The sequence below is a fragment of the Fringilla coelebs genome (genome assembly GCF_963513975.1).
Source record: "Fringilla coelebs genome assembly, chromosome: 1".
NCBI classification, from domain to species: Eukaryota; Metazoa; Chordata; class Aves; order Passeriformes; family Fringillidae; genus Fringilla; species Fringilla coelebs.
Window position 1 is genome coordinate 130349400 of NC_140028.1, and position 576716 is coordinate 130926115.

At 39.2% G+C, this 576716-nt stretch overlaps 7 protein-coding genes and 1 pseudogene across 9 annotated transcripts in view; all 8 read right to left on the minus strand.

Annotated features, from left to right (window-relative positions):
- Window positions 1-69577: 69577 nt before the first annotated feature.
- FZD1 (frizzled class receptor 1) lies at window positions 69578-71478 on the minus strand. The gene has a single exon (XM_084220675.1). The coding sequence runs from the start codon at window positions 71370-71372 to the stop codon at window positions 69615-69617; it is 1758 nt and encodes a 585-aa protein (XP_084076801.1). The 5' UTR covers window positions 71373-71478; the 3' UTR covers window positions 69578-69614.
- A 38447-nt stretch (window positions 71479-109925) lies between these two features.
- CDK14 (cyclin dependent kinase 14) lies at window positions 109926-420500 on the minus strand. Of its 2 annotated transcripts, XM_084221582.1 has the most exons (15): window positions 420395-420500; window positions 414212-414243; window positions 336851-337096; window positions 327018-327112; window positions 316119-316198; window positions 287409-287503; window positions 271481-271543; window positions 259035-259158; window positions 239883-240003; window positions 228690-228783; window positions 206356-206419; window positions 195229-195277; window positions 173788-173927; window positions 169610-169756; window positions 109926-110202 (listed from the first exon to the last, which is right to left on the minus strand). In XM_084221582.1, exons 1-14 carry the CDS (start codon window positions 420483-420485, stop codon window positions 169641-169643), a joined length of 1410 nt encoding a protein of 469 aa, XP_084077708.1. In that variant the 5' UTR covers window positions 420486-420500; the 3' UTR covers window positions 109926-110202; window positions 169610-169640. The 2 variants fall into 2 exon arrangements, with proteins under 2 accessions (XP_084077708.1, XP_084077709.1); XM_084221583.1 differs by lacking the exons at window positions 414212-414243; window positions 420395-420500 and adding an exon at window positions 406589-406623.
- Window positions 358042-363887, minus strand: LOC311158613 (pre-mRNA-processing factor 6-like; annotated as a pseudogene). The gene is made up of 2 exons: window positions 363660-363887; window positions 358042-360224 (listed from the first exon to the last, which is right to left on the minus strand). The product of its transcript is annotated as a pre-mRNA-processing factor 6-like (transcript).
- Window positions 420501-439218: 18718 nt separating the features above from the next.
- On the minus strand, window positions 439219-462052 carry PTTG1IP2 (PTTG1IP family member 2). The gene is made up of 7 exons (XM_084221147.1): window positions 461894-462052; window positions 459754-459806; window positions 457305-457413; window positions 454557-454671; window positions 451009-451074; window positions 446442-446488; window positions 439219-439646 (listed from the first exon to the last, which is right to left on the minus strand). The coding sequence occupies exons 1-7, from the start codon at window positions 462006-462008 to the stop codon at window positions 439597-439599; spliced, it is 555 nt and encodes a 184-aa protein (XP_084077273.1). The 5' UTR covers window positions 462009-462052; the 3' UTR covers window positions 439219-439596.
- A 12144-nt stretch (window positions 462053-474196) lies between these two features.
- On the minus strand, window positions 474197-482078 carry CLDN12 (claudin 12). Its single transcript, XM_084203199.1, has 3 exons — window positions 481987-482078; window positions 479728-479794; window positions 474197-478122 (listed from the first exon to the last, which is right to left on the minus strand). The coding sequence occupies exon 3, from the start codon at window positions 478098-478100 to the stop codon at window positions 477363-477365; it is 738 nt and encodes a 245-aa protein (XP_084059325.1). The 5' UTR covers window positions 478101-478122; window positions 479728-479794; window positions 481987-482078; the 3' UTR covers window positions 474197-477362.
- A 1198-nt stretch (window positions 482079-483276) lies between these two features.
- On the minus strand, window positions 483277-531004 carry LOC311156216 (cilia- and flagella-associated protein 69-like; the record flags this gene model as incomplete). The annotated part of the gene is made up of 26 exons (XM_084210004.1): window positions 483277-484066; window positions 484817-484940; window positions 485883-485960; window positions 486457-486564; window positions 489428-489480; window positions 490410-490483; window positions 493369-493513; window positions 494535-494626; window positions 494720-494908; window positions 495325-495635; window positions 510253-510342; window positions 512397-512501; window positions 514306-514392; window positions 515335-515529; window positions 516590-516666; window positions 518766-518903; window positions 519426-519618; window positions 522540-522658; window positions 523898-524062; window positions 524945-525161; window positions 525637-525758; window positions 525844-525892; window positions 527775-527895; window positions 528636-528813; window positions 528953-529102; window positions 530914-531004. The coding sequence occupies 26 exons, from the start codon at window positions 531002-531004 to the stop codon at window positions 483846-483848; spliced, it is 3492 nt and encodes a 1163-aa protein (XP_084066130.1). The 3' UTR covers window positions 483277-483845.
- A 15277-nt stretch (window positions 531005-546281) lies between these two features.
- STEAP2 (STEAP2 metalloreductase) lies at window positions 546282-557149 on the minus strand (the record flags this gene model as incomplete). Its single annotated transcript, XM_084221836.1, has 4 exons — window positions 556597-557149; window positions 554572-555099; window positions 552777-552941; window positions 546282-546566 (listed from the first exon to the last, which is right to left on the minus strand). Exons 1-4 carry the CDS (start codon window positions 557086-557088, stop codon window positions 546282-546284), a joined length of 1470 nt encoding a protein of 489 aa, XP_084077962.1. The 5' UTR covers window positions 557089-557149.
- Window positions 557150-575622: 18473 nt separating this feature from the next.
- STEAP1 (STEAP family member 1) overlaps window positions 575623-576716 on the minus strand; it is an 8193-nt gene continuing 7099 nt past the window's right edge. The window contains exon 5 of the mRNA XM_084221930.1: window positions 575623-576094. Within this exon, the coding sequence (XP_084078056.1) occupies window positions 575837-576094 (258 nt within the window). The 3' untranslated portion in view covers window positions 575623-575836. The remainder of the gene's footprint in view (window positions 576095-576716) is intronic.

Consider the following 576716-nt stretch of genomic DNA (forward strand, 5'->3'; position numbering starts at 1 on the left):
ATCGAGTGAAAGCTAGCAAACATTTTCCCAAAATCAGTAACTTGCAGATAGTATTGATTCCTATGACCCAAGCCATTACCTGTCGAGATGTACTGTTCTTCTGCCTCCCTGCTTCCAAGAAATTTCTTTCTCCTGTTAGACTACTTAGACTCCTAGATAATATGTTTGGATTATGGCTGTATTATTTGCAACATACTGTCCTAACACAAAACTTTCACTGAAAAAATCAGATGTTCATGTTTGTGCTCTTTAGCATCACCTGTACCAAACACAATCTCACCTTGTAGATTTCTTCAGCCCATTCTAATTCTGCTTTTCTTTCTAAATACTCCTTAAGCTTTTCAAAAGGCAATCAAATATGCAATCAAAATATCTTTGTTTTCTCTGTTGTGATTTGTAATGCTGGCATCTATCCACTTTGATATTCCTCTGCTTTAGTGAAAGATAATGAAAACTAAGTTGTGATACTTCCATGATCACATCCTCTTGTGTCCCTTGCTGGGACATTGGTGGACAGGTGCCTTTGCAAATCTATGTTCCATAACTTGAATTCACCTTCATATGTCATTGATAAAATACGATACACTCCAGTTTGGGATGCTGTTTTAGCTGTTGACTAGGTTACATGATGTATTCTCAGTGAGTGAGGGAGCTTCAGGTAGCAACACCCGACAAATCTCTTTTAATACTACATACTAATTGAGTTGAAAACCAGCACATTCTTCATGAAAAAAGAAATAGCAGATCTCCACTCAAAGAAAGGGATTGAGGGGGTAGGAGAACAGGGTGAACAGGAGGGAGAACATACAAAAGACACCTGTTCTCGTTAATTCAATGACTACTGTCAGCAGAGTACTGCTACAAAGAAGGATAAAACCCATATTGAATACTCTTCAAACTACATTCATGAGGGAAAAAAGGGAAGAAATAATGCCACTCTAGTTAGATGGAACACAAGGTCTTGGAAGTTGGTGCACTCACAAACGAGAGCTGATGAACTGCACCGAGCACGAACGCAGAGATGTAATTGGACATGCTCACGTCACCAAGTTCATGCTTTGCATGGAATCTATTCTCAGTGGTGCCTAAGGATCAAATTCTCCCAAGTACAGGATGATGATACACTGGGCTTTTCATGTAGCAGAAAATTGAACAGTTTTTTCCTTTGTCTATTCAGCATGCACAAAATGCAAGGATATTCTCTCGTTGTGCAGGAAGCATCCACAGCTCTGCGTGGCAGAGCAGTTCCAGCTAATGGGCTGCATATTGGACAGAAATCTGTAGCTATTTTATTAATGGATTGCTGCTAGGAGAGCTTACCAACTGTCATGGTTTTTTTCCAACTTTGAAGCATATGACTCACAAAAGGAGGATATAAATATTTTTGAGGCATGACATGAAGTTAGAGAAGAAAGCAAAATACTAGAATAATAAGTCTCTTTACAGCATACAGAAGAGGTATTACATGTACCCTTTTGTACATGCAAAAAAAGATAGCTTATCCACAGACTATAATTGTCCATGAAAACCCCATCAAGTCTGTGCAAATGAAGACAGAAACTATTGACTTGTTAATACAAATTTAACTTAGGAGACTGCTGGAGTTTCTGCTTGAGCTGAGTAGGAAGGAACAAATTCCAAAGCCAAGGAGCTCAGTACTTAAGGATCCACATGAGATTTCAGATGGGTCAGCCAAAAATATTATATTGAGACTTTTGTGTTCTCCACTTGGCATTCCTGACACCTTCCCATCCTCTGCCAGAATAGAGTCCCTGCATGTCACACAAAAAACACAGTCACAATCCAAGTGTTTCAGTATGACAAAGATATATTTCTTCACTCAAATAGAAAGATGGAAGTTTATTTTATTTGCATGTTATTTAAGGCTAGATGGGAAAAGGATAATATTTACAGCTGGACTTCAAAAGCATGCTTGCCAAATAAGGCAGAACTGGTTTTTGACAGATTAGAATGGATGAGTACTTATATGTAATCTGTCATATATTTGTACAAATCCATATTTAGCATGCAAATAGATACTTGTTGCTGGACTCTGCTTCTATAGTTGGTCAAACCCAAACCTTAATGTGCATTGTGCCAAAAAAAATGTCCCCAAATCTGCATTCCATTTCTAAAGTTCAAACCTATTTCTAAATAAAAATGGCAGTTTTCCAAGAATGTGACTCCCAGTAATGATCCTGGTTGGGCTGGGATTCAGAGTAATACCCACATTTCTTTTTCTCTCTCTGTGAGCACACATATTCTTCTCACATACCTATTTCTAATAATTAAAAATATTTATTCTATTTCTAAGAAGATTTAATCACTACTTCTAACTGAACATTAGTAGAATTAAGCATGATTCAATAGGATGCACGAAGTTCAACTAACCAGGAGACTTTGATAGAATTATGGAATCATAAAATAAAATGGTTTGGGTAGGAAGGGATATTCAAGATCATCTAGTTCCAGAGTTCCTGCCATGGGCAGGGACATCTTAAACTAGACTAGAGCTCCATCCAGCCTGGCCTTGAACACTTCCAGGGATGGGACATCCACAACCTCCCTGAGCAAACTGTTCCAGTGCCTCACCAACTTCATGGTAAGGCATTTTTTTCCTAATACTGCACCTAAACTGACTCTCTTTCAATTTGAACCCATTCTCCTTTTCCTTGTCACTACATGTCCTTGTAAATAGTCTTGCCTCATCTTTCCTGTAAGTTTCCTCTGGGTACTGGACGGCTGCAATTAGGTCACCCCTAATCCATCTCTCTTCCAGGCTGAGCAATCCTAATTCTCTCAGCATTTCCTCATATGAGAGGTGTTTCCATCCCTCTGATCAACTTGATGGCCCTGCTATGCACTCACTCCATGTCCTTCATGTCCTTCCTCTGGGCACCCCAGAGCCGGGTGCCGTGTTCAGGTGGGGTCTCTCTCCCCAGAGCAGAGCAGAGGGACAAAACCTCCCTGCCCTGCTGCCCAGGCTGCCCTTGGTGCAGCCCAGGACACGTTTGGCTCTCTGGGCTGTGAGTGCACGTGACTGGGTCGTGTCCAGCCTCTCACCCAGCAGCACCCCCAGGTCCTTCTGGGCAGGGCTGCTCTCAGTCTGGTCATCCTCCAGCCTTTCTTCATTTCTGTATATGGATTCAGTACCTAATATATTCTTCTTTAAACTTCAGCTAGAGAAAAGACAAGAGAAACCTACATTTTCCACTCTGAAAAATGTATCTGTTAATAGTTATTCTGGTGTTCATACTGTACTTTCTTTGTTAGCATTGCCTGTTGCTTTTAAAAGTTATTTAAATGTGTGGCCTATACCAGATGTTATGTTGAGACATTGGACACAAGCAAGTTTCAGGGACTTGAATGGCAGACAGGTCTGTGAGATCTGATCCCTTGAAGATTCCAAGTACCCAGCTAGCCACTGTGGAATGAGATTAACTCTCCAGACTTTGGAGGTCTAACAGCTTATGTCTAAAGTCAGTGAAGAAGACACAAAAAAGAGCAATTACCCCCTTTTCCAATAAACAGTCACGTAGGTTGGGATGAATGATCTTCTGTGGGTGCACATTATGCAAGGTTAATTATAGCGTTGGGGTTTTTTTAATGACAATAATATTAGACATATGAAGTGAGATTAGGTTTGGTTTATCCTCAGACAAAACCAAAACTCAAAACAAAGTTGGACAGTTCAGGGTTAGGGCTTTGCATCCGAAGAATTCTAAGTGCATCACACAAGAAGTAGCTGTGATTTTGAACTACCATTTTCAAAATACCACATTTGGCACAAGGAAGCTATATTCTTCACCTGACTTCTTCCATAATCATGTTCTCTGACAAATTAGGTAATATTTATCTGTAAATAAAGCTACTGAAGTAGAAAAATTATCTGGAGGTGCTGATCCCACACCTTGACATAACCATTAGCTTTGATACCTCTGCTGCTGAGAGGTAAGAAGGCATGTGATGGAGTGGGAGAAAGGCAGGTTAGTGAAAGAGATCTTAGGGTCCCCACTTGCCTCACTCAGGGGCAAAACACACAACTGAGCTGCAGGCACACCAGTGCTGATGAATTTAATATCCTGCCTGTCCACCTCTGGGCAGCAGCCAATGTCTGCAGCCAGAACTTGGGGAATTCTTACTGCAGGGAAGGAAGATGGCAGGGGAGTAAGAACAAATAAAAAAGAATGTTGGTTCTGGGGTTCTGGGTTAGAGAAAGATACAAAATGATCAGGGTATAACAATGATTAAATCACCTTTTCCCTGTGGCTGCTGATCTGTTGCTACCAGCAGGGACTCTGCCCTTCCAAGACAGATGGGACTGGGAGACTTGCACAGGAAGGCTGCAGATTTGCTTTTCTCAGGCTGCTTTTACTGCAGATTCCAAATGCCAGTGAATGCCACCAACCCCACGTAACAGAGTGAAGCTAAGAGGCCTTTGTAATTTTTCCTTGTTATCTTAAAGGGCTTAATTCTGCAGTGTATGTAAAACCAAACCCCAGCTATCAGGAAGTACAGCTGTCTTTATCTGCCTTCCAGAGCACTCATCAGCAACTCACTGCCTCATTACCAAACCTGGAGCCAGAAATGTATTTGCACAGGGACAGAATGATCATGCCCAATGTCAGGTGAAGGACATTTGCTTTCATTATTTTTCCCTTGTCTCTTGTATTATTCACATATTTCCTCTTCTTTAATGTCTCTTCTCTTGATTATTAATGTATGAAGAATGCTGGCTGCACAGTTCAGAACATGACAACACCTGAGAAACCCCAAAGAAGCCAAGCATTGCTATGTGTTATTTATAGGATTTCAGGCTTCTCTGTGTTTCCCTCAGTTTCTGGGATTTTATAATTAGAGAGAGAAAGACTACCAACTCAGATTCAGATGGTGAAAGAAGCTGCAGAGCTCTGTATTGACCTATTTATGCCAGAACTCCTCTTTAATTGTTAAAACATTCCTGTTGTAGGGGGTCAGAGGCTTCATGTATTAATGCACAAAGTCATGGGACTGAGTTGAATAATTTATTAATTGCTTTTGTGCACCACACCTAGGGCTTTTTCGAGAAAGGGTAAAATATTTAGAGGATTAAAACAATATGTTTGAGTCATTTATATTCGGTACGAGTCTTATGAGCTGCTCCAGGACATAGGGTTGTTTAGGCAGGAAAAAAGGAGGCTCAGAGGGGATCTTGCAGCTCTCTAAAGTTTCCTGAAAGGAGGTTGTAGAGAGGTGGGGATCAACCTCTTCTCCCAGGACAAAAAGAAATGTCTTTAAGTTGTGCCAGGGAAGATTTAGAATGGGTACTAGGAAAAATTCCTTCACCAAAAGGGTTGCCAATGTTGGAACAGGATGCCCAGGGAAGTGATTCATTCACCAACCCTGGAGGTATTTAAAATCATGGAATCATAGAGTGCTTTGGGCTGGAAGGGACCTTCAAGATCCTGTAGTTCCAATGCCCCTGCCATGGGCAGGCACACTTTCCACCAGACCAGCTTGCCCAGGACCCCATCCAGCCTGGCCCTGAACACTTCCAGGGATGGGGAACCCCTAAGTCCCCTGAGCAACCTGTTCCAGTGCCTCACAGTAGAGAATTCCTTTTGGAAAGTGTTTTGAAATGTTTGTGGGAATAATGGTCTGTGGACAGCATTTAACCTCAGTTTGGAGAGCCAGGTAAAACACTTCATATCAGGGTCTTCCAGCTGAACACATGCACAGGGCTCTCCATCCATGGCCAGGACCTTTAGAGAGCTGAGCACTTCACTTGGAAGAGCTTGTCCCCATTGTCTGGACCCAACTGGCCACTTAAGACCCCCATGGCAATGACTCATTCATTTACTAACTGCTGGAAAAGACCAGAGCAACTGACAGAGTGCAAGTACTGCTCAGGGTCTGGCTATTTTCCTGCCTTTAGTGACCAAAAATGGTATTTTTTTATAGAATACCTGTAATCCTAAATTTCTATTTTGTGTTCACTAAGGACACAGGAACTCAACTTTTTACTAGCTCATAGCCCTCCAAACGTGGGGGTTTTTTTTGGAAAATGTAGTTATTATCTTTTTATTTTAGATACCACCATTAAAATAGACAGAAGAATGTAAAATGTATATACAGGGCTATGATTGCTGCCCAGTTTGTTTAAATTAGAGAAAGTCTATATTTTGAAATTGTACAAATAACTTAGAATGTTTGGATTATGAAGCTAAAGATAACAGTAAAAGGATATGAAGCTGTAAAAGGATATGAAAAGACCAAGAGTGATTGAAAAATACTTCTCATTAGTCTTCCATTTTCTTTAAAATCACAACTAGCTACCAGTTGAGTAAAATAGTGCCAGGCCTAGAGAGCCTCTGGAATATTTTTGTTCTTGATTTTTTCTTAAAATATTACATTCTGGTAATGTTTTAAGATAATCTTTTGTCAAAGAGCTTATTTATTAAACACATTCTAACAACTTTTACTCCTCTGCAGTGCTGCATAATGTTTACTTATTTTTCTATTTGCCTGAGTTTTCTATTAAAATGAATTTCTATTAAAATAATTGCATACTAATAGAAACTTGCTGTGTGATTGCTTGTTACCGGCCTGTGGTATTGCTGCTTTCCTAATTTGGATGATTTTTTTTCAAAAAAAAAAGTAAAAGGCCCTCAATGATAAGCTTCAGCATGAAGACTGAAGGTGTCTTCTGAAGTGCGTCAAAAGTGACAGCAAATGTCAAAATTAACTTGGAAAGGTGGCACTTCACCACATAAAGAACCAGGCCACCAACTGGTATGTGTCATGAAATAATTAATGAAATAGGGTATTGGAGGCCCTTGTACAGTCTTTTGGAAGTGGTTTCACTCTGTCTTAGTTCAATTTAATAATTTCCCTCCTATTGCTACACAGGCTCCCAGACCATGCTCTCCATCCTCCCATGATATCCAGCTGATACCTCCTGCAGCTGATCAACTGGACACCAATCCAGCAGAAGGGGAAAGAAGTGTCTAAATGCCACAATCCAAAAGGGGCACTCAACTGCAATCAGTAACTCTAAAAGATGTGACCAAGCCTTCCTGGCACAGGCAGAGATAAGCTCAGTCACTCCATATTTTTCACCTTTTTCTTCTGCTACAAGGACCTGATTTCCCTGTTCATTTTAGCAGCGCTTTCTGCCAATACATATTTCAGTTTTTCTTAGGATGACCGCAGTTGTTGGCAAATTTCTGTGTATTGTCCTGTCCTGGTTTCAGCTAAGACAGAGTTTCTTCTCAGTAGCTGTTACAGTGCAGGATTCCAAATAAGAATATTACACTGATTTTTTTTTTCCTATGTCCTGCTTATTTAAGTCAAGAACTTCCTTGTCTCATCTTCTTCTGGAAAAGAAGAATGCAAAAGAAACTGGGAGGGAGCATAGCTGGGACAGGTGACCCAGATTGACCAGAGGGATATTCCATGTGACAGAAAGTCATGCCCAGTATAGAAACTGGGAAGAGTTGCCCAGAAGGATGGTTGATCTGGATTTGGGAAGAGGGGTCTGACACTGGTCAGCAGGTGGTGAACAATTGCAGTATGCATCACTTGGTTTTCCCCTTTCTATTAACATTATTATTATTATCTAACATTATTATTGTATTTTACTTTATTTTCATTTTTATTACACTATTCTTATCTGACTCACGTTGCACTTTGAATGTTTTCCCCATTCCACCAGGGTTTACTTTTGCATTGTCACAGCGAGTTATGGTAGGAAGGAAAGGCTGTAACAGACCAGCAGCATTGTTTTACCTGCCAGAGTACTTTTACAATGCTTGTTGGACCCCTAAGGTAATTTCCATCCTCCTCAGTCTCACACACAACCAGACCCATCTCCCTAAGTGAAGACAGCACAATAAAATTGCACAGGACCATGTCTGGGAGGACTCCCTTTGTCTGTGTAGCATCCTTTCAGCATCCCTGGGTCTCTCCTACATCGCTGGAGTGAACAGCAGACAAAGGCTGCCACGACCCAGCCCTGCAGCCCCATCAGGTTCCTAACTTGTGTTTCCCATGAATGAAGTTCACAAAAGGGAAAAGAGATAATCCATGATGTGGGATCTAAAATCCTTCAGGTCAACCCTTGCAGGAAGATTTCTGTCTCTCTGCCGCAATCTGGAAGATGAATGTGGTGAGTGTGCACGGCTGCTAACTGCCTGTGTATGCCAGTACAAGAATTAATAAATGCTTTGCAGTTGTTCAGTCACAATGAGAAAATTACAATCAATTGGCATTTTCAATAAAGAAATGAATGGTACACTTCAGTGAGATGACACTGCTTCAGGCACTCAAGTGCTCATCTCTATTTATAGCCATATAGCTGAGGACAGAAAAAAAGGAAGGAGGTGGGAGTGAAAATAAATCCCCAATGAATCGCTATTAATTGCTTCCCAGTGTACTGACTCACTGTATTCCTCCCCAGAAGGCAGCTTTCAACAATTTTATTTTTTCAGTATTTATCTCATCTCACTGTGTAAATTTTCACCCCTCAGCAGAGCGCCCTGGCCTGTCTTGGTGGCCAGCAGAGAGAAGGGGGCACTCCTGGTGACCTGGATGGTGTCTGGCACCTGCTTTGAGGTGAAGTGCATTGCTCCCTAAACTAGCAATGGAAACCTGGCTGATTAGCAGAGATTTAGCTCTGACCTATTTCAGATGTTTGTAACTAAGTGAGTCCCACTTGGTACGTTTTTTGCCTTAATTTCCCATTTAAAAAGTGACTATTCCACATGATCAAAGACAAGTTGTCTGTGAGACCTTTCAAAGTGAGAGGTGTGCAATAATGACTGACAAGATATAAGAAGTCATGAGTGCAAGAGAGCTAAAACTGTCTTTGTATAGACAGGTGTTGCAGTGAATATCAGACAGCTCAGGTTGACAAATTCAGTTCAGCTCACTCAAGAATCTGTAAACATTGATATTGGCCCGAACTTCATCTGACTCCTTTCACTCCTGGCAGTGAAATCTTGGAAATGCGCCGATGTGCCATTGGAAAACTCTTGGGAAGTATTTCAGTAGTTCTAATTCAATCCCGAACCAGGAAGTATAGAAGGAATTGGGAAAAAAATGTTTTAAAACCCATTAAAGCATTGGCAACCCCAGCTCTGATGGTGTTGAACAGAAATGAGCTGAGGGTGTCTCTGGAGGGAGCAAGCAGGCTTGGCTGGCCTGGCACACTGGAACGTGTGAGAGGCAAGGGGGACAGGGAAAGGGTCCCCATTGCTGTCCCACCTGTACATGCTGGAGTGATTTACGCTGTGACAAAGGGTAAGCAAGCTGATTCAAGAGCACCAGAATTTTCTCCCTGTGCATTTCCTTCCCCTTGGCCTGTGGGGGCTCAGAGTCAGAAATCCTTCTAACATTCCGTGATCCGTGAGACGACAGCTCAGGCTGGTGCAGACAGCCTGAATCGTGAGAGCTCAGGATTGCCCTGCAGGGCCAGCCCCAGAGCCGTGACCAGAACTGTGTGATGGAAAGCTGCAGCCACTGCAGCCACATTGGAGAGCAGGGGGAGGACACCAACAAGCTTCTCATGAAGGATTTCTTGTGGGTCACTTTGCTTGGGGCATCATCATTTTGGGAATCACAGAATAACTGCCAGATGGAGCCTAAGGATTGTGCTGCTAAACACAAGTCAATGAGGCTGCAGAATTAAAGCCTATTTCTGACAATCAGTAAAAAAATCACCACTAGTAATGGAAAAGATTTTCTAATACTGACAATGAAGCACTAAATTTGCACCAAATCTCCATCAGTAGGTATGACATGGACACATGCATTTAGCATGTTTTGGGGGATGGTGATGATGGACAGGGCAGAAAGGTGGCTGGAGTGTTTCTTGAATCCACTTCTCACCCTGTATGTGTACAATTTCAACAAAACCCATCTTTTTTTTTACATTCACATAAATATTTCTGCACAGGAATGTAAACAACAGTAAAAAATTGGAATCTGGGCACAGATCATCTCTTCAAGGAGTGCTGGCTTTCTGAAACCGCGCACGTGCACACAGTCCTGCAGCTTACAGCCTACAGCAAGATCACATCTGACATGAAAAGCATAACTCTCCATGCCAGAGCAAAGAGCAAGCCAGTTATGTCTTCTAATGATAGAAATGTAATACAATGCATCCCATGCCTTAAACTGCATTTTCTAGCTGTATCTATGTAACGTTTTCAACAGTTAATTGTGTTTTTCTATTATTGTTGGGAATTGTGAGTGCTGATAGTGCCCCATTCCTCTTGCCTTGTTGGCAATTCCCTGTGCATAGCTTTTTCACAAGTGTCACTAGGAGATGCTGCCCAGAGAGAGTGCACTGCTGAGCATCTGTGTTTTGCCTAATAAAACACTGAGGTGTGAAATGTCTGTCACAGAAGAACAGTATGGTGAAACAGCATGAAAAAAATATCTTCCCAGCCCTCCTGGACAATTGTAGAGCAACGTATCTCCTAATCTCTTCTGAAACCTGTAACCTCAAGTAAGGCATTGATTGCACACAGGGGCAAATTAATAAGGATTGCACCCATTTTCCACCAGGCTTTACAACTGCTTTTATTGCAATTGTAATTTTCAACATGCCAATGAGGGAGGGGGCAATAATGGGATTAGTCTTCATTCAGGACCCCTCCTGACAAATGTGTGTTGCTGGCCACAAACCTGTGTTCAGGTTCATGCTCCTCATTGAACACATCACCTTGTTCAGCAGTTACTGCAGCAACAGCTTTGCCTGCACTCATTCCTTCATGAGGCACCTCAAACCCTCTCCTCTTCTCACAGACAGAGGACCCAACCCCCTACTTACAAAAATGATTTCATAAAAACAACACTATTTATGATTTAATAAAAACAACAACTATTCTTTAGAAGACAGCAAATATTCTTTCTTCTAGACCTAGAGGTCTAGAAGAAAAAATAGAGGTCACTTCCCTACAAGGCCTAGAGGTCACTTCCCTACAAAGTGAAGGAGAAACAAAATCAGCTGGTTTTCAGAGGATTTACAATGACCTGACTCGAGGTGCATTTATTCAAAGGGCACTGCTAGGGGGAATCAGACTTGATCCAAAGAACTCTTTGCAATGGCTGAGGGTCCAGCTCACACTTTGTCCATGTACAGACAGAATAGTAATTTCCCACAAGAAACACCACAAACACTTACAAAACCATATTCATCAGTAGTTGGGGAAAGCACTTTTGACAGAATATGGTCAGACAGAACTTTTGGTACCATTTCAATCTCCACTAAGCTCTACAAGAACATGGGATGTGTTCTTTGCAGGTGGCCTGTAGAAATCTGACATCGCTGTAAACAGAAAATATTTGGGAGAAAAGAAAGGAAAATATTTTGTTATTAACTCAGTCTAAGACTCAGAAGTTTCCCATTGAATATTATTTGTAGCAATGGTACTGGTAAAAGCTAGGACCTATTTTTCACTTTCTGAGGAGAGTTGTTTTTATTAGCACAGGTGTATGCAGTGATAAATAACAGCTTTTAAGCATTTAAGGTAAAATTGGCCCTCATGAACTAGTAAGAACATACCTTGAAATTTGTAGTTTACAGATAAGCTAGTGTGCAAGAACACAGTAGTGTATGGTTCTGTTTAAAAAGTAGTAATTTCCCTCATTAACATATACAAACACTTAAATGATCTATAGGTATTTGGACTTGTTTTATTCTGAATATACTTTACTTACTATTACAAACGCCACCCACTGTTTAATTCTAGGAAAAAACAAAATTATTGCAAAAGGTATTTGCTGAATGATGTTTGTTTGAAAGGCTGCTCGTCAGCACATAAACCACCACCAGTATCAGCTGGAACAAAGGCAGAGGACCTGTAGCTCAGCATCTGGCACATCTGATGACAGCCTGGCAGAGAGAAAGAGCACGTCCTCATGGCTCAGAATTTGCACTCCATGTCAAGCTCTTCATAATAAAATCCTTGGAATCCACCTGCTAAAGCCTTTGGTCTAAGAAGCATACTTATAAAAACCTCTGACTTTGAGGTCTGCTTTCTGGAACTAAATCATATTATTTCATCCTCTGAAGGAAAGCTGACATTAGTGGGACTTGGTGGGTACATTAAAGGACAGAATTTGACCCAGTGGCTTAAGAAAAAAATAAAAGAGATAGGACTCTAAGGTTCAAGTCCATATTACTGCTTGACAAACTGAAAGGAGTGAAACCATTACCTTATGAAGAAAAATAAAAATTAGAATATTTTGGCTGCAAGACCTATAAATCCACATTTACACATACACACTTCATATTGAGGACTGACTTTGTAATAGTCTGGTAGTCAATCAAAACCTCAGTACCTGGTAGCTTGGACAGGTCAGGAGAGATGAGCCCTTACTCTAACTTTTTGTTAGAGAAGGCAGAAGAACTTATCTGCAGCTGCTTAGGACTTTAATTCTTTAACCATCTTTAAGCACTGAAGAAAATCATGCCGGGTGTATGGCTCTGGATGACTTTCTAGGAGAAACTTTCAGCAAAAGTAATTCTCCTGGCTCTGAGAATGAGGCTAAGGGAGGAAAAAGCATTGTTTTGTCCATGTGGGCCCAGGAGGGACCAGTTCAGATGGGGACTGAGAGGCTCAGCAATGCACACTGCTCCACCTGCCAGCTGTATGACTTTCAAGCCCCAGCATGTGTGAGCACACCGGATAAAGTCCTCCCCATGACTCCAGCTGCTGGCTGTACCACTTCTGACTCATGAGGGAGAAGCAGAAGAGGAAGAAGGCAAGTGGCAGGAGAAGGCAGCAGAGGTGCCACAGATAAATGGGGAGGAAGGATGAAAGGGGAGCACTAGTCTGTAAGACACTTCCACCAGCACAGGACCCAAGACCTGACCCTCAACAGTCTGCTATCAGCAAATACCTGGGAACCCGCTGATGGAAACAGCAAGGCAGTCCTTTCAGGAGATGGCTCAAACAGCATCTACTGCTATTGTTTGCTTCAAGCCACCCACTATCAGAAACCTGGAGATTGACCCCTCCTGAGATGATCTGGACAATGACTTGGACATTTTCAGCTTTGCATTTTTTAAAAAGGGAAGAAATTAAATTATTACTCTTGAAAGAACAACAAGATTGTGACGTCAAGTGCTGAAGAGATGGGATGAGTCCTGAGATGATGCCTGAGTCCCTTTGCTCTCCTGCTACTCATTGAGAGGACAGCACTGCACAAGAAGTGACTGCATGCTCATTTTTCTGTGGGCACCCTGACTCTTTCAGAGCAGGGGATGGCCATTGCTCAGAGCATGAAAGCTGGTGTGTGGATGAGGGATTGTGAAGGATTGCTTCATACAGACATGGGAAATGTGTCCTGGGTCACAAAAGGCACTACAGAACAGTTTCAGTCTATGGTTCTCATTTTGTTGTCATGAATTACAAATGTTTTCCTCTGCAAATAAAATCACAAAGAGCTGCTTTTTGTTGGTTTTTTTTTCTGTTGTAAAGTTATTGATAATATAAAACAATCCCCACGTTCTTAGGGGAGAGGTGATGTTTTCACGAGATCAAAGGGGAGAAGAGGCAAAAAACTCCCAAATTTTGGGGAATGCAAATCACATGGGATGATTCACATGGGACATGGAACAGCAGCAGAAAGTAAGTAGAGAAGTAGATCCTGTGGGGAACATAGGGTCTGCAGCAAGCATCCTGCTGTTAAAGACTGTCACGAGGAATGGTTTCAAAGAGTCTAGATTAAAGTCAAACCAAGTGGTTTGACCCTGGCATTGTTCTCTAGCATCAAATGTTTGACCTTACAGGCATGTAACTTAGAGATCTGCGTGTTAAAGTTAAGTATGTGGAAAAACCAGATACAACTACAGCACCCTGTAGCCTCCATTCAATTGCTTTTGGAATTCATGTCAGATTACAATAAATGTAAGCCAGTGAAATGTTGATGATCTCTGTCCAGTGTTGGTAGAGGTAGAGAAATCAGCTTCAGCTGAAATTATATTTTATAGCTTAGAGGAAAAAAGCAGTCAGGCACTGAAGACTGCTTTTACCTAGCACTTGAAAGAGAGCTCTTTCTGTTGAAAATCAAAAAGCTTTGGTAGGGGAAGGAAAAAAAAAGCATAGCTATTGGCTCTACTGTCTGGTAAAATAAAGCACATTTTCCAATCTTTTTCTTCCAGCATTGTTCTGAAGATAATTTAATAGGAGTCCAAGAATCAAAACAAAAATACTAGTTAAGAGCCAAAACAGAGGAATGGAGATATCTTTCTTATACATATCTCCAAAATCCAGACCTACACAAAAGCTGGAGCTTACCAAGTCAGTAAGCCATTTTGCTAAATTTGAAGAGTCCTGACATTTTGCACAGTTATCAAAGGAAAGAGCTTAAACTCTTCCTAAATGCATGAATGTAACACCCAAAGTAATGAGGAATCTTCTTCTAGAACCTATTCCTGTCTTTCACACCTAGATCTAGAAAAACAGGATATAAAATGATGGGGAGAAGGGGAATAAAAAAATCCTCCCAAACAAAAATACAAACAAAAAACCCCCCACAAAAACCCCCACAAACCCTCACCACTTAAAAACCACATGCTACTTTTTTTTTATTCTCAATATTCTTGTTTCTCTGATGCAAATACTGTCAATATCCAGTCAGTATATGCAGGACTTCCATTCAAATAAAAGAACATTTGAAGGAAGGCAGCCCTGGCTATTGCAGGTATTCTCCTTGCTACTGTTATTTTTGCAACTGAAGAAAATATAATTTTAACATTAAAGTTTTCTGGGCTTAGAATAATTTCATCAACTCTCTAGAATTTGCAAAGAAAAGGAGACATAAAAAAAACTCAGAAAGCTATCAATAACTCTTTTCTAACATTCTCACTAGAAAACAGTAGTAAAGTACGCATTCCATTTTTAACTGGAGTTTTTTTGGAAGAAAACAAAACCAGAAAGAACAAAACCACACCCCCACTAAACCACTTAATATGCTGTGCCAGCAAACATATTAATTTGTATGTCTTGGGTTCTATCTGCAGCTGATATTCTCTTTAATCAAAAATACTGAACAGAATCAAAGAAAAAAATGCTGATTTATATTTTATTGCTCATGTTTTATCTTTCTCACTTACATAAAAGACCTATTTTCGGCACTGTTAACAGATCTTAATTTAAATATGTTAACACAAACATTTGTACCTCTATTTTAGATACAAATACCTTGTATAAGTAAATAGCAAAGCATAAATATATATGTAGATATGTAAGTATACAGATATACAAACTTCAATTATTTTTAAAAATACATCAAAGAAAGTCACTATTGTTATCCACCAGCTGTGACCAGAACTGTCTCTTTAACATGGTGCATTTAATGAGACATTATGTTAGCATTTCCCACTCTCTGTATTTCCCTGGGAAAAAAAATCTATGTTAAAATCAGTAAGGGAATTATGTAAATAAAGGACCAACCCTGATGAAACAGCAATTATATATCTCAGCAGCTGTGTATGTCTGTTTAGGATAGATGATTAACTAGCAAATTGTTTGCATATTTGTTTTATGGAGCATTTGGCAATTTAACTATTAGCTATGAAGGTTTGGCCAAAAGTCATTAAAATGCTTAGACTGGTATAGATCACAGGTGGTACTGTTACAGTAAACTTAGAAAATGCCAAAATGTGAGAGATACCTGAAAGCAAAGGACTATATCCAGAGGGTTAGGACTATATCCAGAGGGTTAGGACTATATCCAGAGGGTTGTCCATGGGGTGTGAGTAGGGGCCAGGCTGGACATCTAATCTGCCCACTTGGTGCTTCATGGACACTCAAAACAACCAGGTTCTGGCTCCTGTTTGGGGGGGATTGCAGCCCTAACACTGGTGCCACTGAAGTTGCCTTGTCCTTTAGTCCTTTTGATAATCTATGACAAGGGACATCTTTGCTACAGGCAAAATTTGAGAATATCTCTAGAACTTCACAGGTAGATCTGGGCTGTTTGAGACCTGGATTCCAGCTCCACTTTCATGGATATTTCATGTGGCTAGCACAGTCACAAGTGCTACACTGGCACAGGGATCATTAAAACACAGAATTCTTCTCCCTTTTGTACCTACTGAATGTGCAAAGTTTAGAAGGAAGGATCACCCCCACCAAATCTTGGGTTGGAAATCTTTTGTAATGTGGGTTAAAATCTGCTCAGAAAGGAAACTGCATCTCATTTTCCTGCAGGTTGGGTAAGTGTACCTCAGCTGTGGAAAAGAGCAGACAGCCTCTTCCAGGTGTGACTGGATGGCTGAAGACAACTTACCACTGTCATCACCCAAGGGTTACTTCATTGAATAAGTGGAATATAATTGTGGCCTCTTTATTTTTGTGTTTAGCATCAAATGAATAGAGCAAATCAGACTTAGTACTAAAATAGAGGAGGGGTGTTGTGTATTTCATTCATCAGATGCTGTAGCAAGCAGTAGATAGCTGCCTAAAAGGTACATGGGTTGCTCTGAAGGCAGGTGCGTCCAGGTTCTGACTGAAGTGAGCATGGGTACAAATTTTGGAGTTTTAGGATTCTCTGAAAGTTTTTTTTCTTCTTTTGCTCAGAGGGACAATGAACATTTCAGTTCTGCTATTACTGTACTTCATTATTTTCATGAGAACAGGCACAGCACAAGAAGGCACAGTTTGGTCCTTCTTATTGTGACACTGCATAACTCTGGGGAGAAGTTGCTCTGCCTCAGACGAGACTGCCTCAGTGCACCCTGGTTTGCTCACCATGGGCCTGTAAGAGAGGAGCTGGTTCTCCATCACCCATTCCCACCTCTGTCTGTTCTCATCCCTGACTCCTTCCCACCAGCCCACTTTCACAATCCCTTTCTCCAAGCCCTGCAGATGCCGCCCTTGTTTCCATTCGCACTGAGCTCTGCGGCACACACGAGAAGATGTGCCTGTGACCAAAGGGTTGCCCTGTATCCATTGCCAAACCTAGCACAAACACTGCTCTGCTGGTGCTGATACCCAGACATCATGCAGCTCTAGCTGGCAGTTACAGACACAAGGCTCACTTGCTGTTTAGTGGAGAACAAAAAGCAGCAGCACAAGCTCACGTGTAGCTGCAGCTGCAGTGCTGGGGATGTAAATGTGTATAAATTACAGCTGCACCCCGCCTGCTTCTCCCTGCCATCTCAGCATGCCTTTCCTTTGCCTTCTGCCCTGCTCTTGCAGACCCCCACCCACTTCCTGCCATCAGAAAAGAGCCATCTGAGCTCAGATTGCAAGTAATAAATTTATAAATGTTGTTTTGGAAGTTTGATGCAAAACAGAAATCAGCTCCTGATCCCAAAATCCTACTGATTCACCAAGCTATTATCAGTATACGAGCCCATACCAGTTTAATTTTGCTGTGACAGTATGCCAAAGAGTTTAAACAACGAGTTACACCTGGCCAAAAATGCACTGCTTTTATTTCTTTAAAATTCCAACCACACAACACATTTTTCCTGTGTTCTTGTAACTTGCCTCAGCTGAAACCTCACTAGTGTCAGAGTTAACCTGGGAGGGTTCATGAGGAATTAGAGAAACACATTGTTTGCTCTATTTGTGGAACATACTTTCCAAGAACAGCATTTCCTTCTGTTCCCTCCTCTCAAATTTCCCCCCAGCCTGTTGCTATGCTGGTGCTGTGTGTATTCCCTTGCCTTGCACCACGAGCTGCCTGTGGCAGGGAGATTTTATTTGTGCTCCTCTATAAAGTATTTTAGCCTAACTACGGACATAGCCCATGAAAATGATCTTCATCACAGAACACTGACAGGGTAGATCAGTCATTCATCAAGATGATCATTGATTCCCCAGCCAGGTGGGGGCTGTGCTTTCAAGACCAGCTATAATTTATCCCAGCAAACTTGATGATATGTGGCTATTGTTGAGGAAAACCTGAAAAAGCCTGAGCACAACACACAGCCTGTGATGGGGTTTTAAATTTTTCCCTATAGGTGAAAAGAATAATTTCCCCCTTTAACCTGCTGTGGGGCTCTCTGTGAGGTCATCAGGTGAGATGTCTGTCTTGCAGCAGTGCTGGGGGACTGGAATGCACTGTGGGATACCTTGTTATGACAGATTCATACAAAATATCAGATTAATTAAGTTCAGCCTTTCTTTCTTTCTCGTTTTTTCTGATTCAATGCCCAAGATGATGATGACTCCAGCTGGAAAAACAGAGTAAGAAAACCTGCTTGAAGAGTTGCCTTCCTAAATTAAGCAGGATAAAAAGGTGACCTGAATTTGTTTGCTTGTCTGTAAATAAAGGACTCATGAAATCTTAAAAAGCAGCTTTTGACTGTAAACAGTGACTTTGCCTATTTAATATAGCTTTAAAGACTCACACTGCCTCCCTCCACCTCCAGATGATGGGGTGGCTTCCCAGGGAATACATGCAGGAGCATTGCCTTCCTCAGGCTCTCAGCTTGCAGTGGCTTAAATAACCAGTCTCTAGCCAGGCTGGCTGAAAAAAATAACCAAAACATAAAAGCATAAAAGCCTTTCTGGTGTGTGGAGGCAGTGTGAGGTGTCTCAGGGCTCCTTTGCTGGCTCCCCAGCAGGCACTGCTGGCTTCACTGCTATCTCCATCTCTAATCCATGCCCATGGTGCAGCTTTGACAGATGCTACCAATCACTAGCACCAGAGATAACTGTGAACTGATTGTCTAAATCCATGAGAAAGACTTAAAATCTTGCTGTTTCAAAATGGCTTATTTTAATGCTTTTTATTTGCCTTTGGGTTTGAGTTTTCAGTCATGCCAGCAATTGCAATCATGAAGCCCACATATTTTTTCCTAAAATGGGACTTTAGGCTGTCATTAACAGCTTCTTTACACAGATGAGGCTTTAGGAAAAATCAAATATATTAAGACTAGTAATAAAATCTTGAGAATTATCAACATTTTATGACACTATCTCCTTTGCTGTTCTCACATCTTCCTGCCTCGAGAAATCAATTCCTCCATGTCAGACAAGAGGATCCATGATACCCATCCAAAACTGGAGTGCATAAACAGTTTGCAGCTCAAGCCAATTTCATCTCACCATCTTTAATAACAGCTCCATTTTAGAACATTTGGAGAGTAGAAAACTAAGAATAAACAGTAATATTTTTTTATTAAAAAATACTCCAAATGGGCTTTTATTTTAAGAGTCTTCTTTAATGTACAGTGAAGCTTTAGAAATTATTACATGGCAGAGTGAACTGTAGTCCTACTGAGGGAAGTGTAAGATATTGAATAAATCATTTTGATTTGACTAGGAAAAGTGGTCGAGGTCTTTAACTACTGCTATAATAGAAATAACTACATTTTTAATGTGAAGAAGACTTTTAAGCATTTCTCTGTGTGTGTATACATGAATTTGTACATGTTTGTACATGAATTTGTACATGAATTTGTACTGTTTGCAAGTTTATTCATAAAATAAGCAAAATGAAGTAACCCTTTACTTATTGCTATGACAGGAATACTGCAATTGAAAATTGTTGCAATTGAAAATGAGAGTCCTGCTGTAGTGGTTGTCACAGGAAAAGTCTCTCCCTGCTCCAGGACACATAGAAACATAGATAAAAGTTACAGGAGAGACAAATTAGTCAGGGGGATGAGTTCACATTAAAAAAACAAAGTTTAGCAGAAAAACAGGAGTCTCAGCCTGCCTTAAGAGCATTTTTCAGGATGAAGTAATTTTTATTAAGTGGCCTGAAATTACATTATTATCCAGCACTTCACATATTCCAAAATATTGTCATGTATGATGATACATAATTTTCCCAATGAGAAGAAACATTCAAAAGTCATCATGATACCTCAAAATACCGTGACTTCCAGCTGTGGATCCAAGTGTTACAGTTTCCAAGATTTCAAACATTTGAAAGAACATTTGCAGACCTTTTTTGAAATAGCTGTCCTTGAGTATAGAAGATAGTCCCCTCTTACAATTAGCTGAATACTGTATATACATCACCATAAAACTTTGAAAGGATTGGGATCAACTTATTTTTTGACAAAGCTAAAGCAAGAATGGTAATCAATCCCTTGGCAATGGAAATTTTAAATTTAAAATAAGCTTTACAAAGCCTTTGAACCTTCAAACACTTTATCCTTAAGAAATTAATGGGTCCCTGAAGAAGTCTTATTTCCCTGTCTGTTTCAGTTATATATACTTCAATTACATTAATCAACAATGCAACAAAATAACTGATAAAGACCAACCTCCAGAAAAAAAATCCTCCCTATGCCTCTTTGCCTCTTGCCCCCCTTTTTTTTTTTTGCCCCCTCTTGCCCCCCTTTTTTTTTTTGCCCCTTTTGGATTCTAAACTGCTCAGGGCTCTACAGAAAAATTGTACTTTCTGGTTTTTATGCTCTATTTTTTCCAGCTTTGGTTTGCTGTCGCAGTAACACCTCCCTCCACCCCTGACCTATTCCTCTCTCCAGCAATTTGTGTTGACTGCGGCAACACCTGCAGATGAAAGCAGCCCTGTGTGAGAGGTTTCCTTCTGCTGAACCTGGAACAGCACTGAAGAGTCCTTCAAATGTTTCTCCCTTTTAAAGGCAATTGGGACTTTATGGAACATTTTCTTTTTCCTCTTAGGAACAATTACCATTGTGGTCCCCAAGCTGCCATGCCAGCCTCTGCCTTTGGGCAAAAATGAATATATTTTTCAAGTTTCACTACATCAAAAACTCCTAGAAGTGACCTTCCTTGTTACAGGTATAGATTGTGGATGCCTTTATTGTGCCTACTCTTAAATCCCATCATAGTTATAGTTTCAGTCTAGCTCAGCTTCTCCCAAACATGAAAAGCCAATCTGTGTGAACTGTTGACACTGTTTTCCCCTCTTGGTTCCTTTGCTCTCCTTAAAAACCAAGAGCCTAAAAATAAATGTCTCCTAGCTTCAGCCTTCGGCCTGGTAGCTCCTTGCAGGGCCGTGTAAGGTGCTCATATTCACCATCTAGCATCATTTTGCTATTCCTGTGATACTTAACTGATCTTTCTGCTAGCCTTACCTGGAAGCACCACTGAATAGATGCTGCATGTCTCCCAGTATTTGCATTATAAACAGCCTACTTAGGGGTTTATGTAACTCAGAGGTAAGAATTTGCTTTTGGCTGAAAGCTATTAACACTCAGCCAAAAAGCAGAATTTTGTTTAATTTGACGTAAATAAAACTGATGTGCTGTGACAGTTCTATTTATACCAAGGGACGGGCTTTTGTATTCAGATCAGTTTATCCAGATACCACGTGAGGATTGTGGTGCTGACAAAAAGGCTGTGGTGTCGGGTCAAAATTCTCACAGCCTCTAGCACAGAAAAATTAAAGGGCAGCTAATGCACAGAGAGGCAGGCACACACCAAATCCCACCCCTATGCTCCTCCACAGGATGCAAGAGGTCCCAACAGTGTCATGATGTGTCCAAGGAATGATGAAAAATTTGGTCTTTTCCTTGGCTGTGCTATAGAATATGTCTTGTTGATTTGGACTTGCAGACAAGCAGCTGACAAGGAGGACTGAGCACGCAGAGCAAGGCTCTGCACAGCCACTGAGCACCTTCAGTCCTGAGCTGCCTGGGCACCACTGCCTCGAAGTCAGAGTGGGGTGGAGAGGAGAGAAAGGCATTCCTCTTGTGCATTTGTCTTGACCATATTGAAATGGCTCTGTTTGTCTGAATTGGATGCTTTCATATTCAGATGTCTTATGCTGCTACCTTTCTGCCTTCTGCCTTCCTCTGCATTAATCTTGCCTAATTTTCTTTGCAAGTGCGTTCAAAAGTCAATGTGTCTTTACTGAATTTGCCTTATACAATGCACCGTGCACATACATTTGTTTTTTAAACCATGAAGAAGACAACTATAGATGAAGGCCACTAAGTTAGTTCATTAACATCTCAAAAAGTAACATTAACAGACTGAAATGAAATATCTAGGGTTTGTTGGTATTTTTCAAGGAAACTGCAGAAACAGTTTTGGGGTTGGAAACAATGATGGATGTGGGTGGGGTTTATACAATATGAATATTTAATCGCTGCACTAAAGGCAGTGACTCTTATTTTAAGAGCTATTATGTAGAATAAACTTCTGCATGTTCAAAACTGGCTGCAGCCATCTTGGAAACCTGAAGATAAGTGTAAAATTCACACCACTTACAAAATGTAGCCATCCTCAGGTGACTGCTGGTGAAAAGTTCCTTTAAAATTCTGTACCATTATCCAAATTAAAGCAAAATTTTTGGCCTCATTTTTCTGCCCTAATGTACAATTTATGACATTTCATTTATAAGGGGAAATTGGTGGTTATCTGCTAAGGGTAACACATTTCTGGTTTCTGTCTGCAGAAAATAAGTCCTGAAGTAAACATATAAGAGAGAATTGCACAAGCAGCATAAACCCTAATGGTTGGAAGGTCAAGTGCTAGGAAGACCTGGACTTCTCCAGTGACATTGAGTTACTCCCTGATGTTTTCCAGATATCTACAGAGAGAGGTGGACAAAACAGAAGTGGAAGCATTTGGTGAGCAGGACTCGCAGCACTTGTGGCACAGAAATATTCTGAAACAAAAAACATCACCACAGAACTGTACAGATGTCAAGAAACAAGGTCTGTTTATAACTCTGGGCATAACAGCAAGCAGAAACCTGAGGAAGGCAGCATCGGAAGGAAGGAAGGAAGGAAGGAAGGAAGGAAGGAAGGAAGGAAGGAAGGAAGGAAGGAAGGAAGGAAGGAAGGAAGGAAGGAAGGAAGGAAGGAAGGAAGGAAGGAAGGAAGGAAGGAAGGAAGGAAGGAAGGAAGGAAGGAAGGAAGGAAGGAAGGAAGGAAGGAAGGAAGGAAGGAAGGAAGGAAGGAAGGAAGGAAGGAAGGGTGCACAGCATCCATATCAAGAGAGGGTTCTTGATCCAGTCTGGTCAGACTGGGTGGGACAAGCTTTGGAGCAGTAGATCTGCCAAAACATTCAAGAAAAATTAGATGTTTTTGATAGCAAGAGCATGAGTGAGAAAGTGGGGCCCAAAAACCACTTGGGAGGACCGAAGAGAAGGGGACAGTTCCTGTGCCTTGCAACACAGAGAAGACAACACAGGGTAGAGGAGAGGTCTTTGAGCCTCTGGCCCTGTCTGGGCCTAAAAAAGAAATGTATTAATGTGTCCAAGAGGTGAAATATGAACACTTCAAAAGCCCATAAAGCATTCATTCATCCTGGGCATTATAGGGTGATTTGTTAGACCTTGCCACAGACTTGAGACTAGACTTTGACCACTGAAGCTCCCTGGGACTTTGATGCAATAATTTACAGGACAGATTTACAGGGCAGCCACAAGAGCAATTTAACATCTTTTCTTTTTCTTCTACTGCCTCACTGGCATAGTACACAGCTCCCCCACTTTGCCAGTTCAACTGAGGCTCAAACCAGCACTGATTTATGTGTGTATAAATCTAGAATAAGATCAGAGACAGACCCTTTGTATAAAAGAAAAGTCTGTTTTTAGAGCTTGAGCAATAACAGTGATCATTAATAGGCTTAACCCAAACCCTGATGTACAGAGCACAATAATATTGTGAAATACAGACTGTGGATCTAAATTTTGTGGGTGATATAATCAAACTTATCAGAGAAATAATAGCCTTTAAAAAAAGGACAATTGTTGTTTAAACTACTTTGACAGTTCTTCTACCCCAGTACAAAGCAGTACCCCAGTACTGGGATTGCTCAAAATAATTGAATTTGACCATCTGCTTTCATCTCTGTAATTTTTTTTTAAAGAACAAACTCTTTTCTTGCTTCCCCACCATATCATCATATTTTTCTGACACACTAGTGTGCATTTCCATTTTCTCCCATTTTTTCCCTAGACTAACTACAACTCAGAGCCTTTTCAACATGGATTCAGGTATGTGACAAAGAGAAAAACTAAGAACTATAACTGTTTTGCAAAACTTGTAGTTTTTAAAAAATAATATTAAACCTGTACATCAACCAGCTCTGAATGATATGGAATTGGGCCAAAAGCATGAAGAGGAAAAAAAATCAGGATTACCTGCAGAAGGTAGGCTGTATGATGTTAGGCTTCATAATATACATTTGTATATTTGTTTACTATTCCTGTGTAGCTTACCCTGCCCTTCCCTCGGTGTTTCTTACCTCATTTTCATTCAAAATAATGAAAGCAGAGTTTGAGCATGTGGACCAAGCAGCACTAAGTCACCAGGTCTTGGACTCAGCTGCTTGACTCTCTTCTATTTCATTTACTAGTACAGATATACTCAAAATATTAGTAACAGAGGGCTATCATATTGAGGAAAAAATAGCCATCTTTTTTGTTGTATGAAAGAGGAGACTTCTAGTTCATGTAATCTAATACTGTCATTGATAGTGCATCATTTATCTGTTCTTGTTGTTTTGTTTTTCTTTAACATGATGAAAGTTTAAAATTAAGTAATTAGATACTGCTCAGCAGATAATATCCTGGATTTAACCATGTTTGTGCTCATGCTGCAGCCCCCCAACAAAGTGATTCAAGCTGCCAAGGGCACATGAGTTGCTCATCTGCCACCCTTCAGGTCACCACCATTTGCTCATGGGATCTCAGGGGATCTGGACAGCTTTTAGCTCTCTCTCCTTTTCCAAATTTTACCCTAGAGAGAGTCTGTAGGTCAGTTATCAGCATGTGCAATACATCTGGTATAGCAAAATGGCTGAAAAACCTGGGACAGAGGGACACAGGGAGCAGGACACCTGCTCTAAACTGAAGGTTTGACTCTGAATACTGCTGAATTGCAAATAAACTAATTAACAAATCCAAATACGATACAGCCACTACTGGATGACCAAATAGCCATGAAGGTGACTAAAGGAGCTCCTTGACTTCACTTGTGATTGGCACATGGACTTGTGGGGGGAGAAAAGCACGGCTCACATAGTCTGCTTCCTGACCAGAAAATCCACACTACTGCAAAAAAATTTCTACCACTAGTTTAAAGTGTTCCAGGACTGTTCTGGAAGGGCACATGTTATATAATTTTGCACTGCAGAAGTAGAGCTAAGTCAGCTTTAAATAGTAACCATTTCAAACAGTGTCTTCACAGACCATTTTAACAGTGTTATTTTCACGGCAAATAATGTCTGCATTCATAATTACAGTAGCAAGTTCAAGACTTCTGGAAAATGAGGGTGAAAAGATAGAATAAAAGATTGCATGTGGGGAAATGAGATTGGGAGAGTTACTCAAGCACTGAAGTAATAATATATTCTTACATTAAGCTGAATAATTTCCTAGTTCCTATCTTAATACGTAGAATAGGGAATTCTGTGTCCCTAATGTACTGATTTGGTCAGAAAAATCACCCACGCTGTCTTATACAAAACACTGAAGCAGACAGAACTAATTTCCATTAGCACTCACATTTTTCCCCCAAAGCATCTACTTACCATTAATGTAACTGCTCTACATTGTCCTCTTATTGTCCTGGATATGAACAAATCATTAGCCTTATTTTATTAATGAGGTCTAGCTAACAATATTCCCAAACTAGCTGTGCTCTCATATCTTGCAATATTACAGATAGGTGCATTCCATACTTTTATTTTTGTACCAGGAAATCTGGAAGTTGCAGTGAGGTGATTGTGTAGCCTTCCTTGACAAATGAGACCTGTTCCAGGCAAAGCTGGAAGGAAAAAGTCAGGTTTGGTTTCTGATTCATTTTTTCTTAAGCGCTGGAAATTTTGCTCATTTCACAGCTATGACTGTGCATTTGCAGTAGATAGCACCCTTTATCTTAAGCATTGTAGTGAAAGGGCTCGAGCATCCTTGAGCACTGGTAGGTGCTCCTGGTCCCTGTTACAAAGAGCAGTATTGGGAGCTGTTGTACCTTGACACGTGGGGATCAGCAGCAGGAGAAGGAGCTCTGCACCAGTGCTGGTTATTTAGCTGTGGTTTCACATGGGAGAAGGAAGAATGGCAGGGTCTTCCTATGCCCTCACTACCTCTCTTCCCATGTCAGGCATTCAAACTTCTTCAGGGATGCATGGAGGCAGGCAGATGTGCACAACCTTCTCTCTGCAGAGCTGGGCAATGGCGAACTTGATCTGGACCAGAAACTGCACAAATATATACATTTGTATAATGAGGGCTCAGTGTTGGACTTCTCTAACTTTATGAGCCTGGAGCCAGCGTTTCTTTCGGGCCACAGGCAGAGTAGCTTGCCTCTGCCCATACCTGCCCACAGAGACAGATCAAGTGTGCTTAATAAAAGAGTCAACCTTGTTCTCTTTCAGATCAATCATAGCAATAAGATGTAAGCAGAGGGAATACCAGATGTCCCTACTACAGTTCCTGGATTTCTCCTTTAAAATGATGTTATTTCCTTCCCATTTTAACCACCATCCATGGCTGATCAAGCCATGGGACAGTCCCAGCAAGCAGGACATCAGCAGGACATCAGCGGGCATGGCTCCTCAGCTGCCCAGCCCACACCCAGTCCCAGCAGCTGGGACACAGCTGTAGTTCAAGCTGACAGCCCACAGAAGGAGTTAAACCACCTCCCCTGGCCTTGCTGCCCCTCTGGGCTAACAGAGCAAAGGACAGGAGACCCAGGGGCTTTCTTTTGCTCAGTCATCAGTATGGCAACAAGTGCACCAAGGGAGCGACCATGATGAGCAAAACTGCAGGCCTACTACAGTCCTCTTGCAGCCAGACATTTGCTTCGTGGCATTTTTCTTCATTTTTGTCATCTGTTTATTTAAGGGATCTCTTATGCTGCTGGCTGTGAGGGAAGACAGAAGAAAACCATTAGAAGATATTAGAATGTGTGAGAAAACAATTAGAAGCTAATGTAAGGGAAGGAGAGATATGGAAGAGGAAAAGATGAGAACTGTGGTGGGTAGAAGGTTGAAACTGATGCAAAAAATACATTAGTGGGAAAGCTGCTGCACAGACCACAAAACCCATGCAGGCAATATCTGCTAGTATTTGAGTTAGACTTTGAGATGAAATAGAAAGCCAGGAGTCTTGTATTAACAGCTGTGCTGCTGCGCTTGTCTCTGAAGGTTCTCTACTTGAACTCAGTAACAGGCATATCCTGAGATATTTAATTCTGCCTTTTGGCCTCCAGATTGATTTACCACAATTTCTTCCCCACCTGACTGGGGATAAAGAGATTATCTTAACAAACAAGACTTACCATCACTGTTGCATGGATGAATTTCTCTCTAGCTATTACTCCCTGCTCTTTGCATAATTTTGTGTCACTTTTTGACCTGAGAACAAAGAGCTTTCAGTATATATATATTTCTGCCTTTTCACTGTGTTTTGGAAAATTATCATTGCTGCTATTTGCTTGAGCTATGGTTATACACACTCACAGGGGATTGCATACCTAATTCCCATAATGAGCAAATGGTCCCTCTTGCCTCACTCACTCCACAAATCCAGATACTCTCGAGAATGGTGCTATATAAATACCTAGATAGATAAATCAGAAAGATATTTCTTTTCTCCATGCTCTGATAGGAAGGAATCTGGGAGTGTGCATTCCTCAGTAGTTGCTCTTTATTTTTATAATAAAGTATCTTTTCTACCACTCCAGCAAGAGAAAATGAGAGATATCTGGTGCCAATGAACTCTTGTACTTGCTTAGAATGCTACAGTGCTATTGTTTTTAATATTTAAAGCTGCAATGTTGCCATGTGACTTGGGAAATAGCTTTTTGTGTTTAAATATTTCATGGCTTGTTGGAGTCCAAGTAGAAGAAGAATTTCTTTAGTATGTTAGAGGCCTATCCTGACTCGAAAAGTTTTTTGTTAACCCTTGAATTTGTAAAAAATTGCTACATACTGCAGAAATTTTATAAGCATAATTTGATTCATTCAGGGATCATGAAGACCTGGAAAACAACATCTTTGTATTTTCACTTTTGTATGAACCTGTGTTAATCTTCTCAATATGCTTTTCTCTGTTGGAGAAAATATTTCATTTAATATTGGAGCTCTAGTTTAATATTTCATCATTTGGCTTCTAAAAATATGTTTCCTTATAAATCATTTTCTCATTGCAGACTTCCAAAACTAGTTAGTATCAAAAACAAAACCTTCAATTTAATTGACTTTTTAATTTCCATTCATTTCTTTGGTGCTTGAGTACACATTTAGTTCACTTTTTAGAACAGGATTGTGTGATTTTCCCTAGGCAAAATTAACTTCAGAACAACAAATGTGCAAATTCTTCTGATTTCAACTAATAATTGCTGAAATGTGTTGTATCCTTGTATCCTGGAACTGTGTGTTTGTGCACTGATGGTTCTGATGGTGAGATCAGAATAAGACAGAGGTTGAAAAAATTCATTCCTGGTATCAGGGATGAAACAAATTGATTTGAGTCAGTTCCTGAATTATGGCAATTTTCTGCATGTTCTCCTGGCCTCTCAATGGTTTTTATTCCAAATAAAGTAAATATTATCCTCATCTGGGAGGAGAAAATAACCATCTGCTTTGCACAGAGATCCTGAATGGTAGGCTTATTGTGAAACTGAGGAAGAGAGCAGTATAGAGTAACACCTTGGGAACATTTGGGAATGGTGACAGCACAGCAGGGTGCATATAAATATTTAGGTGTAATAAACACAAGCTCTTCAAATGCTTGGAAAAGAATCAAACTATTCTCATGAGATTCTCCAAGTTACAGAAATATTTGCTTAGAATGTTAACATTAATGAGTATTTTAGGGTAAACCGTAATTAACATGTTTAGAGATGGAAAAAAATGTATGGAGGATAATCATCCTGCTCACAAACACATTTGTTTGTTCTTTACATTAAAAGTTAATGATGTGTGCTGGCAAGCAGAATGAAGCACAGATGATGGTTTGAAAGCACCCATGCCAGATGTTCAGTCAATATTTGGCCTAGTTTTATTTCCACACTCCATTATTCCCATATCACTCCCAAATGCTGACTGCAAGGCTGGCCTTAGGGCTACTGTTGCAGGACTATTCTTCCCTGCTGCTCCTCTCCTGCTCCAGCAGCAGCAGCAGCAGAGAGGCACTCACCCTCCACTGGTGGCCCATTTCAAGCTGCAGCTTTGGCTATCTCAGCCCACAGTTTTAGGTGACCCCAAAATTCACAAGTGAAAAAGAGATTCTTTACTTGCTCACCCAACCCAGCTCACGAGAGCACCTCAGAGAGGACCTGGATGCTACAAGACTTTTGAGTGTGATGTTAACACCTCCCTGGCACTGGGACTTGCAGCTCTGAACTGAGTGCATTTGCTGTCTCAATGACAGGCATCTCACAGTGCAATTATTGCAGACAATGCAACAAGGAGAAACCCATGACCCAAAAACCAGAGAGGCAAAACCCAAAACCTTTCAGCATTACTCTTGCCAATTTCTGGGCATATAATTTATTATTTCCTTAAGCATGATGAAGATACCTGCTTTCAGTTCACAGCCACAGTATTAGTACACTGATGTAGAATGTGAGAAATCATGCTCAATTTTCTTTTCTGCTCCAGGGGATGTGAATCAAGATTTGCACAAAGACATGGCCACCATGTTATTCTGGAATGAATGTATGGGAAATTACTCCTGCTGCTTGATCATGCTTGGATAAATTAAAAATTATTTTGATTAGAAAGGAAGTGACTCTCACAACAACTTTATATTCCCATGCTTACAGCAGAGAGGAAAATCCGGAGTCAGCCGTGTTCCAATAATACTTGTGATACAGTTAAAATGCATTTGAGGATGCACTGGAAGAGGGAAAGGTGAAGTCCCTGTCTTTTTGTGACCCAGATGAATGTCCCAGTTGATAGACTTCAAAGTCAGGCTTTGCTGTCTTTAACCACTGGGCATCACTGGGCTGATACAGCAACAATCAGAGGGATTTACAAGGGCAGTTGTGTCTGAGCAGCCCACCCAGCAAATGCAGGACCCTGCCCACTAACTCCATGGTAGGAGAAGTGGTGTTTAGCCCAAACAGAAATGCCTGCAGCCCCTGCCAGAGGGATGTGTTGGGTATGGGAACAGGGCCTGTGGCAGCTGTCATGGCACAGGTCCCCTGCACTGCCTGGCAGGACAAGGGGCACTCATCCAGTGCCCAGGACAGAGCCTGGGGAGGTTAGACACCCCCGTGCCTGGCACCACCAGGATTGCACTCTAGGACTTGATTACAACAGGTGAAGTTGTCAGATTAAAAGATGGGAAATGAGAGGGTGTGGAAGGTGCAAAAATGAGGGGCAGCTGCTTTGGCAGGGGCTGTAAGGAGCAAGGATGAGGGATTGTAAACCTGAGGCACTTCTAAGAAACTCCACACAGCAGAAAGGTCCATTCTTTTCTTCTGCCTGTTTCCTGCCTCTTTGGGAGCTGCATGTGAACCCAGTGGTACCACTGGTACAAGGTTGTGCACTGGGAGACCCCTGGGGGGATATTGCTGCCGAGTGGAGCAGCAGCTCCTCATTTCCACCAGGTTATCAAGTGCCCAATGGAAAAGGCTGTGCCTGAAATTTCAGATGATCTCAGAAAAAGTATGAGCCAAACACATACATCTGAGAGTAATATTTGGCCTGTTGTGCTTTGATCCTTCAGTGAATATTGAATTTTAACTATTAAAAATACATGAAAAGTATTCAACAGCAATCAAACATCACCTTCACCACAAAAAATAAACCTTCCCCAGTTTTGTTGCTTTCTTGAAGTCATAAGTATATTAGACTATGTGCTGAATTCCCCCTTGTAAAAGAGCTGAAATTTTGCATTTTGCTAATAATCCTCTTCACGGTAGGAACTGCAGAAATTAATATATTTCCAGAGGTTATCCGGAAGTCCAAGTCCAAAGGCATTAGTCATACTACAGAAATGGCAAGCATCATTAGCCTTTAGTTAAATATATCAGGTAAAATGACAGTTTACAAAACAAGGGAGTAATGGCCTGCAGTTAAAACTGGCACAGAGTAGCAAGTCACATACAAGGCAAAACTTTGTGAAACAACAATGACTGTCTAAAAAGTGACTGTGCACACAGCAGGTTTTAATTCCTGATCAAATTGTTTTGGTGATGGTCTGTCTGCATGTGCCAACATTATTTTTGGTTAGTCCAGTTGCCACATGTGGAGTTCTCCCCAAGGAAACCCTGAAACAGGTCATTATGCAGAATGCAGAGAGTCCTGGGAAATTCAGGTTCATACATCTCATCCTTTCGTTTAAGCTCTTTTGAAGGGCCCAGCTGTGTTCTTGCCCGTCCAAACAAAATATCTAGTAGGACCACCATGGCTGCTCCATGGGAGAAGTTAAGCTGGAAATTTGAAGAGCTCAGGTGGAAAGGATGAATAGAAGATACAGGACAAAAATTTGTAATTGCCTTTAATTATTCATAGATAATTCATTGGAGGAATAACATTTCCTGATTTGAAAGTATGGATTTATTTTAGCAGTCTCTGAGTAGCTGAAAATGACTACATTAGAAACTTGAAAAAATAGCCTTTGGTACTTTTCCAGAGGAGATTTTTTCAAGATCTGAACAATTTCACAGGAAAATTGAAGTCCATTTCTGATATCTTGATGACCTAAATGCAAATCAAATTAAACCAATTTGTTCATAGTTTTAAATATTACTTCCCAAAATGAAACAAATGTTGAAAATGGGATTGTACTGGGGACAGAAGTTTCATTTTTCAAACATACATGCTAAGAACTATAAACTAAAGTGAAATTAGATAGTCTGCTTTTATTGAGACTCCCCCAAAGTAACACAATACAAATAGACTCAGTGGTAGAGCTGGTCTAGAATAATTTGATGAAATGTTTTTGATCTGAAAGTGATAGCTCTAAGCTGAAGAGTTTTATGTGAAGTCATCTAAGAAGAATTTGAAGTAAAATGAAGTCCAAGGCACATCAGAAAACTGCCAGGCTCCATACTAAACTGTCTCATGGTTTGCCCAAAGGACAAACTTCAATCTGTGGCTTGGCTGCTTCATGATGAGAAATTCCTCATCCCAAATACTCCTGGGCTTCCAGGCTTCTACTCCTACCACAGTCCCACCGCAACGCTGCTCATGAGACACTGAGTCCCAAAAACTGCATCTCCTGATCAAGCCCAGCATGACCCTGCTTTGTATCAGTGAGGATATCCATGGCAAGTAGGAAAAATGTGGCTGCTTCTCCTCTGAGCCCTCAGGAGGTGATAGTTTCCCCTGAGCTCAGGGTCTTTGATTCCTAAAACACCAGCTTCATTTCTCACTCTCTGGCTTACCCCAGAGGGGATCATTTGGTGTTTGGGATTTACAATGAAATAGAAGTCCTGAGTTTAAAATGGCTTTACCTCATGGTCTCAGGGAAGAAATGAAATCCCACAGAAGGATGCCACACCCAGAGGAGTTGCTGCCTGTTTCCCAGTCTTCCATTCCAGGAATTTCCATCTTTCCAGAGTCAGGAACTGAGATTTTTCTTCTTCAAACTGAGAGCTATAAATATCAGCTTAACAGAGAGCAACAATAGATCACTCTCTACATATCTATTCATGTCCATGGTAATTGTCTTGTAGATTTATTGAAGCCTCGCAGTGTTACAAGCAGTGAATCAAAGTTCACTACAAAGACCACCAAACACTGCAAGAATTACATTGCCAAAGTGACTCATCTGTATTTCACGCAGTCAACATTAAATTTTTCTTTGCCATTATAATAGCAAACATTGCTGGATAGTGATAACAGCAAGTCCAGGGGGTCTAGGACTGGACACAGATGTGCTTGTGGTGGGGAACCTGTGTTAGCTGCAACTGTACTTTAAACTGATTAATCTTGCAATTGGTTTGAACCTGATTTTGCATTAGATTTCCTTTCTCATAATTATCAAGTAAACTAAAATAATTGTCCCCTTGTGCAAAAATATCCATTAAAGCTGAAATAAACCAAGCAGTATTTGTGGTATTAGTCATAATAATACAGCAGGTGTTTTTGTTCTCTACTAACAAAAAAAAATTCTCTATTCCCTTTCACCCTATGCCAACTTCCATAGCTCCATTTGTAATTGACCATTGTTGCTGTTTGCTACCCATGAGAATAAAGTATTTGCTATAGATAGCTTTACTTTGACTTAATGTAGGCCTGGACAAAATAAGATTTCCTGATAAATGTACATAGATGTGAAAAAATACACAGGTAAAAAAAGACTGTGACAGACATGAAAGCAAAACTCATGGATCATATTAGATTTACTTACAATTAAATCTGGAATTTGCACGTGGGTGGTAATTTATTTGAGGGTCAATGAAGCGAATCCCTTACCAAACACCTGCTAGGAATATCTAGCCTAAAATTCACAGTTTTCCATCTGGAGGGAATAAAAAAGGGTGGGAAGCAGGCAGCAGGCCTAGATAGCCCACACAGACAGATTTCAGAGAAATCAAATGGTATCAGTTGGAAAACCTGGAGCTGGGACTCTGTAGAGGTCCAAGGCTGCTGGTGGTGATCTCTGGGAGCAGAGGAGTAGGGAGGAGCTGAAGTCTTTCAGCAGATGTACTGGCACATTCACCATAGCACTGCAGAATCTTATTGAGGGAAAAATATTTATCTCTGGCTCTCTGTTAGAGTAGCTGAAACTTTCTGATTGTAAAATATTTCCTTGGTGGGCAAATTGCCCACTTGTTCTGCTTTTCTGACCTTCCACATGGTTTGCCCAGTACAGTCTGCACAAAAGTCCCATAAAATTGGATGCATGGTGCCAGACAATGATTTGCCATCATTTTTATGAAAACTACCTCAATTTGGCTGCTGCTGTGGCAATGCAAAGCAGAAAGTAATCTATTCATGAACACCTGTATTCATCCACAATACTTATCTTTGATGGCTTGGTACCAATAATTTAGCAAGTGCCATATTCTGACATTCTCTCCAGAAGTTCAGACTGTCTCAATGGTGTGGCAGCACCAGTAATATAAAGTACACTGACTTTCTCTCTAGAGCAGCATTATTTATGCATGACATGGAATAATGCCTAACAGGAGCAATGAAAGGAAGAAAAGTGCAATGAGCTAGTGTGTATATGATATGACCTTGTTAACATTTCACTGCAGCATAATCTTTTTGTACTTTCAAGCATGATAAGTTAATGCATGCCACTGTGAGACACATTGGAACTGACAGATAGACATGCATTTTAAAAACCCAGCTCAGCAACTGTCACTTTACCACTACACAAAGTGTATGAGGGACTGAAGAATGATGAAGGAGAAACCTTGAGAAGTAACAATAAAAATCCTGGCTTGTATTCCTCAGAATACATGTAAATACCCTGCAGCTTCCATCTGCAGAATTTGATGAGAATAATCTAAACGAGAAATGTATATTGTGACGAAGAACTGAGAGTTTAATTGGAATTGTGAATGTTGGCATGAAAGGCTGCCAATTGCTTGTGAATCTGAGGACTTGGTACCTTCGTAGAAAGCACGCAGACAGGGCTGCAGAAGCTGGTCTTGGAAAAGGTTATATAGCTCAAGCTGTGTGCATGTGTAATGCAGGATCCCTCTTAGGAATAAACCTGAAAAGAATGAATGGCATGTAAATAGGACACACACTTTTAAACCCTATCACTGCATAAGCTTGTTTAGATTGGGGATTTTGAAACTAGCAAAGCATTTTCTTCCCAAACACCACTTATGTGACAAAGGAACTTGACTAAGTGGGAAATTGTGAGCTGTCAAGTGGATGTTGGATGACATAACACAAATGTCTGGTATTAGTTGCTTGATCCATAATATACCCCTGTTAGTTCAGGATAAAAAACTGAAAAACACAGATAAATCTTTCACATCAAATATTTTACTGACAGGCAGCAGTCCTGCTGCATACATTTGGGATAATTCTGACACCTGAGAATCTTTGACAAAACCTCTTGACCTTTATGTAGCAGAATGAAGATCTAGATTTCTTTTTTTGTGATGAGAAAAATACTGTTCCAGAAAACAAGTAGTGCAGTCCTGAATGTGCTCTTCCTCCGCAGCAGCACCTCTTTCTTTCAGTCCCACCATAATGTACTAATTGAAAAGCAATAAAGGTTTTTTATAAAATCCAAACAACGGCCTCAATTGGGGCCATACCTCAATTGTGTAGACTGCATTTGCCAGGGAAGACTTCTTTTGTGAAGGCTACCTGCTTTGATGTAAATTTGAAATAGTTTGAAAACCCATTCATTGTCTTGGTTCTGCTCAAGAGCAACTCCATTGCCAGAAGGCCCAGCTGTTCTGTCAACAGCTGTATTATATGATACCTCCTCTATGGGATGTTTCTTCCAGTCCTTTACTTGTGTTTCTCATTCTGCAACATTAAAAAATGCAGTTCTTCCTCTTTGAATCATTAGAATGTTCTTACTAGATCACATATAAAACATTAGGTCATGACTGAGGTTCTGGTGTAGAGTTGGAGTTTTTTCCTAAATTTTATAGCATTTAGGTAGTGGTGGAGGAAATTGGTTGTAACATGATATTTAAAGATAACTGTACAACTCCTGAAAGATGAACAGGTAACTTTCTAAATAAACTACTGTGGCCCTGAGGGAGACCTGGAGTTCTTATATACACGCTAAGGATATAAAATTCTCCTGAAAAAAACCTCACCAAACAAATTTTCTTCATTTTCTTTCGAAAATAAAAAAAAAATTAGGAATTATTGAAATACATGTAGTAATAATTTTATTTTGTTTTAATGATGCAGAGTACACCAATAGTTCCCACGTGTGGAGAAAATACAAAAATATACTTTAAAAAAAATGAAATTAGATTGAGGACAGTACTTTACAGGGAGGTTTTCTACCCATAAAAAAAAGTAATTTTCCCTGACAGTTCCTCTATGAAACAGACCAGTGGGAAAATAAACTGGAGAGTATTGCCATATTGTCTTGTAAACTAAAGGAAATGTTAACCATACAGGTCTGAAATAGCAGGTATCTTGAGCTCTAGCACAAAACCCCCATATTTCTAAATTAAAAGCTTGAAAATGTACATGACATCCCCATACATGCATTCACAGTAATGTAATACATGCAGTGAAGTATTATATGTTAACAATAAATTTGGCTCCAAAAATATTGGAATTATAGTTGCCATAACATTGGAAAGTTTAGTTAGAGAATAAATGCACTGGAAATACCTAATCATTTCACTGGGAGTACTGTTCATTGTTGAATGTGGTTTAAACCACTGAAATGAAACAGTAAATGCAGCAATAAAGTAAATCAGTAATAACATCTTTTTAGACATTATTCCATCCTTTTCTCTATTTTTATTCTAAAAGAAACAATTTCCTGTAATTTTTCTTATTTCTTTCTCAAGGGTCTAGTTTTTCCATCCCAAGCCTTCCAAAGGGATTGAAGGAAGGACTAAGGAGGATGTCTTTCGGAAAGTCTTCAAACTCCTTTCCATGACCATAAATCATGGAAGAAAATTTGTTGAGGAATCTGATGACATACACTGTTTTCACAGCAGGAGTCATATCTTTCAGCCAGGCTTGGATTGAAAGAAAATAAGAGGGAAAGGGAAAAAAGAGGAGGAAGGCATAGCACTGGATCTAGCTCATCTGTGAACTGCATGTGTTTTGGTTGTCCCTCTATCAGGAGACCAGAAATGAGGGAAATGTAAACTTCAGATATGGATCTGGATCTTTCCTGTCTCTTTGGTATCCGTGTCAATGTTTGCTTGTAGTCGCATTACAGAGAGATGAATCTGCTGTAAAATAGAGATTCCAAATGGAAAATTCCCAGACTCCATGGTGATGTCCTCCTGTGTTTGGCTTTGAACTGCGAACCTGAATCCACATTTGACCTTTAAAAGAATTTGGGATAGTCTTTTCTTTAATTTTTTTTCTGACTTTGGAGGGTGTGTCCCTCCCCATTACAATCACAGCTGCAACCAGAGCACTTTGTCTGATTGGCTTTTATACAGCCAGATGCATTTTTATGAAACCATGATGGACATACTTTCTAATAACAAGGGGAAGGCTGGCTTTTCTTTCAAGTAGTCCTCAAATAATCCCCAATTGTAATACAACATAAAGATTTTTCTTTTTATCTCATTAACTGTATTAATTCCAAGACCATTAACAAAATTTAAAAAAAAAAAGCCTTTAAGAAAGAATTTTCACAAAAATGGTGGCTTCCAAAAATGGCAGAGATACATTAGTAAAAAGAAACAAGCATTTGGCCTCTATAAATATTTTCAAGTTTCTCATCATCATCATTATTATTACTCTCAGCTCAGTAAAGTCAGTATACCAAAGCAGTGATAAATGTTAATAATTGTTTCTACACTCCATTGAGTGTTTTGTTTTAAGATTGTGTATCACCAGTGATGGATAAAGCTCTAGAGGTTTGGACATGAGGTTGTTCATAAAAGCAACTTGTAGTTCATATCTCTATCTGTTTTATCCTGAGATTGGAACCAGACTAAACAATACAGTTATCTCCCTGGGGAGACTGAGAGGTGTGTGTGCTTTCAGAATAGAGCAGCTAGGTTAAAAAAATGGCACTGATATCTAAATAATCTCTGGGATTCATTTCTGCAAAATTAAAAGCAGCATTCATTTTCCATATTTTCATTTTAGAGCAATTCTGTGCCAAACCTGCCTTAATCTCTTAAACTGAGCAATGTTTTGATGGAATCATGAAACATAAGTTCTTTCCACTTTATTCATCCCCTTTCAATTCTCCAAGTCGTTCTCTGCATCCAGTTGCCTTGAAAACAATCCCTGTCTTCAGCAGCATCTTTCATCTCCAGCACTGCCCCTCTTGCCATCCAGGGTGTCTATTGCCATTTCATTTTTGCCTCTTCTCAATGACTTCCCTGCCATATGATGCTGAGCTCTACCCAAAACTCAGGGGAGTGGGACTTAATTTTAGACAGAGGCCAGGGAAGTTAATTTTAAATTCAGATCCAAATCTGCAGTTTCCTGTGTCTTTGGCCTTTTTTGATACAGCTTTCCAGCTTTGGCACTCCCATGCTTATTTCATACTCACATTCCCCAGTGTGTGGGAGTGCTGTTGTTTGGGTCAGAGAACTGGAATTCCGGAGTCAGGAACTCATATTCTCCTAAATTACTCCCTTCATGGCCTTTACGACTAGCTGTTAACTTGTTTATTTCAATGACACTGACATAGGGTGTTTCTCTTTTTTAATGCCAACTTGACACATAGTTGACATAATTGTTGGAAGCTCTGTTTATCTAATTTAGAAAGCAATATTACTTTGAAGCTATGAAAATTGTCACAGTTTCTTAGTTTGGCCTCTGTGAAAATGAAGCATATTAATTCAAGAGCAACTTTCAAAAATTAGGTGCTAATGCATCCAAATTATCCATCATCTACCTAAACAAAAGACGTATTTACTGACCTCACAGAATGGAGTTTGGGTGCTTTTTCTTGCAGACCCAGCTGCCTTCCCAACCTTCTTATCTTCCTGGCATCCAGATGCTCTATTCTTCCCGTCACCAGGAGGGTTGTCAAAGGTCACAGCCTGCGGATCACTGAACTAGATTAGCTTTGCAAATTGCTACAGCCCTAAACCCTCTCATCCAAGATAACAGCAAAATGGCCCTAACTTAGTTAACAATTTTTTTACCAGATTATTTCTATCTCCAAAAATGCAGTTATCGCATCTTTTAGTGCACTTACTGCATCCTTCAAATTTGACAAAGCACTGCATGCTATTTTACAGTAGCTCAGGAACAAGCCTGCATTAGACACAGCAAGTTCTCCACTTCTTTTACTTAGGCAAAGACCTTCATCAGAATTATTTTCCCTGTTTATAGCATGAAGTATTGATTCAAACCATCACTGTAGAGAAATACAAACATTCTCTCAGACAGTGCTGGAATTTGGCTCTAAAAATGTACTGGGAAGGCAGAGATAAAATTTTTATTCAAGGCAGTCTCTGTGCTACACATTAAACCAAGAATCTGAGTTTTCCTTTCAGAAGCTCCCAGAGGTGTTATTGTCAAATTCACTGTCAAACCAGGACACATGAATTTGGGGTTTTAATTTTGATTCTTTTATGGGTTTGCTTTTTTTTTTCCAGATCTAATTTACATTTCATTCTACACATGTCTTCTTAAAAGATTGAAGTGCTCATATGCTGTACAAATTTAGGTTTCCACACCCATTCCTACGTTTTCCATTTTAGGAGGCACATTATAACATATGAAATCAGTTTTTCACAGAGCCAATAGTAACAGAGGTACATATTTCAGCAGATTAATAATTCTCTTTACTGCAAATCTCATGAATTCTTCTCCTTCTTTTCCTTATGCCCTCATGATTTTAAAGTCTACCCAGTGATTTCAGTGATCAAGTCACATTTATACAATTATATGCTTCAAAGATATTTTAAAAAGAAAATTAAACAAACAAGCAAAAAAAAAAAAAGAATTGGCAACATGAACAATTTCCTCTTTAATAACTACCATAACCATTAAAAAACCCACAAAACTTTCTAATTTAAAGTGGAAAACTTGGTGGTATCCACCATCACTATTATCACCACCACAAAAAACAAGAACAGGAACCAGAAGTGGTGCATGATTGGTGCATGATCAGTCAGCTCCACAAAAGAGCGTTGTTTTGGGATCACAGTTGGTTTGGGTTTCCTGTCCCTAACTTTAGCATCCTGAATGCTATGTGTTTGCTCTGAATTGGTCACACAGGATTTCTCAGCAGGCAACCTCTCATTTTGAATTGATGAGCCTAGATCACCCTCTGGAACTGGCTGTGTCTTTCCAAAGGTCTCAGAGGGACCTACGTGACTGATTTAGAATAAATGTGCCCATGTTTTCCTAATGATGGAACTCTATTATTACCATGTATGTAATGCACATCCATTTGTGCATGAGTTTTGCTGTACACATGCATAAACATACACATACAAATGCATTCAAGTAAATATGTATCTTTTTATATATTATAAACAAATTCCACAATCTAGATACACCGAAGCTGGGGTAATGAAATATAAACACACAGTTTGCTTTCCTACAACCAAACTTTAAATTATCTAAATTGAAAACAAAGATGCATGTGTTTGTTCCTTGCCATTCAACCCAATCTGGCCCAGACAAAATTATTTACTACTAAAGGTCACCGTGCCCATGCAACAATACAAACGTGCCCAGGTAGCAATTTAACTGTAGCAGAACAAAGCTAAAGCAGTGCTGTGGCCAGGGAGAAGCCACACATATCCTGCAAGCCAACCCTTGAAGTGGGAATCAAAAATGTTCAAGCCACCTTACATACAATTACTGAAGAAATTCACATCTTTTATCAGCATTTTGCTTTGTAAACCAAGAAACCTTGAATCAAAACAATGAAGCATTTCCCCACCTAGTCCTTTAAAGGAATCTAAGCAAAGAAACCCATAAACTTAGCAAAATGTACAATTTTTTCTAAACCTCCCCTGAAATCCCTTAAAGATACTGATTTGAAAAAATGATGAAGAAAATGTTCAGTTAAATGTATTAGTAAATTATTGTACCAAAACCAGTACCCTTATCATTATATAGCAGCTATGGAGTAGAGCATGTGATCTGGTATGTATATATGATACCATATGGTGTGATTATTTACCTATCCATGTGAAATATGGATTGTGCAAAACATTCAAAGCTGGTACAGCTAAGGCTTGGAGCCCAAGCAGAGCTGATAGGACAGTGTGGCATGTATGTTTTTCTCCTGGCACCTGAACACAGATGGTAGCTCTTTTTACAGGCTACCCGCCTCAGGAATTCCTCCTTCATGCTGTTTTTATTTTGGTGGGTTTTCAAAGGCTATATTTCTTCTTTGGTACCATAAGAACAAGAAAATAACAGTCTGAGGCTGCTGTTATTAGAGTTTCTAAAGAACAAAAATAACATATATAGATGAAAAGGCTATTCCATTTTATTTTTCAAATACTTGGAAATGAAGATAATGACCTTGCTTAGCTTTTTTCAGTGCAACAGTTATTTCATTGCAGTGAGCAGTGTAATTCCACAGAGGTTGAATCTCCTCTTATGAATGAAACATTGATACGCAGGGTTGTATTTTTATCACATCACCATACCCTTGTTTTATTTTCATTTTTATGGAGTTCTAGTAGTGCTGGGTGCTAGTACATGAGTGTGCCTATACTTCTCTTTTGTTATCCCTCCACTTTTCTGGTCCTGCTTTTTCAGCATTCCTGCAGGATCTCTCATGAGAGGCACAGTGAGCAAGGTGGGCAACACACACCTTCCCATGGCAATGCTCATCAGTGCACAGCAGGACCAAAAATGGTTTATGTGGATTATGTGCTACTCCTTCATTTCAGCAGATTTTCATTTGAATTGCAACATTTTGCCTATTTTCAGATAAAAAATACAGCACCAAAAATGGCTGTGATTTTTGTTATTTTGTATTTCAACACTATATAGGATATGGATCACCAAAGATTAACGTTATCAACAAAAAAAATCAGAACAGTCATAAAAGCTATCTAGAAAGATAAACAGCAATGTTCTTCTCACAGAGCTGGCATCACATTAGCTGACAACACTCTGTCAGAAACTCTTATGTCCCAAGGACAGCATCCTTTCTGAATCATTATTGCCATGCACTACTTATAATTTCTTTAAAAGGTGGGGAACTGGAATAGAAAAGAAATCCTGGCAGAAGCACAAGGATTTCTTAGATGGAGTCCACCCACTGAGATGTTTGTGGAAGCAGCTGTAGGCAGAAAAATTATTCAAGTGGGATCTGAAAATGATTCTCAGAAGGAGTGAAGCAACATAAGCACTCAGCTCATTTCCACCTTTGCACTGTATTTAAAAGAAAAGAATAAATGCTGCACTTTTACCAGAAAGAAAATGTGTTGGGAAACCCTCAGTATTCCTCATCAATCTATTTTGGAAGTATTTTGGTATTAGGAACACTGATAAAGTGATTAAAGAAGGCACTTTATTTTCTCATCAAAGTAACTTACCTGCTACTGTAGACAGCCATACCATTACACTGCATGAATACAGCTCTCAAAAAGTAACTCCAAACCGTGGTTTTAGGCCCCAGTAACTTCCTAGAAGTCCAGCTGAGGCTCTTGCTCCTTTCATTGCCAGACCTTTTTGTGTCCAATTTGAATGTATCCACACGGTTTATATCCACGTGTCGCAGTGTCCTTCACAAGAAACATCCTTTTGCTCCTGGGGACGTGCTTAGAGAAATAAATGGTGCCTTCTCCAAGACTTTCCTTTGCAACATAAAACTAGCAAAGTCCTTTTAAGTTCTGTCACGTGATGGGGTTTCTATTCTCTGAGTATTGTCCTAGTCTTTGCTTTCACCTATTCCTGTCTGAGTTCACCTTTCGGTGGTAGATCTAATTGAGACTGCTCTAACTGTGCCCCATGTAATCAATAGCTCTTTAAACCACAAAACATACCATAAATCCGTGTTAATACTTTAAAAAATAAACCCCAAAAAATGGCCCAGCATCAGCAAGGTATCAGGAGAAGCACAAGGACATGCAATATTCCTATTTTTTAAAATTCAGATTAATGGGTCACCAAATATTTAAACCTTATTCGATGACAAAGTAACTAGCTAATTTTTCAGCCAAAAGACATGACTGATCTCAGCATGCAGCTAAACATATCAGTTTCTTAATGGTATTATAGAAAAGAAAATTTGATAGGGATGGGACTTGTGGGAGTGATTACTCTAAGCTGAGAAACTGCATTAGCTTTAATAGTACTGTGATAAATCCATAATAAAAGAACAAATTATTATTTGTAGTTTTTGCACTCTCCAGTCCCTGAAGCCTTTAGACAAAGAAAGAAATCTGTGTCCCTGCCCATCCTGTTCTCCACAGACACAGGAGGAGTCCAGGATCCCTGCCAGTCTTGTCCTACTCTTCCTTTCTGCTTTTCTAAAACACTTTATGTACATAAATTTTTGCCTAACATTTTGTATTGTGCTATGTTTTTGGGGTTTTTTTAAATGTAAAAAAATACCTACCCTGGAGTTGGAAGAGAAAGCTGTGAGACAGTTCAGTATTTATCCCCATTCAAATGTGGCTGTGTGTTCTGGAGGATGCCAGGTGCTTCAAACACTGCCAAACATATGGCAGGGCTGCGGCGCAGCCGCCTTCGACGGGGAGCTGAGCTAATGGCCCCACATGCATTTCATTTCAAAATATGGACAACTATTCAATCAAAATGAATTTTGTCATCTTGGGCAAAACCACATTCAGCCTGTGTTGAGAGACTTGAAAGGACGCTCCGCTGCCCATATTTTATAACAATGACTCATTCAGCTGCTATAGTCCCAGGCAGATACAGTACAATGCTATTCCTCGCCTGCTCCTCTTCTTTCAGCTGTAACTTTTCCTCTGCTATGCACAAAACTCTGTGGTTGTCAAGAAGGTCTTGTTAGCACCTGCTTTAGGGGCTAGCTACTTATAGACAAGGCTTTGCAATTTCATACTCTTTTCCCCCTCTAACTCTGACCCTTTTTCTCTGAGTATGAACACATATCTCATCTTTACCTTGCAGCTACAGGACAGGAAAGCAGCTACAGTTACAGATCTGTATGATACAACCTTTTTCCTGATTTGTCTGATGAAAAATGTATAGGCAAGTAGAAAACATTATTATCCCAAAGCAATTTGTATCCAAAAGCATAACAACCCTACCGACCCCAGCAGAGGCGGCAGATAATTCAGCTGTAATATTTTTGTTTAAAAAAGGGATTTACCTTCTATCATGGTTTCCTAGACTGGTTTCAATGCTCATTAAAAGAATTGGTTCAAAAAAAAAGCTGTATGAAATCCTGCACCAAGCAAACAATGAACCTCCTCCCTAAAAAAAACCAAACAAAAAAATAATTGGCAGAAGTAAGCATATAAAATTAGCTGTGGGGCTCGTTAGAAAGACATGCTGCATTTCAGGGATAAGACTAACTTAGATATTAAAGGCATGAGGCAATTTTAGAGGTAATGCTCAAATTAAATGAAAATAATTTTTTGTAAAAATAAAAAAACATAAATAATCAAACATCCAGTGCCAGGCTTCTTTCATATCAGAATATGAAATTTCCCCCAATTTAGCAGGAAAAAAAAAAGGGAGGAAACAATAATTTTGTGTTGCTCACAAAGAAACAAATCTGTATATAAAAAATATACTACCTCCTTCTATTGCTCCCTCACCTCCTGCCTGTGCTGGGTGGGCGAGCTCCAGACTTTACATGCTGGGCTCTGTGTAGCATCACCCAGATGGGGACACACCTCTCCCCATCCAGCCAAAACCATCCCTTTGCTGGTGACACTTCTCCTAGCCCTTGTCCCCTGTGGGTCTGCACCCGCTGTGACAGCCACCCTCGCCACAACTGCCCAAACCTGCAGAGCAAAGCTATGGTGGCTTGGGGGTCACAGGGCTCCCCAGAAGGTGAGGCTGGATTTCTTTAAATGGCTCTCCATTTGATTCTTGTTGGGGTGGAGGGGGTGAAAGGAGGAGCTAAGGGTAGATTATTCTAGCTAAATAATCAGCAGACTGAAGTTAGTGGCTAGACCACAGGTATTTGGAGACTGTAAACGTGGTGTATGCACTGACTGACTGAAATAGCTTCTCAACAGCTGTAAGCTATTATATAGACACTGGGCTCTTCCATCCTTTATTAACAGCAACTGAAAAAATTACTCAAATTCGGTTTTGTCTTATGCACCGCATTATGAAAAAATAATGAAAATATATTCACCTATAGATTGTTGCAGCATTTCTAAAGACATGGTGTCATAAAAATGCAAAATAAAAATTGCATAAAATGTAATTAAACTGGGCTAGAGCTTATTTAAAGTGCTATTTTTTAAAGCTCTATGAACTATTTTAAGGAGGCCCAAAAGCAGGGAATTTGTATCTACCTGCATATGCATAGTTCTTACTTGCAATCAGAGTGAAACATCTGAATTATCATTACTACGCTTACGGCCAGTGAATGTGGCTGTTTGTCAGCTTGTATGTGTTCTCAGGGAAGATATCCTCCTGATTAAGGACTGAAGGTCACTTGTGGAAAGGTCAGTGAACATCTTGTTCTGATTCAAAGATGGAGAGAGACAAGCTCCTGTGCATCACGTCCGACTGTGTTCATTGTGTGTGCGAATGGGAACAGCTGGGCATTGTTCAACAATCATCCTTATGGGCACAGGCTATGTCACAGCAGCTAAGCAGCCTCTAAGGTCCTCCAGTGTGAATATATGCACCTTTATAGAAGCAGATCACTAAATAAAACAGGTGACAGTCTTTTCTTATGCAATTAAACCAGCCAGGTATGTGCTCCCACTTGGGAACAGAACATGTTTTGAAAAAAAATGGATGAAGGAAAGAAAATTCTGCTAAAGGCATGAAAGTTGTACAGTGTCTGTCCTGTATAATGAGTGAAAGAAAGAATTTCTTCTGTTTAAGTATAACAAATAAAATACAAAGCAGACTCATAGGTTATGGGAACATATTCCCAAACTGATGAGCAGAGACAAGCTGAACTCCTGGCCAGCCAAGAGATGCAAAAACCCTAATGAGTAGTAAAATGGAGTCTTACAGTTTTTTGAATGGGACTGAGAGGTAGACTGAGAAGAAGTTTAAACTTGTGATGAGTCCTTTTGTCATTTGTATTCAAAAGGAGGCATTTGTTCATTGTGTTCATTTGCGCCCCAGCTATGTAATCTCATGCCTCACATTTTTCTTGGCCTTTATAAAGACCTTTTATTCCTTTCTTCCCACCAATTTCACTGCTGTGATTTTTTTGGCTCCCATCTGGAGTATCAGAGATAGATCTCAACCAGAGACAGGACAGGATATGTTGGTGATTCTACTGAAATATAAATATCTTGAGTGCCTTTGAGGTATACCCAGAAGATTATTATACCTGCCACTTGACAGATCTGGGGTGGCAAAGGAATTTTCCCCAAAATCAGATTTTTGGGGTGATTGAATTATCTACCTTCATCTGTAGGATAATGTGGTAGAATGGTTAGGATCATCTGACAAATAACTAACATCATAGCTGCTAATGAAAACTGAAATCAGCAGTGAAAAACCTTGATCCCCTCAGCTGTCTCTGTGATGTATAACAATGCCTTTGGACTTCTTGCTATAGATCTGCAAGTTGTCACAGGCAAGATTTTTGTGGCTCCCTTGTGGCTGAGCATCTATTAAGTGGTCAAATGCAGTAAAGAGTACCTGGGCTTAGTGATCTTTTCAGTTCACATTCACATAGTAATTCTACTTTTTGCATGTACTAGGCCTGCTAAGCAAAAGAGAGAAAGGTAAGTGATGTCCCACTGTAAGGGCATCGTGAAGTGGCAGATTTTCAGCATCAGTTTCCAGATGAATGGCCTGGTGGTTTTCACTGGAATCTGAGGGTATGACTGTGTGTCTAGCACTACTAGGACAGATCTGCTGAATTACCAATAAAAATGTGTTCTCTTGTTCTGAGGCTGTAAAATTCCTATGTATTTGTTTCGCAAATAATTCTATCTCAATGTGTCTTAAACATCTTATTAAAAAAATTATTCTGCTATTATCATTTAATCCAATGTGTTATGAATATGACATTTGACAGCTATAGCTGAAAATTCCAGCTGCCTTTCTGGATTAAGAGCATAAAGTTTTACAGCCGTATGTGGCAAGCCACTAGGGTCAGCAAAAAGGAGCCTGAATTTCCTATGCAGATCAGGAAAGCTGCTGATGAATTGTTATTCTTCCCCTTAGCAGAGCTCCCAAGAGACCAAATGATCTGAATTATCTCCTCATCACTAGCAGATCTGTCTCTCAGGGGAAAGGTCAAAAATAAGACATGGCAAGGAGTAGGGGCAAAGGGTTGAGCTTGCTTTGAAGTCTTCAGCCCAGCGTGACAACACAAAATGCAGGCGTGAGGGGCTGGCTGAAGGGCTATTCTGATTCCCACTCCAGAGAATTCCTCATGCAAATCTCCACAGGAAGACATTTTGTTAAGTGGTGTGGATGGAAAAGCTAAAGGAGGTGCTTGGCAGCAATGGCTTCTTTGGAAGTCAGGGAGGAGAAGGCAGACAGACAAGTGACCAGGCAGCCACTGGCCACTGCCCAGAGGTTGCTGTTCTCCACGCAAACATCCTCTACCATCGAGCCCATGACACAGCGGGTACCCAAAGCTTATCTGTGGTAAGCCAGGAGAAAAACAAGAGTGAGAAAGCCAGGGAAGGAGTTTCTCACCCAGGTGGTAGAGAGCAGATTCCCAACACTAACATTTCCTAGTGACAGCTCTGGGCTTCAAAGTCCCCTAGATATGGCACAGGACTTCATTTTACTGTGTAAACTTCAAACAAAGAGACTGTTGCTATCCCAAAGTTTTCCTGAGTAGTAATTTAATCTGAGTAATTTCCTCCAGGCAATTTAAACTTTATTCTCAATAAATCAGACTAGTAAAATAAGAATAATACAGAAGGTACAGAGCTAATTTCATTTATTTATTTTGAAGTAGTGCCAGAGGATCTATTTAGGACTTGAGGCTTCTTACAATCAGGTGTGGATGAGAGATATGTCACAAAACTAGGACCCGGATCAATTTCTGTTGATTTTGCTCTCTGTTCATGCTATTATACCATAGAATATATGAAATGCTGTTTAAATAGTTAAATACTCTAGACTTTTGAGTTAGAAAAATGCGAGTTTGTGATGAGGACTGAAAAAATATCAGATCAGGAAATGTAACTCTTCCTCTAAACACTCAAATAGCTTTCTTTTTCTGAAAAGCTGCCAGTGAAGCCATCCTAAGTGGTTTTAAAATTATTTTGAGAAACACAACTGCAATGTATTAAAATGGATATTAGACATGAAAGATCATTCAACTCCAAAAAGGACAGCTTTTGTTCAGTTTTGATGAATATTTAGCTAAAATGCACCAAAAAAGCACAGAAGTCCTGCTCTTTTTCTTCAACTGTTTTCTGGCAAAGACCAGGTGAAACATGAAACCCAGGCAAGAAATGAGGACTGTAAAGAAGCAAGAAGAAAGGTAGGAAACAGTGGATGTCTTACATGAGGCATATGCTCTCCTGTTGCTTCTTTACTGAAGAGAAGGAAAGGGTATTTAAGCAGCTTCACCCTACCCTGACTTCTGGGCTTAGTCTGAGGTAGCACAGTATTTTTCAAATATTTTCTAGGGGTGTGGATGTCAGTCCTGAGCATGTGACTTCCAGAACCATTTTCTTCTCAAACAGCTCTTCCCAGCTGGGGAAGCAAGTATTAAGCTGGAATGTGCCAGCCCTGGGCTGCTGAGGATGCCAAGGGCCAGGCAATGTCCAAACACTGACCTTCACCTCGTCCAAGAGGCTCCCAAGCCTTCTCATCTCACACTGAAAAATCCTCACTCACAGCACCTGCAACTGGGGATTAATTTACAGAATAGCTTTCTTTAATTTTGATAAAAATTCAGTTGGCAGGAACCACTTTTCTCACTACCAAGACTTCCTCTTCTATTTCATGAAGTATGTCAGCGGCCCACAGTTAATTACAGCAGGCATTCTAAGGCTAGGGATGAAGTGAGGAGTGCAGAAGCAGCCATGGGAATTCGGGGGAGCAATACTAATTGAACTATCCCAATTGTAAGCACAGAAGGGATAAGGAGAGGCCCAGCCCCTGGATCCAAAGGCAGGCTGCTGATGCTATCCCCATTGTGGCAGATGTTTGTCTGAGCAGTCCTTAGGAGGCTTGCTTACAGAGATCCTGCAGTCTGCTTCTGCAGCCTTGTTCCTGAATTTATCTGTCTGATGGTGAGAAACAGACACTTCAGTGCCTGGCACTAGAGTTTAACACCTTCCTTTTGAAAAACTAAATTTATAAACAACTAAGCAATCTCCTCCCTAATAAGGAGTGCTTAATGAAAGATGAGATTCACATTCTTTTAACTGTTCCTCGCTTTCTTTTTCCTTCTGTCACTCTCCTCCAATAGAGCAGGAATTGTGATATGAACAAAGCAAACACCAAGCAGAGCCTCTGACTGGATGCTTTCTCTGCCCAATGGTTTTAAACCTCTACTTTTCCAGGAAGTGTAATTTTACCAAGCACCTTGTAAATCAAAGGAATATGGACCCCTCAGCAGTGAAGTGGTTGATTTGTCAGGGAGATAACAGTGGGAATGTAATTTCTATCAGTAAGGCTGATTCAACCTTTTCTCTTCATGAAGATTTTGATGGATTATGTGAGACCAAGTAGAGTAAATGTACACACCATTACATTAATGCAGTAAGATGTTCTTTGGCAGCTTATCCCTAAGTACATTCACAGGACTACTAGGGTGCTAGCAGTGTTGCCCCAGTCTAGAGAACTCATGTTGACAGTAAAATGGAGATATCACAAACTGTTGAAGAAGTGTTACTTGAGTGGAACACACCACTGTCCAGGGATATGACTGCTTTTTATTTACTCTAATACTTCTACTGAGAGGAAATTAGATAGTCAACATTTTGCTGAAGATACTGCATTTGCAGCTTAAGGAAAATGCATCTCCCTTCCAGGAGGGGATGCTTTGCTACATTCATTGATCTTTAATCAGATGCAGAGGTATAAGGAAAGTATAGATCTGACCAAGGGAGAGCTTGTTACTCTTCAAACAAAACAAAATCCAACGAGAGGTTTCTGCCTTCTGCAACCAGAAAGCAGACTGCAGAAATAACAAGGCATTGCTGTGGCTCATTGCATCAATAACCATTTCCCATGATATCTGAGCTGCTTGTTGGGTATATCTATTTTCTCCTGTCTTATATTTAGTTTGTGAGAAGTCTGGGAGTGAAACCATCTTCTCTTTGAATAGGAGATATCAAGTTCTGAGTGGGCTAATTGCTACTTATATAAGTATAATAATATAAATAACAGACAATAACAATCACCATATAATGACTGAATATTGGGAATGGTAGGGCATAGTGGTCCCTCTGGTAGCAACTGATGTTATATCAAAACTGGGTAACCATCATCTACCGCTGAAAGGAGCAGAAAAGGCTATGTCCTGTATTTATACTGGTTGGGGTACTGTCCAGTTTATCTGTGAAGACAGGCTTGCAGACTCTTGAAATATAATTTGGGAGATTACTGGATCAGTTCTTCCCAGTGGATGTAAAGCAATGAAGACTGATGAGAGACAAAGGGAGAAGGATTTGTTCACTGAAGAACATAAGTTCCAAATTAAACACCAGAAAATATGAAGCTCAAAGAAGGGCTTGAGGAAGTAAGGGGGTACAGAAGCAGAGATAAAGGAAAATAAAGGGATATTGTAAAAGAAGCAGAGCTGTGTGTTGGAGTGCATGTTGCTGGGCATGGAAATGAGAGGAGATGTCGTCATTCTGCTTTCTGTGCACTGAATCTTTAAACATAGATGAATGTCTTTCCTTGCTGTGGAGGCAGCTCCAAGGCAGCTGCTGTCTTGTGTTTCAGTGCAGATGCAAAATAGTACTAGAGCAAGATGGTTTCCTCCTCTTGGCTGACCAGCAACTTCTTTTTAATTATTTGATTTTCATTCTCTGTGGGGTTTTTTGGTTTGGTTGTTTGTTTGGTTGGTTTTGATTTTTTTTTTTTTAAGTTGCCTTTCTACAGGAAACGAAAGCAGTCTGGTCTGGAAGATAAAAGCAATATATACTGTAAACTGAAAAATTCATTTTTGTGGGGATTACTGATAGCATAGCAGTGCTGGGCACCTACTGCCAGCCAGTAAACCATCCCTGCTATCAGATGGCACCAGGGTTGTTGTCCCCACCCAGGGACACAGGATCTCATGACATGTGGTGTCAGTGACATGGGCACCCATGTTGCAGCGCACCACACACCTCCAGCTTTCTCCTGTCCCAATTTGGATTATTTCCATCACTACCCAGACTCAAAATTGTCAGAATTAAAACATGCCATTCGTAGTCAGTTCAGCACATCACGCCCTCAAGTGCAGTCAGGATGACTCATAGTGAAGTTTTCTTGTCCAGCTCTTATATTGAGAGCCATAAATCAGTGGGGTCACAGTCTCAGCTTTTGCCTCCTTGTCCCCATAATATTTCCACCTGCACATCATATGCCTTAACACACAGTACACATACACGCCCCATGTCTTTCTGAAAGTCTCTGCACTTTGAATAATGACATGCAAATAGGGTCACCATACCACAGACCTTTAACTAGCATTAAATTCCTTAAATATCACTTGTAGTAGAAGATCCTAAGGGTTATTCTAATTCCTCTGTGAATTTATCCCACAGCTCAAATTCATGCATTTTTTTCCTAAATATGCCATAGTAGTCACAGTGCACTTTTATCTGCTTACCTTATAGTGATGGAGACAGGACAAAACTCACAGTGCTAAATTCCAACCTGAGTTCAACCTCTTCTATTCAGTGCAGATGAATGTACAGAGCTGGACACTAACTTTGACTCAAGCATGAGAAATAGAAAAAATGTGTGAAAATATATGTGATTATGTATGAATTACACATATGAAAAATTATGGTAGTGCAAGTCTATCCATCAAGAAAATGACAGCCTATGGAAACTGTAACTTGCAGCCCCCTTTTTTCCCATCAGTGACATGAACTGTTTTGTTAACATTGTCTGACCACTCACTAAATTGACTGCCTATAGAGATTCTCTTCAGATTCATGCTTCCATTAAATGGCTTAAAAATTTTTAGATGCAAGGAATGTACTTGACTAGTGAATTACTTTGGCATGAAGGATCTCTCTGTAACAAAGAATAATGTCTTTTATGCAAGACAGAGAGCTTTTCAGGAAACAGAGTCAATGCTGCAGACATCATTTGAACAGCTGTGTGTTTGACAAGCCCCCTAATCCACTTCCATTAGAAAAATGAAAAAATGAAAAAAATAAAATATAGAGTCTCTAACTTTCCAGAAATGTCCATGTACAGGAAGAGAAAGGAAAACTGGAAATAACACCTTAGTCTTGTTACCTTCTGTCCCCTCAGAAAAATTCTATTGAAAGTATTCAGCTACAGTGGTGTGTAGCATGTAGGAGCTTGAATAGAATTTAAAAGAGTATCTATTAGTGAATGGCACACAAAACCAAAGAAAATGTGTGGCCTTTCAGCCTCTAGGTCACCAGGTCGAGTCCAGCTCACACAAGCAGCGATGGTGGTCATTGTCATTTGAGGGCTCCATGGTCAAGACGACATTGGCTTCTGAGCCATGAGCTGTGACATTAGAGCTCTTGTTCCTCACCAGGAGACGAAGACATGACATTGCTTCTACTATCATTTAAAATTCATTTCAATGTTCATTTAAATTCAAATCACATTAATATTTGAGGATAATAATTATCCTGGTAACTGCATGTACATCTTGAATGCTGCACTACCTTCCATATTATGATCTTTACTGCTAAACAAAGGCACAGTAAAAATGCATATCACTTAACAATTTCTTTTCATTGGTGCAAACAGTCATGCATGATATAAACTAGTGGAAAATCAGACCATGCCTGTAATAAAAATTCTCAATCAATTGAAAGAATTTTGGTACATTTACCTTTAAATAGAAACTTGTCTGCCCTCTTTCTGCATTATCGAGAAAACTCTTCTCCAAAAGAACTAGAAGGGTATGGGCATATAATGCTCCCTTTTGAGAGGAACAATCTTAAAATACTTACTCATTTTTGCTTGCTATTCTCTCCTACCCTAGGAGTTTTATACCATGGAGTATTTTAACAGGGATTATGAAAGTATGTGAGGAGGGAAATTCTTTTTCTTCACATGTGAGAGACCAAGTGAACAAAGACTATACTGTTCTTTCTAAAATTAAAACTGTCCTCAACTACCTGCACTCAGGAATACTATTGTAATACTGGGACTCTATCCATCTTCCCTCTGACAATGACCTTGTCTGTAGTGTTTTATGCTGCAAAATTTTAGCAGCACTCACTTGATAGACACTTTGCCTTACAACAGTTTTCTTGGCACTGATTCCCATCCTCCTACCCCTACATTTTGAAAACGTGTTTAGCAATTTATTCTTGAATCCATCTGTGACAGTGCTTAAATATGGATTTTTGTCATGAGTAAAAAGCATTATGGTTGCAGTCAATTTTAAATTTTCCCAGTGAAACTACATTTTTTCAACAGGAGACTCGGTGTGAGGGGGAAATGGAGGTAGATAATTTTTATTTAAAGAAAGCTTCATTGTGCAAATGATGGAATTCACACCTTAAAATGAAGGCTTGAAAGCTGGGATAGACAGACTTGAAGACTGAACCCAAATCCTCTGGCAGAATCCATCAGGTACTTCAGCACTCCCATCAGTTTTGCCACCACCAGTTTGGATATTTACAGGATCCTAAACTACACTGGAGCAATGGTGCTCAGAAGCAGCAAAGAGGAGTCAGAAGTCTGGCCCTTGAGGAGGTTTGAAGATATGCTGCCTACGTGCTGCGCTAGACAGAGCATCAAAGTGCCCCGCAAGAAACTCTGCATCCTTTCAGCCACCCTGGAGGTGATAGCATTAAGCTCCAGTGGGACAAATCCATAATGAATCTGCTCAGCAACATGAGTAAGGGCTCCACAATTCTGCCCTATATTTTTGTTTCTGGAAGCCATTTTTTTAAATCTGTAAATTTGTAGATGAGGAAATTAAATGCTAAATTTTACATCCTCCCCCACTCAGATTGCAAGGCTCATCTAATGCACGTTTGTGTAGAGTCTGATTCCCCTGCTAAATGTTTCTATTCTCCACCCAATTTGGCAGCTAGTGAGCAGTGCACAAAATAAATTTAATTGATTTGAACAGGTATTAAAACAGATTATCATCTACACAGTTTTGGAAAGCAGACACTGTGTGTTAGCAGACACTATGTGTTAGCCAAACAGATGATGCAAAGTATAATGATTTACAAAGGGTTTCAGAGAGCTGGGTATTAGCAGACAGTAGATCACATTAGACAGCTAAAGAATTTCAGATTTATCCATCAAATGACAAGGAAGATCCAAACTTAATCACGAGATGATTTAAATATCCAGGAATGATTTTTTTTAAACATCCTATTAGGAATCATCTTCATGCAAAAGCTCTTGATTTACCTATTCCTGAAAACCATATGCATGATGAAATGCATCCATTTCCATTGCAGGCCAGAACTTTCCATCCATGAACCAACTGCAAATAAAAACCTCACCCAGAACACAGAACTGAGCATATTCATGCAGCACAAGCTAGATATCTCTGCTGAAAATCCATGGCAGCCCACTGTCTGGAGGAAAATATTGACATACTGGCATATGGCTGACAAACGTGCAATGCATATATGTACATGCATATAGATATAGATGATATAGATATAGATATAGATATAGATATAGATATAGATGATATAGATATAGATGATATAGATATAGATATAGATATAGATATAGATATAGATATAGACATAGATATAGACATAGATATAGATATAGATATAGATATAGATATAGATATAGATATAGATATAGATTAGATATAGATATAGATATAGATATAGATATAGATATAGATATAGATATAGATATAGATATAGATATAGATAGATATATGCAATGCAATTTCTGCTTCCAGCCTGCAATTAATAAAGGAGAACTCAAGGAGGACACATTAGCAGTCATCCCCTCTCTTGGAAAGGTTGCTGTCCAGAATATTTGGGAATGCTGTTACCTGCTTTGTTGGCCCCCTCTGCTGCCCCTGCTCATGGTGGGGTGTGACATGGGGATGTCAGGATGCCTTCACCTTGTGCCACCACTCTGACTGACTGCAGCAATGGGCAGTGGTGGATGCCCAGGGATGAGCATAAAGCCATGACATGAATGCAGCAATCTCAGTGCAGCAGGCACAGTGACTGCTGTTATTTTACAATAAATTAAATTGGGGAATGAAAATGAAAAACCTTGCCTGAAGAAAAAGGAAGCAAGTTGTGGAGTTGTTGTGTGAAGGGACACCCTTTTGCCCATGTAAGGAGAGATTGTTTTTCCAAGGGCACAGGATGCCTTTACACAATCAGGGCTATAGAACTTGCAAAAGAAATTGCATAGCAGTTATTTAATCAAACATCTATGACAGATTAATTAGAAATTAGTTAATGGAGATAGGTATGAGATTTGAAATTTGTTTCTCTTTGTTCTACAACCCAGGAGACCACTCATTTTTAATGCCTCCTCAATGTATGAAATCACTGTAGTGTCCTTTACGCTGCTTCAGGAATTTTGAAGGCTGGAAAAATACTCTTCTTGTGTAATAAACTCATAGCTGGACTGAAGTTTTCCCCTTCTACAGTAAAAACAAAGCCAGACTGTTCTCCTTATCCAGCAATGACCAGTGCAGAGCTCTGACCAAAACCCTGTTGTTTCTGCTGATTTTGAAACATGTCTTTTAGGAACAAGGGTAAACTCCACTGAAACTCTCCTCTGAGTCTGACATGACTGCACAATTACGGACATTGTAGCTTCTAGACTTTGATCCAGAAAAATACAAGTGCCTGACTTCAAGGGGGATTTTCATACACTTAATGTTAGCTGCTTACATGCTTTGTTGCACAGAAATCTGAGCAACAAGGTGTTAGCAATAATTATTGTTGTCTGAAAACACGCAAAGAACATTCAGGAAAGGCTGAGTTTAGTATTCAAGTGCTGAATAATCCAAAAGATTATGCTATCATATAATAAAATCAGAAAGAAAAAAAAAAAAAAGCAGGCACTTTCTGGCAACATTCTGAAATATATTATTCAGTTCTAGAAAGGTATCAGAATTTATTTCATAGTTATAGAATGGATTTTATAGCTACATAGAATTTTCCATCACTGAAAACCTCAAAGGACTTTATAAACCAGGACTGAATTTTATCTCCTGGTTATAGGATACATACAGCTGCTGTTTTCAACGCTGGTCCCATTTCTTATAAGCATCTCTTTGGAACAAAAGTCAAGTTGCTGCCTTTGCAAAGTATCATCTGAAGTATCATATGCAAGTCCAGTGAGGTCCCCTCCCATCTCTGCCCTAATCTTCCTACCTGTGTATTACTGTCTACATGTTTCCTTCTTAGCTAGTGGAATAAAGAAAACCTGATCAAATTTTAAAGGGCAAAATACTGAATGTATGAATCAAAAGAATAAAATTAAGATTGATTGCAGTAGACTCAGACTTCATCTAGAGATGTTAGTGGTATTAGTTTTAAAAATCAGTGAAGTAAGAATGATTTAAAAATCTTGTCAAATAAAACCGAATAGTGACATAAAACATTTCCACTGAAATTGGAAAATAACATATTAATATCTAGTACCTCATTTCTGAAAAAAATATCATATAATCTTCAGTGGCTCCAGTTTTAAAGGTGACCTATTCTTCTTTTACCATAAATTTTTTCAGCAACAGTAGCCCTGCCTCTGTGGGCAGAGATGTTTGTAGTTTTGTAATGGCTAAAGTGCACATACAGCTTTGTCAGGACAATGTAATTACACCAAACACCTGATCCAGCCAAATGATGATAAAATACATGACTGAAATGGAGGTTCCCTTCCTCCTGGGAAATCAAACACCCACTGAGGTGTTGCTGCAGGTAAATACGTCTTAGAGGCTTTTCTGTCTCATTGTTCACCCACCTATTTGCCCTTACTGAAGAAGGATTTAATGAGTGAGAATTTAAAGTATTTTTTGGACACTGGGCAACACAGACCGGTCTGATGTTGTTTTTCTGAAGTTAGTTGGCACTGTGGATCTCTAAATAAATATAAAGTCATTCACAATCAAACAGGCAAGAAAGAAATGACAAGTGTTTTGACAGTGCTCAAAATACTTTGAGGTATTTTTAGAATATTTCTGAGTCGTATTAGCTTAACCTGTAATAGAATATAAATGAGCCCATATGGCAGAGATGTAATTATGTTCCATGTGAGAAATCCCTGTGGTAGATTTGGGGGAAAAAAACCTCACTACATGTGCCTTCTGGAGGGCACGATTTACACATGATTACCTACTCATTTGCATTGAGAAGAATATGAAGTAACACAATGCTAACAACACGGTAATGAAAAGGGCAAGCAAAGACTCCAGATCCCTGGGGGTGCTGATCCCTCTGACTGACATCCAGTTAGGAGCAGGGAATTCGTCCCTTTAGGGAGTACATTTTATGGAGCGATCTTTGATTATGTGGGCACAGTAATCACAAGTCTTAATTATCATTACTGTGAGAGAATGGGCTACAAATCTCCAGGGAATGTCTCTGTCACAGATACTTTGCTGGCGAATGCTGAAAATTAGTGTTTTCCCAAGGATCATTTTCATTCCAAGCTGATATTTAGCTGAAGTTTCTTTGACTACTAGTCATGAAACATTAAATATAGATTAGAGGCAGAGAGATGTTGAAAGTTAAAATTCACCGGAGGTGCACACCCGTGCACTTGAGAGACAGCTCCAAATGCTGTCCAGATGTTGTAGCAACAAGGCTGAGGGCTCCCAAGCTGCAGCACAGCCACAACAGAGGAGAAAGTGGATGTTTAGCATTCCACTGGCCTTCTGTTTAGTTTACTTGTAGTGCATTAATTTAGCAGAAAGTCCTAACAGCCTGTTAGCAGTAGATGTTACCGAGTGTACACTATCCTGAAAGAATGAAGAAATTCTTTTATAGCAATAAAGGGAGCAATTCAAAGCATGTAATTGATTTTCCACATTTTCAAACTGTGATAAGACTAAGCTTTAGCAGCAGAAACATATGTTTGCAGTTTTGTCAATGTTCTTCAACGAATCAAAAAAAAAAAAAAAAGGAACCTATAACTTATTGGTTAGATCGTTAACATGCATTGGGATTTTCGGTGGCTATCGAAGCATTTTCCAAGGGCATGTCATCTTCTAAACAGACTCAGAGGTAGCAGGGATTGCTTTTTGCCACAGGACATATTTTTGTGATTATCTAAAATCATTCTTTTCCATTAGGAACACCACAGAAGAACATCAAGGCTTTTTAGGCTAGCTACTGTCACGTTCGTGTGCTTTCCTTACATCATTTTCAGTCTGGGGGGGCAGAGAGGCAGCAGGGCAGGGCTCATTTTGCTCACCCGTGCAGCAGTCCCAACTAACTACTGCACACTGTGGTGGCTGACAGCCAGGCTGCTGCCCCCAGCCTTCACACCAGTAGTTAGGGGGCTCTCTGAGCCACCCCATGAACATCCCTGATGACACGCACCAGAGGAACTCAGAGCAGAACCATCCAAACAAATTTTCAGAAAGGTTTTTGGGTTCTCCTGAAAGAAGACAGCACAGAGTGCAAGAACCTTGAAGAGGTCACCTAGTAAGGCTTGGAAAACAGGCCACCTACCTGTCATCAGAAACTTTTCAATTTCAGATTTCTTCCCATCTTACATTAAGAGCTACTTCAGATGCTTAACAGTTTCTTTGTGAAAAAAAGAGTGGGCATATCCTCAGAATAACCTATTTATCAGGATATACAAGGGAGATATAGAAAATTTGAGTCCTATTCTACTCTGTTGGCCTTTGAGCAGACATGTGGAGCTGAAACTTCAGTCTGCTAAGCCTGAACTGCAGAGAGATTCCCACTGCATTTCAATAAATAATTGTGGAGAGCGATACAGGCTGAGATGGTGACACTCATCAGGACCCACTGGAGAACAGCAAAGTTTCCAATAACTGAGGTAGCTGTGGTGGAGAAAAGAACAGAGGTTCATGTCCCCACATGTCATTTGCCTCAATTCTTCTGTTGGAAGACTCGCCAAAGTGAGAAGGAAACAGCTTGGAGAGATGCCTGCCCACAGCCAGGAGGGAAGAGGGTGTTTGCAGCATGGGGGCAAGGAAACCATCTTCTGGCATGGTGAGGAGTTGGCAAGGCTGACTGAGAATCAAACAGGGCAACAGTAGGGCAGGGGGGAAAAATCCCTCAAAGGCTAGAAGCAAGCTCATTCATGTTTGCTCCCTCAGGACAGCACAGAGCATCCCCCACAGAGCATGACTTCATAGCTTTGAAACTAGGTAAGCAAGCTTCAGAGAATAGGAAATGGGAATGCATCATTTTTGAGAAACCAATCTCTTTTTTACAAAACTGAAGTCTAAAGGTTTGAATTTGGGAAACAATGGGAGTAAATACCTGAGTTTGTCACCATCTCATTACCGTTGGGTTTCAGGTAGCAGCAGATGATCTTGTTTCGCTTTTCATGGGCAAACATAGGCAGCAGAGATCAGCATCTGAACTGAGGCAGAGGCTGTGGTTGTGGAAAGGGGAAAGGGGACAGTAGAGACAAAGAGTCTGTCTGAGCCTCCACAGGAGAGATGGCTCTTCTGCATCACTGCTGCACACCACTGTGGGTGATGCATCTGGAGTACCATGCCCTTCTACCACCGAGAGTTCTTAGAACATCTGAAGTGTGTTGAATGGCTGAGCAACATGCTTGCTGCTCCCTCTGCCAAAGGATCCAGCATCTTTGTAGAGTCACAAGGCTTTTCATCTACAAAGCAATAAAACCATAAGGGCAAAATAGGGGTGAACTCATTCTCTTATTTAATATGACAGCACGGAAGAAACAGAAAACCAAACAAAATCGCCAATGGTTGTTCTATCCCACCCCTCCTCCATATGTGTCTCCTCCTTTTCAAACACTGTGCTCAGGGAAAACAAAGAAGGAACGTGGTTCCCTCAGAGGCTTAGAGGAGCTATGTGCAGTGCCCCGCCAGGCACTGCTGTTTACATGGAGACATGATCAGTGGCTGCACACACCAGCTCTGCTCCACATCTCTGCAAATACTTGTGCAAGGTGCAAAGAAATACCATGGGCTGTGCAAGGCTCCCATTATGGAGATGATGGGAATGGAGGGTACTCAGCTACAAGTATACCCAAACCCTTCTCAGCTATTTCTGGTTTCTACTCTAAATTTGCACATAAGAACTCCAAACAAGCAGAGCTCTCAAGCAACAATAGGATAGGAACAAGCTCAACAGATAGGAACTTTATTTTGACTGCTTTCTAGCCTACTTTTTTGTTTTGTTTTGTTTTGTTGTAGTTTGGAAAATAATTTTTTAAAAAGAGAAAGAAAAAAGGGAAAAGATACAGGAACCGTGTGTGCTTCATTGCAAATGCTGCTCATGTAATTCTCTTTGAAGTGTGCAGCAAAACTCCTTTGTAGGTTAATGAGAACAGGATCAGGCCCTCCGCAGTGAACTTGTGCTGAGAGCAGATAAGATCTTGAATCATTCAGAGCCAAGCATGTTATTTGTGCAACATGGGCAGGCTGAGTCAATCTCTGAATATTTTTAATGGGTGTCAACGTGAAGTGTTAATTCCACAAATTAAGTTGTTTTGCAGTTTGCCTGTGCCTGCTCTCCGGGCTGCCTTCACAAATGGTACACATCCACTTATTGGCTGCGAGGGAAAAGCTATTTCCAGAACTGCTGCAAGAAAACAACACTTCCGAGAAAATACAACATGTGACTTTTATAAAGAATTGTAAAACTAAATGATAGTAGAAAATCCTGCTAGACATTCAGACTGTCAGCACACACAGAAGTAAAAGTAACCCAATTTCAAACAGAGATTATTTCCTGGTTTTTTTAAGGACCCTAAAATCCAAACAAGTATTTGGTAACTGATCATTTTGGAGAAACTCATCTCTTTTTTTTAAAGAACAGAGTACTGAGGTACTGAAGTACCCAGATGCTTAGATAATGTCTGCCCCTGGATAATACCTACATAACCTTTGTAAATAGGGTCAGAAAAACACTGAGAACATTTTGAATTCTGATGAAACTAACTATAAACAACTTCTGGATGAAAAATCTTCATTTTTGACTTTTCCCTTTTCTGTTCCCAGGATCTCCATGCACTTCCTAATGCATCTTGAAGCCAAGATGAAATTACAGCCCTCAGGAGGCCAACGGGAGGCTCACAATTGCCTGTTGCCTTCAGCAGAGCCAGGATTTTACTCTTACTGTAAAGATATCTTAAAAAACTCTGGGCCCAGCTGCCCACTTCTATGGAAATAGTCAGCTGGAAACATAGCAAAGCCTACCACACAATTTCCTTTCCATTTTCCCCTGCAGGGAGGTTTTTAATCTTGGAGTGCAAAACAGGATCTGGGGAAACCTGTGGAAGCCTTGTGGTTGTCATTTAGAGAAAGCTGGCTCTGGCTGGGCTCCTTGCCCTGCCCTGCTCCCCATCCCAGCATCTCCTCAGCCCCAGGTTTGCAGCCCACTCTGCTTGTCCCTCTTCCATCATGAAACAACGAGGCTTTGTCCTGTTGGGGTTCCAAAACACCTAGACAAGCTGTTTCCCTGCCTCCACCTTCCGTGGCTCCAGGGCATTTGATGGAGGACCTGCCCTTGGTTTCTGCGTCCTCTGGAAAGCCATTCCTTTCCACATCTGAGTTATGGTGCTCTTCAGCTACCACTGGCAAGAGAGGCACAACTCCTGAACAAGTTCCCAGTTCAACATCCCAAACCTGGTCTGTGCAAACAACCATCTCCTAGTGCCTTCCCCTTTTGCAGCCCCTCCTCCTTCTCCTGCCTCTCTTGACCTTTCCTGCCTGCACACCACAGCCAGCTGCCTACCCAGGCCCTGATTTCCATCTCTCTCCCCCATGTCCTCACACCTGGGGAGAGCCCCAACAGAACAACAAGGACTCCAGGCTTAGCAGCGCTCAGCACAGCGCTCCCCATTTGCTGTCACACGTGGGCTGAGAGCTGGTATGTTTCACCACTCCAGAACTGCAAATCTTTGTGTCAGGAAGTGGAGGACACCAAGTTAGGTCATCCCAGTTGCAACGCTTTACTGGAATCGGTTAGAATCCATTTTCTTATAACTGAGCACTGCTTGCTTCTATTAATTTTGTTAACAGTGAAGTGCCCGATCCTACAAAATGCTAAACCTTTAAGCAGGTTGCAAAATTTTCTTTTACTTCCCTCAGAATTAGAATAGCTATTTTCTTAATTAAGAAGTAAATAAATAAACTACTTGGAGTCTTTTAAGAGACAGCTTCATGCTAAGAGGAGACTAATTACCCTCCCCATTCATAGAAAATAAAAGCAAAGCTTTCACCATTACAGAAAAAATAGGTACTGAGAAGTAAACAAGAGTCATTGCAAAATCTGACTTTGTGATGAGCTGGTTTTCCTGCAATTTTTTCATTCATAGAAATATTTTGAGAAACCCACCTTGAGGTGTGTCAGCATTTTTATTATTATTTCCTCTTTAGATGCAGTTGTAGATGAGTAGGCTATAAATGAAACACTCATTTTCCTGAAGGCAATCATAAAGGTGTGTTGCAGCCTTTCCTTCTCAATTTCACATGGAGTGAATTTACCACAATGGGCAGTAATATTTAAATTTGAACAACTGGAAAATTCTTACCTGCCCACTCTGTACTCTCAGTATTAACTCAAGATCACCTCCTTTGGGATAGTATTTGTGCTTGTATTTGAAAGTGAAATGTCATAAATAAACTGTCAAACACCTTGAGAGTAAGTAACTTCTCTGTTTGAACAGCCATGATTTCGTGATGAACATGATGCACACTGCACAGTCAATTCTCAACAATAAATGGGGATCTGACCAAGTTGTATTCTGACAATGGTTGGAGCAAGGAAACTTCCAGAGGAGTTACTTGAGAGTAACAGGCAAGAGAGCAGCAGGATGGGGATGTTGTAATAGCACACACTACCTGTAACTTCCCCCATCAAATGCAGGGATTAAGACCAGCCAGGATAGTCTCCACCCTAAGTAGGTGGGGGGAAAAACAAAAGATGATGCCAGCACATGGCTTGGGCAGCCAATTCAGGACAGCCTCAGCAGTGCTGCTGCCAGTAGGATACTCATGGAGTTTGCAGGTAAAGGCCAACACAACCTCTGAGTGAGAGTGACAGACCAGTGCCCAGTGGAGCTACAGGCACAGAACCACAGGTGGGCAAGGAGCCAGGTGGGGGCTGGCATGTTCTTGTGTTGCTCAAAGGGACTGCACAGTCCTGTGGCTGGCAGTTCTGCCCTTCTGTAGTATTCTGTAGTGGTAGTGGAACTCAAAGTTACCAGTAGCAAAGCAATACTTAACCTGAGCAAGACAACATGAGTAGCCACAGAGCATCTTTGAGCCATACTTTCAGTCTCACAGGTAAACACAGCCAGTGAGACTAACACTGAGTCACAGGATGTAAAACAGTTATACAAACAAGTATGCAACAAAACAGCATCATGTCATCCCCCCTGAGGGATACAGGACATCTTCATTTTTCTTGTGGTCTTTGTCATTAAACTACCCCGTAAATATTTCTAAATTTGTGCTGCAGAAAGTAATTAATATTAGCCAAGATATACTAGAACTTGTCCAAAAACTCCTTCTCTTTCACCCAAAAGGATATTGATACCATGCTGATACCATGAGGACAAATTCCACCAAACTTGCTGCACTTTTGACATAGGGTAGCATTCTGTGTTAGCCTAGAATAACACGTGATTAAATGCTGCAGACCACTAGTAATGCAACTGTCCAAATGACAGCTAATTGCAAATAAAAGTCTATCACTTCAGCACTTATGAAGAAGTTATTTCTAAGACAACCCATCAAAAATACTTTACATGGTGGCTGACAGAAGCCTCCCAATGCAGGTTTTCATCAGTTTAATGGTTATTGTGAAGTTTTCACCTTGGTGAAGCTCAGTCATGCCCAATACTTTTCACACACTGCAACAAAGCTTAGGATACACAGAGTAGGCAAGGCTTGTGGGGACCTCACTTCGTGAGAGGTCGGTCGCTGAATGTGAGTCTGGGTCTTCATGAAGTGTTGTCTGAGTGGAAAACAAGAGTTTATTTACTCAACCTCAAGATAAGCAACTTAATGCTGCTGATTTGAATGCAAACAAGGGCAAGACCTCATGCCTGGAAGACTCTCTGATGTGGTTACACTGGCAGCTTAGAATAAACACGAGTCGGGATCTGAAACACAGTTGTCACGGCCTACAAATTCACATGTTTTAAAGTATTTAATTTTTTTTAAAGCATTGTCTCCAACTAAACTATCAAAGTGGTATTGCTTTTATCTGGAAGATGTTACACTTGCAAGTACATATTGTTTACTAAAGTCTATTTTGCTTATTCACTGAAATCTCTCCCATATGACAGAAGTTACATTTGCTTCTCCATTTAGTGACCTCAAATGACAAGAGGCGCAGAATGAATTTAAGTTGGCATGTATATGCAATTATGCCTTTCCTTTTTTCTTACAGGGCTTATCTAGTCTGCTTTAACACCATCACTGGGTGGTGATGCTGTTTAACCATTCACAAATGAATATGGGGCTCATAATGCTTGCCATGTGTCCAGGACCTAATCCTGGCATGCTTAGTTTGTCCTTAAGAAGCTATTTCACATCTTAAAATGTTTGTAGACTTCTAAAAACTAAACTGTGGAAACCAAGGCCTCAGCTATAAGACAAGTCTTGCTTCCTACCATTTTTAAATTACTACTATTATTGAAGTACTACTATTTCAAAATTGATCAGGAGCTTCATAACAATGCATTTCTCTTTTGTGCTGCAAACAAAGAAACAGTAAAGGGGTCAGTCAAAAGCAAGAAAAACTAGGTTCTCTTTCTCCAAATGAGTGTGAATCATTGTCTAAGCCTTACAGCTCAATTGAACAACAGAGGCAAGAGATTTACAAATATGAAAAACTCTCACAGCTATGGACACAAGAGCAACCGCCTCTTCTAATGGGTCTAAGCACATTACTGACTTGAATTTTTGAATCAACATTTGAAATCAGAATCCATATGATCCATTGACCCCAAGTTTGCACAACATGCAGAGCAATCATGCTCTGGGTCCAGCAATGCAAACAGCAACCAATAAAATCTAGGAGCATTAAAAGGGAGGGTGAGGCTCATATTGAGATTTTGTACAGTACTGCCAGTTATGTAGGGCTGTCATTGGAAACATCTACCAAATAAAATGCAATTCCAGTGTCTGAGTACTAGAGGGTAAATCATGACAAAAACAGAGCTGTGCCTCAGTTTCCTTATTTTTATAGGTAACCGTTTCAATGCTTGATTTAGCACTTCTTCATCTGTCTTGAGTTTTGCTAGCTGGAGCTCCTTCTGAGGCCATGCAGCACTGGAGTGGAAGATTATGTCACACAAATGCAAACTTCTTGCAAGAGTACTCTCAATAATTTTAAAGTGTGTCATGCCAAACTCAGGATTACTTTCTCTGATCAGCTTCAGGGTGCACACCTTTTAAAAAGAACTACAGTGTCAGTCTGGAAGTTGTCTCTCTTGACTGGGATTGGCAAAAGACTTATGAGATGCTAACCCATAGCCTATTTTGAAAAATACTCATCATGTAAATAAACAGCAGTCTCTTCTCATACCTAGTTATCATCCCTTTGAATAACAATTTTTTTAAAAAGTGCAAAGGGATGGCAGCAGAAGGGTGGGCATCATCCAGAGGGCAGATTTGAGCCCCACTACCTTTCAGTCTTGTCTTGCCCCTCAATTGAAGAAAAAACAAAACCAAGCACAACACAAACACACACAAATATGTGCATATACCAGAGATTTTGGACATTACTATATGAACAAACCAGAAATCCTACTCCTTCCCAATAGGATTTGTTATGGAAACAGCATATAATTTCATTCCAATACCACAAATTTGCCACTACAATAAAGAACATTACTGTTACTGAAGGATGAACAGTAAATCAACATCCCCAGCTCTTCAAGCTACAGCCCTCTTCAGGAGAATGGTGATTTTGAGTGTCCCTTCATTCCAGGGTATAAATATATTCCATGAGAGAAGGCAAAGCTGCTGAGTATGGAATGCCTAAACAAGAACTTCAGTCTGAAATACTTTGTTATATCAAGTTTGTTCTTATATTAACCTTGTAAGGGACAAGAGAGGTGAGGAAAACTGCTTCTTTGTATACTGATACTTTCTACTTACTGTATATTGATACTTTCTCTGGCCACCATGGCACATCAATCACCCAGACTACGTTGTAAAAACCCCCATCTAAACCCCCTGGAGCAATGGACAGATTTCCTTTTAACAGTAAACTATTACTGATGTCCCATGCAAAAGATATCTTTGTATCTTATTAATAAAGCATCTGAAATACCATTATGGGTTGAGAAATCAAATATAAAAAGATGGATGAACCACACAGATAGCACCACAGCATTCAGTGATGACTGTGACCGTTGCAAATTACTGCCCTGTGAAAGGTCACAGAAATTGCAACGAAATTTTTATAGCAAACCAAATAGCAAACAAAAAGGCAGGGGTTGCTCTTTCAACAGATTTATGAATATATTGCACTCCCTAATATATTTATTAAAATAATCAAGATTGAACATAAAGCTTTAGTTCTGAAAAAAAAAAATCCAGAGAACTGAAGGGGATCCATATCTGCTGCAAATCATGAACTGTAAATACTGACATTTTACTTCTTGTAGAAAAAAATCCATTATTCATTCCTGAGAAGTATTTTTAAATTTGGTCTTCCCATCTTTACCATAAATTGCAACATCTCTGTTACAAATAAATGTGTTCTCCCACCCATAAATAGATCACATACATTGTTGCAAGAAAACAGATTAGATGAAAGGGCTGAAATGTAATTATACACTGACCAAATAGAATTCCATTTCCAGGAAAGTGAATGGCTTGTACTTCAGGTCATTAGCAGGGTGCTGATCAGCACAATTTTAAATGCCAAAATACCCCCCCCCAAAACAGAAGAGGAAAAAAAAAAACAAAAAAAAAACTTGAGGAGGAAAAAAAAAAAGAGAAAAATGTCCAAATATTTGAGAAAGCAGGAACTATGTTTGTGTAGAACAAATTTTAAAATAATGAGAAAACCCTGCCCCCTTGTCTCACCTTAGAGAAATTCTGTTAATCTTCCCTTACTTCTCTATGGCTGTTTATGCATCATGATTTGAATAAAGTAAACAAGCCAAAAATCATTTGTATCTGCCTCCAGACCTACAGAAAGAAATGTTTTACTAGCTTACAACACTAAAAATCAAAAATCAAGTTTGATAATTAACCAGTCTTTCCTAATAAACCCACACTTACCGAATGGCACTTCAAACAATGAATTATAGAAAAAAAAAAGAAAAAAAAAAGTATTATGTTGAAAGGTTAAAAAATATGTGTAGTTTCCATAAAGCTAAAATGCTTCCATGAACATTTAACTCTGGATCAACCAAACAGCCAAAATTCAGGAAATAAAACTATTTTACTCACTAAAACATTCTGACAATATTGCAATATAATTTGAGTGTCATTTTAAACACTGAGGGTTTTAAAAAAAATTAATAAAAAGGAAAATGAGAAGAAAGGCTAAGTTGTGAGAACTCTTTTCTGCAACCAAAAAAAAAAAAAAAAAAAAAAACCACAAACCCCCACCAAACCCACCAAAAAAGAACTGGTGAGCTTCTTTCTTCTGCCATATAGCAGATCTCTTCTTGGATTTCACACCACTGACCATACCCTGTCAGAGATCTTGAACAGTTTACATTACTTCTTTTGAAGGATTAATCTAGACTGGCCCAGAGATAAAAACCAAAATGCACAATGAATTCCTACACTGAATTCCAGCTTGTTACTGTGAACTCAACATAAGAAAAGAAAAAAGGAATCCCACACATCTTGCAGAATGTAAACTGCTTTCACACAGTATGAGTTAGAGGAATACGTAAAGGGACAAGCTACTTTTGTACAAAACCTCAATTTATTTCAGAGAAATTAAAAATATGATATTTAATATATATAAATTTCTATTCCTCTATAAATATAGATGATCTTGTGATAATGAACAGAAATAAATGCATACCAAATTAAAATAATTTTGCATTTCAGGGTATGGTAGCCATAGATAATGTTTATGAACCTAAATACAGGCATTTGTAATATAAAAAAAAAGTTTAAAACAATACAATCAGGAAAGAAGCATTCTGCTGTTTTTCATACAGAGGTCTACATATTCAAATGCATCTGTTGAAAGTTACAATTTTGTCTTTAACTTTTTAAACGTATTAGAAGCACAATCCCGCACACCCAGAAGCATACAAGGTAGCTGATATACTGCACACATGGTATTTTATCCTTGCAGTATGCAATGTTATTTCTGTACCGAAAAAAGAGGGGAAAAAAGACAGCAGAGGCTCTTTCAGGTCTCACATCTCACCAGAATGCTTAAGCATTCTGCTTTACTGTTTTCCTTTCTATTGTTTTTACTACTGGCAAAAATCATCACACCCTCATGATGTGTAATGATTTATATCTCAATGAATTAAAATTCAGAGGAATGGCAATGGCTCCAATGTTTCACATATGAAGAGCCGGTGTATGAATATAACTAGGGGGCAGGGAGGAAACAAACAAAAGCCCCAAACTGAATGCTGCGTTTTATTCCGATGAAGCTCCTTTCACTGAGCCCGTATTTCCTGATCCTGCTGACCCCAGCCGGCAGCAGCCCGGCGGGGAGGGACGGGGCAGGCGGCGGTAGGAGCACCCGCGGGGCGCCCCCGAACTGGAAAGTGGGCTTAGAAAAAAACCCCAGCAGGAGGGAATTTCGGTGTATCTCTGCCGCCATCCACCACCCGAGCCTTCGGAGGTGCTACAGGTGCAGGCGGTGTGAACCCCAACCCGTACACCGAACCGGGCCAACCGCTCTCGAGCCTGCGCGGCACGGCCGGACCCGGCAACCCCGGCGGGCGGCGGCCGCCCCAGCCCCGGGCACCGCGAGGGGCTCTCCCCGCTCGGAGCGACCGGCCCCGAGCACGGCTACTGTTTGTACCCCCAGAAAGGCTCGGCGGGGGCCAGCGGGGCCGGGGCTCGGCGCAGCGCCGTCCCTGCGCCATGCTCGGGCACTTCTCCGTCCTCCCCGTACGGGACCGGGCGGGGTCGGTGCTCCCCGGACGGGGCCGGGGCCGGGACCGCGGCGGGAAGCGGCGCTCCTCCCCATCCCCACCTCCACGCTACCGCGGGCGGGCCGGGGCCGGGACCGGGGCAGGGACCCAGCCCGGCTCAGGAGGCGCCCCCGGCCGCAGCCCCGCTCCGCGCCCTCCTGCTCATGCAGCTGAAATTCCAAGCAAAGCCATTACAAAACCTGTGTGGGGGAGAAGAAGGGGATTTGTTTTCGATTCTTTTACCGGCAGCTTTACCCATCCTTCCCTACGAAATAAAAATCCAAAGCCTTTTTTTCCTTTAAATTAAAAAAAAAAAAAAAAAAAGCGGGGGGTTATAAGCGAGGAAGTAAAATCCGAAAACGGGTTAGAAGTGTCCTAAATAATTAAAAAAAAAAAAGTGAGTTTTTTTGTAATTTAAATACAAATATACTTACAAAATCTTACAGAGGCTATTTACATCCCTCTCCCCCAACCTTGACAGTGCGTTCAGCTCCTACAGGAGACAGCCCGAGCAGCACGGGGAGGGCAGAGCCCGGAGATCCCAGACACTGGGGTCCCCCTAGCTCGTCCTCCGCTCCCCGCTGCCTGCGAAAGCCACTCGCAGTCCCAAAAGTTTGCCCAGGCTGGATAAGGAGCTGCTTCCCGAGGCAGAGCCTCAGTCCTCTGCCTGCCCGCATCTCCCGAGCCTGACAAGCAGGGGTCTCAGACCGTGGTCTCGCCCTGCTTGCTGTTGGTGAGCCTAGTGTAAAACTTCCTCCAGGAGTTCAGGGTTTTCCCAGACCAGATCCAGAAGCCCGAGGTGATGCCCACGATTAAGGTCATGAGATACTTGATCATGAAGACAGTGAAGTCGGGGCTCATGGGCGGGTGGTGGCCGCTGTGGTTGTTGGGGCAGGGAATGGCATAACTCTTACAGCTCTGCGTGACCCAGCTCCTCTCCCACTGTTCCCTAAAAGCTTGCTCGTAAAAATAGCAGGCAATGACGATGGTGGCCGGCACCGTGTAGAGGACGCTGAAGATGCCTATCCTCACCATGAGCTTCTCCAGCTTTTCTGTCTTGGTGCCGTCATGCTTCATGATGGTCCGGATCCTGAAGAGGGACACAAAGCCAGCCAGCAGGAAAGAGGTGCCGATGAACAGGTAGACGAACAAGGGGGCCAGCACGAAGCCCCTCAGGGCATCCACGTTGTTGATGCCCACAAAGCAGACGCCGCTGAGGACGTCGCCATCCACTTGTCCCAGAGCAAGGATGGTGATGGTCTTGATGGCCGGCACGGCCCAGGCGGCCAGATGAAAGTACTGGGAGTTGGCCTCAATGGCCTCATGGCCCCACTTCATGCCAGCAGCAAGGAACCAGGTAAGGGAGAGGATGACCCACCAGATGGAGCTGGCCATGCCAAAGAAGTACAGCATCATGAAGAGGATGGTGCAGCCCTCCCGCTTCGTGCCCTGCGCCACGGTGCGGGAACCGTCCTCGGCAAAGCGCTCGTTGCAGACCACCCTCTCCTCCAGGAGGAAGCCGGCGATGTAGGCCACGGCCACCGCCGTGTAGCAGCCTGAGAGGAAGATGATAGGCCGCTCGGGGTAGCTGAATCGCTTCATGTCCACCAAGTAGGTGAGGACGGTGAAGAGGGTAGAGGCACAGCAGAGCACGGACCAGATGCCGATCCAGGTGCGGGAGAAGCGCAGCTCCTCGGGCCCGAAGTACATGAGCCCGTAGAGGCGGCCGGGCTCGCAGGGCGCCCCGCAGTCCTTCTCTCCCAGGAAGCGGTAGTTCAGGTAGGAGGGCACCTTCAGCGCCCGCGGGCAGGTGAAGCGCCCGCGGGGCTCGCCGGGCCCCGGGCCCCCGCCGCCGCCGCCGGCGCCCCCGCGGTGCGGGTTGCTGGTCCAGCTCTCGGGGCGCAGGGCGGGCGTGGGGGTGCCGCGCTCGGAGGCGTTCTGCCCCACGCAGAGCTCGCCAGCCCCGTGCACCGGGAACTTTTCGCAGCGCAGCGTGTCGGGCCACTGGAAGCCGAACTTGTTCATGAGGGCCTCGCAGCCCTGGCGGGCCCGCTCGCAGAGGGAGCGGCAGGGCGGCAGGGCCTGCTCCAGCACAGTGCACACCGGCGCGTACATGGAGCACAGGAAGAACTTGAGCTCGGCCGAGCACTGCACCTTCACCAGCGGGTAGAACTGGTGCACCTCCAGCCCCGCGTCCTCCTGGTTGGTGTGGCCCAGCAGGTTGGGCATGATGGTCTGGTTGTAGGCGATGTCAGTGCAGAGAGGGATGGAGATGGGCTGGCAGTAGCCGTGGTCGGGGATGGAGATGCCCCGCTCGCCGTTGTACTGCGACGCCGGCAGCTGCCCCCCGGCCGGGAGCGCCGCCGCCCACAGCAGCACCAGCAGCAGCGGCAGCCGCGGGCACCGGCCGCTGCCAACTTCCCCGCCGCCGCTCACCGCCGGCCCGCGCCGCTCGGCCATGCTCAGTCGGTGCCGCCTGCCCTGCCGGGCTCCCGCCGCCCCGCCGCCGCCGCCGCTGCTCCTCCCGGCCCGAACTTGCGACTCATGAAGGGAGCGGCGGGCAGGGACGGGGCAGCCCCGGCCGCCACTCACGCGGCCGCGGAGCGCAGCGCGCAGCTCTGCCCGCACCGGCGGCAGCGTCCTCCGCGCCTCCGACTACGGCCGCCGCCGCCGCCTCCGCCGCCGCCGCCTGACCATTTGTGCCGGCCCCTCGAGCCCGCGCCCCTCGCCTCGCCGCGCCGCGCTCCCTCCGACCGGTTTCCAGGCGCCCCGCAGTCTGCTTCACCGGAGGGAGGAGCCTTGAAACCGACGCCGAACTTTCCTGCGTAAGGGACCGTCTCCCAACGCCTCACCCGGGGGCGGGCGCAGGCGGGCGCGGGGCTGCCCCGCGCCTCGCACAAAGGCGGCGGGGGCGGCGCTGGGGAAGGGGCCCCGCCGCGGGGGGGTGATCGGGGGGACGGGGCCGCGCCGCGTCGGTCGGCAGCGCGCCGGCCCCGGCTGTCCCGGGGCTGTTTTTGGATTCCCCGCTGATGACGATTGTTGAAGCTGTTGAGCGGCGCGCCTGGACTGGGCCGGAGCCCGTCACCCTCGGTGCCCGCCGCCGTGCGAGCGGCCGGGCTGATCCCGGGCGGGGGAATCGATGTTTGGCGCACAGCAAAGGGCAGGATTGGAGGAGGGTTCCGCGGCAGTGGCAGGACGCTGCTGCGGGGAGCGGTGCGCAGTGGGGGTGTCTCTGCAGCTCTGAAATGTGGGAGACGCGCTGCGGTCACTTGAGGTGCGGGCAGGAGCCGCAGCTCCGTGAGGCACGGACCGCGATCAGGTCGCGCATCGCACACGCGGTGATACTGGAGTGGCTAAAACTCGCCTCTCCCCAGAGACACTAAGTAACTCGCTACCGAGCTATTGCCAGTGTGTTATCAGCGCCTTCCTCCCAGCGTGTCCGCAGCAGCAGCCCGACATACGAAAATAATCCCAATAGGGCTTTCCCATTTCCCTTCCTCCCTCTGCGGGGTGGGCAACTCTTCCAGTGTGACTCAAATCGAATGCTGTGTGATATGCAATACCTCCCGTCAGGTTTTTTGGAAAATTCTTGCTATATTCTGGGGTGGGGGTGAATGGGCATACAGTGACCGCCTGCAGTAGCCATTTTCATATGCCTGAAGCCCCATTGCACAAATAGAATGGAGGTCCTGTTGGCTCTCCCGAAATGCATAGTCCAGAAAAACGATGAAGGCTGAATAGGGGATTTACTGTACTCATTGGAACTGAATAAGAATAATAAAGTGTGCTCCTGGAGAGAAGAACCCTGCCCTGTTCTCCAGACATTCAGTAATTAAGGCTCTCCGTCGTGTGTGCAAATGTTCTCATATTTGTCTGAAGGTTCATTCTACCATTCGGAGCTGAACCAGGCATGGAACTTCTCCCACCAGCTGTCTTCCTTCTCTGCAGCATGCTCCCACCCTTTCTGCCTTACATGTTAATTGAACTCCAAAAACCCATTAGTAGCAAGACAGCTCCAGCATTTATTTCTAGCTGTCAGAGGTGGCAAGGGTTAATAAAAGACATCCATATTTCTTGGATAGCTATAGATAAAATTTGGACCGTGCTATTTAGGCCACTTTCTTTCTCCCAGCAGAACTGTCCCACATTCAAACTAATTAATAGCAAAATCTGTGCTGTGTAACGACTGCAGGAGTGGGATCATATTTAGAAATTGCACATCCTTAAAAATGTCGATTGCTGATGTCCTTGTTTACTGATGTTCATTGAGTTCTGCCAAGAACTCTCTTCTCAGAAGACCGTCGTTCAAAAATCATATGCACAAATACCTTTTTCCATCTTCTGCTGAACAGTTTGATTCCTTAAATATTGCATTTATAGTTTGAAGCTACAGATTTTTCTCTTCAGATCTACATCAGTAATTAAAATTATTAACTTCTTTCTAGCACAAAACCTATTTATATTCAGCCTTAAATAGCAGTATTGTTTCTCTGTTCATCCTAAAAAGACTGAACACTGGATCTTTAGATCAGAATAAGTATTATCCATGCTCTTTCTCATAGACAATGAGTGTGAATTTCTGACTAGTCTTGGGAAACCTCCTTGGCTTTCTGTCTGTCCTCTTTAGACCTGGGGACACATCACATAGTCCAGGAGAGGTAATTAAGATGCCCAAGTGCATCATCAGTTGACTGAAATTCTACCTACTGGGGTCTGCATTTGAAATATTAAGGAAACATTTCTCAAACCCAAAAACATTTCTAACAACCCTAGAAGATTGTTCTAGGAGAAAGACCAGTGTATACAGATAAGGTTTGTACATGTACATAATAGATTTTTTCAGATCAGCTAGTACAGAAAGAATACTAGACATATTTTTGGATTAACAAGCTAATTGGTTTGTTTGGTTGGTTTTTTTTTTTTGGTTCTGAAGCAGTAACTATCTAAATGCAGTAATTAGCTAAAAGCTAAACACAGCTTGAAAAAAACTACTTCAAGTTCAGATGTATCAGTAAGACCAGCTCAGAAAGAAGAAGTGGAAATAGGATGGAGGTGGTATTGAGGGGAAAAGAACAAGGGTTGAGAGCTGGCAAGTTCAGAAGAGTTTCTAGGACTTGCTCATTTTAACTGTGTAGTGATTTTTCACATAACAGAAGAAAATCCTGTGTGGAAAGAATCTTCCCAGAAGCACTTGTCCTACATTTCAAACACCCCAAACCACAAAACTCATCATTAAAGCATAATCCTTTGTGGCCCAAAACACCAGATCAGTTTAAACCATGCCTGAGCAAGAAATGCAAGATGTGTTTTGATGCCCATCCACTACTACAGCAATGAACACCCCCTGCCATCAAATCACCAGCATACCCTGGTCTTACACTTGATGTTCCAGGGCTGTACTTCATCCAGTGCACAGCTGCATCCCTTGTAGTTCTACTGCTGAAAATGACCAGCATCAACTCCTGGAGGCCATTTCCACAGACCAAACAAACCACTGTGCTGTTTGTGAGGGAATCTTTCTCACAAAACAGATATTCCCCCACTCCTTTCAGACCTGATCCTTAAGGCAAACTACAGAACTTGGCTAACAGAAGTGCACATAGGTTTCCTAACTCTGCCCAAAACGTTGGACTCAGTATAGATGCTGGTCTGATACTACATTATAATTTCCTTCTACTTTAACTTACAACACTGCCCCCTCCCACTTACCCCTCTCCAAATCAACAGACTGTAATTGGTAATTGTCTCTTATTTCTGCTTAGCTATTAAATGCTATTTTTTCCCATCATTAACATTATCAATATCCTCTCTATTCTGAAGCTACCTACCATCTTCTTCCTTTCAGAGCTGGCATAATTAATAAATATCTTAGGAAATGGTAGGCAATTGCTCTTAACTGAAAGGTGATTTTAACCCACAGAAAAATGTGACCAAAAGTCTTACTTTTCCATGTATACGTCTTGGTCTACACAAAATATACAACTTCTTCATGCAAGCCCAGTACTGCATATCATATCCGCAGGAAGTTATTCCTGTGTGTCTCCCCTGTTCTTTTAATGATGCCTTAGATGTCCATCATAGGTGACAGCTGGAGAGAGGAGACCCGACTGGATGCCTCCTTTGCTCGGGTCAGTATGACAGTAATCATGTTCTCAGGAAGACACACAGTGTATTTCTTAAAGCACAGGCACTCTTCCCCCTTGCCACGGAAAGACAATCTTCCATTCTAAAAGAAACAAAAATTTGGGCATTAAATAATAATAATAAAAATGAATTTCAGCTTTTACTTCAAAACAATATGCAGATGTTACTAGGTATAGTAGCCATTAGGGGAACTTAGGACTCTGCTAGGTAGGCGGAGGATGAGATTTGGCCTCTTACATTCTTTATGTACCAATACTATCCTTAGAGTGCTTGTTTGTGCTTGCTTTACTCGTTATGGGAGATGGGGGATTGTCTGGGGGAAAAAAAAAGTAGTAATGTAAATCTTTAATTTTGTAAAGAAACAAAGAAAAAGTCCTCAGGATTTTCTTGTTTTCCTCTATGTGACTGGCAGAAATAGGATAGAGTGAATGCTTCCATTTCCTCAGCACTTAAGGGAAACTTGTTTCCCTAGAGGAAATTATTCAGCTTTATCTCACAGACCTATGTAACATACAGAGAACCCAAATATAAGCACAAACGTGTATGTAGGAAGGCTAGTGAGTACCCAAATGAATAAAATGTAAACCAAGATGATAACATAAATTATGTTTGTCCACCAAATTAAAGCAAAAGTTATGCTTAAATAATTAGGTTTTTAGTTGAGTCAAGGTTTCATTATTTAGATGTCATATAAAAGGTTAAAAGTGAGATCATTATAATTCAGTGGGATAAGTTAAAAGTTTATTTTTGTCTCATGTTGAGCATGAATCTTGGCTGATAAGAACACAATATTTTTTGTGCGCAAAGCAATTAGTTCTGTATGGAAAGAAAGGATTTTTGAGATTTAGGTAGACAGAGGGATTAAAATATGTAATCTGTGATGGGCAACAATGTGTATACTAAATTAATGAACTTTCTTGGGAGTTTCCAAATGAGACAGTACAGATCCACATCTCAGGTGGGTCTCAATTCAGCTCTGAGTACTGGCAGTACACATCACACCAAGTCCTCACAATGCACAGACAGGGACACTTGCTGAAAAATCACTGCAAGGATTGTAAAAGCAGTGAAATAAAGGAGAATCAGTGCAAAGATTCTAAATGCAGTGAAATGAAGGAGAGATGATTACATCCCACGTTGTAAGGTGAAATAAGGTGAAATAAGGTACACCCTTACACTGCCATATTAAAACTACCATATATTTGGGATTATAAAATCCTTAATCCAGATAATACATCCTCCTAAAAGTAAGGTGTTTGACCCTAGAAGTTGACATGGAGGTCTACAAACCAAAATTCTGGAGAGAAGGTACCTGGACAAGTCTCCCAAGCAGATTTAACTTTTGCATGGTAAGATACTTCTCAGTTTGCAACATGCCAATGATATAGCCATCTGCCTCAGGACCATGGGCATAGTGTCTCACAGACCTAGTCTTGCCAGAAGAACAAAATCCTTAAAATTTAAAAGCCTGCCTTCAACATTTCTTGGAACATCTAGAAGGCTCTTGGAAGTACGCCTATGCTGACAAAAATAACAAACACATGCAGTGATTGGCAAAGAAAATCAGTAGGAGCTGAACACAAACCTTAGGGATGGTTCAGTCAGCAGCCAGAATACTTTCTGCAGCAAAGGATCTCAAGGCTGTACAGCCAATTGCTCAGAAAGTCACCTCAGTGCAGAGGCAGCTGTTACTAACAAGCATTTGACAAGACACCGAGTAATTCTCTGACCATTGGGTGGCCCAGGTCATTTTACCCTCAAATTCATCCCACTTGCCTCACTTTATGCCTTTTATTAATTGGCTGCATTAGTTTGCAATTGTCAGTTTAGGTTAAAAATTGTACTTTTATTTCTATTTGGGGGTTGTGGAAACAAGAGAAATAGAATTTATTCCTGCTGAGTGATACCTATTGTAACATGAATGTTCTACCAGGTAGCATGGGCGAGGAATAAAGAGCAATTTTTGGCCAGCATTGGTGTAAGTCAGGCCCCCATTACAAGGATTTTATGTTTTAAAGAGGCATGAGGAGAAGCGGTATGCACAGTCAAAGCAGACTACAAAGAATCTCTTCCTCCCAATACCCACAGCATTTTTTCCTTAATGCTGTTTATTCAAGATAGATGGAGTATGTGGAGATTTGATTTGGTTTTCTTTTCTGTTCAGAAGAAATGTAGATGATCCCTTGCAAATTAAAGCCGTATGTTGCCTGCCTTCCCTGACATGTTCTGCGCTGGGGTGAGAGGCGCAGGGGCTGCAGCCCGGCTGCTGCTGCCAGAAGTTTTCCGGAGAACAAGAAAAAGTCACAACTCTTAAAAGGGCAATTGCAGATCACAGCTCATTTTGTTCGGAGAATGTGAACATTTTTACTTTCTTTTTATTTCCCTTTCTTGAGCAAGTTCTTCTACAGTTACATACAGTGCCTGAAAACACAGACTCTCTCTTGTTCTTCAAACACAGAGAGGCTGATTTAAGGGCCTAAGATGGCAATCCTTACTCCCAGGAGCAGACCTGCTGATTTCACAGATACAAGGGAAAGGAGTAGAGCTTCATAAGGCTGTGATGCAAGGAGAAATTATGTGATGAGCTCTTACTTCTGGCCTCACGCTGCTCTTGCTGTGCTTCAAGTACATTCCTTTTAAAGAAATGACTCCCCATTTCCACTGATGTAAATGAGATTCAGATCATATTTGCTGCATTACTATTTCAAGATACACAAATTGAAAAGGTGTGTGTGTGTGAGGTGGGGAGATAGAGTGGAGGAAAGTTGTTTTTCTATGTCTTTTAGCTGTGTGTGTATTTTCCATGAATGCTATTTAGAGAGTGAGCAGGATGAGATCAGAGCAGGAGTATTTCTCAGCCTGCATCTGCCTTTTTCAGTAGAATGCAGCTTGGTACACGTTAAAGGACAATCTTGACTTTCCCTTTAGAAGAAATTTTTGGGCTTTTACTTTCCTTTGTAAAGATAGCTTTAAATATTTAACCAGTGTAAACAGAGGCAGAATGCCCAGCAAGACTGAAAGGAATGTGCCACAAGGATTTGCTTGTAGACCCTTCTCCCCTAAATACATTCTTCATCATACAGGAGGGGTCAGCTGTATTTTGAAATAAATTGTTTTTGGAAAATTTAGGCTGTTTGTGTGAAAGGAATTATCTTAAGGATGGACAGGAGTAGTGTTCTAGACCTTCCTCCAATTCTGCAGCTGGCTTTTCTAGTTAGCATTTTCCCTACTCTTTGACCCTGGCTGCACAGAAACTGCTCAACACTGCTGCACTCTGATATCCCACGTGGGCCCCAGATAAAGCATCCTTAGCCCAATCCCATAGTCTTCAAGGAGGAGAAAAAGGAGCACTTTATAAAAATCTCAAAGTTCACAGTAGGTAGTGTTATGTTCAGGATGATGGAATTTAATTTCCTATTGTCACAGGTTGTCATTCTGTAATGCTTAAATATGCAGGCACAATGTTTAGCCCAACTGCAAATTGTTCAAGTCTCTCCTTTCCCCAGTATCCCTATCAGAATATTAACCTATCCCATGGCAGCGGGTGCATCTGGACTCTGCTTTTGGATCTTGTGGTGCCTCTGTTTTTATGGGTGCCTCATAAGATTGTATCATTTTTACTGGATTTGGACTTATTTATGCAAATCCACACATTTGCCATCTCAGGGATGATTACTGTAATTCTGTATACTTTCATATGGTATTGCTGGCATTAAGAAAAGTATCTGGGAGTTCTCAGCACTGAAGACCATGAGGATAAGCCATGTCACCTCAGTGTCCCAGTCTTCTGTTCCCCTCAGCTGTCAATGTGCTGAATACAGAGCCTATAAAAGTTTGCTTCCCTATCCTAAAGTGTCTTACTAGCCAGATCCCAGTCATGTCAGGGATGGCTGGTCTCAGCAGCCACAGCCCACTACAGCTGTATCCCACTGTAGTAAAACCTCAGCCTTGAACCTGCTCAGCAGGAATGAGCCCATGTCCGGGAGACACAGCTACTGCAACATTTGGCTGACTCAATCTCTGACATCCAGAAGATTCTGACACGCTTATGTATTTCTGTATTTTCAGATGAAAACACCTGCTTTTCCCACTTTGACTCTCAGTGGTAATCACACCATTGCAAACAAGGTTCAGTCATGCCCATCCTTACATATTCTACCTAGAAAGTGAGAGAGACTTCTGGTTATTCTTCAATTTTCAGAGCTCTTTAATTCATGAGGAAGGATATGCATAAAATATGAACACTGAATAAAAAGCGTTAGGAAGGGATGGAAAGGGAAAAGACAGGATATCTAGCTTCTGGTTCTTACTTGTTGATATCAATTAATCAAGTTTAATGTTGAAATCATTCTTAAATCTCAGGAAGTACTTTGCTGATGGCCATTCTTTTGGACATTGTCAGTTCCTCTGCCATTTATTATAGCTAGACAGATATAGTCTAGCTATTAGGATAACTATTAATTAGTTAGTATTTCTGCAAAGCCATTGTGGTTTCTATTTCTTTCTTCTTTTTTTTTTTTACAGTTGTAGAGCTCCTTCTTTGAATACATCGTGACTTTTTAAAAATGCAGACTGTATTAAATATTTACTTAAAAGTCTTCACTGTGCCTACACTTACATTCTTAAAGTATATTCGTGATTGCAATTCAGAGTTGGAAGTCTGGGTCTTCCTTTTAGAGAAAGGGCTAGGAGCAGCTCATCCTAAACTTTGTCCACACTGTTGCCATAGCAAGCAAAAGCATCCACCAAACTGGTTTGGGAGGCACTTTTACTTCCTTCTCACAAGTAATGTATTTGTGACTTCATAGTGGCAGCCAGCCTGCCATAGAAATTAGGCTGCCATGAAACCACAGCCTTGAACTCACATCTCTGGGATATGTCAGCATTGCTTGACCATTAAAAAAATGTGACAGAACCATGTTCCCACATATTGTGTTCAATAGCAGCAAGCTTAAAGATGCTTCAAATCATAGCAAGCCTAATTGTGAGCCAGTGTAGCACTCTGAGTACCGAGGACAGGCACTAATTGGTTCTTGCCATGTCCGCTTTGCCATTTCTATTATCTTTTTTTTTTTTTTTTTAATTCACAATGCATAGCACTAGGGATATGGGACTTAAAGGCTTGACTTAGTTGGGGAAAAAGAATGCCAATTTTAAACTAATCCCTTGTGTAGACACTATTATTTCAGTTTAAAAGTGCCTTTCATGGCATTAGCAAGTTGATTCCTTGCTGACATAAGCTTAATCAATATGAAGCACTCAGCCTGATATAAATTTATCTCTATGATGGGGCTGCACCAATTTTTCTATGTTGTGCCTTTGAAAAACCATTTAGTTAAATCAGTTGTTTCTTCAAACTGGCAAGTTCTCACTCACTGAAGATTTGCAGTGCAACAGTGCAGCCAGCTGAAAAATGAATCACTTCAGTAAAATGAACTTTTTGCCTTTGTATGGTGCTACCCATTAAAGCTCTGAAAGCTGCAAATATCAATAAACTTAGAGCAGCTTTGCATCTATGTTCTTAATCCCCATTTTCTAAATGCGGGAACTTAAATGCAGAGAAATGAAATGCATTTCCAAGGTCAAAAAAAGAGTATGTGGTAAAGTGGTTTCGGAATGAGACCAATGATGTCGAATATCCCTGGTCCCAGCATCTTTCAGACACCCTATATGTAAGAAGTACTTGTACCTTGATTACCTTTCTGGTAATCAGCCCTTTAGAATCAGATTGCCAGGGTTGGATGATGTATCTGAGAATAGCTAGTCTGTAATCTCTCATTTGAGTTTTGTAAATAAAAGAGTGACTTCTTCTTGAGTGAAGATTTGCCCTTGTAATTTTATCACCACCTTACTAAATATTTATTTCTAGTAGTATCCTCCTTTAGGTATAAACACAGACATTCTCATCTCAAATTCTGAGGCAAAAGAGACATTCTACCACTTGTTATGGCTACACCAATTGTATTTTTTCAAAGGATAAACATTTCAAATCTTATGCTGCAAGCAGAGCTTGTTTAGCTAGGAAGAGGATCACAATGACAGTATTGATACAGTACTATCACCCATTTCTGGAAAAGCGATTGTGGTCCAAACAACCACTCTGTCTGCTCTGTGTTAAAACAAGGATATTAGCTTGAAGCCCTGTAAGTGATGGGTCTGGTCACAAACAAAACCACATATTAGCTCTGCTGGAAAAAATATGACAATGTCAGGTCAGATGAGCTTGAATCGATCTCAGATCAGGCAGAGGTTCAGATGGAGCAAGTAAATGCTATGGTATGACTGATTGAAAAGTAACTCCATGTAAAATAGACCACAGCTGGTGTTTTCACCATGGAGTGCTTGCTCACTCTGTTGTTGAGTGAAGCTACTAAAAGTTACTGAAACATGACACACAGTGAAAATGCTTTCTAAAGCCTGAAAAAACCATTTCCATCCTTTGTCGTATATCTCAGGCTTACACCCTGATTTCTATGATCTGGAATCCAGTTATACCAATGATTTGCCAAAAGCATGGATACTTAAAACATGTTAAGCTACAAAGACCATGTGCAATACAAATGCTGTCTACAATTACTGCAATTAAAAATAGAAGCTTGAGGCAGAAGCACTTTTAAAATATTTGCAGACCTATCAAAAGTCTTTGTGTGCTCCTATTCACAGAATACCTGGGCACTTCAGCACCTCAAAATCTCTAATGTGCCTGTTCTAAAAGATAAAAGTACTGCTTTGTCTTTGTTTTGGGGAAGGAAATCTAAGGCAGAGAGAGATTAAAATTACCTGTTCAAAGACAGGTAAGAAATCTGTGATAGGAAAGGGAATTTAACGTAAAGCTGGCACACACATTCTTTTTTCCTGAGGCCTATTTTCCCTGGAAAGCTTTGGGGAAATCACAGTTGTTTTAAGCCCCCTGAGAGAGGTGGTCCCACACCTTACCCACTCCTGTTGTTCCTCTCACAGAGGCACCTGCAGGGCAGTGGAGAGAAGCAGAGCAATGTGCTGGCCCAGCTGAAAGCTAACCAGCAAAGCCCACTGTAGTTCCATTGCAGCAATTCCCTTCTCCAGCCCTTGGCATGGCTGCAGGGGTTCTAGTGACAGCAGAGGGGAAAGGGAAGGAAGGTGTGAGCTGAAACACAGGAGAGGAGGGAATGGTTCCTGTCAGCAACAGCCCAGCTTTAATGGGCATGAAGCAATCATGAAACTGCAGCTTAGACTGCACCTTTCCAAAGAAAATTTAATCATTAGTTATTCTGACTTGAAATAAAAAAATCTAGTCATAGCTGAACCAACTGCTGAGGTGGCAAATATGGGAGAAATCTCTGTTGTTTTGGTCCTTCCAGTACTGCAAAGGGAAATTGAGGGGCTTGGGAGTAGAAAAGACTTTGAGTCACCTTGATGTTGACTCTTTCCCTAAAAAGAGGGGCAGCAGGACTTGAGGCCATCACTTAACACCTCCCCCTGCTATGTATGTTGACAACAGATGGATTTAACATCACAGTATTAGTCCATGACCAAGCTATCACCTTAAACTTTCCATAGCAGCATGCAAACTTCTTAATATCTATTCTCTTACCTGAAAAGCAATCAAGATGAGAAATGAAGTTTATATATTTACTTGCTTCATCACCAGTTTCCTTTCCCGGCCTCCCTTTTATGCTCTAACTAACATTTCTCTCAGCATGCCATTGTCAATAGTAATTTAAATTAGGCATCAGACCATGCAAGCAGCTCACATGTTATCAGTTAATATGAAGGGAAACTCCAAGGACAGTGGTGCACAGTCTTGCCACCTACCAGTGTGGATTGCAGAGCACTGTTTTTGAAGGGGCTATACTCCTCTGTTGCTGTGAGGAGACAGCTGCCTGCCACTGAAAAACTCTGGACTGGGCATAAGGACTGAATTTAATTAACCAGATAACCTGTGCTACATCTCTGTGAAGGCATCTCCCAGTGGCACTACTCACACTGCAGAGCAGCTCTTCATGGGAGAAGGAACAGCCTTCGGTAAAGATGAAACGGTGCAAGAGGAGACACAAACTCTGCCCCTTTTGTATTGCAAGTAGGAGGCAGAGAGTTACAGCTTCTCAACAAGCCTGATCAATGAAGTTGAGAACATGCCACTATCAATGGACATTTGTCATATTGTGCAGCAAATCCTCAATGAAAACATAAATTAAAAAATGCCTTGATAAAAGAAATTTGACCACAGACAGACGGTTAACAATGATGATCATCAACATGAAAACTCAGGTGTAGGCTGAGAATTAGAATCCTCAGGATTCAAATTTAACTACATTGTAAAATATTTGGAGTAACTGTTGGACAAGAACTTAGATATGGAATTGTTCAATTAAAAACAAGGTTGAAAAAACCGCAGCATTTTAACTTTGTTGATTAGTGTTGGGCACTTATTTATCTTAAGCTGGTCAGAGAAGATTTGGCTAGGATTTGAAATAAAAGTTTCATAGATACACAGCCTTTAGTATGTGTCCAGATATGTCACTTGCTCTTCTTTGGACTGTGTATAGACAATGGCACTTGGGCTGTTTCTGACTGCACATGAAATTGAGATTTCTTCAGCATGTACTTTGTTTTTAAAAGGATTATCTCCCACTTTTTTTCCTATTTTTCTAGATCTCAACAGCGCAAGACACTCAGATGATCTTTTAGAAACAAGAAGACAAACCATGGGGAGGGTTATTTACTACAGCACATGTAATAACTGCTTTTTGACTAAGGTAAAGCATGTGACACCTAAAATCAGCAAGAATATCTTGCAGAAGTACCTACAAGCCCAATCCACAAATTCTCTCTGCATGTACATAGTCATTATTTCAGTACCTCTGTTTTTTCTTTAATAAGTCTCCTTCTCTCTTTTCTTAAAGCAGTAAAGAACTAAGAAACTCACAATCTCATGCTAACAACTTTTAGCCAAGGAACATAATCTCATTTTATATTTTATCAAGATAAATTCCAGACATAATTTGTTTTCCCAGACCCAACTCTTGGCCTGTATTTCCCACAAGTGGCTAACCACCCAATAAAAATAAATAAAAATGTCACCCTACCAAATTAATATCTGACATTGCTCATAGCTGACATTGTTCAGAGACGCCTTTTGCATCCACAGGAGACAGCCATGACTTTCTCACTGCTGCTCCCTGACCAGTTCTATACAGCCCATGTAGCATCTGAGCTCATTATGCATAGCTTTCTCATGTTGCTGTAGACTAATGATAAAGAAATTGGGTGTGTGGACATTCCCATTTTGTAACCAGAATCTGCCCTACCTTATAACAAGAATCATTATAATACAGAGACTTAGTATCCACAATTACAGCTTATTTCCATGCCATGCTGGAGGAGAAGAGAGATCTGAGGTTGAAGGTCAGAGCCTTTAAAGAATGAAAAAATGTCTCCTGCAGGTGCTTGGTTTATAATTGCCCAGGATAGAGCTGCTGCTTTTATGAGGATTATTGTCACAGTAAAGTTCCCAAGAAAAACAGAGTGGGGGTTTTTTTTGGTTGGTTTGTTAGAATTTTTTGTCCTGGCATCTGTTTACTGTCAGTGGACGCCCACAGCTGTAGCCAGGCGTATGCCTTCACTTCTGGCCTCTGATGTGAACAGCTCTTGCTCCAGCCCTGGGGAGCTGCTGGGCAGACAAAGCAGTAGGGAGCAGGCAGCACCCCAGGTGATAAAATGTCCAGTTTCCATTCTGATGTATGGGAAATTTTAAAAGCTTTGATGTCTGAAGGCATATGCACTCCAGCAGAGAAAACTTCACATCTCATCTCTCCCTAGCCAAGAGTAGATCTTTTCTATTATATCACAAGCAGCCTGACAACACAACAGATAAAAATTGGAGCTATCACCATATCAGATCATGAACCAGCTTTCCTGAATGTTGTTATTAAGGCAATTCTTAAGTGAGATAAAAATTGGTAGGTTAATAAGTCTCTTTAGAAGTATGCTAAGAATACCCGAAATAAGCCTCAATGCAATTAATTTAACTAAACAATTCAGAAGAAAATATATTCATGTGAAAAGTATAATGGAGGAATTACCACATGAATTCTCTAATTGCCTAGATTCTAAAACACATAAGGGTATCAGGGACCTGGAAGGCACCAAAATCCATAATTTCCACTATCATATGTTTATGCAGTAGAAAGTAGAACTAAATAAACACATTCTTTTTTTTTTTTTTTAAATTAAAGGAATGTACACTCTTCTAGATAATAGCCTTGATAGTGAAGCAGAAAGCACAGCTCAGTTCACACACTCAGCTAAGTGCAACCATTCCCTCCAGGGAATGTACGGTGGAACTTGATCCCCTTGGTACTGAGCAGGTAGAATATGCTCTCTTACAGAGCCACCCCACATTCATCCAGCATGGAGGCAGAATATGTCCTCTCATTTATGCTTCACCTCACAGCTCTGTGCTCGTGCATGGGGAACAGTTGGAGTTTGAACTGCCCTGGTCAGAAGATGCTCAGTTCTGAGCAGGGACAGGGGTACTGTGAGACTGAGCATGCTGGAGCTTTGCTGTGGTTTGGCTCACAAAGCCTGGTTGTTTCACTGGATCTGGGCAGCTAGGGAGAGCAAGTAGAAGAAGTCAAGGAGAATTAATAAAAACACGGGGATATCTGAAGAGCTCTTGGCATGAGCATCTGCCTGGAGTTGTTCATTCTACAGGCTGCAACTCTGTAGCTGTGTTGTGGTCACATACACAAAAAAATGAACAACTGTCTGCAGTCCTAGGCATACAAGTTTTTACGGTTTCATGTCCCTGCTTCCTTTGCACTTTCTACAAGCAAAGAATGAGCAGATACCACAGATCAGCAGCTGCACAGTAACCTGTAACCTGTTATGCTCTGGTAGCTGATCTGGGCATGCAGTTTCTCCATGCAATTCCAATTAGGGCTAGAACCCCTGGGGAGAAGAGAGTGCAGATAGTGCTGTGAGCATTTTAGCTCTGTACATCCAGTGCCATGCTGGCTTGCTTTTTGGAACACCTGCAGAAGGAGAGAAGCAGCAGCTATTGAGGTTGCAATGTCAGGAAAGGCAATGCATGCAGCAAACTCCTATCCAAATAGTTGCTGCTAAACCATGGGGATCCACAGAGCAGACTTGATAACCTATGCTGGCTTTCAGGTTTCATAAAACTGCCTGTGCAAGCAAGAATTTTAAATCTGGTTGTATAACATTGCACGTTAATGCATATGGGATGATTTTCAGAAGCTGTGTCCTCTCCCATGAAGATGGAAACTTGGGCTTTAGGGACCACTTTGAAGAAATCAGACTTCAAAAAATAGCATAAATTCTATTAGCTGTGCATACAGCTGTGATAAGCTGGGTCTTGATCCAATAATTCTGATTGTGTTTTGTTTTGTTTTGTTTAAGTACAAAATATATTTGCATCACTGACTTGAAAGGTCCTGGTAGCTACATTGATTGTGTACTTATTTGCAAACGAAAAAAGTGAGGAGAACAGCTAAGTGGTCAGATGTGGGATAGCTGCAGGAACAGAAATGGTCATGGTCAAGCTGTTGAAAGCTGTCAGTGCAAGTGCCAGCAAAGAGGCCAAAACAGATATGTAAAGGAAGACATGGAGTTTGCAGGTAAGCAGCTAAAGGCAATACCTCTACCAGCTTCAGGGAAAGATCCTGCTCATCCAGCTAACTAGAGACCTTAGTCACTGGTGGAAAAAAATAATCCTGAATACATTTACCAACGGATTAAGGCCCAGAGGAAGCAGATGGCCAGAAACAGTGTGACTTCACAGCAGACACAAGCTTTATTGATCAAATTATCACTCTTGGCAACTGATGGGAAGGGAGTAATAAAAATGGGTTAAAACTTTTGGAGGAAAACAACTGGCTTGAGTGGATACAATACAGAGAGTGTGGATATTTGGAGTTTCAGGTAACTGTAATTATAAAAGGTGTGTGTTAAGACTCCTGTAGTGAAGTAAAAAATGTCAAGCAATTGGGTAAGTCCAAGTTTGATTTAGGAGCAGACAAGCTGAAATCACACTCATTTTCAATCATGAAGATGAATGTTGCTGTGAGATGCCTTGGAGGGCATAATTTTGAAAGATCCATAGCAAAGCTTTTCAGCAGATATAAATGACGTGATTACTGGCAAGTTTGTCTGGTTTAATGAAAGCATTTTTGACTTGCTGGAAAATCAGTTTTGTAGGCTTGAACTTAAAACTAGTTCCAAGAAGATGAGATGGCTGCATCTTGGAGAAGAAAGAGTACATACTGTGCTGACGTGAAACATAAGGCAAGTTACAGAGAAGTCTACTCCTACCTGTAGTTATATCCACAGCATCAGTGGTTCAGTAAAGATGAATTAAAACAGTCATGTACCTTAGTCAGAAATGCTGCACATGAGATTATGGATCAATAAGGATTATACATCTATAATCCATATGGGGTTTTTCTCAAATTTATTATAACTTCATGTACTAAGAACAGTTCCAGTAAATGAGATAAAATTGTGAAAAAGACTGGAGACAACTCTTTCAAATGTTTCAGTTAGAAATGGAAAACATTTCAAAATATCAGAGACTGTGTTGGAAATCAAGGCAGGGGACTGACTTTAATTAAAAAGATTATAATGATGATACACCAGGCCATACCAATACATAAGGAAAAAAAAAAAAAGAAGCATCCAAGGCCTAAAAGCTAATGTCATCCCTGGACTGGAAAGACCAGCAATGACAGAGTGTTCCCCAGATCTAGAAGGACATGCTAGAAAGCCAGAGAAGAAAAGGACAATTAATTTATTTTGGATTATAATTAAAATGCCTGTTCTCTACAGCCCTAAAATTTATCTGTCTGGCTACAGAATTAGTCATAAACAATCACCACCATGAAAACTTGTAAAAATGCCCCACAAATTCAGAGCTTCTTCAAACACAGGAGTCAATGCAGATTCACTTACCTATATATTTAGCACATGTGCACATACAACACACACATCTGCACAGGAAGAAGAGAGAACAGATAAATCAAATACACAGAAACTGCAGAAATATTATGTGCTTGCCAAGACTCAGACACAAGTTTTCACAGGAGTCTGTGTGAAAGCCAATTCATATTTGAATAATTGAAATGACATCTAATGGAAATTAAATATATACAATAAAATAAATGTGTGTATCCATCTTTATGACAAAAGTATTAATAATACAAAGATACAATATTGAGATTGTCTAGGAAAACATCTTGTCCTAGAAAATGCAAGAGCTTTGTGTTCAAAGGATTTAGAAAATAAACTCCCTTTCTGTGGAGCCCTGCCTTTTGGGATTTGGCATAAGAAAGAAAAGAGAATTTCTAAGAAATATCAGGTTTTCTTTGCTGGCGTAGTTTTTACTTTGTTCTGAATGGAAACAACTTGAGCTCAAAAGGTAAATTTCACTGACTGTAGATTTTACTAAGTGTGAGTTTAGCAGAGAAAGCAAAAGAAATCGAAGGATGTACTAAATATGATTGCATTTTACAGCCCCTTTCTTCTTCTTCTTTTGATAAGCACTTAACAGAAATCTATTCAGTGAAAGCTGCCAATCCTGATTTTTACCATATGTACAGATCGAGGATGTCAGAGGAAATGTGTATGGCAAATTAGGGTGAACTCTGTGGCCTGAATGTTAAATGAGAGGGCAAATTATGCAGGATTTGTCTACCATTTTAGGGCTCTCATTTGTGATGTCTTTGGGCAGGGCACCTTTATAAAACTATCCTGAAGATATTATCATAATGGAATGCTTTGCATAATGGAAAACACAGTCACCTCAGATCTTCTTTTGCATGACAAACCCTTGATTAGAAAAATAATAGGATGGAAATGGAATTTGTGTTTATACAGGCAGGCATCAGAGCCAAGGAGAATGGAAGCTGACCTCAATACACTGGAGAACTGTCACAGGCAGATGCAAAACCTCTCTCTTTACAGTAAATTTAGCCTGGAAATAGGCTGAGAAGCAAGCGGGAGTCATATAAAAGTCTTCTTACAGTGAAAAGTTCCTTATTCATGAGAAAAGTATCTGTGATATGCAAAGGATATTACATATTTTACATGACTCATAGCTCTTATTATACTGTGAGATCCACATTACACGCCTGTGAAAACAAGAATGTTCTGATATTTGACAAAAATGTAAATGTTTTAAATTTTCTATTACACATCTGATTTAGCTTTGGCAATTTACAGTCTTTAGGTCCATTGATGTACAGTTAGAAAATGGAATTAACATCCTGCCTTAAATCAGCATAGCCAACCATGTACATAATTAGGAGCTGGATTATTATTTTCAGCATTAAATACAGCCATGCCCCTGTCCTGTACCCATCTGAATTAATGCACACATCTGTATATATGTTTACAGGATTGTTGCTGATGTGCATGTGCCATTAGACATGAAAACCTGCTGGTTTTATTTAGTTAGTCAGTATTAATTACAAAGTTTATTCTACAAACAGAAACATAGAAAAAAGTCTCAAAAGTGTACAAAAATTTGGAAGACTCTGTACCTTCAGAGCAATTGTAATATCAAAAGGTAGATTTTACTCTTTCCTTCTTACTATCTAAGAATAGAATGTGCTATTGCATGACTGGATTTAACGTATGTTCAACTTAGAAGACAACATTATTTCATTACTGTCAGCAACCCTGGGAGCACAAAACTGTATTGTTCTCTGCCAAGATCATATTGTACACAGGTTGAAGTGGATTTTGGGTGATAAGAATTCCAACACAGCTGGTTTACCAAAGACCCCAGTTAAATTGCTCTAAATGCCCAGTCTAAAATATAGTACCTGGGAAGACAGTGTTGTGATAGTGGGAGTTCTACCTGCTGGGACAGTGTAAGTGCTAATTGCAAATGTGCTCATGCTTCTTTCTATGGTTTCCCTGAATTAAAGAACGTTGGCCAGTCCTGATATTTGATACAGCCTGAGAAGAGAATCAGTCTATTGCTCTGAAGCACCTCACCTCTGTGTGATAAGGATAAAATCTTAGCCTGTCTTTGGTTTTCTGATAGCCATTTCCTCTCTGTCTTCCTCACTGTGATTTGTTGAGATGATCGTAATCTGATCCAAAGGCTCTGAACCACCCAGAATTGCCATTAAAAGCAGCAAGGATGGGTATACCCAGCATCTCTCAGGATCAAGCTTATCATTTTTAGCTGTAAATATCTGTATGACTAGAGTTACATATGTCAGCTTTAAGATAATGTCATGATTTCATTGTGGTCAAATACCTGGAAAAAGGAAAGCATGGCTGATCTCTGCACAGTGTCTGTTCACGTTTATTATCTTAACAGTAAACTCACAGCTGATTGCCGTTTGGCCCTTATCAGTTCTTCCTTCTAGCAACATACTAAATCATTTCAGCTTGTTCAGGAAAAGATCAATCTTAAGACACAGCTTTACAGAGAACTGACAGATTATACCAACCTTCATTTTTCAGCAAAAGTAATTTTTGATATAAAAAATTATGCACAAGTGGCCACAACATTCAATACACATATATGAACAATGGCTAATGAAATGCAGGAATTTCAATGCCTGAAGAAGCAGATTTAATACCTGGGTTTAGTACTGCAGATTTCTTCACCTGGTTTAGAGTGAGCTGTAAATTGGCTGGTTGATTAGAAGACTAAAAAGATAGCCCAATTTAATGATCATACATAACATACCTACCAGAATCCTCCACCTGAATAACGCAATAGTTACTTTCTTTGAGGAATACTTTGCAATGTATTAGAGAATGAATCTTCCCTTTTCTTCCACAGCAAGAGCATGCCAGTCAGACAACCCCCTGCTAGCAGTCTGAACCCAGAAGTACATGTTCCCAAATGCTGCTTAATTCACCTTCTCTAAAGTGCTAGCAGTAACTCCTGAGGCACTGAGGCCGCATACTTAAGGTCTGTATTTGTTACCCCGCTCTGCTTTCCATTAATCGATTACTGACTCAAAGCTGCTCTTAATCCATTATGACAATAGTTACATTTGTAAAAAAAAACATTCTGAAGTAAGAATCTGAGTTGTAGTCTGTAGAGTCTGTTCAGCCCATGCTCTGAGACAGCTAGAGCACGCCCCCGGGACTATTCCCATAAAACAAACCAAAGCCAGACTCTGTAATGATACCACTTGCAAATGCAGCATTTTTTCTACTCTCCCCACTTCCAGTAATCTCATCCTGAATGCCTTTTAGCCAGCCTCAATTTTGAAGTCTTCTCTATCTAAACCAGTGAGAAACACACAAACAAATCCCGTAAGGAAGGGCAGGAAGTTGTGAGAGCTGTTGCATGGTTATTGTTACTAGGGAAACCACTGCCTTAGTATTCATGTGTTCAGCAGATCTGTCTGGATGTGTCTTGGAGTCCCAGGCAATAAGATGAAATAAATGGCAACCAGGAAAATAAACCCAAACCAGCACAGAATACACTATAAGTATCTGGGACACTTAAAATTAAAATCTTGTTTTGGTAAATGAAGTCTAAGCAGAAATATCTCCCATTATATGCTTTTATAACAAGGGGGCGTGTGCTTCAAAAGTGTATGCTATATTCTATTCCTCTTTTCCTGAACATTAATAAAATATCTGCAAAAGTAATCAGTACTGATAGTCTAAAGTTCAAATGCTAATCCCAAGCAGCTACATTTTTTGGCTGCTGACCTTAGCTCCAATTTCATGAGCAGTATCTATATCTAAGCAAAGGATGAGTCAAGCTAGTGCTTTTCTTTGGAAACCAGACTGCAGTGTTGGGACTCATCTCTAAAGAACAGATGGTCCATGCTCCTACTTTATGGGATAATTTTCTTGTTTGTTGGCTTTTTAAAGATGCAGCTTATTTCTGAGTTCAGTCACAAAGTGTGACTTACAAAACAATCAGTAGAAACATCTTGAGCAATCGCCATGCCTCTTAAAGTTCCCTGTTAGCATAGTTTAAACAAGCAGCAGCTTTCCCAGATTCACTCAGAAATTGGGGCTGGAAAGGCTCTCAAGAAATCAGCTGTGCTGAGCAGGTTGTCTTATATCTGGTTTATACACAGACACCACCAGTTCCTTAATTTCCACAGTGATAGGGATTCAACACATTTCATCCTCAGTAGCAATTCCACAGCTGATTAATTGATTATGCCTCTTATCCATCTTGCTGAAAATCTCAGGTGAGTGATAAGGCCTGAAGAGGATACACACACCTTCCCTAGAGCACTTCCAGCCTCAGGCTGTCTGTTCCAGTGCTGGCTGCATTGCAAAACCAGTTCAGTATTACTGCTCTCCCTGATGGACTCCAGGCACATAGCTGGTTTGCTCATTCACCAAAGGTTCAGGCACTGCAGAAAGTTATTGTTCCTGAGGATGTCGATAACCCCAAGCTGTGAGAGTCTGTCCAAAATATCCTTCAACTGCCTCATGACTGTCATGTAGAGACCACTGAAGATCCCCCCCTGTCCACAGGCCTTTGGCTTTGTAAGCCAGGAGAGCATGATGACCTGAGAGCACTGCTAAGCTACTGTCGCCATGGGTGTGTGTATTTTGCTGCATGCTACACTGCGCCTCAGGAACATTCTGACCTTTTTGCAACAGTAGCTCTGAGATGTCTTCTCCCCCGATTCCTGGCCTGGCTGGACTTTTACTGTGGTCCCTCAAAGAAGACCCCTTCTGTTCGTTTACACCCACCGTGACAGATAAACTGAGATAAAAAGAGTACAATTGGAATCCTGATGAACTCTCTGAGATCTCCCTGGACGTGAACTGGTGAACTCCATCAGCTGGACACCGAAGGACCTTCGCCGTTCTACGTTTGGTAGCTATATACCCTTTCCTTTTCCCTCCCTTTTTCCTTATCTTTCCCTTCTCACAACCCTTACCCAACATGTTTTTGCTGTGGCTATTTCAATAAAGTGCATTTGTTTTGATTATTGCTGCAAACCCCCTAGTACCTTGTCAGTTCTTTTTGCACTCTGAGATCGCAAATCATCACAAAAACTGTCCGCAAGGACGGATCGTGACACAAGCCCAGCCAGAAACGACCATCTCAGAGGGTTAGTTCTTGCTTTAGAGTGGAACGAATTGCAGTGGGGAGATATAGTGTGCAGCATAACTGCGTATTGCAAAGTTCACTAGCTGCTAGAGAAGGACTTCTCTAAACAGACATTTCAGAAGACAACATACATGCACAAATGTGACCACAGTTACAGGCAAGACTGCAGGAAGGATAGTGGTACCTGTTTTTCTGAAGAAATGGAGGTGAGGAAAGCAGCAGAGAATGAAGTGACAATACTTTATTGTGCAGTAACCCTCTGATAATAAAGCACAAATCATTAACAACTATTTGGGCCTTGCTGAAGCAGGCTCACAAGCAGGGTTATGCAAAACAACCTATAAACCTAAACAAAAGCTAACACAGTAGATGGATAAAAAAAGAGATCTTTTTGACTCTATAAAAACCACTATTATTAAAGATACACGAGTGTTTCAAGGCTTGCTTCCTTTTTTTTTTTTTTTTTTCCGGTTTTATTTATACATCTTGGGCTTAACTATAGCAAAAATACTTCTGCTTTACAACAGATAGAGAAAAACAGAGAACCAGGACTGTGGGATTTAGAAATATCCCTGCCATGAAGACCTGCAACAAAGGACAATGGGAATATCAAGGTACAGAATTAGAGTTCAAATACACATGGGTGGCAGCTCCTTTTCCTCTCAGCATGTTTATGTCTTTGCATGATCTCCAGCCTGATCCCTAGTCTACAGTATGATATGGCTTGTGCTATCCACAGGGTGACCATATAAAACATATAATTAGAGACCACTAAGAAGAGGCTTTGGCAATTAGAAATATCCAGTACAAACCAACAGAAAGATTCTGCTCATTAAGTATATCCGCTGAAGGCACTAAATAAAGAGGCACATGTGAGCTACAGCTGGGAAATACAGGGAACTAGAGTTCATGCAGAAAAAAGCTGTTGGAGAATTACAAAAACTCTCTGTCCCAAATTAAAGATGATCTAATAAATATGACGTTCCAGGTTTCTTTCAAGAGCACAGTACTACAGGAAGCAGCTTCTATAGTTCAGATATCTGGATGTAAAGGGCAAGGAGAGTGTCCAAGCCAAGCAGGGCTAGGTATGGAATTTGGCACTGAGGGACAGGCATGCTCTGGTTAGTTTGCTATGGCTCCTTCTGGCGATTTTACCTAAACTGCTGTCTCATGGGGCAGTAAAAAGGCATTCACTGTTCCCTGACAGGCCCCCACCTTCAGCTCAGAATGGTCGGACACTGTTGAGAGCTGGAAAACTACTTAGAGGAGATATTTCTATGGGCTTTCTTTAGTCACATATGTTTCCTCAGATACTGGCAGCCAGGTTTGGGGTTGGAGGACAAGAGAACTTTTGTGCTGCAAATTAAGGCCATTTTGATAAGGCAGGAGACAGCCACAGTGCACACTAAACCCTGGAAACTGTTGAGTGCTCTCCACACCCATGTGGGCTTGGTCTCTTGAGACTCCCGTACAGTTGGCAGCTGAGTTATTGGGGGCATTTATAGGAGCATAGTTGCCCTGCTTGTGGGTCTCCATGTGGCAAAGCTACTCCACACAAGGAAGCTGCCACTTCACTTCCAGAGAGACCTAGAGTGACATGACAGAGGAACAGCTAAAAACAGACAGTGACACAAGGAGGGCCAGCATGTGGGGTGGTTCAGAAAAAGTGGCAGCATCGGGAGAGAGGCAGAAAACCTGCTCATTTGTTGGATGAGGAGTGCAGGCAGCAGAGCTGGAAACACCTCCCATGGTTCTCTGAAGCTGTAGCTGTTGAGAGGACAAGGGCCAAATCGCCCATCTCTCTTGTGCTTTGAGATGTGCAAGTTGGAAAAGCAGACAGACACCCTCCTCCCAGCTGAGTTCACGCTTTCAGTGAGAGCTTTAATAAGAAGCCAGGTTTGCAGGAGAGAAGAGGATGGGGATCCAGAGGGTAGCCCAAATTTACATGTAAAATCCTCCAGTGGGATGTGACATCTAAGTGTGGGTGGAGAGCACCAGGGTGCAAGCAAGGCAGTACAGTTTCATTGCTCATGGCTCAAAATGTCCCCAAGATATGTATTCACAAGACCTAAATTTTGAAGTTGAAGATCTGCCTCTGGCCGAGCTCTACTTTCAGTATTCTGAGAAGCAATGCACAGCAGCTAATATCCAGTAATGGATATTGATAGTTGCAGGCTACTGTTCAGTCACAGGATGGCTTGCCTGTGAGAGGCCAGGAGGGAAAGCAAAGCTGATGACAGCATTTTTAGCCAGGAACTGCCCAGAAATCAAACCCGTCAAAAAGCCATTTACACACTCCAAGTGAAAACAAAGTAGCACCAGCTTTAAGTAACACTGCTCAGAGATCATTTGCTACATTTTCTGCAGATTATAGAGCGAATGAAAAATTTGCCAAAGTAGAATATCTATATAGACAACAGCTGTTTCATGAGGGTTTTGGAAAGGGTAGACTGAAGTCACATTGCTTTAGAGCCTCAGGTGTTTATTATGAAAACCAGTTCACTGGAAAAGTGAGTACAACTGCATGGCCAGTATGTCCACCCATCCCTGTGGAGCAGGATGTGGCTCCATGAGGGAGTAGGTATCTTAAATGCTCCCAAAGCACAATACAAGGACGGTGAACTAACAGCAGAGCTCAAGCTAGAGCTGAGCACAGACTGTGCAAGGAACCACTTAGTCACAGAAAAGTTCAAACACTTGTAACATCAAGTTAAATTTAGTCAGCAGTTTCACCTGAAATAAAATATAGAAATTATTATTTTGGTGGTTTTGTGATAGCTTTTTTGCTTTGACTTTTCATGCAAGACTTACAAACTGAAACAACAGAAAATGGGAAAAGAGCACCATATGCCATACTAACTACATCTTGTGAGACTGGAGGCTCCTTTTCCTACCTTATTTAAAACTAGGTCTTAGAATCATGGGCCTCCTACCTCCTTCACAATGATACTGATTCTAGGTGGGACAAGTTCAATTTTTTTGCCTTGAAGATACTTGAAAGCAGAGAATGGAAAAGTCAGATGAGTACCCTAGACACCAGCCCAGACCATAATCGTCACCTATTTTCTTACTCAGTGAACGTTCATGAGTTACATGAGGTTGGACACATCAGCATTCAAGAGAGGCTCCCTTTGTATCTCTGCAGCCACAGTGAATTTTCTTCACCACAAATACCAGTGCCTTCAAGTGGCCAAGAGCTCTACATCTCTCAGAACCAGGGAGCAGGGCTGGGTTGGCGGTGGAGCAGGGACAGGAGGCAGTGCACACCACCACAGCTCTTGCTGTTTTACCCGTCCCACCCCACAGCGTACAGGCTGCTCAGCAGCCTTGAATACAGCAGAGCTACTTTCTCAGGCAACATCAATTGCAGAAGTGCCACTTGATCTGCCACTGCGGCATGGTTTGGGCAGCTTGGCAGTTAGGACATTTTTTCTGAGAGGAAAATCTGGGGATCATGGAGCAGTTGGAGTCTCTTACCTAAAAAGTCAAAGTTCACACCACTGGGTGCAGCAGGGGATATGTCCTCCTCAAATTTGTGAATATTGCTCCAGTCATCCTGAATGAGTTTATTTTTACATTGCTTTCATTCCCTTTAGAGATGTCCCAGATCAATATGAAATACTTATTTAACCTGTAAAAAAGCCTTCCTTATCTGACAGTCTGAAAAACTCTGATTTCATATATATCCAAAAATATTTTTCCCTTTTTCTCTAAGCACAGTTTTCATCCAAACAGAACCAGTCATTCATGCAGGATAAGTTAAAATAAGAAGTATTGCTATTTTTTTCTGAGAACATTAGTCTGGTTCCTCGGCATTTCCAGTTCCAAAAGCTGTTGCCCAGAGTAAAACTGTTGCCCAGTTGTATTGGGTCTGGCTGAGATGGAGCCCATTTTCCCCAGAGCAGCCCTGACAGTGCTGTGCTTTGTATCAGTAGCTAGTGAAGTGTTGATGAACACTCTTTGGCTACTGCAGAGCAGCGCTCGCACAGCATCTGCACTGCCTCTCCAACAATCTGCCTTCTAGAGTAGCCACTCTAGCCCACTGGGAGTGGGCAAGAAGCTGGGAAGGGACACAGCCAGGACAGCTGACTCCAACTGACCAAAGGGATATTCCATACCATATTGCATCTGCTCAGCAATAAAAGCCAAGAGAAAGGGCGAACATTTGTCATCATGATGTTTGTCTTCCAGAAGAGCTGCTAGGCACACTGAAGCCCTGTTTCCTGGGAAGTGTCTAAACATTGATGAGAAATACAGAATAAATCTTATTTTCCTTTGCTTCTCTGCATGGCCTTTGTTTTTGCTTTATTAACATGCCTTTAACTTGACCCATGAGTTTTTTCTGTCTTATTTTCTCCCTCCCAGTCCTGCTGAGGAGGGGAGTGATAAAACAGTGTGGCAGGCAAATGGCATCTACTGAATGCCTTCCCACCAGTCCTTTTTAACAACCAACATGGGGCACCCTTTTTGCAGTAAATTCTGTGTCTTCACTACACTTAAGAGCCTCATTCTGATTAAGCCCCCTTTTCAGTAGGATCAGAACTGGTCGAAACCACTCAGATTCCCCTAGTTCCAGGTTTGGAGATGGAGGTAGGCAGCATTTTAGGCCCTTATACGCAAAGCATGCTAGGCCTCTTTATACCCAAAGGGAGAATTCAGCAAACGGAGATTGGTGTGCCAGGTGAGACCACAGCAGGAAGCACCCTGCAGACCTGCCTGGTTTTTTTCCTTACACCAGAAATAATCTTTTTCGTTTGTTATCAAGATGAATAGCATTTAGTCCACTGATGCTCTAAGCTTTCCCACAAAGTTTGGAAGTGATGCAACACAGAATTTGCAATATCCCACATCCCAGAGCATTGGATCTGACTTTAGGTGTGGGTGTCTTTGTAGCAGGATTCTCAAGGACAAACTTCATATTGAGGCTGCTACTGCCTCATTTTTAAAAAAAATATTTCTAAGTAGGAGCAGAATATAACTCCGGAACATCTGAACAAAACCCACTCTTTTTCAATATAAAAATACAAGAACATATGTGTGCACAATTGTCTCATTCCTTAGAGTGTTACACACATAATCAAAGGAGAATCACTATGGACTGTGGCACAGAGGAATAGAGTGCTCTGCCGTCATGAATGAAGCACATACAGCTGAGCAAGTACCATTTCCAGGGGTAAAGACTGCTTTCAAGGATAAATAGATGGCATCTTTGCAGCAAAACAAGAATCAGTCTATTCTCACAGCTAGTGTTCAACATTACACTTAAGAGCAGTATTAGACTAAAAAGCACCTAATTTAACTTGAGCTGATTTAAAATGCATCTTGGTTTGTCTCAGCTACTGTCTAATCCTTTTGTTTGAGATGTTCTACATTAGTCAGACAGTTTTGATTCATGTGCTAACAATCCCCCTCAAGGCAGGTAATTCACAGACAATGTTCACGATGTGCAAAGTGGCACTCCAGTTCCCACAGACAAAAGTCAGTAAACTTTAAATCCCAGAGCCCCTAAACTTATTTTGCATAAATTGCCCTCACAGGAGGAGAGTGGAGATCTGTTTATATGCATCTCCTGTATCAACACAGAATTTAAATCAATTTTTCAGAACAGCGGGAATGCTGATTAGAGACAAATCACAGCAGAAAGCAAAGGCTGCAACCAATTTTGAGTACAAACAAAATAAAATGTGAATGATTTCACTTTAACCTCTGTGTCCTACTTCAGTGACTTTTCCACTAAAGGTTTCTTAGCACAACAATTAACAGAGTGGAGATATATTTTTGTTAAATAATGACCTCCCACAGCTGGCATTTTTTTTCCCTTTGGTACTGAAGTTACACATGATAGCATTTACTCCTGTAATGTGAACAGGTTTTAAGCCTAGTAGCTGTTGATTTTGCCAAGACAACAAATGGGACCTTTATACTAATGAAAGTTAAGATTTGAATCTTTCAGCTATGATGCAGTGTCTGTCCTCAGAAGATCTTGAGATAGGGTGCTGTTTCAAATGATGTAACACCAACCATAAAGAAGAGTTTGGATTCCTTTTTTTTGAACTGCAGTATGTAGACAATCACATTCTTTTTTCACAGAAATGCATATATCTGTATTCATAGCAGACAAAAAACCCTGTCACCACCTCAAGGTAAAAACGAGAACTGTGAAACAATGGTACCAGTAAAATCTGTAAATATGTTAAAACAGGGGAAAATTAACATTTTTACATTGGTAAACCATGTAGCTGTGGCAACCTATATAATTAACAAATTATAAGGCTATGAAGGTTGACTTCCTACTTGCATAAGCCATCAACATTCACAAAATGGAATCTAGACACAGCTCCAATCTGTGGTTAAACTGCTGCATCTATCTTAGCAAGCCATCCTGGACAAAGTCCTAATGCTACTGAAATCAATGCAAAAAGACCAAAAAGAAGAGATTATTTCAAGGTTTCCAGGATTCTGACAGATCCCAAACCAGATTAAAACCAGATCTCTCCTGCCTAAATGGCAGGATGAGCCATCAAGTCGTTATTTTCTTAGTGGTAGTCTGAATTTACCAAGCGCCTTCTCCTACCAGCAAAGGTTGTTATTCCCTCTGGGTAGGTTTCAATGGTAATGATAATCAGTAATTCATTCTATCATGGCAAAATGTCTTCTAGAAACCCTTGATTCCAAACTAAAAGCAAAACCATGAACATTGAAATATGGTGTCTAAACTGAAATACTGAAATATCTGGAGATGGCAATTTGGAGAGTTTCATGACATAAATCCATGGAGTCTGAAACCAGAATAGTCAATGATTTCTGGCAACGGCAGTGTCCCATAGCTGCACACACAGGAGAATTGCATTGGCGCCTGGCCCTGTGGCAAAAACCCAAAAATCCCTGAGGTCTCCAGCCCCACAGTCATTCAAATGGAATCCTGTCACTGGGCTGAGAAACCTGAGTTCCTGGCAATCTACAGGTGAAAGAAGTTAATTGAAAGATAAGTCTTTTTCTCCTGATAAATCAGTGGGTTTCAAAGCTGCTGAATAACCTTGCTTTGTTATGAAAAACTTCCAACCACCTCTAATCAAACAGTCACAGATTAAGTTAAGAAAAGCAATTTAATTGAAAGAAGGTGCAGGGAGAACTCTGCGGGATTTGTGTAAGTGCTGAGGGACACTTAAAAAAAAAAGTGTGTATGCTGCTACAACCCCGATTTCTTTGTTGGGACAGTATAGTACTAAGGTGTGAAAGAAAAAGAATCAGTGTAGATTTCCCCATTCTTCCCTTGCATTGCATCCTGCAGATTGGAACAGTACAGGCTGATCATCTGTTAATCAGTTGTTTAGGTGATTACTACCAGAGAACAAAAGAGATCATATGTGTGAAAACAAGCCAGGCAGAGATTCAAGAGAGATTAAACAACATATTTTCTTTCTCTCTTTGTAGTAAATGTCCACGTTAAGAAATAATAATAATAATAATAAAAAAGCAGAAAAAAAGAATCCACCTAAGGCCATTTTCTCTAACTCAGACTCCAGAGATATCTTTAAAAGAACTTGGTTGCATTTTTTTCTCTTTCTGTATCGAAGAAATTAATAAAAGATCAGCATCTGGGGCAAGTATGAGTTTGATACTGTGTTTTACTGATGCCAAACTCCAATTCCATCCTCAGGTATTCACACACCAGTCCAAAGCCCAGTTGCTGCGCCAGCTGCTGCATGGATCTATCTGAAGGCAGATTAGGGATTTAAGGCAATACAGTACACAAGACTGAAGATGTTGCACATGACCTGATGGATGTAGCAAAGTGCTTTCAGATGTATTAAGATGGTGGAACAGGATGCCCGGTAAAACTGGAGCTGCCCCATCCTTGAAAGTGTTCGAGACCAGGGTGGATGGAGCTTTGAGCCCCCTGGTCTAGAGGAAGAAGTACTTGCCCAGGGCCAGAGGATGATCTCCACGGCCCTTTCCAACCCAGGCATTCTGTGATTCCGTGAAACCCTGCCGGTGGCCGCCTTTGGGCGGCAATGGCAAGGAGGCGAGGTCGGGGTTCCCCGTGGCCCCAGGGACAGCGGGATGCCGGCGGGCAGGAGCAGCGCTGAGGGCCAGGCTGTGGCGGCTCGGGAGGCCGTGAGGGGAGCGAGGGGCCTGGCTTGTCCCAGCACCCCGCACCACTCTGCTCGGCAGCCTGGAGCCGTGGCTGAGAGCGGGGAGGAGACCCCCCAGCCCCATTCCTAGCGGCATTTCCTACAACCTCCGGAAAATCTCAGCGAGCAGCCTGACCCTCCCCGACCCCGCCTCTCATGGCAGCACGGCTGCTCCGCCTCGCCAACCCCAGCGGCGGCCGCACCCTGCCTGGCTCGGCATTCAGCGCTCCTCCCGCTCCACGGCGGACACTCCGGAGCTGTTTTTCCCTGGCGTTGGCGCCAGAGTTCCCCTTTCCCAGCGGGCGCAGACACAGCCCGGCCCTTCCCGGCCCCGTTCCCGGCCCTCGCCGCCCTGCGCGGGCGGTCCCGGCACGTGGCGGCCCCCGGAGCTCCCTCGGCCGCCGGGGGGAACCGGGCAGCGGCAGGACGGAGCTTCACCTCCGTGGGACTGCCCGCGAACGGCGCTTCGGGCTCTGGCCCTGGCCTCCCACCGGCCCTCCCCGTGTCCGCGGCGCCTTTTCGGGGGAGCGAAAGCTTGCCTGTGCACACCGGGCATCTCAGCGGTGTCAGCACAGCCAGCGCACCTGAATGTGTTCCTTGTTCCTTCCTGGCACTCCCTCCTGCCAGACAGATTCCTGCAGTCAAAACATTTCGGTGCAAAGCAGCTCAGCAGCTTGAGTTGCAGGTGCGGGGATCACCGGGCCCAGTGTTTAGAAGGGTGCTGTGGTTTCTCACCATGAAGTTCCTGGAGAGCTCACACGGCCCGCGGGGGGAAGGGGCTGGGAGATTCCAGTGAGCCACCGATGGTTTGGTGTTTTTTACACACAGCACTGACAAGGAGCAGGGGACACAGTTGCTTTGGCTTTAGCCTCACCAGGCCTTCAGTTAGAGCTGATGTTATTCCCGGGCCCCAGCTCCTTTCTTTCCCCGGTTAAACTGGTGACTCCTTCAAGCCACCTGGCACTGCTGCCAAACTGGGGTTTGTCATGAGCATCCTCTCCCAAAAACCGGGTATTGTTTACTTCAGCAGTGCTGTCATAGGGAACCCTGCTGGCTAACACTGCAGAAACACACTGGAGTGTTCAAAGATGTGTTATTACAGGTGGTGAATGTATAGTACACTTCCTCATATTTAGGGGTTTGTAAGGGCTCATCTGAAACCCTCTGAGATTGTCCCCTTTCCTTTGATCAATTGGTTGTCCTAAATCTAAACTGCAAGTGCTTGGGGAAAGGGTATCCAAATGCCTCTTTCTCATGCGTGGGTCATAAAAGAAAGGTCCAGCTAGCAGTAGGGTGAACATGTTGGAAATTACTAAAACAAGGGAATATTCTAAAACACAATGTGTTCTAAAACACATTGTGTCCTAACCACTGCCAGGTTCATGAGCTTGCCCCCAGATGGCACACATATCTGTCTCATGCCCTCTCTCCTGCTTCCTCCACCTCCAGTCCTGATGCACTGACAGATGTATCCAAGAAGAGCAGAAGAGCTTGGAAGAGTGGCTGAAGCTATGGAGCAGCAAATCCTCATTCTGCTCACTCACTGTCTCTGGACTGGCAGAAGAGTGGGGTTCCTCTGGCCACTAAAGGAGCTGCTCTCAAAATTACAGGCTCCTGCTATTCCACATTAGTCACTCCGCGTGCATGAGTGCAAACTAAACAGCCAGCAGTGAGAACACGTACATTGCCCAGATGCAAGCAGGCATTTCTGGAGAGAACCTAGTGGATGTGGGAGACCAGAAGTGCAGCTCTTCTGTGATTCACATCCCCACCAAGGAGGCTGTTGTATTCCAAATTAACCTGTGTAGGGTTGCTGTAGAGTACAACCTTCCATGCAGAAACTCACTTCTCCTTTGCTGTCCATATGGTGTGTTACGGAAAAAAACCGAGATTATAGAAGAACATAAGATGGTCTTTGAAAGTGTCTCCTGATGCAGACAAGTGGCAGTTCATGTTTACAGTATTTCCCAGCAAATGCTGGTACACACAGTTTCTCCTGCTCCACACTGACATGATGCTGGGAATTTGGTCAAGGATCAACTCTTTACAGTCCTGGTAGAGCACAACACTGTGGCATGTCTTTGGAGCTGTCTGTACTGTGAAACAGGACTTGATTTGAACACAGAAATTATACTTTGTTGTTGCAAGAAACTGTTCTAAAAAATTATCTTCAGTGTTCAGTCTTCACCAAACACCAAATGAAATACTCTTTCAGATGGTTTTGCCCATGCAAAGTTTTGAAAATAAAAAAAACTGAATCTGTACCTTGGGTTTTGGGGTGTGGGGTTTTTTTTCTTTTTCTTCTACAAAAATATGGATCTTTACATCTGTATGGTATATTCCAGAGCTGTGTATACAGTTTTTTTTTTTGATGCATGAGTATCTCTGAGCTCCTCAGGTGAAAGCTGGAAACAAATTTATAATTAGCTGGATTGTAAGATTACCACCTACCCTATAGTCCTATATAACACCTACACTATAGTCCTAATTCTAGTTGAAAGATGAGGTTGAAATTTTTCTATGATATCATAAATCTCCTTAGGCTTCAAGACTTTACTGGGATATACAGCGCTGCAGTATCTCATATAGCACTTAGAGCTGTTACATCTTTTATGTGAATCACCATATGGGTCCGTGAAAAATTAATTTAAAAATGTTTGATTTTAATTTAGCAGTTCTTTCAAGGTAGTACAGCCCCAGCAATCACTACTGGGTCCTCTGGGAAACAAGAGAAAAGGGGAAAAAAAAAAGAAAGGAACATTTCTGGAATCACTTTCTTTTGCCCAACTCAGTATCAGCGGGCAGAAGCAATAACGAAGGGGCTGCAGGACTGCTCTCAGCTATTATTGTGCCTGGCTTGCTCTCAGCATGACTCACTGCAGACAATATATAACACCACTCACAAGGGAAATGAACAGTAAATACTTGGCCCTGGATATTTTTTTTTTAACTCTCTTCAGTTGGTTTGGTTTTTTTCCCCCCTCTCTGATTTGTATCCCTTTATCCTCGCCCATGTGCTATATAAGCCTCTCAAATCTAATGTCCATAACACCACCCCCCACTGGTAGCAGCAAGCCCTTCTGCTGCTGTAGGGTTTACTTTGCAGAGGTTTACAAGAAGAGGCATTATTGAGAAACTGTATGTGTTAACCCAGTGGCACAGGGTTGCTTCAACACCTTCCCTCTGGTTTTTCTTTTCTTGGGGGAGGGGTGGCTGCTATTCTAGCTAAATGCATCTTTTGCTTTGCCGTGGCAGCCAGGCTAGCTTAGGAAGAAAACCTTGGGGCTAAACAGGCTAGGAGTGCAGCCAAGGGGGTCAGGAGACAGCTTTAAGGATTATACTACATAATTAAAGGCTGACTCTGAACATGCTTCCTGGTACCCTGTGTTCAAACATACAAACCTTTTTAGGTAATAATTCTTGGTCCTCATTTGTATCAGAGGGATTTGTAGGTTAAAGTTGCCATACAGGTAGTGAGTCAGGATTACAAATTATTCATCTAGACTATAAAAAGGCAACACCTTCCTAAACCTGTCCTAGCCAGTGAGAAATGAGGTTAAAATATAAATAGATGAACATGCATGTGTTTTCTTTGTTTGTTTTTGTACAATGCCCTCTGGGTGCAGCTGATGTCATTCTGCAGCAACTTTCTAGATTAAAAATGAGGATTCTTCTCCTGAAGTGCCCTGTGATCACATCGGGGCCAGAACATTCTTGTACTTGATAAAACCTGAGCCACTGAAGACCCACATTCAAGCTTATATTGCGCTAGCTCCAAGGAAGACCCTTTTATCTTCAAATATTTCTAATCAGCTGGAGCCAGGACTAAAATCTAGGTCCTCCATTATTCATATTCTAGGCTAGGGCTGCTGTCCCATCAGGCTACACAGTATGATCACTTGCTCTCCAGCTATCCCCCATCCCAGATCAAAATGACTCCTATAGACTCCTGTGTTTGCTAAAACAGCATATTCTAACATTTCAGGCAAATATTCTAACAAAGTCTATGCAAACTGCATTGATTTAGCATTCATTGTCTAAAAATAGGTCCTAGCAAGATGCTGGTACCAAAAAAGCTAGAAGCAATGGAAAGGAGGAAAACATACTGAACACACATATTGATAATATATAGTGTGAGCAAGCACTTGCTTATCTAATGTTATGATGCACAAATAGACAAAGAGTCTAGGCAGCATATATTCACTGATTGAAATACATAATCAAGTATGAACAAGGATAAATCACACTTCCACATCAAAGTTGTGAAAAATGCATATTGTGTGTTTTGCCAGATTTTCTACCAGAATTATCAGTATCAGTTATTTCTGTTTCAAGAGAAGTTGTAATAAGCCAGACTTCATCTTCCATATGATGATATATTTAAATCAGACTTGTTTTGGTTTTTTTTTCCGAATACTGGCTTTTTTACTACTTTGGTTAAATTCCAGTGTGCTGTAAAGAAGTCCCTTGTCACATATAGAACAAAACAGAAAGGGACACCAAACCATTAAGGTACTATGACAGACAAATGTGAAGACTCTTGCCCTGTGTGGCGAGCACTGCCTTGTAGTTTTGATGAAGCTCATGTTTGATGGAATCACTGCCTAATCTTTTCAATATATTACTGTCTAGTGTCTGCCCGCTCCCAAGTACTTTTCATTCCTTAAAAATCTCTTGTTTACAACCATTTCCTTGTTTTGTTTTTGGAGAACAAAGAGGAAAAGAAAGGCTTTATTCCTTGGGTTAGGTCTAGATCACATATACAAAGGAGAAGAGAGATTCTGCTACACTTTATTCAATATGATGTTACAAGAAAACAACAGTTACAGCTGACAAACCATTACATCTTTCATAATACAGACAAATTACAAGGTGTAACAAATAATGCGACATTTATTTTACTGTACTGTTTACGATGCTGTTCTTCTGAAGTATATATATATTTAATTACATTAACATTGTTTTCATGTACCAGCCCTCCCCTTTTTTATTTGTTAAAAAAAGAATACCTCTTAGTGCACCATACAAAAATCCGCATGGAAGCTGGCAAGCAGGAATTTTGTATGCAGCACCATGGAAATGCATTTTGGGGGATGGGAATTATTAGTGCATCCTTTACTTTTAGATTTTTTGCTTATGTGAAAAATGCAAGGCAGTAACGTACAGTCACTCCACCTAAATGCTGGTAGGGGAGAGTATTGTTATGCTCAGTAATGCAACCTACTTCTGTTTATAGGGGGCATCTGCATTTTGCTCCTTAGTCTATACAGCCTAAACCTTTTATATAACAAAGATTACAACCCAGTAATATTCACAGATGAATATTTTGTATATTCATATATTGAGCATCGACTACACATTTGGTTGTGTGCACTGACACGGGGTGTACATAACCCACCAACCCACAGGGTATTTATTTATTTTTCTTACTTTCTCTTCCCAGGAGTCTGAAGGGCAGAGCCCCTATGTGCCAAAGAGAAAGCAAAATCCCCTGTGCCTCTGTCTACTGCAAATTGAATTTTCACTGTTGTACTGATGACTTGTCCTAAGCCATGGTTCTGATTAAAAGTAAGAGTGAGAATTAAAAGGACCCAACTGATATAGCACCCCATACAGTAATGTAATGTCAGAACTACTGAAGTGTCCTGTCTGGGGTGGTGCCTGCTGGGTGTGGATTTGAGTTGAACTGAACCCAGCATGAGAGAAGACTGAGCAATCTCCAGCTGGTTGACTTGTAAATTTAGATTCTGTGAACTCGAACTTGTAAGGACTCTCTGTATCATGCAGACCATATCTATCACCATCTTCCCCATTCACTTAATATTAGATCCCAGAGAGAGTTAGAACATGCCCTCCCACTTTTATCCGCCTGCTATACCTGCTGCCCTGTCACTGCTCTCCCATCTTGCAGCAAAGCCACATCCTCTCATGTACCACCAGAACAGATCTACTGGATCTCAACCAAGCGGTAGGAAAATGCAAGTTAAGCTGCTGCTGGCTACTCACTCTCAGCAAATCCCACAGTGTCTCCAGGACTGTCCCCCAAAGACTATTGGTCACTGAAGCCAACTTTTGACTTCCACAACGTGACAATGTGGAAGGCGGGGCTACTTCTTGAGTCTTTGAAGATTCTTTGGGGAACTGATTTCAGAAGGAGAGAAAAAGAGAGTAACACTACTGATCTTTGCTGAAGCTGTCTCAAGAGCATTGATAGGGTTTAAACAGTCCATTCTGCAACACTGAGAAGAGCTGTGGTGAAAACAGCTGGAGAGGTGGGCAGCTGTCTGATGGAGTCAGGCTAACTGTGCAGGTAAGGGCTCTGCTGGAAGGGAGAAGAGTGAAATAAGGCTGTAGTGTTAACTGTTAGTTCCCTGGGCATAGGAGCTTCTACTATCTCAAAAAAACCCTTGCTATTTCCCAGCAGATTTGATGTTACAGAAGATTAATTTGCAGTGCTCATGTGAAAAGCACCATCCTGCTGAGCCTAGGTTGTCTTCATGCCAGGAGAACGTCCCCAGGGCCCAGAGCCTCCATGGGAGAGCAGCAAAACCAAACCACTACAGGCAGTTGGGGTGCCTGGAAAGTAGGTGCAGGAGTAAGACTCTGGTCACTCCTTAATGATCAGTAGGTGAGATAACTTCATTACTGCTGAAGATTAAGTTGCTATTTAGAAACCTAGATATTTATGAACTTTTGTTCAGGCAGTTAATTGAGTTTGAAGATTTTTGGATCAACTTTATTTCAGTGGTTGCTTAGAAGTGGGAATGGGGCAGAGAGGATAATCTCATGTGCAAATGTGTGTTCACACACATATGCACACACACATACCTTAAGCAAACACTGTACATGAGTCACTATGGATAGCAATGTGCTAGGCTTGTGGGAACAATTGGAGAATTACTCTATATTAAACCTTCAGATGGTTAGTTGAGCAGTGTAATTGCTTGCCTTCAAATTTAAGCTGTCAAGTAGAAGCATCTATGAAACTACCCTTATATTCCTAATCAAAATCTTTGTTATGTTTTCAAAAATTCTTCAGATTTTGCAGCAAATTTTTTTTTCTAAAAATAGCTAATTTTAATCATCAAACTGCACACAATTTAAGTAGCAAAGATAATGTATAAAAGACTTTTCTCTTACAAAAAAAAGGAAACATGAAACCCAAACAAACCACGTCTAAGGCAGTTTCAGTGTGTGATAAATTCAAAAGTTCAGTGGTCACTTTTCCCCCTATAAACACAGGGGAAGAACTGTAGTAAGTTCTAAATATGATTGTGACTGAAAGTGGCTTTCAGATGGCTTTTAGCAGATCTTGAAACAGAGATGTCAGTGGGGAAAATTGTCTTTTAATGGCTGTGCAAATATTGAGAATATTTCCACGGTTCAGTTCTTTGGAAGTGTAGACTCCTGTCCTAGTTCATTAAGAGACCTTTTGTAGCTGCTTGTGCATTCAAGGATTTGCCTTATTTGGTGTCTTTTTCTTATTAAACACTGCTGGAGTTTAATAAGATGGCAGTAGCACAAATCCTTTTCCCCTCCTTTTAAACACTGAAAGCTAACCAAAGCATTACCACACTTCCTTAAAATGTAATTCAATGCATCCAGCAAGCAAAGGATGTCAAAATTATGTATAGAATAATATTGCCTAGCAAGTGCTTCTGTCCAAGCAGGACTATAACTCAACAGTGATTTTTGCACCATACCTTGCCCTCTCTGAATGCAAAGTTGTAAACAGGGCAATTTTTCCACACCCCTGAACACAATGCTCTCCCCAACCAAAATGTAGCAGGGGCTTCCTTCTAAAATCACACACACAATTTAGTTTCTTGCAAAGTTTGCATTTGAATGATTCATTCAGAAAAGATATCTAAAGACTAAGGATCATGTAATGCCTTCCAATCAGCTCAGAATACCTGTGGAAAATAACTCAAAAGGTGCTTTGGTGTGGAACAGCAAATGGTCTGGGATGAGGATAATTCTCCACCTTGCTTTGTACATGGCAAAGTAACACAGCTAGATTTAATGGCTCATTCAAAGGAAGTTTTTCTGTACCTCTGTATCTGCCTTGAATTAAACAGAACAGTTTCATCATCTCTGTTTTCAAGAAGATATTCCAAAAAGTAACTAGTGTGAGGAAAAACATAAGAGATGTTAGCCAAGACCCATAAAAAAAGGAAGATATATTCTTGAAAAGAATAAAACCATAAGGAACTCACTGTGTATCTGTCAGCTGCATACATCTCATAAGTTTTGCTTTGTCTTTCTCACAGGCCTATTTTGAAAACTGGCATGCTACATAGCCTAAGCAGAGTAACCAAATTTAGAGTACTTAAGTAAACATGCAATTATTGCCATGTTTTTAAATGGATATGAATGGTCTGAGGGGATAATGAAAAAAGAAATTACCCAACAACACTTGAGGAAGAGTGGCAAGTGTTGTAATTGCCAGCTGATCGGACAAGTTGGGCTTGCCCTGGAAAGAAATAGTCTTCCCATTGGTTGCAAACTATGCACAACCCTCAAAGAAAACACACAGTCTTTTATGCCACCGTTGGCTCTTTTTGTACAGTTGTTACTGAAGAAGTGTGAACGCCAAATGTGTTGTCTGAAAGTATTTAAGACATTGCTGGTGAAAGCATAAAAATCCTTACAAAGATGCAGCGCTGCAGTGGAAAATCAAACAAAATCAAACACAAAAGACTGAAAGAGTACATGCCATGTATCAGTAAGCAAAAGCTTAATCTTCACATAGTTCTCTGAAATCACAAGGTATCCAAATGCGTGCAAGGTTTTAAATAAATTGCAGGGAAAAACAGGGTCTTGCCAGCTTCAATTTTCTTTTGAATGAAATCCACCATAGAGACAGAAGGGAAACAGGCCGTGGTTCCTTCCTGGTGTCGGCCTCCTCATTAGGTTTTTGTTTCCCTCCTCCAACCTGGTAAATTTAATCCTGTAAGGAAACAATATAAATTATAATAAGCTTCATGAATTGCATTTTTTTTTTTCACTTGGTAAAATATAGGTTAGGCCAAAGCCACTTATGAAGATGCCAGCTCAGAGTGAAGTGCAGACTTCCAGAGCATGTTTAGAACTGGTACCTCAGGAAAATGAACTTAAAACACCAGTGTTTTTAGGGTGGTCGCCTAAGTGAGATATATTAATCCATATTCATGTGTCTGTGCCCCAAGAGCTAATCCTCACAGGTACCATTAGCACTGACATTCTCCATGGAAATTATAGAGAGCCGTAACCAGTCATCTCTTCTAAAGGTGGTCACACCCCCTGAATGCAAAGGGAGGTTGCTAAAAATGCTGGCACAGCTTCAGGAGTTTACAAGCTTTTTTTGCCCCCTTTCTCCCTAGTGATCTCCTCCATAACACTGCTCATAACTAGTTTTTGAAAAGGTCTCCTCAGTTCTTCTTTCCGAGAGTTGTTTGGGGCACCCTGAAACAAATCAGAAACATTTCTGCAAATATACCCAAGTTATGGAGCTTCTTGGTGTGCTGTGTCTAAATGTATTTACCTTTATTTCAGTGTATTTCTATTACCTAGGCAGATAATTGCAAACTCTCCTTTCAAATATAAAAATAAACACTATTAATAGCTTCACTTATGTTGTCTTTCACTCTGCTGATGAAGAAGCCCAAAGCAATGGCTGCATTTGCACGAAGGTATCCTGATGTTTTTGAGGTTTACACAAAACAGGAGGCAGGCTGAGAATGTGGGACAGGAAAACAAAGTATCCAATAACTGCTAGAAGAGCCACTTGAAGGTTGAATGAAGGCTAGATGAACTGGATGAATGAAGCCACTGAAAGGATTTTATAATTAACATATTTAACTCTTAATAAATTTCCAAGTAGAATTCTGTGTCAAGTAATAAAGTGAGACTTTCTGAAAAAATCTGAAAATATATTTGTTAAGTTCTCCAAGACTAGAACTACAGACCTGATACATTTTTAAAATGCTGTTGCAGGAAGACAGTCAGATGTGAAGGAATTTTATCCCTTAAAAAAAAGAATGCTGAAATATTCATTGAGCATGGAACTGGTTTGTATTAGCATGTCCTTAAACTATTTAAATCAAACTGGATGCAGGTGCCAGTGAATCTAGTCTAGTCCTCATTTCAAAAGCAGGAGAAAAACAAGACATTGGTTTCGAACTGGAGTTTCAAGCATAGCCCTTTCATTGCGGCTTTCAACAAAACGCCCCAATGTTTGTGCAATATCTTAACTTCTGTAATTTCCAGGGTTCCTGTCATGATTCTTGAGAGCTCTTCTGTTTTTTAAGCACCAGGGTACCTAAGTTGGATTAACGAAAGTCTGTTCTTAAGCATCTTGGGCCCTCTTGGAGCTTGGTCCATTCACCACCTCTAGAGTCCTTCTTGGGTTGTTTTCTAAATGTATCTGGAGCTTGTGTGGACTGTCTATTCCACAGGAAAGTACCACTTTCCCCAATGTCTAGAAGCTTGGCTGAAATGCCAATAAATCTTGTGTCAAGGAATACATTTGAGCTGATGCATTTAGTTTACCTTCAAAAGCTTAAAAAGAAAAGCAATATTTGGAATGTGCAGAGATTCACAACTGCTCAGTGATGAAACACCAGTGATAATATTCCCCAAATTCTACATCTCCCTTCCTTCATGAGCACTTTTCAGGGGTGTTCTTTTTGGGAGCTCCTTCTTGGAAAGAAGCAACTAAAATTCCCAAAGCTCCTTCTAATGCTGAGGATGTGTTTGCCCCCACTGCCACCTACACACCAGTTGTGGAAAGCAGGCTTGCAAGTTTGGAAGCTACATCTGCCCAGATCCAGAATAGCTGGCCTAATTTCAGGCTAAGCTCAAATTACTGGAGTTCCAGAGACTGGCATAAGCAGCAGGGATGTCTGAGTCAGGTAATAAAATTATAAGGATAGCAAAGTCTCTGGATGCATGTTTTTCCAGTAGTTATCAAATTGCTCAGAGGGTCATTGCTCATTTGAGAATAACTGCAGTTTAATTACAGAGAACTTTTCCTTTCTACCACTGGACCTCGGGACAGTATCTAAATGAGGTAAGTGTCACACTTCTCCTAGGATTATGCAACAATATCCCAGTAACATTACATTGTCTGGTTTCAAGTTTGGCTTTGTAGGCAAAGCTGATGATACATTCTCCAGGGAAGAGCCTGAGCTTGTGGAATGGGGAATACCTTCATTAGAAGCTTAGCACTTCCAGAATCAAGCCCTAGAACATTAAGAGATTCTTTGGAAATTAATACACTGAGAGCTGCTACCATATAACACATGGGGGAAAAAAAAAATCTTTGCACACTGGACTACTGCCAGCACTAATGCACACTGCAGGCAGAACACTGAAGACTAAGAAAGGGTAGCAAGAGTTACAGGTTTCCTGCTCTGGCTCAGTATAAGGCAAATCACAGTTATAAGATCACAATGCTACCAGCTCCAGCTTTGCTGGATCCTGCCATGCCAGGGCTGTAACTGGCTTCTTGTGAAGCTCAGAGACTGTGTATGGTGGGCAACACCACCCTCCACCTTCTGCACAAGCTCCAGATTTAGATTAGATCGCTGGAAAAGAACATGATTTGATGCCACATTTCACTAATGGTTCTGGCTGGGGAAAGCTAGGAGACACAGTACAACTGGAACCAGGGAACAGTATGGTGGTCTTAGTCTGCCTGCAGTGTAGAAATGTGCAGCATGCCTGGTTTGGAAAGGCAGACTGCACGACAGACCCCCTGCTCACAGCAGTGCCAGAATGTGCAGGGTGTCCTGAACCCTCAGCTCTGCCTGCCAAGGTGTTTCTCCTGAGTGTGAAATCCTTACATGACACAACAAGTGTGGTGGTTAGGAATAAATAATGTTTGCATCCAAATCCCTAATTCTCTGAATGAGTACTGTCAATTCCAAAGTGGAGTCAACAGGTGAAGTCCCTTCCCCTGCCTCAGAGAGCTGCCTGGAATGCCAGCTTTCTCTTATGCTGAACACAGATATGCCACTTGTCAGAGGAGTGCTCTAATCATTGAACAGTTACTCTTCACATTTAATTTTGTTTGAGATGAGACATCAAACAGACAACTCTCCTAAACTGGAGAAAGAAGAGAGCATGTCTTTATCCACAGCAAAAAATCTACAATAAAAAACCTAGAAAATTTTAGACTGGTGTGAACCAATCTTTTTCATTAAAAAAGCATTGTTTCTTCAGAGTGGCTCTTGAAATGAAACATCAGTTGTTCACACAACAAAGACCCAAGGCAGGGCCCTCTACACAGTGTTGCCATTTAGTTCCCAGATGGCTTTGTATTCCATGTTTGCATTTTTAAAGATATATTTTAGAAATATCCTTGCTTAGAATTTATACATTTCCTATATCATACAAATCAAAGTTTTGCCTGGCGACTTGGCAGATTATGTTTATGGCCTCTGGTCACAGCTTTGCTTATAAAATTGTAAATTGTTAAATGGAATATTTACAACTTGTGATTTCCCAAGAGCAAAGTAGGGTTCTTTCATATCTCCTTAAAAATCAAACCAAAACAACAAACCCCAAACAAACAAGCAACAACAAACCCTGAAACATTGAAGACTGCCTTAAAAATGAACTTTTTTCACCACAGATCTGGGTACTTCTGGTTTTCATGACAACTCTACTAAATCTAATAGCTTTCTACAAGTAAGTTAATGATGTACTTGAAATATTAAGTGATCTACATGAAGTGACTCATTTCTATGTTTGTTACCTAGAGGAAACTTCTGCTGCATACATTCTGTTTGTCCCAGACCCTGAACAGTATAGAGCGTTAATCCACCTTAAAAACAGCCAACTTCAGAATGCAGTAGCTGTTGATGTTACACTGGTTCTAGAAAGGCATACCAAAGCCTGTAATTTAAACATTAATCATACTCTCAAAACATGAGGCAAAGGAAGGTGATTAAATCCCAAATATTTTTCTTTATTTTAATTAGTGAAAGAACGTCCTGTCCTGTAAAAATACCAGTTCAATACATATTCCTTTTGGCAGCATCAGCATCCTTCTCTAGGTACTTTTAATTTCTGTATAAATTATCACATCGGGTGGAGCTGTGCTCCCGCAGAGTCTTTAGCATGCAAAGCACGCTCAGAGTGCAGGTCTATTTATGTGGCAGCTGATGCAGCAGTATTATAAGAGTATTCCAGTTTTAAAATAAAAATGTGAGCTGACAACTGGAGATACTGTATTCTTTATGAGCTGAAACATGGAGGTATTTAAGATCATCAACAATAATACTCCTTCTGCTTCTCCCTCCACGACACATGCAGACATCACAGATACCGTTCATCCTTTTTGGAAAAAAAAAGTACAGTATTAACAGGTGATTTTCCCCACACCTTTTATTCCTACCTTTGTTAGAGAAATCATTTTAAAAAGCCAACCAAACATTAGCAATACTATTTGCACTCAGATAATATCTACGTGCAACTTGTTGCTATAAATATTAATTAATTGGATCACCAATACCCATAATGCAACTTTATTTTGACCTACATGCCCTATGAACTAGATATTTTTTGGATTCAATTTCCTTAAAACCAACTGTCAGCATCATGTGATGGAAGAGATGAAAAATGAAAATGAGCGTTCCTGCTGTGCAGGTGAGTGACCTGTGGGAGACAGCTCTGCCTGCTAGGATTTTTACACGTACCATCAGACACAGACCAATTGATTAGATCATCTTATACCTGCCACCAACTAGGCTCAAGAGACTAATTAGAGAGAGTACTGCCTGCGCAGGCACCCCATTGACACCTAATTTGCTCAGCCAAAGCCTTTGGGGAGAATGTATTATCTCTGCAGCTGCACTTCATGCATTTCTGATTTGAGGCATAAGCAAGGAGTACTTCTTCACTCTTTTGAGCAAACTGAGTATATAAGCCCTTAAGTGCTAAATACAAGCAGACAAATTAAATCTGGCCAGCTGCCATAAATCCTTTTCCCCTTCAAATATATATACACATATACATGCATACATGTTTTATTTTTTATCTATGTCTATGATATATGTGCACAAGTGCAAACATACAAAAAATGTGTATGTGTGAGTCTGAATGTGTGTAGAAAGGATGGGCATATAAAGGCATTTCTATAAATATATGCTTTAAAATATGTAATTGTCACACTGTATAGTGTGCCTTCCTTCACAGGGAAATTTTACTTCTGTGAAATTTAAAAGAAATGCATTTGTTCTCATATATGAAAAATAAATGATCTGCAGTGTTGTTAGCTCAGGCTCAGAATTACCCCGTGGACAAGGCTCAGTAGATTGATGCCTATAAAGTTGCTCTGTGTATCTTCAGAGGTGCTAGTTCAAAGATTATCTCAGTATACAGCCTAGCTTTGTTGGAAGATTTTCTTCGATGGACTATACCTTGTTTGTGGTTTCCTGAGGAATACTATTCACTAAGGCTAAATATAAGGTTTCTTAAATTGCTTTCTGCTGGGCTTTAGTTTTATCTAGTTATCCATGTCCCAAAATACACCGGAACAGCAAGACTTGCGGCTGCTATTAAAAATTTATTCTGAAAAAAAAAAGAAGAAGAAGAAGAAAAAGAGACACCCTAGAAAAACTAGAATTTTTTGACAAACTGAGAAGGGTTTGAAGAAAATAATTTCAACTATAGGCTGATTCCTGAACTCAGAAGCCTTGTAACACACAGGGACATAGTGAATTTGCATCACTCCTGAAACAGCACTGAAGCCAAGTATCTTCTTCCTTGTTATTTGTCTACAAAACAACTTTCAGGAGCTGAATAAGGCTGAATTATTGCAGTTTAATTTCAGTCTCTGTCAAAGCCCATGTTGCCAAGGTCAGTTTATAGTGTCAACTCAGTGTCATCCTGCACCCCTGTAACTAAAGAAGGAAAGAAGCTGTAGCAAGATAGGTGCAAGTTACATGTGTGGCCAAAATATCAGGTGTAATCTCCTTTGCAAAACACACTATAAATGTGACTTCCAGTCTTGTTCCTAGGATGGGGCATAACTCAATACAGAGAGAGTATCCTCACCTTTCTCCCCTCACACAGGCCACATCTTTTCCAATTCACTTAATATTTCTTTAGCTATTTAATATCATTTAATGTTTAAATGACACCTTTAGATTATCTTGGCAATTTTTGGCAACTACTCTTTCACAGATGCAGCACTGTACAGGATACACATTGTAATTATAAGTGCTATGAGTACTTAGCAGTAAACCATATTTGACAAATAATTAGCACAGGATTAACTGGTTAATTTCTTCTATTTTCTTCTCTTGTGTCTTAGTTAATGCACTGGTATTCTTATACACAAGGGATTTCCTACACTCTATCTAAAGTGATGAAAATTGCTGTATCTTCTTCACAGTTCTGACATATAAATCATAATACAGATCCTTATGGACATATTGCTGTGTTACCAATTCCTCTCTCCACAAAGAATTTTTCACAGATTGGCTTTGCCTCTAAGCAGAGCCCTGCAACTCTAAATAGATTTGTGTGTGGGAGTTGACTGCAATTTCAGGGTGGGTGCGAAAAGATGACCCTAAAAGAAGTGAGTGCTAGACAGGGGCTGTAAGCTAGTAAGAAAAGAAAAAACCAGAATAGTAATACAATTATAAACTATCGTATTTTATGAGCATACTTTAAATAACTAACATAATCTTTGAAAGGTGAGATGTCTATGGCACTGTGGATATGGGGCTGGAAAACAGAAACCAAGATTTTGGCTTTGCTGCTGAATGTGACTGTAGGCAAGTCATTTCATCCCACTGCAACCTGTTTTGTAACAGGGGCCCTGGTTTATGTCCCAGCCTCTGGGTTTAGTGTCTCCAAAATTAGTGCCCTGTTTTAGCTGGAGCCACCAATAGTTCAAATTATGTAAATAGAGCTTAATTTATCAAAAATGCACTATTAGAACTGTTGCAACATTGGTAGTACTTGAAATCTTTACTTGGACTGTGAGTTTTCCAAATTGTACGTTTACGCAGAGTATGAGCCCAAAGTGAAAGTCCTGCATCACCTGACTTGGTGAATGTGCACCCAATAGTCCAGTGTGGGAGGCTGATTCTGAAGAGCCAAGATTTACCCTTAAATTACACACCAGCTGCTAAGTAGCATGTATGCATATCAGTAATTGCAAACCAACAGTGCATACTTTGCACACAGGTCTCTAGAAAATATTATCATGAATTCCTTCACAGTGTGTCTTGTGAGGACAAAAAAAGGAATAAAAGCATGATCTTTACTGTAATATATTTTATTCACAGTATTAATTTCCAGTGTTATTTGATCCTGTGATTGGTTCCACAATTGATTTGTAGGTATACTTTTAACTTTTGAGTGGCTGTGGTAACTTCCAAATTAGTTTTCTACAAGTCTTTCAGCAAAAATTCTTTCCTACCCTAACTGCCCACAGCTGAAGCTTTTTCTTTGAGTTGAGAACAAAGTCCACAAAGCCCTTCACAATTACCATTTGAATAAGGCTTCACATGAAAAATGGCCAGGACTGAATCTACTACATGTCTTCTAGTTTTTGAGAATAAAGCACAGCCTTCTGTGAGTGAGCTCTGGGAAAACTAGTACTTCAGATGAAGATACTACAAAAATAGCAGTGTTATTGAGCTTAACATAGTTTGCATGCAAAGCCATAGAAACCTTACTAAAAACAAAAACACAAATTGAGGATTTTGGTACCCATCAAGAACAGAAAAATATTAATGCTAGTTGTTTGCAAGAATATACTTCTCAAACCTGACAAACATCCAAATCCCTTCAACTTCTTCCAACCTTTTTCTATCTGATTAACATGATATGTCTAAATTGCTATGCTTCTTACCCTGATAACTTGCAAAAAAACCTGCCAAAGACGAATTGACTGAACGTGAATTGGAGAAATGCTGTCTCCCTGGATCTATAATGAGAGAACCTAAACCTACAATTTTTGCCAGTGTTTGACACAATGAGATCCTTATCTCAGTGGTAGCACCAGCTCTCATCTCAGATAAGTAAATGCTATGCCTAAAAAAAATTTGTAGATACCTTAATTAAAATATCTAAAGCAAAAAAAAAAAAAAAAAAAAAAGAAAAGAAAGAAAAGAAAAGCCTATCTGTTACAGTTGTATATAGGAGAACTCAGAAAGGAAATACCTGTTGGAAGATGATATAAAGGCGTTAATTCTCTGGTCAACAGGTTTATTACTGGTTTGAACCCATCTCTGGTGAAAAGGAGCTCCAGAGCGGCTGCTGAGAGATCTGCTCATTGCTAAACTCTCTTGCAGAGCTAAAGAGTCAAGGGATGGGAGATTCAACTACAAACAGCTGGGTATGAGTGAGCTTAGCTGTGGTACCCTTCTACCATGTCTCACCTTTGTGGCAGAGCCAGCTAAAGAAATTTGCAGGGCTGCAAATCTATTCCCTTGTTCCTGCCCTGCACTTGTGCCCCTGTCACTCATATTGTAAAATTTTCTGTGGAACTCTCTGTACACTGTGTCACTAAAGGTATCAAAAGGGACATTTTTATGTGGAACTTCATAATGAAGTGATCCAATTAACACCAAACTTCCAACTAGCTTCATCACAGCTAATGGGATTGAAAACTGGTGAGGGAGCAAGAAGGAACTGCCTGGATAGAGCTAGACAGAAACTTATCACGCTGTTCTTGTTTGCAAAGACAAAATGATGGAATAATATCCTTATTTTTAATCAGCAGCATTCCCCAGTGCATTACGAAGAACAAAGCTTCATTCTAAAATCTGAAGCCACCTCCCAACTCACAAATGGCTAATTATTTTCAGGTATCTGGAAACACTGTGAAATCTGCCTTAGCCAGGCACTTAGAGGAGCAGACAGAAGTTGTCACATAATGACCTACTAATTAAAAAGGAAGAAAACCAAACTCAAAAGCTCTGGGAATACCCGTAAGATGGCCTAATAAGGATAATCTCCGGTACATGTTTCAAGGGAGCAGCAAACAAGAGATGGCTGAGAGCCCATGCCTCTGACTGGAAGTTCTTTGAATTTTTTTGGTTGGTTTTATTTTTTTTTTAGCAGCAAAAATGTGTTGGCCTGCCAATATACCAAGGAGATGCTTAACAGTTTGTGAAGCTTCAAGTCATATTTAACCAGAATTCAGAGAATTCAGACAGGTTAGAAAAGCATCTGATTCTTTATAGGTCACTATCTAGCTTTGAATGAAGAATATAACCCTAGAGTTCAGGGACAGCAGATAAACTGTGCCCTCCAAATACCACAAATGAAACTTACTGACTGCCAGTATCAGGAATGATGGTAGCTGCTCTTAACAGGGCTATTTATCAGCTCAAACCTAAGCACATTTAGATAAATATGTATGTATGTATGTATGTATGTATGTATGTATATTATCTGCAACACAACAGCTGACCAACTCAGAACCCAAATTAGATGATGTGTTTGACCATCTCCTTCCACTCCTCCCCATCTAATGTAACAAATACATCTCTTCAGAGAACTGAATCAGAAATTTATTCTTGCTTTTCCCTGTCATGGCTTTTATCCTCAAAGCGAAGTCTGCTGGACAAAATGACATGTGAAAGACAAAATACTTGCCAGATGACTCATTAGCAATTACCTCTTCCCAAAAATTAAACCCTGCCTCATTGAAAAAAATAAAGAATCTGCAGGTACTTCAAAATAGGGCATTTTGTATACATGTGATTGTTAAAATTATTAGTCAAGTTGCTTCTTGAAAGCTAAGTAGTCTTGGAACAAATTTAATGCTGCTAGTTTAATCAGTGCAGAGTAGCTGTGGCATAGTCTAGAGATGGGTGTGGACCATTTTGTTCTAACAAAGATTCCTTGGAATTTAAAAATGCCTCTGCAAGGGATCAGAACACTATAAACTACCTCAGACCCCACAGATAAATGCTAAGCATTAAGAAAACAATGTGCAAATGTTTATCACTACCACAATCATTCTAGTAGCCTGCAAGTACCTACAGGCAACTTGGATTTAAGTTACACTTTTTTTTTTTTTTTTTTGAAAAGACAGGGTGAGTGTTCAGGTGCAGAAGGAAAAAAAAAAGAGGGATGGGTAAACAAAAGAAAAAAAAATTCCATTTCTCACCTGCATTTTTATTTCCATTTGTGTTCTTCCTAGAAAGTACTTTTCAAACCAGCAAAGAATTTTTAATCTGGAATGTGGAGTTATGAATGCTTTTGTTTTTAACTTGACAGAACAGATATTATTGCAGCTGCATTTGGGATAGTAAAGATCCTTCTAGCTATACACCATCTGGTTATGCATTCTGTTTGCTGCTGTGACTTTTGAGAGACTGAGCATCATGGCAAAGTGGTCATGTCAATTAAAATACATTTTTTAGGACAGCACTGCAACACTTAAGGACATATAAATTAGACAGAAAGCAGACCTCACATGCTGAAGCAGAATGATCTTTCCCATATAGTATATTATATTAATGGCAAGTTTAAGTAATAGATGTATTTAAATTTTGGAATACATTTCCAAATATGATTATGTCCTAAGCTCTTAATCTATGTGCCCACCCACACCATGAATGCCATACAATGGCATTTATTGACAGAGATATCAGGAAGTCTTTACAGTTGACATTTTCAAGCCTAAATTGTTTCCCAACCAAAGAGTTCCTAAGACTAGAATGGAACAGAGGAGAAAAAAAATCCCAGTTTAGGAAATGCAATGGTGTCTTTATGACATATTGCTTGTCTTCATGCTCATTCCCCAGAGGATGTGCTGATACTTGCTGAATACTGCTATGCAGTCCTTCCACCTATACAGCTCCCACTTGGGATTTTTGCTGAAAATCTGTGACATTAGAAATAGTTACTGGCAGCTTCAGGCCAGCTGCTTTCTTCCCTGCCAGTTCCATTTTTACATACAAAACCATATGGAGCACTGAAACAGAAATATTTCTCCAGTGCAGTCTCTGTGGCATTAAATGGAAAAAATGTTCCAGAATTAGCACCTCTACAGAGCATCCCTACAGCACTGAGGATATTCTATCTAGTACATAAGGAGATCACAAAGCAGCTCAGTGATTTTATTTCTCAGAGTCCCCACTCTGGTTGGGGTAAGAACCTTTTCAACTATGTATGACTGAGATGTTCAGATACCATACATGGTTTGGGAAATCTAGCATGAGGTTCCTCTCAGACACAACTTTTAGAAACCAAGCAGCATCTACAGTCTTTGAGAACCAGACCTCTTTCAGATGTTACAGGGAGAGGCTTCTCCCTTCCCTTTTGTTTTTTAAAAGACTTAAGAATGTTTTTAAAAGCCAGTCTCACACACTAGAGAGGCTTGTGGCAGAAACAGTAGATGTCAAATGAGGTGCAACATACTGTGCATTTTGTGGTATGCAAAGACAGGGATCATGGTAAGATGGAGCACTAAAGGCTTTTCTTTCAGAAGTGCTATAAGCATTGGTTTTCTTGTAACTGCAAGAAATACTTAATCTTTTTTTTGAAGCTCCATTATAAAAGTAAGGTTTTGCATAGCTCATTTAAATAGTTTAAATGACACAAGGTTAAGAACAGGAAAGCCTTTCACCAAAGGTGGTTAGTCCTTTTCAAAGATTTCATATTATTTGAAGCTTACTTTCACTGCATTCTTTTACCTTGGCTGCTTCCCAAGTGGGTATAAGTTAATTAAATAGGATTTTGACCCTTTAACCTTCCCTATAAACTGCATCTTTACCTAACTCTATTTAAATAAATCAGATAAAAAACCAATCGTAGCAGAATATATATTTTTACAGCTGTGGAAAAAACAAACATGTCCATTAAGCTTATTTGTAAGTACTTAGTAGTCAAAGCAACAGCCAAGACTCATGGATGATTTTAATTAAAATAAATCTGGGTGGGCATATAAATTCATTTACGATGGTTTTTTTCAAACTGAAACTTCTCTAGCATTACTGAACAGCACAGCACTACAGTAAACTCTCGTTTGTTTGTGGCAACTGAAGCTCAATCCACCTGATTAGCTTGTATTCCAGTTGAGTAATGTAAAGTGTAAATTGTATCTACAGAAAATATCAAAGATATGAGGCTGAAAATTGTTACAGGAAAGAAGAGAAAGAAAGAGCAGAACAGATGGACAGACAACAATTATACAATGATACCTAGCACCTCTGTAACTGACATGCCCTGGGTTTAAATATCAAAAGGAGGTGAAATAGATGCACCGGGAGAATGCTGAATTGCTCTCTACAAACAGATAGTGTGGCTTTCTGTATCTCATTAGCCCTTTTCACCTTAAAGCACGGCTTCTGATTATTAGACCCTTCCAAAAAGCCTTTTAAGTTCATCCAGAAACAAAATACAGTCTAGGTATGAAGAATGATAACAGCTATGTATGGAGAAATGAGTAACTAGCTCATGTATAAAGAATGAACAAAGAACTAAGCTGCCTCTTTGTGCCTAAGTGATGTGCTCAGGTCTCTGCATAGGCAGTAACAAAGGCACTGCTACTGGATTGATCACATCTCTCACCCACAGTAGGAACTTCTAAAATTGAGTTCATCACAGAAATAAATCCTTCCAAAACACAAGCCTTCAGCTTGATACATTAACAGCAATACCACCTAACCACTGCACTGGTACATAATGTTCAAATTTTGCAGCCATTGGGTGATAAATACACACCTTTTCAAGGGTGCTACATTTTGATCATTGATTGGGACATATTTGCCCCTTTCCTTACATTTCTCTCAACCCACCCTTGCTGAATAAAGAGCAGGAAGATGGCAACAACAATCATATAATGTATAAGGAGCTCCCACTGCAGCATGAGCAGAGACAGGCACAAGTGGGGAGACAGACCTGTGTGCCAACTCACATCTTCCAAGGTGCAACTCATCTCCTCATGTAAGTGCTTGGGGGTTTGTAGTGGCATCGTGCATCATGTTTTGTCCACCTTTGTCAAACTATTTTAGACCAGGGCTATTACTATGCACAGGCTGTGATAGCAAGGATTAACAGGAATAAGGTTTTCTGTTTCTCACATTGCACAGAAGAGGATCATATACGCCCAACAGCAAGATTTCTCTGCAAGATTTCTTCACTATCCCCAAAACAAAGCTATCTGAAGTAATATGTAGCAGTAGAGAGTGTCCAAAGGAAAAAAAAAATCAAAACATGCATAGGAAATTCCGAGAATTATAATAAATAGTTTAAAGGCATACCAACAGCCTGTAACTCTCCCTTCTCAAACATTTTTATCCTGTCAAGTAATCAACAATAAAGGTACTGTAAACTCAGAAAGATACTTTCTTTGTGCTTTGAAAGGGCTTTGCATAGAGTTATTTTAATTATTTTCCTTCTATAGTAAGTAGAGGATGAAAAAGATTTCTGAAATAAGAAATGTTATTGTTAACTCACTAATCACAGCTGAGGGACTTAGGGGCAGTCTGGTTCCTGAAATATCTTTGAGCATATTTTACAGAATTGACTTAGTTGGTGGTATCCCTGTCACATGGATTTCAATGCAAGGCACCAGAACTTCCTTTATGCAGAATTACAACAGACAACACTGGACACCGAAATCATATCCTGGGAAATTCTAGATCACTAATACTTGAAACAGGGAATTTTTATTAATTTTAAGAAGTTAATTTTTCATTTGTATATGCCTATTTATGAGGTGATTGAATTTTGAGTCAATGTGTAAGTTACACACACTGTTATTTATTTTTCAAACATAAAATACATATCCCTGCTGCTTTGAGAAACTACTGACCCTTAAAAGTCAAAGCAAGGGCTTGATTCCTCTCCTTTGATTCTGTGGGTGCCACAAATGAGAGGGTTATGAGCTTCCCTGTTTTGCTTCTTGACATTCAACATGCTTATGGCTTGGGACCAACAGAGTAGCTGGGGGCAACCCAGGTGTCAACACATAGGAAGAGCTGCTGAGGGGACCTTGGAGAAATGCTGAGCCCATGGCCAAGGAGCCCCGTGTGGCAGAGCAGTCCAGGGGGGAGCCTGCAGCCAAAGCCAGGCAGTCACACAGCCACAAACCATGAGGTTTCACAGCAGAAGCTGCTATAATATGGAAATAGATTCTTACCCTCTAGGCCCATATGTCATCACACCAAGCTAAGCTGAAGCTGCCAACTAAAATGGGCAATTTCACATGAACTTGGCAGGGTGACTGCCAACACAGAGCTTGTTTTCCACTGGTGCCACCCACTCTGCTAATCCAATTCTGTCTCCTGACTTGCTTTTAAATAATAATGAACAGCAGATGGGAGGGGAAAATGTTGCTGGCTGCTAAGCCAGCGTGCGAGTGAGGCTCTTTGCTTTTCACACATCTTGTGCAAACTAACTCTGAATGCAATGTCAAGTGATTAATAGTGGTTAAAGGAGAAAGCCAGGATTTGCCATGTTCTCATTTAATCTTTGACCAGGACAGGCAGGCAAACAAAACAGTCAGGAAAATAACATGTTCAAAGAGAAAGAACCAACTTCCATAACACTTAACTTTGATAAAGGTAGGGATGGGCTCTTCCTCCCATGCTTGCAAATATCATTTTGGTGGGTTTTTTTGGGTGCTGGCATAATATGGAGTTGCTAAGCACCAGAGCAATATTAAAAACACCTTTCAAGTTAAACACACAGTAATCAGGACAGGTATTATTGAGCATAATTCCATGGCTGACTCCTTTTTGATAAGGAGACAGGAAACAGGCTGAAGCACCAGGGTGGGGAATAGGGATGCGACTGTCAGGAAAAAGGGCAGAGGGAGGCATGGAGAGGCAGCGGGCAGGCAGCAGAGAGCAAACAGCCAGGAGGCTGCCTGTCTCTTCAGCAGCAGCAGGAGGACCCATTGTTCCTGGGTCACACAACATTATCTCCTGCCCAACAAACAGCAGGTAAGCTTGTTTGCACAATGCACTGTGTTTTCTCTTGTGTCAGCCTGACACAGAGGATAATCGCCTCCTACTGCTGCCTGCTGACCTCACACTGAGGGTTGAAAGGTAGGAATCCCACTGGCAACACATCTCGATGAAGGTGAAAGAAGGTATCAGTATGATTCCATACACCAAAACCTCTTCCACTGTATCAGTTTCTGAAAATTCGGCAACTTAAAGCTCTTGAAAGGAGTTAAAGTGCTTGTGCACTGTATCTAATCTCTTGTACACCTGTAGTAGTCTTTAACACATGGTCATTTTCTTGTCCCTAAAGAAACCTTTACCACATTTGCTGCTCAAACGATATGCTGCTTTTGTAAGAGAAAGGGTTTTATTAAAAATAAGACCCTTGATTCCTTTATTGTGGAAGATGGAAGGTCTCAAGTAAGTTGAATGGGCAGACAAGAAAAAATAACTAAGTTTCAGTAGCTGAATGCTTGGAAAGTTGCATTTGAGTCTTGCTTCTGCCATAGTTCCTACATGGTGCTAGAAGCTAGAAAACTATTATCAGAACTCCTACAATACTAGAGAAGTTAACCTTTTTTTTTTTAACTTTTTTTTTTTTTAACAGACATTCACTTGGCAGCTCTGATTTTCTTTGTAATCCAAGATAGATCCTGGCTGGGGCTGCAGATATGCTGAGCATTCACTGCTCCAACTGAGGTCAATGCAGAATGAAATCCAATCTGAACATATTGAGCACTAAAGGATGCAAGGAGCTCTGAAAAATCAGGCAAGAATAATTGATTCATTTTTAACAATTGCCATTTTAATACCTGAGCTTCAGCTCCTAGTGCATAAAATGGACACCTTCATGCCGTGTCAGCTCATGGGGGTACTGTGAAAGTGGCTTCACGATGCTGGCAAAGAGCTAAGAGAGAATGCACATCATGAAAAGCCACCATGGAAACGAATGATTCCATATCTGGTTCAGATTATGGATGCTATAGCCGTAATGCATAGGATGAAACGCTGCACGATGAAGATGAAAGGAAACATTAACTATCCATCTGTGTTCACAATCCATCATCCTACTGAAAAGTGATTTGAGGGCCCAAAGAAATAAGAGCATATGATCCTGACAAATGAAAACTGTAGATGAGTGCATAAACCACAGGTGGACAAAATTAAATTTGAAACCTTAATTTTGGTATTTCCTAAGTGCTGTTTGAATTTTCCACTTTAATAAATTTTATGAAGCAGACTTTAGAAGCAGACAGTATTGCGAAGAAGTAACGGTACCTCTTCCCAGTTAGTCACATAGAGAATGGAGAGATTCCTAATAAGAAACATAAGCTTGTCTCAAATTTACTATCAGTTTCTTTGCCTTTCAACTGAAATATTTTGTCTGGTTTGATGTTGCAAGACCACAGTATCATAATTTGAGACAGCAACCTTTGATAATACAGGTTAACAGATATTTCATTGTGTAAATGTTACAATCTCTGTTTTTCCATCTAATGTAGGGAGTTTAGCATATGCCTTCTAAAAACTGAAAGAATTTCATACAGGCATCTGTACTGGCCTGTTCTTTGTACTAATTAAATTAGTTTCCTGTTGAGTAAGTAAAGTACTGGCAGCCAGGAACAGTTGGGGAGACAGCTCAGAGTCTTAAGCACTGAACCATGAACTTTTCTGTTTACTACAACATTAAACAAGCAGACACTCTTGCTGACATTATGGGGAATGAAAGAGCATTCTGTTAAGATTGTTGTTTCATTACAGTTCGTGAACTACTGATCTTCGTAAAGTGACATTTTTAAAGATACAAAAGGTATTTCATTTGATACAGTTAACTAAATAAACTCATTATTTGTTTTAAAAATACGTATGTCAAAGTTAAAGCTGAATTTGAACTTCAAATAGAAGGGGTCAAAACTCAGAAGGGAGAAATAAGTCAAAGTGCCACCCAATAACCTGGCTGTGTCTCTGGTTCTGCACCTCCGCTCTAATGATCACAAAGATGAAAACTTTATATGACACACAGATCTTCAGCCCAAGCACCTCACAAGGGACATTGACACCTTGTAGAAGTAGGGCAAGAGACATCATGTCTCTGATCTTCCATACTAGTGGCTTTCAGCAACTGCTGGAGAGTTTGCCATTTGTTTAAATAAAGCATAATGACAAAGAAGCACAAGCAGTATATAAATAGAAGATCTAAATAGCTGTTCTTCAGTTCAATTTTTCCTTGTAATATAAGACCTTAAAATATTACAAATTGTTTACATTAAAATATACATGCTTACCACAGTACATATACACTGAGCCTTTGTGTGCATGTATTTAGCTCAAAGCTAATCTCTGAATAAAAGCTCTTTCTGAAAATAGAGATTTATAAAAAGAAATACTGATAAACTTTCAACTATAGGGACTCTAGTGGTCACTGCATAAACAGCATTGCAACACAAAACCTGTGTGATTTTGTGGATCACCCCATAAATCTTCCTTTGTCCCATGAGTTTAAGTTTTCAGCCAAGAAAAACAACATTCTTCATAAAATTAATGAAAACAAGCTGCTCTTTGCCTACAGAAAAAGATTTTTCTTAATTACATTTTTTGCTTTGAATCATATATCCTGTAGTTTGATTAAATTCCCTTAGAAGTCAACTGAAAATTAGAGCTTTGCAGCGTGAACCTCAAACGTGGTGTTTACTTGGAGAATATAAACCCACTGTGCCTTTGGAAGGTGATATTTAAAGCAAGAATAAGAGCAATATGCAAGACAGTTTTTATTATTTTCATTATGTCACCGCATAAATTTATTTTCAGGGCTTCAAGTTTGCAGAGAAATATGATCTGGCCAATGTATTTATTAGAAATAAATGGACTGTGTAAATGAATGTAGATAAAGCAAGAATACTGGAATTCTGGTTAATCCCTTGAGGCAGTAAATCAGGATTTCTAAAGCACTTAATGCAAAATATCTGCATCAAGGGGTTAAATATATAAAATATGAAAAGTCAAAGACAAGAACTAGATTAAAAGGTTACATGGAGACAGTGTTGAAAAAACTGGAGCCTGCTGCTAAATAGATATCCAACAGGCATTTATTTAGGTTCACTGGCTGCAGCAGCCTCTGGCATACTCTAAATGAACTCACACAACAAACAAAAATCAAATTGTAGTGTCAGTCTTTGATCATTTTGTAGTACTATAGCAGAAAATTTCATAGAGAACCAAGCTATGTGGACATGATTAAGCTAATGCAACTAATTGCCCTAACTGTAAAATAAAAATGCCAGTTCTCTATACCCTTGCTGCATCCTCATTGCCTCAATACCTCAGATGAGCCCTGTATCCTTCCTGGCAGACTGTGCCTAATCCCCAGTAGGGACAGCAGACAGAGAAAAGACATCACTCATTAATTTAAGCACTAATTGAATCAGTTTCTATTCAGCTGAAAATCTCCTTCCACTCCAGAGTGAAACCGGTCCCAAAACCTAAGTCTTTGCCAGACCTAAATCATAATTCTGACTGAAGAACAATTTTATTTTTCTCTGGCTTCCAATGCTTTCATACAAACAAGACTTAAGAAGGCTTTTTATGTATGTACTACTAAATAAGATCTACTTTAAAAAACCCAACCCCAAATCCTAACCACCCTAAGGAACAAAAAATGAATATATTGCTCTTTCGAACAGCAGTGTTCCCCAAGGTTCTCTGTTCAGCAGATGTATTCCTAACAGGACTGCAGCTATCACCCATGACCAGCAACTGTTGGATCCAAAGCTCAGAGGTGCATTTTGTTTCAAGCTCTAAGGCAAAAAGACATACCTTGAGATATAAATATATATATATATATTTCTGCTTTTATGCACACACCTCTTTTTTTTTTTAACTACTGTAGTCCTGACCCTTTCAGGGGCTCCATGCAAAGAGGCCAGTATGCACACAGAGCTTGTTTGAAGCTAATGTGGTTTTCCCAGTGGGAGACAGGAAGAGATGGGAATTACTGAATTAAATTTGTGTATTGGTATTTTCAACAGAAATTAAATATTTGCAGCTAAAGCAATAAATACTGAAATCCTACTACACATTGATACCTTTTAGATCTCTGGGAAGGCAAGTGACCTTGGTCCTGCATCTGTCATTCTAAACTTGAAAACTTTAAAGGAAATTTAGTCCAGATTGAGAGAAGGATTCCTAGTCCTCACACTAGCACTCCAGAAACTTCATTTGCTTCAGTAGGTCTTAATCACATCCCTAAAGCTAAATATTTTTTCAGCTATGTTCCTAAATTGAGTTTTGAATGAACATCAGAATAAATAAACCTTTTCTATGTATGACGAATTACAGTGCTCATCACTTTTGTTCAGCAAGGTCTTATCAAATACTATTTCACCATTCAAGGAATGCATCCAAATTCCTATGAAGAGATCCAGAGGATTAGCTCTTGTACACTTCTTTTCCTCTTTGGGACAAGGCTGACAAAATCTGAATGCTGAAGGCTGAAATTCTGAGCATGGTGAAATGTACTTGTTAGACCTTTTAACCTATAATCGATAGCAAAAACTAGATATTGTAAAATCTGAGCCTTGTTGAGCAAGCTTTAGGGCATTTTCTCACTTGTTATTTTGTCTCTTGATTATCACTCATGCACAGAAAGAAACTACCAGAAATGCCCAGGGAATGGCTAATAGTCTCAAAGCTACTATTTAAAAAAAATATATTGATAGAATTAGCTAGCATATAAAAAAGGTTTGAACTGTGATTTGTGTTTATTATGCACACAGTTTATTTGTAAAAATTGGCTATTATGATTACCATACATTTGTCAAACTTGATTGTAAAATGGCATTCTTTTGACAAGCCAGTTCTACAGTGACACATATACTAAGTGAAGACCACAAACAAGTACCTACCTGGGAGAAGAAGATCTTGAAAAAAAAGGACATTTTAGCAATTATTTTTATTCATTTCACAAAGCTGGTACCTTAACTCCCCTGGGTCCCTGAATGAGTGTGTGAATATCCAGGGAACATGCTATCACAGCATTGCTAATTCATCTGGATTTGACCTCTGAGGAACAGTTAGTGTCATCGTGGAGCAAAAGCTCTGGTAAAACATTTGTCTAGATAAAAGACCTCAAGCAGTTAACCTGCACAGCAGAGGCAATGCAGCTGGGCACGAGGATAATGACCTCTACCCAAATGGGGAAGGTACATCAATGGAACACTACGACAGCAAGACAAAAGATGACGGCAGCTCAGCAGGAAAACATTAGCAGTGATATAATTCTTGGTACTGTATGTGAAGAAATGCCTTAAGAAGTACAATGCCAATCTGTTTTTACCTAATAATTATTTCAAATTTATATTAAAAAAAGATTAAACATCACACCCAACTTTGCTCTTCACTTTTATTTTAAACTCTTGCTTCCATTCTGCTTTATTTTTTCCTAAATAAAAATCCTGATAGAAGTAAATACCCTGTGTGGGTAAAAGTTACAATTCACATTAAATAAACGTTCCTCATTTGATACATGAATTATTGGATGGATGTTTTTCTGACTTCAGGTAGTTATGACACTGTTCTTAAACATAAACCAGAAGAACTTGATGAGCCTCGTTTAGCAAGTCAAACCTGTCCTAACAGACAGATTAACTCATTTCTTATGCAGATTATTTACACTCGGGATACCTTTCATTGTTTATACTGAAGTTCTGCTCTTTCTGTTTTTAAAAGGAGAAACTGTGTCACATGTCCATTATTTTTACCAGGCAGAATGCCTTGAATATTTAGCTACCACTCTTTTAGCACCACACCAAAAGTTCTGGGTTTAAACTATTTATTTTTAAAGTAGTAGCATGATCAGGCCTGCATGCGTATCTAAAGATCTTTGCTTTATGAGGGAGATTTTAGTCTGTGAGGTTTCCTCTACACATGGTAGGCAGCTGTCAGCAGCAGTGAGCAGGGCGAGGGGTCACTGCAGCTGCTCTGTGAAAGCACAGGGTTCCATCAACATCGCAAAAATCCTGCAGAGTGGGAGCTGGGAGACCACGGATTAGAGTACATTGGAGTGTGTATGTAAGGTCACATCATGTCTGTCAAAGCGATATCAAACTGGTACACTGTACAATACATTTCACTGTGTTCTGTGTTCAAAGAAAATAAAAGGAGAATGGACATGTGTGTAGCAGACCATGGTTAAATACAGAATTTCACATTGTCCTTTTAAATAGATGGATTTACTGAGTTCACAAAGACAAGCTGAATATGTATACACAGTGGAGATGTGTTGGCTTGAGAGAGAACTAGATATCATGAATTCTTCAGGTCAGACATGAATGAGATCAAAATAATTCTTATTAATTAAATAGTAGAAAAAACGATTAAGAGAAACCAGATGTTCACATTTCCTGAACCCTACACACGAATATACATAAATGTCTGTCCTTGTACACATATGTAAATAGTTTCCCATGAAGTGCTTTTTCATATCTCCTCATGAAATCTCATTTTGGTGAAATTGGTCGCTGTATTTAAGATAACCCTAAAATAAGGATAGATAGGTAGCAAACAGGTAATTCTGATTTGTGGGTAGACACAAATCTCTCCCAAATCTGCCTGTTTCAGAGGACAGTTACAGGATGTTGAATGTCATAGAATCCACACAATCCAGAGATTTGTAATTCTCATTGTTAGGTTGCTTCAACCCGATGGATAAAACTACACTTCCCAATAACAACAGCAACAACAACCACAACAAGTTACTGACCTGCCATCTTGTGTCAGGAAACAAGGAAATGGGTAGGGCAACAGAGAATTTATTCTGGCTGAAATATGCAACAAAATGAGATGACTAGACACTAAACAACGTCTCCTATTTCTAGCAATCTTGTGCAAGCTGAAAGCTAGCAGAGGTATTCAGGCAACAAGGATTCATCAAACTACATCTGTCTACAAAGTCAAACGGTCAATGATACTCTAACAGTTTTATGCTGTTTCAAAATTGCTTTCACAATTTTACAATTACTGGTAATCACTTTCAGCAGTAGAAAATAAGAAATGTAGGTGCAAAGAATAAAAAAGGAGAAAGCATCCTGTTTGCAAACTGTACAGTTGTGAAGTATGAGCTGCTGAAAGAATCCAAATGGTGTGATTTAGACTAAAGCATCCCAAATATCTGAACCAGCAGGACTCTGTGACCTTCAAGTTTCCTCTGAAAAGTTCTGAAGTTTTTCTGTTCAAGGGGATCACTTTAAAAATTGCTGACCCTGGCAAAGATTGCAAAACTGTCAAAAAAAAAAAAAAGTTACCACCTTAAGCACAAGTAAATTACAAACCTCCCTTTCTCCTTACCATAAATACCAACACCCACTTGCACAGTAAGCCCTTTAATCTCTTCCTCACAAAACCCTTCATGCCTGGCATTCACTTACACATGCATTTGCAGTTATTTTTCACAGCCAATTACCATCCTGCCCTAACCCAGTCATTACCCAATCTTCCTGGACACACACATTCACTAGAAGGCATCCTCCTCCACTTCAGCTCTTCCCACACTGGAGCCCTCTCTTCTTAACCACTGGCCCAAATACACCTGAGCCACTGAGAGGTTTCTGAGCCACCAGAGCTCAGCATGAATGGGCTCTGTCTCTTTGGATTTCTCCAGTTTTGTTTTATTTTAAGCAGAAAATCTTTGATGCAGGATCATTTCTTCCTGCTTTCCTGGGAGAGGCTTCCCCTTACACTGGACAGGCAAGAGTTGCCAAGACTGAAGAATAAATGCAGATGAATACCCCTGGCAGTGCCAAGGTCTCTCCTCAGCTTCACTGCTGCTGACCTGGGTCTGGTCCTGACTCTGGCCCCGCTGTCTCTGCAGTTCTCTACATCAATATTGCTGCCCAAGCACCAATCTCCTCCCTCCCACCAGTGGGAACACCAAGGCATCCACTGCCTTAAGTGACGCACTTACGGTCAGAGAGGATCACACGAGGGCTGCCTGTCTTAGTCTACCCATCAAATAATACTTCACCTGCTTTACAAATGGTTTCTCAGTCTTAAGTGAATTATCTTTGTGCATGTCTGAATAGATGAAAAATAGTAAGGGCAGTTGGTGGCAGACATATGAAAAAGTGGAAAGTTTCTCATGGCTTTCAGCCTTGTGACTGCTCTTCTGAGCCACAGTCTTGGGGAAAAAAAATTAATCTCCAAATGCTATCTTATTTTCTTGTAAGAATAGGACCACAGCTTTATCTTTGTAAAAAAATTTTAATCCTAAGGACTGATCTTTCAAAGGAAAGAAAAGTTCCTGACAAAATGGAAGGGACAAAGAGTCATAAGAAAAACATACCTGAAAAAGAATTTTTCACCTGAATTATGAGAAATTCTGTCACCCATGTCACTTTGAAATCCTATTTGCCACGTACTCTACTGCAAAACCATGGTACAGTACATGTTTTTCTCCCGTCAGTTCCTTCTTCTCGCATTATTCACAGGTTAGAGATCAGTTTCCTGCAGCTTGTAGAACACAGCAGGAGCTGAGAAGAAGTGACACACAGATAGCCCTAAGTTTGCGTATCTGAATTCCCAACTTCCACAGTTTCTTCTGCAACATTACTGGGCACATGACAGATGACTCTTTCCCTTATTTTCCGTGGGGTATAACCACTCTTCCACTTGATAGGTCACCAGCTAGAAAATCAATACATGCAGACCAGTGGGCCCCAAGAGTCATCCTGTAAGCATGATAATTACATCCAAAATGCTGTAATTAACAACGTGCACCACTACAAGCTCCACTTTTCAAGTGACCAGAGTGGTGATTCAGAGCACAGCCCTGTACAAAGCTCCCATTTTAGGCTACAGAACTGGAAAATTGAGAACTCTTCAATAATTCTATGTTAAAAACATCCTGGTTATAATTATTAGGTTATGCTGGTAACAGGATTTCATGTATAATTACTGACCCATATTGGAGGAGTAGGGCAACCAGGAGCTGAGCTTAGAGTAGTTAACTTGCAATTAGCTCATAATGATTTCATTACTTGGCACATTGTTTTCTTACACAAAGCTCCCATAATTTCTTTTCTAAAATTACAGAGAGAATTGCTGATTAGGAATCTCCACCTGAGCCTGGAATTTATGCACTTGTTTAATTTCAAAATAAATAAAACTAAATTATATACTTATGCACATATAGGCCAGGCCTACTGAGATCTTTAGGAGAAGCATATTCAGGCTTTCAAAACAGAGGTACAGACATTAACAAAATAATTTCTATCTGCAAAACAGTCTTTCCTTCCCTTTACAGTATCTGCAATAATTTAGGCAGGTAGCAGAATATTTTCACAGCAATCTTAATCTTTGTAATACATTGGAAAAGTTCTTTGTGCTTCTTACGTGTTTTTAACAAATGAACAGCTGCGGATTTGGAAAAATTCTACATGTACTGATTACACAAAGAAAAAGGTAAACCTCTGATTCTATACTATTTCTAAAAATGTTGCTTGTATTTGCACATATGTACAAATCTTTTTGAAACATCCTTTAACATTCCTAAACAATAACAAAGAATCAGTGTCTTCATGTTTCCCTTCTTTTTTTTGTTACCCTTTGCATTCTCATCTTCTGCTTCCCACTGGTTTTCCTACCTGCTCTTCTGATTTGGTAAGAAATCCTGCTGCATGTCTGGGAGAGTTAGGAAGGAAAAGAAAGTCTTGCAGTGACAGAGCTGCTCTGCAGGCTGACAGCTTGAGACATGGCTTCTAAATAATTCAGTCTGGGACCAGACATGGCAATTCTGTCTATGCAGAAATACCTCAGAGTCGAGGTCAAACACTTCACGTTGTCAAGAACAAGCAATTAGTAAGGGGAATTTCCACATTTTGAAATGGGCTCATCGTTTGCTTTCAACTATATAGGTAGGAAGTATTAGTATGGGTGGACACAAGTTGCCATCCTTAAAAAATACCCAACAAAACACTCTCAACATTTGTGACTTTAGATTATTTGAGAGTTATTTCATTTTCTTTTGCATTGGAGTTGATGCTGCCTGGTCAGTACAGTGGTAAATTCAGGGCTAGAGGTGTTACCATCACAAACAGGGATGGTTCTCTAATTTGCAAATGGCAAGGCAACCAAAAAGGTAGGTTATGCAAAGACAGCAGTGCAATGCCATGTGACCAAATATTTAATATTTACATTCACTTACACATATAATTAGCTTTTTTCCCTGAGTATACAAATAAAAGCACGTTTCTATTTTCACCCATACACTTTAGGGAGACTAAACTGTATCAATGCAATAGATTATCTGAAGGCTAAGCACATCCTCTAGGTGTGTGCACACATCTCTGCACACGAGTTTCACACAATGGAACTTAGTTCCAGGAGAAGACAATTTCTTAGCACAGTTCACTGTCCCTTTTGCACTGCTACAAAACAAATGCTGATGACAGCAACAGGAATAATACTTCCAAGAAAAGGGACTGTTTAATTAAAGTCTATAGAATGCAAATTCATCATGCTATTCAACATGAAAGTTCTTTTCAGCTAGATAAAGGATTTTTTGAGGGGCTGTCTTTTTTAATGATTTTTTTCGAACAAGCTTAATGTCTTAGGTCTGGAAGCAATCAAACTGGATGTGACTGTGAAGTATAACTCTGAAAATGCTTGCAACATAATTCTTGCCTATTGCAATGTTGTTATTATAGTTCTGGTGTCTGCTGGAGCCATGGCCATGAAGCTGCACAGGAGTCATTGAAGAGAGTTCACAAAAATACCCTTTCCCCACCATCCCTCAAGCAGCATGGATTAAATAACTGCTGCTCAGCTGATGCCTTTTAAATAAAAATATTCTCTTCATTGTGCATGTGGCAGTGGTAGGTTGATGTACATTTTGCCTTTGTTTTCTTTTTCACTCCCCAAGTCACGGATCACCAGGCAGGACCACACTGAGAAAAGGTTTGGCATGTTTTACAAATTTTGCTTGTTTTCTTTTAACACAGGAAATAGGGTGCCCAGAGGAACTTCTTTTCTCTTGTTTAACATGGACAAAAAAAATCAGAAAACAGTAATTATTCAGATCAGACAGAAAATGTCACTATTTCAAATGAAAGTTCAGGTGCTTTCAGGGACATGCCCTACAACTATCATAAGTATGAAACTTGGTGCTGTCAGTTAATGATACTATCCTAAATATTTTTTTGGAAAAATTACCCACAAACGGTTTTATTCTCAAAAACGTGGTTTTTTCCTACAGAATTGGAAGTACTGGGGAAAAGCTTAGCCCAGAGTGTTAAGTGGGTCAGAGGAAGACAAAAAATAGAAACAGATTGGTTTGGTAGAGGATGTGAGAATGGTTATGTGATCTAAAAATCTCCAGATTCAATCCTTGGTAGTTTCTACACCATAGATTTCTTGTGAGGCAGACTGAAAACACAGTATTATGTGTTTGTGCTCTCCTCTGCTCCTTTCCCTACCACTGGCCAATGGCAATTGTTAGGGACAAAACATTCATCTTGATGGACTTTTAGTCTCCCTAGATATGGATGCTTTCATGTTTGTAGGAACCTTGAAAACTCCAGTTTGGGAGGCAGCTAACCCTGATATCCAGGGAGTACACAGGATAATCTACCTGCTATTTTTTGAGAAATGTAGTTCTTAAGACTAGAACATTATTTTCAAGTTGTAGTGTAGTTATCTACAGGTACTTTTACTTTAAATTTCATGTTTAATTGTATGCATTTTCCTACTAATCCTTAATTTTGATACTTTTGGAGCTGGAGTTCATGAACACCTTGACAATAACGACTAATCAATACCTAATCCTGTGATTTGATTCAACATCAATTCCTGTCCTACAAATTGCATTTTTTGGCATTAAAACACAACACTTTATGAAAAGAATGTGCATCTACCGTAGTAGATAAAAACCTTACAGCACTATACAAACAAGGAAAACTGTTCTGGTCATCTGTGACAGCCTCTAAATCCATCATCAGAAAGAAAAATATCTGTCAATAGTAATTAAATGTTTTCCAGTAGTGTGTTACAAATCTCAGATGCCTGGTTATTACCTTTGGCTATCACAGAGGCTATAAAGAGCTTTCATTGTTTATCTAGCTGGCTGATGGTTTCCAGTGTAGGTAGGTGACTCAAAGTGCACCTCCCCAGCCAGGGGTGCAGGAAGAGTACCACATGCAGAGATGTCTGCATGCTTAGCCCTTCTCAGGAATGTGAAATACTGAAAGCTGAAGACAGAGTCAAGACTTGGAAGCAATGTACAAAGCTTAAGTCAATTCTTCTACTTATATGGCAAAGCTGAGAAAGCAGCTTTTTATACATATTTTCTCCTATTATACCTCCTCTCCTCCCACACCAAGAAATACTCTCACTTATGAGGACACTAGGATGAGAGTGCTTGAGGCAAATGTTCCTTTATATGGAAGAGGCTGAGTTAAAGATAGCTCTAGATGACAGATCATGTTAAATTCTCATCATGCCCATGCTCCTCACAATTACTGTAGTAGAGATTAAATGATGAAGAACAACTCCCCTGTTTAATTCCAGATGCTTTATGATAGGAAAAAATCCTTGAAAAACTGAGAAAGAGTCCTAAATTCCTATTTATTTCCTCTTGTGATATCATCCATAATGTTAGTCTACATCTTTCAGTGAACCTGAGCAAGCATTTATGTTTTCAGTTAACAGCATTGTAAAGGTGCCAGATAATATTTGGCAAAAAATGGTGCTGTTTTTCATTTGAGAGGACAATCTCCATAGCCAAACGACCTGCAAGATCAGTGTTGCACTGTAACCATAATACAAACCACAAGCCTACATATGTGGTTTCTATTGCCTACATATAATGTTTGCTGTATATTTAATGAAGTGTTCACAGACCTTAACACTATATGCAGGCATTTTCCTTAAATGGATAAGGACATTGATAAGAAATGTGATTGCCATTTTTGTCAGTTCTGAGGTATGTGTGTAAATGTTTATCATCTTTGCAATCTGGTTCTACACAGACAGGTTTTATCCATATATTTTGTAATTTTTAAATTGCACGTTTTCTACAACAAATATTTCTATCACATGCCTTTTTCTGGTCTTAGGTTAAAACTTTATCATCTCCTATAGGTGACATTTTATGAAATCTTTCATGTTGAACTCCTGTGCTACTGAAGACCTAATGAAGACTTCTCTCCCCAAAATATTTTTTAACCTGAAAACTTCTAAGAACTGAATAGTAAGCCAAATAAAAGAGGACTGAACCTGTATAACCGGAGTTACACAGGACTGCTCTCACTCTGAGTGACAAACACGGAAACTGGCACAGCTGAGGATCACACTGCTCTGCAGACAAGAGCCTACTCCTACTTTCCACTCTGTGGGAAATGAAGGATGGCTGGTTGGTCCACATAGCTGCAAACCCATAATTTCTCCTCACCTCCCACCTATCACCCAATCTGCCTCCAAGGCTCTGTAGGTGATCCCACGGAGGACAGATCCTTGGTGCACAGGCAGATAACATTTGGCACAAACTCCTCTGCCTGAGGATTTGACTGCTTCTCTGAGTTCAACAGCAGCAGGATCACTCTTCCCATCACACACTTCTTATCACCATACACTCTTTCTCTGTGAAGATGCCTGCCCTGTGCTCTGCCATGACACTGGCTTCAGCAGCACTGCCATTCGTGGCAATGCTGAATGAAACCTGCTTTCATTCACATTTCTGTCTGAGCAGGAAGAGAGGTTCAGGCTCCACCAGGGGCTTCAGGGCAGCTCCAGCCACCAAGAGCAATGCCAAATGAGGGCTAAATGGGCACATGCAGCCCATATCTCAGCCCTCTCCATTGCATCCAGCTCCTGTGGTGGTGTTTCCATAGAGGCCTGCAGTGGGGCTGTAAAAACAGCATGGTAAATTCAGAATGAATATGTAAAGTATGTGTACATGGGCAGGCATTCAAGATGTACACTTCACAGCTGGCTTTCAGAACTGGCAAAGCCAGAGTGTAAAACATAAGAATAGTTTTCTGTGAGACAGTTTCAGTCTAGATAAAGAAACAGCATTTGAAGAGTGAAACAGCATTCAGGGACTCCTTTTGAAATTCCTGCAGCTTCTATCCAGAGTCTTGGTTTCAGCTGTTCCCTCCGCCTCTCCACAGTTAATTTTAAGCATCTCATAAACACACATGGTGGGAATGAAGGGCAGGATTGAGGGGAAAAAGATAGGACCAACTTTATTCTCATTCCAGACAAATGGGGAAGAAACCAAATAATCCAAATATCAAAGCAATTTACTGTGAAGCTTAGTGGCAGACTGACAGAGACTGATAGTTACTTAAACATACTGTAAGCAGATTAATAATAATTATTTAATAGGAAGCTGAGTACATTGTACCTAGTTTGGTTACAAGCTGTACAGATTGCTACAAGCTGTACAGATTTCTTAGCCTTTCCAGAGTGGATAAAATAAAAAATTACTACGTGCTAGAAGCTTCTTTCTTTGCTGACAGGAACCAACTACACTTTTGCCCCCTCTTAAACAAACCAGTGTACTTTTCACTCCATAAATCTCATATTACTTCCTTCCTTTTCATTTATTTTGAACCAGAAGGAGGAGTTTTTAACAGAAGTGCTCTATGGCAGCAGGAGGAAAACAGCAAATCAGGATGGAAGCCACATAAGGAAAGTAAATCAAAAGTAATAAAATCATGGAGATCTAGCAAGGTTTGTGGGGGGAAATGAAGTCAAAGTTGACTGAATCCAGAGCTGGAGAAATATTACACATGAGAATACACCATTAAAAATAGGCTGCACTCTTAACAGATGAGATGGGAAATGAAGTAATAATTTATAACAAAGATAGGAAAAAAAACCTGCCAGGTTTGCAAATTTCAAATGAGATGCAAGTTTGAATAACAAGTGATAATGAAATGCAAGCACACAATCTTAAGGGTAGAACACCAAGGAACAATTTAATTAAAAGGAAAACAATATGCTCTGCAACACAGGATCAGAAATAACATACTGCCTGGTGTTTCTGTTCAGCTAACTAGATAGCTGTCTATCTGATAGGGCAAGCAATACATTCCAGAGCTTGAAAAAATTTGCATAAAGGTTTGAACTTGACCTGAAAAAATATCAGTAATGACTTAGGTCATTATTCCAAACAGTTATTTTCTAAAATTCTTTCTTCTGATTTCAAGTGACACGAGTATGAAACAAAAGGAAATGTCTGTGGGCGTAAGAACTTCTGCTATGCATGTATACCTTTTTAAAGTAGTTTTACTTTCAAAAGCAGAATTTACTGTGATAAATAGGGTCATTTTTTTCCCAATCCCTAAAAATTCACACAGTTTGGCAAGCCTTCTAAATCAGAAAAAACCTCACACCCTTGAAATCTCATATGTGATATTAAGCAATGCAATAAAGGAGTAGCTTATTTTACATTGAAGGATATTAACTACAGTATGGGATATTGCAGAATATCCCATATCTGCAGATTTGCAAATGAATGTCATGCATGATTTATAAATGCAAATGTGAATAGTAGGTGATAATGAAATACAAGCAAGCAAATACACATGATAGATCAGATACTCTGGGGAGGTGGGGGAAGTGTGCTACACTAAAGGTACATTTTCAAATGTCAGAGTTGGACTCAAATGGCAGAGAAAGCAGCATCTTTAGATAGAGGGGAATTATAGGAAAAAAGCATGTGGATGATACCAAATGTAGGTAAAGGTAGGAGTGTTAATAGTTGTGTGAGAAAATACACTACCAGGGTGCATTAACAATAAAGGCATTAATCTTAGTCTCAAAAAGAAAATACTGCTTATATTGCCCACTGAATTTAGTCAAGATTACCAAACCTCAGAAAGTCCACAAAAGAAGACAATGTATGTGGATGAATATTAGCTTAAGTTAATGAGTATTCTTGATTTACTACGCTTAGTAATATACAAATATAATACCCAGGAGACAGTAATATACAAATATAATACCCAGGAATGCAGATTCAGAGGACAGTAACTGCTCCTGGGGAGCCAGGGCAAAGCAAACACCAAGAGGAACTTTTTCACTCAAAATACCTTTGGGCACAGATTTTTTTACCTGTGCACATTTCCTTCCGTGTAGCAATGACAGATTAAAGGAACTAATCCACGTTTTCCTATATTTTGACTGGTCTGTAGTTATCAATTCAGCTGTTGTTTAAACTGAAGGACTCTGCATCAAGAAATCTTACAAGTGTCTTTTGAAGAATTATGTGGAATTCTTTTTAGGGAGGAACTGGGGTCAGGGTTAAAAATGCACTGACCATATGCAACTTTGCCTGACAAGACAGAAGAAGTGGCATACTTTGATAAGGCTGTTAAAAATCCAAAGAGAGTAAAGTCAGACACAGCTCCATTAAAAAGGAAAAGAAAAAGAAAAAAAAAGAGAGCGCAAAAAAGAAAAAAAAACAAAAATGTGAACTGTGTTACATGGGTCTGTCTATTTCATCTTGTCTTGGCATCATTGCAGTAGCTGTCTGCTGTTTTCCTCCTGTTTTTTTAAAGCTGCAATGATTTTTGTGTTGGTATGCAGAGGCAGAGTTTGATGGCCTTCCAAATCTGTATTTACAATTTAAGAATTAGTCACAGAGAGCTCTACCAATATGGGAATTATTAAAACAGAGCACTAATAAAGCAATAAAAGATAAAGAGATTAAAGTATCTAAAATTATCTGTAACCTGTAACTTGATGCCTCGTGTAAAGCCTATATGTAGATAAAATGAAAGCTTGGAATTTTTGGGCAACTTTGACAGCTGACTTTTTGGAACAGTTTTCCACCAACTAAAATCACAGCTTTACCTGAAACTGAGCCATGGATATCTGGCTTACCTTCCTTTCATATATTCCATAATCTCTACCTGAAGCAGCTATACCAGCTCAGAAAATTTAGTATAATGTTTTAGGTGGCGCATATAAAGATGTGTTATAAACAACTAATCATGAAATGTAAGAACAAGGAAAAACCCTCCTTAGAATGGATATATTAAATATTTAAGTATTTATGTGCTAGATAGCTGACTACCAGCAGTACCTGGGCACCCAAGATATCTGCAGGATGTTTTGAGGGAGGCATTCAAATAAGAGCTTTCAAAAGAGCTGCGCCATGGCCGAACCTTCAAAGGGTTAATTACACAGCTGAGTGTCTATTCCATTTACTGATAAGCAGAAAATGTTGTAATTTTTTGGATTTATGAATTGCTGGGGTCAGTCCGTATCTTGCACACAACAGTGTCTGTCTAGCTCTATCCCTTACATGCTGGGCAGACACAATTCCCCTCCTGCCTGGAACCCCAGAGCCCTCTAAGCCGCTTGCTCTGTAACCTTGGCAGCTGGGGCTAACACAATTCCTCATTTTTGTTTTTGCAACTGGGCCTCTCTAAATAAAAACTACAGAGCCTTGTTAGCCAACAACTGAGCGTGAAATTGTGACATTGCAATCCCCTGCTCTAAGACTCAATCAATATTTTTTCATTACAGATTTGTACAGTTAGGTCAACAAGAAGAAAAATGCTCATGGAGCAAAACAGACAAAACAGCGGAGAATTACAAAATCTATTCCAAGCTGTAAGATTATTTTCATTATAATGATGTAAAAAATATGCTCTGATGTAATTTTTAAATAAAAATGAAGGAAACCTACATTAGATTGGAGACAACAAAATTATCTGTATGGCCTACACTGATGCATCTTGGCAGTACAATCTGTTTGACAGTCAAAAGGTTTACTATTCCTTTTAAAAAAAATTACATCATTGTAAACATAAGAGACAGGTTTAAACTGCTGCATTTTCTGGATGATATTTTCATTGCATTAATTAGTAGGAAGGAGGATTAGATAGAGGCACAGGACTAAGCTGGTACATTTCAGCTTGAGAATCAGGGGCAATCTGCTCCACAATGCAGTTGCTGCTCTGACCCATTTCCACCAAATTTTAGCTCAGTAGTATACACTGGACCACTCATTTTCTTGAATCACACTGAAAATCATGAAGATAGAACCAAATATACCTGAAATGTTTTGATGCAAAGGTGGTGACTATAGACAACTAGTAGTTTGCTACTGGGTAAACTAGGTTTTACTTTACCTTCTACAGTTTTCATAGCACTGTAACAATCTCTAACATAAAGCCTCATGATAAATCAGGATAGTTTGGTAACAGAATAAAAAAATTATTTGGTAACAGAAATAAAGTCCATACCTGCATTTTAAAACCCTTATTTTTACATAATCAAACATTTGTTGAAATTGTATTTTTGTCCAAATAGTATTTGAAGAGAAAGATCACTTTGTACCATCAACTACACTTGCTCCCAGGAGTTACGGTTACAATAAGCCAAAAATGTGGTATGTGTTAGATGTGCATCTATTTCAGAACAGCTACATTACAATGTGAATTGAACCCCATAGGTATCCACTCTCTTGGTGAAAAATCACTGTCACTTAATATGAAACCATGGCCTTGATCTGAAGGACAGCCATCACAGAGGGATTTAGAGGGCTTTTATAATTCTAGGGAATATTTTACCCTAATCAAGTTGCTTGCTGAAAGCCCCAAGACCAATTTTTCTTCTGACAGGAACACCCTCAGAAAGATTGGCTTTATTACAGGTCTATGTTAAACTATTTCTTCTGCTGGAAGAACATCCACTCACTTGTCCAAGACACTCTCACTGCCAGGTAGGAATTTGCTTCTTTATATGTTACTTTCAATCTATCTATCCTAAACCCCAAACAATCCCTCTGTCCTCCACCACTGTCTTACAGAGTTCAAAAAGCCAAAATACTTAATGATGACTGAAAAAACAAGGTCACTTTATAATCTAGAGAGGACTGAAGTTTAACTTAGTTGGTTAGAGCACGGTGCTAATAACACCAAGCTTGGGGGTTCAATCCCACTACAGGATATTACTGAAAAAGTTGATGGTCCTTGTGGGTCCCTTCCAACTCAGAATATTCTGTGAGTGTTTATAAATTTAAAATGGTTTTTGCAACCTCAACTGTTCTTTGTGTCAGCAGCAAATAGAAGTAACTATGGATTTGAACCACAGCAGGAACAGCCAAGTCTTTCTTGGTGTCTAACAGTTAGGATAGAAAGACTGGGAAAGGCTACCCAGAGGAGGGGGTGTTATCACTATTACTGGATGTTTTTAAAAACTGGTTAGTCAAACATCTGTCAGAATGACACTGATAGAGCTGATTCTGCCTTGGGGAAGGCAGGATAGACTGGATGACCTCTCGAGGCTCTTCCTGCCCTATTTTTTATGATTCAGTGATTCAGCACATAGCTTTGAAACACCCTGGGGCTTGATTCTTTTCTCACCTCATGTTATTTTTAAACTGGTGCAACTTCACTGACTTCAGTAGAGCTTTTCCTCCCGGTCCTGCAGTAAGTGCAAGAAGAATCAGAACTCACATTTCTTACACAAATGGAGGTTGGGTCTACCCTCCCACTGTGCTGCACTGCTGATTTCCTGAGATAACATTTTTTACCTCTTTAAAGCAGGCAATATCAGTGATTTAAGTCAACCTTTGTATTATTTTAGTAAAAATCTGAAACCCATTATATGAAGCAAAGGTGAAAAAAAAATTAAGTAGAAACATTCTTTGCAATTTTCAGTGAATGTCAACTTTTTCTCCTAAAGTATTTCTCTTTGTGTAGAGATTGAGCTTGGGACTGAGAAAAAGTCTACCTCAGCTACCAAAGGAAGCCACAGTAGATAGCAAAGAGGAGGAAAAGAAAGAGGAGGGCCAATACTAAGTATTTAGCAGTGCCTCAGTAACAAGGACAACACACTACAGTTGGCTGCAACATCTTGTGGACAGGGTATTCTAAAAATGTTACAGACTGGGGCTGGGTTTAGCATGTGAGCTAATAAGTGTGGAAGTTAATCACATTCCCATCCATCAATCTCTAAGGACAAAGAAATAGATAATACATGTCAGAAGCCCCCGAAGCTCCACAGCATCTAGAATACTTCATATTTGAAAATGTCAGAGTTATCCACATTCCATGTACAGTCAGCAGGTTTACACAGAGCTCCAAATGCCCAGAAAATCTGCACTCTGTGCCACAGTCAGTGAAATATTGTTACACTGCACCAACTCAAACAGAGGAACCACAGAAAACACAGCCTATACTGACTAATTTGTTTTTTGGCTATCATCATCCATAGATGTTACCTATCTAGGGACATCACCATCTCTCTTGTGGCATTCATTTATATATATATGTGTGTGTGTGTGTATTTATATGTGTATATATATACATAAAATATTGCAAAAGTATTTTCTGCTCATTTGATTTTCCTTTAATGGATAAGAAATTGTCTGCTTATTTTGTAGGTGTGAAGGACATTCAACACCAAGTAGTAAACTATGCTTTTCATATGTTTAATCTAATTCAAACTAATAATTAAAAATAGAAAAATGGTTATTGCAAATTCACTACAAAAAAGATTAACTGTAAATATAAATATAATAAATATACATATACTTGTAGGTGATTTTCACTTTCAGAAAATTCATAGAAATGAAGATTTTAAAATGTGAGAGACTTCATCTGAAACATGCTGCTCAGGGCTTCTGCACTTTTTGAGACCTTTGGGAGATCCTGTCTTCTGATTAGTTCTACAGTGGTTACCCCTCTTCTGTGCTCTCATATCCCTGAAAGAGCTTATGCAAAACTTCATGAAAAAGATGGTGAAGATATGAATGGAAAAATTCTCATAGGCTGCTAATTCCAGTGGTAATTGAACCTGGCATATTTCCTCTATTCTGGTCTAACTGGGATTTGAATATTTGTTTCCCTCAAGTAAAGGTTGTGAAATTCCCTGAAACACAAAACTATGATGAAAAGGTCCCTAGTGTGCAAAAGAGATTTCATTTACTTGTGCAGTGCTTTGAGATTTGATTCTTCACTTACGAGTACCAGATTTCCTTGGGATGATGAAAACCCCAAGGAACATGGAAAGGTTCAACTCCCACCTCTGGATTCCTTTCATGAAGAAAATGGTATCTGCAGATTTGGTGGGAGGTGGCAGGGGGTGTAAGTCTTTGGCCTGAAGAACAGTTTAAAAATTAGTGACAGGTTTCAAGATGTGTTCAAAAAAATAGTTTATATAGACTCAGAAAAAATCTTTAGAAGCCCTTTAATGCCAAATCACTCAGACAAAACCTGTACAAAGTTTCATGTGACAGCAAAATACACAGCCTTGTCTTTTCAGAAGTACTCTGTCAGGCACAGTACCTCAGAACATACCTTCTCTGCTTCTGAATTTGAAAACCTGTTTCACCCTGCTCCTTTGAAAAGGCCTCCTCTGCATCCAAGTTTATCATAAGGTCATCTTCCTCTTTCTGCCTTTTTCTGCCATTATATTTGCTTATCTAATTAGATTCTGAGCCTTTGAGATGGGTGATGGCAATCAGAGATAGCTGCATGCTGTCATGCTAGTTACCACATGCCAGCTCATTTCAAGCTACCCAGCTCTTCCAGAAATGAATACCATCCACTTGAACAGGACCTTTCTTTAACTTGTTTATTTGGTTGGTTTAGTTTGTTGGGTTTTTTGTTTTCTTTTCTTTTCCAGCAATGCACTGTTCATCATGGGCAAGGCCACTCCTCAGCCTGGGTACTAACCCTTCTGGGTATTTTCTGGGAGAAAAAACCCCAAAGTTACCTGAAGCATCTTGACTTTGAAATCTTTTTAGTATTATCTTACTGATCAGCTGCCCAGATCTCTTAGGTAGAGACTGAAATATCTGCAATAATAAAGACAATGCAGAGAAATAAAAAGGCAAAGAGGTGGATATCTTTCTGTGAACCTTCATGACTTACTCAGGAGCATGCCTGTGTATTCTGTTTTTACTCAAGCTTTGTGCAATTCCTCCCTTTGGTACTGTTCTTTAACCTGTCAAAAATGGTATCACTTACTGTTTACTCATTCAGAGAATCAAGTCCAGTATAGTTAAAACACTGAATACAGCCTCTTTAACACAGTACTTAAAGCAGGGCCTTCTATAGATACAAGGACATTTCTGACAGCATTCCCAAAAAAGGGACTAAAATCTTCCCATCTGCCACCTCTCCTGTTCATCAGAAGCAGTTCTTTACATCAGTGTAGAGGCTTGGACCTTGGCTGCCTTCATTGAAGGAGGTGAGCAAGTGAGTGGTCTTTGCACTGCTCAGCAGAAGTGATTAGATGCAGCATTTTCTAGACTCAAAAATTTGGTTATATTTTTTTAAGACTCTCACATAATTAGAGTTAAGAAAGTTCAATAGATGCAATTTACTTCTGTCTCAGTTTTTAGTTCTTAATAATATTATGAATTTCATTAATAATATTCATGGGGTTGTCTGAAATTGTGCATTAACATTTCTCCTAAAGCAATATACTTTTTTATCTACATGCTATTTTCCTATCTGTCTGCATAAGGCCCCTAGAATTTCTTTTAAGATACAGCAATTCAATAATTACTCAAGACTCCCATCTACAAATTAATATGACTGGAGCATTTAAGTATCACTGAACAGGCAGAAATGGGTTCAGACTGGAAAGGCTGGCCAGTTACCTCGATGAAACCAGACTGTGTGCAGAGGGGGTAGTAAAGCTGAACATGTGGCCTGAGATCTCTGCAAGAAGGAATATTATTCAATATACTATTGCATGACTTAGGGTGACTGAACCTCGCCTTGCTCTGAGCCAGGGGAGCCACATCCTAAGACAAATATAAAATAATGACACTTCTCTTCCACAATACACAGAACACATTCCTAAACAAAGACCAAAATTTCTAGAGTCAAAGATAAAGCAAATTTTTAAGTACTGAAATGTCAAGGCCTTTTTGTGCACTTCAGGCTAGTGTCCGACCACATTCTGCAGATAATGAAGAACTTGCTAAGAGGAAGGAATAACAAAGTTGACAGCAAATACACAGACTGATAACCATGACATAGCAACTATAAAGAAAAGAAAACATGAGATTGTACTGGATCAAGTAGTACTTGATAGCAAAGATGACAATATATTACCATATAAATATTGTGGCTGGAGGCGAGTTAATAACAATGGTCTTGGTAGGTGCAAGTCATTAGGATTTCTTTGTGGTAGCCCTGTAAATTATACATGGGCTTGCTTTTAGGGAAATCACCTTTTTGTACTCCTGGAGCTTTTATGCCAAAAAAAAAAAAATGAAGGAAGCAAGCAGAATTATTTTTGCTTATGTAGCAATTTTGATAAACAGGAAGGAGTCTCATCATTAGATAAAAAAATAATCACAATATGTCAAAACGAATGAAGGCAGTCAAAAGTCACAGTAGTCCATTCTCCTGCTCCTCAGAAGGTGTGCTTTACCTAATGACTGCTGGGGGAGGGCTGAGAAGCTCCTTAATAAACACATTAACATACATTTTGGGGTATGCCTGGTACTATCCAAGTTTTAAAGACTCTCCCTAAGTTAAGGATGATATGCAAAGCTGTCAAAGTGAAGAACAGCCCATATTCAAAAATGCTAATAATGGGTATTAACCCACATATATAAATAAATAATTAACATGCAACAATTCTCTCTTCACATTTAAAGATACTTTCCAATCTTTCAATCCACTCAGATTAGATTATGATCTCTTAACTAAGCAGTTTTTTAAGCAACTCCAGCTAGAAATCCTTTCTAATTTCTAGGACATCAGGTTTTTCCTATGTGATTCAAGATTAGTATCACAATTTAAAAATAAATTATCCAGCAAAATTATTTTAATGTAACCAAGTATTAGAAGATGATTTTTTTTTTTCAGTTAAGAGTTCAGGAAAATCTGATTGACAGAAGTATGTGTGACAGGGCTACAAATCCAGATTCAAAGCTCCTATGATTGAGTGAAAATCATGCTGACCCAGTGCAATCTAACTCTGTTGTTTCAAATCTGATAAAACCCCTAAACTGATTGGTTAACCCTGAACCAGCAGGCTTTGTGGTGGTTCCCAGTAATAAACAGCATGGAGCCACTGTGCTCTGCTCAAATGAGATCAGGTATCCCTTCTCAATCCAGATCAAATTTGTTCTGCTGGGAAAGCAGGAGTGCACAGACCCCATCTCAATGACTGTGGAACCATGGCATAATTGTAGTAAATGCTGGAAAATCTCTTCGTGCAGTAAACACACCTCTAACTGAGTGTTATTCATCTGAAATACATTTAAAGCCCTTATAATAATTCAGAAATGTACTTCCAATGCTGTAAAAGGCAAAATGTAGCACAAAGGAGCTCAAATAAATTAATAGTTCTTCCATATCTATGTTCTTCATGTCAAATAAAAATAAATTTCACAAAATACATAAGGTCTACTTGGGAGATAACCCCAAAAAACTAAAGGGGATGTCTGGTCTCAGAGATGACCTAATTTAACCTATTTAGGAGGGAAATTCTGTCAGCAGGGAAGCAGAACACAACTGTCACCATTAGAACAGGACTGACCATGTGCACACACTCAAGGCACAGCTAACATGGAGTGTTGCCCTCTCCCAGACCAGGGACATTCCCATACCTCCAGAAAAAAAGCAGACCAAATCTTGACTTCAGCAAAGTCTAAGCAAATGGCTGCACCTACAGAATCTTTACAGCATCAGCTGGGACTCAAATTCTATTCCTCCATGACAAAGAACATGAGCAACACATTTCTGACTGCAGCTTCCCAGCAGACTGCCCTTTGTCCAGTGACTCCAAATAGCTCTGGATTCACATGATGTGCAGCCAGTACACGACTGACTACCACTCAAAAAGGAGAAAGAACTACCAGTTAAGTGCAACTCCATGGTTCAAGAGACTCCTTCCTCAGCTTATTTTTGCCTTTGGTGCACTCACAGTCTTAAATTTTTTATTACCCAGTGAAATTCACTCTAAAAGAAACAACTCTTGGAATAACAAAATAAAAAAGAAACAGATTTTCCTCCCTTAAATCAAAACCACTGTGCCAGCCTGGAATCCCCTAACGACAACATGAGCCCAAGACAGAACAATGGCATAGTTACTTGATAAATCACAGAAAGTGAAATTAATATTTTATAAATGGGAATGGAAAAGTCTGTCAGGAAACCAAGGTTCTGCCAGGATTTCATTCCAAACCACATCAGAATAAGATACCAGAATACAAATAAAACTGTGCAACTTGTCCTATGACCCTTTTGGTGGTCCATCAAAGTCACCTGCAGAACTGTATGAAAGGAGAGTGGGACACCTCCTTTTAAAGGAACACTGATCCACTTCCTACCTGCTGTGTTATTTCTCAAAGAATTCATGTGAATTTGCAACACAAGAGTTGGAGCTCACATCTACAGCTTTCCAAGTGGAAAGGCAAGTCCATGGCAACCCAAGGGATGCCAGTCTGCATGCATGCATGCATACCTACTCACAAATGCTTCTCATCCTCCTTCAGTTGCACCCCATTCTCTTGCTCAAAATTTCACATCTCTCAAGGATTTGTTTTTCCAGTTTATCACTGCTGCTGAAGATTGCAGGTCACACACAAGGTAAGCAGCTCAAGTCACGTTACAATCTTGTGTATTCTAACATTTGGAGCCATCACTGTTTCTTTCCACAATTTTTGCTCAGTTAACTATTAGCCACTGTATAAGCATGGTGAGTCACCACGTCCACCCTCCTGTTACTGCCATAAAAAGAAATTACCAGTCCTTCATTAAAATTTAGCACTTCATAAAGACAGCTTTTGCTATGGGCTTAAATTTTACTTTGTGTATTACTCTAAAAGACTGGAATATAGATTTCTTTGGAAACTATTTTTTGCCTTCCAATTATTATAAACAAGATTTTAAATTTTATATTCATCAGCTCACTCCCTGTTGACAAAAATGCCCTGCTTAAAACACATTAAAATAGTGAATCGGAAAATGGATGCTCTAATTTACTAAATAAAGTAAAAAATAAAAGACAATGTAATAAAAAGATAAAGCCTTCATAGAGAATTGCAGCAATTATATCTCCACAGCTACAATATAACCCAAAACTTTGCAAACCCTTTGATTATTGAACCATGGCTGAAGTGAATAATTTGGCTTTCACTAAGAAAACAAGCACATTCATTCTCACCACAATGGAGAGAGGCAGTTTTAATTAAACCTTATCAAAAGATGAATAAAGAATAAACTCAATACCCATTCCACAGGATTCTATTTTCATCTGTTTCGTTTAAGCTTGCCATGTTCATGCAATAATTAACCACTGTCCAAGGAATGCTGGAGTTGTGTTAATGTTGGTAAAGATTTAATTAGTTCAATTATCTGGAGAGTATTGAAGGCTCAGCATAGTACCAATTTCTTCAGGCTTTATACATACCTCAGATCAAAATATATTAAACTGAATTATAAGTGAACAAAGAAAATTTACTACTTTACTTCAGCTACTGAATGAATGTGTGTTTAATACTTTTATTGCCCTCGTTTTAAAATGAGGTTTCAGAAATAGAATATGCAAACTGTGACTTACCCAGTCTTCCAGATAAGCTGGTGTTTAGGGGTTTTTTTCCCTAAGTCATCTTGTGTTTTAAACAAAATTAAGTTTACTTTAGAGAAGAAAACCCAACACTTCTTTAAGCAGGAAAAAGTATAGTCCCTTTTACATTTTTTTCCCCCCACTGCCGACATATTTTACATCTTTCAAGGAAAGTGAGGCATTTAAAAAGCATTGAAAGCAGTGACACAGACAACTGTTTCAATCTGTCAGACAGCATGGACAGACAGTAGGGATCATTTCAGAAAATAGAGCGGCCCCCCAGCGGCCTGACCTTCCTGGTGGGAAAGCGGGCAGAGCGCGGTGCTTGACAAGCTCACCAACAAAGGAGGATATTTAGTCCCCCCAAATTCTGACACGCTTCTCACAGGAAAAACGCAGAGCGGGATGAGGCGCCGGTGACCGCTGCTAACAAAGGGGGGGTTCTAATTGGAGATTGCAGCGTTACTGTGAAACAAAGGGGAAGAGATGAAAAGTGAAAACACCACTTCACTGCACGCAGACTGCAAGCGTTGGAGTGAGCCCAGTTTCTATGTTTTTAAAACTGTTCAACTCCATATTAGATGCTATTCAAGCTGCAATCCCTCTGGATCTGTATGTGCAGCTCCTGCTGCCTTCAGTGGGAACAGAGCCCAGGAATGGGAGCGTTAGAAGATTTCTCTCTTTGTGTTACTAAAATATTATCATCAGCTATACTTTAGAAGGGATGTTTGAATAAACCACATTCATTTTCCTGTAAGGCTTAAATGACATGTTTATTACCACCACGGTCCATCCTTGTTTTCCCAGCAGTGTGTTTTGGAATATGAGTTCTTTAGAGCCAGTGAAAGCTGCACAAAGATGGCCAACACGTGAGAAAGTCACAGGAGTTTATCTCCTAGAGGAGCTAAACACTGTAGGATGATGCAATCATTTTCTTATGAAGCAATAAAAACTTATGAGTTGATATGAAAGTAACTGTTTTGAAATTGCATACTACCTTCTACCCAGGCTGGATTCAAGCTGCTTGTCTCTTTAGGCAGTCAAAAACTGCTTTATAGACTGCACTGCTATGTTTCCAAGAAGTAAATATCATTTGGTAAATAACCTTTGTAAAATATTGTACCTTATTTTCTACTACTCATTTCAGCTGGAAAAAGATAAATGCTTTAAGGAATAAATTAAACTCATGAGAGAAGGTGTGAACTGCACACTGAGTGCCAACTGATGCCCCAGTTCAGCTCCTTTTTTACCAAAATTTGATCTCCCTTTCAAGTTTTCTGTAGGGTGGAAGAAAAAGGGAGATGCTGAAATTCATTCAAGCTTTTCTTGAATCCAGATAATGTTCAGCAAGCAACAGGATATGGCACATTTTCCATCAACCACCTCCCCTTTCTGACGACTGATTTTCAAGTTGCACCAACAATCTGAGGACTGCAGGTACCCTGTGGCCTATTGATTGCAGACTTGCTTCTTCCTGTATTTCTGTGAGAATTTATGACAACCATATGGGAGAAAATAAGGGTAATAGACGATTAAGTATTAAATATTTCACATTTATCACTAGCTGGAAAAAAAAATCTTAGCTGAAACATCAATGTCTGAGTGAGCATAAAGAAGCATTTCAGGTTAAAAATAACCAGCCCAAACAAGTCAGAGCATGTATAACTGAGAGCCAAATTTCATCATATGTGGACTCATTTATTAATATTAACAGGATTGTAATTTTTCCTCTTAATTATAACCCTTAAGCAACTTTAGAGGAAACACAAATATATCCATACAGATATACCCAGCATCATTCTTTGGTATCTTAGAAATTGCTTCATCTTCTTTCCCAGAATTTCACCAAGCCTTAAACACAGTACCTGTTTCACTAGAGAAAATTCAAGCTCTATTCAGGCCAGGATATTGCTCACCCTAACACTCACAAAGCATTACCAATAAATACATGTGCTTTACAATGACTATTAGTTACAAAGCTGATGAGAAAATGAGCTAAGCATGATTTTTTTCTAGAAATGTGTCTGTACATACATACATACATATATATATAAAAATAGAGAGAGCATTATGTGTATATATACACACACACACACCATTTCCATGAGTATTACCATCCAAATAAATAATTCAGTACTAGCTAAAATCATTAGGACTATGACAATCACACACACACACAAATTTGCAGCAACAAAAAGCAAAAGCCATCTATTTCAGGTGCTGTGCTGTTACATGACCTATTTGGTCCCTAAATATTAATCATATCTCTGAGATGATGCTCTTTGTCCCATGTGAAAACCTTGGAAGCTGGCAGTATACACTGTAAGTGGATAGTCATTCTAAGGAGGAGCATTTTGCCTGCCACCACCTTGAGATAGTTTTGGGATTTTTTTAAACACAAATCAGCTATTTTAGGTGGAAAAGCTCTAAACCATGGACTGGGTCTGCTGCAGATTAAATACAAAAGATAATCGAGGCTTCTGGCTCATCTCTCAGGTGAGGAAAAAAACCTAGAAAGTACAGAAGAGATCTTAGCAGAGACACAACACTTTACCCCAACTAAATTTCAAAACACTGTTTTTAGCTGGTATGAAACTGTCTACTTGTTTAAAAAAGAATTCTGCTAGAGAAGGCAGCAAGATTTTGTCTGCTTCAAGCCTGAAGAGTATCTTATTTTTGTGCTCCCTGCATTTTGAGAACATAATTCTCCTTTTCTTTTAGTTTTAAATAATTTTGTGATATATGAGTTCAGCCAAAAGTATTGGGGAACTTTATCTACACCAAAAAAAGGAACTTTAGGCTATTTTCTGAAGATGACGAAAAGAACTTGTTCAGGTCTGCAGTGTAAGTAATTTTTACCACACAAATCCCACACTTTTGTGTTAGCAAAGAGGAATACTTTGAGCCTTTCAGTTTAGGAGATCTTCAAACAGACAACAGTGTGTAAACAATTCCAAAGTACATAACTTCACTAGAACAACCTCCAGTCTGTGTGCAAGGGCTTCAGAAAGGCCCCTTCATCAGATTTCCTTCTGCTCTTCACACTGAACAAAGCCTTGGCTGACAATACTGAAATCTCCTCCTTTATTTGGATTAAAGCCCTTTGCAGGAGCAGTATGCAAATGCCAAACGTGTTTCTCTTGCTGAGGCTACTCTAACCCAGCTATCTTTTCACTGTCTATTTTCCCCCAGCAGCCCATCCTGTCGGCTGACAGGGGGACCAGCCTTTTAATTCAATCTTTCAAAACACTGACAGTTGGATGCTGGGGCCTGCCATGAACTCTAAAAGGAGCTCATTTAGTCATAATTAACTATTCCCTGCATATTTCCTAAGGTATGGTAATTGTGCTAAAAGCCAACAAGTGAAGCATTCATTCTGGTTTTCTTTTAAACTTTTATTTTTCCACAGCGGTCTCTTTCTCCCCTCCTTCCCCCACCCCCCCCCAGCCCCCCGCCTTTTTTTTTATTTAATCTTTTCTTTCTTTCTTTTCTTCCTCCTTGGAAACATTTAGAGTAAAGAAAAAGAATGACAGTGGAGATAGGGAGCTGCAGAAAACTGTGATGTGGGCAGTTCAAAAGGCAAAGTCTGCCATACGATACAGGACCCCATGGCAGCGCTGAGCTATTCAGCTGGGTAAAACATAAAGAAAAATGAAATGAGTAGAATAGAGCTATGTCATTAATGCAGAATGATGGACATCCTATTTGGGTAACAGGGAGTCATGAATATACATTTCTAATTCCTTAGATATGGTGATAAGTGATCTCTGTTTCCATTAGCACCAGAGTAGATGTGTTTGAACAACCTCAAATATTCAAGTTACACAGATGTAAAGCACTTTACACACTATTCCTCCCTCCTCCCCACAACACAAACATATACCATGACCCACTGCGTGCAGTGGGGTCTCACAGGGATAAGGTATGATGGATCCAGCTCATGTTTATCGTTGTTGAGATGGGAAGCTTTGGGAAACTGACATGGATTATTTACCTTAAAAGGCAAAATATGATCCCAATTCTGCCCTTACCCATTTTCTGACTGATTTAAATGAAGGAAGGGTTGACAGCACTCTCTTTTACCTATAGGCTTTGCATCTGTTGAAATTCTTGTGCCTTTCAGAAAGTTTGGGACCTACTGGACACCTTTCCATCATAAATGTGCATAGTGCATATACAAAAGCAGGAGACAACACAGCAGTGTGTCTCCACATTCCAATCTCCTTCCCATCTGGATGTGCACCAGGAGCAAAGAAATCACTGGCTTTTGCAAAGAATGCATGGCAGGGCCCTGTGTGTGTATGTGTGTGCTGGGGGAGTGTGTGTTAACACTGGGCCAAAAGGGCCAAACACAGACAGCACTGAGGAGGTTCCTCATTCTTATGCAGCATTTTGCCAGAGCCACAAAATACACACTAGCAAGTTCCAGTGATTCTCTTGGAATTCTCTGGAAAACGTATAAAAATCAGACCATGAATATTTGTGATTTTCCCACTCATTGCTCCTGCCTGACTTTTTTTTTTCATGGTAGTGCCTTCCATGAACAAGGTGAGTAGGATCTGTAAATTATGGATTTTATATTCAATATTTCAGGCATAATGTAACAAATAAAGTCAATAAACAAACAAAGAGATAAGGAAGAGAAACAGCAGAACTTCAGTCAACAAGGTCAGGTAACAACTCATTTTGCTTATGTTCACATATTAACGATCCTGTTTTCACTTTTTGGAATTGAGCATCCATCTACAAAGATGTTACAACATCTGCTTTAAGCTTGTAAAATATTTAAGAATTTTTTTTAGTTCAAACACTAGACTACAAACACTGTTGTGAAAAAAGAATCTTAATGTTGAAGAGTAAGGTGGATAAAATGTTTCTAAAATCCTTTCCCCCTCCCTTTATGTCTAGACTGTATAAAATTTGTGGATCTATATGGTTTTTAATGGCAGGCAAAACACACTAAGAGCCAAGCTGACAGGCTGTTGCTGAAACTCTTAATAATCTGTTTCATCATCATGGTCTGGGATTTTGTTTTCTTAGGGGAGGAAGTTTGGGGGTGGGGGATGTTTGTTTAACTTCTGTGCATTATTGTGATCACAACACACAGTGGATTAACAACAGAAATTTAAAACATAGCATCTCTCAATAGACATGAGCTGAAAATGTTGATGTTTGTTAGCAAGAAACTCTGCTTGTTTCCATGAAAATAAAATGGGTGAGAAACACCACATAGATAAGAAGCTTTGCAGATCTCACCTGGCAGAGCTCCTGCTTGTTTTGCCCAGTGTTGCTTCCTCCAGTCCAGACCCTGAGGATGTTTTTTCTAGCTCTGATGATTCTATAAGGGCCCATGTGTTTAGACTGCACTGTGTTTACTCCCTTCCCTCTCCAGGAACTCATGGAAAGAGAATTCAGTTTCTCCATCAGTCTGCTCCATTGAGGCACATTTCAAACATCTTTCTAAATGCCTGGGTGTGCTAGAGTTTCTCTGCCCTGCATTTAGGAGCCTGGATGAAGGAGAGATGCCTGTCCTGCTGCCTGGTGACAGGAGCAGTGCTGTGACTCATCAGCAAATTCTCCTACTTTCAATACCACACAAGCTGGTACACAACATTGTTTACCAGAATCTGTGAGGTTTGGAGATGATTTTGGGGAGAGGAGGACAGCCTACACAAAAAAAAGTAATTCCAGGACTTGAAAATTCAGTAAATTTCAGCTTTTATGTCATCTGAGGAAAAATGGCAAGGTTTAATGATCCAAAAGCAATGTTCCAGCTACTAAGAAAATCAAAATCAAAACCTATGCATGAAGTTCCTGGTCAAGGATTTTGACAGGATCAGGTCAAGAAATCTTCAATATGCCCAATCTATCTAAATGTACTTCCTTGAAGATTTAGTAATAGATGTAAATAATTTGTGGGATATTTAATATAGGGGAGAAAGACTTAGTAAAAAAACCCCAACATGGTGGTAAGGCAAAATCTTAGAAAATCATTTTTAGAGATATATCCTTTTGCAGCCCAAGTTAACAACACAGATGCAAAATAAGATTAAAAAGTGAAGGATATAAAAATCAAGAACTACACACATACATTTAAAAAGCAGGATGACCCAATCCCAGTTTCAATTTATGGATTGTTTTATACTGCTCTACTTAATTTGAAATATAATACATAAAGCAAAAGTTGAAATGCTACTGATTGAACCAGATTTCATCAACACCTGCTCACATCACATAGTTATTTAGATGACCTCAGGGCTCACTCAATTTTTCCAACACTCTCAACATATCCACCTTCTAAAAAGACAAAGGTAATTCATACAGAAAGTGTTTTTACACACAAGTAATGATAAAAGGAGTCACTGATGGAATATGGACCATGTGTTAGAGCTTCTTCTCACCCAAAAAGTGATTCACAAAGATTGGTAATGTCACAGAATACACACTAGCAAGTCCAGAGATTCTTCAAAAATTTGGGGGAGAAAGCATATAAAAATCAGATGATGAATATGTGATTTTCCCACTCATTGCTTCTGCCTGACCTGCCCTAGAGAGTCAAGGAACAAACCAGTGCTTATTTAGAATAAGAGAGAAGTCAGGATTTAAGTGAATGACAAACAACTGCAGAATAGTAAGTTTTGAGGGGCAGTAAGGAATTTACTACAAATTCCTTCCTGGCTATTATTCTTCATTTGAATTATCTAGTCCCTAGAAGCTAAGCAAATACTTGTGAAAGTTTTGAAAAACTAGAAGTTGGTTAAAAAATGAAGAGTGATGGTTAAATTCTTTCTTCTGTTTCAGACTACAATTCTTTTTCTTGCTGGAAAACATAAATATGTGGGAAATATTAGTTGTTTAACTGCTTTTTCTAATTCTGAGTGATACCTTCTTTGGTCATGAACCTAGGACATACACAGGTCACTAACCTGTGTCACACATAGTTCTAGAAAAGAGCTCATCTGCCAGATTTCCTAGCTGTAACATCCTTCTCGTGTCCAAGCAGCTGTTGCCAGATGCAGACAGACACCTACAACTACCACAGATCCCTCAAATATACCTCAGGCTTAAACTCTAGCAGGTCTGTCCAGTGCTTACTGATCCTTGCCCTTAGTCCATGGAGCTACCAGACTTGGAGATTTCCCAGTTTACTCTCTTTCCCCAACAGGAGCCTAATCTTCAAACTCCATACAAATAATTTAAATGCATACCACTCCCCCAAAGAAAGCACCAGAGCAGACATTAAGTAATGAATACTTTCTGAACTTTTCAAATTCATTCCAGTTTTTTTCTTAAATACTTAAATACTAGCTGGGCATCTGCAGAGCTACCCAAGGTGGGAAAAATTCTACCACAGAATCTGTACAGAGGATATTCTGATCTGATATTTTGCTCTCTTTATTCAGCTCTGCAAAGGACTGAGCCAGTGTGTTCATTAGTGCAGACTACAGCAGCCAGTGTTCACAGTGCCTCTCTGAAAGAACTTAACACTAAAAAGGTATCTGGAAGGTAAAGAATGCCCTTTTTATGGTGCTTTAGCAACTTCCTTTTTGCAAACTATCAGGCTGTTAATCTGAGCTTTTTACATGAAATACAAAACGGAAAACACTCATCTGTAACACTCTGTACAAATATTTTGATTGAGAAACTCCTTTTAAAAATCTGATTCTGATTCACATTCAGTGGAGAAAGGGAAATTCAACAGCCTGTGGTTACTCAATAAAGCAAATGCTAGCTATTCCATTACCAACTTAAAAACTTTGATGGACAGAAGAAAATAAAAGCTGAAAAAAGCCAAGGATCTGAACAGTAAGAGGCAAACATTCCTCAGGATCCAACCAAGAAACCGCTTAAACATGAGCTCCAAACTTCTGAGAAAAGTATGAATTTTATATATAAAAGACAAAATTCCTTAACAAGAAGGGATACAGTTTGAAAAATAGTTCCCAGGAGCCCTTTCAGCTTTTAAGTCCCACTTTCTCAGTCTGAGATGGTATTGTTGTGCCTATGTTAGTTTTGATAAGGGAGCCAGCTCTACTCCCATTGAAGTCTGTGGAATACTCCCATTGTCTTCAGGAGGACCAGTGCTAGACAAAAAGCTGCACAAAGATACCATGATAAAACAGTCTGGCAGGTACCATGACCTCATCTTATTTTCTTAACATTTCTGAAAAAAACTGGGGTGGGGGGGGGAGAAAAATCTATGCAGCCATTTCCACTGATATGCAATATGCCTTTTATATGAAAATACAGACCAGTGAAGCAAATGAATGGTTAGCAATATTAATAGCCAGGGGCTTGTTAAACTGCCTGGGATGAAGAGTTTTCCTGCAATTTTACCACTACAGGATATCTTGGAGAAGACTAAGCATTTTGTAAAGCTGATGTTTTATATGTGCATTCTTTAAGTCCCTGACTGGCAGCAGACCCTGTAGTCTTTATTTCAGATTAAATTTTATACAGTAAGCCTGAATGCTTTATTTATTTTTAAATCCATACTTTTGAAGGGTATGTAGGTTTTCTTGGAAATAAAATTGTATCATGCAACCGAAATTGCATTCTGATTTTATGCAGTCTGACCAAGCATTAAAAATGAGTCCTTTTATAATTCAACTTGCAAGAGAAACATGTCCTTTTTACAACAGCAGCTTGCAGTAAACCCCCAACCCCACTTCATCCAGAAGACAAACCACTGCCCCATGTTAATAATGAATGCAGCTCATATCTACTGTGTTCTGTTAAATTGCTAAAATTGCCCAGATAAACCATTTGAGAGTATGTCAGGTTAAATTAATACAACATGACCTGATCACTTCCACAGCTGGGAAGAAAAAAGTTGGCATTCTTTAAATCCAGAGCTCAACCTGGAGATTATGCTAAATTGCTTCATTCACAGTCCACACTCCTCCGCACATGTCAGGAGGACAGCATTTGTCCCCTCTAGTGATAAACAAATTACACATGAAATCAATTCCACTTCACAATAATTTTCCCTATTGGGTATTATCTTTCCTCCTCTGCTCCCTTCAGTTAAGCTTGCATCCTGTAACTTGCTAATGAGCTGGGGGCTTTCTGTTCCAGGTGGCACCCCCTGCCTCGAAGTCATGACATTTCCCATTTCGAATGCTGCTGGCATTTTTCGACAGCTCCTGCTAACCAGCCTTTTTGACCTGCACTAAGAGGAACTCATCTGATCGAATGCTCTCACCTGCCAATCACACCAGCAAATGATCTTCACAGTCACTCCCAAGGCAGGAGGGGAAAAAAAGGGGAGAGCGAGAGAGGGGGAGCGAGAGAGGCAGCTCGGGAGGGTGATGGAGCAGGCAGGCAGGCAGCCTCTGCAGCGACCTAATGAGAGTGCTTAAAGTCTCTGAGACAGCTGAAACATTAAAAAACTGGTGGGAAAATTAGGACAGAACTGAATGCCTGGTGCTGTTATTACTGCTTTCTCTACACCCTGAGACCATTTTGAAAGCAATACCTCTGAGATGTGCCATTTTCAAAAGAACAGAAGTTAATTTTACCATATAAATAGAAAACAGATATATTTTTCCCTGCCACTATCAATATGCAAACCTCATAATTCTGCTCTGCCAAATGGCGTTCTTTACAGAATTAATTAGGAGCTGTAAGCTCGTTAAATGAGAAGCTTCACCTAGGGATGATTATGAATATTTTTTGTTGTTGATGTAAGCCATAAATAGCACTTTTAACCTAATTTAAATGCTGGCAACATTTACACCTCTGTATCGACAAATGTTTGCACACAGATACATAAAACAACAAATCCAGTATCTGCAGAGTCTAGATGTCCCTTCATGGCCTGAAACCAAGCAGAGTCATGATAATGACTCAGTAGTTTTGATTTTGCTCCTTTTATGATGTGACAGACTACTCAGTGCTGAATCTTTCAAGCACACAAGGAGAGATTTAATTGTGTGGATTTTATTTCCCTTCAGACTCTAAGCTAACTATAAGATTTTGATACACATGCAACGCACAGACTGAACAAGAAAGGTATTAAAAGCAATTGTAAAATGAAAATTTCAGGGAGAAAAATAAAAAGGCTGTGATTTTACTGTTGCGATAAAAAACCCAGAAAATATAGTGCACAATTAGACTTTATATTAATATCAAAAGAGGGTTGCAGAAGTGGCTGTACAGACTTAAAATCTAGGCTACTAATGGCAGAGAACTATTGCCCACAATTACTCATTTAAAATACATATATGGCCCAGAACAACATTTATAATTTATAACAGACTAAAAAATCATGAAAATACTCAATTTTGTTTCCACTTCTTAAAATATCCAAAGATGCTATTCCAGGGCTATTCTTCTACATTAGATATGTTTATTAAATGAGAATCTAGTATTTTTTGAGTTTTCCTCCTGAGACTTAACAGTTAACACTAGGAAGATGTGGGAAAAACAGCCATCCTCATCCCATTTATGGGGAAGAATAAATTAATATAATTTATTAGCTGAGTTGTAAACTATTGCTACATTCTAAGGCAAGAATCTTCCCACAACTAGAGGTATTCAGTGCACATTTACTTTAATGGGTGGTGCCTTAACACCCAATTTTGCAGTGGTTGGTTTTGTTTGTTTATTTCAGGGAGACTCAGGCAATATAAGCTACAGATGAAAAATGGCACCACAAAGCTTGTCCTCCACAGAGAAGATACAAAATTTCATTTCTTGTTTGCAATTTGTCTGAAAGTAAAATGTTCTGTGAACTCTGAATGCTGCAAATGGTGCCACTCATTAGCTTTGCTGTCTCTCTGGGTTATGGGCTGTGCGTCCGCCTTGGAAGCCTCTGCTTTGTCTGGAAACCTCAGTTTCTCCCCTCCAGTGGTTCCACATTCCTCTTAGACAAAGCCTAACTGAGGAGTCACGTGGGGAAATAATCCTAAAGGAGAGGTGACTGTCCATGGGAGAGCAGGGGGAGTGGAGACCCGCCTTTGCCTCCCTCCCAGTCATTGTCATCTAGACATTGTCCTCGGCGCATTCAAATGTCATCCCAGACTATCAGCGCCCTGGAACTCAAACGGCCTTTCATGCCTAGACACTTCTTAAGCATGAACAGACCACAAAGACTGTCTAGTGGGAATTGCTTGCTATCCTAATATTAATAATGCAATATAGCACACTTATGGCACAGAGGATTCTGCCTTTTGTCTCCTAAATTTATGAGCAAACAAACTGGAAAGACAGATAAACAGCACTGCAACTGAGCACATGAGTTCATGCAAATATCACTAATATCTTTCCTACCGCATAAATGACTGTAAAATTACAAACCTCTACACTAAAAATGATTTGAAAATGAATCTTCACAGTGCTGAAGGCAAGTTATCATGCATTAGAAATGAACTGAAAATAGGCTCCCATACTATGCCATAATACAAGGAAATACAGTATTGTCCTTCAAAAAAGTTATCCATAATAGTGATAATACTTTGTTTTACTTCCACCAGCTCTGAAGCTGATTTGGCCATGACACATTACAATTAAAAAAAAATAATGTCAATAAAAATGTAGGCACTACTTTCACACCAAATGACATAGAGTATATAACTGCAGGGAAGAAATCAATATCTCATAGTAATGGAGGTTTGAAATACTTGTCCTACCAAGTGGGGTATGTAACAATAAAACGTGAAGACCTCTCCTCTCTGTTCTGCTCCCTTCTTTCCTTCTTCTTTCCTAAAATGACTCCCATTATTTTAGAAATCCTGATCATGCCTGCTTGTTTCAGTGTGCTTATTTCCAGGCATAGATGCTCTCCTGGGCTTTCAGTCTCCAGGCCGGACAGGCTTTCATCAGAACTGGTGTTCAGCTTCCTTAGCGAGACCATCCTTCCCAATTCACTTTCCTTACCTCTGTGCATTATGTTACCAACTCTTTTTATAAAGAAAATCAAGAGACTGTGCATTCTACTACTTACAAGGAGTGCAATTAAGTGACTGCATTTCACATGACAAGAGACAAGGTGACCTGTTAGAGTAGTGACACAAAAACACCAATAAACATATTGTCTAAGCCTTACGAGCTCCTTGATTGGGTAGTGGGTTTCCTTTAGTGGGGCATACCTGGGGACCTGAGGGACAGTTCTTCCATCCTCAGTCCCCACATGTCACTTAGGTCAGATGGGCAGTTTATACAAAAACAGCCTTGCACTGGACAGCTGTTTTCTCAGTCCAGTCCATTTCACCCACTGTGCAAAGTCCAGAGTATATGGGGGGATTTTCTTTATGGTTGAATAGAGGGCAAAACTCAGTCTATAACTTTCATTTTATATCAATAGAAATTAGATAATAGATATCACAAGGAAAATGCAGACCAATGCCTGGAGTTTTCCCCTTGTGTGTTATATTTAGGGTATATTCTAGCAGCGTGGTGATCTTATTCTTCAGTATTAAGTAAAGCACAGCTGGAACAGTCTCATAAAGCCATTATGTTGTTAACATAAGAAAATAATGGAACTAAAAGTACTAGAGAGCCAAAAAAATATCTTGGATTCTGCAGTTATCTTTCACAGCTTAATAGTAATTTAACATTTTACAAAATTGATGTTACAATTTCAACTCTGCTTAGTACTGTCATTACTGGACTCAAACCCAAATTGCTTTCAGCTGCCCACCACAACTGCATCTTATTAGCCTTTTCAGGAAAGCCAATTTATGCAAATCCAGTATTAGTTAAATAATTAAACTGACCCTCAACATTCATGTATAGACACTGTCTGGCACTAAAAGATGCAAGAGAAATTTAAACCTCCCATCTTCAGTGCTTAGGCTTCCATCTTTTCAACTGCAGCAGCACAATGACTGTTTATACGCATCTATCTGAATCCATCCATTAAAAAAATGCATTAAAAAATTAAATTGGCTACTGCTGTGCTTTTATAGCTCTGCTTTTCTCTCCCAATCTGGTTTTACACTGAATTTTGAGATTTCACACATATAAAGCACTACTGGCTACTTTGAGCTTTTGATTAAATCAACAGTGACAAAATCTGGCTGATCTGCAGTCTCTCAGTCTAGAATTTCTCTTTTATGCAGACCTTTCTCCACTGTAATTACCACAGTTTTATCCCCTGAAGCTGCAGAGATGAAGACTTAGATGCACAGTACATGGTTTGCCACAGTGTTTTAGCAACACTGGGGTACCCAGAAGGGAGTAAATGCAGGGGAGTAGTGAATAAAAGTGACTTTTCAATACTGACTACTGGACACACACACTGCTGGACTACAGCTTCCCTGTGGCTTGACTAGGGCAAGGCAGGCAAAAATTCTGTTCCCACACAGCAGGGCTGAAGAGACACTCTTAAACAATTTATAAATGTAAAACTGAGGATGACAAACAAAAACAAAACTATTTGGATGGGGATGCAACAACAGTCACCTCTCTAGCTAGCAAAGAGAAAAAGGTAATTTTCCAAAACGATTCTGTGCTGCTGAACACACCCAGTCAAAAGCACCCAAATAACCAGCACTTTTTGCCATTAGAGTGGTAACTGTCACCTCTGCAGCTTTATTCTCTTTTGCACAGCTGAGCTGGCCCGAATGACGCCATCCTCCCTTCAATTGGCTGGGCTGGTGTCAGTCGCTGGCTTAAATGGACACAGAAGAAAGAATTCAGCACCCCGGGATTGACATTCAGGATTGCTGGGATGCATGTGCATGTGGTGAAGCAATACAAATAAAGGCCACTTTTTGTTTTGCTTCAGTGAATTGTCAAAGAGATTTAGAAAGCCAGGGGATCTCATTATGGTAATACAGGTTAAATACTTTAAAAGCATATGGTGTTACCATCCTGAATGAAGCTGTCCCTGCTGGCTCCAGGAAGCAGACAATAGGCCAGAAACACATCTCGTGTCTCTGGCCCACCAATGGGAACTGGGGATTATAAATCACCACAAGAAAACATCACGTGCTATCTGGTATCAGGTAATGCCTTGTCTTTTCAATTACTATCTGACTCATCCTTTCCAGAGAGGAACAAGCTTTAGCCATGTATTCCACTAGCCAAATGAAAACAAAGCTCTAGAGTTTCTTAGGGTCCCTTCTTGCCTCAGTAAAACAGATCTGTAAAGATGGATGACTTTAGTATATACAGTATAACTCAACAAGACATGTAGAGATGAGGAATGCTTTTACAGAGATGCTTCCTCCCCATGGAGAAAAAATATCAATGGAAACCATCAGGCAAAAATAAAAACATTTTGCTTTACCACAAAACTTTAAAGATCTGTAGATATGGTCAAAAGGCCCCATCTAATTCAGTGCTGACGGATTTTTCTGTGTGTGGTGATGCTTATTACCACATACTTGCTAATTTTCTCTAGTAGAGAGCAGCCTCAGCATTGACCTTGCTAAGTCCAGATGTCAGGTTTTTTCCCCACGGGTACTGGAATAAATGTGTTGTCTCTTCCTGGAGCCCAACACAATGACACAGTGTGGTCCACAATGACCCCATTAGTAGTCCAAGTCTGACAGATGTTATCTAAGTTTTCAGAAACATGTCCTAGGCTACTGCTTTTTCAAGTGGTAAGTTGATTTGTGAGTTGTAGACAGGCAGCTGAAGCACTACAGTATTTTAAAGACAGCAAAAATTCTCAGAGATGCACCAGTTTCTGAGGGCTCAAGACAAGCCCTAATCAATGATGGAGCCCATTACAAATTTACTGCCTTTAGTCCCTCTCCTTCACCAAAGTGCTAGAGACTGCTGCTCCCCAAGTCAGCAGATGATGTCTCAGCCATTCCTCCCCTAATCTTTTTGCCTTCCAAACCCTAAAGAAATGTGGATTTAATTCAGTGGGTGCACTATCAGGGCACTAACATCTAGCAAAGTGTGTGAGAGAACAGTAAGAGGCGATAACTTCTTATCACAGAAAGATTTGGCAAAACATCTTTATTGAGTCTCTCAATTTTGTTTCCTATTTTACCCCCAAGCCAGGGAAACTAGGGGGGGAGGGAGGAAGAGAGGAAGGACACAAGACTAGAATTTTCTTCAGCACCAGGTTCTGGAGGCGGTTGAAGATGGTTCCTTGTTCATGTTTCTTTGTGGGTTTCTCTAATTCCTTTACAACGTATAAATGCATAAAAATATAGAAAAATTAAAACCCCTCCTTTACACACGTGTTAGAGAATTTAGTGAGCAACTATCTACAGATTTTTTTCTTTCACAGCTTCCTGAAGGATACTAGAATACTTCAAAATTCCAGCCCTTCCTAACTTCCCTGCCACCTGTATATATGCATAAAGTCAACCCAAAAAGTTGAGTGAAACACATATGTGCCTACCCTGTCCAGGAGACAAGTTAGAAATATTTGTTTGCTATGGTTGATTTTTTTTACTAATCAGATCTATTTCCTTGCAATATTTGCCCCTTCTAGTTTTTCTTTATCCCACTAGCTGGGATGTTATGTGTGTTTGTGCTTGTTGACATTTTAACACCTTGTACTGTTTGCCTCCATCTGTCTAACTCCACTTGCCTTGTTTACCTGTCAGCTTCATGGCCCTGGAGAGCTACTGCTATCTTTCCTTTTTCTATTCATGCATCATTTTGCTTCACTGAGCCTTGTGAATGGAGACTCTGAGAGAATATATTGTAAAAAATACCCCTCCCCTAATGCTACGCTCCTGCTGACTGCAGCTCTAATCTTCTGCCAGAGTGACTGACTCACAACTTATCCATTTTACTGACTGAACATCCTACTTGCCAGTCACTAGTCTACTGCTTAAAATCACAGCCACCTGCCATTCACCAGATCTTCTTTTCACATTACCAAAACTCCAGTCTCTTTTGCCAACTCCTTTCATTTTCCACACTGACTCACATCTCTACTTGCTTGGTGGTCTCAGCCCTTTAAAGGTTTCCACCCATTCTAATAATTCCTCACTCACATCCATTTCCCATGCCCACAGCTCTCCTGCTTCCCTATGAATTTTAGTTTCATGTCATCAATCCCCAGCTCTCCACATGGTACAAGAACCTCTGTTTGGTCCTAATACTTTTCCAGGACTACCTGCTGGTCCCCATCTCATGGCACAAGTCAAATACTACAGCATGGAGCTGATATATTATTGCACTGTAAGCACCTAACAGAACAAAGTCCTAAGCCACAGTGGAAAAAGGTAATCAATAAAATACACATCACAACATTTGCTAAGTGGTGTCAGACCTTTCACAATGAACCATGCTATTCTGTATTAAAACTGTGGTTGAGCAGCCATGACAGTGCAGTGATGTATGTAGAGGGTAGATTTGGTTTTCTCTTTCTGTTCACATATAAAATTCAAAACAGTGATCTGTACCTGCCTAAACAGATATTCAGTGAGAACGATCCGATGGTTCTTTTGTACTATTTTGCATGCTCATTTGCAAAAAACCTTCCATTGCACATTTTATAAACAAAAAATTGCATTTATTTGGAAGCAACAGAAAGGAGATTCTGTACATGAGAACTGAGATTCTGTACATAAGCTTCTACACAAAAGGTCTTTAGCACAGATGGGCACATTCTAAATATACTTTAGATGGATGATATGTCACGTTAGAACAGACAAGGTTGAAGAGATGTCTGCAGGGACACAGCCCCAGGAAAAAGTAGGGATTAGCTTGTCAATAAGGATGTAAACAGACTGCTCTGAGGCAGCCTCATTTCTGACATTAGAGAATCTTAAATGGTTTGTTGGCGAAGAGCTTGTGCAAAAACTGGGGCAGGCTGTCAGCACCAAAATCTATTCATTCCAGTTCTTCGGCAGTTACTGCCTGTCAGGCAAAGACTCTACAGCATTACAGGGTTAAAACCCCCAGTTTTACATAAGCATACAACAGTAAACCCAAATGTAATTCATTATAGAAAGTTATGTCTGATATTGCATAAAGCAGACTTAGCTAAATAGAGACATCATGTGAATACCAACTACATTTATAGGAGACCATATCTTCAAATAGGTATATGAGCAGCATGTGCATTTACATCAGCTCCTAGAACTTCTGTAACAAACTGTTAACATGGACTCAACATGCAAAAGCAACCTTGTCTTTAAAAGCAAAAAAGAAAAAAAAAAAAAAGGCAGGACTTGATTTTTTGAATGAAAAGAATCTGCTCTTAAGGTATTTTGTGAAACACTGTGATATGAAATGATTTAGAGAAGCATAATAAGCAAAGCAGCTATATAAAGAAATACTGCTAATCTGGCAGAGTCTGCCAAGTGTTAAATCCCTCTCAACAAACACTGGCCTGGTGCATATGGGCAGGAGACAATTAATGCCATGATATAACCCCACCATCCCCTTGCTGTAATTTGGTAAGTGACCTCTCTGTTCACCTGGCCTTCCCAAGTTCTGCTCTGCTCTTAAAACACCAGAAGTCATATTACACACTATTTCACTGCTGAATAACAATGGTTGAACAAAACTTGTATTAGTTGATCCAGTGATACAGATCACTAACATGACAGCATCGCTTTATCATGAACATCCCTCTGTTACCAAGACTTGCAACCTACTAAATAACAGAATTATAGAATGGTTAGGGTTGTGAGGGACCTTAAATCATAGGATCATAGAATTTCTCCTCCTTGCCCCAAAATTTAACAACAGAACTCACAAGAGGTATTTTCTCTCTTCCTATTTTACCGGGGTTGGGGGAAAGGTATCAGTCCAAATTAAAGGCAAACTATTCTTTAATATACCAGCACCAACTTCTGCAGTGTTCTCAACCCGTCAGTGACACTCATTCCTGACTACTTCCACTCTTCATATGGACTGTAAAACTGCAACAACAGAGTATCAGCCTGCATATGGACATGAACTTGAGTTTTGTATTTTGTTTCTCTAAAGATAACTGAAGAGCATTTTCAAAGATATCCAATAATCATGTCTTACCTGCATTATCAGTTGTGAACATAGGTATTCTTCAATGTTTGCTGTTTGATACACCTTTGCCATAACTATTGTTTTTTCCAAAGGCTCTCATGCTTTCTCCAGTCTCTGGCTGTAATCTTACATTCGGTACAGTAAAAATAGAAGACACTGTAAAAAAGAGTTTCAGTTCAGAAACTTTGGTTTCTTTTTGCAGTAAAAGCAGTAATTTAAAAATAATTAATATATATGGGAAGCACAACACATGAAATACAAATACCACCTATTTCTGCCAGTAAGCACTGCACAAAATCTGAAGGGAAAGAAGCTGAATGCATTATGATGTAAATTGTCTGGTGCAAACATTCTTAGCTGCATACAACTTCAAAAAAACCTGTTTCCAGATTGTGTGTGTTTATTTGTCCTCTACACCACCATACAATGAATAAATTTACTTTCAAATTTCTGCTGAGAGAACTTAGAAATAAGAAGGTCAAACATGCAGCAAGGTTTTTCAATAATTTGATATCACATATTACATCTTCAGAATCTTAATATCAGTAGAACTGAACTATCTTGTTTGACTTTCTTTTCTGAATTACTAAAGACAATTAGGCTTGTTAAAAATATCCCAACAACTCAAAAATCTTTTATGTGAAGCAATCCCCTTTAACATGAGCTAGAAAAACCTTGACAACTTCAATGTCACACCAGGTAACTAATTATTAGGAGACATGATGATAATAATCACAGCAGTCCAAATGCAAATGCTTAAGACCTAACATACTGATAATATGAAAACTCATTTTTACTTAGGATGCCTCAATCTGATGGGGAAAAATCAATGACTTTTAATATATCCTGAAAAAAAACCTCCATAGAACAATGCCCTCATGAGAGCTGCCACTGCATGATTCCATAGGAAAATGTTAAAGAACTAATCAGGGCCATAAGAGTTTTCTTTTTTGCACTAACAACTAGCATACCTATAAGTTTCTGGAATTACTTTTTTCATCTACATATATTTAAAAGACCTGGCTATTGCTTTAGGCACAGACCTTCCCACTGCAGTTTGACATCTCAACTTGCATTCCTTATTTTGCTATCCTTGATAACACACATCGTTCATGACAGATATTTTATGCAAATAAATGAAATGAGCTCTCAAATATAGAAGTAGAAAAGTGGGAGGAATGATTTTTTTAAAAATAGAAAATAGGAGTACACATATTTAGCAAAAAGGATTAATCTATAGATTACTGCTCAATTTTCAGGTTAATGAAAGCTATGCTGCATCATAAATTGCATTGTATTCCTAGAAAAGGTGTTTTTAACAGAACTGCATTGCTCTTACATTTTTAATGTACTATTTTCAAAAACTGAAAGTGGCTGCCTTTTAGATAGAGCTTATGTGGAAACTGGACTTCCAACCCAACTGAATTATGCCTTGACTTGAAACTAAACTGAGTCAGAAAAGCAAAATTGTGCTTTTCACATAAACTAACTTTGCACACATTTTTAAAATAAACCCCAATGAAAAAATATACTGTAAAGTATTACATGGAATACAAATGCATAGTACTAAAGGTCAAAACCAGAACAGAAAGTCAAACAATTTTTACTTTTCCAGTGAAGTCTGAGTCACCATATTGTTGTGAAATATTGTGGTTCCAAGGAAACAATTTTCTGATGGAAAATCCTTTGACTGATTCATCCAGTTTGCTTTTCTACCCACATATGAGTCTTTCTCTGGTTTTAAGTGCTAAATCCCAAAATTTACAATTCAGCATTAGACAAAAATATATTCTATGATGAATACTGCTCACTACAGAGATTTGCAAAATCACTGGTGGTGTCCAAATTAGAAAGCACTAATTTTGTTTCTACATAAAGACTCAATAAGACTATATTTAATTAACTATCAATAGTGTTTCTTGATGCAAAATATTAGCAAAGAGAAATAGAATCACAAGAACTGGTAATTTCACTACGCAGTAAACATTTTCCCAACTCTCCAAAGTATATGACTTCTTTGTTTTGTAAATATGTTTACAAGTATATCCAAGTCATACTAAATAGAAATGATTGTAGTATTTGATACTGGGATTGTCCTTTCTTGCATCTGGATTTATGCTTCATAATGATTATCTCTTAGACACAGAAATAGTCTTTCTGTAACTCAAAATTTTACTGGAGGCATTTAGAAGAACCTTGCTTTAAAATATAATGATTTTTCATCTTTATTCTCCCCCCTTCAAAAGGTTTCACTGCTCCTGATGTTTAACGTTATGCAAAGACGTGTTTCTGCCAATGAATATCGCCTTATGGTTATGCTTCTGCAAATAACCTGCTGTGAGCTGATAAAAGGATTAATGCAGCCAAAATTCTTAATCTGTGAAATTACAAATTAAATTCTCATATTAAAAATACCACCCTGAGGTATTTTTTGTGGTTTTAATTCCCCTCTGGTGTTCTGCATACATTGTGCTTGTTAATGACTAGGACAAGACTGTCTCTGTTGGCAGCCTGCTGCAGAGTGATAATGTGTAGGCATTTACTTCACTGATAGAACTGGATTTAACCACTGACTGATAAACTAAGTGGCAAGTGGGTAATAAGTCCATATTAACAGAAAAGTGCTACTGCAGAATTCAGAATTCAAAATCCTGGCTAGACTAAATCACGCAGTCATAAGGATTGAGATGTCACCACTGCAGAGTGATTTTTGTTTTCCATTTGGTGGAAATTGGATAAATGAACTGGCATTCTTGATGTTTCATTAGTTCTGAAGAAAAGAATCTCTGCCTCAGTTTCTGCAAAGGCAGACTTTCAACAGCAGCTGCCTTAACTTACACTAGACATTTAAATTTTCTGCTTATCAAGTACCACAGTCAGCAAACTGAGTGGTGGGTCACCATGGCAGAGGAGGAAAGTGGGAATCTTTTTGCTGTGCCAGAAGACAGTCTGTGACAGTGATGGACAGATATTATTGGTGAGATTAATCTTCATATTATAAAAATGGGAGAGTGCTCTTCAGAGCAGAGCTAGGAGTAGGTACTTGGACAGCCAAGCCACAGAACCAGCTCAAAATGTTACACCACAGCTGTTGAGGATGGGAAAGATAAACTTTAGGAAGACAAAAGTTTTTGTACCAGCACTACTGTAAACAGATTCTACTGTGGATGAATATTCAAAAAGAGAGCTTAGTTTTTAGAAGCAAGCTTTTAAATCAGCTACAGTTACACACATGTTCCATTGTTGCATTTCTGAACTTTCTGCCTTGAGGTACTGGATATAGATCTTTTGCTAATGGATGCATGTTTGAAAAGAAAAAACAACATACAATGCTGTAATGCAAGCATGTGTCTCTTCACCCCATTGAGTTAAAGCAAAATGCTGTTATTCCCTTGTGAAACCTTTAAGTAATAATAGAATCTTCTCTGAAAAAAAAATTATCATTCACGATACTATTTTTCCATAGAATAAATAGCTGTGTGCTTTTAACACTGAAAAACAACATGCAGACATACAATATAAATTATTTTAAATTACTAAAAAGATAATTGTCAGCATTCACAATGATAGGAACATTTCTGCCAAGCCAACCGGAATGCATTCTGTTTAATAAAGGAAGCAAAAGGATGTATGAAAGTAATGAAAGCATTCTTAGTTAAGAATATCATCTGCCATCCTCTTCATACAGTTAATTCAACAAATTAACTGATTGTTTACTTTGTGTTTCCCAGACTTCTGAATGCTGAGTCCTTTCTTAAAGGTTACTGTTGGAACACACAGAGATTCTGTGAATCAAATGCAGCTGGATTTTTATCCTGTGTGCTGCAGCTAGTTAAGAAGTACTGAATGTTATAAGTGAAAAGCACTAAATATGTAAATTGCATTTTTCCTTTTGCTTTATGACAATTCAGAGAATTCTATTGGCTCCACACATAATCAAATACAAAGATAGCAGGCTGCAGACTGCAGAGCAGAGATAGCAAAAAAGAAAAAAAAAAAAAAAAAGAATCCATTTTGTCCTGTGTCAAGCTAACTATGTAATTTCAATCTACACAATTGCAGTCACGTATTTTGTGTGTGGCTGTGTGTGTCCATGAGGCTGCCTGTATGTGGGGGTTACATACACACATGCATCTGCCTGAGCTAGAATCTTTGTTTCTGATCCATTTGGAGGTGGTGATACTCACTATCAGTTAATTCCCATAGCCGTGGGGGCAGATCACTGAAGTACTCGTGGCTCAGAGCTGCCTGTGCTGACAATCTGTTCTTTGGGAAACACTGGAGTAGTTTGGAAGCTAGATCTTCTGCATGGTTCACACAGCTCAGCCTGAAACACAAACAAGAAGGTTTTTCTGGAAAAGAGCATAATTGTTCTGTTTACTAATTCCATCTCCAGTCAGCACAGTTGAAACACCAAGTCTTCACAGCCAGGAGTGCTACCAGGAAAAGTGTTCCTTAGGTTAGGGATTTGATTAATTATTTCTGTATTGACAGCTCCAAATTCATACAAATTTTACAACTGCAGAGCATGTAATACACCATAGCACACATGCCCTGCCTAGTATGCTAAAGCATCATGAGCAATGGCATCTTGAAAGCAGCTGTTTTGATTCATCCATTTACATTTTATTGAGCATACTGACAAACTGAAAATTTACAGTGCTGGAAACAAATGCTTATGAGCATCTCAACACATGAAATCCAAGCTTACAATAACAGCAACATTCACACAACTTTGAGAAGTATAAAATTTTAAAATCCAGTGATGCTTAACATGAAACACATTCATCTTGTTTTACAAAGACATTTGTCTTTCAGGAAGCACTGACTTCTTATTTGTTCATATATTCACATGGCAGGGAATTGACTCCTCATTAAGTGTTAATGCAATGCAAACATTAAATTTAAGTGAGTTATCTTTTCTAAGCTTCCTACAGAAACTGAGAAAACTTACTGTTTCACTGGGAGCTAAATTCTTGGGAATATTATAAGAAAATATAATCTAAAAAGTAATAGACTTGAAGTGGAGACAGTAAAATGGTAACCAGCAAGATGTGGCCTGGGTCTAGTAAGCTACAGCTGCCTCCTAAATTTCCAAAGCCAGCAAGCTTTTTGTAATATGCAGTCAAAAAACACATGCTGAATCTTGTTCACATCATGTTGCTATTATTACTAGGAAACTTCATAAATTCAACCATGCCTTTGCTCAGTAAAGATGTGTTACTAGGTAAATGCCAAATTCTAAAAAAGGTTTTTTCAATGCACTGGTGTCCCAAAACCAGTAGCAAGTAGACTGCAGTCCAAAATAACTCAGCATTTCACAAAGGTTACATTATCCTCTAAAATCAATAATCCTACAGCATGTTTCATGCAAATATTCATTTTTTTCAGCTCAAACTGACTTTCCAGAGAAAAATTCAAGAAGATGGATTAAACAGCATTACTCTTTTATTAGGCTGACAAGGCATGATTTATAAGAAACAGTATAGGCACAGGTGAAAATTGTCTCTTAAACAAAGAACAGACAACACTGAAAACACTAAATAAATAAAAAAGGTTACTGCGGTGAGAAGTTTAAGTTACAAATGTCATAGAGACAACTTTTTGTCCATGTCCATACCATCACATGAAAAACCCCCCTAATTTTAGATATTAATTTTAAATTTTAAAAAAAGGAAAGTCAAAAGCATCTATCCTAAATTATGTACTAGCATATGCATGATATGCTGATATCTGCAATCATTCAAAAAGTATGCCACTGGCTGTCCTTTTAATTTCTAGCAACTGCATGCTAGAAGGAAATTTGAATACTGTGCCTATCTGATCTCTTCTTGAGACTGGCAGGATTTATGTCCAGAAAGTACCCAGGGATGAATTGCTTAGGAGTGCTGACCACTTGAAGGCATTGTATCTCGTCACTCATAATCTTATTGAATTCCCAGGATTAGATTTCAAATTTGCTATTTCAGGTTAAACAGAGGATAAACTCCAGTGCTTCTGATGGGCATATTTTTTTCTGTTTTCATTTTCAGTTTCTGACAAAAGAAAAACATCTTGAATGAAAGACTCATTGCTTATAAATTACATTATAAATTAGAATAATTCCAGACTATTTAAACTACCAGATTGTAGAAAATCTTCAGTAGACTTTTGTGACAACTACAGATAGTTTCATTGCAGAACACAACAAAATACCAAGACAAAAGGTTATTGTTAACAAAGAAAAGGAAAAGGGGTGGCAAATATTCAAGAAGAATTGGTATTAATTCTTCTACACATCCAGAATTTCCATGGAATGGTGGTTATACTGAGTCTGTGAGCCCTGAGTTCTAATCTCCCCTACACCAATGAATCCTTCAGAGATTGTGTCAAACCATTTCACCAATGTAATTTTTCCCTACAGAGGTAGCTGCAAGATTTTAGGAACTACAGTAAATGTGCTCTGTCTTGAATGGGAACTACTGTTAATTCAGAAATATTCACTCACTTAAGTAGTGAAATATTACCCTCCAATATAAGAATTACACCATTCCTTAGCTGATCCATAGTGGAGATGCTAATTAGGTAAAGCAAAGCAAAGCCAAAGAAAATAACATTCAAACATCAACAGATTCTGACTTGCAGGTGAAATTTTGGATGTCATCTGCAGCTCCTCAGAACAGAGTGATGCTACATTTTGACTGCATTAATGGTCACCAGTGTACCTGGCATACTGCTAAGATCTTTTTGCAAAAAATTCAGAAAAACTAATAAAAATGGAACAGGTTTTGAATAGGAACAATTTAGAAAGCCAGTCACCTTCTCAGTTTAGACAAAAAAAAAGAAATCAGTTGAGAACCCAAAGATAAACATCAAATAATGAGCATATTATATATTTAACATACTATAAATCCAACAAAAATTTCTAGGGCTGCAAAATAATCACATCAAGTAATTAAATAATTATGAATAAATCAGTCATAATCAGAACCAGTTTTATAATTAAGAAGACTAAATTCATAGCACAGTCTGCAAAAATATTTCAAAAATATTTTTGAATATTCAAAAATATTCAAAAAATATTTCTGCTATAAATATTAGATCTATCTTCCCTGATCACTTTCTAAGAAGTGCTGGAACTATGGGGTTGGTGTTAGTTGTTTGTCAGTGCTTTGAAGATTCCAGTTGCTACATTATTAGGATTATGTTTCCAAGCATTTATAAATTTCAAACTCAGAAGGGACCATAACGATCAAGTGTCACCTCTTGTGTAATACAGGCCAAAGATCATATGAGTAACTCAGGGATCAAATCACCACTTTCCCCTAGCTCAGCTGTATCTTTAAAGGTCTACATTAAAATTCGAATTTTGTTCATGGAGCCTTGCACAGCAATGAAAAAATTTTTCTCCAAAACTCATGTCTTCTGCAGAAATCACTTCTGGAAATCAGTGGCCACTGCCAAAAGCACATGCATGTGGGCTCCTCAGGTTTTCAGTATTAAAAACCAAGCCCTTAATGGAATGCATGACTAATTTTGCTGCTTTGTTTAAAGACAAGCTATTCTTTACTTGTGAAAAATGTACCATATGATCATGTATTAAAGTTACATCTGCTACATCAGAATTGTTTGGAAAACCCTATTTGGTGTATAACCTCAGTGGTCGGCACATTGGAAAGATTGCTCTGTTTCTCTCCTTTTTTTTTCTTTTCACCAATATTCTCTTTAAAATATCCTCCTTAAAACATTAACAATTTGTCTGATTTAAGTTTGAAATCTGATTCCTCAATAGAGACAAAGGCTAAATTTTCTGATGGGGCTCAGTAGTTAAATACCTAATACAGAAGTTAACAAAAAGAACTGAAGGAGAAAAAGATTTCATTTTTAAATACACCTCTTTCAGTACGAGACAGGATGGAATTTCATACAATATGGCTTTGTGTCTAAAACATAATAGCATGTTTTGTCTCACAGCAGTTGGGCCATATAGGAACTTGGCATGCATGATATGGCGAGTCTCAATATTCACGCTTCACTTACTGTCACACTAATCACTGAGGAATAGTTACTAGCCATGACAGCATACATACTTTCAGAAAATGTGGTGTACAGCAGAATACAGAGAAACCTTTGGCAATGAGCATTAAACAACATGTAGATACTGTTTTGAGAAATACTGGGAATACTTTTACATACCTACTCTGATGACATTTGTGAAACACATTGATTTTCAATTTAATCCCAAATGCTATATACAGCCTTAGCTCAAGAAAAACAAACACCATATGAACCTGTCTCACTTGAAATATATATGAATCTGACTAGACTTGAGCAGTTGTAAATCTCATTGGATTACAAGAATTTGATTTAATTTCAGAAAACAGGCTTAAATGTCTTTCTACTGCTGAGGAAGGTCAGTATTTGGTCAAGCAGAACATGACTAAGATCACTGAAGTTTGGTTTAAGCTCTTAAGAAAAAAAAAGTTTGGGGCATGTGCAGTGAACTTCTGAACTTGGGGTGATTTGCTTTTAAATGCAATGAAGAAGGCAGTTCAAATTCACATTAATAATTAAGACAAATGGGCATTAAAACAAATGGAGATAATATGCTGTCTATATGCTCCTAGCGGCATGAGGTAAATACTTCCCAAAGCAAAAATCATTTACTGTGCACATTTTCCATGTGAAGATATGATTCTTGCAGTGTATCATTAATTTATTTCTCAACTGGCATTTATAGCATGGCCTAGAGGAGTGAGGCACCTAGTTCCCTTTGGAAATTTCAGCTCTCTCTTTATTCTAAGCAAGCTCCTGCAACCTGAAGTGCTGAAAGACAAAACCACAGTTAACCTAACAATCAACATCATTTAGCAGAGCTTAATGGTATGAAGAGAAGTAACAAATTGGTGTGCATCAGGCAGGCCAGGTGGTAGCTGGCAGCCCTCCCAGCTCATCTCACAGAGGATGCTCTGCTCCCCTCAGCAACAGGGCTCCTGCACAGTCCCAGTGCTAGCTCACCTCCCAGAGTCACTGCCACAGTGGCTGTATTCCCCATTTGCACCCAGGGCTGCTTGAGCACAGCAGCCTTTCCCCCTCATGCCAGGCTTTAGCCTCTCTCTTTAGCTCTGTACAGCACCGTGCATTGTAGTTAACACTTTGCAAGAGCACTGTCCTCCAGCCAGCCGATACAGAAACGTGTGCCTTGACAGCCAGTGCCTCTGAACCTCCACGTGATCCTGTAGCGGCAGCAGCGATGTGAAACGCGAATCAGAGCAGGGCCTACCCGAGCAGCATTTCCCCTTTTCGAGCTCCAGCAGCCTTTCTGTTGTTCCCACCATGCAGAGAACACCTACTGTCTTCAAAGAGCCGCCGTGCCAGCTCCAGCGCGCAGGAGCCGCTTCCCTAACGGGCCCAGGGTGCCTCCACGGAGCTTTGGAGGGTTTATTTAGCCATCAAGAAACCACCACAACAAGTGAACGCAAGTTTTGATGCCAGGCTTTTAGCTTTTGATACAGATGAAGGCATAAAGGAGTACATCAAGATGAGAATATAACAGAGCAAAGATGTTATCATTTTTTCAGTGTTTTACACAAAGTGTATCGAGGACTAAAACTGATGAACAAAGACAGACAAAATCATTTGAAGGCTCACTCAAGCAGTGTTTTACTTGTTGCTGATCAATCACAAAATACAGAATTTGCTCCACAGCACAACATAGAGGTACCTCAAGCCAAACTACAGAGTAAATAATACAATCAAACCGAGCCAGTGTGACATGTCACTGTTGGGACTGTACCCCACGCCTGCATGGGGCTGCCAACAGCAGTCCTGGCTTGTGCACACTCCCTGGAAACACATGCCTCCAAACACCCAGTGCCCCTCTTGCTCTTCCCAAATTGAGATGTTGGCAACAGTTTAGACTCAGAAACACTGAGCTCTCTACACATGCAGGGTAGGAAAATCCAGTCTCCAGACTCCCTTGGCCATCACTTTAATTGCACACCTCTAGCTCAGCACCTGAATAGAAGCCAGGTTGCCACATGAGCACAGTGACTTGCTCTTGGATGGGCTAGGCTGGGACAGAGCCTGCCCTGGCTCTAACATGTATAACATGGATATACTGCTCCCAGAGTCTGTCCTTGCTCTGAGCTCCTGCAAACACTGCATGCCAGAGTCTTCAGGCCACTGTGATTTCCATGGTGGTGTACGATACAATCTCTTTGGAAATTTAAAAATTAGTTCGATCCCCCTTAATTATATTACTATATTACAGCATCAGAAGTCTTATCCACTGAAGTACTGAAAAGGTGGTCAAAATATTTATTATTACAATAAAGGCCATGACAACCAATGATAAGTATTCACTGATATGGAACAGAGATGAAAATAACATTGTCAGTGCTGATTCCTTGGCATTGCTGGTAATGTCGGTGTAGCAGAGGTTTTGGAAAGCTGTGGAGGGAAGTTCATTCAGTGCATTCCAGGAAGGTAATGAGAACCCTGGCCCATCTCAAGGAATTCTTATTTGACATTTGCCCAGATGCCATGAGTAGGAAAGCAGCCAAGATAAATAGCATTTCAGGAAAAAAGGTGAACCCAACAAATGAAGGTTCTAGCAATATAGACAACTAATTTTTCTATTTTAATTAATGTAGATTTAGCCCTACGTTTAATTAACGTAGATTTAGATAATGGCATATACTTGGTAAATTCTACTGACCCAGAAGATAAACCAAATTACAGTTGCAGCTCCTGAACTCCTCAGGACAGAGAATTAAGAAACTTAAACTGCTCGTGAGTCAGATTAGGCTTCAGAGACTCAGTTTGGTCACACCTAAGCTAGAGAATGAAGTGTTTCAACCTCTCAAGGCAATTCACTTCTGACAACAGCCATTATGCTCAATTACAACTTGATTTGTATGTTTCATCACCAAATGCAACTCAAGACAAAAACTTAGATATGAGTCTATTTCTCCCTGACTATTTTGCACTAGCTTTGATGTGTTTTAGTGCCTGTTTCAGATGTGTTACTGTATTTCTTCAAAACAATGATGCTTGTGATTTCCAGCTTGGAAGGCATGCTTCATAGAGGAAGCAGAACATTATCACCATTACAGAACACACCCCTTTTAAAAACTGAATTTGGTTGATTTAATGATTAAAAGTTAAGCTGAAGGAGAACCAGTCAATGTACAACAGACCTAAAAGTATTCTGAGTTCTGTGAGACCTAGCTCTTGCTCTGATGCCTCAGAATAAATATGCTGAGCTATGAAACCTTCCAAAGAAACACAGCACCAACTATTGAGAGCTTTGGGCAGGAAGACTGCTTACACTGTTCATTGACAATACTGCAGATATTTTTCCTACTTGTTTCTTCCAACTCTGACACAGAGTAAGGTTTACATTTGATGCTCATCATCTTTTTGCCAGAATAACATATGCTGGAGCATCAAATGAAGCAAGAAGTATGGAGTCTACATGGTAGACACTGAAGAGAAGAAGAGTTTATTTAAACAGCAAACATGCAATGAATGTGCAGTGATAACATACCCTAAGCTATTGAGAATGTGGTGTTGTGTGGTATGATCACATAACCCCCTTAATTCCTAGGCATTCTGAGATTGCATAGCCTAGGCAGCAGAACTGCTGGGAACAGTGCATACACTGGTATACAGTGTTTTGCTACTGTTTAAAACCAGAACTAAGTAAAGAAACTGAAAGAAGACTACCTTTTGTAATTCACATTATTTCACTCAGTTTTCAGCAGTTTCTCTTAGATACAGGTTTTTCCCAGAAAAAGTATTTCCTAAGAAATTTTAATTAGAACATACCTTACTATTTTGTCCCAGAAAGAATTTAGCAATTACTTCTTTTTGATTTTACATGGCACCACTAATCAACTATTTTAATTCTGTCAGCATCCCAATTAGCCCAGTATTAAAGATACTAATTATGGAAGACATAGTACATTACTTACACCACAGCAGACCACTACTGAATATTCCAGATTCATAGTTGACTGGAAGATCTTTGCTGTAAGTGCAATTAATGAAGAAAAACAACACAGTGGTGACATCTAGTCAGAAGCTTTTGATTATTCTGAAATTCTTTAAAGGGTGTGAATCTTCTGATCAAGGTGAATGTTTTTTAAAGGCTGTCTGTATGCACCTCAGAAAATTGAACAGAATAACCTTGGAAAATAAACAGAGCTAAAAATAATTACTAACACCCCAATCATTTTATGAGCTATTATTTCACCAGAAAATGGAGAAAATATAACTTTAATCCTGAACAAAACTCTCCAAGGTTTATGCTCTCTATAAACCTTTCAGTGAGAACTGAAAATATAAGTTAGTAATGCAGTAAATGCCCTAACAAATATATCAGATTTTTCACTTAATGCTTTTTACAGGCTTAAACCAAACTGAGTGAAAGAAAATCACCTTTTACAGTTTGACTTTTAAAGGAAGAATGCCTTTCTGTTATGCTTTTTAAAATAAGGCATGGTGAATTTATATCAACTTCAGTGAATCTTGGGGCATGATAAAAGGAAGAAAAAATATAGCAGTGGAGTTAACATTCCATAGTATTCTTTCTTTATGTATTTATTTCCTCACTGGCTGGACATAAGCAAAAAAAAAAAAAAAAAAGAAAAAAAAGCAGGGAATAAGCCCCCACCACCCCCCAGCACAGAAATTAAACCTTTGGCACACAATGCAGTCAAAGCTCTGTGTTTTTCCTCATGCCACCCTTGACAACCTGAATTGCTTCTCTCCAGATAAATCCATGCAAAAGATACTCTGAAGAAAAAAAACCAAGCTCTCATTTTCAAATTTGTCAACTGGGTGCACCCATTAGGGAAGGAAACAAAGTCTTCCTAATTTTCCCTTATCCAGCTGTTTTCCTGGGCCTATTACCTTTATAAGGCAAACAAAGACAGAACTAAGTGCCAGTAAATAAACATTAACACTGCTCTGTGAATCTCTACCCTTTTGTCTGATATTTTATCGTCTGGGGTTTAAGAAGTTTTAATTTCATTCTAATGTAAATAAGAACTGGTTTGTTTGCTCAGTACTTCAACAAGAATTTGTGACAAGGTTGCAGCACGCAGGCAGTGCCCTGAGAAGGGTGACCTCGCTCGAGTCAGCGAAGCCAAAGATCATTTATCAGAGTTAACCTACAAATCTGTCCTGCTGGGGCCTCAGATCCATCAACCACTTGGAAGCAGCTACTTGCCCTGTCCTCCCACTGCTGCCTAAAACATTGCACGGGTCTGATCTTTTCTATTGCTGTGTACCTCTCAGCTAATAAAATATATTTCTGTGGCTATGGAACTAACAGGAGTACTTTGTATTTATTTATACAGCTCATTAAAGGCGGAGAGAGATTTGGAGGCAGAGAGAATGCCCCAAGCCTGGAAAGCTCAGGAAGACAGACCCCAGGCACATGCATGTATTTAACTTTATGCAGATGAGTTGCCTGGCTGAACCCAAGGAGACTGAGCAATTATGTAAAAGCAGGCATCCTGGCCTTTTTGCAACTGTGCTCCCAAGCTAAGGCATGAGAGGGAAATGATGCAGGACTAGTAAATACTGAGAGGAAGAGACTGAAATGGTTTTAATGAGGGCGTATGGGCAATATAGTCAAGCTCTGCAGTCAAGAACACTTAATTAGGTATTATTATGTCTGTATTTAGACAGATTTACATCACATAGAGCTAGCTGCAGGTCCCTGACCCTCAGGCACTTGGTTCAGGTGACAGAGGGTAGGACACCACCTTCACACCAGCACTGCGGTGGAGAAAGCACTGCTCCCCCGCCAGATCCAGGGGGATTTAGCACACCACTTTCTCCTGATTTAGCACACCACTTTCTCCTGATTTAGCACACCACTTCCTCTTTACATTAATGCAGATAGAAACTTTCTAAAGTGAACTTTAGGTCCTCTTTGAGTAGGGAGAACCAGTCAGGCTGAAAATCCAGTGTCTGACACCAAAGGCAGTAATACTCATTAAGAGACAAATATGCTTGTGCTAATGTAGGAACTTGACTTTGAACTTGAACAGGGGAAAAAAACCCAGGTTTCTCATGCAGGGACCACCATGAAAGGAGAACACAGTGATCTCTCTAGTACTCAATTTGGAGGCAATGTAACATTATTTTGCGTTGTTTTTTTTTTTTAAAGGGGAACATTAGGTACCCACACATACCTGTATTGAAATGTCTTTCTAAAAAGTTGCATGAATTTAACACGTGTTTATGTTTTTATCTATAAACATCTTGGAGGTGAATCAGCAAGTCACGAACTCCACCTATTTTAGCCACCAATTAGTGAAATACATGGATCTTAAGTGCCTGTACTTATATTTGTGTGAAGATGTAGTGCTGACACTCAGAAATTGGCTTGCAGTAGGGAAGAACTCAACCCTGAACTATTTTTGCAAATCCTATCCTGTCAAAGTATCATGAAAGAGATTCAGCTAAGCAGGGAGTTACTGCTATTTAGGCATAAATCAGCATAGGTGATTTAAGAGCTAAAATCAAAATTTTTATCTATGAAAGTGACCACTAAAGGTCAGATTTCCCAAAGAGCCAGCTATCACTAAAAATTGACTGCCAGCAGAGCTCAGGCCGCTTCTAACAATGAAAAAAAGCAAGTGGATTCTCAAAAGATATTGCACACATAGAACTGTGAAATCCATGAAGCTCTGGTCACGTGTGCTGCCATTGAAGGTAGGTAAATAAACATCTGGGTCTCATTTTAGGGTGTTAAATGAATATTAGGCTTTTGCAAAAGCAGATATTTGAGGCTGACAAGTCCTAGCAGATTCCAAACTGAGAACAAGAAGCCTGGAGTCAAGGACCACAAACAACTGATAAATTCACTATCTGGGCATAAACCCATCTGATTCCCAGAAAGGAAAGCAGCAGTTCTGAGTCTGCCTGAACTATCTAGGGGACATGAGAGGGCTTAAATATGAGAAAGAGATCACTGATTTAAAAACAGGGAATAGGAGCTTTGTGAAGAAAGAGAGGAAGAGGGAAAATTATGGAGGATTTTGAAAAGGATAAGAAGGGGCTCAAAAATGATGGAGTAAAACAGATGGTGTTGGGATGAGAATTAAGCAATACACAAAACACCTCCTGAATTTACTGGTTGCTTGTTATATGATCTGAAGAAAGATGTTGATCAAGAGAGGACGTAAGAAGTCTATTAAGATAATCAAGATCAGAATGACAAAGTTAGTTGGGAAGACAAGAAAGTATCTTGGAAAAGCTGGAAAGAAAAAAAAGGTAAAATGTATACATCGTTCTGGATGCACAGGATAGGGATGTTTCTTATTTTTCTTTTCCTAAGACTTTAGGCCCAAGTGACAAAGAATCCTAGCAGTGCAAGCAGGGAGCTTCACCAGGAATATTCTCAGGTGTGCACAGGGAATAGTAGGAATCTCTCTGCTGAAGCCTTACTGCTGAATTGAATTCACAGGGCTGGTCAAAGAGCCCGACTGCTCCACTACTGAGTGTCCACATTGCCCCTGGATCATTTTGCCCATGTTAGCAGCATGCTCCAGACCCACTCCTGGACACAGTCCAGGAACAGCCCATGCCAGGGACCATTCCCAGGATGCAGCAGGTTCTATGCTCCTTCCTACAAGCAAGGCATCCCAGATATTACACTAGAACACACAATTCCTATGGTCTGCAACATGTGTTACTTTACTCTGGAAATTTTGATTTAAAAACCTAAGGCTGAACTGCCCCAAAATAATAACTGCACCTGCAGCTGCATGGGGACCACTTAAAGCCCACAGGGGATGCATGCCCAAGTGTTACTTAGCACAGCTGTAGCCAAGGTCTGTCACATGGCCTCGGGGCCAGCAGATAGTCCCTGGCTCTGCTTTAGTTTGCAGTACAGACGTGGGCTGTAGCTGACAGAAAAATGATATTCACCAAACACTCTCTGTCAACATCTCAGGAAAATTCATGCCCTCATGGTTGCTGAATAAAGCTTGACTCAAGGGCACTGTAAGGATCAAATATGAAAGAAATAAAAGGAATGTAACAGTATTCTGCAAAAGTCATAATGCTGAAGGATAGCCAATAATGATCCAGACCATGATTTTTTAATGTCAGGGTGGTGAAATTAGTTTGGGGCACACTAACAGTGTATAGTAATAAACAGAACTTTAAAACTGCCATAAAATCTAACCAAAGAAGGCAACGCAAAAGTGATGGTCCATTCTCAACATGCAATGATGCAGGAGTGAAAAGAATAAATTTAACCTACTTTTACAATATTTCCTTACCAGGGACCATGGAAAACCAAATATCTGTACCACAGATATCAAAACAGTATCAATCTTTTAAAACTATTCTGTATTCCCAAACAACAGGGACACAAAAGCAAACAATACATTTATAAGAATGTCACAGAAGTAAAAATTTTATTTTTTCAATTTAAATTCTTTGCAGTAGGATTCTGAGTTTACAAATCCAACATGAAAAATTAGGTCCTTTATTCATTTGTATTTTCAGCCTCCTATTGCAGCAGTGATCATAAAACAAACACAGCTGGCATCTTTATTATTTTATTCACTGAAGGATTTAGCTGGACAAACATCACAAAGATGGTGGCTGTTTTCATTGAATTTATGATCAAATATGCTCCAGCATAAGATCAACTCTGTTACATCAATTATTATGAGATGTGAATAATTTAACAGAAAGTTGTCTATTTGTAAATCAGATCTTAGGGATAGAAATTCAGCTGAGGTAGCAGCCAGTGGATATACACTGTATTACAGAATTTAAAAGGATGCCAGCTTTTTGTGAGTCACATTTAGTGATAAACACTGGCATTTATATTTGGCTATCTAGTGAGCTGCTAATTCAGGCAAAAGATTTCAGAATTTTATTTTAAACGTTAATTAAATTCATCTTTATCAGAGGACAATTTAACTTTACTGATGCTTTTCAAAATTACAGAATATATTTCCTATAAAGACTTAATTAAAAATAACAAACAAACTACCATCAACCCCATCTTTTGGGTTTTTTTCCCATAGATTTTCACCAGAGTGTGTTGTTCAGCCTAATGCCGGGAGAGCTATAATAATTTTAACGCAGAATGTGTGCCTTAGGATATGGGATTGACTCAGTGCCTGAAAGAAAAAGGTCAGTTCCCTTTGGAACCACTTGCCTCTTTGCCCTCCAGCAATGACAGGTGCACCAGCCCTGTGCTGGGGCTCGTTATTCACAGTGTGCTGCTGCAGATACATAATCTAACCTCTCTGGTTTAATGCAGCAGCAGGGTGAGAGTCTCCCATCTTCCCATTCTGACATGGGTCAAGCAGGCACTGAACACATACACATGATGACCTGCTTGCAGCCAGCATCTTGTACAAATCCTCAAACAATAGCTTAAAACTTTCTTGGCCAGTTTCATTTAAAGAAATCACTGAATTTAAGGATTAAACTGTTTGGCTGCCAAATAACTTAACGTTATGAAAAAATCGCTGTTCTTACCAGTCTCCTACAATGATATGTGTTTCTGTGTCACTAATTAAAAAAAAGAGAACCTGCGTGAAAAAGCAAAAATTCTCATTTCTCTGCACTATATAGCAGGCAAGATGTCAGAAATCTTTAGGCAGATACATGAGACAACACACCCAAAAATGCAGGAAAGGAAGCGATTAAGATTTTCTTGAATGAATTTGGAGAGACAGTCAGGGGAGATGTTCATGAATGGTAATACCTGAATACCAGTGATCTTGCCATGGAAAATGTGGTGGTCAAAAAACCACTAAAACCCCTACATGAAATCCTCATAAAAGTCAGTATTTGCCTAAGGCAAAGATAGTTTACGATGTTTATATCGCTGCAGAAATCTTAACTATTGTCATAAGTCTCTGGCTGGCAGCAGAGATGAACAGCATGAGTTCTGAGATTGGCTTAAACCATCTGCAGGGGTGACAAACCCCAGGAACATTTTTCATATTTTTATACTTACTGCCTGTCTGCATCATCTCTCAAAATTATCTGTGTTTCTGAGACCCCAAGATGAGAATCAAAGGAACTGTTCAGTTAAAGAAAAATTATCTGTAATACAGAACAAACAGCAGAGGATAATATCAAGCCACATAATCCAAGAGCAGTTGCTTTGCACTAAGCACTTTTGAATGCCAACCCAGTTCTCAAGTTGCCTATCATTTTCACTCTCCTTTTGGAAAAATCTTGCCTTTACTGGCTACATGCAAATAATGAGAGAGCCAGCAGCAAGGTCTACTTTATTTATATGACTACCTTCAGAGTATATCTTTAATTCCTTATACAAATATTTCTAAAACATATCTTAGAGACTCAATTTTGTCAGCAATGGCATTATCTGGAGAAGAGAGATTTCAGCAGATAAGCCAACAGCACAGAATTCAAGCAAGAGGGCAGAATTCAGAATGTGAGGATATAATGATGCCTGGTGCCTCTGATCAGAAAGTATTAGACTTCAAACCAAGAAATGAACACAGACACCATGGCAGCATATGAGTAACAGACTACCAAAAACATAATTCTGAGAAATTAATAAAACACTGGCATGTAGAAATGCAAGGAGAAAGAACAACTGGAAACATCTGAAGAGCTTATCAGAAAGTACTCAAAAAGACTAATGAAGAACATACATTGAAAAAAAGCCATACCTAGAAACACCAAATAAACATGTCTATCTGATATACGTCTCAATATCCAAAGGAATTCTTAAGGAATTAGAGAGGATAGCAAACAAATGTAAGGCATCCCTTAAAAGTCTTTCCAGGAATTCTACACAAGAATAGCCAGCTCTCTTCCTTCATTTCTCTTCATAGGCTTATTACTGTAGATATGCTACTGTAACATTATCTAATTTTGCTCTGTGTTCTAAAGTATGGTACTAGGCTTAAAAAAATGCAAATATATGCCCACACTTCCTTTCTGGTTTTCAAATAAGAGAAGCTTGGCAAATATTTGTTGGACACTGACACACAACATAGAAGGAAAGTATAGACAACAGAAACAAAAGACAACATGGACAAAAAATTAGACTTCAGAAGAAATAAGACAAAATGGCAATCAAAAGAAGAGGTGACTAATGAATAAGACATCATATAAATTATTTTTTGAAAGCGGACTTAATAATTGGTGGAACAAAACTACAAAAGATAATGCTTGATGCAATTTCTATTAAAAAATCTTGCTCTGTGGACGGACTCCAAAGACCTGGGGTGTGATACACTGTCTCAAACACTGAAAACTGGCTGCCAGACCATAAGCAAAGGGTAATGATGAGTGGCAATGTGTTGAGTTGGAAGGGAAGTGTCCAGCTGTGTGCCAGAGGGATTAGCGTTAGTCACAGTTTTATTTAACATCTTTATTAATGACCTGGTCTAAGGGATACCCTGCATACTGAATCAACTCTTAGATGATGCTAAAGGCTGAAAAAACCACAAAAGACAAATACATTAGTACAAAGAAACTAACAGTAATCAGACATGTGGGCAGAAAATCTAAGATAGAGCATAGAACACTACAAACAATTATTTCCCCAGAAAAATAACCCCAAATATGGATAGGTCCAGAGTTAACAATGCCAACAAACTCTATTCCAATGCCAGATACTGAATAAAATGTTGCAGAAAACAGCAAGGAACATGCATGTACATTGGGGCTGTATTTTCACTGCTGTCATGGATGGGACAAGGTACAGGGCAGTAACGATGTAATTTTAGCAATGAAGCAGCATAGAGTTATTAGTACTCTGAAACAAAAATTACAAAAGCTTTTGTGGTCCAGTTTAGGAGGCTTATTAGTATTTTTAACGGGGACAAGAGGATGTAACACCAAACCTAGAGCTTAGCAACACAAAAGAGGGGGAATTTAGAATAAAGCAAGCATAAATTGACTGTCAGGATAAACATGGTATCAATGAGGTCTGTTAGGAATAGTCTTCCCCCCAGGTTTGCAAAGGTATAGCATTATAGCACTTTGCGGTTGCTCCAATTTGAAAGAAAGATTGGAATATAGATCAGGAAGGATTTTTCAGCTTGGCGAAGGGATAAGTGGAGAAACTGCGGAGATGTTTCTCAGCGCTTGGCTTCAATCAGCATCCCGAAATTGCGCACCGCGAGCTGACAATCCCCGCGGCGCGGGGGGCTCAGCGCCGGCGGAGCTGCGCGCACACAGAACGGCGCTAATGGGCGCAGGGAAAGGCGCTCATGTGGAAACGAGCAGCCTCCGCCACCCCGAAATTAATTTATAATTAATAAAAATTAATTTTACCATTGAAATGGTAATGGATTAATTACTAAACCCCGCTAAGCGGAGAATGAACAACAAAAGGCGCTGCTGGGCTGCGGGCGCCCCCTGGCGCGGGCAGCGCGGCACTGCAGCGGGGGAGGGGCGGGCGGGACCGCGCCTTCCATCGCGGGGCATGTCGCGACATGACTCCCCACACCCCTCCTCGGGCAAGCGCCTGTTCATGGGAAATAGGAGAAAAAAACCCGAAAATACAAAATGCTTTTTGTTCCCAGTGCAGCAGTATCGCTGCAAACCTTCAGGAGGCAGAGGCAGGTTTATTCGCCTATTTACAAATACTTCCAAAAAACATTTTCATCCTGTCTCCACTACCCGCCCCTGCTGCCCCAGCGTCATCCGTGGCTCCTCCTGGCCCCAGCACGCAGAGCACACAGCCAGCCCACCTCCGCTCGGTACTGCCTGAAATCTTTATTGCTTCTTGGGTTTCTCCATCAGAAAGGTTTCTGCAGCCACAGCACTAAACCTTTTTGTTTCTATTGTGCTGGAGAGCTCGAGTATTCCTTCAGTGGTACTAGGGACTATGTTACAATGAGCAGTGCTGGTGAAGGGACAGGAGGTGAGGAGATAAAAGTGACAATTAGAAGAGTGCTTTTTCTTTAATCAAAACCCAGTTAAGGCAAAGATTTTCTTAAAAATCCACACAACAGAACCCCAAGCCAAAAATGCTTCCCAAGTCTCAGCTTTAACCAACTTATCGAAGCCATGCTTGAAACAAAATACAGACTCAATCTACATGGGCTTGTCTCTATTCACCCCCTTTGCTTTCTTCAGGAAATTTTCACTGAATACCAGTCCCAAAATAGGCCAGTCCATCTTGGAATGCAACTTTTAAACACCCTGGCCTCAGAAAGGGAGGCCTCAAGTACAGAGGCCATCTTGTTAAAGGAAGAAATCCTCAGCAGTGGGACTGGTTGTGAGAATAAAGTGTTATTTATATAATAAATAAGCCATGTTGGGGAATTACAAAGTACTAGTCCTATTTATGCAGAGCAGAATTTGTTTTCAACTGCACCTTTTCTTTCCAACCTAATTTCTCACAATACAACCCATTACGGCAGAAGGATCTGAAAAAGCTTTTCATATCCTACCAAATATACACAAGGATAATTAGTTCTCTTTTGTTATTCTTCTGTAAGGGTTTATTATTGTGGAGAAGCTTTTGCAGATTGAAAGAGGTTGCATTGCATTCTGGAGGCAGAGCTGTTCTTGGTTTTTATTGTGTAGAGATAATTGAACAGAAAAGTTCAGGAAAAAAAGTGGAAATATAATGGTGAACTCTATAGGAAGATCAGATTACCACATCTTAGTTCTTTTTGGGCCAGTATTTTATAATTACATTCCACAGTATGTTATGTCATGCTATGTAGGTGAAGCTTTGCACTAGATAGAGGCAAACATCAATGCAAGTTTTGTTTCTTAACTTTATAAGCATTACCACAAAACATATAGATTCTATCTTATCTAGTAAATACTCTCTCTGTATTCTTTAAGTAATTTGACAAGCAGTAAAGAAATTCAGTGCTAAAGTCTCCAAAGAACTTAATTAACTGTAAGTGAAAGTTATATTATTTGCCTCAAACACTTCCCAAAAGTAGCCTCTAATATTAACCAATTCTATTTTAAGAATTACAGGGATCTGACTTATAGAATGATCCTGCTTGGTTTCACTTTGTCATTGCTGTATAATTCCAGGCTTTTGAATAATTTCCAGTTAAACCAGGAATTAAACAGCAATTGACTTGTGTCCAATATCTTTCCACCATCGTGCTCTGCCTTTAAAATCATCTTGTGGAAGCTGATGTTGGTCAGGTGCAATTATTTTGCCCTCAAACCACTGTGTATGACTTTTGGGAAGGTTTGGGGTTGGAGGTTTTTGCCTCTCTTCCTTTGGCCTTACAGACAATGAAGCTGGCTCTGTAGATACTGGAAGAGTATTATTCTTCCTCCTACTAAACTCCCCTTACATAAATTGAATTAAAATGTACATTTTGAGGGAAAAGCCTCTTTGAAGGCTTCTAAACCCATATTCCCAGCCTTACATGCCATGACCTCAAAACATATATATATATATATATATATATATAAACAAGATCAAGGATCAGCCTGTGCCTGAAAGATGAAACAGGAGATAGTGAAACTTCATTGTGTTTAGAAAATTAAAGCTGTTCTCTTCCAGTCTAGGAACATCAAGTTCAATGTCACTGCTGTACAGTTTCCATGTGAAAATTTTTTAATTTTTTTTGCATTGCAATTCCTCCCCTATTAAGTGCAGCAGTGGGACTTTGCATCAATAGAAGTTTAAGCATACATGTAAATCCTTGCAAGGCCATAAACATTGCTCTTTAAGGTGTATCTTTCAAAGCTACTACAATGTTGAGAGGAAGGAAATCTGCACCAAAACCAATGCATATTTAAAAACAAAAGGCTGTATGTTTTTATCCTCATTTTAGGTCTCATGTTCATTGTCCTTAAAATAATTATGTATGTGACATATTTTGTGTCACCAAAAATCTTCCACAAATTAAATCAGGAAGTTAAAAAGGTTTTTTTAATTTAAGACTGGAGACTGCTGCTTTTTGAAACGTGATAAGAAAGAAAAGAAATTTCTGGAATGAATCAGTCTATCCATGTGTTAAGTTTTACAGCTGGATTACAAACCCTTGGGAATATGATGTCTCTAACGGAAATGTTTATACACCCTTAACTACAGCTGTGCAAGCAAGCAGCCCTCTAATACAGCACACAGATAAAGATTTACACTGGAAAAAGAGAAAGCCCTTCACATTTCAAATGTAAATGACACATAATTTTGAGGCACTGAATATTTCCTATTATAGTAGAAATACCCATATGAAGCACTGAACTGTGTGCATTGTCATTGCTTTCAATCCCTTCATTTATGCTGAAAAATTGCAAATCCTTTATGTACAGAGCATTGAGAATGTATACATATTTTTGAAGAGGTTTCATAGAATTTAAAAAGCTCTGGTCTTATTTGAGTCAGCTTGTGATGTGATTAGAACTTGTGTCAATTATGAAATCTCAGAGACTGAAGCTGTTTTAAGCAAACTGGGTTTTGTTCTTTTTTGTGGTATTTTATGAAAAGAGAAATTTCATGCAGTAGTCTTGAAGGAAATATAAGACAGCAACTTTTCAAATTCAAACCAATAATTGTACTTATTAATAAATAACTGCTGTATTTTAATAGCCTAACTGCTGTTAGAATACAGAAAAAAGACTTCAGTCCAGGCCTGGAGGATGGATGGAACGGCATGCCAGTATCTATTCACATTACTTAGGCAAATATATGCCTCCAAGCAAACACATTCAAACCAATATTAGTTTCCTTGTCCTTCTTTCCCAATACAGATCTAATTGCCTATGTTGTAATATAAATGCTTCTTCCAAGCTTTTGGATTTCATTAACTACTTTTAAAGAAAAAATCAACTTGCAATTTTTTTGATTGTAAAAGGATGGAATACAGGCCATTATTAGTGATTTAATTTTTAAAAGGAAAGCTGTGACTTTCAGGAAATTGAATTGTATTCCAAGCAGTAAGACTGAGGTACAGTCAAACATTTTAAGAGGCCTGCAAGGATTTCAACTGGCAAAATGGTCTGAGATATTTACAAAAGCCAATTATGAGTTAATCTTTCTGTTGTTCCCTCTGCAGTAAACAGGAGATGGCCTCGTCCACGAAAGCCACCAAATCAGGGTCCTAGATTGAACTGGACAAGCCAGAAACTGCATTAATTGACTTTCTCTATAGAAAGTCAATTAATGCAGACTAGTGACACTTAACCTCTGTGGAGGCCTGAACTGGTTTCAGTGCCAGCTTTATTTCTCACTGCAGGAACTGGGAAGTTCCTGCTAACCAAGGAGGACCCAGTTGTACAGCAAAGTGAGCCATGGAAGATGCCTGGCACTACAGAAGTGCAGGTTTTGACTCAAAGGACAAACACTGATCGTATTACATTCAACTACTAATACCAAAAGTTTTTTAACAACAATCCTGCTATATTAAAAGATTCTTCCTCCTTCAATTGTCAACACAATTTCAAAAGGTGGGGTGGGGGGTTTTTTTGTGGTTTGGTTGGTTGGTTTTTTGTTTTGGTTTGTTTGTTTTTTAAAATGAAAACACTGGACCAAATGGGAAGGAGCAGATAGAGAAAAAAAATTAATAGAAGGGCAAAGTGAATATAAACTTAATCACAATTTGGAAAAGTGACCATGGTATGGATTTTGCAGTTGTAGACACATTTCATTCTGGTAAATAAGGATATTGAAAATGCAATTTGATTTCTACTCTATTAATAGCTTTTTTTTTTCCTTTTACAATAAGGAAGCTTCTTCACCAAAACATTTTGCATCTTCAGTTTCAGTGGTGAACTTGGAGATGTTACAGATGATTAATCTCTCAAACTCCCTGTTAAATTACCAACAAGACAGCCAGTAAGTAGCAAACAAAATTTTGAATTAGACCAGGAAGAAAACAGAAATGCTGGTACAGCAAAGGCTTAGCCTTGCTGCAAAACTTTTGGTCAAAAGAGAGTGGAGAAAAATTTTAACAGGTTTTCTGGCAAGCCAAGTTGTTGACATAGCTGAAATCATCCAATTCAAATTCTGTATGCTTTCTTCAAAATATAAAAACTATTAATTGCTGAAGACAGTGCAGTTCAAATATCCTGTCTACAAAGATTCTACACGTGCTGAGAAATCTTTCAGCAAACTTTACACAGATGATTATTTAGAATAATGCCAGTAGTATGGTATTCAATCTGAATGTTGACCAGGTAACCTTTCTGGACTTTGAGCATGATACCTTTATACCAATGTCCATATGATGCAAATGTGACCAAATTCAGGAAACATTGAAAGGAAAGAAAATCCCATCTGTGGTGAATTTATACTGACTTTTTTCATTCATAATTAAGATTACAACAGTATGGTCAGCAGCTCACAGCAATGACCAGATGGACTTGGCAACAGGGGATGATCACATGGAAACAACACTCAAAAGTGGATTAAAAACACATTATTTAAAAGTTTCCTAATTTTTATAGATGAACAGAGAAAACAAGATTCAAAACTGATGGCCCAAAGCAATAAAACAGTATTTCTCCATGATCAATACACTTGCCAACACCCCCAAGAAGGAAATACTATCCTATGCAGTTCCTTCCTATGTACAAGAAACTGGCAATTCAAATATGGCTTATTTGAAAAGAATAGAGCCATTCTAAGTTATGATAGCTTCAGTATACGCTTGAAGAGTCAAAAGTGCAATTAAAAAAATACTTACTTATTCCATGCTTGCCTAAGGTTTTTAGGGCCGTACTGTGTAAACCGTTCTGTAAGAAAAAGGGGTATATTCCATTACTTCACTAAACCCAGGATTTATTTAAAAAATATTTATTTACCGTCAATTTTCATAATTTCATCGTTTTTATGTATCTTCTGCAGCTCAAGTCCTAAGACAAGGAAACTAACCTATGAACAATTGCCATACAAACAGAGAGAAAAAAATGCCAAAACTAAACACCAAAACCAAAAAATCTCCGACTTGTTAAACCAAATCAAACCAAACCAGCATAACCTACAGCTCATTTACTCTGGCATCACCAGAAATGGAAAGCTTTACAATTATTTCTAAAGCAGTTTTTGCCTACTATGGGAAAAAAAGAAACCTGAAATCTAGTATTTTTCTCTTCTTCATGACAAACACAATTCTCTACAGCCTCACTGTCATATTTTTATGCTTCTCAAGATGAGTAAGAGTGAGTGTGGGTCTCTGTGACACACAGGGGCACACAGAACCTGGTGGACACGTGAGAGTCCATTTACTAAAGAATACATATAAATAATGAGCAGAAGTAACAAGTACAATGACAGCTTATTTACTGCAACATTAAGTTCTTCAGTTCAGCTAGAAGTATTTTCCCACTCATATCCAAGAAGATGCTTGATCTGCAGTAGAAGAAGGAAGATGCCATGTAAGCTGCTGCAGAAATGAAGGGTCAGTCCTTCCTTAGCCTCTTGAACAGGAGCTAAGTGCCTCTCAGGCAGCAAAAAACAAGTTCAGCTGGAGAACAGAGCAACATTTTCCATGGGGACTAGTTAGACAGAAATCCTGCCACGTAGACTGGTACTCACCCAGGCCAGCTACCCTAATGTGATTGCCTTAGTTGCTGTGTAGAAGTTCTAAACTCACAAAATACTCCATAAAATCTTAAAAAAAAAAAGTTTGCTTCCTCTCCATCCATGTGCCTGACACTTAATAGACCCATTGTACAGCTGCAGTAGTATTTTTATATATATATGCACACAGGTATGCACACATCTTACTGTGAAAAACAGCTGTAAATGTAACTTCAAAGGAGTTGTGTTCAAATTCCTGTATTTGTATACTTGTATCATTTCTGAAGTTGTCCTGTATATTTCATACACAGTCAGTTCTAAAGATGCCAAAACCAAGGCAGAAGCAAATTCCTAGCATCAGTGTGGATGCCTTGATTTTTTTGTTATACCTATTTTTTTAGGTTTTTTGCCCCTTTAACTAAAAAAACAAATGCAGAACCTTCAAATCTCATTGAATTCACTCTTGAAATCTGCTGATAATCAGCAGACCTGCAAACTGTGTCTGCAGACCACTTCACATTTACAGGTTTTGTTGCTTTAACCATACTGATGCAGTTAAAGAAATGAAATCACTCCCTTTTAGATATGCATGACAAGTGTACTAGAAACTGGAAGTTACATGACTATAACCTTTCAATTTTAGTTGGCAAATAGTAATTAAAGATATATATGGAAACAGATACGCATAAAATTTGAAAAAAAATAGAGACTTTCTATATTAAGTAAATTGTCCAACCACAACACTGTTAATTCATTTATGACAAGGGACTGAAAAATAAAATGCAGCTAGACAGTGCTGTGTAATAACATGTCTGAGATACACATGGGAGTTCAGCTAATAAACTGCAAATTTGCACATTAATCTGTTTCACTGCAGAAAAATCTGTGTGGAAAGAGAATTGAATGACTTGAAGCAGTGCTGAAAAGGTAACCTGGACCTAGAGAGAAACAGATTTTGATTTTATCTGTCATTCTGCAATATGTTTTGGTCAGATACTGAGCTGGTTCAAACTGGCACAGCAACACTGACTTCAACAGAGCTACATCCACTTAAAACATTTGAGAAGTATCATATACAACATATTTTCTTGACCAGAGTATCTGGTGTTTATTTTAATTAATTTAAGCTGTTTTTACTGTGGAAGGAAAGTCCCAGAGTTATCCACTTGGCCAAATTGCCTTGAGGCTTTAATGCCCAAAGATCTGCTCGAGTTCTGAAAAAAACCTGCAAAACTATTGCTATGCCAGAGGAGTTTTTACTGAAAAAATGATACACTGGAGCCAGTTATGTAAATTCTATAAGGGACACACATGAGCAAAACAAACTTCTCAAAGAGATCTTCCTTTACTGTCTATGGTTCCAGTCCAAGCATCTTTTCAAGTGAGGACCTCACATATTTATCAGGCAGGAAGAGCAAAAACTGGGAGGGAAGTCATGGAGAGGGAAAAACCCTGTCTATAGAGAGGCAAAGGTTTAGTCTGCAGTCCTTAATTTCAAACTCCATTGAATATGCTGTGACTGCAAACCATGCTTCTCCTAACTATTGGTATCAACTCCTTCCTCTCTGCTCAAGCAGATTAGAGGCTACTTTCTTCACATGCTTTAGACAGAAAGGAACCACACACTGATAAAATAACAGCTCACATTTTTCTACATAATTTTGTGGTCATGGCTCCAACCAGTGTCTTACTAACTTTCATGGACAAGATAATTAGATAGGACTATTGTGTTAATTAAGCCCAGCTCCATGTACGTGCCAGCTCATAGTATTTTTCTGAATTCATCCATTAGAGAATAAAAACACAGTGAAATTGAAACCAGCTGATTTTGGTTTCAGAGTTGCCAGAACAATAAGAAGCTACAATAATCTTGTCCTTGAGCTCCTCCACCATGGTGCAGTTTTTCAAGTCCTGAACTATGAAACCACAAAATTAGATACCTAAAACCACCAAACTTGCCACCCCAAGCAAAAAAAGAGGTAGCTTAACTTCACACTTTTTATCTTAGCATCTCTTGCTTGTGCTGAATTTATCACAGAACCAGAATTCAGTCTCACAATTACATCCCCAAGTTTGCTTCTGAGTCACTTTTCAGAGTGAGCCTGTTTTGATGCCTTAGACCTTTTACTGCTCCATGGATGCAATAAAACCAATTCTAAAGCTATGCATATCTGACTGTGACCAACTGCACAAATTACATTCTATGATACTTTCAAGCATATAGCTTTGATATTTGTTTTTTCAGAAGCTACCACTGATATGTTCATAAAGAACAGTAATAGAAGTCTGTATATGAGACTGGGAATTCTGCAGAATTACCATGAATGCTCCCCCACAAAATACATCTTTGCCCGACATACTGAGAGGCAGCAGTACTGGCAATCACAATCTCAATCCAACCTTGTGGAGGAAGCCCTGTGTAGCAAAAAATACCTCACTCTCAGAACTGAAAAGCAAACATGCACATGTGAAAATTTCATGCAGACTCTCACGTGGTCACCCACCCACACAGCCATCCTCCATGCACACCATTTAAAGAACACAAGGTGAACCATCTTGCTGAGGCAGCTGCTCACTCTCATCAGGCTGACATTAAAGAAACATGAAAAACTGTATATTTACAGATCAGGATTTGATCTCAGATCTGTTTTGAATTTTTATAGTTCAAATTGTAGGTATATACTGGAGTTCAAATATTTTTACATTATTATTATTTAATGTGGGTTTTTTAAATAAAAACTCTGTAAGGCCAACACAATAAGCACATCTGAAATTTGAAGTAAAAATTTGTTTTAATTTCCTTTACGCAAACACTAAAATATTTGCCAACCTTTTGGGAACAAATTCAGGAAATAAAATTTAATCCTCAGCATTTTTATCCCAAATATGCAGTCATCATCCTCACTACCAGCTATGTCTCACTGTTACAGAGCTGGCTTTTCACATGGGTGCTGCATTTAACCTAGCAAAAGGTGAATTTTTGCTTATGTGAAACAAAAGAGGGAAGAGAGTTTAGTTTAAATTGCACAGCACCTTAGAGTGTTTACTGTTTGCTTCTTTGAAGTGGCAAGTCCACAATTAAATGCAGCGTAAAGAGATGCCTGCATAGGACTACACAAATAAGACTAACATAGAGTATTCCTATTTGTTACTGGAAAGGTGTAGCATGATTTTTGCTGTCAGGATGTCCCAAGAGTATCCAAAAGGACTAGGCTGACATGTGCTCCCACAGCCTCAGATCCAGCCTGAGAACCAAGACTCGCTGTTCTGCTGGGCACTGCACACAACCTGCTCAGACGTGCTGAGTGGGGCAGCCACACAAACCTTCCTCTGGCAGCACAAGGAGCTGAGCTGCTCTTTGCTTCAGGCCTGGCAGCACAGCTTACTCCATGCCTCCTTTGCCAAGGAAGTTTTTGGGACTCTGCCCCACAAACAGTAGCACCAACAGGAGTAAAAACTGCAAAATGGAAGCAGAAATGAGCAACCTGAGGAAGAGAGGGAGGGAATTTCTTGGGCTCGTTAATTTGACAAACTTGATGCACCAAAAAAAAAAAAAAAGTGTTTTTAAAACAGCAGCTTCCAATTCTGGCCAGTTTGAAGGTAAAAAAAAAAAAAAAAAAAAAAAAAAAAAAAAAAAAAAAGCCATGCCAGAAAGCTCATGCATTACACTGAGCAGTAATAAGTGGTTTTCCTTTCCTTTCCTCCTTTCTTTCTCCTTCTCTTTCTTTTCTTATTTCCTTTAGACAGCTACCCTACAGCAACCCTGTTATATGTGCATACTCACTTGTGTGCCCACAACCTACATGTTCTGCACTGCAAACATCATTATCTGCCTGATAAACACGCTCCATCTGACAGCCCTGCATCAAGGGCAGGTTCAAACAGAAGCCAGTTTCTGCAGAACTCACTGGTGAGCTTATTAGCAGACCACTGCAGCAACACTGGTCTGCTGTGAGAATTGAAAAAATAAGCACTTGCATTTTAAGCAACATAAAACAAGATGAGGGTTTTTTCCTCTTTTATCAGTCAGAAAAACACATGAACTGTTATACCTTTGCCACGTTTGCTTTGAAAGGACCTGAGATAGACAAGAAAGTCTACAGAAGGAATTAGAGGCAGACTACATTTTGGTTTTTAGCTTCTTTTTAACAGTATTGATAATCAGCTTCTAGTCTAAACCAAAGAACTTAAAATGCAGTTTGACTTCAAGGCATTTTTTATGTTGCTAATCAAAACATGATGGCTAATATGCATTCCTTGATTAATGTTCTTCTCTATTTAAAACCAAATGTGATTAGCCCAAATGCAAATATTTAAACATCACCATAATTAATATTTTGAAAAGCCTAATTTATTCTTTCTTTGAAAGGGTTTTCTTTACATTTAATTTAAATGTCTAACGTGACTAACACTGTATTGTGATATATAAGACATATACCATTTTTAGCAAAGATTCAATGCTAAAATTATTCAGATTATGTTAGCTAAAGATATAGAAACAAGCATCCATATTGAAAAGAAAATTTTCAAGCACTATCATATTTGCAGCAATTACAGTTTTTACTGAAGTTCAATTATAACTAGAGTTTTACCAAATACACGAGCTAGATTTTGGAGTTTTGTATGCCAAACATCTTGAGAAAAATTACAGCTCCCTCCCTGCCATCCCATCCCCTCTTCTCCCTTCCATTTGCTTTAGAAGAGCACAGTTTATGTAAAGAGGAAGAATAGCTGCTGTTTTCTAGATTCCCTCCTGAGCATGAATAGAAAATGTAATTTTAATACCCATCATTGTCTGAAGCATTGGAGTCCTACATTAAATGGTTCCACCTTTTAGCAGAGCTCTTGCCTCCCATGCATACATAATAAGTCACTTTAACTTTTCAGCTTAATGCATTATGTTTAAAGAATGGGGAAAACACTGACAACTCTGCTTCCCTTGGTTTGTGGATACCACAGATTGAAGAAACACTAAATAATACCAGTTTTGTTTTGGCGGAAGAGGGGGAGGAATTCAAAATTAATTCTCCTTTACAAATAGCCCTCCTTTCTTCAAGTACTCAAATTCTTGAAGACTGCATCCATGCCAGTAATTTAAATGAGTTTGAGCCTGTTTGGCTGAGACACCATCACTGTCCTGGAGCATTGCTGCAGCACCTCCCACTTCCATCCTCCAACACTGGAGATGGGGATTTCTCACAGGGGCCCCTGGCCCACACTAACTTCCTAACCCTAAGGAAGCTGCCTAATGCCCAGGAATTAATTATTTGTAAGTGCTAATTGTCATGAGGTAAAGGCATACCAGAGGCTGCTCTGACAGTCTCACAGAAGAGGCTCCCACATTGCCTGGGAAAATTCCTTGGTATCAATGCAGGTGTAAACAAGAAGATATTGATTCAGCAGGTGACAAAATGTAGACAGGCTTTGGACAAGCTCTATAGCCAAAACCGCTACGGAAGTTTGAAAAGCCATTTGTTCTCATATACAGGATGTTCGTGTGTTTGTGCCAAAGGAGTTCAGTCTCTCAGTCCAGCCCTACTCTAAATGAAGACTTAACCTTTTGGAAAAAATCTGACTGTCAGTCAGCTGTTAAGATGCATGTAGGCAGATCATATTTCTAAACCAAATCTATATTTATTGATCACCTGGGAAGTAAAGTAGAATTCCTGAGTTAGAACATCAGCTCTGCAGTGGTTTTGTCTGTCAGAGATTTGTGAGTTTTTAATAAATCCATGAAGTACCCATCAGTCCCTGGCAAAATCCATGTTATGCACTATTTCCTATGAATTCTTTTTCCTTACTTTTTCTTTTTGTGCTCTGCTTTCTCTTTAAGGAGAGACTCCCTGCCTTTAGGGATTCTCTTTTAAAAATCAGTGCTCAGCAGATGCTTCCATTGTCTCATAAAGGCACCTTTTCAGGTGTATTACTCTCTATTGTATCTGATCATTTGTGGAACATTGTGAGGTTCAGGCTCCTACACCATCAGGGCAAGATTAAATATTTAACTTTCTTTCACCTAGAAACAGTATTGTGAAGAAACTGAAGCACAGTGAACATTAAAAAGCATTCTCATATTTTTTCCCCCTTCCTAACAAGTTCCTTCCTCTCCTTGACCATTACCATCTCTTTATTGCCATGGACGCTTCATTTATCATCTATTGTGACCCTATCTTACTTTCTCCCATTTTACTCACTGACAGTTCCTCCTGATAAATCTCTACTTAACTTCCCAGGATGGAGGTTACACAGCATCAGTCCCAAACACTAATTGAGACTGTCAGAAAAGTGAAAACTTGACTGAAGTGTAGATATTTATCCAAAGGCTTATCCTGCTCATTCATTTGGACAGGACTCAATCCAGGAGAAATGGCTGGAGAGGGAAAGTTGATAGGACTCCAAACTAAAAAAAAGGGGAGATTTAATAAGAATGAAAAACATAATGCTCAAAAAATCAGGAAGACTTGGACACAAGACTGGCAAGGAAGCAGCTTGTTTGGGAATACTGCCTCACCTCTACTCATATAGATAAGACATAGTTAGTGTCTACTTTAATTCATTCCTGGAGATACAGGATATGATTGGTGTTTGAATCTGCTTTAGCTCAGCAAATCTACATATTTCCCAAAGTATTGCAACAAAAGAGCGAATAGTGAAAACATGTTCTCCAAATCTGGGGGAACGTGTTCATCTCTGTCCAATAGCCTGTAACATGGAGCTTCTCATGTGGATGAAACATCAAGATTTTATTGAAACAGCAACTAGAACATTTTCAAAATTCCCTCAAACTGTTTTCCTATTTGAGGGTAGATAATTACTGTCACGGCAATCCAGAATGTCTGGGATTCACTGGTGATGAGACCAATGAAATGATGATTCCTGAGTACAGGAAGACCCTCTCAAGATTATAGCATCCATAACAGCTTCAAAGTGAATCACAGAGGAAGCCCAAAGTTACTGCAATACTCCTGAAGTATTTCAGGCCTTTCAAATGCATTATTGAGATTATCCTCAAGTAACTTACTAAGCAGGACGTGTGCATGTGTGTCTGTGCTCACAGGTGCAAACACAAACTGAGAGGAAGGAGGCTGCAGCGCAGAGAAAGCTCAAAGACTAGGCTAGCTTTTAGCTTTAAGTATCTTATATATTACTTGGAGCATTTTTAAGACAGTAATCTCAAAGCAGGCAGATAAAATACAAGTGGTTTTGTGACTTTTAAATTGCAAACAAAACTATGACCATTTTATTTTCACTATTATAAGCTGTTAAAATCACCTAGGTTAGGGGTTTAAATGACCTAGAGCCATCCCCAACTAGCCTTAGGAACATATTTCTTATTCAGGCTTAGAAATGTTCCTACATGTTAAGATGTCAGATCATAGTTATTAAAGCACTGGATGCTTTCCATAATAATCAAGACCCTTGGCCACTGTAGTAGAGACTAATACCAAGTTTCTCAGACATGTTTCTCCTAGTAAACTGTGATTAGCCCTCTGCAGCCCAAGACTGGGCCCTATCAAATCACAGTATGAAAATTAGTTATTGAAATCTGTATGCAAACAAGAAATACAATGAAATTCTGTTTCGACTCTCAATAGTCATCCCAAGTCCACAGGCATTTTTTGTGCTCAAAACTATAATAATCATTTATCACTGATACTTTCTGTTCAAATGCTTTTGTTTCATGCTTACATAGCTCAAGTTTATAGAATTAAAGCCTTGCCTGCATGAACGTTGACATCCTCAGCAATGCTCTCTGCACTTCTCAATTTATCACAATTACTGTAAGCAGCTATCAGTTTTAAAACATACTAACACATGCAAAGCACAGGAGTTACTTAACCCCATATCACATATATTTAAATACAGTAATTTCACAAATCTTCAAGGAGAATGTTTAGATTTGGCAAGACATGTTTAGGAGGTTTAGATTTGGCAAGACATTTCAGGATACTTCACTGTTTTGCTAGGAAAAGGAATAGATTAAGTCATCTTCAAAGAATCACAGAACATTCTGAGTTGGAAGGAACCCACGTGGACCATTGAGTCCAACTGTTAAATGTATACTTAAAGCTTCAACTTTCATTTTTGCTCCTGAGAAGTCAGTCAGGAAAGGTAGAGTGTAAGGGCAATTTTGGACCATCAGGGAGGGGAGCATGGCTGGTTGAGTACCTGTAGAAGATGATGCAGCAGCCTTACCAGAGCCAGAAAGCTTTTGTGCACAGAACAGCATGAAGGAAAGCACATTTTTAAGAAGTGACAGAGAACTTGGTACCCTTGACCAAACATCTCCAACAACCCTAAAGGCCTGAGCAAATAGTGTTTGTTCCAGCCCAGCTCATAGGTCAGAGCATTTTTGCAGAGCATACCTTAGGTGCTGGTACCCCAGAATGATCCCAGAGGGATTTATTTTGCTGCTCTAACAATTCCACATTTACCAGCATAAAATTCAATTACTCAGTTTTGGAGTATGCAAGCCAGTTTTGGTTGTCCAGTTAGATGATGCTTTCTATTGCTGTAATTTCTGAAAACAGCAAATAAGGAACCATAAGGCAAACAAAAAAAATCCTTTTACCAAGGTCATCGAGGATAGGGGGTTAACAACACATTATGTGTACAGAACAGGGATTTTATTTTTTGAGCACTCCCACACCTCCAGAGTGTAAGGGAATTACAGAGCTCAGTGCTCTATATTAACAGGCCCTAAAAAGATTAAACTATTGCCAGCAAGAATAGTAATTACTCTGACTTAAAAATCTACATACTTCACAGATGTGGAAAGGATCTGAGAGAACAAAGGCCACACCATGCAGAAATGGTGAAAATACTGAGTGACCATTTTCTGTCTTGGAGGCACTTTCCTCCTGTCCCCGCTCTGCATTTGTATAAATATTATGTATTCATAGCTGAAAAAATCCATAGTCTGGGATGGAAAAAATAAGAGCAATTCTAACACAATGCCTGTATAAAAATGAGATTTAATGATGTGCCTACAGTGGATTTATTTCCTGATGTTCTTCTGTGGTAATAAACCCACATCCCTTGACACACTTGGAAGCCAAACTGAATAATGAAACCAAGACATTTCTTGGCTGCCATCTACTGTTCAAAACTTTCCTGTACCTCACAGAAGAAGAAAAATAAACCAACCCAAAGAACAGTCACTGACACCTTCAGGCTTTTTCCTTCTCTTTACTGTTCCTGCTAAAGCCAATGTTTTTGGGCTGTTTTTACAGACCTCAACATTTCTGTAAGGATTCTGTATTTGTTCACCTTTCAGTCAGTATCAAGAATGAGACACAAAACCTTGTAAACTTAATGACACAGTATTTAAGGGAAGAACACTGTAGTATTTTTAGTATTTCAGTGAACAACTGTTAAAGTTTCTGCTAATTCACTAGAGAGCACTAGAGTGTGATTTCACTATACAGCAGTAAGTCAGCAGTAGGACAGAGACTAAAAAGCAATGTGCAGGAGAGCTGTCTGCATTCCTGTTTTTCAAGGCTTTGTGTCTCTATCAGGGTAAGCCCTACAATAAATTTCTCTCTCTCTCTTATTTTGGGAGCTATCTAGATCTATTTGTCCTTTACAACTCCTCTGCCTCACCTCCTTCCTACTCATTCCCCTGCTTTGCCATGTTTAAAAAAACCTCTTTCTAAGATCCCCACTCAGAAGTTCACAAGACTATATATGTATTACATACTACATACATACATAGCATAGCATAATGAAGCTGACCATATCCCCCTGGTCTCTAGGAGACAAACTGCTCCCTCTCACAAAAAGGTATCAGATGGTGAAATAGTTTTTCAAGGATGGTTATAGAGCATGACAACTGCAAATACAAGACATTAAAAGATTGAAATTAGTATCCTTCCTTGCAGAAAGATACTAATAGATGATCTAGTAATAACTTCAGCTTTCTCAATTTCTTTTCTGTATTCTTTAGTTTTCTTCAGTATTTGTCAAAATTTGGTGTGCTCTGCTGGAAAAGTAATCCTAATAAAGAATCAGCCCACTGGCAGTCTGACAGGTACAATTCTCAGTGGCTGAGGAATGCAAGCAGGTCAGGGCTCATACTGTAACAAACAGAAGAAAACAAAACAGAAAGGGAAGAAATTAAATGAAAGCAAATCTCCCACCCCAAGCACAATGAAAAGTAAGCAACTGGAAGAGGTGCATCATGGTTCACACACTGCACACCAGGTCATTTTGATCTCTTGTGGTCAGGGATGTAATTATCTCTGTTGTGTACTTCCAGAGAGGGAATTTGGAGGAACTTGGTGCAACCTACCTGGTTTGAAATGGGGTAAGGAGTGGACTCCAGGCCACGTGTCTTCATTTGGTGTTCCAAGTACCTGTACGCAAAAGAAAAAACCCAAAAAACCCCACATTAATGGAAAAGACTTAACAAGTCATAGCACTGCAGAAAGCACAATCTAAACTTCAAATAGGCTTCTTCTTGGGGGATGAAGAGGAAGAAAGTACAAGAGGTTAAATGATTACAACATCTCCAAAGTACCAGAGGAGTCTGTAAAGCAGAATGGGAGTGCTGTGTTCCTGTCACACTGCCTGTTTAACCAATGGATGTTAAAGCTACTTTTCATTGACAAGCATCAAGCTATCTGAGAGCACTGGAGTTACAGAGGCTAGATAATTTAGCCTAGAAATAACTTCAATCCTTAGAAATTTAAAAAAGATAAACAGATATAAATAGATGCTAGGATAGAAGACTTACACAGATGGTAAAGAGGATTATTAAGAGTGTGGCATGAACAAGAATGTACAGCAAAGTGTAGTTATTTTAACATGGCTGCAGCACACATAAAAATAGCAAATTCTTAGGAGACAGACTTTATTAACTCATGCATTATACTTTGTTTCTATTCACTTCAACTGTCCTCCTTTTGTAATGTAAGTCAGACCAAGTTACAGCATCAAAGTATTTACACTTCTCACACGCATCTTATATTCTCTGTTCACGTGAAAAGTTCACTCTCCATGCCCTTGACACAAGTAGCAATCAAAGGGAGAGAACTGCTCTAAGTAGCTCTCCCAAACCCGGTTTTCTTCATAGCATGTAAGTGTCAAGGCTTGCTTTAAGTAAAACCAGGAGGAACACTTAAATTACCAGTTCTAGAAACAGATTTCTGAACAAATGGTGGAATTTAATATTTCATTAGTAGGATCTTTCCTTTCAAAAATTTGCACTCAATTTCTAACATGAATGAAAATGCTGGATTCTTTCGAATCTGTTATGAGCTCAGGCCCTGGAATAAAAGGTTGATATTCTGAGTGAAAGTAATTCACATTAGTCTGGTGCTTGTTTTGCATTATCCATGTACAAAAACCTCTCCCAGCTCTGCTCCTATATGCACTGGAGGTCATCTGAATAAATCCTTGTGACGTTCTGTGGTCACTTACATCAGCATGAAGCAAGCCCAAAGTTAGAGTGAAAATCTTTGGTCCAAAAAATGTGAAAAAACAACAAATACTCCAAATCATTTGGAACTGAAGAGATTTATTTTCATTTTGTTTGCTGCAATATACACATTAATCAGGAGCATTGAAGGAAGGACACCACTCTAGAACACTTGTTTCATTTCTTAAGCTATGTAAACATTTCTTTGCATTGATAAATTCAAGCTGGAAAAAATTCTTAGATGCAGGATTGTCAAGGTAAAACACAAAGTTTTTCTTCAACTCTGCCAGAAATTTATGAAATTTAGAAAGGAGCTTAAAAAATTCAGACAAAAGTAAGTGAACTCTATAATAATAATTTTTACTTATGAGGTTTGCTTTATGAGTCTGAGGCCTCAAAATTATTGAGCAGTTTACAATAGTCATAGGTTTCTAATCTAAGAATATTAATCTAAAGATATTCTTTCTCCACAATCACGTACAATAGGCAAACAGTCCAACTTGGATGTAGTATGATCAGTAGCAGGTGAAAGCAGAGCACTGAGGTGACAAAGGTGACAGTATCAGTGCAACTATAGAGTATACATTCACATAGATATTTAGGTAAGCAAATTTCACTGATTTTATTTGTGAATATTGTTTGTAGCACATTTCTTTCACTCCTTGTGATAGGTCTTAATTGCCACTTGAATAAGATAAACCTGGCCCTGCAACCCTGACTCGTCACAACACCCGTGTTCATCTCATTATTGCTATTAGAGGGAGCACTATGCTGTCATTAAACACGGAGGAAATTTGGAGACACCACTGACACTATGTCATAAAATCAATTTGCAAATAACTTCCACTTACCTTCTGTATTAATCAAGCTCCTCGTGCCAAGCACCTCCCAGACCAGGAGAGGGAGCCCGTGGATCAAAACCAGAGATTCTTGCATCAATTTAAATTAAGAAATAAGGTTCTCAACTTCGCAACCCCTCTTGGTGAATCAAAGGAATATTCTCTTATTAAATAAGATGTATTTGTTATGAATAGATTTGTTCTTAATATTAAATTAGCCACATTCCTCTAAAAGTGTGTTCTTATTTGCCTCTTATTTTAGATGAGACAGAGGCAGCTGTGGGACTGTACAGATAAAAATTAAAACCAGCTAACAAAATCTCTAATTTTCACTTTTTAAAGGAATCATACTTGATTCAGTGTTTCTTGTTTCACTAGTTTTCCAGTCCATTTCTTTAATAATATTCTGGCACATCTGCCACCACAGCATCTAGGAGCCAGCCTCAACCAAGTTCTGTGCATTGGAGTACTAAAACTACCTACAATATTTATACCTTCTCTCAAGGGCAGCAGTCAGGCTGAAAGCAACTGAGGGCTTCCTAACTTCTAAATGCCAACCATTTTTAAGGTAGATACACTTGGTAGTTCAGGAAAGGATCCAAATACCTTATTTTAATGCACAATACAAACACTATAAAGATCACCCTCGCTCCACACAATTTTTTAGCATATGTAATGCAGAAATTCACAATGTGTGACAACCAGCAAACAAGGAGGAGAGGGCAGCAGTGAAAGAACCGTGGTTTTGGATAAGATGAAACAGTCACTGCCCACGGGTAAGTCAACATAAAGAGATTTGTAGGCATCCCTTTGTAAGTGATTCTCCTAAACAGCAATCAATCCCATTTTGATCAGTGGGATTAAGCAATCCAAAGCAACGAGTTTTGACACCTGCTATAAGCAAAGCAAAGTGGAGCTCACACTTAACACAGTGGAGAAGAATCTGCCTGTTTTGCAGCTTACAAGAGAGAAAGAATTAAAGCACCAACATGGAAAAGGGAAGGGAGAACCTGTCGGAACTCAGGACATCCCTCTGGGTGTCCCAAGGTGCCAGGACCCCTGCCAGAGGGCTCAGAGACCCTGGCACAGAGCCCAGAACACCTGTGGGTTCGATTATGACCCGTGGAGCAAATTACCAGCTTTGTATGAAGACCTGCAAGCCACAGCAGTTTAAGTATTGTAAAAATAAAATGATCACTGGGTGAAAAAGTAGATTTTTAGGGTTTCTAGAATAGGGGTTTTGGGGGCAAGATGGAAGAATTTGGGCATGTCCAGCCCTTTTTCTTCTTCTTCTCTGCCTCCACCTTCTGCGGTGATGTTGGCACTTTTAGATTGGTTTAGAGTAGAAACTCACTGTCTAGTATAGGTGATAGGTATTGGAAATAGGTATTTAATTGTAAATTGTAGATAGGTATTTAATTGTAAACATGTTACACGCAGTTTTTAGTATAAAGAGAGAACACCGCCCCGGGGGCAGGCAGTGTGCCTGGAACTGTCCTGCTGGACAGACCTCGGCAGGGCAGGAGAAAATTTTTATAGATAAGAAGCCATAAACAATTCTGAGACCGAGAACTGAAGAACTCCGACTCATCCTTCAAACACACGGGCCAGAACAGAGACATTTCACGTGTCTCGGGGTCGCAGTAACCTGCACCTTGCGAGAAGAACCCAGCAGGCTCCTGGTTTTACTGGACCACACTGTCACTTGGCAGTGAAGACTGATTATCCAGGCCCAGACAGCAGCTGAACACCAGGAGCTGCTCTTTCACAGGCGACCTCCTAGCCCCAGCTTTCATGGTGCACCCCTTACCCTAAGCATGACACCAGGAGTTCTGCCTCCTCTCTATTTCAACACTTTTTCTTTCCGTGTCATGTTCGAAAGCCATAAAAATCACCACTGCTGTCACAGCAATCAAGCTCCAACTTAATACTGGAAATAAACTTTTATTTAGCATTGAGAATTACTTGAAAAAATAAGACTAACCTGTTTGCTTTCTCTCCTGATAATTTGCTTCTCAGTAAAGTAAGCATTCAGCTTGCATGGTTCAATAGCCTCTTTTCTTTAATTTGAAATACTAACACAAGACTAATCTACAATGCTCAAATTTGGAATGGATTTAATGTTTTCCAGGGACCACAGTAATTATGGTTTCTGCAAAGAAGACTCCAAAATATTCTGGGGTTCTGCTATTCCACACCACAGACAACACTCTGGAATCTTTTTGTTCTCTGACAGGGCATATAAAATGATCTTCTCGTTTGAAACTTGCTATTAAAAATCACGACCACATTCTAATTCCGTTTGTAGGATGAGAAGTCTATTTATATAAAAATAACAGATTTACAATACATCAGGGTACTGAGGGTCAAATACCTCTACCGCCAGTTGATTCCATTAGGGTCTGGCAGAAAGTCATAAAAACAGAACCTGCTGGTAAAATCTCCATACACAAGTGTGATTATACAAAGATGTCTTAGGAAATGCAACAAGATTGCATCGAGAGCTACTGAATTACCTTATTTTTTTAATATAAGAAAAATTTGGGGTTTAGCATCTGGTTTTGCAAGGACTCGCCATTCCCTGGTGTACAAGGGAATAATTAACTCACAGTGAGCTTTGCACCACTCTACCAACACAATTAGTCATGTCACCCTGTGTTCTGCTTCAAATGCAAACCCATCCCACATTCCTGCCATCTATTAGATGAGCAGCAGTGCAAATCTTTCCTACCAGCTCTTTCCCAGTTGCTGGCATAATTAATAAAGAAAAGCATTTCCCGTTACACTACAGGTTTTGAATAGACAAAGCTGCACATTACTGATATGACACTTTAACCTTTGTTAGAGCTGATGATCCTCAAGAAGGGTGATGGTTTGGACTTCAACAAGACAAAGAACCTGCAGGCTGTGGTATTATTCAGAGCAGAATGAAAGACAAGACCAGAATGCAAATGAGCTGCCTTTCCTTAGACAAGAGTTATGGAAATCAGGCTAAATAATATGCAGAATTTTAATTTTTTTTAATGGTAGGTCAACTTGATGAACGACCAAAGTTTAGTGTAAAAAAAAAAAAAAGTCAGGGGATTGCAATTTTTTTCCTTTTAAAAAAAGAGGGGATTGTTTACAAATGCCCTGAAATTTTAACTGGGAAAAGTTACAAGCTGGATGTAAAAATGTTTTTATTTTATTGTACCTTTTAAGTATGTTCAAGATTTCTTTTCCAGTCTTCTTGTTGCTGGGTAAAACACACTGCATTTAGTGAATCCTTGGCTGTGATGTACCATGGGAGACTACAGCTCTTTGAAGAACTGAACTTTATTAAAAAGGAAGAGAATAAGCATTGCAGACCATTTCCAAATCAGCAATCCCTTTATGTTGAGTGAGATTTGGAGGTTTCAGATGTTTGGTTTTTCAACAAAAATCTGTTCTATTCTTTGGAAACCTATATGTCTAATGAAGTTTTCAACTTAGTCAAAAACCTGGGTGTTTTCCATTTCATTAGGGGAAAGTACATTACTGCTTTAGATTTGCCTCCTGAGGAGCAGTGTGAGCTCCAGGCCTTTTCTACAACAGCTCCATCACTCTCAGAGCCACCTCTGAACACAGAATTTCTGCTCTGGAAGAGCAATGCTGCTAAGCCATTTGTCCAGATGATCCACCAACAGCCACATTTCCCTTCCTGAGGAGCAGAGTCAGGTAAATCTGAACCACATCTTCCCAATCTGGAAAAGTTCTGTGTTCCAGCCCAATAATGTCAGTGAGCACAAAGTACACGTGGCAGTGAAGACCAAAGAATGAACTTCATCCTTCAGCTTTGCATTTGGTTTTGGTATAACAGGTTAGAAAAAGCATTCAGTAACTATGTGTGTATTATGCATGCTGAGTCAGAGTCTGCTGAGTGACAACTGCAGTGAGGCTTCCTCTGGCTCCTGCAGGGCACAATGGTGACAGCTGAGTGTCAAGTTTAATATCCAAAAGATAGTCAGAAATTGAATTGCCTCAATATTAGTAATTTTTTCATTTCTTTGCATCAGGAGTTTAGAGGTTTGCTTTGGCAGTTCAGTTTCCATAAGGGCCTGCAAATCTATGAATTTGTGTAATGAACTCACAGGTTTGTTAGGGGCCAAACACATTTTACCCTTGGGAATGCTGTGGAAGTTCCAGGGTTCACAGCTGCAGTGAAAAAGTCACTTCATTTTTGTTAAGATGGCAAGAATATATTTATCTGGATTTGTGAAAACTAAAGACCACATGCCTATTCATTGTCCTTGAGATTTAGAATTTTGAAGTCTTACTTCATTAAACGAATAGCAAAAATAGCACATAGCTCCTAAACCAGGAATCCATGCCAACTCAAAGTTAAAACAACTGAAGTAAGATTGTGTAATCTAGGCAGTCCCTCCCCATGTGGAAAGTAATAAAGGCCTTGTTCAGAACCTGAAAACCATATTTTAGTAAAATTATTTTTCTTACATAGCAAACTTTCTGTGTTTTTTTCAGTCAGCTGTCAACAAGATATCCCTTCATTATTCTCACATGGGTAAGAAATTAAATACCAGTGAAATAGATTAAAAATATAGAAAATGTAATGCACCACATTAAGCATACAGAAAACATAATTTGTATGATTTCTCTTCACAACAAAAGTTTTAAACAAAAACACAAAATTCCCTGCAGCTAGACTTTCAAATTCTTATTCTTAGTTTTATGTGTAAAACAGGTGGTAAGTTTTTTTGCTTCCTTATGTGTAAATGCTACCAGAGTAATGAAAAAATCCTTACAATGACAAAACGTGGCAAAGGGAAAAAGAAATTCAACAGCCACCACACACAATGGTAATGTGCAAAAGAATACTTTTATGTGATCTACATTCATTCAGGAAATCAAAACAGAATTATGGATATAAGAGAAAACAAAGCTGGTTAGAAAACAAACTGATTGGAGTATTTATTTTGCAAGTTATTTTGTAAATGATCTAAGCATGGTCTTAACAAAAAAAAAAAAGAGGTAAGTATTAAATTCTTTCACTAGCCTTATGAAGTACTGCTACACAGATGATGAGGCTGGGACACAAGAGCAACAGAAAAGAGAGAAGGCACCTCCTCACCAACCCCATAAACCTGTTCTTGCTGTAAGGAAAGTGATGCTGTTTTGTGAAAAAATGCAAGTTACTGAAGTTTATTCTTCAAGGTGAAAAAAGAAGCAGTAAGAACAGTATGAGGCTCAACAAAAGCCTGACTCAGGCATCAAGAGGAATATCATCATTCCATTATATGTGGGTAATTGAACCACTTCCTTTAAGCATAAGAAGTGATTCAATACATGAAGCTGAATTCTAAAACCTTGGGGTAATGTGCCAGTATGGATGAAGGAAGCAAAATATTCCCACAAAATTCTAATAACAGACATTCATTTAAAAAAAACAAAACATCAAGCTCAACTAATATTTTTGCTTTGGCTCTGTCAAGGATGAAAAATGAGGTACTTGAAACAGTAGAGGACCCAACTGTTCTTAACTTCCTTTCCCCATGAGGCAAAACACAATGAAGTCTTGCCAGGAAACCTTTTTAATATGTGATTTTTTCCATCCTTGCTTATGTACATAAACAATATTTTAGTAGCTGTCTGCGTTGCAAAGTTAAATTTATTCCAACAGTGTTTCCATGCCATTTGCAGCACAAGTAAATTCATCATTCTCCTCAGAGCCACAGTGACCTTTCTGAGGGACCCTGGCAGGGGCAGCCCTGCAGCTGTGCCAAGGTGAGGAGGGCAGCAGGGACTGGAGGGTGCCCAAAGCCAGCCCAGCCTGCCCGAGCCAGGCTCTGCCCACTCGCTGCACCAGCTGGCAGAGACAGCAGGGAGGAGGAGGAGGAGGAGGAGGAGGAGGAGAGGAGCAGCCCTCACTGCACACACAGCTCTGCAGAGCATCAGGACAAGATGAAATGAAACCCCAGCCCTACAACAAAGCACCACCGGGGTTTGACACGCCAGGGTCTTTAAATGCTCACTCAGGGAAGGGTTTTGGTTATTCCAAAAGGCACCTGCTGAATGCTTACTGCACTTTGAAGGGCTGTTCCTGGGGTTTGATGAGATTTACTTTTAGAAACAAATTCTGTCCATAATCCAAACTGAACTGGAATCAGCACAAACTGGAGTATTCAATCTAAATTTCACAACAAGAGAAAAAGCAAGGGTGAAGCAACTCGTACAGGACTGTGACATGCTCTTCCTACAGGAAGACAGCACATTTCATCATAATTTTCATCATACTATTTTAGTAACTCAGAACATTCATAAAAGTTCACATGCTAGAAGAAACTGGTTTTTATAATTTAGTGATTCTTACTAAAACGTTTGTGAGCATGAGATGAATGCCAAAAAACAACTAGAAAAAAGGATTTGGCAAACTTATTTTGGAAATAAGAGGGGCCTAGGCTGTAGAGACACAATCTGAAATTAGCAGCAAAAGGGGAAAAAGGAAACTCCTGACAGAGACTGCACTTTCCCTCAAACCAGTGCAACCATGCAGCAATTGTGCCAAATCAAAAGCTAGTTAAACAATGATGTATGTGGTAAAAGGAGACTGTTCAGCTCCAGAGTGGAAAGATGGCTCCTCTGTGAGGGATGCTCCATGCTGAACTGCTAAAAGCAGAACAGACAGCCTGTCCTTTCATCCTTCCCAACCACCTCTGCTCAGGAGTCTCCTTCTCTAAATTCCCATAATCAGAATTTAAAAATTCTGACATGAAACTAGACTTAAGGTCTCTGATATCTGCTTTGGAGCTGCAGAAACTATTAAAGACCTCAACAGGATAAAACTGACCCTTATTAAGAAGAGAAAAGCTTTTCTTTTGTAGACCTCAAAGCTGTGAATCAGGAAAAGACTAGGAAGAAAATTCCTGTAGAAGACTCAAGCTAACCTCAAAAGATTTCTCTCCCCCTCTACAAGGAGAGAAGTTTGGTCTTCTGACATCGACAGAGCTTGTGAGCTCTCAAGTAAGGTTACAGAGAGGGAATGATTTCATTGAGGAAGAGATTGGTGTTCATACATGAAGAAGCAGCTGCTGCTGCTAGCTGTGCTGGAAGGTCTCTTCCTCACTGCTTGGGAGCAAACAGAATGGTTTTCTTTACTGCAAAGCCACCAATTTTCTGCCAGAAGGACCCCGTGGCTCACAAGTCATGCTTTTTTACATATTCTTTAAAATCTGACGATTTACTCTGTACAGATAGTGATATGCTCTGCATTTCACATTTCCTATCCTGTCTAGGCTGCAAAGCCTTTGGAACAACCCACCCAAAGAGAGAGTCCTCGCCTAAACGTGCTCTTTAAAGATTTATTTCTAATTTTTTTACTGACTTATTTTCTTCAAACTGAAAAATGGGAATAAAAATAAAAGCCAAAACCTTGTGGGAGGCTTTTCTGAAATGTACTTCCAGAAGCCCTGCTGTGCTGGCTCAGCAGCTGGTTCATTTGAATTCCAGGTATGCACTATACAGGGTTTTTTGGAAATGCTGGCTTATCAGAAAAGCAATGCTCCCCTTGGATCATAAAGCTGACTTTATGGTCTTTTTGAAGACCATAAAACTGGCTCAGTTAACACATATGAATTCCTACCTAGTGTGGTAGTATCTCATTGGCACAGGCCAAGCCACACCGTTGCATCAGGATTCTTAAAGGCTTAAAGCTGCCATTCAGCTGGAAAGCTCATTTAAATAATTAACAGACCAAAGTATGCATATTGTTATGAATCATCATAAAAACAGCAAGAAAAACCTTTTTATTTAAAATTGAATTATGTTTCTTCACCATGGGGTCATTTAACTACAACTGTTTAAACAGACCAGACCATTTGGGATCCCATCCTTTCTCCACAAGGATTTTCCCTGACCCACTAGTTCTCACAGGAACCAGTCAAGGTTCCCCCAAACCTCCACTCTGAAGCAGTGAATGCACAATGCACTTCTCTGATGCTGGAATGTTTTCTCTCTGGCCTGGTGCCCAGTCCCAGCACATCAGAGGAAGGATTGTGCCTGGTTCTGACAGCACACCAGGACTCACCACTCCTCCCGCCCCAGGAGCGGCACAAGCACGGCACAATAGAAGCTCGTGACACGTGCTGCTTATGGGAGAGAAATATACTTGCAGAGGAAAGCTGTCCTGCTAAGGCAGTGTGAATACTAGAGCTGGGCTGACTGAGCTGCCTGAGCTCACTGTCTGGGCAAAAAAAAGTATCATGAACATTCTTTTTCTCACCTAAAAAACCAGGGAAGGTAACAAACACTGAGACCTACACATGTAGCCTGGTGCTCAGCATCACAGAACAGCACGACATTAGAATCTGATCAGACCACACAGAAGTTTGACAGCTCCTTATATTGCCAATTAAGGTCTTGATCTTGTAATAATCTCAATTTTGAATAGATTTGTGAAGCCACATGGAGCTCAGTGATGCAGTGGGTATTTTGTCAAGTTTTTTCAAGTGACAATCTGCAGAAAATGAAGGCTGCCAGTCACATTGCCATTTGAAGAACGCAAGGTTCAGGTGATAATGTTCCTGAAACAGTGAGGGCATTAATAATGAGCTCCAGTTGTGATAGGTATATAGGTAGACAAGAGTACTCTTCTTGGATGTCTAAATATCCAGCTGATTCCTACACTGAACCTTACCAGAAATCCCAAATCATATCCCTTTTAAAAATATCTAACCTTATCACTTAGAATCCATTTCAAGTGATACAGTTGGAAGTGTGCCTCCTACAACAAAACACAGCATGGTGCTTGGGGTATTCACTCCAAACAGCAGTATTTTGCTGCTACAAAAGAAAAGAGTTTTATACAATCCTTCTGAATCACAGGCACAGAACAAGCAAGAAAAATGAAAAATGGAAGTACAGAAATATTTTCTTCCTATAAATGGGGGAAATGTCAGCCTACGTCTGATGGAGAGAGAGTGGCTATAAAAGCAGCTGAGACATTTTAAGTGGGGCCAGTGCAGAATCCCAGGGAGTTATGCATTCTCACCCAGAGGATGGTAAGGTCTGTGGGAGGACTGGCTGAACAGAACCTGTATCCTCCAGTGCAGCCTAGTGAGCCAGCACATCTCACTCAGAGCACTTTGGAAATTTCCAGTGAATTCTTTGCTGAAACATCTACCCATTTTCCTGACACTCTTCACCTATTTCCTTGCAAACCCATTGAAAGGAAGGGGTCCACTGCCCTGACACCATGAGGTTCATGCCCAAACACTGAGATCAGAAATGGGTTTGGAAAGAGTACAGAATGTTGAGATGATAAAATTTCCAAAAATTGGAAGCCATGCTTTAACCATTTATTGCTCATTTAGCAGTTGTGGCCTTACCAAGCAGATGGCAGATTGCCTGAGAGTTTTCATTTTGCTCATTTAAGTGAAGATGAAAGCTGGTCTATCTCACCTGGGAGAGGCAGTGGCACATCTCAGCTGGGAGAGGCAGCAGCACTGCCGGCTTCAATGAGCCATCCTGTGTGCTCTGACATTGGTGCCATGGGTAACTTTGTCCATGACTCTGAGCTAGCAAAAGCACCAGGCAGGAGGGACAAGGGTGCAGCAGTCATCTCCTGTCTGCAATTGAACTTTGTGATGCCTGCAGGGCAGCTGCAGTGGCAGGTCCTGCTCTTGGCAGCACTACTTTTGGGCAGAAGTGAACTACTTCCCAGGAGCTGCTGGAGCTGATCCTCCCTACTCACTGGAGAAAGGAGCTGAGAGGACTCAGTATTTGGAGAACATACTGCCTACAGCTCCAATATGAACTGAGGGGGCTTGCACTGAAATAATTAGTGAAGTTTGAGTGAATTACAGCAAATTCTCAAATGATTGGAGCTACTTAACACCTGTATATCGTGCTCCACTTTTTTTTGTTGTTGTTTTCAGAAAGAGAATAAAAAACAACCCAGAGGGAGAAACAGGTAACTAAATAAATAGGATACACAAATTAAAAAAAGAAAATTTGCACAGATGAGCTTCAGATGACAATGAGCTTCAGTACCACTGATAGTCAATAATGAGAAAAAGGAGGGGGAAGCCTGGAGGAACAATTTCTTTTGCTCTGTCCCCAGTACATTAAGGTCCAGATAAATGCATGGCCTGAAATATTGATGACATGAAGGCTCAAAAATGACGGGGCATTTTTGAGAAAGAGAAATGACGATGTCATTCTTTAACATGAGCAACTCTGCTATTACAAGGTGTTTTGGAGGTAAATTTTAAAGATCTCACTGAAATAGAAGAAAGGGAGATGCTACACCAATGAAACATGGACAATCAACTATGCTAGTTATCAGAGAGAAAAATCAGCCTCTCAACATTGTAAGCACAGCAGATCTCTGGGGCTATGTGAGGAATGTAGATGAGCAACACAATGTTATCATTAAGCTATTTAAAAAGCCACAAAAGCAACAAAACCATGAGAACATTAGCAAGGAGAAGATACTATAAAGCAGAAGTGGTAGGAAGCTGCACCAAAAGTAGATGAGTGAAGCCAAATGAAGAGATGACTTTAGTAGCAAACAGGTGTTTCACTACCCTTAGTTTTCAGCTACATTCACTGGTCTGAAATTTTTTTATGGAATATGTTATTGCAGAGTTTTCATGAAAAGACCAATTAAACAAAAGATTATTTTCCCTGGGTACAGTTTGAACTGCTTTGAACTGCTGAGCAGCTGATAAAGTGATATGATGCAGTGAGGTCAGCAGGGCCTCATCCCAACCCCTCCCTTTGCAAGAGGAAGGAGGAATACTAACAGACTGTAATGAGCTGGCTCAGCAGCATGGCAATGTCATCAACCACATCCCTCACTCATCAGACCAGAGCAGATTATACCAAAATGCACAGCACCTCCAACATCTACATTATTAAGGTCTCTTTTTAAGTAATTAGGGCAATATGTTTTATGGATGCACACCAAGATGAGACAAGAAGGATACTTAAAGGATTGATAAAATCCTTGGCTGCTTTTCCTCTGATTTTCATGAAGGGCCAGTTCAGAGATACAAAATTTATGTACTTTTGTTTCTCTTATGAGAACAGCACAATTACCAGCTATTGTAATACAATCACATTCAGGATACATAGGTTAAAAATGGAAATACAGTCTGTTCTAAGATGAAAATGAGTTATAATTCAAATAACACCATTTTGAAAAAGAAGTAGATTTAGAATATTTAAAAATATCTGTGAAAGGAAGTAGGCATTATTCTAAAGTAATAAATCACTCTTTAAAATGTAATAAAGTTTAATCAAATTGAAATTTTACAAAGTCAACTGATTTTTCACCTATCAAAAGATACAGAAGTCCAACTGCAATCTTCCTGTTTTCTAAGTCAGATGCTAAAAATCTTCTTTGATTTGTACTCATCAGGGTAATCGTATTTATGTGAGAACATACCTGCTGTAGCACACTACATTCTCTGCCAAGTATTTACCTTGGGCTGTTTTGCTCCAACACCAACAGGTTTGAGAGTTTGCACTGCAGCCATTTGGGTCCTATTCTGCCCTGAGAAAGCCCTGTGAAGAATTCTCACTATGGTGTCACAAAATATATTGTTAGCTTTCTGTGATGTACTTGGAAACAGACCTCAGCTGCCAGAAATACAGCTACACAGTGATATACATGCACACTCTAAAGACAAACAGCAAACACAGAACATTTTTCTTCCTGCAACTGACAGCTGGAGAATCCTGCTCTGCTTTAGCCTCTAAGTCACTTTAAACTGGGAGCTTAGAAGACTGTGGAAGGAAGAACCAAAGCAAAAGAATAAAACATAGTACTGCATAGCTCATAACCTGCTCTGTTTATTTCACACTCAGTTGAGAATACCTATTGCATTAAGATCCTAGTCAGGTAATTCTCAGTATCTTATGAAGACTTTATTTTTTTTTTTTAACATTTTCTTATGTAGCAGAATGCATTTCATTTCCCTTTCTTTTCTCTTCTCCTACTTATTAACACTGATTTTGTCAGTAGGATTTTTCTTTTCTCAGTGCAAGTCTCCTAAGAAATGGCAACACACAAACAGTGGACACACAGAAATTGTGTGACAGCATTTTCACGTGTACAATTAAAACTTGGATGAGGTTATAAAAAATTTTCAGCATATGAAAATTTTATGCCTAAGTTATTCAACCATAGCCATTTAATGAACTAGAAAAGCAGCTATCCTAATCAAGGTGTATTAATGTTTGCCCCTCAAAAACTTGAAGCCTTCTGAAATCACAAAGTTTATCTCAAAATTTACCTTTAGCTCACTATGGATCAGCAACTTGTGAAAATGATAGTTCAAGACAATCTTATGGCAAATGCTCAGCATCTTGCTAAATTAATACCTAGTCTAGGGCACTGATTATGGAAACACTGAAATAGATAATAAAGCCTAACTTCATTCAAATTAGGCTTACTGCAATGGTACTTCAAAGCCTCTTCATGGGCTGAAGGGGCAGTTTCCCCCAGACACAATGACAGAGAGAGCTATTTACTTTTAGTAGTTCTAAGGAGGACAGAAGAAATTGACTATTATTCTTGAAGTCTTTAAAGAAACATGTGTAACCAGGCAAGACATATCAATCTTAGATTCTCATAACCCATCTCCAAAATCATCATCTAAAACAGTCTCACATTGATTTTTAGACATTTTTAACCTTAAGGATGTTTTAACTTTTGCTACAGATCTTAAACAACAATTTTGGCCATCAAGATGCTATACAGAAAACTCACTTTTGAAAAGCAATGTGCAATTCAGACACAAGTGAAAGGAGAAAGGGAAAAGGGAAGATTCAAGTGCAATGACCATTGTTTCTTTACTTATGAAAGAAAAAGCAATGTGACAATTTGATGCCTGATAATTTATTATCTCTTCTAACAAATAAAGCCAGCATACCAGGGTAAGTTTTTTGCAACGTGTTGGTGTTTTTTATAGTACTATATTATCTTGTAGAATAAAATTTTTGATAGCAAACCAACACTTCTGCTCAGAACGGGCTTCAGCTCCCACAAATGCACAAAGTGCTTGCAACTGTTTTTCTGTTCAGTGTCACCTGCATGCAGAAATGTTTGCACTTACAGCTCCATAACACATGTGGACACAAGGTGCACAAAGAGGGATTTTACATGGCAAAGATGATATTTCTGTGGTGTAAGGGGCCAAGAAGGAAGGGGCCTGCAAAGATGTAAATCAGTGAACTGATTTACACCAGGTACTGATTTGCACCAGCTGAGTCTCATCACATTTTTTTTCAATGTATTGTCTGTAAACACCCTCTCAAAGGCTAGAGGCAAGTCTGGAAAAGAAACAATGCTTCCTTATAATTATAGCCCATTTCTCATTCAGCAACTGAAATATGGCAGAAGCTAAACATTCTGATTCCAAAGAAAACCACAAAGCCATTGTTTTCCACTGAACCATGTCTTAATTTGTTTTCTTTTTCTGATAGCCAATTACCCCTCATGTTTTTCACTACCAAGATGATGATAACCCACACTCTTGCAATGCCAGCCCGGCCACGCTCAGGGTTTTGCTCAGGATTAGCAGGCTGGACAGGAACATCTTGCAGGCAGATGACACCTATGTGCATGAGGTTGTGTGACTAGCTGGCCTGTCAGCCAACCCTCAAAGCAAAAAGATGGGGTTACACATTAATTTATTGTTTCCTCTTCTTCTCTTCCCTCCTGCTGCCAGCTGGTAGCTCCCCTGGAAAGTGTCCACAAGACACTGGCAGGTGTTTTGCGACTTTAAACATGGATAAATATGAGACTGAGTGCCCCAATTTCTAAAAGAAATGTCAGCAGAGTGTGAGATATATACTTTTTAAAGCCTCCTTTCCTAACACACATAGGCAATACTCCTCTAGAAATTGTCCTACATTTTTACAAGATTGTTGTTTTTAAGTCCTAGGCCAAGTTTGTTTTCCCAGTACCATTTGGGTTTAATGGTTTAAGGCAAAGAACAGCACACACTTGATACTCAGACATGGTGAGGATGGAAGCTCTTCATAAAGAGTGAATGCAAATTAGCATCATTTACCTTGTGCCCTGTTATATGGGAAAAAGTCTACTCAGAGAGTAATACACAAAACAATATAGTGCAGTCAGAGATCAAAAATTGAGCTGAAACTCCATAAAAATAAATTTGAAATATTACCAGAATGCTTTACAAAGCATGAACACATAGAAGAATTACTTTGTTTTTTCAAGTTCTTTTCAAAGGTTAATTTCACTCATACTTGCCTAGTTTAGAATTACTTTCATTTGAAGTTTGGCATAAGACAAAGCCCAGAGAGGAACCTTGTAAAAGTGGTATCAGTGCAAAACCTGCAGGCAAGTACAGTAAAATACTGAGTAGGTGCTAACAGCTTCAAAGAGAAGACCCACAAATAGAGAAGCTTGCTATTTATGTAATTAATTTTCAGTGGTGCTGAAAAGAAGTAAAATATTTTGCATATTGTTGTTACAAAGCAAAGGAGAGGTAGATTTACTAGCAGGATTGCACTTCTCTACTTATTGTGTTATAGAAGACAGAACACAGCAGCAGGTTTCTAATTAATTTGTTTCAAAACCCCCCTCATTTTCCTCATGAAGTCATTGGTGGGGAGCAAAAAAAAGGATACGGGAGGAAAACACAAACTTTGCCCTCTAAGCAAGAACAATATTACATTTCTATTACAATAGATTCATCCAACCAGAAGACTAGATGGCACCAGAGACACTATGCCTACACAAAATAAATTTCAGCCCACATCCAGCCTCACAATCACATGTATTCCATCAGAGATGAATGACCTGTGTTTCAGAGCCAGACAATTTACTGAGTGAAAGAAAAATGTATTTTAAATAATGAAACGGGAAAAAAAAGACCAATAAATTTGACTAAGTACCTGATTACATAGATGAACTTGAAAATCCAATGGTTTAAAGTGAGTCTCCCTTGGGTTTAGCATTGCTCACTTCCCAAAAGATGCTAGTAACACAATGTACCAGAAAGCACATTTTCTTTGGGTCCATCATAAGCTTAAAAACTCTCAAAAAGTATTATCCCAGGCTTCAGAGGATGTCAGTGACATGAAGCAAACCTTCAGATACAGAACTACAGGGAGAGAGATTTGCAGCTTCAGAAATGTCTGTTAACATCAGATGTGGAGGAGACACTACTAGCCTGCATTACAAGACACTTCAGGCTTGTAGTCATGTACCACAAGTATGTGTGCAAATATGTAAAAAAAATAATATTGCTAGCCTTTAAAATCATCAATAATGGGAGAAACGCTTCCATTCCCATTGAAATTAAAATGTCATTTTCCACAGCTATCTGAAATGGCAAACTCTTGTGTTTTGCTGCACAGCTCCATGTGGAAAGCTGTCGTTTCCCTTTGGCAGATCAGGCTGCTGGGCTCAAAGCATACTGTTCCCTTTTAATTACTTCTTACTACCCTGTGCTATGGTACCCAACAGAGCAACAGCATCCAATATCAGAGAGGAGCCCTCAGCTTGTTCAATATGTGTGTCAGGAAATACAGAAGCTTCTGGCTGCCACTTCCCACTCCTGCTGTGACACCCTACCTGCAGGGTGATGCTGCTGTGGTGCACATGCTTCCCACAACCATGTTGGCAGAGAGAATGCCCATTTTTCAGACAAACCTTTAAATGCCATTGTCCTGCCTGTGCAGAGAGATACAAAGTACCAGGAGAACTCTCTGTACATTATTCTTGCAGTGAAATCTAATTTGCAGTGTAGTGGCACCAAGGCTAAAGTTCAGGCAATGCACAGGTTATTCCCTTATGGGGAAGGCTTCAGAGCCTGGGAGAAAAATTCACTTTGATCAATTGTGGCTCTCAGAAAGCTCACGTAAGACAGAAAAGACAGAAATACCTTCCCACTTAAAAAAAAATAAATCTCTGCCAAAAAAAATTTAGCTAACACTAGAGATTCAACTCTGGTCTGTTTTGAATCTGTTAAGAACAGCAAGTATAAAAGCACATGCTTATATAAAAATCAGAGCTGTAACCAAGTTGCTATCTCCAGCGTGGCATGCACAAGCATACTGCAGGCTGCTCAGTGTAATCAGCTTTAACACTCAACTAATTCATACTGATCATCACCAGATCCAAGGAGCTGTCAATTTTTCCATGGTACGGGGCTAGCTTGAAGGCATTTGGTGCAGCTTGAACATCTAGACGTAATTAAATTTTATATTTACGATGGCACATTCTTCTTGATGTGAAAACTTCAAAGTGTGCATATAGAGATATGTATACTAACAAATGATGAACAGGAATAAACTACTGATAAAGATCTTAGCTATTCCTTATCAGAAGCCAAATGCTATTTCCCAATTTTGTGTAATTTTATTTTGAATCAACAGATTGCCTCACATATTTTTCCTATTCTCGTGATTTTACTGCTCCATGTGCACTTGATCAAAGTTTCATCCCGTCTTGTGCACGTATTGCAAGACTAAATAGAAATGCTAAGATTACCACTTCATGTCTTCAGTCCATCAGACTTAGCACCTTGCAACAAAAACCCAAGCTGCTTGTCTCAGAAAATGGCAAAGCAGAAAGTTTGCTGGAAATGATGATGACACATCATTTAATACTTTGAGGCAAGAGACTTGTTAGCTCCTACAGGCTGTAATTACAAAAACCAGCAACAGAGCAAAAGGAAACGGCCTCAAGCAGAGCCCAGGGAGGTTCAGGCCGGACATCAGCAAGAATTTTTTCACTGCAATTGTTGTCAAGCATTGGAACTGGCTATCCAGGGAGGTGGTGGAGTTACCATCCCTGGAAGAGTTCAGGAAATGACTGGACATGGCATTTAATACTTTCATTTAGTTGACAAGGTGGTATTCAGTCAAAGGTTAGACTCAACCTTAATGATTTTATGATTTAATTCTATGATACTACACTTTCCTCTCTTATTTTCTATGATGCATTTCAATCCAGAAAATAACCCCAGTTTCAACATGCAGGAAAAAAGCAGGAGCGAAAATGTAATTGTATACTGATTAAAGCAAAACACGTCTGTGCTAAGGCCCTTTATTCACTGTTAAACCTCTTTTTAAAAAGCAACCTACTCACACGTGCGAGTCCCATTTGGTAAGCACAGTGTTTTTAAAAGAGCTTATCAACACTTTTAATTTTAGGCAGAAAAAAGAATTTGTATTATCAGATCCAAAGTGTAACAATAACAACTTGCAGCTGCTTATTCATCAACATCTCCAAGTTCTGGTCTAATTCTGAGAACAGATCCTGTGTATAAACCCTTGCTATTTTACTGGGGCCTGTGGTTGTAATAGAACCTGAGTACGCTTATTAAAAACAGCTGCTGTAACAGAAATAGAGAATCAGGGTATATTACCATTTAAAAACCCCCAAATTGAATCAATAGAAGTCAGGAGAGACAAGCTTAAAGAGAAAAGTCCTTAAACAAAACTGAAAGATCAGCCACTGTTCTCAATCTACTATACACAATCACTTAATTAAGCTGTTACGAAATGTAAATAAACACCATTCATAATGAGGAAGAAACATATGTGGTGTGTTGTGTTGCATCTATTTTTTGCCATGTAGGTATGTGAAGAAGCCAGCAGTAGAGATACACAAAAAAATTTAGACAATCTCTCTGACTTCAACTTGATAATTGCTAAAACAACGTACATAAAATGTATTTTAATTTCATTTACATAATAATGGCCACTAAGCAATAGGAAATCAAACAGCCATTTAAGATTTTTAAACTGTTATTCATGTTAAATTTCATTCACTTTTCTTGGCTACTATTCCTTACATTTTTCCAGTTTCCTACTACAACGTAACCAATTCCCTAAGAGGTGCAAGCTGGCTCCTTACACACTAAGGACATGTAGCTGTGACCAAGATTAATGCTCCTTTTGTTCCAAGTCATGTACAAGGTGTGAACAAAGGAATTACTGGATCAGAGTGAAGGTGGACTGTACCCTCCACCATGCTCAGAAGAGACCTCTCTGTCAAAAGAAAACTGCCATTGGTGGATGCTGAAAACATGAGCTATGGGAACTCTCTCTGCAAAAGTCTTTTTTTGGCTGATGTGTTTCTTTCACAGCTGTGTAAGTGCTCACTGTGTGGGAGTCAATCATATTGGTTATCTGGTAAAACAACCTGATTCATTTTGTCCTTCAGTGCTATTAACTACCCTACTATATATGATTCACAGGAGAATTCCTGAATTTAATCCCTCTGTTCAAATACAAAACCAAACAAGAATAATCCTCTGGTTTATAACTTTTAAATAGATAACTTAAAGCCTTAATGATGCTTAGAGTACATTAGGAATGCACCCACTGAAGCCATTTAGCTAATGATAACTAGATACTACCATTAGAAAGCCTAATTAATTGGGATTTAAAATTAACTCTGATTTACCATGGACCATAAAACATCCAGACCAAAATTTTATCTATTTACTTGATGGTTTGCAAAATAACAAATGAAAGAAAGAGTATCAATAAATTATCACTTATTATTTCAACACTGTTCTCAGTATTTGCAACTGCAGTTTAAAAACAAAATTTAAAATAATTGGCAAACCTCAAAATTAATCCTAGATTGCATTTATCTTGGCATTTTATACATGCAAATAGTTGTGAGGATAGAAAAAAAAAATTAAAGCATACAAAAGGTTTACAGAAGGCATACAAAAGTAGATATGATATGATACACCCATCACTATCACTTTTTGCATTATACACCCATCACTATCACTTTTTGCATTATATCTTACAATCTCATACAATAAATTGCAAAACAAGGCCCCACTAAATGAAGAACCTGATTTCTGCTGTTACAAGTGCCCTCAATTTCAACAGCAAAAACAGTCAGTAAGATTCTACTGCAATAAATGAGATGAAGCCCCAAGGAGGAATTAATTCTTTCAAAATTTCATGTTCTATAAATAAGGAGAAAAATTCAAATTAATAAATGAAAAGCACAATTAGTTTAAAAAACAAAAGCCAGAAACTGGCTCAGAAGTTGCCAGCTTAAAATACACAAGCTGGCAAACAAACAAAGCAACGAGACACGTCACAGGAACTGCTCAGAACTGCTGTTCCCAGTCCATGCTGCAGCATAGCTGTGCTTTCACAGCACAGAATTTTCAGGGTATTAGCTAACAGGGCAGAAAAACCAAATAGTTTTCAGAAAATTAGTTATATTTATATCACAATCAAGTAAGGCCTTGTTTTAGAGAGATACTTTTTATGAGTCATTCCAAAAAGCATTTGCTGAATTCCCTGATGTCCCCAAAAAAAGAGATAGAGTGCAAGCAAGGCTGAATAAAGTGAAGAATGTAAATTTTTTAAACATATTATGAAAGACTTTCTTCCTCTCCCCATGGACCAAGAAAGAATACCAAATAGATACTCTGCATTTGAAATAAATGACAACTGACAAAATAACCTTTGAAAGCAAGGGTAAGCTCATGTTTCCCTCCTAAATTTATGGTCAGAAGCAAGGCAGAGATTGACATGTTAGGGTAAGTGCTGTTCCTGAGATACTTTCCCTGATGACCACCCTGCAGTGCCTTCCCTGAACAAACCCACTGCACAACAAAGCACAGCTCCCAGCAGGGCATAGAGTGGATATAAACCTTTATCAGAGTCAAGAAAAGTTGTTCCTGAACATTTTGTTAGGGTCAAACCCTTTTGTCATGCTCTGGACAAACACAACAGAAGAAAGAGCAAATGAAAATAAAATCCCAAGCAAACAAAGAAAATCACAACCCTGCGTAGAAAAATGTATAAATTATCATTAGTCTTGAGACAAATTACCTTTTATTTCACTGCCAATGTACATGTTCATCAGTGCCTTTGAGCAACCCACAGGAAGGCCCTAACCAGGCTGCAGAAGCAGTAGTCAAGGACCCCTGCTGAATCTGAATATAAGCAGGATTTCCAAATTCCTATTCTGTTTCTCACCTACTTCCTATCTTGCTTTTCCTTTATACATCTATATAACAAAAAATACTTGTCATTAACACTACAACATTAGTAGAAGATCAATAAACCCATGCAGAGCTGTCCTCTGCAAAGTGAGGATGACAAACTGTCTGGATTTCCATTACCTTACATTTGGAAAGCTCTTCCACAATTGCATGAACCTCTTTGTTTAAAAAAACAAAAAAAAATTGGGTGAAAAAATTATAAACAGAACTTTTCACACAAAATATATCAAGTAAACTGTATCTAGCCTGTGGACCGGGCTTCTGACCCTCTACTCTATCAGCAATTTAATTCCTAACACAAAGAAATATGTGAACATTTATTGATTGATACTTTGTAATCTTACTTCATCAATAAAGAACTCACCAGAAATATCCTTTCAAGCTGATCTTGAATGTCTTTCATTCCTGGAAAAGCAGCGACCCCTTGAATCATTTCTACAAAGATACAACCCACTCCCCTACAGAAGGAAAAAAAAAAAAGGCAAGGTTAGAAAGATTTTTTAGAGACCAAAAAGCCAACAACAATGCTTTTGTATCCTTTACCAGCATTTAAATAAATTTTTTTTAATTGGTGCCAGGTGGAAGGACAGATATGCATTTGCTAAAACCAGTGCATACAAATGAACACTTCTCAGGTGTTTGAAGAGAGGTGTTGAGGTAGCAGGAATATGGTTGGTGAGTGTTGAGGCACAGCTGCTGATTTCTATATTAGTGCTTCCCAAGCAGAATAGTCATGCTCCTAAAGAAACTCTGGAGATGTGAGAATGGCAGTAAGAGCATCCTTGGGAGAAGCTGAACGGGGACAGACCAAGGACATGGAAGCACACTTAGCATAGGAGGAGGATAATCTGGGAAAAGGTGAGTAAAAAGGAAAAGGGCACGTGGCTGCTCACAGGTACTGAACTTAACTACCACCCAAATGCTTGGATGTACTTGCTTGGATTTCCTTCTCCCCTCTTCCAACGTAACTGAAGGAAGCTCAAAGCCCACGGCTGCTGACCCCATTCCCCAGAAGCTCTGGCTGAGAGGTCCTGCAATGGGCTGAGGGGTCCTGCATGGTCCTCCACGGGCTCCCTCCTCTCCCCATAGCAGCCACCTCCTAAATTTACAGCTCCTGTCCTTGGTTTCCCACACAACCTACTTCACACGAGTCCCCCTCATCCCACTGAGCTCAGCCAGTGGCAGAGGTATTGGGAAATCAGACAGTAAAAATATCTGAGGCACACTAACTACAACACAAAGAATGCATTCTTAAAGGTTGAGGAAAGCTCCTGTGACTCCATCTCAAATTCCAGATAAACTGTGAACTTCCTGCATCTCAAAAGGAAAGCAAATTACAAACTTGCACTTGTATCTTTTGCAGATGAAAACAGCTCAAGAGTTGCTTGTTCCCTCAGCAAAAATAATTTTAAGAGAAAACTTCCCTTTTAGCTATCAATAGGATGCAGAATTTGATTATATACTTCAACTTCTTCAATTGCATTTTTCTGCATACATTTTTCTACAACTTTCATATGCAAACACCCACGTATGCTGTACAACCACGTCTGTGCAACCACACAAAAACACTCTTCACTCAAAGTAATAATATGTTTAAATTCCCAAAACATATATCAAAATGAACTAGGAATTTGCAACACTAACTACAGTACCACCTCCCCCTAAAATTGAGAGTTTTGTTTCTGTATCAGAAAAATCCCAGCAATAACCTCTAATTTAACTTTGTTTTTAGAAGTAAATTATTTGGAATGTAGTAATTACATACTTTTTCATTGCTTATGCATCATGATGATGCATTCAGAAAGCAGCATTTAATTTTAGGATTTGTGTGCATATATTGGTGAGGAAGTGGTTCTGGAATAAAACAACTTAATGAAAACAGGTTGTGTATTTTCAATAAGATTGGAGCTGAGTACTTACAGATAGCACTTAACTAAAAGTATCAGTAAATAATCTGTGCTTTACTCAGGCTTGGACAAATACCCAATGATGAAACAATTTTACATTCTAGGACAATGAGGGTTGATAGTCAAATTTTTGAAGAAGAAAATTAAATATACATCACCATTTTCTTATTCTACCACCCAGAGCTTAGATATACTAAGTAAAGCTTCTCATGGCATAGAAAAGTGGAAAAAAACTTTAAGAAAGCACAGTTGCTGGCAAATTTTAGAATAAATCAGGTGTTTATAAAAGAGAGGTTAAAATTTATGTTCCATATGCTTCTGCTGGTTACTAAATGAACTGAATTGATTAAACTGCCATTCATCATTTAGTCTGGTTAGTGCTTCATTAGGCACAGATAGGCACAATATATCTTTGTCAAATGCTTATAAACAGTACCAGCATCTCAAGCAAGGAAAAATTCAAGATTTTACCCAGGAGCCATTTATTCAAAATGAGCAATAAAACAATTGAACTTAGACTAAAGAAAAGAGGATCACAGTTCTATTCTTGCAACCAGAAAACAGGCATTTGATTAAACCAGCATATCACTTGAGAGCATACACAAATCTGCAGAGAATCTTCATCTAGCTGTTTGAACAGAAATGTTGTAAGGACGGCGGGAAGATTTTGCCAAATCTTGTATTGTTTTACATTATTTATAAATTTGTCCATTTTTACTGGTTCTGACACAAGTATAAGCAAAAAAAAAAAAAAAAAGAAAAAGGAGAAAGAAAACAAGTAAGAACAGCAAGCAAAACTGATGAAAAATTTCCTGCTTGGAAAGAAGAATCCTATTATATATATCCTATTTCCTATTATATGTCTTGGACTCTTGTGCAGCCTAGAATTCCATTTAATGACAAACTGAAATAAAAGAGTACTGGAGTTAAACAAACACCTAACACAAAAATCAAAAGGGTGTTATAACCAATGAGGAGAGAAATTATAAGCATCCTTCAAGATTTGAGCTGGAAGACTGCTGTTCTCTTCAGCCCACTTGAAAATTAAGGGTTATGATTGGTTTCAAGGGCTATAGTGTTCAGTACATTGATGAGTACGAAAATAGAAAGAGAAGTTTAAATTAATACTAAAAAAAAAGGAAAATATTAATATGGAAAAAGTATGGCATTGAACTAGGAAAGACCCAGAAAGCCATAACAGCACATAAAGGCTTGAAGAAAGCTGGATGGTATATTAGATGTCATAGTACAATTGGTGAATTTTGGTATCACAGTAAGTAAAAACTTGAGTCTGTAATAGGATCCCTGCATTGCAAACTCTAAGTGCACACACTGCATATGAGAAAATAAATAACACCTCTACAAGGCTTTGAAATTTTGTCTTGTTTTTGTAGACCTCACAAACTTTTAAACAGTTTAGAGATGTTTTTGAACAAAGCAAAAACTATTATAATGTCAGAAAAACTGGGTTTTGAGGGGAAAAAAAGTTAAGAAAATTATGTCATCCTTGGCTACAAGAAAACCCAAGAGACAAGGGAGAATGTGATGACTCTGTATTTAAAATTATGCAAAACAAAGGTCAGGGAAGAACTAATTAGGATTTTAATGGTTCCCAGAATGGTAGGTAGATCCAAAATAGTATAACTAAAAATAGCAGAATGCTTTTAGGAAATAGAAATTTTAGGGTGGGTGTTAGGGAAATACAATTAATAATTGTGCTATATCCCAGTCTCTCAATGGACTCGAAGCCTGGTTACAGTCATGTAAAACTAGACAAGCTGAACTACTTAAGACTGTTCTTCAGGAAACAGACTTGCATTAACAGTGGAGTGGACAGGATGAGCTCATACACCAGTCCCAGCTCTAGTTTCAATGGCACAAAGATTACTTCTTAAAATATGAAATAGAGGCTTTAAGGTGCGTGCATCTCCAAGGGCATGTTATTTAGGTAAATTTGTGCTAGTTCAGCATGCAGTGACATTTTCAGGAAGCACATATAAATAATTTTTGACAAAAGAACATTACCTCAACATTTTGGTGTATTCAGTTTGGATTTTCCTACTCTCCTTATAGGACTTCTGAGTTTGGATAAATAAGCCAAACACTGCAATTTTGTTCAGAGATCTTTCCAATGCAATGGCACAGGATAAACTTGCAAAGTAAAAGTGACAGCCATATAATGCTGAAATGGGTGGTTTACTCTCTGATGACAAAAAGCATGACTAAACCTATTGATATATTGATGAGACCATACATGGCCATGCCACCTAATACTGCTCTTCTATTGTCCTGCCTAATTTCCTGGGACTCTGGCTGTCACTGTACAGCCGTATACAGCGTAAGAGTTACTAGCACAGCTGAATGGCTTCTCTTGCATTGAAATTACACAGTAAATGAGCCTGTAAAAATGAAGTTGAACACCTCAGGAACCTTCTTTTTTTGTTGTTTTGGTGGCTTTTTTTTTTTCTGCACAACTTTTATAATTCAGAAGGGTATTCCCTTAAAATTAACTTGCTGGTGGATTGGTTTTATGTGTTTTGCTTAGGGATTCACATTCCTGTCTCTGAGTCACAAAGATCCTTATTGCTACAAGAATCTCTAGTGTGTCTGTACTGGAATACTGTAAAACAAACAAAAAGAAACATAACAGCTTTGGTAAGGCACAATATATAAGGGATGGTTCCTTCAGTTAATATTATAACTTTTCTTGATGGAGCCATAAAAGAAAGTATAGACACACACCAGAAAGAGGAGCTGTTTCCAAACCAAGTTTTAGTTAATCAAGCATACAGAAATCCTATATTCTATAGGATTTAAATCTAGTATATAGAAACCCTATATTCTTACTATATATGTTTTAAAGTGTTGAATATTCTGCTTTGTAGCAGGCTCAATGCAGGTGATAATATTCAGCATGATCTTTGCAGTGAAAACCTATGCTGGGTCTTCAAATAATTGTTTTAATCTAGTCATTAAGCCTGTTTTCTGTGTGCAGGGTTTGGCTTCAGAGGTAGAAGGCATTTTATGAAAGCCAAGTAATTCCTTTCAGTAATCCCTGGTGAGATTTCTGAAATTCAAAGGAACAACAGAGTTTTCATTTAAGCTTCCCAAACTACACATTGTTTGCAATGCTAAATATATTAGAATTAAAAAGCAAACAGACAAACAAATAAAAAACAAACAAAACCCCACAAAATCTACATACACTCCTCTTCAAAATCCTGCTGCTTTACTTTTTTATGGATTTGTCACCAATAGGATTGGTGCAATACTGTAGCATCTTCCGTAAAATCCCAATAACATACATGTTGTAAAGGCAAAGAGATTGTTATATTGTCTGATTTATTTGGGGAAAAAGGTCATGTTTCTTTATCATCCATCTTATGAACACAATGATGAAAACAAATTTGGGGGGAAAGGAATGTAAAGTAAGGGACTCTTTTCTGCTTAACTGACAAAAGTCTGATTTATTTCTACAGGGACAGACTGCTGGCATACCCACAAAAGCTGAAGCTGGTTGGAATTTGTCTTTCATGAACATGCCTGTTCATGTTGGTTGGAATTTGTCTCTCTTTGATATACAAGAAATAACATCTAATGGATGATACAGTCTGATAAAAATACAGTGGCAATAAGGCAAACAGAAGTTGTCACACCAGCAGTAATGAGTGAACCAAAATTTTCCTTTCATGATGAAAAACATTAACATTTGTGCAGGAAGCACATGCAATGAATGAAAAGTAATTTACTTGACAACTCAAGGTATTTCTTTACAGTCAGACTTGAAGTAATTGGAATTACAAGAGAATAGAGTGGTCATGTTCTTGCATGTGTCACTGAATACCTAGAAATAAAAGCTCCAGCCTTTTTTTTGCTTTGTAGCAATACTCAGTTTCTATATTAAGAAATACTATATTCATGATGGATTAAAATGCACATGATCTCTTCCTGTGAGACTCTATTGGACTCACTCATTCTATAAAAGCAGAGTCAAAATAAGCTCAAGGAAATAAAATACTCCTCTTGAGCAATATTTTGCGAGGAGACACTTTCTTGTTGAAATTCCTGGTTTTCTTTTCTGCATCCAGGTACTTTTATAATGTACTCTCCTTACACACATGAAACATATTTCTAGCAATGAAAAAGTAACAGCAAATCTGATGTTGCAAATGGATAAAAGTGTTTTTCAGATTTCAGCATATCAGGAACTGAAACGTGCTTCCCATAACTACAGACCCAGACAGTTCCTCACTTCCTCACACACAGCATTTCCATGAATCTGAGCCTACAGAATTTTCCAATCAAAAGCTAATTCACCTGATAAAACTTTAGAAGAACTCAGTGACAATGAGAGAAATTTAATTAACAATACCTTTACAGTTACTGCAATACTACCCTAATACCCTAATCCTACACATTAGCATTTCTTTGGAGTGGAAATCATAACCCTGAGGAACATCAAGGGCAAAAGAGCTAATTTGCCCTATGCTGTTTTCTCTCTCAGGCCCCAAGAAGTATTTTGTCAGGGCATACTGGGACTACTGCTCTCACATTTCTCTCACTGCACAGCATTTACAAGAGACATAGGATAAAAATGCCTTTGTAATGTCCCCCGTGTAAAAACCATAATTTGGTGCATTTATGTCTAAGACAAAATCCATTTTTCTGTAATGAATGTCTTAATTAGGGTTGCAGGTCTTCATTGGTCAAATATTCATGAAAGCATGCATGCAATTATAGTGAGCACTAAAATCCACACTCTTTGCAGGCTATGTGTGAAAAGTGGTGTGTTCCCACATACCATTTATTTTTCTAATAATAGTATAGAAAAACTCCATATGAACAGGTTTCCCTAAATTAAGCTCAGATTTGAAATCATGTACAACAACCTAGATGTAACAAAGTTAAATAAGGGTGATTTAAGAAGCAATTTTGTAACATTTTACTGGCCTAGTTTTAATTTATTTCTTCTGCAATACTAAACATGGCTGATGCTAGTTAATAAAAGTGAATTTAAAATATATCCCAGCCCATAACTGCTTAGGTTATCTGTACTGTGACTCAGAGTGTATTTTTCTATAAACAAAACAACAGAATATGTTAAAAAATTGCCAGCTGTTAGCAAACACAGTTTAAAGACAGCTGCACTTCAAAATAAAATATCCCTAGTGACTTCTTGATGTAAGCAACCCAGATGTAGCAGCAGTGCATGCATTACCAGAATCAAATGGATTTAATAGCCTCTTTAAATTGCTTCATTTACTAATATTATATTCTTCCTGTAAGGAACAAATAGAATAGGTTAATTTAGGGATTTTTTCCCTATGTTTCTGTGTTACTTATATATGGGTTTTAGTAATCTATAAACCCTTTATGTGTTGAAGCCTATTTTCCTTGCATTGACTTTCAAAGGACTGTAAAATTCAAGGATTAGGACAAGTTACACCAGAGGCAATGCAAAACCATTTTCCTAGCCACTAGTAAGTCCTCATCAAGGGGGAAGAAAAAAAAAAAGCTATATCAAAGGTTATCACAACTCTTTGATGCAGTTGTGGGTAGTATAATACATTCATATAATGCTGCTGTATCAAATGCTGTCAGCAGTAAATCACAAAACCTGACACGCTGATTTCCATCACCAGCCTGACACCACTATTGCATGTACATCTTCATTAATATTATTTTAATGCCAGTGGCTATTTAAAAAAGAATGCAGGAGAATGTAACATTGCATGTGGATCATTAGCTTTTAGTTACTATTCTAATTCTCTGCACCAGCAAATGAAGTGTAAAAATAGCCTGCAGCCTCTGCCACCTGCTTCCCAGCCACTGTCCAGTGGTTAATATTTGGACTCCTTTTTCATGCAGCTGGTCCTCTACTCTGGGAGCCTCACTTTCTGTTCCTGGGGAACCACCATGAAATGTCATTTATCATGGCTATAGAAAAAGCCTTGTGACCTTACTTTTTTTTTTCTTTTCTCTAAACGGAGGAAACAGCTGTGCTTTCTACCTTAACACTATTTAAATATTTAGTGAAGTGGCTGCCTAGTTTTGTCATCATGTAGATCATCAACAACGACACAGGAGAGCACACACTATCTGCCATAAGGACATAATGCCAGTAATTGCATAAAAATGCTAATGCTACAAACACACTTTTGATAACAAATTGCCAAATTATCTTGGAAGCTGATGGTAGGCAGGTTTCTCCACGTCTCCCTTCCTCCCGCTCTGGGAAGCCACTAAATGGCTTTAATGTAATTATGGCTCAGCTCTGTACAACCATTGTGTAAGCACAGCCCCAAGGCTGCCTGGGCTCCAGCAGAGCTCGCTGTCAGATGTGCCAAGTAAGCACAAGTGACCTTAGCAGGCAGCTACACCTCTCACCATCTCTCAAACTGGAAGTGCTGTCTCAGACAAGCCAGCAAAGCATAGAAGTAAAAATCTAAAGCTCTTCTGTCACACACAGTACACATTTGCACTCATCTGATTTCTGATGTGGCAGAGGCTGAGCCCTTGCACAAATTGCTGCCACGTGAAAAAAACTGGATTACTAGGTCCCTTTTTCCTAAGCCCTTCACAGTTCCTCAGTTGGTACAGGGCAGAAAAAATATTGCAAGGGCTACAAATTGAGTACAAGAGGAATATGACATTGTTTTTCATTTGAAACAGAACACACCACCTCTGACCCCTGAGCACCTGGATTTTTTTTAGGACCCTACAAAATGCTCTGTGCAAGAGAAGATCATTTCTTGATATCATTGAAGATGTAACTATTGTGTTCTTCCCCAATACTTGACTCATTTTTGTCAGAAAACAAAATAATGACCTGGATTGCTGAAGCAGCATATAAAGTCCTTCCTTAATCTCCCCTGCTGCCCACATAATTTGAACATAAACATATTATTTTGAAAGACATGCCCAGTCTACAGGTGTAGTAACTTTTAAATGCTTTTAATTAGCTGCATGACTTAATCTTTATTACAGGAACGCCACATATTTTGATTGGACCTTCTAAATTTACTAAAATAATCATTGGATGGAATGTTAAAAGATCTATTTTTGACAAGCTATTGAACTTGGGAGAAAACCGTTTTTATTTGTAGAAAAATTTTCAGCAACAATAAAAAATGTTTTAAAATCCGTTGTTCAGTTTCACAGTGCAGTGTTTTTCAAATTGGGAAAAGTTAAAAAAATATTTTAAAGTTAAAAAAATATTGCTTTTAACTAAAAGAAAGCATTTTAAAGTGCTTTTTGAGCAGTTTGCCCTATTAAAGCATTAATATTTTTCTTTAGCAGTTTCTGTATATTCTCTGGAATTGACAAGCTGACTGTGTGTGTGCAGACACACACAAATACACGTGACTCAAGAACTGAACAAACGTAGAGGCAGCTATGAGAAGGTGAGCAGAAAGGACTGTTTATCTCTCCCAGCTATCTCCATCCTCTGAGTCTGCTGTCTTGCCTCACCCCAAGCAAGCTGAGCTCCTTGCTGAGGGTGTCTGAGGTATCACTTGGAAAAGAGGTGATTGTAGAACATCAGGAGCAGGTGGGCTGCAGAGACTGCATGCAACCTGTGAAGACACCAGGTTGAACCTGATATTTAGGAAAACAGGACGGTTTTAGGATAGATGAGAAACTGAGATGCAGAAGGAAATTATTTTAGACCTGTGAAGTGAGAATGGTCTGAGGAAAACCAGACAATTGATACAGAAGATGCTGCCTTTGCCTCTCTGGCACACTTGAGATATCACAGTGGTCACATTTGGAGTTTTCTCACTGTCCCTTTCTTACCTCTTGGTTCACCTTCCCTTAGAGCTCAGGGAACCCAGGGCCAGCAGCCAGGGCCCAATGATAATAACCACTCAGTTCAGTGTTAGATGTTCTAGTATTTATCCTCTGCAACCCTTCCACAGGAAACAATCCTGTGATTTCTAAATCATGCCCCCAGGACTCAAGATTTTCAGGAAAACCTGTTTTCACCCCATAATCTGATTTCAGCTGCAGGACCAAATACAACCTCATGTTTAGTTCCCTTCCCCAGCCAAAAAATTTTCCTGCTAGGTCTTCAGTTTTAATATTACACTGCAGCATTACCTTAAAAATATTATTCACATGCCATATGTAAACATAAGGTGCTTTTAACCTTATCTTACCTTATCTCTAGATTTTAATATAATCATAATTCTAACTTTGGTTTGCCTGTATTGAAAGATATTTCAGTGAACAGCAAAAAAATTACTGTATTTTTCTGAAAATTCCTCAGTATCATTTTTTTTCTCAAATGAATGAGTTGCAAAGGTTTAAAAAGTCAAACATGCATTAAAAAATCCAAAACCCAACCAACCAACCAACAAAATCTCAAAGCAAACAAGTGATCAAACAAAACCCAAATATATTCCAGAACATCTTCCTTTCCTTTTAAGGAAAAGGATTTTTTTCCTTGCATTTTAGAATTTGTACAGATTGCGGAGATCCTATCACCTCAAAACCTACAAAATAATTGAAGGACTTCCAGCTTAGTTTTAATAGTCAGAAAACCAAATACCTTCCTTGTTCCTTGCTCAACACAGGACTAAATGATGTAATCAAAAATGAGCAAGGTGATACATATTGTACAAATCAAACACTCCTCTGAACTTGCAAGTCTAAATAAAATCTGTAGCTTTGAAAGAAAACTATTCAACAATATTTACTGCTACCAAATATAGTAGATTAAGAACTGAGCTTTTATGCTCACAACCAGAGAATTCTGTTCTTCTCCTTGCTACAAGTGGGCATGGTGAAAGTCTATCTTTTGCACAACAAGTGTCACACCATAGCAAAGTACCACATTAAGGTGACAAAAGTCAGACTACAGTCTCTTGCAAAGCACCAGGGGCATCCTGGGCTGTGTCAGGAATAGTGTGGCCAGCAGGAGCAGGGAGGTCATTCCTCCCCTGTACTCAGCACTGGGGAGGGCACACCTGGAGTGCTGTGTCCAGCTCTGGCCCCTCAGTTTGGGAAGAACATTGAGACACTTGAGCACATCCAGAGGAGCCAAGGAGGCTGGAGAGGGGCTGGGAACACAAACCCTGTGAGGAATGACTGAGGGAGCTGGGGGTGCTCAGCCTGGAGAAAAGGAGACTCAGGGGTGACCTTATCACTCTCCACAACTCCCTGAAAGGTCACTGTGGTCAGGTGGGGGTCGGTCTCTTTCTCCAGGCAACTGACAGAATGAGGGGACAGTCTCAAGCTGCATCAAGGGAAATACAGGTCGGATATTAGGAAAAAGTTTTTCACAGAAAGAGTCATAAAGCATTGGAATTGTCTGCCCAGGGAGGTGGTGGAGTCACCATCCCTGGGTGTGTTTAAAAGAAGACTGGATGTGGCACTCGATGCCATGCTTTAGTTGAGGTGTTAGGGTATGGGTTGGACTCGATGGTGTTTAAGGTCTCTTCCAACCTAGTGATTCTGTGAATTGTGTGTCAGCAGCTGGTAGCAGCTGCCAGGCAGTGGGGCATCAGGAGGGGATTCCTTCAGGGAAATACTGCATGAATCACACAAACGTTTTCCAACCTGTACCAACAATCCCACTACATACTTGATTTACATGCCTAGAAAAACCAAGAGCTAAAGCTCTTACATGGAGTCTTTTCATCTACACTTACCACATGTCGAGGCAGGTGGAATACTCTGTTGATCCCAGAAGGACATCTGGAGGCCTGTACCATAGGGTTACCACTTCATTGGAATATGTATGACTAGGAACTGATTTAGCTCTTGCAAGACCTGTGGGGGTAAACACAAATAAATGTAAACAAAGCAAAGAAATAGTTTGCTGTACAGTTACAATCTAAAAGGATATATGAGCACCTATCACTTAATGTGACAGGCATGTTGCAAGAGTGTTTTTGTTCTAGAACTGGAGTGCTTAATGGTAGCATTGATCATTAAGTACCTGGCTAAACAGAGCTGTGAATATTATAAAGGAATAATAAAACATGCTTTTCATAATGACAGCCACAGGCCCAGGGGAGATGCAAAGATATACTGTGGTATACCTAAATAAAAGACAAATAAACAAAGATTTTAATTGCCATTAACTGCTCATCCTGAGGCATGAATAGTCTTCCATTTCAGTGTTATTTAGAAAAAGCAAATGAAAAGAAAACTCCCAGACAAATGATGCCACAGATGAGATTTGGCTTCTTAGGGAAGCCTATGAAACCGTCAACAGCTTGCACTGCAAAGCCCAGCCTGCTTATTCAAGTTTATGTTTGAAAGCTGTAGACACACTTACACATTACCATTTAAATAAATATTAATATTGCAGCAATACAGCAGAAAATGGTATGTGAAAAATTCCTCTCTCTCAAGAATTGCATATTGGCAGTGCTCCAATTTCAGAAATAATTTCAATAAAATCTGTGGCCTACTAAAGATATAATATTTACAATAATTGTATTTTAAGCCTGTCAGTCATTTAAAAAAATTCACATTACTACACAATCTATGTAAAAGAGAGATCATCGTATGCTAAACCAAGAAGTTTACAAGTATGTTTCTCCTACAGAGGACTCTCTCCTCCAGAAAACAGAAAAAGATCTTCAGGGCTAAGGTGACTCTTCCTATCATGGGCCTGCAAATGCTTTTTCCAAATTATCTGATCCTAGGTACTGCCTTGAGAACGTCCACTTCCTTGCTGGGAATACTGGACATGCACAAGTAATGGAAATCAGGAGAATGCAGTGCTGGGTGCTTTTTTGTGTCTTCCTGAACTACTGGTTTTCCTTTCAGAAAACAAATGGAATTACTATAACAGAAGGTCATGTTTTACACCTTACAGAAACAAAGAAACAAAGTCATACAGTCAGAAAGGAATATGCAACATGAGAATTCCTGAAAGAGTGCAGAAGAGAGTCCTTTGCCCCTTTCTTCTTAATACACTAGAAAAGCTATTTCTGAACATTTAATGTCAGTGAATACATCTCCATAGCAATGATGGCCAATCTTGCCAGCAGATTGCATGATCAGCTGATTATAGCAATTAGACCAGTGTAGGGGGAATAATATGAATTGTATGCCATGATCCATTCTTTTAAAAGTTACATTTGAAACATGAATACCTATTTTTAAAATGTGCAGACCTCCACTTCTTTAAGGTTTGTGCCCCTGTCCATCAGCTCGATGAACAATTTGGCTTACAAAGACAAAGCAGGCTTGGCCAGGTACAGCTCCAAAGAGGCCAGAGGAGAGGACACATCACGTGTTCCACAGGGTCTCTGCCTCCAGAGTAAGGCTTTTGCTTCTAGGAAACCAGAAACCACCAACAGCTCCAACTGGTGAGCAGTTCTTATTCCTGGCACACAGAACCATTAACAAGCCTGAGTTTCTGTGCATCTCTATCCCACACGACTAAACTGAAACAGTATTCCCTGCATTTGTGGATATGGACCTACTCCTATTAAGCAATATAAAAATTATGAAAGGATTTGAGAAGTCTGGATGGTGAATGATTCCATCCTTTTTGCCTTTCTGTGCCCTCCCCATTAGTCTTGTCTGAGGAATACTAAATTTGTTGGCAAATTCTAATTTTCTACCAAGCTTTCCTAGGAGAAGAGGCATAACCAAGCAGGGGGAAAGGCCTCTTGAAGGAGCCACATCATGTACTTTGGGCAAAACTATCAAAAAACTTCTGAACTTGTGGATTGACAAACTCAAATTTTTACAATACAAATTGATCCCCACATTCCAGAAATCTCCCATGTAGAGAGAAATGAGTACCTGACTTTCCATACCAGGAATCATGCTGCAAATAATACACCATAACCATGGTTGCCAGCTGGCTTCCTCCACTTCACTGACAAGGATGCAGCTCTGCAAGTGTTAGAGTCAGCTCAAGCACACCTTTCCTCCTCTCCTGTGACTGTTCAGCCTGGAACCAGTCCTCCCCTCCTGCTGGGAATGCCACCCATGCTGTTTCCTCAATATACTGCTTCTAGATCTCCTCCACCCCTAATCCATTCCAGGTTAATGAAAATCTATTTTATTTTCAAAGAATGGCCCTTCTGGGCTAGTCCCAGCCCGTTGGACAAGTAAATGCTTTTCTTTAATCCATTCTTCACTCCCCAAACACTACGAAAGTTTAATTTGAGGTTGGCTGCAACACCTGGTTTCTCAGTTATAAGAGGATCATTAATGATGATTAATCAGACAGCACCACCAGGTTAAGAGGTGTTCCAGTTTGAGTTAAACCATAACAAAAGGCTCATGTGTACAGGCTACATTTAAGCTGTGGCCAATTGGTTTCCTAGTTGGCCACATACACTGCTTTGGAAAGTAAAGGGGAAAATGGAAAGCAGGAGTGAACAACCAAGCAAAATACTTACAAAAGCTAAAATTTGCAAGGGGAAAATTTGGCACAGTCCCACTGTTCAGTCTGCCACTCACTCCTCTTGAGCAGGACTGACAGGACCTGAATCAGGCTAATGCCTCAGAGGAGCTGCTTTCTCGCAGGGAGAGAGCAGCCTCTGCTTTTTCTGAATAATTCTCTGCTCTGCATAAAGAATGCATTTAGCAATAATGAACACTTTCACTAAAATTAATGCAAATGTGTCTCATCACACATGAGATATGAAAAAAATACTCTAATCTTTCAGATATATTTACAATCTAAAAAGAATGCTATCAAAATATATATGTGAAACACCAAGATACTACATTTCTTGTTTTGATGGTCCAGATACAAATAGATGACAGTTACCAGGGTTTTTCCAGATATCCTTCTGCAAGAAAACTTGCTACATATTTTATACCCTTTTGCATATCCAAATATGCTTACTCATGCAAAATTTATTTAAGCACATCCTTCAACTGAAAGAAAACTGAAGGGTAGGATTAATTAGCACAGCATGTTCGATCACTTTCTTTAAGGGTTCCCTGTCTGTTTCCATGGTTACACTACAGGAAGAATGACAATCTCATTTTAAAAAAACAGAGCTTATGGGGGATCATCAAAACTTCAAACCTTAATGGCCCATGTGCATAAAAGCCAAAAGGTAAGTGGCAGATCACAAGGTGAGCACACAATATTTACATATTGCTGCCTGAGCACTCTTTTAGCCTGGGAAGGTGGAGGAAGGATTTCCTGACAAGGAGTGAACTCCCCTCTGATTCCTCTGTCTTACAAAAGATAAGAGGTCAACACATGTCCTGCTGTTGCAGCCCTTTTTTGAGAGAAGGAATCCAAGTTATTAAAATTAAGGTTGTGTCAGACCCACTGGGGAACTTGTATGTAATTATGGGAAGGACAGACACTGTGTAATTTCTCCATGCACTGATTTCCTATGACCATTACTTACCCAAAATGAAAGAAGAAACTGTTCTGATGTATTACATACTGCAAGGCTTGCACAACACCATCTAGCTGCTCTTTGCACAAACCACAACTTAATTTTAACTCATTCATTAAACAACAGCTCGGGATATCCTGGGAAGCATGGTATTTAAAATAGAGTCAATGATCTATGCCTATGTATGTTAATGTCTTTAACACAGAAAATCCCCTGCTGCCTCCTACTCTGAACTTAAAAATTTTTTTTTTTGTTATAAAGAAGAAATTTTCTTGCTTGGTAAACAATTGTCTCTGGCTGTATCTTTGAATCAGAGGATGTGTCTGATTTTACCTAGGATCAGCTATTGACAAAATATATTGCATTGATTTATCACTGTAATTTTTAAATTGTATTTGGCTTTTATAAGAGGCTGTAGCTACATCCAGACGCGAGACTTATCCAAAACACACACCTTTGGCTACAGGAGCACAAATATTAATATTTGATACCTCTCTAGCTGTAGGATAGCTTCCCAGTCAACTTCATATGACAATTCAAAGCCTTTGTTCACAGCAAATATGATTCTGCAAATGAGAAAACCAGTCATGTCTGCAAAAACAAAGGCTTAGCAGCCATGTGCATGGTTTCCCTTTCTATTATACCTTTAAAGTGTTGAGCAGCTTATTATTTTGATTTAGATATATTTTAAAAGGCTTTAGCAAGCACACTAAAAAATAAGCTGTTTTTCTTGTTGCTTTTCCTTGATTCAGCTTCTTTATGGGGTTCCTTTTTTCACTTCCTGTTTTGTTTATTTAACAATTAGTTTGAGGTAAATGGCTTATTGAACTGCAACTATGAGTCAGTAATGATATTAAAATTTTGCTAATGTATTCTGTTGTAGATCATGAACTGTCAACTTAACCTATTTACTCAGCTGCTTGTTTTCCAGCAGAAGCACATTTATTCAGTGACTACTTGAGTGACAACAAAAAATAAAAAAATGGGTGAAGACACTGAGACTGCTTCAATGTAGTGGTCAGCACTCTAACCCAGAAGCCAGTTCTTGGCAGTCAAAAGTGTCCTGCAGCCTTCAGGTCCCTCTGCTGTTTATCTGAATGCATCTGTCTCCAACATGAAGCTTTACCAGAGCATCTGAGTTAAGTTCCTCTCAAGTAAGATAAATTACCTACAACATCCTATATCCTGGTCCTAATATAGCCATTAGCTTATGATAGTGCTGCTCATTTATAAAAGTTACTCACAATCAGAGAAAGACTAATTAGGATCTCACATTAGTATTCCCAAAATGCACTTGAGCAATGACTAGTCTTCCAAACTAGAGTGCAGGAGTCAATTTTCAAGAGACAGACAGAAGTAAGACAAAAGGCATGTGTGCCTCTCAGCCTGATTTTTCCAGCTGTTATCAGCTGTTGTAATAAGAGATTATTTTCCCCTACAAGTCTTATCTCATGTACGCCTTCAGACAGTCATTTACAGTAACACAGATGATAATTATTCCAGTCTGTGAATAGGACTCAACTGTCAGTTGACAAACACAAGTTACAGAATGGGGAGACACAGAAACACTTTTCCTGCTAGCAGAAAGAATGACTCTAGCACTAGTGAAAGGTGTTTGCCCCTTTCCAACAAATCCAGCATCATCTTTTTATAACCTCTCTCCTCTGCCCCCCGTGCCTCCCAATGGATCATAGGGAATAGAAAAAAGGGATACAAGAAAGAGCTCAGATCTTGGTTGTATAGTATAAGATCCCTTTGGTTAATTTGTTTGAGAGCTATCATAGCTGTAAAGCTGTTTATTTCTTTGCTTTAAAATACTTATAAATAATTTCCAATATGTTTTGAAAAAAGGCACACTGATTTTGAACATGTACCATGACTGAACAATTTATTCCTTGTCTATAAGCAGGGAAAAAAAAACATACTAAAAATTGGGTACTGTGCAAAAAGTGGTACAGAAATACAAAAGAAATATACTCTTCACTTTTGACAGCAGGAAAATATATCCACCCCCACGGCATTCTGGGTCAGTATGAGTATTTTCAACGTGCCTCTACTAGGCTGGAGGTAGCAAAGTAACAGTGTGGGCAGGAAAAAAAAAGGAACAAACTGTACCAACATTATAAACATTCACATAGATGTAAAAGCTAGCAGGACTCAAGGACAGCAAGCAATTTCACATCAAAGATAATTTCTGCATTACAGAAAAGACCTGGATTCCTTACAGACACAGTACACATGCTCACAATAGCCTCAACAGGTGATTGATTTAAATTTTGATTTCCAGATTCCAGATTTTTACTTATCAATTTGTTGTTTCATAAAAAGTCTACAAGAAGATGATATCCTCTGCTCCTATAAAAGCCCCAGTAGGGACTTGCCACTGTGCTAATAAGGCTGTAAGTGAGAATGTCAGAATTACTCATTTCACAGTGAAGTTATTAGGTTTGAAGCAAAGAGTTAACAATTGCTGAACAGATGGTTTTAAATTGGAAAGATCTGCAGAGTGTAGGGAGGAAGTTCTAGAAAGGACAAACGGGCAGAAAATAATTCTTCACTGAAAATGAGAGCTAATACATCTCAGAATATTTGAATATTCTTTGAGAAAAGAGAAAAAACAGGGAAGCAGCAATGAATGAATGAGCCTAATCAATACTGGACAATCATTTGTGTAATAGTAATTTTCATGTGGAATTTTAAGACATGACTAATGAATTTGCTGAAGACAAGGAAGATAACAGACCACTTTCACACAGTTTGAGGTATAAATGTTTCATCACTGTTAGGACTTTCCATTAGCAAATCAAAGGAATCCAGAAAAGAAAAAAAAAAAAGATATTCAGGAGAACAGTGTTGTATGGAGACAAATTGAGAGCTATGGATGTCCCATTGTCCTGTTTGGTGGAGTATAATAGTCCATCAAGCACCAAACACAGAAGCTAACAAGTTACTGCAGGCTATTGTGTTTGAAGCTAACAATTTACTGTGATCTCTACATTTAGAACTAAAAGCAGGAGAGCAAGGGTCATTTCTGGATGACTCCATCTGGCATTCAAGTAAAACTGAACCAACGCTTTCCAACTGGTACCTGGATAACTTATCATTTTATAGGTACTTGATGTATGGCATGAGACAGGTTAAATACAACACAGCAGTAAGAAATAAATATGTTTGCTCTCCAAGACTTGTCTTTTTTAGAAAATCATCACACATAGGCAAACTGCCTTTCCCTCTACCCAGGTGCAGAGAACTGAACACATACCAGATGTCACTCAATTTTATACAGGGCATCAGTACCATTCAAGTCCTTCTAGCTTCATGTTGCATTAAACCTGGCAGCTGAAGAACTGTTTAATAAGTGCAGTTTGGTGCTACTGTAGTGACTCACAGTCATCCACATAGAAACACAAAAGCTAGGTTTCACTGACATTTCATGTTCAAACATCCAATCCCAGTTGTTTGCCCTCAGGTAATTTTGTTTCTTAACTGACCATACAGAACTGGCAGTGACAAGGTGATGCCAGGTACTGCTCCCTCCACCTCTTGAAGGGGACCACAACTCACTGAAGTGAACCCTGCAGTGCTGGACAAAAGGCAGCAATAGTAGCATGGCTACTGGGATGTTGGGATGTACTGATGGAGTGATTTATACCAGTGGGATCAGTTTTGCTGATCTATCATGTCAAATCTAGCTGTTAAATATCTGGACAACTTTGATGAAGGGCCTATCTCAAGTCATGGTCAGCTATTAAAAGCCTAATTTAAAAAGGCTAAGTAGCTGCAAATTTACTTGAACTTGTCTAGGATAAGTAGTTTAACAAGAACAGGGCTACATGGAAAAGCAAGCATTTAAACAATATCTATAGACAAACAATATTTTTGAAAAGTAGATCTAACAAGTATTTTGTTTATAAATCAAACCTCACTGCCATTTGACATTACTCTGCAGGAGTAGAATCTGTAAATTTGAAAAACTGTCACCCCATGGGTGCTGAAACCACCAACTCTTACAACACAAGGTCTGACTTATACTCAAATGACACAATTCCATGGCTAGTATCCACCAGATCCTCGGCCCTGTACTGCAGAGCCAGCACAAGTGGGTTTGATGGCCTCCTTTTCCAGCCAAGGTGTCCCCTGAGCACACATCCCTCCTCTGCATTTGGTGCCCCATCCACCCTCAGTTCCTGAACCACGGCTGCCCTGCCGGGCACAAACTGCTCTCTAGAGCTCATGGAGCTTAATCCAGGCTGCTGCCAGTACCCCAGCCAGACTATTTATAGGTAAGACAAATATTTAGCTGACTTTTGTCATTGCTACAATGTGATATCTCACAACTTATGTATTCCCTTAGTAGGTAAAACACTGTCTTGGAGTTCTACCAAAGAACGCCAGTACATTTTGCATGTGTTGTCACATTAGTACATATGTTCACATACTAGGTAACACCCACAGCATCTAAAGCCACATTTCACTGCACAAGCTTAAGTCAGAGTAAAATGATCTGAAAACAACATTGGTGCAAAACTAACAAAACTGGAAAAAAAAACCAAACTCAATTATGTAAAAGTTGTTTTAAATACAAAGAACAAAATAACTTGAAGATTTCGCTAATTTTCAAAATTTCTTCCACTTTGTTTTTAAGAGTGAAACCATTAAGAAAATCTGTATAAGCACTGTTGCTTCTGTAAAGCGATATTTTAAAGCAAAATTCAACAACAGAAATCTCTTGAGTGTCAGATTCACCTGTTCAATTGAATTGCTTCTCAAAACTCATTTAATGTATATGTCATCTTAAATTACCTGACTCACAAATCTTAAAAGGAAACTTTTATGAGAGAGACATTCCAATATGCTTAGGTCTAAATTATTATTTGACTTTGCATCAGTAATAAGGCATCCATATTCTGGAGAGCTGTCAATTCAGTCCTTAATACAATTTTGTCAAAGCAAAAGAAGAAATGAAAGCAGACAATTTAATTTTTAAAAAAGTTTCATTAGAAGGGCATTAAAGCTATTCCTAAACAGTACAATTCTGGAAATATGTAGTTAAAACCCAACTGCTCCTAATGCAGCATTTTTCCTTTTTGCTCTAAAGTGATAATGAAAACTAAAATGCCACTGCCAGAATGGCAAAGCTGGAGCTATGCAACCCCATCTAGTCCTTCCTGTACAGATGTTACCTACCAGTCAGTAGAACTGCAAAACCCTGTACTGTAACTAATAAAACAAGTGAAAACTTGTTTGTACTGAAACCAAGCCATTCTTTTATCTATTCAGCTTGGGGACAATGGATGTACTTCTGAATGCAGAGCTCAATAAAAATTACTTGTAGATTGCAAGCAAAGGATCCCTATTAGTACTTTGACCACTACTGCTGTCATATTGTTATTGATGCATCCCATGCTTTATTGAAACCATTCACTCTATCAAGTTTGCATGTGTGAACCAATTGTTAGTACTCATAAGCATGTCTCATTTAGTATCACAGCCTACAAACTGTGTATTTAGTTTTTTTGCAAGGTCTACAGACAGGTCAGAGCTGAACCAAATTTCCAGCTGGCTGGAAGAGTCCAGAAATAACTTAAAAACATTGCAATGACATATGCTTAAAAACAAATATAGTCACAAAAGCAAGTAAATTTGATGCATGAGTGACTTAAAAATTGCTGCAATAAGAAGGATATGAATATATTCATGGTTGTGGGTGGGAATAAAAGAGATTACATCTGAAAATCTCCTGCTACCTTATTTCCAATGACTACACTAAATATTTGCTGTCCAATTTGACATATTATGAGCCAGAAAAGCCAAAGGTGATACAACCGACCTTGGAGAAGAGTTTGAGGACCTTTAACTAGGTGAAGCTCTAACCTGCAATTCTCCCTACCATGTAAATCAAAAATTACTCAGCACCATTTTCTCCCCATGCAAAGCTGCTGTTAATGTTCCCACATCACCAGACATAAAGCTGCTGATCCCTAATTCTCCCACTTCTAAGTTTAACTTTGGGTCTTTCAAATTATAAGACCAAAAGGTCAAGCAAAGTATGGTTATTTGCAACATACGTAAGAGTAACTACTTGGAGCTATCATTTATTTGTATAGTTTTTGGAAATGGAAGTTGCTGGAGAAGTGTTAAGTACTGCTAAAACAAGCACTGCCTGATCACCTCTGGCTGTCATCAAAGCTAACTGATGCAGGGGAAACTCTCACCTTAAGGCAGGTAGCCCAAGCAAGCATGATTTTAATTTATATCAGGACAAATTATGCATCTATGAATATATTAATATAACCAGCCTGTGTCTTTCAGAAAGAAAAAAAAAAAATCATGCTTAGATTAATAAGAATTACCTAGATATAAAGTGACTGTGTTGCAGAAAAGTAAGGTTTTAAACTGTCTGGGACAAAACAAATGACGTTATAAATTACAGAGCCACCGTTTCCTTAAAATGCAATCTCAATTATGGAATTATTTCAGATCGTGTTAAAGGCACATTTCTCTTAATGAACTGCCAGTTCTGTTCACGTTAATCTTTGCACATCAATATTTTTGTTCTGACTGATGATGAATTTTTTCTTCTTTAATCCGCACCTTTCCCAGTTAACCTTTAATATCTACATAGCTGATTATTTCCTGTGTAAAATAAATCTGCATAACTATTAACACACTAATGACATTAAAATAATTTTTAAACCTGGCATAATTTTCTCACTATATAATACACTATGCTCTCTTAAACAAGGAAACATAAAAGAAAATCATAATCAGACCAAGAAAAAAAGATAGTACTATGGGAGCTACCTGGAGGCCTATATTCAAAAGCTTAACCACGAGCAGTACCTTTTTCTATAGTATTTTTTCCCTCTAAGTAATGTAGCAGAAACAAGCAAAGAAGCTTCAAAACAATAAAGTTTTCATGAAATTTTAATATTTTAAATACAGGTGCTTGTAAACATGATAATCAAAAGGATATGGGGAGATGTAGGAAGGGAAAATGTTCTCATATAAAACAGAGAGAACACCATCACATGACTGAATAAGGCTTTTTTCAAATGAAACAATATTTTTTAAAATATATTTACAGATTTGGATGGGTGATCTCTTTTCTACAGACAGCAGATCACTGTTCTCCAAGTTTTTTGTGCCACTGTCATGTAACAGTCTAGTTCCCACTTAAGTGGGCAATACAAGGCAATAAAAAAAAAATCATTATTATCATAATAACACAGCACTGAGCTAGCTGCAGTACAGATGACATTGAAATCCCATGTTCTTCTTAAGCACAAAATACTGAAACAGATTTTTCATCACAGTTGTTTTAATGGTGTCATAACCAACTTCCTTTATTACCCTTAATGGATAATTAAGATGCTTTCCTCCTATTTAAAGGCTTGATATAACTCTCACTTGTAACAATAGAGAACTGCATTGAACCCTAAGTAATCTGAGATTCGTTTAACAGGGGACCCATTAAATGAGTCACACCAATCCCAAGGTCCTTCATGCTTTTTAAAAAAATAAAACATTTTCCTTTTCAGTCAATAATCCTACATAGGGCTCCTCAGTGGGAAGAGCTTAAGTTACAGCATCAGCTGTAGCAAAAGCTGAAAAGCCTCCTATTTAAAGATTTTTAATTTCAATTGTTAAAAAGCAATCAATGAAGACTGGCATAGACAAAAATTTAATAAGTGTCACTAGTTTGTATTAACAATTGGCAGAGAGAAGTTAAAGTCCTAATTGAATACATTTCAATCTCCCTACAGTTTTTGCAATTGCTGTCTCCAGATAGGAAACTCATGTCAAATCTATTCTTTCTTCATAGATTGAGACCCAATTTCTGCCCATAAGAGATTCTTACTGCATTCACTCTCACATGATTTTATTTTTTTAATAGATTTAACTGGTACCTCAATAAAACCATCAGATATATGAAGCAAATTAGATGGAGATCCATGATAAGAACAACAAACCAAATAAATAGAAGAAGAAAGAAGCATTTCCAGCAGCACTAGACCACACCTTCTCCTGCATCTTCACCTCTGAAACAAGTCTTTAACCCAAATGCCAGAAATCAGATCTACCCCCTTGCAGTGTTGTTTGAAATTTTTTTTCCACCCCCTCATCTCCCTCCCCATTTCAGCACAGGTCTGGGCACCACAGCAGACGGTCACAAGCACAACATATGAAGCCCATGCCCCTGGGAGGGAAAGCAAAGGATGCAGCTTTGCCTACTCCCTGACAGCAGCCAGTTATAGCATCAGAAACTGTGAAGGAAGGTCTGGGGGTGCAGGGAAAGCCTGTTATCCTCAGAAAGCAAAATAAATAACATGGCAGCCTGCCACACGTCTCTGGGTCCACAGTGCCCACAGCTTTTGCCGCCTACAACATTTATTTTTCCTCCAAGAAAAAAGATTTGAAGGTGCCATAGCCTATCAACTCTGCTCCTAAGCTCTGGCCTTACTTTCCCTGGGTCTAGAAAGCGTGGACAGCAAGGGCTTTTCACCCTGACTCTGTCACAGGCCATCGAGACTATTCTAGGACAAACACAGAGTCTGCTCTGCTGCTCCAGCCCCAGCTGCCACTGTACACAGCAGCAGCTTCTGCTCTCCATGGAAAATGAGCTATTTACAGCTCATAACAAAAATAACTACTTTATAAAGTACTTTGTAAAGACCTGCAGGCTAACTCCAGTTTGAGCAGTTTGGGGTTCACTTTCAAGGTTCTCACTTCCTTTTTTTCAATTTCCTCACAACATTGTCACTGAAGTCATCTTCCTTTCTTGATATTTAATACAACTAGAGTCCTCAAAGAAGCCCACTACTGTCCTTCCTGAAGGGTAAAAGAACCAATTCTTCAGATTTCAAAGGCTGTTACCAGAAAGGAACAGGCTGCACATGGAGTAACAGCAACCTCCCACAAGAACATGGGAAAGAAAAGTCTTTTCTTTCCATGTTCAGCTCAAGCAGGGTGTTAGAGGGGTCTGTGGACCTATGTTTGGGGTAGAGTGGTTTTCTTTACCAGCAGCAGCCTCTGATAACCAACCCCCAGACAGCTTCTAGCCCTTCTCTAGAGCCTGCAGAAGGGCAGCTGTGGGGGCAGGAGCTGTGTAGGGCCAGCTGCCTCAGGGGTGAGCAGGCAGCTCCTACAACTCACCCCAAATGGCTGCGTTGGGCTCCCCAAATTAGTCTCACTTAAAGCCAGGAAACCAAAGGGAGCCAGCCTAAATAACGAGAGGCACCCTCAGAGGAATTTTGCCAACGATTTCATCAAGCTTCACCAACAATATAATACCAGCTCTTTGGGCATTGAGACAACTCCTTATATCAGCATCTCCAAGAACTGATACTCTGTGGAACATTTACACAGGAAAACATTGCAGTTATCCATGCAAGTAATCTTTTCTGCTATGCACTTTTCATATGAATTTTATACAGTACATTATAAAGAAACCCTTGTGGGATTCTTACTGTGAAGAAAAAACTACTTTTTTTTTTCAACTTGTCAACATAGTTTTAGCAATTTTAACAGTAAGCTATACAGAAATAACCTTGTCCCTCATGACATACCCCTGTCATGCTCTCCACAGAAAAATCTATATGGAAATGCATAGAAACATCCTCTCCAATACTCAGCTGCAGTTTTAAGCTGCAAGTCCATTGAGTATAATTCCCTTTATTTTAATCCTCAAGTCTCTTTGCTCCTGCTATCTATTATTTATCATTCTATGTATCTAGAAGGATGCATGGTTGAATCACACTGACTTGATTCTTTTACTACATCAGAGGACTTTATATTAACAATATTCCAAAAGCTTAAGGCAGGACTTTCACCATAATACAGACCTCCTGCAGATCCTTACTCATCCAGAGATCCCCAAAGACAACATAAAGAAGTTGGGAAAAGCTTCAGGGTTAGTATTATTTGAGAGACTAAATGAAACACATTTTCATGAAGATGTCATGCTGTTTTTCCTCTCCAAAGCCCATTCCCACAGACGAGAAAGGGCAACTATCATACTACAGAAACAAGCATTAAAGCATTAAGTTCCTTATCCTCCTTGTCACTCACCTTGCAACACTGGAATTTGTTGATAGTGTTACTGCAGTTTGAAGATTTTTTTAAAGGACTAAAATTACCCAAAAATGGGACAGGAATTGGGAGGGAGAGGAAGCATCTATTCAAGTATTTTCTAAATTTTCCAATTTAGAAAATTACCAATCATCAAGTTTTCCTATCCTTGCAAATTATACTCATGCTAACAGTACTTCTAGACCTGTTGTTCCATACTTTGAAATTGTGCTTTGCACTTGTGTGCCTGCTATATAGGTACCTAAGCTAGGTAGGTGCCTGCATAGTTTATACACCCTGTCTTGGAGCCATAGCACAGAGAAAAAAAACAGTGTACATACTAAAAAGAATGACATCTAATTAAAAGATGTGATTACACAGAAGGTCCTTGCACTTACAATAACTGCACAACCCAAAACAGACCAAACAGGTCTTCAAACATCAGATTCATCCACTTCAAGCAGCTTACTTCTATTGCAGGTCTAACAGAAGAGTTGAAAGGGAAAGGGAGCTGCAGGGAAGATTCACAAATGAGAAATTCCCTGAGAAGCAAACCCCAGCAGCAGGTTGGTTATCTCAGAGGGGAAGCAGGCCAAGGGCCCTACTAGTGACTTGGCCACTTTCTCCCACAGCCTCAGAAGTGCTTTTACTGTGTCACATGCTAGTCAAGTCTAAATGTTTTTGTTCTTGACACACACAATGTGATGATATTCTCAGTGCATTGAAGGTGATGTCACCTCAAAGCTATGTAAATCTTTTATCAGAAAATATCTAGCAACAAGTAAAACAATGTATTTTTCAACCCAGAAAGCAAAGGACTATTTTAACTAAAGAATATGTAAGAGTAATGGTGCTATGATCAAAAGAAAGGTCCACATTGTTCTTGGAGGTGTCAGAATATTAGATTGCTAGAGGCTCTTTTCAGAGAATATGAAACAAGGCAGGAAAAGAGTAAATCCTTCCTGGAAAGTCGCTCACAGAAGGTGGGACTTACCTCCCACCTGATTATTGTCAGCTATTTAGGGACTTGGTGCTGGAGTTTATCAAGTATGATAATCTGCATGCAAACATAATTGATTAGCCAGTCTTGATTTATATCAGCATATACAATAACTAAATACCAATCTCCAAACACTAAAAAGCAAAACAAAACAAGCAAGGTATTTAGTGAGTCACAGAACCACACAAGGAGAATTTGCGTAGTTCAATCTTCCAGATTGCTCAAGGCTTAGACCAGTAAGGGAAGCAAACAGAGATTTCATAACATCTCTGGGCTGCTCCAGTGCTGAAGTACTTTCATACCAAACATTTCTTTCCTTATAGCCAGTTGTGTTTCAGTTTATGACCATTATCCCTCATCCTCTCACTGTGCACTCAAGTAAAGAGCACCACCACCCTCTTAGTAACCAACTCTTCAGGCACTGGGAGACTGCAGAGCTCTCATTCCATTACAGAAGGCAATCCCATGACTCAAACATGATTTATCTTGACTAAAACTAGCAAACACTTTCTTCACACCTACAAGAAGCCTCACTCCATTATTTCCTATGGGACAGTGGTTGACCAGCTGCAACACTCCAGACCTTCTTTCTTGCCCTTCTTGCAAATGGATAAAACAACAACCCTTCTCCAGTTATTGGGAACCTCCCTCCATCTACAGCCTGTCAAAGACCACAGAGAGCAGCCTAATAATGACATCAGTTGGCTTTCCCAGTACACTCATGGTGTGATTCTTGGGCTTGTCCTGGGAAGGGTGAGAAGCTGGACTCTCTGATGCTTACAGCCCTCTTCCTGAGGTCAGACTGACAGGCCTGTAGTTCCCCAGATCCTCCTTCCAACCCTTTCTGTACATCGGTTTCACATTTGCTAACCTTCAATCATTTGGGACCTCCCCTGTTTAACCAGGAGCAAAGATAAATTATGCAGAGTGGCTTGATGAGCTCTTCTGCCAGCTCCTTCAATACCTTCACATGAATCCCATCTGGACCCACAGACTTGTGAGGGTCTGGATGGCATAGGAGGTCACTAACTACTTCCTCCTGGATTGCAGGGGCTCTGTTCTGCTCCCTGTCCACGCCTAGCAGCTCAGGGGTGGTGCCCCTGAGGATTACTAGTCTTTCTGTTGAAGGCTGAGACAAACTGCTTATGGAGTTACTCACTAGAGGTTTAAAATACTTTATTTCTACTTAAGACTGACATATGCAGGACGGGAAATAAACTCATAGACAGCCAAATTCACACCATAGGATCAAAAATAATTCTTTCATTTCATTCCATAAGAATTCCTAGTATAGTGTACTTGCCTCTGGAATCTTAATTAGATTTCAAAAAGAATGCAGGTATGGTGTTCAAGGACTATTCTTCACAGCAACAATTACTCAAGATGTACTCTCCCCTATTATATCTTCTCAATAAAGCCATTTTTTATAGCTCATCCATTTTTAATTTCATAAAGCCTCTATTTTCTGTTCTCCCTTTTCATTTGACCCCTGAGTCTTCTCATAAATGTTCATTTCCTAGCAGCTAGAGCACAATGAACAGAAAAGCAAACCGCTGCTCCTCTGAACAAAGACACTCCCACACAGTAAAGTATGTGTGTCTGGGAGCCCTGCTATAGAAAAACACAGGCCCACAGTTATTCACAGATTCCACTTCAGCCACAGTGCAATGCACTGGCAGACATGAACAGCCTCTCTTTTACCTTGTTTATTCAAGAACTAGGATCCACTAGCCTGCTTTTAAGTATTTGATAGCCTACAGTGAAGAGATTAAATAAGCCTGACGCTGCATGAAAAACCTCAGACATGATGCTGATTTTTTTGGTAAACTTATGAAGCCAAAATCTGAAGGTCTTGTCCTTAGAGACTAAAAGGCCTTTGCTCTAGGATTTTATATTTATTATGCTAGCAAAGTCAACCCTATCTCTAACAGACACTAATTTCTTGATAGGTTCTCTCCTGTCTTGAGTGCATTTGAAAGAAAAGCAACCATCTTTCTAATTTTCACACTTCTCCTCACATAATTAATCAAGTATACAATCTAAACTGACTTCCTTTCCAAGCACATTATTGCAAATCAGTCATTTGTGGGAGAAAAACATAAAGAGAAATAGGACTGTAATTTACATCTTGTTTAAGAAGAGTCTTTCATACTGGAAAGGTGGAAGATGACCTATAAAAATACAGCATTTAAATAAGTAAACATGCACAGAAGCACAAGGACAGCACTCAGGTGTGCTCTCATTTCTCATGATCCCAGTAAAAGAGGTCATGACCTTTACAGACTTTAACCTCAACACTTCTAATTTTTCATCTTGGTTCTTGGAAGAGAAATTTAACCCATCTGGTTTTCAGTTTTATGAGGTCATGAGCCGTGAAAGAAAATCTAGCTTAAAAAAAAAAAGAAGACATATAATCTTCTGTCCCTGTATAAGAGTAGATTTCACAGATGTTTCTGTTATGTCAAGGCAAACTTAAAAGGGAAAAAAATATCTTCTACACAATATTATACATTCATGTCTCTACCACTGTGTATTTTTTCTGGTTGTACTTGTACATTTCTAGTCCCTCTATCAAAACCATGCACAATGGTCAACCTTAAACTCCTGCCAACACAAAACTGTGAAATCCTGCCTTTCATGTCATCACTAGGCTATTTAGCCTGGTGCTACAATAAGGCAATAATCTCATTAGAAGTGATAGATAGTTACATTTCCTACTACAGCAAGGCACAAACAATCGTCCCACACTGTCCTCTGCTCTGAGCCAACACAACTAAACAGAGTCAACTTGCATCTGAATTGGACTTTTCATTGATTGGTTCACACTTCCAGCAATGCATTTAATAGTGCTGGTAAAAGGTAGGGTGTTTTCTTTTCTCTTAAAAACACAGCAAAAAAGTTTGCAGCCTCCCTCTCCCCAGCCACACTAGCTATAGAGCTTCAGCAACCCAGCCCCACACTGTAGGAAACATTTTACATACAAAAGAGTTTGTGAGATCTTTTATGGTTTCCAGCATCCACCAAAGCTAGAGAACCATTGTAACAATCTCCTGAAAAATTTATAATATGGGGATACTCGGAAATCAGATTAGATCATAGGGTTCTATGCATATAAATGATACAACAAAACTATTAAACAGCACAACACCTTCAAGAGAGGGTTAACTCATATTTCACAGCAAGAACACTGAATGATGCACCTGTTTCATATCCTTAGGAGATGAAACCTCATAGTAAAGCACAACATGCAGGAATGTGTTTTTTAAGCATTTATTTCAAAAAACAGCAAGTTTAGAAAAATGACAGCAAAGAATCATATGTAAACCAGGAGACAAGTGCTTCTAACACTATTTCTCTAATTGCCTGACAATTCAAAGGCCAATCAAGTCCTTGTGGACTGTGTCCACCTGAAGTCCTGTTCCCTTCTCCAGCACAGCAAATACACACTGAGCTGTTAATTGCAGTAACACTAATTAAAAGACAAAATCTCATGACTACATTAACAGTGAAATTGCCAATTAGCACACAAGGCTTCCTCATTACTGCTGCTGCATGAAATGTGAAGCATGATGTGGATAGCAGTCATAAAATAAAAGACATTTTTAAAAAGCCAATAGGTCACATTTTCAGCTTACTTCAAAAGTACTGCTGGAATCAGTAACTGAGAAGCTGACCTACAGGAAAGAAATTCCTACAACCTTTTGTGAAAACAACTAAAAAAAAAAAAGTTGCCATTTTCCACATCTGCATTCAAAATGGTTTTCAGAGGAAAGAGTACTTGCCTTGGTGTAGCCACTAGAAAATGGCTTAAAAATTTAAAAATAGGCCAAAGGCTAAGATTTCAGTTGGTAATTTATCCTGACTTTATACTCCATGTAAGGCTTCCCCAGAAAGAACTAATGGATACTGAAAGCAATTCAGGTGATCCTAGTGTCCTTTATTCTACAGAAGGAACACATTCTTGTGTCCTTCAGTCTCTTTCAATGACCATTTAATGAAAGTTAATCCAGACCTCCACAACCCTAGAGTTGCTTCCATAAAGTGATTGTGCTTTTCATACAGCCTGTATTTCCTCAGGTCTCTCTCTACCTTTTTTCTTTCCTTTTTGAAGGTTTTTAATTCTAATTCAGAGGTCTCATGGTAAATAAAATGGAAATACTTTCAGCATTATCTTCCTTGAGAGAAATGGAGTAGGTATTTGTTTTTCACTTGCTCCCTTTTAATCAAGCATTTTGTTGACCATAATCAATTTCTTCACTCAGGAGAAAAATGTGCAATTATCTACAATGAAGAAGGTGTGTCTAAGGAATAGGGTGGGGGGGAAGAGAAATCAATGGAACCATCTGTCTGACATTCCTACAACATTATAAGATACTTGTAATTAACTGCTTGCCTACCAAAGTCTGCCAGCTTTAACTCCCCCGTGTCACTGATCAGAAGGTTCTGTGGTTTCAGGTCCCTGTGCAAAATGTAACGCTGGTGGATGTAAGACAGTCCTCGCAGCAACTGAAATAAAAATAACTGAAAAAGAGGGGGACAAAAAATGACCTCTGTTAATATTTTGCATACAACCACAGGTGATTTCTTCACGATATGCAGGGTGCTTGCACATTGCCGTAACATTGTGTCAGAATTCCTCCCAAACTGGCTGATTCCCACCCAAATTTAACACAATGAAATTTCCATCTGAAATATACTTACTTTGCAAGGACTAAACCCAGCTTCCAAGCCCTACTATGTCATAGATTCAATTTGACTGCTTTAAAAAGAATGAGAGCAATACAACCATGTGCAGAAGGCTTGGTTTCTACCAAATTATAATTGTATTCCATTTGCCCATATGGCCTTAGAGATTAGGTGGTAGCCTGAAGACAGATGTGTATCTTCACTAATTATAGGAAACACCAGTACAGGATGAATAGGGATGGGGAGATAAGGCTGGGGGATGGAACACTGAAGCTAAAACAAAGAAATTAATAGTGTAACAATAATGCCTGTGTACCCAAGGAAATCTGCAAGTAAAATAGATTTTATCCTTCGAAGTCTATTTAATGGGAGTTTCTTATGTATTTTTCATTAGGAAATAATAACTCTCACTGAACCTAAAGATGACTTTTGAAACCTACTTGCAATAGTCTTTAAGGTAATCTTAGAAACCAAACTCACCATTCTCCTGGTTTCTTAGAGTCCTTCAGGGGACTTTATAAATGTTTACTCCTAAATCTAAGCATTACTATTCTGTATTCTGTAATTTACAATTATGAACAAAGAGCTGTATGAAGAGGATCTTTTGCCCTCCCCTTTTTTTATCTCCAGCATCCTTTCACACACTTGCTGTGATGGGCTGTGTCACCCATCATGGGTTTTGTCAAGGAGTTTTCTTTGCAGTCACGAAGAACCTAACCCAATGTAGAGAGACCCTTCCTTTTGCCTGATATATTTTAAGAAATTCTTCAGTTTCTAGATGTGAACACAAAAATCTCCTCCAAAGCTAAACATGGAGGATTCAAGAGCAGGCATGGACTCTGTGCCTCACAGCTCCGGGGACAGGGAAACCTGCTCTTTAGGAAGACATGGAAACCACCCCAAGGATTGGGAAAAAGTCCACACAGGCACACGAGAATTTCTAATTAACTTGCAACACAAGCATCCTATTCAGTGATTACTGAAGTGAAGAGACATTATAAAAAGGGTTACAACATCTGATTATAGAAGAGAAGAAAGGCTGACATGAAAGAAACAGAAATGTCATGTTACTGAAGGTGAAATGAATTTAATTGCATTTCATTTTTTCCCTGAGTGCAGACACAATGCACTCTATGTTTAACTATTTAGCCAGGGCACAAAGAGCCATATCAATCACCTTCTTGCCAGGGTAGGGTCTAACAATGTGCTGAGGAAACCTAAGAGTAAAATACAGGAACAAAGAATAGCAGGAAAGTCATAAGTAACATGCACATTCCTTTTTGAATTGTGGTTAAAGCGGAATTCATGGTGCATAAAAACTATTTTAATAAGAGCAAGAAGCAGAAATAGCTTTCATTACAGCCTGAAAATATCAATTTAATTCTATTAAGTTACTTCAAAATAATACATTTTTAAATAAAAAGATGGGCAAAATACCCAGCTTGCCTGGCTAAATCAATGGCATTTTACTTCAAACATTATTTTTAAATATGCAAGGAAATTTCAATTATCATGGTAGCTTACAGCACTGTAATCTTTATAATAACTCAAAATATATTTATTAATGTTTTTCATTTGGCTTTAGTGAAAAGAGTCAATTGATTTGACATAATGTGCTAAAAAAAATGCCCAACAACTTCACAGCTAAGTAGAATAAACATCTGCTCTTGAGGACAGCTTTGGAATGTGGTTTTATTCCTAACTTGTAGGCATGCTGTACTCATTAAGTACTTTCCCAAAAGTTAATTAATTCACTCACACCTCCATGGAGGAAGCTCATGGAAGAGAAGGGAAAAAAAAAAATCTTCCTGACTTCCTGAATTCATTAGAAGATAAACTCAAATACTGTTTTTTTACTTTCTCTTTTTCTCTTCTCCCTTTTGTTTGTATGTGGTAATTTAAATGTTAAAAGATTTATGTGAGCTCAAGCCTAACATCTGGCAGCAAAGCATTCTGCAAACCACTGGCCCTTTGTGATTGCTTGGGACAAGAAATCACCAAGGGAGGCCTCTGCATTTCCAACAGTCTCCCAGCCCACAAAAAAAAAAAAAGATGACATGTAAAAAACTGTTTCTGCTTCCTCACTAAAGCACTTTTGTCCTCTCACAGTCAAGTTCACACCCCTGATCTTGAAGAAAGCCTTCTCAAAAAAATCCATTTTCTTTCCAGATTGTCTGCATTAATTTTGCAAGGACAAAAATGAATCCTAGATGAGGAACCATCAATCCTTACCCATATGCCCAGCCTGAAATCAACATACCTCCTATCATGGTCATCTCTCATCTTACTTCATCCTTCCACCACCTCACTCAATTCCAATCACCATGAAACCTCAGCCTGGGTTTTTTCAGGGGGTTTTGAACAAGCAATGGAACTGCCATTTCCCAAGGATAGCGGCTGCAGTCAATGGCAAACTCAACATGTATTTCAACAGGTTGGTCGTGATGGTAAAATCGAGACAGATTCACAGCTCGTTAACTTTTATGTTGGTAATTTTAATATTTGCATGGCCATACACTGGGCTGTATAGGTATTGAACAACCTGCAATAAATAAACTACAACATCATTCACTAAGACATCATTTGTGTACAGCTTCTAGCTTATTAGTCGGAACAAAGGTTTTGATAATAAAATTAGGCTCGCAAAATGCCAAAGGTCATTGTGTTGAAAAAGACAGAAAACAGGAAAGGGATTTGTCCCTAGAAGTCAGGTTTTCAGCAAAGCTTAATATTAGGAAGCTCAACACTTCATATTCAGACAAAAAAAACTTAACACTTGTGGCTTCAAGTCTTGCTTATTTCTTTCAGTCATTAAAAAATACCTTTTTCCCCTGACTACTTATGCAGCTCTCACTTTAATGAGCAACATATTTTAATGAAGACTTTTCATTGTCAGCAAGAAAAATGCATGCAGGTCAAAGCTAATTCAGGGTTTATGGACTGTGATATTAAAAGAACATTAGCAGTTCTAAAAACATACAAGAGAAAGCCCTCAAAGGGGTGAGTTAACATCTACACAGTCCTTCAAGTGTAATGCCTGGATAACCATTTGAGCTATATGCAACATTTGACCAAATGCCCATAGTGGTTATAAAATACAACGTTTTCTGAGACTTGTAGCTATGTGGATGAACAGCCCAGCTTTCCTGGTGTTTTAATGAGTCTGGGTGAGTGTACAAGCCAGAGCCTCACATGCAGGTATGCAGTGGCTGCCTGGTGGCCCACGTGCTGCAGAATGCTTCACTGTCTGGTGGCCTCTGAACCAGCTTGTAAGTTAGACAGTGACACAGGCTATGCAAAACACATCTAAAGGGGGGGATTGAGAGCAGCTGACACTGTCTGAGTCAGGTTCAGAAGGCTATTTCCAGCCTAATGATGAAGGGGAACACTCATGCCCAAGTGATCTGCATAAAGTACTCAGATGATTCCATACAGTTGCCCTCCATTACTAGAGAGGGTAGAGAGTTTCTGGCAAAGGATATCAGGGTGAGTGAAAAGCAGAAATCCACAACATGCCTAGGGAGATTCTCTGGAAAATGTACCATTTCCACACAGACTCTGCTGAGGCACTGAGGACCCCAATGACAGAAAGGATGCTTGCCACAAGGACAGAATAATGATGCCTGTGGGGGCCTTCTTTAAAACTTTCCATAATGGCAAAGAGAGATTTCTAAACTATTTCTTCATTTGAGCTCCCTTAATTCATGTTGTGTTTTGGGAATAGAGGACCTGAATACAGAAGTGGAAAGCTACAAAAAATTAGAAAGCTACAAAGAACTTTTTAGTTTACAGAAGATGCACAAAACTCTTGGTTCTGCTCTCTTGGCAGCAAAAGTCTGCAAAAAGGTTGAGATAATCTGGAACAGGAGTTAACATGATTTCAGAAGAAAGCTGAAAGCAAACCTCAATTAATGTGTCTTTCCTTTAGCAAGCTCTATTAATATAGCTGCTTTTGAAAAATAATACACAATACCACACAGGCTTTATTATCACCCAACACTGATTACATATATGTTCCTGCTCGCCCTATGTATTAAAGCACACTGTCTGGGCATCACACAGTCATCTAATTCCCAAGTGTGTATTCAGCATCAATAAAATCATATTTAGTCTTAAAAATACCAGTAAAAAAAGCCAAACTTAGAACATCCCATCTCTTGCTTGCAACCAGTGAAGTTCTTCCTATCATCCAGAGGACAGTACAGGTTTCTGTACATTATTGGCCATTAAAAAAGGCAAAAGGAGGTAATAAATCACTACAGTGCCATCTCACAGCCTTGGAAATAAACAGAAGCAAACACATTATTCAGTTCCATTTGGGTTCACTAGACTGTTCAGGAATTTTAGAACTACTTGTTTTAAAACATTATATTAGAAAAAACTACCTGGTAATATGCACTATCACAGAAGCTATGAGAAATGTCCCTCTGTGACTTCTGCTGGCATGTCAAAACCTCATCAAGTACAATCTTTTTTATCACTCTTGGTTTGCTATTAATTTCCCTTTTCTAAACCAGGATAATAACCACGAGATAAAATCCAACTTCTCACTTCTAACTAATACCTGGGGATATAGTGCACTTTTTAGGTCAAAGCTTTGTAGACTCTGTTGCTTAAACTGTCAGAAGTTGTTCCAGGAACAAAGTACTGATTTGAGAAAAATTTGCATCCCTATGAATAAGAAAAATCTGAATTAAAAATTATTAGCTATTTGAATTTGCAGGATTTTCAGGATCATAATAAGATTTACCTCACACAAAGGTTTCTTCTATCTGTTTTCCCTGGAATCAACTGAGTTCTCTCCAAAAGAATTTTAAAACAATCCACTTCAATCCAATGCTCTTATAAAGGCTTCTAACTTGCTCCTGCCTTCCTTACACAACAGTCTAGAGTCTTATCAAGGCAATGTCAGAAATACATATGATATAGCCACTGGAAATGTTCATTGCATCATCGCTTTAAAAATGTATATATATACAGATATTTTTAGTTATTTCCAGCAGAACTGCAAAGGAAAGAGACTGGAATGTGTTAATTTGCTAACTTATATTCTCTTTGATGCTGTTTTAATCATTTTTCGTCCCCTCTGGGTACTACTACAGTCATTTGCAATGAGGAAGGTGTGCTTAATTAACTGAGTATAAAGATACTCCCTTATGATCAGCTGTAGTCGTCTGCTAAGGTTCAGTAAGTGGAAGACTCAGGTTTTTACTTCTGAATGGCAAAAGTAAAAATAATTTCAATTCAATGGAATCTGTTTATTTACCTTTCATCAGCACACCTCCGTGCTGAACTATGTCAGAGTGGCAATTGTTGCCTCACTGATTTTAAAAATCTTGACGCATTCTCCCTACAATATACAAGTTTTCTTGCCCTATGTGAATCATGAAGGCCACAGAGACAATAAATTACAAGTGCACTTATGAAAGTGACATTCTTCTAGCATGAATTTTAACATGCTAATGAAGTTTCTGCATTAACCGTTCACAGTTGGGCATATTATCAAACCATTAAGTGACAAGACTGACATGAAGTAGAGTGAAATGCTGATGCTATATTTAATGTCTGATAACTAAAGTCTAATTTAAATAATCAATTTTCAATGCCATGTGTAAAAGACGACCTTAATTTGGCATAACATTATTCTGTCTGCTGCACACCTGCTTGTTCACTGAATGAGGAATGAAAAATAACACCTTCTCAACCACATTAAACAGCATCACTTCTAACTTAACATATCTGCTGAAATACACTTTTAATTCAACTTCACACCAGCAGCATGACCAATTTTAGTGAGTAGGAGAGAGATTTCAAAGCATGACATTAGTTTCTATTTGCTTCAAGTAACAGTAGATAAATTTAAAAGGACTACCACAGCAGGTTTTCACCTTAAAGTCAAAGACTGTTTTCTTCAAACCCCCTTGAGTCAGTGAAAATTCTTCACAGGTGGATCTACTACCACAGTTTAATTGCCTACTCCCTGTGCCTCTACTTCTATGGCAGTCAGCCTCCTGGTTGGACACCTCTAGTTACATGGTGCTCACACACCACAGCTTCCCCTACATCATGTAACATGTCTTTGTCACATGGGGATGCAGGACTGCCCATGCAATCCAACAGATGTGTCCCCACAGAAAAGGGGGAACACAAACCTCCTGTCCGTGCCACAGATGGTGATACAATCACCCAATGGAAAGAAAACAGAAACATGCTAGGGAAGCCTACATTGTTAACACAGCTGCAACTTAAAACCTAAAGCATTTTTTTATCCCGCTTTTCAGGTATTATGCTTTTCTAACAAGCACATGGGTTTGTATTTTACTGTTAATAAATGCAGCTACTGCTTAGCAAGAGGCAGTGTGCAACACTCTGCTACTGCCCAAGTTCAAGCAGCTTCACTTCAGTGCAGTGCCCAACCCTTGCATGTTCTGAATGCTTCCCTACCCTTTGTGCTCCAGACCATCCTAAAGCTGTAACCAGTTCAGTGATAAGTTTTAATGCTTACAGAAGACATCAGATGACAACTACTCTATGGCTTCAACTCACATTATTAATTTTCACATTAGTCATTAAATGCCAAAATTACTCATCTGACAAAAACAGATTCAACATTAAAAACTGCAACCATTAAGTTAAAGACAATGTTCACAGTGCTACGGTGCAGCAGGGAATACATGAGTACCATAAATTAAGTTGCAGAGATTTCAGGTATTATCATTTAACACCCAGTGTATTTCAACATTTCCAATTCAATGTTACAGAGACCACCATTAAACCTGTGATTTAACAAATAGAGTATTTTTATAATAGCTGGGTTTTTTTAACTATACAGTTGCTGTAAATTTGACTGACCTTTTCTTGAACATTTAGCACATAAAAATGTTGCAGTATCCCATTTTGTGTCACTAATTACAATCTAATACATTCCTTTTAAAATATCTTTTTAAAGTTTCTAGACAAACTAATTATATATTTTGCTGAAACATAAGCATGTTTTTACAGAGATTATTGGGCTGCCCTAGGAAACTTAGTACCCAAATCCCAATCCACATTTTGCCATATGCCCTGACTCAGTACTGCAGTGATAAAACACATTTCAAAATATTCTGGTGGGGGTAAGACTTAGTTAAGATTTTGCTTCAAAAACATCCATCCATTATGCCCAGAAGATTGCTGTACCCTCCTTCCTAGGACAAAGGAAGGCTCAAAACTGAAATGGGTAAGAAATGAAGTCTTGAAGGCTCCAGGGAGAAGGCTAAATATTCTTGTTGCCTTCATGCAAAGCTCAACAAGAGGGTCTGCCTATTTCTTCTTAACACTTTTTGGCCCTAGGAAGAGAAAAGGTGCCCAGGGAGAAGAAGAAATCAGTGCAGCAATATCAGATAGAATAAGAACAAACTGAAAGTTCCTTTCCCCTCTGGTCACAGCAGACTACAGGAGGCTTCCAAGTTGCCTGAAGTAAAAGATTTTGAGAGCAATAAAGAGATAGGGACAGTTTTTGTCTGGTTGAAAACCTGTTGTCATTCAGACTGGTGCTCCTGGATTAAGGAACAGTGGGTCAGATACAAGAGTCTTTTTATATTGCCAAAGATGAGGGTTTTCTCTGTCAAATGCTCATGCAAATCGATATTACCTCTAACACTGCAAGTAGAAGAAAAAAGGTAGAGAAAAAAAAAATTCAGGATGCTTTTCTCAAAAGACTTCAGCTATCTCAAGGCAGCATCACTAATTAAGAAGCAAATCAGCTTTCATTAATAGATTTATTATTAAGGCAGGGATGCAAACAAGCAACACAGGCATGACAGATGCCAGCCTTTGCTCCACTTAATCTACCAGTAATAGGAGTTACAGTAAACAAACTCAACTACAAAATAAATGCATCAAGGCATAGAGATGAATTTATGTGCATTACTGGGAATGTAGAAATATGGAGTAAAAGACAAAGTTAAAATAAAGGTGATATTTCAAATAATAGAAGAAGTTAAGAACAGTTACATTTTCACAGGACATGCTGAAATGCACAAAAAAAAAGACGCTTAAATTATGAATTTACAAAAGCAGAGCCATTTATGGACAACTGCAAACAAAGGCTCAGGAGAACCAAGAAGATAAGAAAACAGATTGGTGGAAATAGCCCTGTACCAGACAGAAAGGGACATAAATCAGAATGAAGATCATTACACAAAAAAATATCACTGGTAGGGTCAGCTAATTGCTCTGACCCATGAGAGTTCCTGCTATAGGAAGCAATCCAGATGTTCCAGTTGAGCATGAACTATCTCTAAAGGCTGCAACATCTGTAGGAAAGATAGCCAGAAGTACAGGTTTCAGTAGTCTGGGCCAGGAGGAACAGCACAGGGAGAGTCAGGAGCAAACCTTGTACCTCAGTTTGCAATAGCACATTTTGCAGCTTGGCAAGCACCACACGGTACAGATATAAATCAATTCCTATTTCCAGTCATGGACAGGGCTGCAGCAGTAGCTTCCAGCAGAAACATAATTATATGTGGGACCATGTATTTAAGATTTATTGCTTGCCTTCAATTGTGGAAAAACTGAAAAAGACATCTTTTAAACCAGACAAGAGAAGATGAGGCCATGTGTACTACACAGGGAATTATTAACCGATTACCCTTTTCCTCAACATCTCTAACTATAACACTGCACACAGAATATGAATACATAGTTATATATGAGTGCTAGACATGCAAGTTTGTTAGCTACCAAAGAGGTAAATAATTGTATATCTGGACCTAATGGAGTTTGCAGAATATATGGACTGAAACAACTGCCTTATGCCAATTTCCCTTCAAGATGATGAAGATGTTTCAGGTACCTGACTGCAATTATGTCATCAGAATGACTGGTTTACCATTACCAGGGACAGGCATTTTTAAAACAACATCTCATCATCACACACAAATTCATTGAAGGGTTTAAAGCCTGATGTTATTTGTAAGACTTGTGCCTCCACACACCAATTATAAAATCCTGGAATCATTATGTGTCAATACAGACATACCAATAAAAATGCTAAACCCAATACTTGTTTTATTCACCTAAGCATACTGTCCCTGGACTTGTATAACTGCCAACTGAGACATTCTTCTTTATACTTACACATACTTATAATATCCTGCTCAGTCTTTATTTAAAATAGTTAAGTGACAGCAAATAGCCTATTTAAAACTGCAAAGAAAGGCAATGTCAAGCACAGTACCTGAGGGGACAACAATATGTGTGTCCATCAAAGTAATTTAGATTTTTATTCTATTTATGAGTCTTCATTTAAAAGTAAGCCTGAGGGAACAAGCATTGTCTTCACCTTGAAAATAGAGAAAAAATTCAGAAATAAAATTAAGCTGAAGATATCCTATAGAAGGCAAGATGTGATTTGCGTTTGCCTTCCTATAAAATACTGTTTAACATATTCTTTGGAAAAAGAAAAATGTGTGCTTATGTGGGTTTGTATTTATAATAACTGGCAACAAGCCAGAAAGGAATATCCATCAATAGGCAATACTTTCCTCAAGAACAAAATTAAAAGGCAGGGGGTCTTTTGTCATGCTGGGAGAGCATCAATGGCTTAATCCCGCAGGTTAGCCCCAGAGAGCCGAGACTAATTTATTGCTACTGGAATATAATTGCTCAACTGGAAGCTTTTAAAATGGATTTAGGGATCACATAACCACTGATTCTGAACAAACAGTGTCCAAAAGTCTGACTAAAAGTGAAATTACGGAAGGACCTCCAGAAAGAAGGGGCTGGCAGGGAGAGAAGGCTAATTAATATAGCTCCACTAAACCCTTAGAAACCGGCTGTGGATCCAAACAGACAACTTTGTCCAGAAGCTAAACCAAAGCAAGGTGGTAAAGTCTCAGATCCCCAACTACATGAGTCCACAAACTGAGTACAGCACAAAAAAGCATTAAAATGAAAGGGTTATGAAACAACCATTTTACTTCCTCTGAAACAAAAGAGGTATCCAATATTTTAGTTTGGCATGCTGGTGAAGGTCTGGGAATTTTTAGCATATGTGACTGGGTTTCTGTCCTGCCAGCCAAAGAAATCACTCTCTTGGCCTATTTTTAATTCAGCCTTGAGCACAGGTATTGTACTGACATTCCCAAGCAGGCTGATTCATTCATTAAAATGGTAGGACTTCAAATCATCCTGCCTGGTTTTAGTAATTACTGCATGATTAGGACTAGCCTTTGTTACTGGCCTGGCAAGATAGACTTCTAAATACATATAACTGCTTTTCATCAGTATTATTTAAGAGGAAAAAAAGTTCATTGTTCAATGGGATTGCTCAAGTTTCATCTGTCCCAAATTTTTTTTCTTTTCTGCCTCCTGCCACCCCCCCCCCCCACTTTTATTAATTATCCATTGGGAATTTTAAAAACTTGAACCAGCAGTACCTCAGGATTCTACACTTAGCTACTCAAATATTTCTAATGTGTCTATAAGCTTCAAAAGTGTTTCTAAGCACTGACAAATAGCACAGATAGCCACAGAAATGCATGCAGCAAAATCTGAAATGGAAATGCTGCTGCTGCAGTTCCCTCTCAGGCTCCTGTTTTAAAAGACAGGTATCTCAGGATTTAGAGGAGCGACACACAAACAAGCTAAAGGGTCTGTTTATATCCATCCTCCTCAAAGACAAGCTCACTGGGCATGGTGTGATGAAATAAAAGTACAATCATTTGAATTATTATGTCTTTTTTAGCAGGGCTACTACAACTGCATATCAGACTTTGAAGTACACAGCACTGCAGCCTTGAAGTAAGACTTACAAATCTGAAGCAGCAGAATTAATCTTAATAGTCAGTCTTCATTTATCCCAAAACTCAGAGAAATGAAGTTAAAGTATCCACAAGGGGAAATGAAACACAACCCCCTGGTTTAACAAGCACATTTAACACCTGAAACTCTGCTTAGGAAACTGAGCAAGGAAGAAAGCTCAGAAGTTTCAGGGGTCGAAAAGCAGATCCTACCTCACCCCCTTTAGTGCCACACTCATGGTCTGTGAGTGTGTTGGTTTGCTTTGGGGTTCTTTTTTCACAAATATATGCAGTAAAGAGGAATTTACCTTTTTTTTTTTTTAGATGGCAATTCTTATTGAAATTCATATGTTGTAGATGCCCCTCTTCATTCAAAAAACACAGAAAATTAATGAAGCTACATGATGTGCAACAATGATCAGCTATTGCAGAAGAAAAAATACTTCCTCTTTTAAAAATAATTTTCTTTTTTTTAAGCCAAACAGACTTTCTGGCTTTTTTTAGAAAAGAGGGAGAATTTTCATGAACTTCTACATTTCAGTAAGTTACATTCTGGAATAAAGTTCCCAGTATGACAAGTGAAGACTTAAACACTTCCAAAGTAGAACAACAATGGGACTGATGTCCAAGATGTGCAAGACAATTGTAGCAAATATCATCTGAGTGCTCTATACACACACAACACGTTCTGCATGTCTGGTTGGCTTCCATTTCATGCTAAAGTCATTTGGCTGACTCCCCAAACAGTAACTGGATCAAGTCTCTACTCATCTATCTTTCCATTAAATCCTCCTAATAAACTCTCTTTCCTGTGTGATGATTCTCAGTATCTACCTTAGAAGGAAAAAAAATTCCAAAGTGACATCAGCTATGAAAATGCTGATCTCATCCAAGAAAGTGTGCAAAGAGATTAAGGAAGATTTTATATGCTCATATAAAAAGCAGTACATTCAGCTAATGCAATGAATTACAGTTCCCTCAAACCTGATGAGCCCACACTCACTGACCAAACTGAAGATCTAGCACTGACAGCCTAAAGCATGTTTACCCTGGGGTTTTAGGGCAGTACTGTCTTAAGAGCAAATGTTTAAATGCAGGGAAGGGATTACCAACACTGCTAACAGCATTTACAGCACTCAAATATTTTGGCTCTGAGTCAATTTTACAAACCTCAGAAATTCTATTGCACAAATGCTCCAATACTTGAATTTTTAATTATTTTCAAAGAAAACAAATATTTAAGAATATAGTTAGTATGCCAGGCATTTTCCCTTTAGCTAGCAATCAGTTTCTATGAAACAACTGACATGACATTTTTTGCAAAGTTACTGCTACTGCATTTGCCTTGAATGTGTGCTCTTTTTGACTCTTACCTTCACATTCTCTGGATGAAGCCCTCCAGGGTGTTTGTCCATGTACTGACATAAATCAGTGTGCTAAAAGAAAGCCAGATGGAAAAAACTATATTAATATCCATATGACTGCAGCAATGAATACCCCTCTACTTAGGAGTGGACATAAAGTGAAAATAAGTTGGTTTTTTTTTTTGCCACACATGTGCAAACACATTTGTACCTTTTCACTCATTTCACTTAACAGCCTTGATAACTGATATGAATATTCAACAAATGCAAATTAATATTTTTTCTAACACCCTGCGTTTGGTAGATTAATTACCTGAATTTTAATACCATTCTAAAACTTGTAAGGACAGTATCACCATCAACACCACAAAGATAATATCTAGACAGAAGAGGATGAACCTAAAGGGAGAATCTCACATTCAACTCCCCTTCACATTATAACACTGCCCTTTAAATATAATTTTATAGTGATTCTAGATTAAGATGGGTTAAAGGTTTAGAAAATAAAGCTGAAAGGCACTGCATATCAGAGTACTGAATGGGATTTTCCCCCTCAAAAAGAAGCACATATTATAGACATGTACAGCCATTAAATACAGATACTTTAGAAAAGAACATCATGGAAAATTCAAATCTAAGTATTCACTTCATAGTTACCTATATTTCCTGCAAAAATAGCATGACACTTCATCAGAAAAAAAAAGCCTTGCAATGCATAGATTAATGTTATTTTTAATGAATAAATATTTATAGCTTTTACTATGGAAACACTTTTCTCTGAATTCTTCTCTTAATTTCTACACTTCAGCAGCATGGTTTCAGACAAATGGCATGGTGCTTCTCTAATGTGCTTGCACAACTCAGCTTCTGAAATTATGTTCAGAATAAAAAAAGCAAAAATATGCACTTGATTAACCAGCAAATACTCAGAGAGAGACTCTGCCTTCCACATCTGTTTTCTGAACACATCTGGTAAAAATCATCCAACATTCCTTGAAAAGCTACTTGGCAATACCTGCCTCACATACACAAGAGCCCATATAAATACAGGCAGTTTTCAAAGTGAGAGCTTTGGACAAAAGCTGCCTTCCACACAGCAGAATGGTGTCTCTGTGCACCATTTGCCAAACCAGGAGATATTCTTTGGCTTTCTTTTGCAGAGTTATGCACATACATAGCAGAGTTCACACCCAAGACACAAAATTTGTTCTAGCCACAACTGTCCTACATAATTGCTTCTGAAATGACAAGCTACAAAAACACATTGTGCATGTGGAACCAACATTGCAAAGACATCAAGATGCACAGGATGAGTAGGCTCTGCACTAGCACAACCATTTTCACTAATTCTTTCATGTCTTCAAGAGAGCAAGAGCCCTGGCTACAGGAAATTGCTTGAATCCCAAAATGAACAGCACGCTCAAGCAGGCAAACTACACTACATACAACAGAGCAGAGATTATTCTGAAATGCAAGATACAGACAGCAATTCTTCAATTTATAGTTTACAAATTAGTGAATGCATTTACAAAGAAAGTATTCAGAATAATTAAAAATATTCTACCAGTGAATTGTTAGCATCAAAAAGTGCATTTTCCATAAAGATTCTTCAGTTTAAAGACTTATTCCTCATTTCTGTAAAACCTTTAGCCTTAAGGTACAAATTCCTCTTCCATTCTCTACTTTATTCATAGTATTTGGCACTATTTTGTCTTCTGTGTTTTGACTGACTGTGGTGGTAATGAAGCTTTCTGGGACTGCATCAATAAACCAAACCATGCCACAAATAAACCAGCCACCCCTCAGCACCACTTTACACATTTTTGTCTTGTTTACTGTACAAACACCAAGAAAAATACCTAAAGTCAACAGCTAACCTTGTCATTTGCTTTAATAAACTAACAGGTTCTGAGTACTGATCCCAGCACAAGAATGTGCCTTAATATCATCTGAAACACCATTACTACAGGTGATGACTGGTGTCAAATATGAAATTTGTGGGAATCCACTCATTTTAATGGTTATCTGTTATTCATGAGACATGCCAGTCTTTGAATAGTGCTAGCACCTGCAGTGCTCAAGAGATGATCAAAGAAAAGCCTGAAATATCACTTTAGAAAGCCCATTAGGGTGGCCAGGGAAGCACTGTCCCATCCTCAGACACAGCCACCGGGGTCCCTGAGCACAGCACACTCCCTCGCACAGGCTGGATCAAGGAATTATCATTTGCCCCTCATTCAGTCTTTCAGCCTTTGGGAACAACAGTTAACCTGGTAGGTGGGAGGTTTATTGTCTCTTTTACCCTCTGTTGATTTCTAGGATTTGCCACCAGTCAGCTGACAGAAACCAGATCAGAGGAAGACAAACCCAGTGTCCCTTCTGAAGCTTCCCTTCCTGAAGCCCCACCACTCCAGCCACACTAACTGCACATTTTTACTCACCAAAAGCTTTTCATTTTATTCAGAGCCACAACTTTAGGACTAGCAAGAAGTCAAAAATTTTTATTTCCAATATACTTTTAACAAATGGTGAGGATAACCCCATTTTCTTATGCTTATATTTCAGTTACTATTTGGATGCATTTTCTCCATACAGAAACATCAATGATGATTGTGTTTGTGTTATCCATCATTAACTTATTCTTCCTACCCCAAGGATGAAGACAACTGGGATCCTGATATAACCTTCTGCCATCAGTTTAACCACCAAAACCTACAAAAACTGATTGAACACCTGAAGGTCAGGGTAAGCAGCAATTTCCTCAGAATCCTGGAAACTTTACAGAGTCAACTGTGCTGCAGTCTTTCGGCATTTATTTTTTTCCCTACACACACACTGCAAGAATCTGTAGCAAACCTTCATTCAGATGGGGAAGAGAAATTTAATATATTTTCTGTTCAAATCTTTCTACAATTTGCTTTCATAAAACTAAGAGTGTTTCTCATAAATGTAACTAAACATTATGGTAAGAACTCTGGAAACAACTTATAATGTTAGAGTACATTGCTCCCCACTTTAAAAAAAAAGAAGGTGGCAGCAAAGCAAAGGCAGCATCAGCTGCTCCTCTTTCCCAAGGTAGGGACTGAATGCACATTGAATTAAACATTAGTACAGCTAGGAAAACTGACAGTGTTGCAGAGACAGCTCTTTCTAAACCTGTTTTCCCTTTTGGCAGCCAAAGTGTCTGCTCCAGTGCTCGTGTGCACAACTGACACTGAAGAAGACAACACGAATACAAGTTTCAGGAAAGCATTAGAAAAGAAAACAAGAGAGCAAGCCGGATGAAAGCAGTTTTTTAATGGTATTCCATGAAATTTGTACTATATAGATAGAGTCTTTTTCTTCATGCTGTATTTGAAGGTGGAAACAATGTGCTTTCCCAAGCGGAAGAGTTACTGCCAATACAGCCTGCCATACTCTGACACTGGAGTCTTTGCTGCAGTCACCACCCTGATCTAATAAAACAGATACCCTAAAGGAAAATTTAAGATACAATTACATATTGGCAATAACATAAAACTATACTGAAACAAAGAGAAGAAACAGAACAACCAATACACCTTTTACAATCCATTCTGCACTGTCTCAGAAGGTCAGGCCTCCACAGGGCAGCAGCAAACTGGGAATGGAGTACAGAGACTTCCAAGTAATTGAACACATTCTGATCCCAAGTGGACCTGGCTAGACCAATTCTGCTTCAAGCTAGTTTTTAACAACTCTATCAGCCACACTGTCAACCCCCAACACACACAAATCACCAAAGTAATACCATGCTGACAGAACATCTGATATTTTAGTTTAAGTTCAAAATGCCATTAGTTCCTGCTCTTTACACTCCACCAGCTTAGCCACACCTATATGTTGTATATATGTGTGTGTGTATATCCATCTATGTTGAATATATGTATATTCAGTATATATATTGAATAATATTCAATTAGCACTCCTCTGCTCAAAACAGCTACACAAAAAACAATAAGCATAGATAAATCAAGTTTCTATGGAGAAGAACTCAAAAGCTAGGGAAGTCCAGAATTGATGGGGTTTATCCTACCTTTCATTTCTCCATTAAATGTATATTATTATAACTCTTAAAAGGTCATACTTTTTTTCCTTTCCAGCATTAGACATACTCACTGAACAGAATAGGAAATACCTGATAAAAAACAGCTTTGCTGTTTTACAGTTAAGGGGTTTTCTTCTATTCTCAAACAGCTTGCAGAGTCTGGATTTTTCACTACTTTGAAGACAGAAAGAATCTCACAGGTTTTCCTACCCTGCTTATAGCTATGCTATTGACATGCTTTACCAACATAGAATAATTTCATAGCAGTGCAGAAGACATAAGGCATTACTTCCTTTTGTCAGATAGGGACTTAAGGCAAAGACAAAAATCCTAAGAATCACTGATCTGGACGATTCTGTTCAAAGAACTTTGGGGTTGACTTTTCAGAGCATTTGGCACTATTTTGTTTTGACTGACTGTGGCGGTAATGAAAGATATTCTGGTCTCCAGGTGCATCCTTCACTCCCCCCCACATCCCCTTACTTTTTGCTGTCTCTGTTGGGCAATGTGGTTTGTCCTAAGCTAAGAACACCTGGTGGACATTGCAGAGGGAACTGCCTGGATGTTCTCATTCCAGAGATGGGGAAGCTGACATGTTGCTATTGACTTTGATGCACACTGGCCTGAAAAAGAATATAAAATGCATTGGTAATATTTAAATACATATTAACAATAAATCTAAGCATTATCATCCACCTAATCATTGTGTCTTTCTCATGCCTGGCTGAGAGCTTCATCTCAAATATTCTGCAACACTGACTTCAGTTACAGCTGTAAATGTGTAATGCTTTTGCAAAGGAGACTGAGAATCTCATGCTGAACAGCAGAAATCTGTAATGACAGCAATTTCAGCTGGTGATAACAATTCCCATTACAGCAGGGGTGGAACCCAGTTCTCTACAGCAGTATTACCTAACTTGTCTTGAAATGATACCTTGAATAAGGCAGGAACCTCAGATGATTTCCTGGTTCCCACATTCACAAAAAATGAGAGAAATTCAACAACAACCACATGCTTTCACCACATAATCCTTTGCAGAGCTGCACAACAGGCACTTCCACAAGGGTGGAAAAAGGAGACTGTCCAGGCCATCTTTATCTTGGTGTTCTCCAATTAAAGAGGTAAAGCTTCACTTTCCCACTTCAATGACAAAACAATGTTTTCTGCAAAACCTCTTATGCTTTAAGTGAACAACTTGATCTTTCCTCCCACTACTGGCTTCCCCAGAAACAATTTCACTTCATCAGAAATGAATAGCTGAAGAGAGAGACTAAGGTCTTTGAGAAGAGAGGAGAAATCTCCAACAACATAAAAAAAATCACATATTGTAGTAAGTACAATGATTTTTATTTTAAGTACAATTTATGATTTTTCTGAAGCTTATCACTTGACTAAATTTGGGACAATTTTCAAAATAATAGTCCAATGCTACCCACAGCACAAAGGCTCCCTATTTCCTAAATTCCAAATCCATAATGTACAGCTTGAACATTTAAAATAAGGGTCCTCCAGATAGAGGTTCATTTGGCCATTTTTTCTGAAAATAAAAAGTAAATATAGGTAATCTGAGGCAGACTTTGGCATTTTTGCCTTCAAATAATGGTATTCCACTTCCTGTGCCAGTAGATCACTACTCCAGGGCTGCACCTTGACTTCAGGGTTCTGGCACACACAGCTATACCTCCTTTAGAAGGCTCTGTCCAGCACTTTGTTACCTTCTCTCAGCACATTAAAGCACAAACCCTTTCCTCAGTGCACATCTCAAGTAACAAGGCCTCCATTAAGAGACCCATGATGCTTCCTACAGTAGATGGAATAATTTCTAGATACACAGAGACTGCACAGGGCTTCCTGGGATAGGGGATAGAAAACCCATGCTCAGCAATGCTGGTTCACCTAGTCTTGTTTCCTAACTAAACATAGAGGCACACCAGCCAATGCACATTTTTGACCCAAACTTCAATTAATTTCAAGTATTTTCCTCCCTGTGATAGAGAGAAGTATCACAACTCCTACAGGAACCTGAACATAACAGAGAGATTAAGTTACTTTTCCAACATAACTGCTCATAATCTAAAAAAAAAAAAAAAAAAAAAAAAAAGAAAAATCGACCAAGTCGTACAAGAATTTAAAACAGGAAAAAACAAAGTGCACACTTGCTCAGACCCTCTCTGTAATATTTTTCACTCATTTTCTCCCCATACCATCAATTACCCGGACAACTCCATGAAAAGTATGATTTACTTATGAAATATTGTCTTCCAGACTCACATGAAGAAAGTAATTAGGGTTTTGATTTAGACTTGGGGCAGTGTATAATTGTATGGAGGTCCTTTTTATTCAGCAAGACTCTGGTTTATAAGTAGACACATGGGTTTATGTTTGTGAGCATACTGGGTATAAGCATCTGCTGAAGAGAAAAGAATTCTGGCTGATGTTTATACAGCTGAGGCAAGGTTTATATACATTACATCCTAGGTCTGCAAAAGAGAGAGTATGCAAAAAAGACAAGTGTTGATGATTCTTCCCTCCTCCTCTTGAAGGAATTCTAATTATGACTAGATGAGTAAACCACAAACTAGAAATGTCCTCAGATATGCTCTCTGCTTCACTTTGACATCAACTGTTTTGCTCAGCTATTCCTGCTCAGAAATCAGGCTCTGCTACCAAACACAAACGTGTTCAGACAAAGGCTGGGACGTTTCCTTTCAAAGGTGACATGAAATGATCTCTGCTTTGCCCACCCTTCTCCATAATAATAACAACGTGACTGTCATTCTCTTCTAATTAAATTAGTCGCTTCTACTTCCCATGCTATACATTCTCTTTTCCTCCTCTTCCTCAGTCATGATAAATCTCCATGTGACTTGGGCATCCCATAATTCTGCCTAATTGGTTTCAGCTGTCATTTTTGAAGCTGAAATGCACAGAGAGCCCGGGGCTTGTGAATGGAACAGGAAGCACTTCCAGCTTCATTCCCATCATGTAAAACCAGCAATGTGTAAGAACCCTCCCATTAAAACAAAACCGGGAGGATTTGGCTGCCGGCGATGCCGTCGTGCAGCAGACAGATTGTGCTGCTCCACTGAGGCAGCCAGCCTGTTGTGAGCCATTCCTCTCTGTTCAAAGGACAGCACACATTATTTATGCCCTAGCAGCTTTCCTGACTAAAATACTTCCCCTTTTGTCACCAACAAATTCTTAAACCGATAATATAATTTACCAATAAAAGGATGGGCACCAGGAATATTTAAAGTGACAGGAGAACAAAAAAAGCTAATTCCTTTTAAATGGCGTGTATCCTCCAACCTAAGCACTCTGCAGATTACTGTGCCACAGTTTAAACTTATTTCATGTCACTGGTATCTTCAAAAGTGTCAGAGCCTTTTATTTTCATGTATTTCTGTGGCTTTCTATAATTCAATCTTTTCCCTCTATGAGATGACACAGTGTTACCCGTGCTAAGAAAAAAAACCCTACAAGGGTATTTTTCTGGGTGATACCTAAGCAACTTCCAGCAAAACAGCAGCAGGCAGCAGCACCAGCTGGGCTGAGCAGCAGGGGAAAGATCTATATTAGGGAATCCAGGAAGAAAAAACTGCCCCACAAGACACTCGTAATGAAAACAATTCTGCTGCCAGATGTTTTTAGTGCCTTGGATTTCTCTCACACTGTCAACAAAGATAAGCATACTTCAAAATACATGAACAATACTAAATAGAAAAGGAGACTTAGGTGGTGGGGGAGTACACAATATAGATAGAAACATATCTGAAAATCCCTGAGAGAAAGAGGGATACACAGTTGTCTGATTTTTGGCTGTTGCTAGAAAAGATAAATTTATTTATGGATACAAAGGCCCTGTTTATTTCACAGAGAATAATCTGGTTCCTTACAGACAAGTGAAACACACACCACTAAAGAAAGAATTGCTGAATGAACTAAAAGCTCTTCAACAAAATACAGTTTTCTGAAGATGCCAGTTTATCCTCCTCCTTATTCTCTGTCCACCTTAATTCTATCAGCTTTGTGTTCTTAGTAAATCAGGTTAAGGAGACAAAACCCACTTAATTTAGTGAGATTATCTGAACAAAAGAATGACAGTGCAAAAATAAGTAGGAATTCCTGTTCAGTGTCATCAAAACCTAGCACCAAATCATCAGCTTGTGCAAACTGTGATGGACTTAGAGACCTCAAAATGAACAGAGTTGGGGACAGTTTTTGCAAGCTGTGACACATCTGCCCACCAGGATGGGCATGTGCACTTTTTCTCTAATTTATGTCACTGAGCTTCCACAACACTGATCACAACATACACATATAACAAACAAGCAAAAATAAATATAATAAAAATTTGAAGATACAAGAAAGTTTCTTGTTAGAGCATGGATGATACCCATAGGCTCATGGTGAGAGTACTTGCTCCAGCACTATGTAAGCAGAACACATACATGGGAGGGAGGCTGACAATCCACATACAGCCACACTAGTCAAGTACCCACATTAATATTGGCATAGCACTGGCCAGGGATAATTCAGTTGTATTCACACAAGCTCAGCTGGCACAAGAGCTCCTCTATGGTGTTGTGTGCTGGGCAACAAAACCCACACCATCTTCAGGGCAGGAAAGGACCACTGCAAAGCCTTCCTTTAAAAACTTCCACATCCTACACAGACCTCTCCTCACACTGGCTGAGTAATTTTTTCCTGTCATGTGTCCTAATCCTAATTGTCCATGCATGATTGTAAGATTAAGAAAAATTATATAGGGAAAAACTCCATTCAGACTGCAGGGCACACAAAAGAAAAATGATGCTTCCACAGATCCCCTTTATGCAAACTAGTAAAACAGAAACAATTAATAGGGCTTTTTAACTTCCAAGAGCTGGCTGTTTATTACTCAAGCTTGGTTCTGGGTTCCTCCTATTTGCTATTTCTTAGTTATCTATTACATCATAAAAGTATAAACATAAAAAAATCTGCAATTATTGATTTATTCATTCTGACTTCAGGATTTTTACTACTTTTATTTTGCCCGAACTGCTCACCCAAGTTTCTGTTTTTAAAGACTGCATAGATATATTTTTTATCAATATGACTAAATTAGTACAAAACTGCATAGTTCATCAGGAAGGAAAAATCTGTTTTTAAGATTTAGGATTATGGTAATCATCACTCTCCAAACAGTAAATTCTGGACTGGTGGTTTGTTTGTTTTTTCAATCTGCACTGAAGAAATAAGAGCTTCCCATTTTAAGAGGAATTAAGAGTTACATATTATTAAAGAGAGCATGAGGAAAAAAAGTTTAATTAGGCTGGACAGTCTCTAGTGCAAGCTGAGATATTGTCAGGTGTCACCTCAGAGGGAACTAGGCAATGTCAGTTTATGACAGAAATAAAAAGATAAGGAATATGTGGGATGCCACCAGAACTACTGATGATAGAGCTGTGCATAAATCTATAGCTAATTAATTACTAGAAAAAAAACCAAAAAAACAATGCACACTAACAAACAAAAAACACGCAACTAGAATTTATTTTTTAAAACTTTGTTTAAAGTAGTAAAATAAACTGATACATTTTTTCTTCAGATCCTGACACAGGAAAGCAACAGTATATTAACTTCACTGAAAGACTAAAAGTATTCATATTTTACTGATGAAAGCTACGATGCAGAAAGATACATATAGAAAGGACTTAAAAACTCTTACCTCTTATCAATGGCAGAATTCTTTTGATTATTTGCCTAAATTGTTCTTTAAAAACAGACAAACCATCACCCCCATAGTAGCTTCTGAATTGCTTTATTATTGTTAGCATGAAAGGGGCATTCCTTGAGTTTAATCTTTCTCTTCCTTACTGTAATTTCAGATTTTCTTTTTCATCCTCTTAACCATTCACATAGAAATAGGTCACTGACTTTCTCTATGATATATTTAAAGGTTGTAAATGTCTCATCCTTTTTTAGCCCCAACTCTTAAGAGCCCTACTTACTTTGACTTTTCCTTCGAAGGTTTTATTCTCGATGTTTACTCACCCTTGTCATTTTCCCCCTCAGGTCTCCAGCTGATTCATGTCTTTCTTGTATTTACAAATTTACCCTTTAGGGTGGTGGCCTTACCTATACCAAGCAGAGTGCTACCACTGGCAGGTCTCCTATGCACAAGTATCTTACTACATGTATGTGTTTTTGAGGGACTCCAATGACACTTGCACTTTTATCTATAATTTAGGAAAAAACTAATTGGGATCTGTCAGAAAGTAGAACTTCTCACGGGATTTCCAGTATTCCATCTGTCAGCTCAACTCATGATGTTTCTTGTGCTCTGATTTTGTTGTGTGTATTGTTTTGCAGGTTTTTTTAATACTTATATTGAATGCAAATGTTAATACTTATTCAAAAGAAGAATAAATAATATATGCTAATTTTTGAATGGTGCACAGCACACCACAAATCTAACCAATATTTACCAACTGTTAGTAAATTGTACAAAAATTGGTCATTCAGATACACACAGCCTTCCAGCCTGTTGGATTGTAAATTTCAATTAATTTTAGTCATACACCTATTCATCAGCATGCACCCTCCGTATGAAGTCTAGACAACATGCTGCAATCCAGCAAAGACAGGATCACAGAATCACAGAACAGGCTGAGTTGGAAGAAGCCCACAAAGACCATCAAGTCCAACTCCTGGCCCTGCACAGCACCACCCCCAAGAGTTACACCATGTGCTCAGGAATATTGCATGAGTAACATCTGCCCTTGCTAGACATGTGTAAACTTTTTAGCCTAGCAGGAGTATTTTTATTTAAATTTAAATAAAATTTTCATTCCTTCTTTCCTACCAATTCCCATGTCTGGCAGAATCTTTACCTCTCAGCAAAGCACTAGACACTTTCCTTCTGAAATCCCACCTCAATCCCTCCCTCCTGAAGCCTATTTTGTTTGCATTTCCAGCCTGTACTTGGACATCAGCAGCACCTGTCTCTGATCTGCTCATTAAAACTTGAAAAACAAGGCTTTTCCCAAGAGCACTATTCCCTTACCGCCTCCTCTCAATAGTAAAGGATTTCCTTTCTCTCTGTTTACTCTCACAGCCTTGATCTGTCATCTTTTTGACTGCAATTTAAGCAATGCAACTTACGGCAAGCCTGGGGCACGAGGCAAGGTTAAACTACAGGGGAGCAGCCCCTTCTCTGGTCAAGGTAAACAGAAAATACTAAATTCAGCTGCTCCCAAGCTGGGAGCCCTGCGTGCCTGCTCCTTGCCAGGGAGGACAAGCACCTTCACTGCAAGCAAGGGTGACTGCAGGCACCTGGCTTTTTGCAGAGCTTCCCCAGCTTTCAATACTTGCTTACCATAGCTGGACAGGCACCTTGATTTCAAACAAGAAGAAAATCACCCATCATTTCAGTTTCACACCAAAATAATGGAATTCAGGCTCCAAAGAAGATTCACTTGAAGTCAAGGATTAGAAGACTTCTCCTTCCTTCTTGTGCCTGGTTTCTCCTCTCTCACCCACTAAAAAATAACGTGGCTTTTTTGGTTTGTTTTCACATACAATCAATGCCATTGTACCTTTAGTTTCAACACTTGCTCCCTAATAAAATAAATAAAAATGGAAAAACAGTAATAGTGTTCAGTCTAAATTATTAAAAGTTTTGAAGAAATTGAAATTTTTCCATGGAAAAATGTTTGATCCTTGCAGGTGATTAATTTTGCCCATTTTCTTACGTAATACTTAACAAGCATTATGTAGGACAAATTTGTCCCAAGAAAATTTCAAAATCTCAGCAGTATAATTCTTAATTCTGATAAAGAGTATATATGTCAATTTCCAATAAGCTTTAAAGTGAGAAAATCACACCTATTTTTGTGTTACAGGAAACTGGAGGGAAATGTAACTAATTAACTTTATTAAGTAAACTCATTGTATAACAACCTATTTTAGCTGCTGTAATGAAGCAATGATAATTAAATAGTCTTCTTTAATGGAAAGGAACTTTTAGAAGCAAAAACATACACAAATACTAAAATAGGCAAGGCAATTGAAAATGCTTGGGTTTAAATTACATTATTAGATTACTCTGGAGCTTTTTCACTATTGAGGCAGTGAAAGACATAATATTGCTCATTACTCATCCTTCCAATTATAAGTATCTGTTCTTGTTGCAAACCAAGTTCATAAATATTGAAAGCATGATGTAAAGTATTGCTATACGAGCTCACTTTCACATGCTAGGAATAGGATGAGCTGCTGCTTCATTTATTGATAATAATATACTTACATAATTATGCATAATACTAAAAACCTCATTATCATTCTACCAAGCCTGTAGCAAATACAGTTTGCTTAGGATTGCCTTTCAGCAATTATAGGTTTCTAAATTCAGTCATCTTCCTTCTAAATAAACAAGTGAAGCAGCAAATGGCAGCAGCTAATGATCACTTTAGAGCAAACAGATGTGAAGCCATCTTCAGAGATCTCACCTATCAAATCCACCACCTCCTTGGGCAAAGCTGGCCATACCAGTGACACTGGCACTAAAGCCACCATCCCCACAAGATCACCTAAACTAACACCTAACCAGAGCCTGGTGAGGAAGGGAACAAACCCTTTGTGAGCAGTCACACGCCTCCACTGAACTGTAAAGCTGAACTGACCTTTTACTTTGGGAAGTCGCTTCAGTCTCAGACAGCAGAAGCAAAGTGTGTCAAAACCTCCTTTTCAGGTCTTGCTTAGCACATCCCAGTTAACTATACAGAAATCATCTTCTTTACCATTTATACATGAAAGACTACCAGCCATTCAGGATTTGGAGAGGAAATTCCAAGCAGTTCATTCTCCAAACTCCCCAGGTAATAATGCCCCTCAGTCATCCAGTGATAAGACTGAGCTCTAAGCATGCTCTGCAATATGCTGCTGTAAGAGTTAACATTTGCCTCAGTAACAAGGTACTGTATTCTAAACTATTTTCTAAGTTCTTTCATTCAAAAGGAGCAAGCTCCCTTTCTCTTTATACACATTAATGTACAGCTACACATACACCACCAAAATGTTTTTATGGAGAATAAATTTCTCCTGATCTTCAACTGTCAGACAGAATTTTTAAAGATTGACTTTTCTTGGCTTTGAAGACCACCAAGGTTAAAGTTAAAAAACTCTGTCATGTCTTCACCTGACAGACATACATATTTAAAAGAAAACTAATTTGGGGGACCCTGAGAATTTACTGACTGCCGTGGCTATTCTGACTGCAGAGGCTATTCTGCTTTCAGCATTCAACTTACTATCATAATGCATTTTGCAATTTAAGGTGCTACATGAAATTAAATTTCATTCTACTCTTTCAGGGTCAATGCTGAAACCAAACACCTCTGATAACTGAGACATTTCACCAGTATTATTTTCCCTAAGGAATCATCACCAGCCTCGCAACCCAAAGTTTCCGTTTTCTGAGAACTCTCGGATCACTAACTGTTCATTCCTAATCTAGTCAAGATAACTCACTCAGATGTCTTATTATGTTTGAAAAGGTCAGCAGTGATCAATGGCAATAGTGTATCAGTTCCATTATATCCCTTTTGAAATAAATCAAATTCAATCCCTTTTAGGCTAGCATTCAGTCATTCAAAAACGTACACCACCATGTAATTTTAATCACATGAATATTTTGACTTCTTTCAGTGCAAATTACTCATATGATTGAGCTAAACCACATACAGGTGTTAAAATAACAACAAACCAGACATTAAAGATACAGAGCTCAGTAACACCAATTACACAGCTAGATTGCACACTCAACCAGCCAAAATTTGTACTTTTAAATGGGCAACTGTAATTTTTGCCTCTGCACATTCACACTAGGCACTGAATGGAAGCTTTATAACCAAAGGAACAAACGAGATCCTTGCAATCATGCAGTTAAAACCTGTATCATGCACGCCCACAAGAATTCATTTCAGGTTATGTGGCCATTGTCAAGCATTATCAGATAGCATTCACTGTTTGATCAGACTATAACTTTACATTACTGAACAAGGAAAACAGACTTCTGTTAAGAAATTCTGTCATCTCAAGGCACAGGAGCATGTTACAATGTCATTGTTATACAGTCTTTATGCTGTTTGGAGAGAATAAAGTATCCTTCCCTTCTTCAGCAGATGCACCTTGAGAGACTGCCTACCAGCCTAAACAGTAAAATATTCTTGGATCAGTTGCTAGAAACCATTACTAAATGAGCTTCTCAAACAGTCTCAATAGCTACCAAACACCATTGGAACCAAAAGGTGCAACCTCCAGCAGGCTGGCTCCTTGCTGAAAAACAGCTTAGTGAATCCAGAAGAATGTGCCACTGCATGAAGCTTAATCTGTGTCTGTACATGGCTGGGAGCCAGAGTCTTAAACAACCTGTCTTAACAACCTGGATATAAAATCAAGAAACTTGCATCAGTGTAATAAGTAGTATGTAAAATCCATCCATTTGAAATTAGTGTAATAGGCAAATTCATCTATTTTAGGGAGAAACATATTCTATACATCTAATTTCCCAACCAGTTCTGAAGAATACAGCTAAATACAGCTGCTGATAAATGGGATTGCAAAATGTATTCATGTAAAGATATGCAAATAAGTGTACACTGACCATTACACAAAATTAAGTATCAAGGCTTTTCCTATGTTAATTTAGTGTGTAAGTCAGGAGCAGGAAAACTGCTGAATTTAAAATAATTACATTTTTATTACTGTTCCAATACCTGAGGTAAAGAAACACATACTGTATCAAATGCTCAGCAGGCTGCTGCAGCTGAATGCCCTCACCCTCAGAGTGCAGCACATTTACGTAAATACACAAGGTGAACAGCTTCTCCAGACAGGATTCTGTGATGCTGTGTGCACTGTCATGTAAAAATTAAGGCCTGTCCCCAAGAAACACAGAAAATAATTCCATCTGTCTTAAGCAGAGATGTATTTAGAGTAATGCTAGCAATCACTGCACTTTATAAACACAGTGTCTTACAGGCTATAATACAATAATATAATGTATTAATCTGATATTATACTGAAAATCTAAGTGTCTAAAGTCATTTGTTCCTTTTAAATTACATGTTCTTGGACCCATCTGTGAAAACTGGGAGGTTAATTATGATAGTGCATTGCATAATTCCACAGCTAAATGCTGAAGTAGTTCTATATAAATGCCATATGTTTGTCTTAGAAAAACTAAAAAGATTAATTAGGAGGCCAAGGCCAGTACTTTGGAAGGTAATACTCTCGACACAATTAGATCCTTACACTGTCTACTATGTAAATTGAAGTTTTAATTAATAGGTTAAGCATTAGTCATGGAAAAACTATAAGAATCCCAAATTCTAAATTGCATGCATCAGCCATTTTTTTACTGATATCGCTTATAAAAAGACACTCTGCACGAGCCAATCACCAAAAAAAAGGTAATTTAAACTTGATATAAGCTTTTCATCAAGGAACTACCTGTTAAGCACTTCAGTCCTGTTCCTCCCTACATTGCTCTCACCTATTTAAAGTTACCTGATCACATCAATGAAGAAAAAGCTCCAATAAACAAACTATAACTAGGAAGCAGAGTACATTTGAAAAGTCAACACAACAGTCTAAGGTCCTTTAAGAGGCTAGAGCCACTCCTCCATCTCTGAATCTGGTTTAGCCCAGCTTTCCACTTTTAGCCTACTCCACTACAAAGCAAAACCTCTTCTAGCCATCACTCTCCTGAATAAAGTAAAGGGTTATTTTGGCCTGATTCACAGATCACTGATGGTAAAGAGAGCACTTCCATAAAATTCAATACACTCTGGACCATATCTACAACATACAGTCACTTTACTCACCACATATTCAAACACAAGTGTCAAGGTCTCCTTGGTGTGAATGATGTCATGAAGCAGCACAATGTTTACATGTTTCAATCCTTTCAAAAGAGAAGCTGAAAAGCAAAACATATATGTTATCCTTAAGAGTATCCAGATATTTTATATTGATTTGCCCTCTTTTTTTAGTGACTTAAATGAGCTCCATAACCTGACAACCAATAGTTGTACTTCAGTATCTATGTGCATGAGTTTCACACATCCAGTTTTTGAAGATCACATCTTCCCATTCAATGCTATTTTCTCCACCTTGCTGGTCAAACTTAGCCTCGCTCTGAGGCCAAAATGAGCTGGAGCAAGAGTTTCTTCCTTTACACAGCCTCCTCTAAGTGAATCACTCATGTCAGAGCAACCAGACACCAAGAGCACTCCTACACTCAAAGGCTTTTTTTTTCCTCTCAGACAAAAGTCAAGCATGTCTTTTCAAAGCATAATCTTTCCTATCCAACACAACAGAGTTGCTGTCTAAATGAAGTGCAGCATCTATCCTAAGAAAAGGGTTTTAAGCAATAATACTCCTTTCTCTCAAAGATAGCAGATTTAATGAATCATTTGTATTAGCCCCTGAGAATAACTACATGGTATTTTCTCACTATATTTTTAAAGGTACTAACTCATGTTTTCAGAAAAGACAAAGACTTATCTAGTGAACTTTCAGGTAATCTCCCTCACTAATTTTTTTTACAACCTAATGCATATTTAATGTTCATTCCATATTACATATTTAATGTTCCACAAGACGTGGCATATTTTAGCAATATATGCTGACAAGCCATGTGTTGTTACCAATGTCATTCTGTTGTTGGTGCCTTGTCATCTCATGCATACATCTGAGCAGGACTATCAGTCACCCTAGCAAGTAAATAATAGAGACAAAGACATGCAAATGAGTGGCACATTTCTAAACTGAATAATGCGGAACTTTATTCTCTCACCCTTCTACTTTTGTCAAAGAAAAAAAATGAAAGGCCAAATGTGTGTCTCAATCCTTTACTGTGCAGAAAGGAAACTGCAGTGCTTCCACAGCACTGTTACCCCTTGCTGTCCTATTCAGGGTTTTCCATCAGGCTGAGCTAACTCCAGGGGTCATCTGGCTTTGAATTAAGATAAGTACATATCATCTCTCATACTGGTTTTTAGGAGATCAATCTGACAAGTTAATCACTTTAGGAAGCAACACAAAAGCAACATGGCATCTGGCTGCATCAGCGTTCCTCCACAAGCATCCTTAGCATCAAACTCTGGGATTCATCCTGGGCAGAAGGCAGACAGCGAAGAGGAAAACACCATAAAGCTGCTTCAAAGGGAGCATCATCACAGACATCAGGAAGACAGGCCTGTAAACCTGCAAGGAAGCTCTATCACCAAGAATGAGGCAACCCTACAACCTGGATGCAGAGGTGAGAAGAAAAATTTCAAAAGAGTTTGCTTTGGCCTGCACTCCAAAGCTCATGCTATTTAGAGACCCAACACAGAGGAGTCTTTGCTGTGCTCTGATTTTGTTGCCACTGAGCTGTAAAACAGCTACTGTAATTACAAATAAGAATTTTAGACTTTTGATCAGTGCATGTCTGGAAACTGTTAATATCCCACAACTTAGAGGTCTTTTTCAGAAAAGAAGAGCCATGAGCAATTTTCAAGGGATCCTCATCTTAGACCTTGAACAACTTCTTGGAGCTAAAGCTCAGAGAGATTTGGATACGTTGGGGTTTTTTTAAAGACAACGATGAGAAATTGCTGCTGGAAAAAGGTATGGATACAAACACAAGATAAAGAACAATTGTTTTGAAAGGTACCTTCTAACAGAAACAAGAACTTTTAACCTGGGGAAACCACAAGAAGATTTCACCTGAACTGAGGTTTTCACCAGCTCTTTCCTCAAACCTTATTGAACAACCACACATTCACAGACACTGTGAACAAAAAAACTTCCTCCTAGCACAGCCTGTGTCAAGCTGTAATAGTATTTATGGCCTCTGTCAGCTTTTGCTGTTCAGATCAACACCTGAGGCCTTTAATTCCTCTAGCTGGCCATTACTTTGTTGCTAGAATCTCTATAAGACTCATTAAAGCTTAAACAGTACATTGAAAGCAGCTTACCTCGAGGTCTTTGCAAATACTGTCTTTGCCCTTCGGTCCCCTCCCCCACTCTTATTTATCTTCTCTAATATCCAATTCTCCCCTTTTACAGCCTCAATAATCAGCATCTGCCGTATATTACAAGAACTACAAAATATCACCTGCAGGGTGAAATTTCTGTCTTCTCCTTTAGTCCAAGTGAAATACAGTAGGTAATATAGCACAGAGAGCAAAATCATCTTAATTGCGCTAATTTTACTCTGCAGAAAAAACCAATTACACTATCAATTTATATTGTGAGAAAACAAATATAACTGGTGAAAGTAAGAGAATTGCCCCACATGTTCTATCAGGAGTTACCATTAAGATTGCCTGTTGTCCTAGTTTGAGAAGAAGTGAGTTTTTTGGGATGCTGTGGTCAAACCAATAGGTGCTCAGATTTGAATATTGGCATCTGGTGTGGCTACTGAGGACATGGATACGCCTCTGAGAACACAGGGGGTTAAAAGCAGAGAACTGCCAGGGGAAGCTCTGTTGGGTTCTGTCTGTGAAAGAGGTCAGGGCTCCCCTGCCCAGCTCCAGGCTGGGAGGGGCAGGAGAAGCCGTGCGGCCAGGTGAGGTAGGGCAGGCCCTGTACAGAGAAGGGAGGTGAAGGCCCCTGCAGGATGGAAGGGTGGAGGAACCCTGAGAGACATCAGGCAGCCCCCCAGAGAGAGAGAGAGAGCTTGTGCCACCTTGGAATTCCATATCATGTGCTGGCAGCACAGCAGCCAGGGAAGGAGAAGGGGGGCAGCAAGAAGGTGCCCGGCAGGGCAGCCTGGGAGTTCTGGACAGGCAGAGCCTGATATTTTAACCCTTTTCTTGGATGATGGAAACCTTACAAATGCTGATCCTCCTGGAGCTGAATGAGGAAGAGAGGGAGAGATGGAATAGCCAGAAATGAGCAAGTGTGATGCAAGTTTGTGCAAGTGAAAGATGTCCGAGGGAAGCTGAGAAGAATCCTAGGTGGGCAGAGATCATGGAGTGGCCTTTGGCTGGACTTTTCTTGTATAGCCATGGACAGAACCATTTTTCCTGTGACACAGAGACTGCATTTAGAGAGAAGCAATAGCTCAGAGCCAAGAGAGTGCTGCAATGTGATGTGAAAGAGTGTGTGAACTGAGACGACAGGTGAAAAAGGTAGTTAGTGCCTTCAGTGAAAGAGATCTTCAGTGAAAGAGAAGATGTCTGTTCTCAAAACCCCTCGGCCCCAGGGGGTGAAATTTGGAGAAGACATGTGTCCCAAAAGTGAGAGACTGTGCTCTTTTTGGAACTGGGCAAAGCACCCTTAAAAGGAAAACCCTAGAAGCAGCTCTGGTCCATGCGCAGTGGTGAGAGCACTGGGCATGGATGGAAGATGTCACGATGGCAGATGTTCTCCAAGCAGTGCCACGTGTGACATAGAAACACAAAAGGTTTCAACTGTGTTTCCTGAAGAAGCTCATAGTGCAAGAAGGACTCCTCTCCTTGCTGAACTGAGAATTAATTATCTGACAAGTAGAGATAGACAGTGTTAGCGATCTGAGTAGTAACTGAATTGAGAATCCACAGTTTTGTCTTACTGTGATGTGTTAGAAATTCAGTGAGGGGAGGAAGAATGTTTAGAAAGTTTTCATTCTGAGTTCTGTGTTTCTTTTTTAAATATAGTTGTAAGTTAATTAAGATATTTTTCCCCTTTACTCTTAAGCTAGAGCCTGCTTTGCTCTATTTCTGATCACATCTCACAGTAGACACCAAAAAGAATGTATTTTCATGGGAGCGTCAGTATTGCACCAGCCTCAAACCATAACACCTGTCTCATGAAAACACTGGGTTTTTTTCTTAAAAAAAAAAAAAAGTGGGCAGGAGGAAAATTAAAAAGAGAAAGAAAAAAGGGGGTGGGGAGGAAATGAAAGAGAAAAAACAAGTTGCATGAAACAGGTATGCTGTTTCTTCTTCCACAGGCTACTTTAAAAATAAAATGAAATATGAACCATAATACTGAGGTTTTTTCCAGAAAAACAGCTTTTCAGAACAAATGACCTCTACACCTCCTCTTTTGGGCATTTTTTTTACAGGAAAGGGATAGAACTTTGGATGAACTCCACTAACTCAAAGACAAAACCCAGAAATCCACATCCAAAAGAATAAAAGGAGTCCAGAGAATCTGTCAGCATCAACTTGAGACAAGGCTGACTTTACCTTTGAAGCTGCCAATGCAGCTGCTACTGGAGCTCAGTGAGAAGTCAGGTGCTGCTGTGCCTGGTGTTACTTCTAGGACAAAATTATTCTGTCAGAGAAGGCCATCTCCACCCAGTGATTGTTACCCATGAATTTCACACAGAGTTGTTTTCTTTTAAGGTAAAAGGACTAAAATGTTGAAAAAGCACTGCTACAACTCACAAAAGTGGAACCAATGTGCTAGTAACTTGCTGTACTCTTAACACGTATTTTTAATAACAAAATTATACAATACTGCTTCAAAAGTACTGGCACTCTTTTTTTACCATTGGTATGAAATGAGGTATGAAATGTAAGATAAACAGATGGCAGCACTTCTAATTTATTTCTCCCAAGAGTTCTGAGGAGGAACAGCAACAAGGAATGTTAAAACTCATTTTTTAAACACTTTGGACAAAGTATTATATGGGTTTGAATGGCCAGGTGCTTTTTCTGTCACCTGTGTTTGCACAGTCCAACACAGCCAATTCTAATAGTAAAACCCAGGGAAGGCGAATTGTTGACATACTTCAACAATTAACAACATCCCAGATGATGATTTCTGTGACTTTTACACAAGCTCATGATCTGAGCTGCTAAATGTACCAACACTCCACACTTTCCATCAAGGGCTAATAACCATATTTGCATACTTAAAGGAAACACATTGCATTTGCTTGAATAACCATCACAGGCTTCGCTTCCAACAAGGGAATGCTCTCATCTATTATGAGCTCCTGGCAGGCTGCCATATCGCTTGTGCTGGTCAAGGAGGTTTTTGCTGTTCCCAGATGAGCTGGATTCTAAAGTACACTCACTCCATGAGCAAGGCAAGCCAGATGGACTGCAGCCAAGTCTTACCCAAAACCTGAGTAGCATCAGTAAATCAGTGCTTCGCTCCCTGCGGGGTTTACAGCATCAGCTCAAGCCTGACACTCCATTTAACAAAGCCTTGTGACTTTTAGATCAGCCTCGGCTTGGGAGTGTTTTGAAAAAGGCTATTCCCATATCTCATAAAGTAATATTTCACAGCTGTTTGATAAATTCAACAAAAGTAACTATTACTATTGACTCCCAGGTCACATGGAAGAACTTTTCACTAGCAGAGACAGTAGTCGTGGACATGGTAAGTACGTTAAACTTGAACATTAATTATGGTCCTTTGATCATCCATTCAGTCTTTCAATTCCTGAGTATCATTTTATTCCCACTTTGTGAAAAATCACAAATCTCCACTGTGGCTTTAGACAGAAGAATAACCCATGATTTTCAAACTGGCTGATATTTCAGTGACCTGGAAGTTTTTCTCAGCAGCAGAACTCAGCCTCATGCTGCTCACATGCACCATAACGTACAGCTGCTGCTGATGCTCTCTCAAATTTCCACATTTTCAACATTTTTCTAAAAAGCATAACTATAAAAATACCTGCTTTCCTCAGTAGCTGGGATTACCATGCACCAGTGCTAACTACTGCTCATGCTGCTACTCACACACAGTGCTCACCCTTTCTCACTGCCACTCCAGGAGGATTTCTCTCATCAGGAGACTTTTGAAGACTGCATACCATGGAAGCTTGCACCTCTCTAATGCTGTTAAAGCAACTGTGCATCTTTGCTGCCCTGTTGGATTTCTGACACACCAAAGAACACATATTCTAGTCAGTAACACAAATCTGTGAAAGCAAGTAAGCTGCTGTGCTTCAGAGCCAAACAACTCATCTTTAAAATTCTGCAGCTTGTCACGCTCTGCAGACACAACGGTGCTCTCTGTCAGAGTGCCAACTTCCTTGCATACACAGTTGGGATCAGTCTCAGCTCTCCTGGAAAGGCATCCTTAGTGAGAAAACATTCATGGGCTTTTTTTCTTATAATCATGTTTTCTGAACAAACACACTCAAATGTGTCTCACTGCTTGCACAAACTACAGTTCTGCTTCTCTCCTAGCAATTTATTTTCAATCTATACATCCTTCATAGCAATTTTTAAAATTTGGCCTGAGACCACAATGTCCCATATACTTCTCATCCACTTCCCACACAGCAGGGTTTTCTGTGTGCAAAATGTTACTTAGAATTCTACCACAGAGACAGGAATTCAGCACTCTGTTGGTTTTGCAGCAATAAATATGCAGTAATTTCCTCCTCAGAAATGCAGTCCCCAAATCTACACTTTGCTGTTTTCCAGTTCACCCATCTGAAATTATTTACTATGAGCAAATAGCTTTGCTTTCTTAGAACCCTAACATAACAAAATTCAATTCAGTGAAAACTGTACATCCTAGGTAAGACCACACTGACCAGAAGCTTCCCATCTTCTCACCACAGGATATATTCTGCAGAGTGATTATTATTTATAGCACATATGTAATCTCAAGTAATTGATTTTAGAGCTGCATACCTATAAACACACAGAATTAGTCAGCTTCCATTCTGATCATAGTGGACATAATGCAATAAGGATAGGTAGGTCACTCTTCAGCTTGGAAAACTTTTTAGAAGGAAGTTTCATAACAAATTGCAAAAGAATTTGTGAGCTACAGAAAAAAGAAAAAGCAGAACAGAAAACTCTACATGGGTTATTACATGAGCTTATCTCAATTGCCTTCTTTACAGCTAATTCCACCCTGATGAAAGTCTCTTCTAGATCTAACAAACAGTCCTTATTCTAGTTTTCATTAAGTCAAGAAAATGACAGTCTGCCATTAAGGAAGCAAACAGTGCTTCACATACTTGCAAGAAAGTACTTGGTAGTGCTTCCACTGTAGGTTGCTTTGCTGGAGGGACTACATGGATCAAATTAGCTTCATTTACCTCCTCAGCTTCAATTCAGGCTTACATGAGAGACTTGAATTTTAACCAATTTTTTTTGTGTTTGTTTGTGAAATTTCTTCTTGCTGCTCCTTCTTGAAAGTGTAGTATGCTATTAGAGAAGAAGTACAGGAAAAGGGAGTGTGTAGCAATGCATAGGCACCATCAAAGGTTCTTGTTACAGCTGTAGTCTCCCAAGCTAAAGGCAAGTCACAAACCTGCTAAAATCTCTTTGCCTATTGAACTGGAATAAAACACTGGAAGGACTGATCAAATAAGCTCTGAAAACACTACAATATATTATTCTAACAGTTATAGAGAAGACTGCTGCCATATGAAATGAATGTCTCTTTCATTACATTCTAGATATAAATACATGCATTGTGTATTGTTCCCAGTGCTCTTCCAACACAAGTGCAGATGGAGGTTAAAAATAATGAGACATCATCCTATTAAAGCCAGACTCTTTTGGAAAGCAATTACAATATGCTACTCCTATCTTGTAGCAGCCAGTCATATTTTGCCTTCCCTATCCATTTCAGTATTCAAGAGGAGGAAACTGTGTAAACCAAAAATATGCAGTGTTTACAGCAAACAACTCTATAATGCAGGTAGCCTGTGAAAGCAGGATCATTTCCATTACTTTTCAATGCACACATAGCATGACCAGGACTAATAACACAATCTATTTATAAAACCATCACTGGCTGTTTGTGATGAATTTCAGACACTGTCTTCACATAAATATCCATCTTCCTTAGGATTACTTTGGAAGTTTTCAACCTAAATAGTTCCTCTCATCTCTCAGAAACAGCCTTTAGTAACAACTTCTGTAACCACAGAATAACTTTCCCTTTGGAAAAAACCCCAACTCCTCAACCCAGTGTTTTGGAGTAGAGATTAAAAATCTGGGAAGAGGCCTTTAAAATAGAAATACACACTTTGCCATCTCTGTGAAACTACTCTAAATTCAGTTAAGTTAAAGCTTTGGAAAGCTTTTGTCTCTTTGGGTCAGCCTGACTGTCAGCAGTGTGAAAGGAAGGAGGAATACCAAAAAGGGGAGATGGCAGGAGGGGCTGTGATCCACTGTGGAAGCTAGGACAGCTGGGTAAGGAGAAAAAAAAGCCAGAGGACAAACTAACATCCTTCACAGGTGGAAAAATGCAGAAAGTGGAAAGAGCACATAGACAAGACAGAAAAGAGACAGGATACAGAGCATGGGGTGAGCAAACACATTTTGGGGGAAGTATACAAGAGTGTGCAGACACTAGCACATACTCTCCACTGATGTCCACACAAGAACTCAAGATTCACACTGCTTTCAGCAGGAATCAGTGAAAGCATCTAGCAGTTTTCCTCATTCTCCTGCAATTTCAGCCTACAGAGAGAAGCACCCTTCAAAGTACCAATTAACATTTCAGTTCAACCAGGACATGCTCATATAATAGCTAGCAAACACATTGAAACATTAGAGTGAGATGCAACACCAGAACATGGAAGAGAGATTTCCACTTGCTTTTTCAAACAATTGGAACATTACTTACACAAAAATCCAAATTAAAATAAACAATGCTAGGCCAAGTGCTCAAAACAGAGATGGACTACAATTACAGGGGCTGCCACAAGGCAAACTCCGAGATACACATTCCTGATGTCACTGCCATGAGATAAGCCAGAGTTTCAGTTCACAGCTGCTTCACATCTATCTTGCATTTATCTCACACTTTGACAACCTGCAAATTCATAGCCCAACTTCTCCTGCAGTGGGCAACTTGTGTGCTTGTACCCATTAACTGTTCACAGGTCTTTAATTTTGTGTTACAGATGGAATAAACAGTGGAAGGATCTTGCCCATTCATGAGAGAAGGTGAAAACTCTATGAGGTCTAAGTCAGAAGAAATACAGCCTTATCTTTACCCTTACCTTACCACTGACTAAGAATAACTTTAGGTCATTCAAGCTGATAATATTACCATGTTCCTCATTTTCTGAACATTTCAACTTTTGATCTTCATTCACATTTACCAGAACAGCAGAGTGTATACAATTATTACAGAACCCCAAGCAACACTGATATTACCCAGCATTATGCAAGTACTTTGAAAGTCATCTCAAAATCATAATTTAAAAGGACTCTTGGCAAGTGGGGTGCTGACAAGATGAACAAATATTTAAGTAGTCAGAGTAGAGTGACAAGTGTTCTAGAAATTTTCAAAACCATCTGTGTTTTAGTAATGCACAGTAGGTGCCTATAGCTAGAGCCACCCATCAAGAACATTAAATTAAATTAATCGATCATCATCTGACACAGGCAGAGATTACACAGCAGGAGCAAACATGGTGCTGTTGTGTAATTAAGGAAAGAACAGTAGAAGAAGAGAGACCTAATTAAGTTTTCACAGGTAAACTTAATTCTGATAACTTCTGAATTATTGACTTTGCAACCGTAACAAAGATCCTCTGCTGTAAAAGGTATATCTGCAATATTAGTATTACATTGTCCAAATGAGGGAGTAAATAACCAAGTACCAGCACCGAACCTCATGCTCTGCTGAAGTCAATGAGCATTTTGTTACTCACTTTTACCAATGCATCAATATGACAAGAAATCACTTAACCTTATGTACCTGCACTGAATATTTTTTTTGTACACAGAAGACAGAAGAGCATCACAGGAAATAATTAAATTGCACTGACATGAAACTCAGTTGCCTACCAGCATACTTGAGCCACTACTTACAAACGAGGAAATCTACAGAAAAGCTATTTTAGAAAAAAATTACTTTTGCTCTATTTCTCAGTGGGCCATTTCCTTCAGAAAAAAAAAAAACTGCACGAAAAGCAGACTCATTTGTCACCACACACTTCAGGCGGTAGAAAAAAAAAGGCTTGTGGCATATGTCTTGCTATTTTTCAAAAAGGGAGCAAGACAGGAGTCTTTAAAAGATCATGTCAATTTTCTTCTTCTGGGTGGGTGAGGCTCAACATGCCTCTTTGCCCATAAGTGGAAAATAAAGCTGGAATGCTCATAGCATTGCTGCGTCTCTTGCGGAATGGTTTAGATGTTAAAGAAAGGCAGACTCAGTAGAAAGGTAGCAAACAATTCTTTTTACAACTATTTTAGTAAAAAAAAAAAAAAAATCACAGTGAAAATAAGGCATAGTGCTCCGTAACTGAAAAGAGAAAAACATGGAGTACATATATAAACAAAAAGAACAAAAATGTCATAATGAAGCAAATGAAATGCAGTTACTGCATAATTTGCCCTAAAAAGCAACTTTAAAAAATTAACTATTAGGCTCATAAGTATTATTCGAATGAATGATATATGAATAATATCTACAACATTTTAAAAACAGGTTTAAGGACAGGAAATAACCTTATTCAGACTAGATTCTTTGATGCCTTTTATAAGATTTGTAATTGATTTTTCTTTCCCATCTAAAAATATGACAAGCATGCAGACGACAAAATGGCAATATTCTCTCAAGTAACTTATAAACTAATTTCTACCATGAAAAAAGCAATAGTGATGAAGCAAGTTTGCAGACACTACAGCAGCAAAACCCAGGTTTAACCTTTATTGAAGGTTAAATTCTTTTCCAGACTAAATTAGTTGGAAGATTTTATCAGCAATGGACATCCACTATGCAAGTACATAGTCTGAAAATACATTTTAAGTGTTTTTTTCACATGTGAAGGCTCTATCAATTCACAAGGAGCAGATATATGTTCCTCCTTCTGTGTTTGCCCTGTGGTCTCTGAGTACTGTCTTGGTTCTCACCCCATCACTGAATTGTCATTTACTCTTGCAGTTCATGGTACCCATCAACAGTGTTAGTTGAATTCAAAGTGCAAGCAATGGAGAGAAAACAGAAAAATTGGGAGTCCCAGGATTTTTGCTTTGTTCACCTCAGAATGTAAGTACATCCAAATCAGTATGACTGCAAACTTTACAAATTTACATTTAAAGGACAGTGAGACCTGTTACTATCATGGCACTCACTAGAGAAGCATGTGCTTATTGAAAGGTGGGGATATTGTTCAACTTGGAAATATGTGTCATACAGGACAAAAATTTTCATTTAGGCAAAAGATAGCAAGTCCTGCATGTTTCTTTAAAAAGCAGCTGGGCCTCATAGAGAGCCAGAGAGGTGCCAGAACAGAAAAGATGAGCTGAAGGAATGTTTCAGCTTCATGGAGTTGACAGTCATAGCTGACAGTGACAGGGTGCAAAAGTTAAGTGATGCTCAGAGGAGACCTAGCTGAGGTAAGGTAGTGATTTCTATCCTCCTACTTTTGCTAAAAACATAGCCATAATTTTCAAGTACAGATTTAAAATTACCTGTACAGATGTGCGACATGGATCAAACTATGGATCTAAATCATACTGGAAGCCATTCTGAGCAATAACATAATTAAAGAACTCCTAAGAAATGTGAGAAAACACATTAAAAGGATCTTCGAGCATAACCCATTAACACCACAGGTGGTAAGAATTTTGTTTTAAAGGACAACTCAACAGCTTGTCTGTCTACTACATAGAGATATAAAACATCCAGCCCCCTTGAAAATATACTCAGTTCTTCCATCCTGTTGTGTCATTCATCAATTATAATTACAGCAATTTACCGTTTGCTTTTCCAGATAAAATTCTTTTTATAGAATCATAGTAATTAACAATGACAGTAGCAAAATTGATAGCCCTGTTTCTTAAAGTACCCGTTCCTCTAAAATGACACTACTGCCTTAACAGGCTTTAAACAAATGTCCTTATCTTTTCCAATTTGTGTCTAACAGTGTTTTTTCCAGTCAAAACAGGTCAGTTCTATTCCAAGAGAGACCTAGAAAACAAATATGCTCTTTAATGTTGCTGACCTTTTTTTTCAAACAGTTCTCCAAGCTCATTCATTGAAAGGTGGCCTTCAAAAGTAAGACTTCAGATCAAGGAAATGCTTTTTCTAGTTTCTGTGAAAATTTGTCCATTTTCTCAAAGTTTACATGGAAAATTGTCCTTTAAAGCTGCACTTAGCAACTAAAATATTCCAGAGAATCCACCCTCCCTGAGAGCCAAGAACTCTGGAGTACAACAGTTATAGATAGGACAGTTTCATCAGGAGAAAAACTCTTAACAGTTTCCCCAAAATCTCAACCACAAACCTGGTTTTGGCCGAATGCATCTCTAAGTCCTGTGCTCCACTTCTGCTTCCCCTGCTTCAACTCCACTAAGGAAAAACTGGTGGGAAATGCTAGCCCTGTCCAATTAGATTTCCCATTCCCCATGCAACAGGCTCCTGACTGAGGCCAGCCAAAGTCATCAACCCTTCCCTTCTTGCTGCTATTGCTTTCTACCCTGGTCCTGCTTTGAATGACCCTGAATCTGCATTCTTCCAAGCTCACTGTGATAGTTGGTGTAATCCTCACATCAACCTTTATTCTTAACCTCCATTTCTCCTGGTTCTCCTCCCTACCACTGCCCAGGTATGGACAGCGCCAAACATTCAGTGGGGCAGTCTTTTCCAGGCTGCTAGAGCATGTCAGAGAGGGAAACCAGAAGGCTAGAGAGAATACAGAAGGGAAAAGGGGACAAAAATGCATGGATAATGCATGTAGAGTTTGTATCTCTGTCAATATGGGAAAAAAATTCCAAAAACAAAGCTAAGTGCAAAGCAGAAGGTTTACACCTGTGCAATGAAAACTGCTCCCTAAAAAGCCAGTTTCACAGAGGGACTTCCATAGGCTTAGGACAAGCTAACGAGCCAAAATCCAAGAGCTTAAATCCTGGTTCATTATCCAACATAGTACGTGAACCTAGAGATACAGACCAATTCTTTAGTTGTCTCTTTAAATCCTTTCTACTTATTGTTATAGCTAACCAAAAAAGTGACTTGATAACCAAACACAAGAGGCAAGAAGGTTCTTGTTCCTGAAGAGAAATGGAACAAAAAACAACTAGGGCACCTTAAGCAGCAGGACTTAGAAGAAGCACGACAAAATGCCTAAATTGTATTTCTCTATAACTTCCATTTTCAATTAGGAAGACAAAGCTAATAAAATACTAACAGATTGAGTGACTGAATCAATAAGTACAGCAGAAACCGCTCCTGATGAGCTCCTTTTTACTTGCAGAAACAAAGCAAGGAGAAACATCAAACTTCAGCTGTTAATTTGATTTGACCAAGCACAAACTGAACTAGACCGCTCGGTGAACGACTGTGTTGCCAGTATGGGACCTGAACACCACAAAACTACTGGATATAATCTCCTTATCAATGTAGCACTATCACATGGTCAAAGATGAAACGCTATCATCTCACCAACTGATCCCAAACAAACTTTCCCAGCACAAACAAAAGACTCTACATTGCAATGCAAGTGCACTGAGGTTTTAAGTTCAATGTAAGCAACAGTTTCACACACATTAAGATCAAGGTTCAGGAATATGGCAAAGCCATAATTGCTTTTAAGTAGTTTCTGAACTTCTGAAAGCCTTTGGAAGGTTGTTGTTTTTTGTTTTTTTCCCTCTAAAGAATCCTTTTCCAAGCAACTCTTGAAGATAGCTGATCTGCAACAGTATTTTGAGATACTGCAAAAGGGCAAACACATTTTTAGTTTCTTCAGCTAAAGTGAGAACATCTTAGTATTCCAGAAAACACAGCCCAAGCACTGTAGAGTCCTTGGAGGTCTTTACTAGAGATTTGCTGCCTCATCACCTCATGCCAAGTAAATCAAAGAATGACTTAACAAAGCCACCAGATTTTCATCAGCCAAGTTCTTCTCCCAAACGAACACACTCTGACCTAAAAAAGGTCACAGGATTTACAGAAACAAGCCTATTACCCACAGGCACCAGAGAATCTTTTTCCTCCTTCAGCATTGCTAGTTAGTGTGTATGTTATATCAGACATTCTGCTACAGTAAACTTTACCTCTAAGGGAAATTGATAAATAAGGACTACTAAGTCCCTGTTCCAACACATGCCAGAAAGCTTTGGCTAAAAATCAAGAATTGGTTGCACTGAAAACTCTAAGAGCACATTCCAGTTCAGATACTGCCATTAAAATAGTGGCAGCCAAAGTGCTAACATTCACAAGGCTAAACATTCCCCCTAAATTCACAACATGGTTCAATATTTCAAATAGCACCAGCCTTATGAAAGCAGAACAGAAATATTCCCAAAAATAAAAAAGGAAATATCAGTCAATGAAACAGACACAGGAACCTTTTATGTCTAATTAGGGCTCAGCCCCCCAGTGATGACAGATCACAGACTCTGTGAGGTCCATCAAAATGCCTCTCCCCCAGCTGGTTTGGAAACTTATATATGACAGCCTGATAATATTTGAAACAAACTGACAAGATCTCCACTCATAAACAAACCTGGTCTGAGGCAGGAAAACACATTCCTCTCCCAAACTTCTCTGACCATAATAAACTACATCTAAAATATTAAGAACCATTTACCTGAGAAGAAACTACAGTTGCATGTCCATATCTTGAAGGTATTTTGATGTTAACTATACAATGAATGCTACACATGATAGGAAACACAGCAGTGTCTTTGTCATTAGGGAGTGTATGATTATCTGCAGGCATTTTTCTGACATTTTGTTGGGCTTTAACAAGTGCTGTTAAAAAAACCTTGTCCTTGTACACAGTTTGGCTTTCATTTCACTTGAGAAGCTTTTATAAACTTGTTTACATAATTCTCAGAGATGTAGATTCATAACTGTCAATGATTTTACAAGGTTAATGGCCTCTGTAATTAAAACAAATGAATGAGAAACTCAACTTTAAATTTATGCCCTTCAGTCAACCAGAAAAACAGCAAACTCTGCAAAGAACATGGAGGTATGAACCAGACTAAATTCACCTTTTGCTGACTGCTCCAAAGCAATGTACAGAGAAGAAGACACTTCTATTAATGATGCACTTAGACTCTGGAGTATTTTGAAACCTGCAATTCTAGGAACTGAGATTAATGGAATATCTAGTCTAGTTTCCAGATCTAGATGCACCTGAGACATTTACTCCAGAGGTTAACAAACAACAAACATAGACATCAGAATAAAACTTTGTACTGTATGATACTGAAGGCTCAAAAATGCATATTGTCTTTTCAGGAGCATATCTATTATGGAAGATAGTAAGGTTTAAAGTAAATTTAAACTTTCTTTTATTTTTTTTATTTGGACCTCTAGCTTTTAATTAGTATCTTTTTAAATAAATTAATTGAATCCATATAGTGCCTCAAAAATTTTTATATTTAAATAATTGACATACATTAGCAAGAAAAAGATTAGATCCCACCATACTCTTTTTTTTAAGGCTAAATAATCTGAAGCTGTAATAACTATAACCAAATTTCTTTGTGGAACTGAAACTTCTGCCACCCAAATTTCACTTAAGAACTTGATTCAACAGTAACAACACATCAGAAATTCAGTCTAGAAAAAATTAAAGGGATAAAATCTCCTGATATTTAAGGGGTTTTTTTTAAGGTTCAAAGGCTTCCTGTTGTCTCAGAGAGGTTAGGAGTTGCTTTTTGCTCTTGAACTGTGATCAGGAGTTATTCACATGTAATTGAATGTGACATTCTACTTTCCTGTCCGCAGCCATAAAAATGGATGAAAAACATGAATGCATGGGCTGATGGCAAGATGGGACTATTATTAATGCAATTCATAAGCCTCTTGGACTGCTGGCAGAAATCTGACAGAAAGGTGGTAAACTCTTTAATACAGAATCCACAGATACATACTTTTATGGTTATTTAGTTTGGCCTCCTTAGACAAGAAGCCATTTCCAAGATTATATATTTTTTACTGAGCATATCTTTAGAAAGACATCCATTGTCTTGCAACAACCCAGCAGCATAAGAGCCCCAAACTTCATTCACATGTGGAAGAGTAGGAAGTCCATTGAATCCTTACACTGATAATTTAAGCAAAGCCTGATTCATCAGACTTTTAATGGAGACAATACATTGCTCCAAAACTTATTCTTGGGTTTTTATTTAGATTTGTACTAATTTGTGCAAGCAAGACCCAGAGACAGCAGCATTCAGACACACATCAATGCGATCACTTGAATTTTGTTTGTGAGCCACAGCTACAACCCTTAGCTTCTCCACTGGCATGCAAAATAAAAGCATTTTTGATTATGCAAATAGTCCTCTGTTTTGTGAATAGGGCCTCAAGTGATTCAAATGCTAATTCTGTTAGAAACCTTGATGCAAAGCCAGTATTTCAACCATGTCTGCTTTATAACCAAGACTTTCTGAGAAACACGTAACTGCAAATTGAAAAATATCTTTTAGAACCAGAAATACATAAAGGAACCTGGAGAAGTAGCAAAGTTTTTACAGCTTTCTGTCAATGGCCCTGCAACCTGCTGGGTTTTGCTTTGAGTTAGATGCCCCTTCAGGAACTGGCAGTTTCCTAGCAGAGGCAGTGTGGGCAGTGCTGCACTGAGAAAACCAGATATGAAACAACAAAAGCAAATTTTTATCTTGTCCAGAGAATAACATGTTATATAGTTGGGGTTTACATCTTCTTGTTTTCTTAATAAAACCTTCACACAATCCAGTGAATGCCTGCATGAAAATGTTCTTGCCATTATTAAACACATTTTCTGAGCCCCCAGAGCACACAAAAGAGCAAGCACGCATCCTTAATTTGAGAGAAACAGGGGGAAAGGGAAGTGAGTGAGAATGTGTACGTAAAAAGCTTTTCTTTTTAGTTTGCAAGCAGTTTTGATTTACTTTTCTTCCCCGATTAGTTGCATTTAATGTACTACAGTACTTTGTCCTCTCAAGTTCTAGGAGGAGTGAGGGAAGGGAAAATGTTTTCAGATGGAAACCAGCCACACTGGCACTGCCATCAGCCTGTGTGCAAAGCCACCTGATGGTACATTCCTACCACCCTCTTGACTTCCTTCATTGCTCTGCTCAGGAAAGCCAGCTGATAAATAAGGCTAAGTAAAACCTCTGGATCTAATTACCTGTACATTAAAGTAATTAGCTGTGCAACTAAGGTCTTAGCTGTACAACTAAGACAGGCTTCAAAGAACTAACCTACAATTTAAGTTGCCTATAGACACAAAAAAGGTGCTAGAAAGCTTCCACATGAGGTCCAAGGCAAAAAGTTAAATTATATAAACTACCTGTCATTGATGGTGCCAGTTTTGAGCATCTCCTCAAGGCAAAATCCAGAACACAGAATCCTTATTTGTATTAACTCCTTCCTAACACCCCAAAGTAAAAGTCAAAGAAAACTGGTCTGTACCACTTCAGCACTGATTAAGGGAACTCTGAAACATGCACACAAGAACACACACTACAAACAGGCTATATCAGAATGGATACAAATCACTGGGTTTAGCACACCCAAAATATCCTTATTTACAAGGCTCCCTCCATTCATTTTGTTTTAAGTTCACTTTTTTTCAGTTGACTCAAGCTAAATCTGCTGCCAGCTGAGAAGCTGTGGAAGTTTGTGAGAAGTGGCTCAGACCTCAAAAATTCAGAAACACACAGTTCCAGATTCTACAGCTGAATATCCCATAGTGATGACTTTTAGACTCCACTGTCATGGCTTATATTTTAGTAAAAGGGTCAGAGGTGGAAGGTCACACATCCTATTACCAGTCTCTGAACCATCCAGTTCCCCTTCATCTCAGTAGAAAAATGTGACACATTATCAGCTTCTTTTTTAATATTGCTTACTCAGGGAGAACATTCTGAAGTAAAATAATGTGGATATTCATTTTCATTGCTTTGAAGAAGACAGTAAAGGTCAGATTCTAATATTGAAATGCTGCTCTGTTCACATTGATTATAAAGTCAGAAAGCAGTAACTCCACCCATGCTGGAAGAAGAGATCCCATTATGAAGCCTGTATTCCAGTTCTGTATAATTCCTGAAAGATAAATCTCCCACCTCTCCCAGCAAAAACTGAAAAACTGAACTGAAATGTTTGCAACACTATCTCCAGGCTATGGAAAAATACAAAAGAGAAAAAAGAACAGTGCTGTCTCCCAAAGGAATGGTCTCACCTAGACAACTGTGCCTACAGCCTCTGACAGCAGGTAGACCAAAGAAAAAAAAGAAGCCTGTGAAGAAACAGAAAAGAAGGAATATATTTTGCCTCACATATATAGCTTTAAAATAAGATGTATTTGCTACCACTTTTTTCACTGTTTTGATTATAACTGACCTTTTCCTTCCTATGAGAAAGGTATTTAGTGCTTCTTAATGACTACAGTGGTTGCTGCCATTTTACATGCCAGTACAAAGATGTAAGCTGCTGAAATTATTTCTCACCTATTTCAAAGTTTATAAACAATTCACGCTTAAAATTTTCAGCAAGTTACTGTGAACTAGACATAGCATTTTACTATACTGGGATTTTTTACTTCCCTGTATACATGACATATTTAAGGAAGAACTGAATCATTACCACAAAAGATGGGAATAAAAAGCAGCAAAACAAAATGCTGCAGTAGTCTCACCCTCTCAGGCTGCCTATCTTCTCAACTAGCAAGTCTCTACTTATGTCATGGCTCCATCATTTGAAAATAAGTGTCATTTTCCCTTTGATATAGGACTGATTTGTTAGATATCAAAACAGAATAGTATCTTGCATCTGTACAGACTAAAGGTGCCTAATTTTATAAATAAGTTAAAATTTTGAAATATACTAGTGGATTTTTCTCAAAGGAAGTAAAAATACTTATTATGCTGTGGACAAAAGCATTGAGAACAAAGACATTGTTGTGAATCCAGCAGAAGCACATACTCATCTTCATTGCTACATTCATGTCAAGACAATTTTTAAATTATTTATACACATCAAGAGACTTAGGATAATTCATTCATGAACTTTCTGTGTTAGAAACACACAAAACTGTTCTGATGATGTTTATGAAAGATGACTGAAATCAGTAGCAAGAAGATGGTGGCACGTCTCAGACATGACTTTTGATGAAGATGGACAACTTTCACAGGAAGCATTTTTACTTTATCCAGAGCTGGGTACATGACCAACTCACATTGTACATTCTCTGGATTGATCAAAGACAGTGTGTGACCCGTCACAGAGGATTTTGCTCTTTGGGGGAAGGGGTTAATTGTTTTTCTATGTCTTAAAAACATACAGGAACACACATATGCACCCATACACTTCTTTCCATAAATGTAGTGGTGTACCTCCTTTAAAGGAGAGAGCTGTAACACAAGGAAACCAGACAACCTTCCAAAGTCCTTATTTTGGACTTTACCCAAAGCTGAAACCAATTCTGCTGAGATACCAAACTCATCTACTAGCTTTACATGGTAAAAAGACCATGGATAAAACTGAAGCTGACTAAACTGGTTCGAACATTGAGTTGCTGCCTTGCTTTGGTATTTTTGACACCCAGGACACAGCAGTGGAAAAACACACACAGAGATCTTGACAAAGACAAATGTCTTTGTGCAGATTTGAAGGCACCACTTCCCTCATCAGGCTAAATGATACTGTTGTCTAGATTATCCCTTTTGTAAAAGGGAGATACAACAAAGAAAAAACAATTAGAAGAATGAGCTATGTTCAGGAGACTTTTCTTTGCCTCAACATCAGAGATATCAAATTTTTATTTCACCAGGTGGCCATGGAAGATATTGGCACTTGGATGGGTGCCTGAGAGTCTCCAAGCAGTTTCAGTTGAGACATGCCATCACTTGCACCTCCACTCATACTAAGAAGCTGGTTTCTGTACTACCAATTCAATCTGCTCCAACTGGGATATGGTCACTAGGTAAAAACTAATGCTACTTGGAGAAGGATTAACTTAGCTCTACTTTTTTTGGAGGCAGAATGTGCTGTAAAAGGACAATTCAATCTGCATACAGTATAAAAAGACAGACTCTCGAGTACTTTGACTCAAACAAGAAAGCCATGAGGGCTGCATAAGGGTTCGTATGACTTATAGATGCATATTATCATTATATATGAAGAAAGGACTGCCGGCCTTCTTGTATCCTGCAAATTCTGTGATTGTCATGTGTTTTCTACCCTTCTTGTCATACTATCAGAGACAACAAGAGCAGCAGACCAGAATCTACAAGGCAACAGTTCCAACTTCTGCATTAAATAGGGAAGAGAAGAAACAGCTTTTGAGCAGAAGTCTGCACTAAGCAGAAAGCCCCAGGGGCAAAAAGCAAGTCAGAGAGCCTTGAAACTCAGAGGAAACTGTAAGCAAAAGCCATACTGAGAAGGGTTCAATAGCACTTGTGAACTAATGGATTTGCAACCTTCCAGCACTGGAACTGGCACAAGATCCCTTATCCAACACTTTCCATGTGAGAAATGATGATGCACCAACAGCTACTTCAGTGGAAGTAGGGCAGAGCCCAAAAGGTCTGCCACTAAGCTAACATAACAAGGATGAAGAAAGAATTCTTGATGGCAAAATGATCATATTAAAAAAAAAATCTTTAAAGTGTCACCCCATTCCTTTCCTGCTTGAACTGCGCTCAAGAACAAAAGCCAGAAGAAGGTCACAGCCTGAACATCAAAAGTACTGAATAAAGATTCAATTGATACAGTCGTGTTCCACCTCAGCAGACCACAGATAAAATGTTGGAGGGGGAATGGGAGGAGGACAGAGGGGATGGAATATTCTGTGGAACAAATCTAGTTCTATGAAACTGGATAATTTGGAATTTGCATTTGTACTTCTTAGAAAAGTGCTACACTTTTCCTAGATGATGGAAGCTCATTATAGATTTTAAAATTTATAGCATGATTCTCAAAGGGAAACAGCATAATTTATGCTATATTTATGCAATCCCAGCTCTCCTGAAGGTTTTCTAATTGAGAAAACTGCTAATTTGTTAGATGGTTAAAAAAAAAAAGGAAAAAAAGAAGGAAATACTGTGATCAGTCTGTGAATAGTCAAGTACAAAGAAACAAACAGGACAGACTTTTTCAATCTACCATTTCTGACCACCCTACGTGGACAGAAGCTTTCATTCGGCCCACCAAAAACTAGTAAGTAGCACAGTGTAATTTGGGCATACTAAAAATCAGAATAAAATAACATCATAACTTGCACTGTATACAAGACTAGAAAACTATCAGATCTCCCACATTCATCTTAGATGACAAGGAATTCAGTTCACCTGCTTCAGCCAGCCAGTCCAACTGCTGTCAGGGAAAAGCAAATGAGCACTGTCAGTAAAAATAATTAGCAGCCAGTCAGGGTTGGAGAGAGCAGCAGGAGGCAAAGCAGAGTAAAGATGGAACTCCTGCTGCTTCCAAGCTCCATATCACATTGCCAAAGATCTACCACACTTCTTGTAGACATACACAACTGCACATGCAGGAGAAAGTATAAATGAAACATAGCTGAAAATCTGAGCTATCAAAAATATAGTCAGAAAAAGCCTCCAGAAATTAAAATCAATTTGTCTATTATCAATGTTCAAGAAGAAAGAGTATCCACTTCTCTGCAACATGACAGAGTATTTAATAAGTAATCTCCAAAAGTCTAAGATATTTTAAAATAAATTGACTTCATTTCATGAAAAAGGTCCCAGGAACATCCTTTTCCAAATGTACTTTTTAAGCCCAGCCTGCCTTAATGTGAGAACTCTTTTAACTCAAGGAAACCCACAGTTTGGGTAAGGCTGCAGGGTGACTATAAGAGAAAGAGACCAGACAGAGAAATAAAAATTGCTGGAGTTTCTTTACTTCTGAATATTCTTGACCTTAAATATCCAATGACACGGTGTCCCAGAGGTTCTTGGCTTGCATGTTTTATTTTTAACAACACTGAAAAACAAAGCTATTACAACTCCAAGCCCAACTGGCTTTGCAGGAACTTTACAGCTAATTGAGCTGTCGCTATTTAGCCTGCAGTAGGCACCAGCTCTGCCAGCTCTGTAGGCCATGAAAAAGTTCCCCAAGCTGCAGCCAAGCTACTGTCCTTTCCTTTTTTTACATCACTGCTCCAAAGTAATGTGGCTTTTGGGGAGAGTGAGCTTATCCTCAGGCTCTAAACCGTAGACACAAACCCCCGTAGTAACTCCTGTGACACGCACGCTCAGAATAGCTGCATCTCCATAATCTTCAACATAATCTCTTGAAGTTCCCTCAGGCTTGTGGAGCCAGATACATATGAAGCTTTTAAGCATTTCAATTATGGAAATTCAAATTTCTTGACTGGGCTTTGTAAAGGAAATCTGAAAGTCCTCCAAACTCCTATCACTAAAAAGAAAGCAGTTGTTAAGCTTCCTTATTAGGGAAGAAAAAACAACCCACAACAAAAAACCATGCAAACCAACCCTGAATAAAATGAATAGATTTACTTGATGCAAGTGGATGATTTAACTTCCAATTTAAAAAAAAAAAAATCTTTACTGGAAGATGACAGGATTTTCACTGCAATTTTCATGTTTACCTTTTACCAGTAGATCAACCAATGACTCTTCAAAGACCATTGCCAGATATTGTTTCACTGTGACCTTGACTCATGGCATACAATCTTCCAGACCTACTCTAATACAACAAATAGGAGGCTTATGACTGTGAGTCATCCTACCAGTGCCATGAGGTCATTTGTTGACTTCAGGGTTGTGAAGACCATTAGGCTACACATCACAGAGCTGGGGAGTGCCTGCAATAACTCAGGTCATAATTCAAGATGAGGCTGCAAGAATTATACCCACTGAGTCAAAATACAATTTTCTGGAGCTCTTCCTTAGATGGTTTGGGTATAGAATATGCTGTTTCTCCAGGATAATACAAAAGCTCAGCTACTTTACATCACTTGCAGCATTGTTAACACCAATCACTGTTTTCCATTGTGCACCAGTTAGGAACACTGGGCAATAAATTAGCTCTTACTTGAGTGAATGTGTTTCTCTTGGCAAACTCCTGATCTTCCCTGTATTCTTTTCATAGTAGTTATTCCACTTTGATTTTCAACAGATAAAAGGTTTGTAAAGATTTATCCTCTCCAGCCTGACAGTTTCAGAAAGGGGGGCCTCAAAAAACCTCCCATCTTCAAAGAGGCTGTCTGGTGCGTGTGTGTGCGTATATATATTATAATATAGAAAGTATAATATATAAGACACATATAGAATATATAAATCCTGGGTAATAAATGTGAACTCTTTTTTCTTAGATACTGTTTCAGGTTTTCATTTTTTGTTTCTATTATAGTCATAGAATGGCCTTGGTCAGAAGAGACCTTAACAAGTTCCAAGCCCCTGGCATAGGCAGGGACACCTTTCACTAGACCACATTGCTCAGAGCCTCAATCAAACTGGCCTTGAACATTGCCAGGGATGGGACAGCCACAATTTCTCACAACCCTCACAGTAAAGAAATTCTTCTTAATATCTACTCTTTGTCAGTTTCAAGCCATTTCCCTTTGTCCTGTCACCACATGCTCTTGTTAAAAGTCCCTCCTGCTCTTTCTTGTAGGAACCTTTAGCTACTGGAGAGCTGAAATTGCTAACTCCTAAGCCTTCCCTTTTCCAGACTGAATAAACCCAGTTCTCTCAGCCTTTCCTCATAGGAAAGCTGCTCTATCCCTCTAATCATCTTGGCAGCCTCCTCTTGACTCCCTCCTACCACACAGTGAGATAAGGATGCAGAGGCCCCAGACTTTGAAGACTTCTGAAGATGTTCTGTGGCCAAGAGTTAAGCATCCCTCTTCCATGCTTTATATTGGCACTCAGATACACTAAGTGTTCTCCCTCAACTCACAAAATAAGCTTATTCAAAATGCATGATAAACTGCTCTTTAAAAATTAAAAGATAATCATTAAGCAATTCCTGTATTCTTTGTAATTTTATAATGCAAAACAGCAGATGCTTCCAGAGCACTTATGTTGTATTTCTGCATGCTGCTATCCACACATGGCATTAAGACCACAGCCTTTGACTACATTGAAGTAGATGGAAAAGTATTACCTAAGAAACTGTCAAATCAAAGATGTAGACTCTGTCACATGAGCACCTTTAAGTGTAAAACACAAATTGGTACAAATACATGTAAATTACAACACGTCCATACAGTAATTAATAAAAAAAAACTGGAAGTTGTCTAATCATGGCATTTAAATGACAAAGTACAAAAATAGGTACAAAACTTGATGATGCTTTGGAACACCATCCAGACCTATGGGAAATGAAACATTTCAATGCACCAAAACCCTGGAATAGAGTTTTATTGTTATAGTAAACAGCAATATTTTCAAGAGTGGAAAATGAAAAACAAATGCAAAAAGTTTTCATGATTGGGATGGGGAAGAAGGAATTTAGTTACCCAAGAAAAGAGCACAGTAAGCAAGTTAACCTCAGAAGCAAGGTGCTGATAAAGCCAAGGGATGTTTGTCTATATATGTATCCAAAAAGCAAAATCTTTGTCATGCTGGATATAAGCAATATTATTACCCAGAATGAAAAAAAGATAACTACAGAACTGTAAATCAAGCTGTTCCCAGAATTAGAATCTACCACACAGTTCACTATTTAGCCTAGATGAACATATGATTCTACAGGAAATTAAGGGAATGAAATATCTGAGATAAAAGTTAAGGTCAGTGACCTTTTCTCCTGGCTGCTGTGGGTTTAATAATACTTCAAGTCTGATGCTGAACCATCTCTGAACAGTTGATAATGAGCATTACAGTAAAAGGATAAACCACAACTGCACTAACACAGAAAACAAATAATTTGCTAATCTGTATACTACCAAATTTATTTTAAATGAGAAAATAGGATGTAAATGACTTTTTCAGACTCCACACTGTCTCAGATATCACTGTTGCAGGCACACTTAGCCCACAACAGTAATATGGTGGCCTGAATCACTCACATAAATGTTATAAAATCTCATAGATTTATCCTACTCAAGTATATACACCAAATCAGTTGTGCTTTTTTTGTCCTTTTTTTCTTTGTTTTTTTCCTTGGGCTTTTCAAAAGTAAATTAGATTAACTCAGACTAAGTGAATTAAATTCAGAAACATCCCATAAACTGCATAGAGTAAGCTGGTACATCTAACTCAGGCCAAGTTGAAAGAACATTTAGCATAGGCCGCTTCAAATTTTGTTCTAGCAATTCAATAGTGAACTGAACTGCACCAATAAATATTCCACATTCACCTATTTTCATTTAAATCTATGGAACTTTGATGGTAGAAGACACAAACCCTTTTCTGCTGAAAAAGCAGACTTACTTTATAAGCTTTAATTGAAGCTTCAGCTAAACCTCTCCCAGGCCTTAAAATTAACTATGATTTTCCTTATGCAGCTTTACTAGGTTTTTTCTTCAGTTGGAGTTTTTTTTTTTCCACTTTTCCTTCCACTTACTGTTTCAACCAAATTAGGTCTTGTCTCTACAGTCACACATTCCATATTTATCTTCATTTTCCCACTTCCCTTAGTCTTTTTCCTTTGTAGCTTTGTTTTACTTTGAGGCTCATTCTGCTGCTGTCACAACAGCAACAATATGCTTTCCTGTACATAGGCAGCTACAACATTCCCTCAGCATGACCACTGCTTAGGATTTCAGCCTGTAACTTCCCCCAAATTAACATCACACAGCGTCCCCCTCAGGAGCACCCTGTAGAAATGCTGTTTTCTCTCACTGCTTTACTCAAGGAGCCATGAGAAATGTTAAACAATTTTCTAACAGTGGTTTTAATTTAGAACTAACTAGACTTCTGCCTGAATTTTCCTTGCATTGTTGGAAAATTAGAAAATAAGGAGCAAGCCAAGATGAAACCTGCCTGGTTTCTCCATTATGAAAGAGTTTGGAAAGAAATGCCTTCCAACAGACCTCTGGCTCATACCATCATATATGCATTTTTCCATTAGGGGAACACTATTCCTCAGATAACTGCAATTAGAAGTTGATCTCATCTTCAGTGGTATTTGTCCTTGTTCTAGTTGTCCCAGCCTAAATTATGGCACTGGAGCCCTGAGTTAGTCATCAAAGATCAAGAGAAAATGGCTTAACACAGTGTCCCATTCTTGCTGTTTTTCCATATCAAACTTATCAGATCATTTCAAGAGCTCAAGAAGCATTTCTTTTTTCCTTTTTTTCCTGCCCACCCTTGTAGCTGACAGCAGCCACGGATGCATTACAGAACTCAGCATGTCCAAGATACATGAGCAGCTGCCAAGAGGAAAGGAACAGCTTCCTAAGGTGCTGCTAGTGATGCCCATGGCTGTGGCGGCCATAGTGCTACTGTCAAATACTACAGGCATGTAGTATTTGACAGTAACAGCAGCAATGATGTCACCTTCTGAAATTTACATTTGTAATACAGCTTTCCTTACTTTTCTGGTCCTAATATTTGTTTCTGAAAAAATCAAAACCAACAACAGAAAAGTCAAAGCCTAAATTAATACAGATTTTTTCCCCCTTTCCATCTTACATATCAGGTATGTGTGATATCTACATGACATAAAACATACAACATCGTACTTATACTGATAGCTCCTGAATGAAATTTCACTATCAAGGAGACGAGATTTCATTTACCAAAAAAACCCCCATAAACAGCCTATAACCCAAATGTGACCTCACCTAACCAAGAGTCTACAAGAGTCAAGAAAAAACTTTTTTACTATCCCAATACTCTTTGGATCTAGTCTCAACTTAGATCAAGACTTAAAAATATAATGGATGCACAGAGTCCTATCATAATCAGTGAGACACCACATAGTTAATTTGGTATTAATTATTAACTTCAAGAGCTTTTCTAGACAAGACCTTTATTCTACTACTATTAAAGCAGCAGGGTTTTAACTGGCTTCAACCACAGTATTGTAGTCACAGCTAAAAAGAAAACTCTCCAACGACAGTGTGAGAAGTATTTTCATCCAATTGTGCCTTTATAATTTTAACATATCAAGTGGGAAAAATCTCTGTTCTTGTTCCTAACAAATACTTCTGTATACTGAGCTCAAAAAACACAGTATTTATGAAGGAAAAGGGATTATACTGCATTTGACAGTTATAGTGCTATAAACTTTCATCTAGACCAAGCTCACATTATAAAACCTTTTAAGTGTCACTAAAAAGGCACAAGAAAGCCATATTTACTAGTCTCTCATTAAGTCAGTACCATATCAACCACAAACCTGAAGAACAATAAACATTTGAACCACTGAAACAGACTGTTATAACTTGAACTCAGCATTACAGATACTGAAAGCTGCACCCATAACCCTCTGCACACCTCGTTATCACAGCACAGCTGCAGGGACAGACAGCTCGCACATAAAATAGATATTGTTATGAATAAATGTGTCAGATCATTCAATAATTGTTACTCAGATGAAGCAGTAGAGAAGAACTGCAGAAATCCCTTCATAAATTGGCCACCCACGGTTTTCCCTTCTTCATGAAAGGGCCACCTTTAAAATGCACACAGTCTTGGGATGGAAATCCACAGTAGTTTAGTGACTTCAGGATGTCAATCACATGAAACATGGGGTTTTTTTGGCCAGGCCATTCCAGAATGGGCTCATTGTACAGACAGACATACATCAGACAGATGGCTGCACAAGCAAGGCACAAGGGAGCTACAGCTGCTGTGTCTGGGGCTCTCATGGCCACGAGGCCAGACATCTCACATGGAGGGCCAGCTGTGGACCCTGTGAGGGCTGATGTTCCACTGACTCCCTGGCTCATCTCACCCTGGGATTCAGGGTTATAGTACAATTTTAAGAGGTCCCTCAAAGTCGGAGCAGTTTCATCTCTTTAGTTTGTTATCAGTTTCAGCTGAGTCTGAATCAGTGCTGTGATGGTAAATTGCTTATTATTTCTGTACCAAGGCTGATTTTTAGTACCTTCTAAGGGAGCAGGACCACACAAAGAGGGCATATCCAGCAATTTCTGCACAGGAGCTCAATACAGACAGACTCAGATAAAGCAGCCGTCACTAGGGACCAGGAGAGGCTGACAAGGAAGGATAAAGGATGGAGCAGAAAGCTTAACAGGCATCTCCAAGCACGATAGAAAAGAATCATTCCCAGGCCACACAACTTAGAGTCCATGGGGAAGGAAAAACAAACACAAGCTTGTTGCAAACCACACACGGCTTCAAAAGTGCCTGCAGTTCAGCTCCATGATCTTTTGATTGCCTTTATCAAGAAATGCTTGTCATTGCTTCGTGCTGCATATATATGAAAAATCACATCTACCTTCATCCTAGGTGCTGCCTGCGGGCCAGAAGTGCGTCTTACACAGCTCCCTCATCTTCCAGAGCGACTTCTCACACCCACCTTACACATGCTCTCCAGTACTCATTTGTGTAGTAAATCTAACAGGAGCCAAAGCACAGGCGGAGCTGCATTCTTTAACAAGAACTCCCACACCAGAGGCTTTGTTTTTGAGGCATCAAAGTTTCATCCTACTGAGAACGTAACCATGTAATTTGAATTCTCAAGCTATTCACTACAGCACGGCACAGAAATAAGAAGCACAATGCAATTACAAAAAAACCCCACATATAGAATCACTAAATGTGAGAGCATACCTTCCCTGATAGCAGTAAATGGGGTTCCTTCCTCTTCTTGTAATCTAATCACCTTCAATGCCACCAGCTTTCCATTTACCCTGAAAGGGAAAGAGGGGAGGGGAAGGAGAAATTTTGAAAAACCAAAATTATAGCAGAAACAGTATATCTTATAACAGAACTTATTTCCTATCATGTACTTATTCAATTTCTTCCTGTCAATGCCAGTGATTCATCTACAGCACTGTAAGAAGCACTTCATAGCTTCCATAATGTCAACTTTATATTTTCACACTCAGATGCAATCCAAGAAATGATCTCAGTTTTCTGTGAGTCAGTCTGTTTCCTTTCTACCACACTTTGTTACTGGAGCTTTGTTAAGAAGTAACACATTTTAAAATTTCTGTTATAAAATATCTGTTCATTATTTGATCAAACTGTTCAAAGAAAAAGGCATATGATTTTCATCAATCACTTCACATGCAGTATATCCAGATTTACACTGATTACCCCCTTCCCACTACATGATACACATTAGTATAGCCTTCAAAAAGCTACAAAATTTGTGTAATGAAATAATTCTTAGGTCATTCTGGTCATTTCCCACTAGGGCAGGATTGTTCCTGAGGCATATTCTTGACTACATGGCCCAGGCTAGTTTTAGATTATAATAGCTCTCATTTTTAAGTTTAAAAATATTTTGTGCTCCAAGAGACAAAAGTTCTTAACAAGTCATTTTAGTGTAAAATCTATTTATCTTGTTTCATTTTTAGCATTCAAAATTTCACCACACATTAATTACCTTCCAGGCCTTACAAAAAATCCAGTTGGTTCAGTTTATCCAAATAAAATCTCACAAAAATGGAACAAAGCTGATATCCATTACCCTCTTCAAGAATAAACTCATACCATGAAATTTCAATAGACTCCCCGTGTACGACAAGCAATGGTGATGGATAAACTACCAAAAAGGCATAACACAGTTTTAAAGAATTATTGTTATTAGTATCATTAAGATTTATTTCTGTAAAAGCAAAATTCACCTTTACAGCCACCAAGCTCAAGGACACATTGGAGCCTTTACACTCCTGTAGTCACGGAGGCATTCTCTACTGTACTACAGGAGGGATGGCCCTGGAACATGTATTACCTTTTCAAAGCAAGATGATATGGACAACCACCAACTCTAAATTCATCTTTCCCTCAGGCTTTTAATTTTTGCAGTTATATGAGTTCAGTGACGGATGGCTACTGTCTTGTTTCTTCTGATTATTCCTCTTTCATAATAACCAAAAACTCATTAGCCCTATACAGAACATTACACAATGACTCTGAGCAAGTTAAGAAACCCTGGCTATCAAAAGATGGTTTACTCATCACCTTCCAATTAGTCATAATATTCAGGCTGGCACTAGTTCAAGTCTCAGGCCACTAGTCACTGTTGAAAGGAAATTATCAGCTTAACTCTCCTGGATTTCACCTTATAATTACCTTACATATTTTTTAATTTGGATTCAAAAAAGGACTTTTGGCACCAGAAAAATATAAGCTTTGCCTCAAGTAACTTCATGTGTCATGCTCAGACAGGAGAATGAACCATGTTAAAAGCAGAAGGACTGATGGCAGACATGCAGTTCATAAACATGTGTAGTTTTCAATTCCTCTGTATATCCACCACCCTACCTATCATATACATATTACTTAGATATCTGAAAAACTTGAATATTTTGCAACAGATTAAATAACTGCAGCAGGAATTTAAGTAAGAAAAGCAAGATCATTTTGCAGATAAAGAACAGAACAGATGCCTTGTTCTGAGAAGGCAATGTAAAATACAATGAAAAAAACAGGTCAGAGGTATTAAGGAAACAGGGATATGAAGTCTCTTGGTAGGGAAGGACAAAAAACACACACCATTGTGTAGCATATTTTCTTTTTAGCCTGAAGTTCTACATTCCACTGTTTCATAAAGAGAAATATATAACACAAATAGCAATGGCATGGAACCAGTTTCAAAGAATTCACAGTTAAACACAGTAGGTGAGCTGTGCTTTTTAGTTATCATCACCCCTTTGTCATTGGTACCTGTCATCATCTTGACAGATATCATGGCAACTCTTAGTACTATCAAAATAATCAAACTAATCTCAAGCAGTGTTCCTCTGGGATTTCATTCTCCTCTTTAATACAATTTATTTCCAACATACCAATCTATAATTTCCATAATACAACAGCCTCCTTATTGTCATTTACTACCTGCCATTAAAATATTTTTTCCATTTAATTTTCCATAAACAGGAGCATATAAAACTGGAGATGTGAGAAATTATGAAGTATCAATTAAAGAGAGAGGGTGTTTATTCACATCCTTTAATTATCCTCCCACTGATGCAATCTCAGGGTGCAGTTAGATGATGCTGAAAAGATGAGCTAAGGTCTGCCTCACGGTGTAGCTTTCTCCTTAATTATGTGGCTTAATCCTTGCCACACACTCCTGACACTGCCTTGTATTTGCTCTCATTTCTGCTGAACTTTACAATGAGACTGCTTAGAGAGCTTAAATAGAAGACTGGCTCTTCTAAAAAGAGTTAAATAATATTTTTTAAAAATTATAAAGGCATGAAAAAAAAAAGAGAAAAAACACGAACAAATACATAAAAACTGGGTTCACCTTCTGAGAAGCAACGTGTCATGGGATCAAGCCAGCTATGTCATGAAATTGCACCCCAAAACTTGTGATGCCATGTCAAAATAATAAAGTAATTTCCTTAGAAACAACACTGAAAAAAGGAAACCGGGGTAAAATTACCTCTGCAACTTATCAATACCTGTCTTTGCAGACTTCAGAAGTGATCAGATAAGGTTAGCAGAACTCCTTCCAGATATTGCTTCACATTTGTCTTCCATAACTTTCAAAGTCTGCTCAGTATTTTCATTATTTTCCAATCCAAGTAAGAACTGACAAGCAGACTGCCTTTTAGCCAGTGGGAAGGCAACACCGCTGACTCTTTGAACATCTAGGATTCATTAAACCACCTCTATTACTCACTGTCCAAAGCAAACAATTTCACACCTCCTCAAAACAATACACTTCACTGTGTCAAAGATTACACTTATCATCTTATGCCCATTCTGTCAACTGCCTCATTAGCTTCTATTAAGGACAATATTGACTAAAGAATTCCTATTTTCTAAGCCATCCTCCCTCCTAAACTAACTCGCTTTCTCTCTCTCATTGAAACACCTTCAGAGAAAATACAGAAGTATAAAGCCTCTCTAATTACCACACAAAACGACTTTAGTCTAGGCAAAACACCTACAGCTGATGGACAGCTTTCCAATTTATGGAAACTCATCACTTTAACATTATATAATTTTTCTAATAACTTTCTGATTATATATGCAACATTAGCAAAAGAAAAATTAGTCCAAATTGCTTTATGCAGCATAAAGTAAAAGTCTGCATATTATAAAAAATACAAATGAGCCAGATATTACAAAAAATGCTAATAGAATGTATCATTCTGCATTTTCTAAACTAGCATATATCAGCACTACCAAAATAAATACATTTATTAAAAATGACCATTTATGAGAAAGTAGAGAAAATTGGAAATTATTTAATGCTTTAATGCATCATTAAGAACATATAATACTGATGAATATAAAGTAACTGATGATTTAATTGGCTTCACTGGGGACAACGCTGATGATGCCACATAGAGAATAAAAGAGTACAATAACACTATTTTCTCAAGTTCTTCAGATATATTTAGATGACAGAAATGTTCTAAATATACACATTTAAAAGAGTCAATTAACATAAAATCTGCCAATTCTGATTTCAATCTGTTTATTCAATACTGAGTTTTACCCCTGGCTGGAGTTGAGTTTGAGCTCAATTTGTGCAAGTGCTAAGCTTGGGAACATTTCTGTAAAAGAAAATAAATCAGTAGCTGGTATTGGGATGATGCTCTAAATTTGTGATACAAATTTCAAGAAACTAATTCTTATGAAGAAAAATAACTTTCAATTGTTAAATATTCATTTACAGGAAAATCTCAAAGTTTGATGATCAAACCTTGAGAATATCTAATTAGATCTACTCTGTAGTGATACTAATGTCATAAACAGACACCTAAAACTCCAAAGAGACCACGGAGGCCTAATGAAATCAGGCTCTGCCAGAAATTTCCTTTGAAGAAACCTGACAGAGGCACACTCACTGTAGGTTTAGTCACCTCTGATTATTCTACCAATGAATAACTAATTCCACATTGAGGGAAACACTTCTTTTAATCATTAACATAAAAGACAGTTCAGTGTAAACATGGTTTATATTATATTTTTCTTACTAAAAAGGACTTACACTTCTAGTTTACAAAAGCCACTCCCAGTCCTGCTAAAGCCCAAACACAAATTCTCAAGGGAATAAAACAGGCCCTGAATTACTTTTTTTGAATCCCACCATCTTTTAACCTCATCCTAGACAGAAGTTACCTTGTCTTAGTAGAAGGCAGTGGATTAAAGATACTTCATAATGCTGACATTTATTAGGGCTGAAAAAACAGAAGATCAAAGGGTTTCATGGGAGATGAAGGATTTAAATCATTAATTAGTGCTGTCACTGGAACTTAGGAGTCAAGGCAGTCTCGTACAAAGAGTGTGGCAGCCCTCACTCGAACAGGAGCAGGTAAGACAAGAGCTTAGCCCCAGCTCACATCAGCTCAAACTAGCCAGCAGCTCATCCAAGCACAGGGGCTGTACTCGACCTGTTCCTGCTGGAAGGAGTCACCTGGGAAGGGCAGCAGGCACAGCAATGATGAGCACCGTCCTCCTGACAGCCCTCACATCTCTGCACACCCCACTGGTGCTCGCAGAAAGAGAAGTGTAAGACAAACATAGAGATGTCCCTTATAAATCAGGGCCTCTCACAACTGTGCACAGTGACAGTCACAGGGGATCTGCTGAGATGCCACTGATCAGCAAACTGGAAAACGCGACGGTGCACAATGGCAGCTGGCAAATTAATTCAGTATTCTGCCTACCCCTCCAATCATGCATATATGGCCAATAAGGTACTGCCCAGTAACTCCACACGTGTATGTACTGTAACTGTGTTCTATCCTAGTCTTTCTACAAAGTTTTCCAGGGCAGTCCTGGGTAAGTAATATAACAGACTTACTGTCTTCAGTTTTGTCCCCTGCTATGCGAGGTAATAATACCAAGTCACCTTCTTAAACTGCATTGTAGGTTGAAGCACAGCACATATAGTATGATGTTCTTTTTGTATATTCAACTATGGAGAAAAAAATTGCCCAATCTTTATTTTAAATGTTGAGAAATTCACTCAGTAAGTGATCAGTATAGCCAATGATTCATCTTCTAGTTAGAATCCTAGTAATTTATTTTAGTACTTACTCTACTTTAATAATTTTTTCCACCATTTGGCATTTTAGTCGAACATCTAGCTGTCATTAGTTTTCTATCTAATTCAACTTTAAGTTACTATTTTTATTAAAGATTTACAATGCTAGAGATTTTTTTAAAACATTTTATAGTCCCATGTCGTAACTTGCCTACAAAAATCAGTTAAGGAAATAAGTTAAAAAATGGGGGGGGGAAAAAAAGAAAGCCTAGTTGGTAACCATAAAGTGCCTTTTTGTAACCCATGAATATGTATTCCTTTTCCAGCCATCTGTTATCCTCAGATGAAAAGAGGATTTCATTTGTAGGACACTAATTTCACACAATTTTCAAGAAATAAAGGAAAGGTTAGGAAAGTTTAGGTCATTAAGGCAATATGAATCAGAGTAAATAACATGAAGAAATAACATGAAGAAAAACTTTCCTGTGAACTGGACTGTTGTACATGAAACTTATCAGGAAGCCTGTGAACACAACACCTCACATGGGCATAGAATAAAGCTTGGGGAATGAATAAAAAATGGCAGCTTGACCATTGCAAGCTTATGGCACTTGCAGCAGATTGAACATAAAAGACAATCAGCGTCAAAGAGACTTTATGACAAATAAAAGAAATTCTGCAACTTCAAAAGCAAAAGTCAGAACAGCAATTAAGCCTGTCAGCCATCTTCAGTGGAGGTTTCAGCATCATAAAGATAAGAATCAAAATACACATGCCATCCCTTTTCTTGTGAGCAGCCATCCACAGACATACTTATCAAATATTATGGTCAGCTATATTCATAGCACACACTGCAATACATCATGCCAGTAACAAACAGTGGTGGCTCCCCCTGATTAGGCAAAGATTTCCTGCTGCCTCCAGAATAACACAGCATGGAAACAAGGCCAGTACAGAGCACGATGCCTGCCTGAGCATGATTACTCTCCACTTTGCACCATGAACTCCCTATTGACTTTTAAGGTGAATAGTAAAAGGTACTGCCTTTGATGGAGATAAATATCAAATGCCTGGGCTCCCTAAAAAAATACATTTCATCTTTGGATACAAGTTGGAGTCACCTTGGAGTTGGAGTCACCTTGAAAACAAAAATTCAGATTTTGAACTGAAATGGGAGAGGTGCCTGGATGGAAGGACTGTCCTATATCAGCAGCCTCTGAGCTCTGGTTGACAGCACCAGCTTCCACTGTGCTCTGCTCTGTGCTCTGCTGATCTCTCATATTAATAGTTTAAAAGGATAAGAATGAGAATTCATTAAAACAAGTGTTTTACTAAGGGTAAGTTGAAATGACGTAGTTTTGTGATAGGGAAAATAGACAAAAATATCTTGATGAAGCTGCTACAAATTGTCCACGTTTTTGCAATACTATGAGCACATGCAATTCAGTAAAGGTGCACAAAAGGTAAAGGTACAGTGAAAAATCACATGGACAATCAAGAGGCAGATCAAGATCACAGCTGAGATACCACTGGAACGCCTCTCAAAACACAGACACGTGCCGTGCTAGCAGCAGTCACAGATCACATCTCTCTAACTGAGGGAATCTTTTTTAATTCTTTGCCTTGAAGGGCAAACGAACACAGTGGGAGAGGATGGAAAGCACGCCAACACAGAAAATTGCCAAAAGCACAGGTTTTTCCCTTAAGTGCAATATGCAGAGTTCCCAGTGGGGGAATGCAAGGCATCCACACTGCTTTGCAAGGGGCTCTGGTTGGCAGCAGCTCCCTTGTGCTGTCACCAGCTTCATCTCCAGACTCTCAACTCACATCAACACTTATGTGCCACAGATGAAGCCAGATCTCACTGCTGTATGTTCAGGTAAATTTATAAACAAGCTCAAGAGGCAGCAGGAAGACACACATGTCAATACACAGACAGGCAGCCCTTCCTCAGCTCAATCACACAGTGAAATGATACAGGAATTCAAAGGCCACCCATTGCTTTGCACCTACTGCATGGCAAACATCCAAGGTGTTAATCAAATACAGAGTCAATGGAACTTGCATCATTTTTTACAGTGTTATCAGTAAATTACTCAGCCCACTTCTCCAAAATTTAACATTAAAATAAATCCCTTCAAAGTTATCTGAATTTCATGCAGTAAGCAGCCTCTTCTGGTTTTATACAACGAAGTAAAATATGAGAACCTAGCCTGAATGGAAGTAGAAAATGAACATGCCAAGATGAGTTTCATTACATATGTCTGATGTGCAACACATGAAATCAAATAGATTTACCTATTGATGCAACCATCAGCCAGAAAAAAATGACTGTTTGGCTGTTTCTCCTATAAACAAAAAAGCCCAGCCTAAGAGAATACTGCTTCACTTCCCTCAATAACACAGTCCTCTTCACTCTGCTGCCTCTTCACCCCAGGGATTCATTTTTATCTGACTACAGAAAGAGAAATCCATCATCCAGTAAAAGGAATTAGCCCATTTCATTTCACTTTCCTGGAATACAACCCCAGATGCTCAAAAAGATAGAAAAGCAATGAGTTTTATAGGAAGACAAGGGCTTGGTACCATTTATCCTGCTCCAAAGTGCAAAAAAACCAGGATTGTTCTGAAAGAAAATTACTGTACATATTACTTTAAATTTTAGGAAGGGAATGGCTGATTTTGTGTCTTTTCAGGCAGGTATGCATCTTTTAGACTCTCCGAACAGTATGCTAAAATAAGGAATGTTTTATTCCATCATTGTGATCAGCAGGGGAAATAATTTTAAAAGCTGAAATGTATCTCAGGAAACGCATAAAAACCCCCCAACCTCTACTAGTTGCCACATGCAGCTGGTGACAAATACTGAGCAAAATAATTCTGAGTATAAAGCATCATTTAAAATAGCTCAATACAATCTTAAATGTACCAACTTCAACTACAGTTAAGGAAATATCTCAGAAACAGTTTGGCAAAACAAAGAAGCCAAGCATTAAAGTCGAGTATTAGGGATTCTCAAACATTTTAAGCAAAATCCACTTGTTTGTTACTAGCTCCAGCTTTTCCATCATGTTTCTGCATTCTGCATTGTGTCATGAGAGCTTAATCCTTCAGCAGTCAAACAGGGCACATACCAAAATAAACAGACCTCTTTTGCTCATTTGTATTCCCACTGAGTCTGTAGGCAGGGGAACACAGTGATGCATATCACAGTCTCAGCCTACATACCCAAATCAGAGTCTAGAAAAAAAAAAAAAAAATCTGTATTCCTGTATAATTTTAAGATAAAGCTATAAACAATCAGAGTTAAGCTGCCTGAAAAGCAGCTGCCAGGTCCAGGTCTCAGCCATAGAACCATGGAATTGTTTAGGCTGGAAAAGACCTCTGAGACCAACCATTAACCCAGTCCTGCCAAGCCCACCTGCCACACTTGCACATCTTTTAAATACTGCAAGGATGGGCCAGAGCCAATGCATTCATGAATTCACCCCCCACCTGTTCACCTACATTCCCCAAGAGTCCATCACAGCAGTGATGCTCTTCCTTCTGTGGGGACACCACATAGGTCAGAGATTCCTCACCTTCCCAGGGGACAGAAGAGGTAGCAGGGCTACATTACTTCAACAAACAAGTCCTTTTGAAATAGCAGATAACACCTGTAGTGTCTCCCAAGTTCCTAAGGTGCAACCTCTTCCTGCCATGAAGTAATTCAACTGTCTCTATAGTTCAAGAAATAAGAGCCTGGACTGGAGGTACTGAATCTCAACAGTGCTGGATAATATGGAAATTATTCAATTCTCAGCAGAAAAAAAAAGTCAAATTCAAACAGGTGAAAGAATACTACTATAACAGTAGAAATACTCTCTGCATATGAATTCTCATCCACACTCGAGTTGCACATACTTTTTGTCAGAACACATTTTAAAGACCTTGCAGAAGATGTTACAAGGCAACAGGACAAAGTCATACATAATTGTTATAACTCTCACTACTTATTCAGAGCGAGCTGTTTGTAATAGAGAATGCAGTGTGCCCAGTAATTCCAATTTATTATTCAAGTGCCATTAAAATCATTGAAGTATATCTTTCAGATTTGCAGGCAACTCTACTAAAATGAGTATTTCTAAGCAATCTACATTTATAACATGTTCACTATGAATGCAATAGCTTCAGGGAAGGGTTTTTCTTTGTTTTTAAATTTCAGTTTGTTCCACTGACTGACAGGACATCCAGGGATTCTGTTGCCTTACTTCAGTCTTACTGAAAGCAGAGACATATGGACTGACTGTCATCAGATACTCACTGTGATTTTACTAAAGGATTTTAGTAATTAGGCACAAGCTGAAATCTATACTGTTTTCTCATATTACATAGACCCCAATAAAAACCTTACACATGTATAATGTCTGGAACTTATGGTAATGCATAACTGAGCCATTAGCAGCACAAAGCAATAGCCTTTCCTTGAAGAAAGCTGCCAACGAAAGACAATACCTGCAGTGGCATGGCAGAAGTGTGAATATTTCTTCTACATTTAGAACATGTTTTTATTCCAATCAGCTGTCATTATACTTGTCAATACCTAAGCAAGCTATTGACAGATGAGGGAACTCTCATTTTAATTTATTACAAATATTCAGTGAAAAATGATAATTTTCAATACCTAACCAAAATGTTAGGAAAATATTAGGACATATTTTCTTTTTTTAAGTAGTTATTCTGTCCCATGACCATCATGGTATTCTCTGCTGGAATGGCAGTGTTGTCTCATGTATCATTGACTAACCAAAGATTTTAAAATAAAGATATCATAAGTACCAAATCCCTCTTTCCCAACTCCTTTGTTATTATTGGAAATCTGATTATGAAAACTTTATTAAGTATGTCAAATGGCACAAGACACTCTGCTTCACAATGGATAGCTCTGAATGGAAGCACTGGCTGAAAAAGTATATTTTAAGTGTGTTTACTGAGTTATTTTATGCAATATAAAAGCACTTAGGGTATTTGGGGTTAAAAAACTGCAACAACATTAAATGCAATAACATTAAAGTGGCTGAAAAAATATGTGACATATAAAGTAGATTATTTTGAGGTAGAGTAGTAGCAACAAGTGTAAATAAACTATTGTAAACAAACTAAACCTAGAGTAGTCCAAAATTCCATTCATTCCCTTCATGCTGTTTTATTAACGTTTTTAAATCATGATAAACAAAAATGAACAACTTACCACATATATTCAGCATTGCTCTCAGAGCAAACTCTACCTGACAGCGTATTTTGCTTTTACCCCGGAAATTAATTTGGTACAGATACCAAAGAAGCAGTACGACATTGAAGTGCAAAGAACACATCAGATTAACCTCACAGTGTTCTGGTGTATGCAACATGCTCCCTGTGCAATATGGTCTCAGCCCCTTTCCCCAGAGCACAGGGCACTCAGTAGCCCTTTGATTCACAGAGATCTATGCATATGATCAGCAACATCAGTTCACACTTTCTGCTTATCTTTATTTACACACAAAATTGAATGAAAAGAAAACACCACTTACTTGCTTTTTCCTTTGTATACTGTAGCATAGGACCCTTCCCCTAGTTTTTCCAGTTTTTCATATGAGTCTGCTTTTCCAAACTTAGGGCTTGTAGGCTAAACAAAACAACAAAGAAAACCTTTCAGCATTGCACCCATAACATTAACTGCTTTGACTCAACCTTTAGAGACCAAATATTGTTATCAAGGCTCATAGACATGCCAGTTTTCAGTAACCAAAAAAAAAAAAAAAAAAAATTAATTTTTTTCAACAACCCAGATGGTAGTTGCTAATATCAACCATACAGTTACATCACTGGAACTATCAAAAAGATTTTTTCTTAATCAAAGAGAGGGTTGTATTTTTCACATATATCACTTCACAGAGGAAAACAGACCATTAACAACTAAAGCATCTTGTCTATGTTTAGAGATCCAAACAGCATCCTGAATCTGCCCTACAAAATCAGACTAGTGAAGCTGTTTAATCTTTTTTTTTCTTTCTTATTTTTCTAAATTAAAGCCCATCTAAAAATATTGCTCTAAGAAGTCAATGTCCCATTAAATCACTCATTGTTCAGAGAGTGGGAAAAATGCTACAGGAAAGCATCTTTAATGATGTCATCTTCTTAGTTATGGTTAGAGTCTTCAGATGTGGATATAATCATATCATACTTTAATGTAAATTCTACATAGTTGATAAAAGTCCTGTATCCTTAATGTTTGCAGCCTAAGTGAGGAGTCTAAAACTGAACCAAGCTAAGGAATGATTCTTGCTCAAAGGGCCAGATAGCTCAGCTGGCCTTTGTGACAGACTGATACTTGCCCCCCTTTTACACAGTCCTAACAGAGAATAAATCAACTCTGCAAAAACAGAAATTCACCCGACATTAAAACTTTCCATTCTGAAATTCTGAGAAAATGTTTGACTTTTTTGAAGTGCGTCCTGTTTTCCCACATTTCCCCATTTTCCAGGTGTCTGAAAGTAAACAGAATTTTATTTATTCTCCAAGATCAGATGGACACTGCCATACACTGACCTGCAGCTGCCCCTAGCAACACCTACATATGTTTTAGACTGCCACACTCAGATATCCTTCCTGTCCTAAACCAACCAAAAGATCACAAAGAAAGTTGGGAGAGTCAGCATTAAACCACACACAGTGACTGATTTGATAATGCTCTTGTTAAATGCTACACAGAAAAGCAGACAAGCAAACCCAGCATGGTTAAGGTTGAATTCAGCTGGGATGAGCCACGTGCAGCTGTACACATGGTACCTTACGTCTGATTTACAAAAAGTACCCTTGTATCAGCTTTTTGAAAGGAAACAAACATCTGTGTGTAAACTCTTGCTAAGCCATGATTGAAAGTTTTAAATCAACTGACCCTAAAAATTGCTTCTATTTAAATAGGCAGAGGCATCACAGGTAAGCTGATTTGATGCCTCAATACTTGTCCACCACATCCTATTAACCATTAGCCAGAAAACACAAATGTTCTCTTTATTCAACTAATCTTCATTTGCCCTATGCAAAAATTCTGTCAGTTTGGCAACTATACACCTTTTTTTTGCTATCAACATTCCAGCTTTCTATTCAATGGCATAAGGGCATACATATATATGCTTGCAAAATTGAGCCCTTCCACCTCTCTCCAATTCAAAGAACAACCTATTATTATTTTCTATCCAATTCCTCAGTATTAGTAGATTTTCACAAATTTGTCATAAGGAAACTCTCAAATCTTTTTCCTGCTACATTATTCGGAGCACTTCATTATAGATAAGGCAGTAGTATTCTTGGTTTCCAATCTACGCTTAAAAAGGCATTCTGCCTGGTTAAAATAAAAATTAGGATTTTTTTAATCACAGTTCTATTACAGATGTCACTAATAGAGGTGACTAAAATATTTATTCAAGTAGACTACTCATTTAGCTATCCAATTATGGCCTAATGCAACATTAAAAAACTTCAGAAAAAAAGTGGTTAGATGTTTAAATGCCTTGCATATAATGAAGAGGGAGTGCAAAGTATTTCCCAAACTGCAGGCTGCAATGAACACACAGTGAGGAGCTTTGTTTGGAGTGGAAATGCTGCCCTAGTTAACAGTGAATAGTTCACTGTTGGCTTCCTCATAACGAGACAGAGAAAGGATGGGGTGCACACATGTGTTTCACATCCATTCTTATTTTCACACTGAGATTTGCTTTTATTCTCTACCTCTGGAAACCATAATCTAAAGGTCACAACAACTTGTAAAGCCCTAAGATCTTGATAGGAAACAGGATGCCTTTAATCCATTACCACACAGTAAATCATCAACAATAATCATTCCTACAACCTCAAGCTCATTTCTCGGTAGTCCAGCTGCCAGAAGCACAGACTCAAAGTCCTGACTTTTGACTCATTCTCCCCCTGGAAGTGCTGCATCCTCACCAAGAACAGGCAAAACTAAAAGCTGGCCTTGGCTGGACTGGGAGGACAGTTCACTCCTGAGGGTACAAGGAGAGCCCTGAGAACCCTCCCCATGCAGCCCCCACCCCTTATCCAGTGCCTGCTCATGCTGGGTACAAGCCCAGAACCATTTTATTAAAAAAAAAATTCCATAAATTCTGAGGCAAAAAAGAATATATATAATAAAATAAATAACTTGTATGATACTTCTTAATGAAATGTCAAAACACTCATCATATTGCAATCATTTTAGACAATGAAGGGACAGCTTTACCATTTCCCCAGAACTTGCTCCATTTTTTAAAAACAGAATCTCATACATTAATTAAAACTCTTAATTACAAATTGCCTATGAAATTAAGAAGGTCTAACACTTATATTTCCTTTTATTTCTGGACTATAAAGGAGGCAAAGACAGACATAATTGCAAAATATTGCAAAAATGGATAACTTTTCAAAACTTAAGTTTTAGGCTTAAAGGAATCAAAATAAAGGAATCTAAATAATTTGAAATTCCACATGACTGCTGAAAACTATAACCATTTCAGCCTACTTTCCTATATTATTACAGTCCCTCGATAATATGGGTATTTTTTCAGCTTCACAGATATGAATTTCATTATTCAGATTTCTCCACATTAGCTTATCCTTTTCAACCATTTCTGTTTAAAAAATATTATTTGTTACAGCAAGGTTGGTGGCTTTTTCATTAAATGCTAATATTAAAGTCAAATCTAGAAAATCCACTTTTTAGTACAATTTCTTCTTCCAAACTATTTTATTCCTTCTGGTAACATACATGGGAATGTATATACACAGATTTGTGTTTGTTAAATCACAGGAGTCCCTTACTCTGCCTGGGATGTGGTTGACTGAAATACTCACAGTGAGTGAGACATATCCAGAGCACATCAGACGTGCTTGCATCAGCCACTGACAGACATGACAAGCAGCAGACTCACAAGAAATTCCCTGTATTTTACATAACTGCTGCAATCCCCCAATTTGACCCAGACAATATTCCTCAATGGAAAAGAGTACTGGTTTTAGCTGAACACATGTATTTTGGTAAGTTTTTCCAAAGCTTCTCTTTGAGGATCTAACCTTACAATACTTCTACAGCTATTATTTTGCCATTCCTCTTGCTCCTTCTTACTGCTTTTTACCCCTCTAAACACCAACAGAGAATCACAGAATTATTTAGGTTTGAAAAGATTTTAAAGATGACCAAGTCCAACTCTAACCCTAACACTGCCAAGCCCAGCACATATGTCCCCAAGCACCACATCTACACATATCTTTTAAATATCTCCAGGGATTGTGACTCAGTCACTTTCCTGAGCAGCCTTTTCCAGTTCTTGGCAACCTTTCTATGTACTAAACATCATTGGGACTACTTAGGCTTAAAGAAGCCCGTTGCTCCATGTTAGAACTCCTCATTTGCTACCAAAAAAACCCCCAACTTACAAAGCTGAGAAAAAAACCCCAACACCTAGGTGCATAGGTGACAAGACTGAACTACCTAAAAGCAAAAAGTTAAATAGGCAGTAATAACCAGGCAGCAAGAAATTGATACAACCGGAAAACTCACTACAAAGTGAACTTGTACACTCGGGAGAAATCTTTCAAGAAATCAAATGGGAAAGCTAAATGAATTACTGAGACAAAAGGGAGCACAGATCCTCATGCCTCTGAAGAGCATAGTCCCAGGTCACCGTGAAAGTCAGCACAGGTTGTGGTAGATCATGATAACCCCAAGAGGACACGGGCAACTGGAGCACAGAACAACACAGATCTTTCCCCTCAGGAAACTCACAGGGAATTTTACTTGTCTGCCTTCACATTTCACTTTCCTTGAAAATAATTTTCATTAGGTAGCTTTCTTATTATAAGCCTACATTTTTCCCAGTGCTAGATTAGTCTAAGAGCACCACTGAGCACAGAAGTGAGCATTTTTAGCAGCATGGCTTGCAGTAACCAAGATTAGATATTTTTTCCCCTCTGGTTAAGGAAATAGAGATTATAGTAACAAGGATAGAAAGAGTATGCCAAAATGTTGAGTACAGAAATAGAAGAAGCTAGTAGTTCAAACTGACGTGAGAGTATTAAAAATAACAAAGGAAAAAAGAAATGAGAAGAAACTGTGTTTTCTGACCACATAGTTTCAAATGGCTGTTTCATTGATGCAGCCTGTAGGAGAGATAATAGGTTTAAAACAAGGTCTTGCAGTGTGAATCCTTGCGCTACATTGCCACGTGAACACTTCTCAGAATTTTTCAAAATCTATGTAATAAAGAAGGCTTTAATGGAAAATTACACTGAAAATCACCTGACTATTCCTATAGAAGCTGTGTGGGTTATGTTCTCATGCATTTTTCATAACTGCAGAACAGCTTGTGAATGTCACACTAACTGCCACACTCCCGAGTCTAAGTTTTAAATAGATCTTTTTCTCTTTTTTTTTTTAACTGGGGGATATTAAACTTCAATATAAAACTACCATCAAGAGAAAAAATATTATTTTCACAAGACCTCTGTAAATTATAGAAAATCAAAAGTGAATATCTGCTTTGTTATACACCTCAAAAGAAATAAATTGATTGCTAGAAAAACTTGAAAGAAGAACACAGGCCAAGAAGTTCAATTGAGATTAATTCACAAGAATGGCAGATAGTAATTACTTTTTAACCATTTTGTCTTTGTCAGAAGAGTAGACCTTCTTTCACAAAACCAGATGCAGTTTTCACACTAATTGCAGGTTGTATCCAACCTGCCAATTTGACCATATCTTGAAAGTGGGACTGTTTTCTAGGGCAATGTTCAAGGGATAAAAATGTTCAAGCACTCAAACCAAGCCTCAGCCTCCATTCTCCCACTCTCTGATGCCATTCTGCTGCTTGCATCTTCCTAACCTTTTAACACACAGCCATAAATTAAGAGCAACCTGGGCTGAAGCAACCCATAGAGCTCTCTGTGAAGGGTGCAGTTTTTAAAGCTCTTCACTTTTTCTCCAGGCTATTAGAGCACAGGAGCTGGCTCAACTGCCACATTTTATCTGCCTTTTCATCTAGAGAGTTTCCTTTAGGTTAACAATTATTAACTCTTCCTTTGTGCCACTAAAGAACACTCCGCTCTCTACACCGAGCTCTGAAATTATCCTACCCCCATAAAACACATCAACCAGGAAGGATGCAGCTCCCCTAGTCATTAACAGGTTCCTAACTGGAGAAGCTTGCCTGCATCTGAAGAGGAAGAGAGACAAGATTGGCACAGCAAGTGTTTATTTGGGCAGACAGAAACGATGCCTAACTTCTGGGGAAAATCCTGACATGAGTGTCTATTTTAAAGCTAGATTTTTTATTTTAGATGTGCTAACAGGATCAGTAGGAACATTATAGGACTCATGCTTTTTTGCTTGTACTTTTTGGAGGGAAGTTGCATGTATCAGGACTGAAAATTAATAAAAGTTACAGAAACAGAAGAAAGGCTGCTCTACCAAAAAGAGTACAGTCAGTGCAGTAAAGCATTGCTTATTGCAATTATTTTTATTTGAATATTTGGGGGGGGTTTACATTTATCTGAGTTAGTAGAACATTAGTGTTTTGCTTGATTTTGTTTTTAAAAAGTAACTGATGGATAGGAATATATACCTTTGCATGACATTTAAATTCACCTCCAAGGAGCTTAAGCTTTTCAAGGAGAACAAACTAATGTGTATCACTACATAACTAACTCTTGATTAGATGACTACTTTTTACAGCTCGCAATATTCTATTTATATATGGTGCAAAAGTACTATTTTAGTGTATAAAATGTGTCCTCTGAATACACCAAAACTTTACCTTGCACTGGAGAGTTTGATCGTGTCTCTAAAGAGTAGGGATCTCCAATAAAATTTTGAGATAATTGGAGTCAAGCCACCCTTTAAAACCAGCTGTTTGGGGAAGAGCAGCACATGTTTGCTTTTCAGTTGTGATTTTTTTGTTTTGTCTAATTTATTATGCAGTATTACCTTTTCTTCATTTAAGGAGAAAAGAAAAGCATTTTCTTGCCTCAGACGAAGGACTCTGCAGGAGATATTTAGAAATATAGATATAGACACAGGGAGAGAGAGAGAGATGGATAAGTATGCACAACTATATATGTATATTTTATATATATACACACACAACACACATTGTGTTGGGATGAAGATTTGTCAAGCCAAATTCCCTTCTAACAGTGGCTGACAGCCAAAGCACAGGTAGGAAAATGCCTACTTCACTACCTCCAGGTCACCCACTACTCTGTTGTGATAAAGGAATAATACTGTTTGGCTGGAAAATTCATCCAACAACAAACAATTACAATCAGCATAAGCAGTTTGAAAATCACTCCCACAGATGTTTTCTTATGTTCAAAGTAAGTAGAGAAGGTAGAAAGATTCTCAGTGTAAAAATTTAAAAAAAATAAATTGTAGTACAAGAACAAACAAACAGTTGAAATTCTGTCTGTGCAATACTACACTAATTAACCAAACAGGAATTCTACCAGGTTGCAGCGAGGTGTGACATTAACTGCAGAAAAATATTTCTAGCTCAAAAGCAAGAGATTTATTTTCCAAGTGACAATCTGTGTGAGGATCATGGAGCTCCAGCTTCCCCAAACCTCTGTGTGTGTTTCATCTTTCTCATCACAAAGTGCAGTGCATTTCAAAGGTACGGACAACACAAAATGGGCAACACACCACCTGCAGAGTATTTTGTAATCTTTACCAAACGCTGAAACTGATACCTGTCAGGGAGGTGATAAAGCTGCTGAGATTAATCAAAACTGAAACTGACACCCCAGGGCATCATAAACAAGGTCTTTCAGGTCACATCTTGAAAAATGTTATTTTTCTGAGACAAATAAAAGACTTATCTGAGCAGAAGCAGTGAGTGATATGGAGACTGCAAGCCTTGGCCATGTACCTTCTGTAAGACATCATTTCCACACCTGATGGCTACAGAGGACTTCAAATGATGAAAAGAAAAGACTAAATGGAAGTCTAATTCAGTTCCTCTACTAATCAAACACAGAAAGAGAAAATTGAAGGTAGCATAACTCTATCAGAATGTGTTAAAATAAAGCTTACAGAAAGCAGGGCCAAAACTGAAAAATAACTCCACAGCTGTAGCCCATATGACCCAGAGGGCATAGCATGTTCAAGAATATTTACAGAAACTGAAATGCTTGTTCAGACTGGTATAACCTATACAAGAGGAGAATTTCCAGAGAACCAAGTATGAATTCAGTAAGGGAGAACATGCAGCTGACTTGGAAGAAAAAGATGTAATGATCAGAAGAGCAAGTAGCAGGGGCATCTGCTAGACAACCCTAAACTCTTCATTAATTCAAGTATAATTCAAAACCACAGAATGATACATTTCTGCAACTAACCACACGGGTATCACTCAATAAAATGTGCATCAGGGCATCTACTGCCTGAAGCCATGTATTCAGGTGCTGGGAATTGGAATAAAGCATCTTGATCTTGTCTCTGCCTTGCATGGCTGAACTCAGGTGTGACCTGATCAGCAGAGGGCTAACACCACCCTTTGCTGTGAACTGCTCTTTCCTCTTCATTTGCATGAACACTTCCATTATTCCACGTGCTCTTCCTCGTGAGGAAAAGTCAAAAATTACTAACAATGCTTCCAAGCAAAAGGAAGAACTGAGTCCACCAAATAGAGCCATAAAAATCAGAGAGAATTACAGGAAGTTGAGAAATAAGAATTGCATTTCAAGAAATTCCTTTGCACCTCCTGCATCCCGCAAGTCTGTGGGAGTCACCATGGATGAAGATTACAAAAAGCATATGTTTAGCTAGGGCTCTAAGCAGCAGCATACTAGTAGAGGAAGCATTAATGTCATTTACATAAGAAAATACTGGGATCATAGGAGATTGTATGGATGCAGTAGAGTGCCAAGCCCTCTGGAAAAGAACAAGATAGCAAAAACAGTTTCAAAAACAACTGCTTCAAAATTCTGGAAACAAAGCAACTGAAACCCTTCAGTGTTAACAGAAGAATGTAAAAAATATTAACAGAAATTATTAATAGTGCCTAAGAGGAACAGCAGAGATGAGGAGTGAGTTAATACCATGAAACACTTAAGATTTTCCAAAAAGGAGTCATTTAAATTAATAGTTGTCATGCCAAAAAATAATCAGGCATCACAAACAAGTAAGCACAGTGCAAATAGATTCCTCCATTTTTAATGATTGTAAAAGTTTTATAGTAAACTCGATCTTGTCATGGACCCAGATGGAATACACTGGAGACATCTTTGGCAGCAGCTACATAATGCCAAGTAATGGTAAAAAAAAGCAAATTTGTTTTTGCTACAGATGGTTACATTTTAAAATGTAACCTTTTCTAAAAAGGACAGTCCCCTGGAGGGGTGACATCCTACCCGCCAAATTCACATGGGTTAAACACAGCTCATCCACAGAAAATTAATCTCCTGCCATTTCTGTCAGAAGTCTGACAGGCTTCAGTCAAACTTCTGTAGGGAGGACATAAGATCACCAGAAGATAGAGCAAAACAAAGAAAAGAAAGAAAAGAAAAAAAGAGGCAATCAACCTTTTAAATTTTTTCCCACCAAATAAGATTTGAAGTGTTACATCCATTCTACTTCAGATCTGTAGTTTTCAACTCAAAGGTCACATTATTATGGATTTTTCTTCCCAAAGCGTAACAGAAATAGTTTTTCAATAATTTTGAAGGTCTTTTGGGGGAAATCTGTTCTGGGCATTACCCATTAAAGACATGACATTTTATTTATCTAGTTTCTTTCAAAATACTTGAAAATAAAACTACTATGATGTGTTGCCAAACCCTTCACTGTTATTTTTTTCTCTTCCCTCTCTCACAGAGTTTCTGACAGGGAAATGAATGTTTTTTTACTACTTAATTTTAAAAAGAGAATTATAAAATGTAAACAAAATCAGTCAAATCTGATTTGTTTCTCTAAAACCGAAATCTAAAAATCAAAAAGACAATTCATGTGGTTTCTTAAACTTCATGGGAAAGTATTCCTCTTCACAAATAAGCAATCCTCTGCCAAATTTGCTGCATAAACACTATAGCAGCTGTAATGACACACCAGGATTAGGAGAGGAAAATGCTTAGAAATCCTGTAAGACACCCTAAACAACATGCGAAAGGAATTTCATAAGTTATATTCTTTTTCAAGTTCTACTTTCTGATCCTATTTCATTAATAACACTGCAAATATATATGGAAAAACACATTTAATAGCAGCTATGACCTTTTTCTTTGTTGCTTCCATGTAAACAATCCCTTCTTAAGCAAGAAAATATTTAGTTCCTCTAGTTCCACCACTTAGCACATGCAGAGGGATCAGTGCACTTACAGAGCTGGGGCTGGAGTGCCGCCTGACTTTAGGTGATTCCTTCCCTGCAGATGAAGTTTTGAAGTTAATGCAAGCGTTGTTCTCTGAATGAACCCTCTTCACTTGATTAGTTGGCTTCTCAAATGGATCAAAACTACTCTGTGTCCTCTGAACCCGAACTTTTTTATCCTCAGGAATTGTATCCAGAGGTTTGATCACTGAATCCATTCCCTGGCAGTTCCGTGTAGACATCTTTGTGACACATATCTGAAAAGAAAAAACATCATTTGTTGACTCTAACAGGCCTAAAGTCGATATCATTCCATGCACCAGCCAGCATCAAAAAAGGCACTGAATTTTATAAGCATTCACTTTCTATTTCTATGTTAAAATGGAAAACAACACATGCATTTTACATAGGGGACACTCACATCACAATAATAACTATAAAAAGCCCATCTTTGTACAATGTACTGAAAGATCCCGGAAAAGGACAGCAAAAGAAGGACATACATAAATTCATACATTTGTGCTTTCTTGTACAATGTGTTCTTGGCAACAGTGCCACTCCTCTCTCCAATCTAGCCACAGATATCCACAAGCAATATTGATTTCCATTTGTTCAAAATTGGATGAGACTGAACTAAAATAAATGATGGTAGTTTGTATGTGCACTGGCTGGTGCTGGCTTTCCAAAGATTCAATACCGGTATATTATGGTATTTTTAAATAATGCTTATACAGTGTTATTATTATTATCACCATATGTCTCAGAAAATCAAATCAGTAAATCAATTCCCGGGCACTGAAACGTGAGACTGCAGCTTAATGGCACACTAAAGCACAGAAGTTCAATTCTTTGTTACTGTGAAGTATGACTCTGCCAAGCTCTAAAGACTGCCACTTGCAACTTGAGCTATCAAAATGTGCTATGGTTTGTTCAAAAGAACTAAATGAGCAGACCAGCACCTTTAGATACTCCAGTCATGTACATTTCTGGTTTTCATTTCAATACATATGACTTTTTTTTTAAATTACACTGTTGGTGAGGGGTTGTGTTTGAGGCCTCAGTTTCTGTTTTCACCCATAAGAGACTTGACTTTTCACTTGGAAAGAAAAGAAATAGTTTCAGCTTTCAGGCTACAGGGAAAAGTTATGAAGTGTGATGCAAGCAGACCCAAGAGACTCCCAAAACTGTAAGACAATCAAAGTAGCCTACAATGTACTTTTTCCATGACATTTGCATGTGTTTAAGGATAGTCAGTGTTAATTTGCTGTCAATTGAACTGCTCATATAAAAACAATTTATTACTCCCTTCAAGCACCTATAATCTATACTAATTATTGAAAACTTATCCTAAAACAGTTAATATAAAAAGAAAAAAATAAAACATTAAATCAGGAGTCTTCCTTCCTAAGGCAAAGCATCTCTAAAAGCTTCTCAAATAAACTATTCTTTGCCATTTTCCCAGAGGCATTTTATGCCTTGAAATCCAACTTACTCCAATTGTTTATAGAAATACTGGGTGACTGTACCTTGTGGAGTTTGGCACTTTTTTTTTTTATGATCCACTGTAACAGTAGATGAAAGATTTCTACATTAAAAATTTAAAGTATGCTTCCTGCACTGCGCCATCTGGCCAAATGATCATATACCAGGTCAACTCTAATGAAGGACATCACTACTGTCACAAACCAGGCATTACAAGGGTTTGCATTTCTTCTCACTAAAGCAATTTCTCAAAGACTAGAACTTCAGCAAGTTATATCTTCCTTGAGAAAAGGAAAAATCCCCCTTCTTTCCAAATGATAATTCTTTCTTCAGGCCTAAATTAAGACAATTACGTAATTTTGGTCTGCTACTTCAGAGAGAAAAGATAAACAGCTGCAGCACAAAGTTTTTAATTGGTCTTCTTGTAAAACTAATTGGTTTCTTTTCCTTAAAACCACTCATATGCACAGACATGTATCCACATACTTCCCACTGTCATCTCCATGTTCTTGCAATGCTTGCTACCAACAAAGATGTTTTAAAATAATGCAAATTGGAATCACTGTTAATACAGCAGCACTTCCTTGTTGCTTAATCAACACGGACACAAATAAATCAGTAATCAGTATTTGTTGGCATTTGAAACCCATGTTCTAGAAAACAGGGGCAGGAGATAGGGACAAAAAGTTCCAAAGCAGTACTTGTCTTCCTTTCAGGTTAACAAGGCGCCTGTAGCAGATGAAAATATTTGGAATACACAGCTATAAACATACTATAGATAATAATGCCAGGAATGCTGCCTCTGTTTTCTTTTTCCACTAGAAAATCTCCATGTGTAGGTCTGCCTTACTATTGTCTTGACTGGAAGCAGTAATAGTTTGGAATTAGATTTTGAAGGGAGGCGCTTTAGTCTTCAGGCCACCTGACTGAATCTGGAGTAGGATAAAAATCCCCATCATCATCTTATAATAGCCAATTTCTAACTTACAAATGCCTAAAACCAAGACGGGCTCCCCAACCAACCAGCTCCCCACTCAGAAGTCAAACACCTTGGTGGATGCACAGGCTGTCACCTGTGGCAAAGCCTCAGGACTGCAGACATGCCAAAGTAGAGGCTGCTCACCCAGCCCATCTGCCTGTTCTGCAACTGCAGCACATCTCCTGCCAGAGCTGACAAGGGGTTTCATTCATCACTTCTCTCTCACCCATATCAATATTTCCTTGGCAGAAACAAAGCATTCCCTCCAAATGGCTGCTGTGCACTGTTGAAGCCAGCAAAGCTAAGCTTACACTGCTGTTGCAGGGTACACATTTCCAAACTGCCTAACCTGCCTATAAAACACCGTAGAGAAACAATTTTTAAGCATTTGTTTTACATTCTGCCATTGATAGGCCAAGTCCATTGACAGGCCAACTTCAGTCTGAGACTCTGTTCTGTAAAATCTGAAAGAACAGGTCTTAAAGGTCAGCACTGGGTACTGGCTGTAACCAGCTTAAGGACACAAACTCATGGGTGGTTTCAGGTTTCCCTCCATCAGCAAGGTTAAGCTACCACAGTAGAGCAGATTTTGCCCCTGGCCAGCAGGAGTGCTGACCAGCTGCTCCTGTGCTCCAGCCAAGGGTACAACTTATTCTGTAGTGCTTATTGTGCAAAAAAGCAACAATTTGCTAAGGGAAACAGGAACATAACTTATTCTGGAAATCTTCCTCTGCATAAAAATGATCATAGATTTCACCAGCTTGACCACACCACCTTTGTGAACATTATGGATTTGAATATTTTTACTCTAATTCAGCCTTTGAAATATATTTTTCCTTTGTACAGCATAAATGCTGCTTACAAATTTCAATTTCCCAAAGGATATGTACAAATACTTAGCATCAGAAGGCATTAGACTTGCAAACCAGTGTCTACCACCTGGTAGCTCCTCGCTGGTAGTCAGGAGAAGCCTAGCACACCTTCTCATTTCCATACTTATTTTTGCATATAAGAATTAAGGACCATTTTCCAGTTAAAGCACAGTATTTATCATAAAGAACACCGGTTCATTTTCAGAATCTTTTGGATGCTCCTGGGTGATCCTCTGGGATACCAAGACTTTCCCCTTCAGTACATTCTGCCTCGTCTAGGACCAGACTTTTCTTTGCACCTCATTTCATTTGTTCTATCCACAGAAGTCATAGGTTCTTCAGATGGGCACTATTCTTTTACACACAGAACAACCCTAGTCACCTCAATTAAGATGACAATCCAGAAAGTTATGGAAACTCTTTTTCCAATGCAGCCCCAAAACTGGATGATTTTTTTGAATATCTAATTTAGCTACAGTTATCAGAATAAAAAACAAAGTGAAACAAGCCATTACACATAGGAAGTCAATATCTAGGTTTCATTAGCCCTCCTAGCTATGCAATGCCATAGGTATAACAGTGTAGCCCAGTGTAACACTCACTGAGATGCTGTAAATGCCACCAGAGTGAAAAACTGGTGCTACATGAAGATGTGATATTCAATGGCACCTTAACTATTAAAAGTACTGACCTCAAATGTATGTAGAGACAATACAAGTGACACCTTGCTCTGTCATACGCGAGATGACAACTATGATTTATGAAATGTTATCAAGAAGAAACTTTCAGTATTAATATACTGTGCACTTAAAGAAACCTCTGTCAAGCCAATTGCATAAGTCATTAAGCAGTTTTAATTGTCATTTCTTTCAAACAAGTAATCATGTAAGTAAACATTAAGGTATGTCAATGTTTGTAGTGATTCTTTCCCCTTCAGGACTTACTGCCATGATTTTGTGCTTCTCCCACCACAAACTACATTCAAGGTGAAATTTTCTGAGGGATAAACTATTTCCAAAACTATATGGCTTTTAAAAGTAGGGCAATGGAACCACACTTATCGCTTTCAGATGGGGTATTTTTGCCAGCAGATCCCGTAATTATGAGGAACAGAGGTATGGGATCCTCATTTATGCTTTAACTCTACAGGAAACAGAATTCTAAAATAAACCAATCAACTTAATACATGTAACAGCCATAAATTATTACATGTGTAACAGGGAATAGACAAAAATACCTGCATCATGTATGGATTGTTCCATAGTCAATAGATAAGAAAATATTACTATCCTTCCAAACCTCATATCAGATATAAAAGGCTCATGGAATTCACTGGACTATTCACCACTTCCGACTTTGGGCATGGTAGGTGGCCCCAGACATGAGAAATTAGGGAGGAAATAGCTGCTTTGTCCCTGAGGTTCCCACCTCACAAGAATCTCAGTACCTCAGAGGACCACAGTGAAAAATGGATGTTGGCAAAAATGGCAGGAGAGAGGCCGAGACAAGGAGCAGATGATATAAAAAATAAAAAAAAATTAGATAGGAAAAAAGTAAGACAAAACAGTGGGAATTATATGTATGGTATTCACACTAGAAAATTTCACCTGTAGAACATTCATCCCCAAAGTCTTGGCTTTGATTCTAAGATGAAAATCCTGAAAAGGCTATACAAGACTCCAATACCAGTCTCCCTTTAAGGAGATTTTCTTTTCTACACCAAAAACAGAGTGGTCCTGCAGAAAATAATTTTTTGTGTTTGAAGTTACTCTTTGGAATAACACTTCCAAAGCAGCCCTCAGAAACTGCCCAGGCACTTGGTATCTTGTAGGATTTAATCCAGAAAATAGCAATAACTATTTCTACTCCTAATCAGTGAGGCAACACTATTAATAGCTGAGAGTCCCTGATCCCAAATCTAATTTTCAGATCTTGGAAAAAAGATCCCTGTCAACCACCCAGGTGTGCTTCAAGAGAAGCACCTCTCCATGAGCATCCTGCCCATTTTCACATATGGATCCTTAATGTCAATACATAATTTTACTTCCCCAAGTTGTCCCAACATTCTGCTGCCAAACTATATACATTCTCCATACTCTAATTACTGAAATAAACCTACTTTTAAAATTTGCTCACAATTATTTACTTAGTCTCAACTGAAAAACTTAAGACAAAACGAGATATCATGATGAGACATTTGGCCACTTAAAACCTACAGCACAGCCACTTTGCAGCCCCCAAGAGCTCTTGTCTACATTTAAAAGGAGACACAAAAGGAAGATTTATCTAGAAAATCAGAATATTCATGTCAGTTTCAGTAATTACTTGAGCTATCACAGATTCTGGCAATGTAAAGCAAAATAAAACACAGCACCACAAAGGTTAGTGCAGCTTGATATTAAAAGTTATTTTAGTGTTCATCTGTGGTTTTTTTTATTTATTTAAGGTAAAAAGAGTCAGAATATTCAAGAAAGAGCTCCTCATGTTCGAACCCCCAAAAAGCACAACATAGTTTATACTTTGTAACTTTCTTAGTTGCAGATCAGAATCTGAGGACAATCTATGACAACAACACAGCGCGGACGTGCTCCCTGCTCCTCCTGCCCAGCCTCCTAGTCAATTTGAGAGGATCCCAAGGCTGTTTTAGGATAAAGAACCTTAGTCATCATTAGGTCAGTATGGACCATGGGGCTGAAGCCTCCAACCTAGCATCATGGTTCTTAACCACATCTCAAAATATAATGTCAACATTTAGCCATATTTTTCCCATAAAGAATACTGCTGAAGTTAAGAGACTGAAATCACAAGAGTAATTTTGCTCTATGTGTAAAGCTCCATAATAAGCCCCATTAAATAAATAAAAATCAGTATAATCATTCATAGAACAATTTCTAAATAAAGATGCCTCTTTGAATCACCTTAAATCTCATTTCAAGCAGTACTCCTTAATCTGCATTTGGGATTAATGTGAAAATAATAAATGGTGTATCAGATGTAGTTATTGTGATACAGTTTCAATGCAAGATTTTTTCACTTCATCACTGTCACCAAAATTAAGAGGTCCCAAAGAAACAGGATTCTCAAAATTAAAGGTTGCTTGACTAATTCATTTAGTGTTTAAAGTCGTATAGCATTGAAGGAGTGAGACTGATCACTTAAACCATATAAGTAATTTATAGTCTTACAGTTCATGAATTTTAAAACAGTCATGAATGACCAGGAATTAATCACCTGTTCAGGTACTTAGTAGAATATAGACTGCCCCATATCAGTGGAATTTATTCATATGATAGAGATTTCCTCAGTAACAAAGAACAACCAATTCTGGCAGAGCAGGTCAGACATCCTACCATACAGAGGAAAAAAAAGTTTTAAATGCTTGTAAAGGGTAAAGACACCCTGCTCTGGAGCTCATCACACCTTTCAGGAAGATGTATTATAGCTGGGTTTTAATTCTTACATTTAACACTACAAATGCTTACTTTGGTAATTTTTTTGATATTTTGCATAAGTCCGTATGCACTGGATGACCAACCATCTACTATTTTCTATTGGTTATTGCCTATTGCCACTGTGTAAATCGGGGGGAAAGTCACTGGCTGGGTAAACACCAGAGTGGACATCCAAAGCTGCTACTGAAAAATCTGAAGGAAATATCTGAAATCCATTTGAACCATTCCAGGAGATGTAGTATGAATGGACCAGATACAGGGAAATCCAAGATCTAGCATGCAGCAAAAAAACAAAAATTAAAATTACTGAGTAATGTGAGGTAAGGAAGTAACTTAACCTCTCCACAATTCCATTTTTCTGTTCACAACAGTGATCCTGCCCCTGTCACAAGCAGAAACTGGGAGAGCTAATTAAATTTGTAAAGCACTTGGGCTTTTTAAAGTGAAAAGTTATGAAGGTATAGATTATAATTTGTAGACCCAAAAACCCACTGGAAATAGTGCAACAATCTCATTATTACAGACAATAAGACTTAGCAGTTGCATTTAGCTGAGAGAGGTATTAAAAAATATGGTTAGGTGGCTACTGATTCAACAGCTGAATTGCTTAGAAAGTAAGTCTGCCATTAATTTTCACTGGAAAAATCCTATCTGGATACAAGTTTTTATTACCTTTTATAAGCATGTTATTTTCTATCATGCTTTGGTACCATGGCAATTGAGAACACAAGTCATCTGCAGATTTTGGCATCCCTGGAATTTGACATTTGCTACTTATAAAACACAGTTTGGGAATGTTCTGGAGTATTATAAGCAGCTTTGTTCAAAATAAAAATGCAGCTATCTGCAGATTCATTCTCTTTGCAGAACAAAGCAATAGGGAGGCTCTTTCTCATTATAAACAAAAGACTTGCCTGCTTCTTCTCAGCCCATCTGGTAGCACTCTCCATCCTCCCCCAAGAGAGGGCCAGCAAATGACTGCTGCACCCACCAGCAGAAACATGCACAGGTTGAGAAGAGAGAGCTCAGTTGGTGAGAACTCTACAATACGGGAAAAGATCCATGAAGAGCGAGAGATAAGATAAGGAGCGGATAAAATTGTGAAAGGGGAAGTAGAGCATGTAATGCTGCACGACATCACCAGCCAGCTCATACCAGAGCTACCAGTGCAATCAGGCTCATACTTGAAAGAGGTCCTTGAACACACTCACCCCTCCCTCTAATCACCTACACCAGCCCTTAGGTTTGAACATCTGATGGGCACAGCTGAAAGAAGCTGAAAGAGAACTTGAGTAAGATGGAGCTAAAAAAAAAAAATAGGGAGGTGGTAGAAGGGAAGGAAGATGCAAGGAAAAAATGGTTATAAAATATGACACTTCTTTTCCTCTCCTGATGGCCTCTCTCTGTGTCCCAGAACTGTAATTCATATTCTTGGGTAATATTTATTTAACTTTAATTGGCTACAGAGATTGCTAGCAAATGCAACTGAAAACAGAGCTCAGGGACTGGAAATGGTATCTGGGGATATGGTATGCTCCTTGCTGTACCTACCACAAACTTACTCATACACCTCCCACAGCCCGTCTCAAAGGCACTCGCCCAAAATGGCCGTTTTATTCCCAAAGTCAAAGCTGATGTTAAACCAACTGTCATTGTCATATGGAAGAAGGCGAATATAAAAAGGTCACTGAAGTGCCAGATGGGAGAATTTTTGAACTAGAAGCTCTGACATTAATTCTCTGTGTTTGTCTGAAAGACTGAACTCAATGAGCTGATTAAATGTCTGTGCTGAATTGCCAAGTGAGAAAAAAGTCACTCTCACAGAAAGACCAACTGATCAAACCTGGGGTAGGAATCCCAGTTGCATAAAAATCTGAAAACATTTTTACCTACATCAAGAAAAATAATATTTTAAACTAGAAGTTAAAACTGGTTACACAATTCTTTCCCTTCAGCACCAACACACCAAGAGCTGCAATATAGAAAATTTTTATTCTGCTAACTTGACATCTAAATATCAGCATAATTTCTGAAGCAAGCTCAATCGTGAAATAAGGAATTATAAAAAATTATTTTAGGTGCCCTCAATGTGGTAAGGAGAAGCTGAGCATTTCTAATTTTTTTTTTTTCTGTTCATAGCACAGCCTAGCTTCAGAAAAGTGAGTTTCTAATCCATTCAAGCTGATATTCCTCTCCTTGCTGAGAAAAAAGGTCCAGTTTTCAAGAGAGTCTGGATTAGACCTAAATAGATTTTAGGTCTATAAAAGCCTACATATGTCCTCAAAGCAAAACCCTGTTCTGTGACAAGAGATGTGAGGAGGAGTCACCTAAGGACAGGGTCTCAGATAAAGGTCACACCAAAGTCCTGACAGCCTCTAACGCTCATGAAAAGAGACAGAAACGCAACGGAGCTGATCTAAAGGGGCATTTTGCTCTATTTCTGTACTGCTGCCCCAACATGCAGTAACTGTGTTAGTAATAAAGCCTGGCAAATAAATTTCTCCTTTTACTTGCACAGTGTTCACATTTGTCACACTGGTACGTAACACAATGTGCCACGCAAGCCCTTCCTGAAATTGCAACCAGGCTGCTGCTTCCATTAACCTGGGTCCAGACTGGCTGCATCCAAAGGTAGGAGGGCCACTCCTCCAAAAAACCAAACAGGAGGGCACAGTTGAGGATCAGTAGAGATATCAGTGTGGGAGAGGCAGCTTCCAGTGCCAGGCACGAGCCAAGGATGCCTTGGTAACCAGAAAGGCGGTGGAGAAAGTGTCTGAACATAAACACTCCCAAGAAATTGTGACAGGTGGTTTTTATACTCTTTTACTTAGTTACCCACTTGTATCTGTTGTCTATCCTCCTCTGTAACCATATGAACAGGATTTAAAAATAAAGATTAAAAAAATATTTTCAATCCATTTTCCATATCAGCCTCCTGCTCCAACAGATGGCTACATGTGCCAGTGCTAGTTTATACAGTTTTCTTTCCATAAATGTATTATTAGTGGTTTTGTGAGAATAGTATATTATGTATTTCTGAGTTTACAGGTTTATAATTTTATTCTATCCTCCAAAACTCCCCCTCCTCATGGAGTACTCAAAGGCATATCCATAAATGCAGTAAGTCTTCCCACTGCCAAGTTCAAGTGTGAGAAATCTTGAGAGACTTGACAACAAAATGCCTATTCTTGCTAGATTCTGAGGCTGTCAGTAAGGTTTTTAAGAAAATAAATTGTAAACAACTCCATGCCTTGAAAAAAAGGTTCTACCCAGTTCCTTTAGGCTGCTTTGCCTGTCCCTAGCAAGCCTCTTGATTCTTTCACAGTTATCATCATCAGACTGAAACTAAAAAAAAAACCAAAAAAAACCTGTCCTCTTACAAGCAGGGACTGCAGCAAAAACACGGCTGTGGGTGAGATCTGGTCATGTAACTGACAGTATATGACTTAAGCCCAGCTACTCAGACCTTTCACATACATGCTCTTCACATAAATGCTGAAGAGCACTTTTTAAATTAAAAGACTAAGGGGATAGGTCATGTAATCATCTTTGTGAAATATACACATTTGCAGGTGGAAAGTTTTTTTGCAGTTATCTTTTGTCTGGTGTGATGACAACCTTCATTGCAATGAAGCAGCATGCATGTTGCATGGTCATGAATAAATCAATGCCACTCTCACATTAGCTTCAGCAGATGTTTTAAAAGTGCTTTGCAAGAAATAATTCAAAACTAGAATGGTAAATTAGTTTGGCTCTTTCTTTCAGAACATTTCCCTCATTAAAAAAAAATCTACTTCATTCCTTTCCCTGTTTTCTTCATTTTTCTTCCTTTTTAACTCTCTTTAGCAAAAGCCAAATAATAAACTAGGTAATGGGAGTTGCTTGCTTCATTCTGCTAATGCATTTCAAAGTTTCATTTTAGCACCAAGAAAGAAATCTCTCCTGCTCTTACTTGCTTCATCCCTGAGGTCACAACCCTACAGGTTGAGAAATGCAGCATCCAAGGCAGATGAACATCTCAAGGAAAGACAAGCTCTCTGAGAGCTTCTAGATCTGTGCCTCTACATATTATCTTCCAAACCACTGCATTTGACAAAGTATCCTCTATCAAATCAGCACAGTATAAAGGTAGAGGCAGAAAAAGAGCTTCAACTTTGTCATTATTCTCTTGTGCAAGGAATCTTCAGAGATCTGAATAACCTACATTCCAACTCAGTCTCCCTGAAATCTTACTAACAGCCATCCATGACCTTTCTGCCATTGCTTTCTTTCATGGAACTTTAAGAGTTCAGACAAGGATGAGAAACCCAGTTTCACAAATAATTAAATGAAAAGTCCTCATCTGTGTTTGGATTTCATATAAACCTTACTTCTTTTTTTAACTTGTTCTTTCTGGTTTTTTCCCCTCAGACAAATGACCTGGTTACAGAATTCTATAAAACTTGAATGAAAAGTCTCAAAGGAATTTTCTAGCAGCTACCGCAGGTTTGCCAGACTTGCGGCGGCACAATAACTTTTAAAGCAAAAAGGTGTAAGGTGTTTCTAATGAAACTTGCTTCTCAGTGCATTATGTGCTACACTGGAAGACATGCCATATCCTACAATTCAGAATTTAGTCAGGAGCATAATTAAAAATTATAACCTATTAAGTTGCTCAAAATATGAAGAACACGCTAGTATATCTTTTCTTGCCAAGATGCATAAAACTTAAAATGGAGAGGTTGCAAGCTTATACTGAGAAGAGCTCATCATAAGAAGGATGGATACAATTTTATAATGAGAATTCTATGAACAGCATAGAGATAATGCCTATTTTAAAAAAACAAATGTATTTCAATAGAAGTGAAAATCACTGCTGCTTCTTTGATGTGTTCAAGCCAGAACATGTGCTATAGTAGACTTATGACTGTGCTCAAATGAATTCTAAAGAATAAGCTGTAACAGTACAAAGCAGCCAAGACTTCTACAGTTGGTGGCAATTTGCACCTCCAAAGCTGTGAGTTCATCATGAATCACTTTCAACAAGCAAGAGATTTTGAGAATCAAATTGGTCAAAAATCACATCTATCATTAGAACATCAGTGTAAGAAGTCCTCCAACCTTACAGTACATTAAGCTTTTCATGATAAAATTGTGACAAAACAGAGTGATTGTAGGTATTTTGCATAACTTACCCTGCACAGCTGCCTACCAGCAGTACAATCACATTTTATAATTATATAATTTTATGTATCTGGACTACTTTGCCAAACAAAAAATTCCTTGCAAACTTGGAAGTTAGGGGGCTGGTTCCACCCCTTTCCTAGGCAGCAGCAAAACCAACCACTCCATCACTAAACTGTAGAACTGTTCAAGACAACTCTCCTGCATTACATTAAAATAAAATTTCTATAGCCAATATTTAACAACAGAACCAATTTGTTCATTAAAACCCCCACTATTTACAGGGAAGTCTGGGCAAACTTATTTTACACATACTCTCTAATGCTTTAAATATATTTTCTGTGTACTTACACAAAGATTTAATAAAATGGAGAAGGACATATTCAAATGCTCTAAGCCTGTAGACTGAAAAGCATCAGAAATTAATTAAGTGAAGCTAAGCTTTCTCAATATATAAATAGACATTATGCCTTTTCCTAGTGGATTTACTTCCCCACTGGTCACTTGGCAACATTTGGTATTTTCCTCTTCAGGTAAGTTGTATACAATTTAATATTAAGTTACAGACATCCACACAGCAAAACTGAAATATAACTGACATAAATTCTATTCAATTTCTTGGCTAGAATGATACAGACTGGATCAAAAGTTTGCTGATGTGATATTTGTTACTAGCTTAGGTTATTTTACATTTATGTAACATCTAGCTTAAGTTTATCAAGTTATTTTTCAATCAGAAGCTTCAACAGAACTAGTAAGTAGGATGAGATAGCAAGTTCAGGTTTAGAATTTTTGTACACAAATTCCAACAATGAATCCTACAAATATTTGCAAAATAAAAGAAAAATCTCCACTCGCACTTTTCACATCATTTCTGACTAGCACACCAAAGACAACTAACAGATAAAAACTGCATGTTTCTGTGACCTCTGCAGGCCAGTCCAGAACTGATATAGCAACTTCAGAGAAGCCAAACCACCCAGGGTTAGGATAAACAAAAGAGCAAGATCGCCAGCAATGGAGAGAAAGCCCAGAAGTTACCTCTACAAAGGCAAAATGATGTGTTTATGGGGTTGATAACACAAAATCACCCCCCAAATTCAACTTTCAGTACTATGTTAAATTACTCTTTCACTACTTGCTTTTTCCTAAACTGCTAAATCCAGAAATACGTGTAGGTTTATATTAGGGAGTGGAATTAAACACATCAGTGAAAAATATGCCACACAAAGAGATGCATATAATCAATGATTGTAACCATATACAATATACTCATGCCAAAAGCAAAAAGGGTTCACAGAAAGGTATTCACTGAACCATACCAAAACACAGAAGCCACCATGTGGGTGGAAGGAGCACTTAAGGACTGATGGAGTTGCTATTGGGAGAACTTGTCCTGACATTAACATTACAATAACAGTATTAAGAAAAATGAAGTCCTTAAGAGTCAGATTCTTAACATGATCAGTACACTCCTTCCAACCTGGCAGCAGAAGAAAAAACTTAAATATTCTGGAAGCCAGCATGAGCCTAAGAGAACAAGTTCAAAAAATAGTAATTAACCTCTTCTTCCCAAACTAAGAACACCAGCTAGTCTTTTCTTTAGTTCAGAAACAGGTTTTGGAGAAATGATATTGCACAGGCTCTCTGTTGCTTCAGGTAATATATGCTAGGATACTCCTATTCATTTCAACAGGGATTGCAAACTGTAATTATCATTGTAGCAATACCTGAAACACTTAGCAACATTTTAAGGCTAGTATTATCAAACCCAATTTACAAACCATGCCCAGCATTCCCTGACAGCTGAGTATTTTTGCCTTTCTGGGACTTCAAAGGGGAAATAACCCCAACAGAGCTGTCTGGATCTGCTCAGCAGTTCCTGTGACCTTTAAGGGGCACATCTGCACTCACATCTATCTCTACTAAAGTTGCTGAACATGACAGCCCAAATTCTCACCTGCCCCAGGCTGAGTACTCACACACACTCTCACCCCAGCAAACTCCTGCTGACCCCAAAGACCCACCCAGAGCAGCTACTGAAATCTGCAGGGACAAATGCCCAGTGGAAGCTGGCACTGTTCAAAGATTTTCCTTCACAAACAAAATAATCCCTCACCCCTTCCCTCCACAGCTGGAGCCCAGCAGAGCTGCCCTGTGGGACCAGCCAGGCACCCTTGCTCTTGAGCCTAATCACAGCCCCTCCGTGGCTCTACCCATGTTCTCATCTGTGAGGGCTCTGGGAGGAAAAGAACTGCCTGTCTGAGACAGACAGAGCACCTGCTCAACCCTCCAAACAGCCCACCAATGCTAACAGTGCCAGGGGAAAATGTCAAAACCTGCTGGAGCAGACTGGGTTTTAGAGAATTTCGGTACTAGTTTTGTTTAAGATTTACACAGCAAAATAACAAAAATAAAGGAAAAAACTTATGGGCGACCATTTTTGCTATAGGACATCAATGGCTGGCCAACCTCGCACTTAGATGAGATCTTGATGATATTTTTGTCAGATCAGCTACAACTCTTTGAATTTCTTTCTTCCTGGAGTCAGGGTCACTAAGGAGACTATGGAAAACACCCACTCCTCAGGTAATCCCTTATTTCCTGCTGTAACAGACCCAGCCTCACTACAAAACTGATTCACACAAGGTTCTTTATACTCACAGAGCACTTGGCAATAACTGCCTATTAAACATGTATTTCTTCCCTTTCCCATCTGTGTTCCCAAGTTTTGGCCACATTTTCCACATTTTAAGTTTTCCAGCTAGTTAATTTGAGATCTGTGTTTAACTAAGTATAGCCACCGGGAATATTATTTCTCAATAAAATATGTCCAAAACATTATTCTTTTCTTAAGCTCAGAAAACCAAAACACGAGAACCCAGAGACAGTAGTAACACAGTAAACAGATATTATGACTTTAGGCTCAGGGAGAAGAAACACTTCTAGAAGGATGATGGAAGCAACAAATTTCACACATATAAGTAGATGAAAAGATAACACTAAGAGAAAAACACAATTTAAAATTTGCTTTAAAAAAATCCCTCATGCCTGGACTTCCACTCGTTGTACAATATGTGGGCAAACACAAGTGGTTGGATTACTTCTGTGCATTAAACAATGATTTGCAATTCATTAATAGACATGACAATATAAGCAAAGAAAAGCTTCCAAAAATCACAAAAGAATAATATAAGTGAAATAACTCTTTCAATAGAAACATTATGGGTAATTCTCAACAACAACAAAAAGAGGCATCTCTACTTCCTGAGAAAAAACTGTGTATATTAAGGTTGTATATAGGGTGAAACTGACCACCTCACATCACTTACATTGCAGTATATACAGCATTTTAAAGAAGGAAGTCCAGCAAAATAATAACGAAACCTTCATAAAATAATTTATGTAGGACTGAATCTTTACCCCTTAATCATATTCAGTGACAAAGAAGGAGAATCCTCTAATTAGCAAGTACAGAAAAAGAAAACATGAATCCCTGTCAAACTAGTTATTTGATCCCACACTGATATACAACTGATCTCTTTGAGTATAATTCACATGCTGTATAAAGATAAGCATTCTTCTCTAGAAAAAAGCCCCTTTGCTTTTGTCCTTAACTAGTAAAAGCAAAAACCATCTCTCATCACTCCACCATTACTACCACAGTTCATTTCCTTTAAATAGTAGAACATATGGTGAAATACGATTTTTTTGTTTAGCTCCAATGGATTTCTGTTGGGAGTGAGTTTTCTATGGCTTGATCTACAACTGAAACACACTAGCTGTCAGATAAGTCATCAGAAATAATTCTAATAATTCCATAATATGGTCACATTTTAATCTGTCTTGTACTAATGGTAACTGCTGCTCTTTTCTTCCTCTCTTTCCCTGAACATGCTGCTGCCCTAAGCTTTCTTATGTTGTAATATTCCGCTAAGATCCAAACCGCTGTCAACACACTCCTACATAAGCATTCAAGAACGACTACCTAAAAAGACTACCTCACTTTTTGTTATATCAAATAAAGACAGCGTGCAAGAGGAATAAAATCATGACAGAGGTTAACAAGGCAAAAAAATATTCTGACATCCATGACATAGTATGTTTCTATAAAGGACCATTTTAATTTTATCTTCTGCCACCCAGCAAATCTGTAACTGTTACAGACATTTATTCAGATACAGCAAGATGCACAGACTTGTTAGCAGAGATGAAAAAGTGGCTGATCACGTCCTTCACTCACTCATCCCAGAGGGCGTTCAGCCAAGCATGTATCGGAAAAAATTGCCCATACTATCCTCTTAATACAATTATAAATAAGGCTGCCAGAGAGAGAGATACAAAGCTGTACCGAGAAAGAAAAGCAGTGCTTTTAAGCCTTCCCCTACCTTTTCCCTGGTATTTACAAACCGCAGGCTGTACTGCTGGGGAATCTCACCAGGGTGGCTGCCGAGAGGTCTCATGTGGCGTTCCCAGCTTCCCACCGCCTCCCTCTGCCTGGATGTTAAGCATTCCCGTGAAAACCCACCCTGACATGCACAGAATGAATCCTGCTCAAGTTGGAAGCATGTGATAACTAGGCTTCAGGTTGAAACAGGAAACCCCAGGACCCAATTAATCCCAGAGATTTAAACAAGCCCCATCTTACCGTTTTGCTGTTGCCCAGATCAGGTCAGATTCACCTGCAACTCTTTGGCATCTCTCTAGCAATGTTAGTGTTTGCAGTCAGGCCGGGCTCATTCAGCAACTGAATTCACAACATCTTTCTGCACTAGCAAGCTGAAATGGTACGGCTGTACTACAGCTAAGAAAGGGGGAAATCTGAAGCAGCAAACAAAGAAATCCCTCAAGACAGGGTAATCCCAGTGGAGTAGAATATAAAAGGTACAGATGAGCACCGAGGGCACAATATTTCTCTGTCTAAATTTCATCAGCAAGACTATGCTCTTTCTAAAAAGATTTTTTTTTTTTAAATATATGATGGACTTGCCTGTGGAGTTCCCAGAAAGGCAGAGTATCCAGGCTCTGCAGCAGCATTGCAGCCAAAGTAACCATGCATATGCTATCTAGGCAATTTACAGCAGTCTTTTTGAAAAGATATTGATTTACAGTGTAGCACTGCCTCAACCCAACACAGAACTGCAGCCAAAATAGCTAATGGTGATTTCACAGGAATTAAGGGGGAAAACTCAACATTCAATAAAAGGATGAAACTAATCACTCCCAATTCAATTCTGTCCCAGCCCCGAAAGATATCAGCAAGTTCTAGAGTGACAAAATGACATTATTGAAATAATCTATGGGCTCCTGGAAACAAGCACTATGAATATCACTATCCACTTTTACATAAACAATAAATATTAAAAAGTATTTAAAATTTATTGGGTAAAAATATGAACTCTCAAGTTAGTTTCAGCATTTTAAGGATGAAACTTACTATTTAATTTATGTATGTACAAAATACACAAAGCTGTGAGTAAGCAATAGACACCTACTCCGTGCTGGGAATCCACTACTCAGCCCAAGAAAGCTTGAGTGTGGTAGGAGGGAAAAAAGGGCAGCAGGAGCAAACCCTGGCAAACCCTCAGAGAGAGCTTCTCCAAAAAGGAGGCAGTGCATCTTCTCCATCTCCTACTCCTACAGCAACCCCTGCTGGCCTGTGCTTCAGATGGCTCCTGGCTCCCCAGAAATCTCCTGGGGTTGGGGGAGCACTGGGCAGACTATACTAGGACAGGGAATACTAATGTGTACATCAGTGAAACCTTCAGGAGGAGAAGAATGCAGCTCAGCTGAGATGACATCTTCAACATCCTGAAATATTTTTCATTTTTGTAATGAAATGATGAGCTACAATGAACTAGCAGGCAAAACACAGCCCTGGCTCACACCCTGGGCAGCTCCAGTGACCCTCATCCCAGAACCATTGGAAACAGGCTCCCCTGTAGAGCTCCACTCTGAAGAAAGCAGAGTGTGCTCAAACTCAACTCATTTGAGTTTGACACCATAGTCACCAAGACTTACACAGGTTAACATACTTGCTCACCCCTGAACCTAGCATCAGTGGCTCCAGTAACATATAAAACTGAATGGCATAAGCAAATCCTGTAAGACGATTCCAAAATTACGTAGCAGTTGTTATCTTTTCCTCTCCTTTTCCCAACCTTAGTCACAGGGCATCTCCAGACTTCTCAGTTTCTCAACTTGGTTTCTAACCAGATAGGCAGCTTTAGATCTCCTGAAAAAATACAACTTCCAGTCTCTTGAACAGTTTTCTTCTCCTCTCTCTCAAGTGTGAGGCCCAGAAGAAAGCATGAATAAGTGCTTCCAGTTGAAATTATGAGAAAATACTTTCACTATGTTTACAATTCTTGGTCTTATTCTGTCAACAATAAATTTGTCTGAGGCTAAGGGAGAACAGGACAGAAGGATACTCAGAAAAAAAAAAAAAAGACAGCGAGTAAGCACCTGCAGAGACCAATATGTGCCAAAAGACAGGCACGCTGTTAAGGGAAAAGTGGTGGACAGTCATGGAAAGAGGAAACAGAGCAGACAAAAAAGGCAAGCCAGAAAAACAGGGAACTGAATTCCAGGAGCAAAGATGTTATTGGGCCAAGGGAAAGTCAAACATCCTACAAAGTTATAGAATCACAGAATATGCTGAGTTGGAAAGGACCCACCAGGATCACTGAAGTCCAACTCCTCGCCCTGCACAAGACCATCCCCAGAATCACACCATGTGTCTGAGAGTGTTGTCCAAATGCTCCTTGGACTCTGCCAGGCTGGTGCTGTGGACACTTCCCTGGGGATCTGTTCCAGTGCCCAGCCACCCTCTGGGTGAAGAACCTTTCCATGATATTGAACTGAAACCCCTCCAACACAGCTTAATGCCCTTCTTTTGGGTCCTGTCATGGGTCACCACAGAGAAAAGATCAGCACCTGCCCTTCAGCTTCCTCTTTTGAGGAAGTTGCAGACTGCAGTGAGGTCTCCCCTCAGTCCCTTCTCCAGGCTCAACAGACCAAGTGACCTCAGCCACTCTGCACACGGCTTCCCCCGGATGGTCATTCACCATCTCTGCAGTCCTCTTTGGACATTCTCTAATACCTTTATGTCCTTCTTACACTGTGGCACCCAGAACTGCCCCCAGCACTCGAGGTGAGAGCAGAGCAGGACAATCCCATCCCTTGCCCTGCTGGCAATGCTGGGCCTGATGTCCCCCAGGACAGGGAGGGCCCTTCTGCCTGCCAGGGCATGGCTCATTCATATTCAACTCACCATTGACCAGGACTCCCATGTCCCTTCCTGCAGGGCTACTTTCCAGTCATTCTCCAGTCTGTCCATACTTGGCTGACCCACTCCAGGTGCAAAACCTGGCACTCACCCCTGTTAGACTGCATACAGCTGGTCATTGCCAAGGGGTCTTTGTCTAAATCTCTCTCTGCGTGGCCTTTCTGCAGTGAGATACAACTCACACAAACCTCCCATAATTAAAAGTTAATTGTTTTTACTGTACTGAAAAAAATGAAAAATTCTATTTATTGCATTAAAGCCCTTCTTGTTGCCTTTGTCTTTGTCCTTCCTCAAAAGATCCAACTCTATGTGGAATTTGTCTTTTGTAAGTGCATGCTTGGAAGACACATCTGTATTCCTTCTCCATTACTTGTTCTCAATTCCACCTTCTATATAATTCCTTTTCACGTTGAGTCTTGTTAGGAAGACTTTGTTCATCCATGTAGGCTTCCCAGCATTTTTGCTTGACTCCCTTACTATTCTTATCTCCTGTCTTTCTCCTCTGCTAGCCCCATTCCTTTACCTACTCCCAACACCATTTGCAGACTGTGGTTGAACAAAACTTGGCACAAATACATGCTCTGTGGCTGCCCATGGTACCACAGAGAGGGTTGGGGGAACCTGGCTGGAAGGCAAAGGCTATCTACAATTAAGAATGGAGTTGATAGAACACACAAAGACCCTGGTAGCAGGAATTGGGTTTCTCCCAAGAGGGTGGGAGAGTAACTAATCTAAAAAAAAGTTTAAATACAATAACTAAAAAAAAAAGTCAAATAGCAATGGAGTTTGGATTTTAAAACTCTCCCTGGAAGCCAGCTGCAAGTACAAGTTTCACATTATCAGTACTTTAAGTCCTGCCAACAGTTTCATCCCAGGGCAGATTGCAAAATGCTATGTAGCACTTGGGAGCAGTTCTTCACCTATAAGGAGATATCTTTGGAGCTTTTCAAGATAATAGCAAATTGCTACACTTAAACCAGAGAATTTGCACAGTGTCACAGCTCTCATGGTCAATTAACTAAAAATGCAAACCATCATTTAGTAATATGGCAGAGTAAAAAAAATGCCAGTAGTTACTTCTGTTCTGTCTGGTCATACTAAAGACTAATAAAAGGAACTTGAAAGTAATATCCCATTTCCATTAGTCTGCACTGAGTCATCTGAGAGGATGGGAGACAGGGAGCAAGGGAGAAAGGCAGCTAATACTTCCCTCCTCTTCAAGGAGTAATAACCAAATGCAGTAATTTGTAAAAGTTTCATACAACCATATAAGCCCATTTTCTCTTCATAGAAGAAAAGGCATGGCTAAGGAGAGCCACTGCTTCTCAACACAAACCTTTCCATTTTGACAACTGCAGACTCAATATACAAGGAAAAAATGAACACTTCTGAAAATTTACTCACTTGTGAGAGCCATATAGACATCTAGCCAGCCACTTCACAAGCCACTGATAACTCTTCATTATGAAATTATTTAACAAGACAGTTAAGAAGTTGTGTGCAGAAACTGAGTGCTGGATGGAACATCTGTCAAACCACAGTTCATATCCTTGCTATCACAGGTGACCATAAAATACAACCCCCTTCCTTAAATTGAGAATTTTGAGTTTGCTTTAGAATACATGAAGTCCCAGAAGACACAACCTAATAAAACAATCCAGCAATGATACAAATTCATTGAATGCAAAGAAAATTATTTTTATCCTGAGATGGCAAGTGAAGCAGTGGTAATATTGCACAACAGAATGCATGACAAGTTATTCCAAGTACAACATGCTGTTAAAATTGCTTTGCAATACCAACAATTGCACTATAACCAATGCATTCTCTGGCATGGTGGAACTTCACTTAAAAAGTCACTGTCTGAAACAAAATACCATGCAACATAGTGCCAATTAGTTTTGCAACTTTTAAGACAATTAAGAGATTTTGTGTGTTGAGGGACTGATTCCATATACAGTTTGAATTACAAAACCTCCCATAGTTTCTCTACGAGCTCTTTTTGTCCCTCTATTTGTCCTTTCATAATCCACAGTTTGGGGAAGTCCTCTGAGTGCTTCAAGGCTTCCTCACAGAACTCCTGGGCTGCAGCAATGTTCCCAAGCACCCATTCCAACTTCACAGATTTCATGGAGACCCTTGCTGTGGGGGCACTGCTGTGAGCCTTTGCCTCCTTGCTCTTTCATATTCACTGTTCTCTGACTCAAGCTCCATGGCAGCCAGCCAGATGTCCTCACTGTTGGGGTTGCCCTGGAAAACCAAGGGCCAAGATTCTCCTGGCTGCTGGCACATCTCCTGCCAGCCACTTGGATTTAGCTCCTGTGAGCCACAGCACTTCTGCTTTGGGACAGTGAGCAACAGCTCTCTGCAAACAAGTCTCCAAGGATTCTCTGCTCCCATGGTTCTTTTCAAAGTAGGCTGTTTGCAGCCACACATTCTTCTTGTTTGGGAAAACTTGCAAGGAATAGGCATTAATGGCTCAGGCACGCTCCAGAGCACTGTGAGCAACACAACTGTTTGCATTTCCATTTTCCATCCAGGTTGGTTTTGATCATCTTCTTCAATCCCAATCACAGTTCACATGTGGACACACTTGTGTGGCACAAGGACACACTTCCAGCTTAATCACATTGCCCAGCATCTTGTATCTGGTGCTCCCTGCAGAGTTCCACACTGTTGGACCTGATGGCTCTCTTAGTGGCTTTCTTCACCATCTGGGTGTTTCCATTGGCTTCCTCCACTTCGGCAGCAGTAATCCAGAAGGGGCAATCCATCAGAATATTCCCCTGGGCTTTGTTAAGGACTTTATGAGCATTCTCATGTCTCCAGCCTTGCCAGCCATGTTCAGCACTGGTTGGATTGGACAGCACTCCACAGCCCTGCTCAGCATGACCCTGGCATCCTCAGGTTGCTCCAGCTCCATAGCTGTTTTCCACAAATGCAGCAAGTTTGGAACATGCTCAAGGGCTTTCCTAGTGACACATTTCTTGTCACAGATATCCATCTCCAGCTCTGCTGCTCTGATATAAATCCAGAAAGACTGTGGAGGTGCCAGACAGCCTGGGCCACAACAGCCTTGGCTGTATCTCTAGGCTGAAGCCAAGCAGCTTCCAACCAAATATCTTTAGTCTTCAGACACATCTCTGTTCCTTTCAAGATGTGGTTTCAGGCCATCTGGATTTTCCCAGTGACCTCCTCCAGCTGGGCTCATGCTATCCAGGCTGGTGGACGATGAGGACTTGTCTCTTTGACGGATTTCAGGAATAGACAGGCTTTTTTTTCATTTCATCAATATCTCCTCCATGTGTGGGAGCCATGGAATTCAAGTCTGTCAAATATCCTTTCAGGCTCACTACAGTCTGGCCACTCACAGAATCTGACACCTGGCCTAGCCTCATATCCATTGAGGTGCTCCTGGCCAATCTTCATCTCCAATTCACCTGTCCCAAGTGTCATCAAGCCTGGTGCCATTCCTCCTGGCTATGGCATATACATCTCCCCTAGATATGGAGTATTCAATCCACCAAACTGTGTCTGGCTTGGGTCCATGGAAGTGTGATTCTCTCCTGACTGGAAATGGTTTGCAAAGAAGCTGCCAGGGACAGGAGTCAGCTTCTCATACCAAGGATTCCTCTGATGTTTGCTCCTGACATCACCAACCTCTGGAATACTCAGCCACTACTGCTCAGTAACCTCTGCTAACTTCTGTTTCAAGTCTGAGAACTGCTGCTGAATTTTAGGTTGTTCCATATGGTATTTTCCTATTTCCTCCTTTTCTTGTTCCCTTCTCTCTTTTCTGCCTTCATCCATTCTCCTCTCCAAAGCCTCATAAATAGCATCTGTTTCCTCATCACCTTCTTCATAGGGGCAACTTGAGAACAGGCTCCCAGTGTAGCCATTGAAATCATCATAATTGGTGATTCAAGCTCTCATCTTCATCATCTGCTGTCTGGTTCTGCTTCATCTGGTCCCCCCCACAATTCTCTTCCCCAGCAGTGCATGTTGGTCATCCATGGGGTCCTGGGCACCACAAGGAGGGCTGATGTCAGAGTGGGCAGTGAAACCTGTGTCTCTGCAGCCCAGCCCCAGCATGTAGCCCAGGGGAGTGGGCATGCCCAGGATTAGCTTCTTCTGAGGTGTCCCAAGTCCCTAAAGTGCCCAGTTTACATATGGTCAGATTCTGGCAGGAACACACAGCCCCTCCCCAGAGTGGGGAATTTCACAATGGAATGATGTAATCCTGTAAGTCATAGGATATTTTGGGAAGTCCTTGATGGCCTAGGTGGATACAGCTGTCCAGTGGGGCTGTATGGCCCACTGGCAGAGATGACCTCCTTGGGCTGGGTATAATTACCACAGCTGAGTCAATTTGTGAGACAAAGAAACACAAGCTTGCTCCCAAGGGTTTGCCTCTTTCCCTTATCAAACACCAGCTTGCAGCCTTAGGGCTGGGTGTGCACTGGGCAGCTGCTGCAAACAACCCACTGCTAAGAGTTCATCAGGAGTAACATAGATGGGAGTAGAAGACAGTTTGGTTATACCCCACAACGTAACCCAGAGAGCTGATAATACTCATGTTTGCAATCCAAAAAAAAAAAAAACCAAAAAGCAAACAAACAAAACAAACAAAAAAACCCAAAAAAACCCCCAAAACAAAAAAAAAACACAAATCAAAACCACACCAGAAAAAGGATAGTAATATTTCTGTGATGCAAATTTTAATGATGAATACTAAAGACAGACTTTACAAAGTTTTTCTTTAGATACAATTATAAAGAAATAACAAGTTTTAATATCTACCAGTATAAATTCCAGGGATGAATGTCTGAAAATGTTTGATTTTTGAGTTACATATATTGCTACAGTGGATCCCCTAGAGGGACAAAGCTCAGTGATACCCTATTTCAAAGTCATCTACAGTATTTTAGCTAGGATTAAAAACACTTTCTAGAAATGAATTAAAGCTTAATACAAAATGATAAGTTCACGTTCATCTCTTTCTTAAGTTTAAATATGTGACGCACCAAAGTTCTCATCTTCTTTGAAAGCACTGGAGTTTAGCCTCCCTTCATTTTCACTTTGAGATACTCCCATAAAAGGCTTTGGGTCCATACTGGGACCAGTGTTATTTGGTATCTTCACTACTGACACAGATGAAGGGATCAAGTGCACCCTTGGCAAATTTGCTGATGACACCAAGCTGAATGGTGCAGCTGACACACCTGGAGGACAGGATGCCATCCAGAGGGACCCGGACAAGCTCGAGAAGTGGCCCATGGGAATCTCATGAGGTTCAACAAGACCAAGTGCAAGGTGCTGCACCTGGGCTGGGGGAACCCCCAGTATCCACACAGGCTGGGGATGAAGGGATTGAGAGCAGCCCTGTCCAGAAGGACCTGGGGGTGCTGCTGGGTGAGAGGCTGGACACGACCCAGCCACGAGCACTCACAGCCCAGAGAGCCAAACGTGTCCTGGGCTGCACCAAGGGCAGCCTGGGCAGCAGGGCAGGGAGGTTTTGTCCCTCTGCTCTGCTCTGGGGAGAGAGACCCCACCTGAACACGGCACCCGGCTCTGGGGTCCCAGCACAGAAAGACCATGTACTGTGTCATTTCTGTTTTATAAGGCTTAATATTTAATGTATTTATAAAAACAGTATTCCTTCAACCATATCTGTCATGAAGTAAATTTGTTTTCCTTTCTTTTCCTATTTGTTTCTGAAGGTTTACCTGTTTTTCAGAGTACTGCTTGGCACCTAACCACTATCTTCACACAATCGTCCCATGACCCTACAATTCTTATCCAGAATAATGTAATTTGTTTAGACTCACCATTACACATGCATAGCTGCAGTTAACTTCTTCATATGCATTGCTTTATACATATCAGCATGAAATATCACTATCATTTTATCACCCAAATAGTCTACATTGCAAAATCCCTGCAGACAGCAAAACTTTTGGCAGTTTGACTAAATAGCTGCTTTTAATACATCATTTTTTCATCCCTCTTCCATGCCTTTCCTACCTGGAGGGTTAGTTGCTATTCCCCTCTAAGTCTCAAAAATGGCTATTTTACTGGTCCTGCATGGCATACATGATACATCTGTCAGCACACGTGACAGATGTATCATCACCACACAAACCACAATGACTGGAAAATCCAATGATAGCAAAACACTGGGCTAGATGGGGGCATGACATGAGATTAAACAAGTGGTTGACAACCTAAATAGAAACACTCAAGTAAACCCTGAATTAAGAAAATTTTTGGTTCTCATGATAAAATATGAGAAGCAGCTGTAAGAATCACCTCCCCTCCTTCCAGCCCTATTTGCCTAGAAGGCAGCACTGCCTCATGGACAAGGGTTTCACTGCAGTCACTTGTACTTTTGTTCTTTACTAATCAAACTGGCACAGAACCATGACCAGCAAAAAAGAATGTCAAATCTCAGAGTGCTGCAATGCTGAGTCAAGTAGTGCCAGGAAACAAGCACCAGAAGTGCAGGCATCGTACTAATATTGTTCCTTGGTTAAATACAAAGGGTTGGTTTTGACCTGTAAAACCCTTTACAGTCTGGGTCACAACCCCCTTGCAGACTGCTTTTCTTGTCCTCTTTTATCTCAGTAATTCAGACAAGAGGGTTGCATTCACCTGGGCATTCTCACCGAAGGGCACTTCAGTCCAGAAACTGATAAAGCTTTAATGCATGTTGAGCAGCTTATCTATTTTTCCCAGGACTTCTTAGGTGAGAAATAGAAAGAATCTCAGGAGGAGTGAACTGCTGAAGATAAAAAACTTCAGAAAGGACAAGAGAAAAAAAGCCTCTTCCACATACTATTAAAAATACTTCTATAAAATACAGTTAGTGGTGGCAAAGCTGCTGCAGCTTAAATGTTCACAGAGCACCCATCCCCACAGAGTATTTCACCTAAGAGGTTTTCTCCCTCCCCAGACTATCTCTTTCTATACCTCTAGAGCTGAACCCCATCACAGTATGTTCTAAAATATACTTCCTACTGTCCTATGATCTTATTAAGTAGAAGAACATGGATTTTCACGTGATGGAGCACAGTGGCTGCAGAGGGCTGGGACAGATTTATACATCGAGAGATTTATTCAAGAGCAAATATGTGACCTATTAAAAAAATTCAAAAAGCCTCCAAAGTTTTAATAATTTTAAAAGAAGAAAAATATTGATTTCAGAGGGTGAAAAGACTATTCCTTATCTTGTTTTGTATTTTCATAAATTTTTTGAAAGGAAATTTTAAAGAAAACATGCTATTTCAGCCTACTAAATTCAAATGAAACTTCTTTTGGTCAAATGACACAGAAAAAAATATATTGATTAATTTATCTAGTTTATATCTATCTCTCTTGTATCAAGCTGAAGAATCCTATTCCATGAGTAAAGGGAAAAATTAAGCTCTATGACAAACAAGGGGAATGATTCCATAGAACTGACAGGCTGCGAATGGACATCATTTTCCACTTAAATCACCACTACAGGACTTACTGCACAATGTTTCAAACCAAAAACTCTACAAAACACTTAATTTAGTTTTGCATAAGAGCTCTCTGTAGTACTGAGATGTGGGAGGGGTGTGTTCCAAACAGGGAGAGAAATTTGGGTAGAGATGGCCTCCAAAATGAGAGGTTAATCAGCTTTCCAGGGACTGAGGCAAGGTTGACTGGCTGGTATTTCGCTGCATCCTCCTCGCCACCCTTCCAAAAGTCTGGATGATGTTTGCTTTCTTCCAGTCTCTTGGACTGATTGTCATGACCTTCCAAAGATATCATGAGCAGCCTCCCCATGGCATCCACCAGTTCTCTCTTCCATTCATGGATGCACTAAACTCAGTTGTAAAATCTTCTGGGGGGACTAAAACCCCAAACCTGGTGCTATATTTAATTTGTGACTGATTTAGCAGAAGATTACTATATTTTATGGTACAGTAAGAATAATTTTCAAAGTCAAATCCCCTTGAAGCAATAATTCTCACAATCTAAGGTGTCCCATGACTATCTACATGCAATGATAATAATGTACTCTTACCTTTTTTTTCTATTAAAAAAAACAAATTCTCAAAAAATGAGACATGAGCCATATGGCTCATGGACCAAACTATGTAGCAGTGAACACACTGTCTTAGAAACTTCTTGTAAGAAGCAGAGTCACTAATGCTTGATTATTCTGTTGTTCTTTCAAACAATGTCTTCTTAATTGATACTTAAAAATAAAATTAGTATTGCCCTAGCAGCTTAGTCATTAAAACAGGCCTTCACTCTACCAGACTCTTAATAGAGAAGTAATTTTTTTTTTCCCCACAAAACCCCTTATAGCATCAGGAGCAAAACAAAAGTTTTATCATAAAAACCAATAGTGCATTTAATTATGAATAGCAAATGGAAAAAGAAGTTTAAAATAGGAGAAGAATGATAATATATAAATTATGATTCCCCTAGAGTGTTTCAAGGACAAACTGCAACCTAAAGTTTAACTGAGGAAAGGTTTGCAGGCCTCAGAAATGTAAATGCTGCAGAACACCTCTTTTGAGGTATGATTCCCAACAGAAGTGGAAGAGCCCTCATGCACAAGGTACTCCAGCATAAAATTATGGATGCTGTCTGACAATTTTAAACAAAAATTACTGAAAAAAATCCTTAAATTCTTCTAAAACTTATAATATTGAGGGCTTATAAGTCTAATGGAATATCTATCCTCAGGAAAGGTGGCAGAAATAACTTAAAATTTAAAAAGACAGTACTAGCAGAAAAAATTACAACAGCAATAAAAATTCAGACAAGAAGAATTCAAAGAAAGATTCCACTGGAAGCCACAGCGGTACCAAAAACCCAAGAAAAGATAACTTTAAAATGTCTTATGGCTGCCTTTGAATTTCATACACCAAACACAGATCTGATGCTTCCAAAATAAAGAGTTTCTATTTGAAATGTTGCAATAAAAACACATCTCATGCTCTACACTTAGACCTGGGGTGTTTATATTCCTGGGGAGTCTCATTAACCTGTGTGCAACCAGTATGTTGGGAGATAAACATACAAAAGCCTGGTTGTTCTTTAACCACCCATGACTGCACGAACCACCAATTACCATGCATGCACAGATGGCTAATTGGTTTTATCACAGTTTTCACAAGTCTGGGAAGGGGGACACCACCTTTCCCAATTTCTCTGAAGGCTAGTACCAGCAGCACAGAACCAACTCATGTGTTGAGGCCCCTAGGGTCTTGTTGCCTACTTGGTCAAACAAAGACCAAAAACTTGTATTGTAGTTTACATGACATGCTCAACACTTCTGATTAAATTTTATGTAGGTCTTCAGTACACACTTGGATTTTATCTCTCTTATCAATGCTAAGATTGTCACACATGACAATTCTAAACATTTGAGAACAGTACAAAGTTTATAAGACTCTCAATTAATTTGGCAGGAATGGCAACACTGAAACCCCATTAAAATAAATGCAATAAACAGCTTCAAAGTTAAAGGTAAATTTTAACCAGGCATCTAGGTTCAAACCTATTGTATGTAACATTATTTCTTCCTCTAAAATACCTGACAATATCCATCTCTCTCACCTATATTTTAACAGGAGGACTAGATCACAGGCTTCTGTAATTAAGTTTAAACAGTGACAGCAGTAACAGCTTCCATCCCAAAATCAGCTGTGTCTAAGTTCTGCATATCAGTCAGTCTCACACCTATTTGCTGAAACAGAACAGGGAGACTGAGGACTCCACAGAGAGATCTAAATCCCTAAAGGACCTCCAAATGTTAGAGATCATCTTCTCCCACAGTCCCGGACTCCTGCCCATCTCCCTAAAATTTGCTTCTGATTCTGCCATTGCTCCTAGCCCTCCATGCCCACTCATGCTTTCACCCTCCACACACACCCATAGACCCCAAGGTGCTTTTCCAATATCTTCCTGACTCCTCCAAATTCCTTATTAGGCTCCTTTCTCTTGGGGGATTTTTCATATTCTACGTTTCATATATCATAAGCACTGAATATATTCAGGGGAAAACCAGTATCCCTGCCCTCATAGTCTCCAGACACCTCAGGTTTTGGCTTGAATCCTGAGGGGATATGTCCAGGAGCACTCTGACTGTCCCTTTCCAGATGCTCCTTTTTGTGCTTTAGCACATGCACAGGTAGTTTAGCACAGGTCCATTAAGGAATTGCAGTGTGCTTTTACAATAGGAAATTCTCGAAAATTCCAGTTCTGCTTTAAGAGGCTTCCAATATGCATTAATTAAGAATATTTTCAGCCTGCCAATTTTATGAAAAGCTGCATAAAATGAAAAAAAAAGCATTTAAAAAGTCTTGCCCTTTCCAAACTTCAAGTGTTTGAGAAAATGAGGATGCATAATTTCTAAAATTACCAATCATTCCTACACCACCTAAACTTTCCTGAAAACTGGCATCTGCCAAGTGATGCTGCAAACAGTGTGGCTTGCAGAATGCATGTACTGTCAAGTGAGGAAAATAGTTCTGTCTGCCTCAACATGGACTCTGGGATGCACCTGTACTCCTTCATGAACATGCAGAGCAGAATAATTTGGATTTTTTTTTCAGCATAAAGAATAAAGGGTGCCCTCCATCTTATCCTCAAAAGTTTATACTCATTTTTAGGCTGGGCTACTTCTGCTTCAAGCAAGCACTGAATCTAAAATGACTCATTTTTTTTGATAGGCCTTACTGACCATGTATTTTTCAAAAACAGCTGGCAGTTAGGGGTCAAGCAATTAAAATCTCTCTTTAAAAAGTACTGCTTAATAATGTTGGCTCACTGAGGACTTCTTATTAATATGATCACCAGCAAAGCTGCCAGTAGTATTTACAGAGGTCTGAAATAAATTCTTGTCCTATACTGGAATAGTTAGACTATCCTTTACTTATCCTTGTTCTTCCCTGCTAGTAGCAGATGCTTTACTAAAGAACTAAAGAAATGAAACAGTCTTTGCAGGCACATCATTCCCAGGATCATGCCAGGCCAGAGCACTGCTATTTCCCAAGCCATTTCAATGGAGATGAAGAAGTAAGAAATACTCTTTCACAAGACAGGGGGAGTTTAGTACATGAGAGCATGTACCAGCCTGGGAAATGCAAGTTTCCAATTTGGTATTTTGTTTTATAGGATCTCAAACTTCAAGGGGTTTGGATGTGGGATTTGCTTGTGCTTAATTAATACTTTAGCCTCTCTTCTGACTCTACCAACTCCATTCCCCCAAAGCTCAACTTTTGAGAGGGCAGGGGGCAAGCTATCATTGAATATTAAACTACATAATATGGCATAAACAGTAGCAAACCACACAGATCAAGTGCATCCCTGAGGTCATTTTCAAGAAATATTCATTTACATTTTTTAATTGCTGCTTTTCATTTCAAACCCAGGTAATATAAACAACATTAAGCCTGCCCTTATCAAACAGATGTTCTTGAACCAAAATCTGAAGTTAAAGTAATGAAAAATGAATACCAATTAAAGGTATGAACCCATTTCCATACAATGCACAAGGAAGCCTGTCTATTAGTACTGGAACAAAACACTTAAGAGGACATTTCTAAAAACACAAGTTAAAACCAGACAACAAAAACACCCCACCTCACTATATAAAGTTAAAAACACACAAACCCAGTTCTTCCTTTAGCAAAGGCGAATACATGAAAATACATGAAACAGAACCATTAATACACACACAGTGTGAAAACAAAGGCCACCACAAAATAAAGCCAACCCTGAAAAAAATAACAAAAAAAACCTCAAAATAAACACATAAGAATTTATATCTAAAGAGCCACACACATTCCCTGAATCACAAGCTATATATAACTAGCATACTTTAATTAATGTAAATCCTTTCTGAACCAACCCAGACTTTAATGTAAGCTTAGCATAAGTCCAACATAACATACTAATATGATAAAAAATTTTGACTACTCCCCTTGCTCTTAAAGTAAACAATTACAGCTAGGGAAAAGGTAGGACAGCACACTGTTACCTGTTAATTTGTAGTGCAATATGTGGGTTTACAATAATAAAGTATCTGTTGTTATCATATTGCAAAAATTCCATAACTTCTCAGTGATTTCTCACAGGCAGTTCCCCACAGCACTGACTCCTTCACGGCACAGCCAACAAACTCCAACTCTCTCCTAACCCAGCCAACCCCCTCTTTTGTGGCACTCTTCTAACTGGGCACAGCTGTGGCTATTAAGGGCAGGGCTGCTCCTCATCTTTGGTGATTTGTACAGCTGCAACTCCTCAGGTGTGAGACCACCTTCTGTACTATCTTTATTTTCTTACATTCTATCCTCCACAAGTATCTTTAGAGCAGAACCAAGTAGTAGAAAAAGGGCTTTTCCTTAGACTGTCTGATAAAGGCCTTTATACTTAAAACATCAGAAATAAAGTACTCTTTCACAAGAAGGTGCCAAACTTTAGTCTTGGCAAAGGTTCATTTCATTGTTTTTGACCAAAAGGCTAAAAAAACCTTACGAATCCAAAAAACACATTAGAAAGGATTAAACTTCTTTCTGCAATGGGAGCAAAGGAATGCAAGCAATACTGAATAGCTTTTTCTGACTTCATATTTGTATTTTCAAGGCCATCCTCCCTAACACCCTAACATCTGAATATCTTCAATATGTGCTAAGAAATCAACCTTCAAAATCCACTGAGAAAAATACTAATTTCTTTCTCTGTCAGATGGAAAATTAAGGCTCAGATGTTTAATAACTTGCTAAAAGCATCACAGCACTTTCTCTGCTAGAAGAAACAGTATTTGAATACAGGTTGGCTCTGAGGTTAAAACTACTGTGAAATCTAATGGATTCATTTAGTCCTGGCCTTTTATACAAATGTTATACTGCTATCAAATTCCAATGAGAAGATTTCCTTCGATGTCACATTAATGTCTTGCACTCAATAGAACAACCTTAGGGTTTTAAGGTTTGCTATTAAACTATTACTTTGGCTTAACACCCACATCAACAATTAGTATTAAAGACACGGAATAAAATTAGACCTGAGGCATTGTGCACTATACCATAAACATGTCATCTTTACTACCTCCTTTCACATCTCCCTTCTAAAAGCAATGCCTTCACTCACTGCAATCCATTAAGATTTGCTTCTATCATAACATTCCCTCTAAAAAAGAAATTATGTTTCTTAGTAAGCACTGAACTGCAACTGATTGCAAAGCAGCTACGGTACACTAGCAATATTTTAAAAGCCATAGAATTTACTCATGCCACAACTAGAGAAAACACTTCAAACAAAACCTGCTGTAATTCACTCAACTTAATGGGGAAAGTAATGCTATTATGGAAATGGGTGGACATTGCACATAGTGCAAGGTCAGTCAGCAGTTCTTCATCTCCATAATGTCTTGGCTCCTTGCAGGCATTTTAAAAACACATTTCATATAGGGAATTTTTTTAAAATTTGTATCAGAAAAATTTCATGGTTGTAACATAGAACAAAAATACGGAAAGCATCTTCTTAAATTTAACTCAGTCTATGAGGTTCCTTGTGGGAGAATACAGTGTGGGTAAATGAAGGTGGTATGAAAGGTAATCTTATCCCCCAATGAGTTGCAGCTGGACCAATTACTAATGATTAGAAGCAGGCCTGATCTTAACAGGCCACACCTGTAACTGATAAGAACACGTGGTATAGAAGAGTGGAGTGGTGGGATCTGGGGAAAGAGAGGAGTCAGGTGACTGCAAGGACCTGAGACAGGCAGTGCATAGAGGAGCTGCATTGCCAGAAACTTTGAGGAGCTGTGAAGTCGTGGAAATACAAAATCCTTGCACTATAATGATGTTAGAGCTCGTGCTGTCTAAGATGACAGTTCCTGGATCCCTACTCGAGTGTATCCCTAAGTGGACACACCTACAGACTCAGACACATGGACATTTGCAGACCACCATGCCCCAGCCAGCTCAGAGGCTGATGCTGCCCTGGTTCCACACCACCTGACACTGTGTGTCACCTGTGCTCACTGACCCAGCCACCATAGCTCCAAAAGTGCTTGAGCACATTCTGCATGTGTGATACCAAAATGCTTCTGAAACAGTTTTAGAGCAGGCAGTTCTAAAGCATGGCCTCCCAAGCTTCAGCACTATAAACCTACATCCCACAGTCAATTAAATTTAACTCATTTCAACCTTGATTCCTCTATTATATTTCATGTTAAACATATTGTGAAAAAAAAACTTATTCTATCTGCTCTCAGAACTAACATTGCCCTTTCTCCCAAAATTTTCAGCAGATCATGAACATTGCCTGACTTAAAGTCACCAAAAATTTAGCTTAACCTTCATGTGTAGCAACTGCAGGGAAAAGGCTCCAAAGAAAAGGCACTGACAAATCCAGATAGAAGTACCATTTTCATGGTTACTAATGACAGTCAGAAATCAGCAGAAATGCATTTCATTGAGCTCCCAAGAATTAGCATTAGTGGATCAGCATTAATACAGGCAATAAATTTGCAAAGTGTAATGAGGTTTCAGAAGACAAATTAGGAAAGCCAATACATATGACCCCAGGCTTTGTTTCACCTCCCTCACAACTATAAAAGTCATGACTTTACTTATCAGGGTACATTTTATATAACCTGCATGGTAGACTCAGTTCTTAGGGAGAAGAGGGCTGTGTTTTCTTTTTTTAAATTGCTTTTATTCATGTAGAGTTTCTTGTTTTTACACAAACAGAAACATAGATCAGACACAGCTACATAAGAAGCAAAAAAGGTCATAATGGGAAAACATTTTGCAGTAAGTACATGACTGTCATGAGAAATGGCAGCATTGAATGAATATCATTAAAAGGGTTTTCTTTACTTTGTGCTATAAAAAGAAAATTACCTCCAAATGCAAATTTGGTGACCTGTTCTCAGATCCATCAGCTGCTGGCTTCTTTGATGAGCTGTGAGTCCTCAACGAGAGCTTTATTTACAGAATATTGTTAGTTTTAAAGATTTAAGCCCGCAGTTTCTGTATAGGAATTTTTACCTTCAACAAAAAAGTCGCTGGCAGATACAGAAGCTTGTCCTTCTTATTTCCATAGAGAAAATTAACTATAATAATCCCTTTTAATCAAGCAGAAAAACTTATTTTAGAATTTATAGTAAGTTTGTGCCAAAGGATTTTCCTTAAATGGCTATGTAGTATCAGTTACATCAGGTAATAAAAGAGCTGGTTTTGACCAACTGGAAGTATTGTATTAAGTTTGCAATTTCTTTAAAGCAAGAAATGTGCAATGATGAGCTTCAACAGTTACATATGTATTCATATTTTCAATTTATGTTTTATTATTAAAAGCTGAGCAATTGAGGTCTAATAACTAGAAATTATTTCCATATCATTTGTCTTAAGCAGCACGTAGAAGGAAAGTGGAACTAAAATGGATTAAGATGTTTGAGTAAATAAAACATTTTGAATAGTAGACAGGAAAACCCACAAAAATAAATTTCATCTCTTAACAAGTACAATATTGTCTGCAGTTATTAGAAATCCCAAAAGCTCCTCATTGTTATTTTTTGGTGACTGAAGAACTGGTACACATCATCGCTCCAGGCTCACATTTGCAGATACTCTGAAGATGAGAACAAAGCATCCTGATTTTCAGCTACCAGCTAGCTTCCACTTTCTGAATGAACTAGTTACAGAATTTAAAATATCCCATTTGTTGAAAATTTTAATTCTGCAGAGATAACTATTACTGTCAAAAACTGATTCAACATTCAAGAGGTTAGCAGTCTGGCTTGAAACTTCAGCATAAGAGTATTTGTTACCCCACCCAGCAAAACTTTCAACTTTTTTTCCCCCAGTCAAAACTATTCTGGATCATAGTGCTTTAAAGGTAAAAAATGTAAAATTTAGACCTTTTTTTATTTATTTGTCTTTAAAACGCTTTTCACCATGCTATTTGCATAATGCTAAATCAGTTTAGTTGTATAAGTACATAAAATACTTTTCCATGGCATGTTTTGAGGCCACCAAAAATACAGAGAAAATCTTCTACTGCTCCACTGATTTCACTGCAGTCCCAAATAAGTTACATTCTGCATTAGTTATTTTGTCATTAAAACATTAGCTCCATATTTCATAATCAGTCAATACTGGAGGTACAGAGACACTTCCCCTAACCAGTGCACCTAGACAAGTGCTTACACTCCTGCCTGGCTCTGCAGCCCCTGTCCCTGCCCAGTGCTGCCAGCTGCTCCCCAGCAGCGCTCCAGCTGCTTCCCCGCCGCACAGCTGGCACCGTCAAACCCCCTGCTTGCCTTCTACCCACTCAATGGCTGGCATCCCAGGGGATTAGGTTGATCCCAGTGGATCAGTGCATCCCTGTGCTCGGAGCAGACAGGAAATTTTTGAAGACCTTTGATACTCACCTTCCAAATCAGTGATTCAAGTCACTTATGTAGCCTCCTGCCCAAAAGCATGTTATTGAGACCTACCACTTGGCAGGGCATGCCATAGGACAACCATAACAAACTGGGAACCCTTATTTAGTTAAATGGACTGACATGTGACAAGAACATTCTGCACTATTCTGCAACATGGGGAAACAGATGGCAATAAAACTAGCAAAAAAAAAAGTAGGATAGATTAAAAAGGGTTGAAGCAATTTTAGCAGATGTTTATTAAAGGAAAGCTCAAGGGACAAAAGCAGTGAAGGTAAAAATGCCAAAAATAATTTAAAAAAAGAAATATATTTTAAAAAGGAGGGCAACACTTTTGGCAAGGAGAGGACTGATAGATGGATGCAGTCAGGTTCTGTAGACCTCTGAAGCCAAGACTTTGAGGATTAAAGTAAAGCAGGAATAAAAAGGCATTATCCTAAAACACACCCAATGCCAATTTCCTTGTTTCACTTGAAGAAAGATGCTGCAGTGCTGTATCAGAGAAATCAAAGCTCAGCACCATATGTATGAACCCTCTTTATCTGCAAGGCTTAAAAGACTTCAAAAAGGCCTAACTCACATAAAGGTGACATTATCAGCCATTAGACAAAAGCCAGCCTGAGTTTAAGGCCTGCAGACTGCTGGGGAAAAACCAATAGCTGCCACAGAACCCCACCACATAAGGAAATTTCACCTTTAAATCAGAAAATGCGGACATCTGTTTTTCCATTATTTTTTCTGAGTAAGAGAAAGGGAAAACAATGAACATTAAGTTTCTTTCCTTCATAAATATATTTAAGAATCATTCTTCAATGAACAATTTGATGTGCTACACTCTGAAGGTTTAAGAGCTTTGTTTTAAGTGGACTCAGCCAGCAGAAGGGCCTTGCTGTGGATGCCAAAGAGGTTTTAACCTGCATCAAAACAAGCCAGAAAGTCACTGTGGCCACAGAACACAAGCAGCAAAGAAACTGCTCAGATAAAAAGGGTCAGAGGTTTTCCACATTCACACATCGAAATTAACAGTTTATTCCCTGGTAGTTCAAAGCTGAGCATGACACACTGCAAGCACTTAAACAAAAGGCATTCTAAACACTTTTATACTTTCTATCATGTAACAGAGACCTGAAGAAGAAAAAGATCCTTTATACTGACATGCAGCCTTTAAAGACGTCAAAAATAAATTTTGGCAAACAAAATACCACCCACAAGGCAAAACATCTGGCTAAATATACAACCTAAAAGATTTTTATGAAATAGGAAAAAAAGATACTTTTCTTCTAAATTTCCCCAATTTGCTCCACTGACCTTGAAATAGTTTTTGTATGATATATTATTATGAAACAACTTTCATTTTTGCATCAATCCCACAGCAGGCAGTATTTTAAGAGTGCCCAATATAAAGCTTACTTAATCACCTAATTTCCAGTTGCACTCCTATAATACATCATTTATCCCGGTGGAAATCAGTATCACTGCATGTTCTACAAGAATTTTCTTACTCTCTAAGTAAGCACAGAAAAAGAAGTTATGAACATGATGTATTATTTGCTTACTACTGTATATAAGGCCCTCAATGCACATCCCAGTATTGTACATTGTGTACACACCACAAAATAGGGCTATGTAAAGATAATGTTACATATTTAACAGCCTGCACTTGCAAGTATCATTTATGCTAGCACATCTGCCTCTCAGAATAGTGACCACACTCTTGTTGAAGTTCCATCACACCACGTGCTAATAAATCTGAAGTAGCTCAATTTAGCTATTTACAAGAAAAACACATTCTAGGTTTCTTATTTTTATTTTATTCCACACGTACATAACTATTAGTGCTCCATACCAGAGGCATGAAGAGGTGGTTCTGAGCATGAGGCACCCAGGGTGGGCTGGGGGAGCAGCATGCATGGAGACAGCCCACACCCTGACAGACTCACCCTTCCCAGGCAAAGCAGAGCTGGGGATGGTTTGTGTCATGATAAATGTATGTGTCTTGCACAGACCCAACCTGAAATGCCAACCTTTCAGTTTTTGTGCAATACTCAAAGAGCCTTTTGTGGAATACCTGAAGGCCACTGCTCATATTAGTCAAAACAAAGATTAAGATCTCCAAAAATATTTGCTCAGGCATTCCAGAATCCTGCCTCAGAGTCTACTAAGAGTAACAGGGTCAGTGAAGCAAGTGTTCTGCCAAATGAGTAATGCTTGGAGTCAAGAAAACAGCTGGACAGACACAGATGTTATCTAGGTTGCTCTTTTAGACAAGCAAAACATTAAGGGCTCTGATTCATACTTTGCAATAAGCTCTGACAGAACACCAGCTACTGGTGCTGAAGATCCAGGTGATGCTAGAAAGATCAGACAGCGAGGAAAAAATCCAGCACACACAATCATTTTCAAAGGCACATACACCTTTGATATCAGGCATTTATGTAACAGCTTCTCTGCACCAAAAATAAAGTCAGCACCATTTTTCCCAGAATCTTAGCCAACCTCCTCTCCAAGGACAAGAACAGGGAATGCTGTCAAAAATGAACCCTACAATTTTCCTTAGTACTGTGATCCTGCATTAACACCTGGCATCCTCATCTAAACAGTTCATGGCAACCACAGCACCTCTGACAAACTCTGGCTATAGAAAAAAGACTGAGGCATGTTGCAAAACAGTTTCTGAAGTTTCTAGGTAATAATGTGGTTAGATGCATAAGCAGATTATCAAACATGTTAAAAATGTGGAAATGCCTTCACTGTACTTGAAAACACCATAATAAATGTAAACTTCATTTTCTATCAGGAGCAGAGCATTGGGGCAAAAGAGCCACACTTGAAAGAAACTAAAAATATTTTAACTTCTAGAAGAAATAGTGAAATGATATTTTTTCTCTTTCAAGCATTTTCAGACAGCCTGAAGTAAGAATTCATGATTGCAAAGTAGACAACTAAGTACTGACCTGTTCCTGAAGTAGCTTTTGGGTGACTTGAAACCCCTTAGAAATGGAGACTGCAAAAGGTCCCTGATGACCAAAGATGGTTGTACTCTTCTTCAGGAAAAGACCAAAAGGACAATCAAGGAACTACAAACTAATCCCTTAGGTCCTTGGAAAAATCATGGAGCAAATCCTTTTGGAGCACATTTCCAGACACAAAAATGGGGTAGTGACTGGCGACAGATGGCATGGATTCAGCAGGGGTAAATCTTAATCTTACCTGAATAACAAAATTTTCTGCTCTGCTACAAATCTTGACTGGATTTCTGGACAGCATGAGAGTGATGAACAACACTGACTTTAACTCGGTTTTGACAGTCTCACACAGCATTCCTGTGTTCAAGTTAAGATGTTACATTCTGGATGGGTAGACAACTAGCTGGGCTAAAAAATGTTTAGCTGGCTGTGCCAATGGGTTGTACTGTCCCTGCAAGCTGGTGACAAATGAGTGCTGCAGGGGTCCATCTGGGGACATGCCCTGTTTAACACCCCTATCAACAACCTGGAGGGGATCAGAGAGTGCACTGTCTGCAGCTGGTGGCGTGGGATGTTGGTATCCAGAAGGACCAGCACAGGCTGGAGAAATGTCCTGATGGAAACTTCATGCAGCTCAACCAGGACATACAAAAGTTCAGCATCTGGGAGTAAAGATGTCCCAAACGCTGTCCCCTCCTTCCAACACTGTGGGTGAGTGCATGGGCCAGATCTGCAGACACAACCCTGAGGAGGGTGGCAGAGGGAAGCTCCACCAGAGCCCCATGCCCACGGCAGCAATGGGGGTCAGCAGCTGGAACAGGAGCCAGGGAAGTGACCCAGCACCTCTGCTCAGACCAGCAGAATGTCAGCAGCCTACATTACTGACACCAGTCTGGGGCCCTTCGGTGCCAGGCACTGACAAACCGTGAGTTCAACGGAGAGCACCCGAGGCTGGGGGATACAGAACTCGTCCTGTGAAGGGGGTGTGACAGTCCAAGGTTTGCTTAGCCTGGAGAAGAGATATTTTCAGTTGAAACTAACAGCAGCTCCCCTACAGCAGGGCTATGAAAAGATATATGAACCCTTTATGATAATGTATAGTGAGAGGAAAAGGAACAACAAACATAAACCTCTTTATGAAAGAGAGGATGTAAGGAGAAACTTTTCAACCTTATTGACAGCCAAGGATTGGAATAGGTTATCCAGAGAGGTTGTGCAGTCTCCATCACTGGAGGCTTTCAAGATCAACTGGAAAAATCTCTGAGTAATCTGGTCTAATTTCATAGCTGATCATGTTTTGAGGGGGTGGCTGTACAAGAGATTTCCTCAGGTCCCTCTTGACCTGAATTATACATTTCCAGAGAATTCTTTCTACTGCTGCAAAAACAGTCCCTGCAGTAGGGTGCTTCTGGTAACTCACTGGAAGTTGAAAGGGCACAGTAAGTGTAAGACAGTGATGCTAACTGGACTACTCAGTCCAATTCATCTACTCACAATTGAAAGATTTCCAAATGAGACTTGGAATCTAACAGGAAAAAAATCCCCACACTATTTCTTAGTTACTTGAATGTATACATTTGTCTTGCTTAGAAAATCACAAAGCAGCTCTAATAATCCCTGTTTAGTTAAAATAGGATACACAACTTTTCATTTTGCTTTGTATAAGGTTCAGTATCTACAAATGAAAGTCTTTGTGAGTCTGGTATCTTTCCTACATAATGAACAGAAACTGGCCAGCTCCCAAACAGCCTCACTGCAGAGGCCAGTCAGGGGAAATGAATGCAGGAGAAAGGGAAGGTCCCTTCCCACATGTGGAAGTACTGATTCAGAGATGCTCAACACTCAGCATTTCAAAAGAATAAATGCAATATTTGCCTTTTCAAGCTGGAAAAATATGTCCTGAAAGAAGCACCTTTAATTTTGGAAGGAAAAATTCCTAGCCTATTCAACTCACCATGATGAAATGCATGTTACACAACTGAGAAAGTTTTCATTTCATAGCACACAAATTAGCCAGCTACTACACTTCCTAGAAGAGAAAGAACATGTAAGTTTTGGCCTATGCTCCTAATGACAGGTAATTTTCATTCCCAGAATAGGGTGATGTTTTATTTAAATTTTCCCCAAGGTAAAAATCAAGGTGTTGTGTCAGCTTTTTATGCAGCAATTCAGCAGCTGAACATTTGCATTAATTGAGTATGATACTGGTGATGATTCTCCTCTGCAATCATTGGATATGCTCCGTTTCTCCTCCAGATGGTCTTCTCCCAAGTCCACAAAATTGTCTGGGAAGCTGATAACCTTTTACAAATTGACAGCTGTCCTAACAACAACTATAGTTTCCTGACATTTACCGAATATATAACAAAATACTGGGGTCCAGTTATTTTCATTGTATATTTTGGCATTTTGTTTTGGCTTGGGGTTGGTTTTGGTTTTGGGGGTTGTTTGTTTGTTTGTTTTGAAATTTTTTTTGTTTGTTTGGGGGTGTTTTTTGATTTTGGGTTTTTTTTTGGTTTTTTTTTTTCCTTTGAGTACATCACCAGAATCAGGCTAATGAAATTATCAGTGAATAAATAAAGAAAGCAAAAATCCAGGGGGAATCATGTCCCAGGTCTCTATCTGGGCATATGCCTCACTTGTTGGGGAGTGAAGAATGAAATTTCACACTACCTAAACATGCTGAGCATCACTCTACTCCAGATGGAGAGAATAAAATCCCAGCACTGCAGTGGTGGCAGACATCCATCCACTGGAGTAAACTGCCCATTGTGACATGGGAGGTCAACAGACTGTTAAGAATCAACACTAACCCCAAAATCACCATTGAGAAACCTGAACAGAAACAAAGACAGGGTTACAGAAATTTCCAAAGCTCATCTGCACTTAGCTGCCTTTCCCTCTGTATGAAATCTGAATATTTTATGAGTTTGATATGTTTTTTCCACTCACCTCTGTAACAGAGAAAACAACGGTTGACTAAAAAGCAATAGCTGGTCCCACCAAGGGTTATGTTTTCATTGCTGGTCAAAATCTAAAATTAGTTTTATAAACACTGTGTAATTGACCTGTGAGGTTCAATAGCTCAGAACATATTGAACAAAGAGCTTAGCAGTATCCAAGAAGGGATTGAACATAATGATTAATAGCCTCTGTAACTAGACTAAAAATTGCAAGAACCTCAGTCTTCATGCTCCAGGGCACAGACAACCAGCTGAGATCAAGCATAAATTTCTGCCCACTATATTATGTGCACTGGGAATAGTTTACAGCTTTAGAGACTTGCAAGACTTTAGGTTTCTTCCACTGGTTGGAAAGCATCTACATTCATCCCTAAACGTACTAGAAAGCAAGATTTTCTCAGGGAAGAGCTGCCTAAACTGAAACAATTTCGGACAATTGTCCATCTTAACTGATTTTTAAACTTTTTTAAAATAGCTAATGCTCCACAATATCATTAGAAAACTGACTCTGAAACTCCACTACTTTTCCTTGGTGATTGGGAAAAGCAGCCACACCACAGACAACCTCAGTCAACATCCCCCCCACCCCAAAACACACACATACAAACACAAAATAAAACTATTCCAGCCAAATCCTTTTTTAATGAAAACTGGTGGCACCAGCTTCTCTAAATTATTCTGCTCTTATGAGAAAGAAGCTGATTTTTCAGTAGAAAATAATCAAGAACTTTAAATATTTTCTAATTTTCACTCAAAAACTACTGCTGTTTACAAAGGACAAGGTTGTGCTCTACCCACATTTTCTTTCTCCAATTCAAAATTCCATGGGCTGTATTTCTTATCTGAATTAGGCTTTCTGCCACAACTCTGTATGGCACTCCCATAATCTATTTTCCTGTTGCAAGGCATCACATTGGAGTTAGAGGCAGACTTGGCAGTCCAGGAAACAGATCCACTGTGCAGCAGCTGCCCATTAACTTGGGCTAATGCTGCACTGGCACTTCCAAACCCAATAATTTGGGAAAATACTATTATTCATCCAGATTGTCTAAACAGGTAAGAATTCTCTCAGCTGTAGCATTTATACTGACTCTATGGTTCTTTTGATTTTGAACTTCAAACATTTACATATTTATTACTATTTTGAACAGTTATTCTTCCATGTCCATCCCAACACAAACAAATTTGCCATAGCTTGCCACAGATTTTTGCAGTTCCAGTAATAGTTCATTCTTTACTAGTGATCTCTGAAATCCTTCTTGTTTACCAGAATCTTCCACAAAATAAAGGATACTGCAACACAATGACCCATTCTAGCAATTTTGCTACTAACATAAACATTTGCTGTATGGATTTCTTGACCTTATAACTTAAAGATCAAGTTCTCAAATAAAATAGTACATTCTTATTATGTAATAAATATAAATATAAATACAAAGCACAGTAAATATATGAATATAATGAGGTAAAAAAATAGAATGAAATTAATCATGGACAAAAAGTGGGCAGAGAGAGCTTCCATTGCCATTAACATCTAAAAAACCAAAGTACTGCCATATAACAAATGAAAAATTATTCTTATGGCAACAAAGATTCAACAAAAGCAGAGTAAGAATGTGAGTTTTTTCATGCAAAGACAAGGGCAAGCTACCCATCACCCTCTGTTTGGAAATCTGGACAGGAACCTTCTTGATATAAACCAAGACTATATTAAACTGACAAGATATTTTAATACTCCACCATAAAGAAGAGGCTGCAAAGCCTGAAGCCTGGGATTTAACAATTCAAATGTAAAGGGAAAATAAAGCAGAATTTTTGAATTCTTACAGAAATTCTGAGGAGGTGAGACAAAAGGTGGAAACATGACAGAAATCAAACAGCATGTTACCATGCAGGAAAGCACTGGAGGGACAGGAGAAACAAGAAGCTGAAGGACAAATGTCTAACAATTTGATTTTCGGTTACTTAGGGTCACACAGACTCTGAGGATGTCTGACACTCTTTTATTCAGGTGAGAATAATAAGGTATCCCCACCTAAGGGTGGTGAAAAACAAAGTCTTTATGGGGAACTGGAAGTACTGGTACAAAAAAAACCAAGAGCTGCAGCAAGAGCCTCCCAAGGTTTAAATACTCTTAACTGGAAGACAGATTGATACACAGGGCTCTGCAACTTCATCAACCATCAGAAGTCATAAAACCAACTGAATGCATCTTGTTCCCACTCTCCTTCCATGACATTTCAGTCAAAATCCATAATATCCATTCCTTGATGGTGCTGTGGGCATAGTTGAATCTCAGGGGGAAGAAAGAAAGTATTAATTTCTCTTTAATTGCCCTGTTTCTGAAGGTCTAACTCAATTTGGATGCAAATGTGGAAGTAAGGTACACCATAAAGCAACAGTGACAGAATCCAGGCAGCAGAAACACCATAAAATGTAGTGAAAAATTATTTTTTCTTTCCCCATTGTTTCTTACACTTCAACATCTTCAGGAAAATAAGATACAAGAATTGGCCTAAGTTCTTCTTTTTACTGTAGGGTCACTCAATGAGTTTTCACTATTTATTCATCTATCTTCATGACAGGATTTCTCCCAAAAACCAAGACAACCCTCTCAAAGCTGCTCTAGTATAAAACAGAATAAAAAAAATTAACATCAGTTCAACAGTTTTCAAAGCAGTACCATGTTCTGCCCACGTGTATCCATGTTCAATTCTGAGTACCTTCAGCAGGCACAGCTCACAGATGCCAATTGCTGGCCTCCTAAAACCCTAAAAGTGAGTGAAGCCCAGCTCATGAGGAACAAAAGCAAGCACATCAACTGCAAGCACATACACCTCAGAGCACACAAGCTGCAGCCACCAGACCTTGGCATGGAAGATGAAAGTATTGCCCTCCCTCCAAGAGAGAAGACAAAATAAAAATAAATCACTATAATGTAGGGAATTCTGGAAGGTCAAAGTCACTGTATGAGGTAAGGTGGTCTACAGGATGAATGGAGTTAACAGAATTATGTTTGTTTTAAAGACAAAATTAGAACAAGGCTCTCTTTTCCATTGGCCAGGAAAAAAGGCATGAAAGCAAAGCGGGTCCCAGTTCCTATTCTGGCCTAGGATAATTACTAAGAAGAATCTGGAATGTTTTATCTGGAATCTCTTCTGAACAACACAACTGCCCACAAGAATTTTGGTCCTACTATCATTCTGATGCTTCAGTATCAAAACTTGTTTTTAAAAACCCCACACATTAAAAACTACTTTCTCAAATGAAAAAGCTGCTCATTAAAACTAGTGGCCAGAGCTTTGCCAATCATATACAAATATATTCGTTTCATATATGAGGCAAAGTCACATATGTATAAACATGCTGCACAGCATCTCTGTAATAAAACTACATTTAGTGCTGCATGTTTGCCTGCCACTTCTTTCATGAATGGAAAGATGGTGCTCCCAAGAAAACAACCGAGATTACCTAAATATTTTCATGTCTTACATCAGACTTTGAAATGTACAGAAGAGGAAGCAATTTTTCATGCGATTTTTTGAATAACTTCTCTGTATTTCTCGAACCACTCCTGACCAATGTCTCGGCATTTTTTTGGAAGCCAGTCAGTAGCTGGGAGGAATGAAAGTCTGAGAAAACAGACAAAATGTTCTGTACTTTATTAGTTGTCATGAAGGGCATCTCTGATCCTTACCACTTTGTACTATCACAGGCTAGGACAGTGATGTATCATTATGCTCACACACGCACGCAGATGAAAAAGTTAAACTACATGTTTAATTCTCAATTACATCTACCTGCAGAAGCCTTGTTGTTTGGAATGTTCTATAGATTCACTTCAACTCAGGATTGCATTTGTAATGCAAACTGGCCTAGTCCAGGAAAGAGATTGAATTGGAATTCAATTTGAATTTTTCTTTTTAAAGCTTTCAATCTGACCCAGCCCAACTGCACACACCACTACAGCTTTCATTTTTCCACTCTGATGTGTATAAATTACTAAAACAGTAATTAAAAAGCAGTTCCAGTTTTAGCACAGTGGGCTGGTTGCTCTGTGCACACAGTCACTTCTCCCAGCTCTCCCGCTGTGACTGCCACCAGCTTGCTCTTTTCTTATGGGAAAGAGTTTTCATTTGCCCTCTTTCTTTGTCACCCTGATTTTTTAAGATTTTCAAAGCTTTCTGATGTTGACATTCTTGTAGCGAACTTTCTCACACACTTTCTGTAAATAACTCATTGTTTTGCATTCTTTTATGGAGGAGGAGAAATTTGATGGACTGTTGGTTTGTCCAGTGTCATTGGAGAGGTGGCACTGTCACCCTCCAATCCACTGTCACTTTTGGAAATCTATAAATGTTGGAGAAAATAAACTTCCTTTTTTTTTTCTTCACCTTGAGAACAGCTTGGTGCGCTTGGGTTCTTTCATGTCCTATAGTGACATTTCTTCTTCCTCAGAGACAAAGTTTACTGTACACCACTTGGACATAGAGATAGGCAGTAGAGACTTCACACTTGCAGGCCCTTGCCAACCATTCATTAGTATTTTCTTCACACATTTTCAAGTGAAAATAGCTGTTACAATTACTAGCACTGGACAGATGCTACAGTCACTTTAGCTAAGTGCAGAATGATACTATTAACACCTACTTCTCAGCACAAAAATGTCACTTGCACTGCAACAGCCAGCAAAAAGAGCCGTCCATCTCCATGGATCAGTTAATAGATTTTTGGCTGCAGAGCCCCAGCAGCAGAGATCAGAGCAGGTCTAAGGAGCGAGAGCTGCAGCCCTGAGGCTGCCCCAAGTGCAGAGCAAAGCTCCTGTCTGAGAAGCATCCCTTCAGTACATGGGCTTGGCCATCACTTCCCAGTGAAAATTCCACCCCGTGGATGAGCTTTCTCCTAAATGAATTGCAAATTATACACCCATGGAGTGCCAGCTGGTATTGTTTCTCTGTAGTTTTCTTTCGGTTTCCCTCTCTCTCCCCTCAATTAATACAACGATATTCATGCCCTGTCATGTCTTACTGCTTAATTATGTACTTTGCAGAACAAAGCTTTAAAAATGAGACTATCAAGCTGGAGGGGGAAGGGGGAAGAGCAGGACAACCAGATGTGCAGAAAGAGAGAAGGAAACAAAGGGCATTTTGAAAGGGGAGTGAGAGAATCAGGATTTGTGTGGGGATGAAAGGATGGGAAGACAGAAATAGAACAAGAAGATGCACATAAGACTTACTGGTTCATTCACTTTAATTTATAAAAAGGTATATGCTGTATTAAATATCTCACCTGCCGTTATCTAAAATAATTTAATAAATAGTTGGAGCTGTTTGTTGTGAGATCTCAACCTGCTTCCATTTTATGAAGCAATAAATACACACTTCTTGCTGGCAGAGAAAGAACACTGCATTGTTTTACAAAACTGGGAAAAAAACCAAGGTAAATGAAAAATATATTGGCAAATCTTGGGTTATAAGGCATATTTTAGTCTTTAGAGTTAAACAAGTTAAACTGAAAGATATTACAAAGACCTGCTGCACCAATATTTACTTCATTCACAGTAAGACAGTTTTTCACACATCCATTTCATCTAAACTTTCTTTATCGAGTGTATTGCTAAAATTTATTTTGCATACACAGCCAAGAGAAGGTACTTAATTAATGAAACAGCTGCTTTATCTTCTTTTACAAACTTGAATGCTGTGCATATTGTGGTACAACAGGCAATAGGGACCCCCAGAGCAAAGCTCTGGAATCAGTTTTGGGTTGGACACAACTACTGGAAACTAATTTGTTCAAAAGCATTCAGGCTCACTGTAGTCCTAAAATATTCTTTAAAAAACAATTACCAACCCTTGCAAGCTTATTATATTTTGGCATGTCAAAAATGCTTTCTACCAAAATTTAAAAAAAATCAGGGAAGGAGAAAGACTTTTTCCACTTGAATGGGAAGGGACCAGCCGAGCTCTTCAGATCCCCACTAACCACAATTTTACAGCACAATCCCATGCCCAGAGTGACCATTAGGGGAAATTAGGCTTTTCTAGTTTTCCAGTCTGTACAAAACCATTTAGAATCCAGCTGTTGCCTCCTACCATTGCCAAGGGAGCTTGGTGGCAAGGGGATGTTTATTGATCATGAGTTACTGTGTCATTTGCTCAGGTGGTAACATAATAGTTTGGAGTTGGACATTTTTATCCTTCCCAATACATCACAGAGAAAAAAATAATTTTGCGGTTCCCATTTCCTTTACAATTTTGAAATCCTTTATTCAACCGCAGTATTCAGTTCTCAGAATTACAGTGTAGGCAGAAAATTCTCCCTGATCCTGTATGAATAATAAATTAATTCCACATCCACTTCAATTCTATTTGTATAAATATTTTGTAGGAAACAGCTTGCTTAGTATTGATCTACTTCTTCTGGTTTCACACACCATATACAATGGTCTTCAAATATTTGCTGAACACGATTGTACTGTATTGAACACAGACACAGAGGTGGATTTTCCTTTAGCCTCTTGCTGGTGCTAAGCACAGAAGAAACAGCTTTACAAATGAAACTGACAACTTCAAGGCAATTTGTAAAACAGAAGCTAATATTCTTTTTGGACAACGGAGCTAACAGCAATATTGACTTTTAAGCAGTGATCTACTTCAAAGTTAAGCAATGACGGTCATATTTCATAGCAGGAGCCTTCAATGTAAGAAACTGTCCTGTCTGCAGAGAAGGGGCAGAGCTCAGCACTGTGTGGGCACGGCTATATTGCTATTTTATACCACCCACATCATCACCAGAGGGCTTGGTCTCAGGGGAAAGAAAAGCTGAGCCCAGCCCTGGAAGCGCAGCCTTTGGCCTCTTCTCTCCAGCAGGCAGGTGGTCAGGCTCTGCCCTGCGGATCAGCCAAGGATGCCATGCCATGAGATGGGCTGAGCAGAGGCTCTGGTGCGGGAAGCACCACGTGGAACCAGGAGCTGGAGGCCAGCCTGAGCCCAGCTGGGGCCAGCCTGAGCTGAAGGGAGCCAGGCAGAGCGGGCAACAGCAGCCACAGCCATGCCTGCTGGGTGGAATCACATCCTGCATCCCAAGTGGTGGCATGGTGAGATGTGGACACTCTCCCCTTTGGGGATTTGTCTGTCATTGCTTTCTGTTGTCTTGGGCTCAGGGACAGGGAGAGTCAGCCACAGCAAGTGGCCACAACCCTGTCTTTGTCCTGGCTGCCACATGGAACTAAATTGAGGTGGTGAACACCTTCTGTGTGTAAAGCACCTTCTCTTTAGCAGGCTTTTGTTCTTAATATTGCGGCTGCTGCCATGCATTTCTTATTCCATTGCTTTGTGCTTCCGAAAAATTGTTATCTCAACCCATATTCTCTGCCTTTGTCCCTCTCTTATCAGAAGGGGCAGGAGAAAGGGGACTGCCTTATTTGGAGTTTAATTTCCAGACAGTGTTAAACTACCACAAAAATAAAAATCAAAGAGAGCTCATTTGCTTGCCCATATTTGAATGTAATAGCCTCTAATCTGAAGTCACTTAACTTCTCCCACAACAGACTGCGCTAACATTCTACTGCACTAAAGAAGCCTAGTAAAATTGAAAGTTGATCCATTGAAAAAACTGTTTCAGTTTGTTTTGAATCAGATTAAGAATAGATTAAGAAACAGCCTTTGAAATTTTCTTCTGACTACTCTATTTTTATTATCTAGCTGTCTTTGTGAATTTTAATGTATTAAAACACCTAATGTAACAGAGCATGAATAGAGTTTGTGAGAATCAAATTTAATGCAAAGGCGGCCTTTCAAAAGGGGATATTCAACATTGAAATTTCCATTATAAAAAAATCAAAGTAAGTTTGGCTAAATCTTTACTGCAAAAAAATAGGATATAGAATCATCTAATTGTAGAATAATTTGGTTGGAAAAGAACTTTAGGACCATCCATTCCAACTGTTAACCTAAGACTGCCAAGGCCACCACTAAACCATGTCCCCAGGCATTACACCTACACTTTAAAGTCTTTTTAATCTTTTTTTTTACACTTACTCTTTTTGCATCTTTTAGTACCTTCAGGGATGGTGATTCAACGCTTCCTTGGGCAACCTGTTCCAATGCTTGACAACCCTTTTATCTGAAGAATTTTTCCTAATAAGCAGTCTAAACCTCCTCTGGTGCAACTTGAGGTCATTTCCTCTCATCCTGCCCACTTGTCACTAGGGGTAAGGGGCTGCCCTGCCCCTGGCCACAACCTCTTTCATGCAGTAGTATAGAGCAATGACATCTTCCCTGAGCATCCTTTTCTCCAGGCTGAACACCCCCAGCTCCCTCAGCTGCTCCTCATCAGTCTTAGCTGCCCTTCTCTGGACATCATTCTAATGTACCACAGCTGAGCCCAGTATTTGAGGTGCAGCCTCACCAGTCCAAGTACAGGGCACAGTCACTGCCCTGCTCCTGCTGGCTGCCCTGTTGCTGACACAGGCCAGGATGCCACTGGCCTTCTTGGCCACCTGGGCACACACTGGCTCAGGTTCAGCCATCTGCTGACCAGCACCCCAGGGTCCTTTTCTACCAGCTAGGTTTCCAGCCACTCATTCCCAAGCCTGTAGCACTACAGGGGGTTGTTGTGACTCATGTGAAACACCTGGGACTTCACCTTTATATTTATGACCTCATACCACTGGCCTTGGCCCATTGATCCAGATCCCTCTGCAGAGCCTTCCCCTCCTCCAGTAGATCAAAACTTCCACACACAGCTTGGTGTCATCTGCACACTTACTGATCCCCTGGTCCAGATCATCATTAAAGAGATCAAACAGGACTGGCCCAATACTGAGCCTTGGGGTACCCCACTAGTGACCAGCCACCACGGGGAGGTAGCAGCATTCACCACCATTCTCTGGGCCCAGGCATCCAGACAGTTTTTAACCTACCAAAGAGTATGCTGTCCAAGACATAATCATCAGTTTCCCTAGGATAATGCTTGGGAAACCGTGTCATAACTCCAGAGACCCTAATGGCTAGGAAGTTTGCACAGTCCAAAGCCACATATGGGTCTGGCTGAGATGGAGCCCATTTTCCCCAGAGCAGCCCTGACAGTGCTGTGCTTTGTATCAGTAGCTAGAGAGGTGTTGATGAACACTCTGGCTACTGCAGAGCAGCGCTCGCACAGCATCTGCACTGCCTCTCAAACTCCTCCTGTCAGCTGGATCTGAGCAAGATTTCGGGAGGGGGCAGAGCCAGGACAGCTGACCCCAACTGGCCAAAGGGATATTCCATACCATGTGGTGTCTGCTCAGCAATAAAACCTAAAAAAAGGGGTGTGGGGGGAGCATTTGTCATCAGAATGTTTGTTTTCTGGAGCAACTGCCAGGAGCACTGAAGCCCTGCTTCCTGGGAAGTATCTGGACATCACCTGCTGATGGGAAGCAGAGAAGAAATCTGTTTGCTTCCATGCATGTGACCTTTACCCTATTAAACTGCCTTTACCTTGATCCTCACATGGTTTCCATCTTATTTTCTCTCCCCTCCATCCTGCTGAAGATGTGTGATACAGTGGACGGTGGGCAATTGGCATCCAGCCAATGCCAGGTCACCACACTGTACAATGTTCCTGTCCTTCTCAGAGAGACTTTGCTGAAACACCATGACTAATCAAAAGTCTGGTCATCAAATGCTTTAATTCATGCTGCACCTCATTCTTTAAGTCTTTTTTATTTCCTTGGGGAGACTTGCACAGTCAAGAACTGAATGGACAAAAAAAATATTCCACAGAAGAAAAATGGCTCTTTTGCCTACAAATTACATGACAACACTTTAAATCCAAAGGGGATATAAGCAAGAAGAAAGAAGTACTCCAGAGACTACAACTATTTTATATGGCAGAAACAAAAGCATTCATTTTTAACAAGAGATTTCTATGGATAATTCCTCTGTTTCTAAAGGCAGTTCCCACCATACAAAATACCCCAGTGCATGTTAGAGTTTTAAACATCAAAAGTACTTAAGTAATTAATTAATTAAAACACTGGATGTTGTACACAAGCATTTTCCAGCTTTCTCAGTCACAGTGTAAGGTTTAATTCATTTTGAACTCACACCCAGTCAATCGAATACATGCATGACACCTATTTTCAGGCTTCTACTCTGACAATAAGAAAAATAATGTTATAAAAAATGTTACTCTCCTGCAAAATCTATCTTACCACACTGTAGTAATGCATCAAATGACAAATCACTGACTCCTGGCAATAACTGGTATACAAGAAATACCATCCCAGTTCATTTGAATAGCCTTTATTTACAACAAATACAGATAACTTAATATCTGTTTTTATAGCAAAGCTCTTTAAATATACTGATTCATTAAACTGTGGGCTTGATACATTTTAAAAAATTTTTCACTCTTCCCAGAAAAGTAACTGCCAGAAAAATTTTAAAGGTATTTATACAGTAAAAAAGCTCCTATAGTAAACCAGAAAGATGAAACATTCTTGCCCATACAAGTAAAAAAGTATGAAGTTATGGAAGTTAGATGCAACAGCTCAAAGCCTTATTTCCAGAGCTGGAAATCTTAAACTGGTTGGACTAAAAAATTTCCTCAAAGCATATGCTACACACAGCAACCACTAGGTATAGTGGCATTGCTTAGCTTCAGCCTTATCTATCTGTATAAAAAAAAACAAAAAACACACAGATGTAAGCAGGTTGAAGGGGTTTTAGGTTTACCTCTTTGCAGCTTTCAATACATGCTTGCAGTTAATACATTTTGAGCTCTGTAAGGTCCTTACCCAAATGTGGAACCAGATGCATTCAAATAGTTTGACACCTGAGATATCCAAACCAGCCCTACGGTCCTCAGCCTAAGAGACTTCCAAGAAGACTTAGGGGGCAACTTCAAAGAAGCTGTTAGCATCGAGAAATTGTGTCAAAAACCTCCAAGTGCTGCTGCTGGGATTGGTTCCTAACCCTGGAGCAGTGACCCAAACTCTCAGGCCCCAGGCTTCACCTGCTTCACACTTTGGTGTGAGCTCTGTGCCCTGCAGTGGGGGCAGTCCTGGCCTGTGATGGCACAGCTGTTTTCAAGTCTGACTTCAAAACAAGCATTAGAGGGCATAAAATTATACAAAATTAAGCTTATTATTTCCATAAATTGCCCTTATGTCAAAAATTTTCCAGGCATCTTCATCTTTTATTCTTTTACTAATGATGAGGCAGTTTCCTGTACTTACAAACATAAAGCAAATTAAAATGCCCTCATTTTCATACTGACTTCCACTACCTTTTATTTGCATTCTCACATACCTCTTACCCCAATTTAAAAACAAAAAAATGTCATTAAGAAAACCCAAAATGCAATGCTTTTTTATGTATCAGGCGCTGCCTGATTATATTTAATAATATATTATTAAATATAATAAAAAGAGTAACTTTTTCAAAACAGATTCACACATTTGCCCCTTAGAAGCAGGCATAACCTGCTCCCCAAAATTGTAACATTCATTTGCACAGAACACTGGTAGCTACACAATTCTGTAACTGGGACCTAAACCAGGAGAACCTGATATCTACACTAATGTCTGCTAGCATGTTCTTTAAAAAGTCTTCTGTGGCAGTGGTGGTAGCCTAGTTATTTACAGGTATTTTATGTCTATATCATAATAAGCTTTGCCATATGTAGATAAATATGTTTATTCATTTACTCTCATCTAAATAGTCAAAAGATACATATGAAAGATTTACACATCAATTTAAAGTGCCCTTTGAACTTCCCCACCAATACAGGATTGACTCTGCAATAGCAAATATTGTAAACTGAGCTGCTCTTGGGCAGAGATGCTCTGAACCATTTTGTCAAAAAATATACAAAATTTAAGAGTCAGCTTAAAAATACCTAAATATTGAAACAGGTAGGTAACGTTAGTTTCTTTGACTCCTCTTCCCCAGTCATCTCATAAGAACAGCTCTAATGAAATTTTACCAATTCCTTCAAGCTAACACTACATCAGAAGTATTTTAATAAGTATAAAAGAATCAGAAATTCAAATAAATACTGCCAAATCCAACAGCATAGTTTTGATGGATTCTCTGAACAGATGAGAGCTGGCACCAAAAAGAAACTCTGAGTTGTACATAAAAGACATTTTTTTCCTCATTTCTGTGAAGACTGAAAAAACTCAACTGGGTTCTTTGACTTCCTGCCCCAGCTGCAGGAGAGTCACTCACCACTCTGCTCCCAGCAGCAGGCAACAGACACTTGGTCATCCAAAGGACTGTCTTGTATCCCAAGGGCCAGTGCAAACAAACCAAACAAATCTAAATACACAGTAGACAAGCACAGAGACTGCAGAACTGGAAGGCCATTTCTAACACCACTGCACCATCACCCCAGGTTATAATGCAGTAATCAGCAAAAAATAACAGCGTTTGTAATCACAGTTTTGTGCATCCCAGTGCCATTTTTTTGCTTTCAATATTAGAATGAGAGGAGGGACCTCAGCCAACTTTTTTTTTTTTTTATCATCTGGATCTTAATGAAGTTTATGTCCCTGCTTGCTGTTAAATTACACAGATTAGTAACACATGAGTAAAATAAATACAATCCTTCACATCATTACATTTCAAATTACCACATCTGAGAGGGAAAGCACAAACAACATGCACTTGGCATGTATGGAACATTTGCTGCCCAGGTCTGAAGGCAGGACTTCTGTTCAAAAGCCTCTACTTCTTCAGCCAAAGAAATAATTTACTCAGCTGGCTGCCATTATGGGATTCTCAATGGGAGAAAGTACCTTCTAACACCGTATGAATACGGTGGCAATGAGATACAAGAACAAAGAATTATCCGGACTTACAGTTCATCAAATGCTTCTGAACCAGCGGCCCCAGCCAACCCTGCACAGAAACCAAGGATGCAAAGGTATGGACATACACAGACTGCAAGCCTCCACATTTCCACCCTGACATTTAGACTCTCCCAACTAGGTATCTTAACCACAAGTCTATCAAATGCCCACCAATGTGACTGACCTGTGCAGTTATGGGAGAAAGGATGCTTCACTTCACCTCATCTGGAGCACATCCCCTTCATCCCAGCGCCGCTTCGGTCAGGCACCGGTTTGCAGCTGGGTACAATCATAATGTGCTCCTATCAGGTGCTTAATAAATATCCAAATCCTACTGCTAACATCATTTTATTAGTTAATCAATCAAGCCTAAATGTTCCCAAGTTCGAAACCAGCAGCTGCTGCGGGTTGACACAGATCCAGCGATGAGCAGTTTGTTCAGGATTACCTACCCAATTCACCTCCACATCTGAGGATGCTCATGGTGCTATGCAGCAAGGGTCTCAGCACCATTTTTCTCCACCAATTAATTAGCTCATCAACTGAAGACAGCTCAGGGGGCATGGGATTGAAAATCTACCATCAACATAAACTGTTTTTCCTAGCAATCGCTGGTGAAGACAATAAATAGCCTTGCCAAAACTCAGTGTGTTTCCCAATGCTACTTGAATACATCACCCTCCAAATAGGAATGAGAAGCAGATCATTTTATTAGCTCGATCTAGATGGGGCAACACTTGTATACAACCCCACATCCTACAACCCACACCACAGACTTGGACAGACATCAAATATTGGGGTTTTTTGAAAGAGAGCCTTTTTGATTCTACTTCCCTCCATAACATAGCATCAATATTTCTTTAGTCTTTAAATAAGGCACTGATTTGGTACATTATGTGCTTGAAAGACACACAACACCACCATCACAAAATCACCTTTTCCAAAGAAACTTTTCATACAGCAACACCAGCTCCATTTTGCTCAATCCTTGCAAGCAATTCAAAGGCAATTGCTTTGGACAGCAGAGCAGCAACCTCTGGCATGACTCCCACCAGCTGCCTCCATTCACATGTAAACCACAAAGGTTGGAGGATATTTTTCCTCACAGACTAGTCCGTGAATGGTATGACATGATTCAGAAAGGAAAAACCCAAAGAGACATGCTATTAAAAGCCTCTCCACACATTCCCAACTAATAACTCAGTTTCCAAGTCTTTCCTTGTGTTCTCCATCATTTCTCTCTCCTGATTCTCTTACTCTGGTAACACTGCAAGGCTAGACACTTTTTTTTTTTTATTCCTCTTACTCTGCTTTCTGTCTTTTGTGCTGGAAAAGAGGCTTTGTCCCATTTGTTTTCCAGCATGCTGAGCACAGCTATAGGAGAATCTGCTTATTGCCTCAAAGTATTGCTCACTGGTGGGTGAAATAAATAACAGTGTCTTGCTCCTTCTCTTTCCCACACTTTATTCCTTAGCAATGCAAAACAGAGTCTTTACATCAAAAAAAAACCCCAAAAAAACCCCATTTCTTTTTTTTAGAGGGGTCTCAGTAATGTTACAAAACTGAAGGAAGTGACATTAAATATCTTAGATTTTCTCTGGCATGCTTCTACCACATAGAGTTTAGTTGTACAGTCTGCAGAACTACTTAGGCAGAAGTTTTACTTTCTGAGCATGCTGATTTCATTTCAGATGGCTGACATTCCCCAGAAGAGCCAGGGAAGAAAGAAAAAGAAATATCTTGGGACTTCCCACTTCCTCTCAGCAAGACCCTGTCCCAAACCTCCTGCCCTCAAAAATATGTAACCACTATATTCTGTGTACTTTCCAAAAGTGCTCCAATCTGCCTTCCCAGTTAAAAAAAAAAGGATATTTGTGCTTAAAGGGGAAGAAAGAGCAAGATCAAATTTTTCAAAAAACATCTTAAGTATCACTTTTAAATCACTATTTTATAACTATTTAATTCCTTTTCACTACTTGCCTTTGACATACAAATACAAATGCTATTGATGCAAGTGAAACAGAAAATTATATCCCTCTGCATTAAGGACTTTAATCTAAAAGACTTCAGAAAGCCAAATTAACTATCTTCCCTCATCAGATCTACCAGAGATAAGCTCTCAGGATCAGAACTAGTAGTAAATTACACTGTAAAGTGGCATTTTCTTACTCTCTTTTGCTTGAATCTCATGCCCCAAAATATAATGAAAGCAATTTCAATTTATATTGACAAAATTACCCGCTAAGAAAACACAGGCAGCATTGATGATCAAACTGCCAACAGAATTTATAGTACATGTTCATATACTGATTTACCCACAATAAGTTATTGAACTACTTCCTCACATCACAATTTGAAAACTAATGAACTTTTCCAGGTATTTGACTATGAAGAGGTTTTTCTCTAATACTGGACACAGAAACTGCCTGGAAGCCAAGAACACATGTGCCCCTCTCAACCTTTGTTTTGATCTTGAAAGGGATCAGATTTTCCTGCCCTGTTAGAAAATTCCACATGGGTTCAGATTTAATTTCTGAGGGGCAAGGCATCTTTTTTCCTCTCAGTATCCTTATGCACCCCAGCATTAATTCATTCAGATACCTTCTCACACCTGTACTATCTATGCACTATTGAACAAAGATGCCAACAAACCTGCAGAAACAACCCTGCTACAATGGCTAACTTTAGAACATAGATTTCTGATTATTCATGCATGTTTTGAAATTTGTTTAAATTCCCTTCTGGGCACAGTTTCTTCAAATACAGTCAACATTTATTTCTCATTAATTAATGGGAGCTATTTTTTACTTCAATATTATTTGAATAGTAAATGTTGAAATGCATGTGAAATGAGTTGCCTTACAAAGATACAGAAATTTCTGCTCTTCTTTTTAGTGCACTGAACAGAAATTTATTCTTGTCAACTGCAGCTTCCAAATGAGACAGGTCACAACATTAAAAAAATTGAAGGAGTAAATCACCATAGTAGATAGAGTGCTGACATTGTTATGCCACATTCAGAGCTTCATGTTAAAAACTTAATTCCTAGATCAAATAATATTTTTAAGTATTTAATTACTTTTCAACATAATTTTTTCTATTATTTTTCTACTTACAGAACCTTTCCAAACTTCCTTGGCTTTTCACACTTTTTACCTTGGGGATGGTAAAATTCTGATTCACTTCATCTGAAAGCTTTATTTTCAAGAAACAGATGATATTTCAGTAGACTCCATCAGATCTAGGTTCTGTTTTAATTACTTGATCTTCTTGTATTTCAGTTAATTGTCTGAGATGGAGAGCAGTCCATCTTTCCAAATGCCTCTCCAAATTTCTGTTTGCCACTATGATCACCTAGCTGACCCCTCTAACGCAGCTTGTAGATCCTGATCCTTCCACTGGTATCTGAAGCCATCTGTGGCCTTTCCCATTTTCTTTCCAGCATTGCCACTGACAAAAGATGGGGTATACCCACTTCCAATTTTCCTTTCCTTTCCTTTCCTTTCCTTTCCTTTCCTTTCCTTTCCTTTCCTTTCCTTTCCTTTCCTTTCCTTTCCTTTCCTTTCCTTTCCTTTCCTTTCCTTTCCTTTCCTTTCCTTTCCTTTCCTTTCCTTTCCTTTCCTTTCCCCTTTCCCCTTTCCCCTTTCCCCTTTCCCCTTTCCCCTTTCCCCTTTCCCCTTTCCCCTTTCCCCTTTCCCCTTTCCCCTTTCCCCTTTCCCCTTTCCCCTTTCCCCTTTTCCCTTTTCCCTTTTCCCTTTTCCCTTTTCCCTTTTCCCTTTTCCCTTTTCCCTTTTCCCTTTCCCTTTCCCTTTCCCTTTCCCTTCCAGATGTTTCTAAACAATATGCTCTCGTTTCCCCTTTATGGCACTCTCCATATCAATGGCTGTGTGCCTGTTCTTTAGGCAGCCTCTGTAGAATGGAAGTTATTCAGCACATCAGAATCTGCTGGGAAAGCAGGCAGACATGAGAGTGAGACATGAGATGCCTTTACGCCAGAAGGCATGAATGGATCAACTGTTTCTTTTTTGATCTGTAAACAGCTACAGAGGTCCTGGACAATGTGTCTTTGCTAGACAAATGAAAGGAAACTAGGATGCTGTTCCTGACGGTTTCAGTGCCCTGAGACCTTTCCTCCAGACTGTCCTCTCCCAGCGAGGAAATCCCACAAAGACGTGAAGTAAAATACCACATACCATTCATGCTAACAAAACCAGATTAACAAAGATAAGATCCAGCAAACTTCCAAGTCACATCATGAAACACAATCCAGAGGTGTGATCTTACATGACTTTTTATATCCAGAGGATATGAAAAAATCTTACGCACATCTGTCATGACATCAGTGTACTCCTTTCCTTTTAAGTTTAATATAAAATGTATTAAGAAACAGCAGTCATTATCAGAGGTTTTCTGGTGCCACCAGACAGTTCAGTGCCATTTGGTATCATTATTCACTTAACAGAAACAGCAGAAAACATTTCTTTCATAAACCCCAGCCGTTCTGGGAAACAGGGTGCCCTCAGAGCCATCAGAGCAGGAGCTCCAGCCCCCAGAGCACTGCAGAGCCCAGGAGAATGCCCTTCCAAAGCATTTAAGTGCTGCTGTTTGTAGCAACCTGAACTGAGCAGCAAGGTAAGGCGTGCTGCCCTGCTGCCTGGAGCTGGTTCTCCTCACAGCAGCTCACCTGGTGTTGGTATTCATGACCAAAGCAGAACAGGTAACACAGCAATGCTTCTGCTGCTGCTGGTGCTTGCACAGACTCCAGACCTCCTCTGCCTCTCACACTGTCCCCATGATGTAGGCTGAGGGTGGGCAAGGACACAGCTGGGGCAGCTGGCCCCCAGTGACCAAAGGGATATTCTGTGACACATCACACGATGAAAAGCCAAAAACCTGGGGGATTGAACTTTCCAAGGTGGCTGCTGCTCAGAGACTGGTTGGGATCACTCTGCCTGTGGGAGGTGATGAGTGGCTGCCTTTGTATCACTTGTGGGTTTTCTTCACTTATTAAATAGTCTTTATCTCAACTCACAAGGTTTTCTTGCTTTTACTCTTCCAATTCTTGTCCCACTGCAAGGAGCAGGAGAAGAAGGATGGGAGGGAAGGGATAGTAGGTGCTCAGTTGCTTTCTGAGTTAAGCCCACCATATAAGGTCTTGACTAAAAAGCTCTAACGTGAAATATTTGTGAAATGTGAAGTTATCATGCTGCTTAAAATACATGTCTGTTACAGACTTAAACACTCATCACTTGCTGAAATGAAATAGCAGAAGTATCATATTCACAAACTCTATGAAAACAAAGTATTTAATACAACAGCAAGCTCATGTGGGCATACTTAAGAATAAAAGAGATTCTGTATTGTAAAGTTCTTCCAGAATCCCCATCTTGCAGGCTTCAGAACGCTGGATTACCAAGAAACATCTCTGTGAATGGAAGCTGTTGTGCAGAGAACCTTTAGGAAGTGCTGCAGGTACTTTAAACACATTTTAGTGCTTAAAGAACCAGGGAGAAAACAGAGCAAGTCTCTTCCCAATAATACTGTAACTACAGTTTCTGTTATGTAAATATGGGCTACAACTGTAAGTTATAACTTTTCTGTGGAAAGAGGCTGCATGTCAGCAGAAGTGTACATCCTATTCTTTTTTTTTCTCACCTTTATTTTTGGAAGGGAAAAAATGTCATTATTAAGGAGAGAATATTGGCTAGTATTTTGGACTTCTGTATTTCCATGAATTCAGAGTAAAACTACAACTCCTCCAGCCTCCCTTGTTTTTTAGGTATTTTCTAAAATATTATTTTCTAAAATATTCAAATGGGAGACTAGACAAAACAACCTACTGAGGTTTCTTCTAACTGAAGTATTTTTTTTCAGATGAACTTTTTGTATGCCACTTTTCCACACAGAAGTGTTCTACTGCATATTTATGAACTCATGGAAAAGTTGAAGTTTAATGACAGGGCTGTCAGACCCCAAACAATGGAAGCACAAACTGCACCACCACTGCAAAACCTCTACAGAGTGAAAATATAATGAAAAAAAAATTGCTAATTTGACACAAGAGGTACTCTGAAGCATAAGTACCAACATAACAAAAGAGGAAATGAAACTGATTCCACAAAAATAGACATACAAAGCAGAAAAATGAAGCTGGCATACACAATAGCCTGTGGTATATTACTATGAGAGCTACAAGCAAGATAACTGAACTCTTATACACAAAAGATTTTGAAATACAGATGATGATAAGCACAACTTTAAAAACTATGTCAAAAGTTACACATAATCTTTATTAAATATAGAGCATTATCATGTATCAAGTCAATAAATAAAAAAAAAACAGAAAATTAGGCTGGTCAAAAATTTTCCACTTTTTTGCAAAAGCATAATGGTTTCTCTGGAAAGATGCCATTAAGAAAAGATTTTTCAGAACCAAAACTGGACCTAGCTGTCAACTCATCTCGGTAAAAGAGAATATTATCTGGTGATCACAAAATGCAGCTGGGCTGTGTGAGGTACATGCTGAAACACTACCAGTTTGTCTAGAGTGGGCTGGACCTTCTTTAAGAAGAGGAGAGTTGGCCTCTCATCCTGTTACAGACAAAAAGGGATCTGAAATCTCAGTACTTTGAAGAATAGATAAGATGTTTATTTCCCAGCTCAAAATTAAGGCCTGCTACACTTCTAAAAGGAGTAAAGGAGCCTTTACTCACAACTCTGCCCTGATGTTAAACAAAAGAGCACACATACACGAGGAAAATGCCCACAGAGATATCCAAACTTGCAGGAAACAGAATGCAAATAAATTAAAGCAACAAGTCCCTGTGGTCCCATTTGGAAATACTGCACAGGAAATCCAAGTGGTAAGGTGAAACTATTCCGACTAGGAATGCAAATAGAGGCTAAATAGAAAACAGTTTAGTTGTAAGCTATTTCAAAATATTTAAGAGTTCAAGAAGGCAGAAAGAAGACAACTTCATAATAAAACACTTGCTTTTCATTAGCATTTTTGTGGAGCTTGTAAAATCTCTAGAGAATGTGTTGTCTGAATATGAAGTCACATTTTGAATACTGTGTAAGTAATAAGACATCTTCCCCTCCCTAGAAAACACCCAGATCCTTCACTATAGTCCAGCTTTCCTTCACTGTTCTTCTCTTTACTCTCTCCAAGCTATTCTATGAGGGATTTGTCAGCAGCTCCAGCTCTTTTGTAAGAGACAACTCATTTCTGCAAAAATAATTATTGTCTTCTCTTTTCTTTATGCCAGGCATTTGAGTAAGATAAACCAGAAACTGTAAAAGATGAACCAATACAAAGCCAAGACTACACCTGGAGTTTTGCCAGCAGAAGTAGCATTGTTTAACAAAATTACCCCTAAGAAACATTACCACTGTGATTTTTATGTGCCCCTAGCTCCAAACACAAAAATGCCAATACTGGATGAAACCACTCAGCCAGAGTGCTTTCTCTGTCTCTCAACAGATAAGCTCTGTGGTTTCTCTTGAGGGAGAGCACATACCCTTCCAGTGAGAGTCACTCCAGATGTTTTCCATTTGTCCCCTCCTCCAACATGTGCTCTGCTGCCCCCAGACACGTTTCACTGTTCCACATCTCAGGGAAAAACTCCCCCCCAGCCCAAGCCCTGCCGAGGCTTTCCCCAGTCCTGAAGCCCCTTTTCTGCAGAAGGCAGAGACAGCAACACGAGGCAATGAGGTCAGTTCAGTGGAGCTCTCCACAGAAAACTTCCCTCTGTCTGCTTAGCTCTTTTTTTACTCAACTTGTCCTCATCACACATAGTTTTGGGTATCTGTCATAATTCTCCTTGGTGGTCTTTTCCACAATCCTACTGTATTTGCTTTCTCCTTACAACACAGCTGTCCCATAACTGCCCTGCTTGAGTTGTCCAGCTCGAGCAAAGCCTTTCCAAGAAGGATTCCAGAGGGCACCTTGAAAGATTTCAGAAGAGAGAGCAAAGAAAACAGTGACACCTCATGTAAAGGCATACAAAGGAAGAAACATCCTTGACTCCCTCTGTTATCACCTCCCCAAGTCCTTCAAAGTGTCAGTTTAAAATCAGAGAAGGAGCAGGGCAGCGTGTCTATCATCTGGAAAAGCTGAGAACACACTAGCAACATAGCTGCTAGCTTCCTCTCTCAAATCCCTCTGGTTAGCATGAGGGAAATCATTCATATCAAGTAAAGCTGGTAAAGTTTATACTAAATAACAAATAAAGACAGGATTCAATGAGCAAGACCCACCCTGCCTGACATGGATATCCATAGTTTGAATATATTGTGTAGAGACAGAAATTAATTTATTCTGTACTTGCATTCACATTTGGGTAAAACTGCTTTGTATAGCCTCAGAATAAATACCAAATTTCCCCTTATACTTGCAAGCAGATTTGTGTTTATTACCTTAAAAGATTGAAAGTCATTATGGATATTTCTAATATCCTTTGCTACTTCTTGAACATACACTTCCTTAAAACCAGCCAATTATTTTAAGTTATATATAGTCAAAGATAAATGCAGCCTAAGTTAGAAAACTCATTTTCTTAGAAGAAGCCTAAAGTAGAATTCATCTGTTCATATTAAAGCATAACATAAAAGGACTTAGTAGTGGGGGAGAAAAATGATGGGAGATACCTATGCACGCATCAAAGCTTCACTTTAATAACATAAGAGAAATAGGTATCAGGTTGAAGCAGCATTAAATAGAGACTTCATAAAGAAAACTTAAGAATGGAAGAATTTTGATTTTCTCTCCCCAATTTTCTGTAGCACACTTTTTTTCTTCCAAAAGAGCTAAACTCAACCTGTAAGACCAGATTATATACCTGCTGTGGCTGCAAGGGACAAAAAAATGTAGGACATGATTTGTAGATTGTCATGTTAATCACTTCTGCACTTCTTGTCAGCAATCAGTCAAGGCTGCTAACATTTACCTGAGCAATAACCATTGTTTTCAACAAGAAAAATTACCACCTCGTGCCCATTTTTCTTATTAAGTATCATTTCACAAATTAGGGCTTTGATTCTACGAGTATGCACATTTTTGACAAGTTTATGTGTTTCCCTGCAAGCCAGTGAATCTCTCAACACACAAAGCACAGAGCACTTCATGCTTTGCAAAAGCTTTACTAAGAATTTAGGAATCAGTAACTAATAATATGAATCCAACTGAGAAATGCATGGTAACCTACTTATTAAAAAGTACTTAAAACGCTGACCCCATCTAGGTTACCAGAACAGCAGGTTTTTGAAATGTGGTTTTATGATCAAATTCAAGAGATTCATCACTCTATCTGGAAAGGGAGAAAAATAACAGACACAACAGAAGATTAAAGAGGGATAACAGAAAACCTAGGGAATGATGAATTTGAGGACTCTAATATTTAGGCCCTGCCCATATCTTCCTAAGTGATAAAAACCAAAATATTAATCAATACTCATTTTGAAATCTAGAGTACACAATAAGTTTATAGCTCACATTAATTCTAGAGAGAGCTTTACGATGCTTTTAGTGGCACAGGACAATAATTAGAATTGTCAAAATGCACCTCAGCACGGGTGCTTTGTTCTCCATTTGTCTTGGTTGTTAACTTTGGCCATTAAGACCAAAAAAAAAGCAAAACCAAACAAACAGAAAAAAAAAATCTACTTTAATGATCACAATTCACTAAGCCATAGCTGATTTTTCATTATGAGTTTTGGGATTAATTTTTTAGTATTTTACACACTAATTAACTAGTTGGGGAGAAAACCATCTCCAGGGGACCATTAATTAATTACAGACATATTGTTTATTAATGCATATTTTTCTTTTCCAAAACTGTGCAGCAAGAGGGAACATAATTTACTCCCTTCTCTTATAAAGTTAAATTAATAATAAATCTGTTTTACTGCACTCTTAATTATAGCCCAGTTTTAAAGCATCCCCCACCTCGATCAAGCAGGACCCTAAGGGTACCATTAACCAGCATAACGAGCACAATCTTTTGAACTATTCTACTGAAGAAGTTTGGTGCTCAGGACAGAGCTTCATGCACCAGTTTGCAAGGTGCACGTCATCCTGCTATTACAAAACGACAGCAATTCCTAAAATGCAAGCTAATAAAAGGCAGTTCACCTCTTAAAGGGCAAACTGAAAAAAAGAGAAGGCTAAAATAGTGAAATATGTGATCATGCACTAGTCTTAGGCAGAAAAACAAAATAAAGGTATGCTACTCTTTCAAAAGTAGAGGTTGTTCAGCTGAGCTTGGTTGATGTTGACAGCAGCTTTATGCACAAGCAAAGAACTTACAGGTACAACACAGCCTTTCAAATTTGGAATACAGCCCTACCATCAGCAGACCCTTGCCTAGAAATCAAGCATTAGACCACAAAGTGTTAAAGCCAAAATTACAACTGGGAGTCCTGTTGACAGCTGGTACAATGCAATGAGTAATTCTGGCTAGACTCTGGTTCCCCAGCTTTTTTTTCCACAGGATATTTCTTAATGCTAATGCCAATTCCAGAACTGGAAACATTTCAGGAACAAGTCTATAAGCAGAGCAATTCACCATAAGAAGCACTTAAAGGCCACACTTCAGATCAAGAATTGAGAGGCTTTTGCTCCACACAACTCCATATAAAGTTAGAAACACATCTGAGGAAGAAGTAAATGTGAAAACCGAGGTACAGAAAGTGCACACAGCAGCAGTCAGTGTGATGGGATATTCCCCCTTTCCCTAGGTTTATGGAGGAAGAACTACATGTTGAAAAAAATATCTCCCTTCCCAGCCTACTGCCTAGACCCACTACTAACCAGAAAAAAGTTCTTCACTTTTCACTTCAGCCTTCCCAGTGTCCTTTACAAAGGGAATACTCAAGATGTGGTGCAGAATTCCCTTTATTCGACAAAACTTATTTTTGCTCTGATGCTTTTTGGCAGCAAATGTTTCTTCTTCCCAGATAAATCAATCTGGAGCCTCAAAATGACTGACTTTGCTACAAAGGGATAATTCCAGGCAAAAGATACTTTATTCCTGTTGGAAGCATGTGGTTCTTTTAAAGGTTCATAAATACAGGTGATTTCCATGGATAGGTTATTCCCTCAGAGCCTCTTGTTTTTGAAACTGACCTCATGGAAGAGCAGGCAGAAGAGAAGCTTAAATACACATCTTACTCATGTTAATAAAAACAAGCAGCACAAGAGTCCCCTTTTTTTGTAATTCCTCATGGAAACACTTGATAAGAAGTAAAACTACAGATTCCTGTAAGAAGAAAGAATTCAAACCTCAGCAATAAGCTCTGTGTTGCTTGCCCTGGAGTACCAAGTCTTGGGATTTGGGGAGGGAAAGAAACAGGACTATTCCAGGGGTGCCTTTGGCAGATGAGCAGTAGTTAGGAAGGAGTTTCTAAACATAAATATTTTATTACAGATGTTTCTAGAGAATCTTCACAATTATATTTCTTCTAAGCTTTAATAAATAAGTGGTTTGAAACAGTATCTCTTACAGCCTTTACAGTACTGGACCTCAGTTATTTGCAACGTCCCATATGGAATCACAGATGAAGCAAACCACTTCTCCTTACAGAAACAATTAGAGTATTATAGGTGATCACATACGGAAAACCTAACAATAAATAAATTGCATGTGACACAAGCACCACAAAAAGCTTCCAAAAATGCAGAAAGAAAGCAGCCTGCAAAAAAAGTTCCTGAGTCACAGAATGGTGGAGATTGGAAGGCTGCTCTGCGGGTCATCTGGTCCAACCCATCTGCTCAAGCAGGGCCACCTAAATCACAGTGCACAGGATGGGCAGGTTGTCCAGATGGCTCCTCCACAGATGGTGACTCCACAACCTTAATGGGAAATTTCTCTTTCTCCTAGGTCACTCTCACAGTAAAAATGTGTTTCCTGATGTTCAGAGGTTTTCAGTTCCCTGTCTCAGTTCATGCCCCTGGTCCTGTCATGTGGCACCACTGAGCAGAGCCTGACTTTGTCTTCTCTACATCCTCCCTTCACTGGTAAGATCCCCCACTGCTCCTTCTCTTCTCCAGGCTGAACAGTCCCAGTTCTCTTTGCTCCTCACAGGGGATGCTTCAGTCCTTCAATCACTTTAGTGTCTCTTCTTCATGTCTCTCTTGCCCTGAGGAGCCCAGAACTACCTGTGCAGCAGGTGTGGCCTCATCAGTGCTGTGTGGAAGGGAGGGAGCACCTCTCCTTACCTGCTGGCAGCACTCCTCCCAGTGCACCCAGGATACCAGCACCCACCTTCACAGCAAGGGCACGTTGCCAGCTCACTTTCAACTTCATGTCCACCAGGACCCCCAGGTTCCTTTCTGCAAAACTGGTCAGTTCCCATCATAATGGGTTTTAATAAACAGTGTGGTCTGAACTTGGAGACTGAGCCTCTTTCAGAACTCCAGGCAAAATTCCATCCTGTACCCAGCCGAAGGCCGTGGTGAGTGACACGGGATTCATTCTGGTGTTGTTGTCTCTCACACTGTGGCTCACACCATCAGTGACACACCATGAGTGCAAGTTACGTGGTCCTGAGGCAAAATGGGGATGTTGTGAATGACAGCAGTTTAATCCAATTTCTTCCTGATTAATTATCTATTTGAAATCTTGAAGAAGGCTGAGAAGCAAACTCAGATTGTAACTAATATATTCCAACTGAATAGCTCATATTCCATCTATGTTCTTTGGTGCAAGGAAAAATAATTACATTTTCAATTTCTCACCTTCCTCTCCAAGAGGCCTTCTCTCTGATTTTTCACAAGCAATAGAAACTGAACAAGGAAGATAGCCATGGCATTCTCCCAAAACTTAACAATAAAGGAAACCCAATTCACACAGGCTTCATAACTTTTTTGTTACTTTTGAAGAAACATTTTATTGAATATCATAGTTTTGTGTTGTTGAATATCATCATATAGTTTGAGCCTATTGTCTATGTCAATATAAAATGCATGACTAAGCATTCTCTCCACACCACTGAAAAAAATCTGCTCTTAAGACATAAAAAAAATATATGCAGTCTAACTCATAACTGCTTAGATACTGCAAACTTACATTCAAAGATAAAAAGGCCATTTTCTTACTGATTTGAACAAAAAAAAGTCCTGAAGTGCTACAGCATATCTTTTTCAAGGGCAAGCAAATTAGGGATTTCCCTTCATCTTCTCTGAGCTTCTGCCATGATTTGATGACGGCCAGACAAATCACATTTAAGTGAGCCATACCAGAGTAATAACTAACTAAACAAGTGGGGAAAAAAAACAACCACTCAAGTATTTCTCCAGATGCTGTCCTCTAGTTTCTGGAATTCTGTGCATCTCCAAGGTCATCAGGAGATGCCTCTAACAAACATCCTGTTTGTATCTGGTTCCTTTCTGTGCATGAAAAGCTAAAATAAATCATCACTGGTTTTTTTCTTTATTTTTTTAAACAAAAAAAACTTTTTTCCCTCCAAACCAAGCAAACCTGCAGTCATGAAAGACTTCCCACATCTGAACAAGCCAGGACACAGTAAGAATGACAATGAATTTGACAAACGCAACTGGCACCATTCTTTGCATGGATAAGCTAAAAAACCTTTTTCTGAGCAAGCATGGATTGCTATTTTTTAACTATAAAACTGCACCAGTAATTGGCATGGACAAAGGAGAGCAGGTTGGAGATCATTTATTAAATCTGTCTGTTTAGAAGGCCAATAAATAAATGAGAGCTACTGACCCACACTTTGCGCGGCTTCTGGCAGTGTCTGCCAGCGCCAGCAGCCTCCAGCAGCCCACAGGTGCTCCCTCCCTTCCCTGCCCACTCCCTGCAGCTGACTCAACATCTGGCAAGGACTTCAGAACATCCTGATCACCACGGACAAGGTGACAACACCAGCTTAAGGACAGGACAAACAGCATGAAGGTGTACAGTGAGTGTAGATAACTACACCGAGACTGAGCTATAAATGAAAAGAGGCACAAACAGGAAAGCAAAAAGAGGAAATCAAAGAAGCATATCTGTGCCTAGGTAACCAACAGCTAAGTGCACTGTGCTTGAACTGTGATGCAGCTTTTGTCACCATATTGGTTAAAAGGAAATAACTAAAATGAAACCAGAAATTGTTATAAGGGGATCACCAATTGCAAAAGATAAAGAAAACGATGGACATACCGATCCCATAGGAGGATGGGATAGATGTCAGCATAAGTAGTTTTCCAAAAAAAGAAAGCAAGATGAAACAAAACGACCAAAATTAATAGAATAACTTCCAAAAAAAGTAACAAGTGAAGATCTTGTTTCTCTGTCAGAAACAGAGACTGTTCCTCTGTAAGAAACAGATCGTGTTTCTCAGTCAGAAAGCAACAAAAACTGTAAATGGAGAGATAAAGATAAACATAATTAATGATTAAGCTCTCTACAAATTTCAACATGTTCTCCTTCTAACAACATAGAAAGGAAGAATTCTTCATCCAAAACAGTATTTAAGAAAAATAAACCAAAATATGCATCCTCTGTACTACTTCTTACAACATATTTGGCATAATGAAAAGTCTTCCAGATCTCAAAGCTGAAGGGCATATCTGACCTAACAGATCACTGCAAGTGACCTCAGAGAAATTCCTTCAGTGTTGAATTTTCAAGACAGACAACCGAAAACAAGTCCAAGAACAGCACGAAGCCACCTCCAGGTGCAGTTTCAGGATCACCGTGCCTGAGTCTCAATGTGTATCTCAGTGGAGAAAAAGGAAGGTAAAGATCCATTTTAAAAAATGGTGCTGAGTGGGATTGTGTACAATAATAATCCACTGACAATAAGAAGTTTACCCTCCCAAAAAGAAACAGGACAATGCCTCAAACACATATGTATGAAGAACACCTTTTTGTATACGTGAGCTATCAAAGAAGCTCATGTGCAAAGAAAAGCCCTGCCCAGTACATGGCAATAAGAAAAATTTTGTAAGCCACTGGATTTCCTGGGTTGGCATATCAGTGAATATTTTCCAAAGCAAGTAGTGCTTTTATTTCTCAGAACTTAAGAAGGTGAACACCTGGATTCCATCAAAAAACTTAATTCAAGTGAAGTAATAACCTCAGAGGGCCCAAAACGCAATCAATTCCAGTTATTACTTAGAATTGGTTATAATGCATTATGTGTTCTCTCAGCAGTCCTGCTTCCATCATTTATCATTGTTTTCAGCAGCATTCACACTTATTTTTACTTATTCAATTACTGCCAATATTTCATATTTAAATAACCTGTAATATTCAAGTTTGAATTTTTAAACCTGATAAGGAGAATTTCCATACCTGAAATGAACATAAGAAGCACTAGCAGGACTCTGACTCAACTGGCTTAGAAGTAGGAAAGTTTGCTGGAAGGGGAAAAAGATAAATTCCAGAATATACAGAAAAAGAGGTGTAAGGCAATAACAATTTCTTTAAGCCTTAATATCATCAAAATGACATTGTTTTGTGTACATAAAATCCATTTTGTTTAAGTAAGCCTGTAATCTCGTTTTTCTTATCCCTTCCAAATAATTAACAAGAGATGTCATTCGACTTAGAACTTTGATTACTGTGGATGAGATCCTGCAAATATATGGCTGTCAGCAATATTGTGACACAAAGCAGATGAGGCAGCATACATGCAGAATTTCTTGGGAAAGTTAAAATGTAGACTGATAATTTTCATTTAGATCCTTTCATGAGAAAAAGGTTTAGATATACTCATATGTCTGTTTGTAGTGGGACTTAGAAGAAAAAAGGAACAAAGGCAATAATGTCTAAGTACAAAGTAGATGGAAGAGGCAGACCTATCAAGGAAGTGACATGATTATTTTTTGCCTCACAATCGAAGATTTCCCACAAGGCCAAGAACAAGAAGGTATGGATCCCATCTATAGCATATTGTGCTTTGTTACTCTATTTAATCTATCAATAAATTACTATATCCTGTATGTCCCAAGAAAATAAACAGCAGGATTTACATGCAAGCATACTTGATCAAAATAATAATAGCTTACATTCAGAATCTACATTCCTGGAATGCATACTCCCTCTCGTCTGATGAGCAGAAACATCCCAAAATACACATGCACAAGTGAGAGAAGTAGGCCTGGAAATTCATCTTCATTTTGCAGTGTTTCTCTGATAGCTAAAACACTTGCCTGCAGATCACAACAGAGCTATATATGTCAGCATTTTGGCCAAATCCTCCCCAGCCACTGCTGCAGACATGGATTCAGACCAAGTTCTGCTCCTTCGCTTCGTCCATTTTCAAAGAAAAGTTAAGCAAAGGACAGACATATTATCTAGCCACAAGAACCCTTACTCCATCCAGTTTCTACAGAAAAAAAGGCAGAGAAAAGGGAGAGTAAGCAGGTTCACACTTGACTTACCCACTTTCTTATGTCATGAAAACACCACACACTTTCTAAAAGGTGATAGGATGCACTTCCACCAAACACAGCAGGCAGCAGAACACACAGCAGAGCACATCGATGGCTGAGGCAAAAATTCAAACCACTGCCACTCACAGATTTAAGGGATGTGCCAAGATAAAAGCTGTTCCTCAGCTACAACAGGGGGTTCTCAAACTTTCACCTCCTAAAGGCCAGGTCTATTCCCCAACATTAAGAAAAATTCCTGTACTGAATGGGTAGAGTCACTGCCAAGTAAATCTCAAAACGTTCCACATGGTCTCAGGTTTTACTTCAAAGCCTTGAAATTGGCAAAACAAAGCAGATATTTCATGGTCAGTTTTTCTTGCCACATTTTTCTGCCACTTCTCAGTTACTTACCAGCTTGCACTGTGGTCACCGAGATCTGTTTCTGAAGTGTCTCACACCTTCCAGAACCTGATTTATTTCCATGTGCAACGCAGCACAGGGAAGTGACAGGAATCCCTGATCACCATATAAATATTGGAAATTCTCTGAGACATTGTGCAAGGCTGCCCAAGAGTTGGGCATTTTTAAGCCACTAGAAGTTTCACAAACCAGGGGTTTTACAGAACAATGTCCCTTCTGTCCCACAGAGAGCACATCTGTCCCACAGCTGAGGCAGTAAGAAGCTTTAGCAGAATGGCAATATTTGCTCTCTTCCATTGATGCCCTTCGTCCTCAGACTCACCTGAAGCACAATTGCTAATAATATTACAAATCTAGAGAAAGCAATCTTTCCCTTAAAGCAGAAAAGAACAACTTTCTAAGACCTGAAATGCTGGCACTATTCTGCTACAGATGCACACACATTAGCATCACACACCAGTCCTAAGAGCTAAGACCAAATTTGGATTCATATTTTGTTGGAATGGCCTCAAAGAGATGCAGAGACCAGTAAATGTGTTGGGCAAGCTGATGTCTAAGCCATCTGCTGCTAGGGAACCACTGGACCAACACCAGATCCTCAGAAGTGGAGGAGAACAGTACTGGGGAAAAGAAGACATAGAATTAGCAGCTGTAGGAACACCAACCATCTCCTGGGAAATCTCTGTCATGTACAGGCTCAGGAGACAACATCATCCCCACCCATCTTCCCTCCCAAGGGTGGCAGTCTGCAAAGATCTTTATCAGACACACAAAGACCTTTCTAACCCAAGAGGGTGGTGGTCCTCCTGCATCAGATTACATTATCCAGCCTTTACCTCCTTCTTGTCACCAAAAAAATATTTGCCTGTGTCATGCATCAAGTAACACTTCAAAAGCAGCAGCTTCCAATACTGAGTTGTCTTCTGCCTGGAATTATGTTTCCTCTCATTTGTTCTGTGACAATCCATCTGAACAAACACATTTTTCCGGACACTTGAACCACTTTTGGACACATTTGGCAAAGTAACCTAACTACCAGATGAAGTTTTTCTGAACCAGTTCCCCAGTATTATTTAGAAAATGCTTTGACACCTATATTTCTGGCATTTTTTTCCAAATTCAATTTTAAGGGGTTTTTATCTTTCTGTCATACATGCACTTCTCTCTCAAGCTGCTAACTAAAAATAAAATAGTAAAAACATGCAGAAGTTATTTAGTGTATTATGTGCCACCTGCATTATGGCATTCAAATGCCTCTTGTTCATGCTTTACAAAGCTTTACTTTTTTCCAACTACACCCTTTCCTTCAACTGTTCAAAGTCAAAATAATAAAATAATCTCTGTGCAAAAATTCTGGTTCAGAGATGGGTGTCCTTTAAACCACGACATTTTTCATGCCAACATCCTACAGAGGGAGTAGCCTTTTTATTTGGGGTGAGAGAGACTGTGAGAGCAAGTACATTACAGAATCAAGAAGTAACTTGGCAGAACTCCCTCCCCTTTCACACACTTCCACTTCAAACACACAGAAGTTGTTCCATGAGTGAAATAAATGAAATTCGGCTTCCTCAGAGTTGGAGAGTCTTCATGTAGTAAGTAGTAGATGAGTATTAAGGATTTTGCTGATGTCAGAGTATTCATAACACCTCCAACTGCATTCTCACATGCTCACAAGAACTTGCATTTCAGCTTTTCCATCAGAGGAGATTCTTATCTCTACCCCTCAGCCAGCTCACATGCTTTTCCAGCAAGCATCCAGGCATCTAGTGTCAGCCAGCTTCAAAGTTACTGGGTGAAGTCAGTCTGCATTACACATGCAGCAGGCACAATCACAGTACCCCAATTTCCTAAGAAAGATGGCCCTAAAACAGCCTTAAAGAGGGCCTTTTACTGATGTCTTGATATCAGTAAAAATTAACATTAAAATACAGCTAAACAATAGCAATAAAACTCCCTATAAGAAGCATTAATCAACAAAACTCATGTTTATTTTGAGTCTGAAGATTATTTTCTTTTGATTTCTTTGTGACATTGATATTAATTTATTTAGTGTGCACACATATGACTGAAGGTCTTAAAACATGATTTGAGGGCTCAGAGAAACCAACAACAGAAGGACAGGAACCAACAGCTTGCGACTGCTGACAATAATTTAGAAATAAATCATAACAGCAAGCAGCTAACCAAAGGAGTAGGTTACCACCAGCCCTGAGATGAGTTTAGTCACAGCATCAACACTGGCTGTTATTTAAAAAAATATGCTACAATTCAGCCACTTGTTATTGGCCTTCATCACATTGCAATGAAAAATAAATTGGTTCCATCATTAGAAGGCGGAGTGGACCTCTTACACCAGTGGTCCAAATACATCAAAGCAATCCTTCTTAGTTGGAAATTATTAAACTTTGACAAACTACTGAAGCACAAACAAAATGTTCACTCAAGGAACACTTGTTTGTTTTTAGACTGCTTTTTTCATGTAGTGCTGCTCCTCAGAGGTGTTCATTTTCTATCATGATATTCAGTGTAGATAATCAGAGCTTCACCTAAAACAACAAAACAGATGCTAACTGTGCCAGAGCCTACACTCAGAGCGTGAAACTTGGGTTGCTTTGAAAAACAGGGCAGCTGCTTTGCAGGGGGAGGGTGGTTCACAGTTTGCCATTTTCAGAGAAGACATAAGGTACATTTAAGGACACAAGGAAAAGGTTCCTTACCCAAAAAACTTTGAAAACAGGCAAGAACAGCCCCCCTCCCCCATGATACTCCAGGACAGAGGAAACCAACCCACAAACCACTGAAAACACTGAGAACCTTCCCACTGATTTCAGCACGTCCTGACACTGTGTTTCAGTTCCCACAACGTGACCAGTATGACAAAAAGGAAGAGGCTAAAGGTAAAAAGGGAAAAAACAAAACCACACAATTACTGCTTTAAATGAAAGACGGTAGAAGAAGCGGTCTGTACCCACTCCTTTATTCATATGAGTCTCTGGAAGATGTCACAACATCTTAGGAAGGCGAGCAGGCTACCACTAAATCCATTAAATGGATTAATTCAGTGTTCTCTCCTGGACCAAAGCAAAGGCTGGCATCACTTACAGAAAACTGGGTTTTTTTTTAATTTAAAAATTAATCAAAGCAACACAAGAGCAGGTATTAAAAAGCGAGAAATCTTACACTACTCCTTCACACTCTTGTTGTGCTCTCACCTTATGGGTAGGACTAAACACAGCAATAAGATCCCTGAAACAATTCTACAAATAAAAGTATTTTCTAACACATAACTTAATCACAGGATTCACTGCTCATGATTCTTTTGGTCCTAATTTACTGGAGGGATTAATTTCATAACTGACAGGAAGCAATTGTGTGGTACACTTGCCTATCACGTCTGACATCTTCATTTTTAGTAGTTTCTCTTCAAAGACAGACAACTTCCTGCAGTGTTGTACATTTTTCAGCTACTGCAAGCAATTAAAGCAGGTAGAATTAAGAGCCACTGAAGTGCTCAATTTATTCTCCTCAGTTCCTGAGAGACAAACAAGTAAGCACCTCATGTGGCACCTACAATGCTCAGAATAAAGTGACACCCTATCCAGCTGCAAATGCAGACCTTGCAGCTTTAGATGGGTCATCTTCCTCTTCGTGCCACATTCTCTCCCCCATCAGAGTTCAGGTCCCTGCTGGCCAGCTTCTGCTCCTGGTGTTCTGGTCACAACTTGAAAGGCTAAAACACGAGTCCTCCACCTCTACCTGTCAAGGGCATAAAGTCCCTCTGCAAGTTCATTGCTCCCTGTTCAAGCACTGCTTCACAGGTCAGCCTCCCTTCAGGAAAGGGGAAACAGGCTGAGAAGAGATACACAGCATCTGTCAGCAACATAAAAGAGCATCTTTTCACTAACCATGCAAGGAGAATGTGCTGCCTATTAAATGAAATTTCTGTTTCCATAGTTGACTGTTCCATTTTTGTAGCAGGGGGTGCAAAGCTGACAGCTTTGGATAGCGTGGAAAACTACTTCCCTCTCTCTTCTATCCTCATCTGATATTCCCACTTACTGTCACCTTAACTTTCTTCAAAACTGTTTCCCTGTTACAGCAACACTACATACACAAGCCAGAAGACTAGACTGCTTTTTTTAATACCAAATGGTCTTAGTAGTGTTTTTCAGGATGGCCTCCTAAGACCAGTATGTGCACCCACTCCTCTGCTCACAGATTCTGTCTTCCTCAGAATTAGGTGTTATTAAATCAGGTACATTATTGTTACCAACGTCTGTTTCATCTTCTGATTTGCAGGATGTTTGAAAAGAAAGGAATTAAGTGGTACCTGGTACAGCTCATTCTCTGATTCACACTTTAGGCTAGAAAATCACCAAGAACTGTGTAGAATTTGAAGAGATAATAAGGACAACATAAAATCTCAACACACTTTTCTTTCTTCTAAGAAATGACACCTAAAACTATGGAACCAGTTGATGCTAATGTCATATCAAGCTCTTCAATATTTACAGGAAATGGAAGAAAATTCTTTTGTGTACCCTTCCCACTAGATGTCCCTTACTGCCTCTGCAGTAGCTCATTGCAACAATCTGTCAGATTCCATTAAAAACATATTTGAAAGATTATTTCTCCCCCAACCCCCTTGAATTTAAACAAAAATTTGCACAAGTTGTCTCCTCTTAAAGCAGAAAACAAGGTTTAAAGAAAATAAATGCAACCTGCAGATAAACAATCCTGGGGAAGGGAAAGGGACAGAAGAACTGCCATCTTCATACGACAGTGCTTTTCAATAGATACTTCTAAATTCTGAGTCAAATTTAATACAAGGTATTACTACTTACTGAGCAAGCTATAGCACAGATATACCACTGCAGCCTTCAGAAGAAAATACTGAACAGAACCAGACCAGATTTGTAAAACAAGAATTCAGAGTTTACTAAGCACGTATCTGTACGTATTTGCACTTTTTAACTTTTAGGGTGGAATCAAGTTCCATGAGAGTTCAAAAGAAATAAAATAGTCAGGACCAAATAGTCAGGACCACTGCACAATGCAACAGAGTTCCCGAAAAGAAAGCCCAACGCCACGACCTTCACTGCAGAACTGAGAGGGGTCAAGGCAACTTACAGCTTTTGCAATGCATGTCAGAAAATCATGAAATATTTATATGGTTACTGCTGTATTTGAGCATCAGTGTGATCTGTTTAGAAAGAGATGGAGTCTGATTTGATCCAGAATCCAGGACATTACATCATCATTTATTTATTCTAGAATCTGGCATTACACAACAGCTATCTCGCTCCATTCAGCCAAGAATTTAAGCTTACAGCAGGCAAGGAAGAAGAAATGCCAGAAGCACAACATCAACACATGAAAATACTTCCATTTGCTTCCAGCTATGGTGGCAGTACAAGGCAAGCACTGAGTGCAACATGACCAGTCATCACAGCTAGGCCTACACCTCTTCCTGCTAAACTTGCTCTGTGGGATGACTTGCACTGACCTGGAACTCTCAAGCACAAATCATGAGCAGCATATTTTACAAGTTAACTTGCCAATCACATCACAGACAGGTCAAGACCCCAAACTGATTAGACTGAATCATCAAGAATCACCCTTACCAATAGATTAGATGTTGGTTTTGTGCTGTTGGGTTGGGTTTCTTTTTAATTTAATAATAAGCATCTCTCTCAGTTTACATATTCAGCAAGAAGCCAGCGCAGCAGCACTTTACATAAGGTATTCTCTTAGGAGGGATGTTTTTTCCCTGCCTGTTACAGTACAGGCCTACAGTTACAGGAATTATCATGGGCAAAGTTCTATAAAGCATTTTTCCTGCATGCAACATTTCTCAGCACTGAACAGTTTTAAATGGTCACTTTTCTTAAAACATCCAGCTGTAAAACATTCCAAAAAAACCCCTAAGTGTTCCATGCACACCCTTTGACTAAGACATTGTTCTGGTAGTTATTCAGAAAATTAAAATATATTTGCGCAATATGCACGTATTAATTCACGTGTCCATCATAACACTGCTATCTGTGGGTTTCTTCTAGCATCAGTGAGACATATTAAAGGCATACCTGGACTATGTAAGATATAAAGACATTTAACCTACCTCATCAAAGCTGCTATCTTCCTTCTTCAAGGCTTTAAAATAAAAAGAAAAAACAAGTTATTATCTGTACTGCATTTCAATAAAACAAACCACTAGAAAATAAAATAAAATAAAAAAACAAACCAGGGCATTATTTTCCTATTATAATAGGAAAGAACAGGCTGGCGTGAATAACAATTTTATACTCAAAAACTGAATCTGTAAATGGAATGTAGAACAGCACGGAGAGTTTCTAAGAAAGTAAATTTACATATTTATGAAAAAATCCTCTCAGGTTAAAGAAAATAAGAGTTTGTAAGGGTGGGTTTGGGTTTTTATTTTAATTCTTAGTGAGTGTGAAAACCCTTTATGGAGAGCTTGACTGAACTTCCAAAAGGAAAAGTATAACAAACACCTAACCATGCATTCAGTTTTTCAAGTACTAACTCTTTATAAAATAGTGTGCATTGTAACATGCCTTTTTCCTTTTTTTTTTTTAATTTTTAGTATGACTTGCACTAAAGCAGAAGAGATTTCTTTCTTACACTGTTAACAAGCAATTAATCAACAAACACAGGAGAGAAAAACAGTGCAGAAAATATGTGAACTGGTAAGAAAATGAAGACATTAATAGTTCTGCAGCTGTAGCAAAGATTAAGCTGATGGAAAGTTTTCCTTTAGCATACTGGATTTCTTTATTGAAATATGAAGAAAACGAATTTTTCCAAATCTGCACTGAACTGTGCCAGTCCAAAGGTACCAGACTGGTTCCTTTTCTCAGCAGACCCACGAGGGACTGCACTCTGTGTGCTGCACGCCGTGACCTGAAAGTGCTCTTTGTTTCCCTCTCTTGAAGAGCTAAAATTAGATAAACCATTGCATTGGTGATGGCACTGCTTCTTTTCAGCTTAAACCATGGAGGTTTTCAGTTTGAGGGAGGTCATCTGAACAGCCATGCAGCTCATGCAGTGCTGCACCAGAAGGGTCCCTCCTCATCATTTAAGCAGCATAATGTTTCTTAGCACTCCTGCATATTTCTGCAGGAGATAAATATTTAAGCACTTAGCATGGTTGAGGATCTAGACCCCAGATGCTCTTTTTCTCTTTTAGATGCTCCTTCTGCCTTCAAATCCCTAGTAATTTCTAAACATCTTTCCAATCTTGTCTTCAACAAGCAACAGCGTTACCAGCTTCAAAAACAAAAACAACCAGAAAAAAACCCCATCAAAACACACACAAAAAATAAAAAAACCTGAAAATCCCCCAAACCAACAAACAAACATAAAAAACCCCACAGCTGAAATAAAAACCAAATGAAATCAAATAATAAAATAAAAGCAAACAAAAAACCCACAAGAAACAAACGAAAACAAAACAAAAGCAATGCCAAAACTGTAGAAGCTGTATCAGAGGTGGTACAGAGTACCACCTGTGCAAATGGTGCTGCACCTCCAGAATCTCCACCATGGACAGCAAGGCACAAATCTCAGTCATCTTTGTACAGAAAAGCAGGGAATGTCCAGCCTTCCTTTGCTTTTAAACTCCCATTTCTTCAGGACATGAAGCATGGCTTCCCTCAAACCTTTGAAGATCACTGCTTTGCAGTCACTCATCTAGACCTCATGCTCAGTGATAAAAACAATGAAACAAACCCTGGTATTTTGCTGAGGAGATCTGAGGCACACATTGTACATTCTGATACTTCAATATATTTTTATGGTTTTGAAGGGTGATCAAAACATTTTCAGACTGCCAATCCCAAGTACTCAGAACTGTGAGTAAGGAAAGAGAAGGAAAGAGAGAGAAGGAAAGAGAGAGAAGGAAAGAGAGAGAAGGAAAGAGAGAGAAGGAAAGAGAGAGAAGGAAAGAGAGAGAAAGCCCCCAACCTGTGGAACACTTTAAGAACACACTTCGAATCTTCCCAATTACCATTCAGGTCACAATGACCTACAAGCTATAAATTAGTAAATGACACACCTTAAGAATCACAAAAAGAGTATGAGAGTTCTGGCCATCCATTTAATGAGATTCTGTTTAATAATAATATCAATCTCAACGAATTCACTACACAGCATCTCCCAAAGAAGACACCAAAGCAGCATATTTCATACAACAAACTATAATAAAAATACCTTTTTCTCCTTGATGCAATCTTTTCCTTTTTAAATTGTTAAAAAAAAAATCTGCTGAACTTAAGGAAAAAATAAACTGTTTACAAATGAAGTTCTCATTATCTCAGGTATGTGAGCTATGTGGATGTACATCAGAGGAGATTAGTGGAGATAACCTTTGTATCAGAGGAGCTAGTAACAAAGCACAAGGATGCTCAGAAAGGCCACAGATTGCTTTCAGCACACTGTGATAAATCTCAGCAATGTTTTTCCTCTCTGTCTTTCTTTCTTTCCTTTCCTCCTTTCTTCCTTTCCTCCTTCCTTTCTTTGTAATCTGGTGTTAGTTTTTGACTAAAGAAACTCATAAGAAAGCAAAAGTTAAATGGCATGAGCTGAAAGTGATCTCAAATGTGATTCTGGTGCTATATGAGTTTCAACAAATGCATAGCTAAGAACTCTTCAGCTCTTCACATAATTTAGAGATGAATAATGCTTTTATTAAATTATTCACTAATAATTTAATTACATAACTATCAAAGGGCAAAACTAAGAACCAAACCTAATAAAGGTTTAAATCCTAAATTAAACAGTGAGTCAACTGAATCTCTAAAAGTTGCTTAACATGCAGTTATGATGTGTTCACTTGTATGGTGAACACAGTCTGTAAGCAAGGAAATAAATTTTTTAAACTAATATGGATGTTCATATAAAAATGAATAGGCTGGCAGAAACTTATGAATGAAAATAATTATGTATTTTTTCCAGATTCTTAACAATAAAAGTTCTTAATGATAAGATAACTTTTAAGAGGGACACACCAGAAAATTTCTGCCAGGAGAAAGGGTACCTAAGCTACAAAGATAGCTCATTCCCTAGAGCTGGAAGCACACAATTTCTGCAGCAAAGAGCCACCCTGTAGCACCACAGACCACACACATTTCCCCAGCACACCACAGCACTGTATCATCCTCTGCCAGATTTGCACATAATGGAACAAAGTGAATGCTCAGGAAAAGGCTGACTGAGTGGGCAATTTTACACATCACAATTTTCAACTCAGCAAAAAAAAAAACTGTCAATATTAGGTGCTCTAAGAGTTACAGGACTGAACCCAGTTTTGTTTGATGAGCCAGATCTTCATCACCCTCTTCCAGGAAAGCCAGTGGATGCAAAGCATCAGTTCAGAGTAAAGAAAATGGGTCAAGCCTTCCTGAGGCTGCTGTTGGTACCCTTTGGGCCTCTGCTGTGCCCCAGGAATAACTACACTGTCTAGAGATGGTGGGGAAATAGCTTCCAATGTTACCTAACATACTTTAGTGCACTGTAAAAAAAATAATAAATTAATTGCAGCTACAGCTTCTCAAATTGAGAGGACTTCTTGGCAGGGAGAGGTGGGTCTGAAATGCAGTCTATTGAGCGTCAACCTGCAAGCTCTAACAAAAAAAGGCTCATTGCCAACGACAATCAAGATACATTTCCACCACTCTTATCCAAGAGGCCAACATAAACTTGGGTATCCAACTCTGGTACCAAAGTTTGGGGTCCTGCAGTATTGAGAGAATTGCATTAGGTAGACGGAATACTGCCAACACTGGGGGAAGGTGTAACAGTGCTTTATCATTTCCAGAATGATCATCAGATCTCTCCCACTGCAACACACGAAGGTTTGACTCACTGATTATTTGATTCAAACATCAGAGTACTCTCACATCATTTATATGACTATGCTCATAATACTATGCTGTGTACTTAAACCTGGAAAAACACAGACATGGAAGCAGAGCAGAAAAAGTTACTGTATCTCTGTTATATACTCTTTTATAGAATCACAGAATGGTTTGGATTGGAGGAGACCTTAAAGATCATTTCAACTCCCCTGTTATGAGCAGGGACAACTTCCATTAGACCAAGCTCAAAGCCCCATCCAGCCTGGCCTTTACCACTGTCAGGAATTTATTATATATGACAAATCACGACTGAACAGATGACTGAAAAAGTTACAAATTAAATACATATTTAATTTGTAATTTGCTAACCATAACAAGCCACCAGCACTTACAAAAAGAGCTTTAAAACCCAAATGCCAAATACCCAGAAAGTCTTTTTCCAATGAGGTTCTTATTTTCTCTCCTTCACTTCAATATAAGAGTTAAGTACAGCCCATGTTTTAACCAAGGATTTCCTGGTATGCAAGTTTAGAATTTCTTTGCTTGGGCTTATCTGTGGCTCTGGTATCAGGGAGTGGACTATCTTCAAACCTCACACAGATATATTAGAAGGATTTTTGCTCAAAGTGCAGCTACCAGAATGATGATCAATATATTTGAGCATCTGAAGATGGAACAAACTGGCTGGTAGCAGCTGTGTTTTAATCACAAAACAACCACCAGCAAACAAACAAACCAACCACATACCAGACCACACTCCTACACTTCTGCACACATACACACAGAACCAGAGGAGCTTTCAGACATAAATATCCGTGTGTCTAAAACCAGGCCAGAGCTCCCAAGGAAACTAAGAGCTTGTTTAATTTGTGCAAAATGACAAGAAGAGATGATCACCCAACCGAGCCAAATAAAACATGCAGAAATTACCAGCCAGAGGGGCCCTGATCCCTAAAAGGCATTAACAGGACTGTCACTGTTACAACAAAGCAGCATCTTCATTCAAAACATTTTCTTTGTTAATGACTTCCACCATTAGTAAAACCCTTTCACAGCTCTGTGGAAGAGTGTTTCTCTGGGTTTATACATGCACAGAGACATATAACAGACCAAATACCTGCTTCATTTTTTTTCTTCTAATCAAAGTTAAATGTCTTTTACAAGTTTAAGGCTGATTATAGGTGAAGCTGTTTTCAAATGGGGACAGGAAGATTTTTAACAGTGACTTGAGACTTGCTTTACAACTGTAACTTTGCATTTCCCCTTGAAACTCTCTGGTTTACAAGTAAGATTAAGCTTTTCTCAGTCTTCTTCATCCTGGAGTAGGACAACAAAAATACCTGATCTCAAAGACAATCATCCTCTTAAAAGCTTGCAGTGCTTGAATGCATACACAGCACGTGAAAAATTGAAATGCTCAAGTGTGCCGGCACAGATCCTAGGTAGGGTTACTGGGGGAGAACCACAGGCCACAGCTCCTGGCTGGGCACAGGCACTTCACACCCTCTCCCTGGGACAGAGCAGCTCTGCAAGCTGACCCTGTCTGCCAGCCAGACCGGCTGTAAGGGAAGCCCTCCCAAATGCACAGTGCATGGTAAGGACTGTGCAAGGGCCCATACAGAAGGTCGGCAAGCACGGGGGGCTGCATCTGCTCTCGTGGGTTACAGCACTTGCTCCAGACGCTCTGTCCCAACTCGGGGATACTTCACACCTCCTCTGAGGTACCTCCTCAGCTGCGTGTTGATGGTGTCAGTGGGAATTAATGCTTTAAACAGTGAATTAAGCAACACAGTGTGCCAAAGACTGAGAGAAACACCAGTCCAAGCAGACCAGAACTCTCTGGCATTGTTCTCAATAACAAATTCAACTGCAAAATAAACTGGTGTCAAAACCAAACACGGTGTGAAGGCACCGGGAGGTAACGCACTTGGCAGTGGCATTCAGATGACGCTACCTCAGGATGCTTTATGTCAGTGACAGAGCGACAAGACTTCACAGCAGATGACAGATAGACTTCTTTTGTCTGGCCCTATTTGGGCCGCTATTACCTGCTTCAGCATCTCTAAAACAACTAAAACTAAAAACAACCTGCAGCCCGTACCAAAAATAAATAAGCAGACCTTCACCAAAATGAAAATAACCGACTGCTTTCTGTTGAGGTTTCTCTTCGGCAGTGGGGGCACGTGAGCCAACTCTCATTTACAGTTTGTTCCTCCCAGCCGATTTTGGGCTAACTCCATCACAGACCCATGCAGCACTGCTGGGGCTACCGGAGTTGTTTATTTCCCGAGCTTTCTTCCCGATAAACGTCTTTCGCGGACGGCGTCATCACGGGTGTTCCCAGCCTGGCAGCGCCGAGCCCACCGCCCCCCGCCGGGACCCCCGGGTGCCGGGCAGCGCCATCGGGGCCCGGGCCCGGGACTCACCTATTCGGCCGAAGCTCTCCGATAAAGTTCTCCGCAACTTTTTCATCCTGCTGATCTTCTCGGCGGACTGCGAGTCGATCATGTCACACATCGGGGGGCGCCCCCCCCGTCCCGCTGTCCGCCACCGCCGCTCCCCGGGCTCCGGGAGACACCGCCCCTCCGGCCCCGGGGCTCTCCCTCCCCGCGCCCCGAGAGCCGCCGGGCGCCGCGGGACGGTCCCGGTCCCGCCCGGCAAAGGAGCCCTACACCGCGGCTGCCGCTGCCGCTGCCGCTGCGCTCCGCGCCGCCCGGCTCATCGCCCCAGCCCCGTGCCCCGGCTGCCCGGCACGGCCAGACACGGCGGGCAGGGCGGGGGCCGCGGCAGCGCCACGGGCAGATGGAGCAGCGAAAGCGAAGTCCGGCCGGGGGCTGCGGGCGCCGGCGGCGGGAGAGAGGGCGTGAGGAAGGGAGGGAGGGTGCGCTGAGAGAAAGGAGGAGGAGGAGCCTGGGCGGGCCGGGGAGCCCCGGGGAGGAAGGGCGGCGGCGGCGGGGGCGTGAGGGGGGCAGGCGGGGAGCGCCGGGGCCGGGCCGAGGGATGCGCGCTGCCTGCGGCGCGGCGATCCCCGTCCGGAGCGCTCGGGCGGCGGCGCTGAGGGCGCTCGCGGTGGCGTTCGGCGGGGCGCGGAGACTCCGTGTCCGCCCGGGGCTGTCCGCGCCCCGCTGCCGCAGCGCGGTCTCCGGGGACGCGCCGCGGTACCCCCGGGGCGGCGGGGCCGGCGCTGGCCGAGGGTCCGGCGCTGGAAGGAGGCACCCGCAGGGCGGGCGGCGGGTGGGGAACGCCGCCCCCGCTGCTGCGGTGGGACACGGGGGAAAGGGCACCTCGCTCGCCGAGGGCGCCCGGCCCGTCCGGTTGGAACTTGGGGTCCTCTCCACGTGCGTGCCCAGGCACAGGTAATGTGCCTTAGCCTGCAACTTAATGAGGGGTGGGAGCTTTTGAGCTTGTTAACTCAATTGAAGCAACAGTACTGAAAAATAAATCAGTTTAACCCATCAAAATGGATGGATGTTCATGTCTAGTCTAAAGTATAAAGTAGGTACTTTTCCAGAGCAATATGTTAGGTAAGATTTTAGAGCCCAGGTCTTTGTGGCTCAATTCGTGTTTTAATGCATGTTATCTGGTTAAAATGAACTTGGGTTTTAATGAGGCCACCTAACACAATTTACTGGGATTAGACAGTGTCTAAGCTCAGTTTCAGGAGCACATTTGTCTAGACAAGTGTTTAGGTGAGTTGGGTTCAAGCCATCTGCATCTCTGTGCTCGGGACTGGGATTGAGCCTTTCTGTTACAATGCAGCGGGGGTGGAGAGTATGCAGCATCTTGAGGCAGAAATCTATTGCAATTCTCTGTTCTAATCTACTGTATGTAGAATATGTACCTCCTGTGGCATCCAAGATAATGGGAACTTGTCCTGCCATAAAGCAGTACAGCACCGCTGGTAAAATGTCTTGTGCATAACACCTGAATGTACAGACAGTTTGATAGAAAGGTTTTTGGAAGTGTGAATCCTCTTGACCATGCTAGCATCTATGAAATAGAAGCTAAAATGGCATTTTCAATGTTGGCTATGTCGTGTTATGGAAGGAAATTGAGAAACAGTGGAAACTGGAACCTTGCAGAGAACAGTGCAGGAAAAAGAAAGAGAAATAAAAATTAAAAAGAAACAGACAAAGGCACTAGAAGGAAAAAGGGAGGGAGAACACAAATGTTAAAGGATGTTTAACTAAATAATTTCAAGAAAATTACATTTAAGTCCTTAATAATGGCTGATGGTTTTATCTTTGTCTGAATCTGACATTACTACCCCTGTTCTTAGTGGAGAGGAAACTGCCATCATCATAAATAAAATATTCTGGTCCAGGAGCTGCAACTGAGTTTAACATCTGAGCACTTTGCATTTTCTGTGTCACAATTCACTCCAGGTAGCTCTGCTGTTTGGCTGAGACTTGTACTAACAGTGCTGTGATTCAGTCTGTGACTTGCTTTCAGCAATTAGGGATATCATTTCTGAGAGCTTCTTAGGAACCTGTAATTAACCATGCTTAATTGATAGATGCTGTCTTACCTAGTGAATTAGCCTAGATCCTAGCACCTAGTGAATTTGAAAAAAATATTCCCTTTTTCCCTCCCTATTTCTAAGTAAAATATCACTTTATCACTTGTGAAGGACGAGTCTCTGCCAGGCTACTGCAGTCTTTCTTTCACAGAAAAACAAGCTACCCCAAATTTCTGAGAAGCATCTGGCTTTGCAGCTGCTTGGGAATGATCTACAAGCATATGTCAGGGTCTTTTAAATCAATGAAAATTTTGCCTATATTAGACACCAGTGTGGTGCCAAGTGAGAGAAACCCAGGTTTTGTCTTCTGAAAATTGTGCAACCTCAGGATGCAGAGATGTTACGTAGACTTTTTCCACCAGAGGAAGGACAAGCTTCCAGCTGTGCACAGATTCTCCAACTGCACCCTGCAATTTGTGTCATTCTTCCCACTGTGGTCTTTATTCGGTAGAAATATTTCTGTGAAAGTCCTTCTTTGTTCTCTCCCCAACCCAAACCTCTTCTGTTTCCAAGGGCAGTAGTATTGAAAATTCATTGAATTCAGGAATGTGGAATCACTTTTGTACCTTTGATCAAGCTCATAAGCCAGTGGTTCTTATTTCTCGTCTCTGTATTTCCATCTCAGGAAACCAGTAAAGCAGAAACATGCAATTAGGAAACCACAGAGATAGCAGCTACTCTGATGATGATGTTTTGCTTCCTTGTAGGGACAGGATTTCGGTTGTGTTTTAAGTCTTTCAATTTGAGGCATGAAAAAATTACCATGAAAAACATGCAAAATTATATTGTTGTTTGCTGCCTTCTTCCACAAGCCTCTACCAAGTTAAAGCATGCTTGCCTTTAATGGGGCATCTGTTTTATAAAAAGCCAGGCACGGTATTTACAGCACCTTTTCTTACATCAACTCTCCAAATAAACACCCTAAACAAAAACTGCTTGCAGTTACTTTGTGACCCAAGCATCTCCTTTCCTGGCTTTGGTAAGAATTCACTACAAATCCTGGCCTCTGCTGCTGACACTGAGTCATGCTGAATCACTCTGCAAATGTAAGTATTATCAAGTGCAGGAAAAATAGTTGCCAAGATATCACTTGCAAGTTGGACAGGGGGAAACATTCACCTCAGTGTATCATGCAAGCCAGGAGCCTCACGGTTTCAGTGTTTCACACTGAGGTGTGGGTTATTTTCGAAGAAGGGGAGAGAGCAGGGCTGGCAGTTTGCTCATTATTGTGTGAAGGAACATATTGTTTGGAGCTACAAGCAGCCTGGTCACGGGCCTGGAGCACAGGGTGTGCCAGCAGAGCGGTCTCCCCGCCGCAGATGGAGCAGCCACGGCTGCACTATTCATTACTTGCAGGGTAAGATGAAACGACAGAAAAATAACTCTGTGATGCGTGGTGCAGATGGTGGCTCGGGGTGTCACACAGATCTGTGCTCTCTCCAGGTCTCAGGGCACTTGCTGTTGATTTTATGGGGCAATTTTATGTGGCCAGAGCTCTCTCTAAACCCCAGTGTTAATCGTGTGCCCTGCACCCCAGACCCTGTAACACTTCTTCGGGGCTCTTGAAAGGCAGTGTACTTGAGTTACATTCCTGGACCAAGTGCCTGAATTTCAGAAATCTTCAGAGCACATAAACAAGCAGCGTGTGTTTGTGGAAGAGGTAGTTAATGCCATTGACTTGGAATTATGTGGGCAGAGTAAGACCTTGCATGAAGTGGTCTGCTGGAGGAAAGCAGTAAAGCTCTCTAGGGAGATGAAATAGTCAGTCTAACTTCTCTGGGGAGAGCACTGTCTTGTCAGGCCTTCTGCTGCCAGTATAAAGTAGATTTTCATAAATCTCCCTGGCTGGAGACATTCTGCATTAGGCCAGTCTGCTCACCTTGAAAAGATCCCTCTGCTGCAGTGTCTGGGACCTGAGTGCTTGGAGCTGTGTTGCTTGTTAACACACAGCAATCCTTTCGTGACCCTCCAGTGATGAAGATGGATGTACAGTCACATAACACACCCCCTCCTCTTCCCCCCTCCCCCAGTCTCACTTTCACTTGTCCTCTAATAGTACTCAGTCCAAGATGACTATTATCTGAAGAGAAAGCCAGGCTCTGCTAACACAAATGGTGTCGTATCCTTAGGGACATGACCTTTAAGCTCTGCTAGCAAAATGCATTAGTGACAAAAATTAAACTTTGGCAATAGCAGAACAGTACGTGTGCAATCTGCATCCACATCACAACTTGTTCCCACAAAAAGTTCTCAAAGCTGATATATTTTACGTTGCTTTATTGGTGATTGTCATTAAACCCCAGTTTTTATGGAAATTTTCCCCGTGTTGATATTCCATGCATCCCTGGTTAACGGAGGGCACGCAGGCCCAGGTATTGCCTCTCCAGCCTGGCTGCTATTGCCAAAGCCTGCTCTGTGGGGTAAGAAGGGATGAGTTAAGGTTTACACACATGGTTCCAAAGGCACAACAGGATGAAAGTGCTTTTCCTGCTGCCTTATATCCAGCTGCTGGTTAGAGGTGACCTGCTGAGCCATCCATGGTTTTACACCTCTGGTACCCCCTCGTGGTCACTTTATTTCATGTATTAACATATGGGGTCACTTGTTTTCTATTTCATTTTTATTTTACACCATCACATCAGGGGTTAAATGGCTGCAAGTGAAACACAACATCTTTACCCTTGATGCTTGTAGCTCCTGTCTCTGTTAGGCAGCTTCCTTGTGGTGTTTGTGAGCAGTTAATTTCCCAGGAAGGTACGGATTCTTTTTGGCTTGGCCATCACACAAAGTTGTGGGTTAACCCCCCCTAGGCAGCTGAGCACTGCACACCCACAGAACAGAAAAGTAAGGGCAAACACAAGAAAACTCATGGGTGGATAATTTTATAAGCAAAGAAGTGGAATAAAAAAGAGCACAAAAGATAAGTGATGCAAAGACAATCCCTCGCCACCTCCCCCAGGCAGAATGATGCCCAGCCTGTCCCTGAGGCAAAAGACAACTGACCTACCTAAACTGCATTCCTCTGCACTGCATTGCTGAACATATTGTTATATGGCATGGAATATTGCTTTGGACTGTTTGAGTTGTATCTGCTTGTATCCTCTCCCCACCTCTTGTGCACCTCTGATCCATTCACTGGTTGGGTAGAAGGAGGAACAGAGGCAGCCTTGATGCTGTGCCCAGCAATAAAAAGAGTCTATATAGCAGCATTGTTTTGGTCACAAATCCAAAACACAGCATCGTATGAGCTGCCATGAAGAGAATTAACTCCATCCCAGCCAGACCTAGTACACACAGATGTAGGAAAATGCCACTGAGGATACAATGTGCAGGAAAAAAAAAAAAAACCATGAATGACAATGTATCAGAAACCTACATGCTTCAAACTAACAAAGTAGCATTATTATTATGAGCTGAAATATTTTACAATATACGCTTCTGTATAAATGGTGTAATCTCAGAGATTCTGCTGGGCAAGTATAGGTATGCTAGGTTTGCAGGAATGGGCTGAGATGCTGAGATGCTTTCCATCCACCTGGCTACCTAGCAGCATAGCATTGATACTGAATGCTGTTCCTGTGAAATAAGCAGAAACACCTTTTAGTGAGCTCATTTTCTTATGCTATCTTGATAAAAGTCTAGTAAAAGGGGAAGTGGGATTTAATATGCAATGGCCCAAACCACTGATTTTTGATATGAATGTTTTGAAGTCACCTAAATATTCAGCAAATACTCATAAAGAAAATGATGCAAAATGAAACAGCAGGAGGGCTGAGGTTGATCCACTTAGATGCACTAAAAAAGCATGTGTGCATCATGCCATTCTATCACAAACATTGAATAAAGGGTGTTTACTGTAACAGTACAAGTTTTATTCTCAGCAAAATCTCATCAGCACTGTAGCATTATTTGTGCAACTCAGAGGTCTGTGCCTCTACACATAGAAAGCTCAACTGATTTGGGCTGGGAAAACATGATAACTGGCATACACAGCCTGGGGAAATTTCTCATGGACAAGGGTCCTCTTGTAGGTAACCCATGATTTTGAAACACATGGGCACACACAGCCTATGTTGATTCTAGGTGTGAATAGTTAAGTACTACATGCAAAATTAAAGACCCATATACTGATATCTCTTGGAAACAAGCTTGAAATATTAACTCTACTTTATTTCTAAGATATCCCAACTTTCTCTTTCTCTGCTATTTTTTCCCCATTTCTTAACTAGTATAATCATTTATAATGACTATTAACGAAGGATGCTATAGGAGCAGCTGAACTCCATTTACTCATATTTCTCTGTACCCTTTTGGACTGCTTGAATCTGTAGGACAGAGCATAATGGGAATGCTATCTCCCTGTGGAGAGAGAAACTCTCCCTCAAAAATAATACAAAATATTTGCAAGTATTATACATGAAAGGCTTCTTTGTCAAAATGGAGATCTGCCCTCTTAACATGAAAATCTGGATGGACTTCAGGCATGCAGGAAAACACTGCTTGTTCTTTCTGCTCAGTTCTATCCCAAAATCAGCACCTAAGGCATTTAAAAACAGTCCAGCCCACATGGCAGTCTGCTGAGGGAAGGTTTCAGAACCTGCATCTTACAGTTTTATTTAGTTCCTATCACTGTGGTAACAAACTAGTGCACAAATTAAGTGCCACAAATTCACAACTGAATACTGTCCTTCACTTCCAGCTTGCAGTATCGTTGGTCATCACAAAGTCAGCACAAATGAGTGCTACTGATCTCTCAGTCCAGGTCTTTCCAGTGCAGTAGCAGTAAAGGCTCTGGTTGCCATTTAGGGGGGCTTATATAGTGACAAGGAGCCACACAGAAGTCATGTCTCTGCAGGTAATGCAGGTATGGTCTCTACACAGAAGGGGTGCAGTCAAAATTTCCAATGGAGGCTGGCCACAGTAAATGTGAAGGATGGCAGTACCCATCATCTGCAAAATGAGTCAGAAGCACAAGAAACAGCAAATTGGCCACTATGGAGTATAACTCCCAGGCAATATGTGATTTTGAGAAAGATGAAAGCCTTTGTGTTTGTTTAAAGCTCTGCTTCCAGGAGTTAGGGGGGGAAAGCATAAAGACATTTTAAGGAAAATTCAACTGAAGAGGAGCAGGAAACACTAATTAGAGGCAGGGGTTGGTGCCACCACAGAACTTGGAAAGTGCAAAGATTTATGTAATTAGGAGTTTTAAAAGGAAAGAAAAGGTGGGGGTGTTTAATGTAGCAGAAGGTGGAGAGGCAGCAGAAAGAAACAAAGTGGGAAATAGACACTCAGGATGACAAGCTGGAAAGATGACCTATAAAAGAGATTTTGGAACCTGGATAAAGAACCTTTATCAAAACTGAAGGTTAGGAGCTTGTGGCAGCCAGCCTGTGAGATGAAGAGAATTTTAGTTGCATGGAGAAAGAGCAAAAGTCACTCTGTACAAGAAAGAACTGCCAGATTTAAAATACCTAGACCCGTGTGAAAATTAGATGTGACAATTTCCTCTATTTTGTTTTAAAATAATGTATGAAGTAAATGCTAAAAGATGAGACCTCCTGAAAATTAGGAGGAGAAAAGCCCAGGTTATTGTAATAAATTTGTGATGGTCTCCAGACACAACAACTAATTATGGCACTTGTGACAATCTTGTCAGGACAGTACTGTGAAGACTTGAGGTGGTTGACCTATGAGCCAGTGGCAACATGAATTATTTTAATGAAATGTTGTTCATACAAACTAGCAATAAACAAGTCAGAGAAGAGAGCATCTGCATTAGATGTAGTTGTAGTTCATTCAGCTCACTCCTGTGAGCTGAGCTACCCAGAGACCATTCCATGCACTGCCTGAGCACTGTTTGACCAGTGCTGCACAACAGTCCCCACTGGGATCCCACTGCCTCTGGAAAGGATTGTGTGTAAAACACACAGCTCTCCAAGGGCAATGGAAAATGGAATCACGAGCAAATACTGTTGGAGCATGGTGCTAAAAACACCAAGGCTGTGGGTTTGATCCCCATTTGCTTAACCACTAGACTCCATGATCCTTGTGGGTCCCTCCAGCTCAGAATATCCTGTGGCTGTGATTCTGTGAGATGTGCTGGGTGGAGGGAGTGCTCTCCAAGGGCCAAGCAGTCTCTTGGAAACTTGCATGTTTGAGGTACCAGTGCTGGATGCAAGGACACAGAACAGAGGGATGGGTGAGAGGATGATATGAAGAGGAAGGCAGTGGACTGGGATGATCAACTGGACACACAAAAGGAGTTAGAGAGCAGGTTCAGATCTGAGCAGAAGGAAGTCAGTCTGACACAGAGAGAAAGGCCTTAGAGTCATCCCTGCAAAGCTGGTAACCAGAACTGCACAGTGGCTTCAGAATTTAATGATTAGAGGTACTGGTACCCCACTGAACTCTCAAATTATTTATTGTTGTTGGTCTACATGTAAACATGGACTACAACAAGACAAGTCTGCTTGCATCAGTAATGAATGGATCCCAAAACACATACAATATTGCAACTAACTTTATTCAGCATTTACATCATTTGGTTATATATTTTACTGAGGATTTAAATATCATATTTAAAAACCCATAGATTTCAAGCTTGGGATACACCCATGTCCACTACCTCAAATTTGAAATTAAGTACCTAACCCCTTCGTCAAATTGATGAAAATAAGAAGTTAATTCTCATTCTTATTTTTAAGTTTACATAATAAAAATTCACTGCTCACAAGCCTACTCCAGCAGGACTTCATTTACTTGTACAGAAATTTCCAGAATATGTATTTATATTTCTCCTTTATAAGGAGAAGCATAGACAATGTGGTAAAATGAACAAGACTTTCAGTGTGCTTCAGTTTATTACAGTAAGAGGTTAAAAATAAATAATTCCACATTACTTGCTAAAATATTTACAGTATTTCTGAAATTCCTCTTGCAGGTACAGCCATCCAGAATGGATATGTCTTTAAGATTTATAAAAAGTGATACACAATATAAATAAGTGCATATACCCAGGGAAAAAGGTCTCTGAGGAGTGATTCAGAAGACAAATTCACTGGAAAGTAATTTTTTTTCTAAGGAAACCTTCATTTGGCAGAGTCCCTGCTAAGACAAATCTCTTTCAGAAAAAAAAGTTTGTGGGTGATAGAGTCCTAAGGAAAGCCCCTGATAATTGCAGCTTCCTGAGTTCACATGACAAGGCTCTCATAATTGCATATGGTGCTCCAAGCATCCCAAAGGAGGTGACACTAAGCCCTCATTCCTCCACACCAATTAATTGAAACAAAATCTCTGTTGTTTTAGACCCATCTTTTCACCTAGTGCCCCCAGCTCATATATAGCTACTTTGTCATAGAAGAACCTTATGCTGACTGAAAATATTTCAGTCAATTTCTCAGTTGTTGTTGGGATCAAGAAGGGGAAAGACAGAAAGCCAGTAAATCAGAATAACTGATGTCATCACAAGAAGCTCCTTGTAACAAAAGCAACATCAGAGAAGAGAGACTATCTAGAGGAAGGGAGTATATTCTGAATATTCTTCAGGGTAAAACAGGTAAGAAGGTGGAGGACAGGGTCATTCAATGACCAGGCAGATATCCAGAACTGCATCAGAATGAAGGAAGGAACTTAGCTGTGATATGTGCTTCTTGGGTAACTTCTTGCCATTCATTTACTGCATGACAGCTGCTCCTGGTGCTGTTTCCCTCTAGAATCTGGGTCATTTTGAACTTTCAAATCAGCAGTGTTGTAGTGCCCAACCATTGCTATAAACCAGATCCTTCTCCAGTGTGCTCCAAGGCAGAGCAACCTCCTGCTGCTCTCAAAGGGCTCATGGTACCTGCAGCTCCAGGTACTGGACAGAGACTAACATTTTCTGTCATTTAACTGAGTCCAGTGTTGGGTGCTGTCTAAATTTGATTTTTTAATTTTTTTACTAGAAACAGGATGATTCCACAGCATCACTCTGTTTTTTTTCAACTTTTACACTGAGGACCAGAGATTGGCCTTGGGAAGTGATAGCCAGTGACCCAGCAGGGCTTTCTGTGGTACAGTGTTATCCAAAGATTATCTATCTTTCCAAACAAACAACTCAGCTGCTGTGATTCATGGTCTGTGTTTGATGTCAACAAGAACATTGGTCCCAGTAATGACAAACAGCTCAGGCTGCTTCTAGCCTTCCACCCAACTGAGCAGCTTTCATGATGACTAAATGAGTGCACTTTTGTATCATAGATCTTCAGAGAATAACTTGAAGAGAAGACTTACCTTACTGTGTTCAAAATTATTTTAAGAGGTAACTGATACTTTTTTTACTGCAAGTCCCAGTTCTCAAGTTATGCTCCTTGCTGCTCCAGTATTCTCCTTCATTAAGTGTATTTTTGTCTGTCAATTTGGCTGAAGTCAATGTATCTGTATTTTCGAATAAGAGTTCATCAGGTAATGCAATTAGGGAAAAAAAGGAAAAAAATATTTTTAACTTATTTGGTGTACTGAAAAGAATGTCAGGAAGGAAATCTTTAATAAAAGACAGTTTTATGGCTCCTTTTCTTGCTTCACATGATCTAATTATGTACTCGTTCAAATGACAGTTCCCTTGTGATTCTCATTTAAGAGAAGTGCTAACCAATGCAATGATCAAAACCAACACTGTAGAACAATTCCATCATATTCAGAATACAAGTCCATCACGGGACTGTCTGATCACCAGATTTGCTGGTGTCTAGCCTGAGGGCATTAAATACATGACTGACACATTTGTCTATTTGCAGAGTCTATCTATTCACATTTTCCAAAGCTTAAAAATCTGTTCTTCTGGAAAAAAAAATCCTTCCTCATGAATAAAAATTAAACCAGCACTGTGCTTCTCTTCCGCTGTGTGAGCAGCCTGGTAGGGCAGCCAGGCCAAGGGCAGGCAGCTGGAGCATCCCTGCATGGCTGTGATCTGGCACCCAGGCTTGTGTGCCTGCCCCAGCAGTGGCAAATTCAGAACACTGGCTCAAGGTTCATAGATGGCAGAACTCACCTTTGAGTGTAGGTGAGCAGCAGGAGTCGAAAGGTTTCATTTATTTATCTCCCTACTCCCCCAATGGTTTCTGAACTCCCTATTTATCCTCTGAGGGAGAGGGCTCTGGTGTTTGTGCTGCCAAATTCAGCAAAATACATCTGAAAACATCACTGACTTCCTGCACTCTTCCAAATGAAAGCAAAGAGATTTCTATCTTCCTCTGCTGAAATCTGATTTATAATACAGTTTAACACAGTACCTAGAAGCATTTTAAATGCCAAGTTAATGTGAAAACAAGAGCCTAAATTCTTGTAATTCTTTGTGTTCTTTTTAATTCCAGTCTGAAAAATACACAGATAACATACTGCATAGATAACATTTTTAATTTATTCATTATATTCTGACAATTTTTCATATAAGTAATTACATTAATAAACTTGGCATAGTCCTTTGAAGTTCAATTTAGAAAGTACCATGTTATCTGCATGTAATAAACCTCATGTATCTATCCTCCCTCTTCTACTATCACGTCTAGTGACTACTATTACAAGATTTTTAAAATATTCCTCTGCTCAGTTTAATAGGGACTTTTACAGTATCATTACACATTCTAATTGGGTGATTAGGGGTTTCATGCCACTAATCGAAATGCAGGGCAAGTGACTGAACTAGTGCAAGTGATGTAAAAAGAAATGAGCTAAAAGGACAGTCCCAGTTTTACCTACAGAGTGACAAAACCAAGAGTCAAGTGTCAGGCATGTCACTGCAGCCCAGAGCAAAGGCCCTGAACAAAATGCATCTGGTCAAAAATTAAAAAAAAAATTAACCCATGGAAAAAGGGGTTCTCTAAATTTCTCTGTGAAGATGGGTTTGTACCATCCCTCACTGCTATTTCAATTTTGAGGCCCAAATCCCCTTGTGCTAGAGGATTTCCTGCATCCAACCATTTTATTGCCCATTTTGGAATACCTTCAGCCTGGGCAGCTTTGGCTAACCATTCTATTCTGTTTGATGAGGGGACAAACACATCAGCATTGAGCATTGGGATAGTCATGAATTCTCCTTTTTTACTTTCATAGCATGTTAAAGCACTAAACAGCCTCTTCTCTGACATAGGGGCCCATATGAATATTTGGTAAGCTTCAGGGGAAAATATTCACTTATTTTGCTTATATCAAGCACACTGCAGTCTGATGAAGCTGGGGCTTCTGATAGTCCTAGAACATGGACATATAATAAAGGCAAGAGTCATCACAGGTGATGGGTTCTGCCTTAGAAATATATTCCTATGTTGATCTGTTTGTTATTAGAAACATGGCGGGGGGGAAGGTGTTCATATCATTTTCTTCACAGATGGGAATGGCAATTTTGATAAAAGGAGAATTGGAGATGGGCTTGGATCCTGATTACCTCAGGATAATTTGGGTATTTCCCCCTTAGAAGTCACAGTCTGTCTGAGCCCACTGACTCAAATTCACCATGTATCAGCCTACACCCAGTTTTAGTCCTGTGAATCAACCTCATTTTGAGGACAAAACTGAACACCAAAATGAAGTCTGTGTGTCAGCAGGAGCTACTCAGAGCACCAGCTAGTCATGACTTTAGGAACCCAGGACAGATGTTCAGTCTGTTTAAAATTACTATAAAACCACTCTCTAAACGTCTTTGTTATTCAGGAGTGAAGGTCCCTTGCAGCAGCAAGAGACACTCAGGACACTGCTGTGCTGACATTTGGATCTTTGCAAAAATTCCATCAGACCAACAGTAACCCTTGAGGGAAAACTTGGGGATATCACTGTGAGCAGAAATACTAAAACCCAGAAGGAAGTTGGTTCTCCTAATCCACCACATCTGATCTTCACTGGTGAGTACTGAAGAACGGAAATGCTTCTACAGACCACCAACTCTGTCAGAAGCCCCACTCTGCACAGATGGCATCTGAAGGGAAGCCTGAACAAGCCATCTCTTCACCAGCTTGCCCAGAAATGCAGCCATGACAAGATGGTGCCATGCAAATTCCATGTGCTTCCTCTTGCTTTGCAACTGCAATGAAAGCAATGTAGCCATACCAACAACCGTGTCCCAGGAACAAGCTGAGGTTGAGCCTTTGTCCTGCTGTTCAAATAAAGCATCAAAGCACTGTACTGATCTGTTGCAACAATTTCAGCTCTGCCACAAACCATCTTTTTTAAAATAAGTTACTCAGTGGTAAAAAAATTTATTAGGAGTCAAATGGATTTTCCCTGTGTGCTCACTACCACCTTCTTACAACCCAGGAGGTCTGGGAGGCAGTATTTCCCTTTGCAGATGCCATGCTGACCCTTCCACAGCAGGCTCAATTGTCCAGGGTAACTGATCTGAAATCACACTGTAGTGATCTAGGTTATAGGAGTTTCAAGAATATGTGAAGAAAACAGCATTAAAGAAAACTATGGTATTGCAATATAAGAGGCAAAATAGTCATCGTGGAGATTACCACTTTGAAATGTTGCAAACCCTCTTTTGCCAGGACTGAGAACTTAGGTCATCTGGTAACAAGAAAATTGTGATGTTCATTAAAAGGAAAAAGAAATAATGAAACCAAGTAATGGGAACTTAAAGGACTCTCCTTGAGGGCAAAAGTGGTATGTGCGTGTGATTCCTGAGCTGATGCATGGGAAATGAGTAACTAGGGCTGGTCTGAGAACACCAAGTGCAAGATACTATTTCAAGCCAGGTGACCATTAGGGGTACACGAAAGGTTGCCCTTGGGATGCAGATCAGAGAAGTACTGAGCTTAGCAACTGTGACAGAAAGAGTGGTATGAAAATCCACATCAACTTGGGGTAATTAAACATTTTCTAATCCTTTTTGCCATGCTGCTACTTGACAACTCCTTGCAGAGATTGGACTGAAGGTCAAATTAAAAAGAAAAGAAGAAAACAAAAACCAACAACAACAAACAACTGCCAAGTCTCTGGACCAACTGTAAATATCTTTATCTTCTTTCTGCATCTTACTTCAACACGTTAATACACAAACAGATTCAAGCTTACAGGGTTCTCAAAGTGACTTTGCTTAGTCTATCACCCATTTATCTGCCATGCCAGCACTTGACTCAAAGTGACAGCTTAGAAACTCTGCCCTCTATTACTTTTTCTTGTTTAAAAGCAATTGCTATATCAGCAAGAGAAAAGTCACTCCATTTGATTAATAATACATACTGATGGTCGAGACATTCAGTCAGAAAACTGATAAATTGTTAAGCTGCTGAAATCCACCTGCAGGTTTCTTTAGGTCTAGACTTACCTTCTGACCTTCCCGCTTCGTGGAAGTTCACTTAAGACACCACTAACTATTTTCTCTGTGAACTATGTAAGATAGGGAAAAGGAAAGTTTGTGCTTTTTAGATAGCCTTCCTAAAAACCAACACCAAGCCTGGTTATTGATGCAGCAAGTGAATCAACCTGGGAATTTCTGATGCAGCAATACAGTGGAGTTGCATATTTTCATTTCTATTAACAATGACAGGACATAACAAAATCCAAAAATGCAAATCTAATCTAAGTTGTGCAAAAGAGAACACCATTTGTTGATCACTGCTTTAGTGTTTTTCCACTATTTCCCTTTTGCCTCCTTTCACAACTCACAACTCTTCCCATTTGTGGGTGGTTTGGCTCATTCACTACTTGCACATATCCTAGCCTTCACCATTTCACCATGGCTTAAAACAGCAACAAGGAGTCAAAGTGGAACAAAGACTTTTGTTCTCATCTCTGACATTCAACATCTCTTGTAGGAACTCAGCATCAGAAAAGAAAGCAGAGTTTGTTTTTCTTGATAACTAAGGTGTGTTGTTGAGGACAAACACTTGAACTCACACATGACAAGGTCTAGCCAGGAAGCTAACACTGAGTTGACAAAACAGGGCTCTGGGTTTCAGAGCCAATGTACACTTCTACACATTTAAACATTTAATCCTCTCATGCCCAGTCCAAAGCCTTAATGATGCCACAATAAAGACTAAATGTATTTGCTCAGCCAGATATTGAGTATAAACCACGTGAAGCCATTAAAATAAATAGAGGTTTCCAACGTTGTTTGAAGGTATCAGAATCACGGCCCTTTCTTTTAAGTTTTGGGTGAAGGAGCTTTTGAGGAAGGGTCTCAGAGGATTCTGTCAAGTACCAGCAAGCAGAAACACACCTTAAAGAATACTCTGTAGATATTTATATTCAGTCCTGACATGCCGCTTTCTACATATTTTTGACAAGTTCCTTCCCCTCTGCCCTTCAAGTGGTTGCTCTAGCACCCACAGAAAGGATAAATCAATCAACAGCAAGCTTGGCCCTGCTGCATTTGGAAGCCTATGTGAGCCTTGAAAAGCTTCCACCCATGTAACCTCCCCAGCTCATTTCAAGCACAGGGGCAATCCGAGATGCTGGCTGATTAGAACCCCAAAACCAAAGATGATAAAGCCCAGATTCAGGCAGGCACTGTGGGAACAGCCACATGCAATTCTTGCCAGCTTCACTGTCTCCCTAGACTACTGACTTCCCCTCTCCTCATCATTTCTTCTCAAAGTGTCATTCATCCTCTCTGCTCCTGTCTGGCCCCTGTCACTCAGAAAGACAGCAAGAAAAGCATCCTAGCTGTTTCTGCCCCATTTCTCTCTGGACTGGCTCAAATCTAGAGAACTGCATGAACAGCAGCTCAGTTGGGGCATCCATGGGTTGCAAGCCACTGGCACACAGCCCAGAGCCACTCCTCGTGCACCTCCTTGGATTAACAAGAAACTTTGAAAGGATACATGGTGAAATCTATGCATGGGAGTCTGAAACAAAGATACCCTAAGAAAAAATATTTGGCCGTTTTCCAAAATTACTTTCGTACATCTACTTAATAATCAAATAACAATTAAGAAAGACATGTTACAGACAACTAAATGGAGTCATCAACAAATCCAAGATTTCTGAAGTGGCAAAAATGTTCCTGCAGTATGATAAGTTAAAACAACATGCTTAAATTTTCTAAAATTTTCTTCACTTACATAAATATTACACTCAACAATATCAGTCTCAAACCTGTCCCACCTGAGTTTTGAGTACTGGAAGCTGTAGTCTGTGGAAAGATAAACAGAAATTTTCATTTTTTCCCTTCCCAGACTGCTCTTCTTTTCAGAGAGCAATACCTTCACTACTAAGATTAACAAGCAATAACCACAAAAACTGTAAATAGAGGAAAAGGAATAGATTGTGATTGAAGGGGAAATCAGAAAATCACAATGAACAGAGCTACAACTCTCAGGCCTAGGTTATGCTGTTTCCCTACTTTTATTGTTATTATGTTGCATACCTTCTGTTTCTTTCAACAAAAAAGTGTGGAGGAGGGGAAGATCACACCCAAGATGATAAATGCCTTTGTTCATACACCTGAGAAACAAAGATACAATGATACCTTTCTACAACTGTTTTCCCTATTGTGGCTATACTGAATACAAAGACGAATAACCCTTCTTGTGGTAAGCCACAGAAAGAAATAGTGACATACAGAAAAGCAGAGAAGCTAATTAATATGATGAAATAAGAGTATTTTCCATCCAATTATTTGCTCCAATGAACACAGAAAAGAAAGGTTAAATAATCTAAAAAGTCCAGGGATTTTGTGAGAATTTCTGCCTTTTTTATTAAGCTCTAAAGCTGGTGTCCACAATGGTCTCATTAAATTAGTAGTCTTAACTGTGTAAGCAAAAATATACCATATTCAATGTCCAGCTCAACATTTTATATAAAGTTAAGGCTTAACCTAAGGTACATTTGACCACAGCCATTGCCTTTTCATGTCCACAACTATTTTGGTTCTCCAAGTACTTTACCATCTTTGAAATTGTAAGAAAGGTTGTCCCTCCTCCTCTTTTTGATAGAATACATGACAGCCCTTCATACACTGTAGCAGGTGCCGAAGAAAAATGCTTTTCTATTAAGTCAGGAATGTCACTACTTGGTCATGAGACAGACCTTAATCATTTTTGCAAAAGTTATCTCCAGGGAAAGCCATCAGCATGTTTCATTTCCACACTATCAACTCACTCTTATCAGACCATCATTCTTCTAAGACAGGCATTTGAATAATACTTCAGATTTGACAATGGCTGACAGATAAAGAAACATGAAATTAAACACAGTGCCTACTAATAAAGCGCTAAATGTGAATTAAAGGAAAAAGAAAAAACAGACCAATATTTCACTAACAGTAATTACAATACAGATTCAGAAAGTAGGAAACCTATTTTTATATAAATTCCTGAGAAACTATACAGAGAAACAGTCTGAAGAGGTAAAGCCAGTGAAAGAACACTGTACCAAAACCAGTGATAAGTGTTATTTACTAAACCTAAGCAGAGGCAGGTTCTTAGACACTACAAGGAATGGCAATTTACATCCTCACCCACAGGCATGATCTAATTCCTGACACAGACAACCAGCAAAAATGCATTTTTTTTCTTCTCCAAAGTCATACTTAGAAATTTCTCTTAAACCAAGTTAATTTAAAATGGTATGGAACAACAGAAGTGAACAGAATCATATTCAAGATGTTAAAGAGTTTATTTTAGGAATGTGGACAAAAATAACACCAACATCTTCAATACTGTACATTTGCTTAACAGATAAAACAGCAACGGGGGTGATTTAAAGTGTGCAGAATAAACAGTAGCATACAATTAGACTGGGGGGACAGAAGAGCTCTTTGCTTGTCACATCATACTGGCAAGCTACTAAAAGTGCTCAAGGAAACACCTCTATGAAAAGTAAGACAGGAAATAAATCACATTACGGAAATATCAAAAGAACAATAAAAGGTTAAAAAAAATACTGCCTTCTTATTGTACTGGCTCTGGCAGGGACTGAGGTAACTTTCTTCATAGCAGCCCTTATGGTGCTGCTTTGCTTTGGATTTGTGGCAAAAATAGTGTTGGTAACACACCAGTGCTTTGGCTTTTGCTGAGCATTGCCTGCACAGCATCAAGGTTTCAGTTTTCCCCCACTCTGCTTGCTCCAGCAACTAGGCCGGGGGGGAGCAAGAAGCTGGGAGAGGACACAGCTGGCACAGCTGGCCAAAACTGATCCAAACTGACCCTATTCCAGGCTCACCAAGAAAAGTGAAGGGGAGGCTGGGCAGAGGTCTGCTTCTGGGAGGTGGCAATTGCCTTTGCAGAATTTGTTCCCTCTACCCTCCTTTCCTTCTCTTACTGTGCCTTTATCTCAACCCTTTGCTGTTCCCATTCTCTCCTGCATCTCCCCAAGGGAGGGAGGAAGCAGCTGGGCAGTGCTTCAGCTGCTGGCCAGGGTCAGCCCTGGTAAACTGCAGATCTGGACAACTTTATACTATTTTGTTTTTACATTAAGTTTGCAGAAGAAAGTGCTTACACAGGCTGATGTTTCTTAAATTTAGGAACACCTAACTATGTTTGTTTCAAGATCAACCTTCCTCCAATTTTTCTAACTGTATTCAAAGTACATATTAACATTCCCACAACTGAATTTAATTATTCAAAGACAAATATGCTCCTCTCTGTCAAGCCTTACACATTACACTCTTGGAAGATGCTTTTCCAGGCAAAAGAATCTCCACCCACAAGAATATGCATGATGTATTTTTCATCAACTATTTCTGCTATGTGGAGCTGTCTTCCATGTTGCTTTTTGTTATATATATATATATATATATATATATATATATATATATATATATATATATAAATCTCTATTTAGGAACACGAGAACACCTGCTTTAAGTAGCAGTTAAGACTGAACTCAAAATCACACTACTGTGACTATTAACCAACTAAGTCAAGTAATAAAATATAGATTTTAAGAAGAGGAAAGATAAACTACCTTCAGTGAACATTTCAACAACAAAAACATTTATGGAAAATTAGTTCCATACATGTAGGAGATAGATAGAAAACTGTTACTTCAGAAAGTCTTAGCTGCTTCTAGTTTTACAACCAGGAAAAAACACTTTGGAGAGAAAAAAACAAAAGTGAAAGAGCACAAAGGGATAATGAAAACAAACTGTCTTCCTGGATTCTGGAGTACAGGTCTTGTGGAAGGTGCTCATCTTTATTCATTCTCAAATCTGCTGTAAGGGTTATCAGAATCCTGGAGAAGACCTGTAAAATAAAATGGGACTACAGTTATCATTTTCTTTTTAGAGAAAAACTCTGAGTTACTGACTTCACTGCTATTGGTAACTGCATGCAACAAATCCAAAAGGCAATTCTTGTAATAGTTGCTCTATTACCCAGACAGTCAAGTATTATAATAAATTGGAAGCTGTCTTATTTCTCAGATAATAATCATGAATAAGTATTTCACGATTTAGCAGGGAGAGAACATTTTTCTGTGAAAAATTATTACAGAAAAACCATTTCTCATCTGTGAGGTACCCCAAAAAATGCACTTGTGAGAATCAAGTTGAAAAAAATCCAAGTATAGAGATGTCTCAAGAAGAACAGATTCTGAGTGGCCAGTTTATAAATGCAAGTGACTATAAGATCATCATCCTTTTAAAATGTAAGATGTTGCTACTTTGACTTAGTTCTACTTCAATTATACCCAACCATCTGTCACATTCAGCCACTTACAGCTTATCTGCAACAGGACAATAATCTCAAAGAAAAAATGAAGATCACTTCTTATGTGCACTAAAACCACCAGGGACCAGAACGAGAGCATCACTTAATCCAAGTTACAGTATGTTTCCCTCACAAAGATTCTTAATTACTTTATACTAGAATAGTGTCACAGAAAGCACTGCAAAGCCATCCAATTATGCTGAGTGCCTGGACATGCAGGGCATCCTCTGTATAGTTAGCTGAGCAATCGCTGTTCCACACAGAAAATAATTTCAAAGAGACTTTAAACCACACCTTAAACCTGGGGTAGGCAGAAGACTGAAAATAAAGGAGTCCTATTAGAGTGCAGAGGCTCACCTTATGTTGTGAAAGGACAGGACACTATTGCTATCTTTTCTGGCAAGATTTTTATACTGTTGTCTGACAAGGACTCTTCTGTAGCTCATTTGTCTAAGCGTGGAGACAGAGGACAGTGCAGCCAAGCAACTCCAAATCACAAATGTTCAGATTCACAACAATGAAAAAAAATATTTCTAGTCACTGCCAAACTTTGTAAGAACTCCTCTCAGTCCTTGTCACACCATATACCTCTTTCCACATGTACCTGCACACAGATATTGAACACTGACAGTTTTATCTGGAAGTCAAAACCTAATGGCGCTGTAGGCAGACTACACTATTGCCTACCTTGTGCAGTTGGTGAGCTTCATGTGAACTGCCAGGTTATTTTAAGATGCCAGTCAAGCAGCACAACTGCTCAGGGCTGATTACTGTATCAGTTACTGCAACTAACTACCTGATAAGGAACAGTAAATATTTGGAATAAAGAATAAATATGAAAAGTCCTATAATCACTCAAACAAACAAGATTACAAGCAGTCAACACTTGCAAAATGTTTATATCCAAACTATCCCTCATATATATAACCCTTACTTGTCCAAGGAGTAAGCCAGTAACATTTATAAAGCCTCAGCCAGGTAACATGACATACAGTCTATTTACCTGGTGTAGTACCTTGTATCAGAGGTACTATCCATTTCTATAATTGTTTTTGAAAAAAATAAAAATAAAAATTAAGCATTTGTTTAACAAAAATATGTTTAGATGATATAATTGCCAAAAATAATCTACAGTATTTTCAGATTTTGAAATTTTTATATTGTTAAGCTTCTAGAAAGTGGCTACTTCTCAAATTTTGATATTACCTTTCATGCAGTTAAACAAGCAGTGATGTCCAACCTTTCATGCAGTTAAACAAGCAGTGATGTCCACTATGTCTATTCTAGCTGTCAAGTAAACTAATACACAATAAAAAATCCTCTCTATCCTTGGCCTGACATTGAACCTTCAGTGCCTTCAGGTAATATTCCTGCATTAATTTAACCCCAACCCAAAGAGAGAAGAAACATTTACTTTACTCCGAGATTGTCACCACCACCACCCCCACCCTTCCTCCAGACTTGTTAATATTTTGGCAGTTAGGATATATGGTTCCTAATATATTTAGTTACCTGAAACACAACAGAGTAGTCTAATTAAAAAAACAAAAAAACAAAAAAACCCACAAAAAACCAAAAAAAACCCCTGCAGTACTCCTGTATTTCACCCTTTTGAAACACAAAACACATTTACACAACATTTACCAAAAATCAGCATCAATACTGGAAATTACCACTATTATTACAATTGCCATTGCATAAACTCCCTGCACTCATTAAGTTCCATTTACAAATAAATGCACCTAACTTCAAAAAGCTTTTCAGAAAGTGGCAATAGGTGATACCATATTCCCTGAAAAAATGAACATAGCCTGCAGACTTTTCTCTGTAGAGTCTGGCAAGTGCTTATCATATTTCTTTGCTATTTCATTCAGGACACATACTCAACATTTCGTAGGTCTGAAAGTAGCACAGTAAACCACTAGTTACTGTTCTTTTCAGCTTGAACAGCTGAAACCAAAGGAAAATATTTTCTACATCCAGTAGTGCCAATTTCAAATTAACCAGAGGACTGTGTAAGAGTCCGGATAAACTTTTCCTACACCATTCTGAGAAGTGAATATACTCTCCTCTTCTCCCACCCCAAAGCACTCAGCTAAAAGCCATTTTAGAAAACTAATCCTCCTATTCCAAGTGAATGTGTCATTTTTATTCCTCACTGCATATATCATTCCCAGTAGTACTTGCTTTAATTTTACTGCATTATGTTTAGGAATGAACAGATCTAATCAACACCAATCAGGAATTAATATACCTAACTTAAAGTACTCTCACCTGTTTCATCACAAAATACTGAAACTAAATAGGCTTTAAGAACTATGGGTCAATCCAGTGTGAATACTTTGAGCTCTGACTTCAGAAACTGATCTCCCAGAAAAAAGGGACTCCAAGAGAAATGGCAAGCCCTCCTCCCAAATGAGGATAACCAGGGGCTACAATACCTGATCCACTTTGCTTTCAGCCTTGCTCTCAAGCCTGCACCCAGCATTTAAATTTCTTTTACCCTCATAATTTTAAGTACATCATAAGATTACTTTAAGGAAGAGGAGTGAGACACTGTGAGTGATGTGTGAGCTCATCACTTGCACCAACTCTTACTGAAGAAGTATCAGGCTCCAATAAGTGGATAAAAACTATATGGGGAGACATACAAAAAAAAGTGCATGACAAAAAACTTCTGTCAGCTGCCACAGCTGCCCTGCCAGTGTCACTGTGAGGAGCTGGCAGCCCATGCTATTGGGGTAGCATGTCTGGTTCAGCTGAAGCTCTGGTGCTGCCTGGAACCAGACAGGAGTTGTCTCTCGACTGTTTCCTGTCTGACATGAGAGCCACTACCCAAGTTGTCATTTACCCTCAGGGGCTCAGAAAAACCAGATGTTTGCATCTTCAGGAGCCTTGTTTGCAATCAAGTTCATTGCATGTCACCGGTGAACTTGAATATTGACACACAGGTCACTTAAAAGTTCTTACTTCTATTTACCCTCATTTTGAGGTTAGTATTTGACCTACTTAGCAGTATCTACGAAACACTCAAAAACTTGAAAGGTATAGTAGTCACATATTTTTCATTAGTTTATAGGAAATAATGAAGCATGTTAGTAAATATGAAATGACAAAACAATGGTGAAGAAAAATTAATACCTCTTTCCAGCATATTCATTTATATTGTGTACTAACTATGCATATTCCCAGTCATTGAGATCTGACTCTCATCATGTATCAACACTGCCCAAAAACAGAATTAAGTTAAATACTTACAAGAGACTGTGTATAGTTGAAAACAAAAAAAGCCAACCTAGTTTGCTGCATATCTTCCCCCCTTATTAAACTTTTCCTCTTTATTTCTAGACCCCCATATTAACAACTGTATTCTTAACAAACAAACTAAATAGCTTTCAGTGTTTGGCAATGTAAGGTTCTCCTGCCTTGCATTCAGAAGACTAAAGAAGGTGAAGGCAAAGTATCTACCTTGAACAGAAGAAACATTTACTGTCATGAACTACTGAATATAAAAACCAAAGCCTTATAAACAAGAGAGGATTGCATATCATTAAAATAGCTAATCAAAAGCTTTGCAGAACTAAAGCAATGAAATGATAATCATTTTGCAAAAATTAAATGAAAAAAATCCTTTCACTAATACTTTGCAAAATCCTCAAATAAATAAATAATAAAGCAGCTTCTCACTAATGCTATACTGAACACACAATAGAAGCAAATGCAGCAGGAATTAAATTGTAGTTCCTTTGTGTACTACACAAGCTGCATAGTACTCCAAATTCTACTTTAAATTTTTCCTAAGAGTCAACATATAATTTGTGTAATCATATTGCATTCATATATGTGAGCAAATGAAAAATACTATCAAATTGTGCAACAAAGAAACAATTGAAAGTGTGTACTCCTGGTTGCTAAAGCTGTCTATTGCTTCCAATGCTCCCAAAGGATTGTGGCTAGAGTGACACCTGCAGTGCATTATAAATGTGTAATTACCATTTAAATGGGGTATGGAAAGCTGGGGATGAAATGGGAAAAGGCATTCCCTTAAAGCCAACCAAATACTGAAATTTCGGGCATCATCATCTTTATCTACAGTCAGGTTAACAAAGTCATTGTCATTCTGCCACTCATCCATGCCTACTTAACTGAGAATCCTCTCTGCAGTGTGTAAGAGGGCAAAATAATCTAGTGCCTCCATAATTATTTGCAGCAATTTTTATTAGATTATGTTTAATATGCTAACATCTGTATTTTCTAGACAGTAAAAAATGTGGACAGAAGATCCAAGTCTCATCGAATTATTCTGACCACCATTTGTCTGTGTATTATCAGGATGCAAGCCTTATATTCAACAGCAACTATATTTTTAATTTCAAAATTTATACATATTTTGTATTTAATTTTTCCTCAGTTACATACATCCTTTAAAGATGTGCTAATTATGTTATGTGAGAGTTAATATTTTCTTTAAAACAAAAATTAACCATGAGATTCCAGGCCTCAAATTGATATATCTGATAATATAAATTAATCTTGTGAGCTGTATTTGGCAATACAGCAAACCTGTAAGTAAACTTTATATGGAAGTTTGCTAATAAAATTTAAGTTTTATAGTCCAATTACAATCTTGTGTAGGTAAGCTGCCTTGCAAAACGTAAATGCAGGAAGAAGTGAGTATGTCTGACTTCCTACAAGAAGGAACACCTTCTATTAACGCAATGAACGTACAAACTTGTCTCTCATTTATTCATTGATAGCGGAGGCAAAATGACACTAGCTCTCCTATGACTGGGGAAAGTGTAGCTACAAGCAATACTTGATTTATTGAATTTGTCGTCTGTATTCCAGAGGCATTGCATTATACAGTTCAAAATTTCAGGGAACAACAAGATCCAGCAAACCACTCCACAAAGCTCTGAAAGTTGAGCACTGAACAGACATCTGTCTTCAGTACAATGTAGGGCCAAGCAGAGACAAGTGAACTGGTTTCACAAGCAGAACACAACTGAATGCAGCTTTCACTTCACCGAACCCCAATGCAGGGCTCTGATAGGGGAACTGTGATTCTGCAGCTGGACTGCATCTTGGCTACATCCAGGAGATGCAAAGGTCCATCTGCACTGAGTGCTGCAAGTTATTGTGGGGACACAGCCATTGCCCTAAGTGCTTCACCAGATCTTTCCCAATGATTCAAACTTGCTGTGATTGACTGTGAGGTCTCTTCTAAGGAGAAACAATCACAAAAAGCCTGTATTGTTTTATGTTGTGCTTAGATTTTATTTGCTTTTTTCACATCTGGACTATTGCTGTCAACCACCTGATCAACTCTTGAAACTGAACTGTGGTTGAGATACAGGGTTAATTATTCTGTAAAATACCACAGAACACCTTCCCTGACTGATGTTTAAGAAAAATTACTTCCAGTTTCTACAACATTCTTTCCTCAGTAGCTCAAGCTTCACAGTGTAGTTTTTCTCTCATTCTTTTACATTCTCCTGACAGAGGATTCCCTACAGAGTTTGTCTGTATCACTTCTGCATCAGGCAAAGGGCAGGCTGCAGATTCATGAAGGTATTCCTAGACTCTGCCAATCAGTTTAACAAGAGGATGAAAATTAACAGCTTTGAGTGATTGTTCAGACCCTAGAAATACCTTCTCTGACATTAGTGCAATTTGCATAGTAAAAAATGCAGCAGAGTTTTAGCAGATCTGTCTCTGAATACACAGTACTATTAACCCGATAAACAAATCAAATGAAAAGCGCAAGCACTGACAAGCCTACATAATAAGAGCCTCCTCACAACACAGCAGGTCCTACAGTCTTGTGATATTCTTCTACAACTGGACCACAGCTCCACTTAAGAACAAAGAAAAAAAAATTATCCCTACATTAGGCTGCATCCTGCACCCTTCTTTTTCAACCTTGATTTAAAAAGCTTGCTATCGACTAATCAGTTTCTCCTCCTTCAATAGCCATGAGTCCCAGCAAAGTTCAAGTAGGTTGATTTATCACATTCAGTAACAAACAAAAAAGCCCCCAAACTCAGTTTTCTTACTTAGGAACAGACAGAATAAACCACTTATTTTAATAAATATATTTAAGTGCCCATCCCAAGCACACTGTCTTCTTGCCCAGTTGGAAAGTCAGTACAGGAAGAGAACAGAAGCATAAATGTGCTAAAACCAGGTGTCAGAAGACAGGCTTCAGCAGAAAACTGGGCTTGGTTACTTCTGCCACTCATAAAGCAGCTCATTTCTGCTGTGAATTTTAACAATCATTAGGGAAAAAGAATCAACTTAGGCAAAGTAGCAAAACAAGGTGACACATACCATACTTCTTACGTATTTCATCATGCTTCAGTTTTCTTTCATGTTTCCTACAAGAAATAAAGGCATCAGAAGAACATCCAGACTCTTTTGAGCTGTAAGCAAACTATAATTACATCCAAAAAGGACATCAGCATTTTTACATTAGTATTAGTAATTGTATTACAATTAAAAAAAAAAAATCACACTCAGAAGTTATATATATATTATCTTTCTATTTACATTTCATCTCTAAGTATATACACACACTGTATCTCTAAGACTTACCATAAATTCTTACTAATGGATAGTGTGAACATAAGATGTATGACAATAAGAAGAAATACTTTTCTATATAAAAGTAAAGCATCCATATATCTGCACACATTCAAAATGAGGTGTTCATCTATACATAAGTAATAAGGCACTAATCTACACTGGAACACTCCTTAATGCTTTCCAGCAGAGAGCATAATTGTAAAATTTAGCTTTGCACAGAACATACTCTGGAATACTAATTCAATATAATAATTCTAAAAGGATAAAAAGGTGTATTACTATTTTGCTTAAGACGTACAATAAGTGTAAATGAAAACTACTGCTTTCTAAAATCCAGCATGGCATCCATGCAGAGAATAAATTAAAATATTGTCCTAAATATAAATTGTTTTTATGTTGTCTGACCATAAGACGGTTTTAAGGCTGTATCTAGTATTACCAAACTTTTAATTATTCACATAAACCAACTGTCTGATGAGTCAATTTCTCCTTCCCTTTTGCAAAGGTGAAGGGGGGAAAAATGAAAGACGTTTAAATGGAAAAAATTCCATTCTTTCTCAGATAGTCTTCCTATATTACAAAGGAAGTATCTATCTTGCTTATTTTAAAAAACAAACATAAAAGCTCCTATGCAACTGCTTAATGAGTAAGAGCCATCTTATCTTGAGGAAAAGACATAGAATTTGGCAAAAAAAAGTTCCTCTAACAAAAATTAAAAATAAAAAAAAAATGCACCCTTTGCTACCCCCTGTCAAAACTGAACCCAGTTAGACAAGTTGTGACTTCTGCCTGATTCCAATTTGCACGTATTCAGCAGAAAGCTGTTAAGCACTGACAGCTTAATTCACCAAAGATCCCATCTGCCCTATGCATATTCCACCTCCCAACAATTCCTACTGCTAATCAGATCCTGGACGTCCTCAGAAGCAATTATCCTGCTTCCTACAGAGCTGAGGGTTGAAGTGGCCTTTTCCAGCAATTGCACTTCTGGAAAAGCAGGCAGATAAAGCACAATGAGAAAAACCAAACAAGACAGACAGACTCAAAACCTTCCACTACTGTTTCCCAGAGATACCCATGTCCCTTACATCCCCCTGCATTATTAAGCCCAGGCAGCCTAGTAAACAAAGCAACCTGGCCAAAATGCAGTGACAGAAGCTGGAGAGTCAAGGTAATGAAATTCATGTAGAAGAAGAAAGTCAGGATTGAGACATTGAAGACAACAGAAAAAAGAGGAGACAAATTTACCCATTGAAGATAACCTGATAACAGGATTTCTGCTTTCTGTGGTACATAAGAGGAAGATATTATATAGGGCAAAGGACCGCAGGAAGATATATAGGGCAAAGAGAACAGAGAAATTCTGCTTAAAGCAGCCTTCTGCAACATAAAGCTAAGTCCTTCTACTGTATAGTTTGTGAGCTCAAACCAGGTTTATTACAGGTGGTACTCATGGCATTTCTTCCTTGTTTTGCATATTCTGTCTGAAGTAATGAAGACTCATTGCTGCAGTTTCAGCTACTGAAACCTCAGTACTTCTGTAGCCAGTGTGATCAGTTCTGAATTCAGAAAGCACCTGTTTAAGAACAGGATGGTACAAAATCAAGCTGCGTAGGCTTTAAACCTCAGAAAGGCTTTAGGATACCTCCCTAGGCTATTCAAAACAAACCACCAAACATCTAATTAAGTTTGAAGGGTAAAACCATTAATATCAGTGAAACATTCAAACTCTGACAGGCAGCCACGACGGCATCACTTCACCCACCAGTAAATCCTTGCTCAGTAAATAAGGCTTAGGTACACATCAACGCAGACGAACCAGGCACAGCTCTGAACAGGCAGTCCCTGAATCAGCCACCCAGAATTACTGTACCACCCACATCTCACATGATGATCAGCTCAAGCCACTTCAGTCTTCTGAGTTGGTTGTTTCTTAACTACTGCTATTACTCCATCTTATACATGCTGAAGTCTTGGCTTCTCACGCAAGTTGTCCCCACAGCCATAAGCTGCAGAAGTTAGTATTTTTCTCAATACTAACAATTCACATAATAATTTTCCATATTTGGTTCTTCACAAATAAACTGCCATCCTTTCTTTCCCTGGCCTCTCTCCTTGTTCTCCCATACTATCAATTTATACTTGGTACTAGATCTTATTGTTTAGCATTTGTTTACAAACTTCTAAAATAAGTAATTATTTATAAATTATATAAACCTAACCTAAAAATATACCATGTATTTGAAGCTGTAAATAACTGAGTGTATAGAAAAAGACTCACTAGTCAATGCATTGCTTAAAAATGATTTTTCATGTTAGAGATGATGAAGTCAAAGGACTAAAGCTATGCAGTAAGATACCTCTTTTAAGTCCAAAATTGAACTCCAGAGATGCTTCTCTTTAAGCCCCTCCCTATAAGTGCAAACTCAAACCATCACCAGTGATTTTCATCCCTCTCAGTTTCAACCCTGTCAGTAAACTAACAGCTAGTTTCAGCCTTGTGTAGACAAGTAGACAGCCAACATAATTACCCTTACTTTTCATTTTAATATGCATCTTCCAAAGAGACACTAAAGTATCCATAATTAACTGAATTTCAATGCAAACAAGTATTAAACTTAAAAAGCAGACTTTTACAGTGTACCTGAAAGACAGAAAGTACTAGGTGCTGCAATCATCTTAACCCTTCCCAAAAAATATTTCCATGGAACACTATGGAACTTGGAACTCCTTGCTTTGTTTTTACCATTCACTAATGGAATCATGAAATGAAGCTCAGGCTAGTCCTGTTCACCTTCCATTGCCAACTGATATGAACCATACATGAGCTGATATGAGCTGTATTTGAAGTAGCTGTATCCCACAGAAAAAACAAACAACATGTAAGATGACAAGAAAAAAACAAAGCCAGATAGACACAAGGTAAATGCTGTGCCTATTTTCCTCCCATATTTATCTGAACATTTATCTGATATTTACCTGAACATCTATTCAGCTATTTTCACAAACTATGTGAAAACTTCACAATAGAAAGGAAGGACTACACAGTACAAGGCAGTGTTTTCCTCTGCAGGCTGCTTGTCAAAAATGGATTGTTGAGAATATTAATTTGTTCTACAGCTTGCTAGTAGCAATTCATTCTCTAAAGGTCTTAGAGGAAGGAAGCAGTGGGTAGGGTGAGGTGCTCTAGGTGCTGGAAGTGGCTTACTCCCTGTGTTTTTCCATGACCCCAAGCCACACACACAATTGGTATGCATGTTCAGAACATGGAAACACCCCAGGGCTGCTGCTAAGCTCCTGCAATTAAAGCAGTTTCTGTTTCACAGACACACTCCTGAGACAAGCTGGGAAAGAGGAATGCTGCTCTAAATAAGGCTGCAGGAATCATTCTGGCAGAGCAGCCTGCTCTAAGTGATTTGTTCCCAGGCTAAATTCAAGAATGGAGCTGATATTAGCTCTAGGTTGCTAATTGCCTGGTGCAACACCACTTGCTTGGTGTATGCACAGCACACCTTATACCCCAGATGCATCAGACTTCCTACAGATTAACTGTACCAAGGTGATGCACAAACCCCAGTGGAAAGGTTATGGAACACAATCACCCCACTGCGCAGTCAGAAGTCGTTGCTTTATAACAAACACAGGTAAGTGTTGTCTTTACTGAACAAAGCAGCACAATTAAGGATGCACATTTCACCACAAGGCACATGGTTTTGGCATACAAAAAACTGTTGATACTCCTCACTGGATCCCTCCTCTTTAGCAAGAAACAAAAGCATTATAGGAGAAACATAATATTCATAGTAGGACTCGGCCTACTATGCTGTGAGTAGTAACTGGATTAACAAGTAGAGAATTCCCCTTTTTTCTGATCCATTGCAAATATTCGACGTAACGTCTCTGAGAAACTGCGTGTGAGCACACTTCCTGAACTGGACACCTATTTGCTACCCTTTCAGGCACATTCAAGTCTGACACTTTCAGCTCACAAATTCAGATGTTTATGAAAACAAATGTGCATCTGTTCTCTTCTTGGATAATGTTTGTCATTACCTTGCAATGATGCACAGAGCACTCATAGTACCTGCCACCCTGAGCATCAACTTGTTTGCTCTCTGTTCATTTACAGCAATACATATCCTAATCAGATTCATCAATCTCATAATAAAGCTCTGTTTTGTAAAAACCTGACACTGACATGCCTAACATCACAATGCCTCTTTGTTTCGTATTCCATGTATTTCTTAGAAAGACAGAATACTCCTACATCATCAGGAAGTGTATAGCTATATATCAAGCTGTCAAGACTTACCTCTGAAGAGACTGTAGCCTTCGCTCCTCTCTCTTTCTAGCTAGCTGCTCCTCTTCTTCCTCTAGTCTGCCAGAAAAATGAGGGAAGGAAAGCATAAGAGGAGAAAAAAACAACTTTATTGCTAAGCTATCACTATTTACTACTTCATAGCCATGTAAAATTTCACAGCTGAGTAAGCTTAATTTACAAGTTTGCATAATTATCCTTTCACATTTTATAATATCCAAATGCTCTACTCATTGCAGTAATATGCCCTTCAGCCTCCACAGAACTACTTACAGCTTCTCAGAAAAAGGATGCAGACTGTTCCAGAAGCAGGATTCCTAACTGCCCTTTTCCCCATGTGTCACACCCCATTTAAGAGTCAGTGTTCTGCACGGGCACAGTTAAGTCCATTGTTGTCCTTTGGAAGATGATTGATGGTTCATAAGCCTTTGAAGCCAGAACAATTTATCTTTCCAACAACCATTACTATCCAATCTCAAGCTGCCACCAGGAAATGAGTCTGTTCCAGAATGAGCAAGGATTTACCTGAGCATCAGCTGTGTGATTCTGGGAAATGCTGAACCTACACAGTACATCTGAGCTGTGCATGTGCAGATATGCTCTACTGATTTCTCTGCTGCACTTTAGCTTTGCGTCCTGCCTTGGAGAAAGCTCCGTTTCACCAAACCATTAGACAGACTGTGTAAGACTTGTAGGACTCTAAAGCAAATGTCAAACAATTTTTCTGTTAGTTCTTTCCTGACAGAATTTATGATGATTCTTCAGGATTAGTAAATGGACAACTGCCATGCTTGCTAATTAGTAATTAGTAAATGGACAATTGCCAGGTGCTAATCACCTTCCAAAAGGGAATAAAGTTCTGAAGATGTCTGAGTTGAGTATTTACAATTTAATATACCTGAGCAGCATTACCACTCATCTGCAGCCACCAAGATCCAAGTTAAGCAAGAGTGACATCCAGTGGTTAATTACAGCATGTCAAACGCTTTAATACACAAAATTCAGACACATTCAGCTTTGGAAATATGAACTCAATTCCTTCATATGCTCAAAAAAGTCCTTATATCTCTCTCAACATTTTAGTTATTTCAATACAAGCCAGCACTTAAGAATCCATGCAATGTTTCAGAAACAAATTTCTTAGTTCCAGCTTTTTCCACCCAAAGAATTAAAAAAAACCTTGGGGGAGCAGCAAACACACGCAACAGGTCACTTTTATTTGAAAACAATATTAGACTCTTTTGGAAAACTAATCAATTCTCCACATCAGCATGTCCAGCAAAACTAGAAGCTCCCATTCTTGGGCACCTTCTGTAAAACTGCTTTACTGGAGACCCCATGTCTTATAACTATGCAATAATCTTCACAATTGGTGTTGCAAAATATGAAAGCGTCAAATAAATAAAATGTTGATGTATGATGCTGAAAATAAATTTCTTCCCTGTAATTAAACAGTATTAAGTATCTTCTGACTTCTGGATACTTGGAATGAATTGTTCTTCCAAATTCAGAAAGTTTGAGATTATACAAATAAAACCATGGTTGATAACGGAAGTTTATGAGAGTCTGTTTAGGAGAGCGTCACAAATAACAGCTGTTCATGAAACTGTCACAGGCACAAGGAGCCTGACTCTAAGTCCAAAAACACAGGATAAAAATAAAAACTATACACTAATATTCCTAGAATTCCTGTGGTACTATGGACACAGATGAGCCAACTACATTACTGATGTGGGGGTTGATGCACTTAAGTATTCTCTGTGTTCAAGGAAAACCTAAGTTCAGGCTTCTCAAACACTTAAACACCACAGCTTAAGAATTCCCTAAAGAAACACTGATACTTCTGCAAAACAAGGTTACACCTCAGAGCTGAGATGATCCGTCTAAAAAAGAATCAGCTAAACAGATCTAGTACTACATTTCCACAACCCTTGCTTCCTTCCATTCACAAAATAAAAAAGTTTCTTTTGTGGAAAATGAGTCCCCAAAAATAAGGAAGAAGAGAGCAAAAGAATTCCTGCTGAGAACCACTGGGCTTAAAGCAAATAATGTACCAGGCTTCAGTGTAATAACACATTCTGACTTCTCCTGAAATAAGCTGGATCCTAGATTGACAAGACCTTTAAATCCTCTAAGGGTCACAAGATTAAGCTTGACACCTTTAGAGTTTTGGCATAAGATGACTCTCAACTAACCCTCTATTTTTAGAATTAGATGTTACAGTACTGATTGACAACTTAGCTACTAAAACTGAAGTCCAGCACAAATATCTCTTTTCACAGGATTCAAGCTTTATTTGCTGACATGTCAGCTACAGGGGCCTACTCAGTTGTTCTGCAGAGGATGCTGGCAGATCTTATGTAAGATTTAAACCTGTTCTTTACATCTCCAGGGCTTATCAGCACAGGGCTAAAGAGTATTCATTTTTGCACTAGGGCAGATTGGGTATACAAACAGAAGAGGTACACCCTTCTTTCTTAGGGAAGAAAGAAAGGAATGAGATGTTGTTTACAATTATTTTCACTTTTCTTTAAAGCCACAGATGTACCATATTTCTCTGGCTTTAAGGTCAGCACTAAACAATGTACAGTTACATAAGTTCTTTTAAAAAACCAAAACCAAATCTCAAATAGGAACAACAAGTCAAAGATATTTTAAAAAGTATAGGAATCATTTCAAACCAAGAAATAAGGTCCCCATTTTATTCATACAAGAAGTACTGAAAGACAAAAAGAACAGAGCTAGCTGAAACTACATTGCCCAGTAAGCTTTAAAACTTTAACTGATAAAGGGAAGCATGTTGGGCTGTCCCACTTCACACCGCAATACTGATGTACCTATTTTAGCTACTCATCAACTGCTTCCCTAAGAATATTAGCTACTCAGAGAAGCCAGTTTTAAAAAAAATTTTACAAGTTATCCAAGATCTCAAGAACATTTAATTTTTGCAGTACTACTGTCCTTGAAAATAAGTAAATTATTCTTGGTATCTTAGAGCAAAGAAGTATTATCTTACATGTATCTTTTTGTATTGGCAAAGACAGCTAATCCCTTATATACTGAGTGCTGACAGATCCTAGAGCAACTCTGAAAGATGGATACCAAGCGCCATATAGGACAGCATTGCTCAGTTACTTTCTACTCAGCCAGTTCCTTTTTGCTGTACCATGAGCTTGCCTTGAAAGAAATTATTTACACCATTATCAGAAGAAGCAAGGATTTATCTGGTCACTGAAAGATTTCATGTCCAATGTTAATAAGAAAGTGTAAAATGTGGAAGTGTAAAGCAACAGCTAACCTGAAGTCAGACACATCAGCGCTGTTACCACTAGAAAAATCATTTCACTGTCATTCCAGCATCATTTCCAGTGTCATTACTTGTCACTGAATATCTCTTATCTTGATGTCTTTCTCAAACAAACAAAGCAAAGTGATCAAAACTGCTTCCAAATGAAAATATTCTTAGTATACTGGAGAGTAACTGTAGGTAGATAGGGAAGACCAGGACCCAGTGTCAGTAAAGAAAACAAAAACACATTTACCTCCTCCTCCTGGAACGCCTTCTGCAGTAACAGCAATAACAGCAACAGACTGTTATGGACACCAGAATGAGTCCAGCTACCACAGCCATAGCAATAATTAAAGCCTCAAAGTTTACTGAAAAACATGAATATATTCAACTTGTTAGACTCCATCAGTAACATTTATCTTCCTGATAACTCTTCCCTTCCTTCCCACATGCTTTTTCATCCCTATATGCAAAACATGATTCTGTTGAACTACCCCAGATAAAATGCAGTATACCACATTCAAACTTTGCTATTATACATAATCTACCCTGAACAGACACTAAGTAAAACCACATTTCTCAATCTGTTACCTCCCTGTAAGTCACAAATATACTTCATCCCATAAAGCAAAAATTTTTCAAAAAATTAGTTTTAAATAAAATTTAATTTTTTCAAAATATACTTCTTAACTGAAGCAAAAAAAGGTTTTTTTGGACCTATTAAAGTGAAGGAAAAGACTCAGTTTTCAGTCTACACTCCTGGCAACAGTACCTATTTCATTTGCTTACTATTCACAAAAACACCCAACACAATTAAGCTACTTTGTATTACACTGTTCTTCACTTCACTCTGGTTAATAATCTGTCAACCCCTGTAATTCATATAAAATTGTAACCGGAAGCCATTCATTTGTTTTCGAATTTGAAAGCTGCACTATTCACCTTCATTTTCAGCAATGGTGAATAACATTGATCTCTCAATTTTATTTGCTTAAAGAAAAAAAGCCATCACCACCACCTTCACAAGTTAATTCATTTTCCTGCTGTGTTTGTAGAGGACAGTCTCAATAAAACCATATACTCCCATTGCATATTGCTGCTTGTAATTTTTTAAAAACATATTAAGGAAATGCATATTTGAGGGTGTTTTTGTTGTTTGGTTTGGGGTTTTTTTCCTACTTTTTTAAACTGAGAATGCGCTCCATTATGAAGTTTTCATTCTGTGTTTAAGCTACAGTCAATTTAGAAACACAAACGGCACAAAATATTGAAGCCATTTCCACAGCAACAGTAAACTGTCAAGGCCACCCGTAGTATCAGCAGAAAAGGACATGTTCCTCTACCTGGTGTGTTTGAGAGTGTTAACTTACTTCATAGCAGCTCATTTGATGCTGGGTTTTGGATTTCTGGCTCAAACAGGCTGGTAACACACCAATGTTTTAGCTGCTGCTGCTGAACAGGCTTGAAGAGCACCAAAATATTTTCCCACTTTCCCCCTGCCCCCTCCCCTCTGTTCCCCGCAATGAATAGGGCTGGACACAGGCAAGAGAGTGAGAGAGGTCAGGAAGGGATGCAGACAGAACGCTTGAGCCAAGCTGGCCACCAGATAATGTCATGGTCAGCGAAAAAATCTGAGGTAAAGGACAGGTAAGTGGAGGGCAAAACTGGCTTCCAAGGAAGCCAATTCCAATGGGCACTTATTGTTTGAGGACCAGCTGAGCATGTCTGCCTGTGAGGGGCAGTAAAAAAATTGCGTTTTTTCCTCTCCCTCCTTTTCCTTCCCTTTTTTAACTGTCCTTATCTCAATCAAGGAGGTTTTCTGCTCTTGTTCTTTTTTCTTCCTCTGTCCCACTGGGGCCATGGGAGAGAGGGAGGAAGCAAGAAGCTGTGTGAGTACTCAGATACTGGCAGGAGTCAGCCCTCCACACTTCCAGAAAAAAGTCTGTTAAACATTTCATAATAAAAGCCTTTACTACAACATTGCAAGCCCAGTTTTTTTAAAAGTGAGTTTTATCACTGAAATTATAGTCTTATCGTACCTTAAAAAATTCCAACAAAAGTTTAAGCACAAATGCCTGTTGTCAGAAAACGAAGCACAAAGCCCTTCTCTAAGAACACAGAATTGATAAAGTTCACCTGTACTTTTTCATATAGTCACTCTGCAGCAGTCATTAAGCGGTAGTGTTCAGAAACTTGCATGTTCCACTCTAACAGCAACATTCTACTTCTGCTACCCTAATTTAGACTACTGCAAAATCTCTCTGCCTTAAGTATGGTAACTTTCTTCAGTCAACACTGTCACTGATAGCTCACCCCCACTTGTTTTTGTCCTTTAGCCTCCTGGTGTCCATGCACAAACACACAGAAAGCAGCAAGTCTTTGCTCTGCTGGACCGAAGCTGCACTCTTGCTTCACACAATAAGCTTTCCCATGCCTTAGGTGCTCTCTGTTCCAGTCTAGTCTGAATCTGGATCTGTACACACATTATTACAAAAATGCCTCCAAATATTTCACCCTGATGGCAGCACATGCTCAGTCGTGTATTTTGTAGTAAAACATACACAGCTGTTCTTCATGGAAACTGACACCATGCAGGATTAAAACCCACAGTGGCACCAGGCATGCTCCTTTTAAACCTTAAACTTTAAACATTGGTACCCATCAATTACACTATTATTTCAGTTGTTTAAGCAAAAACAGCATTCAAGAATTTCCGTGTGACTCTAATCCTGTGGTAATGGTTCACTGCTGCCACTGGAACATAACAGAACTGTGGATCTAGACAAATCATCCAACACTTTCAGAAATTTAAAGGAAAGTAAAAATGCTTTAAAGTCATTGCATCACCATACCTACACTGATTTGGGCTATGGCTCCAAATCATAACCACTGTCTCCTCACCCTGCGCCTCCAAATAAATTATCAGGAAACAGCTCTAGCAAGCTTACTTTAATCATACTCATAAATAATTCTCTACAGCAAAAGTAAAATTAGTACCTACTCCAGCAAACTCCCCATCGAGCATTTGAGAGAGAACACAATGAAGACGGTGGAAAAATACTTCTTACAGGGTAATCAATACATGTGTTGTTGGTGTAACACCAAAGGCACTGCAAAAAAACCAAGAAAAAACCCAAATTATTAATCTTCAAAAACAGTTAACAATCTAGTGCACCACTCCAAAGACAGATTTCTTATGTGAATTTAATACTGGAGAAATGGGAGTGCTTTGTCTTCTAAAGCCTACAGAAGCCCTCGTGCAATTTCTCAGTAAAACCTAATCTGAATGGTGAATAAGAACACGAGTAACACTAGCCTGAAAATATTTGGGAACATATTGCAGTACTCTGCATACTTGAGGGTAAAATGGCTTTGGGTTTAAAATTACTGGAATTAACAAATATGAAATACAAAATCAGACTGCCAACTGTTCAGAATTTTAAAACACCCTGTATCTTTAAGGATTAAAAATTTACCTATAATCTTACTTCAGCCTTGCATTTCATTATCAACAGAAAGAAAATAGTAAAGAATCCTTTTAAGTCTACTGAAGCTTTTGCTGCAAGGTAATGAATGATACAGCCTCATCCAGTCTGAGTTGCAAAGTACTCTGTGTACCTTAATTGCACATGCTCACATATATGGATATTTTTAAAATTTCACATTTTTATGTGTATTATAGATAAAATTCCAGCACAACATTTCTGCTTCTGAAGCCTTCGCAAAGCATCAAGCTTAGGTTTTGTTTTTCATCTGTTAAAATAAATACTTATTCAGAAGTCATTTACCACACAAACAATGAAATAGTTTTGAATAATGGCAATAGGAATATTTGACAGGACATGTGTTTTTAGGATTCGTTATAAAAAGAGTTCAGCCAGGAACTATGCTTTATCTAACGGTACTATCAAGAACATCTCTGTCATACATCCTCAATTACACAGTCTGTTATCTTGCTCTTAATGGACTACAAAACGTTACATACAAAGGAAACCATTTGTAGTAGATTCTGCTTTCTTGAAAAATGTGGATACAAGAAGACTGTATTACTGTTTTGTAGTTGCTAGACTGTACAATTAACATACCCATAAGGACACATCAAGAAAAAAAACTAAGAAAAGAGAATTCATTTTGCAAAAACTGTGCCCTTTTAATTACGGATGCTAGATGAGAATATGATTTTTTTTGGTTCAAATATTTAATAAGATTTAACAGTTCAAAAATAATAACTAATAGGGGGCATGATAAAAGTCACTGTTAAACTCTGAACATAATGCTGACCCTGTTTTGAGTAGAAAGCTGGATTAGGTGGCTCACGAGGTCTCTTCTAATCCAAATGACTGTACACTGCTGGTGACAACCGGGAGCCCAGGAAGGCCAGCTGCATCCCTCTGATGGCAACTCCTGCATCTAACTACTGAAAACCTGTCTAACCCAAAAGGCAATACCTGACACAGCTCCAGCTGGCTGGAGCAGAGGCTGAAGTACAAGAAAATATTTCAATTGACTCATTCTCAAAGATAAAAGAATCTGACAACACACAATCATCAATACAATTCAATGAATATTTTTCCCTTAAAGCCAAAATATGCATCAGACAAGCAGGTAAGTTCAGATATTTCTCAATCTTCCCTGGTGAAAAGGTTTTCCAGTAATGGAAACTTATATGGAACTTAAGATTCCTGAAATGTTTGTTTTCAGTGACATCTGAAGTTTGAATTTGAAATAATCTCTCACTTCTGCTCTGCAGGGACTAAGGCCTTCCGTATTAGTCCTTACTGTAGAGCTAAAGAAGTGTTCAGCAAAGAACAGAGAAACAAATTCTAACATTTAAATGTCTGCCTTATTGCAATCTCATTGGAAATACACTTTGCTACCAACAGTGGCTTAGCCTGGCAGTCTTCAGCACACAGAGTCTGATGTAGTCAATGGAAGGACTGGCACACTGCTTCAGTTAAAGGGACTTCTTGGGGCATCTTTAGAGAAAGGCACTTCCAGTTTATTTGCATTAATTTCCCAGTTTTCCTAGCACAACACAAGAAAAGCAAGGCATTTTAACTGCCTAAGACTGAGTTTATTAGATGGACATTTAAGCTGAGTTTATTAGATGGACATTAAACTAAGTGCTACCCACAAAACAAGAATGAGTCTGAGGCAGCAGCAGGATCAACTTGCTCAGCTGAGCTATAAAAGCCCTGAGCACACACTGACATTGGAAGCCTGGACTTGGTCTGTCCTCTCCAGAGAAAGCACAGAAACACCCTGAGTGACCAAACCATGGAGCAGCCCTGGCAAAGTGAAAGCACACTGGCATCACATGTGACAGATGGGAAGCAACACATCAGTTGATTCTATCACTTAAATAAGACACAAACAGCCTAAGAAAGACTAAGTTTGATTTCAGATAAAGTGGAAATTCTTATCAATCAAAAAAGATGCTAAAAACTTACCGAAACATTTTTTAGACATTCTTCACAGGACTTCTGGGAAAATTCTGAACATGCTAAAAAAAACAAGCAAAACCAAAATACAAAAAGATTATATATTTATTTTTATTCCATAAGGTCAAACATTTATCATAATATTTAACCTTTTTTTTTTCCTAATCCTAGATACAAGCAATAATTTTACTTAAGTAATGAAAGCTCAGTAACTCCATTCCAGGAGAACTGCAGCAAACAGAGATAAAAAAGTTTAAGTTTAACCTCAGACATAGGGGAACAATTCAAGCTTACCTTTACCCTCAGTTTGCTTTCTCTAAGGACAACACGGAAGGTGTAACCCAAGAGTCTCTGGGTATCTCTGATGAAATTCTAGAACTTACACACTTCAATTTAGGGAACATTCCAAATTCTGCAGCTTTGGAAGCTTTGCAAGAGCTGACCCTTGTTTAGGATTTAAACCCTTCCATAGGCATTAACTTTTTTTCTGGGAGAAAAAGTTTTTAAAAAATAAAGCTCTCCAATTAATATGACTTTTAATAACAATAAAAAACACTTCCAAACATAAAACACAAAGTTAATATGCAAGAGTTCAGTTAGAATTTTAACAGAAGCTTGACATGCCAAGCAATGCATATTCTCTGAATTTAAAAAAAATACATACTGGTGCTCACAATTACTTTTTTTAGAAGTACCCCATGTTGATAATTTTAAAAGCAGTCTTTTTTTATCCATAACTCAGACATAATTTGTTGCCCACAGGACCACATACGTGCCATAGTCTTGCCCTAGATGAACTATTTGAAAGATGAAGGGGAATCTCCTTTCCTAGTCTGAACCTGGATTTTTATTCTAGTAATTGTTGTTCCTATGATAGTTTTTAATACCAATTAATGAAACAAAGTTATTCTTATATCACAAATACGAGGGGAAAAGATCTCCAAATGGAGCACTAGTCACAACAAGTTGCCAATTTGAGGTAGTTACTTGCTTGTGAAACAACTATATATTTCAATGTTTTATTTTTATAATTAACTATTACATATTTCTGATACTAATTCTTAATATTAAATGCATTTTATGTACCAGTATATTTATCTTTAATTTATATATGCATATAGAAAACCCCCTTACCAGTTTATCCGGTAACAATTAAATTGTTACAGATACCAATTAACAGCCTAAGTGTAAGGCCCATATACCAAAAAAAAACCAACATGAGAAACAGGTTCAGAAACTGTTCTCAGTTTATACTCAAAAATTTTCCAACAGGAGTTTCCAACATGGAGTACCGCCATGCTTATTAAAAAAATTACTTCATTATTTTTCCAAAGAGATTTTTTTCCTGTGAGATTTTAAACGCCCAAACAAACATGCTTTCTGAACATGAAGTAGTAAAGCGAATTTGCTTCAAGTTAGTTCTCTCAAAAAGCTGAAGGTTCCTTTTTCAAGTATAAACCCTTCCCTAAAGGAAATTAAACGCTTCTGCTGGGACATGGACACATCTGTCAAGGTGAACTTGAGATACCCACATTTGATGCCAGCCAACCTGACACACACCTTTGTGGTCACCTCTGTTGGGGGCAACTAAATCTGAGGCGAAGATTCACCAGCTGCCTGGCAAAAGCAGCGAAGAGAAAAATGATTCCAACAGAAAAGGAATCAGCTTCTCCTTCCTCACCATCATCAGGGTTGAACAAACCCTGGCGACAGTGTACTCTAGGACACCCTGCTTGAGCAAGGGAGGCTGGACCAGACCACTGTGGTCCCTTCCAATCTGCCCCATCCTGCGATTCTGGGACTGCTGTCTCCGTGCCAAGGTGGGGACACCCCCACGGCCGGGCAAACCCCGGCGCCGTCAGCCCGTCCTTCGGCCGGGAGCGGGCTGTTCCCTCCGGACCCAGGGGACCAGCCCGCTCCGCGCCGGGAACAGCCCCACGGCAAGCCCCGAGCCCTCCTGATGGCGCTCCGGGCGCCGCTGGGCCCCGGCAGGCCTCGGGGCGAGCCCGAGCCCGCGTCCGCGCCCCTCTGGCCGGAGCAGGGCCGAGCGCGGGCCCCGGCCAGGCCCGCCCGGGAAGGCCGCACGGCCGCAGCCGCGGCACGGCCGGGAAGCGAAGGGAGCGACGCCGCGCTGCCCGCCCCTCCTTACCCTGCGCCGGCGCCGGCGGAACCGTGGGGCGCATCTCCTCCAGCCCCGCCACGGCGCGGCCCCACAGCAGCGCCAGGCTCGGCAGCCACAGCGGCCACGGCCACGCCGCCTCCATGGCCGGGACGGCACCGGACCGAACCCACTCGCTCCGGGAGCCGGCCCCGCGCAGACGCCGCCAGCCCCGGGGCGGAGCGGGCTCGGGGCGGGGCGCGGCCCTGCCGGGAGCGGGCGGGGCACGGGCCGGGCCGCGCCTTCCCCGCTCTGGGGCAGCGGCCGCGCTGTGGCTGCCGCTTGTCCGCGGTCACTGGAGGGGGAGATGTGGCGTACACGGGGCCTTTTCCTCTCCCTTCTTCGTTTGATGTGACACCTTTTGCCTGTGAGGGCAAGGAGGATCCTGTGCCCTGCCTCCTGGTTTCGTTCCTTAGTGAAGATGCCCTGCAGGCTGCCAGAGCCAGCGGAGACAACAAAGACAACCCCAGGGCTGGCCAGAGAAATTAATAAAGAGATGGAGATAAATAGAAAATTTGCCATGACCTTCCCATTTTAAAAGACTAACGGGTTGTTGGTTTTACGTGGTGACAGGGCCATTGGGAAGCGTTTAGCACTCGAAGTGCCAGGGATGTACAGAACACCCAGATAGGTCTGCTAGATACAACACGGGAACAAAAGAAAGACCCTGAACCCTCTGAGGTGACAGGGTGAGGACACACAAGACATTTGGGGCATCTCAGTGGCCTTAGATAGCTGTGGCTAAGCAGCAAATTGAATCCTTAGTGACCCATGAAGTGATTTGCCATGCTGTGACCGCCAATCTTGCTTTAGTTAAACAATCCTACTGCTGGACTTCATTGGCTTATCTGCAACTTGTTCAGGAATTGGAAGTTTGATATTTGGCAATGAACAGCTGAAGTACTGGTGTAGGTTTTGTTAGTGCTCAAAGATTCTGCTTCAAGCAGGAAGCAAACATTCCTTCCAAGTATGGCAATGTTCAGTGACTCCAGCTGCTTGTGCCCTCCCTTCTCAAACACTTCTTCTCTTCCATTTGGACCATTTTTATTACTCTTGTGTAATAAGGCCATTGTTGCTATAGAAAGTACTGCAATTGGTTTGTGGACATAGGGACAGCAGATCTGGGCTGTTAGAGAGGCTTTTGTAAATATATTTCAGCCTTAACAAGAAATAAAAGCAATGTTTTTCACAGTGCTTGACCTTGCCATCCTATCTGTTTTTAGACACCTGATTCACCTTACCGCAGAGATGAATCTCCCCAAATTCCTGTGTGGTAAGAGATGAGTAGCTCCAGGAAAAATTCAGAAGGAATTAGGATAACTGCTGGTATCTTTGGTGGCTTAGGCCAACGTGTAAAACTGAAGAGATCAAACCTGAGTAAGGTGCCATTACCTTAAATTAAGTTTCAACCTGTGAATTAAAAAGTTGTTTACATTTAATTTTGTTTACATTATCTTCAGATTTTTGCCAGCAGCACTAGAATCCCTGCTTCTTGGTCTTCAGGGATATTAGAAAAATAAAGCTAAAGTGTAGGATACAAACCATATGGAGACAAAGATGCTTTTTTTTACCTGAGGTTAAATAAAGGACAATATTATTATGACTTCAGTGTGCTTCAGCTGGCAGAATCCTTGAATGGTTGGGGTTGGAAGGAGCATCTAGTGCCACTCCTCTGCAATGAGCAGGGACATCTGAAGATGAGGTTTTACCCCATGTTCAACTCTATGAATCTTTACACTCTGAAAAACTTTTTTTCTTGTTTCTTGATGCACCTCCTCTATCCTCCACCACTATCCCAAGGGCTCCTGGGATAGTAGAGAGACACAGGTGACAGACAACGACTGCCAAAGGTAAGGAACTGTTTACAAGTAATAATTCAATAGACTGTAGCTAGGGAGGCGTATGCCAGCAGTGTATCAAGTCATGAAAGGCACAGAAAAAATGAACACAGAAGGGCTTTTTTCTAATAGAAGACCTAGAGGTCATTGAAGACAATTGTCATGTAGAAGACTGAAAAAAAAAAGTTCCTAGAAGAAAATAAAGTGCCCTAAATTGTGAAACTCTGGATATTAAGGACATTTAAAGTTTAGATTAGCCAAAAGTTTGGATTTTTTTCTATAAATATGTCTCTTAACAGTTATTAAATATCCAGAACCTGTGGTTCAGAAAGTCCCTGAACCACACTGCTTGAAGTTGTGTGCAATTGCTGAGGAAGATGCATTATATGATTGCTTTGTTCTGACAGTCTTCCTTAGGCATTTGTTGTTGACTGCTATTTTAGGTGAGATACTGAGTTAAAAGTGCCCTTGAAATGACTTTATAGAGCTGTTCTTATTAATTTTCTTTTTTTTCAAAGCTTATGTTATACTCCACCTGACTGCACTGAATTATGTTTGAGGCAAAGAGGAAATCCTTTCACTTTTTTTTTTTTAAATCTTGTTTTTGGATGTTTTTAAGTGAAGAGCGACTTCTCATAAAACAGCTCAAATTCCAAGCTTTCCAGAATTTGGGATTTTTCATTGAGTTGCTTCCAATGCAGTTATGTTAGAGGAAGTATTTAGCTGCAGCCAAGTGGGAGAGGAGGGGAAAACAGAAATTGCTGAGAGCTCTTCAGAAGTATGGATACATCCATCTTCTCAGATTTACTTTTATTGTATTGTGCCTATGGGGGAAAAAACCTAATTAATATAATTTATGAACAGCTGTGGTAATTCTCTCACAATAACTATTCCTACAGTAATGAAACACTTTTTCTTTTGGTTAGGTAGCCACTCCCTCGGCAGACATAAATTGCCAGGAAATGGAGTGTAGATGACAAGAAAAAGTGATCTACCAAGAAACTGACTTTGGAACAAGTCAATATATATTAAGATTGGAAAAAAAAAAAAAAAAAAGAAATCTCAGAAACTTAAACCAGATTTTGATTATTTTGTAATTCCATACATATTTCAAATGAGAAAGATTTATTTTTCAGCTCTGTAGATTTTGCCTGGAGTTTTGAACAGTGTTTCTACTCATGTGTTCTCAGCATCACCTCTGGCCCCTTTGCCTCATCTCTGCTTCATCGTTGTGATAGAACAGCTTCATGAGTCACTCACTGGGTATCTGAATGAGGAACAGATTGGGCTGACAGAATCTTGTCTTCTTTTTTTAGCTTGTTTCTTTTCCGTTATCACCAGTGCTAACAATCTCAAAGGTGATATATGCGTTACAAAACCTGGGTGTGTTTGGTTGATTCCCTTAGTGGCAATATTACTTCATCACTGTGGTGGAGTTTACCCAGCTTGCCTGATTGCAGTAGGTGTAAATAATTCAGCTGATGAGTCACAAAAGTGATTAGAATGTCACTGGGTTTTTTTCCTGTGTTGGACTTACAAACATAGGCCCTGGTAAAAGATTTTTACTGCAGCAATACATTGTTCAAAAAGCTTTTTTTGGTTTGTGGTTGGCTGGGCCATGAATGTGTCTTCAGGTTGCAATTTGGTTTGTAATAAGATCAGTGTTCCCACAAAGAGCAGTCTGTACTTCTCTCTCCCTGAATACTTGTTCTTGCAGCTGAAAAGCACTGTGGTACATGCAAAAAACCCCTATCTGTAGTACTGTAGAGAACTGATGCAACTGGAAGTTAGTTTTTCAGTGAGATCAGGGATACTCTATGGATTCACTGAGCAGAGGACCAAATTCTTGTGCTGGGACAGCAGAGCAGGAATTGTACCTCCTGGGCTTTTGTTTGTTTGTTTGTTTTCTCAGTTGCAGGACCAGCTTAAATGTCTGTTGGCTTCACATAAAGGCTTCAGGGCATTGTTGAAGTCGTGTGAGAGGGTTTGTGTGAGATCTAGTACTTCGTTAAAGTACTAAGTGATTAAATACCTACAGGGAGCAGATCTGCTGAGTAAGGATATGCACCTTCATATAGTCTTCCTTAAGAGTCTATTCAGATTTTAATAAAATGGTCTCTACAGCTATCTTCTGAAAAATATTAATAATACTATTTTACAGAGCAAAATGGGCAACTATGAGTTCAGACTGTTTCTCAAGGTCAGATACAGAAAATTAGATCTTCCAGGTCAATGTCCACCTTCTGTCATGTAAAAACCAGTCTTCCATAAATAATCTTTGGTGAAACAGATCTCTTGGAGGTGCTAATAATTAGAAGTGGGAAGTATCATAAACAACCGAGCTCTGGTCCTGGAAAAACACAGATTGCAGATATTTGCTGAGATCAGAGCAGTGTGGTTTATTCAAGGTTTTTGGGTTTGCTATAAATGCAACAGCCCAATTTCAGACAAACCCTGGGATTAAACCAGAGACTGGCTGTTAAATAGTATTAATAAATTCGGACATGATCAGCTGAACACTGCTGGGACAGTTAAAGAAAATCAGTCTCCTCAGCTGATGTGGGGTTTTGCTGTCATGGAAGTAAGTGTTGCACCCACACTGAGTTTCTGCTTGCAAAGAGGTAGCCTGGAGGAATACACAGGAGCAGTCCAGTGTCTCTGCTAAGGGTGCTGGTAGCAGCTGATGTTCCTTCATTTTCATTGTACAGTACTCAGGTGACCACACACAATGTTTAGGCAATAAACATAGTTTTAGAAGAGTATCTGCATAATTACTCCATTATCTTGTAGTTATACTGAGAAAAAAAAAAATACTAGTCTCATCAAAAACGGCATATAGCGAAAATTCTTGTTTTCTGACCTACATGTTTTTCTAACATAAAGTTTATTTTAAGGAATAGTTGGGAATAGCTTTATGTGCACGGTTCTGCAGAATGGTTAATAGTGCTGAATTTCAGTCAAATTGAATTATAGTCTCTTGTTAGTTTAGTTAATTATAGTCTCTATTGTAATACGACTATCACCAAAATGACAAGCCAAGTGCTTCAAACTTGTATTTCAAACTAAAATGCACTGCCAGTCAAATCTGGCAGTGCATAAACAGCTGTTAACATTTAGTCCTTGCTAATATTTCAAAAAAGATAGAGCAATGAGTTTTCTAATATATAATGTACAAACTGATCCCTCCTAGCAGGGCTAACTAATTTATCTTGAAAAGCATTGGACATATTTAGACAAAGACTAATTGTTAAAAGCAGCGTTTCTTCAATGGCAGAGCTGATTTGGTTTCTGGCTGAGCAGTGTTGCATAAAAATGGACAGAGTTTTCAAGAAAAATAGTGTCTGGGGCCTTGGTATAGGTTGTTGCTGAGGTCTCCCAGGCAGGAGGGCTGGTTGCAGTCTGGGTAGTGACAGGAGTCGCTGGGTCAGGGGAGACTCCCTTAAGTGCTCCTCTGCTCGAGTCTCAATTTTTCATGCCAGCTGGCTCCTGATCCTGTGTGACTACTTCAGCATGTGCATTATCCACTGTCATAGAGTACTTTAAACTAAAACATCTTGCTGTGTTAACTATGTGCAAAAAGACTGCCCTGTGTGACCATGTCTGTACTGATAGGAACAGTCTCTAAAATTTGCATGCAAACCCAGCAGTTCTGCAGCAGGAACCATCAGGAGGGTCTGAAAGGGCCAGATTCTTCACCCAGGAGGTTATGGGACAAATTCAGGTGTAGAAATTTGTCTTGGAACCAGCAGGAGCTGCTTGGGAGGAACTCTCAGGACCGTCTGAATTCCTCACCTGAAAATCTTTTGCAAAAGTTAGTCAGATCGTTTTATTGTGGAGCTGAGGAGGAGCCAAGTCTGTCACCTTGCCTTTGCTCAGGTGTGTGTCTCTTCTGTGCAGGGACTAGCTGAGGAATTCCTGGAGCACCCAGGGAGTTAAGGAGTTTGGGGCACTGAGTGTGCACACAGGGACACCCCTAAGAGCCAGCTACACCACAACTACAACTAAAGGACAGCTTGACTTTCATCCATACGTCTCACACTAAACTTAGATACCAAAGCTCTTGCCGCAGCACCTCTGTAATTAAAACCTTGCAGAACAGCATCCAGCTATGAAATAAGATAGGCAGCTTGTGATTTCCTGTGGGTCTCTATTGAGATTTTACTGAGCACAGGTTTTTCCTAGGAACATGGATATAATGCCATAGAGATCATGCTCTTTTAAATTGCTCTTGCTCCCTTGAGAAATCTGTTTACAAGACTCTGCATTTTTCCCAGAATGAATTCATGTAATGGTACTTAATTGCATGTTTTGTATTTATCATTGGCTTTTATTTTGCCTCAGTCATAGCTGGGCGAGAGACATTGTAGTGTAACAGTCACTTGGGGTAAGGTAAACAGGAGAGTCACAAAACAACAGCCCAACAAAAGAAGGGTTCTGTTGCAGTCCAGAAATTACTAACTCCACTGTTGGTTTAACAAACTGACAGATAATATCCTCTGGCTGTTATTTCCCAGGATTTATCTTGCATGTGAAAGACTCCCATTGTCAAAAAACTGGTAAAAATCAGCCAACATTTTAATGCCAAAGTATGGGATAATTATTTACCCACACAGCTGCTCTTATTTAGTCCATTTTCTAAACTGTGAGAGGACCAGATTTTCTCTTGGCATTTCACAATCTATATCATATGAGTTAACAGACTGTTTCAGTTGGACATCAGATCTTTTCCTTAATATTGTGAATTTCCTGCCTTGTCAGCACTTCAACTTTTCTTTCCCCTGCTGCAGACTTGGATTTGGTTCAGAATGCCATATAGCTATGCAAAAACTCGTACTGAGATCTCATATATCTCTGTTCTGGTTTTTTTCAATACAAAGTGTTAATATAATTTGCTTCTTGGATCAACTTAAGTAATTCAAGAATGCTAATACAAAACATCCTGTTGTGGCTTTGGGCTATCTTCCTTCCTCCATCATTTTAATTCACACCAATTAAGAAATAGTATCTGTATCTAATTATTGGCCAGGAATTTCATGTAATACCAGTTCTACACGATCGCAGAAAAGGAATCCCTTCTGTCATATGAAATATAAAATTCCCAGCCTTATTTAAAAATGGGAATGTATAATTACAGCAGAGATCCCCAAATTACCTCATCTGGAATTTTGACTGTAGCAAGTACTTATATGTTGCTGCTATGAAGAAATTAAGGTACAGAGAAGATACTGCTGATTGCCCTGCCTAGTTTCACACTATACACTCACCTGTATTAACCAAAGCAGATAACTACTGTTTTAGAAAGTTGCAGCTTTACGAATGTTCCCATGAGCACAGCAAATCTCCTTGCTTGTGCTATTGAACTGTAATGTTGGGAATCTGGGAGTTTACAAATGTCTGCCTTTACATCTCAGACATTTTCAACACAACTGTGATCAAATCCTTATTTTGATTTACAGATAATTTCTTTCTAGGCAGTGGGTGACAGACTTGTTTATAGAGGGGTCATATACTGAGTGGGGATTTCCAATTTAAACTCTCTGATATTTTCATCCATGCCTGTGCCAATGGAAAAGGAAATGCTGCCTTCTCCTACATTTTCCCTTCTTATGTCCAGCCAGAGTTGTGCACTTTGGACAAGTGATAAGAGACACAACAGACACAGTAGGTGGACACAGACAATATTTTCAAGAAATGTAATAATAATTTAAAGCCATAGAGGAAATTTTAAGAGCTCAAGAAAACAAATTGATTAAACAAATTGATAGCTCCCTGCTATTCGGAACTTGTGTTCAATTCTGTTAGAAAAATGTGACACCAGAGCCAGAAATAAACGCAAGAAAATGTGTTGAAGTATTTCAGTAAAGGCTAATATCAAGATGAAATGCAAAACATTGTAAAAATAGCTGTAAGAAAAATATTTTGCAGAACCAACCAAGGAAACATGACCAATTTTAGTTTGCTAACTTACAATAATATTCAAGCAAATCTAGGGTTATGTTATCTTTGACAGACAGGAGCTTCTGCAGCCTCTTATGCCATCTTTGTGGCCCTACAAAAATAATGAGATGTCATCTGAGATATTGTCATATAAAAAATAGTTCCTGGAGGGCTGCTGTGGACTTATGGACCCAGAGAACTGACTTCCCCATGCTAGGAAAGCAGGAGAAGGACTCTGAAATTCTTTTGGGAATGAAGCCATCCATGAAACAAAGACAGTTATGATATACAGAAGGGCTCTTAGAAGAAAAGGACAATTTTCTAGGGACAGAAGCTGTCAAAGGCAACCTTCCTTCTCTAGAAATGGTAATCTACTTGGCTGACTGGAGTCAAAAGCTGCAGGGTTTTAGTACTTCTGTATGCACACACAAGAAGCTCAGAGGCATATTTTATCAAATCGTGTTGTTTTCATGTTATATGTCTAATAAGACCTTTTTGTGTTCTTTTAGTGAGTTTCAAACCAAAAAGTGTTTGCGATGTGTTTGAATCTTACCATGAGTAGTGAAATTCACTCTGAGCAAATTCTGTTCTGCCAAGTGTTCAAGATCTTCTGTAGCAGCTCTAAGTAGATTAGTGCTGAGAGCCTGAGAGAATTACAGCTCCCAGAGGACTTCTCAAACGAGGCATGCAGGCATCAGCCTCCAAGATTAGTGGTTCTCAGGGTTCTCATAACTCCTCTGCTAATTAAGGCGCAGCCACACAGCATTTGGGAGTGTACATGCAAACTAACTGGGACTGCTGCAGCTTAATGAACAATGAGCTCCATAACAGCTGCCACAGGAACTGCTGAAAGCCCCACCAGCATCTCAGCTTAGCCACAGCACGCCATCAAGCTTGCAGAGCCAGCTCTTTCCCAGCTGTTCAGCTGACTCTCCCAAGTATTTGCAAGGGAAAGTCCTCACCTCTGCACCTGTGGAGGTCAACAGCATTTGGTCAGAGTCGCAGGTAACAAGTTAGATCTGAAGGTGTCCCCACCACAAGCCTAACAAAGAGAAGAAAGGTGAGTATGTTTTTTTGATGACTGGGCTTGTGTTCTCAAGGCCTTCCCTGGGAGATGTAGAATTGAATCAAACAGAATAGGCAGCAACAGAAGGCAGCTGAATTTGTGCAGTCTCACTCACCTGAAGCTGTACTGTAGAAAACATGCCCTCCACTAAGCCCATTTTGTGGGAATACAATTCCTTCCAGCTGCTTCCCAAGACGACAGTTTTGCCAGGAAATTCAACGTATCTACAGAACACCGTAGCAAAACAGTAGAAAGGACCCCTGAGCATTTTATTGTTGCTGACTTGATTAAAGAGTCAAAACAGTGAAATGATAGTAATCCATGGTGCTGAGTCCTAGAGATAACACTAAGCTATTTACATCTAGCCTATAAATGAATGGCTTACTTTCTGGCATTATTAATCTACTAAAAAATAAGCTCTTTTCTTACTAAAATCATCATCAGTTTCAGCATACATACATAGTATAAAGCAGTGTGATCTTCAAATTCAATAGAAGTCAACTCCTTTTTGTGCTTCATTACCTTTTTTTCTTGCCATACTGTCTTTCTGAATGAATTAGGATGAAATGAAAGGAGCAAAGGAAAAAACTTTGAAATGTTTTGAAACATTTTTTTTTTGCCTTGCTAATAAATGTTCTGTGTTTTTTCTCCAAATGCAGCAGTTTTCAACAACTTCTACAATTGATAAACACAAACCACCTTAAAAAATTCAAATTAACAGAATCTTTCTTATGCAAATTTCTCACTAATTGAGAAAACAAAGGTATCAAAATAAGGCTTCATGAAGAATCAACCTAAGACTGCCATCTTGCCTTTCTTCCACTCACAAACTCCCACTTTGTGCTGGCAGTAGAGCTTGTAACCAGGAGGCAGACCAGATTAGCCACCTGGGGGACTGAAAACTAAATAAGCAGAAAAGATAAACAGTAAAAGGAGCAATAAAACATGATTTCATCTCCTAGTAGCAGACTGTATTTACCCATCAAAAAAATCACATGCTGAAGCCCCTTGAATAGTAGGTCACAAAGGGTCTGCAGTAACAGAAGATAGATCCAGGACCTGTTTTAGAAAACTTAGTTTTGACACAACTGCTAGTACTTATTTAAACTCCAATGTGAATTTGTAAATGATCTTACACATTTGCTTATAGATTTATTGTGGCTTTGGCTAGAAAACTAGAGCAGTATTAATGGTTACAGACCCTCTGACTGGTGGAAGGGCTGTAAGATGGGGTGATAAGACCACAGAGAGACTGGAGAGCACCAAGCTTTGGTGCTAAAATGTCAGCCTTGGCAGTGATGGCTACACAGCAGGCATGGCATATAGCTAAGAAGTGGTACTGAGCACTTGGGTCACTGTCTGTGGTCCTCAGGGACACATCCTGCCTGGACAGGACTTGCATGCTGTGTTTACTTATATTCCTCTAGGAGTCTTGGATGTCGAGTAAAGCTTGTTCAAATACTTAGAGCTTTCATTACATATTTTTCTCTTTGTTAGAACAGAAACTAGAACAACAACAGCTCTTGGAAGTCCAATTGTCTTGTCTCTCTCCTCAAAACAATCAGTAACTCATTCACTACAGCTCACCACAATTTCTACTGCCCTTTCTCAGCCTGTACATCTCCTTGCAGCTGCCACATCCAGAAGACAAGGGCCTCATACTGCCCAGCCTAATACCTGAGTAATCAAATTGACTCTTTGGTACAGAGACAAAAAGCAGTTTTGAAAAAAGTAAAAACTTCTTACCCTCCAATGAGGCCTCTGTATGTCCCTCTTGATGAATAATGATGTAGCAGTGGAACAAAAATCTTACAGGAAAGCTTATGCTGCTTCTGAGGTGCACTGCTGCTCAGTAGGTACATGAAGGGATAAGTAACATTCCACACCTAATGAACCACACATGTAAACTCAAGACCTGTGAAATAAAGGAAAAAACTGCCAAGGTATTTGTTTCCAATGAGCACAAATAGGTGGGATGTTTTTTTAGAAATTTTAATAGGAAAAAAATGAGTCACTCACACTTTTTGGGAGAAACGGAGATCTCTGCATCTCAGTGTTTATGCCAACATTCAACCAGCCAGCCCCTAGGTTTATACCAGATAAAAAAGAGGAGGCCTGTCTAAAAGTGACAGCAAAGGAGGAAATGAACCCACTGAAGCAGACATTATAAAATCATTTTTACACCCACTCAAATGAGTTGAGGTTACTGACAAGTGCTTTTTACTGTGCCTACTCCACAAGAACAGTTCTCATACAATCTATTTCCCAAAACAGATAAAAACCCAACCTCCTAGAATGCCAGTTGAGAAGACTAGAAATCCTGAGGAATTACCAGCAAGTGTCACTCTATTCTGCAAAATAATTCAGGTTTTGTGAACTTGAGCTATGAAATCAGCATTTTTAACACTCAAAGGGAAAGGCTCAGTGTAGCAATGTGGGTTTAGATGGTGGTCACTGTTACCCATAACTATTCCCCAGTAAGCATCTCCTGTGGAAAAGCCGCCTGGGGAAGCATTCAGGCGAGGCACTCCAGTCCACACACCGCACTCACCACGGTGAGCTCAGCAGAGAGAGGCAGAAGCGCCTTTTGTATGGCCAGCTCCAGCGAGGTTTATTGCATCCACCACACCAGAGGGAAACCAAGGACAAAAGACCAAGCCATGTGGTGTGCACAAGGTGGAGTATGGGGTCAATGGCCAGTGGGCTGAGGGCAAGGGGGCGGCACAAGGGGCACAGCAGAGGGCAGCGGCCTACAGGGAAGATGGGCCGGCCACCAGGGATACCACAACCAGTGAGGAAACGGGGAAAGGAGAAACTGTGAGAATTTGGGACATATGGGGAAAGGAATGGGGTGGATCATGGTCTTGTGCAAGACTCCATGGGGAAGTCCTTTCTGTCCACCTAGGTGGGGAAAACTCTGTGATATCTTTCCAAGGCAATGCCCTGGGGATTTCCCTGAGGGGGAAGGATTCAGAGGATTCCACAGCAGTCACTGTAACCTGCTGAGCTGTAGTAGCCAGGAGCAGCACACAACAGAAGTGAAGCATCAAGAACTACCACCATCTTTCCGGAGTGCCACAAGTCCCTGGGATGCCCAAATTACTTTCACAGGTCAGGAGGCAGCGTATTCTCCAGCTGACAGCACATCCTGCACAGCAGATGGGAAGCAGGAGTTTGGCTTATCCTCCCTTTTCAGAAGGGCTTGTTTGGAGCTTTGTGATTATTTTGTTTTGCTCAAAGCAGGAGTCCTATAAAATTAGGCAGCTAAAATGCAGTATACACATTTTAAACCTGTTAAATTTTAAAATAGTCTGATGATCAATAGTGGTCATCTGAAATAGTCTGGTGATCAATATTTAAAGGTAAAGTCTTTCATATTCTAGTAGCTACTGTTTGCAATAAAATGAATCCAAATAAACTGCATCTGTATGAGACTCTTTTATTAAAAATACATATCTTTTGTTTCACATAAAAAGAACCAACATTTAACACAATTTAAAGAAGTTGGACAGGAACTACTTGAAAAAAGACAGGTTCCTGTAATCCCAGAGCACCCGACCTTTACTGCACAAGCTACAAATTAAAATCTTTCTGTTCAAGACCCCAAGTGCTTGTCCTGCACACAGCAGTGCCCAGGAAGGTGCAGCTGGTCAGAGTCAGGGGTGCTAACTGCTCCCCAAAGGCTGTTCCCTGGCAGACATAGCTGCAAGACACATGTGCTCTCTCCCAATGCAGGGAGGCCTGTTACTCCCCAGCCCTGGTGCTGGGCATGATGGCAACCTTAGCCAAAAAAAAATGTTGGAGCAACACTCAACTCAAGTGTCACAGGTTGGCCATATCTTTCTGTAACAATGGAAATACAGCACAGCACTTCCAGGTAATTTCACTTAGGATCCAGCAGAAACATATTAACAGCATTGATGAAAGAAAACCAGCTATGCTTCGGTGATAGGACATGATGCAACAGTCTTCTTGCTAACTGAAACCTAAGCTGGAATCCATTTATCTTCTGGAGCCCCACTTTTCATAACTCATTCATCTCTGGCTTTTTGAAAGACACAATTTTCAAACCAACAAGTTATCAGCTTAGGCAGCAGCAAAAACTAATTAAAAGTTCTATGCATAAAAATCAAAGTCAAAATACAAAAGAGCTGTCACAGGCATCTGCTATTAAAGTGCACAGAAAACAACACTGGCTAAACTTATATTCTGGTAGAAAGCAACAGTATGCCAGGCTGTCATCCTTGTTCTGGAGATGCTGAAAATTCAGCTCCTTTTTAAGTCACCAAGAGACACATTCATCAACTCTTAAAAATTATCAAAATGCTTTGCAAATTCAGGCTCAAAGAGTGTATCAGATGCTGACTGTAACATTTACTGGCCAACTCATAACTGAAGCAAGGCACAAAGAAGAAAAGACACTGAAGTGATGCAGAAGCAAGATGACATTAGATCACAAACCAGTGGCCCCTTTGCTTTGACATTACAAGGCAATAAGAGATGGGCAGCTAAACCAGCAACACTGTTGGACAGCAAGACTAACAGTAAAGCAAAGTTCAGTTTTGAAGAAAAAAATATGTTCTAATCCCATGCAAGTCATGATGTGATTAAAAAAAGATACTTCATATTCTCACACCTGTAAACCTAAGGGAGTATCATGTTTAGGCCTTTAGAGGCATTTCTCCTTACATACTCTTTATTGTCTAGTGTTAACTCCTTAAGACTGCTGTTAAGTCAAGCACTGTGTTAAAGGCCTGTCACTTCACAGACTGCTGGTAATTATGATAGAGATCAGCTTCCTCCCTCAGTCCACTGAAGTCTGAGATCTGCAAGCTAAAACACAATCTTTCTTTGCATACTGTTATTTCACAAATTTTAACAGACCAAGATCTGCGCAGTACAGTACTTGTTTCTAACACCTAGAAGAGGAAACTAAATGGTTTTCAGGACCTTGGATGAATCTTCAGAACTGGAATTAAAGAAATTGATTTGACTTCTTTTAGGAAAAAAAATTTATTCTGGGGTTAATGAAATGCAAATATCCACTAAGCTCCAGAATGCCACCAATCAAAACAGCTTTCCTTACTGCGATGACATCTTAAACATAAGATCTCAATTTACCAAAACCTGAGAGAATCAAATGCTTGCTTTAATTATAGCACTCTTCAACTCACTGTCATGAAATTTTCAAGTCATGTCAAAGCCCATATTAAAGAACTTGGATCCTTAGGGCTCATCTGCTGCTCTGTATTCTAGAAGGCAAAAAGTGATTTAAAGACATCCCATGTCGGGAATTTACAATCCCTCTTCATCCTTGTAGAGCTACACAGTGAAGCTCAAAAGTTATTCAAAATCTTATCTTACGGAAAACAGGAATGGGAAACTTTCTGCATTTATGAGGTGGCAGCAGGGGAAATAACTGCATTTTAAAATAGCTGAATTTGAAAGGTGTTAAAGAACCAAGCTGAAAAGGTTAAGTCTTAATCAGTAATGAAATAAGCTACAGCATGAAAAGTCCATCAACCAAAAAGATCAACTCTGAAAAAAACCGCAAGCTCATTGGTCCTTGTATATAGAATTTTAAAAAACATCTAGATTAAAAAGTCTCTCCCCAGGGTTATAATTTCCTTTTCAGAGAGATAATTCCTTTTTTCAGAGAGATGTTGTTATAGCTTGTATACAGTGTTTCAAAAGGATCCTTCATAGTCTTCAGAATTCTTTATGATTTTCCTAACCCTTTTTGTAGGGAGTGACATTTCTCTCCAGAACTGAACACTTTATATCATACTTGAAAATCCATTTTTAAAAAAGCCTTCAAATAAAACATCCAAGGCTCTAATCACAATTTTTAAATACTAGTGTTTTTAGTTTTAATCACAAAATAGATCTTGTGAATTTGCTAACTTAGTAAAAAACAGACTAGAAAAAAAATTCACAAAAGATTTCTAGCCTCCAGTAACACACAATATGCTATTACAGCACAGAACAACATTCTTCATTAAATCAGTTTTATTCCTTCTGACAGCTACTTTGAAAATCAAGGGTAATTTGGCACTAATTCTGTTACAGAAGTTCCAAAGCAGGTATCTGTGTGTACAGCAAAAAACAAAGAACAGTGCACAGAACTGAATTAGTCTGCCAAACACCCTTTTCAGACATCACATATTACAATATGTGGGTCTGGATGAACAAGAAACTCAGTGAATCCCCTGCACCCAGTTCCATTGCCTGCATCTGGACAATACACGGGTGCAAGGTCTTACTATGAGATAGGAATCTAGGAATAGCTTATTAAATCTCAGAGACATTCAAACCTCCTTTGACATCAGCAAGCAAAAGGATGGATGCGTACAATTGTTAGTGTACTGTTCCAGCATTAGCAGCAACTGTGCCTGTAGTGAGCTCAGAGTCAAAAAAATAAGAAGAAAAAAAAAAGGAAAGGTGGTCAACAGACCAGAACAGCAACAGACTTGCTGAAATCAGGACTCCATGGCTTTGTGCCTTGGGAAACTTGACCTTACAAAGGATTATGCTCAGTGCAGGGCAGCACAGAGAATCAAGCCTGCAATTTTCATGGCTTGAATGAGCACAAAAACTTGGCTTCCAAGGCTTTTTCTCCTTAAGAGGAATGTGTCACAACAGGAATGTCAATTTCTACGGCAGAGAGGCGAGAACGCGCGGAGTAGGGCTGAGAGGCATAGCTGTGCATGCTGGGGGCGTGGGAATACAGGGGCTGCCAGAATGGAGAAGGGAGGCTTTTGCATGCACAGTACCACAGGAACAGCAGGATGGAAGTGAAAAACAGACCGCCAGCACTGGCAATGGCAATAAATACTGAGATGTCAAAGCTGAAGACAGGCTCGTATTTTCTGTTCAGATAATTGTTATAAAAAATGACCCAGATGGACGGAGTGAGACAAATGACACAGGCAAGCAGGAACAAGAGGCCGGCCACGAGATGGCAGCCGGCACTGTTTACCAGGCACTTGGCCAGTTTGACGTTCGGCACGCTCGATACAAAGGCTGTGTTACACATGCCAATCATGCAGAGGAACAGAGCTGAGACAGCAGTGAACATACTCAGAGGAAGGGCAAACTGAAGAACACGCAAATCCAGCTGATCTACAGCCGTGTACCACTGTGGGTCATAGATCACACAGTCTCTGCTCCCATCAAAGCGTGCACACTTAATCCAGAGTCCAGTGTAAACGGTCACATTCCTCTCATTCTTGTTGTACGTGTACAGTCTCATCTGCCTCCAGTTTGGAAGCAGAACTGCTGCAAGGAGCCCAGCTACTGAGGCTGTTCCACTGAGGAAGGCCAGTACGGTCGCCGCATGAACATCCCGGCAGCCCATATTTGCCCACAGAGATTCTTTCCTGCAATTAGAAAGAAAAATATAAATGAAAACCATGGACACAGGAATAACTACAGTTGATTTTTGATTTTAATTAACTTACATGAAAGCTAGTAGGCACTAACTCCGTGGCACTTTCTTTGTCTGACATGTTTAAGACAGTGGAAACGCTGTCTTAAAAACCACTAAAAATCACAAAATTCACGCTTTAATAAAATGTCAGGTTATTTCACAGACTTGTGACTTCTCAGCTGACAGACTGTGTTCAAGATGAAAAAGAAGCACATTTGAATGGGTGAGTCTACACAGTGATGATTTAAGTTCACCTGTCCTCAACAGGCAGCTCTCAGTCTTAACCCAGATACAATATCAGCGTGCATGCTCAGTCCTACCATGCTGCTGTATGAGTAAAAGGGAGTTGCTTAAAATCTGCATCATTAGACTGGCAGGGAATGCATATGTAGGCAGCTATACACATTTTATATAGGCCAAACTGTTGACAAGAGCTGCGAGATAGTGGCGGAGGCTCTGTTGAGTAACTTACTATGAATTTTTCAACAGCAACTAACAGCTCTGCCACACTACTCCTGCCTTTCAGAATCAACTGTCCCAGCACACAAACAACTACAGAAAGCAGACGACGTTTCAGCTTTCACATATTCCACTCCAGAGCAAGTGTTAATACTGCTTCCTTTTCAATATAACCACTGTCTGCATATCTACTATAGCCTCTTGTCTGCCGAAATGCTGAGAAACAGTCTCAATGATGGGCCTTTACAAAACAAAAAAAAACTTAAAAAAAAAAAAAAGATTCAATTCAAGTTATCAGTATTCCCTTCTTTGCATCCTATTGATTTATAGACAAATAAATGAAGTTCAATTTGTTTCCTAAGAAACCATCAGGCAATTATTTTATGGCATCCAACCCTGAAGAATTGCACTGTAATGTGGACACTTTCATTTAAGTGCTGATCACAGTCTAGATTCTAAAAAAGCACTCTGGATAATGACAACCACATTTATGCTAAAAACTACCTTATTTGTCAAAAAGACAGCATTATATTGTTGCTAGGGATAGCTGAGTGTGGGCAAGCTTCTCTTCCCATGGCAGTAAACTTTTCAGACAGCGGGTCATTAACAGGAGAGCCCCTGGGTAGGGGGACCAGAGAAGTACTGCAATTATGATTACTTTAATGTGATGCTTAACCCTAGCTTCGGTAAGGGCAAAACAATCAACTGGCAAGAAAATGGAACTATAACCAATGTACTTCCAGGGTAAATCTAATATGACATCAAATTTTCTTCTCCTCAAGCTTGATGCTTTTGCTCTTCCATAAAGAGCTTACCTTTACCTGGATAAAACTCCCATGCAGACAGGGCATACTCCAAGACAGAGCTGTATAAACACATGACTGACCACTTTAAGAAACCTACTGTTTCTGAAAATTCATTTGCAGTAGTAGATTACAGCAAATAGGCACGTTACCCACCATCCCTTCCATCAGGGGAGACCTATCCCATCTTGCAAATACTGCTGGCTTGATGATTGTAATTATAGCTTCAGGTCCCTGATGAAGACAGTAACTAAACAGGTGTTGTCATAATTAGATGGCTTCAGTGCACTTACCAGCAGTGTCCTCAAATCAACAGAAACCTTAGCAACTTCTGTAACTAGGAAAAAGGTGTTACTGGATCTAAGAAACAAAACAAAGAAAGAGTCAACATCACATTTATTTCATGCAATTTCAGTAACAGCATTTACATTGCAATTCAGGAATTAGGAATATCAGTTATGTTTGCATTAGGCCAACTCCATCACCTTCTACAATTTGCTCTTATTTAAAAAACATAACTCAAACTACTTTTTTTTTTTCTTTCTTTAATTTTTTTCTCCAGAGCTTGTTTTCTATCTTCATCTCAAAAGACAAAGATGCAAAAAACTGCTTCTCTCATGGGTGTTCCAAGACACAGAGTCTGCATCCTGAATTTTATGTTTTTAGCAAAAAATCCATAAGAAGTCATACTGAATGATTACTGCAGATGTTAGGTTCAAGGCTGCACTTCAACAGCAGTGAGGAAAGGGTGCAATGATTAGTTAATGTCAGAAAACAAAGGACAAGCTCTACATTGTTTACATATCTTGTGGGTCTCTATTCCTTCCTGCATTCTACACGAAGGTTTCAAGGAAATTGGAGAAAACCGGGAAACACTGGTAATGCCTTCCAGAAGAAAAGACCCTCTTGTGGATTTTCTACCCCAACATCTAAGTCCCAAGATCAAATCTGCAGGTCATAATAGGTAGATCACTTTACTACTGGACAGCATCAGACCTCCAAGTATGTCAGTATGCAACTGTTAAAAGTTACAACCTACAAGCGAATTTGTTGGGCTAACATGCAAAGACAAAGTTTATTCTGAACTACCCATATCAAACCCTAAAATATTATAAAATTCATAGATGAATAGGCTCCATCACCTACAAAAACAGCAAAGAAATCCTTCTATCGAACTATCAGTCATGAACCCTGATTTTTTCACTGATTGAGAAAGAGGGTTTCAGATTTGGAAACTCATTAACAAGAATGCTATTGCACATAAGACAGAACTGCAGATGTACAGCTTGGAGAAGCAGCTTTTGTTCATTAACATTACTGATGAATTTTCAAGCTTTCTGTGCACTTTGCAGCTGAAGCCAAGATAAACACACAGACCTCCCTCTGCAGGTTCACACCCATGAACAACCACAACAACATAATTAAGCAGAAAATTAGTGCAGGCAAACAAAGCTGTCAGAGGGAGCTGTGCCCAGCCCAGGAGTCCCACCCATTAAATGCTGAAACCTGTGTTGTAATAAACAGATGCACAACAGCTATGGAATATTCCCCAATACCCAACTCATTTCTGCAGAAACTGAGTTTCTTTTGGTTTTCTCTTCCTTTCTTTAGTCCATCTGATTTTACTGTCTAATCCTGGTGGTGTTGATCAACTAGGGACCTCAGTCACTGGTCAACTAGTTGTCCAAGGGAAGAAAGCACACTTTGGCCATATAAAACACTGCCTTGCCTTAGACTCTTGGCTTCAGCTTCTTCCATCCCAAGGATTTTAAAGCTGTATTGTGCAAGGCTCTTCTATCTGATCCACAGAAGCTACCAGTCCTAACTGCACTCTTTAATAGGGACAGATTTTAGCCCCTATTCTGAAGATCTGTGTTGCTGTAACAAGAGATGCTGGCTGAAGCTGGTTAAAAACCGCTAAGTAACGAAAGGCCCACAAGATAAAAAAATGAAAAAAAGACAACAAAAAGGACATTTACTACAGACATAATTCAGAAATGAGTTAAACCAGCTCTGTTCCCTCGCATGGCCTTGAGAAGACCACGGTCTGGGAAGCATCACTGTTTTGCAAAGCCCTGCAGGAGAGAAGGCAGAGTATAATTTATCAACACAAACGATTGCCTGACTACCACAACAGCATAAGCAGTTCAAAATTTTTCACGAGTTTTGCCTAACTGGCCACCAGAAACTGGAGGCCTAAAGCTCGCCAGTTTCAAGGGACTGGCTCAGAACCAGTGCCACCATTCTTTTTTTAAATGCTGGGAATCAATCATGCAGTTCCGCGTTCTACAAAACTCCTTTTAAAATTAAATATAGATGTACGATCCTAGCTAACAGATTAGGACTTCCAAGAAAAACTTGGAGCAGGGGTAATTATTTTACCGACTGAATCGGAAAGAGCAGCTGACGCACGGAGAGAACACACAGCGTCCCCCCGGGGAGCACCGCCGATCCCGGCCCGCGACAGCGCTCCGAGCCCGCCGCGCTGGGATCCCGGACTCGCGGGGGAGCCGGGAAGCGCCGCAGGGCCAGGGCTGGCCGTGCCCGCTCACCTTGCCGCCGCGCTCAGGAGGCGCCATGGCCGCCGCTCCGGCCGCGGAGCCGCCGCGCTGAGGGGAGGCCGCGGCCGCGCGGGGCCTTGTGGGGCGGGGCGCGGCGCCGGCGCAGTGCGGGCCGAGCCCGGCGCAGCGCGCCCGCCCGCTCGGGGCTCTCCGCTTCCCGCAGCGCGGAGAACTCCGCCAGCTCGGGCCGCAAACGCCGGTGCTCTAAAACACGTCCCTGCGGTAAGGCAGCTGGCCGCAGGTCAGAGGAACACGACTGCGGCAGGCAGCTACGGCCCACGGCGGACAGCTCCGGTCAAACCGTGCTGCCTCTCGGTCCAAACACAGCCCCGCTCCCCCCTTAATGAGTGATGTTAAGATCGGTGTTCACAAAGGCTGGAAAAAACAAAATGCTATTTTTAGATATAAAATAGCCTGCAGAAAAGGAGGCTCAGGGGTGATGTTATCACTCTACAACCCCCTGAAAAGAGGTTGTAGCCAGGTGGGGGTCGGTCTCTTCTCTCCCAGCCAACCAGGAACAGGGTGAGAGGAGATGGCCCCAGTCCGTACCAGATTGAGGAGATGTACAAATCTGTACAGGATGAGAGGAGAGGCCTTCAATCCGTCCCTCAGGTTGGACATCCGAGTAATTTCTTCACAGAAAGGGTAACGGGCTGCCCAGGAAGGTGGAGGGTAGAGGTGTTTAAGTAAACAGTGGGAATGGCACTGAATGCCACGGTCTAGTTCACAAGGTGGTGTTTGATCATTGGTTGGACTCAATCTCACAGATCTTTCCCAACCTAATTGATTCTGCAATTGTGTACAACAGAGTATCAAGAATTGACAGCCTATTCTTAGCATTAGTGAAAGCATATTAGCCCTGAACACAGTAAAATTAGAGGAAAATCACAGTAAGAAGCAATACCAATGATAAAACAAATGCATTTTGACACACCATACCTTTCTTCCCAGCAACTGCTTTAACAAAATCTAAAGAAGCAGGCTATGATACATATATGACAAAACAAAACAAAACCAAACTTAGAAGGCTTTGATGTACTCAATCTTATTTTGCCTTATAAGGAATTTAATTGCCTTAAAGTAGAAAACACCCTGACAATAAAGGACTTCTAATATTTTTTTCTTAATTAAAATGTGAGTGTGCCTTCTTGTAATACAAAATCTAGAACACTAAATATTTCCAAAAATGTATAGCTCTGTTGAGAAGAAGCCGTTTTCTTCACCAAAACGTAACATAAACCAAACAACTCTATAAAAGGAGGGGATTACAAATTAAGCATGGGAATTTGGAATCAGGATTTATTCGACTAAGATGACTACAGTAGGCACCAGCAGGTGTCCAAAAAACCTCCAACATTACAAATCAGTCGTACTTCTTGTGCTCCTACAAGACACTTCCTAGTAGCCATTTATATGTGTTTTCCTTTAAATCCTTAAAACCAAAAAAACCCCTACAATCCAATGCCTGTCACAATAGCAGAACTGGTTCACCTTAGAAGGCCCAGACCCTGGAAAATCCTCCATCAGAAACTTCCCTTGGTTCTTCTGACGCCCACAGGATATGCAGAGTTGTTGAACTTACTCCTTTGTGCAAGTTATATTCCCTGCATTCCTCTCCCTTGGCAAAAAATATTCCAGGGGTCATCAGTTGTTAAGCAGTGCTTTGAGTTCCATACTTTGGTCTTTACATTGTTAAGCTTTGTAGCCAACGTAAATACAGAAAAACTTGTCTCTTTCCCCACTGCGCCCTCCCCAAGTGCCTGAACAAATGGAGGGAAGCAGACAGTGAGGGAAGAGGGAACAATGTGCATAGTTAAAATATTAAAAGGTGCTGGATCCATTCAGGAATGTCAGCTTCTATTCATTTGTTGCTCTTTGGAAGTTTGTAAAAGCAGGAGTTTCTTTTTCCGATATTCTTCATTCACCTGCTCTGCTTGCTCATCTATGGATTTTCTTAGACATGTTTTGAGTTCCTCAATTCCTTCTCCGGTATATGTAGATATAGGAATCACCTGTCTGAATTCAAGAGTATTTTCTGGAATCACTTCTTCCTCTAGTAAGTGAAAGAAATCTGAAAAATTGTATAGAAAGAAAAATTGTATAGAAAGTTCAATCCCCAAATACTGTATCACTACAAAGCCCATAAAATCCCATTAAATGTAGAAAAAAAATTTTAATAAACTACAGTTATAAACATAGCTGCAATTAATATACATACTATCTGCATAATAAGGCTTCTCAAATCTCAGAAGACAAGCACTAATATAGCAGTTATACCATTTTTAATGCTGCCATGAGAAGATTCTATACACTTCCAATGATCATAAAGAAATCCCAAGCTGCAGAATATGGGAGAATATGGTCTTAAGCTTTTCTGGTTCCTTTACACTCTCAGAAAGAGAAAGCAATTCACCCCAATGTAATTGCAAGATTGAAAATAAACCTACATAGACCTTTCCATAATTTTCACATGTTTATGCCAAAATCATATGACAAATGGTACATATGTCAGTGCCTGTGAGGGGACCTTCTATGCAGGTTACTCTTATTCCAGACACCTAGACTGGAAACTTACTCTCCCATACCACGGTTGGGAAAGATCATCTGGGATATGATTTTATTACAATCCTTTCCCAAGAGTGAAGCCATTACAAATGCATATAAACAGAGCTCTAAATGCAGGAACTGATTTTAAATATATGTTCAAATAATAAATTTAATAGCTGACTTCAGTTTCAAACAACTCTCTGCCAATGCAGAGTTACATATATGAAATCTTACTACTACTTTTGATGAAAGCTATTGCTGGAATTTCATTTACCCTGAGGATTCTCAAGTTGTGTCATAAGTTCATCCAAGTTATCCTTTGCACAAGGCAAATCCATTTTATTAATGGCAAGAAGCACAGGCTTTGTTACAAGTTCCTCTTTGTACAGCTCCAGTTCCTTAAAAGAAAAGTAAATTTCCCTTAGTAAGTATTTGTAGTTTAACAAGTGCTGCTTCAATTTTAAATCTCCTCTTGCATTTGTTTAATTGCCTAAATAGCCCTCCTTGCCCAAACAGCTGTGAGTTTGACTCAGGTGCTCAAGGCTGATATATTACAGCACAGAAGAAAATAATGTTCAGTGATTCAGTCATTTTTTTGCTCAAAGACAGATTTCAGGTAAACAGGCTAGCTCATTCTGAAATGCCTCTTACAGAAAGAATGAGAGTTTTGGTTTTTGCTTATACTGCTTATAGGAACACAAAATCAATTTCAGAAAAACTTCAGACCTATAAAACATACAAGAAAATCTTTTGTAGAGTGTTATAATTCTTAAACATTTTAATATTAGAAAATCCCAACCTGAATAAACTAAAAATAAATAGCAATACCTGAAATGTAGAAGATTCATCAATTTAAGTCACACAGTTAGAGATGAATTTAAAATGACATAATATGTATTATTTGAATCAGAAGCGTAGTTAAGAGATGGAAACAGTGAATGACTGCAAGGCTGGGGCCTGATGCTGGTCTATGCAGTAAGGGCATCAAGGTAGGGCTTTAAATCTAACCACACATTTCTACTTCTTAAAATGCTACTGGACTGGGTAACTGAAAATTATGTGTCTTTTTACCTTTACTTGACTGTAAGAGATATCCCACATGCTGCATAGATTAATAAATTCTATTAATAATTATGTGGTACCCAACAAAAATTAAGAGCAGTTTAACCTGGACAAGTAAAAATAAAGACTTTCTAATTTTGGAGAATCTCTTTGGTCACTGGCCTTATGTTATAAATCCAGAAGACACACTAACATTTGAATGTTTCTCGATCAAAACTGAGCCATCCTCTTGACTCAACACATAACTACAGCTGTCACATAGGAAGATGAGAACTTACCTTTGTTAGAAGCAATATCGTTTCAAAGGCTGTTCTGAACTGAGTCTTCATAGACAGCTGAAACCCAGAAATATCAACCTGAAAAAGTTACACAAAAACAAGTTTTGTGGTGTAAAATTTTGTTGCAGTATCAAGGTACTATCCATCAACTACTTTGCCCTGGAAGGCCCATGGCAATATGTTCACTCCTGGGCAAATAACAGAGGGCAACTAAACAGCAAAGAAACCTCAGACACTGGAGGCACAAACTGCTTAATTCTGATACAGTGTTTCTTAAAGGTCTGGTTTTTAAACTTCTTACGGGAAATCTTATAGAAAAATATCATGCTTTTGTTATGCTTGGAACACTTCACTGTTCTAAATTAACTGGAAATTTTCAATGATAAATTCTATTTAAGAACTTAATTTATCATTAGTCATTTGAATGGTCCATTCTGTAAACACAATTACAGCTATATTTATCACAATCATGCAAATTACAAATTACTTTCTAAATTCCAACTACATTGCAATTAAGATATATTTTATTTATTGCACTTTGATTTCAATAAACTGTAAATTTTATTTAACTTACAACGAAGAGAAGCTGTTTGGTTCTCTCTACATGTTTGAGAAATTTATGGCCCATTCCTTTGTTTGCATGTGCACCTTCAATCAGTCCCGGAAGATCAGCTACTGAAATCTAGGAAAACAAAAGTTTCAAATAAAATACTTAAAGTAAGCAAACCCAGGGACTTTAAATTATCAACAGTGATTATCACTATACATAAACAAAAGAACCCAGAAAAAATAATATGCATTGGCTGTTTTAATACATTTACAATCTATCATTAGAAGCAGATTAAACAAAATGCTGCTATTACACAGTCCTGGTGCTCCTCATGTTCCCCCATCTATTTTTTATAGCTGTCTGCAAAGTACAAAATAGAGGGTAATCATACCTCAGCAGAGATCTTACAAAATGTAGCCATTACCTGAGAATAAAACAGACTCTGAAAGGTAAGCAGTTTAGGCTATCACATTTGTATAGAATTCAAACTGCCACTGAGATGGCAAATAAAGTCTTTTCCTTGTGATACAGAGTATCATTACTCCAAATACAAACCCACTTAACACTGCTCCCCTGAGCATGAGAAACTACAAAAATTTGATTTCTGCTCTTCAGCTCAAATGAGACTTTGATTAATCAATCAGCTTCCAGACAGAGCCCAGCAAAGACTGCCACAATGGACAGGGACCTTGTCACTTTCTCTACTGGTTGAGAGAGCTGTTGGACAGCTGAAGCAGACCAAAAAAAAGCAGAATGATAATGAAACCCCCAAAATGGCTACTCAGTGAGTCACAGAAAGCTAAGACAGAGAGTGAAGTAAAGAAGAGCAAAGTAGAGTCTTCAAATCTATCTAATGCCCATTTAGATAGCAACTGGATTAAATTGAACAATGCCTGAAGCCAGCATACCATAAAATTTCCAGTGTGCTACTTAGTGCAGAAGGGGGCTCAGATACTCTGGTAGAAAATGTAAGTGATTCTTCTAGTTTTCATTATCTGGTACGGAGACCTGAAACCCAACTCTACTCAGGTCCTCTACTTCTGTGTTTTTGTTTTTTTCCCCAAACAGTAATGACAGACAGCCCTAGGAAACTTGCACGTATTTTCTTTTTATATTGTACTAAGATAAAATGAGCAAATTGTTACATATCTCTTTAAAAATATCCATGTTCTTTAGGAAAAAATGAGTCATTGTCCTTTGAGTGATACAGGAAAGATACCTCAATTATTGCTCTTAATTACATTGCTTATGTTGTTTCAGTTTCAGCAGCTGCAATATGGAGAGAACTTCCTCTTACCCCCAGAAGTTCCCCATGATCACAACCCCGAGTTCCCTCAACTTCAGGAAACAGGTATTTTGTCCATATAGTTCCTATATAGGCCCCAATACTGTGGTATAAAAACCATGAACTGTAGAAATGGCCAACAATAAGGATCACTGGCTATCACAAGAAAAAGAAAGGCAGAAGCACAAGTAGATCTCTTGCTGGAGAAAAATACACCAGTATAAGCAAGAGATCCTCATTCATGGTAGACAGTTTTTTGAAAGGGCTATGAAAAATCCTGTTTATTTGCAGCATAGCTTTCTAGGATAAGCTACCCTAAACTAGCAGATAGAATGAATATAAAAAAAAATTCCCTTAGACATATTGCATCTCCGCAGGGAAGCAGACAAACTAGACTTTCTTTAATACACAGTTTACCTGAAGTTTGTTAAATGAAGGTTTCAAGCATCAGCTACTGAATCTCCCTAGCATTACTGGTTCTGAAAGCAGAAACAGTAGTTTTTTGTCTTTTCATATCTGAGAGCTATGTTTTTCTGGTTAACTCATCTGAAACCCTTTTATGCACTCGCCTTTTATCTTGAAAATGATGAGTCCATTGCTGCATGTATCATACACTTGAAAAACAAAGTAAAAGCACATCAAAGAAGATTCAAGCCGGAGGAATGAAAATGTTTGCTGCAATTTTTAAGTGAAGCTGGGGTCCAAAATCTATTATCCTCTCTAGTCTCATTTAACATTGGTTTCCCCATCAGTGGATACTGTAGAAAGGATTCCAGGCACCACACAATTCATCTGACAACTTTTATCTGAAGAAGCTGGTGGAACAGAGCTCGTAAAAATTAAAGAAGTAGGGCCATAACTCCAGCAGTCTCTCACAACCACAGCCTATGACAAAAGGAACTGGACCCAGGTGCCTCAACTCTCAGGTAGTGCCCTATCCTGGCTGTTCAGGTAATCACTATCACATCATACTATTTCAGTTTTTAATCCAAAAACCCAACCCCCCAAACAAAAACCCTTATGCCCCAAAAAACAAACCAAACCAACAAAAACGCCTCAAAGACAAAAAAAAAAAAAACAAACTAAAAGAAAGTTAGAAGAGCCAACCTTGAAAGTCATAACAAGAAGTTATGGTAGCAGGGTTATAATCACAAAACTCCCTGCCATTCACTAACATAGATCTTCAGCTATTGGACAAATCTGCCACTTATTTGCATTTTGAAAATTACTCACTCAGTCCAGAGCTCTCTGTACAGGCAACTTGCAAGAAATTTGCCTCTTCTAAGTAAAAATAACAGGCTGGTCTCTGAAATAATGATTTTCTTCCAAGTCCTAAACTTTTAAGAGTACACTAGGACACAGCAATTTCAATTCCATAAACAATTTCATACCTCTAAGATTGTAAACCAGGATTAGAACCACAGAAGGAATGTAAGGGAAAATGAGAAGTCATTTATTAAAGTGACTTAAAACAAACTCTACATCATAATACTGTATTTGACTATGAAACTCTTATTATTACTTCATAAAGCAGTTCTTTTCTCACAACTCCTGTTAAGCCCATGTAATTGCATTTGGCATGTACACATTATGGATACACATATGAAAATACCTACAAGTTTTCATTCTCTTTCTGAAATTCTGTTAAGCAACACAAGTAGTCACTCCATATAACTTTAACAAACAATCAGAGTGAGGTTTCATACCAACCTGCTTATAATCTGCATACATGATCTTTCCTAGTTCAGGCTGTATTGTTGTGACTGTGGAAAGGGGACAGGAAGAAAACAAAACTGGTTTTAACATTAAAAAAGTGTAAAAGTTACAAAACATTTAAATACTGTAGAACTTTGTCAGTGTATTTAAATTAAACAAATGTTCAGTAGCAAAAAAAAAAAATATATATATATAATAAGAAAAAGGAATAAAGAAAAAGCAAAATAAGACAGATAAAAATTAGACCACAAAAAATCCAGTGCTTCATCAAGTCTTATTTCTTTCTGCAGTTCTGCCCCAGTCATCCCAAAATGGGAGCAGTGAAGGTAGAGAAATCTCAGACACAAAATCTATTACCTAGACTATGGATTAGTTTCCAAACAGGGATAAAACAATGAAAGGTAAGCTGAGATAGGACTCTTCAAACTGAGAAAAGGCTGTAGGGAATTGGGAATGATGCAAAAAGGTCAGTAGGAATTACTGGTACTTGCACTCTTTAATTAAAGAAGATCAGATAACTAATTTGAGCTCACTGATAGAAAAAATTTTAAAATTTCTGTCAATTTTTCAGTGGACAGATTAAAACCCCAAAATCTTCTCTGTTGCAAGTGGTAACAAGTTCTAAAGTACACAAGATGTTCAGGCAAAGGAACTTGACAGTACATATTCTGTAGACTGAGGATCTTAAACACCACAGAGAGTCTCAGTTGCAATAAAAGACAAAGAGACAAAAATAAATGTTAAATAGACCCTGCATTAACAGGTTGAAGCATTATGGGGGTGTATACATGAAAAACTGAGGTGGGTAAAGGAACTGGACACTGAGGTAGAAGTATCTCCTTGACGTATTTATTATAATTAAAAAACCAGGCAAGATCGCTATACCATCTTCTTTATTAGAAATCTTTATTATAAGCAAGTCAGTGAAAAGCTCTCAGGAAATATTACTGCTCTAAAAATTAGAGTATGAACTTACATGCATAATTTGCAATCTCTGGTTTGGCATGCGAAATCTTGCTTAACAAGGATGACTTTCCTGCATTTGGAAACCTAGAAGGAAAGTCAGGATTGATACACTGAATAAACACCTATATGATTCCTGTATATTTATTTCCAAATGTATTGTTTGATGCTATCAATTCAGTTTTGGCCTCATTTACTCAGACTATTTTTTTTTTTAACAAAACAAACAAGCCCCAGATCATTATGATTTCCTTTCTAACATCAAATCTGAATAATTTTTCTAAATCCAACAATGCTTCCTTGTGATGGTGTTCACAGGGTCCCAGGATGAGGGAAGAGACAAGGATCTGACTCAAAGTTTCAGAAGGCTTGATTTATTATTTTATGGTATATATTATATTAAAACTATATTAAAAGAAGAAAGGATTTCATCAGAAGGTTTGCAAGCAAAGGGAAAGAATGGAATGTATAACAAAAGCTGGACTGTGATTGGCCATTAATTAGAAACAACCACATGAGACCAATCACAGATCCACCTGTTGCATTCCCCAGCAGCAGATAGTTACTGTTACATTTTGTTCCTGAGGCCTCTCAGCTTCTCAGGAGAAAAAATCCTAAGGAAAGGATTTTTCATAAAACATGTCTGTGACACTTCCTAAGGATGCAGGCAGGAAAGTTATGTAAATTCAGGTGTAATATATTTAAGGGAAATCTTTCAAAGTCACTCAGACAGAAATACAGCATTACCACCCAGGTACACTTGGATTCACTCTTCATGTGCTAGAGCTAATTTTATAAATTATGCTTGCATTCTAAAAAGCTGTCATGCTATATATCTTACCAGCTAGATTTACAGTCTCTCAGCATACACATCAGAGTTTACGAAAATCTACACTTTAAGTACCAATGATACCTGTGCTAGAGTTTAGCTAACATAGCAAAGCAAATGTGAACTCAGAGAGAGACTGTGTATATGGACACACATGTGCACAGTTTATGTGTGGTTTTAAGGCTGTATGAGGGATCTTGAAATTAGTACTAACTGATTCTGCTACCAAGTAAACCTAAAAGAACACCTAGGAGCTGGTCTTTGCACACCTGTCTGTTATAACATCTCCACTTTACAAGGGATAGCTATACCTGCATCCTACAACTAAAGTGCTCCTTAAGGGACACACCTGCTTTTACAAAAGCTTCATCACAGAATACATCTACCCACTGAAATAAAGACCTAAGATAAGACTGAAATTGTAACACCCACTTGTTTTAAAGATAAACCTGAGCTGGAAAAGGCACAAGAGCTTTGACACATGTAAAACTTGAAGTTAATCCTGACACCCAAGGATAGACTACAGTCTTTATTCCTAGCACATACTCCATCTAGAAAGGCCACACAAGACTTGTGTTCTAGTCAAATTCACAAATATTCATCTCAGAATGATCAAAGGCAACTCAACACAGTCATAAGATACAAAGGCAGGTGTCCCACAGAAAACCAAATAGTCTCCACTTGAATACATGGAGAGCCATGTCCTGTTAACAAGGCTGGTACTATATTACAGGCCTTTATAAAGGGGCTGTACATACATCTTTCTTAAAAAAATTAAAGCAACCTAATGACTCTTGTTATAATAGGGAAACTGCTGAGTGCAGTTTTTATATACTCTGATGTTGAAAGGTGCCTTAAAGACATTCCAGAAGGTTACTCTGGTCATATACTCAAGAAAGCACTTTGTTTCCACTGAAGTAGATTATGTTCTTTGAAGTTTAAATTGCAACCTAGACTAACACATCACAACCTGTACCCAAACTTGATGGACCTTTCTCAAGTCTACATAGTTTTGTTTTTTTTTACCTGAGCTAATAGCAAACCACTCACAAAAAAGGCAAAAATAGAAAACACAAAGAGATCAAAGTACAACCACAACCATTGGAGGCTGATTCATACTCTCAATAAGAAAATTATATGCTTCTCTAATTGACTGATAATGATTTTTGTGTCCATTTTGAAGGCAAACTGTCAGCTGAAATACAAGATTAAAGATGCATCAATATCATAAAACTCCTGTACTTTCACACTGATCAAAACAAGAAAAAAATTCTGTCATGTAATTACTAAAGACCAATTGAAAATTATATAACTTTAGAGAAATTTTACACTGTCAAAATTATTTCTAATAACAAAAAAATAAAAATATAGTTAGTGTATAAATCTATCTTCAAGTTTCCATTTTTTATCCATGCTGTCTTCAGGTTTCCATATTTTACTGGTATATACCAACTAGACAATTTCCACCTCAAACTCATAATTAAATGTTTCCTATGTTTTTTTATTAATAAGGACCTCAAGGCTGATTTATGTTAGCAGATGCTGAATAGAACAACAGTTGTACTACACTACAAGTGTAGGCTGTTGAAAGCTTTTTTCAAATAAAAATATATTTATCTGCACTGTTATAAAGCAGCAACATCAATATGCAAGTCCTACTGCTCTAGTTTGCAATTACTTCCAACACTACAAGCTGGATTTTTGGGAGGAGTAGGAAACATAGCTTTTGGCATTCTCTTCAGAATTGCTACTGAAACAATCTACTGGTGCCAGGGCCATGAAGTTAAACATGCAATATGCAGTTTTCTTGGCTCTGTTTTGCACCTTCTACCTACTGAATAAATATTATGCTAATAATATTGTGGTCATCACTGCAACTGCTAAATACAATTATATTACTAATTATGTATTATCCTGATTCATGAAGCCCTTCACTCACCAAAACATAATGAATACTTTCAAATACTAAAATTAATTTTAATAGCTTTAAACTCAATCTGATTTTTTCAAACTGCAAATAACTTAGGTGAAAATGCAAATGCACAATTAACACTCATCATGTAAACTCTCAAATTTCCTTGAGATCGAATTTGAAATGTACTACTTTGTTTTCTAATATTAGTTTTCAAACTACCGTACTTACCCAACTAAGCCAACATCTGCTATAAGTTTCAAATCAAGGTGAACAGTTCTCCTCTGACCTTTGCAAGGCAGAAAGTTTGTAGCCAAAGAGCCTCCAAGACCTCCACGAGCTGCTAAGAATCTCTCTCCTGCTGCATTAAGCTCTCCTGAAAATAAATTTGTTAGCAAAAAAACCACAATACCCTGCAGTAGTTCACTTGTGATTTTCCATTTAAATGTCTCCAGTTATAAGACAATTTTGTGTACCCTTCCTTGCAAGAACTGTCCCTCAAAGTCATGGTGATTTTCCTTGTTTCTCAGCAAATGAAAGTCAACACACCCCAGTATTTTTCTCTGTCATACAATCAGTCACCTCAGGAAAACTGCAGGCAGGCAAAGTATGGCCAAGATGGAGGTTATGAACCCTCCAATATTTGAATTCAGGAATGCAAGGAAAAATATGCATTGATAGAGATGTGGCTCCCTTCAGATGGTTCATATTTTTCCATTAAGATACAGACTATGATATCTCCCTTAGGGTTAGAATAATTAAAAGAACAAAAAAAGCACCACACTTGGATTTCTTTAGCCCCCTGATATGCCTGCATCATAAACAAATCTTGCAATACATCCAGTGTAGTTAAACATCCAAACCATGGCAATTTGGGAATTTAGTTTTAATTCTAAACAGTCTGAAAAGAAGAACTCTGAGAAACTGCAAAGGAACCATTGAGAGCTATTCCAAGAGTACTGAAAGAGATCTTCCTGGTGAGTAAAAAACATTTTAAGTAACCTAAAATTCACCAAGGATCTTTGTCTTTTGAGCATTTTCATAATTCAGTAAAAATATAGGGACACTTACTTGGGTTTATGGAGACATAACTTATGTGAGGTCATGAATGGTTCTGTGGAGGATCAGTATGGCTTCCAGCCTTTAACACGTGTTTCCAACAGCAAAGGACTTGTATGTAGTGATACAAGTCAACTACTGCTAATTTCTGGAAAGGGTCCCTGCTTTTCCAACAATTTTTACAGTGTATTCGTCAACTCTTTGGCCAAACAAATAAAAACATAGACATATTTTGGAAAACCTATAACCTTAAAACGTCCTAGTACTAGAAATTCACTAGATGTTACCAATAAGTGTGACAAACATTAGATACCTTAAAACAAAGCAAAGGTTCTTACCAATCTGCTTGCCATCATCATCAAGAACTGAAATTCCCAAAGGCACATGAACTTCACAATCTTTTCCTTTTTCACCTTTCAGAGCTTTAACACTGGGAGAAATTAAACCAGGCTTAGTACTTTAGGCTGACATTTTGCTTTCTGGAAAAGTTGTAAATAACAACTTTCATTAAGTAGATTCTTACCTGCTGTTGGCTCCTGTTCCAGCTACAAATCGCTTCTGGGGATATTTCTCCCTAATGCTCTTTAAGGTAATCCTTTCTCGGGCGACGAACCAGACATCACCACCTCTTCCTCCTTCCCCTCCCAGATTAGGATAACCCATTCCACCACTTCCTCCTCTCACATAGACCCGCAAATCGTCTATGAAGTTGCTGTACTAATAAAACAACAGTTTCAACATCAGTTAATTACGTTCTCTTTATAATTCGCTTCACAGAAACGCGTGTAAAACCGCTTGGACTGATCTTTCATGGCAACTGATGAAACTTCAGAAAGCAGAGCGTATAGTTTTTAATCAATGTTTGGCACGTCTTCCACGGCAGCGACACCTGACGGCGCGCAGGGCCCCGGGCAGCGGGCCGGGCCGGGCCGGAGTGCCGCGAGTGCCGCCACGGCGGGACATGGCCCACGGGCGCTGCGGGCAGCACGGCGGGGCGGGGCGGGACCGCACCACCCGGCACAGGGAGAAGCCCCGCAAGCGGGACCGCGGCTCCTCGCCAGCCCTCCCCGCCACCCGAGCGCCGCCGGCGGCACCGTCCCCACCGCTCCCCGGGCCGGCCGCACTGACCTTCCGCAGCACCGCCGCGCCGCACCGCACCATGGCGGGAGCAGCCACCACCGGGGCCCAAGCCCAGGCCCAGGCCCGTGGCTATGCAGAGGGCACCGGGCAGAAAAGCGACCGGGCTCCGGGCGCCGCACGGCGGCAGCGCAGAACCGGCCCCGCTCCGACCGCGCCGACGCGCAAGCGCGGCCCGGCCCGGCCCGGCCCTCCCTTCCCCTCCCTTGGGCTCCCGCCGCCGCTGCGGGGCCGGCGGCTGCTCCGAGCCCCGGCACGGCGGGGCCAGCCCCGCTGCCTGACACGGCCGGGCCGAAGGGAGTCTGCGACGCCGAGACCCGCAGGGCCAGGAGGAGTTAACAAATCGTCCGGAGTTACAGAGGATGAGAACGGGTCCTGCCTCACCCCTGAAACAGGCCTCGTAACCTCAAAGGAAGGACCCTGGTCAAAGGACCACCGGGGCGTTTATTGCACATTCCTGTTGAGTCGTCGGCTCCTGCTATGTCACTGGCCATCTCTTGTCCCTTGGCTGGCGCCACAGGTCCCCATGCCCTTTGTAATGCAAGGGATTGGTGACAGTTCATGGGCTTTAGAATCTGGCAGTGGGAGGTGGCGACCACCAGGACACCAAATCAAAAAGAATAGAAGACTGAGCATGTGGACTAATTAGAATTGGAAAGGAACTAATAATTTAAGCAAAAGGATGCTAATAAATTACTAGATAAGCTGTAGCCAATGAACTGTGATTTTGCTTGCTAAAATGTATAGTGTAAAGTTTTGAGAATTGGTATGCTTGATTTGTGGAAAACTTCAGCCTTGCACCCTGTGCAGAATAAACTATGTCTCCTTTGGAAAGGAGAGGTTTAGAAGCCTGGCTGTGTCCGTGTTTAGAGAGTCCCTAAATTGGCAGCAACAGGAGTGCCTGAGAGCCCCAACTGCAGGAGCAGCCAGGTTTTTGTTAACAGCAGCGTGTTCTCCTTGGAACCTGTGTGCTGGCTCAAAACAGCATCTGCTGTTGGCTGTTCCCATGCAGCTGGACCCTTCAAAAGTTGTTGGTCATATTGCTGGTGTGCACTCCCTCGAGAAACGGAGACCTGATCTTTAAATTATGCTAATTTCCAGGATAAGTATGACAGTTAAAAATACATGGCTTTAATAAGGTTTAAAGTTTGCTGTAGTTTTTTAAATGGTCATGAATAAGAAATTATTTTGTAAATCGTGACATCAGTAAAGTCTGAAGAGTAAAACTAATGAAAAAATCATCGAGTCATAGAGTGGTTTGTATTGGAAGGGATCTTAAAGATCATCCAGTTCCAATCCCCCTGTCATGAGCAGGGACACCTTCCACTAGACCAGGTTGCTCCAAAGCCCTTGTCAACCTTGCTTTGAAGACTTTCGGGGATTATAGGGCATCCACAGCTTCTCTGGGCAACCTGTGCAGTGCCTCACCACCCTCACAGTAAAGGACATTTTCTGTGTGTCTGTATTCCCTCTTATGGTTTGAACCTATTGCCTCTTGTACTATCACTACAGATCTGGATAAGTCCCTCTCCAGCTTCCCTGTATGGCCACTCCACATACTTAAAGGTTACTATGAAGTCTCAACACAATCTTTGCCAGGCTAAACAGCCCAAATTTCCCTGGCCTGTATTCAGAGGGGAGATGCTCCAGTCCCCTTAGCAACTTCATGGCCTCTTCTGGGCTCAACAGTTCAATGTCTTTCTTGTGTTGGGGGTACCAGAACAGTGCACAGTGTTCCAGGTGGAGTCTCATGAGAGCAGAGCAGAGGAGAAAAATCACCTCCAAGTTCTTTCATAAGCCTCTATTTTGTAGACAAACATTACTTAGACAATATGAGCATGTTTTTAGTTTTTTGTGGGTTTTTTAGAGCACTAATACTCATCAAAAAGTAAATATTTTTCTGTTCCTTCTTACAGCTTTTGCACAAGGTTTTACATTCTTGATTGCACCCGTTAGCTGCCTGAGAAGAATCATTATGATTTACAGCAATTTAATACTAAAAATTACTTTAACAATGCATGTTATCTGCTACATAATAAAATAATTTTAAAAAATTAGAAAACAGAATGGCAGAACAGAAATGATTACCACAGCAAAAAATTCAGAACTCCCATGTTCTGCTTTCCGATCATGGGGACCACATCCGCAGTCCTGAAGCAGGTAAGATGTAAAATCTAGTGGGAAGTGTTTTGAACTGATCAGTTAAGAATGTCATGACTGGAAAGTAGCAAATGTGGGCCTGGCCTTGTACTTGAGGCATTTAACTGAGGGCTTGCAGGCTGAGACTCCTCTTCTACACTCAGATGTCTCCAGAGGTCAAACCACATCATTAACAGCTCCCTGCCATCTTCATCTCTCTCTCTCCAAGTCTTTGAAGTTAGGTCAGCTGAACGTGGACTGTAATTGCTTATCTTTGAAAAGAAGAAAAGCGATCTTGGCCAACCACAGACCCTGAAACCTGGTCTCAGTCTCACTGCAAAGCTTTGGAAAAACTCAAATTTGCTGTATTAATTCCCAAAAACATTTGATATGGTAGCACCTGGGAAGGAATGAGCATATTGGGGTTAGGAGAGAAATTGAAAAAATGAGATAGGTTGAAAAGTAAGATGTCAGGCTTAAAGGCTTTGTTTTAGGATAGTCTTATTTGATATTTTTTGTAGTAGTCCTGTTAAAATCAGTAAGAGCATGCTCATGAAGTTTAGAAATGAGATATACTTAGGAATCACCAAAAGTACAGAAATGTGCTACTTTTGGTTGGGATAGAGTTAATTTTTTTCACAGTGACTTGAATGGGGCTGTGGTTTGGATTTGTGCTAAGAAGAGTGTTGACAATGCAGGGAATTTTTTAGTAATTGCTGAGCAGGGCTTGCATGGAGCCAAGACCCTTTCTGCTCCTTGCCCCAGTCCCACTCCCTACCAGTGAGTGGGCTGTGAGCTCATGGGGAACTGGGGACACAGCCAGCACAGCTGGCCCCGGCTGACCAAAGCATATCCCATACCATGTGGCATCATGATCAGTAAAAAAGGCCAGGGAAAGAAGAAGGAAGGGAGGAGAACACTTCAAAGTCATCATGTTTGTCTTCCCAAGTCACTGTTAGGTGTCACAGGGCCCTGCTTTTCTGCAGATGGCTGAACACCAGCCTGCCCATGGGAATTTGTGAATGAATTCCTTGTTCTGCTTTGTTTGCTGCGTGGCTTTTGCTTTCTCTATTAAACTGCCTGTATCTCAGTCCACTTTTACACTTCCAGTTCTTTCCCCCATCCTGCTTGGGAGGGAGTGAGGGAACAGCTGCATGGTGCTTAGTTGCTGGCTGGGATTATACCACCACAAGATGTATCTCAGGAGATGGATTTCATTTAATGTAGGGAGGTTATTAAGGTCATTGTGTAAGGCCCTGGTAAAATCTCATTTGAGGTACTGTGAAAACCTAATCAATTGTTCTATAGCTGAGCTAATGTTGAACTAAGAGAAGGCTAGAGGGAAGTTGGGTTCATCATCAGAGACCTTGAGAGCCTTTCAAAAGAACAGATCTTAGAGTGGCTCAGCTTGTTTACTGCAACAAACAAAACCAGAAAGGAGACACAAGTGCTATGTATAAATATATCAGGAAAATAAACATGAAGGATGAAAACCATTTAAATGAAGGGGAAAGACACAAGAACAAACAGATATGTACTATTCAGTAATAAATATATCAGGAAACCAGAATTATGTTTCTAGTCATTACTGCAATTGACTAATGAAACTGCTTTTCCATGAAACTAGCAGGAACAAAAATATTTCTATTTTTAATATGGCACTTGATAAATGTATGAGGTGATTGTACAACAGAGGTTTTTTTTGTAGTGGCAAGGAATGAGTCCCTGTCATTCAGGAGGATGTTCCTGTTCTGTGTTACCATGCCAATTCACAGTACAAACAGCAGAACATTTTGTCCAGATTTGTGATTAATAATATGGGAAGGACCTGTCAGTTTTTTCTGAATAGTAGGCAAGGCTCAGAAGTCCTTATGAATGCAACAGTGAGATTGTGTTACTGTGACTTCAGTAAAGCATATGATGTCAGCATCCTATAGAAAAGAATAGAAAGAAGGAAGTAAGCAAAAGAACTTTTAAGTGAGATGAAAAAAGCACAGGTAAGTTGTAGATAGTTCTTCAAGGATCAAGTCACAGGCCCAGAGCCCTCCCTGGATACCAGTATAAGTATATATCAAATTATGCCATGGTTTTGTGCTGTCCTATGCTTTTGTGGTACATAGTGTTTGAATTTAGTCCTTACAACTGTTAAAAGCAGCCTGGTCTGAAGCTGGTCCACTTAGCAGAGCCTTAAATTCAGTGTGCTGCACTTCATAACGTGCAGCAGCATGTTAATTGTGTTAATGTGTTAATGTGTTAATGTGTGGACTGGCCCAGAGGTGCCAGCAGTACTAAGCAGTGTTAATTGATGTCATGTTATCAGTCCACAACTTGACCTCAAAAAACAGAAATAAGAAATAGAGAATTAACTCCTGTATGTTATGAGTTGAAGGTGTTGAACTTACTGACATAACACTAGATTTGTTTCAGCAGAGAGCAAGTTTATGCCAACAAGCTCGTGCCAGCAGGGAATTAAGCAACATTTCATTTGAAATGTAGCATTGTGCATTTTCTGGATCCTTTAATAGGATTAAGTGGCTCGTCACACAGACATGATTCTAAGAATTATTGAAACAGAATTATTTTACACTCTGGAGTTTGAGGATATTTAGATGTTTCATTGTCCAAATACCTGTATCTGGTATTTGGAGAGATACCTGTCTCCTGGAGGGACTGTTTGCCAGGGCAGCACTGATTCTATCATCTTTCTCTCCTGCTTGCGTTGGGAGTGTCATACTTGATTTTCAGTAACAGGGCTGTGAGCACTTCATTGTCAAGCCTGATGGCAGAACATCACTGTAATTTTTTACTTCAGAAGCTGCTAATCAGTGATGCAGAGGGTGACTCAATTCTTTATCCTCAGTGAATCAATCCTGTTTATGAACAAGTGTGCCTATGTCACAGAGATATATATAATTCAGTCACAAAAGGCTGGTAGCATTTTAAAGCTTTCCAAACTGACTTATATATAATCAATGCATATTTGGAGTTTCATGATAAGTAGTGCTTCAGTTCCTGCTCTTTCATTTTTACTGTGTATTTCATGTATTTGTGTATGATTTCTTGAAAATCACAAGGGTACAGCTACCTCAAATCCCAGTTTTACCTCTCTGTTTCCTTTCTCTCATGGCATAAATTACTAAGTAATGTACTGTCATCAACTCTAACAAGAAGAAGCCATAAAATCTTTTCCCCCAACAATTTTAAAACTTTCACCATGAGATTTTTGAAATTTGCTTTATGTGGTGTTTTTCTCAGACTAGAAAAGAAGAAACGTCGATGGCAATATGTAGAAAATAAGCTGAAATATTTTAGCAATACAGCTGTATTTAACATAGAGTTGAAATAATCAAAAATGAAAGTAAATTTCTCTTTTCTTGCCTTTCTGAACATGCACACAGCTGGTAAGTTTGCATAATGGTCTTTCTAATTGAGAGAAATAACTTCACCAACGTACCCAAGGTCCAAATATTGTAAAATATTGATGTATCAATTTTACAGTTTTATGGGAAAAGATAAAGAGATTTACCCAAAAGCAAAGGTACACTCTTCAGTACAATGAAGTTCCACTAGATGGAAGCACCTCAGCTACCATAATAGAAGGAAGTACAACAGTTTAAAACACATGCCATGGAAAGGTATCAATGCTGGAAGAATTTTGAGGGAAACTTTATTTTCCCCAGATTCAGTTATCAAATAAAAAATTAAAAATCACAGAAATAGATACTTGAGCCATCTAATAAAACTCAGTGTCAAGCAGCTGTGCTGGAATCCTTGTGCTTATATGTATGCTGTATGCTGCAGCTTTGGAATTCTTTTGGAAGCCCTGCAGAATTAAGAACACAGCAAGATTTTTCTCTAAATCCCATTTAAATTCAGTCATTATCTAAAAAAATATCTTTCCAAAGTACATGGATAGGTTTTCTTCTTTAAGGATTTCCCCTTCAGGCCAAGCTTTTAGGTAGCTTTCAGATATGTTAGATATTACAAAGGTGGTCACAGACTGATTTTTCTTGACCTTCCTTGACTTTTCTTGTTCTGAAATAGAAATTTAAGTGACTAACTTAATAAACACTATCAGTGACTGTCTTCATAATGCTTCCATCCTACAAACTTCATGTAACATTTCACAGGATTATTAGTTACCAATAATTTTGATCTCTGGCTAACTTGAACTCATAGGTTCATCCTTGTATCAGGTGGCATTCCTCACAGGTGGTGATCCCTCAGTGCATGACTGACAAACTGGATAACATCAGAAAGGAAAATAAAATACAGAAGTCAGCCTTCAGAACCTTTTCACTTAGAGATGTGATTTTTTAAGATATTATCAATGAATCTTCATGTAGATTCCTAAGAGAACATTGTTGACGAGGTGACATTTTAAAAAGAAGCTTTTTTTTAAAAAAGATTTTCCCAACAAAAGTCTATTCCTCTGCATTTTGATTTCTAGAGGTGTGTTCTGCAAGTACCTTGTTTTAAGACTAAAAATGGTGGATTTAACTAGAAAAAGGAAAAGCAAGAGGAGAGTGATAAAAATGAATCTGTAGGATGAAGAAATGTGATGAAAAGCTGCCTTCAGTGGCTGTTGGAATAGAAGGAAATCACTGTGTTTGCACCAGTAGCCTGTGCTACTACACCTAGATGTTTTAAGTGGGAATGAAATAAGAAGGGATTGATGCCACAGCCAAGCAGTGTGGAACTGCCCACCTCTTTACATGCCTTTAAATGCCTTTGAAATTCTGGCAGTTTCCCTGTGACATTGACAACACTGATAAATTTGATAGTGCATAAAGCAAACGAAAAGGGGAAATTTTCTTAATTTGAAAACTTGCTGAATGCTGGTTTTTATTAATGATACCAAGTGAACTTGCTTACAGGTGGGTTCCTTGTGAAGTCTTTCTAATGCTTTAATTTCTTTTTTATGAACACTGCCTTAGAATTTCAAGGAATAATTACATCTAATAGAGCTTTAGCTCCTTTCGATGAAACAATGCATTCAGAGATAAGCTAACTATGTTCCAGTCTTCCAGCTATTTCCTCTATTTAGTTGTGTAGGTTGAAACATGGCATACTTTTTGAAGCAAGATTTTGAAACAGTGTTGACATAGCTTAGCTGGTAAGGCTTCCAGAAGATACAAAATTATTGTGAACACTTGTCAGTTCAGAGCAGATTTGTATTTGTGCTTAAGCATTGTACATATTGGTTTTTGACAGAAATTACTAAATTTCTACTTGAAAAAACTGATTGTTCCTCTCATGTTGAACTCCACCAAATCATGTTGTGAAACCTTAACAGACCAAATTTTACCACATATTTGTTCTTTTTCATTACTTTGAACATCATCCCTGCGTGTTCTGGTGGGCAAACAGGAACACGCATGGAAACCTAGGTTTATGAATGGGAGTTTATTAAATGAGAGTGTTCATGTTCCTGATTAGGAGAAAGATTTGCTGTCCATGATGTTTTCCTCCCTCTGAGAGCGCTCTGCCCCTCCCCTGGGCTCACCCGAGCCACCCCCACCCCGAAGGCAGAGTCTGCAGGTGAGGCCCCAGCCCAGGCTGGGCTGACACTGGGCGCTGCTGCAGAGAGAGGTGGGGCTGCCACAGCTCCCTCCACCCTTCCACCGACCTGAGTTCAGCTGCTGCTGCTGCTGCTGCTTTGCCAGTGGCAGAGCCGTCCCTGTGCACTGTAACCTCGGCATCCTCGGAGCACCCAGCAGCTGCCAGGCACTTGCAGCCCTCTCATGAATGTCTTTCTTTATCTCCAAGTGGCTGACTTCTCTTTTTCGAGGCTACTGTTTTCCATCTCCTCACTTAAATACTGTAAGTACAACTTCTGCTGTGCTCTTTAGTTATTTCCTTTGTGAAATTGCTCTCTCTCTTGTACTGAATAGTAGGAGTTACTAGTTCAAAGTCTCTGAGGTTTGTTGTGGTCTCTGCTCCTGTTTGTGCTGTTCAAATGGGCCCTTAGCATTTCAGTTTTTAGCTGGATTAAAACATGAAATCAGAACAACTCACAATGTTGCTTGTTTCCTGGCTGCAGTTTTCCTACTTTGTAGGAAACTGCCAATGTGTCCTTCCTCTGAATGCTGGTGCCTAGTGAAGTGGAAATGAGAAAAGAAGCATTTCCATCCCTACTTGTTCCTGACCCAGTTTGGTGTGACTGTGAACTCCATGGTGTCACCCCAACTCTGTATTCTTACAGACATTCCACATAAATGTTGTATGATCTGTGGATTATTCTCTCTTTAATTGCATCACTAGGAGTTGCAGAAAGGATATCATTGTGTTAGCACTCTGAAGATATCACAGACTAACTTTTAATATTGACAGTGCCCAGAGATATTTTGAGTGGAAGAGCACACTTGCAATTCTGCCCAAATTCCCAGTAAAATTTGCACAGCTGCCCAAAATGTTGCCTTTTTTCTGTACAAAACCTCACATCATTTTTGTAATTGTATTTTACACTCCAAATTGGAAACTGTGGGAAAAAGCATGGCATACTTAAATTCCATACTTAAAATGGAATTGATTCAGGATACCAAACTAAGGGGCATTGAAAGTTTTGACTGTCTTCTTTTTCTTCAGACTTCTTCCTATGTTTTTTTTTGTTTGATTGCTTTCCTGTTTATGTTTATTGTCCTGTTGCACTGCACTTTATCATGGCATTTCTATCTATTGATAAAAAATGGCTAATAAAAAAATATCAGGTGTTTTAGTGCTGTCCTGTCTGAATTTGATTCAAGGATATGGAATACACATCATAGGAAGACTGCATTTTTCCCAGGGGGAATCTCTGTATAGTAAAGAACACATATTCTGTAGAATTTGAAGTTTTTATTACGCCTCCTGTTTTATTGCTCTTTTCATCTCCAATTCTCTAGATGCTTTCTCTCTTTTCCATATATACTAGAAATAGTAATGCCAAAATCTTACTTAATTTTCTAATATAAGCCAGAAAGGAAATTTCCCTCTTCCAGTCTTGGAAGCAACAGCTGCTGAATGAGTTCAAAGCATGCCTACACTCACCCAATACACTGTACAGTATGATTTGCCATTCCTTCATTACCATCTTTCTGAGTCACACTTTCCATGAAAGAGTGGCTGCTTACAACTGTTATTTGTTTGCAGTAACTTAAAATAGCATGTACCACTAGGACTCTTAAGCATCTGATATTAACCTGATTTTTACTGACAATCCAAGCACAGGAGGTTAAGGGAAGAAGTGCTGGTCTCAAGGAGCAGTTCTGACATTGGCTATAGTCACTTCAAACCTTTTGCTTTGGGTTTTCATATTCTAAATGACATTAACAATTTCTAGGTGCAAACCTAGCTTCCAGCATTAGGGTTCATTGACTGGTATTTATTCCACAGTTGGGAAAAAAAGTATTTTCTGAATATATGTATAAATGATCTCTTGGGGTACCCATGAGATTTATGACAATGAACCATATAATGTTAAAATCACTGTGATTTTATTCACTTCTTTTCAGGCATCTTCTTCAAGTATGGAATTTGTATGGAAACGATGGTGGTATCTTCAGCTGGGCTGTATGTTATTTGTGAATTTGGGTTATGCCTATCCAGAGTATCAAAAAGAAACTCCTCCAAGCCTGCGTGAGATTGACCATCAGTGCTGGGAGGTATCGTCCCATGGGCTGGTGGAAATGAAGAAACTCAAGGTAGCAGACACAGTCATTGCTCTCTGGGACTTCATGATGTTTCTAAAGGAATCCCCTAAGCCCAAGCACAATGAACTCTTCAATGATTTAGCCCAGAACTTCTGGGATATGTATGTAGACTGTGTGCTCTCAAGGTCCCATGGAATGGGCAGAAGACAATTAACATCTCCCAAATATTCTTCTACGTACTCACACAGAACTTTAGGAGGTAACTATAGTTATAGGATATGGTACTAATATTAAACTGAACCAGTGCTTCATCCTCACCCTTCATTGTTTAGACAACTCAATATACTAATTTTCAATTTTCTGTCTCTATTTGTCAAAAGTGTTTGCATCTTTCAATGGTAGCTACTTTCACAATACACGAGACACTAGTAGCTAGAGTACCACTAGTAGTTAGAGTATCACATTTCTATATTTAACAAAGGGTAAAAATACTGGGTATGCATGTGGAAGTGTCTGGAAATGGATGCTGCATTCTCTGTTTATCACTGTGGGCATATAAATGACAATACATTGATAAGTGATTATAATACTGAAAGTTTCCTGGTATTAGGAGTTCAGCCTCAGCTTTGGGGAATCATTGTTCTGCAGAAGGGAAGCTCAAATCCCTGATGGTTTGAGTCCTATTTTTCCTAGTAAAACTACTGACATATAATGTGATGTCATGGTCACTGTGAATCACTAAACAGTGACAGGTTCAGGTCATGATGATCGGGTTTGAGTCTGAACTGAGATCATGTAGGTGACTTTACATCTTACTAATCAGTCCTAGATCTGTTGCCCCCGTTCCTCCTCAGCAATAGGCTTTTTTCTGATGTACCCTGTCAGAAGATTCAGGTTCTTGGAATGAACATGAAGATTATTTAATCACAGCATTTCTAACATATTGCTTGGACAATAACTACCTGTCTTTCATAATCTTGCAGGGTCCGCTTTCATCAATCCATTTTAGGCCAAAAGGGGAGAAAATGAAGATACTTAAACAAGGCAACATCAAAACGAAGGAGCACAAAATTACAATATGTATTGTAGATGTTTGGACAAGTCCTTTGGCATGGTTCAATCCTTTTTTTTTCCTTTTTGTATAAAGTACTTAATCACTCCTAATCTGATAAGTCCATGAACCTCCACGCTGTCCCTTTTGCTTTCCTGTCTTGCAGACTACTAAGCTTGCCTTTTCCTCCCTCCATGTATGAATGTGTTCTGAGTCAACATCTTTGTTTTCCCGCATAAACTTTAAAGTTGGAACGTGTCATATTTTTGTAGTCTTGTATTTTCCAATACTTCTCTTTTTAAAAGCTAATTTTGATGGAAACCCAAAATATTTTTATACATTATGCAACAGAGAAAATGTGAACAAATTTATTTTATACATTGTCTTGCACATACTATTAACCTTAAGAACTGAAAAAAAAAAAAACGGAGGTGATACATTAAGCTAAAGGGAAGGATTATGCTCATTGTAATGTCCTGTGCATTCTGGCCTTTTATTTTATCATTGCTTAGTCTAAGCTATGCATTAATTAAAGTATTTTTCTAAGCAGCAAGGTTTGAATAGCAGTAGTTTTCTTGTCTATTAACTTGTTATTTGATAAGGCACTACCATGTGACATGCTTTACACCAGACTGCAAATAAGGTCATGCAGCCATCCCTGTCATGGCAGCTGAGATGGGACCCATGCACCAAGTGGTTCAAAAGAGGGACAGGCTGCTCGACTGCTGCTCTCAGTGTAAACTATTGAGCATGGATAAAATAATTCAAGGAGATTAACTGCCTACTTAATCCAATTCTTCTGAGCATAAAAAAAACCTGAGAAATGCTGACTGTTCCTCTGTTTTATTCCTTGGGCAATGCAGCTTGTTCAGTCCCTGTTGTGTTTAAGTCTTTTATGAGATTACAGGTGGTTTTAATTATTTTAGGAAATAGTACTCATGCTGTAATAGCATATAAACCTTCATAAGGAACAAGAAATCCATCCCACATAATGCCTAGGTCATATATAGTTTGTAAAATATTCAACAAGTCTCAGATTTGTAAATATTCATTTAGGTAAACACAGTATTGTACAGCATCTTCTAAAATATATCTCCTACAGTATTCTGGAGAGGGTACAAAAGTAGTGAGAGACTTTTCTGACCCCTGAACATCACTTTAAGTTCCTGATAGAAATAACATTTTTGAGCAAATGAACTTATTACACACCCAAACACAGCAACTTCAGGAATTGATACATTATGATGAGCAGCAGTTTGAGAGCAATGATCTAACCTGCTCCAGCCCTATCCAGTTTATAAAGCTGTGTACTGCATTGCATTTACAACAGAAGCTTTAACTGGCATAAACAATATTAAAAAATGCTCCTTGTTCACCTACATTGATCACCTACAGAAGTGTTAAAGGTATAATAACATTTTAAAGGGATTGTTTCCTCTATTAGTGGTCTTTTCATTGATTGCCAGAGCAAAGTATCCTATGCAGTTTTAAAAAGCTTCATCCTTCTTCAGGCACTAAGTCTGTTTTAATTCATTTTCTATAAAACACAAAAGTGCTTAGCATCCACCATAATTGTTTCCGGAATGTTTGAACAATCAATTGCTACAGTCACCCTGTGGTGTCTGCCAAAGGGGCAGGTGATTATGAACCCCAGGTCACAGCAGCAAAACAAATTGCAGGTGGATATGCTATGGTGTACATCTATGAGAGCGGAGGAAAGCCACAGCTGACTACTCCTGGCATGTCAGCAGGAGGGATTAACAGTGAATGGGATTATCTTTTCTTCCACCACTACCCCCTCTTTCTCCATCCCTGGGTTACAGCAGGGACAGCAAGCCCAGCTTCTTGGGTGTTGAATGTTCCCCCCTACAACAGCCAAACTATGGTCCATGGCTGTCTGGCAAAATCAAATGCTGTTTGTGCTGCTGTGCTGCTTGTGATAGTATTGATTAATGAAGGAGAAATGTAACTATTTGGGGAAATTCGGTCCCCTTCATTCTCTAGTCATTATTAATTAACATCAATGCTTAATTACCAAGAGAATTTGCATTTGCAGCTGCTCATTTACAGTCAGGGTGTCTGTGGCAGAAACAAAACAGTTGTGGGAGAATGTCATGGGGCTCACTTTGTGACTGATTTAAAGTTTTTGCAAAAGCAAAACTGATTTCCAGTTAATGGTTCTTTATCCATACCTTGGTTACAGTGTATTCCTGTAGTTTTTGCTCTGAAATTGGAAGGACTTACATGTCCTCTACATGTTTTAATGGGCCTTTGCCTTGCTGCCAGTAGTAATGAGTCACCTACACATTCACGTATGTGCATGTAAAAAAACATGTAAAAAACCCTCCAAAAGTAACAGTCTTTGGTCTTCTAGTAAAATATGTATTGTTTGGTTTTAATTGTAGAAAGACAACAGACCATACATACTCTAAACCAGTAATAAAGCAGCAAGGCTGCTGCAGAGCTGTCAGAGAAATATAAACATAAAAAACTGAGCAAGACTATTTGACACAGGACTTCAGAGAATCTTTATACACCTTGGCTAACCTTTCTTGTAGGCAGGCAAGAAATACAAATAGGCTAGTTTAATAAAACAAACTTTATACAGATATTCTTGGGAAAGTGTTGTAATCAAATTAGATTATAGTTAAAAATTATCGGTCAGCAAAGGTCGCCATAAAAAGTTAAATTAAATTACCACAACTCAATTTATTTCTCTATCTTTAAATACTAGATGACTTTTCTACTCTACAATGTAATGACTTTCTTACTCAACAAGGGTGTAACAGACCTGCCCATAAGAAAAATCCTTCTGCTTTTTGAAAAATGCATATGTAGAGATTTTTCTAAACTTCAAATATAATTTTTCATATGAGTGTTTTATTTTATTTCATTATTTTCTTAGGGTTCTTCTTTTTATAGAATTTAGGTGGTTAATTTTGAAACAAAACTATTTGCCTTTATTTTAATGCCACTACTTCTATGTTTGTCTTGTTATGTGAGAAACATTTTGAAGATACACTTATACACACACTCTATCCCATCCTTCTTTCATGAAGTAAAAAAAAAAAAGTGAGTTGGAGTATGTTTAGCTCAAATTTATTTCCTTTTCTTCAAGCTGACGTTAAAAAAGCAAAAGTTTGTGCTTTTCTCAAGATGTTGCTGACAGGCAAAAAAGACAAACTAAGTGTCAGTTTGTATGTCACAGCATTAAAGCTTTCAATGTCACAGAAATTTATGCCATAGCACTGGACAGCACCTGGTTTTAAAATGAAGAGCCTCAGGGAGTCTTGTGCTATTGTAACATAGCACTGACCAAATTAAAAAAGAAAATAGCTCAGAAATTGAGTCATCGACACAAAGGTCTGCTGCTCACCAGTTCATGTAGGCATTCCAGAGGTGCCAAGGTGGAAGAAGATGAGTTCTTTCTGGAGACAATGGGGATAAGAGCCCAACAATTATTAGATTAGTAAGATCAGTTAAAGAGCTGTGAGCATCCCAAATGGAGAAGGACGTTCCAGCAGGCCTCTCCAACAGGCTGGGAGAAGCTGCTAGCACAAACAAGCTCCTTAGTGAGAGTTTAGATGAAAACTGGGATGTCAGAAGTCCTGATGCTAAAAGTGGCAATTCAAGAAACAAAATGGGCTTGGACAAAAACTATGTGGGTATGGTATTCAGGAAAATGAAGAATCAAATGTGTATTTGTGAAGATTTATCATCCTGTTCAATGAGATGCTTAAACTGCAATGTATGGAATGTGTCAGGAAGAGATGGAAATTAAAACAGTGGACCTGCTGACAGTGGATATTAGCACACAAAGTCACTAGACTACCATACCTTTGTACCATACTGTACAGGGGACTTTATTAAACATCCCCACATTATATTAATTAAGGGAAAATATAATTTTACTCTTTTGATATTCTAAGCAATTTTTCAAGTCATTAAAAACAGATTTTATCTTGTATCTACATATAGGTAACTAAATATTAATATACCACTCTTTGGAACAGCATCCATTCTACAGGTACCAATTTTTTCTTGACTGAGTCCAATGTTTTATCTCTTTTGACTATTTCTGAAGACTCCTCTACAAACAGTGGACTTTCCAGGAGCATGGTCTGTATCAGCCAGTGGCCCTCCCTGATGAGATGTACTTCCAACAGTTACACAGCGACCAGGTGCGACCTGAAACACAAAATAAACACATTGTTTGACTCTCATGCTAGCATTTAAAGTGAGAGGAGAGTTAAATCATGAACTGCTTTTTGAAAATATTATTCAGTTGGTGGAGATGCCCTCAGGTTTCCAAGGGCCACTAAAACTATCCTTTGTATAAATTCAGAGTTTGCTTCCATCAATACAAAAGAAAGGAGAGAGTGTTTTTTCAGTGGGTGCTTTCATGGGCTCTGCTTTTCTGCCTTCGTGCCTGATGTATGAATTACAAAAAAGAAAATCAAGCCTTTATCAAATGGAAGTTTGCTGTACAATATTATTTGGATTTGTATAGGATGTCAGCCACAGTCTGTAACCTCAGAATTTCACTATACATTATCACTTATTACTCCAAATAAGTAAAAAAAGAAGAAAAAGAATAGGCCCTCTTTCTCTCAAAATGCAATTGCATAGAACTACTGCTCCAGGAAATCTCCAAGACTGAAATACACATACCCTTTCCAGATTCATTACTACTCTTTATACTGAACAGATTGGGGGTCTTGGAATCAGTATCCCTGAGTGACAGCTCTGTCTTTTAATCATGACCTACTAAAAAAAAAAAAAAATTCAACTCCTTGCATGCATCTAGCTCACATGTTTGATTAGTTGACTTTGAGTGGTTTGCAATAACTATCTTAGCTAAATCTTCATCTCTCCCTGCTGAGGGTGTTTGGCAGATTGTTGCATTAAAAAATTTCCTAGCCATGTCTGTCATTTGTAATTCTCCTAAGTAAAGTATCTGAGGAATGTTATATGATGTTGCTGATACATTTGTTTTCTCAATACACCTATTCTGCAAAATGAACTAATCTTCTCCTTGTTTTTATCTAGAGTTATTGAAATATTGACTGTAGAACCATGAAGGTATTTTCTTGTTAAATCCTCTCCCTCTAAGATATGAACATTCATAGCTTGAGGTTCAAGCCTTTAAAATAAAATCTGACAATATATTTCTCTACACTAACAAAATCCACATTACTCATATAAAAATTTTTCAGATACTTTCTCCAAAATATTGCTGTTTAAGAGTCTCAGTGTTGTTTATGCAAGTACCTAAACAATTCTTCTACCCCACTTCATCTTGCATTCCCAGATGTGTCCATCCATATCTTTCTGAAGTTTAAGATAATGTGGGAAAAATCCTAGTTCAGCACTCTGAGACAATGCCCTTGCTTCCTATTAGGTTCCTTGCTTCTCCATCACATCAAACATGAACTTCCTCCTTTTTTTTTCAAGTTGGAGCCACCTTAGTTGTCATTATTATTCATGCCAGAGAGCCCAAAATAGAATCTCTTGCCTTCATACAAGTTTGAAAACAGCACCTCATGTTTATTCTTTTTCATTTTTCCTCACATGTAAGAGTAACTTATAAGTAACAAAGAATATATCCCCCTTAAATCCTCCTTAGCTGTGATGCTTACATAGAAATAATTCAGTTAGCTCAAAAACAGTTTATTGGCTAGACTGAGGATTCCCCCATGTTTTGTCAAAACTCAACATTTAAATAGGCTGTAAGGTGTGAATTAGATCTTAACAAAGGCTTTTTATTTTCTCACACTTCAATTAACTGATAGAAATGAGAACAAAATGGTTTCTGAAGATGCAACGAGTGGTGCATCTGCAGGCAGTCAGGGACATGCTACTGATAAAGGACACCTGAATGGAAATACCGAAGATTGCACAGATACACTCAACAATGTAAGGAGCAGGTCTTGACCTCAGCAAGGATTTCATGAATGGCTGTCTCGTGACAGGTCTATGTCACATAGCAGAGGGCCATCTTGCCCACACTTTTTCTGCGTAATCTGCAGATCTGAATCTCATTCTGGCCAAGTCTTGTCTAAGGCTATGTCAGAATGAGAAGTGGTGATTTGCAGAAGATACAGATTCTTTCTTATGTACTTGGAGCTTGTCAACATAAACATTATTAAAGAAAGTGTAAGCAGCAGCATGTATACAGCCAGAAAAAAACCCATACCACTTCCCTATTCATGAAAATAAAACAGTTGTTAAGGATTACTTACTGTTGTATAGAGCTTTGGAATATCAGCAGGATGGTCTGGTCCATCTGGAATCTTTGCCTTAGATCTGGAAGCCGCTTTTAGTGTTTCCTGAGACTTTTTTGCTTTCTAAAGATAATCAGAAGAAAGGTAAAATTGTTTTAATCTACAGTCAGAAAAAAGGTAAAATTGTTTTAATCTACATTAATTGTGTCATTTGCATTCATCTGAAAATATACAAACAACATCACAAAATAAATCAGGTTATAATTCTATTTGCCTTTAATTGTAACTACCCTTCCCCTGTTTTTTGACTCTTTCTTGTAGTGAATACCCAAAACCAGAATAAATGGGCGTGGCAAGGGTGGGAAGGGGATCCCTGCATGCTTTGACCTGCGGGCTGTGCTCTGTGCAATGCAGCCCTTGGTGCTGTGAGCCTTCGTGGCCACAAGAGCACACTGCTGCCTCACAGTCAGCTTTCACCCCACACAGAGCACACAGCTGCCTCTCCAGGCAGACCCAGCTGTACTTGGGCATCTCAACACAATCTCAATACATCCCAGGTAAATGACTTAATGTTTTCATTTCCTGAAATTCATGAGCTTTTGGTCAGCCCATCCTTCAGCTTCTGAATAGCAATCCTATCTCCCAGTATATGGATTGCTTCCTCCAGCTCAGTGTCACAGAGCTGCAGAATCTCAGAATGATCTGGGTTGGAAAGGACCTTAAAGTTTTTCTAGCTCCAACTCCCATGCCATGGGGCAGGGACACCAGACCAGGTTGTTCAGAGCCCCATCCAACCTGGCCTTAAACATTTCCCGGGATGGGGCATTCACACGTGGAACTTGATGAGGATGGATACTGATTCAATATCCAAGTCACTAATGAAAATGTTAAATCAACACTATATTATCAACCCTATAATTAACTCAGAGGAATATCACACAAAACTGACCACTAGTTAAACTTCAAGCACTGACCACTGTCCTTTAAAGCCCATCAGTACAGCCAGTTTTTCCCACAGCTTGCAGCTGACCTGTATGTAATCTAGTCCATGTATTCCCATTTTGACTACAAGAATGCCACACAGGCCCATGCCGAAAACCTTGCTAAAGCCAAGGGAATAGGTATCCCCTTCCTCTTTTTCCAAAACAAATAATTTCATCACAGAAGGCAACTGTGCTGGCAAGGCATGATTTGTCCTTGGTAAATTCATGACAGTCTATACCAATCTCCTTCCTCTTCATGTGCCTAAAACTGCTTCCCAGTTTAACTCAATTAAAATTAATGAGTCTGTAGTTCTTCTGTCCCTTTTTAATTTCTAATTCTAGCATACATCTTTCCACAGGCCAGGGAGATGCTTGCATAGAAAGAAAATTGTTCTCCTTTGCAAGTCCTTTGGGAAATGAAGAAAAATTAAATTCAGCTGCCAAAGTTTTTATTTTAAGTCTGATTTCATTCATTTTCCAACTTAGTCTGGTTGCCAAACCCAGACTCTAATATTTTTATGTTGTTTTGGGAAAGTGAAAATATTGCTGGAAGAAACTCCTTTCATCATAAAATATTTCCCATCTTGAAAGATGTTTGCTGTACTAAAAAAGAGGATGAAGATTTAGGAAAAAAAAAAAGAAAAGTAACAACGAACAGATTCATAGTTTCAACAGTTTTGGAAGACATACACATATATACACCCACTCCTCAACTGCAAATGACAATGCTGATCCCCAGTCTGTGGTTGTAGTCAGAAGAATCAAAGACTGTATAACTTTTCCAATACATCTTATGGTTACTTCTTCTATGTCTGTGTGAATATAAAATTTACTATCACTTCTACTTGAATATCCTTATAATTCATCAAGAAATGTGTTTGGAACTTCACAATTATTATAACGACATCACAATTGTAAATTTTTTGCTCCATCAGGTTTCTTACCTTCAATGACTCGTAGTTTGATGTCCGAGCCAAGAAATTTTCCCGAGATTTATTTATCATTTCTCTCTGAATGCAGGTAGCTTTGATCTGTAATAGAAATGAGATTTACAGCGGCAACACAACGCTGGTATCAGATCTCTCCTGATTCCATTGCTTGTGCAGTTTGAAAAGAACATTCAGCTCCGGCCCTTTGGCTACCTTAGCTCATCCCTCTCACCCGAGATTGGACAATAATGCAGTAAAGTACTTGCCCTTTAAAAACTGCACTTATCAACAAAGAGGTTTCTGTGCAAACTGATTTTCCTTTCTTCCAACATGTATGTTGGATGAGGCCCAGCTCTTTCAGAAATACTTTTTGCACATTCTTACTCTCAAATGCTGAGTAAAAGAGACAGAATCAGTTCAGGTGACAGAAGTGCTGTCATCATAATGCAGGACAATCCCTCAAAAACACTAGCATGAGATTTCAGACAACTGGACCAACTGATCTTATTTCTCAGAAAGCAACAGAGGGTGAGACAACAGATGAGCAAAACCATGAAATGTTTGCCATATAACTAAAGCTGGAGAATGTCTATACCTTCTCATTTTCAGCATGCTGGGAAGCACAAAGCCCTACTTTCTGAAGGCCTGTGAATATTCAGCAAGGGAGCTTATAATAGAGACTTATATTTCATTTTAAGAAGCAGGTGTAGTTGTAATAGGTACTTGGTACTGTCATCGGCTACAGATGAACACAAGTACAACTCTATAGTAAAATAATAATTTCCTCATTGCTGATGCATCACTGATGATACTGCTTCATTTTTTCATGTTACTCTCAAAATACTGTGGAATTTATAGAAGCTGGGAGGACTGAGGTTAACTTAATTTAATTTAAAGTTAAAATTTGGCTGCTGAGACAGATTTAAACTTTTCAAGCAGTGTTCATGTAGAGGATTCTCAACATTATATAATAAGAAAATCTGCATATGAGTGGGGAAAAAAGCTTAGGTGGGCTTTCCTTATTTAAATACTGCTTTGGCTTACTTCCTTGTAAGTTTTTTTCTCTTCCTGGATTTCCTGGTGGTGTTGTTTTTCAAGCGCTTCAGTCTGCAGAGCAACAACCATTCTTCCAGTATTTTCTGACACCTCTGAAATAAGTTTCAAGGTTTTCTCATCTGATGTAACAGGCCTGAATTCTTCTTTTATTTCTGCAGCTATTTCTCTCCAAACCTCTCCAATCTGTGTGTGAAACATACACCATATGATTCAGTATTTATTGCATTCTTCAGTTCCAATTATTCAAAATAAAACAGAGCAACCATCTCCTTATTTTTTTTTGACTTTTTAAAATTTTTATTCAAGGTTAGACTGCACTACTACTATGCCAGATTCAGTCATGGTAAGCCTCCCTAAGCCTTCCCAAGACCAAACTTGATTCAAAGATGGGCAACGAGAATGCTGATAACTACAGAAATTATGAAGGAATAGCTTCAAGATACCAATTTACAAGAGCAAAGTGTTGAGTCCTACTTCCTAATTCTTAAAATCTCAAATTGCAGACATTATTAGAGCAAACTGCAACACAAGCCATCAACAGAAGCTCGAATTATCAACCAAAGACTGAGTCTTGCTATTTCCTGAACACTAGAAGCTCTCACAGACTTTGTTCCTAAGCATAAATTTATCATAAAATAAAGCATCTTTTGAGCAAGACAGCTCTCACAAAGCTTGTCAGTCTGCTGTAGTCTCTATAGGCACACCACTCTTAACTTTACGATGAATGGATGGATGGATGGATGGATGGATGGATGGATGGATGGATGGATACTGCACATGGGGACAAAGATAGCAAAGCACAGAGGAAACTTTATAAAAATGTGGTTTTAATGGAATTTTTAATAGTGTCCCCTGAAACTGACCTTACTGTGTAAGGACACAGTCCTACTGTCCAGTCCTTCCCCAGTTTCTTACTCCTGGTCCATTCCCATCTTGATCTGGCAAACAGTTAAAACTATTTTTTTCCAAGTTATTTTTAACTAGCATCAGTTTCTAGTCTTATTTGCTGCATGGTCACAAACATTTGTAGCAATATGAAGCAAGAAGATGGGACTGATGCAATGTTGGAAGCGGGATTGTTTCTTTTGCTGGGGAATACTGGCTTTCACTATGTGAAATTCTAGGTGACTTGTGACACAGGGGACAGCTTCTGAAGGGTTATTTGTTATACTATGTCCTGAGATATACTTGCTATTTTTGGGAATGCAGGTACAACAGTATTATTTGCTTGAACTATACTCACTTTAAAGTCAACATAATGTTGTATAATAGCAAGTGTAACAAAATCCTTCGCAGATAAGCCAGGTAAATGTTCAAAACCTAAAATAATATTAATCACATCAGTATGATAAATTTATCTTAAAATATAATATTCTAAAAACCTTTTCTGTCAGATAAACGCATGCAAAGCCTACATCATACATACACAAGTCAGTCACTTTTGATCCTGAGCATTTTTTGCTGATAAAAAACCCCTGTTTCTCTATAATGCACTCTCTCTGTACTAAAATCTTTACTTATGAATGACTCTGTCAGCCTTCCAAACATTTGGATGTTACACTTTTGTGGTAATGGTTTGATTTCTATTAAAGCAGACAAACAGCTGAGTCTACTGATCACAGGTTATAGAGCAGCAGTTCAGCACATAAAGAGTTTGCTTTAACTGTGAAGTAGCCAAGAGGAAAATTATACTAATGCTTTGTTCCAAAGCTGTGACATTAGGGTGTCCCTCCATCTTGTAGATTATTGTCCTCAGCATAATGCCTTGAGCATCATGACTTCATCTTTAAAAGATGTTTCCACTATGTAATAGAATAAGGCTGGGAAATGTGGTTGCTGAGACTATGCTTCATTTTTTTTGCACACTGAACGATAGTGGAACTTAATTTTAAAAATGTAAATGTAGTCTATCAAATCTCTTTCTAGAATTCATCATATCATCTGTGTGGTAACTGGGAAAGTAGCATCTGCCTAGAGTATAATTACATCATGTTTTGAAGCTAAGAAATACTGTAAATAAAAACCATTTACTACTACTGCTCTTCTAGATTACAGGCTGTTATGGGGGAACCCAGAAAGTTGCTGACAAAAGACTATAAAATATGTCCATATGTTATTGTCAACTTTATAATTTCAGTGCTTCACAAGAGACAGTAAAATGTATATAACTAACATGGAGGATATCTGTGAATATAGAAGAAAGTGGAAAGAAAATCTTATGCCTTTTTATTTTAGTAAAGAATCCAGTTGTGATCCAACATTTAATATAATTAACCCTACTAAAATCAGTAAGAGCCTGGAGCTCCTACAACAGAGGAGAAAGTAGCTACAGATTATTAGACAAACTAAGGATGTTTTCAAACCAGCTCATTCTCTAGGTAAAGCGGAGAACTGGCTGAAGCAATCTCAGAACAATTACTGAGTAACTTTGCACCTGCAGAGGATGGACATGAAAACAAAAACAAGCCTAAAAAAACCCCATGAAACAAATAATTAGATAATGTTTATGCAGCTAAATGTCAACAGAAAAAAAATTATTCTCCAACATGAATTATTGAAAACGAAGACCCAACTTTTGTCTACAGACAGAAAAAAAATCTCATGGATGTGGAAGAATTTATCACTTAATCTTGAGCTCAGTCTAGGTTTTAGGGTATAATGAGTATTCATATTCAGTGTACAAACAATGAAAAATTAACAGGGACTGCCACACTTTGAAAGAAAACATTAAAATGCAAATTAATCTTGCCACTCTGAAAAACTATCTAAAATCACAGAATTTAATTCAGTAAGGACAAATAGAAAATTCTAACTGTAGGAATAGCCACCTGTACAACATTCTAAGTTGAATGAGCAAACAATACCATGCCACTAGGAATACAGCTACTGTTACATTTATGTCTGAATGGTTATTTACAAGATGTGTAGAGTAACATAACTCTATCTGGCTGTGAGGCTTCTGCTGGAGTACTGTGTTCAGCTTTGGTACACTACAGACCAAGAAGAATTTGATTCAATTGGAAAGACTACAGAAAAAAACAAGAATAACTAAATATTATGTTAGAAAATGCAATCAATGAGTAATATCTTTCTCAATCTAAAGAAATAAATGTGCTAAAATATGTGAAAGAGATATTGTGTGTAGAAAAATAAATTGCAAAGAATTTCAAGCAAATTTTAGGTTTAGTCCTAAGAAAATTCTTCCTGGTGGTAGGGGCAGCAATGTAGTGGGGAAGTATTGAAATCCCCAAAAAGAGGGACTTTAAAAAAATGTAATAACCAAGCATCTATCAATTAGAGACTACTGATGCTGAATCATAATGTTTCCTTTGACTTTGTTTTTTTTTTTATGGTAACCTTATTGATAAGTTCAGTTTAATGACAAATATGACACTAACAAGGCAACTCATTTGTCTTACCTAGCTTGCAAAATAATGAATAAATTTTTGCCCGTAAGCTCTCTGAAGTTTCCATGATGGCGAAACTGGGACAGCAGGCAGGCACTGGAATGACCTTTTGCTGTTTCTGGAAGCTGGTAGTAACAGGTCTCCTGGTGTCTAATATAAAAACACAAAACCAGAGTAGAAGAATGAAGTAGTAGTATGTTCCCAAACTTAGAGGAAATCCATCTTGCTTTGTAGGCACCATGTAAATAATTTTGATTGTTTGGCCAAAGAGTTTGAACATAATCTGGGTCAGGAAATTTTAATCAGCATGACTAATAATTTGTGAGAACAGCACTCACTTCTTTTTATAATACATAACAAAATAAAATGCCTTTTGTGGAAGAAATTAAGCAGTTTAACTGTCTAGCATTAATAGCTGGTCATTGTTCTGTTCAGTACTTGGTTCATTCCCAGCTGATCTAGAAAATGCCATATAGTGGCCAGAATAAAATGAAAATAAATGAAAAAATATAAGGAAATAAAAAATAAATAAAATGGAAGATATATTAAGTCTGGTAAGAATTATAAGTGTAAAGTTATAAATGCTGTTATTTACTGTCATCAGAATTCAGACTACAAAAGCAAAGAATGTCATTATTTTACTGGACTGCTCACATGCATCACAAAACTTACCAACAATCTTTCCATCTTGATCTCGTTTGACTCCCAAATCCATCTCCTCCTGTCTCCATAACTGTATTAGAACGTTAGCTGCTGTTTGACCTTTCCTCCCTTGCCAGATACACATGTGCAAAATGGTTTTAGGGTTGTCCGAAAATTCAACCAAGATTCCAAGAATCATATTGCACAGGTTCTTTTCCTTTACCTTTATCAAGGATAAAGTAAAGAAAGTTTTAAACTGTTCAAAACAGTGATGTCTTCTTTCTGAGAAATTGTGTACTATGTAATCAAGTAACTGCAAGCTTTTAATCGCTAATATTTGCACAAAATTAGTGTATAAGCTTGTACATCCTTAAAGTTTCTGTCATCCTGCTATGCAAAGTTCCATAAACCAAGGAACACGAGGGTAGGATCATATAAGATGCATTCCTGTGTGTACAATCACACAGTAGTTTTTGTGCTCATGGCTCCAGGATCGTATGCTGCCTGCTACCAAGGTTTATTGTTGTAAGAAACAGAACTCTGAAGGCAGAGGCTGAGCAGTACCTCAAAGCACACCTTCTGTTACATGGCTAGAGCTTTTGGCAGCAGCTGAGAGGAGGCAAGGGCTTCAAACTCAGAAAGTGTCAGTTTAGAATAAATATTGGGAAAAATTTCCTTCCTTTGAGGCTGATGAGGGACTAGAGCAGCTTGCCCAGAGAAGCTGTGGATGTCCCAACCCTGAAGGCTGGATAGGACAGGTTGGATGTGGCTTTGAGCAACCTGATCTAGTGGAAGGTGGCCCTGCCCATGGCCAGGGGAGTTGGAACTGGATGATGTTTAAGGTCTCTTCCAACCCAGGCCATTCTATATTCTGTTATTCTGAGGGTCTGCAGCCTTGCACTTCAAGAACATCAGATCACAGAGCTGACAGCACAACCAGAGTGAATGAGGAGTGAATGACTCAAGGAAGGTGCATTTTTATTTCCTAAGAGGTGAGATGTCTGTGCAAGCTCCATGTCCAAGACCACAGAAGCTGCTATACACACAAGATACATGTACAAGGTAACTTCAAACATAAAAACTGTTAAAGCCATCAAGTGCTCTTACTAACTTCAATATGAAGAACTGAAATGCTTTTCTAAAGAGAGATGTCATCCAAACTCAGAACATAGTTTGGTTTTCTTTTCAAAAATAGTACAATTTTGTTAAATTAAAAACTCTCTCTGTCAAATAAGTATTAAAAAAAAAAAAAGATACAGGAAAACCTATACAATAATTTCTGAGCAGATACCTGGGTCTCTCTTGGGCAGTTAAATATATTTGGGGTTTTGTGTTTGTGTTGGTTTTTTGTTTGGTTTTTTTGTTTAGTTTATTTGGTTTTTTTGTATTATACCAGTCTTAGGAGATACTGCAACAAAAATAACACAATTTGCCATGTTGTTTTCCTACTCTTTCATTCTACAAAACCAATAATAAAAATACCTACTGCCAACAAATCCAGAAGGAGAAAAATGCCTTGTTTTTCAATGAAAGAGTCCTCTGCAATGTCACATCCAATGACACAGGACCTTAAACAGAAATAATATCACTTATGTAGAAACACTTTTATGACTCTCAACATTCTACAATCACCTAATTTATTTTACTGAATTTCATACCATTTGGTATGCAATATGCTTCACACCTTCAGGGAGTAGAAAAATCAGGTTTCATGTGCCTTTTCACTTACACCTATAACTAAATATACCCTGCTTGACTGCTCTTTCTTATCCTGCAGGTGGCACACCTTCCTTGAAGCAGCCTGACAATTTTGGCAGGCTCTCAATGAGTTGGAATATGTATTTGAACTGAAACTAACTCAGGAAACCAGTTTAAAATTTAACCAGGTTATGTCCCTAATCTGGTTTATTGTAGGGCTTTGTGAATATTTCTGCCAGCAAAAACAAGGGGGTGTGTCAAGCAATACTTTTTTTGGCAACAGTTTGCTTCTTCCAGATTAAAATGATCATAAAGCCAGCATTGATGTTGCTGTTACTGCTTTATTTCCTCTGCTATGGTAATTAACAGAGAAACTAAAGAGATCTCCTGAATCTGTATTTGCTCCCAGCAAACATATTTGATTTTTAATGTATTTTTCGACCTCTACCTTAAAACAAATTAAGTTTTTATTTTCCTCCGATGTACTGGCAATCTTTAAAATATTTCTAGCCCAATATAGCAAATATACAGACAATTCTTATGTTTACATAGTTTTTTTGCTAATATTGGTCTATTCTTCCCTGCTGTTTACCTCTCTAAAGTTATTTACAGACTCTAACCATATGCCTCTCTTACAAAGTCTTGAGTAACTCTGCATGTCAGGAGGTCACTCTGTGTGGGGAGTGAGGTTTTAACACTGAATCCATATTTAGAAAACCTTACATGCAGTGCATTCAATTTCTTTTGCATAATTTTTAATTAGTCAAATTTTATGAAGAATTTTTATACATTATAAACAAAAGAAAGGCCTATATGTGCAGAGAAAGGTCATAGCATTGCAGACCTAAAAAATACAAGACTTGACATTTTTCCAAGTTACTGCTGCTAAAATACTTCACTAACCACAAGCAGTCCAGTGCACTGAGGAGGAGACAATTGTGGCCTAATCCACTATACAACCTCTTTGGATCCATCTGAAAGAATGGGATGAGTATACCAATTCCTTCACAGCTGAAGAGTTCCTGTTGAAATGTTAATTGAAGCAATGTTTTTTAAGCCATATTTACTAAATTGAAACATGTAAGAAAATACAAAGGAAAATGGGAAATGTAAATATATTGCAATAAATTTGGTCCACTTGTTAGAGCAGGATGCACACATAGGAAAAAAGATCTTCAGTTTTTCCAAAGCGCTAATTCATTTCTTAACACACTTTTATATATCAGTTTCAAAATAATGTAAATTAACAATTAAATAGGTTCAACCCTAGCTAGTGGATTTCTGAGTGTTTTTATATTTCAGCTGGGTCAAGAAACAAGACTTGTTAACAATGAACTGCAATTGACACTTGCTTTTCAATTAAAACACAAAAAAGCAGTCTCCCTTATAAGAAAATATACTACATTTTGATATTTTCTGCCCAGTATAAGGGAGAAAGATACATACCTTTCTGTGGTTATCATTTTCACAGAGAACAGACAAAATAAATAATACGTCAGCTTGGATTTCCAGTAGAACAGTACTTTCTTTTCCTCTATATTTGTCTGCTGCATACTTTAGGATGTCTGTAAATGGATATATTTTATATATATGAATACCCCAATACAAATGTCAACATTCTATTACAGCTGTTGCTTTTTACAAAACTCAAATTTATATGAAAGGATTTTTAAAGTAAGTTCAGTTTTATCTCCTGTGTTTCAATAACAGCTTCCACAAGTGGTGCACTCTGATGCTGCAGTTTCATGGCCTTTACTCTTGGTGACAGAGTTAATGACAGCAGCTTGCACTGACTTCTCCCTTGTTCACACTCTGTGCTGCCCCTTAGATTGTGCCAGGGTAAGGAATTCAGGGAACTGTTATGAATTAAAGAACTCTAAGAAAAAGGCAACAAACTGGATGGTTCACTCTACTCCACAGCTTCAAAAATGTTTGAACTGACAGTGGAAATATGGGAAAGACATGAAATACCATCATTGCTGAGAAAGTCAGCCTTGGAACCACTATGTGGAAGAGGGCATTCATACACAAACTCCCCTAGAGTAAAAGTTTCTTTGTTCTGATATGTGAGGTATAGTATTAATTTTGTTTTCACTAAAAGCTATAGGTTTCCACAGAGTTTTCACTGGAGATGAACTGAGGCTATAAAATGATTAATTTCTAGGCTTTTTATTAGAACACAGTCTTTGAATTCCAAAGGATCTTTCCTGTTGTTTCCTTCAGAGTACTGAAAACCTTATGATATTGTAAGAAAAGCACTTAAACCAGCTTGTTTTGGAACTTAAACCAAATTTAACAGTAGGTATGTGTTACTGAACAAGAAATGCTCTAAAATTGCAGGAGCAGTGATTAAGCAGTTTTATTCTGCTTTTTTTCTTCACGTTGTTCATATAAAGGTACCTTGTTATTGTTTTTATTCTATGCTTAAGAGGAGTTGTGGAAAGCAACACCCTGATAGACCTAGGTGGAAAAATACTCATGGGCTGGAGTTCCTGGGGACGGCTACAATGAAAACAAGATCTACCGAATGCAATAACATAAAGTGAGAAGGGGCAGGTTTTGCTCTGAAATTAAATATGTAGACTTTTAAAACTGTCTGTTTTGCTTAACTCATTCAATGTGTATTGAAATGGAAAAATAATTAACATCAAATCAGTTACATCTTAGATTAATTGGCTGAGGATTTTTTAGTTTTTCAGCAGTCAAAGGACACACTAAAAACACGGCACACAAAAACATGTGAAGGTTCTCAGCATCAACAGAAATGTTCTAATTAAAGAACAGCAATACAAACTGTGCTTTACCCAGTAGCTGGGTAATTGCTCCCTGGTCACACAGATTCGTGCTCACAGCATCATCATAAAGGGCTACAACAGATCTCATAGCTCGGAGGCTGTAGCGCATTTGTGCGAGTTTGCTGCCACGACCACCTGATCCATGGAAACTGTTACCTCGACCAAAGAAAGGATCTGTGGAGCAATCACAACCAATACTGGTTTTGGCAGACAATCTATGTTCAGAATAAATAAAAACAAAACAAAACAAGCCAAAAAACCACAAAAACAACCCCAAAAAACCCAAAACACAACAACAAAAACCCCCAAACACTGCTGAAGTTAGAAATTATTCTTGTTTAAAATCAACTAGTAATAAGCCTTTTTGTGTAGAACTTTTTACATGCATAAGAAAGGTAATATTTTGGTGAACATTAAAAATTATTTTACATTTTTTAACCTTACTAGGCTCATGAGCAGTTTTACAAAATCAAAATATGTTATGTTTGGTATGACATTTAATATCCACCTTTTGATCTCCATTCAACCCAACTAAAAATTTCTTAGGAAATTTCTTAGGAAACCTAGGAAGACATACCAATTTTACAATGAAAAATACCCATCCTTAGAAATCTGGTCAATAAAACTGAGTGCACTTAGTTCTATTTTTGCTTAGCTCACACTCTTATCTGATGCCCAGAAGCCAGCTGTAGTCTGGAACCTGTCTCACCATGTACAACTCTGAGTTAACATGTCCTGTCTCATGGCAGGAATTCCTGCTTGGACTTCTTGCCACAAGGGAAGCACCTGGCTTACTTAAAACACAGACAACAGAGGTGTTTGTCTGGAGGAATATCAGTATAGTGGTACACAGGGAGAGGGGCACCAGCTCATCATTTGGTAGGAAAAAAAAGGGTGGTTGGTTTTTTTTTTGGAAACATTTGTTTCCTAGGTGGCCTATGAAAAAGAATCATTCTCACATCATGAGTTTTACACTTTCCTTCCTTTCAAAGAAAGTAGGTTCAGCTGAACTGTTTTGAGGGTACCTCTGTGTGAAAGCCATGAGTCCCCACTGACCTTGGCTTACACACCATTCTAGAAACACCAGGAGACGAGTATTCGCTTGGCAGGACAAATATTTGTCTACTAACACAGGAGCCACTGAAGCTAAAACAGCAATTGCATGAAGCTGTAATTCTTCATATTGGGCAGCAGACCAGTCAGGAAATCCAAGCTTGTGATTTTGTTTTACATAAGAAAGCAAAGCTGGCATCACATGATTTTCACTGAGGAGCTGCAGAGTCCAGACAAAGAAAAAGAAAGACAGTTGACGGATTTCACATGCAAATAAGAAAAATCTAAAGGGTGAGTCAACTTTATCTGTCCTACAATAACAAAATTAATTTTTAATTAAGAAAATATGTCATGAACACTACAAGTACAGGCAAACTCTTTTTATATCCTGTAGTTTTCCCAGAGACTGTGGTTTGCTAAATTTTATTATATTCTTCAGGTGTATTTCAACAATGCTCTGCAGTCACTTGTCAGCAATTTCCCTAGCATGGTCTAAGTTTGTAACTTTCTAAAATAGAAATGATATGCTACTTTCCAACAGTAGGACTTGGTCTGAAGCTATGTATGAATTCTTGATTTGGAGAACAGAGAATTTCAGTGTACTGTATTACAGCAGATGGACAGATAAGTAATATTCTCATGATTCTTCTGTCTTTTTTCTTTTTAATTATTATTGTTGTTCTGTTACAACTTACCCGTGCAGCAGATGGGTCTTTAGATAAGATTCCTATTATATTAAATAGTAACTTCTTCATCTCAAAGTCTTCGTAGGAGTAGGTAAGTTTAAAACCTTTTACCAAAGGATTGGGAAGTTTAACTATGATGGAAATGGTAGATAAGTTACAAAAAAAATCATAATTAAAAGCAAAAATTGTGTAATTACACACTATGGAATCTCTTACCTTCAGTATATGTTGCAAGTACTATTAAGATCTCTGCAAATCCACTTTCCTAATAGGCATTCAAAAAACACACATTAATTAAATTGCAGTGAAATTAAGACTTATGATTCAATTTTGGCTTGACTTTTTTCTTCAGAACACAGAATTTAATGTATCCTATGGCAGAATAAACAGAATTTTATCAAAGAATTGAACAACCATTTGGATATTTTACAACAATAACTAACTGCAGTCCTAAGGGTACAATTAGTTAAACCCATGTTTCATTCAGTACAAGTCTGAACTTCTGTGGGGAAGTCCCAAACACTTGTATTCCCTACTATAATCTAACACAAAAAAATATTCTCAGTGCTTTTAGAGCTGTTTTTTCAAATGCATTTGGTCATGTTTCACATCAGGGTCATCAGTACATATGAAAACTGCATGTATGGGCAAAAAGAATTTACCAATGCCACATACGAAAAGCTCAGAAATAAAATCTTGTCAATCACAGCTCCTAGAGAGCTAACAGAAGGACAACAATGTCTGATATAACTGTGGATAAGACCAAAGTCAGGAGGTGTCTATGCAGCACACTAGAGGCAAAGGAGAGTTGTTTCTGAGATAAGGAATTAGCAAACAGGTTTTTTTCTATCACAAAGATAATATTATTATAAACTTTACATAAATTTTACAGTTTGCTTGTGATGAGAAAACTTTTGATTTTCCAAGGCTCAGATTCCTGTGCTGATTTGTGAACTATATAAAATACAAGACTGACTTTTCTGAAGTTGCTTGGATAGTATATTAGGAAGAAAAGGAAACATACAGAAGCAAATTGCTATAGTGTTATCTATAAGGCAGAATCAAATGGTAATGTTAATGTTTTTTCTACCTGATATTTATACTTTGTAAAATCTCTAGGCAGGCTGAAAGTAAAGAATATAAGTTAAATTGTCTTAATATTTTCTTTGCATAGAAATAATTTTTCTTCCTTTTAGTATAAGGAATTAAAAATACGTATCTCGTTTACTTACTTTGTAGGAATAAAATGCCCTGTTTCTACAGCCAGATAAATAATTTGAATGGTTTAGATATTCAATATGTTGCTGCAATAGTATAACAGATATTTCATACTAGTTGGTGTTAAATGAAAAGCTTAAATGAAAAGTCTGTAATCTTCATTTAGTAATACAGCCAATTGGTAAACTCCTCTTCAAGAGGAAAGTAATATATTCCTGAACAGACAATTAATCCACAGGGACCTGATTGCTTAATTATTCAGTATGTCACAACTTCATTTGAAGCTGTAAATCTCAAGTGCAAACAAGAGACTAAAGCAATATTAACATCTATATAAAGTTAATTTCTCTTCAGGTTTCTCATAAAAATTCTGGAATATTATAAAGGAGCGAGTCATCTACATTTCAGGCAAGTCATGGTAGTGCATTATGTGACGGAGTCTTTAAAAGAATTTATGTGCCTCTTATTAACTGGACCTAAGTAATTATTTTCTCAGAATCTTACTTAGAGCGCCTGAGCTGATTTTTGGACACCCTTCTTGTTCCCAATTATGAGGCACACATTGAATGCATCTTCAAACAACAAATGAGATTTAGTGCAAAACTCTTTTTAGGAGAATGGCGCATTCAAGAATCCATGCAAGAATACAAGAATTAACATTAAATTTTGCACATAGATAATGTTAATGGGATTTTCTAAGTATCAAATAAGGTTGATGCTAGCATTCTGGGCTAATTACCTACAGATTTTAGGTCTCTGAGGTGACAACTACAGAAAGAAGAAATGTTTTCTTGCTCAGCAAATCCAAGAAAGAAGAAAGCACTGGAGACACAGGAGAAAAATATTAGAACCCTAATGGGGAAGAATACCAAGCTTTTAAAAGCAAAGGAGAAGTTATTAGTCTCTGGAATACAGCTCTAAATACTTACAAATATAGGTACTGCAGGGTATTCAGCAAGTAATGTGGCAATCACCAAGAGGTCATTCCGTAGCTGATGATCACAGTGCCGGGAGTCACACGTGAGGTCTACAAATATTTCTTTCAAAGCACTTAAAAGAAAATGAAATGCATTTTACCTTTTCCTTTGATATTCTAATGTTGGACAGCTCTACATATATGAATCCTCATTCAGCATCATACTTTTCAAAGCCTTAGGGTTTAACTACAAGAGAAATAGCTTAAAACTTTCTTATGAAGCGGATTCTTTTGGGTACCACTAGACATCCCATTTATTCATAGATGCAAGATGCATGAATTAAAAACCGCATCTTCCACTGTTTGTATTATAATTAAATAATACAAAGACAGTATTTACTCAAAATTTGGAACTGGACATTGCTGAATGATTATTGAGAAGGAATAGTCTAATCTTAAATAGTTAAAACAGTCTAACTCACTAAGGAAGAACCTGTTATTTTCTTCAGCAGAGGATCTAGAAATAAACCTGGTATATCATGGCATAGAAATTCCTTGTAATTTTGTAATATCAGCACTTCAACAGTGAAGAATACTGGCCTGTTATGCCTAATGTGGAAGCTTCAAAATGCTGCAATTAACTCTTCTGTAGTACAAAGCAACAGATAGAGCTATTCCTTCTGCACTATGCAGCAGAACACCTTGTTCTTGCCCTCTAACAGCAACTATGTTAATACTGAAAACTTAATTAAGATGTAATCAGAGATCTATTTGCATTTCTCTCAGTTAATTTGAAACAAAATGCTAGAGAAAAGAATGCTCCAGATGTTCCCAAAATGACAAAATTAGTTCATTAAATGCTCCTTGTACTTACCGTACACATTCCAAGCTTCTGAGCTGATTAACAACTTCTTCTTTTGTGTCTTTTTCTAGCAGGTTCCATAGGATATCTGAGGAACGGAACAGCAGCTGTCCGGAGGGATCAGTATCATTTAGATACAAACAAAGCCTGCTGGCTGCTTGGGCCCTCACCATTTGTTCACAACTTAGTTCTGAAATTATGTAAATCAGAGTAATTAATTCTCTATAGGTCAGTAATTGTTTTAGGCATGTTCAGACATGTTCAGAGATCTAAGATCATGGTCTAAGATCAATGGTAATAAGATTATGGAAAGAACAGTTTGTACTAACCAGAGGTGGAAAGATGCTGGAGAGCTTTAAGTACCCACAACTTTTCAGTAAGTTGATTTTCAACTAATGCTAGTGAATAAACAAGAAATTCTGCTAATCCTCCTGCTTCAGCCATCTGGATTTTATAGTTTGGACTTGTTGGCTGGTAACCTGCACATAGAATAACTTTAGTTAAAATGCAGTAAATACCCAGAATTTTGATTACTTCATAAAATGTTCATACTTTTTAAAGAAAGGATTGAAAATAAAGTATCATATTTCAAGCAGTTAAGAAAAACAATCCAATACACAAGAGCTGCTTTTCTTATATCTCAATAGTGCCTATAACACATCCAACTGACTCATCCCCAAGCAGACTTCAATGCTATAGAAACAAATAACTTTCTTCTTAGAATTTAGACAATGGAAGCAAAAGCAGGGCTACAGAAGTGAAAAGCTTTCTTCAGTCATCAGTAACCTAGTTCTCTTCAGTAGCCTATTGACTAGAGAATTGTTGCATTCTATCATCATATTGCTTAAAATAGGTGAATCCAAACTTTGATTTAAAAGCTTGACTCTCTAATGTGTCTCTGTTTTTACTTTTCTCCATGCATAGGCAAATCTGTATTTCATTACTGAATTATGGGGAAGGTGAAGCACTGAGAAAATAAATTTATATTTATGTTTATATTATGATAACTCATAAGAGCAAGGTTTATCTTAAGCAGCTTAAACATATATGTGTATATATACACACTAAATAGATATATATATCAATCAAATTTCATAAAGTACAAGATTGATAAATACAGATAATGCACATGGTGAAATGAGGTTTAACTAAGCACACACTCTGATAGGCTCCAAGTTATATTACTTTACAGATAAGAGAACTCTTCAGGGTCAGACTTTGGCAAGATTTACATGTATGCTTAGAAATGAGATGTTTGACTTTAAAAATCAGACTGAAACACATTCTTCATTTCAAGATAACGTATCCTATTTTCTAAATCAGAAGAAAATTGCTCAATAACATTCATTTATCCTAAGGGAATTATTTACAGATACAGAACTAAATGCACACATAGCGACTTGCAGGATTTGAGTCTTGTTTGTAAGGTAAAAACAGATTTGGATGCTTTTCTACTTCTAGAATTTTGAAACGGTTGTAGTAGCAGCAGCTTCTTTAGGCCTCCTAAAATAAATGAAAACTTGTAAAAGGGCACAGGATTAGTGCCCCACTGCAGGAACACAGCAGGGGAGCACACTGACATCAAGCATGCTCCTTGGCCTGCACTCCCAAGCCACGCTGTGGCAACATTCACTTGAGGCTGGCTGCCTATAAAGACAGTGCAGTCTCAGAGCATGGGATGCTGTGCCCCTCTGGGAGGGATCCATGACTGACTTCACCTGACATCAGTCTCTGGCACCATCCTAAGAGTCAAAGGAATTATATAATAGTGGATTCTGATCGTACCTGAGTTCATGCATAGCCCCTTTCTGTAGAGATAAGTCACACCATTTATTCAAACCTATGCTCAAATGTGTCCATATAGCATGAACTCGATCAAATTTAAATGGGTTCAGATCTGTCCCTCACAAGAGAAAGCAGAGCTGCTTCTCTCCAGGCTATATATAAAAACCTGAAAACTACGTTTCCCTTCTTATAATTCTGATCATAACTGCTTTTTTTTCCCCCTCTATTACCCACATTTCAGAGATCTTGTATCACTTCACATTTTCTAGATGCTATTTAATGCTAATTTTGTAAGTGTAATAATTCATTCCTTGTACATTGATCAACTTCAGATTTAGAATATGCACCTCTATAAAAACCTATCAATTATACATTTGCCAATGTTATATATTTAATACATGAGATACAGTAACCATAGTTATAAAGAAAAATTCATCAATAGCTAATTAAAAGAGGCATTTCAAAATAGTTGCAATCATTAAAAAATAAAAATACCCTGCTTTACCTGAAAGTAGTTTTCCTGGTAGCTCTGTATTAAAAAAGTTAACAATACTCTGACAGATTTCTATTTTAACTTGAGAGCTTGGCAGGGTCATCAAATAACCTGTCAGAAAGAGAAATAAATTCAATTAACAGACTTTATAATTTTTTTAGAAAGCATTCTTAACACAGTATTCTTCTTTCTACAGCACTTAGTATTACCTACACATCTGTAATTTCATGCAAAGTCTCATTATAAAACATTCAAGAGGCAGAGACTCCCACACTGGAGAGGACAAAGGCATCTTAAGGGAGTAGTCTAAGTTTAATCAAAAAGTTACCTTCTCTGCTTTATGGCTACAGACATGTATAAGGCACTGGATGGTATTCCAGAAGTTGTGGAATTCTGAGGAAAGCTACTAAGCTACTACACTAAGCTGCTCTCATCACTACTGTGTCATTAGAAACTCTTCTAAGCACATATGATATGAAATAAGGGGAGCATAGAAGCAGGAAGGGTACATGTTCCTGGCATCCCAGGTTTCAGTGTTTACAGAAACTCCCATTTGTCAAAATGAAATGAAACAGGCTAGATACACATTTACTTCTTCATCTGCACTGATAACATTTTCTCATGTAGCTTTTGACATTGGGCAATAGGTAATTCTGCTAGCCAATCCTCAGGTTAGCTGCAGAGCAAAGTAAAAATTGTTTCTAATATGAAAAAACACAGAGGATTGAATGAATAATTTAAAGAAATTACCTACATTTACTAAGGAGTAACAATAAATTAAAATCATGCTAACAATACAGTTGATTTTATTGTGGCATAATAATAATTTTATTGTGGTATATCAGGTTACACTCACCCAGTTGTGCAATGGATTGTGAAACTTCAACGGCATAGGTCACTTCCTCAGATGTTTTCCTTTTTAGAAATGGTAACCTGCAAAATGAAATTTAAAAATATTACAACTGTGCAATAGTAAATCAAGTCACCAGAAAAGTTCAGTAGCTCTTCTCATCTTCCTTGATAATTTTTTCAGATAAGGACACATTCTCTAGGATGAATGCACTTTTTGCAATGCTGATTCTACACTGAAATCTTCATAATCTGCAATTACATGTTCACAATTAGTGGTACACTTCATAGATAATATTTTCATAATTCAAATATGATGCAACAAGACATGTTGAATAAACAAATGTAATTTAAATGTGGAAGACTAAATTCTACAACCTAGGCACTATCAGGCTATTACAGAGCTAGGCTATGTACAGACATGTGGAGAGGTGGAAAAAAGGGATCATATCTCTGGGTAAGACCTTTTAAAATGGATAAAAGTAAACCAAATTAACTGACTCCAAATAGCACAACAACAGTTTTATTTTTAAAAACAGGATATTAATAAATACCCAAAACCATAATCAGATATGACATAAACATGTAAGTGCTAAAAATCGTCTAACAGTAAGCATTACAATATTATGCTAAGGTCTCCGCAGTACATACTGTGGAAGCAGTTTTCCAGTAAGTTTACCTCTGTAAACACTGCCAGAGGAAAAGAAAGGAAAGAACATATAATAGAATAAATGCTGGGGAGGCAGGGGAGGGAGAAACAAGACATTGAAACAATAAAAAAAAAGTGGGAAGAAGAAAGGTAAACAGAAGCAGTTACAAAAGAGTGGAATATTTTACTGGAGAAATTAATGTATCTGAAACTGAATCCTAAAAAAAAAAACAACCAAGCCCCTGCCTCTGGTTAAAGGCTTTTCTGTCACACGAAGTAGCAGTGAATTGTGATGGAATTTCCATAGTACAGAAATTAAAGCAAAACCCAAGGGTGCAATTTTCCAAAATATATTCATTGCAGAAACCATAATTAGGGCTGAACTGCTCTAAAAGAGGAAAAGTCTCACAGCTATATTTTATCGACTTTATACACTCATTCTCAGTTTTGTCATGCTTCTAGCAAACACCAAAGAAAATTAAACTCCATGATGTACCTCCTCATTCCCCACTGTGTGGCAGCAAAGAAAAGCAGTACATCTCAGGGTGCTTAGGGAACTAAAAGATTCAGCTGAGAAGTTCTGTGTTTATTAAACCTAACAGCTGAGAGGAAGATATGTAAAAATTTATCTGAATATCTGTTTTACTGTGCCACTAGTTTGTTTTTTTTTTTTCTTCCTTATTCTCCTGAAATGAAATTAAATACAGGAGTAACTGTAGCTACAAGTATACCATAAATAACTTTACTAAATTATTGAAGATGACAAAACTACTGACAAGCGTGGATAACACCTAAATTCTATTCTACAGATTACTTAAAATACAGTATGGCAACAAAGATGCCCAAAAGTTCATGCAATCCATTTTAAAAAGAAATATAAATCCTGTTGACATTCATTCTCTCCTGTAATATGGCTTGCCATTTTGTAATGCTTACCCTCAGTTATTAGTTTTTAAACTCAAGAGCTTGTCTGAAACAGCAAAACACACCTCAGTACCACTTAGCTGCTGAATCCTTTGAGGCCAGCAGTCCCAGACTGACTTAGGCAATAAGGGACCTTGGGGAACCTTGCCTCCAAGCAAGCTGGGGCCCAGCACAACATAGTTTTGAATTATGTAACATGTAACTGCACGGATGCTGAACTGCTAAAATAGGTTCCTCAATCATGTCACCAGAAACTGGACACAAGTAAAAGACATTGGATGAAAAGGAAGGATGGTCCAATGGACACCTTGCAGTTACTGGTGCTTTGTAGATAAATGCTGTATGGATATGCCAGTTTCCTTAGAAAATGTATAAACCTGTCAATAAGCAGTATTTGAATCTCTAAAAGGGGCTGAGGTACTTACCCAAACAATTTAATAAGTTCACATAAAGGCTCAGTGAAAGCTTCTTGTTCATACGTTTTTTCTGCACACAGGTGAAGAATTTCAGTAATATATGCTATATCCTTAAGGGGCTTTTAATGTGAAATTAAGGAAATCAGATAATTTGTACCACTATGAATCAGAAGAAAAAGCTGAAAACTGTGCTCATCACACTTCAAAGACACAAGCAAGAAAAAACAAGACCAATGTTTACAAAGTTAGGAGTTTAGAAGAAGTATGTGAGTCAATACTTAGGCTTTTTGAAGTAGCCTTACTTTTACATAAGTACAACTTTTGCAAATCTGATTTAGGTGTCTTCTCAGCTGAACTCACTGGAAGCTCAGCACTAATTTTCTAAAAAATGGAGGATGAAAAGCTTTTACATCACAATGTCAGATTTACCTATCTGAATTCTGAAACAGCCTTGTGATATTTAAACTGTTTTCTCCTCTAGTCCCAAGTGACTAACTGAAATTTGAAAATTTGGACCCAAATACTTATGGAGATTATTTAATATAAGGGGTAGAGGCACAAAATCAAAGCTGAACTGAGATTGAGAAGTTACTACCAATCTACTGACTCACAGAAACTGCCTTGAAGTACACAACTCAGTTGTAATGTGATGCCTGAAATCACTGTGCAATTATCTGAACTGTATGAAATTAATAACATTTTTCCACATGCCCACACCCTCCTTAGTACTTCTCATTATTGGAACCTTTCAGTTTGTACTGTAAATATGAAAAAGGTTTCAGATAAATTCATCTGACTTCATCTTTCTTTAAAATGTCTCTTTATTGGAAGTCTATTTTATCTTGCTATTTTATCTGCTGTTTCTTAAGTAGTGGCAATTATTATGCTTTTCTATTCTGAGTTTAAAGTACACCAGTTACATTTTCGACACTTTCCGCCACTGTACAGGTGAGAACTCTCTACTGAATTTTGTGACAAATGAATCTAATATCCAAGAATCTTGTCAACCTACCAACCTTGGCTGTGTGCACACAAGGAGGCCAGTGATGAGAATATATAGCATCAACCCTATTCTCCATGGGGAAGCACAGTACAGCATCAAATACTTTACTGAAAAGTCAGACTATTACCTTACATAAACCACCATGACTTTAGAATTCTAGAGTGGGAAAAAGGATACAAATCCATTTTCAAAATGCTTGATTACCTTCTTGAGAGTCTTCAGCTGCTCTTTTTCCAAATCTTTCTTAAATAAAAGAATGAAAAGCGGGTTTTAATTGCAGTTTGCCCAAGAACTTTAAATGATTGTGTTTATCCCCTTTTAAATTTAAATGAAAGTGGAAACCAGATTTAAAAGTTTACAAGACACAACAAAATTCTCAAAGTGCTTTGAAGCAGGATTAACTCCATGATGAAGCCCCACTTCTAAGTAGGAAGTCTGCTCTCTTGTAACTGAAGAAGCTTTCAAAAACTCCTGTTCAAACGTGTAGACTCTTTCTCTCAAACTCTTTGTGATTCTTTGTAAAGCAGCTAAGAAAACCTAACCTATGTGTCACACAATATAAATGTGTAAGCATTTAGATCTAAGTGGCTTAGAGTGCTCTGTAGCACTAGGAAGCAGCCTTCAAATTCAAGGCTGAAAACAACTGAAGTGAGGATGTCAGGCTGTGTCAGTGATGTGCAGTGTTCATTTCGGCTCTCCTGAGCACCTGCAACTTGAGGCAGGCCAGGAAGTTGTTTCAGGAGTCTACAAGCCCAGAATCCTACAGCCATTTTATCATATCTACATATGATATCTACAGAGGTGGTAAACAATAACATCTGGCACTTTTTTCTTTGGGCAGTAAGTTTATTATAACAGCTGTATTAAAAAAGAGGCAGAGGGGAAGATATAACTACTTCTCTGTGGGGCATTAATTTAAAATGTGCTAGGTTTAATCAGGTCCTTGTTTAAGAGAATAAATTATCCATATTTTGGATCAAAATTGTTTGATGGCTTAGTGAATATAATCTGCCAAATCATCTTGTGGAGACTAAAAATCAGCTGTGAAAGCCCATGAGATGATGCTCCTCCTGTGTGTGCAGGTTATTGTATTCATTCTTCAACATTGACCTTTGTATATTTCACCTTCATTTAAAATTATCTCCCTGGAGAACTGTTAGCAGTTAACTTGGGCAATTACATAAATTCATGGCATACTTTCAATAAGGTTCTATGTACATCTGTTTCCCAGCTATAGGTTTCAGTACTCTTAAAATTCTCAAATATACTAGAAATTCTGCATGTCTACTTTTTGAATGCTCATGCTTTTGCCTTTTTTTAAAGTTCCTGTGTGATCTTCTCCTTCTCTATGTATTTTTTAAATATAAATCCATAATTGACAACATTTTTAAAAATAACAATTATCATCTTTAGAATATTCCAATACCAGAAGAAACTCATCTTTGTGCTCTGTAGCTCCAGCCACCTGTGTTGGATATAACAAACCCATCTGAGTTTATTCAGGGTGGGTGCTAAAGGAACTGTATAAAAAATTTGCCAAAACCCCATAACCACCTGTGTAGCAGAGATAGTGAGGTACCAGGCTTACTTACTGAGCCCAAATCTCCTAGAAGTGTGATGACGTCATTCAAATCCACTGACCTCGACTGTGTATCCTGAAAAAGCAACACTTTAAAGTTCGTTTTTTTTTTTCAATTTTGAACTTTTGTTTTTAAGGCGTTTAAAATGTGAAATAGCCGTGTTAAACCAACAAGAATTTACTCAGGGATAGGTAAATCCAGACCGCGTGCGAAGCACACACCGGGGTTTGTCCTCAGCCCGAGAAAGACGGCAGGGCTGGGCAGGGTTGGGCAGGGCTGGGCAGGGCAGGGCAGGGCAGGGCTGGGCAGGGCTGGGCTGGGCAGGGCAGGGCAGGGCAGGGCAGGGCAGGGCTGGGCAGGGCTGGGCAGGGCTGGGCAGGGCTGGGCTGGGCAGGGCAGGGCTGGGCAGGGCTGGGCAGGGCAGGGCAGGGCAGGGCAGGGCAGGGCTGGGCAGGGCTGGGCAGGGCTGGGCAGGGCTGGGCTGGGCTGGGCTGGGCAGGGCAAGGCAGGGCAAGGCAGGGCAAGGCAGGGCAGGGCAAGGCAGGGCAAGGCAGGGCAGGGCAAGGCAGGGCAGGGCAGGGCAGGGCAGGGCAGGGCTGGGCTAGGCTGGGCAGGGCAAGGCAGGGCAAGGCAGGGCAGGGCAGGGGTCGGGCCATCACCGGGGCCGGGGATGCTCCTGCCCGCGGTAGAGCTCACCTGGGCGGCGTTCGCGGCGTTCGTGCGCCTCTCCCCGCCGCTGCGAGAGGGGCTGGGGGCGGGGGAGCGGGAGGCCGCCCGGGGCTCGGCCGCGGCCAGCGAGGCCATGGCGGCTCCGCGGCGGCGGCAGCGCGGCCCGGCCGTTGCCATGGGAGCGGCGCCGAGGCCCGGCCCGCCCGCACCGCCGCAGCCTGCGCGGCCCGGCCCGGCCCTCCTGCCGCCCTCCTCCGCACGGCCAGAAAAGGCACTTCGCGGGTTGCTGTCTGTGAACGCGACCTCGGCGAGAAAACCATTTCCCCACCCCGTCTACATGCTGCGCAGCTGGAAGGGAAGAGGCCGGTGGGTCCATAAGATGCCACCGCGACAAACCGCAGACAGGAATGCGCAGCCCGGGGTAGGCTCTCAGCGGGGAAAGGGGCTAAAGCAAGCTTTTCTCTGCATAGACTGATACAAAAAAGTAATAAAAGCCGGGACAGAAGGGTGAGGGGATGTAGGTATCTTCTACTAGCAAACAGTGAGCAGCTGTTTGAGGTTTCGTTGACAGCTGAGATTCAAGGACAACACAGCGCTCACAGGTACTCTCTACTGGAGTGCTCACTTCAGCTGCCATTCCTGGGATCTGGACACACTTTGGGCAGGTTGCACAGATGTCACGTTAGATATGCACATATCCCGAGTCTTTGAGTGCCAACCTCGGTTTTCATTGACAAGTAGTTAACTGCAGTGATTCCAAACAAATATTTGAATATGCAAATACATTTATGAAATTATAAAATATCTGGGGATTTAAACAGCTAGTTTTTAGGTGGAAAGAAGTGATTGATAACAATCAAGAAAGACAACTTTATGGCTCCAACTATAACCAACACAGTCCTTATTTTCATTTTTTCCCAGCTTGCATGCTACACCCCTCCCATTTCATACTTGCGTTTTGCAAAAATAAGGTGCATCTCACATTTGGTACTCACATACACTATAGAGTTCTCTTCCCATCAAAGGGAAAACACACACTATTGTGTATTTGTGTATACACAAAAATACCCATGCACACTCTGCATTTAGTAGAAATTCATCTTGTATGCAACTCCAAAATGATGGAAAAATTATAGCCTAGCATAGTATAGGACTCTGAATTTAGAAAATGCAATGGCCCCTATGACATCCATGACTTCCTGAGCTGCGATCATGGAACACAGGTCATCCAAAAGCAGGACCTGTAGCACATTTATAAAGTGCCCTCACATGATGTAACAGTGCAGATGCCAGCCTGGGAGCTGGTGTTTTACACTCTTCATCTGTCCATGTACACACATCTCTCCATTACTATCACCACTTTACTGGCACTTCCATCTTCTACTTAAATATTTGTTTCTGTGAACATTCTGTTTTTTCTTAGGGCTTATACTGGATGGAACAAGATTTTCTGTTAAGCATCTGAGATTAAAAGTGCTGACAATGCTTATATGTCTCCAGGCATTTAATTGAAAAAGCTGGATTATGTATATATTTTTTCTCTTGGTGGCCAGATAGGAACTGAAGTTGTATGTATTCAGAGTTTTAAAGCTTATATTAAAAAACCTGCTTACATTTATTTCTATTGTAGACTAAGTGATTTCAAGTTTGGTTGCTCCATGTTTTGAATGACAAATGTATAGAGGATATACCTAAATTGGGCAATTTAGTCTGTAAATTATAAGCTTAAGTCACATGGCACTTGTTGGCTCACTGTTCCAAAGATCATATTGCAAAGCTCCATTTGCTCACAGTACCTTCTTCAAAAGGAAGCTTTTAAAATTTAGGAAGAAAGCTACATTATGCAAGTTTGACTACAGGGATTCTGCTGCCCTTGGCAAATGGCAAATGACCATCCCCAAAATCATGCAATCAATTGTGATAATATTTACTCAAAAGTTAATAAACCCCAAATAGGCTTATACTGTATTTTTATCACATCTACCTCTTCCATTGGTGATGAAAATATTCAAGACATCAAGGCTTTACTTATGAGAGTATTAAATTTTAAGTCTTACAAATGCTAAGAAATATGTTAAAAACATAGACTTGATGTAAAGAGGATTTCTGCTTTGACTGAGGAGAAACTATTTTGGTGTGAAGACACAGTTCAGCAAACTCCGTTATTGAGGTAAAGCTTACATTTCATAAAACCCCAGCACTCTGTGTAGGACACAGCTATGTGTTAGAGGATCCAGGTTACATATCTAGGTCTGCCATTAATCTCCTGTTGACTTTGGTGAGTGAATTATTTCCTCTAGCACTCAGTATTCACTATTTTACAAAATAAGTTTCAAGCTTTTAACAGACTATTATTCAGTATATACCTTTCATGTGCTGCAGTGGGGGTCTTCAGCTCCTAGTCAAGTGATGTCCTTTTCTTGGCTGTATGCAACATGTATATTCTGTCCAAAGCCACCTGCACTCTTTATCAAATATGACACTGAGGTCTTTAAAGTACAGAAATCAGAGTCTTTCTAAGATTCTTTCTAAGTCTGTTAACTCCTTGACTTCCTTTTCATTCTCTTTTTTTTTTTTTTTTTTTGTCTGTCCTGACAGACCTTGTTTGATATTCACAGAATAAAAGGAAAAAAGCTTTGAAGTGGCTGGCAGTAGAGTCAACCTTAAACCCATCAAGTCAACAGAGCTTCCAACATCTGGATTTACCTGCCTGTACTGTTAAAATACAGTGCTGAGGTCATGGAGTGGTATGGAATTGAGGGGAACTTTCACACTGATCATAATTACTGTAAGAAAACACAGTAAATCACAGGACACAGAACTTAGACTCTTGTACAGTACAAGGTAAGTCTGGAGAAGGGTGTAAATCTGGTGCCCCAGCTGCTGGCATAATATCAACATTCAGTAGAACAAGCACTGAGATATAGAGAAATGGAGAGATTAAAAAAAATAGAAGCCAAGAAAACAAAGACTTCAAAGTCCAAAATGTTACTGTTAGGTTAGGCATGGCACAAACCAATATTAAATGTTCTGAATTTTAAAAACATCTGTATTCCATTTGGGAATCTGGGAAAGCTGTGTAACCTGATGTGAAAGCAATGGAAATGCTGCTAGCTCCACTGACCCATGCATCGTTACTTCCCTGAACTCAGAACAGTTTATGGACACTTAAGCAGCATTATACCTCTCATGCATTGTTTTCCTCTTGTGCTGGCATAAGCCTCTTAGAAAAAAAGTTAGGTATTTCCAAAAGAAGGACTGCAAAGTGCTTCACCTGTTTGTTTCATTTGAAGACTAATTCTGTTTCATACACACAAGATGACACTTGGCAAGCATACTGGTGTCTAGCAATCTCATCATGGCCAAACTTCTTGTTGAATGAAAAATGGACTGAGTATATGCTGACAGTACTACATCTGAAGGCATGGACAATATCTTAGAGTAGGATAAGGGACATAGCTATCCAGTGTGTCTGTGTGGAAAAGCTGTAATCCAGACACTGAAAAAGAAATAAACTGCCCTTAGAATATTTTTATGAACTCACATTCAAATTTTATCTCTCAGAGAAAATGTTGTTCAGAGCACCCATATATTAGAAAGAAACACAAGCTAAAATTTACTCTGCATAAGCACAGAAGAAAAAGCAAAATACCTTACATTGATTTTTTATTGATTTTTGTGTAAAACACAGTCTGTGGAAAAATAGATAGGAGCATTACTAATAATTTATAATAGCCCTGTTCAGAGAGACAGCACAAACAGTCTGACAAACACAACTACAAAGAGAATATTACACATGGGAGACATATTATGCTTACTGTAAGACACTGCCAACAAGGCATGAGAAACAATATATAATGACAGAGATCATTGTTCAAGTCAGTTAAATGTGTCACTTATTTTAAAGGCTGTAATCTAATTAATTCAAGCAGTATCATATGGTGATACAATATCAGTACTGCAACATTATTCATTATATTGACAGAAAATACTACAGGATGAACAGCCAAGAAATCAAAACCTTGTGTATTAGGAGATGCACTGTCTGCAAGGAACTATGCATATGCGTTCATTACCACTGCATATGTGAAACTATTACACTGAAAAATTCAATCTATCTCATTTTTATACACCTGATATATCTAACTTTCAGAGGAAAGCTGTTTCCTAACTGTATTTACCTGTCAAATTTATTACCATCACTGGGGAACTCATTGCCTTGTATTAATTACCTATTTCCTTTAATGCTAGTTGGGTAGCTAATACCATACAGACACAAATATAGAGACACACTATTTTATAGGCAATTAATACCAAATAAAAATATTCTTGGCACATCATATAATTTACAATGTTGGAACAAAAAATTAAATGTGGCAACAATATACAGTAACCATTACCACAAGCTAAAGAACTTGCAAAACAATTACAAAATAATTAATCTCTAAATAACTCAAAAACTCTAAATAATTCAAGAACATGTACACTTAATTAACTTGTACGTGGTTGCAACAGTTAATAGAATTTTGAGATAAAATTAAAGACATATGGAACCTATGACAGAACTCTGTTTTAGACAATGTTAAGAAAGAACACCTTAATATCCACGGAAAACAAATAACCTGTTGCTAAATACATAGAAGTCTCCATTTTATAATACGTGTACAATTCTGTATCACATATTAAGCTCTATTTTTTAAACTGTACAATAATTAAGAGAAATTAGGCTTATTTCATTACTTATTTTCATTAGGCAGTTAAGCAATTTATATAAGGCTAGACAAAAATAATTTTATAGCAGACTATTCCCCAAAATATGTATTTATTCTCTTAAGTAACTAAGATGTCTAAATGAATTTAGTTGTTTACATTTAGGCAATCTAAACTAAACAATTAGCCTCAGGTATTTTTCCAATGAGAAGCCTATGGTGAGTTTATAGAAATCAAAGTGTTTGGTCACATGAATAATGATCCCTTGTGGGACGAAACATATGCTGGATATAAAGTTTGCTAAATGTATGAGCATTGTTTACCTTCAGGCTTAACAGTGTTTTGTTAGAATGAATTGGTCCTTGAAGAACACTACAAAATGTTAAATAACAAGTCAACATGCTATTCCAGTTAGAAGTAAATACATGGCCTAACAGGAAATCATATGTTACTTTTGTAGCACAAATATTTCCCAAAATGCCTTCATATAGTTGATCTGAAAATGTTGTCTATTTATTTACACTTTTATATTTCAACCTTTCATGTAACATATAAAATTAAAACACATTTTTAGTTTTCTACACACAATTTGAAAATAGGAATGACTTATCATTACTCTCTCCAGACATCTTTGGCAGTTTAAAATTTTGCAGTTTAGTCATTGTTGAAGAAATTTAATGATGAAGTAACTTTTTGCATAGGAAAGAGGGCCAATACATTTCTGCATATACTGTCAGTGGATTCATTACAGTACAATATCTATGACTTTGACAGTATTTTTCAGTTAGTACAATATCATAGTTCTGCAACATTATCACTATTGCATCAAAATAATTAAATAATTGTAAGGAACACAAATGTTAACTACATATTCCACAGAAATGTAAAATTACTGTGAAATAATAGCAGCGTATTAAATTTTCAAATGTAGTCAGATTGTCAATGGTAATACTTTCTGCCTAAATCTGTTCAGGTATGAAATTCTACTCTCAGTTATACCAGCCCATTCTAGTGATTTTAATTAGGTTTCATGTGCAGGACTGGGGTGGAACATAGAGTGGTATTTATCCCATTAAAATGATCCAAGATTTGATATGTTTGTTCTAAGATTTTAGAAGTTAATTTTATTTAAAGGAATGAAGCACAATGCTTCAACCTCATGTGGTTTCACTCTGCAGAAATGAAATAGGAAACAGTCCAGAACATTTAATTCTGCAAGCCTTTTAAGGAATATACACCTTTTGGAATGCCATTACAGACAAAGTTAGGTTAGAAGTCATAATTGTTATTTCTTCTTCATTTTTATGTGAAAATCTCATTCGTAGTAGTTCAGGCTCCTGTCTCCAGCAACAAGAAGGTTTTCAGTTAATGTCTAGAATGTTGGATAAAAAAGTATTGTACTTGTATATCACCACCAATCTCTGAAATAGTTACATATTGGAGGAGGAACAGTAAAATGAATACCCTGAAACAAACTTACTTAGTTTTGGAAAAAAGAAAGAATGCAAACATTTATTTATTTATTTGATATATTTATTGAACCTTTTTTCCTTCTTTATTTTTCTGTTAAAAAATAGGAGGACTTCAAATTTCTAGAATGTTTGATACATTTTTGGAGAATGTAGCTATTAAATACAGTAATCCAGAGACAGCATCTGTCTCAAATAAATCCAAAATTATTGATTTCCAAGAGGCTGAAAAGTTGTGTTAGGAAAAAAAATCACTGGACACTTGCTTTCTTTTTAGAAGCATCTACCACTTGTCAGCTACTGGAGACAAGACTCAAAGACCTTAGCCTGACCAATTATTGCTGTTATTATAATTTATTTTTCTAAAAATTGTGAAATAAAATTAATTATTTTCCTTCCAAATGACTCCTCACCAAGGCTTAAAAAGGAGGATAAATCTGAGCTTTCCAACTACTTGAAATTGAAAATTTGTGAACTAAAATAAAGTATCAAATATCTGTTGACCCATGTAACAGTTGTTTTTTTTCAAAAAATGTATTCACAAACTTCCATTTTCAAGAATCCACTGGCCTCTCATTCAATACAAAACATGTCTAAAGGCATATAAAAATACTTTAATTCTGAAAAAACATCATGCAAGTATTTTACTTTTCATCTCTAGATTTGAACATGCTTAAAATGAAAGGAAGTTCAACTGTCTCTCATTTTGCAAGAAACCCAGAATACACACAGGCTTGATGTGTAAGTTTGGGGAATTTGGATACTAGAATAAAAATAAAATAGTTGTAGATATTTTGAATTTTAAATTAATTTAAGTGCAACTAACATGAATTCTTTAGGCTTAGGTTGGCATAACTGGGGGCAGAGTTTGATTCTAGAATCTTCTTTTCCTGTGAAACTGTTAATTTCATTACAAGCAGAGATAATGAGATTTACAGGACCAGTGATGTTTAAGGATAAATTCAAGCTTAATTCTATATATTTCTGATACATGATACGCCAAATTTTTTCAAAGCAATAAATAATAAGAGAAGGTTCAGCTAAGAAAATTACAGCTTTTAAACAGTGCAAATATAGATAAGAAAAAATATAATTTAATACAAGAAAATTAGAACCAAATACACAATCTGATTCACTGAAATAGAAGTTCTGCTAATTAAGCATTAGCAGCCTGAAGGTATGAGTTGAGTTTGGTTGTTTTGTTAGAGAAGAGTAATTACTACTGACACAGCAGTAGTAATAAGTAATTGTGAACATTATTTAGAATCTGACAGCAAATGCAAATGTCAAGGTTTAGAGATTTTTAAATATAATAATAATCATTTGGTTTCTCAAAACTTCAGGCATATCCCAGAGACACTTGTAAAAGTTAGACCTTTATATAAAAATAGAAGATTGGATTTGCACAAAAAGATACTAAGAATTTAAGACACATTCTGGGAAATTCATATATAACTGAAACTCCAGTGTAGACACATACAGGACATGATTATTGTGATGCTTCCAATATATTGGAAGTTTCACAGTGAAAATGGATTTTTATTGTTGCTGAATTCTCAGCTTTTCTTTTTGTTTTAAAATATCTCCACATATTTCAAAGTCATTAAAAAAATCAAAAACTAGTTTACACACGTATCTTTCTATAAATGTATAGCACTGTTTTGAATCTTCATTATATGATATATGGAAATAAAGAGATGGCAAAGGTTTAAAATCCTACTTAATAATTTGAAAAAAAAAGACAGTTTAGTACAATACCCTTTGCTTACAAGATGTACAGTCACACCATAATTGAGACTGGGTTTGCATATTCCAATCATGTAATGGTGTAAAACTACACACAAATAAATATACTGTACATGTGCAATACACTTGACCAAGTGCAAGGTGCTGCACCTGGGCTGGGGTAGCCCCCAGTATCCACACAGGCTGGGGATGAAGGGATTGAGAGCAGCCCTGCCCAGAAGGACCTGGGGGTGCTGCTGGGTGAGAGGCTGGACACGACCCAGCCACGTGCACTCACAGCCCAGAGAGCCAAACGTGTCCTGGGCTGCACCAAGGGCAGCCTGGGCAGCAGGGCAGGGAGGTTTTGTCCCTCTGCTCTGCTCTGCTCTGGGGAGAGAGACCCCACCTGAACACGGCACCCAGCTCTGGGGTCCCAGCACAGGAAGGACACGGACCTGCCGGAGCCCAGAGCAGGGCCACCGAGTGGTCAGAGGGCTGGGGAGCCTCTCCTGGGAGGAAAGGTGGAGAGAACTGGGTTTGTGCAGCCTGGAAGGGATGGCTTAGGGGTCACCTAATTGCAGCTTTCCAGTTCCTGAAGGGAGCCTACAAGAGAGCTGGAGAGGGCAATGGCATGTAGTGACAGGACAAGGGGAATGGCTATAAACTAAATGAGAGTCAGTTTAGATTGGGTTTAGATGTAGATTTTTGGAGGAAATTCTTTACTGTGAGGGTGGTGAGGCACTAGCACAGGTTGTCCAGAGAAGCTGTGGATGCCCCATCCCTGGAAGTGTCCAAGGCTAGGGTGGATAGGGCTTTGAGTAACTTGGTCTAGTGAAAGTTGTCAAGGCCCATGACAGGGGCACTGGAACTTACTGATCTTTAAGGTCCCTTCCAACTCAAACCATTCTGTGATTCTGTGATCATTACAAATTAAACCCTAGTTATTTCTTAAATAATTTACTTTATATTTTGAACTCATTAACCCAGAAATGTGGTTTTAATAGAAGAAACACTGCCCAGAAAATGTCATATTAATGAACAGTACTCTGACAAATATGCTCTAAGTCAAAAAAATATCTGTAAAACCTGCTTCTAATATAATACTATTGTGATATAACTGTGCAAAGGAACATTATTTTTTTATTTATTTCATAATCATCTGCCTTCTGTAATTCAAAGGAAAAATATTTTTGTAGGTATCAGAAGCAGTTGTCTTCTAGTTATAAACTTCTCATAGTTTGGTTAAGAGCTTGTACTATATGTCAAGCAAGAGTCTTTACAATGACTCCTACTTAACTAAACTCCTAAAAATGCAAGTTTATTTGACATAGACAAAAAAATCAAAAATCAAAGTCCAAACATGTACAACAGTATTAACAAATATCATCACATTACAGTAATCCTTTCTGGGGAGAGATGTGGAACAGACCCACTTACTTCTTCTATAACATGGCTTTTCTCCCATCCTCTTCGAATTCTCCTCAGTTTCCTACTTACACATGGCAGAAGTAAGATGATCTTACCTACAATTACAATGGAAGGCAGAACAAGGGCAAGAACAAAATTTGGTGGTGTATAAAATCTGTAATACTCTTCTTCAAAAGCTCTCTTCCATCCATAAATCAGTACATGGAAAGTACTTATAAGCAGAGCAATGTATCCAAGTGTAGACTGTGAAGAAAGAGAAAACAGAAGAAAAAAATAAATAATAACACTTGGTCCTTCACCTGACAGCTCTAATAGATTATTTGGATTATTTTAACATTTCTGTTAAGACATCAAGGTGAAATCTCTTACCTATTCACTACATTAAGTTAGCAATATATGGTTTTCAGTTACCATTCTGAAATTTACTGACTGAACTGAGCATCGATCTACAGAGTACCTCTGCTAACATCTACAGGTCTTAGTCAAAGCTGAAATGATGTCTGCCCAAAATCTAAGTAATGAAATCCAACTTCAGGATAGGTAGGCCAATAAGAAACAATCCCAGAGAAGTTACTAGAACAACATCCATTGTGATTGGAAATTAAGTTTCTTATTTCTTAATTATGAGGATAGATCACTTCCAAGATTCCTTATTATGGAACAATGCAATTCTGTTGGAAGAGATTTTGGTCTAAACTTGCATATTTTTATCACTTTGAGATGCAGAGCTTACTTTTGCCTCACAAAGGCCTACATCCACTTGTCTGATGTTAGCATAAACCATCCCTTACCTTTTCCTTCAGTTGTTGCTGACTGGTTAATGGGAATATCTGAACTGCAGGGCTGGGCCATAATAGCACAAAGCAGTGCTGCTGTCTACCATAAACTGGCAGTGCTGGATAAAAGGTCAAAGAGAGGGTTCCCACAGCAGCCTGCAGAGGAAGGACCTCTCAGCACATAAATCTAGAGCTTGGCACAGAATGTGGTGATAATAGTTTCACTCAGCAATTCTGTGAATCCACCTTTTTAAGGACCCTGTAGATGTAATGCTTCGTAGATTTGACAATGCATCAACTTAACTTTCCCAAACCATGATATAAGAGGACTACTGTGCTTTGACTTCTGGTGGTGATCAAATGAAGAGAAACTCTTTCTGGCCAAAACTGATGTAATGACTAACTTGGCTGGGAAACATTTGTAGAAAATCATTGAAACAGAGAACAAGCATTAAGAAAGTAACTGGCTACCAAGGTATGGTCTAATTCCAGCAAACAGACAAGCAAAGAAAAATGCAGCCTAAGGGTCTGTAATAGGTAATGAAAGAATTAGTTCCTTCTACTTCAAGATTAAGCATCTTCTAAAGCAAGGAAAATGTCTGAGCTAATACTATTTGCAAGGATTGACAGGTATAATGGTATAAAAGGAAAATATTTCTGTTAATTTCTTGGGATTGCTACCCTGTTTTTTGACTTCCCAATATTTATGTATCTTTTTTGCCAATGGTTTCAGGGCCATCTTGTTAACCTTTAGATATGCTGCATACTTTTTCTTAAAAAAAAAAAATTGTTCCCAAAATACCCCATAGTAAACAGAACATTTAGACAAACACTCGATTATGAAAATGGCATATGAGCTATCTGAACGGAATTTCTGGTAAGAAGTTTTGACAGCAAACAATACAATCAAACCTGATGTTTTAATATGTTGTTGCAGATTTTTTGTTGGTATGACTGTCCTGAATTCATTGTTATATTACTGGCAGCAGGGAGAAGGGCACAAGTGAATCATATCCCTCATTTCTTCATCAGGATTACTGATGAGAAATACAACAATTCTTGAAAAAAGAAACAGAAGGGAAATATTATACATTCATTTCCAATTATTTTATTTTAGTGCTTATTTTAATTCCATTTGCAAGCTATAGTTTTGAGACATCTGTACATGTCTATCTAATGGTCAAAATGGAAACTAGGAAGTACATCCAGTATATTTTAAATTAACAACAAAAGCACAAGAAAAACATATGATGCACTTTTATTATGTTGTTTTTTTTCCTTGCCCTGTGAAGAGTTGCCATATGCTTCTCTGAAGTGTTGGTAGAGCATGTGCTAGTGTGTACTGCACAATTTCAACCACACATCTAAAAAACTAACAAAGACATTGCTATAGCTTCTGTCAGCTACTAATGTCAGCTATGTTCTTCAACTGGGCCCTTAATTACCATTACCAGGCTCCAGATGATAATTCCTTTAACAGCAAAGGACTTCTGAAAGCAGCAAGAAGAAACACTGTTTCTTCACTGGTAAATTCACATTGAACAGTACAGTGAGCAGCAAAATCAGTTGTAATTCCTGGCAACCCTCTGCCTGGGCTTTAGGATAGCTGCTGGGAAAAGTGGAAAAGTATCTTTGCCTGCTTTGTTTTCGTATCTTCCATAATACTGTTTCCTGAAAGCTGAGTAATAGATTAGCACATTTCCTATGGACTCCCAAATCTTTTACCTTTTCACTAAGTCCTCCCTGTTTTGTTTCTTTTCCTTCCTGATCAAAGTCAGCTTTTAGTCAATACAGGAGATTTCCAGCCAAGGCTACTGATAAATTGGACAAACTGGTATTGTTTGAGAAAGGAACCAACAAAACTTGATGGAGCAGGAAAGATGAAAGAGAAAAACCCCTAAAATGTTTCCAGCAAGATGTACCTATTTAGAGACAAAGCTGTGCTGTGGGGTAAATCTGCTTCAGGAAATTCTACACTCACAATGGTCAAGTAGTTCCAAGCAATTTATAAATACCAAAGATATTTTCTAAATTCTACATTTATGCAAGATATACATCAGATTCTCTGTGTAACAGGCTATAGCTAAACTTAAAAACTGTTTGCAGTAACTTCTGACTGATATCTTACCCATAAACTTGCTAAATACTCAGTCTACCTTACTCTGGGGAAAAAGTATCCTATTCTTGTGGGAGAACTAAGGCAGGGCAGCCTTCCCTCAAAGTGTATGCATGAGGAATATTTTACTCATACTGCCACTGCTGAAAAATCAGCTTCCTACCACTCAAATAGCAGATTCGTATTGTTTTTTGCTAAAAAACATGAAGCTCAGCTTTCAGAACTAGTCTGCTCTGTCCATTGCCACTTTAAATGATGGGGTTTGGACTTGAAGTCTTAGACTGAAAAACAAAAGCAGCAGTCATTTACGTTTACATTACATATTTAGTTTAACTTTCCTCCCTAGACTGAAGGACCCAGTGTAGGATAGCTTGCAGACAACATTCTCCATTTCCTTGTATTTTATGTGAACAGTGAAGGACTGGTTTCAATAAATGTCTTTTTTTTCTGTTTACAGAGAGTTGGTTTAAGCTGTTTATTCTGCCTGCTCTGACAAAATATGAATTCTTTTGTGTTTCTTGCCCATGTCTCCTTTGCTCCTTATCCAAATATATTTAGATGAGAAAAAGAAGAATACTGAAGTGGCATTTAAGAAAATTGATGCATTAGTTTATCAGCCCCAGCTTTCTTCCCTGCTGCTTTTCTCAGTAAACTTCAGCTCTGGGTTACGTTAACGTGACTGCAAAGTTTCACACTAAGTTTCAGTCATCTAGGATCTCCTCCTGAGAAAACTCTTAATCACTGTCTCATTCTGTGGTTCCTCTATCTGGATAAGTGTTTCTCTCCAAATCATGATGAAGTAATCAAACCTTTATTTTATACAGTGGTCAGCTCTGTACTGTAGCAATTCCTCTTTTCTGCTGGTCTCTTAGCTCCTTCTAGGACACAGTGGATGAGAAGTAAAACAGTAATTTCCTTTTGCACTACTAAACCTTCTCATATCTCACTTTGTTCATATGCGTACTATGAGTGAAGCCTGCACTACCTGTCCTCTCAAAGTCCTTTTCCCTTGATGAAGCAGGCTGGAATTTTTGGAGCTGCTGACATGTGTTTGAAACCAGGCTAGGTAAGATGGAGGCATCTCCAAAAGAATTTGGGATATCAAAGACCGCCATTACTTCTGTGCAAAACTATTGACAAGTGGTGGTTCTTTAGAGTATTAGGAAGACTGTGTCTGAAGACTCTTTGAACTGCTGTAGGTCGGGGAAATGCAGCTTAGGGGTTGTTCTACTGGAACAAGGCTAGTCTATACTGTACATTTTATTAAACTCAGATTTTCCTAGTACAATTCAAGACTATGTGCTCATGGTAAAACTATTTAGAAGAGGCCACACCCTTATTTTGATGAAACTGTGTTTACTAAGATGAGCAAGCAAGAATGTGTTGTTCTCAGTGGGAAGTCCTGAGCTGGGACATTGTCTGAGTGTGCTGACCAACTGATTCTTCATCTGTCAGATGTGAAACAAGTCCAGCAGCTATTGTGGAAAATCATCCAATATTCAGAACTAAAGCTAGAGCCATCTTTTCCCAACTGAAAAGCAGCAATGGGATGATAGGTTAGTTCTGCCGTTTATCCCCTGACATAAAAAAGATTGAGAAATTTAGGTTTAATTTTCCTTCACTGAACTGAACTTCAGTAGAAAAAAAACATAAAAGAGATCTGTTCTCCTTGCATACTGGGGACAGTGAAATGTATACAAAAGTACAGATTCCTTTTACTCTAGTAAGCAATCACTGAAAGTTTGTTTTCTGATTGAAGAAAGCAGTAAGGTTTTTTTGACAAGTAACTAAATGGAGAATAACTTACATGCTGAGAATTAATGACAAAGTAAATATTCATTAACTTTAAGGAAATTTTTAGTAGTTCAATACTTTCATGATTAAGAATTGCAAATTATCGTAGTTCATTACCAATACCAGTTATCTTCTGCACATAATACAGTATGAACTGGAACATACATCCCAAGCAAACAACTTACTCCCAAACAAGTTCCTCAAAATACTGACAGATGGGTCATTAAAGTTCATAATTATTTAGATTTGGAACTGTTTTGACTTAATTTACAGTGGAAACAACTGCAGTAAATATGCAGTCGTAAATACATCATAGTGATTATTGTGTGGGTTTTGACTCAGTCACACAACCCTGAAATTTCAAAATTTGAGTAAGGAAAAATAAGACAAAAATGCTGGTTTTGTGGCTGGAAGTTATTACTGGATAAAGACATCATGTCACTCACAAGTGAATACATGTTTTTCCTTTTTGCACTAATGTTTTCTATCACCCAACAGCAGTACTATTGTCCCCACACCAAGAACTCCAGATGGCAGAGATACTGTAACAATACACTTGAGTCTCCCTGGAGGCTCAAAGCCATGACTGTGAACGAACAGTTCTATCAGGGTAACTCCTCTTTGAAAAACTTTTCAGCAAACTTTTTGTAGGTCTACCTGCAGTTTTCCAGTAGCGGAAATCAGAAGGAAAAGAAAAGACATCACAGACAGACATCAAACAACTGCAGCCTTTGAAGTGTTCCCCACCACTCTCTTTAAAATGTCTGTAAATTATGAAGCGCAACCCAAGCCCTGAACTTTAAAGTCAGTGCCCACATTCTGAAGTGAAACAGGACTCAGAATGAGGCAACATTAGTAGGCTAAGCTGAAAAAAATGTTAATCAGAAATGACTGAGCTAAGACTACAGTTCTAAAGCCAAAGTCAGAAAACAAAACATAACAAACCCAAAAACTGCGCACACTTAGGAATTTTCACCCGACTGAATCCTAATAAAATTTCTTATACCTGACTGCTGCCTAGAACTACTGGCAGTTACGTTTCAGAGCGAGCATTGAGCTGTTCATTGAAGCCCATGTTTCTCAGTATTTTATGCTGGTTAGATTTGCATGCCCTAGGTATTTACCTGAGGAAGGAAGGCAGCAGATGGTGTGCAAGGGCCTTGAAAAGCCTCTGGTTTTAATAAGTAAAGCTCTGTATTTTACCAGTGGGTATTTTCAGCTAATGGGAATAATGCAGTTGAGAGCTGTGTCAAGTCCCACAGTGGATGAGAAGTAAAACTTAATCAATGGCACCATGGCTGTTAGAGGGCTGTGCAATAAAAATCTTGCAGGGCAAATTAAGTCTTCAATTTTAATAGCTGTGTGCATCTACCTATACAAGTATCTCATCAGTATCACTGCATTTAGCAGATTTGTCCAAATTTATCTAATTTAAATTTAGCAAGAAGTTCTAAGAACAGAAAACTAATAGATTAGTGATCATTTGGTCCTAGCTATGTTGGTTACTTAAGATCAAGAAGTGTAAAATAAAAAGTCCTGTTCTACACTCATGAAATGCTTAATGTGCCTTCATGGTAACATATTTGCTAAGTAATTATTGTTTTTATTGAATTACCAGAGACAGAGGGAAAAAGGCTCTTGTCACATTGCAACAAGCTTTTATGATCTTGATCATGATTGTGATCAAGGAATTCTTGTTAAGACCAAAACCCCTTATTAAAATGTACAAAACACAAAACCCCCTTATTAAAATGTACAAAAACACACCTGAATAAAACTGAACTCCCTCCAGTTTAAGGCACTGTTTACTGAAGGGATGGAAGTTACTGCCAGCAAGGAAAGCAACCCAAGACTCATTATTCCAAAGGAGATATACATTTCAATTCGCCACACTTCTTCCTCATTCCAAGAATTTTCAACATTCGCATGAACCTGAATAAAGAGCAGAAAGAATGAACTTTATTCTAAAGAATATTAAATATACCAACAGAAGCTATTTTGCTAACTTAAAGTTCACAGTCACAGGACAACTATAAAATGCGGTCAAATATTTCAGAGGTTTCCTCATGCCTTGGAGAAAAACAACTATTTCCTTACTGCTGGTATTGGCTTTTGTTAGATTAAAAATATGTTAAACATGGAAATTTTAGATTAGATGCTAAAAGAAAATGTAACATTATATACCATTTACAACAATACTGCTATAAAATCAGGTAATTCTGCACATTCTTATACACTGTAGAACAGGAGTTGTGTTCTTCAGACTCTGCAAACTTAAAGTCTGTAACATAAGTTGGATAAACCTGCAATTTCTTTTTAGTTTAGAAATTAGAGTTTAGATTTTTAAATTGCATTTAGAAATAGCTTAGCATCATTTCCTTCAGCTTTTCCATGCTGAGTCCAGGCTTACTTCTCTCTTTCACTACATGGTTCTCGTTGGAGGGTTTTACCAGAAAAAAGAAACAATTCAGGGCCTTAACAACTAAGAAACTTAGATAATCAATTTTTTTTTCCACTTCCATGTTAACTATTGCAATATGATGTGTCTTGAAAAAGGTGCACCAGAAATATTAGCAAGTGAAAGTTTTACAGTATCATTAAAACTAAGATAATTTCTTAGTTGAAGTATCAGTGAATCCTTTAGCATTACTAATTTTAAGTGTGAATTACAGTTTCTTGCTGCCTATTACAGTTTTGCCCTTCCCCTAAGTTCAGTTTTTGATGCTAGCTCTTTTAGTTTGTGATACTCCCTGTTAATTTGTTACATTTGATTTTATTTCCTTATTTGGTTTTCCTTTCTGTTCTATCACTTCTCTCTTTCCTACAGATTTTATGTGGTGAATGGCAATGCTGGTTTTTGGGCAATGCTGCTTTTCTGCCCCTTTAAAGGTTACAATAAGCTGTCTCACTGACAGCAGTATCAGACCCTCTTGTAGAGGATGACAGATTCGTCGGAGAATGTTTCAGGGTTATGCAAGATCGATTGTTCCTGGAAACTATGAATCAATTCCTATTGTCTGCAATAGATGATGTCCACAGAATTTTAAAAGAATAAAGTATTTTAGCATTGGTCCAAAATATTGCAAAATATCAGCATCTTTTTTCCTTTTTGGAACCCAGAAGTATCTGTAAGCATGATTACAGTATCTGCCCTTATACTTTTCATATTTGTAAATACATTTGTGATATACAAACTTCCCCCATGTGTTAAGTATACATAGAAAGGAACATACCTCATAATCTTCCTGCCTTTGCTCTTATCTTTATCTTAGGCTGTCTAGCCTACATTCTTCTTGTGTATATTGCTCTCAGGAATTTCAGTGGGACATGTCCTTGATTCCCCCTACCACACAAACTTGACTGCAGATTGACCCACGAGGTGAGCAAAATGCACAGGTATTTCTTTTATTGTCTTTATCTGGCACCACCTATGCATAAGATAACCCATAACTTTTGTGCCAAAAGCAGTAGAACAGATTAAGAAAAACCCAATTATTGTATTCAGGAGCCATATGCACCCAGCCAAGGCATTTTTGGCTTACTGAACCAAAGATTGTCTTACCTGTTGATATGCCAAGTTGAGGAACAAGTACCGCTCTGATCTCCTCATAGGCAAGCAGAGGCTGTACACCACGTGCACTGATGCAAAGAAAAAGCTGAGCAGTCCAAGCTGCTTTCGACACTGGAGCCAGTTGTCCAGCCAAGGAGGAAAGCGCCGGTACTTAGTGCCATAGTAAAGCTGATAAGCAGCTGCAATAAGTCCTGATAAATATACTAGAGAAAGCAAAGTGATAGCAACAATTGGCAGGGTCTTGTTCACAATCTCAATGGGAATCTTGTAGAAGTCACTCTGCTGATTTCTCATGTACGGATGGATGACATCTCTGACAAAGGAATAGATGAAGAAAAATGTTGCCAGGCTAATGGCAATGAGCACAGGCCCCTTCCACAGGGTGAACAGTCGCAGAGGCAGGTTTTCAATCTCTCTTGAAGATGACAATGCCCCCAAATCAATAGGAATGAAACTGAGCTGACGGGCAAGCTCAATAACTTGATGGCGGGCCTGAACATTGTTACTGCATATATAGACCTGTTGGGAGAGTCAAGGGAATTGTCTGTAGTCAGAGAAAAAGACTCAAAGGTAAACAAAAAAACCAGCAAAATCCACCAAAAACCTTAAGGGCTTCAAAATCAAAACTACAACATGACTGCTAAAACTGTTCACTTTATCCCAGCTAATAATACCAACATGACAATAAAATCACCAAAAAATCTAGCCAAAGTGCAAACATGCACATTGATTTAGCAACAGAGTAATCAAAACAAAATTGGCTTTTTCTTGGATTTAATAATGGGGAATGTCTTGGTAATCTGTACACTGAAACGTCTACAGGACTGGACTAACTTGAAGCTACAGCTAAAAGCATTTAAGAAAATCAAAAATCTCTCAAAAATACAGGAATCTTGAACAATGACCCTTAACTTTAGCATCCACAGACTGAGAAGCAGCAAACTATGTAATCTCTCTGTGGGTAACAATTTTAGCCTTATTTCACAACCCAGATTTCCACAGATTTCAGAGTATTTCTGAGTATTTAACAGAAAAGACAAAAACTAGCAGCCAAATAAGAACTTTACTCTAAAGGCCAGTTTGCTATTCAGTGAAAGAAGTGTACTGCTGCAAAGTACTTCAAGGTTCCATTAAAATTTACAATGGGCTATGGTTTGCCCAACACTATTTGCTGACCATGTGCATTGAAGCAAAAATGATCTGTTTTGACTGAACTGAATTAGTACTGTGCTATTCTGAAAGGGGATAAAAGAAGTATGGTGAAGTTATTTTTTAGATTATGCGAATTCCATATCAGTTGCATTCCATTTAAATCTACCTGAAGTGCCAGAAAACTGAATTTAGTCTCCAGCAGTCATGTTACATCAGTTATTTCTTAGGTATTTCTCAGATTTCATAAGGCTGTGAAGGACTGGATGCTTGCACAGGCTTAAAGCTTGCACAGGCTTAAATCCTTTACATCACTTCAGCAAAACATGAAAAACATAAAGGTGCATTTTTTATATGCAGGATGGATTTCAGAACATACTGGGAAGGACTTTGAACATGATGTTCCCAAGCAGCCCTGGATCAAATGATTAATCACTTAGAAACATATGTGCCTCCTTCTGTTCCCAAATTTATGATTTTGGGAAAAGACTGTCTCTACCCTTGTATAAAGCATAAGGAAACACATGAACATATTTCCTATGGAAAACATTAGGACTCAATTCTTCTCCTCTGTCTGTAGTCACCAAAAGGTCAGTTGTTCTAAGCTAGTATTCCCATTTCCTCTGCAGTCTTTGAAGACAAACAGGCAACAGGGGGAAAAAACCGGACCACTTACTTTATTTGTCTTACATTGGGATGAACTAAACTCTGAGGGTTTTATTGGCTACTAAAACGTAAGCTAAAGGTCCAACATTTTAGGCACATTAACTCAGGGAATGTAAGTCTCATGAGTTCTGGCTGTTACATTCAGTTCCTGTCATTTTCATGTTACAAATAAGTGAAATTAATACAAATAAAAACATTTACCTGTCTGCTGGCATCTTTTGGTCCTAACTGTAGTGACCACGCTGAAATGACATTGAATCCTTTGACAATTAGGGAATCAGGAAAAAGTGATGCCAAATACTCTGCATTGGAGTCTGGATATTGGTCTACTCTTGTATTATTGCTGACATCAATCAGAATTTTACCAGCAAGTAAATGTTTGAGATCCCACAAAGAGGTGTAATGTTCTCTGTGTATGGCTACAAAAATGATGTTTGTTTTAGCTATTGCATCTTCATGGTGAGTGACATCAACCACATGGGGAAAGAAGTCAGCAGCCTGTTTAGGGTTTCTGCTCCCTATGACCACGTGGTACCCACATCTGATAAGTCTGATTGTCAATGACTTAGCGAAGTCTCCACTTCCAATGATGCCTATCGTGACTTTACTGGCATCCTTGATGCCATTGGCAGCATTTGGTAGAAAAGTTTCATTGAGATTCTTGGGACTTCCCATCATAGAGATTGATTCCATACTTCCAAGACACCAAACCTACAATGGTTTCTGTAGGGAAAAGAAAAAAAAAGGAAAGAGAAGAAAAGAAAAAACAAAAGAAGGAAGAATCAGCATCATACAATTTTATGAGACCTCAAAATCCATTAACACCTCTGGAAGCAAAATCTTTGGTTCTAAGTTTCATATTATATTTTTTCCTTAATCAAGTATGTGCTAATCAATTCTGTCTTGCAATATGTCACCAAGAGAAGGAAAAACAAGCAACATGAAGTATTTCAGCACTTCAACAGTTACTTAAGTGAACAACAGTTTTTTCATCTTCTATTTCTTATCTTCCACTGCCCTGGAATACTGGCCCACAATATAACCTTTGTACTCCTGAAACTAATGGTAAATAGAATAATGAGTAAAAACATATAAAGAAAATTGGAAAATAGTAGAATGTAGAGAGCACTGGCTACATGGAAGCTGAATTCCATTAAAAGTTTATGCAGGTTATTATTGCAATATCCTCTCCTGCCATGAAGATGGAGAGGAGAAAAGTCTCTCCATGAGAGAAAAGTCTCAAAGATGCAAATGTCATGACACCATGACAAACATCCACATGTCAGCCTGGAAAATGGGCTGCCCATGTGGATCCAATGGCAGAAACAACAAAGAAATTTATCAAGACCTAGTTGTGAGATCACTAATGACATTTCTAGGTCAGACTGCTTGGTCTGGCCATGGATGTATAAGGATTAACTGTGGATGCAAGGGTAAAGGATTCAAGGCCATGAGTCACAAATATGCTTAACACAATTTTCTATCCAGGCAAGTAAAATAACTCCTGGAGACAAACACATGGGACAGTCTTCCACAGAAAGCTAACGGCAGGAAGAGACCAATTTCACCCAACAATAAAAGGGAAGATAATTTTAGGACTCAAATTCAGTGTAGTAAGGAATGTTTTGAAGAACAGAAGCTAAGGCTTACAGGAAAATAAAATAAATACTGCTTTATCCTTGGTCACAGAACTGCATTAAAGCTCTAAGAAAGACATTAAAAACCAACAAAACAATGCTCAGGAGGGAAGTCTGCACACAAAACCAGTTACAACCTAGGTGGTTCTGCATCGCTGGCAGGGGTTGACCCTGGCTGGAGGCCAGGTGTCCAAAAAGGTGCTGCTATATCACTCCTCTCCTCAGCTGGTCTGAGGAGAGAAAATACCACGAAAGGCTCATGAGTTAAGGACAGGGAGAGATCACTCACCAATTACCACCAGAAGAAAACCAGACTCTACTTGGGGAAAATAAATGACTTTATTACCAATCAAAATCAGAGCAGGATAATGAGAAGTAAAACAAATCCTAAAGAAACACCTCCCTTCACCCCAGTAAGCTTCTTTCTGGGCTTAACTTTATTCCCAGTTCTCTGCCTCCTCCCCCTCTGCAGCACAAGGAGACAGGGAATGGACATTATGGTCAGTCCATCACATGCTGTTTCTGCTGCTGTTTCCTCCTCAGGGAGAGAAATCCTTCTCCTGCACCAGCATGAGGCTCCTCCCATATTAGAGTCCTCTACATACTTCTCCAGTGTGAGTCCTTCTCACAGGCTACAGTTCACAAACTCCTCCAGCAAGGGTCCCTTCCACAGAGTGCAATCCTTCAGGGACAGGCTGCTGCAGTGAGAGTCCCCATGGGGTCACAAGCCTTACCAGGAAACCTGTTCCAATGTGGGCTCCTCTCTCTACAGGGCCATGCCAGGAGCCTGCTCCACCCTTTCCCATGGGGTCACAGCCTCCTCTCAGGCATCCACCTACACTGGTGTGGGGCTCCTCCATGGGCTGCAGGTGGATCTCTGCTCTACCATGAACCTCATGGGCTCAGAGAGACGACTGCCTCACCATGGCCTGCACCACAGGCTGCAGGGGAATGTCTAATCCAGTGCTTAGGGTACCTCCTTCTTCTTCACTGGCCTTGGTGTCTACGTAAGTTGTTTCTCTCACATGTTCTCATCCTCTGTTCTGCAGCTGCAGTTACTTTTTCCCCCCTTAGGTTACCTGAGAGGTAACAGCCATTGCTGATGGGCTGGGCCCTGGTGAGCCATGGTCCATCCCAGACCCAGCTGACACTGGCCCCATTAGACACAGGGTAGGATTCCTGCAGCTTCTCACAGAAACCACCCCTACAACACTCCTCCCCATCCTGCTACCAAAGTCTTGCCAGGCAAAGCCAATGTAATTGTAGAACAGGAATAAAGTCTGAAAATTAAGGAAGCAATGAGGAGAGGCAGGCTAAGAAGGAGCAAAAAGAAACCACAGGTTGCTGTCTTGGGAGCAATCAACAACAGACCACACAGAACCTTCTCCTGAGCTACCATATAAGAGCTGATACGATGGTAATTAATCATCATATTAACCAGCCATTGGATAGTAATATCGCATGTGTGGTGAACAACTTCCCACAATTAAAAGCAGCTTTGTGTTTTAGAAATTAGAGGAAGCTATTAGAAGAAGAGGCACTTTTCATTTCAGCTTTGATTAGAAGGTACAAACTCACCAAAACTGGACTCCGAAGTTAAAACAGAAAGCACTATGTGAAAGTGACTACAAAGTTAGGATTCAAAGAAAAGATTCTAACAGTGAATTTTTCTAGCAGAGGCAGAGCACAAAGATTTTTATGCATGCACTCAAAAAAACATTGACTTTTTCCTTACCATGTGACCTGAAACATACTTAACACATGACCAAACTACCAGTATGTCCTGTATCAGGATGGGTTTGCACCCAGGAACATGGGTTATCTTATCTAATGAGATAAGAGATGTAACTGGGTATGACAGAACATGTGTGCTTTCACCATGCGATTACAGCGTCCCATTTCAGTTCTTACCATGTAAGCAGAATGTGCTGCAAAACTTAAGAGATTGAAAGGGAACCACCATAAGGAAATGGGCTACCAGTACCATTTAACCATGCTGCAGCCTACTTTCAGTTTTAGTCCAAAGGATCCTGGGGAAAGTGGGCACACAGGACTTGGATGTGATGAATTGCTCTGGTAAGCTGAATTTGGCCTGCTGGCCAAAGTTTCTCATTGCCTGTTCTAAGGAAAATACAGTGTGAGTAACAGAAGCAAACTAACAGACTTCATTAAAAACCCTCAGGGAACAGGCTGACATGACTTTTAGACAAGCAATCTAAAAGATGTACAATAGCAGAGTGCTAGCAGTTACTGAAAGGGACTATATTAAATGCACAACTGCAATTCAGAGGCAAGAGCATATAACTGCAACAGGAGAGCCTTCCTGACCTGAAAAATCACACAAGATTAAAAAAATAAAATGTTATGTGCATGGCTAAGGAGCACTATAAAAAGACAAAGAAACAGTGCCATCGTGTAGGGATAAAATCAGAACAAGGATGGTACAGAAGTGAGTTTGTAACTACTGAAGAAGATAGATGGCAACAAGTAAAAGTTCCATAAATACAATAAAAAGACAAAAGACAGAAGGCAAGGTTTACAACTTCAGAGGAAAAGGAACAAGTTATAACTCAAACTGTTGTTAAACATCTGTATTTCAGCCTTCAGCAGAAAAGTTAACTGTGAATAGGTATTTGAAGAAATTCCTTCTACAGGGAGACAGATGGTGAGGTCAAAGTGGAAAAGGTAAGTTAAGAGTAAAGGATTAAGTTAAAGATAAGACAAAAATTTTCAAGTCAGCAGACAGTTATGAAATCAGCCCTTGATGCTTAAAATGCTGACCAAAGTGACATCTTCAGAGCTAAAGAGATGACAAGACAGGCAGACTAGCACATATTGCTTAAAGAAGGGAGGACGACTAATGAAAACAAAGACTTGTTAGCCTAACTTCAGCCCCTGGACAGATTTTCCATCAAGTTATTGTGCAATCAATTGGTAAATAAATAGGAAGCAGATGATAAGAAGCAGCTGAGGTGGGTTGTTCAGGAAGAGATTTCAACAAAACCAACCTTCTTTTAGGAACTAACTAATTTCAGAGTTATAAAAAATAATAAAAGTGACAAAGATTTGACATATGCTCTTAAATTAGCTAAAAGAACATCACAGAACTATGCCAGCCAGATGGTGACACACATGAAAAACTGCTTCTTGAAAAGTAACTCCGGGAAGAGAAAACCGAACCAACGCAAGCCGGGCCACTGCAGCGTGACCCCCCCGGCTCGGGCGGGCACTTACGGGGCGCGGGCTGAGGCGCGGGGCTGGCGGCAGGCCGGGCGCGGGCCGGTGCCCCCTGGGCGGCAGCACGGTGCGGAGATCCAGCCCGGAGCAGCTCGGCGGGGCCCCGGTCCGGGCCGGCATCTCCAGCTGCAACGACAACACCGCCCGTGACAGGAGCGGCGGCCCCACCGCCCGCCGGGCACAGCCGGGGCAGCGCTGCCCGGCCCGCCCGCCGCGGGGCGGGGGCTCGCCGGCCCCGCCAGGTACCGGAGCGCCCCCGCGGCCGCCCGAGGCCGGGCCGCACCGCTCCGTGGGGCGCCGGCACCGTCAGAGCCCGCCCGGAGACGGGGCAGCCGCCGCGATGGGCAGCAGGGAGAGCCCCGCGGGCGGCGGCTGCGCCGAGGAGCGCCCGGCAGGGATGGGGCCCGGCAGGGATGGGGCCCGCCCCGGCCCAGCCCGGCCCCGGCGCCGCTCACCTCCGCCCGCCCGCCAGGAGCACCGCGCCGCCGCCGCTCCTCCTCGCACTCGGGCCCGCAGTGCCGGGCGGGCGGGGAGGCGGCGCCTCTCCTGCCGCTCCGACCCGCCCCCTGCGGCCGCTCCGCCACCGCCGCCGGGGCCGGGCGGCTCCGGGGGGCCGGGGAGCCTCGGTGGGTGATAGCTGATCAGGAGCCGGCGGTGTGTCCTTGCGGACAGGAGGGCCGGTGGTATCCTGGGGTGCATCGGGAAGCGTGTGGCCAGCAGGTGGTCTTACCTCTGTATTCGGCCCTGGTGAGGCCACATCTGGAGTGCTGAGTCCATTCTGGGCTCATCAGTGCAAGAAAAACTACTGGAGAGGGTCCTAGGGACACAACAAGGATGATGAGGGATCTGGAGCATCTCTCTTATGAGGAGAGACTGCGGGAGCTTGGCCTGTTCCGGAGAAGACTGAGAGGGAGTCTCATCAATGCATATAAATATCTCAAAGACAAGTGTCAAGAGGGTGGTGCCAGGTTCTTTTCAGTGGTGCCCAGCTACAGGACAAGGAGCAATTGCCATAAACCAAAACTCAAAAATTTCCACCTCAACATGAGGCAAAACTACTTCATATTGAGAATGGCAAAGCACTGGAACTGGCTGCCCAGGGATGTTGTGGAGCCTGCCTCTGGAGACATTTAAAACCCACCTGGATGCTTTCCTGTGTAACCTGCTCCAGGGTACCCTGCATTGACAGGTGTTGGTTAGAAGATCTCCAGAGGTCCCTTCTAACCTCAGCAGTTCTGTGCTTCTGTGTTTCTGTGATCTGTGACAGCACAGAGGGTTGGTATAGAGGAAGAGGGCTGTAGATGGTTCTGCAATGCCCTCAGCTTTGGCCACTGTCACTGTGCTCCAGCCCCTCTGGCCTGCACAACACCCCCAGCACAGGCAGAGCTGGACACAGGAGCAGCTGTGAGCAACTGGCCTGTCCTCAGCAGGAATCTGTCACCAGCCGCCTCTCCTTATCCTCTCCTGGCAGAAGGGTACTGCTGCAACCTGTGCCAGCTGCAGGGCTGTGGAATTGTACAATCACGTGTCACAGAATGGCAGGGTTGGAAGGGATCACAGAGTCCCAACACCCCTGAAATGAGCATGAACATCTTCCACTAGATCTGGTTGTTCAGAGCTCTGTCCAGCCTGACTGAATGTTTCCAATGATGGGGCACCCACCACCTCTCTGGACAACCTATTTCACCACCTTTCTCATGAAAAATTAATTCTGAGGGGGTGTTGGGTGTCCCTGCAGCCCAGAACAGTTTTCCAGGTTTGGTTAGTGGGGAGGTCACTCCCCATGTTTGCTGTGTACTCAGTATACTCTGTGTAAGTGGGAGTCGTGCTCTAATTTCAGTGTTACTCAAAATAAGAAACATGGATAAGCCACATAAAAGCAAAGCTGAGCCCCAAGATCTGAATTCTATCTTGTTTGACGTGGAAATTTCCAGTTGAAGACCAATGGAGCTTTTCCCTGAAAAAGCATAGCTTCTGATTTTAACATCTTCTGATTTACCTAATAAACTGTACCGTTCATTAAGCTATGCTGTGCGTGTAACAAGGTATAATCCTCAAGTCTTTGTTTTTAATGCATTTCAAACGGACCAATCCATATGAAAATGTGTCTCTCGTGTTGCAGTAAAAACTGATGAATGCACAGGTGATTGAAAAGAAGCCATATGATGACACTGAAACACTGAAGGTGACAGTTTTCATCTTTTGTGTGTACATGCTGTCTTGTTTCTATAATGTATTAACCGAGGACTTCAGCAAAAGTAACTGTGCAATCAGTACAAACATTTGTTTCTACATATAATCATGACAATGATTCTATAGAGTTTGGAAAGATGACTGTGACACTTTTCTGTTGTAGGTCAGAAGCCATTCATTACCCTCCTCAATTGTTAAATAATTATTTTTCTTCATGTTGAAAACATAGATTTTTTAAAGTATTTTTTAAATTGGTCAACTGGTGCATGGAAATAATATTGCTTCATTTTCCAAACTGCATTTTCAGCTCCCAGACACTTAGGACTGAATTGCTACTCCACAGAAGAAAACCAAAAAGGTGAATCCATTGACAGACCACTCAGAACTGAATTGGTGCTTTCCATGGTGAGAACTGGTATTTCAGCTCTTAATTTTCTTGTTCTAATATTCTCCTTTGCTACGGATTCAAAAGTCATTACCCCAGGCTTGTTTTTTGGTAGCCAGTACAGCTACAACAGTATGAGCTCAAAAATTTTAGTCCAGCCAAAAAATATATGAAAACAAAAGAGCAGAATGTTTTTTCCTGCATTATTTGTGGCTGATTCTTTTTATGTGCTGCTTTATATGACTCCTGTTATCAGAAAAGTATTTACATGAAAATGAGCACTTGAGTCACGTGCCTCAAAATGATAATGTATCACACAAAATCAGGGCACTCACAGCCTTATAATTCTTGATTTATTTGAGTTAAAGCCTTAATAAGAAGGCTATAAATTAGAATGTTTGTCATTGCTTTTCTGTGGGATTTTTTAAACATTATTGCAGCATAATGTCTTGAACCGAAGACTCCAGCATTTAGGAGTTGATCATTAGATCTGTGTTGATTCTTTTAACAAGTAGGGAGCTTTTTTCTTATGCAGGTATGTGACTAACAATGCAGGATTTGTTACTTGGTTTTTGAGCAGCTGTTTGGCCTTGTGAGTACTCTCTAGCTGCATTTTCATGGGAAAGCATCACAGGATCTGTCCTCCAGCCTCCACTATGTAGGGTGTGCCAGCTCTGACCCTGGTCCTTCATTCCTAACCCACAACCCCAAGGATATGATTCAGTGTCGTTTCTCACTTCCATTGTTAGTTTCTTCTCCAGTTGTTTCTTGTCTTGCTATGTGCAAACCTATCTGACTTTAGCCTTTGGCACATGCGTAAATGAGGGAACTCTTTGAGATGTGGTCATTTACAAGACCAGAATGGACACCACTAACTTGGTATCTAGTACATTTAAAATATAGAATTGAGGCAGTTTGATGGATTTTGAAGTTTTGCAGTTTGAAAATGCTTGTTTGAAATTGGGACTAAAACAACTACAGCCTTCCTTCCATTGCTGTGTAACTGATCTGTTCAAACAGGAAAAGCATAGAGGGCCCTATTTTGCATGGAGATTTGCATGAGAGCAAGGGTGTACAAATACCTTTTATATACTTAAGCTCTCAGCACAATTGGATCATGTCTCTGTAGTAAGAGGATGAAATTGGATAGTTACAGTTCTCTCAAATGATGTACCAAGAGCTATAGTCAGTGTAGTTCTCAGGTAGCCTGTTAAATTACTATCTTAAACAATCTGTTAAAATAGATTATTTTCTCTTAGCAGGTGTTTTTCTTTTTTAGCAAAGTCCAGGGCAGCATTATATTTCTTCCTTTAAGGGATAGAACATAACAAAGGACTTTCCAAATGGTAAATGGAACAGATATTCTGGTTCTTCCTCTTGGCAATGGGAAAGCAAAGCCCTGGGGATTTCCTTGTGGCAAGAGTATGAAAACAAACACATAAAATTTTGCTTCCTATCAGGGCAACAAAACCAAATAGAATGATTTTTGGCATACTATGCTCAATACAGCTAATTTTATAACCTAGCAGAAAAATACAGTGTTTCCTAGCCAGGAACATTTAGACCAACTAATTTTTTTCTTATGGCAGCCTGCAATTACTCTAAAAATAAAACGTATACTTCTCACCCATTCTTTGTCAGGACAACATGAATCTGAAAGATATGTTATTGTTTACTTGAAAAAAAAAGGGTGTTTTTGTTGAAATAAATAGATTATTCAAAATAACACCACCTTACTATTAATTAAATGAAGAACAAAAATGAAAAGTAAACATCTCAACTAAAGTCTCTTCCTTCACTTGTTGGATTTCATCAGTTTGTGATGTCCCTTTTTCAGTAACTGTTCAGGTATTACTACTTCTTCAGACCTTGTAGGTTCTGAGTTTCAGTAATCAAAAACAAGGAAAGAAGCACTAACTGAAAAAACTAAAACCATTTAGATATTTTTTGAGAAAGGGAAAAGAGAAGAATGTAGTAAAGAAAAAGGAAAGGAAAAAAAAAGATAAAAAAGAGAAAGAGTGAAGGAAAGAGCAGAAATGCCTTTATAGAGCACACTTAATAAACTATAGTTAAGAAATACTGGCAAGTCATGTGAAACAAGACAATGCATCTCTTTCTTCCCAAGAGAAATTACAAAATAAGGGTGATTCACTTACAGTAGAGGACTAGTCTTCCCCTCCTTTTTCCCCCACACAAGAAAAAAAAAAAAATCCAGGTTTACACTTCTATTTCTCAGGCAATCCAAGAAGAAAAACAGTGAGAATTGTTTCTGATTTTATGATCTATCTGATTAAATTTATTCACCAGAAAGAAGCTGAATGAAGGAAGGAAGGAAACCTTTCCTAGGTTTCTCTGACTGTGGTTTTCCATAGGTATTGTGATGCCCAGTTGAGGGGTTTCAGGACCTTTATTCTTGGTTTCATGTGGAAAACAAATTCATATGTAACCTTTCCACTTCTCCTTGAAAGAGCATTTGCTTTGTGGTGTAAGTAAGAGGTCAGAATTTTTTTTCTTGATTTATGGCTGCTCATCTTTAAAGGTATCTACAAAATGAGACAGTAGGTTCTAAAAGTATGATCTTATGGCTGCAATAATTGTTGGACCCAAAGTCAGAGGAAAAGTAGATTATTTTTCTAATGCAAACAATTGCATCCAGACCAAAGCTTTCAGTCAGTTGACTTCCTAATGAAGAACAGACATACCCTCCTTCCTAGTGAAGTATTGATATTGCAAAACTGAAAAACTTATTCAAAATAAGTGGGTTCACTAATAAGTTCATTAATACTTGCCTGAATACTAAAGCAGCTGAGGAAAACATAGGCTGGATTGTGGCTTGGCCACCATTTGACCACCTAAGACTAGTGTGTTTTACTTTTTTAGCTCTTTAATTTCAAAGTTCCTTCACAAAGCTGCATACCACTGTTTTTTCTTGAGAGCAGAAGTGAAAATCAAGATCACAGAATGTTTTAGGTTGGAAGGGATCGCAGTGAGTCATCTGGTCCAACCACCCTAGCCATGCAGGGTTATCCTAGAGCACATGGCACAGGATTGTGTCTAGGGGGTTCTTGAATATCTCCAGTGAGGGAGACTCCACACCCTCTCTGGACAATCTGTTCCAGTGCTCAGTCACCTGCACAGGAAAGAAGTTCTTCCTCATATTCAGGTGGAACTTCCTGTGCATCAGTTTCTGAATGTTGCCTCTGACCTTCAGGCCTCTCTTGTACTGATGAGCCCAAAACTGGACACAGCACTCCAGATGTGGCCTCACCAGGGCTGAATAGAGGGGCAGGATCACCTCCCTTGACCTGTTGGCAATTCTGTTCCTAACGCACCTCAGGATACCATTGCAAGGTCACAAGGGCACTGCTGGCTCACAGACAGCTTGTTGTCCACCAGGACCCCCAGGTCCTTCTCCTCAGAGATGCTTTCCAACATTTGAGCCCCCAGTCTGTACTGGTGAGGTACTATACTGTGTATTTTGTATCATTATGGTGGTGAAAACATAAAAATATTTAATACTAATGGACTAATTAATACTAAAATTAATATTACTGTAATACCATTATTACATGTACCTGGTCTTCAGTTAATTGATTCTGAACATGAATGGGATCATGCTGGCTGTGTAAAATATTCCCCGACAAACAAAAATGAACCCATAATTCAGTAGCAACTTAGCGCTGTAAAAAGAAAATCTGTGTTTATAGAGCAATGACATACTAATTGAGTTCCCAGTCCTGTGAAGAATTATGTAGTTAATTCCACAGATATGGACTGAGATCACCGAGTTGCTACAGATCCTAAGAGTTAAGCAGTTTTCCACTATCAAGGCAATGGTTTTTTCTTTAGAATTTAAATTGTCATTCCTAACATATTTGTTTTCCAGCCATGAAACTTAAAGGAATGTATTAGTCTGAGTGATTTACTCTTGATGCAAGGGAACATAACAAACCATACTTGGTCAGACCAATAGCCTATCTAACCCACTAATGATGTTCAAGAGCAGCAAAACAAAATGCTGTTTAAGGAGAGTATGCAATCTTGGCCACTGTATTTTGTACTCTCCTCCCAAATCCATATTTACCCTAGTGACATCATAGGGTACATACCTACAAAGCCCTTTTGGTGTTTCTTTAGGGGCTGTTGTTTCTGGGTTTGTCTAACCTCCTTTTGAACCTGTTCATTCTGTTTGCCCCCACAGTCCTGTGTGGCAGCAAGGTCCAGAATTTGTTCACTGCAAAAAGATGAACATTCTTAATCAGTTGTAAACTGATTTCCTACTATTTCTATTGAATCCCTTCTATTCCTGGTAAGGTAGATTTGGTTAAAAATAGTTCTGTGGGCTTATCTTGCCCACTGTCTTCAATATTTTGTAAATCTTTATTTAATCCCCTTCCACCTTCTTCCCTCTCTTTGGAAGAGCTCCCACCTTTTTAGTCTCTTCCTTTCATTCAGCTGCTCCACACGCTGCTCATGTGAGAAGCGCTTCTCTGTATTGCTGGGTTAAATTATCAAAGCCTGATTGTGGCAAAAACAAAGACCCAGCGAGGCTCAGAGGAGCAGTAACAGGCAAAGGAAGCCCAGCAAGCTTATCAATGAAAATGAAGCCAAATTGCCTACTGACAAGACTGTCTAAGGGGAATGACCAGATCAATGTCACTGGGGTGAAACCTGCCAGGGTCATCAAACAAAGAAACTGTTTCCCCTGAATGTAATGTGAACTGAAGAGGTGTTTTTTTAAAGAGATGTGGGACTTGATATGCAAGGAAAAAAGAATTATCTGAAAATTACTATTGCCTGTTTTAGGGAGATTGTAAGAATGTGCAAGGCTTTCTGCCAGATGTTTAGGGAGGGATCAAAAGGTGGTGAAAGGGAGGCATCAAGGAGTATAAGGTTGGAATGGAATGGAATGGAATGGAATGGAATAGAATAGAATAGAATAGAATAGAATAGAATAGAATAGAATAGAATAGAATAGAATAGAATAGAATAGAATAGAAGGGGGTATTAAATTATAATGAAATCATACCCCACTTCCATCTCCCAAACTTTTTGTAGGTTCAGTTTCCCCCTACTTCATTCACTCATCCTCACCTCATTCTAGTGTGTCTCATTCCTACTTACCCTCTGTACTTCATTTTCTCTTCCTCACCATTGGCATTCCCCACCACCAATTTTCCCTTATGTTTTTAGCACCTTGGTGTCAGAAAGGTGTAAGAACTCAATTATGTGGAAGAGTTTCCAGGGATGTTGTGCTGGTTTTGACACCAGTAGGAAACTACCCTCCAAATACACCACTCCCTTTACCCTGTCCCTTCTGGTAAGGGAGGGACAATAAAGCACGGACTATGAATTAAAATAGCAATTTACTAAAAGAGCAAAACAATGAAATAAGAAACACACAATAAAACCAGCAGTTGTTATTAATAGTAGAAGTATGCAAAAGAGAAGATGTTTTACCCACAAAAGGGTATTCACCAGCAGGAACAAACCCCAAGACAGCACACTTCCCTTAGCTGACTCCATGCTGCCTGGCCCCCTGGCTCATTTGCCTGTCAGCACCACAGGTCCATGGTCTTGGTCTGGAGAAAACAGAAAGGAAAGTCTGGTGGGTGGCAGAGGGAGCAGGTCAGCAGGGGTGACAGCCCTTCCACTGTGGCAAGCCAGGTGCATTCCCGGCACCCCAGCTTTTCCTGCTGAATCCAGCTCCCAGTGATGTTTGGGGCAAGGCCAGCTAGCCCCTTCTCTGTAATCAGGACAGAGGTGCTTAGGAGTAACTGAGTAAGGATGTTTAACAGGGCTGAATAAAACTTTGTGAGATTGCATGGCTCAGCTGCTGTGTTGGGATATGGAGTGTTTCAGGCCAGGCTGATAATAAAAAACGGTAACAAATTTTATTGCTGTTCCCTTGATAAGGCTGCCTTGATGGAAAGTACCTGGCAGGATAGACTCTATCCCAAACACTGGAGGAGGTGAACAAGTTATTGGTAATTGCATCCAAGACAGTGAAGACATGAAGTATTTCTGTGACTGTAGGGGACAAATCTTGCTCTGAATGACTGAGTAAAAGTCCCATTTATTTCATTGGCAGTTTTGTCTCCACAAGAACTAAATGGTGATGATTTAATATTTGAAGTAGAATAGTGATATCAGCACAAGGCTAAAACTAAAATTTGTAGGAATTTTCTGAATATAGAGTAATGCACCATCTAAATCTGGTTTCAGTTGGTTCCTTATTTTACATGAGTAATGTTTAAGAGTGCTTTAGTTTCATTGTGTTTTACGTAAGTTTTCCTTCGTTTAGCACATGATGTACACATTACCAGAAAATAAAACAGCAATGTCTGCTGTTATTTGAAATAATCTCAGTTTATATAAAGATCATTATGAAAAATGGAGCAATATCTATGACTTGTTCCCCAAGCTTCAGAAGTGGTATGTCACTGAACCACTTAAAACCTCACTTGTGCTCATCTGTATCAGTAGACTTTGTACAGATTTGCCCAGAAATGCCTTAAATGGTATTTCAGGGTTGGAGAAATGTTTGCAACTTAATAGGTTGTGCAGGTCAAACTCTACACAAACCCAGACTCTCTGTATTTATTCATTCCATTCGCCAGCTCCATGTGAATAACCAACCCTCCCATTCCCTCTGTTTCAAGGATTCACTTCAGTTTTCAGACTGCCCCACCAGTCATTCAATTATCCTCCATTTTACCCATGTCTCTTACTAAGAGTTTCTATTCCCTACTAACTTGATGATGTTCATTGATCTCATTCAGTATCCTCCACCTACTTATTTTCACCCCTTAACATCCATTGGGCTCCTTTACTCTTTCATAAGAAAATCTGAGTGCTTGAAATGAATGTTTCATTTCCTTGTTTTCACAGATTGCCAGTTGTCCTGTTCCTTCTGATTCCATGTTGATGCCTCTTTGCACAGCTCCAGAGTCCCAGAATACACTTTGGTCTGTCATTAATTATCAGGGAATAAATAAAGATGTGAAAAAATGATGTGAATAAATACAGATGTACAAAGTCTATTGGAAATTAGAAGGGGGAAATTATGATTTTAATTATGGGTGACATCTAACAATTGTTAGATTTCTAAGCTAAACTTGCAGAGATACTTGAGGAGCTTTGAAAGTGGCTTGGTTTTTTTTTTCCCAGTTCCAGCTTCTTGTTTATTTTCTTTTTAAGGATTTCCTGTTAGAATATTTTTGAATGAATGAGATGCACTGTTCAGAAGTTATTCTGGTACATGCACAGGTACAGGCAAGAGAGAAGTGCCATTCAGTTTTATATATGAGTCATAGGACTGAAAAAATAAAGCAGAGAAATAATTAGAGGTGGGTTATATGGCCATTCCTTTAAGTTCAGCAATAAGATACTTCTCAGCATGCCAAGTAATAGAGATATTAATGTGGAAAAATCTTTTCAGTAGAGCACATTCAACAATAAATTGTAAGCATGTATATAAAGACTGCACATGACTGTAAACTACAAATTTGACCATCCAGTTAAAAATCCCCACATTTGCCTCGCTTCTTTTTTAGCAGTGAGCCCCCCAAAAAAAGAAATTTAAGGACCAAATACTTCTATAAGTAGCAATGGTAGTATTCTACAAGTCCCACAGTGACTACACATCTTTAACCAAGTCAAAGATATAGCATGTTTATCTCAGCAATGTACTTTGATGTTATGAAGATGAAATATACATAAAAAAGAAACAAAAAATACAAAACAACTCAAACTTCTGTTGTATCATCTTTATTGAAAATAGCTGTGGTCTTTTTTATGTTTGCAGAGTTTGGTTCATGGATTGGTTTTATGTATTTTCAGCTGAAAATCTCTGAAAACTTATGCCTACTTAATAAATTAGCCGCACTTCATCCACTCAAGTGTTAAATTTAATCTACAGAAAAATTCAAAGAATGATGCAAAAATTGAACTCTGAAGCAACTGAATTTAATGAGACTTGTTTTAATAAAAGAAATAATAAGAAGTAATTTTGCCATTAGCAACAGAATATGCTCATGGGATCAAGAAATCGTGGCATTACTGAAAAAACATCAGTGGCAATGATCAGCCATTGCCAGACACTTACAGCAACAACAGCAGATTACATTCTTCTGAGGTGGTTTCAGTGTGTTTTCAAAAATTGGTCTTTTTGTTTTGTTTTTTTGAATTATTCCTTTAATGCCATTTAAGGAAAATCAGTTTAAAAGAAATTAGTTTGAATTTCAAAAATGGCTAGCTTAACATTTTGTGTTGGTAAGGGACAGTACTAGAAACTCTGGATGTAGGAGACAAGGGGAGATGTGAGATCATCTCTACAAATGAAACCACACAGCCCACAGTCACGTAGACATCAGACAGTTTTATATGGGTTTTGATGACAATTTCTAGAGCACATTTTTGCCCACTGATTCATGGAAAACTAAGAACATAAAAAAATGTGAAGTAAAGGAATATTCTTGCTACTGAAATAGGATGAAATAATGCAAGTTTTAACTTTTAGGAGCACTTGGAACTGTTCATTTAGGGCTGATTTAAGTTAAGCTGCCTGTTTACACCATTCCTCTTTGAGTCCTTCCTACTGACATATGTAGGATGCTGGCTGTCAGGCAAATCAGACCCATGAGTGGATCTGGCTGAATCATTCTTCTCTCTGCTTTACTTTTCAACTGGATCCAATGCCCTACTCTGATGAACTTCATATCTTAACAACTTGCAGCACTGAGAGAACAGAGAAGAGTGGCCAAAGGGAGGGACTGCTTACAGTGAAGGCTGCTGTCAACAGGAATTTGCATTACACAATAGCCAACACAGCCCTGGCTCTAGCTTCCTGAACATTGTTGCTGTCACTTATTGGGAAGAGTATTCTGGATATGACCTCTCCAAATGAATTTGGCATAAAATTCCTTGGGCCCCTTTAAAAATTCATATCACCAGAGTTTCAATTCTGTGTCTCTCAAATACACTGGAAACATGTAACAATAGAAAAAAGTACTTTGCAGGCCTTATAGACACATTTTAAAGTCACTGCCACTAGAATGATGGATTCTTACACAAAAGTATGCCCATACATGCCCTTCCTCAATGCCCTTGCTATTTTTGAACTTTTCTTGATCTTTGATCAGTATTTCCAGGGATCTTGGGTCTCTCTCCAAAGCTTTCTCTTCCTTCTCAAACATCTCTGAATGCTAGACTATACAGTTAAAGGTACTGTCAGGAAAAAGGAAATTTCATTACATTATGAAAGTGTCCATTTTGCTTTTCACATCTTTGTTTTCTTTCCTTTGGAGGCTCCAGGCTCTTCACTAGCATGGAGAAAGTGGTTCCCCTTGATTGTTTCTATCAGCAGCTCTTCTAGAGTGTATTGTGCCTTTTTATCCTTTTACTCTGGATGTATATGACACAATGGCAGATACAGCATACATTAAAGCATTTAATGATGCACAGTTTAATAAAACTAATTAGTGTTATACAAATAAGTGCCTAAAATGTGCACACACATTCAATTAATGTATTGCAATAGTATATAGGCCTACTAATACACTGAATTTGAAAGAGGTACATAAACATAAATGAAAAGGTACATATGAACATAGATTCACCAGTATTGAACTAAATCATGTCTGCCATAAACTGAGAAATGAAATACTGTCAATAGCATTTTCTTCTTAGCCCGATATAGATCTCTCTCACTGTTGTATCTGAATGCCTAAAAAGCAAATCATGGAATAATTTACATCGAGTCCAGCCATAAATGTAACACTACCAAGCCTACCATGAGAACATGTCCCTAAGCACCACACCTACATGTCTTTATTTAAATATCTCCAGGGATAGTGAGTCAACCACTCCCCTGAGCAGCCTGCAGACTGGGAAGCGAGTTATTAAGATGGAGTTTACTAAAGAAAGCAGAGAAGAGACTCACCATGAAGTCTCAAGTTCTGGCTATAAGTATTCAATGGTAGTTTCTGGAGAAATGGCTAGATGTGACACAGAAAACCCGGCCTCTCCTTGAAAAAATCAGTAGGGAAAAACATGAATGCTTGGATGTCATGTGTGATTTTTGGAATAGCTTTTGTAGACTGTATGTAAATTTCATGTCGGAGAAGACACTTCTATGTTTGCCTCTGGGCAATGGTAGAGAGAAAAGTCTGAAGTGTGCTTAATGTCCCCAGCTGAATGATGAGCATAAAAGGTCAGTTTGAATGGTTATGTGATGATCTTGAAATTGGTTTGCCCCTGTAAGTTATGTTCTCAATTCAAACCATATTAACTACTTGAAATGAATAAAAGTTATGCTGTCTTGGACTACCTTCTGTAATAAGTGCATAGAGCTTATTAAAGTTGTATTTCATTCATGGAAATATAAATGCAAATGCATTGAGCACCATACTTTTCCTACTCTGTTGGAAACTTCTTAGACTAACATTGCAGTCCAGCTTCCTGTATTGTAAGGTTTTGGCCTCTGCCATGCATTACTGATTTGATACATAATGCCACAGATTTCAATCTATATTACATCGGTCACCATGTCCCCAGTTACTTTCACAGTATTACATTACGTGCAAATTTAAAAAAGGCCAACTTTTAAGTTGCAATAATTGAATGGTAACAACCCAGAAAATACAAAATATAATATTCCTGTAGCTATTTAATTTGTCTGTTATTTATGCTCCATGTAAAAGCCCAGAAAGAGACAACAGATTCATTAGCACCGTGTATTACATTTTTTTTAGATATATGTTGTTTTCTTGTTTGTTTTAATACCAGAGCCATTACCAATTACAGTTCTCATTCAGAGGATTCTGGCAATAGGTGCCATCAACAGTCCATGTCCTAGTTTACTCCTGCAGGGAGACTGGCAGCAATGTTCCTGATGTTGGGAAATATTTACTACTGAATTATGTATTTCAAAACAGATACTAACAAATGAATTATTCACTTAAAAATTTCAGCTGGACCTATGCAAGGAAAGTAGGATTTAATGAGTTTATTAAAGTTATTAGGAAAATTTCTGTAAAAGCAAATGCATTTGGAAACCATTTAACATGACAATCTCACCAAAACATTGGCAAGATTCAAATGTCTATTTTTATATGTTTTTATTCCAGTCACACAATTGTGTTGGCCCTAGAGTAAACAAAAAAACACATTTACCTGATGGATTTATCCCACTGGAATAATTTGTGCAAATAAAGTTTAGCATATGTCAAGGGCTGCAGGCTCAGGTCAAAAGCATGGAAAATTTCCAGCATCAGAAACAAAAGAATGTGTTCATGGAATAAAAAATGGGAAATGTTTTATCGTTTCAAGTAAACAGAGACACACCTAGTCCTGGATAAGATGGAAATCTGAGTCTAAAAACTCTTTTTTTAGACTGTGCCCAAGCCTCAGGAGATATTTACCTTGTAAAGATCCCTATAATTCTATTTGCTCAGTTGTGTACATTCAAGACCTGGCAGGAATACACAGTTTCTGTCTGGTTCATATGCCAAGGTCCCCACTCTGCAGAGTGAAACACGGGCTGCAGGGGCTAAGAGGCTAGTGTTTGTCCCATTATAATTCTGAGATTTAATGAAGGTACACACATGGCTTTGCAAAGCAGAAAGCATTCCTGGGTTCTGTGGTGTAATCATTTTTTTACTTTCTGTGGTCATCTGAAGAAATAATTTATGTTTGTTTTTGCATACAAAAGAACTGGGATTAAGACAATGAAACACTTGGATTTTAAAAGCAGTGAGTCAGAAGAAAGAAACCATCAAATAACACTGAATAGATTAAAGTGTAAAATAGATGTTTTCATTTTCTGTCTTTGAAAACGACAAAATGGCATCAAGTATCTCATACTCCTGAAGTCAAAAAAAAGTGAGAAAGAAACATCTATAGCAAATGTGAAAACAGAACTCATGAGTGAAAATTTCATGGCTTTGAGCATATTTAGATACATAGACAGGAAATGTCCATACTTGATCTACAGTCTGGAAGTTATGCTGGTTTGATTGCCTTGTGTCTTAGCTTCCCAACCACTTCTGATTTTTCTTATCCTCTTCCTAAAACATGGAAGGAGCAGTACGCATTTACAGAGCAGAACTACGATAGGAAGAAAAACTGCAACCATAAATGAAGGTGGCGTATACCAGATGAATTGGTTAGCATCAACCCACTTATTCCAAGCAAACACCAGAGCATGAACAGTGCATAGCAGCAGGGCTAAATATCCCATATTGCTCTGAAAAGAGAAAGAAAATAGCAAGCTAATTATTTTTCCCAATTTAGCAAAAAAAGTATTCTGTTAAGCAAATACAGAAATCTGGATGGGCCTTGACCAACATGCTCAAGTCAAAGAAAAGCAACCATTGGCTTTAAACTAAAAGGTAACAACTGTAAGTCAAGACTCCAACTGTACTCCTTTATGCCAGTGTAAAAGAAAATGGAAGAGGCACATTTTTCAAGTATTGCTATGATACTTAGCCAAAATACAGAAGAGATCACAGGTTATTCCTGAAACATGCTCAATCCTGAATATCTCAATTTACATCTGTATACTAAATTACTTTAATTCTGTGATAAATCATTATGAGTTCAAAACCAGATATATTAAGGGATTAATTGAATACTTGCAAAGAAAAAATTTAAGCTACATTAAAATCACAAACTCTAGAGTAAGTCTAGTACTATGGCAAAAGTCCTGCAAAACTACAGGAAACTCAAGTCTTTCATTTCACTTACAGCGGTAAATTTGGCTTAGCTTGTTTACAAAATTCAGGAGTAAAGAAAATTTACTCGTAATTTTAAGTTTCTTGTCACTTAATAATCTTGCACTCATCAGTGAAGTTGAACACTGTATTTCC

What these genes read in the sequence shown, in the direction of transcription:
- FZD1 (XM_084220675.1), bottom strand. Translation starts at nt 71,372, where the DNA reads ATGGCCGAGCGGCGCGGGCCGGCGGTGAGCGGCGGCGGGGAAGTTGGC.
- CDK14 (XM_084221582.1), bottom strand. Translation starts at nt 420,485, where the DNA reads ATGTGTGACATGATCGACTCGCAGTCCGCCGAGAAGATCAGCAGGATG. An exon ending in TCCACCTGCCTCGACATGTG is followed by an intron (nt 228,784 to 239,882) that starts GTAAGTGTAGAT and finishes TTCCTTCTGTAG; the next exon opens with GGGAGTGGGTTGTATCTTTG. An exon ending in AGCTTGAAAGGATATTTCTG is followed by an intron (nt 206,420 to 228,689) that starts GTGAGTTCTTTA and finishes TTTTGCGTACAG; the next exon opens with GTACTTGGAACACCAAATGA.
- PTTG1IP2 (XM_084221147.1), bottom strand. Translation starts at nt 462,008, where the DNA reads ATGGAGGCGGCGTGGCCGTGGCCGCTGTGGCTGCCGAGCCTGGCGCTG. An exon ending in TCGATGGGGAGTTTGCTGGA is followed by an intron (nt 454,672 to 457,304) that starts GTAGGTACTAAT and finishes CATGTTTTTCAG; the next exon opens with TAAACTTTGAGGCTTTAATT. An exon ending in AGGCGTTCCAGGAGGAGGAG is followed by an intron (nt 451,075 to 454,556) that starts GTAAATGTGTTT and finishes TTTTTCTGGCAG; the next exon opens with ACTAGAGGAAGAAGAGGAGC.
- CLDN12 (XM_084203199.1), bottom strand. Translation starts at nt 478,100, where the DNA reads ATGGGCTGCCGGGATGTTCATGCGGCGACCGTACTGGCCTTCCTCAGT.